Source organism: Loxodonta africana, chromosome 4 (assembly GCF_030014295.1).
Source record: "Loxodonta africana isolate mLoxAfr1 chromosome 4, mLoxAfr1.hap2, whole genome shotgun sequence".
In the NCBI taxonomy this organism is placed as follows: domain Eukaryota; kingdom Metazoa; phylum Chordata; class Mammalia; order Proboscidea; family Elephantidae; genus Loxodonta; species Loxodonta africana.
The window spans coordinates 25,652,062-26,183,464 of record NC_087345.1 but is presented as its reverse complement, the minus strand read 5'-3'; the positions used below and the strand labels follow the sequence as shown (position 1 = coordinate 26,183,464).

The 531,403-nt window shown below is 44.2% G+C and overlaps 1 protein-coding gene, 2 long non-coding RNA genes and 1 pseudogene across 9 annotated transcripts; 3 read left to right on the top strand and 1 right to left on the bottom strand.

Moving 5' to 3' along the window:
* The first annotated feature begins 56,879 nt into the window (after positions 1–56,879).
* Positions 56,880–64,354, top strand: LOC135231175 (uncharacterized). Its single transcript, XR_010321715.1, has 2 exons — positions 56,880–63,916; positions 64,090–64,354. It is a non-coding gene; the product is annotated as an uncharacterized LOC135231175 (long non-coding RNA).
* A 12,800-nt stretch (positions 64,355–77,154) lies between these two features.
* LOC135231174 (uncharacterized) lies at positions 77,155–92,121 on the bottom strand. Of its 2 annotated transcripts, none has more exons than XR_010321713.1 (3): positions 85,895–92,121; positions 81,772–82,101; positions 77,155–81,495 (listed from the first exon to the last, which is right to left on the bottom strand). It is a non-coding gene; the product is annotated as an uncharacterized LOC135231174 (long non-coding RNA). The 2 variants fall into 2 exon arrangements; XR_010321714.1 differs by having other exon boundaries at positions 81,772–81,880.
* Positions 92,122–129,311: 37,190 nt separating this feature from the next.
* CHST11 (carbohydrate sulfotransferase 11) lies at positions 129,312–468,309 on the top strand. 6 transcript variants are annotated; one of them, XM_064283675.1, is made up of 4 exons: positions 130,199–130,307; positions 222,881–222,978; positions 297,980–298,065; positions 307,376–343,964. In XM_064283675.1, exon 4 carries the CDS (start codon positions 325,279–325,281, stop codon positions 326,698–326,700), a length of 1,422 nt encoding a protein of 473 aa, XP_064139745.1. In that variant the 5' UTR covers positions 130,199–130,307; positions 222,881–222,978; positions 297,980–298,065; positions 307,376–325,278; the 3' UTR covers positions 326,701–343,964. The 6 variants fall into 6 exon arrangements, with proteins under 6 accessions (XP_003405353.1, XP_010598158.1, XP_064139745.1 ...); XM_003405305.4 differs by lacking the exons at positions 222,881–222,978; positions 307,376–343,964 and adding an exon at positions 464,333–468,309 and having other exon boundaries at positions 129,312–130,322; XM_010599856.3 differs by lacking the exons at positions 222,881–222,978; positions 307,376–343,964 and adding an exon at positions 464,333–468,309 and having other exon boundaries at positions 129,317–130,307.
* Positions 468,310–500,223: 31,914 nt separating this feature from the next.
* LOC135231173 (ras suppressor protein 1-like) lies at positions 500,224–502,470 on the top strand (annotated as a pseudogene).
* Positions 502,471–531,403: the final 28,933 nt, after the last annotated feature.

Genomic DNA, 531,403 nt, shown 5'->3' with positions numbered 1-531,403 from the left:
CGGTGGACTTTCGCTTTCAACTCATTGACCACACCTGGGTCCCATGGCCACCCCTAGCTGCAAGGGAGGCTGGGAAAGAGAGTTTTTAGTTTTTCTAGTCTGTAGCATGAGTTAGCAAACAACAGTGTACACCTTGTAAAACATCCATAGACTACCTTGCTGGTAGAGTGCGGCAGGGGAGAAATTGATCTTTATTTCATGACTGCCACCCTCCTACAGCCTCCATCTCTCCCCACAGCTGTTGTAGGACTAAGAAGATTGCATATGTGAAAGAAATTCCTAATGTGCCACACAATTTATAGCCATCGTTCAGAATATCGGAGCTGCCAAAAGAGAAAGCAAAATGAATTATCCTGAAGCAGCCGGCTTTTTTTTGTTGTTATTTTTTACCTTTCTTATTTGTTAGAAGGTTTGGATTTGGGTTAAATTGTCATTAAGCAATCTAAGCGTTTGCTTTAAAAACCTTGTGATCCCTCTGTTCTGTTTACTCTTTGTTCTCAGTGCAGCGGGGATCAGTCAGTTCTTTCTGCAAATAAAATCAGTGAAAAACCTCTAGGGTACACTTCAGGGGGTACCTAGGCATCACGAAGGCTGACCGGGCTGGGGTGTGTGTTAATGCAACAGCAGCAGGAAAAAAAAAAACAAAACTCTGTCAATATTTGCAAGAAAGAGAAGTCTCCACGAGTAAGGAACGCCAAATTATGGAAATAGAGTATTTTATGCAGAGAGACATTTTAGAATCAGGAAGGGTCAATAAAAAGGCTGAGAAGGATTGAGTACTTGTATATGACAATAAGTTGACCAAGACTTCATTGGCTGAGAAATAAAATGCGACTGCCATAGCCTACCCCTTTCTGCTGCACTGCCCCAATTTTAGGAAATATGGACATTTCCCAGAGTCTCTTCTGTGGAAAATTCTAGAGGGGTTTATGACAAAGGAGCTGAGGGAAAATCCACCACCACCACTACCATAGTGGCCTGATACTCTGAATGGACTGGATTTTTTTGTTCTTCCTCAGCGAAACAGGTATTATAGGAGGGAGATTAAACCAATAGCTTCCAAAGCTAGACTGAGTGGTTCAAATCCTAGCTTAAGTACAGTAGTGGGATGGTATTAATTTCCTAGGACTGTTGTACCAGAGTCCTACAAACTGGCTGGTTTATAAGAACAGAGATTTTTTGTCTCGGTTTTGGAGGCTAGGAGTCCGAATTCAAGGTGTTGATAGAGCCGAAGTCTCTCTGAAGATTCAAGGGAAAGATCTTTTTTTGTCTCTTCCAGCTTCTGGAAGCTCCAGGAGTTACTTGGCCATCTTCATTCTGTCCCTCTGTATCTCTTCTCCTCTTTTGTAAAGACACCACTCAGATTGGTGTTAGGACCCACTGTACTCCAGTATGACCCAATGGATAACATCTTCAAAGACCCTATTCCCAAGCAAGGTGATGTTCACAGTGCCATGGGTTAGGACTTTAACCCATCTTTTGGCAGAACACAATTCTATCTATAACAGTGGCCTTGGACTGGTTCTTTAACCTTTCTGTGCCTCAGTTTCCTCAGCTGTAAAATGAGGTGGTAACATTAGTACCTCTCTGTACGGATGTCATGAGGACTGAGTTAACTTACATAAGATACTGAGAACAGGAGCTGGTACACAGTAAGGGGATGTCAGTGTCAGCGATGATTACATTTGAACCAACAGCTGGTAGCAGTTCTGGCAACTGGAAGATGCTGGGTTTTTCCTGGCCACAACCATGAATGTCTTGTGTGGTCTTTGTCTTTGGTAACCCAAGCACATTCAAAAAGGATGGCACTAGAAACTCAGGATCACCATGTGCTATCTAAGCCAAAAAACCAAAGCCCTGTCGTCCAATTGATTCGGTGCCTTCTAAACAGCATGGCAAATGGCCAAGAACCTGAACTTTGGAATCAGACACATTTGGATTCGAACCCAGTTGCTGCTACTTAGGAGTGTGATCTTGAGGAAGTTATCCACCCTCATTTGTAAAGTAGAGATGGTAAATGCTCCTGGGTCAAGGGCTGTTCAGAGGATTAAAAGGAAAAATGATGGAAGAAGGTTGGCACCATACCTGGCACTTGGTAAGGGCTCGATAAGTTAATTTGGCAACAATAACTCAATAAACAATCAGCATGCGGCAGAGGGAGAAGGGTTTGCCTCCTGACTGTCTCGTAATCCATCACCCTCACTAAATGGCAGACCCTGGCAAAGTGTGAGTGGGAAGCAGATACCTCGGCTTTGTAAGGAATTCTGCCATTTCCTCCATCTCTGGCCGCTTCCAATCAGCTCTCAGCCTGTGGGTGCTGCATAAGCAGTTGATCAAGACTTCAGTGGTCAAGCAGAATGGCTGACAAAGTCCTGGAGCCCCTGAAAGGCCGAGTCATAGCAGCTGGCCTTTGAGAGGAGGCAGGCGTCAGGAGCTGGTGTTGGGGTTGGAAAAGCAACTGCTGTTGATTCTGACTCATGGCAACTCCCTGTGTGTCAGAGTAGAACTGTGCCCCATAGGATTTTCAACGGCTGATCTTTCGGAGGTAGATCTCCAGGCCTGTCTTTTGAGGCACCTCTGGGTAGACTGGAAACTTCTGCCCTTCAGTTAGCTGCCAAGTGTATTAACCTTTTGCACCCCCCAGGGAGCAGAAGCAATTGGACAACCTCCACTGCCTTTGTGGTCCCCATTCCTATGATGACATTCAGAGGGGCCTCTGTCACCCTGGCCTCTGTCAGGAGAGGAGTGAGTGATCTCAGTAGGGGGTCCAGGAGAAAGACCTGAGCACGCCTAGTCCACTTTCCCTTTGGGAGCCGGCCTGACCACAGGAAGCCAACTTTTTCCTTCTCCCTCCACTCCCCAGCGGGGCAGGCTGCCTGTGTGTGCATGTGGCGGGTGGGGGGCGGGGGGAGCACTATGCGCCATCTCTAGTCCTCCAACCTAGCTCTTCTAGAAGTGAGCTACCATTTTCCTGCCATCCCTGTGACTACTACAGGCTCCAGGGGTGGTGTGGGCAAGACAGGGGTGTTGTTTATTAGTCCCCAACTCTGGTACCTTTGTGTGCCATCTGAAGCCAGCAGGCCCAAATCTACAGTTTTTAGTTCAGAGGATGATCCATGCATTTGAGCCCCACCCAGGAGGATCTGAAATTTATTAAATACAGAATGTTTACCCTTTGGGGCAGAGTTTATGTCTATTTTGTTCACTTATCCACAGGACCTAACATAATAATAGGTACTCAATAAACATATGTTGAATGTTGTCGGTACCAAGACGATTTCAATTCATAGCAACGCAATGTTATAGAGTAGAACTGCCCCAGAGGGTTTTCTAGGCTGTTTTTTTAAATCTTTACAGGAGCAGATTGCCAGGTCTTTCTCCCTTGACGCTGCTGGGTGGGTTTGAACCACCAACCTTTCCGTTAGCAGCTGAGCACTTAACTGTTGCGCCACCAGAGCTCCTTATATGTTGAATAAATAACTGAAAACTAAGTTGTAGGTATTTGAAAATACCATATGCACAAAGATGTACATTGCAGCATTATTTATAATAATAAAGAGCTGTTTTTTATAGTCTCGTTAAGAAATCTGTGGTATATCAATACAATGAGCTGGTATCCTATTATTAAAATGAATCTGAGGACTATAAAAACGTGAAAAAGTATTTATGGAACGTTATTAAATGAAAATGGTACAGATGAAATTTACCACTGTGATTAAAACGTGTACATATGTAAATACGTAGACCAAGACTAGAAAACACATTTAGAAATAAGGTTACTGCCGTGCCAAATTAATGGGCTTCTGAGCAATTAAAAAAACTTCTTTGATAAATGTCTTACAGTGGTTTCTGCAATACCTCTGCAGTACTTTCTAAACAGATGAGCCAGTTGTTTGCCATTTTTCAGGGTCTATTTGAGCTGTGAAAGGCCCCATTGGAGAGGGGGCTTCTGAAAATTTCCACTTCCCCACTTCTTGGTGGAAGACAACTCTGGCCTTGGCAAAATTATTCTTGGCAAATGCAGCCTCCTTTCAGAAAGCGTTCTTATTGCAAAGAGCCTCCAGCAACTGAGGCGCTATAATCCCTGCTGGTGAAACTTTGTCAACAGCAGAGAGTCAACAGAGGCCTTTTAGGCTTTCATTTCCCAGTTTGTTCCCTCTCCTCGTTTTTGCATCTTTGGTAAACAAACAACCCAGGGGTGTAGTTTGGCTCCCCCAGGTCTGCGAGGGTGGGACCTGGAGGAGGGAGGTCTTGCGTCGTCCCCCCCACCCACTCTGTCACTGCTGGGCCAGACCTCCATCACCCCAGCCACCCCTGCTGCTCTTACCGCTGTCCTGTCCCCCCAACCCCAGTGCCCACCTGTGGTCTGACAGAGGATACCAGCACTCTACAGAAAGCAAACCTTTGCTCATTCTCACACCTCACACCTTCTGCTGCAGGGAGGAGGTGTCCTTAAGGAGACAATGCGTCTACTTGTGAGACCTGCTGGTGTCCTGCCCAGGTGTTTGGTTGACCTGCTCCTGGACCTGCAGCTTGAACTGTCCGGCCTTCATTTGCAACAACCACATTCTGGGACTCCAAAATAGGTCTCTGTGGAGGACCAGGCACAGCTGGCTGGGGCCTTGCCCCACCCAGCAAAGGGGCCAGGGAGACACAGTGTCCCAGTGCCACCACGGTGGGCAGAGGCACTTGGAGCCACTGAGAGAAATTCACAGTGGTTCCTGTGGGGCCCTTCCTTCCACCCACATCTCTGGACCCTCTGCTTAGGTGAGCTACAGCAAGGATTCTGAGCACCAACTCTGGGGGCTGACAGGCTGGAAGAATCTTAGGGTTCAAATGACCCCTCCTGGCTTTGCAGGAAAAGCAGGGGCTTTGAGTTCCCTGCTTTGCCATTTACTTAAAACCAAACCAAACCCACTGCCGTTGAGTCGATTCCGACTCATAATGACCCTATAGGACAGAGTAGAACTGCCCCCACGGAGTTTCCAAGCGCCCGGTGGGTTTGAACTGCCAATCTTTTGGTTAGCAGCTGTAGTTCTTAATCGGTATACCACCAGGGCTTCCACCATTTACTTGGGCAAGTTTAATAACATAAAAACCAGCTGCCATCAAGTGGACACTGCCTCAAGGTGACCCCATGTGTGCCAGTGGAAAACTGTGCCCCATAGGGTTTTCAGGGGCTGATGTTTCAGAGGCAAATTGCCAGGCCTTTCTTCTGAGGCACCTCTGAGTGGACTTGAACCTCCATCCCTTCTGTCAGCAGCTGAGTCCATTAACCATTTGCACCACCCACAGATTTCTTCATAATAATAACTGTCATGGATTGAATCATGTCTCTCCAAAATTTGTGTATCAATTTGGCTAGGCCATGGTTCCCAGGATTGTCTGATTATCTACCATTTTGTCATCTGATGTGATTTTCCTATGTGTTGTAAATCCTACCTCTATGTTGTTAATGAGGTGGAATAGGTGGCAGTTATGTTAATGGGGCAGGGCTCAATGTACAAAATTGGATTGTGTCTTGAGCCGATCTCTTTTGAGATATAAAAGAGAGAAGCAAGCAGAGAGACCGGGGGACCTCATACCACCAAGAAAGCAGCGCCAGGAGCAGGGCGCGTCCTTTGGATCTGGGGTTCCTGCTCAGAAAAGCTCCTAGTCTAGGGGAAGACTGATGAGAAGGACCTTCCTCCAGAGCTGACAGAAAGAGAAAGCTTTCCCCTGGGGATGACACCATGAATTTAGACTTGTAGCCTACTAGACTGTGAGAAAATACATTTCTCTTTGTTAAAGCCATCCGCTTGTGGTATTTCTGTTATAGCAGCACTAGATAACAAAGATAATAACCAAAACAAACAAACAAAAAAAACTTATTGCCACCAAGTCGATTCCAGCTCATGGCAATCCCATGTGTTACAGAGTAGACTGCTCCCTAGGGTTTCTTGGCTATAGACCAAAAGGTTGGCAGTTGGAACCAACTTGTTGCTCCTTGGGGGAAAAGACCTGGTGATCTGCTCCCATAAAGATTGTTGTTAGGTGCCTCCCAGTCGGTTTCAACTCATAGTAACCCTACATACAACAGAGTGAAACACAACCCAATCCTGTGCCATCCTCACAATCATTGCTATGTTTGAGCCCATTGTTGTAGCCACTGTGTCAACCCATCTTGTTGAGGGCCTTCCTCTTTTTCACTGACCCTCTACTTTACCAAGCATGATGCCCTTCTCCAGGGACTGGTCCCTCCTGATAACACGTCCAAAGTACGTGAGACGAAGCCCCGCTTCTAAGGAGAATCCTGGCTGTATTTCTTCTAAGACAGACTTGTTCGTTCTTTTGCAGTCCATGGTATATTCAGTATTCTTTGCCAACAACATAAATCAAAGGCATCAATCCTTCCATCTTCCTTATTCATTGTCCAACTTTCGCATGCATATGAGGCGATATGAGGTACACATTAGTCCTCGAAGTGACATCTTTGCTTTTTAACACTTTAAAGAAGTCTTTTGTAGCAGACGTACCCAATGCAATATGTTGTTTGATTTTCTGACTGCTGCTTCCGTGGATGTGTTAGCCATTTCACCACCTAGGGACTCCAGCACTTCTCTAAAAACAACAACAACAACAACAACAACAAAAAACAAACAAAAAAAACCCCATTGCTATCGAGTCGATTCTGACTCATGGTGACCCTGTAGGACAGAGTAGAACTGCCCCATAGGGCTTCCAAGGAGTGACTGTTGAATTCAAACTGCTGACGTTTTGGTCAGCAGCTGAGCTTTTAGCCACTGTACTGCTGGGGCTCTAGTACTTCTCTAGAACCCAGGAAATTCTGACTTCTTAAACACCTCTGTCCTTAAGGGTTTTGGGTAAGGGCTGTGGACCTGTCTAAAATTGCCAACCCATACTCCTAAGGAGTTAGCTTTAAGGGTAGTCATCATAGGAAAACCTGGAAAAAAACATAAGCATCCCAAACCAGGGAACTAGTTAAATAAACTCATTAAATAAAGGCTGATACAGTAATACAGTGGAACACTATGCAACCGCACCATCTGCATAAAGATGCTCATTATAGCATAAACCAGTGCTTGACTTATAAATTTGGTAATATGGAAAAATATTCATTATATGGTATTAAGTGGGGGGAAAAAAAAACCCAAGTTACAAAAGAATGAGTCCCTAGGAAGTACAAACAGTTAAATTTCTTGGCTGCTAACTACAAGGTTGGAGGTTCAAGTCCACCTAGAGGTCCCTCGGAAGAAAGGCCTGGCAATCTACTTCTGAAAAATCGGCCACTGAAAACCCTCTGGAACACGGTTCCACTCTGACTCACATTGGGTTACCATGAGTCAGAGTCGATCTCACGGCAACTGGTTGGTACCCTATGATCCCATTCTTATTAAGAGGAGAAAATAAAACAACAAAGAACACTTGCTGAGACATTTCCACTCCTGGAAAAACATTTCTCTGTTTTTGCAACTCTTCCTTATGCAAAGGACAGCATAGGGCTGTCAGGATGGACAGCGAGCTTGCTGACTGGCTACTGATGTGCACCACAAAGGACACCTTCTGTCCTTGTGGCGCTCAGAGGCTGTCCTGTCCTCATCACTGCCCCTCCCTGGGTGCTGGGGGCCAGGATTGACCACCACAGTGCTGAGACAGATTTTAGTGGTGGCACTTTCTGCAGCTTTATTTGGGGCTATTTCAGGATTTTCATCCATTCCTTCAGCAAACATGCCTTTTATTTGCCAGGCACTGTGCTAAATGCCAAGGATACGGAAATGAGCAAGACATGGGCTCCTAAATTGTAAACTCCTCGACGGCTTTGACTATGTCTTATTCATCTTTGTCTTCCCAGTGTGTAGAATCATAGTACCTGGTACCTCGTGAGTTGTTGTTAGTTGCCGTTGCGTTGGCTCTGACTCACGGTGACCCCATGTGCAGCAGAACCAAGTGTTCCTGGCCCTGCAACATCTTCACGATCATTGGTCCATTGTTGTGACCACTGTGTATTTTGAGTGCCTTCCAACCTAGAGGGCTCATCTTCCAGCACTATATTGGACAGTGTTCTGTTGTGATCCATAGGGTTCTTACCAGCCAGTTTTTGGAATTAGATCACCAAGCCTTTCTTCCTAGACCGTCATAGCTTAAAAACTCCACTGAAACCTTTCCATGGTGGGTGACCCTGCAGGGATCTGAAATACCAGTGGCATAGCTTCCAGCGTCACAGCAACACAAACAGTCAGTACAACAAACTGATGGATGGGTGGTGGGTAGGGGCTCAATAAACAAATGTGAACAAACAGGGCCCCTTCCCTTTAAAAGTTCACAGTCTTGAAAGGGGAAACAGATCAACAAATAAGCTTGATAAAGCATTGTTGGTGGCATACACACAGGAGGGATGACTGATTCTGGGAGGCAGAGTGAAAGTGAAGACAGGTGCTAATTCAGCCTTGACTGGTTTCCCAAGCACTCTATTCTGGGTGGATGCCTCCATCACCCTTAACTCCATGCAAAGACAACAAAGCTTATTTAGCGCTTCAGAGCAGAGAGAACGTGTTAATGCTAATGAAAAGCCAGGACGAAGGTGCTCTTGTATGACGCTGGTAATGAAAGATGGTGATTTAAAAAGAGACAATTTAGGCTCCTGCCTATTTAATCCAGCACGTTCTCTTTTTCTTTGCTATCTCCCAAGTCAACTGGAGCAGGTGAGAGGAGGAGCCCTGGAGGGTTCACAGGTGGAGCCATTTTGTTTATGACCATTCTGCTTCCTGGTTCATGACCCAACAGGAAGGACTTAGCTGGGAGCCTCTTTGTCAAGGGCAGGACCAGAGCTGAGGTGGGTCTGGGCACTGATAGACAATTGGGATTAAAAAAATATTTGCACTCATTAAAACCAGTCGTTCAACAAATAGTTACAGAGTGCTTCCTCTGTGCTAGACAACAGGTCCTGGGGATTCAGCCTACTCAACGGTAACTAACATCTATTGTCTGAAAGGCTGTATGTAGATAAGGCTATAATACAAGACATGCAAGGTCCTGCCCTTATGGATTAGAGCCTAATGGGGAAAGCAGTAATTAGACGGATCTTGTGTGTAGGATGTCCACCTTGTCTTATGTAGGTTGACAACCTCGTCCCAGTTTGCCTCGGACTTTCCCTGCTTTAGCACAGAAAGTCCTATGTCTCGAGAAAGCCTCAGTTCTAGGTAAACTAGCGTGGTTGGTTGGCTACCCTAGTCTTGTGAAAAGGGAAGTATGAAGTATTACCTTTTATTTGATTTCCTTTTAAATTTGCTCATTTGACAGCTGTAAAATGGGTTTTCACTCTTGTCTTTTTTTTGATCACCTTGAAGTTTGAACAACGTTCTTGATGCTTTTTAACCACACGTATTTCCTTGTGGGTGAGTCTGCCTGCCGCTGGCGTGTAATGACAGAGTTCCCTCCTGAAGCAGAGGTTCTCAAACTCGAGCTGGCATCAGAATCACACAGAGGGCTTGTTAAAACGCAGATTTCTGGGTCCCAACCCGAGAGCTTCTGACTCAGCAGGTCTGGGGAGGGGCTGGAGAATGTGCATTTCTAACAAGCTCCCAGGTGATGCTGATGCCACTGGTGCTGCTGGCCCGGCCAGGGACCACACTTGGAGAAGCGCCCTTCTGAGGCATTTTGTGGGGGCTCTTCATTTTTTTTTTTTTTTTCTTCATTTAGCATGGTGTTTCACAACTCAGCTGTACATTAGAATCACCTGGGGAGCTTTAGGGTCCCCTAGGTGGTGCAGATGGTTAAGTGCTTGACTACCAAGTGAAAGGTTGGTGGTTCACACCCACCTAGAAGTGCCTTAGAAAAAAGGCCTGGCAATCTACTTCAAAAGGTCAGTCTTGAAAACCCTATGGAGCACAGTTCTACTCTGACACACATGGGGTTGACATGAGTTGAAATCAACTCAGTGGCAACTGGTTTGGTTTTGGTTTGGAAAGCTTTACAAAATACAAATGCTGGGCTCCACCCTGGACTATGAGAATAGAATCTCTGGGGGTGGAGTCTGGGCTTTGATAGTTTTAAAAAATTTCCCAAGTGATTCCATTCTCTCTGTAGGAACGGGCAGCTTTAAATTAAATTGAACTTTTTATCTTGAGATAATTGGAGATTCACATGCAACTGTAGGAAATAATAGAGAGAGAACCCATGTACTCTTTACTCAGTTTCCCCCAAAGGAAACCTCTTTTAAGAACTATCTATATGGATCAAATTGATAACAGCAACTTGGAAGATTAGATAGGAACCTTAGGGGGCAGTGAGTTTATGTTAATGACAGAGGGACAACTTAGAAGTTGACATTTGATGTGGTTAAGATACAGAACATTTTGACACCAAACACATAAAAAGATGCTCAGTGTCATTAGCCATCAGAGAGATGCAAATCAAAACCACAGTGAAATACCATTTCACTCTCACTAGGATGGCTAAGATAAAAACAAACAACCCCCCCCCCAAAACAGAATATGACAAATGTTGACAAGAATGTGGGGAAATTGGAACCCTTATCCTTTGCATGTAGGAATGCAAAATGGTGCAACCATTGTGGAAAACAGCATGGCAGTTCCTCAAAAAACTAAAAGTAGAACTACCATGTGACCCAGCAATTCCACTCTTAGTATCTACCCCAAAGACTTGAAAGCAGAGACTCAAACAGAGACGTGCACCAATGTTTACTGCAACACTATTCATAATAGCCAAGAGATGGAAACAACCTAAATGTCCATCAACAGATGAACAGATAAACAAAATGTGACCCCTACATACAATGGAATACTACTCAGCCAGTAGGAGAAGTGAAGTCTTAATACATGCTACAGTATGGATGGAGCTTGAAGACATTGTGCTGAGTGAAATAAGCCAATCATGAAAGGATAAATATTGTATGACCTCACTTATATAAAAGATAAGAAAAGGCAAATGTACAGAGACCAAAGTTTATTGGTGGTTACCAGGGGTAGGAGGTAGGAGGAAAAGGGGGTTAATCATGATGAAAAGATAGCATTAATAGAGGGTAAATTTGTACAGATTATGGTAACTGCTGTCAATAAATTGTACACCTGTAAAAAGTTGAACAGACAAAAGTTATATGGTAGATATATTTACAACAATGACAAAAAAACAAAACAAACAACAACAAAAAAGAGTAGCTACTGAGTCTGCTTATGTACAACCAAATACCTCATAGGATTTGGATTCTTGGTTTGAAGGTCTAGGGTCATGGTTTCATTGTGTTTAGTGGTTCTGTTCTACCTCCCATTTCACCGTGTAGTGCCTGGGGTCCTAGAAGCTTGCAAGCAACCATTCAAGGCACAACAATTGGTCTCTTTTCAGGGAAAAATGCAGAACAGAATTCCAAATTCTTATGGACTCCAGACTTCCTAGAGCCATGGAGGGTGGATGAACCCCTGAAAGTATTGCCCTGAGATAATTTTTAAACCTTAAACAAAATATCCCCTGAAATCTTCTTAAAGCCAAATAATAGTTTAGCTTAACTAGTAGAAAAAAGGATCTGCCTTGAGCATTATGCTCTTTTAAGAACTATCTACATGGGATCAAATTGACAACAGCAACTCGAAGATTAGATAGGAATCTTAGTGGGCATTGAGTTTATGTTAATGCGGGAGGAACAACTCAGAAAAGGAGGGTGAGAATGGTTGTACAACTCAGAGAATGTAATCAGTGTCACTAAATTTTAGATGTAGAAACTGTTGAATTGGTATATGTTTTCTTGTGTATATTCTCACCAACAACAAAAAGATAAACATTTCCATCAAGACAACGATCCTTCATGTTGCCCTTTTATAGCCATATCTACTTTCTTCCCTGCTTACCCCTGACAATCACAATCTGTTCTCCATCTCTCTAATTTTGTCATTTCAAGAATGTTATATAAATGGAACCATAGAGTATGTAACTTTTGGGATTTTTTTTTCCACTCAGCATAATTTTCTGGAGACTCAATATTGCGCAGTAGTATTTCATATGGATTACTAGTTTGTTTACCATTTACCTGTTGAGGGATACCTATATTGTGTTTCCAGTTTTTCGCTATTACAAATAAAGCTGATATGAACATTTATGTACAGGGTTTCGTGTGAACATAAATTTTAATTTCTCTAAAATGAATGCCCAGGAGTGCAACTGCTGGGTCATATGGTAGGTCTACATTTAGTTTTAAAGAAATTGCCAAACTGTTTCCCAGAGTAGATGTACCATTCTACATTCCCACCAACAAGGCATGGGTGATACAGATTCTCCGCATCCTTGCCAGCATTTGGTGTTGTCACTATTTTTTATTTTAGCCATCTGATGCGTGTGTAACGATATCTTCGTGTGGTTATAATTTGCACTTCCCTAATGTCTTATTTTTTTTTAATGTCTACTGATGTTAAACAACTTTTCATGTGTTATTTGCCATCTGTGTATCCTGTTTGATGAGATGTCTGTTTAGGTCTTTTGCCCATTTTTAAATTGGATAGCTTTTTTTAAAAAAAGTGTAGTAAATATATATGTACCAAAACACTTGCCATTTCAACATTCTTCACATGTGGAATTCAGTGACATTAATTGTATTTCTCATGTGTGTAACCATTGCCATTATCCGTTTCTAAATTTTTCCATCGCCCTTAACGGGAGCTCAGGAATTGCTTGTATTTTTTGCTGATGAGTCCTGAGAGTTCTTTATATATTCTAGATACCAGTGTTTTGTTGGGTATGCGATTTGCAAATATTTTTCTCCCACTCTGTAGCTTCTGTTTTCATTCTCTAACAGGGTCTTTTGCAGAGCAAGAAGTTTTTAATCTCAATTAAGTCCAATTTATAATTTTTTTTTTTAATGAATTCTACTTTTGGTGTCAAAGAACTCTTTGCCTAGCTCTAGATTCTGAAGATTTTGCCTCTGTTTTTTTTTTTTTCTTCTTAAAATTTTATAGTTTTATTATTTTTTAATTGTAATTCAGGTGAAAGTTTACAGCTCTAGTTAATTTCTCACTAAAAAATTTATACATATATTTTTTGTAACATTGTTTGCAGTCCCCACAATGTGACAGCACACTTCCCCTTTCCACCCCGGGTTCCCTGTGTCCATTCATCTAGTCTCTGTCCCTTCCTGCCCTCTTGCTTTTGGACAGGAACTGCCCATTTGGTCTCATATATTTGATTGAACTAAGAAGCACGTTCCTCATGTGTGTTATTGTTTGTTTTATAGGCCTGTCTAATCTTTGTCTGGAAAGTGGACTTCAGGAATGGTTTCAGTTCGGGGTTAGCAGAGTGTCTGGGGGCCATAGTTTCAGGAGTTCCTCCAGTTTCTATCAGACCAGTAAGTTGGGTCTTTTATTGTGAATTTGAATTCTGTTTTACACTTTTCTCCTGCTCTGTCCAGGACTCTATTGTGATCCCTCTCAGAGCGGTCATTGGTGGTAGCTGGGCACGATCTAGTTCTCTAGTCTTACACTGGTGGAGTCTCTGGTTCATGTGGTCCTTTAGTCCTTTGGGCTAGTATTTTCCTTGTGTCTTTGGTTTTCTTCATTCTCCTTTGCCCTGGGTGAGATGGGACCAATAGATGTATCTTAGATGGCTGCTCACATATAGTTTTACATTTTGGTTTAAGTTCATGATTCATTTTGAGTTAATTTTTGTATAAAGTGTAAGGTTTAGTTTATTTTTTTTACATGTGGATGTCCAATTGCTTCAGCACCATTTATTGAAAAGACTATCTTTCCTCCATTGAATTATTTCTGCACCAGTGTAAAAAATCAATTGGGTGTATTTGTGAAGATCTGTTTCTGAATTCTCTATTCTGTTCTAGTAATCTGAATCTCTATTCCTCCACCATACCACCCAGTCTTGATTGCTGTAGCTTTATAAGTCTTGAAATTGGGTAGATTGATTCTTCCCACTTTATTCTTCATTTAAAAAACTGTTTTAACTATTCTAGTTCCTTTGTCTTTCCATGTAAAATTTAGTATCATCTTGTTTACACCTATAAAAATTTTTGCTGGCCTTTTGATAGGAATTACATTAAATCTGTACATCAATTTGGGAAGAACTGACATCTTCACTATGTTGAGTATTCCAATCCATAAACATGATATGTCTCTCCATTTGTTTAGTTCTTCTTTGATTTCTTTTATCAGTGTATTGTAGTTTTCAGCATACAAGTATTATACACGTTTTGCTAGATTTACACCTAAGTATTTCATCTTTTTCTGGTTTAAATGGTATTGTATTTTTAATTTGGGTATCCACATCTTCACTGTTAGTATATAGAAATATAACTGATTTTTTTGTACGTGTACTTCATATCCTGCATCCTTCCTAAACCCATTTATTATTTCTAGGATATTTTTCTGTAGATTCCCTGAGATCTTCTACATAGGCAATGTAGAAATTATATCGTCTGTAATTATATCATCTTTCTTTCCAATCTGTATGCCTTTTATTTCCTTTTCTTGCCTTATTGCACTGGCTAGAACTTCCTGCACTATGTTGAATAAGAGTGGTGACAGTGCCTGTAAAAAGTTGAACTGGCAAAAGTTCTGTGATAGATATATTTACAACAATGACAAAAAAAAAAAAAAAAAAGAGTAGCTGCCGAGTCTGCTTATGTACAACCAAACATCCAATGGGATTTGGTTCCTTGATTTGAAGGTTTAGAGTAATGCTTTCAGGGGACATCCCAGTTAATTGGCCTGACAATATGTTTTGTGCTTCTGTTCTACCTCTGAATTCATTACGTAATGCGTGGGGTCTTAAAAGCTGATAAGTAGCCATCCAAGGCACGATTGGTCTCTACTCACCTGGAGCAACAGAGGAAGGAGAGTCAGGAATAGGAGGAACATATGGAATGTGTGGCTAATTGCCTCCATGAACAACTGCCTCCCTTGCCATGAGACCAGAAGAACTAGATGGTGCTTGGCTACCATTACTGAACATTTTGATCAAAAATTCCATAGATGAATCCTGATCAAAAGGAGAAAAATGAAGAACGGAATGTTCAGATTCTTATGGACTCCAGAGTTCCTGGAGCCATGGAGGGTGGATGAACCCCTGAAACTATTGCCCTGAGATAATTTTTAAACCTTAAACCAAAAATATCCCTGAAATCATCTTAAAACCAAATATTATTTTAGCTTACTAGTAAAAAATGCCTGTCTTGAGCATTATGCTCTTTTAAGAACTATCTATATGGGATCAAATTGACAAGAGCAGCTTGAAAGATTAGACAGGAATCTTAGAGGGCAGTGAGTTTATGTTAATGTGGGAGGAACAACTCAGAAAAGGAGAGTGAGAATGGTTGTGCAACTCAAAGAATATAATCAGTGTCACTAAACTGTACATGTAGAAACTGTAGAATTCGTGTATGTTTTGCTGTGTATATTCTCAATAACAGCAACAACAAAGAGTGGTGAGAGAGGATATCCTTGACTTGTTCCCAATATTACGGAAAAAGCATTCAGTTTTTCACCATTAAGTATAATGTTAACTGCAGGATTTTTTTTTTTTCTTGACATTAACTTTACATTTATTTTCTGTTTTGTCCAAAAATGGAATTCAGGCAAAACAAAAACAAAAACAGAAATCTTCCTTATATAGAATGTCCATCCCCATAACAGAATGACAAAGTGAAAATTAAGATTTAATAATTTCATGCATTTGACTAGCAACTTTTTATTTTCAAAGTGTCCTGCATCTATCATCTTATCTCATTTTTACAACGACGGTGCATAGTAGCTGTTTTCTTTCTTTGCTTTTATATAATTTTTTTTATTATTGTACTTTAGGTGAAAGTTTATTAGAACAAACTAGCTTCTCATTAAGCAGTTAGTACACATATTGTTTTATGACATTGGTTAACAACCCCACCACATGTCAACACTCACCCCTCTCAAACCTGGGTTCCCTATTACCAGCTTTCCTGTCCCCTCCTGCCTTCTAGTCCTTACTCCTGGGCTGGTGTGCCCCTTTAGTCTTGTTTTGTTTTATGGGCCTGCCTAATCTTTGGATGAAGGGTGAACCTCAGGAGTGACTTCATTACTGAGCTAAAAAGGTGTCTGGGGGCCGTATTCTTGGGGCTCCTCCAGTCTCTGTCAGGCCAGTAAGTCTGGTCTTTTTTCATGAGTTAGAAATTTGTTCTATATTTTTCTCCAGCTCTGCCTGGAACCCTCTATTGCGATGCCTGTCAGAGCAGTCAGTGGTGGTAGCCAAGCACCATCTAGTTGTACTGGGCTCAGTCTGGTGAAGGTTGTGGCTATTGTGGTCCATTAGTCCTTTGGACCAATCTTTTCCTTGCATCTTTAGTTTTCTTCATTCTCCCTTGCTCCCAAAGGGGTGAGGCCAGTGGGATATCTTAGATGGCTGCTCACAGGCTTTTAAGACCCCAAATGCTACTCACCGAAGAAGAATGTAGAACATTTTCTTTATAAACTATGTTATGCCAATTGAGCTAGATGTTTCCCGAGACCATGGTCTCCACAGGCCCCAGCCCAATAATTCGGTCCCTCAGGGAGTTTGGATGTGTCTGCGGAGCTTCCATGATCACTGCAGGTGTTTTGTAGACGCTCTTTATTAAGTTAAGAAAATGCTTCTCTATTCCTGGTTTTCTGAGAGTTTTTCTCCTAAGTGCGTGTTGAATTTTGTCAATGCTTTTTCTACATCAATTGATATGAACATGTGATTTTTCTTCTTTTGCTTGTTAATATTGTGGATTACACTGATTGATTTTCAATTATTAAACCAGCCTTGCATTCCTAGAATAAACCTCACTTTTTCATGGTATGTAATTTTTTTTATCTATTGCTGAATTCTATTTGCTAATATTTTGTGAAGAATTTTTGTGTTCATATTCGTTCTGTAGATTTCTCTTTTTGTACTGTCTTTGATTTTGTTATTGGAGTAATATTAGTTTCATAAAATGAATTGGGAAGTCTTCCATTCTCTTCTATTTCCTGGAAGAAATCGAAGAGAATTGGTGTTAATTCTCCTTTAAACATTTGTTAAAATTCTCTAGTTAAGTCACCTGGATCTGGATTGTTTTTTCTGGGGGGGGAGGTGGTATTTTTAAATTACTAATTTAATTTCCTTAATAGTTTATAAGGCTATTCAGATTGTCTGTTCCACATTGGGTGAGTTGTGGTAGTTTGTGTTTTTCAAGGAAGCAGTCCCTTTCATCTAATGTCAAATGTATGTGTGTTCTCAATAGTTTTTTTTTTTAACTCACTATTTTTTAAAAAACAATTTTTATTGTGCTTTAAGTGAAAGTTTACAAATCAAGTCAGTCTGTCACATACAAGCTTATATACACCTTACTGCATACTCCCATTTACTCTCCCCCTAATGAGTCAGCCCACTCCCTCCTTCCAGTCTCTCCTTTCGTGACAGTTTTGCCAGTTTCTAACCCTCTCTACCTTCCCATCTCCCCTCCAGACAGGAGATGCCAATACAGTCTCAAGTGTCCACCTGATACAAGTAGCTCACTCTTCATCAGCATCTCTCTCCAACCCATTGTCCAGTCCCTTCCATGTCTGATGAGTTGTCTTCAGGAATAGTTCCTGTCCTGGGTCAACAGAAGGTTTGGGGACATGACCGCCGGGATTCTTCTAGTCTCAGTCAGACCATTAAGTCTGGTCTTTTTATGAGAATTTGGGGTCTGCATCCCACTGTTCTCCTGCTCCCTCAGGGGTTCTCTGTTGTGCTCCCTGTCAGGGCAGTCATTGGTTGTGGCTGGGCACCATCTAGTTCTTCTGGTCTCAGGATGATGTAAGTCTCTAGTTCATGTGGCCCTTTCTGTCTCAGGCTCATAGTTATCGTGTGACCTTGGTGTTCTTCATTTTCCTTTGATCCAGGTGGGTTGAGATCAATTGATGCATCTTAGATGGCCGCTTGTTAGCATTTAAGACCCAAATGCCACACTTCAAAGTGGGGTGCAGATCAACTCACTTTTTAAAATTCACTTTCTTCTATTAGATCTTCTCACATTTAAATGGGATGCTGATTCTTCCACAGGCCTTTCCTGCTCTCACATAGCTGATAAATGACAAAAAGCATTATTCTATACCTCAGCCCGGAGCCCTCGTGGCGCAGTGGTTAAGGGCTTGGCTTGTAACCAAAAGGTCAGCAGTTGGAATCCACCTGGCGCTCCTAGAAAATCCTCTGAAGCAGTTCTACTCTGTCCGATAGGGTTTCTATGAGTCAAAGTTGACTTGATGGCAATAGGTTTGGTGTACCTCAGTCCAGAACCAGCCTCTTGAACCCTTAGGTGGAGCCTGGGATGGCTCAGTCCCAATTGAAGCCCACAGAGTTTTGGGGAATCAACTGTCCTTGGGCCTCTCTGGAGCACCCTGGAGCTAGAAAAGGCTGGGGGGCTTTCTAGCTCCACCTAACTCAGTTCTGCCTGGAGAGACCTCAGAGGAAGGGACTTAGGAACCAATCCCTTCCTCCAGGTCAGATTTAAGAAGTCAAACGCCAGGGCTCTGGGCACCACTAGGTGGTGCTCAGAACGTACAGTTGCTTACAGCTGCCAACAGAGGGGTTTGCAGCTCCAAGCAGCTCAGCTCAGCTCAGCTAGACAGTTCTGTGGGGCGTTTTGTTCTTTCAGTGAGAGATACTTCAGAGCCTAGAGCCTGCAAGGACCCCATGAGCTGTGGGCTGGCCGGTTTAGCAACTCTTTCTCAGATTTCCCTGCAAACAAAAGTGTTAAAGGCTTGAGAGGGGCCCACTGCCTGGAGGGTCCAGCAGGATGTTAGAAGCATGAAAGAGCAACTGCTGAGACAAGAATACCTACACTGAGTCCCTGTTCAGGTAGAAAGCAGCAACTCCCAGACAGGCCTGGCAGAGCCCTAAAGAACCTAACCTGGGCTACAGTCCCCTTCCAGCCCTGGCTTCTCAACACCCCCCTCCCTCAGATCCAGCACCCTATAGCCAGAGGCCTGGGGAGGGGGGCAAGGAGTGTGCCAGAAACCAAGGGGACAACTTTAGAGCGCAAGAGTCTAAGCTGCTCTTATGTACTTGCTTACTGGTACTGGGCTGTCTGTCTTGTTTAATAACCCATTTGTTCATTCAACCAATATTTATTGAGACCCTATTATGGGCCAGACACTGTTCTGGGTAGCTCTGGGATTGCTCTTAGGAGATGCGCTCACCCCCTTCCTGTGATTGGTTCCAGAACAGACATGTGACCCAATTCTGGCAATGAGGTTGAGAAGCAGTTGGCTGGAGGCTCCTGGGAAAGTTCTGTCTTCCTCAGGATGAAAACTAGTTTATGCAGTAATAAAAAAGACACCCAAACCCAGTGCCATCGAGTCAATTCCGACCCATAGTGACCCTATAGGACAGAGTAGAACTGCCTCGTAGAGTTTCCAAGGAGCACCTGGCGGATTCGAACTGCTGACCCTTTGGTTAGCAGCAGTAGAACTTAACCACTACGGCATCAGGGTTTCCAGTTTATGCAGTAGGTATGTAAAAATGCCATATGCAAAAGTTTCATCATGGTAAGAACTGCTTTAGGTGAAGGGAAGGACAACACTCAATACATGGAAGGTCAGCTCAATTGGACTGGACCAAAAGCAAAGAAGTTTCCGGGATAAAATGAATGCTTCAAAGGTCAGCGGAGCAAGGGCGGGGGTTTGGGGACCATGGTTTAAGGGGACTTCTAAGTCAATTGGCAAAATAATTCTATTATGAAAACATTCTGCATCCCACTTTGAAATGTGGCATCTGGGGTCTTAAATGCTAACAAGCGGCCATCTAAGATGCATCAATTGGTCTCAACCCACCTGGAGCAATGGAAAATGAAGAACACCAAGGTCACATGACAGCTAAGAGCCCAAGAGACAGAAAGGGCCACATGAACCAGAGACCTACATCATCCTGAGACCAGAAGAACTAGTTGGTGCCCGGCCACAGTCGATGACTGCCCTGACGGAGCACAACAGAGAACCCCTGAGGGAGCAGGAGAACAGTGGGATGCAGACCCCAAATTCTCATAAAAAGACCAGACTTAATGGTCTGACTGAGACTAGAGGAATCCCGGCGGTCATGGTCCCCAAACCTCCCGTTGGCCCAGGGCAGGAACCATCCCCAAAGACAACTCATCAGACATGAAAGGGACTGGACAGTGGGTAGGAGAGAGATGCTGATGAAGAGTGAGCTAATTATATCAGGTGGACACTTGAGACTGTGTTGGCGTCTCCTGTCTGGAGGGGGGATGGGAGGATAGAGAGAGCTGGAAGCTGGCAAAATTGTCACGAAAGGAGAGACTGGAAGGGCTGACTCATTAGGGGGAGAGCAAGTGGGAGTACGGAGTAAGATGTATATAAACTTATATGTGACAGACTGACTTAATTTGTAAACGTTCACTTGAAGCTGAATAAAAGTTAATAATAATAAAAAAAAAAAGAATAGACAAATGGAAGCCAAAAAAAAAAAGTTTCATCATGGCATTGCCTAGAACAGTGAATAACTGGAAGAAATCTTGTAGTTTAGTGTTATGGACTGAATTGTGTTCACCAAAAATATGTGTTGTGAATCAGGGCCTCCATCCGGTTTGTTCTGGTTTGAACCCCTGCTGAGAATTTGCATTTCGAACAAGTTCTCAGGGGATAATAATACTGCTGGGGTAAGAATCGCCTGGGGATCTTGTTAAAATGTAGATTCCGATTCAGTATATCTGGGGTAGAAATGCAAGAAGCCCTGTTGTAAATCCTAACTATGAGTTGGAATGGACTCAAAGGCAACTTTTTTTTTTTTTTTTGGATGCCTGTGGTTATAATCCCATTTCAGAATGGGTTGTCTTCGTTTTGTTAATGAGGCAGGATTAGTGTATGGTGTGTCTTGAGTCAGTCTCTTACAAAATTTAAAAACAGAGTAAGCAAGCAGAGATGAGAAACAATAGATGCCAAGCCACGTGAAAATCACCAGGAGCAGAAGCTCAAAAGAGACAAGGACCTTGTCCCAGAGCTGACAGAGAGAGAAAGCCTGTTCTCTAGAGCCGGCGCCCTGCGTTTGGACTTCTAGCCTTCTAAACCGTGAGAAAATAGATTTCTGTTTGTTAAAGCCACGCACTTGTGGTGTTTCTGTTAGAGCAGCACTAGATAACTCAGACAGGTTAGTTAAGTAAACTGTACTGTATTAATACGAAGCACTGCCATGCTGTTATTTAAAATTAAAAGTGACTGTAAAATATGAGAGAAAAAGGCACATGCAAAATTATACATATATACATATGTATATGTGTGCGCATATATATATAAACAAAAAAACCAAACCCGTTGCGGTCAAGTCAATTCTAACTCACAGCAATCCTATAGGACAGAGTAGGACTGCCCCACAGGGCTTCCAAGGAGCGACTGGTGGCTTGAACCGCCTACCTTTTGGTTAGCAGGCATAGCTCTTAACCAGTACGCCACCAGGGCTCCAATATACATAGATAGATAAATTATAACTGTGTAAACATGTGAGTTTATATGACTTAAAACTGGAAGTGCATTATTAATAAATGAAAATAATTACTGTGTAAGAATGCTAGAATTATGAACAATTAAAAGTATACTTAAAGCACTTTATAGTGGACTCTATAGCATATTTTCTGTCTTTTAAAGAATGCCCTACAGCAATTTCTGAGCAAGTGAACCAGTTAGTTGCCATTTTCCAGGGTCTGCTTGGGAGCATAGTACCCTGATTTCACTGGCAGTAACCCTCCAACCATGAGGGTCCAGTGTTTGGATGGAGCTGCCGCTGTGTATGGCAGAGTGGAGGGACAGAGAGGGACAATGTCCACCATGATCTTAGTGAACTGCCGGCCTCCTTGTGGGTAAGCCTGTGTAGTATTTCCTAATTGTTCCATCTGGCTGGGATTGGGCTCTTGACTGAGGCAGGAAGCATCATACCCCAAAACCTTGCCCCGGTTTCTTCCACACCCTTTCATCACATTTTAACATTATAAAGTAAACATATTACCTTTAAAAAGTATTGAAAAGGCACCACTTTTTGAGGATGTGTTCCTTATGTCCCTCTCTCCTCCATATCCCTCCTCCTGTCTTAAAATTTTTTTTTTTATTTTTATGGTGGTAAATACATATATAATAAAACATTTGCCATTTCAACCATCTTCATATGTATAGTTCAGTGACAATAATTACTTTCACCATGTTATTCCACTATCACCGCTATGTGTCCCCAAAGTTCCCATCACCTTTAACAGAAGCACAGGGCCCCCTAAGCATTGTGACTTCTTTTCCCTCCTACCTTTTTCATACCATTTTTTTCCCCAGAGCTGTGATTCTCCAACTTGGCGTAAATCAAAATCACAGAGAGAAGGATAGCTCTTTAGAATGCCGATTCCCAGGTCTTCCTTTCAGGGAGTTCGGTTTAGTCCTCTTCGGGAGTGGGTATTTGCATCTGAACTCTTAACCAAGCTCACCAGGTGACTGTGCTGCCACCCAAATTTGAGCACCATTGTTTTAGTGTGACTACAGCAGTAGCTCCCCCTTATGCGTGTTTTCAATTTCCAAGGTTAAATGAGTCTGTAACATGATGAAACCTCACACTGCCCTGCTCCGTCATTCACATAACTTTTATTACAGTAAAAGGTTGGCAGTTCAAACCCACCAGGTGCTCCTTGGAAACTCTGTGGGGGCAGTTCCACACTGTCTTACAGGGTTGCTATGAGTCAGAATTGACTCGACGGCAATGGGTTTTGTTCTGTTTTGGGTATTGTTATAATTGTTCTATTTTATTATTAGTTACTGTTGTAAATCTCATACTGTGCCTAATTTATAAATTAAACTTTATTATGTTGTTGTTGTTGTTTGGTGCCGTCAAGTCGGTTCCGACTCATATCGACCCTATGTACAACAGAACGAAACACTGCCCAGTCCTGAGCCATCCTTACAATCGTTGTTATGCTTGAGCTCATTGTTGCAGCCACTGTGTCAATCCACCTCGTTGAGGAATCTTTCTCTTTTCCGCTGACCCTGTACTCTGCCAAGCATGATATCCTTCTCCAGGGACTGATCCCTCCTGACAACATGTCCAAAGTATGTAAGACGCGGTGTCACCATCCTTGCTTCTAAGGAGCATTCTGATTGTACTTCCTCCAAGACAGATTTATTTGTTCTTTTGGCAGTCCGTGGTATATTCAAATTCTTCTCCAACACCACAATTCAAAGGCGTCAATTCTTCTTCAGGCTTTCTTATTCATTGTCCAGCTTTCACATGCATATGATGTGATTGAAAATACCATGGCCTGGGTCAAGCGAACCTTAGTCTTCAAGGTGACATCTTTGCTCTCAACACCTTAAAGAGGTCCTTTGCAGCAGATTTACCCAATGCAAGGCATCTTTTCATTTCTTGACTGCTGCTTCCATGGCTGTTGATTGTGGATCCAAGTAAAGTGAAATCCCTGACAACTTCAATCTTTTCACCGTTTATCATGATGTTGCTCATTGGTCCAGTTGTGTGGATTTTTGTTTTCTTTATGTTGAGGTGCAATCCATACTGAAGGCTGTGGTCTTTGATCTTCATTAGTAAGTGCTTCAAGTCCTTTTCACTTTCAGCAAGCAAGGTTGTGTCATCTGCATAACGCAGGTTGTTAATGAGTCTTCCACCAATCCTGATGCCCCGTTCTTCTTCGTATAGTCCAGCTTCTCGGATTATTTGCTCAGCATACAGATTAAATAGGTATGGTGAAAGAATACAACCCTGACGCACACTTTTCCTGACTTCAAACCAATCAGTATCCCCTTGTTCCATCTGAACAACTGCCTCTTGATCTATGTAAAGGTTCTTCATGAGCACAATTAAGTGTTCTGGAATTCCCACTCTTCACAATGTTATCCATAATTTGTTATGATCCACATAACATAAGTCGAATGCCTTTGCATAGTCAATAAAACACAGGTAAACATCCTTCTGGTATTCTTTGCTTTCAGCCAGGATCCATCTGACATCAGCAATGATTTCTCTGGTTTCACGTCCTCTTCTGAATCTGGCCTGAATTTCTGGTAGTTCCCTGTAAATATACTGCTGCAGCCGTTTTTGAATGATCTTCAGCAAAATTTTGCTTGCATGTGATATTATGTATAGGACAAATCATAGTGTATATAGGGTTTGATACTCCCCACAGTTTCAGGCATCCATGGGAGGTCTTGGAACGTATCTCCCGTGAGTCAGGGGGCTACTTACTGCATATTTAAGCCTGTGCCTCTGGAATAATGGGCAAGGACAGCCCAGAGTAGGTAAAGAGAAAAGACCAACTGAACGGAATCAACATGGTGCTTGCTTCTTTCTCCTTCAAATGTATGATCAAGCACACGGTGAAAAATGACTTGAAGTTTCCTTTCAGAGCTGCTTGGACAGTGACCATACATTTCAGGAGAAACTTCCGGGAAGTTTTGCAGGAACGTAATTTGGGTCAAAATTAAACAGCCAAGCAGAAAACTGTGCCCTCACTGAATACAATGTAATATATTCAAAAGATGTATTTGAATAACTGGTTGAGATCCTGACCAAGGTTAATAGTTCTTAACCCTACAATTACATGAAGGCATGGGCATTGATGATTCAACCATTTCATAGGTTTTGTTTGCTCTGTCTAGAATGAGAATATAATAATATTAACATATTTCATTGATTCTAAAGATACAATTCCACAAGCACGCCCACAGTTGTTAGCAGCTGTATAATTGTGTCTTAAGATCCATGTTGTTTTAGGCGCTGGTGGGTAGATTCCAACTCATAGTGATCCCATGTGTTACAAAGTAGAACTGCCCCATAGGGTTTTCTCAGCTGTAATCTTTACAGGGAAACCCTGGTGGTGTAGTGGTTAAGTGCTACAGCTGTGAACCAAAGGGTTGGCAGTTCAAATCTGCCAGGCGCTCCTTGGAAACTCTATGGGGCAGTTCTAAGCTGTCCTTTAGGGTCGCTATGAGTCGCAATCGACTCAACGGCACTGGGTTTGGTTTTGGTTTAATCTTTACAGAAGCAGATCGCCAGGGCTTTCTCCTGTAGAGCTGCTGGGTGGGTTTGAACAACCAACCTATTGATTAGTAGCCAAGTGCTTAACCCTTCCACCACCAAGCCTTAATGGCATCTTATAATCACTGTCAACACAAGCTGAGATCCAGAAAATCTCAGCAACACAATTTGCAGGATGGGTGTCGGCAACTCGGAAGAAACCCCGTTCTTCCCACCAAAGAGACCTGAGTGTCATACCCTTGTAAGAACTTCCTCGTGAATGCATTTGATGGCCCAGCAGGTGACTTTGTGTTGAAAAATGTGAACATGGACAATATTTAGATGAAAAGTCACTAAGAAGAGTTAAACTCTGTGAAAAAATGTTGGGAATACCTTAACCAATTAATTTTACTCACATTTTCCTTTGTAGGTGTGCCTAAGGGTGACGTGCAATAATGATCTATGTCTAAAATAGTATAAAAGAGTACTTTCAATAGCCTAAAATAAAATTTTCAGAGCTAAGAAAGCATTGCATCATAGTTTGGTTGGCAGTGTTTTCTTTTTTAGCCAAAAACTAAACCTGTTGCCATCGAGTCAATTCCTACTCATAGCAACCCTACAGGACAGAGTAGAACTGCCCCATAGAGTTTCCAAGGAGCAGCTGGTGGATTTGAACTGCCAACCTTTTGGTTGGCAGCCATAGCTCGTCGCAGCTCTTAACTACTGCTCCACCAGGACTCTTTTTCTTTTTTAGTGGTACGTAAAATAATGGTACACCTTACAAATGAAATACAGCAACAGTTCGGACATACGTAGCACTTACTAAGTACCAGGCATCAGCATTTGGTACACATTAGCTCTGTCAGGCCATCAGTATTGTTAGCCCCATTTTGCAGAGAAGGAAAACGGAGGCATTTAGAAGATTATGGTCATACGCCAGAGACTGGTAGAGCTGGGTGGGATTCCAACCCAGCAGCCAGCTCCAGGATCCAAGTTCAGAATCTCTGTACTAAAAGATCTCATATGGGGACATGCTACTCTGCAGTGTGATATAGCTGATGAAGATTTTCAACCAGATTTGTATTTTAGCAAGGATAGTATCAAGTAGGAAAAGATCTGCAAACAAGTTTCAAAGACAAGGCCAAGTCTGTGACATGAAGCCACAATGAAAGGCAGCAGAAGTAGCCTAAAAACCAGTTGCCATTGAGTGGATTCTGACTCATAGCGACCCCATGTGTGTCATAGTAGAACTGTGCTCCATATGGTTTTCAATAGCTGGTTTTTCAGAAATAGATGGCCAAACCTTTCTTCTGAGGTGCCTCTGGGTGGACTTGATCATCCAACCTTTTGGTTAGCATGTTAACCGTTTGCACCACCTAGGGATTTCAGAAGTAGCCTGCATGGGGGTTATTTCTCACCCCAAATGTCACAGCAGGCTCTGCCTCAGTGACCAGGAACACGATACATAGAAACTGCTGAGTGGTTTCTCATCAACAGAGTGTTGGAAAGACCGGAAACAAAAGCAGATTGAGTACTCATCTTTTCCCGTCACTTTAGAATGAAATGGGGAGTGGTGTTGAATGATAACTTCTACACAGGTGCTTGCTACCTCTGCACGGGAAGGGGCAGTCTCGGTTTTCAGGGATTGAATTCCAGGGGGAGTTTTTATGCTTCGTGAAGTAATGAGTAGGCAGAAGGACAAAGGCTAAAAAGGTGGCTTCAGTATTAGGCTTAATGGTAAAGCCTAGCTCCCAAGGTGACTTAAAAAAAAAAAAAAAAAAAACCAATGCCGTCGAGTCGATTCCGACTCATAGCAACCCTATAGGACAGAGTAGAACTCCCCCAACTTAGCAGACTTCAAAAAAAAGACTGAATGAGTGTGAATTTTATTGTATTTTATGGCTTTTACCACATGTGCCAAGATCAGTTCGATGAGAATGAAATTTGAGATATGAGTGACTAGACTGGATTACGGAGACTTAATCTTTGAAAGTTTTGTTCATTGACAGGTGTCACGGATTGAATTATGCCCCCCCTAAAATGTGTGTATGAACTTCCTTAGGCCATGCTTCCCAGTATTGAGTGGCTGTCCTCCATTTTGTGATTGTAATTTTATGTTAAAAGGATTAGGGTAGGATTATAACACCACCCTCACTCAGGTCACCTCCCTGATTCAAGGTAAGGGGAGTTTTTCTGGGGTGTGGCCTGCACCACCTTTTATCTCTCAAAAGATAAAAGGAAAGGGAAGCAAGCAGAGAGTTGGGGATCCCACCACCAAGAAGGCAGCACCAGGAGCAGAACGTGTTGTCCTTTGGACCTGGGGTCCCTGAGCTTGAGAAGCTCCTCGACCAGGGGAATATTGAGGACAAAGACCTTCTTCCAGAGCCAACGGAGAAAGAAAGCCTTCTCTTGGAGCTGACACCCTGAATTTGGACTTTGTGCCTACTTACTGCAGGGAAATAAATTTTTCTTTGTTCAAGCCATCCACTTGTGGTATTTCTTTTATAGCAGTACTAGATGACTAAGACAACAGGTGGCAAAAGTTACAGCTTTGGTGATAAAATAGGACAAAGGAATTAGTCATCTGTGTTGATGGAAACATAATCCTCTGAAAACTATTTTCCTAAAGTGAAAAAAAAAAAAAAAAACTGGAATCAAAGACCCTTAAAAAAAAAAAAAAAGACCACCATATGGCCCAAGCTTCTTGCCCTTTTCAGCAAGAAGTTACTTATAGAACTTGTACCAACAGGAGCCAGAGAGGTGCGTGGTGTTTCCTCCTTAGAGGCACCATGTGACTTCCTACCATGCATTCTGCACCCACATATTTATATGCATTTTTTATAGGGTCGCTATGAGTCAGAATCGACTTAACAGCAGTGGGTTTTAGTGGTTTAGATTGTCGAAATATTGTAACAGGAAATTGTTCAGGTCCTGAATCTGCTGTGCAGCCTGCACTCTTCAATTCAGCCCCAATTTTCTGAAATGTGTGGCCTTAGTACGATATAGCATGGCATTCATTGACTGAAAAAACAAGGTAGAAAATTTTAGAAAACTTTTATAAGTAATTGAAAGCCTTATTTTTCTGTTAAACCAGCTGCAGCTCTATTACTAAGGGAAATGTGAAATCTAGGTGAATTTTAAAGCAAAAATTAGAAATGCCAGGTAGATTGCTGACTTTCTGGTCGCCAGCCCCCCAGACTCCAGGGTTAAGCGTTAGTTTTTTGACAATTCTGGAGGATAGTTGGTTAAGAGCTATGGCTGCTAACCAAAAAGTCAGCAGTTGGAATCCACCAGCGGCTCCTTAGAAACTGTATTAGAGAAGTTCTACTCTGTCCTATAGGGTCGCTATGAGTCAGAATCAACTCCACGGCAATGGGTTTGTTTGTTTGTTTTTGGAGGGACACTTAAATGGAAAAGTTTGAGAAGCTCTGCTTTACAAAGAGTCCCTTGAACCTTTTGACCATTGGTCACTAGGCAGAAATATGCACCTGGCTCCTGTCCTGGGCTGCCGTCCACTGCTGTCCACCTATGAGTATGGTCTGCCCATTTGGCAGGGCAGTGTCTTCAGAGTTGAGGATTCTCTTGGCAGGACTCTCCCTGTCGTTTTAGTGCAGGAAACTTATGTACTGTGATTTTCAAGGCTAAATCAGAGACCACCCTAGAATTTTGAGGTTGAAACGGAGACTTTTCCTTTGCTCAGTCCCGTCTGGTTTTGGTGTGGTGGGTGGTGGGTGGTGACAGCTGTGATGGGCTCAATTTGGAATCCCAGTAAAAAGACAAGAACACTTTGAAAAAAACAACGGCATTTATATCTATGTGTGTATGGATGATGGAATCTTTGGAGATCTTTGAATAAGCTTTTCCCTGTTGTATTGGGCTTTTAAAAGAAGAGAACACATTTTCATGCATATTATTTTATTTTTTAATTTTTATTGTGCTTTAAGTGAAAGTTTACAAATAAGTCAGTCTCTCACAAAAACCCGTATACACCTTGCTACATACTCCCAATTGCTCTCCCCCTAATGAGACAGCCTGCTCCCTCCCTCCACTCTCTCTTTTCGTGTCTCTTTCGCCAGCTTCTAACCCCCTCTATCCTCTCATCTCTCCTCCAGGCAGGAGATGCCAACGTAGTCTCAAGTGTCCACTTGATCCAAGAAGCTCACGCCTCACCAGCATCCCTCTCCAACCCATTGTCAAGTCCAATCCCTGTCTGAAGAGTTGGCTTTGGGAATGGTTCCTGTCCTGGGGCAACAGAAGGTCGGGGGCCATAACCACTGGGGTCCTTCTGGTCTCAGTCAGACCATTAAGTCTGCTCTTATTATGAGAATTTGATGTCTGCATTCCTCAGGGGTTCTCTGTTGTGTTCCCTGTCAGGGCAGTCATTGATTATAGCCAGGCACCATCTAGTTCTTCTGGTCTCAGGATGATGTAGTCTCTGGTTTATGTGGCCCTTTCTGTCTCTTGGGCTTGTAATTACCTTGTGTCCTTGGTGTTCTTCATTCTCCTTTGATCCAGGTGGGTTGAGACCAATTGATGCATCTTAGATGGCTGCTTGCTAGTGTTTAAGACCCCAGACGCCACTCTTCAAAGTGGGATGCAGAATGTTTTCTTAATAGGTTTTATTATGCCAATTGACTTAGATGTCCCCTGAAGCCATGGTCTCCAAGCCCCCATCCCTGCTACGCTGGCTTTTGAAGCATTCAGTTTACCCAGGAAACTTCTTTGCTTTTGGTTTAGTCCAGTTCTGCTGACCTCTCCTGTGTTGTGTGTTGTCTTTCCCTTCACCTAAAGTAGTTCTTATCTACTATCTAATTAGTGAATACACCTCTCCCACCCTCCCTCCCTCCCCCCCTCATAACCATCAAAGAATATTTTCTTCTCTGTTTAAACTATTTCTCGAGTTCTTATAATAGTGGTCTTACACAATATTTGTCCTTTTGCAACTGACTAATTTCACTCAGCATAATACCTTCCAGATTCCTCCATGTTATGAAATGTTTCACAGATTCCTCACTGTTCTTTATCGATGCGTAGTATTCCATTGTGTGAATATACCATAATTTATTTATCCATTCATCCGTTGATGGGCACCTTGGTTGCTTCCATCTTTTTGCTATTGTTAACAGTGCTGCAGTGAACATGGGTGTGCATATATCTGTTTGTGTACTTCTCTAGGATATATTCCAAGGGGTGGGATTGCTGGATTGTATGGTAGGTCTATTTCTAGCTTTTTAAGGAAGTGCCAAATCAATTTTCAAGGTGATTGTACCATTTTACATTCCCACCACCAGTGTATAAGTGTTCCAATCTCTCCACAGCCTGTCCAACATTTATTGTTTTGTGTTTTTTTGATTAATGCCAGCCTTGATGGAGTGAGATGAAATGTCATTGTAGTTTTAATTTGCATTTCTCTAATGGCTAATGATCGTGAGCATTTCCTCACGTATCTGTTAGCTACCTAAATGCCTTGTTTAGTGAAGTGTCTGTTCATATCATTTGCCCATTTTTTAATTGAGTAATTTGTCTTTTCGTAGTTGAGTTTTTGCAGTATCATGCAGATTTTAGAGATCAGGTGCTGGTCAGAAATGTCATAGCTAAAAACATTTTCCCAGTCTGTAGGTAGTCTTTTTACTCTTTTTGTGAAGTCTTTGGCTGAGCATAGGTGTTTGATTTTTAGGAGCGCCCAGTTATCTACTTTTTCTTGTGCATCGTTAGTAGTGTTTTGTATACTCTTTATGCCATGTATTAGGGCTCCGAACATTGTCCCTATTTTTTCTTCCATGATCTTTATCATTTTAGATTTTATATTTAGGTCTTTGATCCATTTTGAGCTCGTTTTTGTGCGTGGAGTGAGGTATGGGTCTTGCTTCATTTTTTTGTAGATGGATAACCACTTATGCCAGCACCATTTGTTAAAAAGACTGTCTTTTCCTCTTTTAACTGTTTTGGGGCCTTTGTCAAATATCAACAGCTCATCTGTGGATGGATTTATGTCTGGATCCTCAATTCTGTTCCACTGGTCTATGTATCTGTTGTTGTACCAGTACCAGGCTGTTTTGACTGCTGTGGTGGTATAATAGGTTCTAAAATCAGGTGGAGTAGAGCCTCCCACTTTGTTCTTCTTTTTCAGTATTGCTTTACTTATCTGGGACCATCTGCCCTTCCATATGAAGTTGGTGATTTATTTCTCCATCTCATTAAAGAATGTCATTGGAATTTGGATTGGAATTGCATTAAATCTATAGATGGCTTTTGGTAGAATAGACATTTTTGTAATGTTAAGTCTTCCTATCCATGAGCAATGTATGTTTTTCCACTTATGTAGGTCTTTTTGGGTTTCTTGCAGAAGCGTACTGTAGTTTTCTTTGTATAAGTCTTTTACATCTCTGATAAGATTTATTCCTAAGTATTTTATCTTTTGGGGGGCTACTGTAAATGGTATTGATTTGGTGATTTCCTCTTTGATGTTCTTTTTGTTGGTATAGAGGAATCCAACTGATTTTTGTATGTTTATCTTGTATCCCGATACTCTGCTGAACTCTTCTATTAGTTTCAGTAGTTTTCTTGAGGATTCCTTAGGGTTTTCTGTGTATAAGATCATGTCATCTGCAAAGAGAGTTACTTTTACTTCTTCCTTGCCAATCTGGATGCCCTTTATTTCTTTATCTAGCCTAATTGCTCTGGCTAGGACCTCCAGCACAACGTTGAATAAGAGCGGTGATAAAGGGCATCCTTCCCAATGTCAAGTGGAACGCTTTCAGGCTCTCTCCATTTAGGATGATGTTGGCTGTTGGCTTTGTATAAATGCCCTTTATTATGTTGAGGAATTTTCCTTCTATTCCTATTTTGCTGAGAGTTTTTATCATGAATGAGTGTTGAACTTTGTCAAATGCCTTTTCTGCATCAATTGATAAAATCATATGATTCTTGTCTTTTATTTTATTTATATGATGGGTTGCATTAATTGTTTTTCTAATGTTGAAGCATCCCTGCATACCTGCCATGAATCCCACTTGGTCGTGGTGAATTTTTTTTTTTTTTTGATATGTTGTTGAATTCTATTGGCTAGAATTTCTTTGAGGATTTTTGCATCTAAGTTCATGAGGGATATAGGTCTATAATTTTCTTTTTTTTGTGGTGTCTTCACCTGGTTTTGGTATCAGGGATATGGTGGCTTCATAGAATGAGTTTGGTAGTATTCCGTCCTTTTCCATGCTCTGAAATCCCTTTAGTAGTACTGGTGTTAACTCTTCTCTGAAAGTTTGGTAGAACTCTGCAGTGAAGCCATCCCAGCCAGGGCTTTTTTTGGTTGGGAGTTTTTCGATTACTTTTCAATCTCTTCTTTTGTTATGGGTCTATTTAGTTGTTCTACCTCTGTTTGTGTTAATTTAGGTAGGCAGTGTCTTTCTAGGAATTCATTCATTTCTTCTAGGTTTTCAAATTTTTTAGAGTACAATTTTTTGCAGTAATCTGATATGATTCTTTTAATTTCAGTTGGGTCTGTTGTAATATCATCCATTTCATTTCTTATTGAGGTTATTTATTCCTCACCTGTTTTTCTTTTCTCAGTTTGGCCAATGGTTTATCAATTTTGTTAATTTTTTCAAAGAACCAGCTTTTGGTCTTGTTAATTCTTTCAATTGTTTTTCTGTTTTCTATTTCATTTAGTTCAGCTCTAATTTTTATTATTTGTTTTCTTCTGGTGCCTGTGGGTTTCTTTTGTTGCTCTCTTTGTATTTGTTCAAGCCGTAGGGATAATTCTTTGATTTTGGCCCTCTCTTCTTTTTGTATGTGTGCATTTATTGATATAAATTGACCTGTGAGCGCTGCTTTCGCTGTGTCCCAAAGGTTCTGATAGGAAGTGTTTTCATTCTCATTGGATTCTATGAATTTCTTTATTCCATTCTTAATGTCTTCTATAACCCAGCCTTTTTTGAGCAGGGTATTGTTTAGTTTCCAAGTGTTTAATTTCTTTTCCCTGCTTTTCCTGTTATTGATTTCCACTTTTATGGCCTTATGATCAAAGAAGATGCTTTGTAATATTTCAGTGTTTTGGATTCTGCTAAGGTAGACCTAATATTGGTCTATTCTAGAGAATATTGGTCTATTCTAGAGTATGTTCCATGTGCAGTAAAAAAGAAAGTATAGTTGGTTGCTGTTGGGTGGAGTGTTCTGTATATGTCTATGAGGTCAAGTTGGTTGATTGTGGCATTTAGATCTTCCGTGTCTTTATTGAGCTTCTTTCTGGATGTCCTGTCCTTCACCAAAAGTGGTGTGTTGATGTCTCCTACCATTATTGTGGAGCTGTCTATCTCACTTTTCAATACTGATAGAGTTTAGAGTTTGTTTTATGTATGTTGCAGCCCTGTCATTGGGTGCATAAATATTTAGTATGGTTATATCTTCTTGGTGTATTGTCCCTTTAATCATTATATAATGTCCTTCCTTATCCTTTCTGATGGATTTAACTTTAAAGTCTATTTTGTCAGAAATTAATATTGCCACTCCTGCTCTTTTTTAATTGTTGTTTGCTTGATGTGTTTTTTTCTATCCTTTGAGTTTTACTTTCTTTGTGTCGCTAAGTCTAAGGTATATCTCTTGTAGGCAGCATATAGTTGGATCTTGTTTTTTAATCCATTCTGCCACTCTCTGTCTCTTTATTGGTGCATTTAGACCATTTACATTCAGTGTAATTATGGATAGGTATGAATTTAGTGCTATCACTTTGGTGTCTTTTTTTGTGTATTGTTGGCAGTTTCTTTTTCCCATTTAATTTTATGTGCTGAGTAGATTATATACTGTCCTTTCCTCATGTTTGTTGTTATTGATTTTGCTTCTGCTGGGTCTTTATTTTTTTCTTGTATTTTATTTTGATGAGTAGGATAGTTTGTCTCCTTTGTGGTTACCTTATTATTTGCCCCTACTTTTCTAAATTTAAACCTAAATTTTATTTCTTTGTATTGCCTTATCTTCCTCTCCACATGGAAGATCTATGACTACATTTCTTAGTCCCTCTTTATTGTTTAATGTTGTCTTCTTTTATGTAATAACATTGCTGTTACTCTGTTTCGAGTGTTTTTTTATCTTGATTTATTTTTTTGATTTCCCTGTCTGGGTTGACTTCTGATTGCTCTGCCCAGTGTTCTAGTCTTGGGTTGATACCTGATATTATTGATTTTCTAACCAAAGAACTCCCTTTAGTATTTCTTGTAGTTTCAGTTTGGTTTTAATTCCCTAAACTTCTGTTTATCTGGAAATGTCCTAATTTCACCTTCATATTTGAGAGACAGTTTTGCTGGATATATAATTCTTGGCTGGCAGTTTTTTTCCTTCAGTTTTTTATATATGTCATCCCATTGCCTTCTTGTCTGCATGGTTTCTGCCAAGTAGTCTGAATTTATTCTTATTGGCTCTCCTTTGTAGGTGACTTTTCATTTATCCCTAGCTGCTCTTAAAATTCTCTCTTTATCTTTGGTTTTGGCAAGTTTGATTATAATATGTCTTGGTGACTTTCTTTTAACATCTACTTTATGTGGAGTTCGATCAGCATCTTGGATAGATATCTTCTCATCTTTCAAGATACTAGGGAAGTTTTCTGCCAACAAATCTTCAACAATTCTCTGTGGCTTTTCTGTTATCCCTGCCTGTTCTGATATTCCAGTCACTCATAGGTTATTTCTCTTGATAGAGTCGCACATCACCCTTAAGGTTTCTTTGTTTTTTTAAATTCTTTTTTCTGATTTTTCTTCAAATATATTAGTGCCAAGTGATTTATCTTCAAGTTCAGAAATTCTGGCTTCCATTTGCTCAAATTTGCTTCTCTGACTTTCTATTGAGTTTTTTACTTTTGTAATTTTATTGTTAATCTTCTGAATTTCTGATTGCTGTCTCTCTATGGATTTTTCGGCTTATTAAATTTTTCATTATGTTCCTGAATAATCACTTTAATTTTTTAAATTGCTTTATCTGTGTGTTCCTTGGCTTGTTCTGCATATTGCCTCATTTCCTTTCTGATGTCTTGAAGGGTTCTGTGTATTAATCTTTTGTATTCTGCCTCTGGTAATTCCAGGAATGCACTTTCATCTAGAAGATCCCTTGAGTCTTTGTTTTGAGAGCTTGTTGAGGCGATCATGGACTGTTTATGTGACTTGATATTGACTCTTGTCTCTGAGCCATCTATAAGTTACTGTGTTAGTTTATTTTATGTTTGCTTACTGTGTTGTAGCTTCTTGCTTTGTTTTGTTTTGATGTGCCCAAATGGGTTGCTTGAGTGAGCTAGCTGGATTATTTTTTCCTTTGGAGCTCTAACATCCTGTCCACAGATGGCTAGAGCTTTTATCAGGTATATCAGTCTAGGCGTCCATTCAGTTTTCCTGTATGAATTCAGCTCAGATGTCCAGGTAGCTGATCATCAAGTATGTGGTACAGGCTCTGTCCTATAGTCTTAGAGGGGCAGGGGTGATTGGTGTAGGTACCGGTATCTGGTTGCAGCAGGGGGTCACACTCTGAACAAGGCAGGGGGCTGAGAATCATCCTGCAACTGTCTCTGAGGAAAGCATGTCCCTGTTCCCTAGAGTGTACAGGTAGTTGGGTTCTGCAAACAAACCATGGGCACCCAATATTTTTGGTTGTAAGTACTGGGAGGTACCAGTTATCCTTGGACCCCTGTCGCAGGTGGCTGGGTGACCTGAGCGGAGCTACCAGTCCTTAGGGCCCTGATGTGAGTAGGTAAGGACCCTGTTTAATAAGCAAAGCAATGTCAAACATCAAACACCCACCTCTCCACTGCACAGCTGAAATGGTTGGAGTCTGCCAACTAGGGCCTATTCTCCTGAAATAGGCCCACACAGGTCCATGCAGTGGGGAAAGGTACTCAAAGTCCATGGACGTTTATGCCTGGACAGGAGCCGCTTCTGTCCTGAGCTCCCCCGGTTAGTGGAGCTGGCAAAATTATCTTTTCCCCCAATTGAAAATGTATTCCTTCTCCAAGGCTTGGAGGATGGCTTTAGGCACTCAACAGGGCCTATTTCAGGCCTAGGGAATTCAGCCGTTGAAGCCCGGCTTGGGGGTGGGGGGGCATGGTAAAATACACTCAAGTACTTAGCCTTTGCCAAGAGCGCTCTTCTTCTCTGGTTCTGGAGGTGTGAGTAGGCTGAGGAACTGCTGCCAAACGCTAGTACCGGCCTGCTGCCACCACTTCAGGAATGGAGCCTGAGGGCTCCCTGCGATTCAGGCCCAGTAACTCCTCTCTGCTTCTGAACCGTCTCTTCCTCCCCTTGCCCCTCGGTTCATTTTCTAAGCTTGCCTTTGATGTTCAGGGCTCCTAGCTTGTCATAAATATACTCGTTGCACTTGTTTTTTTAGATCTTTGTTGTAAAGAAGGCTCACTGGAAACATCTGTCTATTCTGCCATCTTGGCTCCGCCTCTCTTTCATGTATTTTAATATTCATTCTTTCAAAAATAATTTTGAGTTGGAGACCTGGCAGTGTAGTGGTTAAGAGTTCAGCTGCTAACCAAAAGGTCAGCAGTTCAGATATGCTAGCCGTTCCTTGGAAACCCTGTGGGGCAGTTCTGCTCTGTCCTACAGGGTCTCTGTGAGTCGGAATTGGCTCAATGGCAACCAGTTTGGGGTTGGTTTTTTTTTTTTTTTTTGCATGGGGAATGCAGCTGCAAACAAGATAGGTAAAAATCCTTGCCCTTTTGGAGCTTACATTTTTAAGGTGGAGAGACACAATATTTTTTTGATGATGAAAATATTTAGAGTATCTGATGGTGATCAGTGCTATAATGAAAAGAAAAAGAAGAGGCATGAAAGTATGTGTGTGTTAATGGGTGAGTGGGGGCATTGGTTGTTCAATGGTAGCATTCTCACCTTCCATGAGGGAGGCCTGAGTTGAATTCCCAGCCAATGCACCTCATGCTCAGCTACCGCCTGTCCATCAGTGGAGGCTTCAATGATGCTATGATGCTGAACAGGTTTCAGCAGAGCTTCCAGTCTAAGACAGACTAGGAAGAAAAGCCTGGTGATCTACTTCCAAAAAACAGCCAGTGAAAACTCAATGGATCACAATGGTCCAATCCCCTTTGTATATGGGGTCATCATGAGTTAGGGACCAACTCGATGCCAGCTAACAGCAACAACAAAAAGGGGTGAGTTGTGGTTTTAAGTTTTTTGTTGTTTTTAGGTGCAGTTGAGTTGACTCTCACTCATAGTGACCCTATGCACAACAGAACAAAACGCTACTTAGCCCTGCGCCATCCTCAAAATCCTTGCTATGCTTGTGCCCGTTGTTGCAGCCACTGTGTCAGTTCATCTCGTTGAGGGTCTTCCTCTTTTTCACTGACCATCTACTCTACCAAGCATGATGTCCTTCTCCAGGGACTAGTCCCTTCTGATAACTTGTCCAAAGTATGTGAGATGAAGTCTCACCATCCTGGCTTCTAATGAGCATTCTGGCTGTACTTCTTCCAAGACAGATTTGTTCGTTCTTCTAGCAGTCCATGGTATATTTAATATTCTTGGCCAACACCATAATCCAAAGGCATCAATTCTTCTTTGGTCTTCTTTATTCATAGTCCAGCTTTCACATGCATATGAGGCAATTGAAAACACCATGGCTTGAGTAGGCACACGTTAGTCCTTAAAGTGACATCTTTGCTTTTTAACCTTAAAGAGATATTTTGCAGGAGATTTGCCCAGTGCAACGCATTGATTTCTCGACCACTGCTTCCATGGACATTGATTGTGGATCCAAGTAAAATGAAATACTTGACAACTTCAATCTTTTCTCCATTTATCATGATACTGTTCATTGGTCCAGTCGTGAGGATTTTTGTTTTCTTTATGATGTGATATAAACCATGCTGAAGATTGTATGTAGTCTTTGATCTTCATCAGTAAGTGCTTCAAGTCCTCTTCACTTTCAGCAAACAAGATTGTTTAAGTAGGATGGTCCAATGTCATTGAACAGGTAATATTTGAGCAAACCACTGAAGGATTTTGGATCTGTTGTTTTGAAGGTTTAGCCTGTTGGATTGCCTAATGGTTTGGTTGCAGAGCATGAGAGAAGAGAAACTGAAGATTATCCCAACGTGTAGTAGGCAGCCTCTGACATGACCCCTAATGATTCCTACTTCCTCGTGTTCACAGCCTTGTGTAATATCTTCTCCCTGAGTCTGGACTGAATCAGTGACTTGTTTCTAATGATTAGAACATAGCAAAGTTGATACGATGTCACTTCTGTGGTTAGGTTTTAAAAATACTGTGACTCACATCTTGTTGGCGGATTCTCTTTATTGCCCTCTCAGCTTGCATGCTTCGGTGAAGCAAACAGCCACGTGGAGAAGCCCATGTGGCATGGAACTGAGGGAACACCCTACTCAACAGCCAGTTAGGAACTGAGGGCTTCAGTCCAGCTACTGCAAAGAACAGAATCTTGCCAACAACCACACAAGCTTGGAATCGAGTCCTTCACCAGTTGAGCCTTGAGATGAGATTGCAGCCTGTGAGAGACCCCAAAGCAGAGGACCTAGTCAAGCCATTCCAGATTCCCAATCCACAGAAACTTTGAGATAACGCATGTGTGTTAGGTTGTTATATTTTGAGATAATTTGTTGTGAAGCAATACATAATTAATATACTAGGTTTATGGCCTGACAACTGGAAGAATGAAATTACCATGTATCATATTATAACATGAGCATGGGTAGGCTGGGTTTTTGGGGGGGGAATATTGCAAGTTTGGCTTTAGACATGTTCAATGTAAACATATTTCTGCTTTTGTAGTAATGCATCTCATAAATTTTTCAAAGGGTAGTTAGCTACCAATATATATGATATGAATGCTCTTCCATGAACCACTTTAAAAAAGAAAGGCAGTTTAATGCATCTTCAAGACTCAGGTTCCATAGTAATTTGAGTCTCAATTGTTTCTAGAAACTGAGTTCATCAAACACAATACCAACCCATTAATTCTGACATTTCACTTTTAGAATTTATTTTTTTGTAATTTGCACTGAAACTGGAATAAAATTTATCTTTGCATTTCTACCTATAAGGAAGAGATTTGCTGGCGCGAATTGACAGTACAAACCATTTAAGAAAAAAAATGTTAGCATTTGAGAAGGACCTATTTACATGTCAGCAAAGTCATTTCACTGTTAGTAGAAGTTTGCTCAATCTTAGACTGAGGTTTTGAATTGTGATGGCCTAGATGAGGACTAATAATAAGGGATAGATCCAAGAGAAATGAAAGATTATGATGACTGGTTAGAAGTGAGGATAAGAAAGAGGAACATGTATTGCCCATCTTTCCCTCATTTTTCTTGCCAAAAGAGCGCCATTTTGGATCAGGTATCAGGTGGCCAGTATGACAAGAGAAGCTGGGTCTCCACACAACCACAGACAATGAATCATAATTAATCTCAGTTATTCTAATAATTCCATTCCCCTTGCCCGAGACTGGTTTGAGAATGGGCATGTGACACAACCCAGACCAGTGTCAAAGAAAGATCTCTGATGGTTTTTTTTTTTTTTTGCTTTGTAACAAGGCTGTTGAAGGGGAACATTCCTTTTCTGCCTGTGGACATTGCTGTCTCTCTGCGTTATCTGGAGCCAGGGTAGCCTTTTTGGGACCATGAGGGAAGGTAGGCTGAGACATCAAGCCAGCAGGCTGAGGGTGGCTACATGGAGAGACAAAGGGACGTAGGTCCTTAATGCTCTAGTTGAACTACCATGTGAACCAACTCTAGAACCACTGCATTTGAGTAGTTGTTGTATGAAATGGGGCATTTCCAAATGATTTAAGCCATTTTGGGTTGGGTTTTCTGGTATTTGCAGCTAAAAAGATTCCAACTCAGACAGGAAAATTCTAGTATAAGATCTAGTTTTCTGGCTTGATTTGTGGACTCATTTACTAAAATAGGAAATTCCAAGCAAAATGGTGACTGGGAAGGGTGTGTGGGGAGAGATGACAATTAAGACATGTTTAGATAGAAGTGCCTGTGGGACGCCAGGTGAGGCCATCTATTGAAGGCCTGATATGTAGATCTGGAGCTCAGAAATGAGTTCTGAGAGGAGGCAGAGCTGTGGGGGTTCTCATGTAGCACAGAGGTGGTGGCTGCAACACAGGCTTTGAAGTCAGACTTTACTGCTTGTACTGGGTTGAATAGTGCCTCCCCAAAATTCATGTCCACCAGAACCCCAGAATAGGATTTTATTTGGAAATAGGATCTTTATACATGTAATTAGTCAAGATGAGGTCACACTGGATTAGGGCAGGTCCTAAATCCAATACAACTGTTGGCCTTATTGGAAGAGACACAGAGACACCCACACAGGGAGAGCACCATGTGGAAAATGGACTGATGCATCTACAAGCCAAGGGATATCAAGGAATGACAGCAACAACCAGAAGCTAGGAGAAGGGCATGGAACAGGTTCTCCTCCACAGCATCTAGAAAGAACCAAACCTGATGACACCTTGGTTTTGGACTTCTAGCCTCCAGAACTGTGGGAAAATACATTTCTGCTGTTTTAAACCACCCAAGTTTATGATGATTTGTTACAGCAGCCCTCAGGAACTAATACACCTCATATTTCCCAATGTCTGTTAGACAAGATGGTTTAAGTGGTATCCAAACATTTAAATTTATTGTTTTATAGGCATTAGGCAAAAAATATATATATATAAAACTAGTACATCAATCTTATGATTTCAGAGATATTATTACTTAGGACCAGGGTTGGTTTAATCACATGAATTGCTTTAAAGAAAAATATCAAGTAAATACCAGAAGAGGCGTTGGGTAGAAATAGCAAATATTTTAATGGTGGCATACACACTGGCTTACTTTTTGAGGTTGTGGTGAGGCTTGAATGAGATAATTTATGTAAAGTGCCTCTCCGAGTGCCTGGCACACAGTAAATGTGTGATAAATGGTAACTCTTAACCTTGTAGTGTGCTACCCTCCATCCCAGGATTTATCGCACTATGTCATAATGATTGGTGTGCTTGCTGATAACTCCCACTAACTCTGAGCTCTTTAAGGATGGTGTCCATCTTATTCCTCTCTCGATCTCTAGTAGTAGCTCAGTGCCTGGAATCTATGGCGGTCTGACAAATAGAGGTCGACTGTTGATTATCTGGGGTGGGGGAGGTGCATATATCCTTTCTAGGATTTCAGGTTTGAATACACTGGACTTTGAGCTCCACTCAAGCAGGAATTTTGTCTGTGATTTGGTGCTGTGTCCCAGGACCCAATGCAGTCCTTGGCTTAAGAAATTTTTGTTATGAAGCAACATATTTATTTTAATCACTCTCAGAGGCTCCTAGACTGTGCGAACTGGCTTAAGCCTAGAGAGCAATACTTCCCATGCTAAACCAGCTGCCGTTGAATTGATTATTTTTTTCATGGCGACTCCACGTGTATCAGAGTAGAACTGCACTCCACACGGTTTGCAATGACTGACTTTTTGAAAGTAGAGCACCAGGCCTTTCTTCTGAGGTGCCTCTGAGTGGATTTAAACCTCCGACCTTTCAGTTAGCAGCTGAGCATTTGACCATTTGCACCATCCAGGAGTTTCTCTTCTCATGCTAAGAGGAGGAAAGTAGAGTTAGGAGAAGCAAAGTAATTTAAAAGATCATGTAGGTATATGAATGTGCAGTGGGGCCTCTGAAATGTGGAACAATTTTTCATTGTACAGGGCTGTCCCAAAAATTGCAAGACATCCAGTGTCTCTGCCAATGCCACCGAAGACCACCGATGTCCCCAACCACTGTGGTGATCAAATATGCTCTCACAGGTCTCCATAACACCCCATAGGGAGCAGTACCTGTACTGGGAACTACTGGCCAACCTCCTTTCCCCCAAATGGATGCAGAAACCAATCTCAAGGAGGAAGAGAGACTTGCCCAGATGACTGAGCCAGGGTTTGGGCACATATTTCTGCTATGGTATCAATAAACTTTCTCCAGTCATTAGTAGGATGACTTGTCCAGATAAAAAGTGAGCCCCTGGCTAGGGACCATGGCCTCAGGGAATATCTAGCTCAATTGGCACAGCATAGTTTATAAAGAAAAATTCTACATCCTACTTTGGCGAGTAGCGTCTGGGGTCTTAAAAACTTGTGAGTGGCCATCTAAGATACTCCACTGGTCCCACCCCATCTGAAGCAAGAGAGAATGAAGAAAGCCGAAGCCATAGGGAAAGATTAGTCTGAAGGACTAATGGACCATAAATACTATAGCCTCCACCAGACTGAGTCCAGCAGAACTAGATGGTGCCCAGCTTCCACCACTGACTGCTCTGACATGGATCACAATAGAGGATCCTGAACAGAGCTGGAGAAAAATATAGAACAAAATTTTAAATCACAAAAAAAGATCAGACTTACTGGTCTGACAGATTGGAGAAACCCCAAGAGTATGGCCCTGCACACCATTTTAACTGAGTACTGAAGTCACTCCTGAGGTTCACCCTTCAGCCAAAGATTAGACAGGCCTATAAAACAAAATGAGACTAAATGGGCATGCCAGCCCAGAGGCAAGGACAAGAAGGCAAGAGGGGACAGGAAAGCTGGTAATAGGAAACTCAAGGTTGAGAAGGGAGAGTGTTGACATGTTGTGGGGTTAGCAACCAGTGTCACCAGTGTCACAAACCAATATGTGTGTTAATTGTTTAATGAGAAACTAATGTGCTCTATAAAACTTCATCTAAAGTACAATATAAAAAATTTAAAAAGTGAGCCCCTGGAGGAAACTCTATGGGGCAGTTCTACTCTGTCCTATAGGGTGGCTATGAGTCAGAATCAACGCGACGGCACTGGGTTTGGTTTGTTTTTTTTAGGAGACAGGGATTTAGGGTTGGTCATCTCTGAAACTCTTAAGGGCTAAGTAGCTAAAGTGAAGAGAAGAAATAATGAAGTAAAAGAGCTGAACAGAAGATTTCAAAGGGTGGCTCAAGAAGACAAGGTAAAGTATAATGCAATGTGTGAAAACCTGGAGTTAGAAAACCAAAAGAAAATAATGAACTCAACATTTTTCAAGCTTAAAAAACTGAAGAGAAAATTCAAGCCTTGAGCTGCAATGCTGAGGGGTTCTGTGGGCAAAAAATTGAGTAACTTACTTTGGACAAGTCAGAAGGGACAAATCACTGGAGAAGGACATCGTGTTTGGTAAAGCAGAAGGTCAGCGAAAAAGAGGGAGACCCTCACTGAGATGGATTAATACAGTGGCTGCAACAATAGGCTGAAGTATGGCAATGATTGTGAGGATGGTGCAGGACCAGGCAACATTTCGTTTTGTTATACATTAAGGTCGCTATGAATCAGAGGTGATGCTCAAAAGCAAATAATAATAACAACATTTCTGAGACTAGAACCCCAAGGTGGTGCTAAGGTGGCTCCCCTTCTGCTCTCCCCTCTCCCCACCCCTCAGCTCAGCCCTGCAAGGGGGAGGAAAGCAGCTGGAGGAGCCAGGGAGAGTGTGGGCAAAGATAAATCTCACTCCAAGGCAAAAGCTGGCTCTGACTCCTAATAGAACTGAGATGAGTGTGTATATTTTAAAACAAATAAATGTTTCAGAACCTGAGAAGGGAGACGTTAATGGCTCCATTCAAATTCAGCAGAATTTATTTTCCATTAGGGCCGAGGTTTCTGAGAAACGTGGTTCAATCAAGGTTAGACGTGAAAGAAGCACTGTGGGCGAGTGGAGGCAGAGCCCACCCTCCACACGTCCACCAGCCTCACATTTCTTAATTAGATCTCTGACCTACAGCGCTCTTGGCTGATAGACACACATGGAGACACACTGGCTTTTTCTGGTTCTTTTTGACTTTTTCTATGTTGGAAAAGATACTCCTTTCAAACTTGTTTTCATGATCAGCCTGGAGGTATAAGCTTGGCCCACGTGTTTGCAGCATCTCTATCTGAGGCGGCGCCCTAATGAGAAATTTGGCTTGCCCTTTCAGAATGATTATTTTAAACAATGAATGGTATTTGCATGAGTGAGACTGGGTATAGAGATTCGTAATGAATAACTCCAACAATAATTACTATCGAAAATGGCTGCATACAGTATTGCTGTTTTCTCTGAAGAGAAAAATACGGTAATTATCACAGTTATTTATCAGCTTTCCTGTTTTGATGATTACCAATTGTCATTTTTTTAATTACTAGCCTCCCCCTCCCCAAAAAATGTCATCCCTTGGAAATAAGGATTGGCAAGACTTTGTCTCACGTACTTTGGCCATGTTATCTGGAAGGACCAGTCTCTGGAGAAGGATATTGTCTTGGTCATCCAGTGCGGCTATAACAGAAATACCACAAGTGGATGGCTTTAACAAAGAGAATTTGATTTCCTCACAGTAAAGTAGGCTAAAAATCCAAATTCAGGGCGTCAGGTTTCTCTCTCTGTCGGCCTTCTCATCAATGTTTCCCAGGGCTAGGAGCTTCTCCGTGCAAGGACCACGGGTCCAAAGGACACGCTCTGCTCCTAGCACTGCTTTCTTGGTGGTATGAGGTTCCCACTTTCTGCTTGCTTCCCTTTCCTTCTATCTCCTGTAAGATAAAAGGTGGTGCAGGCTACACCCCAGGGAAACTCCCTTTATATTAGATCAGGGATGTGACCTTTTTTAAAAGGGTGTTACAATCCCACCCTAATCTTCTTTAACATAAAATTACAATCACAAAATGGAGGACAACCACTCAGTACTGGGAATCATGGCCCAGCCAAATTGATACACACATTTTTAGAGGAATATAATTCAAACTATAACATTGACATCATGCTTGGTAGAGGGTCAGAGAAAAAGAGGAAGACCTTCAATGGGATGGATTGACACAGTGGCTACAACAATGGGCTCAAGCATAGCAACGACTGTGAGGATGGCACAGGTCTGGGCAGTGTTTTCTTCTGTTGTACACAGGATTGCTAAGAGTTGGAACCGACTCAACGGCACCTAACAATGACAACAACTTAGATAAGATGGTTTTAATGTCATTAAGAACGTATTTACACGTTAATATCAGTAACTTAGTGTGCAGAGAATAAATATAAGGCGTTTGGGCTTCACATCATAAACTCATCTGTTAGGCCTAAGACAGAAGAGCAACTTGGGGCTGGAACAATTTGCCTCTGGGTTTCTCAGTGTGTTCATTCCCCTCAAAGTCGTATAGGAGTCACCTCTCTTAACAAGGGAGACACATTCCAATAGTGTGTATTCTTTTATTGGAGTACGTCTACCTTGTTCAGTGATGGGCTGGTAAATGTCTAACAACTGGCTTTTTAGAGGGAAAGAAAAGCCCTGATGCATAGCATTGGCCAGTTTCTGTGGTGTAAATATTCCTATTATGGCCTGCTTTAGGCTAACAAGTAAGCAGTTGCCATTAAGTCAATTCTAACTCATGGTATCCTCATGCGTGTCAAAGTAGAACTGTGCTCCATAGGGTTTTCAGTGGCTGTAACCTTTCAGAAGTAGATTGCCAGGCCTTTCTTCCAAGGTGCCTCTAAATGAACTTGAATCTGCAGCCAAGTTCGTTAACCATTTGCATCATCCAGAGACTGGCTGCCATGATATCATAGAATGTGCATTTGGGACAAGGCACATCCAATTGGCTCTTATAAGCCGCTATGAGCCCGCTTCAACATATCACTGGCTATAAATTATATCATTAACACATTTATTGGGGACTGTATATTATAGACACTGTCCTAGCTGCTGAATGTATAATAGTGGACCAAACACACAAACAAAAACCCATTGCTGTTGAGTCGATTCCAACTCTTGGCAACTCTATAGGATAGAGTAGAACTGACCCGTAGGGTTTCCAGGGAATGGCTGGTGGATTTGAACTACCAACCTTTTGGTTAACAGCTGAACTCCTAACCACTACGCCACCAGGGCCCCATTAAACACACAAAGCCCCGGCCCAATAGAGTTGAGATTCGAGTAGTGTTGACAGACAAGAGACAAGCTGTTGCTATTACTGTGTGCCATCAAGTTGATTCCGACTCATAGCAACCCTGTAGGACAGAGTAGAACTGCCCCATTGGGTTTCCTAGGCTGTAATCTTTATGGAAGAAAATTACCAGGTCTTTTCTCCTGAGGAGCAGCTGGATGGGTTCGAACCTTCACTCTTTGGGTTAGCAACTGAGTGCTTAACAATTGCCCCACCAGGCCTCCTACAAATGAGCTAACTAGTAAATATGTAACATAAAGTCAAGGGGTGATAAGGGAAAAATGAAGCCAAGGAAGAGGGTGGATGGGACAGGGTGGGGGCAGGAGATCTTGCATACAGTGGTCAGGGAGAGCCTCTCTGAAGGATGTTGGGAGCTCAGGTTTGAATGAAGTGAAGGAGTGAGTCTATGCCATAGTCTGGGGAAAGAGCATTTTAGGGAGAGGGAAAAGCCAATACAAATGTGGGGTGTGGGAGGATGTCTGGGGGTTGCTCTTGGACTTTTTTTTTTTTTTTAACTGTGATAAATATAAATGTAACAAAAGATTTGCCATTCCAACATACTGCACGTGTACAATTCATATTGTGCAACTATCATTGTTATCCAGTCCCAAAGTTTCCCATCACCCATAATAGAAGCTCAGTGTCTCCAAAGCAATGACTTCCCCCTCCCCCCTCCCTCCCTCCTGCCTACCTGGCCTGGTAGCCACTAGTGAATTTAGTTCTTTTTATACTTGCCTATTCTAGATCTTTTATATAAGTGGGATCATACAGTAGTTGTCCTCTTCTGACTGACTTATTTCACTCAGCATAATGTTTTCCAGGTTCATCCATGTTGTAGCATGTATCAGGACTTCGTTTCTCTTTATGGCTGAGTTATATTCCACTACTGAGCCCAATCTCATTACTGAGACGCAGGCCATGGTATTTTCAGTCACCTCTCATGCAAGCAAAAGCTGGACAATGAAAAAGGAAGACTGAAGAAGAATTGATGCATCTGAATTGCAGTGTTGGTGAATAATTTTTAATGTACCATGGACTGCCAGAAGAAGGAAAAAATCAGTCTTGGAGAAAGTACCCAGACTGCTCTTTTGAAGTGAGAATGGCCAGACTTAGTCTCACATACTTTGGAGGTGTCATCAGGAGGTACCAGTCCCTAGAGAAGAACACCATGCTTGGTAAAGTAGAGGGTCAGTGAAAAAGAGGGAGGTTCTCAATGAGAAGAATTGACACAGTGGGTCAAACACTCCAGTGATTGTGAGGATGGTGTAGGACCGGCCAACATTTTGTTCTGTTACACATAAGGTTGCCATGAGTCAGAGCCCACTCCAGGGCACCTTATAATGACAACATTCCGTGTATATATTTACCACATTTTGTTTATCCATTCATCTACTGATGGACTTTTAGGCTGTTTCCATCTTTTGGCCATTATGATTCTGTTTCTGAAGGTCCCAAGATCTGGGAAGCCTTGGGCTGTCTTCTAGGGCATAGACTTATTCTTGACCACGCTCCCAATGAAGCATTCTCACCCTAAATTTAGCTAAGGTTGAGATCTAGGAGTGACCCATGAATCCCTTCTCTCATTCCTTCCTGTCTAAGCACACAGGCTGTCTTGCTGGGTGTGATATCCCAGCTTTTATTCTCATGTCTACACCTACCTCTAGCTTGTTCATTTTTCTCATCTAGATTGGCTCTGATCTCTTTATTCCTCTTATATTCAAATTTACACTCCTGCCTGCAATGACAACTCAATACAGGAAGGATTTTTTCCCTTCCGATTTCCCATCTCCTAGACCTGGCCCCATTCAACACTCAGTAAATATTTATTGATTTAATTAGCACAAGAAGATGCAAGCATCTGATTATTCCATTAGGACTTCCAGTGGGGTCTTGCCTGAGCTACTACCCACGTCCTGAACATTCTATATCCCTTTTCCTGCCTGTGTTGTTCACTGCTCAGCACCTAAAGTGTTGCCTGGCACTGCAGAGAAGCACTTGCATAATAAATATTTGTTGAATGATAGAAAGCACGAATGTTATTTTAGTCTCAATTGTTGTTGTTGGTTTTGACTCATAGAGATCCCTGTGACAGAGTAGAACTCCCCCACAGGGTTTTCTAGGCTGTTATTTTCACAGAAGCAGATCACCAGGTCTTTCTCCAGTGGAGCCAATAGGTGGGTTTGAACTGACAACCTTTTGGTTTAAGCCAAGTACTTAGCCTTTGTGCCACCAGGGCTTCTTTTAGTCTAAATTATTTTTATTTTATTTCTCCATATTATAGGTAGGAAATTCTGCTGGATTTTAAAAAAACTTATATGTACAGGGAGGTCAAATTTTCTGAGTTTCATTTCAGCACAATAAGGATGCATTCAAATCTTTTGTTCTATAAAGGAGCCGCTAGGTTTGAAAGATGTGAGAACTACTGAGCTAGATAGAAGGATTCTCAGTTTCCTTTGAGTTCTACAGGCCCTTGGGGTTACTTCGAGCAGCTCTGAAGGAGCAGGAGAACTTGGACAGCCCTAAGGAATGCTGGGAAGCTCCAGGGAACTGCGGGTACTGTGGGCATCTTCAGTGAGACACAAATCTGTTACAAAGGCAGAGCTTTCTTTCTCGACATTTTCAATAAGCACCAGTACTAATCAGGAGAGAGTTGTTTCATCTCCTGTGCTTTTAGAACCTGTTTGACGATCCAGAGAATGGGGTTTTGAAGTGAGTTTCTCAGTTCACACCATATTTGATGTTCGATGTACAAAGGAAGTACAAAGCCAGAAAGGTGACTTGAGAATCGAGATCCTTTCCTTGTGGGTGCCAAGTGTTGTTGGATTTAAGCATGGATCAGTCTGCTCTATGTTAATAATGAGATTGGGCAATATATTGACATTTCAGATGCTTCAAGTTTGAAGATAAAACAGATTTTTTTTAAATCTATTCATCAGCAACTAGAAAAATCTCCCAGCTGTAGAGATTTTGTTGTTTTATTTTTTCACTCTGACTTCTAATGTAAAGAAATTCATGGCAGCATCTAATCTTCAGAAATAGGTAACTGGCAACTCAGTGTTGTGAAGATTATATTAAGGTCTATATTAAGGACTTCCCGGCTCTCAAAGCACTGTCATGAAATCAATATCATTGGCTCTGCCCCACCCAGGACAAAAGTGAGTGAGGCCAGAATGGTCATCCCTATGTTAGAGATGAGAAAACCAGGTTCAGGGAGGGGAATGGATTTGCCTGAAGTCAATCTTCCAGTAAGAGGTGGCCCAGGGCTCAAACACACTCCTTCTAGCTCCAAGACCACTGTTATCTTTGAGGGGGGAGTTAGCAGAAGGCAGGAACCCTAGCTTAATTTTTATTCCAAAGCGTCTCCCATATCTGAGTCTGGTTCTGATGCTCACATTGTCTCCTCAGACTATTTTTTTTTTTTTTTTGCCTTTTAGCATGCCTTCTAATTTTTTGTAAAAGCTAGTGTTTTAGTCGTCTAGTGCTGCTATAACAGAAATACCACAAGTGGATGGCTTTAACAAAGAGAAGTTTATTCTCTTATAGTCCAGTAGGCTACAAGTCCAAATTCAGGCGTCAGCACCAGGGGAAGGCTTTCTCTCTCTATTGGCTCTGGAGGAATGTCCTTGTGATACATCAGTTTTCCCTTGGTCTGGGAGCATCTCAGAGCATGGACCTCAGGTCCAGACGACTCGTTCTGTTCCCGACACTGCTTTCTTCGTGGTATGAGGTCCCCAACTCTCTGCTTGCTTCCCCTTCCTTTTATCTCCTGTAAAGTAAAAGGTGGTTCAGGCCACACCCCAGGGAAACTCCCTTTACATTGGATCAGGGATGTGGCCTGAGCAAGCGTGGGTTACATCCCACCCTAATCTTCTTTAAGCACAGGCAGAGATTATAATTTATAAAACAAAGTAAAATCACAAAATGGAGGACAACCACGCATGGCCTAACCAAGTTGACACATATTTTAGGGGACACAATTCAATCCATTACAGGTGGACATGATGTATTCGGTTAAAGGAACTGAGGTGAATAGTCCTTTATTGTAACGGTTTATGTTTATCTGGCTCGGAGATTGGCTGTGCTTACTGTTTGCTATAACTGTAGGTTTCAGAAGTTAAAATTTCCTCCAGTGGCCCTTTTTTTTGTCTCCCCTCTTGTCTGTGGGTCTCCTTAGAGACTCCTTTTTAAATAGGTTCTAAGCCTTGCAGTTTTTTTCAGTTGTAATCCCTGTTACTATACAGAACCCCTTTTGATACAGTGGGGCAATGGGAGTTCAGTGGTAGAAGTCTCGCCTTCCATGCGGGAGATTTGGTTTGATTCCTAGCTGATACACCTCCTGTCTGTCAGTGGACACTTGTGAGTTGCTATGATGCTGAACAGGTTTCAGGGGAGCTTTCAGATTAAGACAGACTAGAAGGAAAGGCCTGGTGAACTACTTTAGAAAATTAGCCAATGAAAACCCTATGGATCACAACAGTCTAATCCACAACACAACACAGGAATGATGCAGGACCGGGCAGGGTTTTGTTCCATTGTGCATGAGTTCGCCAGGAGTCAGGGGCTGACTTGATGGCAGTTAGCAACACTGATGTACTGGAAGGTGTGGGGAGAGGAAAAGCATTTTGTAATCCTATGATTAGGTCTCAGTCTTTTAGGGAGCTGGTGCCCCTGAGCTATCACCCTCACAAATGCCTCTCTGCTTTTTTTTTCCCTCCCCCTTAAGTGAGGGAGAAAGGCTAGAGGGGGCTGAAGTTCGGTATTTCCCTTCCCCTAGGCTCTGGCACAACAGTTTCTTTTGAAGGCAGATTTAGTTTCCTAGGGCTACCATGGAAACACTGGTGGCGTAGTGGTTAAGTGCTATGGCTGCTAACCAAAAGGTCAGCAGTTCAAATGCGCCAGGTGCTCCTTGGAAACTCCAGGGGCTCTTCTACTCTGTCCTATAGGGTCACTATGAGTCGGAATCGACTCGACAGCACTGGGTTTTTGGTTTAGGGCTACCATACAAATTACAGAAACTGGGTGGCTTCTAAGAACAGAAATTTAATTCCTCATAATTCTGGAGGCTAGAAGTCTGAATTCAGTGTGTCAGCCATATTCTCTTCCAAGGGGAAGATCCTGTCTTGTCTCCCCCGGCTTCTGGTAGCCCCAGGCATTCCTTGGCTTACAGCTACCGCTTAACTCCAGGGTTGTTATGTGGCCATCTTCTCCCTACATGTCGTGGTGTCTGGGGTGGGGCCCAAGATTCTGCATTTCTGACAACTTGCCAGGTGAGATGGGCACCGTTGGTCCCTAGGCATGTTTGAGTAATGAGGGTCTAGCCCTTTCCCACTCCTCAGCCTCATTTCACACCACACTCCTGCCTGACCCCTCTGCTCAGTCTCAAGGACTCCTTTTGGTCCTCAGAGCACACCCAGCGCTGGCCGGCCTCAAGGCCTTTGCACCTGCTGGTCCCTCTGCCTGGCTTGCTCCGGCCTCATGGGCTTCTTCCCTCAGATTTCGACTCCAATGTCAGCACCTCAGGCCATCAGTGGGCCCCTATTTCACATGGAATTCCCCCAGCACTCATTATTTCCAAGCCCTTTTCATATCATTGCAGGGGCAGAAAATGATACCAGTTGTATGACTCATGGGATGAGCAAGCTGCAGATGGGAGGAGAAAAGCTGAGGGGTCCTTATCCCCACACATCTGTAATCCATGGCTGGCACATGGCCAGTGAACTGAGCCGAACTGCATCCACCTGTTTTACCTCTTTCCTAGCAATGCGCAGAATCTGTAACTATCATGGTGCTGTATGTGTTCAGCATCTGCCTTCTTGAGGAGCAAGTAAAGCTCTGTGTTGGCAGAACCCCATCCATCTTATTCATCGCTCTCTCCTCAGCAGTATCTGGCACATGATAGGTAGTCAGCAAACATCCCTCCAAGGAATCGAATGAGTGCTGTCTGCATGGATGGGAGATGGGGTAGGACAGAGCAGGGAGCACATTTCTGGCAAAGGGAAGGTCGTGAGCAAACGTGAGGGGGGTAGTGAGTCACCAGTTTAGCCAGGACCTGAGTAAGTTATGTGTAGGGGTGATGGATGGTAAGGCTGGTGAGGCCATTCTGTGGAGTTCTCCTGATAAGGAGATGGTACTAACCCAGTAGGTGAAGGGGAGCTGTGAGCAGATATAGTCACAGCTCATCTTAAAGAGTACCCTTCTGGCTTGGGAGAGAGAGAAGATGGGTTGGAAATAGGAAACCAGAGCCACCAGAGGCTCTTGAGGCAATTTTGGTGAGCGGGCAGGACAGTGGAAAGGGAGGCAGGAGATAGATATGAAGGTAGGAGAGGGTTGGGGTGTGGGGAGGATGATGGCATATGCACAATTTGGTGACTGAGTGGGTGTGGGGCTACAGGAATTGACCCACAGAGGGCAGTGCTCCAATCAGAAAGGAGGTTAGCAGGAGGAGCAGGTTCTGAGGAGGAAACAGGTGTGAAAATATAGGAATTCCTGGCCCACTGATTTCTAATTTGGAGAACTGAGAGAGTTTATATAACCTGAAGTCTCAGGCTGAACAAAAGTGTCAGTCTGCAGTACTGACAGTGACAATTAGGGTGGGAGATGGGGAAGAGGTAGGCTGAGGAGACCGCAGATGTCAGCTCCACCCCAGCCAAGCCCTCCTAGCTTCGCTATACTGGAAGTGTCACGTACCTGCTCCAAACTTCAGTTTCCCAGATATCAAATGAGGGTGGTACGTGTACCTTATAGAACTGCTGTGAGGTTAGAGAGAATGTATGTAGGTTGGCGAAACATGGTGGGATGCAGTGTAGTGTAGGTGTAATGGACACCATGCCCCCAAGTCCCCCTTCAGGACCAAAGCATTGATTCTCCCAGATGTTGAGCTGAGTCCTTGAAGAGCTCTGCCTCACCTAAGGGCATACCTCCTTCCCTGGGGTCAGCCACCTCCAGTGACAGGTAGATGTGAAGTATAAAAGCCCAGTCCCCCAACTGGGGACAACTCTGCAGGGCCAACCCAGCTCTAGAGCTCTCCATGGCTGGCTACGGCCTTTGTTGTGATTGCATCGCAGCCCAACTTCTGCCTAATCCTGCTTCTTCATTCCCCCAACAGATTTTGTTCCTAAATGTACTCCCCAATAAACTTCCTGCCTGCAAATCTCTGACTCAGAGTCTGCTTCCTGGGAAACCCAACCTGCCATAGATAGTATAATCTTGGCAGGAATGATTTCAAACCAGTAGTTTATCAGATGTTGCTTGCTGGCCAGAATCTTAGACACTGTACTACAAGTTTTCAATCCAGAAGTTGAGAAAGAAAGCAATGTTCTGGAGGTCTGGGTTGTAGGTCAAGAGGCTTCTCAGATATGTCTGAAATCCTTTTTTTTTTTAATTAACTTTTATTGAGCTTCAAGTGAACGTTTACAAATCAAGTCAAACTGTCACATATAAGTTTATATATACCTTACTCTGTACTCCCACTTGCTCTCCCCCTAATGAGTCAGCCCTTCCAGTCTCTCGTGACAATTTTGCCAGCTTCCAACTCTCTCTATCCTCCCATCCCCCCTCCAGACAGGAGATGCCATGAAATCCTTTTTTGTGCTATGGACCCCTTCTCAGATTAATGTTTATAAATGATATAAAATAAAATAGCAAAGGAAACTGATTTTATTGAAACATCCAAACCCATTGCCATCAACTCGATTCCAACTCATAGCGGCCCTATAGGACAGAGTAGAGCTGCCGCATAGGGTTTCCAAGGAGTAGCTGGTGGATTTGAACTGCTGACCTTTTAGTTTGCAGCTCTGGCTCTTAACCCCTGAGCCACCAGGGCTCCAATATAAAAATGGTTATGATAGAGTAATATAATAGATTAGCTGTTGGATATAGTGTATAAATATAATAGAGTAATAAAAGATTTATCAGTGAGTCTAACACTCAAGAAGAAGCAATCAGCGTTAATGATATTTCAGGATATGTTGTTGTTAGCTACCATCAAGTCAGCTCCAACTCATGGAGACCCCCTATGCACAACGAATGAAACACTGTCTGGTCTATGATCCATAGGATTTTCTTTGGCCGATTTTCAGAAGTAGATCACCAGGCTTTTCCTCCTAGTCCATTTTAGTCTGCAAGCTCCAGTGAAACCTGTTTAGCATCATAGCAACACACAAGCCTCCAATGACACTGCACATAAGTGCCTTGGCTGGGAATTGAACCCAGTTCTCCTGCATGGAAGGCAAGAATTCTACCCACTGAACCACCACAGCAGTTATAATGTATTATGAAAGTATCTGACTTCTGTTGATGACAAAGTCACAGGCTTTACAAATACTGATGCAAATGAAAATGAAGATGTAATCTTTTACCTCATCTAAAATCATGGACCCCTGAGTTCTACCCACGGATCCCTTGGCCGGGAGTGGGAGTATAATGTCTGTAATCTACTTCAAAATACTTAATCCTGGATGGTGTGATATAATGTGTGTGTTAGTTTAAGCTACCCTCCAGTTTAAGCCAGTCAGGAGTTCACACTCCAGGGTGATTAGCTAACATTAGATTAGGGGGGAGGGGTTGTAACTCAAGACCTCACTGCAAGTTCTGTTATCCATATCTCTGATCAACGCCAGATGTCTTGCTAATTAGCACAGAGAATAGCAGAAGTGGGTTTTTATTGGTGAAATTTTGTGGCTTGTTAACCAAATGTTAGAAATGAGTTATTGTTAGTAACATTAGTGGTATTCAGAGTTAAGGGATTGGCTGAATATTTTTGAGATGCTCCTACAACGGTTTCATGTGCAGGACCGGGCAGTATTTCATTCCGTTGTGCAAGGGGTTGCCATGAGTCAGGGACCGACTTGATGGAGCTAACAACAACAACAACTCCACACTTGGATGAATGGAGTACAAGGATAAAGCTTGTCTTGCACCTTAGGGATGACAGCAAGGCTTTTTTCTCATCTGTCCTGTGGCCAGCTCCGGGATGGGAGGATTTCTGGTTGCCTGATATCAATTTTATGGATAGCAGGATCTTGCCTCTGGAATTTTGTTGTCTAATTCTCCAGAAAATGATTTCTTAAATGTGTGAGCAGATCACCTAAAAAATCAGAGAACTGAAACTTCATCAATTATACCTTGCATGTATATGATATGAACAGTTCACTAAATACATGCTCGTTCGTAAATAAAAGTTTATGAGGTATGGTAGAATTGGTCTGAGGCTCACTTTCTTCTTTTAAAATTTTATTTTGTTGTTGTTGAGAATATACATAGCAAAACATACACCAATTCAACAGGGCTGCTATCACAGAAATACCACAAGTGGATGGCTTTAACGAAGAGAAATTTATTCTCTCACAGTCTAGTAGGTTAGAAGTCCAAATTCAGGATGTCACCTCTAGGGAAAGGCTTACTCTCTCTGTTGGCTCTGGTAGAAGGTCCTTGTCATCAGTCTTCCCTGGTTAAGGAGTTTCTCAGTGCTGGGACCCCAGGTCCAAAGACCATGCTATTCCTCCGGCTCTTGTTTCTTGGTGGTATAAGGTCCCCATCCCAAGTTTCATGATCCCATTTCTTCTCAAACAAGCCCTCACTCTAACTTCAGACAACTCTTGAGGTTGGTAGTTGAGTTGACATAATTCAGCCACTCTTACAATAAGACTCTGGGTTTGGTTTATCGGCAATATCAGCTCTGTTACTACAAGAAATAGGCTCTCTTTCAAGGCACAAGTGGAAACTTTGAGGTCGTTTATGCATCACTTGAGCTTTGATTCTGAAGCCCTGAGCTCATCTCTTTCTTTCACCTGTTTGTCTAGCAAAAGTAGGACCAACCAACCAGGTTCCTTATACTTCTCATTATGACAAAATTGTAGAAAGGTATCACACATGCAACCACCCAGAGCCTCATCTTTCACCAATACCTGATCCATTGGTGGTAATATTCTGCATATTTGTATTGCTACCTCATGCCATGGATTAGCGTTGCCCTCTTTACTACTGGAAGCAGAGTCATCAGCATCTTTAAGACTAACTAGATTTGAGAACAATTTAGAAAACTAATCCTTACAATTTTGTTTCTCTAGAACCACTCCCAGTACCAAATGTCTTAGGCTGGGTTCTCTAGAGAAGCAAAAACTAGTAAAGTGTATAAATACATAGAGAGATTTATATCAAGGAAATGGCTCATGAGGTTGTAGAGGCTGGAACATACCAAATCCATAACTCAGGCCAGAGGCTTCTTCTGGAGGCTTTTGCTGCCTCTGGATCCTGCAGCTGGCTTTTGTTCATCTGAACTCTGGTTCTTGGGACTTGAGCTAGCAGCTTACCTGTGGTCTTGTCTACCAGTCTTGGGATTTGTTGGTCTTAACAGCCTGTGAGCAAGAGCCCTGCTGTCTGACCTGCCAATTTTTGGTTCACTAGCCTCTGTAGCTACAGGAATCAGGAGATGCCTCCAGCCTGGCCCATGGACTTGGGATGTTCTAGCCTCCACAACCATGTGAGCCATTTCCTTGATATAAATCTCCTTATATAGATATTTATACACCTTACTGGCTTTGCTTCTCTAAAGAACCCAGACTAAGACATACATGTACAATTCAGCGACACAGAGTACGTTCTTCAAGTTGTGCAACCATTCTCACCTTCTTTTTATGAGTTGTTTCTCCTCCATTAACATAAACTCACTGTCCTATAAGGTTCCTATCTAATCTTTCTAGTTGCTATTGTCATTTTGATCCCATATAAATAGTTCTTGAAAGAGCATAATGCTCAAGGCAGACATTTTTTAATAGTTAAGCTAAAATTGTTTGGTTTTAAGAAGACTTCAGGGTATATTCTGAGGCTTACTTTCAATATAACCTGGTAGTGAGGTTGCTAAGAAGTAACTAACCCTTGCCCATCTCAAACATTCTGGAAAATACCTTATCTAGCAAAAAAAAAAAAAAAAACCCAGGAGTTGTGCATGACAAAATTGGTTTACGTCACTTTGCAACAGTGACAGTTAAATTAAAAAAAAAAAGTTCTGTTGAGCTAAAATCGTTTATGCCAATACTTTTAAAACAACAGGTTCATCGGCCAGGAAGAGGAGGACATCCTGTTAAAAGTCTCAGAGAAAGATGGGTGTGAGCTTTACCTAGCTAATTAGCTAATAAATGTTCTAGATAATTAGCCTGGAGAGTCTGAGAGGGGGTCAGAGGTTTACCCAAATGGCCCCAGGGATACAGCCTACTTGACTTAGCTGCTCCCTACCCAGTTAAGTGGACAATTCTTGTTCTGTTGGGATGACTCCAGACCTGACAGACAGCCAGCAGGTCTCTCCTAAACAGTTCTCCAGAGAGAAATGAATCTGAGAAGGAAGAGGGGCAGGGGAAGGCAGAGTGTGAGGAGCACTGCGTTCCTCTCTCTGTGCAGTATTGGGTTTTATTGAAGATGAAGAAACTTCTCTTTGAGTCTCTTACTTGGAAAAAATGCAGGGTGTTATCAGGAATAAATCAAACTAATCCTTCCTTTTTACCAGGAATCTCTTTGTAGAAAATCAGGTAGCTCTCACAAGACCGGGATGAAAGAAAATAAAACAGTGATGCCTCCATTAAGTTACAGGAAAGAAGAGGAGGGGAAGAATGGACAGAGACCTAGTCCACATTGCCTTCATCAACAGGCACACGGCCCCCACACACTTTATGCATCCAAAGGCATACATTGAAGACCAGCTGGTCATCCACTGATTTAAAATTTCAGAACATGATTTGTGACCACATACTGTGTGCAGGGCTGTGTTAGATGTTAGGGACACAGTAAGGAACAGAAGGGCCTTATACTGGAGGGAGAGACAGACATCAAACATATAATTACACAAATTGCTATATAATTCTAACTGTAATGAGCATTAAGGAGGAAAATAGGGGATAACATGAGAATGTAAAATGTGGGTGACAAAGGCAGTGTCTAGCCTGAGAGATCAGGGAAGGCATCCCTAAAGAGGCAGCATTTAAGCTGAGACCTGAAGAATAAATCAAAAATAGGGATGGTACATAACAGGTGAAGTGTGTATGTGGAGGGGGGTGGATATCCTGTGTAAAGGTATTTATTGTTGTTTGCTGCTGTTGAGTTGGCCCTCGACTCATGAACAGTGAGATTGGACCATTGTGATCCATAGAGTTTTCATTGTCTGATTTTTGGAAGTAGATCACCAGGCCTTTCTTCCTCATCTGTCTTAGTCTGGAAGTTCCACTGAAACCTATTCCACTGCTGTTGAGTTGATTCAGACTCATAACAACTCTACAGGACAGAGGAGAACTGCCCCATAGGGTTTCTAGGCTATAAATCTTTATGGGAACAGATTGCCATATCTTTCTCCTGCTGAAACCTATTAGCTCCCTCAAAAGTCTTAAGTTGGGAAAGGGCCTGGACAAGTTCAAGAAGCAGAGAGAAGGCAGTGTGATTGGGGTAGAGGATAAAGGCAGAGTGGTAAGAGAAGAGGCAGGGATGGTGCTGGAAATACGAATAGGATTTAGACAACTACTGCCCTTGGGGAACACCATCAAGTGAAAGAGATCACTGTGTGACGGGCTGTGAGACTTCTGAGAACCGAGCGGCGAATGCTGCCTAGACGAGTTAAGGAAGGAGGTGATATTTGATCAGGGTCTCAAAGGTTGCACAGAAGTTTGTCAAGTCAAAAGAAAGGCAGAGGAAAAGGCACCTGAAAAGGCCAGATGAAGAGTCAGAGTAACCAGAGCATAGAGTATGCTACAGGAAATATCATGAAATGAGGAAAGGAGTAGATTATAGCATTGTATTGTTTAATTTATTCATTCATTTAGTCAACAAGTAAAATAAGTTCTATAAAGATAAGGAAATGGGCTGAAGAGTGTAGCTATGCAAAGAGAGGTTTGCAATTTGATATCCGAGTAGCCGGGGAAGACCCACTGAGAAGTGGACATTTGAGCAGAGACCTGAAGGGGGTAAGGGAAAGAGCTATGCAGATATCTGAGGAAAGGCCATTGTAGCAGAGGAAACAGCAAGTGCAAAGGCTCTGAGGTGGAAACATGTCTAGAGTGTTCAACACAGCAAAATGGCCAGTGTGTTTGGAACAGGATAAACGCAGTAGGAAATAAGGTCAGAGAGGTGAAGGGCCTGATTGTGTAGACCTTGTAAGCTAGTGTCAAGACTTTGGATTTTACTCTGAATGAGTTGGGAAGCTGTAGAAGTTTTGATGCAGAGGAGTGATATGATCTGACTTACGTTTTAAAAGGACCATTTTGGCTACTGTGATGGTTAAGATTCTGTGTCAACTTGGCTAGGCCATGATTCTCAGGGTTTATATGTGATCACTCCAATGATGGGCTCTGCTGCGAGTAGCCAATCAGTTGAAAGGGAGTTTCCTTGAGGGTGTGGGTTGCATCCGAATATAAGCAGACTTTCTGCTCACTCTGGATCCTGTGGCTGCCTCCTGTTCATCTGACCTCCGGTTCTTGAGACTTGAGCTATCAGCTTATCTGCCTAACTAGGAATTCGTCAATCTTCACAGCCTGTGAGCGGAGCCCTGGTCTCCGACCTACCAATCTTGGGTTCTCCAGCCCCTACAGCTACATGAATTGAGAGAAGCCTCTATCCTAATCTACAGACTTGGGACGATCCAGCCTCTACAATTGTGTGAGCTGTTTCTTTGATATAAATCTTTATATATATATATACACTTTACTGCTTTTTCTTCTCTAGAGAACCCAGCCTAAGACATTTGGTACCAAGAGTGATTCTAGTGAAACAAAGCTGTAAGGATGAGTTTTCTAAACTGGTTCTCAAGTCTGGCTAATCTTAAAGATGTTGATGACTCTACTTCCAGCAATAAAGAGGGCACTCTGCTAATCCATGGTGTGAGATGGCAATACAAATATGAAAAATATCACCACCAATAGATCAGGTATTGGTGAAAGGTGAGGCTGTGGGTCAATACATGCGTGATATCTTTCTACAGTTTTGTCAAGATAAGAAGTATAAAGAAGCTGATTGGTTGGTCCTACTTTCGCTAGACAAACTGGTAAAAGAAAGAAACGTGCTCAGAGCTTCACAGACAAAGCTCAAGTCCTGCATAAATGACCTCAAAGTTTCCACCTGTGCTTTGAAAGATAGCCTTATTTCTTGTAGTAACAGAGCTGATATTGCTGAAAACCGAACCCAGAATCTTATTGTAAGAGTGGCTGAATTGCAACTCAATTGCCAACATGAAGAAGTGTCTGAAGTTAAAGTAAGGGCATTGGTTGGGAAGAAATGGGATCCTGAAACTTGGGATGGGGACACATGGGCAGATAATCAGGAAGCTGTAGACACTGAGCTCCTAAATTCCATTGAATCACTCCTGCCATCAGAACCACTCCCATCTGATGAGATTGCTTCATGTTTGTCTGCTAAACCCCATTCCCAGAAAAACCATTAGCCCCTCTATTCCCATCTAATGAGATTAACCCTAGCCCAACTGCCTCTAAAGAGCCCTTGCCTGAGTCATTGCCTGGGACATTGCTTGAGGCAGATGCTTTACAAAACAATGCTGAATGTTCTCAAAACAATTCCACGCTACCCATTCTGGCTTCTAGACCTATAACTAGACTTAAGTCCCAGCAATCCCCAAAAGGTAAAGTACAAAGTGTGACCCAGGAGGAGGCACACTACACTCCAGAAGAACCGCTTGATTTTTCTAACTTATACAAACAGAAACCTGGGGAATATGTGTGGGAGTGCCTATTAAGGGTGTGGGGTTAATGGTGCAAGGAACATAAAGATGGATCAGCCTGAGTTTATTGATATGGGTCCACTAAGCACAAATTGTTCATTAGTGTTTCAGCTCAGGAAGTTAGGAAAGGAGCTAATAGTTTATTTGGTTGGGTTGCTGAAGCATGGATTACGAGGTGGCCTACACCAGATCAAGCTGAAGTACCAGACCTACCATGGTATACTGTAGAAGAAGCTATCCAAAGGTTTAGGGAAATTGGATGCTAGAGTGGATTTATCAGGTTAGACCCACAGATCTACACATGGAGGGCCCAGAGGACACACCTTTTACCACAACAGTGAGGAACAAATTTGTGAAGGGAGCTCCAGCATCCTTGAAGACTGCTGTGATTGCTATTTTGTATAAATCAGATTTGACAGTGGGAACTGCCCTAATTGAATTAAGACACGTAACTAAGATGGGGCTGATTGGAGTCCATGGTAATAGGGGCCAAGCGGGAGCACTCAATAGACAAAGACAAGGTGGGTGTTGTTAGAGTAATGGGCAGTGAAGTCAAAGCAGTAATCAGAATATTCTGACTCATATGGACTTAGGGCATTGGCTACTTAGTCATGGTGTCTCTAGGAGTGAAATAGATAGGAAATCTACTATATATTTACTTGATCTGTTCAAATGGATGAATTCTAGGTGATGTGAACAGCAGTCTAACTCAAATCGCCAGAATAGAGAGTCACTCTCCCTCAATTAATTCCCAGATTTGAACAAGTTTAAAGACCTACAGCCCCTTGAGTAAACGGGAAGTTGGGTCCCCTTGAGGAAGGACTCCAACACACTGCCAATTTTTTTTACTGTTAATCTCTCTCCCAGCCTTCCCCAAAGTGACCTATGGCCTTTTACAAGAGTGACTTCACTGGGGAAAAGGAAATAATCAGATTTTCAAGGTTTACTGGACACTGGCTCTAATTCCAGGAGACCCAAAACATCACTGTGGCCCACCAGTCAGAGTGGGGACATACGGAGGTCAGATTATTAATGGAGACTTGGCTCATGTCCGTCTCACAATAGGTCCAGTGAGTCCCCGAACCCATCCTGTAGTGACTTCCGCAGTTGTAGAATGCGTAACTGGAATAGATATACTCAGCAACTGGAAGAACCCCCACATTGGATCCCTGACAAATGGAGTAAGGGCTATTATGGTAGGAGAAGCCAAGTAGAGGCCATTAGGACTGCCCCTACCTAGGAAAATAGTAAACCAAAAGCAACACTGCATTCCTGGAGGGATTGCACAGATTACTGCCACCATCAAGGACTTGAAGGATGCAGGGGTGATGATTCCCACCACATCCCCATTCAACTCACTTATTTGGCCTGTGCAAAAAACAGATGGACCTTGGAGAGTGATAGTAGATTACTGAAAATTTAACCAGGTGGTGACTCCAATTGCAGCTGCTGTTCCAGATATAGTTTTATTGCTTGAGCAAGTTAATACATCTGGTACCTGGAAGGCAGCTATTGATCTGGCTAATGCCCTTTTCTCCATATCTGTTTCGAAGGACCATCAGAAGCAGTTTGTCTTCAGCTGGCAAGGCCAGCAATACACCTTCACTTGCCTACCTCAGAGCTACATCAACTCTCCAGCCCTATGTAGTAATTTAATCCCCAGGAAACTTGATCCCCTTTCTCTTCCACATGACATCACGCTGGTCCACTACATTGATGACATTATGCTGATTGGACCTAGTAAGGAAGAAGTGTCAATGACTCTGGACTTATTGGTATTTGCATGCTAGAGGTGGGAAATTAATCCCACAAAAATTCAGGCATCTTCCACCTCAGTGAAATTTCTAGGGGTCCAGTGGTGTGGGGCACATTGAGATATTCTTTCTAAAGTGAAGGATAAGTTATTACATCTGGCTGCTCCCACAAATAAAAAGGAGGTGCAATGCCTAGTGGGCCTCTTTGAATTTTGGAGGCAGCATATTTCTCATTTGGGTATGCTACTCCAGCCTATTTATGAAGTGACTCGAAAAGCTGCTAGTATTAAGTGGGACCTAGAAAAAGAAAATGCTCTGCAACAGGTTCAGACTGCTATGCAAGCTGCTCTGCCACTTGGGCCATATGATCCAGCTGATCCAGTGGTGCTTGAAATGTCAGTGGCAGACAGAGATGCTGTTTGGAGTCTTTGGCAGGCCTCTATTGATGAATCGCAGCACAGACTCAGGATTTTGGAGCAAAGCCCTGCCATCCTCTGCAGATAACAATTCTCCTTTTGAGAAACAGCTTTTGGCTTGTTACTGGGCCTTAGTAGAGACTGAATGCTTAACCATGGGACACCAAGTCACCATGCCGCCTGAGCTGCCCATCATGAAACGAGTGTTGTCTGACCCACAGAGTCATAAAGTTCAGCATGCACAACAGCACTCCATCATTAAACGGAAGTGGTATATATGAGATCGGGCCTGAGCAGGACCTGAAGGCACAAGTAAGTTGTATGAGAAAGTGGCCCAAATGCCCCGTGGCCTCATCTCCTGTTACATTACCTTCCATCTCCCAGTCTGCACCTATGACCTCATGGGGAGTTCCTTATGATCAGTTGACTGAAGAGGAGAAAACTTGTGCCTGGTTTACAGGTGGTTCTGTGCAATATGCAGGCACCACTCGAAAGTGGATAGCGGCAGCACTACAGCCCCTTTCTGGGACTTTCCTGAAGGACAGGGGTGGAGGGAAATCCTCTCAGTGGGCAGAATTTTGAGCAGTGGACCTGGTTGTTCACTTTACTTGCAAGGAGAAGTGGCCAGATGTATGATTATATACTGATTCATGGGCTGTGGCCAATGATTTGGCTGGATGGTCAGGGACTTGGAAGGAACATGATTGGATAATTGGAGATAAGGATTTATGGGGAAGAGGTAGGTGGATAGACCTCTCTGAATGAGCCAAAGAAGTCAAGATATTTGTCTCTCATGTGAATGTGCACCAAAGGGTGACCTCAGCATAGGATGATTTTAGCAATCATGTGGATAGGATGATGCATTCTGTGAAAACCAGTCACCCTCTTTCCCCAGATACTCCCGTCATTGCTCAATGGGCTCATGAACAAAGTGGCCATGGTGGCAGGGATAGAGGTTATGCAACATGGACTTCCACTCACCAAAGCTGACTTGGCTACTGTCCCTGCTGATTGCCCAATCTGCCAGCAGCAGAGACTAACACTGAGTCCCCGATATGGCATCATCCCTTAAGGTGATCAGCCAGCCACCTGGTGGTAAGTTGATTGTATTGGACCACTTCCATCATGGAAAGGGAACCATTTTGTCCTTACTGGAATAGAAAATTACTCTGAATATGGATTTGTCTTCCCTGCACACAATGCTTCTGCCAAAATACCATGCGCAGACTTACAGAATGCCTTATCCACTGTCATGGTATCCCACACAGCATTCCCTCAGATCAAGGAACTCACTTCACAGCAAATGAAGTGTAGCAGTGGGCCCATGCTCATGGAAGTCACTCATCTCACCATGTTACCCATCATCCTGAAGCAGGTGGCTTGATAGAACGATAGATTGGCCTTCTAAAGAAACAATTATGGTGCCAGGTAGGTGGCAATACCTTGCAGGGTTGGGGCAATGTTCTCCAGGAGTCTGTATATGTTCTAAACCAGCATCCAATATATGGTGCTATTTCTCCCATAGCCAGGATTCATGGGTCCAGGAATCAGGGGGTGGAAATGGGAGTGGCACTACTCACCATTACCCCTAGTGACCCACTTGCAAGATTTTTGCTTCCTGTCCCTGTGACCTTATGCTCTGTGGGTCTAGAAGTCTTAGTTCCTAAGGAGGGAATGCTCCCACCTGGAGACACATTACTGATTCCATTGAACTGGAAGCTAGGAATGCCACAAGGCCAATTTGGGCTCCTCATACCTCTGGATCAACAGGCAAAGAAGGGAGTTAACCATACTGGCTGGTGTGATTGATCCTTATTACCAAGAGAAATCTGACTGATATTTCATAAGGGCGGTAAAGAAGAGTATATCTGAAATGCAGGAGATCCCTTAGGCTGTCTCTTATTACTACCCTGCCCTGTGATTAAACTCAATGGAAATCTACAACAACCCAATTCTGACATGACTACTAATGACCCAGATCCTTCAGAAATGAAGGTTTTGGTCACCCCAGCAGGCAAACAACCACACCACCAGCTGAGGTGCCTACTGAAGGCAAAGGGAATATGGAGTAGGTGGTAGAAGAAGGTAGTTCTAAATACCAGTTACGGCCCTGTGACCAGTTGCAGAAATGAGGACTGTAATTGTTATGAGTATTTCTGCTTTGTATGTGTGCATCAAATATTTTTGTTTTCTTCACTTGTAAAATATAAGATGTAAACGGGGCTAGTGCATTTTTGGTTGTACGCATGTTAGTTTTATCATGTTGTTAGGTGAAAATATGACTTCATAATTATCTTTATTCAGAGATTATGTATGGTTTAAGGAGATGTGTACATGTGCTAAGTCGACAAGCAGTGCACTGTGATGGTTAAGATTGTGTGTCAACTTAGCTGGGCTATGATTCTCAGGGTTTATATGTGATCACTCACATGATGGAATCTGCTGTGAGTAGCCAATCAGTTGAAAGAGCGTTTCCTTCGGAGTGTGGCCTGTATCTGAATATAAGCAGACATTCCGGCTTTTTGATCACTCTGGATCCCGTGGCTACCTCCTGTTCATCTGACCTCCGGTCCTTGGGACTTCACCTATCAGCTTATCTGCTCATCTTGGGATTTGTCAATCTTCACAGCCTGTGAGCAAGAGCCCTGCTTTCTGGCCTGCTGATCTTGGGTTTGCCAGCCCCTGCAGCTATGTGAATCAGGAGAAGCATCTATCCTAATCCACAGACTTGGGACATTCCAGCCTCTACAATCGCGTGAGCCATTTCTTTGATATAAATCTCTTTCTCTCTCTACATATATATTTATATGCTTTACTGGTTTTGCTTCTCTAGAGAACACAGCCTAAGACAGCTACTATGTTGAGAATAGACTAGAGAGACAAGGCAGTAGCAAGAGGCCAACAGGAAGTCTTTTGCAATAATCCAGGGGAAAGAGGATAGTTGGTTGGATCAGTAGTATTCTTGGTGAGAAGTGGTCGAATATACTTTATACTTTAAAGATAAAACCAAAAAAACCAAACACAGTGCTGTTGAGTTGATTCCAACTCATAGCGACCCTATAGGACAGAGTAGAACTTCCCCATAGAGTTTCCAAGGAGCGCCTGGCAGATTTGGACTGCCAACCCTTTGTTTAGCAGCCATAGCACTTAACCACTACGCCACCAGGGTTTCCACTTTAAAGATAGACCCACAGAATTTGCTAATGAATTAGTTATTGGCTGTGATGCTTCTGGGTGAGTGAAAGAGAAGACTCAAAAATGATATCAAGAATAATGGAATTACCATTAACTAATGGAAAAGATGTTGACAGGAGCAGTTGGGTGGGGTGGCCATTAGGAGCTTAGTTTTGGAATTTTAAGATGTCAAATGAAGATGTAGAGTAGGCAGTTGTGTATACAGATGAAGCATCCATATATGGTAAGCAATGTGCTAGGAACCACCAGTACAAAGGTAAATTAGAAAGTTACTTGACTTATGAAGCTGGTAGTCTAAAGACATTTATAGGAATTCTTCATGTGTCATATATACATAGAGAGAGAGAGCCCTGGTGGCACATTGGTTAAGAGCTATGGCTGCTAAACAAACGGTCGGCAGTTCGAATCCACCAGCCACTCCTTGGAACTATGGGCAGTTATACTGTGTCCTGTAGGATCACTATAAGTCAGAATTGACTCTATGTCAATGTTTTTGGTATATATATATATAATTGTCAAATATATATAACATAAAATTTACCTTTTTAACCATTTTTTGAGTGTACAATTCAGTGGCTTTAGTACATTCACAATGCTGTGTAACCATCACTATTATCCAATTCCAGATCATTCCAAACATAAAATCTATACCCATTGTCTTAGTCATCTAGTGCTGCTGTAGCAGAAATACCACAAGTGGATGGGTTTAACAAAGAGAAATTTATTTTCTCACAGTCTAGTTGGTTAGTCCAAATACAGGCTGTCAGCTCCAGGGGAAGGCTCTCTCTCTCTGTCGCCTGTGGAGGAAGGTCTTTGTCATCAATCTTCCCTTGGTTAAGGAGCTTCTCTGGCTCAGGGACCTGAGGTCCAAAGGACACACTCTGATCCTGGTGCTGCTTTCTTGGTGGTATGAGATCCCCGTGTCTCCCTGCTGGCTTCTCTCTTTTATAGCTCAAAAGAGATTGGCTTAAGACACTATCTAATCTTGTAGATCTCATCAATATAACTGCCACTAATCCATCTCATTACACCGTAGTGATAGGATTTACAACACATAGGGAAATCACATCAGATGACAAAATGGTAAACAATCACACAATACTGGGAATCATGACCTAGCCAAGTTGACAGATATTTTTGGAGGGCACAATTCAATCCATGACATGCATTAAACAATAATTCCCCATTACTCCCAGCCCCCGCTGCTGGTAACCTCTGTTCTACTCTCTGTCTCTATGCAGTTGCCTATTCTAGATATTTTACATAGGTGGAGTCACACAATATTTGTCCTTTTGTGTCTGCCTTATTTCACTTAGCATAGGGTCTTCAAGATTCACCCATGTGGTAGATCCATGTTCATCCATACCAGAACTTCATTTCTTTTTATGGGTGAGTAATATCATATTGTATGTATCTGTTAATGAATATTTAGGTTGTTTTCATCTTTTGGCTATTGTAACACTTTGTTTCTGAAGGTCTGAAGATCTGGGAAGATGTCTAGGTTATTTCTACTTTTTGACTATTTTGAATAATGCTGCACCAAACATTGGTGTACAGGTATCTATTTGCACCTTGCTTTTCTGTGTTCTTCATACTAGTATTTGTCAGATATAAAACCCATTGCTGTCGAGTCAATTCCAACCCGTAGTGACCCTACAGAACAGAGTAGAACTCCCCCATATGACTTCCAAGGAGCAGCTGGTAGATTGAAACTGTCAACATTTTGGTTAGCAGCCGAGCTCTTAACCAGTGTGCCATCAGGGGTCCTTGCAGATATGCATGTTGCAAATTTCTTCTCCTTGTTTGTGTGTGGGTTATATTTTCACTTCTTTTAAGGCATCCTTTAATGAACCAAACCCCAAAACCAAACCCATTGCCAAGTCAATTCCTGCTCATAGTGACCTTATGGGACAGAGTAGAACTGCTCCATAAGGTTTCCAAGGGTGTAATCTTTACAGGAGCATACTGCCACATCTTTCTCCTAAGGAGTGGCTGGTGGACTCAAACCACTGACCTTTCGGATAGCAGCTGAGTGCTTTAACCACTGTGCCATTGGGGCTCATCTTTAATGAACAGAAGCTCTTAATTTTAATTTAATCAGAATGATCAATCTTTCCTTTTATGGTTGATGCCGTTTTTGTCGTGTTTAAGAAAAACCTTTCCCCACCCTGAAATTAGAAAAACATTAACTTCCGTTTTCTTCTAAAACTGTTAGAGTTTTGCTTTTTACATTTAAGTTCTTAATACTAAAATAAATAAATTAAATAAAAGAAGGTGTTGCATGACTCAATGATGAGAGTGTGTCATGAACCAAGGACTATGCATGTGGTTAAGAAAAAAAAGAAAAAGGTAATTGGACTGTTTATTCTTTTCTTGATGAAAGAGTCCTGCCTCTTCAACTAGTCTATCTGAAATGGTATCTTGCTTGCCTTTCTATCCCCACAGCCAGATGTTGTCCCGGGCCCTTAAACCAAAAACCAAACCAAACCCTTTGCCGTTGAGTAGATTCCGACTCATAGTGATCCTAAATTGTGGAGTAGATCTGCTCCATAGGGTTTCCAAGGAGCTTCTGGTGGATTTGAACTGCTGACTTTTATTGGTTAGCAGTGGTAGCTCTTAACCACTACACTACCAGGGTTTCCATCCCTGGCCCTAAGCAGCTCAATAAATATTTTTTGACTGATGTTTATAGGTGTCGGGACTCAGGGGAGAGAAATTATCAATTGGAGATAACCCTTTCTAGGGATCCTGGATTTGGTTCTCCTTAAACTCTCCAAGAACACTGTCTGACTCACTTGCTTTGGACACGTCCTAAGAAGAATCGATTGCTGGAGGACGTCATGTTTGTGAAGTAGAGGGCCAGTGAGTGCAGGGACACGCTTGGTGAGATGCAATGGCACAACAGCCACAACAATGAACTTGAACATGTTGGTGATTGTCAGGATTCTGCAGGACTGGGCAACATTTCATTCTGTTGCACATAAGGGCGCCATGAGTCAGATCAACTTGATGGCAACTAACCACAGCAACAACAAATTCTTGGAGGTAGTAATTATTAAAGTGTAGCCTGCATTAAATTATCAAAGTGTAGCCTGCATTAGAATTATCAAATAGTTACCTGCATTAGAATCACATATGGTGTTTTATTAAAAATCAAGTTTCCTAGGCCCCATTCCAGGTGCACTGAATCAGAACCCCATGTGTTTGTCAGTTTGTCGTACTGTGGTGGCTTGTGTGTTCCTGTGATGCTGAAAACAATGCCACAGGTATTTGAAATACCAGCAGGGTCACCCATGATGGACAGGTTTCAGCGGAACTGCCAGACTAAGGCAGACTGGAAAGAAGAGCCTGGCAGTCTGCATCTGAAAAAATTGGCCAGTGAAACCTTATGAATAGCAGCAGAACATTGCCTGGTATAGTGCTGGAAGATGAGCCCCTCAAGTTGGAAGGCATTCAAAATACTACTGGAAGAGCTGCTTCCTCAAAGTAGACTCAACCTTAACGACATGGATGGAGCGAAGCTTTCGGGACCTTCATTTCTGAGATAGCATGACTCAAAAGGAGAGAAACAGCAGCAAACATCCATTAGTAATTGGAACATGGAATGTAAAAAGTATGAATCTAGGAAAATCGGAAGTTGTCTAAAACAGACTGCAGAAAGATGAATAGCGTAGACATTAGTGAGCTGAAATGGAATGGTATTGTCCACTTTGAATCAGACTATAACATGGTCTACTGTGCCAGGAATGACAAATTAAAGAGGAATGGCATCACATTCTTTGTCAAAAAGAGCATTTTAAGATCTATCCTGAAGTACAATGCTGTCAGTGATAGGATAATATCCATTCGCCTACAAGGAAGACCAGCTAATATTACTATTATTCAAATTTACTGAAGAACCACTAAGGCCAAAGATAAGGAAATTGAAGATTTTTACCAACTTCTGCAGTCTGACATTGATGAAAAATGCAATCGAGATACGTTGATAATTACTGATAATTGATATATGAAAGTTGGAAACAAAGAAGAATTGGTAGTTGGAAAATATGACCTTGATGATAGAAAAAATGCTGGAGATCACATGATAGACTTTTGCAAGACCAACAACTTCTTCATTGAAAATACCTTTTTCAACAACATAAACGGTAACCATACACGTGGACTTCGCCAGACAGAATACATGGGAATCAAATCCACTACATCTGTGCAAAGAGACAATGGAGAAACCCAATATCATCAGTCATAACAAGGCCAAGGGCCAACTATGGAACAGACCATCAATTGCTCAAAAGCAAGTTGTTGAACAAATCCAGGAGAGCCAAAGTAGTACCTTGAGTATATCTCACCTGAATTTAGAGATCATCTCAAAAATACACTTGACACATTGAACACTAATGACTGAAGACCAAGTGACTTGTGAAATGACATCAAGGATATTGTGCATGGAGAAAGCAAAAAGGTCATTAAAAAGACAAGAAAGAAAGAAAAAAAAAAGACCAAAATGGATGTCAGAAGATGCTCTGAAACTTCCCCTTGAATATAGAACAGCTAAAGCAAATGGAAGAAATGATGAAATAAAAGAGCTGAACAGAAGATTTGAAAAGGTGGCTCAAGTAGACAAAGTAAAGTATTACAATGACATGGGCAAAGACCTGGAGAAAACCAAAAGGGAAGAACATACTTGGCATTTCTCAAGATGAAAGAACTGAAGAGAAAATTCAAGCCTCAAGTTGCAATATTGAAGGATTCTACAAGAAAAATATTGAATGACTGAGAAGCATCAAAAGAAGTTGGAAGGAATACACAAAGTCATTTTACCAAAAAGAATTGGTCAATGTTCATCCATTTCAGGAGGTAGCACATGAACAAGAACCAATGGTAGTAAAGGAAGAAGTCCAAGCTGCACTGAAAACAGTGGCATAAAACAAGGCTCCAGGAATTGATGGAATACCGATTGAGATGTTTGAACCAACTGATGTAATGCTGGAGGTGCTCACTCATCTATGTCAGCAAATTTGGAAGAGAGCTTCCTGGCCAACTGACTGGAAGAGATCCATATCTGTGCCCATTCCGAAGAAAGGTGATCCAACCAAATGTGGAAATTATTGAACAATATCATTAACATCACACACAAGTAAAATTTTGCTGAAGACGATTCAAAAACTATTGCAGCAGTACATGACAGGGACTGCCAGAAATTCAAGCTGGATTCAGAAGAGGTTGTGGAACGAGGGATACCACTGCTGATGTCGGATGGATCTTGGCTGAAAGAAGAGAATATCAGAAAGATGTTTATCTGTGTTTTATTGACTATGCAAAGGCATTTGACTGTGTGGATCATAATAAATATGGTTGATATTGCAAAGAATGGGAATTCCAGAGTACTTAATTGTGCTCATGAGGAACCTGTACTTAGACCAAGAGGCAGCCATTCGAACAGAATGAGGGGATATTGCTTGGTTTAAAGTCAGGAAAGTTGTGCGTCAGGGTTGTATCCCATCACCATACTTATTCAATCTGTATGCTGAGCAAGTAATCTGAGAAGCTGACTATAGGAAGAAGAGCGTGGCATCAGGATTGGAGGAAGACTCATTAACAACATGGGTGGGCTATGTAGATGACACAACCTTGCTTCCTGAAAGTGAAGAGGACTTGAAGCACTTACTGATGGAGATCAAAGACTATAGCCTTTAGTATGCATTACATCTCAACATAAAGAAGACAAAAATCACAACTGGACCAATAAACAGCATCATGATAAATGAAGAAAAGGTGGAAGTTGTCAAGGATTTCGTTTTACTTGGATCCACAATCAGCACCTATGGAAGCAGCAGTCAAAAAATCAAATTATGTATTACACTGGGCAAATCTGCTGCAAAAAAATTTAAAAAACTCACTGCCGTCGAGTTGATTTCGACTTATAGCGATCCTATAGGACAGAGTAGAACTGCCCCATAGAGTTGCCAAGGAGCGACTGACCTTTTGATTAGCAGCCATAGCACTTAACCACTACACCACCAGGGTCTCTAAACACCTCTTTCAAAGTGTTAAAAAAGAAAGGTGTCACTTTGAGGACTAAGGTGTGCTTGATCCAAACCATGGTGTTTTCAATCCCTCCATATGCAAGCAAAACTGGACAATGAATAAGGAGGACTGAAGACGACCCGATGCCTTTGAATTATGGTGTTGGTGAAGAATGCTGAATTTACCATGGACTGCCAAAAGAAAGAACAAATCAATCTTGGAAGAAGTACACACAGAATGCTCCTTAGAAGTGAGGATGGGGAGACTTCATCTCATGTACTTGGGACATGTTATCAGGAGGGACCAGCTCCTGGAGGAGGACATCATACTTATTAAAGTATAGGGTCATCAAAAAAAGAGGAAGACCCTCAAAGAGATGGATTGACACAGTGGCTGCAACAATGGGCTCAAAGATAGCAAGGACTGTGAGGATGGTGCAGGACCAAGCAGTGTTTTATTCTGTTGTTCATAGGATCAGTATGAGTCGGAACTGACTCAGTGGCACCTAACAACATCAACAACATAGAAAATGCACTTTTGTATCTGGCGTTTTATGCATGGCATAGTGCTTGTGAAATTCATCAATGTTTTTGTATATGCTAGTGGTTTGTCCATTTTTATTGTTGATGGCATGCCATCCATTCATCTGTTGATGGACATTTGGGTTGTTTCCGGTTTATGGCTATTAAAAATAAAGCTGCTACAAATATTAACGTCAAGTCTTGTGAGGACAAACGTTTTCCAGAAATCTGAGTTTTCTCAAGGCCTCTAGACGATTCTTAGGCGTGCTGGAGTTTGAGAACCACTGCTCTAAGGGATCAGCAAGTTCATGGTTAGAGTGTTCAATATTGGTCCAGGAGCTTTTGGAAAAATGACATCAACCAGATTCTTTGCCCAAGAAGGCAAAAGCCAAATAACTGAGTACTTGGCTGCTGGCTTCTGTCCTTTTGGGTCACTGATCCTTTTACTCTTGAGAAGTAGCTCTGCTACTTAAAAAACCATCATTGTCACCATTATCCCAAATTCCTAAGAGGTACCCAAGGTTTGGGGGTATTGAAAATTCTAAGCTAGTCCCCTCATCATTTATATATGCTTTTTCTCTCCTCGCCCTCAGATTCAAGATGGAGGGGGAAAGGCAAGCAAAGAAACAGGAATCTGCCCCAATAGTGCAGGAAAAATTGGCCAGGCTGGGCTTTTGGAGGATAGCTTGACTGTGTAGACAGTACGTAATGGCATTTAAAAGGAAATTTCATGGGTAATTTGGATGCCACACACCCTTCCACTCGGATATTAGAGCCAAATTCCCTTTTAAGATGCACTTTCAGGGTCTGTCAATGGTTTCACCTGCGTTTATTAACTCTCCTCAATGACATTGCAAACTATGTTGACTGAGGACGAGTCGGTTACCCCATGATGATACTCCTGTATGTCTTTCCACACACTAGAAGGCACAGTAGACTGATTTTGCTGAGATGCCAATGAGGGCTGTCTTCTTTGAAGCACCACATGTAAACTATTAAATTCTGCCAGAATTAGCATAGTGTCAGGCTAGAACTTTCATGGTGCATGATACCAGCTGGTATCCCTGGTATCCCACCTGAAGGGTCAGCGCACACACTTTGGAAATTCCCATAAGGCCAGCAGAGGGAACTATTGATGATAGAGCAGTGACGTTGTTAAGACCTCACTGAACTAAAAGCTTTGTACCATGGCCAGGTGGGGAATTTATTGCAAATTTGGGTCAGAGAGGGAAAATCCATAGACCTGTCACCTGAGCTGAGTGCAAAGATATTTATTATTTCTTTTAAATGTAAATTTCCTCTGCATAACATACACTCAACTCCAGTTTTCTAATTTTAAGCACTGTAAACATATTTCCACCATCTTTGTCTTCCGGGTTAAAAAGTAGATTAAATTCTTGTGTTTGAGTTGGTGGAATCTTTTCATTGACCCAAAAGTGAAAGCATCTAAGAATATCTTTAAAATAGTTATATTCTTGCAAATATATTCTATGTTACACAACCGTCAAGTCTCTGATATTTACATAACTCAGATATCTGAGCTAGGGGCCGTGACACTGATTAAACTTTGAGGAATTTACATTTTTCCATTTGGAGACTTGACGAAGCTTAGAGACGATTCTGGTTTATTCTTTAACTCCTCTGGTTATGCACAAACTCTGCATTGCCTGACTCTGGCTGGGTGCTTATTATTTCTGGAATACTCACTAGTCCCACTCATTTTTCAATCCATCAACAACATTCCTGGCCTATCAGTTCTCATCAATAGAGTCATATAATTGCTTTGGTTAAATATTAATTATAATGATTATTAGCTATGCAGTGGTAAAACCAAACCAAACCCAGTGCTGTCGAGTCGATTCTGACTCATAGTGACCCTACAGAACAGAGTAGAACTGCCCCATAGAGTTTCCACGGAGCACCTGGTGGATTCAAACTGCAGACCCTTTGGCTAGCAGCCATAGCACTTAACCACTACGCCACCAGGGTTTCCTATGCAGTGGTGTGCTGGTTAAAGGGTAGAACAGCCCTGATTTGCAGCATTTGCCAATTACTGTGGTGTTAATTTTCCCACTATACTTGTTTTCAAGCTACCAATAGTTTAACAACAGGCTCACCAAGCTCCTGAAAATTTAACAATTGGTGCTTGAGTTGGCTCCAGCACCTCAAGGTAGCTGTGTGAACTTCTGTCAATTTACTTACTGTCTTCAGGCTTGTTTCCTCATCTGCTAAATGGGGATAGTAATAGTCCCCATTTCCTAGGGTAGGTGTGAATATTAAATAAGTTGATGCATTAAAAGCACTAACAGGACAGCCTCTGCATGGCATATAGTATGCATTCAGTAATTATTGTTGCAATTATTGTTATAGTCATTGGCTACTGTTAAGTCGGCCCCTGACTTGTGGGGAACCCATGCACAACAGGATTGGACCGTTGTGATCCACAGGGTTTTCACTGGCTGATTTTTGGGAGTAGATCTCCAGGCCTTTCTCCCTAGTCCATCTTAGTCTGGAAGCTCCACTGAACCTGTTCAGCATCATAGCAACACACAAGCCTCTAATGACAGACAGGTGGTGGCTACGCTTGAGGTGCATTTGCCGGGAATCAAATCTCTGTCTTAGGCTAGGTTCTCCAGAGAAACAAAACCAGTAAATTGTGTAAATACATGTATTGATATCAAGGAAATGGCTCACACAGTTGTAGAGGCTGGAATGTCCCAAGTCCATGATCAGGATAGAGGCTTCTCCTGATTCACATAGCCACAGGGGCTGGTGAACCCAAGATCAGCAGGTCAGAGAGCAGGGCTCTTGCTCACAGGCTTCGAAGATCGATGAATTCCAAGATCTGCAGGCAAGATGGCCGGTAAGCTGCTAGTTCAAGTCCCAAGAATCGGAGGTCAGATGAACAGGAGCCAGCTGCAGGATGCAGAGTGAGCAAAAGCCCACGAGTCTTGCCAGAAAGTCCACATATATTCAGGCCACATGCCCAAAGAAACTCCCTTTCAACTGATTGGCTACTCACAGCAGATCCCATCATGGAGATGATCGCATTATATCAAATCTCACCGTGGAAGCGATCACATCATCATACGACTGCCAAACTACATAATAACTGCCAAACCACTGAGAATCAGGCCCAGCCAAGTTGACACATAACCTTAATGATCACGATCCCCCACATGGAAAGCAAGAACTCTACCACTGAACCACCACTGCCCCCAGTTTATAAACATTGGGCTATTATTTAATGAATTCAGCTCAAAACGAACAAAATACCCCCTATATCAGTTTCCTAAGGAGTCCTGGTGGCACAATAGTTAAGTGCTTGGCTGCTAACCAAAAGGTTGGTGCTTTGAAGCCACCCAGCAGCTCAGTGGGAGAAAGGACCTGGTGATCTTTCATAACCTGCTGCTGTCGATCTTTCATAAAGGGCTGCTATAACAAATTACCACAGATTTATTGTCTCACAGTTCTGGAGGCTACCAAACCCAAACCAAACCCACTGCTGTTGGGTCGATTTTGACTCAGAGCAACCCTATAGGACAGAGTAGCACGGCCTCATAGGGTTTCCAAGGCTGTAATCTTTATGGAAGCAGACTGCCACATCTTTCTCCCCCCAGCCTTTGAGTTGGCAGCCGAGTGTTTAACCGCTGTGCCATCAGGGATCCTTGTTCTGGAGGCTAGTAGTCTGAAATTAAGATGTTGGCAGGTCATGTTCCCTCCAAAAACCCTTGGAAAGAACCCTTTCTTGCTTCTTCTAGCCACTGGTGGTTGCTGGCAATTCTTAGTGCTCCTCGGCTTATGGCAGTATAACTCCAGTCTCTGCCTCTGTCTTCACATGGTCAACTTCTCTCTCTGTGTCTGTGTCCAAACTTTCCAGTCATTGGATTAGGGCCCCCCATAATCCAGTATGACCTCATCTCAACTGGATTACACTTGCAAAGACCCTATTTCCAAATAAGGTCAGCTTCACAGGAATTGGGACTTAGGACTTTGACGTATCTTTTGTTGTCGTTAGGTGCCATTGAGCCGGTGCTGACTCTTAGCGACCCTAGGTACAACAGAACGAAACATTCCCCAGTCCTTGCCATCCTCATAATTGTAGATATGTTTGAGCCCATTCTTATAACCGTGTGTCAATCCATCTTATTGAGGGTCTTCCTCTTTTTCACTGACCCTCTACTTTAGCAAGTATGATGTCCTTCTCCAGGGACTGGTCCCTCCTGATAACATGTCCAAAGTATATAAGATGTAGTCTCACCATCTTTGCTTCTAAGGAGCATTCTGGTTGTACTCCTTCCAAGACATATTTGTTCTTCCAAGACAATATCTTTTGCGGGGACACAATCAACTCACAATACCCCCTAAAGTGCGTAAGTTTTTTTTACATACATATTATCGGATAGATGGGTCATGTATAATCATTTTTGAATAGGTAGAACTTTATTCATTTCAATTCAGCAAAAGACAATTGTACAATTGCTTCAAGAATGTCCTGCTAGTATATTGCTGGGCCTTCATGACTTGGTCATCTTGAATAAAAAAAAAAACTTTGCTTTCCATGATTCAAAAAAAAAAAAAAAAACCCTGCAGAAAGCTTGAAAAAAAAATCCCTTAGGATTTTCTCTTTAATACCCAGAAAGAACTGAATTATACTTTCCTTCGTGTATTTCAGAGGCAACAGAAATTAACTTGCCTATGTTATGTAGCTAATAACATAGTATACTATGCTGTCAAAACAGCTTTGTAGATTAGCAATACCACCTGTGGGTGCCCTGCCTGCCTCCGGAAGTTATATTAATGGGCAACTGCTGAAATTCTGGCAGAGGGAGCATCTGAGATAATGGTTTTCGTGAGGGCTTCTAGAAAGTCTCTTGTGATCCTTAAAGAAAAACAGACTAAGGGTGTAATAATCTTTCACTTTTATAACAAAGCATCAGGATGTGTCTGGCTGCAAGTTGCAGGATACCTAACAATGGCTCTAGCAACGAATTATTATCTCTTGTACAATTATCTCTTGTAACAAGATGTCTGATGGTAGGCAGTTCCAGGCCGGTACAGTAGTTTAGTGATGATTTGCCATTTCTCCCCATCATCCTAAGCATGTGGCTTTTTGTCTTAGATTTGTTGCTTCATGGTTGCAAGATGGCTGCTGGAGCTCTAAGCGTCTTGTCATCATGCAACCATGTTCAAGGCAAGAAAGAATGGTGACAGGGAACATTCATTTCATGACATTTTGTCAGAAACAAAAATTTTCCCAGAAGCCCATGAGCAGACTTCTTTTATCTCATTGGCCAGAACTTGGTCACATGGCTACCTCTAACAGCAAAGAAAGATGGGAAAGATAGTATCTGGTGAAGAGCAGTGGGAATACCATGATTGTGAGGGCTTAGACTGATAGTGATGTATCCCTGGGCTCTGCACCTTCTACCCAAGCAAAATTCAGGTGCCACACATAATGAGCAAGTGTTACATGTATGACCCTCATATGTTAAATTCGGCCCTCAAATGGCAGGTCAGGTGATGACACCTGTTTCTACCTGCCTGGCAGTCATTCCACACTTTCTTCTGACAATTGCACCTTCATTTTCCTTTGGAGAATCATCTGTCCCCCACTCCTGGAACACATGGATTAGATTGAGATTCCAAGGGTTGAACCTTGCCAATCAGCTCTTCAGTTATGGGCACTTGGCCCAATTTGGTCGGATGAGCCCTTATCTTGGGTCTTTTTTGGTAGCAGTTAGAAAAGCTTTGGGTTCTTATGAGGATGCTGGTAGGATGCAGGCCTTTGCCATCTCAAGGGGAGTGTTTACCTGCCTGAGAGCAAAACCGGTCAAGAAATGAAGAAAGTTCTTGACAACATTTTTCGAACACCTGACTCCAACTGTGTCTCATCTCCTAGACTTTACACACACTTGAGCGTTCTTTTACTTTTACTGGTTTGAGGAGGTTAGGTCCATTGTCACGGAAAGAGTCCTGCCTTACCTTCTATGTGAAGCTTCCCCAACCTCCTGATGGAGTGTAGTTCATTCTTTTATTTCTGCCCCCGCTAACCTTAGGCCCTGACATGGCACCCTCTCACTGCCTTGTGTTTCTGTTGTTGTTTGTTTTGTTTTAATGTATATACCTGTCTCTCCCACTAGATTATGAAGTTCAGGGACTATAGTAGCTTAGAGCATGGGTGCTGGAATCAGACAGACAGAGGTATTAATCCTGGCTCTGTCATTTCCTAGTGTGACTCTGGGCAAGTTGTTTAACCTCTCTACGCCTTGGCTTCCTTATCTGTAAAAAGAGGATAATGATGGTACCCACATGTGTTAGTTGCCTATTGCTACTGTAACAAGTTGCCATGAATTTAGTGGCTTAAAACAACACTTTTTTTTTTTTAATCTTACAGTTCTGCAGGTTAGAAGTCTGACAAAGGTCTCATTGGGCAGAATCAAGATGTGGGTAGGATTGCATTTCTTCTGGAGCCTCTAGGGGAGAATCAGTTCCCTTGCCTCACCCAGCTTCTGTATTCCTGCCCATATTCCTTGATTCATGGCCCCTTTTTCTATCTCCAAAGCCAGAAGTGGCAAACCAAGTCCTTCTCACATCACATCGCTCTGACCTTCCTTCTGCTGTCACATCTCCTCTGATTCTAACTCTTCTGCCCCCTCTTCCACTTTTCAGGACCCTGTGGTTATATTGGGCCTATCTAGATAATCCAGGATAATCTTCCTATTTTAAGGTCAGCTAATTAGAAAATTTAATTCCATCTGCAACCTTAATTCCCCATGTAACATACCATATTCACAGGTTCTGGGGATTACAATGTGGGCATCTTTTGCGGGGGGACATTATTCTACACAATGTCATAAATTTTGTTTTTGTTTTTAAGTTTAAATGAGACAGTACGGATGAAGAGTGAGCTACTTGTATCAGGTGGACACTTGAGACTATGTTGGCATCTCCTGTCTGGAGGGGAGACACGAGGGAAGAGAGGGTTAGAAACTGGCAAAATTGTCACGAGAGGAGAGACTGGAAGGGCTGACTCCTTAGGGGGAGAGTAAGTGGGAATACGGAGTAAGGTGTATATAAGCTTATATGTGACAGACTGACTTGATTTGTAAACGTTCACTTAAAGCTCAATAAAAATTATTTAAAAAAAAAGAGCACTGTCATGCTCAAATAAAGGCATAAAAAAATGAGATAGTACCTGTATGCTAGCATGTAGCAAGTCCTTAATAAATGTTGGCTATTGGTTCTGTTTTCCCAGTGCCTATCACATGGTAGGTACTTACAGTTACTCCTCCTGTTGAGAGATGGGATCTATGTCCCCTTCTTCAATCTTGGCTCTGTGATTGCTTGACCAATAGAATATGGTAAAAGTGAAGCTCTGCCAGTCTTTGGGCCTAGGTCATAAGAAAGTTGCAGATTCCACTTCTATCTCTTAGGATATTTGCTCTTGAAACCCAGCCACCATGCTATGAGGAAGCCCAGGCTGCACTGTGGAGATGTTCACATGGAGGAACTGACAGCCGGTACCAACCTGACAGCTGTATGAGTGCACCATCTTAGAAGTGGGTCCTCCCATTCCAGTTGAGCTGCCCAGCTGACCCCCAGAGGAGCAGTGACCAGCTGCCCAGCTGAGCCCTGCTCAAACAGCAGATTTGTAGCCTGCCTTAGTTTCCTCTACGGTTGCTAACCAAAAGGTTGATGGTTCAAATCCACCAGGCACTCCTTGGAAACTCTATAGGGCAGTTCTACTCTGTCTTATAGGGTCACTATGAGTTGGAATCGACTCATTGGCAACGGTTCGGGTTTTAGTGCTGCTGTAACACAAGTTCCATACAAGTGGATGGCTTTAAAGAAGGGAAATTTATTTTCTCACAGTTAGGAGGCTGGAAGTTTAAATTCAGGGCACCAGCTCTAAGAAAGTTTTTCTCTCTGTTGGCTCTGAGGGAAGGCCCTTGTCTCTTCAGCTTCTTTCTGTTCCTTGGTTCCTCGGCAATCTTCATGTGGTGTGTATCTTCCCCCATTTCTGCTTGTTTCTGTGTCTAATCTGCTCTTTTTATAACTCAAAGCGAGTAGGTTTATGACATACCCTACACTGATATGGCTCTATTAACAGAACAAAGAAAACCCTATTCCCAAATGGGATTACGTTCACAGGTGTAGGAGTTAGGATTCCAGCATGTATTTTGGGGGGACACGATTCAAACCATAGCATGAACTAATTTAAGCCACTAAGTTTGGGGTGATTGGTTATGCAGCCATAGGTAACCAAAACAAGACTTATGGAATAGCTGGGTCAATAAATAAGCCACCAGGATTTAAAGGGAGGAAACAATTTCCTATTTAAGGGATTCATGAACCTTTCGCCCGTAGATCACTTCAAAGCTTATGAAGCACCTTGGAAGGCCTAGGGTGTGTTTGCATGATGTTATCATAACAACCAATTGAAAAGTAAAAAAAATCCAAGAATGACCACTTCAGTGAGGATGGCTGCGCTGGCCGTAGGTATTGACACAGCCTTTGTGAGCTGAAGCTACCTGGAAAGGAAGATTCCAGAGATCACTCTGCTATAAGCTATCTGGAAAGATTCCAGAGATCACTCTGCTGCAGAATCAATGTCCCACCCCTTCTCTGTCTAAATCCTGGTCAGGGAGTGGGAGTCAGGTTTCCAGGGTAGGGGGATTATTTCCCACTGAGTTCTGAAATCCCACAGGGTGACATTCTCATTCAGGTGCAACCCAAGCTTCAATTACATCCCTAACAAGTCTGCCGAGAGGAAAGCACAGAAACCCTTTCAGAGGAAAAAGGCATTAAGAATGCAACCTCAAGATCTTGATTATAACGTTCACATTTACCTGTCAGTCTCCTTGGATACGCCTCTCCATTGCAGGGTAGGGATTTCAGTTAGGAATTCTACTCACACGCTGGGGTTGATAGCTGCATAATAGAACAGAAAAGAGTCACCCGAGGAAGCTGGAGAATGTGGATGGCTGGGGAGGAACCCAGAGGACCTCAGGGCCTCAAAAGGGCCTCAGAGTAAACTCCTGCTCTTCACTTCACTTCCCACCAGAGCATAAGGTGTTTTACTGGCTGCGGAAGGCAGGAGTTAGTCAGAATTCCCCTCTGACCTGTATTAATGATACAGTGATGTTGGAGACCAAATGGCTTCCTAATCCATACCTGCCCACCTCCCTCTGTGTTAGGCCGACTCACCTGCCCAGGCCTGGGCGAGTGTAGGGCTAGACCTCAAAGGCCAGTGATGCTCCAGGCAGGCGTCTTCATCTCCAAGGGCTGCTGTCACATTGTACCATGAACTGGATGGCTTAAAACAACAGGGATGTATTGTCTCTTAGTTGTGGAGGCTAGAAGTCCACAACTAAGGTGTCAGCAGGGCCATGCTCCCTCTGAAGGCTCCAGGGGAAGATCCTTCCTAGCTTCTGGTGTTGCCAACAATGTAGACGTTCCTTGGCTTGTAGAAGCATCACTTCAATTTCTGCCTCTGTCTTCACATAGTAGTCGTTTTTCCTCTGTGTCTCTTCCCCTCTTTTATAAGGATACAAGTCATATTGGATTAGGGCCCACCCTACTTCAGTACGACCTCATGTCAACTTAACTAAGGACATCTTCAAAGACCCTATTTCCAAACAAAGTTACATTCCCAGGTACTGGGGGTTAAGACTCAACATAACTTTCTGGGGGACACAGTTCAACCCAGAGCAGCAGGCTGGAGGATGAAAGAAGAAGGGGGCGGGGGCAGGAATGCCCAGGCCCTCTTCCAACTCACCAATGAGATAAGTCACTCCAGTAGAGAGGAGTGAGGGGCCCTGGTGGTTCAGCAGTTAAGAGCCCAGCTGCTAACCAAAAGGTCAGCAGTTCGAATCCATCAGGCGTTCCTTGGAAACCCTACGGGGCAGTTCTACGCTGTCCTATAGGGTTGCTAAGAGTTAGAATCGACTCAATGGCAACAGGTTTTTAGAGAGACATGAGGAAGAGGCCTGAAGGGGGCCAGGAGTGCGACCTTGCTGGAGCTCCCTCACCTGGAGAGGCAATTCTCCCCAACACCACTACTGATTAAAAACAAAAAACCAGTGGAGCCAAGCCTTAATTAAAGCTTTCGTTCCGACTAAGCTAGAATCCTTACGGAATGAACTTTCGTCTTTCCTCTCTCCCTACTTTTCAGAAAAGTAGGTAAACAAGCTTATCTCAAGCACTGAATCAAAAGATAACCACGTTCACAGATGATCTGCTGGTTTGCGTTTATACTGTTCTTGAGAGCAGTGATGAGCTTTTCACAGATGACGTGTCAGAGACCCTAGTGAACCACATTCAAATGGGTTCATGGGCCTGAAAGTACTAAGGCAGGAAAGGCCACTAAAAATGCCATATTTTCAACTACAAGCCTGGGGTTGCCTAGTAAAGGTGAACTTTCAATCGAGTGGAATACATACTTGGTCTTGAAATTTGTAATTAATCAAGTTTCTTTTCTATCCAAGCCAACCTGAGGGTAGAGCAAATGTCAGAGTATACAGAGCAGAGGGAGGGAGCCTGCTGACATTGCCTGAGGCCTGGATGGAGCTACGCTTGAAGCCAGATCTGTCTATCACCTTTTTTAAAAAAGTGGACATTGGTGGAGAAGGCTGAGTTAAACACAGTCCTTACATCATGGGACTTTAGGCAAAATCTCCTATCTATTTCCACTGACTCCTGTAGCTTACTCCCTTCCCGACCTCTTCCCACAATCATTCTAATGTGTTTACTATGTATTGCGAGTTGAGTTGTGTCTCCAAAAAGATATGTTGAAGTCCTAATCCCAGTACCTGTGAATGTGATCTTATTTGGAAAAAGGGTCTTTGTAGATACAGATTAGGGTGGACCCTAAATCCAGTGACTGCTGCCTTTTTAAGGAGACAGATTTGGAAACAGACACAGATGCAGAGAAGAAGCCTGGGTGAAGACGGAGGGAAAGCTTGGAGCTATGCTACCACAAGCCAAAGACCACCAAGGACTGCTGGTAAGCACCAGAAGCTAGGAAGAGGCGAAGAAGGATTCTTCCCTAGGGAGCACGGCCCTGCTGGTACCTTGATTTCAGACTTCTAGCCTCCAGAACTGTGAAAGAATAAATTTCTGTTATTTTAAGTTGTTTTAATTTTGATGTAATAGTGGCACGCAGAATTCTAAAGATGTTCCCCCAAGAGTCTCACCCTCTGGTACTCAGTCAAGCACTATTCTAGGTACTGCAGTGAGGGGTTTTGTAGATGGTATTGTGGATTGTTGTTACTAGCTGCCATCAAGTCGACTCTGACCTATGGTGACCTTATACACGACAGAACGAAACAATGCCCCATCCTGCATCATCCTCACAGTCGCCAGCATGTTTGAGTTCATTGCTGGGGCTGACATGCCAATCTATCTCACCGAGCCCTTCTACTTCAGCAAACATGATGTCCTTCTCTAGTGACTGATACCTCCTGATGACACGTCCAAAGCAAAGGAGCCTGACAATGTTTTCTTGTGATCCATGAAGTTTTTTTTTCATAGGCTAATTTTTGGAAGTAGATCTCCAGGCCTTTCCTCCTAGTCTGCCTTAGTCTGGAAGCTTCGCTGAAACCTGTCCACCATGGGTGACCCTGCTGGTATTTGAAATACTGGTGGCAAAGCTTCCAGCATCACAGCAACACACAAGATACCACACTACAACAAACTGACGGACAGGTGGTGGAATTATGGATACAAAAAAAAAAAAAAAAAAAACAAGCCCAGTGCCGTCGAGTCGATTCCGACTCATAGCAACCCTATAGGACGGAGTAGAGCTGCCCCACAGAGTTTCCAAGGAGGGCCTGGTGGATTCGAACTGCCGGCTCTTTGGTTAGCAGCCGTAGCACTTAACCACTACGCCGCCAGGGTTTCCAGAATTATGGATACAGCCCTTAAATTAGGGACATTATCTTAGATTACCCAGGTGGGTGGAATCTAATCACTTGCATCCTTAACAACACAGAAATTTCTCTGGCTGGAGTCAGACAGAAGCAACAGGAAAAATGAAGGAGAAGAGGTGATCGAGAGACTGGAAAGGTGAGAAGGACTGACCTGCCCCTGCTGTTGCTGGTTTGGAAGATAGAGGAAGGAAGCCTGGAACCAAGGAGTGGACGTGGCCTTACAAAGCTAAGAAGGAGCCCCAGCTGAGAGCCAGCAAGAAACAGAGACCTCAGCTCTGCAGCTGCATGGAACTGAATTCTGCTGACAACCTACGTGAGCCTGGAAGCAGATTCTCCCCCAGAGCCTGCAGCCAAGAGCCCAGGCCCGCTGACACCTTGATTTTAGTCCTGTGAGAATGGAAACCCAGCTGAGCCCGCTGGACGTCTGACCTACAGAACTGAGAGTAACAAACGGGTGGTGTTTTAAGTCCCTAAGCTTGTGGGTGTTATGGCAGCAATACAAAATGAATACGATAAATCAAATTTCTCAGTCTTGCCTATGGTTTATGCTTTTGAACTTCTTCTTTTTTTTTTTTTAAAGCTCCTTGTAATCCCTCTGCGTGCATTCTCAGGGGGGCAGTACCACCCTCAAGGAGGTAAAAAATTGGTTCTTAGTGGGTGCCTTAGTTATCTAGTGCTGCTATAACAAATACCACGAGAGGATGGCTTTAACAAAGAGAAGTTTATGGTCTGACAGCCTAGTAGGCTGCAAGTCCAAATTCTGGACCCCAGCACTAGGGGAAGGCTTTCTCTGTCGGCTCTGGAGGAAGGTTCTTGTCATCAATCTTTCCCTGGACTAGGAGCTTCTCTGCACAGGAATCTCGGGTCCAAAGGACATGTTCTACTCCTGGTGCTGCTCGCTTGGTGGTATGAGGTCCCCCGTCTCTCTGCTCGCTTCTCTCCTTTATATCCCAAAAGAGACTGGCTCAAGACACAATCCAATCTTGTAGACTGAGTCCTGCCTCACAAACATAACTGCCGCCTTTCCCACTGCACTAACATCATAGAGACAGGACCCTCAACACACAGGAAAACCACACCAGATTAAAAAATTGTGGACAATCACACAACACTGGGAATCATGGCCCAGCCAAATTGATACACAGATTCTTAGGGGACACAATTCAACCCATGACAGAAGGTATTTAAAAAACACAGATATGTACACATATATAAATATAGTGTGTGCATATGTGTGTGTGTGTGTGTGTGACATTGTTTTGTGCTGTTGAGTCAATTTCGACTCATAGCAACCCTATATGACAAAGTAGAACTGCCCTATAGGGTTTCCTAGCTGTAATCTTTATGGGAGCCTCTGATGGGTTCTCCCGTGGAGCCTCTGGTGGGTTCAAACCACTTACCTTTTGGTTAGCAGCCGAGCACTTAACCATTGTGCCAGCAGTTCTTCCTGTTGTTTGGTGTCACTGAATTGATTCTGACTCACAGCGACCCCAAGTGATGGAGTAGAACTGCACACAGGGTTTCCTAGGCTGTGGTCTTTACAGAAGCAGACTGCCAGGTCTTCTGTGGAGCCACAGGGCAGGTTCAAACCGCCAGCCTTTTGGTTAGCAGTCGAGAACTTAACTGTTTGCACAACCAGAGCTCCCTACACACACACAAGCACACATACACACAGAGTACAAAAACAGCTATGCGGTATATCTGTGGTATTAAAATTTCACGAGGGCATAATTAGGGAAAGAATATCTGAAAAAACAAACAAAAAAAGCCCTTAGTGATACTAATAACAACATCAAAAAAAAAAAGGTTGAGAAACACTGCCTCATGTCACAATAATATTCTCCTATATTTCCTCTTATTAACTGTATAGTTTTATGTCTCATATTATGGTCTTTGATGCATGTAGAATGCAACTTTGTGTTCAGCGTTAGGTAGGGATTCAGTGTTGTTTTTCTCCATATTATGAGCCAGGTTTCCCAACACCATCTAACTATCCGTTCTTCTCTCATTGATTTGCCGAGTCTTTTTTTTTTTTTATCATATATTGAGTTCTAACACACATGGAATTGTTTTGAAGTGCTCTGTTCTGTTCCATGAGCCTTTTGTCTGTTCTCGCACTAATACCAAATTGTTTTTATCATTGTGATTTTATAGTATGACCAAATATTTATTAGGGCAAGTCCTTTTTCTTTCTTTTTAAAGGCCATGTTAACTATTGCTGTTGCTGCTAAGTGCCATCAAGTCGGTTCTGACTCCAGCAACCCTATGTACAACAGAATGAAACACTTGCCCGGTCCTGTACCATCCTTACAATCATTGTTATGCTTTAGCCCATTGTTGCAGCCACTGTGTCAATCCAGAAACCCTGGTGGCATGGTAGTTAAGAGCTACACCTGCTATCCAAAAGATCGGCAGTTTGAATCCACCAGGCGCTCCTTAGAAACCATATGGGACAGTTCTACTCTGTCCTATAGGGTCGCTATGAGTCGGAATCGACTTGACAGCAATAGATTTTTTTGTGTGTGTGTCAATCCATCTCATTGGAGGTCTTCCTCTTTTTTGCTGACCCTCTACTTTACCAAGCCTGATGTCCTTCTCCAGGGACTGGTCACTCCTGATAACATGTCCAAAGTATGTGAGATACAGTCTCGCCATCCTTGCTTCTAAGGAACATTCTGGTTGTATTTCATTCAAGACAGATTTGTTCATTCTTTTGGAAGTCCATGGTATATTCAGTATTCTTTGCCTTTGCCATAATTTAAAGGCATGAGTTTTTCTTCAGTCTTCCTTATTCATTGCCCAGTTTTCACATGAATATTAAAAAAAAAAAAAAAAAACCTGTTGCCATCGACTCAATTCCGACTCATACCTAAACCTATTGCCATCCAGTCGATTCCGACTCATAGCGACCCTATAGGACAGAATAGAACTACCCCCACAGAGTTTTCAAGGAGTGCCTGGTAGATTTGAACTGTTGGCCTTATGGTTAGCAGCCGTAACACTTAACCATTATGCCTCCAGGGTTTCCATTCTGACTCACAGAGACCCTATGAGACAGATTAGAACTTTCCCATAGAGTTTCCAAGGAGCACGTGGTGGATTCGAACTGCCAAACTTTTGGTTTGCAGCCATAGGTCTTCACCACTACGTCACCAGGGTTTCCTTCACATGCATGTGAGGTGATTGAAAACACCATGGGTTGTGTTAGGTACACCTTAGTCTTCAAGGTGACATCTTTGCTTTTTAACACTTTGAAGAGGTCTTTTGTGAGCAGCTATCTAAGACACTTCACTGATCTCACCCCTTTGGGAGCAAGGGAGAATGAAGAAACCTAAAGATGCAAGGGAAAGATTAGTCTAAAGGACTAATGGACCACAACTACCATGGCCTCCACCACGCTGAGTCCACTATAACTAGAGGGAACCTGGCTACTACCACAGACTGCTCTGACAGGGATCACAATAGAAGGTCCAGGACAGAGCTGGGGAAAAATGTAGAACAAAATCCTAACTCACAAAAAAAGCCTAGACTTACTGGCCTGACAGAGACTGGAGAAACTCTGAGAGTATGCCCCCCCAGACACCCTTTTAGCTCAGTAATGAAGTCACCCCTGAGGTTCACCCTTCATCCAAAGATTAGACAGGCCCATAAAACAAAATGAGACTAAAGGGGTACAACAACCCAGGGTCAAAGACTAGAAGGCAGGACGGAACAGGGAAGCTGGTAATAGGAAACCCAAGGTCAAGAAGGAAGTGTGTTGACATGTCGTAGTGTTGTTAACCAACGTCATAAAGCAATATGTGTACTAACTTTTTAATAAGAAGCTAGTTTATTCTGTAAACCTTCATCTAAAGTACAATTAAAAAAAAAAAGAGGTATTTTGCAGCAGATTTCCCCAGTGCAACGCGTCTTTTGATTTCTTGACTGCTGCTTCCATGGGTGTTTTAACTACTAAAAAATACTAGCATAGCTTTATTCCTCCCTTTTCCCTTTAATTTTTAGAGTGAGTTTACTGAGTTGCACTAAAAATATCCAAATGGGGTTTTGATTAGAATTGCGCTGAATTTATAGATTTAATTGAGGAGAACTGACAACTTTATAATATTAAATCATCCCATTAGGGACATAAAAAATCACTCCACTTATTAAATCATCTTTGATATCCATTATTAGAGTTTTAAAGTTTTCTGTATAAAGGCCTTGTGTATTCTCTGTTAAATTATTTCCTAGAGATTTTAAAGTATTCAAGAAATGTGTTTTATTTTTGATTCTGTATTTAATTCAAATCTAAGATGCCATCAATTCGATGATGTACATCAATTTCAGAAACATTAAAATGTGAAAAAAAGTGTGCCTTGAAGTTGATGAAATGCTGTATTTTTCTCTAATGGTTTATTGCTAGCACAGCTAATCTTGTATCTGGCAATGTTGCTTATAAGCCCTAACAGTTTGTTTATTCTGTTGGTTTTTCTAAGTAAATGATGACAGTTTAATTTCGTCCCTTTTCCTTTCTCTTTTTTTTCTTCTTCTGTAGCATTGGCTATGACTTCTAGGATGATGTAACTGCCAACAGTGACAGATGCCTGGGAACTATGAGTTTATGGGCCAATAATTTTTTTTCTTAAGCCAGTGTGGTTGGGTTTTCTGAAATTTACAACCCAATAATTCTAACTGATACAGATGATGTAAAGCAGTAACTTCTTTAGGAATACTGAGTGCAGAACTATAGCTAGTTCTAGAAGGAACCCAGAATTTGCACTCATCTTTTTTATCTTTTCTATACCACTTGGTGCAAATGTAGTGGCTTAACTCTTGGTTTGTGGATGAAGGCAAATTCTTTTAGGGGTGTTGGTAGGAGGAGAATAATTGGTGGATTTAGTACAGTAATTAGATAATTACAACGATAATGATGATCTATCTTTATGACTTTACGTTTTCAAAGTAATCCTTTACCTTGTTAGATTCTCATGACGGTCCTATGAAGTTGGGTAGGAAAAGTATCATCCGTATTTTCCACATGAGGAAATATTTACTTTCTACTTGGGCCCATGGAGAGCTTCCTGGCAATTGACTTACAAGGGTAGGGGGAGCAGGGCAATGGGGTAGGAGGGCCCCTGGACCAAGTAGAACTTGGGGGGTTGCTTATTCAAGACAGTCTACAAAGCACCACTCAGGTAAGGAACTGAAGATAAGAGGATGAGTGATATCAGCAAGAGTATTGGATCCGATTGCAGAGGGAGATCCAAGTGAGTGGTTCAGAACTAAGCCTTTAAACAGAGTTTCTATGCCAGGGTTCTACAGATTGTGATTGGAGAAAAAAAAAATTTTTTTTTTAATTCCATGTTCTGCACTGTGCTAGCATTTGCCGTGAAGGACACTGACAGAAAGCCCTGTTCACAATCTTATTAAGGGTCCTTCAGCCCCTGTATCAGTCAGGGTTCTACCAAAGAGAACAAGTAGGGTATATATATTAAGAGATTAATGGCAGGGAATTGGCTTATGCAATTGTGGGGCTGCCTAGGCAAGTCTGAGATCTGCAGGGCAGGCTGCAACTCTCAGCCGAAACTGCAAGTACAGTCTATACTTCCAATTTCTTCTTCCTTAGGATAGCTTCAGTTCTGCTCTGAAGGCTTTTCAACAGATTCAATCCGGCCCACCCAGAGTATCTAGGATAATCTCCAGTTAAAATAAACTGATTATAGACTTTAGTGACATCTGTAAAATACCTTCACAACAGCACCTAGATCAATGTTTGAATGAATGACTGGGGACTATAGCCTAGCCAGTAGGAATCAACTCAGTGACAAGGGGGTTGGTTAAAGCTGCTGACCGGAAGGTTGCAGATAGGAATCCACACAGAGGCACCTTGGAAGAAAGGGCTGGCAATCTATTTCCAAAAAATCAGCCACTGAAAACCCTATGGGGCACAGCGCTATTCTAACACACGTGGGATCACCATGAGTCGGGGTCAACTTGCCAGCAACTGGAGTCAAGCAAGGGAAACAAGAGAAGCTGTTCTTTACAACAAAATCCCTCCTCAATGGGTGTTACATGCGCTGGTGACCCATGCAGCAAACAACTCGCAAGTGCAGCAATGGCCCTAGGCCGCCGAAAAGACATTCAACTACAGACCACAGCCATTTGCCAAGGGAAGGGCTGATTATATTAAATGGCTATTGAAATCTCAAACAAACAGCATAAAGCTTTTGCTAAAAAGTCACATTCAGGCTTAGGAAGCAAGTTATGTCATTGCAAAACTTATTGCCCAGAAAGGAAAGGTCATGCAGTTGGTGAGAACCTGATCGTCCCAGGGAAGTTCCAGTGTGTCAAATGCTAGGACAAGATGCAGTATGAGGAACTGAAAAGGTTCCCCTCCTAAAGAGTACAGTAGTTCAGGGTGTGGATAACATCTCACATGATGCTGAAATGGATGTGTGAACAGACTTCACCAGTATGTGTCAGGGTGTAGCATTTATAAGATTTGCAAATGATGATAAAATTCAAGGAAACTTTTTCTGCTGCAAAGAGCTTCCCAAAACAAATAAAGATATATGTCTTTCCTAGTATTCCTATATCAGAAATACCACAAGTGGGCAACTTTAGAGAACAGAAATTTATGATGTCACAGTTCAGGAGGCTAAAAGTCCACATTCAGAGTGTGGCTCTAGGGGAATGTCCTTGGTCTATTTCAGCTTCCAGTAGTCAGTTATCCTTGGAGTTCCTGGGCTTGAAGATTCATCTGCCTCCTCATCATCGGATAATATCTGTAGTCTCCCTTGTCTGTTTCTGTGTCTCATCTGCTCTTTTGATGACTCAGAAGTGATTAGGTTTAGGACCCACCCTTCACTGGCATGGCCTAATTAACATAGTAAAGAAAACCCTATTCTCAAATGGGATTACATCCCCAGGTATAACCTGGAGTCAATTCTGACTCCTTGTGACCCTATAGGGTAGAGTAGAACTGCCCCATAGCGTTTCCAAGGCTGTAATCTTTATGGGAGCAGACTGCCACATCTTTCTCCTGGGGAGTGGCTGGTGGGTTTGAACCACGTACTTTTCAGTTAGCAGCTGAGCACTTAACCACTGCACCACCAGGGCTCCTACATCCAGAGGTATAAGGGTTAGGATTCTGTCATGGATTGAATTCTGTCTCCCCCAAAATATGTGTATTATCTTAGGCCATGATTCTCAGTATTCTGTGGTTGTCCTCCATTGTGTGATTGTAATTTTACATTAAAGAGGATTAGGGTGGGATAGTAACACCTTTATCAGGTCACATCCCTGATCCAATGTAAAGGAAATTTCCCTGGGGTGTGGTCTGCACCACATTTTATCTCTTAAGAGATAAAGGGAAAGGGAAGTAAGCAGAGTGTTGGGGACCTCCTGCCAGAACAAAGCAGCACCAGGAGCAGAGCGCATCCTTTGGACCTGAGGTTCCTGCGCTGAGATGTTCCCAGGCCAAGGAAAGACTGATGACAAGGACCTTCTTCCACAGTCAGGAGAGAGAAAAAGTCTTCCCCTGGAGCTGATGCCCTGAATTTGGACTTCTAGCCTACCGGGCTATGAGAAAATAAACTTCTCTTTGTTAAAGCCATCCATTTGTGGTTTTTCTGCTATAGCAACACTAGATGACTAAGATTCCAACACATAATTTGAGGGGCACAATTCTATCCATTTTATATATATATATATATACACACACACACACATACATACATATATATATGGAATATATATATGTATGTATTGTATATACGTGTGTATACACATTTCAAGAGGTGGCATACGATCAGGAACCGATGGTACTGAAGGAAGAAGTCCAAGCTTCTCTGAAGGCATTGGCGAAAAACAAGGCTCCAGGAACTGATGGAATATCAATTGAGATTTTTCAATAAATGGGTGCAGCACTGGAGGTGCTCACTCATCTATGCCAAGAAATATGGAAGACAGCTTCCTGGCCAACTGACTGGAAGAGATCCATATTTATGCCTATTCCCAAGAAAGGTGATCCAACTGAGTATGGAAATTACGGAACAATATCATTAATATTACACGCAAGCAAAATTTTGCTGAAGATCATTCAAAAACAGCTGCAGCAGTATATTGAGAGGGAACTGCCAGAAATTCAGGCCGTTTTCAGAAGAGGACGTGGAACCAGGGATATCATTGCTGATGTCAGATGGATCCTGGCTGAAAGCAGAGACTACCAGAAGGATGTTTACCTGTGTTTTATTGACCATGCAAAGGCATTTGACTGTGTGGATCATAACAAACTATGGATAACATTGCGGAGAATGGAATTCCAGAACACTTAATTGTGCTCGTGAGGAACCTTTACATAGATCAAGAGGCAGTTGTTCGGACAGAACAAGGGGATACTGATTGGTTTAAAGTCAGGAAAGGCGTGCATCAGGGTTGTATTCTTTCACCATACCTATTCAATCTGTATGCTGAGCAAATAATCCGAGAAGCTGGACTATATGAAGAAGAACGGGGCATCAGGATTGGAGGAAGATTCATTAGCGCCTGCGTTATGCAGATGACAGAACCTTGCTTGCTGAAAGTGAAGAGGATTTGAAGCACTTACTAATGAAGATCAAAGACCACAATCTTCAGTATGGATTGCACCTCAAAATAAAGAAAACAAAAATCCTCAGAAGTGGGCCAATGAGCAACATCATGATAAACTGAGAAAAGATTGAAGTTGTGGAGGATTTTATTTTACTAGGATCTACAATCAACAGCCATGGAAGCAGCAGTCAAGAAATGAAAAGACGCATTGCATTCGGGCAAATCTGCTGCAAAGGACCTCTTCAAAGTGTTGAAGAGCAAAGATGTCACCTTGAAGACTAAGGTGCGCCTGACCCAAGCCATGGTATTTTCAATTGCATCATATGCATGTGAAAGCTGGACAATGAATAAAGAAGACCAAAGAAGAATTGATGCCTTTGAATTGTGCTGTTGGCGAAGAATATTGAATATATAGTGAACTGCCAAAAGAACAAACATGTCTGTCTTAGAAGAAGTACAACCAGAATGCTCCTTAGAAGCAAGGATGGCGAGGCTTCGTCTTACATACTCTGGACATGTTGTTAGGAGGGATGAGTCCCTGGAGAAGGGCATCATGCTTGGCAGAGTAGAGGGTCAGCAGAAAAGAAGAAGACCCTCAACGAGTTGGATTGACACAGTAGCTGCAGCAATGAGATCAAGCATGATTGTAAGGATGGCTCAGGACCGGGCAATGTTTCGTTCTGTTGTGCATGGGGTTGCTATAAGTCAGAACCAACACGATGGCACCTAACAACAACAACAACATATATATACATACTGTGGTTGCATAGTGGTTAAGAGCCACAGCTGCTAACCAAAATGTAGGCAGTTCAAATCCACCAGGCGCTACTTAGAAACCCTATGGGGCAGTTCTACTCTGTCCTGTAGGGCTGCTATGAGTCAGAATCAACTCAACAGCAATGGGTTGTTTATATCTATACATATATCTATGTATATGCTTTATTGTTCTTTGTATTATTTTATTTTTTATTACGGTTTTATTGAGGTATAATTGATGTTCAATAATTAAATGCACAGTTTAATGAGTTTTTGCATATGTGAACACCTATGAAACTATCACCACAATCAAGGTAATGAACACATCCCTCACTTCCAAAAGTTTCCTCAGGCCCATGTGTCATACTTTCCTTCCTCCTTCGCACCTCCATGCCCAGGCAATCATTGATCTGCTTTCTGTTACTATAGATTAGTTTGCATTTTCTAGAATTTAACATAAATGTAAACATACAGTATGTATTATTTGTGCCTGGCTTCTTGCACTTGCCATAATTATTTTGAGACTCATCCTGTTGGTGTACATCTTTAAGTTGTTCCTTTTTATTGCTAAGTAGTATTTCATTGTATAGCTATACCATAGTCTGTTTATCCATTTCACTGTTGATAGACATTTGGATTGTTTCCAGTTTGCAACTATGACAAAATAAAGCTGTTATGAATATTTGTACACAAGTCTTTGTGTTCACATATGCCTTCGTTTCTCTTGGGTAAATATCTAGAAGTGGAATGGCTGGGTCATATGGCAAGTATATATTTAAGTCTCTAAGAAACTGCCAAATTGTTTTTCAAAGTGGTTGTACCATGTTACATTACCACTTGCAGCGTATGAGAGTTCCGGTTGCTCCATATCCTCACCAATACTTGATATGAGCAGTCTTTTTAATTTTAGCCATTCTAGTGGTATGTAATGGTATCTCATTGTGCTTTTAATTTATACTTCCTTAATGACTAATGATGTTGAGCGTTTTTTCACGTGTGTATTTGCATCTGTATCGCTTCTTTGATGAATCATCTATCTAAATTTTTTGCTATTTTTTATTAGGTTGTTGGTCTCTGTATTATTGAGTGTAAGAACTCTTTATATGCTCTAGATAGAAGCCTTTGTCAGCCATGTTCTCTGTGAATATTTTCTCTCTGGCTGAGCTTGTGTTTAATTTTCATAACTTTTTAAAATTTATTTTATTTTTTGTTATTGTTCAGGATATATACAGCATGCACCAATCTGACAATTTGTACATGTACAATTCAGTGACACTGATTACATTCTTCGAATTGTGCAAGCATTCTCAGCCTCCTTTTCCAAATTATTCCTCCCCTGTTGACATAAGGTCACTGCCCTCAACATTTCCCATCTAATATTTCGAGTTGCTGTTGTCAATTTGATCCCATATAGATAGTTCTTAATTGAGCACAATGCTTAAGAAAGTTTTAAATTTTTATTAAGTCCAACTTACTGATTGTTTTTCTTTTAATTATTTGTGTGTGTGCATGTGTGTGTAGGAGAGAGTGTTATTTAAGAAATCTTTACCAAACCAAAGCCACTAAGATTTTTTCTAATATTTTCTTTTACACATTTCATATATTCAATGTTTTGTTTTCATGTCTGAAAACAAATGGCCTGTCACAGACTCGGTACTGGTGGTGGCCCATCAAAGGTTGAATCCATGAGAGTTTTGTCTGTCTTTTAAAAGGAGCAAAACTGGATGCTGTTACAACATACCGCTTTCTTCCCTGGGAGCTGATAGTGTCAAAAACTCTTGGTGATTGTCTTAGTCATCTATCGCTGCTATAACCGAAATACCACTAGTGGGTGGGTTTAACAAAGAGAAATTTATTTTCTCACAGTGGTAGGTTACAAGTCCAAATTCAGGGCATCGGCTCCAGGGGAAGGCTTTCTCTTTCTGTCAGCTCTGGAGGAAGGTCCTTGTCCTCAATCTTCCTCTGGTTGAGGAGCTTCTCAGGTGCAGGGACCCCAGGTCCAAAGGACACACTCTGCTTCTGGTGCTGCTTTCTTGGTGGTAGGAGGTCCCCAACTCTCTGCTTGCTTCTCTTTCCTTTTATCTCTTAAGAGATAAAAGGTGGTGCAGGCCATACCCCAGGGAAATTCCCTTTACCTTGGATCAGGGAGATGACCTGAGTAAGGGTGGTATTACAATCCCACCCTAATCCTCTTTAGCATAAAATGACAATCACAAAACAGAGGACAATCATATGATACTGGGAATCATGGCCTCACCAAGTTGATATATATTTTTGGGCAGACACAATTCAGTCCATGACAGTGATGAACTGAACAAGTTCTAGATGACGCTACAAAAATAGTTAATGATATTAAACAAAGTCCGGTTCACCCAAGAGTGTTTAAGACTGTGAACACCTGGACAAAGAGCACGTAAATCTTTTGCTGCATACAGAAATCTGGCAGCTCAACAGAGAAGAGCTCACGACGATAGACGAACTGCAGGGGTGCTTTCAAGAGGACAACCAATCAGATTTGTTGAGCGTTTTGAAGATAAAGAATGGCTGCAGACACTGATCTGCCTACCAGAAATTTTTCATCACATGGACCAGGTGAACAAGCTTTTCTAGGAGGACGTGTTTCAACTTCAAGTGATGAGATTTTTTGGATTTCAAAGGAATCTGAATCTTTGGAAAAATCAAGCTGCAAAAAGAAATCTTGACATAGTTCCATTGCTGCTTGGGCTTGAAAGTGAAGAAGGAGATTAGCCAGTCTCAAATCTTATTAAAAACCAACCAGAAGAAGCGTAGGTCAGACACGAACAGTATTTTCCTTCCTTTCAACACATTTGTATGACAGAGTGAAGGGCTCTTTCTCTGAATCTTCCGCTCAGCCTGAAAATTTGACTTTGAGAGAAGAGGAAGAACTCTGAGTTGCAGTCAGCTCATACACTCAAGCTGAGGTTACTGATCTACCCCAGATGAGTTGTGAGTTTCTGTGAAGATGAGTTTCCGTTTTGCTATAGTTTACAACATCCTACGTGTATGACCAAGCTTTTCCTTGTTTAACGAGCATCAAGAGGAAGGACAGAAATCGTTTCACTTCAACTGAAAATAAAATCCATTTGTGCTCATCTCAAGATTAAACCAGTATTGAATATTCATTCAGCAAAAAGCAAACACGGATTTTCCATTAAAGAGATAAGAGATAAAGAAATCACCACATGTATAATGATCTTGTAACATACGGGGTCTCGGTGATGCAAACGGTTAATGTGCTCAGCTGCCGACTGAAAAGATGGAGGTTTGCATCCACCCAGAGGTGCCTTGGAAGAAAATCCTGGTGATCTACCTCCAAAAATATCAGAGCCATTGAAAACCCTATGGAGCACAGTTCTACTTTGACACACGTGGGGTTGCCGCGAGTCAGAGTTGAGACAGCAACGAATTTGGGGTTTTTCTGTTTGTTTGTTTTTAGACTATGTCACTCAGCAAGAATATGTTTTCCCAGAGTCTTGAATAAAGTTATGTCTTACTCTGGCTAAATAGTCGTTTTGCACAGTGCTTAGTGTATAGACATGGGGGAGGCATGGTGTTGAAAGTAGCCATGAGTAGGTGAGGTGAGGGAGAGGGACTTCTCTCTTGGAATGCTCACTCTTGGGATCCAGCCTTCATTTAAAGAAGCCCAAGCTAGCTATGGGGAAAGACAGAGGCCCAACCTTCGAGCCGTCTCTGCTGCGGTACCAGATATTTGAGCGGAGCCATTTTGGATGCTTCAGCCCTAGCCACAATCTTACTGAAGTCACAGAGAAAGGCTTCAAGTGAGACCAGCAGAAATGAGCCAGCTGATCAACCTACAGAATTGTGAGGTAATAAAATGATTGTTGTTTTAGCCATTACATTTGGGGATAGATTTTTTTACCCAGCCATAGATAACCTCAGAAGCTTCCAGGGTTATGAAGATAACCTTGTTGGAGAGTGTGACATCTGTTCTCTTCTAGTCTTTGGTAATCTTGCCCTCGCTACTGAAGAAGACGAGGGAAAACTCAGCCTCTTCTCCTCTCTACTCCCACAGCCCGTTGCCAACCTTCCCCAAGCTCAGCCACACACACCTCCCTTCTCCTAAAGCAGGGGCCTGTGGGTCGGAGGTGAAGATTCACATTTTTCTCTGCACCTTTGCCTCGGGAACGCTTTCACTTGTACCGCACTGCCCTCTCTGCCTTTTCTCTAGAAACATCACCGGTTCTCAGGTTTGTTGCCAGTAAAAACTACCTGTGACGTCTCACAATGCAGATTCCTGGGCCACACGGTCACGGATATAGTTGGCCTGGGTTGATGGAGGAGGGGATGTATTTTCACATAGTAGATGATCACTGTGTATGATGCAGGTGGGGTGCAGGGGGTGCTATGTCTGGAGAAACTCTGCCCTGGGTTCGCAAAGCTCATCGGACAAGGGATATTTCTGGTGGAGAATGGAGATTTCTTGTCATGAAAAAAAAAAGTCATTTTTTTTTTTTTAATTGTGCTTTAGGTGAAAATTTACAGCTCAAGTTAATTTCTCATACAAAAATTTATACACATGTTGTTATGTGACATTAGTTGCAATCCCGACAATCCCCCTTTCCACGCCAGGTTTCTTGTGCCCATTCATCCGGGCAGGAGCCACCCATTTGATCTCATGTATCTGCTTGAACTAAGAAGCACACTCCTCAGGGGTATTTTTTTATGTTTTATAGTCCAGTCTAATTTTTGTCTGAAGCGTGGGCTTCGGATATGGTTTTGGTTCTGGGCTAACAGAGCATCCGGGGGGCCATAGTTTCAGGGGTTCCTCCAGTCTCTGTCAGACCACTAACATGAGTCATTCTTGATGCGTCAGAGTGCGAAAATGAATGTGTGAGGGTGTGAGCCTACGTGCGAACGTGTGTGTGCATGAGAATGTGGTTGCGTGTGTGTGTAAGCATGTGGTGGGTGTATGTGTGTCAGTGGGCATGTGTATGTGACCGTCAGTGCGTGAGTGCATGTGCAAGTGTGTAAGTGTGTGAACATGCGTGTGAACATATGACTCAAAGCATGCATGCATGGGGTGTGTGTGTGGTTGTAGTGTGTTCTGAACCAGGGGTAGGACACAGTGTTGAGTAGCATTGGGAGGAAGGCCAGGCTGAGGAAGGGTGTAGGTGCCCGCTAGCAAGAGAAGGGCTGGGAGTGTCAAGCCAAATAACAAGAGCTTTGGTGTGGGAGGCAGTGAGCCTTCTGGCTGTGCCTCCCTGGCACTTGCAGCCTGCAGCTCTCAGCAGCTGGTCTGCCTTCCCTTCAAACACATGCAGCCGGGCTCCATCTGAGTCCAGAAGCCTCATGTTATAAAAGGTGGCCTGTGTGGGTAATGGAAAAATGGCAAAGACAAGCCACATGAGCCTCGGAAGGGATCTGGGCAGCACTGGAGCTTGGCAGGCAGCTTGGCCGTCCCAGGCCCCCACCGCCAGGCTGCCAGCCCTCCCATGGCACACGGCCACGCTGGTAACTGGCCTTGGAGCTGGACGGGCTTGGCAGTGGGGGATTTACCTTATTTCTTACCCCTCCTCCTCCTTAACGTGAATCCTGGCATTCAAGCCGGATCTTAGTCATGTTGTGCTTTTTAAAAATGTTCCACTGCCATTTGGAAAGTCAAGGATGTAATAATAGTAATAATAATGGCAATAAAGAGCATTTATTGAGAATGGTCCTCGTTCCAGGCACCCCGCTAAGTGCTTTTTGGGCACTGCAAACTAAAAAACCAAACCCGTTGCCATCGAGTCGATTCCAACTCATAGCGACCCCATGTGTTACAGAGTAGAACTGAGCCCCGCAGGGTTTTCCTGGTTGTAGTCTTTACAGAAGCAGACAGCTATTTAATTTCAACTTGGATCATCAGACATCTTCTGGAACGTTGATCCTGAAACTTGTTTTCAAAACAAAGTGCTGTGGAGTTGGTTTTCATAGTTAGTATGTTATAGTTAGTATGATTATCACCTGCTAAAAAGGAAAACTTTAAAATGAAAATATAACATATAGGAAAATGCACAAACCATAAATGTACGCTTCAGCCTGGCACACCTCTGTAACCAGCGCCCAGGTAAAGAAAAAGAACTTTGTCAGCTCTTCAGAAGCTCCCCACTGTCCCCACGATCCTGCCTAAGCACCCCCTTCCTCCTCCCCAGAGGTTATTGCTATCCTAACCTCTCATACTGTGGATTAGCTTTGCCTACTTATAAATGTTAGCTGGACAACGAATGAGGAAGATCGAAAAAGAACTGACGTCTTTGAATTATGGTGTTGGCAAAGAATATTGAGGATACCATGGACAGCTGGAAGAACCAACAAATCTGTCTTGGGAGAAGTACATCCAGAATACTCCTTAAAGGCAAGGGTGATGTACTTTGGCCGTGTTATCAGGAGGGACCAGTGGCTATAGAAGGACATCATGCTTGGTAAAGTAGAGGATCAGTGAAAAAGAGGAAGGCCCTCAATGAGATGGAGTGACACAGTGGCTGCAATGATGGGCTTAAGCATAACAAGGATTATGAGGATGGCGCAGGACTGGGCAGTGTTTTATTCTGTTGTAAACAGGGTCGCTATGAGTTGGAACTACTCAAAGGTACCTAACAACAACACCTAACAACTTATAAATGTTATATTAATGTAATTTTTTCTGACTGGCTTCATTCCCTCAACATTTTCTTTGCTGTCTAGTATTCTGTTGTATGACTATGCCATTGACAGATACCACATTTTATTTATCCATTCTGCTGTTGACAGAAATTTTTATTTCAGGTTTAGACTATTATGAATAATGCTTGGGTAGCCCCACTTTTGTTGTTTGGCTCAATGAAATATTACTATGTGTCCGTATTGAACTCATAGTCAAATGTGTTATGTTCAGGTCCTGGATACACTACTTATCAGCTCTGTGTCCTTGGGAAAATTATTCAACCTCTCCTAACTCTCATTTTTCTTGGGAGGTTATAATGTGTAACTCACTTAGCTTCCTCATCTTCAAAGTGGGAATAAATAAGACCTACTCCTAGAAACCCTGGTGGGGTAGTGGTTAAGTGCTACAGCTGCTAACCAAAACGTTGGCAGTTCGAATCCACCAGATGCTCCTTGGAAATTCTATGGGGCAGTTCTACTCTGCCTTATAGGGTTGCTATGAGTCTGAATTGACTCAAAGGTAATTGGGGTAATTGGTTTACTCCTAGAACTGCAATGAAGGGTCAGATAAGGTTCCTCCTGGGGCTATTATGGGGCTAGATGAGGTAATTCCTCTAGGTGACCAGCAGAGCCCTTGGCTATGGAAGTGTTCAACACACTCTAGTTCCTGAGAACTGAAACCAACACATTTCCCTGTCCTTGTGTTAAAAAATACTGTCGACAAAATTCTCACCCATTGCTGGTGGAAATGTAAAATGGTACAGCCACAGTGGAAAACAGTTTGGTAGGTCCTCAAAAAGTTGAACATGGAACTACCATTTAACACAGCAAGCCCAATCCTAGGTATATCTCCAAGAAGAAGTGAAGCAGGAATGCAAACGGAAACAGAAAGCTGTATACCAGTGTTCACTGCAGCACTTTTCACAATGGCCAAAAGGTGGAAACGACAGAAATGTCCATCAACAGTTGAATGGATAAACAAAATGGGGTATATACATACAGTGGAATATTACTCAGCCATGAAGAGAAGTGAAGTCCTGGTGCATGCCACAACATGGATGAACCTTGAAAACATTATGCTGAGGGAAATAAGTCAGTTACAAAAGGATAGATACGGTAGGATCTCACTTATATGAAATAAGCAAATATATAGAAACCAAAGATTGAGTGGTTACCAGGAATGGGAAGGAGGGGAAGAGGGGGAGCTTTTGCTTATGGAGCATAAGTTTCCATTAATGGTGATGGAATAATCTGGAAAATGAGAGCGGTGATAGTTACACAACATGATGAGCAGAACCAATGTCACTGAATTATACAGGAAGAAACTATTCAGCCAGCAAATGTTCGGTTGTGTATATTTCTACCACAATAAAAACACTACAAAAAAAAAAAAACTGACAAAAAGACAATAAATAAATACTTATTCCTGGAATATAAGACTGTGAACACAACCAAAACAGTTTACTTCTCAGGACTAACAGTTTGATTGTCAAGACTCTCACCTTACCAACCCCACCAAGCCAAAGCTACTATATCTGCCTAATTCCAAGCAGTTTTCTGCTTTGCAAGACCCACTTTCAAACCACCCATCTCCAATAGCGTGGTCGTTGTTAGGTGCCGTTGAGTCGGTTCCGATTCATAGCGACCGATTGTACAACAGATTGAAACATGGCCCAGTCCTGCGCCATCCTCACAATTGTCGTTATCCTTGAGCCCATTGCTGCAGCCACTGTGTCAATCCATCTCATTGAGGATCTTCCTCTTTTTCGCTGACCCTCTACTCTCCAACTCTAAACCCTATAACTATTGTCCCCAGAGTCCCCTTTCTGAACACTACTCAGATTCGGTCACGCTGGTGTTCTCCCTTGCTGCAGTAAGTCCAATAAACTTTGTTTTGCTTGATCTATGGATTTTCCTAGTAGTCTTTTGTGGGGATCGATAGTCAACATTCTTACCCTCCCTCCTTCCTTCCTCCATATGTGTTATCTCACTTGATGTTCCCATCGGCCCCAGAAAGTGGGTATTATTTGTCCCTGTTTTATAGACAAAGAATCTGAGGCTCAAAGAGAAGGTGAGTAACTTGCTCAAGGCTGCACCATTGGTTAAGTACAGGGTTTTGAGTTCAGGCCCCGCTGATTCTACAGCTCTTTGTGCTAAGTGCTAAGCAAATGGGAGGAGGCATTACTCATACTGTTAGTGCCTACAGTCAAGCTGAACTATAAGGAGCATAGCGTTGGCTCTGGTCAAGCCTTTTGGGGGGTGTGGAGACCAGGGTGAAGAGGCCAAAGAGTCCTGGGATCTTCCTCTCCAGGCCTTTGCCTCTGACCACGACCTCCTGCTTGGGATCAACTCAGTTTACTCTCAGTCTCTTTTCTAGTTAACACTATTCAACCAACAAGTATTTGTTGAAAACCTACCATGTTCTAGATCTAGGAGATCCCAGCACAAAGATCCCAGCCCCACAGAGTTTATACTCTAGGAAGATCAATGGCTTTTTGTTCCACTCACACTGTTTCACATATGGGTATCTTTGCCCCTTCAGTTCCCGTTCCAGGCAAAGCTCTCTCTTCCTGAATTCACCCTTTTTCTTCCCCACCCCAAGCCCACGTTTTTGCCTATATGGTTGCCTCCTCACCCTTCTAGACTCAAGTCTAATGTCCTTTCCTTTGGGAACCTTTCCATGGCACCTGGCAGAGTACTGCCCACTGTTTTCTGAAATGCTGGGGAGCACACTGTCTCCCCCCATCACCTGTGGGCTTCCTGAGGGCAAGGACTGGATTTCCTGCTTCTTTGTATTCTTGGTGCTTATCACAGTGCTAGGCTTGTGGTAATCTGCCCCAGATTCCAGAACCTATGCTTGGTAGTTTGCAAGGGGCTCAGCCACATTATGGGGGTGGCGAGGGTAAAGAACACTGGTGCTGTGTGGGCCAAGAAACTTGACTTCTCCAAGCCTCTGTTTTCTCATCTGTTAAATGGGAAGAACAATAGTTGCCTTTACAGGGTTGTTTGGGAGCCTTAAAGAAAACACATGTGAAGTGCCTGGCATCTAATAATTGCTAATGTGTACTGAATGCTTACTGTATGTCTAGCTTAAAAAGCACTTTCCATATTTTAACTCATTTTGTCCTCATAACAATCATGTAGGAAAAAGACTATCATTACCATCAATTTACAGATGGGGAAACTGAGGCACAGAGAGTTTAAAAGACTTGACTAAGGCTACACAGACACAAGCAGTAAGTGGCAGAAGCAGGAAGGAGACTGTGATCTTGACACCACAGGCCACACTGCCTGGGAGCTGTTGCTGTCACCCTGGACACTAAGTCCAGAAACTTCCATAGAGCATGTTAGCACAGGCTATAGACACCTGGTTGATCTTTCTTTTACTCATTCATTTAGAGCCAGTTCCTGTCAGAGCCAAACACAGCTTCCTTTGAAGTCCAAACTCTATTCTCCTGTCTATCCTGGTGGAGCCTGAGGGAAAATGAATCCCTGTCTCAGCAAGCAAAGAACTAAACTGCCCAAGGATGGCAGCTGCTTGATTGTGTGGGAAACTCAGGGACTATGAGCTGATAAACCATGCATTCATTTATCTAACAAATATTTGCTGAGCACCTACACCATGTCAGGAGCCCTGGTGGTACAGTGGTTAAAAGCTTGACTGCTAACTAAAAGGTCCGCAGTTTGACTCCACCAGCCACTCCTTGGAAACCCCATGGGGGCAGTACTACTCTGTTCTTAGAGGGTTGCTATGAGTTGGAATCGACTTGACAGCAATGAGTTTTATTCTGTGCCAATGTGGAGAATTAACTGAAAACAAGACAGATGAGGCCTCCCCCACTGGAGGAGTTTTGAACTGGGAGACCCCGAATACAAGTGGAATGTATTTTCAGAGAGTGAACAATGTGTTGAAGAAGATAAAGTAGGGTCACATGATTGAGGCTGGCTGGTGGGGGGATGCTACTTTAGAAAGGGTGATCAGGGGAGGCCCCAGTGCAGAACTGGCATTTGAGCTGAGACTGTAGTGACGAGAAGTCAGCCCTGTGCAGACATGGGGATCGGTATTCCAGGGAGAGGGAGCAGCAAGAGCGAGGGCTCTAAGGCAGGAACGTGCTTAGCAGATTCCAAAGACTTTAGAAAAGGCCACTGTAGCTGATGGTGTTGAGCAAGGTCAAGGAGATCGTCAGGTCAAGTAGCAGGCAGGGGCTGCCACAAAGGGCATCACAAGCCTATATGACAGGAACTTCTGCCCCAATATCTAGTCTATCCTTCCTCCTTTTTAATAAAAAATCACTAACCAGTGGCCATTGAGTTGATCTTTTTTTTCATGATGATCCCATGTGTGTCAGAGTAGAACGGTGCTCCATTGAGTTTTTATCTTTTTTTTGTGTGTGTGCTTTAGGTGAAAGTTTACTACAGCTCAAGTTAATTTCTCACACAAACATTTATACGTATATTGCTTTGTAACATTAGTTGCAATCCCCACGATGTGATAGCACACTCCCCCTTTCCACCCTGGGTTCCCTATGTTCATTCGACCTAGTTCCTGTCCCTTCTTGCCTTTTCATTTTGCTTTTGGACAGGAGCTGCCCATTTGGTCTCATATGTCTGATTGAACTAAGAAGCATATTCCTCACGTGTATTATTTTTTGTTTTATAGTCCTGTGTACTTTTTGTCTGAAGAGTGGGCTTCAGGAATGGTTCCATTGAGGTTTCAATGGCTGATTTTACAAAAGTAGATGCCCAGACTTTCTTCAGAGGTACTGTGGGTGGACTAGAACCTCCAACCTTTCGGTTACCAGCCAAACACATTTACCTTTGCGCCACCTAGAAACTCCATAGTAATAAAAATCCGGTTACCGTTGAGTCAATTCCAACTCATGGCGACCCTATATATGTAGAGTACAGCTGTGCTCCATACGGTTTTCATGGCTGTGAACTTTCAAAAGCAGATCTCTCAGCCTTTTTTCTGAGACATCACTAGGGGGGTTCGAATCGCCAACCTGCGAAGGTCATACTTAAAAAAGATGTCCACTTGAGTCCCTAATGTTGATGGCATTGGTCTGTCACATCTACACAAACCAAGCTCAGCTGGTGATTCTAGAATCACCCCAGAGTGGCAGACCTGGAAGGAATCCTAAAAGGGCTCCTAAGAGGTCACTTAGTCCAATCCTTGCATTTTCCAAGTAGAAAAGTGAGACTTGGAAAGTGAAGTATGTATCAGTCAGAATTCTTTGTTAAAGGCAACTATGCTGCTAACTTAAGAAGAAAAGAACATTTTAAAGGACTTTACGTAGCTCACAAGAGGGCAATGGTGGTTGAGTGGTAGAATTCTTGCCTCCCATGTGGGAGACCCAGGCTCAATTCTCAACCAATATGCTTCAAGCACAGCTACCACCCACTTGTCAGCAGAGGCTTATGTGTTGCTATGATGCTGAACAGGCTTCAGTAGAGCTTCCAGATTAAGTCAGACTAAGAAGAAAGGCCTAGCGATGTACTTCCAAAAACCAGCCAACGAAAACCCTATGGGTCATAATGGTCAGATCTGCAACTGATCGTGGAGATGGCACAGGACGGGACAGTGTTTTGTTTCTTGTGCGTGGGGTTGCCATGAGTTGGGGGCTGACTTGACAACAGCTAACAAGAAGAAGCAGCTCACAGAAATTCCAAGAGAGCCAGAGAAGCAGGTAGGTCCTTACTCAACTGGAAACAAAGTCCTCAGGGGTTGCTCCAATAAAGACGTGGCTATTACTGCCACTTGAGACAGACTCTGGGGTTCAGACAGATGAATCGGGGATTTCGCACAACTGCTCCAACAAGCCAGACTCCTCCGCTGCCATCTTTGCCACATAGTATGTGCATCTGATTAGCACATGGTCACGTGCTGGATTCTAGCTGCAAGGGACGCTGAGAGAGCAAGTTCTGGCTCCTGCCTGAGAGGCAGGGACTTGTAATATGGGATGGCTAAAAGATGCTGGGTGGCCCCAAACATGACAAGCGTCCACTACAAAGTGATTTACCAAGGTCACATAGCTAGTTAGGGGCATGCTGAGCTCAAGCACAGGTCCCCTGGCTCCTATTCACCTTTTAGCTTGACTCCCATCAGATTTGGGCATGTTGGGTCATGATGTGCCTAGGAAAACAAAGCTATTTAGATAATGGAATGACACTCTACCTTGACTGGCCCTTAGCATTCCTCTCTTAGCTTACTGCCTGGTAGGGGAAAAAAAAAAATTTTTTTTTTTTTTAAAAAGGGGGCACAAAATTTCCTGGTAGGAAATTGGCCAAATCCCCTTAGATATCTTCAATATCCCCTTAGGACCCAGCTATGGGTTCTGCTTCTCCACGCATGCCTTGTAATGTGTACATTCAGGGCTCTTAGCTGCAAGCAAGAGAAACTGACTATGATTTAGGCAGGAAAGGAATTTTTTGAAAGGATAACAGGTAACTTAGAGAAATGGTAGGAGTGCTGAGAACTAGCTCCAAAAATCAGCAGAAATAAGGGAGGCCAGCTATAGCCAAAATCATAGCATACGATCAGTCCAGCAAGACCACCACTTTCGCGGCCACTGCACGGGGGCACCTCTGTGGGCATAGCCCCCACCAACAACCAGCACCAGACACTGCCTCTGTGGCCCTGGAGTCTGCTGCTGCCTCCGCTTAAATGGATTCTCTGCTGTTCCTGCTTCTTTTTATCACCAGCTCCTAATTCAACATCCACAATGGGTGCCTTTGACTGGTCAGATGTAGGGTTGTTTAACCTACATGACAATCCTAAAAAATGTATTATTATTCCCATTTTACAGAAAATTGAGTCTTAAAAACATTCTATGACTCACCAAAGTTCTGCTTGGCTCCAAAGCCCATTCTCCCACTAACCACACTGCGGTGCCTCAGCCCCATTGCTGGGTTAAAGGACATGTATGCTTCCAAAATTTCCAAGGAAGGTCCCTAGGTGGTGCAAACAGTTTGCACTCAAGTACTAACCTGAAGATTGGTGGTTCAAACCCACCCAACAGCATCTCAAAAGAAACCCTGGCCATCTGTTTCCGTAAAGATTACAGCCAAAGAAAACTCTGTGGAGCAATTCTATTCTGTAACACATGGGGTCATCATGAGTTGGAATTGACTTGATGGCAACAGGTTTGTGTTTTTGAAGGAGGTTGTTGCACTTGACCCTGCTTCTACCATCGACAAACGGGTGCCCCCTTCTCACTCCATCCTTCCCTGCGTAGAGGGAGATGTACCATTTAACAAAAATCTTTGCTATTTTGATAGAATAAAAAATGATGCTTACTATTTTGGTTTGTTGTTGTTGTTGTTAAGTGTGGTCGAGTCAGTGCTGACTCATAGCAACCCTATGTACAACAGGACAAAACACCTCCCAGCCTCGCGCCATCCTCACAATTGTTGCTATGTTTGAGCCCATTGTTGCAGTCACTGTGTCAATCTATCTTGTTGAGGGTCTTCCTCTTTTTCACTTTACCAAGCATGATGTCCTTCTCCAGGCACTGGTCCTTCCTGATAACATGTCCGAAGCACATGAGACAAAGTCTTGCCATCTTCCCTCCTAAGGAGCATTCTGGCTGTACTTCTGCCAAGACGGATCTTTTTGTTCTTTAACTCTTGAAGTGGAAAGTTTTCCCGTATTTTATTATCCAATTATATTTCCTTTTATATTTCCATGTTTTTTTTGTTCATGTGTCTGCTGACCTCTTGGTAGGATTATTTTAGTTTTTTATATGAGCTCTTCATATAGTAAGGAAGTTTAACCCTTTATCTGTCTTTTTTATCTTGTGAATAGTTTCACCCCATTTCTATTAGCTGTTTAACTTTGCTTCTTTTCCTTTGAAATGCAGGAGTTTTACATTTTGGGAATGAGTATTTCTTGGGGTGCCCACATAACACAAAGGATTGTTTTGGCAAGAAAATCTCTGACACTGAATATTTAGATAATTCCTCCTTTCATCTCCCTGCCGCCTCACAATACTTTTGGGTCAGCTAGTTTATAGAGAGCCCTTTCATCTCTAGAGAGTCATAAACAGCTCTGAGAGCTTGGCTTTTCACTACACCCTAAGGCAAAAAAGACAGAGCTGAAAATATTTTGTCCTATCATTTACCCAGGCTCATCTTATCCTCTCATTTAAACTACCACTTGTAGGTAAGGATGCGAAGAGGGCAGAGAGAACACTAAAGCTCTGACTTTCAAAGTCATCTGAGATGTAACCTGTGTGAAGGAAAGGTTCTGAAAGCAAGCATGTTTGTGAGTGCAAAGGAGAGCTCCCAGATGACTGGGTGGGGGCATCCCCTTTAACTCTTTATTGCTCCCACACACATAAACCCTTCTGTGGTATCTGCCCCTAAGCAACTTTAAGGGTTGATTTTGATAAGGTGTGACCTTGAAAAAATGTCTGGAGAAGGTGCTCAATAGATGTCTGTACCCAAAAACAACAAAAACCCAAACCCGTTGCAGTAGACTCAATTCCGACTCATGGCAACTCCATGTGTTACAGAGCAGAACTGTTCCGTAGGATTTTTTTGGTGGTTGGGTTCCAATTACCAAACTTTGGGTTAGTTGTTATCGTTAGGTGCCTTCATAGCAACCCTATCTACAACAGAACAAAACACTGCCTGGTCCTGCACCATCTTCACAATCATTGCTATGTTTGGGTGCATTGTTGTAGCTACTATGTCAATCCATCTCATTGAGGAGCTTCCTCTTTTTCACTGACTTTATGAGTCAGAATCAACTCAACAGCAATCGGTTTGGTTTTTGGTCTACTTTGCCAAGCATGATGTCCTTCTCCAGGGACTGGTCCATCCTGATAACATGTCAAAGTACATGAGACGAAGTCTCGCCATCCTCATTTCCTAGGAGCATTCTGGCTGTGTATCTTCCAGGATAAATTTGTTCATTCTTCTGGTGGTCCATGGTATATTCGATATTCTTCTCCAACACCATAATTCAAAGGCATCAATTCTTCTTCATGCTTCTTTATTCATTGTCCAGCTTTTGAATGCATATGAGGTAATTGAAAATACCATGGCTTGGGTCAGGCACACCTTAGTCCTCAGAGTGACATCTTTGGTTTTAAACACTTTCAAGAAGTCTTTCGATGGTGCTGGCATAAGTGAATATCCATCTGCAAAAAAATGAAATAAGACCCATACCTCACACCATGCACAAAAACTAACTCAAAACGGATCAAAGACCTAAATATAAAATCTAAAATGATAAAGATCATGAAAGAAAAAATAAGAACAATGCTAGGAACCCTAATACATGGCATAAACAGTATACAAAGCATTATAAAGAATGTAGAAGAAAAACTAGATAACTGGGAGCTCCTAAAAATCAAACACCTATGCTCATCCAAAGACTTCATCAAAAGAGTAAAAAGACTACCTACAGACTGGGAAAATGTTTTTAGCTATAATATTTCCGAACAGCGCCTGATCTCTAAAATCTACATAATACTTCAAAAACTCAACTGCAAAAAGACAAATAACCCAATTAAAAAATGGGCAAAAGATATGAACAGGCACTCACTAAAGAAGACATTCAGACAGCTAACAGATACATGAGGAAATGCTCACGATCATTAGCCATTCCAATGCAAATCAAAACTACCATGAGATTCCATCTCACACCAACAAGGCTGGCATTAATCCAAAAAACACAAAATAATAAATGTTGGAGAGGTTGTGGAGAGACTGGAACACTTACACACTGCTGGTGGGAATGTAAAATGGTACAATCACTTTGGAAATCGATTTGGCACTTCCTTAAAAAGCTAGAAATAGAACTACCATACGATCCAGCAATCCTACTCCTTGGAATATATCCTAGAGAAATAAGAGCCTTTGCATGAACAGATATATGCACACCCCTGTTCACTGCAGCACTGTTTACAATAGCAAAAAGATGGAAGCAACCAAGGTGCCCATCAATGGATGAATGGATAAATAAATTATGGTATATTCACACAATGGAATATTATGCTTTGATAAAGAGCAATGATGAATCCGTGAAACATTTCATAACGTGGAGGAATATGGAAGACGTTATGCTGAGTGAAATTAGTTGCAAAAGGACAGACATTGTATAAGACCACTATTATAAGAACTCGAGAAATAGTTTAAACACAGAAGAAAATATTCTTTGATGGTTATGAGATGGGGGAGGGAGGGAGAGGGGTTTTCACTAATTAGATAATAGGTAAGAACTATTTTAGGTGAAGGGAAAGACAACACACAATACAGGCGAGGTCAACACAACTGGACTAAACCAAAAGCAGTTTCCGGAATAAACTGAACGCTTTGAAGGCCAGGGTAGCAGGGGCGAGGGTTTGGGGACCATGGTTTCAGTGGACATCTAAGTCAATTGGCATAATAAAATCTATTATGAAAACATTCTGTATCCCACTTTGGAGAGTGGCATCTGGGGTCTTAAACACTAGCAAGCAGCCATCTAAGATGCATCAATTGGTCTCAACCCACCAGGAGCTAGGAAGAATGAAGAACACTAAAGATACAACGTAATTATGAGCCCAAGAGACAGAAAGGACCACACAAAGCAGAGGCTACATCAGCCTGAGACCAGAAGAACTAGATGGTGCCCGGCTAGAACCCATGACTGCCCTGACAGGGAAGACAACAGAGAACCCCTGAGGGAGCAGGAGATCAGTGGGATGCAGACCCCAAATTCTCATAAAAAGACCAGACTTAATGGTCAGACTGAGACTAGAAGGGCCCTGGAGGTCATGGTCCCCAGACCTTCTGTTAGCCCAAGACAGGAACCATCCCCAAAGCAAACTCTTCAGGCAGGGTTTGGACTGGACTATGGGATGGAAGATGATACTGGTGAAGAACGAGCTTCTTGGGTCAAGTAGACACGTGAGGCTATGTTGGCATCTCCTGTCTGGAGGGGAGATGAGAGGGCAGAGGGGGCCAGAAGCTGGCCGAATGGACACGAGGAGAGAGAGTGGAGGGAAGGAGTGTGCTGTCTCATTAAAGGGAGAACAATTGGGAGTATGTAGCAATGTGTATATAAGTTTTTATGTGAGAGACTGACTTATTTGTAAACTTTCACTTAAAGCACAATAAAAAATAATAAATAAATAAAAGAAGTCTTTTGGAGCAGATTTGCCCAATGCAATACGTCATTTCACTTCTTGACTGGGGCTTCCATGGGCGTTGATTGTGGATCCAAGTAAAATGAAATGCTTGACAACTTCCACCTTTACTTCATTTATCATGAAGTTGCTTATTGGTCCAGTTGTGATGATTTTTGTTTTCTTTATGTTGAGGTGTAATCCATACTGAAGGCTGTGGTCTTTGATTTTCATCAGTAAGTACTTCAAGTTCTCTAGGCTTTCAGCAAGTAAGGCTGTGTCGCCTGCATATCCCAGGTTGTTAATGAGTCTTCCTCCAATCCTGGTGCTGCATTCTTCTTTATATAGCTCAGCTTTTCAGATTATTTGCTCAGCATACTGATTGAATAAGTATGGCGAAAGGATACAACCCTGATGGATGCCTTTCTTGACTTTAAACCGTGCAGTATGCCCTTACTCTGTTCGAATGACTGCTTCTTGGCCTACGCACAGGCTCTGCATGAGCACACATAAGCGCTCTGGAATTCTCCTTCTTCACAATGTTACCCATAATTTGTCATGATTCACACAGTCGAATGCCTTTGCATAGTCAATAAAACACAGATAAACATCTTTCTAGTATTCTCTGCTTTCAGTCAAGATCCACCCGACATCAGCAATGATATCCCTCATTCCAAGTCCTCTTCTGAATTCGGCTGGAATTTTTGGGAGCTCCTTGTCGATTTACTGCTGCAACTGTTTTAGAAGGATCTTCAGCAAAGTTTTACTTGCGTGTGAAGTTAATGATATTTTCCTATAATTTCTGCATTCTGCTGGATCATCTTTCTTTGAAACAGGCACAAATGCAGATCTCTTCCAGTAGGTTTTCCAGGTGGTAGCCTTCCAAATTTCTCAGCGCTTCCAGCATTGTGTTCATTTGTTGAAACATCTCAGTTGGTATTCCTTTAATTCCTGGAGCCTTTTTTTTCACCAGTGCCTTCAGTGCAGCTTGGATATTTTTCTTCAGTACCATTGGTTCTTGATCATATGATACCTCCTAAAATGGTTGAACATCACCCAATTCTTCTTGTACAGTGACTCTGTATTCCTTCCATCTTCTTTTGATCCTTCCTGGGTCATTCAATATTTTGAAAGTCCTCTTCTGACTTGGAAAAACCTGTTGTGGAGTTGATTCCAACTCATAGTGACCATCCAGGACAGAGTAGATCTGCCCCGTACAGTTTCCAAGGAGCAGCTGATGGATTCGAACTGCTGATCTTTTGTTTAGCTGCCAAGCTCTTAACCACTGCACCACCAGGGCTCCATTTTGCCCATAGAGTCCTTCAGTGTTGCAATTAGAGGCTTGAATTTTTTTTCTTCAGTTCTTTCAGCTTGAGAAATGCCAAACGTGTTCTTCTCTTTTGCTTTCTAACTCCAGGTTTTTGCACATTTCATTATAATATTTTACTTTTTCTTCTACAGCTGTGCTTTGAAATCTTCCGTTCATCATTTCTTCCTTTTGCTTTAGCTACCCGACTTGCAAGAGCAAGTTTCAGAGTCTCTTCGGACATCATTCTGGTCTTTTTGCTTTCCTGTCCTTTTAATGACCTTCTGCTTTCTTCATGTATGATGTCCTTGATGTCATCCCACAACTCGTCTGGTCTTCAGTCATTAGGTTAGTAGTCAAACACAGATCATTTTCACCACCCAGAGACCTTTAGATGTCTGTAGAACATATCGATATGACTGATAACACTCTGAAGTGTGGACCTTCATGCTATATAACCTTGGTTCGAATTCCAACTCCAGCACTTACCAGCTGTGTAAATTTGGCCAAGCCCCTTAATCTTTCTGAGGCTAAGTTTTCTCATCTGTGTAAGGGGACAATTATGCTATCTTTGCATGATTGATATGAGGATTAGTGATAGTATGTGTAAAGTGCCAGAGTTCCTGGGCGATGCAAATGGTTAACGTGCCCAGCTGCTAAGTGAAAGGTTGGAGGTTTGAGTTTACCCAGAGATGCCTCAGAAGAAAGGCCTGGCAATGTACTTACAAAAAATCAACCCTGTGGAGCACAGTTCTACTCTAACACACATGGGGTTGCCATAAGTCAGAATTGACTTGATGACAGCTGGTTATATGACATGCCTAGCAGAGTCTGGTACTCAATAAGCAATAAGAAGCTATTCCAAGGTATCAGAAAATCAATCGGCAAGTACTTGTGGGTCATCTGCTGTGTGCCCAGCATTGTGCTGGTGAAATAGGATGGCATCTGAAGTCTTCTAAATTCACAAGGGGGGCATAATCAAGATCAGGACAAAGCTGATTCGTATAAAGTGGAAGTCAAACATACCTCCTCTCTCCAACCTATTTACGAATTCTGACACCAGCCATCCCTCCCATGGCAGTCTCTACTTCTTTGCTGGGCTCTCTAGTTTTTTTCTAGTTTGTTGCAAAGGCCACACAGAACTCACAGACCATACTTAAAATTATCGTGTTTATTGGGGAAGTAACAGGTTACAATTTAGGATCAGGATCAATTTGGAAGTAAAAGGAAAAACTCAGGGAACAGGACCCTGTTCATCAGTCAAGACAGCTCCAACCAAGACAGCTCTCAACTCCTCTTCGGCTGTGCCTGCAGGCAGGCTATGCTCAGGCCTCTGCTGCTGGGCCCTACTCTGGGAAGTATTACAGCTCTTTTGGCTCTGCCTTCAAGTGCCCAGAGGCACCACACTCTGCCAGCAAGTCTCTTGTCCAAAGACACTCAGCTGTCTTACTCCATGGGTCAGCAAGCTAACTTCAGCCGCCTTGCTCTGTGGGCCGGGAAGCCACAACAGCTGTCTCGTGCCAGGCCAGTCTCCTGAATCTCACCACTTGTGTCGTCTTATGCCGTGTCATACTCTCTCCAGTGTTACAACTCCATCTATCTCCTGGGTCTAGGAGGCTCTCAGCACTAGGACCTCTGATCCAAAGGACGCACTCCACTCCTGGCTCTTCTTCTTGATGGTAGTGAGGTCCCACTCAGCCTTTGTGGGATTGGCTCTTTCAAGCCTAGCAGGATGGCAAAACTGATCAATCCCCTAGGTAGGCCATAGTCACCTAGTTTTTATAGCTATTAACAAATCCTCGCAAGAGTTTCACGTACCTTATTTGCATAATAAACTGTGCAATCCCTTTGCAAGATTGTGGCAGAATTACAAACCCAGGGCCAAAAAGGCCATATATAAAGAGAAAACCATTGCAGCCAGGTTCTATGGCAGCAGATCAACTGCCAATCTTCAGGAGCTTATGCAGTGTGGCCAAGGAGGTAGGGCATAAGCCCATAAAACGACTCTGCAACTGTCTCAGTGTCGAGGTACTGAATTAAGGGGCAGCGGTTTAGTTCTTATAAACAGGAAGACATTTCTGTAGGCTGAAGTGAAAGCTTCAGTGGAGGATGTAGGCACTTGAAGTGCCTTTTCATGATTTAAGAAAAATATTCTCCTTTTATTAGAATTTTTTTCCTCCAAATATAAAAATAGCTTTATATATATTTTTCTGTTTAAAAATAATATATTCTCTTAAAAATACTTGGACAATACAGTAGATCAATTTTAAAAATCCCATGATCATTAATACTTTGTTGTGTAAAATTTATATATATTTGCATATAAATGTAATTACATTTGCTTATTTATAAAAAAGGTGCATATATATGTATATGTTGTACAGGATATTGTAATATCTTCCCAGGTAATCAATTTAGATAGTCATTATTCTTTTTACTGGCTGTAGAGTATTCCATTGTATAGAAGTTTTATAATTTGTTTAGCTAAATCTTAATGATCAAGGATATCATTTTACTTGGATCCATAATCAACATCCTTGGAAACAGCAGTCAAGAAATCAAATGGTGCATTGCATTGGGCAAATTTGCTGCAAAGACCTTTTTAAAGTGTTAAAAAGCAAAGATGTCACCTTGAAGGCTAAGGTGCCCCTGACCCAAACCGTGGTGTTTTCAATCTCCTCATATGTATGTACATGAAAGCTGGATGATTAATAAGGAAGCCCAAAGAAGAACTGATGCCTTTGAATTGTGGTGTTGGTGAAGAATATTGAATATACCTTGGAATGCAAAAAGAATGAACAAATCTGTTTTTGAAAGAACAGCCAGAATGCTCCTTAGAAGTGAGGGTGGTAGAACTACATCTCAAGTACTTTGCACACGTTTTAGGAAGGATCAGTCCTTGGAGAGGGGCATCATGCTTGGTAGAGGGTCAGTGAAAAAGAGGAAGACTCTCGAGATGGATTGACACAGTGGCTGGCGACAATGGACTCCAGGATAACAATGATTATGAGGATGGCACCAGACTGGGCAGTGTTTAGTTCTGTTGTACGTACGGTCGCTATGAGTCGGAACTGACTAGGAGGCACCTAACAACAACAACAATGGTTGGACACTTAAATTATTTTAGCACAGATATGGATATGAATGCTCCAGCTCTATCAATCAATAACTTAGTGATTTCAATCAAGTTATTGCTGGATCACCTTCCAGAAAAATTATAAATGTTGTATCAAATTATATTTACTCCCACCATCAGTGTATAAGGGTTCCCACACCCTTGGCTGCTAACTGAAATGTTGGAGGTTTGAGTCCACCCAGAGTTGCCTCAGAAGAAAGGCCTGGAGATCTACTTTTAAAAATCAGCCATTAAAAACCCTGTGGAATACAGCTCCACTCTGATATATTGGGTTGCCATGAGTTAGAATACACTTGGCAACAAGTGGTTTTTAGAGTCCCTGGTGGTGTGAACAGTTAATGTGCTCAGCTGCTAATTGACAGATTGTAGATTTGTGTCCACTCAGAGGTGCCTTGGAAAAAGACCTGGTGTACTACTTTGAAAAATCAGCTATTGAAAATCCCGTGGAGCACAATTTTACTCTGACACACATCGGGTAGCCATGAGTTGGAATCAACTTTAGGACAACTTTTTTTTTATTCCCTCTACACTCTTCCTAGCACTGGGTATTGTCAAGACTTTATAACCTTTGCCAGGCTGGTAGGTAAAAATTATATCATTCGTTTAAACCCACTGCCATCAAGTCTGTTCCGACTCATAGTGACAAAGTAGAACTACCCCATAGGGTTTCCAAGGTTTTCGTCTTTGCGGAAGCAGGCTGTCACATCTTTCTCCCCAGAAGCCTCTGGTGGGTTTGAACCATTGACTTTTTGGCCAACAGACGGGTGCTTAACCGTTTAGCAGGTATTTATTGACCACCCAACCCTCCCCTTGAAGAGCTCAGAGACCACGGGGGTTATCGTTGTTGTTAAGTGCCACCAAGTCAGTTCCAACTCACAGCGACCTTGTGCACAACAGAATCACTGCCCGGTCCTGCACCATCCTCACAATCGTTGTTATGCTTGCTCCCATTGTTGCAGCCACTGGGTCAGTCCATCTCCTTGATGGTCTTCCTCTCTTTCATTGACCCTTTACTTTACTAAGCATGATGTCCTTCTCCAGGGACTGGTCCATCCTGATAACATGTCCATAGTATGTGAGACAAAGTCTCACTCTCCTCAATTCTAAGGAGCATTCTGGTTGTACTTCTTCCAAGACAGGTTTGTTCATTCTTCTGGCAGTCCATGGTATATTCAATATTCTTTGCCAACACCATAATTCAAAGGAATCAATTCTTCCTTATTCATTGTCCAGCTTTCATATGTATATGAGGCAGGGGAGGGGGGATTTGCATTTCCTGCCTGGTCCTTAATAAATAAAGTAAACCAGGCCCACTGCGGTTTTGTGGTGATGTGACCTTGTGCTGATCAGCAGACCAAGGAGGTGGGTGCTATTTTTTGCCCCTTGTTAATTCTTGTACTAACACAGATGGAAGGTGAAAAATACAGAATGTCCCAAGGGACTTTCTAGGGTAAAAAGATGAACTCTATTATGACTTTTTCTGGCCTTGTTTCTACAGCATCTTGGAAAATGTCCTTTATTAATGCCTCCAGGACCACATCTTGCCTTTGGGGATTATATGCTGATGTGGCAGGAACATCTTTAACGGCACAGCATGGGAAATGATGATGATGATGATAGTAATAATAAATGGTGCTGGAACAACTGGATATCTGGGTGGAAAAAAAAGAACCTCCACCCTTGCCTCACACCATACACCAAAATTCACTCAAAATGGATCAAAGGCTTCAGTATAAGTGCTGAAACTATGACATTTCATATAAAACACAGGAGAAATCTTAGTGGCACCAGAAAAAAAAGGGTAGGCCACAATTTCTTTAACAGAAAACAAAAAGCATGAACCATCAAAGAAACAATTAATGAAATGAACTTTATCAGTATTAAAAACTTTTACTCTTCAAAAGAGACAGTTAAGAAAAAAAAGGCAAGAAAATATTTGCAATGCATGTGTTATGGATTGAATTGGGTCCTCCCAAAATATGTGTTGTGAATCTTAACCCTTATACCTGTGGCTACAATCCCATTTGGGGATGGGTTTTCTTTGGCATGTTAATTAGGCAGTAGTAGGGTTCTGTGTGTCTTTAAAAAAAAAAAGAAATTGCTCTTTTGAGATATAAAAGAGCAGATTAAGCAAGAAAAGCAAGCAAGCGCAAATAGAAGAGTAGGTACACACCACATGATTGCCAAGGAACCTAGAAACAAAACTGAAAAGAAACAAGGACCTTCAGTGAGAGCCAACAGAGAGCCTTCCCTAGTGCCGGCACCCTGAATTTGGACTTCTAGCCTCCTAAACTGTCCGAAAATAAATTTCTGTTTGTTAAGGCCTCCCTCTTGTGGTATTTCTGTTATAGCAGCACTAGATAACTAAGACAACATGTATCTGAAAATGACCTGTATCCAGAATATATAAAAAGCTTAATACATTACAACTAATAATAAGAAAAGAAAGGACTCAATTAAGAAATGAGCAAACGATTTGAACAGACACTTCAAAAAGGGCAGTTTATGAATGTTCAAGAAGTACAAGAAAAGGTACTCAACATCGCTAGTCTACAAGAGATACGACTACACCCCAGTGGAATGGCTAAAATAAAAGACTGATCACACCAAGTGTTGACGAGGATGTGGAATTCTCCTACATTGCCAGCAAAGAATGCAAAATGGTACAGCCACTTTGAGAAAGGCTTTGACAATGTCTTATAAAGTGTTCTCAGTATTTACCCAATATAAATCAAAACACTCGTCCACACAAAGACTTCTCTGAACATGTATAGTGGCATTTTTTCCATAATAGCTAAAATCTGGAAACAGTACAAATGTACCTCATCTGATGGATAGAAAAGCAAATTATGGTAAGTCCATACTATGGAATACTGCTCAACAATAATGAAATGATAACACATGCCAGAAAATAATTTTGCTAAGTCAAAAAAAGCCAGACATGGCAGGCTACATACGGTATGATTTCATTTGTATGAAATTCTAGAAAAGGCAAAACTGCAGCGTCTGGAGCCAGGGTCTGGGCAGAGGGTTAACTACAAAGGGGCAAAAGGGAACTTTCTGGTTAATGGAAATGTTCTCTATCTTGATTGTAGTAATGCAGGTCCCACAACTGTATACAACTGCCAAAATTCAACCAAGTACACTTTGAACGAGTGTATGTTATTCGTGTATGTCAAGCCTACATAAAGCATGGGAAAAACATCAGGAAGAAAAAAATCTCAACTTTGTAGGCTCTTCTAGTACTTACTTTCTGCGTTAGTATTATTTCTATTTTGAATTCCATAGGGGAGTGGTAGCCAAAAACCAAACCCATTGCTGTCAAGTTGATTCAGACTCCTAGCAACCCTATAGGACAGGGTAGAACTGCCCCACAGGGTTTCCATGGCTGTAAATCTTTATATATATATATATATATATATAATTTTTATTGTGCTTTAAGTGAAAGTTTACAAATCAAGTCAGTCTCTCACACAAAAACCCATATACACCTTGCTACACACTCCCAATTACTCTCCCCCTAATAAGACGGCCCGCTCTCTCTCTCCACTCTCTCTTTTTGTGTCCATTTCGCCAGCTTCTAACCCCCTCCACCCTCTCATCTCCCCTCCAGGCAGGAGATGCCAACATAGTCTCAAGTGTCCACTTCATCCAAGAAGCTCACCCCTCATTAGCATCCCTCTCCATCCCGTTGTCCAGTCCAATCCCTGTCTGAAGAGTTGGCTTCGGGAATGGTTCCTGTCCTGGGCCAATAGAAGGTCTGGGGGCCGTGACCACCGGGGTCCTTCTAATCTCAGTCAGACCATTAAGTCTGGTCTTATGAGAATTTGGGGTCCGCATCCCACTGCTCTCCTGCTCCCTCAGGGGTTCTCTGTTGTGTTCCCTGTCAGGGCAGTCATCGGTTATAGCCGGGCACCACCCAGTTCTTCTGGTCTCAGGCTGATGTAGTCGCTGGTTCATGTGGCTTTTTCTGTCTTTTGGGCTCATAATCACCTTGTGTCCTTGGTATTCTTCATTCTCTTTTGATCCAGGTGGGTTGAGCATCTTAGATGGCTGCTTGCTAGTGTTTAAGACCCCAGACGCCACTCTTCAAAGTGGGATGCAGAATGTTTTCTTAACAGATTTTATTATGCCAATTGACTTAGATATCCCCTGAAACCATGGTCCCCAGACCCCTGCCCCTGCTACACTGGCCTTCAAAGCATTCAGTTTATTCAGGAAACTTCTTTGCTTTTGGCTTAGTCCAATTGTGCTGACCTCCCCTGTATTGTGTGCTGTCTTTCCCTTCACCTAAAGTAGTTCTTATCTACTATCTAATTAGTGAATGCCCCTGTCCCACTCTCCCTCCCTCCCCCAACCCCGTAACCACAAAAGAATGTTTTCTTCTCAGTTTAAACTATTTTTCAAGTTCTTACAATAGTGGCCTTATACAATATTTGTCCTTTTGCAACTGACTAATTTCACTCAGCATAATGCCTTCCAGGTTCCTCCATGTTATGAAATGTTTCACAGATTCCTCACTGTTCTTTATCGATGCGTAGTATTCCATTGTGTGAATATACCATAATTTATTTATCCATTCATCCGTTGATGGGCACCTTGGTTGCTTCTGTCTTTTTGCTATTGTAAACGGTGCTGCAATGAACATGGGTGTGCATATGTCTGTTCATGTAAAGGCTCTTATTTCTCTAGGATATATTCCAAGGAGTGGGATTGCTGGATTGTATGGTAGTTCTATTTCTAGCTTTTTAAGGAAGTGCCAAATCGATTTCCAAAGTGGTTGTACCATTTTACATTCCCACCAGCAGTGTATAAGTGTTCCAATCTCTCCATAACCTCTCCAACATTTATTATTTTGTGTTTTTTGGATTAATGCCAGCCTTGTTGGAGTGAGATGAAATCTCATTGTAGTTTTGATCTGCATTTCTCTGATGGCTAATGATTGTGGACATTTCCTCATGTATCTGTTAGCTGCCTGAATGTCTTCTTTAGTGAAGTGTCTATTCATATCTTTTGCCCATTTTTTAATTGGGTTATTTGTCTTTTTGCACTTGAGTTTTTGCAGTGTCATGTAGATTTTAGAGATCAGATGCTGATCAGAAATGTCGTAGCTACAAACTTTTTCCCAGTCTGTAGGTAGTCTTATTACTCTTTTGGTGAAGTCTTTGGATGAGCATAGGTGTTTGATTTTTAGGAGCTCCCAGTTATCTAGTTCTTCTACATTCTTTATAATGTTTTGTGTACTGTTTATGCCATGTATTAGGGCTCCTAACTTTGTCCCTATTCTTTCTTCCGTGATCTTTATCATTTTAGATTTTATATTTAGGTCTTTGATCCATTTTGAGTTAGTTTTTGTGCATGGAGTGAGGTGTGGGTCTTGTTTCATTTGTTTGCAGATGGATATCCAGTTATGCAAGCACCATTTGTTAAAAAGACTGTCTTCTCCCCATTTAACTGTTTTGGGGCCTTTGTCAAATATCAACTACTCATCTGTGGATGGATTTACGTCTGGATTTTCAATTCTGTTCCATTGGTCCATGTGTCTGTTGTTGTACCAGTACCAGGCTGTTTTGACTACTGTGGCAGTATAATAGGTTCTAAAATCAGGTAAAGTAAGGCCTCCCACTTTGTTCTTCTTTTTCAGTAATCCAAGGCTGTAAATCTTTATAGAAGCAAACTGCCACATCTTTCTGTGGAGAAGCGGCTGGTGGATTTGAACTGCTGACCTTTCGATTAGCAGCCAAGTGCTTGATTGCTGTGCCACCAGGGCTCCTAGGGGAATGGTACATCCTAATATATTCTGTACTTGGAGGTTCTCTGTGTCTGGCACCAAAGTATCAGAGGCCATTTTGATCGTGCACTGTCATCTTCAGGGCATCTGTCTTAGTCATCTAGTGCTGCCATAACAGAAATACCACAAGTGGATGGCTTTAAGAAAGAGAAATTTATTTCCTCACAGTAAAGTAGGCTAAAAGTTCAAATTCAAGACGTCAGCTCCAGGGGAAGGCTTTCTCTCTCTGTTGGCTCTGGAGGAAGGTCCTTGTCCTCAATCTTCCCCTGGTCAAGGAGCTTGGTAGGCACAGGGACCCCGTGTCCAAAAGACGCACTCTGTTCCTGGTGCTGCTTTCTTGGTGGTATGAGGTCCCCAACTCTCTGCTTGCTTCCCTTTCCTTTTCTCTCTTGAGATAGAAAAGGTGGTGCAGGCCACATCCCAGGGAAACTCCCTTTACCTTGGATCTGGGAAGTGACCAGAGTACATGCGGTATTACAATTCCACCCTAATCCTCTCAACATGAAATTACAATCAGAAAGTGGAGGACAACCACACATGGCCTAACCATGTTGATACAGACATATTTGGGGGGACATAATTCAATCCATGACAGCATCCACTGGCCCTGTCCTCAAAGGTGCCCCAGGTTAGCAGCTCTGAGGCTTTTGTGCCATGGTTGGGCCCTGTGCCTCTCCTGGTAACCATGAGGCTTTGCCCTGCCCCCCATCCCTGCGCCCCGGGTAGGGAGGGCGCTCACACCTTCCTGTAGAAACCTCCCCCAGGGATCCTCCCTTCTCTCTCTCTGGTATTATCTCTTCAACAGTTGTAAATTTTTTCCAGGAAAATCTTTATCAAATCCCTCAGGCAAGGTAGCACACACACACACAAAAAAAGCACAAAGCCTGCTTGAAATGAGGGGGAGTGGAGAAGTGAAAAATACAAAGAGAACAAACACAAATGAATATTTCAATAAATTATCCTGCCCTGAATGTGTAAGTGTGCTTAAGAAATGCTGATGTCGTAACTAAGGAGAGCCAGGAGCCCCAGAGAGATGGATCTGCCAGATGGGTCCCAGGGTTCATGAGGAGGGGCTGGCAGGGGCAAAAAGAAGAAGAACAACAAAAAACTCACAAAGGAAAACAGTGAAAGCACCCAAAATTCGCTGAATCCCAGCCTCGAATGTGTGTATCTTTCACTTTCATTGTTACACAGCATTCTCTCTGGCGCTCAGCTCCTGAGGCAGCTCTGGGTGCCTTTGTTTTATGGGTTGAAAGAGTGGGGCTCAGAGAAGTGAAGTAACCTGCCTCAAGTCACATAGCCTGCGTGGTCTGTCTGAGCCCAAAGCCTGAGGACAGGCAGTCTAAGAGGAGGCAAAGAACAAGGACAATCTCTGGGGTCACTGACACTGCCTGACCTCTGGCTTCAGGGCCTTGGATGTGCCAACATCAGGAGGGTGATCTGGGTAAGTCACTTCGTCTTTCTCTGTCTCACTTTCTTCCTCTGTAGAATGAAGATAATAAGGGCCCCCATCTAGAGGGTTAAGGTGAGGGGAACTGCTTAGAACAGGGCCTGGCCCAGAGAGAGCCATTAGGTGGTTTGCAGCATGACCATCCTGGGCAGGGAGTGGGGGCCCTGGGGAGGGAGGGCAGGGGCAGCGAGGACACCTGATTGGAGCTGGAGAGATTTGGGATCATCCAGATGGGAGTTTAGGAGTTGATCAGGGGCCAGAAATAAAAACAAAGACTAAACCCTCTGCTGTTCAGCTGTACTCCATACAGGTTTTCAAGGTTGTGACGTTATGGAAGTAGATCTCCAGGCCTTTCTTCTGAGGCACCCCATGTGGGTGTGACTGCCAAGCTTTCAGTTAGTAGTCAAGTGCATAACTGTTCGCACCACCCGGGGGCTCTGATCAGAGGCCATCAGTTAAATCATACTTGGATCCTGGGCAGAACAGGAGAAAAGCGTAGAACAAAATTCAAATTCATAAAAAAAAAAAAAAAAAAAAAAAACCCTAAAAACCTGACTTATTGGCATGACAGAGACTAGAGGAATCCCCGGAACTATGACCCCCTGACACCCTGTTAACTCAGAACTGCAGCCACTCCCAAAGTACACTTTTCAAACAAAGATTAGACAGGCCTATAAAAAAAAAAACAAAACAGAGCTCTGGTGGCTCTGTGGTTAAGAGCTAACTGCTAACCAAAAGGTCGGCAGTTCAAATCCACCAGCTGCTCCTTTGAAATCCTATGGGGCAGTTCTACTCTGTCCTATAGGGTTGCTATAAGTCTGAATCAACTCGATGGCAAGGGATTTTATTTTTATTTATTTTTTAATAAAACAAACAGGAGCCCTGGGGGTGCAGTGGTTAAGAGCTGGCTGATAATCAAAAGGCCGACAGTTTGAATTCACCCGCCATTCCTTGGATACCCCATGGGGCAGCTCTACACTGTCCCATGGGGTCGCTAAGAGTGGGAATCGACTCGAAGGCAACAGTGAGGAACATGTTTCTTAGTTCAACCAAATATACAAGAGCGAAGGGTCAACTCCTGTTCAAAAGCAAGATGAGAAGGCAGGAGGGGACGGGAAAACTGGAAGAATGGACCCAGGGAACCCATGGTGGAAAGGGGGAGAGCGCTGTCACATTGTGGGGATTGCAACTGACATCACAAAACAATATGTGTATTAATTTTTGATTGAGAAATGAACTTGAGCTGTAAACTGTCACCTAAAGCACAAGAAAACCAAAAAAAAAAAAAATACTTGGGAGGAATGAGCAGCTCAGGGAGCTGATTTCCGGGCTGTGTGTGGAAAGAGGGAGGGTTGTCTGGGTATCCGAAGCCACCCAGAGGCCAGTTGGGGTGGGCTTGGGGAAGGACTGACGGTCAAATGACCTTATTCCTCAGTAAGGGAAGAAGACAAGTCTCTTGATTCTAAACTGGGCCAAGGGGCAAAGCTGGCATCAAAAAAACAAAACGAAAAAAAAAAAACCAAACTATAGTTGATTCCAACTTATGGTAACCCCATGTGAAAGTGAGAGAGAATAATGGCGGGTATTTTTCTTCCCTCCTCACCTGCCTCCCTCATGGCCTTTCCTTCCTTCATCCTTCCCCTTTCGTACCCCTCTCCTTCCTTCCTCATCTCCTCTGTCTTTCTTCCTTTCTCCCTCTCTCTTTTCTCCCACCCTCTCTTTATCTCTCCCTTCTTCCTTTCTCTCTTTTCTTTGCCACTGTCTTAGTTATCTAGTGCTGCTATAACAGAAATACCACAAGTGGGTGGCTTTACCAAACAGAAATTTATTTTCTCACAGTTTAGGAGGCTCGAAGTCCAAATTCAGGGTGCTGGTTCTAGGGGAATGCTTTCTCTCTGTTGGCTCTAGGGAAAGGTTCTTGTCTCTTCTGAGCTTCTGCTCCTGGGCAGTCTTCATGTGGCTTGACATTTCTCTTCCCCCATCTCTGCATCTTCTGATTGCTTCTTTGATCTCTTTATATCTCTAAAGACACTCAAGATACACCCTACACTAATCCTGTCTCATTAACATCACAAAGACAACCCATCTCCAAATGGGATTATAACCACGGGCATAGAAGTTTGGATTTACAACACATATTTTGGGGGAACACAATTCAACCCATAATACCTACCTTATTCTAAAAAGCCTGTAAAGAAGAGCCTGCTCAGAGAGTCATGTCATGAGTAACCCATTTGTGTACCTGTGGTTTACCTACCTGTAGAAAATTTGTACCCTAAGATCTTCACATGCTGTGGCCAAATGGGTTTTAATCCAAGTCCACAAATATTTACTGTGCTCTGGCTAACTGAGCGTACTGTGTGCTGAGGTGCCAGAGAGATGCAAAGGGGCAAGGGCTGTTCTCCCAAGAGCCAGTTTGGGGCCCCTGGCCTCCTGCCCCCCACTCCTCCCCACCAAGGGTGCTAAAGACTTCTCTGTCTACCAGTGCCCTGAGCTTACTTCTCTCTCCAACAAAGTGCAAAAAGAGGCATCGTGCCAGTTTTGTGGGATCTCAACAAGACAGCACACTGTAGGCACAGGCTACGTGAACGAGGTAGAACTCAGCTTGCACATATTGGCTGTTGCTGTTAGCTGCATCGAGTAGACCCTCTACTCATGGAGAGGGTAGGAAATGCTGCCTGGTCTTATGCCATCCCCATGATCGATTTCAGATGGAACTGTTGTGATCCATAGGGTTTTCATTGGTTGTTTTTTTTTGGCAGGCCTTTCCTCCTAGTCTGTCTTAGTCTGGAAGCTCCACTGAAACATGTTAGCATCATAGCAACACTCAAACCTCCACTGACAAACAGATGGTGGCTGCGTGTGAAGTACACTGGCCAGGAATCGAACTCCGGTTTTCCCCATGGAAGGCAAGAATTCTGCCGCTAAACCACCAATGCCTCTGCATATTGGAGGGTCTTGATAAATATCTGTTGTTTTACTGGTGATGGCTTCTCCACTAGAATTCTGGTTTCACATCTATTTTCTTACTCTCCTATAAACTTTATAAGATCATCAACGTAAATAGAACTTTTTCCTCCACGTGTTTTTCAGGCGCTGCAACCATGTTTTAAAATGGACAGACTCAAGTTTCATTCTGTGCTGTTTGATTTGTAGAATAAAGCTCATGCCTAGTGATCAGCCAAGATTTACCCAGGCCCCACAATGGACAGTGGTGCCGATTTGCAAAAGCTCTCATGGCAAAAAGAAATTAAGAAAAAAGAGGGAAAATAAGATGGATTGACACAGTGGTCGGGGACTCGGTGGTGCAGTGGTTAAGAGATACGGCTCCTAATCAAAAGTCAGCCAACTGAATCTACCACCTGCTCCTCGGAAACCCTATGGGGCAATTCTACTTTGTCCTATAGGGTCTCCGTCAGTCGAAACTGATGGCAAAGAGTTGACACGATAGCCACAACAGACTCGAGCCTACCAATGATCAGGAGGATGGCACAGGGCCAGGCAATGAGACCAGCCGACTCGACAGCAACTAACAACAACAAACTTAACTTCCAAACCCAAGACGGCATCATTTCTCCATCACTCACGTATCTGTGCCTATCATGTGCCAGTCAGTATGCTGGGCTCTAGAGAGGGAAAGGGATGAATAAAGCTTGGCCCTCCAGGAAGGAGCTTGGCCTAGTCGGTAAAGTAACCCAAGAGGAGTTCAGACCTATTGCTCAGAGCACAGAGGAAGAAAGAGGCAGCTGAGTAATCCGGGAAGGCTTCCAGGAAGAGGTGATGTTTTACCAGTCAGGGCCTTGCCCCCTCACTATGTTTGGGCTGATTCCTGGTTGAGGGAATGCAAAAATGGATGTAGGCCATGCTCACCATCTTCCTCCCACCATACGGAGCCAACTCAACCCTCCACGACTGTCTTAGTTTCTTAGTGCTGCTGTAACAAAAATACCACAAGTGGGTGGTTTTAAAGAACAGAAATGTATTTTCTCACAGTTCAGGAGTCTACAAGTCTGAATTCAGGGTGCTGGCTCTAGCGAAAGGCTTTTCCTCTGTCTGCTCTTGGGAAAAATCCTTGTCTCAGCTTCTGTTCCTTGGTTCCTGTGTGATTTTCATGTGGCATCTATCTTTCCATTAGTCCTGGCTATTTTTCACCCAGAAGGGATTAGGACTTACCCTACACTGATAGGACGTCATTAACATAACAAAGAGCCCTATTTTCAAGTGGGATTGCATCCCCAGGTATAGCGGTTAGGATTTCACACATGTTTTGGGGAGACACAATTCAATCCCTAACAATGAATAAGAATTAGACCTCTGACCTCTCCCTTGGCCCTGTAATCTCCCAAACTGCCTTTTGCATGTTCAGCTCTTTGCACAGGCAGCAGGGTGGTTAGTGCCCTGAAAAGCAAGAGGCCAGCTGTGTGAACTGGGGGCACATCCCTTTCCCTCCTCGCTGTGTAAAACCAGGAGTTAAATGAAGGCCTGACATTCTAGACAAAGGATTCCTGCAAGTGCTCATCCAGCCTTTCTCCCTGCAAGGAATCCTCTGCCTTGAGGGTGCTGGGGGGTGCCGCTCCCATCCCCTATCTCTTATGGGGGGAAATCACTGGAGAATGATTCAACTTGGAGCTGGTTCAACTTGGCTGTCTGTAGCAAGCAGCTCATTCACAAGTGAGTACGAATTAATACCGTATAAACCGGCTATATAAATACTATGCTGTAATTGAGCGTCTTCTGTAATCAAAGGCAAGGCTGCTGACTTCGATACTTTCCCTACATGCCACTGCTGTAGGAAAACTTTCCCGGAAGGGAACTAAGGTTGTGGAGGTGGCTTTTGTTGCATGCATCTGACTGTCGGTTGGGTTTCTGCCCCACAGAGGGGAGGACGAGGCCCAGTACATTCAGATTCAATAAGTATTTATCAAATGCTTCTTTCGTGAGAGGCACTGAAAGACACGTTATTTCATTATTAATTGAGTTAAATAAAACCAAACCAAACCCACTGTCCTGAATTGAATTAATTGTAGCCATAATTTGATGTTGTTGTTAGGAGCCATCAAGTCCATTCAAACTCAGAGCCACCCCGTGTGACAGAGTTGAACTGCCCCATAAGGTTTCCTAGGCTGTAATCTTTATGGGAGCAAATCATGGGGTCTTTTCTTCCGAGTAGCTGCTGGGTGGGTTCAAATCACCAACCTTTCTGTTAGCAGCCGAGAGCTTTACTGTTTGCGTCATCAGGCCTCCTTGATAATTTGATAATAAGGTACAAAAGTTACATTGTCTTTATAATAACTTTTTTTTCCTGATAGAAAAGAAATACACATTTATTGTTGGAACTAAAACACCCCCTTAACTTTTAAAAAACACTACGTGTAATCTTATAAGTAAAATAGATGGCTATAACAGCACCTATCTGCATTACAGACACCACAAACCACAGGAGAACAAGATGTTACGTTCCAGATAGTAGATAAATGGACTATGTTAACCTAGTTTCTCCAATTAGTTCTGGGCAGACAGTGAGCTCCACGCTGTTTGCCTGCATCCACTTTATTAATCGCTAAACCTAAATGCATAGAATTGGAAATCGTAAAGCACTTTACGCAGTACAGGGAAGCAACGCCATCTTTCCATTTACCTGGCACTGGGTTTTTCTGGGCCAATGCTAAGGTCAGCTTGGTTTTCCAGCAGTTGTTTGGATTTGGATGATGGTAACTTCGTGGGGGGAATCCTCTCATATTCACCCTGCTAAGACTCGTGTGCACTTTGGAGAGTCTGGAGGAAGCTCTACTCTTCGGGGAGCTAAGAGTTTAAAAAAATTCCACAACCCCCTTTTCCTTGTTGAAGGGGGTGGAGGGTGCCAGAGACATTGTCTGCACAAGTCCCCGGGAAAGCTCAGCCGTCGCCTGACCCCTGCGGGCCGTGCAGTTTCCCTAATCTTGACTTTTAAGTCAGCCCTCTTCAACCTCTTTGCAAAACGGCGCTCAAGCTGGGCTGTCGTTTGAAAGAAAACGAAACTGCCCTTTTTGGAGAGTCGGGAAAAGGGCACCTCGCTCCCAGGGGGCTTGGGGCAACTTCCCCCTCCCTCGCCCAGGGATTTTAAATAAACCCGTGCCACCCGAGCCGTTCGGCCCCCGAAATGCCCAATCTGCTGCCCGCCACTTCCCCCTCCAGACGCTGGCAGGAGTGGGTGGCAGCACGGAGGCGATTTTATTCGTATTTTTTTCCTCCGGGTTTTGTCATGGAAACGCTGACACAACCTCCAGACGGCGGCCGAACCTGGCCGGGGACTGAGGGCTTTTGGGACCCTGCGGGAGCGCGCCGCGCACTCCGCACTCCGCGGGAAACAGCTGGACGCGACCATATCCCGGGTAGGGGCGGGGGGAGCGCGACGCTCCGCCCCGGCGCGCGGGTCCCTCCCTCCTCCCGGCTCTCCGCAGGCGCCCTCCCCTCGCCGGGGGCTGCGAGTTGCATTTGGTAAAACCCAGCCCCGGAATATATAGATCATTGGAGCGCAATGAAGTAGCCTTTGGAGAGGAGAGAGGGGGCCTGTCCGACAGCCACAGCAGCCAGCGCAGCGGCAGCGGCGGCAGCACCATCACCGCTCGCACCCCAGCCTCCCCGATCGCGAGGAGGTAGCGGCGGCTGCCGGCGGGAGCGAAGGAGGCGGCGGAGGAGGAGCAGGAGCGCGCAGCCGGCGGGTCCACGCATCTCTGCACTTCCAGAGCAACTCCGGCGTCTTACACACCCCCGCCCGGGGCTGGGGGCTCCGTGAGCGGCAGCAAAGCCGGCCAACCCTACCCCGGAGCCTTGCTCAGTACTACCGTGCGCCTCCCGGGCTCGGGTCCGCGCGGCTGGGTCACCGCTGCTGCGCGCCGGGAGCGCTTCCCGGACACCCCGGCCCCGGCAGCCAGGACAAAGCCATGAAGCCGGCGCTACTGGAAGTGATGAGGATGAACAGAATCTGCCGGATGGTGCTGGCCACTTGCTTGGGATCCTTTATCTTGGTCATCTTCTATTTCCAAAGTATGTTGCACCCAGGTAGGGGGCGCGTTAGCGTGGTTTTGTTGGATGTTTTCTTCTCTGTCTCTCTCGCTTCGCCGGGTTTCTGCCTTTTCCAACCTTACCTTTCCCCCTCGGCCACCTCGGGGCTCCCTGCTCCCCGAGTCTGCCCAGGTCACCGCGTCGGCATGGGGAGGAGGAGGGAAGATGTGCTCCCTCTTCCTTTTCCTCCCAGCTCGGGGCTGGAGGATGGGACCAGGAGGGGCGGTAGTTTTTTTTTTTTTTTTTCTTTGTGTCTCCTTGTCTGTCTGTCTGTGAGGTAGTAGGGAAAGGTAGAGATTGTAGGAAGCTGCCGGGGTTGGGTGGTTGGTTTGAAGAAACTGAAACTCCCTCCCCGCTGTTGCCGCGGTCTGAAGATGAAAGAGGCGCCCGGAGCCGGCTGCTCTGCGCCCGGGCACGCTGTCTCTTCCTGGTTGGGGCTGGGGACGAATGGTGCACGCCCCGGCGAGGTTTCGAGTCCCTGCAGCGGGCAGGGGACCCTAGAGGTCGGCTTCCACGTGTCCGAGGCTCGGCGCAGCGCTGAGCAGGTGTGGGGAGAGGTTGGGTGCCCGGCTCTGCTCCTCCGCCAGGGTGGGGAAGGGGCCAGCCTCCGGTTGTTTGTCTCCAGGGGTCTAGCCCCGTTAGTGATCTTGGGGCTGGTGCCATCGGGGCCTGCTCCACCACACCCACACCTCCCCGGGGATCTTGCGCTGGGGGACTTGGGGCTCCCGGGTCACAACTTGGCCACCGCAGTTTTGGAGGAAACTTTGGCCATGTCCTTGCCTGACCGTCAGGTTGCATCCCCCCAACTCCTGGGTTTCCGGGCAGCCGATGTTCCGCTCCCCACCCCCCCGCCAATGAGCCCTCTCGCTTGGTCCCTCCGTAGCGTAGGCAAGTTCCAAATCTGAAATGTGAATTGGGGGAGGGACGAGGCTCGTCTGTTCCGAGGGGCGCGAAGTTAAGTTTGGGACCTGGGACGGGAGGGGAAACCGCGCACAGCGCCGGGGGGTTCGCAGCCAGGCTTAGAATCCCAACAGGTAGAACCTTCGGAGGAGGCTTTTGGGGTAAAGCGGGTCTCCCCGCCAAGCCTCTGTCCCCCTCCCCGCTTCCCGCAGCAACCCCCCCCCCCCGCCACGGGGCCACGTTGGCCCCGAAATCCCATTTTTACGCCTCCGAGTTGCCTTTCTCAGTGTAGTCACAGCAATAATTTGCTTTCCTAATTGCAAGGGGGAGGGAGCTAGAAACACATTTCCTTCCAAGGAAACGGGGCTTGTGTTTTTCTTTTTTCCTCTCGCCTTCTCCTTTCAGTGTGTATCTAACACTTTCAGCAGACGCAGCTCCGAATTCATCAAGCCTGCGTTTGGGTCGATGGCAGAGGAATAAAGCTGGTCTTTCCATCAAACATGCAGGGCTGCGAGATTCCTTGACAGCGTGGGGACAGGAATGGCCCCTCTGGCCCTCACGGTCTGGAGCGGTTGTTAAGGAGGCCACTCTGCCAGGGGTCTTGGTCTGCCACTACCACCAAAAGCCTCAGGACACCCGAGCCAGCCCTGTAAAAGATGGCTTTTGTTTGCGGCTGGGTATTTTTAGTTTAATGTCAGCAAACTGCAGGGGTGTTTGTCTCCTCACCCAAACTGGTGGTTGTGGAACTTCCGAGGGAATTTAAAAATGGACCTCGCTTGCATTCAGGCAGCCGGGCGGTGGTTGCAGCGGGCAGGACCAGACAGTCAGGGCCATCTAAGGGTGCCAAGCTCCTGGGGCCACTGGAGAACAGGCCAGACGCCACCTGGGAGGCTGGGGGGTGTGCAGATATATTGGGGCTCAAACAGCTTAAATAGAGGGTTGTGTTTAGGCCTCAAAGTTTTGCTGGGACTGCCCTGCAGGGTAATTCTTGGCAGAATCGCCTGAAACAAGGACCAGCCTCCAACAGTACTGCACTTCAGCTTATCTGTATCTGTTAGTTGCGCAGAGAGATAAGGCTTTCTTGGAGCCTGTGCTTGTTAGGAGCCCTGGTGGCACAGTGGTTAAGAGCTCAGCTGTTAACCAAAAGATCAGCAGTTGGAACCCACCAGCTGCTTAGGGGTGGTGGTACTCTGTCCTGTAGGGTCACTAGGAGTTGGAATCGACTCGATGGCAACAGGTTTGGCTTGGTTTTGGTTTGTGCTTGTTATCCTGTGAGAGAATTAGGAAATAGCTTTCTAGCCAAAGATACTAGGGAGAAACTTCCAACTTGTAATTGGCACTTGGGTAAAATTTCCTGCTCTAGTTAGGATATTATGCAGACTTGAAATAGCACTTGCTCATTTCAGTCTAGCCTTTTGGAACCAGGAATGGAGCGGAAAAGCATTTTCTAAGGTCGACTGATAAGACTTCTCTGTCTTGACCCGCCCTGAGCCCTTTGCTTGCCTGTCTGATCCTCCGCATTTTGAAAGCCCGCCTTCCTCCCAAGAAATGGCGTTTGTTTATTATCTGCATCGCTGAGTGTGCTCCTCTGATATTTTTTTCCAGTCTATAGCAAGTGTTCCTTTCAGTACTTTCTATTGAAAATGTAACTGCAGATCGTTCCGTTGAACCAATCCACTGCCGTGGAGTCCATTCATAGGACAGAGTAGAACTGCCCCATAGGGCTTCCAAGGCTGCAATCTTTACGGAAGCAGACTGCCACACCTTTCTTCTGTGGAGCGGCTGGTGGGTTCAAACCCCGAACCTTTGGGTTAGCAGCCGAACGCTTAACCACTGTACCACTGGGGCTCCTTGGTTCCATTGAAAAGTCTTCCTTCTATTGCATTACATATTGTTCCATGACAACTCCATGTCAGCAGTCTATACTTACATGGGACATAAAATTATGCTTTGAAGTCCATATTAAACATTTTTTTTACTTCATTAAAGTACACCGCTGATAAAGGCCAATACTAAATCCTTTTCATCCACCTTGAATTTCTTTAGAAGTCCCACGATCCTTGCTTCTCTTATAGGAGCTGATCCTTTAACCTGGCTCTGTAGTTTCAGTTGTTCTTTATCATCCCGGGAGAAGCAGAAGGGACCACAGCCTGGCACAGATTATGTTGCTAAAAGTTTGGAGCCCTCGGGCAGGAATTCCAGTTATCTATATCTGAAATAGAAAAATAGTTCTGCAAAAGCAATGGATTCCTCCTCCCAGTGGTGCAGAGGGATTACCTGGATGGTGTGAGGAGACAGAGAAAGAATAAAAGGGAACGACTAGCAGGGGCCTGGCTGCTTCTCCCTTTGAATCTAATCTGGGATCCATTGTTTTTTGGACTTTTCTAATTCATAAGCTTGAGTAATTAATTGATCATCAGTGACTAGGAGGGTTTAGCGGAAGTGAGCCTTGTCAGTGAGTATGCCTTTGACACTCTGAGTTAATACTCTTTGTTAAAATTTTTTTTTTTTTTTGTAGGGTAGGGACCAGATTTTAGATCCCATTCTAACCTCGATGCCTCACACCAAGATCGAAATCAAACCAGTTGCCATGGAGGCCATTCCAACTCATGGCGACTCCGTGTGTGTCAGAGTAGAACTGTGCTCCATTGGGTTTTCACTGGGTGATCTTTTGAAAGTAGGCCCTCAGGCTTTTCTTCAGAGGTGCCTCTGGGCGAGTTCGAACTGTCAGCCTTTTGGTTAGTAGCTGAGTGCTTAATCATTTATGCCACCCAGGGTGGGAAAAAAAAAAGTTCTCAGTCACATATTTGCTGGATAATGCATAAAGTGGTTAAACTCTAGAAGACCAGCTTTTCTGGTTTTCAGGAAGGCTGCTTCACGCCTTGCCAAGAGTGCCTGGTCAATGACGGTGGCTCTGTTTGTTAGGGACATTTCCCTGCCTGCCTGAACTCAGATCCCTTGAGACATGGACCCAGTTGAAGCTTATCCTGCACCAGACAGGAGCAGTTACCATGGCCTGGATTTGTTGCCCCTGGGGTGTCAAGCAGCTGACTCGGTGCTCAGGGTACTGGGTAAGGTTGTACTTCTGAACCGTGTGTCTGGTTTCTGCACACGTTTGAGTCTGTCAGTGTGTTGCTGTTGTTAGGTGCCGTCGAGTTGGTTCCAACTCATAGCGACCCTATGTACAACAGAATGAATCACTGCCCAGCCCTGTGTTATCCTCACGATCTTTGCTATGCTTGAGCCCATTGTTACAGCCACTGTGTCAGTCCATCTCGCTGAGGGTCGTCTTCTTTTTTGCTGACCCTCTACTTTACCAAGCATGCTGTCCTTCTTCAGGGACTGATCCCTCCTGATAACATGCCCAAAGTATGGGAGACAAATCTTGCCAGCCTTGCTCCTAAGGAGCATCAGTGAGTATATTCTGTGAAAGTTCGTCCTACCTTATAATGGCTTACATACCTGTCCTAGACGGCTGGTCTTTGATGGTACTGAGAGGCCCCCAGGCTATGTTTTGTGCCCAGTGTGTGAAGAGGGCGCCTCTGAACCCTACTTTTATGTTACTTTCTAGGATTTTGGTTTTTGTATGAAAGCTACTGTTCACAGAAGAGAAGCCTGCAGAGGAGAAAGCCCCCCCCCCTTTTTTTCTCTCATTCTTTTTTCCTTTTGCATGTTTACTTTCCCTGTCACCTGAGATTTCTTTGCCTTGATTGAATATATTGAAAGATTATACCCTTTATTTAAAGACCTCTTGGGTTACTGCTTTGTAGTTTTATTTGATTAGGTTGAATATACAATGAGTTTTATACTGTAATTTTTTCCTCTAAATTTTATGTATTTTGTTGTTGTTGAGAATATACACAGCAGAACATACACCAGTTCAAAAGTTTCCCCATGTACAATTTAGTGACACTGATTACATTCATCAAATTCCGCAGCCATTCTCACCCCCCTTTTCTGAGTTGTTCCTCCCCGATTAACATAATCTCACTGCTCCCTAAGTTTTCTATCTAATCTTTTGAGTTGCTGTTGTCAGTTTGATCCTGTATAGATAGTTCTCAAAAGAGCATATACTCAAGGCAGCTGTTTTTTAAAAATTGTACTTTAAGTGGAAGTTTAAAAGTCAAGTCAGTCTCTCATACAAAAACTTACGCACACCAGGCTATGTAACCAAAGCTGCCCTGCCCCTACTGTGACAACACACTCCTCCTCTCCATTCCCCGGGTCTGTTCAACCAGCTCCTGTCCCCATGCCTTCTCATCTCCTCTCCAGACAGGAGCTGCCCACATAGTCTCATTTGTGTACTTGAACCAAGAAGCTCACTCTTCATCAGTATCATTTTCTGTCTTATAGTCCAGTCCAATCCTTGTTTGAAGAGTTGGCCTCAGGAATGGTTCCAGTCTTGGGCTAACAGAGGGTCCAGGGGCCATGACCTCTGGGGTCCCTCCAGTCTCAGTTGGACCATTAAGTCAGGTATTTTTATGGGAATTTGAGGTCTGCATCCGACTGTTCTCCCACACCATCAGGGATTCTCTGTTGTGTTCCCTGTCAGGGCAGTCATCGGTGGTAGCTGGGCACCATCTAGTTCTTCCTGCCTCAGGCCGAGGTAGTCTCTAGGTTATGTGGCCCGTTCTGTCTCTTGGGCTCATATTTACCTGTGTCTTTGGTGGTCTTCATTCTCCTTTGCTCCAGGTGGGTTGAGACCAGTTGATGCATCTTAAATGGCCCGCTTGCTAGCATTTAAGACCTCAGAAATCAAGGCAGGCCTTTTTTGCTAAAAAAATATTATTTGGTTTTAGATGACTTCAGGGGATAGTTTTGGTTTAAGGTTTAAAGATTACCCCAGGGTGATAGTTCTAGGGGTTATTCCAGCTTCTATAGCTCTAGAAAGTCTGAGGTCCATGAGAATTTGAAATTCTAAACCCTGGTGGTATAGTGGTTAAATGCTATGGCTGCTGACCAGGAGGTGAGCAGTTCGAATCTGCCAGGCGCTCCTTGGAAACTCTATGGGGCAGTTCTACTCTGTTCTATAGGGTCGCTATGAGGCAGAATTGACTTGACGGCTGTGAGTTTATTTCTGGATTTATCCCTTTTGATAGGTATTCTTCTATGAAATCTTAGGTCAGAATGTTCAGTAATTGTAGCCGGCCACCATCCAGTTCTTCTGGTCTCATGGCAAAGAAGAAGGTTGTTCATGGAAGCAATTAGCTGCCCATTCCATTCCTCCTTCTATTCCTGACTCTCCTTCTTCCTCTGTTGCTCCAGGTGAGTAGAAGTCAATTGTTGTGCCTTGGGTGGCCACTTGCAAGCTTTTAAGACCCTAGGCACTACTCAGTGAGCCAAAAGGTAAAACAGAAGTACTAAACACATCATTAGGCCAATTAACTGGAATGTCCCGTGAAACCAGGACCCTAAGCCTGTAAACCAGGGAACCAAATCTTGTGAGGTTTTTGGTCGTACTTAAGCAGCCTCAGTAGCTACTCTTGTTGTTGTTGTTATAAATATATCACACAACTTTTGCCAATTCAACTTTTTACAGGTGTACATCTTATTGGTAGCAATTACAATAATTGGCTGTGCAACCCAACCCTTACTGCAATTTTTCCATCGCTATTAACCCCCCTCTTCCCGTTCCCTCCTGCCCCTGGTAACCATGAATAAACTTTGGTCTCTATACATTTGCCTTTTCTTGTCTTTTTGTATAAGTGAAAGTCATACAATGTTTGTCCTTTTGTGATTGGCTTCTTTTCTCTCAGCATAATGTTTTCACGCTCCATCTAATACCGTAAGGAAACCCTGGTGGCGTAGTGGTTAAGTGCTACGGCTGCTAACCAAAGGGTCGGCAGTTCAAATCCGCCAGGTGCTCCTTGGAAACTCTATGGGGCAGTTCTACTCTGTCCTGTAGGGTCGCTGTGAGTCGGAATCGACTCGACGGCACTGGGTTTGGTTTTTTCTTTTTGGTTTATCTAATACCGTAAGTAGCATGTATCAAGACTCCATTTCTCCTACTGGCTGAGTAGTATTCCATTGTATGCATGTACCACATTTTGTTTATCCGTTTGTCTGCTGATGGGTGCTTAGGTTGTTTCCACCTTTTGGCTACTGTGAATAGTGCTGCAGTGAACATTGGTGTCTAAGTCTCTTTTTGAGTTTCTGCTTTCAAGTCTTTTAGGTATATATCTAGAAGTAGAATTTCTGGGTCGTGTGGGAGTTCTATTTTTTAGTTTTTGAGGAACCACCACACTGTTTTCCACAATAGCTGTACCATTTTGCATTCCCACCAGCAATGGGTTAAAAAAAGCCTGTTGCCATTCAGTCCGCTCCGACTCATAGCGACCCTGTAGGACAGAGTAGAACTGCCCCATAGGGTTTCCAAGGAGCAGTTGGTGGATTTGAACTGCCATCCTTTTGGTTAGCAGCCTGAGCTGCTAACCAGTGCACAGTGGATAAAGGCTCCAGGTTCCCCACATCTTCACCAACATTTATTACTTTTTTTTTTTATCTTAGCCATCTTAATGGGAGTGAAATGGTTCCTCATTGTGGTTTCAGTTTGCATCTCTCTGAAGACTAATGATGCCGACCATCTTTTCATGTATTTTTATTGGCCATTTGAATGTCCTCTTTGCTGAAATGTCTATTAAAGTCCTTTGCCCATTTTATGATTGGGTTGTCTTTTTGTCTCATTGTGGTTTTGATTTGCATATTTCTGATGGCTAGATGCTGAGCATCTTTCTATGTGTTTGATGGCCATTCGAATGCCTTCTTTGGTGAAGTGTTTATTCATTTGCCCATTTTATGATTGGGTTATTTGTGCCTTTGTTGTTAAGTTGTCGTTGTTTTATACATATTTTAGTTATTAGATTCTTATTGGATATATGGTTTTCAAAGAAATTCTCCCAGTCTGTAGCTTGTGTTTTCTTTTTTTTTGATAAAGTCTTTTGATGAACAAAAGATTTTAATTTTATGAGGTCCTATTTTTGTCTTTCGGTCTTTGTGCTTTTGTTATTATATTAGATAATCCATTGTTGAAAGCTAGGCTCACAGCATTGCCCCTGCTAGTTCTTCTAAGAATTTTATAGTTTTAGTTTGTGCATTTAGGTCCTTAACCCATTTTGAATTTGTTTTTGTATATAATGTGAGGCATGGATCCTGTTTCATTTTTCTGCATGTGGAAATCCAATTTTCCCAGCCCCATTTATTGAAGAGACTCTTCTTTCCCCATTGAATGGACTTAGCACCCTTGTCAAAAATCATTTGACCGTAGATGTGTGGGTTTATTTCTGGACTCTCAATTCTATTCCAGTGGTCTACGTGTCTATTGTTATACCAGTACCAGGCTGTTTTGATTACTATAGCTGTATAGTATGTTTTAAAATCAGGAAGTGTGAGTCCTCCTACTTTGTTCTTCTCTTACAACATTTTTTTAGCTATTCGGGGCCTCTTGCCATTCCATATAAAATTGAGGATTGATTTTTCTATTTTTGTAAAGAAGGCTGTTGGAGTTTTGATTGAGACTGCGCTGAATCTATAGATCGCTTTGGGTAGTATTGACATCTTAACAATATTAAGTCTTCCAATCCATGGACATGAACCATCTTTCCATTTATTTGCATCTTCTTTAATCTCTTTCAGCGCTTTTTATAGTTTCCATTATATAAGTCCTTTCCATCCCTGGTTAGATTTATTCATAAGTATTTTATTCTCTTAGATGCTGTTGTAAGTGGAATTGTTTCCCTAATTTCCCTTTCAGATTTTTCATTGCTGGTGTATAGAAACCTAACTGAATTTTGTTTGTTGATCTTGTATGCTTCAGCTTTGCTAAATTCCTCTATTAGCTTTAGAAGTTTTCTTGTGGACTCTTCGGGATTTTCTATATATAGGATCATATCATCATTGAATAGAGATAATTTTACTTCTTCTTTTCCAATCTGAAAAAGATTTTTTTATTATAATTTTAATGCAGCTTTAAACATAATATGTGCTCATTGTTGAAAATTTAGGAGGTGAAGTGCAGAAGAAAAACAACCATCCATTATTCCACCATCCAGAGGCAATTGGCTATTTTTTTCTATAAGTTATAAACCAGTAAAAAAAAAAACAAAACCCAGTTGCTGTCAAATCTATTTTGACTCACGGCAACCCCATATGTGTCCGAGTAGAGCTGTGCCCCCTACGTTTTCAATGGCTGATTTTTCAAAAGGAGATCACCATGCCTTTCTTCCGCAGTGCTCTGGATGGACTCGAACTTCCCGTCATTTGGGTAGCAGTTGAGCATCTTAACTGTTTGTACCACCCAGGGACTCCCTATATGTTATAGATTATATCTATGTTAAAACCCACTGCCGTCCAGTCGATTCCGACTCATAGTGACCCTATAGGACAGAGTAGAACTGCCCCATGGAGTTTCCAAGGAGTGCCTGGCGGATTCAAACTGCCGACCACTTGGTTAGCAGCCGTAGCACTTAACCACTACGCCACCAGGGTTTTTTTTTTTTTTTTTTTTTTTTTATAGGGTCACTGTAAGTCAGAATTGGCTCCATGGCACTGGGTTTGATTTTTTTTTTTTGGTTTTATCTCTGTTAGAAATTAAGTAGTTGAGATCACATCCTGCATTTTATACTATGCTTGATAATATGCATTTTAAAGAAATACATCATGATGATGACTACTGGCACTAGTTATGAAAGTTTAAGGATGGAAAATTTTAACCATGACCTTTTAAATTTACTTTGTTGCTATGTGCTGTCAAGTTGACTCAGACTCATACTGACCCTATGGAACAGAGTAGAACTGCCCCAAAGGGTTTTCTAGGCTGTAATCTCTATGGGAGCAGATTGCCCTTTTGCACAATCAGGGCTCCTTTTTAAGTTTGTAGACTTGCATACATATGTCTGTGCTCTACCCCTTTTAGGATGTCTGTCCAGTTTTTGCTGCATGAAACATTTAAAATGAAAGAATCTTTTTGCTTGTATATGAAATAAGTTTGGAGTCGCCCCCAGTTCCTAGGGGCCGTTCTCATGTTATCTATCCAAAACTGTCTTTGGGAAGGTATTGGGAGGGTCTCAAATATGAGACTGTTAGAAACTCTGAAAATAGCACAAGGCATTGAATAACAAAGTGGAGACATTTTTAGTTTGGTATCTACCTCGTGGTTTAAATATTTGAGCGTTAATGGAGTTATCTTCGTAGTGGCATTAAGATGAAACAGACACACGCTTGAGCAATTTCCTTTTCCAGTCATAGTCACTATTCGGGAGCTCTCATTTGATTGCCGTCTGACATAAAGGAAGTGATCTCTCCCCCACGAAAGTGGTTAGGGGTTTCTGTAGGGTGAGGGGCAGGGGGCGAAGGAATCCATTCTCCAGTAGAGGCGACTGCTGTTGGCATTTATCTGGTTGAAAAATCATTTTGTTTATGACTAACTTTATCAGCAGCGCCATTTAAAAATAGGAAATAAAAGGCTGCCAAGTGCAGGCACCACCCCTTTTCTTTTTAAATTTACTGAAGGGACAAACCTCTTCTTCATCTAGAGGTTCAGTGGAAAAGGCTCTTGTGAAAGTTGTTGCCAGCAGGCTTCGTTGGACATTCAGAGGCTGAGAAAATCCAGAAGTCGTTTTGCTTATTCATTTCTCTCTTTAGTTTTTCATCTCTTGGATTTTTTGGGACTCCATCTTTATAACAAATGAAGGAGGAGGCAGTTCTTCCTTTGAGATCATTGAACAATCTGACCTGCGAATTAAAGATTTCTAGAATTTGTAATTTGATGTATCTTAGATCAAAGGTGATTGATCGGACAGCGCTGCCCTGCCTTCCTTTCCTTTCTTCCTCCCTCCCTACCTACAAATATTTATCAGCTATTTATTTGGGCTGGATATTGTTTTAGGCACTGGGGATACAACACAAACATTTCTGTCCTCATGGAGCTTACATTCTAGTGAGGTGGACAGGCTTTAAGAAAATGCAGAGGTAAATTATACACTACGTCTGCTGGTGTTAAGAGAAAAACAAAGTAGGGAAGATGGATGAGGGAGGCTAGTGGCAGGGGTTGTAATTAGGGAAGGCCTCACAGACAGATGACATTGGACAGCAGAGACCTGAAGGAGGTGAAGGAGCCAGCTGAAGGAGAATGTTCCAGGCAGAGAAAAGCACAGGTCACATCCCTGAGGTGGGAACACAGTGGCACGTTCAAGGAACAGCAGCAAAGAGGTCAGAGTGTCTAAACAGATGGAGGGAGGTAGCCAATGAAGGAGGTGAGGTAGGGAGAGGTTGGGGCGGGCATGGGAGCAAGGGTGGAAGTGATGAAGCATGGCTGAAAAAGAATGGGCAGTCATTAGTGCCCTTTGGTAAGTGGTTGCCGTGTAAACCCCATTTCCCTTCCATCCCTGGTAGTGCAATGGTTAAAGCACTTGGCTGCTAACTGAAAGGTTTGTGGTTCGAACCCACCTAGTGGCTCTGCGGGATGAAGACATGGCAGGCTCGCTCTCGTAAAGTCAAAATTGACTCAACGGCACCCAACAACAACCCCCAAACTAAAACAGTGATGTACAACCAGAAAAAGAAGTTAGAGAAAAATTTTAACCGAGATTGTTTTGGGAAACTCTTAACCAAAATGTTCAGGGTGCAATCTGTGGCATTTATGAATAAAAACAATCATAAACATCACCTGGTTTATAGTTGTTGTTAGGTGCCATTGAGCCAGCGCCTTGTCATGGTGATCTTTGTGTAACAGAATGGAAGGTTACTTGGCCCTGTGCCATCTTCATGATCATTAGTAGGCATATAGCAGGCACTTGGTAAAAATATATAGATTAAATGGATTGATGATTTGGGAGAGAGAGATCTGTGTTATAGTGTGAGATCCCCTACTTCCTAACTCCATGAATTGCTATTATTTTATCAATAGTAAGACACTTTTTCACATTTTAATATGTATGAAATTTGACTGTCTTGTAGTTGATGGCATCTTAGCCCCGTGCTGTTGTGTCATTGGCACCCTTTTTCCTCCTTAACGGAACATCAAGTAGCAGTGTTCCTTACCATCGATACTATCTGAGGCCATCTCTGAAAATTGTAAAAGTCCTTTTTGGTAAACTATGGCACATTCCAGAACCTCATTAAAGCCATGAGTAAAAGGCACTCCTGCAAGACTCAGGCTCCATCTATGGGCTGGAAGAACCCAACTGGCCCCGGTTACCTGCTTCATAAAGACTTCCCCGGCATGCAGGCTGGTAAGGGCTTCTCATCTTTGCCTGTGAAATTTGCGCCTATTTTCAGAGCTTTAGGAATTGCAGGAAGGTGCCCTGGCGGCACAATGGTTAATCACTTGGCTACGAACCCAGAAGTTGGTGGTTCAAACCCACTAGCAGCTCTTTGGGAGAAAAGACTTGGCAGTCTGCTTCTGTAAAGATTTCAGCCTAGGAAACCCTATGGGGCAGTTCTGCCGTGTTCCATGGGGTTGCTGAGTTGGAATCGACTTGACGGCACCTAATAACGACTGGACTTGTGGTTGGCATCTCTCTTTCTGATTAAGAGTGCGATGCGTAAGAGTCAGAATGAGAAAGTTGGAGAAATAAGTTACTTAGGGCTTGAACTTGGACGTTGAAGTAAAAATAGAAATAGAACTTCCTTGGGGAAAGTATTACCAGTGTAGACTTGAGTTTCTTTCAAGGCCACTGAGCTCTCAGAAGAGGTTGTTCCTCTTCTCGAGCCCTTTATGAAATGTAGTTGTTTGTTTACTTGTGCTTCTTCCCCTTTTAATTCAGCAAGGCATGGATTTGGTCAGGTTCATCTTTCTAGCCTTTGAGCCTGGCCCAGAGGTGCTGTGTTGTTGTTGTTCGCTGTGGTCATGTCATCTCCTGACTGATAGCAACCCCATGGTTGGACAGTTGTGATCCATAGGGTTTACATGGGCTGATTTTTTGGAAGTAGATCACCAGGCCCTTCTTCCTAGTCCATTGTAGTCTGGAAGCTCTGCTGAAACCTGTTCAGCATCACAGCAACACACAAGCCTCCAGTGACACACGGGTAGTGGCTGAACATGAGTTGCATTGAGTGGGCATTGAACCCAGGTCTCCTGCATGGAAGGCAAGAATCCTACCTCTGAGCCACCGCTGCTTCCTTGGAGGTGCTCATGAAACATTTAAAGAGTGAATGAGCAATTCTTAAAGATACCACTTTTACCACTGTCTCCAATTCACCAATACACACAGAGCCCAGAGGGCAGTGCCAGGTTGGATGGCTGCATCCGAACAGCTTCTAGTGTGGTCTGTTTCAGTTGTCTTCCAATCCTCTGTGATCCTCTTCTGCTATGATTCAGTCAGGGTTCAGGGCAGGAAATAGAAAGCTGTCCAGGTATTTTAAGCAGAAATGTATGTAATACAGGGAATTTACAAAACAACAATAACAAAAAAACCCATTGCTGTCAAGTTGATTCTGACTCATAGCAGCCCTATAGGACAGAGCAGAGCTGCCCCATAGTGTTTCCAAGGAGCAGCTGCTGGATTTGAACTGCTGACCTTTTGGTTAGCAGCCACGCTCTTAACCACTTTGCCACCAGGGCTCCACAGGGAATTTGGTGCTTATAAAATCGTTGGGAGGGCTGGAGTGTGCTGCTCTGGTCCGGACCTCCAGAAATGACTCCCAGCTTAAAAAAAAAAAAAAATGGTGATAGGATAGGTAATTTATTAACAAACATACGTTGATGTGGCTGCTTAAAGAAACTGACCCACTGGGTGGTGCTACCTCTGGGACTTTCCCTAGAACTCTCGAGTTTAAGAACGAACTGCTAAAGCTGAGAACCACAGCTCAGAAATCGTGATATCAGAACTGGCATGCTTCCCCACTGCTGAGGCCACTGCACACCGAGAAAGCCCCAGAGTGTACTCTGTAATGCTGTCATGTGTCCTCATCACCACGTTTGCCAGCCACACATCTAAATCTGGAGTGAGCGTGTCTGTTTGGGGGAGCCACATTCACATCTAGAACTCTAGCTTTAAGGAAGCCCAGGAAGTAGCTTTTAAGTTACCAGGTTCTACAGTATAGAAAGGCATTCTAGAAGGGGGTGGAATGAATGTTGAGCAGACCATCCACCAACCAAAACCAAATCCGTTGCCATCGAGTCAATTCTGACTCATACCGCCCTGACTCATAGTACCCATCATACCCCACTGGTAAAACATACTTGTGCAGCCATCCCCAATATATTACATTTATAAATAATGTTATATGTATTACTACCATGATTTAAATATCTAGCGTAAGGATCCTAATAATAAAAAACCAAATCCAAACCCACTGCCACTGAGTTGATTCTGACTCACAGTGATCCTATAGGATAGAGTAGAACTGCCCCACAGGGTTTCCAAGGCTGTTATCTTTGTGGATGGAGACTGCCACATCTTTCTCCTGTGGAGTGGCTGGTGGGCTCGAACCACCGTCCTTTAGGTTGGCCTCTGAGCACTTAACCATTGTGCCACCAGGGCTTCTTATCCTGCTTCCTATCCTAATAATAGCCACTGTAAATCTCCATGTTCATTGTCTTTGGCTGACTCCTTGTCAGCTCTAATTCTATCATGTTTTTTACCTTGTAATGTGGCGTGGAGTCCATGAATGGTGCAGACAGTTAATGCACTCAGCTGCTAACTGACAAGTTGGTGGTTCGAGTCCACCTGGAGATGCTTCTGTGAAAAAAGGCCTGGCAACCTACTTGTGAAAAATCAGCCATTGGAAACCCTACAGACCACAGTTCTACTCTGAGGCAGATGGGATCGTCATGAGTTGATACTGACTTGATGGCAGCCGGTTTGATATGGTTTTAATGTGGCTTATGAAGACCTGATGAAGAGCTAGTATTAGAGAGAGAAAAATGCTGTTTTTGTGAGTGTGTTATCTCCAATCCGTAGATTTCTTGGCTAGGATCCCTTTAAGCCTCTTTTCCATTTTGTGAGGATTAGTTTAGTTGAAAGCAGATAATACAATCTGTAAATCTACTTATGATTCAGTTGTAAATGGGGACTCATTGAAATATGCTGCGAGCAGTGAAATTAATGAGGTGACCACTATAGTTCTTTCACTTTGTGGGTCGCCCTCTCTCCCATTAGACACCAGGCTTTCATCAGTGTCCTGTAAGTTGATATGGTGGATTAGATGAAAGTGTTCGTGTCAGTTCATACTTGTATTAGTTTCCTAGGGTTGCCGTGACAAATCACCACCAAATTGGTGGCTTGAAACAGAAGTTTATTCCCTCAGCTCTGGAGACCAGTAGGGCCGAGCTCCATCTGAAGACCCTAGGGAAGGCCCTTCTTTGCCTCTTCCAGCTGCTGGTGGCTCCAGGCGTCCCTTGGCTTGGGGTGTCCTAACTCCAGTCTCTGCCTCATTCTTCACATGGCCTTCTTCTCCTTCTACCTGTGTGCTTCTTACGAGGATACTTGTCATTGGATTTAGGGCCCACCCAGATAATCCATGATCATTTCATCTCTGGATATTTAATTTAATTATATCGGCAAAGACCGTAAGGTCACATTCACAGGTTCTGGGGACCAGGACATGGACATATCTTTTTGGAGTCCACCATTCAATCTACTACAGTATTATTAGCATTATTATTCTTTTCTGTGGTGAAATATCTTTTTTTTTTTTTTTAATTGTACTTTAGATGAAGGTTTACAGAACAGACTAACTTCTCATTAAACAGTTAGTACACATACTGTTTTATGACTTTGGTTAACAGCCAAACCTACAGTATTTCTAGTAGTTAAATTTCTTTTTTCAGTTTAACTAAAAATGCGAGGTCTCCTGTCTTCTTCCCACATCCTGTGTGGTGCAATGTCCACTACACTTTGAAACCGTAGGTCCAGACTTGTCTTGAATGTGAGGGGTAGTTGTCGGACCTGCCACAGTCAACACTGATTTTGTGTAAAAGTGGGGTATTAACCCAGTGCTCGTCCTAATGGTGAGGCACCTGGGTGGTGCAAATGGTTGAGGTTTGAGTCCACCCAGAGGTGTTGCAGAAGAAAGGCCTGGCTATCTAATTAAAAAAAAAAATCAGCCATTGAAAACCCTTGTGGAGCATAGTTCTACTCAGACACACATGGGATCGCCATGAATCGGAATCAACTCGATGGCAAATGGTGGTAATTCTGGTGGCGGTGGGGAGAGCAGAGTTTGGCTTTAGATAAATAGTATGGGTAGGGCTGTTGTCTCCAATATCACTCTCCAGTACAGCTCTCAGTCAGATATGGATAGAGATAAAGAAACCAGGTAATACAAGTGTTTAGGTCCCTATCAATCTGTAGCTTGACTGGTTATCTTAAAAGCCTTGGGAAAAAACCCCACAAAGGCAACTCAAGTGAAGTAGGCTGGTGGCTGGGCCTGTTAGAAGCTGTTAACTTCAGAGAATCACAGAAGAGGGAAACCTCAAAGGGCCCTCAAAGGGAGTGTTGTAATGTAACACTTTACATTTCTTAGCGGTTGATGCATTTTACCTTTAATATCATTGTATGTGGTCACTCGCTGCAGCGAAAAGAGCTAAGGATTTGGAGTGCAGAAGCCAGCTTTTAGGCCACGGCTGTCTACTACGCCCTTCAGCATTGTTCCAGATGTTTCTGTGGAATGCTTGTGTGAATTAGGCTCTGTTCAAGTTGCGGGAGGTAAAGCAATGAACATAGCAGGCAAAAACCTGCGGACTTGTGGACTTTATGCCCTGGTTAGGGAGACACAGTAGACAAATGTTGTTGTTAGGTGCTGTGGAGTTGATTCCAACTCATAGCAACCCCAGGTGACAGAGTAGAACTGCCCCATAGGGGTTCTTTGGCTGTAATCTTTACGGAAGTGGATCACGAGGTCTTTCTCCCGTGGAGCCGCTGGTGGGTTTGAACCGCTGACCTTTTGGTTAGCTGAGCACTTAACCATTTGCACCACTAGGGCTCCTTCAATAAACAAATACATGTTTAAAATATATAGTATGTTTGGTGGTGGCAAATGCTACAGAGAAAAATAAGGCAAGGAAGGGGAATGTGAAATGCCATACCCATTGCTGTCGAGTTGATTCCGACTCATAGTGACCCTTAAGGACAGAGTAGAACTGGCCCATAGGGTTTCCAAGGGGCACCTGGTGGATTCGAACTGCTGACCTTTGGAATAGATAGAGAGGAATTGATAGAAGTAGAACTAAACCAGGGCTGTTTGACTTTGGATCTGTTGCTCTGAACCTCTAGTAGGGATTCTCAGTTGGAGGGTACGTGTCTGTGAGTTCTCTTGATTGTCCCAAGGATTGATGAGATCTTTTGGAATTTAGTGGGGAGTCTCAATTGGAGGCTATGTGTGTGTGTGTGATGGGGGGTTCCTTGATTGCTCCAAGGGTTGATGAGACCTATTGGAATTTAGTGGGCAAGGCCAAGGATGCTAGACATCCTATAAAGGGTGGAACACCTCTGTCCATCAAAGAATCGTCCCACTCAAATGCCAATAAATCCTTCCTTGAGAAACACGAAAGGCTCTCTACGTAAACACCAGAAAACCAAGTTGCCCTCGAGTTGACTCTGACTCATAGCAACCTTCTGTGTATTTGTGTGTGTGTGTGCGTGGCAGTAAAACTGTGTCCCAGAGGGTTTCCATGGTAGATTTTTCACAAGTTCAGTGGTAGATTTTTCAGAAGCAGATCTCCAGGCCTTTCTTCCGAGGTGCCGCTGGGGTAGACTGTAATCTCCAACTTTTCCTTTAGCAGCTGAGCACATTAACCGCTTCCACCACCCAGGGACCTCATGCACAAACAGCACCTAGAATAGTACATGACCCGCACCAGGGGCTCGATATCCCTTAGTCTCTTTCTCCTGCCGCAGGATTTGGACAAGTGCCCAGCACTCAGGAATTGATTGAATGAGTGACAGTGAAGGTCACGAGCTCAGAGATTCGTCACCTCATTTGCCAAGTGAAGGTGGAAATATTGCCTCTCTCCGGGGTGGTGGTGAGGATTAAATGAGAGACTAGCTGTGGAAGCTCATTGACAATGGTTGTAAAAACATTATGCAAGTACTGTTGTCATGATAGATGCGCGGTGGTTCTTTATTCTGAGGTTTTAACATTCAAGTTTACGATGCTCTGGTATTTCGTTCTGTTTGAAACCTGAGCAAATTTTTATTGTTTCACGTGTGTGCCCTGCACTGGAACGTGCCCTAGAGGACCCAGCTTCTAGACCCCTGTGGATATCTTCTTTTCTTTGCACACACTGCTGGCATAGTCGCCTGCCATGGCCCAAACTCAGCTCTGCCTCAAGGTAGCGTTTTGTGAAAGCAGAGCTTTGTATTTGGTGAAGTATCAGCTTTGTGGTTTCACGCCGAATGCAAAGGCCATAGCTCTCCCGACCCGCCCAGTTATGCACCTAATTACCTCTTAGGTTCCCATTAGCTTTAAAAAGTGACACTTGAAAAATAAAACAACGTAGGGCACCTGTCAATGCCATGTTTGAAGCTAAAGCTGGAGGAGGATGAAAAGCAGCCATTTTGGAAAAATAAAGGTTGTGTAACTGCACCCCTTAAATAAGCAATTGTTGGGAGGATTAAAGTGGCTCTTTGCACAGGACAGCATTGGCTGGCCTTTGTCTCTGCATTGGGGTCTGCTGTGGGCTGAGGAAGGAGTCCTTGGGTGGTGCAGACGGGTAAGTGCTTGGCTACTAACTGAAAGTTTGGCAGTTTGAATCCACCCAGAGGCACCTCAGAAGAAAAACCCGGTGACCTACTTCTGAAAGGTCACAGCCACTGAAAACCCTGTGGGGCAGAGTTCTACTCTGCAAACATGTGTCACCATGAGTTGGAATTGATCGACTGCAGCTGGTTTGGTTTTTTGGTGTGTGTATGTGCTATTGTTGTGTGCCGTCGAGTCAATTTCAACTCATAACGACCCCATGTGACAGAGTAGAACTGCCCCATAGGGTTTTCTAGGGTGTAACCTTTCCAGGAGCAGATTGCCAGGTCTTTCTCCTGCAGAGCCACTGGATGGGTTTGAACTGCCAACCTTTGAGGAAGACTTATGGATTCTTCCTCCAGTGTTTTCTCAGGAGCCAGTCGCTCCCACTCCTTCACTGCAAGTATGGACAGCATGCTGTGGTGGCCGCATTCACAGCAGGGCCAGAGGCCCTCTTTCTCTAACCCTCACCAGGCCAGGCACTGAAGCTCAGTGAAAAGACTCTAATCCTGTTTTAGGCTAGGCCCAGCATCCTTGTCCTGAAGGAAAGGCCCTGCCCCATTCCTCCAGGCAGTCCTGGCTGGACTTGATACTTAATGAGGGTAAACAAACAAACAAAAAAATCCAAACCCAAGCCTTTGAGTTGATTCCAATTCAGGGCAGCCCTATAGGACAAAGTCGGACTGCCCCATAGGGTTTCCAAGGCTGTAATCTTTACGGGAGCAGACTACCACATCTTTCTCCTGAGGCCCGCGGGCTTGAACTGCTGACTTTTTGGTTAGCAGCCAAGCACTTAACCACTGTGCCACCAGGGCTCCTTTTAATGAGGGTGGGGGAGTTTATTTGTCATCCCTGAAGTTTCTTTAAGAGTTGAAAAATTCTCTATCTTTCGAGGTGCGGTACCCCTCAGGTGAACTTTCTCCAACACCTAAATCATTCCCCATGTGTTACAGAGTGGAACTGCTCCGTAGGGTTTTCTTGTTGGCATCACAGTTAAGTGCTTGGCTGCCTTTCGAACCTGCCTGGCGAGATTACAGCCTAGAAAATCCTATGGGGCAGTTTTTTTTCTGTCACATGGAGTCACTGTGAGTTGAAGTTGACTTGATGGCACCTAACAGCAACAACAACAATCTTTGTGGAAGCAGATTGCCAAGCCTTCCTTCTGTGGAGCCACTGGATGGCTTTGAACCAGAAACCTTTAGGTCAGTAGCTGAGTGCAAACCACTTGTGCCACCTGCACTCCTTAATCATTGGGTTAGAACAGTCATTCTCAGCTGGGGTAATTTTGCCCCTCAGAGAATATTTGGCAACATCTGTAGACATTTTTGGTTGTCACAACTCAGCATGTGGTGGGTCGAGGCTAGGGATGCTGCCAAACATCCTACAATACACAGGACAGCCTCCAGAACAAAGAATTATCCAGCCCCAAATGTCAAAAACTCCGAGGTTGGGATACCCTGATGTAGACTCGCTATGTTTCTGATGTTTTACTAAAAATAGGGATACTAACAGCAGTGATTACTTACTGAATACTTTCTGTGTATCAGACACTATGCCAGCTGCTCTACTTGGATTATCACATACCAATCCCATTATACAGATGAGGAAATTGAGGCTTAGCGAGATTAAGGAGCTTGCCTGAGTTCACAGAACTGGAAAATTGGAACAGGATCCCACCCAGGTCTGACTTTTAGCAGAGTCTGTACGTCACCTCACCTCACCAGTATAGCCATCTACATGTCCTTGGTTTCAGCTAATTAGGTCAAGAAGTAATTATCCTATAAGGGCCTTCAGCTCTGCTGTCAATTAAGTGGGACGTTCACTGATAGCCTCTTCTCTTCTTACCCTGCATGCACTCTCACCAGGTGAGCTCATCCCCGCTGGGTGCTATCATCTGTGTTCAGGTGACCCTCACCACTCTCTCTTTTTAGCTCTGATGGCCTTGAGGTCAAAGTCCAGTTAACACATGACTTCCAGTGTGAAACTCATCCATTCCCCTCTTAGCCAGAATAAGGGGATGGCTGGGGTCCTCTGGTCCCGATGGTACTCTATATGTACACACTTCTATGATCATATACTCTGGTATGTTTGCTCCTAAAGGGCAGGGGCAATGTCTTGGTCATCAGAGTATCCCAACTTACATAGTAGGCACTCAGTAAATATTTGGTGAATGAATGAATGTTGTTACTGTTGTTGTTAGGTTCTGTTGATTTTGACTCATAGTGACACCATGTGTCCCTATGACCGTATAGTGACTCCATGAGTAGAACTGCCCCACAAGGTTTTCTAGTCTGTAATCTTTATGGGAGCAGATCACCAGGCCTTCTCTCCTGAGGGGCTTCTGGGTGGGTTTGAACTGCCAACCTTTTGATGAGCAGCTGAGTTCTTAACTGCTTTGCACCAGGGCTACCCTGAATGATGGGTGGTAATTGGTGGCCAAGAAGAAAATCTCCTATGGTAGAATGGCAGTTATGGAGTTTTCAACTATTTCCATTGCCAATTTGATTTTCTGTTTGATTCTATAGTAAGCTGCCATTTAAGAAAGCCAAGAACAACCGATTTAACCTCATGGGTGGGTATAGACACAGCCAAAAAGAGGACAGCTGTCAAAGCTGTGGTCATCGTAGCTTTGTAACCATAAGAGTAACCAGTGTGTCTGGGGAAGGATTCAGCTCGCAGTAGGAGGGTCTGAAAGAAGACACATGGCTGCCTTCTAGAGCCACACAGTCCAATAGAAATACAGTGCAAGCTGCATGTGTAACCGTAAATTTTCTAGTTGTTATTTGCTCCGAATCGTGGAGACTTTTGTTGGCTGTGACTCATAGAGACCTTTGTTGCCTGGTCCTGTGCCATCTTAATAATTGTAAATTTTCTGGTAATCATATGGAAAAATGTAAGAAGAAATGGGTAAAATTCATTATCTAAAATATTATCATTTCAACAAAATTGTTAATGAGCTTTTTTACTTAAAAAATTTGTTTTTGTACTAAGTTTTCAGAAATCCAAAGTGCATTTTACACTTATAGCAAACTAACTGTATTTCAAGTGCTCTATAGCTGCATGTGGCTAGCGCCTACCGTATTGGGTAGTGCAGCTCTGAAGTATTGGAGAGCTTTTTATGGATTGAACTAGAGTTTTTACAGCAGAATCTACACAGCAGAACATATCCCAGTTCAACCATTTCCACATGTGCAATTCAGTGATATCGATTACATTCTTCCAGTTGTACAACCATTTTCACCCTCCTTTTCTGAGTTGTTACTCTGCCGTTAACATAAACTCACTGTCCGCCAAGTTTCCTGTCTAATTTTTCGAGTTGCCATTGTATCTTTGACCCCATATAAAACCAAACCTACTGCTGTCGAATTGATTCCGACCAATAGCAGCCCTATAAGGCAGAGTAGACCTGCTTGGTAGGGTTTCCGAGGCCATAAATCTTGAACGAAGCAGACTGCCACATCTTTCTCCTACGGAATGGCTGGTGAGCTTGAACGGCCCGCCTTTTGGCTAGCAGCTGAGTGATTTAACCACTATGCCACCAGGGCGCCCCTTGATCACATATAGATAGTTCTTAAAAGAGCCTAATGCTCAAGGCAGGCATTTTTTACTAGTTAAGCTAAACTAGTGTTTGGTTTTAAGAAGACATCAGGGAGTTTTTTGGTTTAAGTTTTAAAGATTGTTTCCGGGCAGTAGTTTCAGGGGTTCATCCAGCACCCTTAGCTCCAGAAAGTCTGGATTCTATGATGATTTGAAATTCTCTTCTGCATTTTCCCCCTTTTGATCAGGATTCTTCTACACAATCTTTGATCGAAGTGTTCAATAATGGTAGCTGGAGACCACCCAGTTCTTGGTCTGGTGGCAGAGGAGGCAGTTGTTCGTGGAGGCAATTAGCCATACATTCCATGTCCTCCTTCCTGACTCTCCTTCTTCCTCTTTTACTCCAGGCAAATAGAGACCAATTGTTTGTGTCTTGGATGGCCTTCTTGCAAGATTTTAAGTCCCCGGGCACTAGACAACCAACTAGGAGGCAGAACAGAAGCGCTAAACATGTAAATTAACTGGGACCCCAAATCTCCAAACCAAGAAACCAAATTCCATGAGGTGTTTGGTTGTACATAAGCAGCCTCAACAGCTACGCTTTTTTTGTGTGTGCGTGTTTTTGTCGTAAATATATCTATCACACCACTTTTGCCAGTTCAACTTTTTACAGGTGTACAAGTTATTGACAGCAATTATAATAATCAGCTGTGCAACCCTACTCTTGAGCAATGCGATTTTCCTATCGCTGCTAATCCCCTTTCCCCCTCCTTCTCACCCCTTGTAACCACTAATAAACTTTGGTCTTTACACATTTGCCTTTTCTTGTCTTTTTATACAAGCAAAGTCTTACAGTATTTGTCCTTTTGTGATTGACTTATTTCACTCAGCGTAATGTCTTCAAGCTCCATCCATATTGTAGTATGGATTTCTTCTACTGGCTGAGTAGTAGTCCATTGTATGTATGTACCATATTTTGTTTATCCATTCACATGTTCATGGGCATTTAGGCTGTTTCCACCTTTCGGTTATTGTGATAGTTCTGCAAGTGAACACTGCTGTACAAGTATCTGAGTCTCTGCTTTCAAGTCTTTTGGGTATATACCTGGGAGTGGAATTGTTGGGTCATATTTTTTTTTTATGGTAGCTCTCTTTTTAGTTTTTTGAAGAACCACCACACTGTTTTCCACAATGGCTGTATCATTTTCCATTTCCACCAGCAATAGATAAGGGTTCTGATTTCCCCACATCCTCACTAACATTTTTTATGTTCTGGCTTTTTTTCCCCAATCTTAGCCATCTTCCAGAAAAAATCCAAACCTGTTGCTGCCGGGTTGATTCTGACTCATTGTGACCCATTGGACAGGGTGGAATGCCCCATAAGATTTCCAGGGAGCAGCTGGTAAATTTGAACTGTCGGCCTTTTGGTTAGCAGCTGAGCTCTTAACCACTGCGCCACCAGGGCTTGTAGCCATCCTAGTGGGAGTGAAATGGTATCTCATTGTAGTTTTGATTTATATCTCTCTGGCTAATGGCGTTGAGCATCTTTTCATGTGTTTGGATTTTAGGGGATGTTTGCTTTCCTAGGTTTAAGCTGAGAATATTGATTCTCTTGGGGCTCTAGGAAGGAGCCCTGGTGGCACAATGGTTAAGTGCTTGCCTGCTAACCAAAAGGTTGGCAGTTCAAACTCACCAGCAGCTCCGTGGAAGAAAAGACGTGAGGATCTGCTCCTGTAAAGATTACAGCCTAGAAGACCCTGTGGGGCAGTTCTGTCTGTCACATAGGGTCACTGTGAGTCAAATTGACTCAATGGCACACAACAACAATAAAAGGACTGTAGGAAATTTCCACTTCTGCTCAATGTGTTGAATAAGAGGTACTGGTTCTGGAGTCGTGTGTGTGTGTGTGTGTGTGTGTGTATCTGAAGTGATTACAAAGAAGTCCTGGCGGCACAGTTGTTAAGTGCTAACCTATTAACTGAAAGGCCAGCAGCTCAAACTCAGCAGTTCAAACTTACCAGCCCATCTTCAGGAGAAAGATGTAACAGTCTGTTTCCATCAAGATTACAGCCTTGGAAGCCCTACGGGGCAGCTTAACACTGTCCTTTAGGGTCTTTATGAATCAGAACTGACTCAATGGCAATGGGTTTTTTCGGGTTAAAGTGATTTCAGACCTCTAAGATATCTTCAAAGTCTTGTAGTTAATCATTTGCCATCTGAAGCTTGCCCGTCTTATTGAGATCCTAACAAACACTTCGATGTAGACAGAGAAACTGTCATCAACTCCATTCTACAGATGAGGCTGTGGGGACTCAGAGGGGTTCAGAGAGTTGCTTCAGTTTGGTTTAAAATGGTTCTAACACAAACATTCGCGTGCAAGGACTGGCTGGAGTAACATTGATTCTCTTCAAGTGGACAGAAACACTCATGACTGACTGTCTCCTGGGGCAGAATGTGACTGGCGTTATAAAGAGAGGCCACCTGCTAAGGAAGGAGATTGACGGGTGACTGGTTAGCCTGGAGAGGTTAAGGAGGATTTCCAGGGACAGGTGTTGTTTGCACTGGGCCTTGAAGGATGAGTAGAAATTTGCTAGGGGAGTATGGGAAAAAGGGAGGAAGACATTCCAGGCAAGGCCACCTGCCAGAGCAGGGGAGTCAGGAGGGAAGGAGTGTGATGACTGGGAACAGGAAGCATGAGGGAGTGGAGGTGAGCATGAGGGAGTGGAGGTGGGATGGGAGCTGACCTGGAGGAGCAAATACTCCGCATTTGCATCTTATTCTTGTGACCAGGCAACCACAGAAGGTTTAAACCAAACCTGTTGCCACTGAGTCTATTCCAACTCATGGCAGTCTCATGTGTTGCAGAGTAGAACTGAGCTCCGTAAGGTTTACTCTGCTGTGATCTTTATGGAAGCAGATTGCCAGGCCTTTCTTCCAAGGCACTCCTGAGTGGGTTTGAACCGCCAACCTTTAGATTAGTAGTTGAGCACAAGCCATTTGCTTCACCCAGGGACTTTATAGAAGGTTTAGGGTCTTGTTTTTCAGATGGTGAAATTTCAGCCCAATTAAACTCTCTTGTTACGTTACAAGGACAGACGTTTTAAACTCACTTTCTCAAAATGAAGCCGGAGCCGTTTTGAAATAGTTTCTCTTACCAGCAATTTAATGGCAGGTAAGATTATTCATGAATGTCTAAAGTGCAAAGTAAGAAATAGCTTAAAAGCACTCAGTGGCAGGATTTCAAACTCCACTGTTGGTGTTGCTGGTGCCAAAATTATAGGCCATGGAGGTTAAGTTTCAGTCTATCAGTTCCTTAATGGTGCCCGAGGTTCACCCTCAAAGGCCTCTGGAAGAAGTGGCAGGAGAAAGAGCAAGTATGTAAATAGTCCCGGAGAGGAGAATTTCTCGCTTTCATGCGAACTCATTGGTATTGTGGGGCTCAGGTTGCAGCTCTGGGCTGCTGGGGAGAGCTGTGGAGGATAGAGAACAAAGTCAGCTACTTCCTCCTGGGAACCAGGACCTGAGGGTCAGGCTTTGGGCTGCTTGTGGGGTCTGAGTGCATTGTCCTCCTGAACGCAGCTGCCCTCTGTAATCTTCATATCAAAAGCCTGCCTCTCTTCACCTCCCGCTTCCTGGGCTGTGGGAGAGAGGGTGGGTTAATTGCAGAGCCCACACACCCCATGAAAGCCCCTCTTTGGCTTTCAGAGTCACTTCTGGGGGACATTACGCTGGGTACAAAGCTGGGGACCCCCTTCATTTCTCTGCCAGACTATAGCATTTGACACCCCTTGATAGATATCCTGGAGCTGGTCTCCTGATGGGGCGTCTCACTTCCTTTTATCCTCTCTTCTTCCCATTAAAAAAAGAAGATATGAACTAGGTAAATATATAGAAGCTGAACTTTGAGTGGTTAAGAGGGGCAGGAGAGAGGGGGAAAGGGAAGTTTTCTTTAGAGGGCATCGAGTTGATGTTAACGGTGGTGGAATAATTCAGAGAAGGACAGCGTTAATGTTGCACAACTCGAAGACTGTAATCAGTGTTACTGAATTATACATGTCAAAATTGTTGAATTGGCAAACGTTTCCTTATGTATATTTGTACCACAATAAAAAACAAAATGACCCCCCAAAACAAAACAAACAAGAAAACCACATACACTCCCCCTCCAACTCTCTCAAAGGCTTAATTAAAAAACAAAACAACAAAAACAACACAGTAATGTCTTTCATAGCTGTGCAGGATCTTTTTAGGGAGGCATGTGGGAAGACAAACCAAAGGGGTTCCTGGATCTACATTTGCAGTCTTTTTTAAGGATTTAGGGATTAGGCATAACCAAAAAAACCCCAAAAAACCCAAACCCATTGCCACGGAGTAGATTCCGACTAGTAGCGACCCTATAGGACAGAGTAGAACTGCCTCACAGGGTTTCCTAGGAATGGCTGGTGAACTGCCAACCTTTTGTTTAGCAGCTGAGGTCTTAACCACTGCGCCACCAGGACTCCGGATTAGGCATAGAAACCAAACCAAACCCATTGCTCTCAAGTCAATTTCGACTCTTAGTGACCCTACAGGACAGAGTAGAACTGCTCCATAGAGTTTCCGAGGAGTGCCTGGTGGATTCGAACTGCCAGTCTTTTGGGTTGGCAGCTGTAGCACTTAACTACTACGCCACCAGGGTTTCCAGGATTAGGCATAGTAAGGCCTAATTGAGACTGTAGTTATTAGTGGAAGCCTATGCAAAAGTATTGGAACGGGGATTATTTTGAAACTGGAAGAATTAGATAGTAGACATCCTTTAAGAGCCAAGGTTTTATTGTAGGTAGTGCTCTCTGTGTAATTTTGCTGTTCAAAAATGGAAGCCTGCGTTTGAAATCAGAAATGGAACAGGCAATCTTTTAGTCACTTGTAATGAAACAGCTTTTGTTGAAAGAGTGTGAGCCTTCCTCTGAAGGACAATTATGCGTTTAAAAAATACTGCTGTGGAACCGTGAGTGGCCTTGCTTGTTTTAGGGTAATCCACTGAACTCCAGAGGGAGTGGCTCAGGGCGCTCTTTTACAGGACTCAGGCTGGATTCTCTGGAAGCTTATGCTGACTTTGTTTCCTGTGCATGTCAAAGCAAATGGGGATTTAAAAAGTAAGCACAGGTCTGATAGTGAGTGCCTTCCGGCACATGAGTTCTGAGCCACGTGAAGGATGTTGTCATTGGAAAGTCACAGTGACATTCCTCCTTTATGTTCATTGGAAAGAAACAAGGGGTGGTTTAAGAGCCCAGAGTCCTCAGCACCTAAGCCTTTGCTGTGATCACTGAGTGTTTGATCTGTTAGAAAACATGGGCGACCCTGACAGGGAGAGGAGGTAGCAGTTAAGTAGAAAGGCATTGGGCGGGCGTGGGATCAGGAAACTTGGGTTCTAGACCTGGTTCTGCTACCACCTTCTGGGGTAACCTTGCATGTGTGACTGACAAATGTAAGTGTTGGCAGTTTTCAAATGGATTCTCTAAGCCCAAGGGGCAGCCGGAATGCTCCTTAGAAGGGAGGAGAATGGCAAGGACTTTGAAAATTGCTTACTTTGGGTAGGTCTTCAGGAAGGACCAATTGCTAGAAAAGGACATCATGGTTAGTAAAGTAGAGGGTCAGCACAAATAAGGGAAAAGCTCCGTGAGATGGATTGACAGGGTAGCTGCAACAGTGGACTCAAAACATACATATGATTGTGAGGACGGGACAGGCCCAGGCACCATTTTATTATACATAGGGTCGCCATGAGTCAGAGCCCACTGGATGGCAACTAACAACAACAAGCCCAAGAAGACCGGAGCAGATAACTTAACCCTTTTGTGCTGGCGGTACATACAGCAACTGTGGACTTTTTCAGCCTCTGGGGTTTATTGGAAAGCTGTGTACCACTGACAGTGCGTGTTACTGAAAGGCAGAGGTCTTTATGACTGTTTGAAACCAAAGAAATGGGCTTGTGCTGCAAATTACTGATTTTACAGGGTATTATATGAGAAATCTGAATTTTTGGTTGGAAAAATAGAAATTTTGAAAATTTTTGTTTGTTACACATATGTACCAGTAGACCCCGGTGGGTGCTCTGTGGTATGATTAGTGGTACTTCATATGTACCACTAAACCCTTATGGTAGGAGGAAGGAAAAAAAAAAAAAAACTCCATACTGCCTACCAAAAAATCAGATATTCCCTTAATAAAAACACATGGTATCAACAAAAAATTCAAAGCAGAAAATAATTGGGTCACCAAAGGGTTAAGTTTAGGGCAGGAAGCCCTTGAAGGGAGGGGTGTGATTCCAATAATCCCCCTTCTCCCATCAGAGTGGCTCCTGGCTTATCCGTTTTATGTTTGGGAACTCAGAGTAAAATTTTGTTAGAAGAGTTTCAAGGCTGAAAACAGCTTCGCAGTATACTGCTTAGACTACTTCTAAAATCTCTTTCCAACTAAGATCGTATTCTATTAGTAGTTCTCAAAATGGATACAGGTTTACATTAGAATTAAAGCAGAATTAAAATGATTACTGTTAATACAGTAGGAACAGACCGACATCTGTCCACCCGTCTAGCCATCATGCAAACATTTATTGACCAAAAGTTTATCTGACTAAAGAGACAAATAGGAATAAGACTGGGTCCCCGGCCCAAGTCACGTGCAATTTTGCAAGTGATGACACTCATAAGTGGTATCTGTGTTAAGTGCCACTGAGTTGATTTCGCCTTATAGAGACCCCATGTGACAGAGTAGAAGTGCCCCATAGGGTTTTCTGAGCTGCTGAAGCAGATCCTCAGGTTTTGTTTCCTGTGGAACCGCTGGGTGGGTTTGAACCAGCAACGTTTTGCTTAGCAGTGGAGCACTTAACTCTTGCACCACCAGGGCTCCTTAGTGGTAGCTATAGTGTTTTGTAATAATGGCTATGGTGTCTAGAAAAAAAGGAGTAATTAAGTTTAGTGGAGGTTAGGGAACTTCACAGAGAAGGGGACATCTGAGCTGGACTCTGGTCATTAATTTGGTTGTTCAACAAGGATTTACTGAATGCCCACCTTGTATGCGGGGCCGTGTAAGGGTTAGGGGGCCCTTGCAAGGTCTAGGAGACCCTTCTAAGGGCTGGGGACCCTTGTAAGGGCTAGGGGAACAGCAAGAAACAAAACCGACAACAATCCCTGTCTTGATGGAACATACATTCTTGGTATACACTTTATCAAGTGGCAAGGTTGGTGACAACTCTGGCTTCTTCTCCGTAGCCCTCCCCCTTCCCCTGCATCCTGAAATGCCCCAGGGTAAAGCAATGTTTCATTTGCTTGCATGTTTATTTATTCTTTGCTTCTGATTATGAAATTAATTCAGGCCCATTATAGAGAATTTTTTGGGGGAAAAAAAGGCACCTCCTACTTCCAGAAAGTTGCTCCTGATCCTACCACCCCTTGAGGGACTCTGTCAATTTTTTGATGTATTGCCTTCTAGTCAGTTTCTCTATGCATATGTACACTTGGAAGGATGAAGTCATCTTTCGTACAGTGAAACACGTGAGAGCCGGAATTTGACAGGGCTGCCTCGTTTTTCTTGGTTTCAAAAGTTTTCTGCCTTTGACAGGGTTTTGCGTGTTCCGTTGATCTCTGTTAGTGGAAAATATCTGAGTTTTTCTTCTTTGACAGGTTTCTGTCTTACACCGGTTCTGGCTTTTGCAGGTTACACCCACAATGCCAAGAATGTAACCAATGTTGAAAATGTTGAATGGGTGTATGCTTTGTTATATTTTCACCAAAAATAAAAACAAAAAGCCACGCTAAAACATTTTGTACATAAACCTTTGTCCTAGTTTCATAATATTTCTTCGAAATAGGTTTTCCGAAAGGAAATTCACAGGTTATAAATTTTGAAGGCTCTTGATAGGTGTGGCCAGATTGTTTTCTAGAAGGTTGTGTCAGTTTATGCTCCAGCCAGCAGTGTATGACAATGTCACTCATACTGTGTCCCGGCCAATTTAATTTAGCCTTCAGTCCTCCTAATAGAGCCCACCTGTATCCCAGCACTGATGCTCTTGTTTACTATTTCGTTCACATCGGATGGCATGCTTCCGGGAGGGCTCAAATTGTATGCTTAGTACCTGACGTATCACAGGGTTGCAATGAAATCAATGTTTGTTGAATACATGCCTGCATGTCTGAATAAATGAGCCAGGAAAGTTTTACACCACAATTGGGAAGGGAATAGAAATTTCCTCATTGTCACTCTATTGGGTTGGATCGTGTCCTCTCCCAAAAATCATGTCCATCCTGAACCTCAAAATGTGACCTTATTTGGAAAGAGAGTCTTTGCAGTTGTAGTTAGTTAAATTAAGATCTGGTGATACTGGGTTTGGGTGGGCCCTTAGAAGAAGAGGGGGACACACAGAGACACGCAGAAAAGAAGGCCATGTGGAGATGGAGGCAGACGTTGGCGTTATGCTGCCACAAGCCAAGGAATGCCAGGAGCCACCAGAAATGGATGGAAAATGGATGATCACACTGTAATTAGTAAGACACAGTAATAGCTCTAGGAGACATTGTGCACGCCATGGTCCTCAGCTGACAGCGAGGGAGGAATTGCAGCACAGGTGGAGAGATTCCTTGAGTGAGGTCCTGCCCAGTGCCATGGAGCCATCAAGGTGCTGGAGAAACTTCTCTTTACCCATCTTGTACCACTCAGAAGGCTGATGATGGCTCACAGTACCCTGAAAACAAAGCTTCTTCAGGAAGTTGCATCTTGCTGATGTTCTCAGGTTTGTGGGAATAGGCCGTCATAAACAGGAAGGGGTGGGGCGAAGGAAAACAGTAACTAAACCACACTCCTAACTTAAACTCATAACTCAAACTGTATCTTTCCTTCTGCAAAAGTGAAAGCCGTCACGGATGGTTACACGCAGCCGATCACAGCTTCCCCTATACTATCTGTTGTGTCCCTCCAGAGGGAAGGTTTGGGTGCATTTTAAGTTAATTGTTCTCTTTTTTCAAACATCAACAAATTTTTCCTTTTTTTTAAAAGAAATAACGTGGTAAACATTTTTTTTTTTGTATGTAAATCTTTTTGTTTCTTATTATTTCTTTCAGATACTGATGGAAAATCACTTCTTGATGTTAGAGTGAGGCTGGATGTAAATGTTTCTAATGGCAGTACCAAGGGGTGGCTCGAGAGAAGATTTAGGCCCCCCAAATTTCCACCAGCCCACATCAGATCACCCCAAAATACATGCTAAATAAAAATACGTTGCTTGCTATGCAAATACAGTTCCTAGCACCGTCCTTCCAACCCTATAGACTCCCCTGAACCTTTTTATACCAGAATTATATAGTGGCCCCATTTCCCCTACCTCCATATTTTCTTTCGTTTATGAACTCCCAGACTTCCTATCAATTTAGCACTGTGGTAGAAGATGATGAAGGGAAGTGAGAATGGGTTTAAAATAGCTGGCTATTAGGTTTCCTGTTAAAATAGGATGTGGTCAATTAACTTCAGTTATCTGTGTGTATGGTTCAGGCCGCGCTGGCTAACAGTAAGTATGCAGAGTGTCCCGGAGCATGGTGGGACCTGCCTGGGAGTGAATGCAGCGATCAGAATCATTGGGATCCAGTAACCACCTTTAAGTTAATGGTGTTGGTGAAGAATACTGAATATACCATGGGCTGCCAAAAGAAGGAACAAATCTGTCTTAGAAGAAGTACAGCCAGAATGCTCCTTAGAAGGGAGGATGGTGAGACTTTGTCTCACATACTTTGGACATGTTATCAGAAGGAACCAGTCCCTGGAGAAGGCCATCATACTCAATAAACTAAAGGGTCAGCAAAAAAGAGGAAGACCCTCAACGAGATAGATTGACACAGTGGCTGCAACAGTGGGCTCCAGCGTAACAACGATTGTGAGGATGTCACAGGACCGGACAGTGTTTGTTTCTGTTGTACCTAAGGTAGCCATGATTTGGAACCAACTCGATGGTATCACAACACCACCACCACCTTGAGAAAGCCAGTGTGACTTAGCCCTTTGGGAAATAAAGGTGATGGTACCCGGAGCTGGCAGTTATAGAGGGCAATTTCAAGAGCTATAGGAGGTAGCTAGAACTATCTAGCCTCTGGCCATTTTGGGGCTGTTGACGTGGTCTAAGTCTTAATGCATAGTGAGAGAGACAGTGAACCAGTTCATCCATTCTTGAAGTTATTGGGAGTGAGGTTTTTTAAAACTGGAAATGACAACATGGAAGGGTCCTTTAAAACAGTGCCTGGGGCTGAGGAGCCTTCAAGGATTGGCCATTTTCTGAAAAGTTACCTGTCTTTATTCAACATTTCCAAACTTGCATTCATACCTTTCTGAAGTAGTCTTTTTTTTTTTTTTAAATTGTTGTTGAAAGTATACACAACAAAACATACACCAGCAATTTCTACATGTACAATTCAGTGACATTGATTACATTTTTCAAGTTGTGTAACCATTCTCCTCCTCCTTTTCTGAATGGTTCTTCCCTCATTATCATGAACTCACTGTTCACTAGTCTTCTGAAGTAGCCTTAAGGCTTCTCTCTTGGTATGTGGTGTATTGATCAGGAGTCTTTTAGATTCAACTCTTTTCCTCCCCTCAGTCCAGAACATTTGTTTTTTGGCCCAGAGAACTGAAAAGTTCAGTGTGACAGGGCCCAGGGGCTCTAGTATCTGTTTTCTCATGCTGCGTCTCTCCCCTCGTGGTGACGAGATGGCTGCTAATAGTTCCAGCGGCTTCTCTCTCCCAGGAGTTTTCACACAAGTCTTGGATTGTAAACTCCACCAGGGCAGGGATTTTGATCTTTTGTTAACAGTCATAGCACCAGCACCTAGAACAGCACCTAGCTAATAGTAGATATTCAGTAAATAGGTACTAAATGAATGAATCTCATTGGCAGCTCACAGGTAGGGCTGAGAGTGGAGGTGGGTGGTTCCCAAAGAAAACTGGGGGTGCTGTTACTCAAGATGGGAGATTGGAGGCACATAGCATTTGAATTGTTGATATCAGTTGAGTACCAGTGATATCAGACCCATGTAGAAGAGCCACCTAGCAAAACCAAAATGGTGACCAGTGTCAGCCATGTATCTAGACCAGCAGGAATCCTAAGTCAGTCTGTGGACTCCTGTAAGTTCACAATGCTTCGATTGAAGGGCTCACATAAGAGCTTCCAAGATTAATCTTGTGACCAAAATAAGAGGTTTAGAACTGGCGGTTATAGCCTTTTTGGAAAATAAAACAACATCTAGCATGTTCACCCTGATGCATGACGATCCATGTGGTAGTAGAGATTTGAATTCCATGTGTCACTGTAGTACTGTTTGTCACAAGGTCACCAGGGCTGTGGAAGGGACAATGAGTAGAATAATATATAATTGGGTTAAGAAGACAGAACTCACTCCTATAGTAGGTAGTATTTGGAACTGTTTTGCTATTTGGAAAATTTACTTGGACTGAAAGTGGCAACATGAACTTTTTGTCTGTTAACCTCCTGTTATTGGAGGACAAACATAATACTGTGGCCTAAAAAAGCTGCAGTATCTTTTTTTCTCAAGTCAGCAGTTCAGGGCCAATGCAGTGATTTCATGGTGTTGGCGACCCACACACTTTCTATCTTGTTGTTCCACTCTACCTGTGTTGTGGTCTTCATCCACACAGTTGAAGATGGGTCAGCATCTTCATTCCTGTGAGTGGGAAGGGGAAAAGAGATATAGTGGAAGGCATATCTTTGCATTCATTACTTTTGCATATATCTCATTTAGTCACAGCCATTTCTAGCTGCAAGGGAGGCAGGGAAAGGTAGTCTTTGTGTGGTCCTGTGCTTAGCTAAAATTTTGACCATTTAGCTCTAAAGGAAGAAGGAGAGAATGGATTTTTGGGGGTCAACCAGTAGTTCTGCTACAATAAAGTTCTACACTTGGATGTGAAGTACTCCGAGCCCTTGTTGAACACACAGTTAATTTTGCAAATCTCTGCTTGGTCAGGAAGAACACATTTCTAGCCTTGACCCATGGAAATTGTTACCAACTGGAACCAGCGTGTCTGGCTTCTGAGCTTTCCCCGTGTCTATGTGTGTCTTGCAGAGGTCGCTTAACCTCTCTGTGCCCTAGTTTCCTGCTATAAAATGAGAAATAGGTTGGCCTCCCTTATGCTGCTTGGTGACATTGTGAAGGTAAAGTTATCAATTCATACTATAATAGCACATAGTTTTCCTATTTTCATAATCTTCTGTAATACTTTAAAATCTTTTAGAGCTTGGCCCAGGTTTTTGTTTTGTTACTTTTTGAAACTACTGTTTGCCTTTTTCTTTTGTTTATGATAAAATAATTTTTTGGAAGATAACATTGAATAAGGCAAATGTCTTAGTTATCTAGTGCTGCTATAACAGAAATACCACAAGTGGATGGTTTTAACAAAGAAGTTTATTCTGTCACAGCCTAGTAGTCTACAAGTCCAAATTCAGGGTGCCCAGCTCTAGGGGAAGGCTTTCTGTCTCTGTCACCTCTGGAGGAAGGTCCTTGTCATCAGTCTTCCCCTGGTGAAGGAGCTTCTCAGCGCAGGAACCTTGGGTCCAAAGGACATGCTCTGCTCACTGCGTTGCTTGCTTGGTGGTATGAGGTCCCCATGTCTCTCTGCTGGCTTCTCTCTTTTATATCCCAAAAGAGATTGGTTGAAGACATGACCTAATCTTGTAGTTTGAGTCTTGCCACATTAACATAACTGCTGCTAATCTCACCTCATTAACATCATAGAGGTAGAATTTATAATACATAGGAAAATCACATCAGAAGACAAAATGGTAGATAATCACACAATACTGAGAATTGGCCTAGCCAAGTTGACACACATTTTGGGGGATACAGTTCATCCTCATTAGCAAATTTGATTATATTTTCAATTTAAGATATTGTAATTGTTTTAGTTACCTAGTGCTGCTGTTACAACAAATGCCATAAGTGGGTGGTTTTAAAGAACAGGAATTTATTATCTCACAACTCTAGAGGCTGGAAGTCCAAATCAGGGTCTTGGCTGTGTCACTTCCTTCTGTGGGCCTCTCTCCTAGTTTATGGCAGCTGCGGGCAATCCTGGACGTTGCTTTACTGCTTCTTGATGCATCTGTGTCATCCTTGTGTGTTCTTCTCTTTTTATAAGACACCACTCAGAAGGGATTAGGTTTATGACCCATTCTATTTCCAAACAGGGTCATATTTACAGGTACAGGGGTTACTACTTCACCATAACTTTTGGGGAGACACAGTTCAATCCATACGAAATACTTAGCCACATTTTAGACTCTGTCTGGAATAAACTCTGGTAACAGTGGATAAGAAACAAAAAAGACTTCTGGTAGTAATTTGGACAGTGATTTCATGTATAACTTTGGGTGGATTTGCATGAATTTTAGTTCTGTCATCTATAAAATGAGAAGGTTGACCTCAAAGAGAATTCTTCAGTTCCAAGTCCGCAGATGCACTCTTGAACTAAGCAAAAGGAAGAATGAATAAATTATTTAATGAACAAATGAATGAATGAATGAGCACATAAATGGATAGAAACTATACATGAAGACTATTTTCCCTGTATTTGTCAGGAGACCTATGCCAGAAGGATTTTGACCAGACTTAAGGTTATCAGCTGGTTGTACTCCCATGACTTTTAAAAAAAAAAAAAAACTTTATTGTGGTAAATATGTGTAACATAACATTTGCTATTTTAAGTGTACAATTCAGTGAGGTTAAGTATATTCAGTGTTGTGCAACCATCACCATTATTTCCAAAAGTTTTCCAATATCTCAAACAGATACTCTGTAGACATTGAACAATAGCTGTCCATTTCCCCCCTCCCTTTAGCCCCTGGTAACTGTCTCTGTGCATTTGCCTGTTCTATTATTAATTTAATTAAAAAAATTTTTTTTTTATTATTAATTTAATTGTACTTTTGCTGGAGGTTTACAGAACAAACTAGTTTCTCATTAAACAGTTAGTACACACATTGTTTTATAACATTGGTTAACAGCCCCACAACATGTCAACACTCTCCCTTCTCGACCTTGGGTTCCCTATTGCCAGCTTTCCTATTCCCTCCTGCCTTTTACTCTTTGTCCCTGCACTGGTGTGCCCCTTTAGTCTCGTTTTGTTTTATGGGCCTGTCCAATCTTTGGCTGAAGGGTGAACCTCAGGAGTGACTTCATTATTGAGCTGAAAGGGTGTTGGGGGGCCATACTCTCAGGGTTTCTCCAGTCTCTGTCAGGCCAGCAAGTCTGGTCTTTCTTTTTGAGTTAGAATTTTGTTCTACATGTTTCTCCAGCTCTGTCTGGAACCCTCTGTTGTGATCCTTGTCAGAGCAGTCAGCAGTGGTAGCTGGGCACTGTCTAGTTGTACTGGACTACATTTGCCTATTCTAGAGCTCATATAAGTGGAATCAAACAATATTTGTCTTTTTATGTCCGACTTAATTTCACCTAGCATAATGTTTTCATGTTGTACCGTGTATTAAAACTTCATCCATTTTTATGGCTGAATAATATTCTATTGTACAGATATACTACGTTTTATTCATTCATTAGTCTATTGATGGGCACTTGGGTTATTTCCACCTTTTGGCATTGTGAATAATGCTGCAGTGAACGTTGGTGTGCAAGTATCTGTTTGAATCCCAGTTTTTGCTTCTTTTGGGTATATACCTAGGAGTGGAATTGCTGAGTCATATGATAATTCTGCGTTTAACTTTTTGAGGAACTGCCAAACTGTTTCCAGTAGTGGCTGCACCATTTTACACATCCCCCCCACCGCCCCGCAATGAATTTCTCTACATCCTTGCCAGCACTTATTATTTTCTGTTTTTGTTTTGTTTTGCTTTGTTTTTGGTAACAGCCATCCTGGTGGGTGTGAAGTGGTTTCTCATTGTGGTTTCGACTTGCATTTCCCTAATGACTAATGAGGGTAAGCATCTCTTCGTGGTCATCTGTGTTACCTTCTTTGGAAAAATGTCTGTTCAGGTCCTTTCCCCATGTTTTATTTGGGTTGGACCAGGTTTTCTGAGACATCGAAAGAAATGGTTTAAAAAACCAAACCTAGCTGCACGTAACCCTAGCCTGCTGCTCAAACTCTGCTTCTTTCTCTAGGGAGCGGTCATGGGTTCTCTCACATGTTTCATATGTGTCACATGTGTCTCAGGAGACACAGACGGCAGACTGGCAAAGAAAGAGGAAGCATTTTTGAAAAGAGCTTTGGGGTTTCTGCTATTTAAATGTCTCACCCGAGGCTGAACAGAGTGTTCACTTCTCTATGGTTTGAAAAAAATAATCCGTGGTTTTTTGTCTCATGTTCTTCTCTATCCTCCCTCCTCCTCCCACCCCCCTTGCTGAAACGTGTCATCCTTGGTGGCTCTAGGTGTTTATGACCGTGAGGAGGAGTGCACTGCTGCCTGGATCGGGCTGGGCAGCGGCTTCCCGACGCAATGACATGTGGAAACGGCCCAGAGCCACATCAAATAGGGAGCCCAAGGAAATTAAAGGAGCCTGAGTTAAATGGGTAGAATTTACTTCTTTTAAGTTCGGGTGTGTCCTTTAGGTTCACGTGTTTTTGGCTTAGGCAAATGGACTTCCTACTTTACTAGACCAAATGGCCACCACCCCCTTCCCTGCCCCAGTCTCTCCTGGGCCAAATTCTCCATCTAATTCTGGCCTTTACCACAAAGGAAAGGCTCACCGAACTCCATGGGGTTGTTCTGTGTCTAGATTTTAGTCTTGTGAGTGAGGCAGGGGTTGCTGTAATAAAAGCCAATAATTATTGAGGACCTAGTGTGTGCCAAAGGAGCCCTGGTGGCGCAGTGGTTAAGCTCTTGGCTGTTAAACGAAAGGTCTGTGGTTCGAACCCACCGGCCTTTCCTTGGGAGAAAGATGTGGCAGTCTGCCTCCGTAAAGATTACAGCCTTGAGAACCCTATGGGCAGTTCTACTCTGTCCTATAGGGTCTCTAGGAGTTGGAATCGACTCAACAGCAATTTTTTTTTTTTTTTTTTTTTATTGTGTGCCAGGTACTTCAGTTGCCTCAAATTCTCACACCTTCATCAGGTACATGTTATCTTCGAATTATGGACAAGACACGAGACTCAGAGAAATTACTTGACCCCAGGTCACCTGTTCATATGAGTTTGAGTGGAGATTTGAACTCAGGCCCGGCTTATTGCAAAGTCTGTGCATTCCTCCCAAACCCCAGTGTCTCAGAAGCGTCCTCACTTTTACCGTTTCTTGACTGGCATCTCATCTGAAATCTCTGGGTGTTTTTTGGAACAGAAGGGAAGTTTTGATGGGCTTGGCATAGGATCAGAATTGGAGAGATCACCCAGCCCTAAAGAAGGGCTGATTGGAATCACTACGGACTTATAGTTTCTGACCTCATCTAACCAAAAGGTTGGCGATTTGAGCCCATCCAGCAGCTGCACGGGAGAAAGACCTGGTGATCTGCTCCTGTAAAGACTAAACAGCCTAGAAATCCTATGGGGGCAGCTCTACTCTGTCACATGGGGTTGCCGTGAGCTGGAATCGACTTGGTGGTACCCAACAACAAATAACCTCACCTAAACTGTAGAACAGCTTAGCCAGCCTTTTGTTTATGTCACTGATGCCTTCTGATTTTCCCACATCACCTCCTGGTGAAGGACCTCCAAAGAGCTCATGTATTTATCCACATTCCATCTCTGCTGCCACTAAACCGGTCCCAGCCACCGTCATCTCTCCTTTGGGTTTTCATAAAGCTGGTTTCTTACCTCCACACTTGCCTACCCTCCACATCCCATCTATGATTTCCCATTGTACCTACGATAGGAACCCTTGAGAATTTTTTAGAATTGCTATCCTAGGGCCCCAAAACTCACAGGTTCTAAGATTCCAACTCCTAGTGACCCTATAGGACAGAGTAGAGCTGTCCCATAGGGTGTCCAAGGCTGTAATCTTTACGGAGGCGGACTGTCACATCTTTCTCCCGAGGAGCAGCTGGTGGGTTTGCAGCTGAGTGCCTGACCACTGCATCGCTAGGGCTCATTCTAGGGTACTGGGTCTCAAAAGCTCATGTACATGTGACTCACCAGTGAGCTTTCTCAAAATGTACATTTTGGGGCCTTACAGCCAACAGTCGGATTCGGTAGGTTTGAGGTGGGGCCTAAGGATCTATTGAATAATCCCTCTCTCTCCCCGCCAAGTGACTTTGATACAGGGGTTCTCAGACCTCACTTTGAGAAAACACTTCTCTGGAAGGCCGGATGGCTCTGAAAATCTGAAATTTGTCTCCACAGCAGCAAATTAATCCTCTGAAGAATAAAGTCATGGTTGTAGTTAGTTGCAGTCGAGCCGATTCCAACTCATGGCGGCCCCATGTGTGCAGAGTAGAGCTGCTCCATAGACTGTGACCTTTCTGAAGCAGATTGCCAGGCCTGTCTTCTGAGGCGCCTCTGGCTGGGCTCAAATCACCAACCTTTCTGCTAGTAGTTGAGGGCTTAGCTGTTTGCGTCACCCAGGGACTCCTTTCAAGGAGTAAACCCGTTGTTGTCAAGTCGATCCCGATTCATAATAACCCTATAGAACAGAGTAGAACTGCCCCATAGGGTTTCCAAGGCTGTAAATCTTTTTTTTTTTATTGTATTTTAGATGAAGGTTTATAGAACAAACTAGTTTCTCAACAAACAATTCATATACACATTGTTCTATGACACTGGTTAGCAACCCCACAACATGTCAACACTCTCCCTTCTCAACCCTGGGTTCCCTATTACCAGCTTTCCTGTTCCCTCCTGCCTTCCAGTCCCTGCGCCAGGGCTGGTGCACCCTTTTAAACTTGTTTCGTTCCGTGGGCCTGTTCAATATTTGGCTGAAAGTTGAACCTCAGGAGTGACCTCATTACTAAGCTGAAAAGGTGTCTGGGGGCCATCCTGTCAGGGTTTCTCCAGTCTGTCAGACCAGCAAGTCTGGTCTTTCTTTTTGAGTTAGAATTTTATTCTACATTTTTCTCCAGCTCTCTCTGGGACCCTCTACTGTTATCCCTGTGAAAGCAGTCCGTGGTGGTAGCCGGGCGCCATCTAGTTTTACTGGACTCAGTCTGGTGGAGGCCGTGGTAGATGTGGTCCATTAGTCCTTTGGACTAATCTTTCCCTTGTGGCTTTAGTTTTCTTCATCCTTTCTTGCTCCTGAAGGAATGAGACCAGTGGCAAGGCTGTAAATCTTCACTGAAGCAGACTGCTACATCTTTCTCCCTTGGAGCAGCAGGTGGACTTGAACCGCCAAACCTCTTGGTTAGCAGCTGAGCACTTTGACCACTGTACCACCAGGGCTTCTTCAAGGAATAAAAGCGGTACCTAAAGGAACTTTTATATTTCATTTTAGAAAGTTGTGTCCAGGGTTGGCAGGAAGGATGGCGTCGGGGTGGGAGGGCTGAAGCTGTAGCAAGGGGAGGTGCGGGAGGGGCTGCAGGTCCCAAAAGGGTCTGTGGACCCAGTGAGCTATGCTGCCCCCGGCCTTCTGCTTACCTGGGAGGTGAATGCTGCGCCTCTGACACGCAGCACTGACTCCAGGGCTGTCCAGTTTCTTTGCAGTGGTGACAACAGAAAACGCTTCAGTTCAGCCCTTCCCATACATCGCCAGACTTGGGAGTTGGGTCGTGGGAAGCCTGGAATTTGGATCTGCTGTATCTCTGATATTTGGTACCCACGCTGCTTTGTGACCAATGGGGCTTATCGTGAGCACTTTAGCTGGAAATGGGAAGAGTGGAAAAATGAAAAGGGTTCTGCCTGCAGACTTCCTACTGGCACACCTTCCTCCCCCAATTACCGACACGTATTATAGGGTTGCTATGAGTCGACTTCTTCATTGCAAATACCTTCTTTCACCAACATAAACGGCGACTATACACATGGGCCTCGCCAGATGGAACACACAGAAATCAAATTGACTACATCTGTGGAAAGAGATGATGGAAAAGCTCAATATCATCTGTCAGAACAAGGCCAGGGGCCAGCTGTGGAACAGACCATCAATTGCTCATATGCAAGTTCAAGCTGAAACTGAAGAAAATCAGAGCAAGTCCACGAGAGCCAAAATACAACCTTGAGTATATACCACCTGAATTTAGAGACCATCTGAAGAACAGATTTGACGCATTGAACACTGGTGACCGAAGACCAGACGAGTTGTGGAATGACATCAAGGACATCATCCATGAAGAAAATAAGAGGTCACTGAAAAGACAGGAAAGAAAGAAAAGACCAAGATGGATGTCAGAGGAGACTCTGAAACTTGCTCTTGAGCGTCCAGCAGCTAAAGCAAAAGGAAGAATTGATGAAGTAAAAGAACTGAACAGAAGGTTTTAAAGGGCAGCTCGAGAAGACAAAGTAAAGTATTATAATGACATGTGCTGGAAATGGAGAACCAAAAGGGAAGAACACGCTGGTGTTTCTCAAGCTGAAAGAACTGAAGAAAAAACTCAAGCCTCGAGTTGCAACAGTGAAGGATTCTATGGGGAAAATATTAAATGATGCAGAAAGAAGCATCAAAAGAAGATGGAAGGAATACACAGAGTCATTATACCAAAAAGAATTAGTCAATGTTCAACCATTTCAAGAGGTAGCATATGATCAGGAACCGATGGTGCTGAAGGAAGAAGTCCAAGCTGCTCTGACGGCACTGGCAAAAAACAAGGCTCCAGGAATTAATGGAATATCAACTGAGATGTTTCAACAAACGAATGCAGCACTGGAGGTGCTCACTTGTCTATGCCAAGAAATATGGAGGACAGCTTCCTGGCCAACTGGCTGGAAGAGATCCATATTTATGCCTATTCCCAAGAAAGGTGATCCAACCGAATGTGGAAATTAGAGAACAATATCATTAATATCACACGCAAGCAAAATTTTGCTGAAGAGCATTCAAAAATGGCTGCAGCAGTGTATCGACAGGGAACTGCCAGAAATTCAGGCCGGTTTCAGAAGAGGACGTGGAACCAGGGATATCATTGCTGATGTCAGATGGACCCTGGCTGAAAGCAGAGACTACCAGAAGGATGTTTACCTGCGTTTTATTGACTGTGCAAAGGCATTTGACTGTGTGGATCATAACAAATTATGTATAACATTGCAAAGAATGGGAATTCCAGAACACTTAATTGTGCTCATGAGGAACCTTTAATAGATCAAGAGGCAGTTGTTCGGACAGGACGATGGGATACTGATTGGTTTGAAGTCAGGAAAGGTGTGCATCAGGGTTGTATTCTTTCACCATACCTATTCAATCTGTATGCTGAGTAAATAATCTGAGAAGCTGGATTATATGAAGAAGAACGGGGCATCAGGATTGGAGGAAGACTCATTAACAACCTGCATTATGCAGATGACACAACCTTGCTTGCTGAAAGTGAAGAGGGCTTGAAGCACTTACTAATGAAGATCAAAGACCACAGCCTTCAATATGGATTGCACCTCAACATAAAGAAAACAAAAATCCTCACAACTGGGCCAGTGAGCAACATCATGATAAACGGAGAAAAGATTGGCGTTATCAAGGATTTCATTTTACTTGGATCAACAAATAACAGCCATGGGAGCAGCAGTCAGGAAATCAAAAGACACATTGCCTTGGGTAAATCTGCTGCAAAGGGCCTCTTTAAAGTGAAGAGCAAAGATGTCGTTTTGAAGACTAAGGTGCGCCTGACCGAAGCCACGGTACTTTCAATCGCATCATATGCATGTGAAAGCTGGACAATGAATAAGAAGACCGAAGAAGAATTGATGCCTTTGAATTGTGGTGTTGGCGAGGAATATTGAATATACAATGGACTACCAGAAGAACGAATAAATCTGTCTTGGAAGAAGTACAACCAGAATGCTCCTTAGGGGCAAGGATGGCGAGAGTGCGTCTTACATACTTTGGACATGTTGTCAGGAGGGATCAGTCTCTAGAGGACATCATGCTTGGCAAAGTACAGGGTCAGTGGAAAAGAGGAAGACCCTCAACGAGGTGGATTGACACAGTGGCTGCACCTAGCTCAAGCATAACAATGATTGTAAGGATGGCACGGGACCGGGGAGTGTTTCGTTTTGTTGTGCATGGGGTCACTATGAGTCGGAACTGACTCGACGGCACCTAACAACAACAACAACATGAGTCAAAATCGACTCACCGGCAATGGGTTTGTTTTTTTTCGTTTTGTTCTTAGGCAGCAAGGCAATCTAAGGGAAATTGGGTCTTTGCGCAGCCTGTCTTGGTTTGAAGCTGGAGCGTAAATCATCTCGTGTGTGTGTGTGTGTGTGTGTGTGTGTGTGTGTCCTCTCCTCCCTGCAGCCTTCTGCCTGGGCTTCAGCGCTTCCTGCGCTGGGAATTTCACTTTGCTGGGTTCCTTGCCAGCACATGAAGGAGCTAGTCATTCTTGCTTGACCTTTAGATTTTTCTCTTTAGGGAAAATGTGATGGTTATTCTGTGTTCTCGAGCAGATGTATATGAATAGCAGGCAGCCTTCCTGCCTCACTTCGCATCCATCGGGGAAAAGTGTTTTAAAGTGTGTGTGTCTGTGTGTTTTGTAATGATATAGAAATGAATTTTAGGGAGAGGCCCAGTCTGTTGCTGCTACTGGCTATTTGGATGGGAAGCTGGGAACAGACCATGGAACTGCCAGCTTCCTGAAGAGTGCCTTCAGCTATTTTTAGGTTTGGCTTTTTGCCTGGGTAGCTGGACTATGGGGTTAATTGTTGTTGTGTGCCGTTGAGTCAATTTTCGATTCATAGCGACCCTAGGTGACAGTAGAGCTGATGGACACTGTAATGCTTACAGGAGGAGATCGCCAAGTCTTTCTCCTGTGGAGCCACTGCGAAGGTTCAGACTACTGCATTGAGCCACCAGGGCTCCTTATGGGGTTAATTTAATTAGCCAGTGCTTCATCCTGTGCTTATGGGAGCAAAGGAGAGCTTGACAGACCGGGTGGAGTTCATGGGCTACGTTTTCTGGTTTGTCTGGACAGTGAGATTGTCTGGAGGGTGTGTTACTGGAAATTTCCAGTCCGCCTTCACCATGGTGAGTGTTTAACGACCACACATGAAAGACCTTATTGCCAGGGCCTCTCACTAGAACTAATGGAATCATGGAATTTCCAAGCTGAGAAGAGCCCCTGAACTAGGGGAAGAGAACGTCCTTAGGTGTAGGAAGACCTGCATTCAGACCCTCTGCCCACTTGCATTGCAGGCGAAAGTGATTTCTGATAGAAGAGAGGTTTTAAGTGAACAGGGGTGCTTGCTAGCTTTCTACTTTTGTTATACAAATAGTTAATAGTCCATTGGAGCAATCTGATAAAGCTAGGCTTTTGTAAAGAGGCATACCCAAATAGAACTAAGAATAAACAAAAAACAAACCAGGTTCCTGGTGTGAGATATTTGAGAGTCTAGCCTTGGCTTATGGTGAGTCCTTGAGTGGATGCTGTAGTCTCTGTATAAATGTAGAACACACACAGCCTTGGGCGATTTTAGCTTCTGTCTGCCTAAAAATTGTCCTCCCCCCAGCCCATGACTCTGTTAAAAATTCTTTCTTGTAGTGACCCCTTTGTTATTAACAGTGGACGTATAATACTGGCCGCCTCTTCTTGAGTACCTGCTACATGACATGCTAAGAACTTTAGAAACAGTTTTCTTGTTCAGTAGGAGCCCTGGTGGCTTACTGACGAAGTAAGCACTCAACTGCTAAGTGAAAGGTGGGCAGTTCGAACCCACCAGTTGCTCCATAGGAGAAAGACCTGGCAATCTGCTCCCGTAAAGATTGTTGTTGTTAGGTGCGGTCGAGTTGGTTCCAACTCATAGTGACCCTGTGTACAACAGAATGAAACACTGCCCAGTCCTGTGCCATCCTCACAACTGTTGCTATGTTTGAGCCCATTGTTGCAGTCACTGTCTCAGTCCATCTCATTGAGGATCTTCATCTTTTTTGCTGACCCTCCACTTTACCAAGCACAATGTTCTTCTCCAGGGACTGGTCCTTCCTGATAACATGTCTGAAGTAAGTGAGATGAAGTCTCTCCATCCTCACTTCTAAGGAGCATTCTGGCTGTATTTCTTCTAAGACAGATTTGTTCATTCTTTTGACAGTTCATGGAATATTCAATATTCTTCACCAACACCGTAATTCAATGGCATCAATTCTTCTTTGGTCTTCCTTATTCACTGTCCAGCTTTCGCATGCATATGAGGCAATTGAAAATACCATGGCTTGGGTCAGCTGCACCTTAGTCCTCAAAGTGATATCTTTGCTTTTTAATACTTTGAAGAGGTCTTTTGCAGCAATTTGCCCAGTGCAGTGGGTTGTTTCATTTCTTGACTGCTGCTTCCATGGGCATTGATTATGGATCCAAGTAAAATGAAATCCTTGACAACTTCAAGGATTGTCATACTGTAGTGGCTTGCTTGTTGCTGTGATGCTGGAAGCTTTGCTACAGGTATTTCAAATAACAGCGGGGTCACCCATGGTGGACAGGTTTCAGCGGAGCTTCCAGACTAAGGCTGGGAAGAAGGACCTAGCGATCTGTTTCTGAAAACAAAAAACAAAAAACAAAAAAAAACAACAAAAAACTGGCCAGTGAAAACCTTATGGATAGCAATGGGACATAAAGATTATAGCCTAGGAAGCCCCATGGGGGCAGTTCTGCTCGGTCACGTAGGGTTGCTATGAGTTGGAATTGATTTGATGGCACCCAACAACAGCAATGTCTTGTTTAATACAGCAACCTTAGGTGAGGAAGCTGGGGTTGGAGAGGTAGAGAAATTCCCCCAAGGTTACCTTAGGACACGTGGGTACTGCATTTGAGGAAGGAGGGGAAAGAAGCTTGCTGCCCAAGGAGGCAGCTCCAGCTCTGTGGGGGTGCACTCCACCACCCAAGGCAGCGTGTGTGCCTGAGAGTGAGGAGGGGTATGTGTTTGTATGTGTATGTGTATGTGTGAGTGTGAGTGTGTGTACATGTGAATGTTTGTGTGTGTGTGTGAATGTGTGTGAGTGTATGAGTGTGTACGTGTGTAGGTGTGAATGTGTGTGTACATGTGAATGTGTGCATATGTGTGCGAGACTGTCAGTATGCATGTGTGAGTGTGTTTGTGTGTATATGTGAGAGTGTGTGTTGAGTATAGGTGTGATAGCGTGTATGTTTGAGAGTAAGTGTGAATGTGTATGTGTGAGTGTGTATGAGTATGCGTGTGTGTTCGTGTGTGTATGTGTGAATGTGAGTCTGTGTGTATATGTGTGAGAGTGTGTGTGTGCTTGTGCACTGCACACCTAAGCCTGCTTGGTTGTTTACCATTTCTGGGTGATTTCGGCAGAGACCTGTGGCTTCTAGTTTTTCGAGGGAGCCAAGGGCCATTGGTCTTCTCAGTATAACCTCGCTCTCACGGGGGTGTTAGAGTGAAAGCTAAAAGCAAGTCTTACGCCAAATGCTGCTTCATGTACGTTTTTAGGAAGCAGCCACAAAAACCTTCATACGCCTTGTACTTGAGCTTGGTGCAGCCCAGTTGTCTGCCCTCTGAGGCACTCTGGCAGCACTTTGTGTGGAGGATTCCCTCACAGCATATGAGAACGTGTCCTGGCGCAGGGTTCAGCTGACCTTCTAGTAAGATCAAGTATCAGAATCCTCTGAGAAAGCTGCTCACAGGACAGCTGGTGCCAGGGGCCAGCGTGCACTCTGAACACTGTGGGCCTGGCTTACAGTTTGTTGAGGAAAAATGAAACAAGTCTAGGCTAGCCACACATCTTGGACAAGCTTCACTTCACAGATGTAAAATTATTTCTTATTCATTACCCTGACTTTCCTACCTCCTGGTGCTTGTGAGGGGCCCCCGGGTGGTGTAAAACTGAAAGGTTGGAGGTTTGAGTCCACCCAGATATGCCTTGGAAGAAAGGCCTGGCTACTTTAAAAAAATGTCAGCCATTGAAACTCTGAGGAACACTTTGACACACATGGGGTCACTGTGAGTAGGAGTCAACTCAGTGGCTTATGGGAGATAAAGATGGTTGAAGTGCTGTTAGGCTTGTGAGTGGGCATCTTATTATCATCTTTCTAATACTAACCCAAAACGTGTGTGTTTCCTATTTAGGAACCTCAGATATTGCCTGACTGCAACTAGCTTAAAATGGACACTCCGTATATCACTCAGTTGTTGCCGAAGTGTCTTTTAAGGTGAATTGCAGACAATATCAGAGTTTGTCAGAAAATGTCCCCCCAGTAGTGTTTTTGCCTTGAGCCTGGACTATGCCCAGATCAAATCATCAGCAGAGTGATTTCCTCCCTTGAGAAACTGCAAAATCAAGACAGCTACTGGGTTTAATGCTGCATTTTTATTGTATGTTAGTCTTGAACCTGTTTTTGCTGAACATTGGGCGGGGGAGTTTGAGAAGTGGAAACTGGGCTCCTCTCACCCTTTAAAAAGAGAGGATGGATTCCTCAGAAGAACTGATGTTTAAAAAAAAAACAAAGTCAGCTTGGCATGTTGTAGGGCATGTGATGGAACTAAATAGACAACGATTCAGATCTCAGAAGTGCATATTCTTAAACTGTCTCTAAAACTCTAGAAAAAAGCTTAAGAAATAATAAAATATTGACCATTCTTCAAAGAGGAAAATACAGGGCGATCTTTGGCAAGCCTGTCATTTTGCTGACTGTGCACCATCACTGTGCTGGGTGCTGGGAGGCCTCTGGCTGCTTTTGATATGGTCTTAGCATTTGGCAGAGTGGAGACAGTGTATTTCACCATTTACTCATTTATTCAACAAATGTTTTTGACAGTCTCCTGTGTTCAGGCCCAATTCTAAGCTCTCTACAAGTACTCTCTCATTGGGTGTATGATACATGAATGTCTTGTTAGATTTCCTTCAGACATCTCTCTTCTCAGCCCACCAGAGAGATGGGTCTACTACCTATTTAATGTGATTTAGACTTTCCTTGTTAGAAACCTTGGTGGCATAGTGGTTAAGTGCGATGGCTGCTAACCGAAATGTTGGCAGTTCGAATCCACCAGGTGCTCCTTGGAAACTCTATGGGGCAGTTCTACTCTGTCCTATAGGATTTCCGTGAGTCGGAATCAACTCGACAGCAGTGGGTTTGGTTTTGGTTTTTAGTCTTTTCTGAGAGTGACCTAGGGCAGGATGCACAGGGAAATTTCTCAAGACATGTAAGTAAAATCCACATAATAAAGTGTTGCCCTGCTCTCACGATCTATTACTTACACAGCAGCCTAGGTGAGCTTTTTAAAAACAATAACCGGTTTACCTCGGCCCCATGGTTAAAACCCTCCAGTGCTTCCTATTGCACGTAGGGTAAAATCCACACCACTTTCTAGGGTCTATGAGGCTCTTTAGGAAGCCTGGTGGTGCAATGGTTAAGCACTTGGCTGCTAAACGGAAGGTTGGTGGTTCGAGCCCACCAGCTGCCCCATGGGAGGAAAGCTCTGGCAATCTGCTCCAGTAAAGATTATAGCCTAAGAAACCCTATGGGGCAGCTCTTTTCTGTTATATAGGTTTGCTATGTGTTGGAATTGACTCCACGGCGTACAACAACGAGGTTCTTTAAGAACCAGTCCTGGTCACCTTTCCTACCTGTCGCCCCACCCGCAACCTCACTTGCTGCTCTCCAGCCTCAGAAATCTTTCTGTCTCTAGGACTCTTTCCTGCCTCAGGCCTTTGTACTTGCTGTTCCCTCTACCTGGAATACGACTCTTCCCAAAGGCTGCCTGATTTTCATCAGTCTCAGCTCATGTTAAAACCTCAAGTGATACCTTCCCTGACCATCTAGCCTAAAGAATCCCCCCTTAAGTATAACACCGTGTTTTATTTTCTTCAAAATATCTCTGAAAGTGGCTTTCTTCATGTTTTTCTTTGTTATTACCTGTCTCCTTGCATCCAGGATAGAAGCTGCGTGAGGGCTGAGTCTTCGTGCATTCCTTCCCTGTTGATCTCCGACACATACACCAGTATCTGCCCCAGAGAAAGAACTCGATATATATTACTGTTGACTGACGGAATACATAAGTCCCTTATAACGTCTGTCTTAGTCATCTAGTGCTGCTGTAACAGAAATACTACAAGCGGATGTCTTTAACAAAGAGAAATTTATTTCTTCACAGTAAAGTAGGCTAAAAGTCCAAATTCAGGGAGTCAGCCCCAGTGGAAAGCTTTCTCTCCCTCTCAGCTCTGGAGGAAGGACCTTGTCATCAGTCCTCCCATGGTCTGGGAATATCTCACCACAGGAACCTCAGGTCCCAAGGATGCTCTCTCTCCTGGCACTGCTTTCTTGGTAGTATGAGGTCCCCATGTCTCTCTGCTTGCTTCTCTCTTTTATATCTCAGAAGAGATTGATTTAAGATACCATCTAATCTTGTAGACCTCATCAGTACAACTGCCATTAATCCCTCGTCTTACACCATAGTGATAGAGTTTACAACACATAGGGAAGTCACATCAGAAGATGAAATGGTAGACAATCATATAATCAGACAAGGGAATCATGACCTTGCCGAGTTTACCGATATTTTGGGGGGGACACAATTCAATCCATGACAATGCCCTTTGGGAATTGTGAGTAAAAAATGGAATTCCTTTTTAAAATTACATTTCTGGCTGTTGTACTCCACTTCTGGTAACAAGACCAGCGTGGCGATACCACCACGAGACATGGAATTGGTTGAGCCATTTAAGGTTTTATTAACAAGAGTCCGGGATGGAAAGAGGAAAATTTGGGGTTGAAACTGCATGTACACTTACCCATAAGTATCTGTGAAGCCATCAGCCAAGTTGAGTTTCCTTTTTTTTTTTTAAATAATTTATTATTATTTTTCATTGTTGAGAATATACACACAGAGAATACACCAGTTCAACAATTTCTGCACATACAATTCAGTGACATTGATTACATTCTTTGAGTCGTACAACCGTTCTCACCTTCCTTTTCTGAGTTGTTCCTCCCCAATTAACATAAACTCACTGCCCCCTAAGGTTGCTGTGTAATCAAATTGCTGTTGTCAGTTTGTTCTTATATAGCTAGATCTTAAAAGAGCACAGTGCTCAAGGCAGCAAGTCAGGTTTTCTTGACAAAAAAAAAAAAAAAAAGATCAAGAAATAAAATGACTGTAATGGAAATGGTGTGTTGTGGCTCAGCAGTTTGCTGGCAACATGAATAGCCTCAGCTGTTCACACTCATGTGGGGCTCTCTGAGCGGACGGTTCCTTTGAGGCAGTATCTAGCAAAGTGACAGGGTCTTTATTTTTTCCCATCAGATGATGGATGTGGAAGAGAATGCCTTTGTTGGGCACCAGGTAGGCCTTAGGCTATTTAATTGACTCTTTAATAGACGTGTGTGTTCTTTGAGTCCATCAATCATTCCCTGAACAGACACTTGTTAGTTAGTTGCTGTCCAGTGGGCTCTGACTCATGGTGACCCCATGCTGGGGCAGATTAACCGGTAAGCAAGGTATGTATTTTCAGTCACATCATATGCATGTGAAAGCTGGACAATGAATAAGGAAGACCGAAGAAGAGTTGACGCCTTTGAATTGTGGTGTTGGCGAAGAATATTGAATATATCGTGGACTGCCAAAAGAACTAACGAATCCGTCTTGGAGGAAGTGGGGCCAGAATGCTCCTTAGAGGCAAGGATGGTGGGACTGCGTCTTACATACTTTGGGCATGTTGTCAGGAGGGATGAGTCCCTGGAGAAGGACATCATGCTTGGCAGAGTAGAGGGTCAGCAGAAAAGAGGAAGATCCTCAGTGAGGTGGAGTGACACAGTGGCTGCAACAATGAGCTCAAACATAACAATGATTGTAAGGATGTCTCAGGACGGGGCAGTGTTTTGTTCTGTTGTGCATAGGGTCGCTATGAGTCGGAACCAACTCAATGGCACCTAACAACAACAACAAGGTACGTACAGGCTTACATTAAGCATGGTATGCATGGGCTTACTTGTGTTTAGTTATTAATCTGTAGTGCACAATTTCACATGGGTTTCACCACAAAAAAACAGGTGAAATTGTGCACTACAGATTAGTAAGTAATGACAAGTGAGGCCATGTGTTCCTTGCTTATTGGGTAATCCATCCCTAACCCCAGGTACAACAGAACAAAAAGTTGCCTGGTCCTCACTATCTTCACGATTGTTGGTATGCTAGAGCCCATCGTTGAGCCCACTGTATACTTTGAGTGCCTTCCAACTCAGGGAGCTCATCTTCTAGCACTATATTGGATAATATTCTGTTGTGATCCATAAGGTTTTCATTGGCTAATTTTCAGAACTAGATCACCAGGCCTTTCTTCCTAGTCTGTCGTAGTCTGGAAACTGTGCTGAAACCTGTCCACAATGGGTGACCCTTCTGGTATTTGAAATATTGGTGGCATAGCTTCTAGCGTATTAGCAACATACGAGCCACCACAGCACAACAAACTAACAAATAGGTGGTGGCAACACATATTTCTTGTTAGGTGCTGTGAAGTCAGTTCTGACTCAATGACCCTATGTACAACAGAAAATGAAACACCGCCCAGTCCTGTACCATCCTCACAATCATTGCTATGCTTGAGCCCATTGTTGGAGCCACCAGGTCAGTCCATCTTGAGGGTCTTCCTCTTTTTTGCTGACCTTCTACTTTACCAACCATGATGTCCTTCTCCAGGGACTAGTCCCTCCTGATAACATGTTCAAAGTATGTGAGATGAAGTCTTGCCATCCTTGCTTCTAAGGAGCATTCTGGCCATACTTCTTCTAAGACAGATTTGTTCATTTTTTGGCAGTCCATGGCATATTCAGTATTCTTCACCAACGCGATAATTCAGGGGCATCAGTTCTTCTTCAGTCTTCCTTTTTCATTTTCCAGCTTTTGCATGCAAACACATACTTACTGAGCATCTATTAGGTGCAGTGTGCTGGGGATATATTTGTGAATAAGACAGACATGCTGGTTTATAAATATAGCAGCTTCGAACAAGTCTTGTGTGAGAGGCAGAAATAATATATGCAAGTATGTGTGAAATGCTTCATAAATAGTAGGAAAACAAGAACAAATAAAAAACTGTTGCCATTGAGTCAATTCCGACCCATAGGGATCCTATAGGACAGAGTAGAACTGCCCCATAGGGTTTCCGAGGAGTGGCTGGGGATTCGAACTGCCAGCTTTTTGGTTAGCAGCCATAGCACTTAACCACTGTGCCACCAGGGCTCGGTACTTAATTAGATGAGAGATGTGCTAGGAAGGCAGGCCTCAGGTTGGCAATGGAGGTGGGATTTGAGGGCCCGAAACAGGTGGAATCAGAGAAGCTTCTCTCCATTTGCCTCTTTCCCTTCCCTCGTCTGTGGCCAGTCTCAAGCTCAAAGAGCACGTGCTGGTAGGAATGAAAGATCAAGAGACCTGCATGTAGAAAGACACATTTGAGGTCTGTGCAGGCAGTCCCTTCTGAAGCATTGAATCAGTTGTCATGATTCCAGCGTTTTTTTGAGAACTCGCGTCGTTGATCATCCACGGACACAAGGGCTTCCGACTACAGACTGGGTGACAGAAGTGAGCTGATTGCCCAAAATAAAGTCTCCAGCGGGGTCCTCCTCAAAAGGGATGCTGTGGGAAGGACCACAAACCAAAGGCCTGCAGGTTGCTGGCTGACATCTGGGACCTTGGCCTCATTAGTATCTCCAAAGCATCACTTGCCTGCCCTCATGTTAATTTTCCTCATCACTGCTCTTTTGGAATGGCTCAGTGACAACATCTCAAGGATGAAATAGGGTCCCCGTTCTTGAGGATATGAGTTGGAGGCAGTTTCCCAGGGGAAGGATTTTGTCTCAAAGTATTAAAATAGAACCTGTTCTAAGGCAGAAGACTCCTTTTAAAGTTCACGTCGCTAGCAACAGCCTCCCAATGAGCATTCTCAAAGCAATCTTGTAGACCTATTAGTTCTGTTCGTCACCACGGATTCAGAATAATAACTGTGGGGGTGGTGGTGGGGGTGGGTGGGGAGCTGACTGACTGAGAGGTGTCTGGAGTGCAATTTTAAAACATTTAAATAATGCAATTTACCCTATGTATAACAGAACGAAACATTGCCTGGTCCTGTGCCGTCTCCATGATTGTTGGTATGTTTGAGTCCATTGTTGTGGCATAAGTACATACATTTGTTGTTGTTGTTAGGTGCTGTTGAGTCGATTTTCGACTCATAGCAATCCGATGTGACAGCATAGAATTGCTCCATAGGCTTTTCTAGGTTGTAATCTTTATAACACCTATTGCACTGGGCAAATCTGCTGCAAAAGACCTCTTTAAAGTGTTAGCAAAGGCGTCACTTTGAGGTCTAAGGTGTGCCTTACCCAACCCATGGTATTTACAGTTGCCTCATATGCATGTGAAAGCTGGAAAATGAAGAAGGAAGAATGAACATCATGCTTGGTAAGGTAGAGGGTCATTGAAAAAGAGGGAGACCCTCAATGAGTGGCTGCAACAGCGGGCTCAAAAATAGCAAGGATTGCGAGGATGGCACAGAACTGGGCAGCGTTTTGTTCTGTTGTACATAGCGTTGCTATGAGTGGGAACCAGCTCCACCACATCTAACAACAACAGCCTTTACAAGAGCAGATCACCAGGTCTTTCTCTCTTGAGGGGCCGCTGGGTGGGTTCGAACTCCAACCTTTCATTTAGCAGCTGAGTGCTTAACTGTTGCACTACCAAACAAACAAAAACCTGTTGCCATCGAGTTGATTCCAACTCATAGTGACCCTATAGGACAGAGTAGAACTGCCCCATAGGGTTTCCAAGGAGTGGTTGGTGAATTCCAACTGTCGATCTTTTGGTTAACAGCCAAGTTTGTAACTACTTCGCCACCAGGGCTTCTAAATTAGTATTACTGTTAATTGTGTGCTTACTGTGTGTTCTAAATGTTGTAAGCACTTTGCATGTCTAATTCTCATTACAACTCTGTGAGGAAGTTTCCATTTTTACCTCGTTTTACAGATAAGGAAATTGAGGCTCGTAGAATTTAACTAACTTATCTAAGGTCACAGTTAGAAAAAGCCTGTGCCTGGATTTGAACCACACTGTCTGGCTCCAGGGAATTCTCTGCTTCCACTTTTCTAGCCAAATGTGCTACTTAAAATCCACATGATGAACTTACCCATATCGCTAAAGGTGTAGTAGGTAACTGGATCCTTCCTAGAGAGCAGGGTTCCTCGGTAGACTCAGGAGTTGAAGACACGGGGGTAAGGCCCATGCCTGTCTCATCACTGAAGCCTCATGTACCCAGCCCAAAGCAGGGGCTCTACAAATAGAGGCCGAGTCACTGAAGCCCTTGGCTTGTGAAGGACTCTGCGATTTTTTGGCTTGAATTTACCTCTTTCTTGGGTAGATAATAGAATAGAATATAGTTTTGAAAATTCTTTTCTTGACACAATTTATTTATTCAGCTTCTGAATTCTGTCTATATTCTGACTGAGGGACTGGGAGCATGTTGAATTAATAAGTTATTATTGCATTAGAAGGAACCCTGGTGGTACAGTGGTTAAGCACACGGCTGCTAACCACTAGCGGTTCTAGCCTACCAGCCACTCCTCGGAAGAAAGATGTGGCAGTCTTCTTCCTCAAAGTTTACAGCCTTGGAAACCCTATGGGGCAGCTCTACTCTGTCCTATAGGGTCACTATGAGTTAGAATTGATTCGATGGCAACGGGTTTTTTATTGCATTACAGCGTTTGTTTTTAGAACTTGTAAATTTGCTGGAAAACCCTGGAAGTGCTGGAATGCCTATAAAGTTAAGTAAACGTGAAATATCTGGCTTAATTTTTGTTAATCCTTATTGAGTTTAATTTTGTTTTTTATTGATTAGCGGAACAGTAGCCCGGTATCTTTTAGGCACTATCGAAGCGAGTGCCAGCTACAATTCCCTGTATAGATTCTATTGTTTGTGTTGGATTATTGTAGTAACAAATACTTCAAATTACGTTCGGAAAAATATGTTAGGTGGAGAGCTGCTTATTTCAAATTGGGTGACCAATTGTATGCTCTCGTCTGGTAATCCTATCAGTAAATAAGACATAGGCAGTTCTAACAGGGCAAATTAAATCCACAGGGCTGCTCTTTGATAAGTTTTGTTGACATTTTTCTTATTTTGGCATTATAACATGAAGTCTTCATACAGAACTCAGCTTACAGACTAATCCCCCCAATTTATTATTAAAAAAAAAACATGACAAAGAAAGCATGGCATGTCTCTTCCTGTCACAAAATCCTGGGCAGAGTTTGAAGGATGAGTTTTGTGGTGTGTTCTCAGGACCATTGGACTGTTGATCCTGCAAGAATCTATGACCCAGAAGAAGCCTTTGTATTGGAGGTGGGGAAGAAAGGCCAGTTGGGCTCCCTCCTGGGCTCAGACCTACCTCTGTGGGTATAACCACCACTGGTGGAGAGTAGAACTGTGCTCAGTAGGGTTTTTGGGAAAAAAAAAAAAAAAATCCCATTGCCATAGAAAAAAAAATTCCAATTCATAGCAACCCTATAGGACGGATTTTACAACTGCCCCATAGGGTGTCCAAGGAGCGTCTGGTGAATTTGAACTGCTCACCTTTTGGTTAGCTTCAGAAGTAGATTGACAGGCCTTTCGAGGCCCTCTGGGTACTTGGTTAGCAGCCGAGAGCTTGACCATTTGTTTCATGCAGGGACTCCTTCTTTGGTTATGTTGTTGTTGTTATGAGCGTCAAGTCATTTTCAGCTCTTAGCGATCCCATGTGACAGAGCGGAACTGCCTCAGAGAGTTTTCTCGGCTGTAATCTTTACCAAAGCAGATCACCAGGCCTTTCTCTCACAGAACCACTGAGTGGGTTCAAACTGGCAACCTTTCATGTAGTAGCCCAGCACTTAACCACTTGTGCTGCTCAGGGACTCCTCTACGGTTATAGCTCTGGATAATTTAGCACCTGTGAACCCCTAGTATGACCCTTGGGTCCCATATCTATGACTGGTGAATGAGAATACCTGCCTCATGGGACTGCTGATATCTACCAGGCACCTGGTATAATACATTTGACACTTAAAAGGTGGTGTACCTTAAAGGACAGATACTGTCACTGTCATTTAAATCCTTTGATGCTTTCACAGCTTCTTGAGTAACTTGTGTGTTGAAAAGAATGTTTGCATCCTATTTCTTCTTCAAATAGAGGTTTCTTCTTGTTTTCTGTATTTTTCTGTGATGGGCTATGGTCTCATGACCTCATTATCTTTCCTACTCCATGTTTTGGAGTGCCTGGGTGGTACAAAGAGTTAGTGAGTTTGGTTGCTAGCCAAAAGGTTGAAGGCTTGATTCCACCCATACCTGGCCATCTACCTCTGAAAAATCAGCCATTGAAAACCATATGGAGCATAGTTCTACTCTGACACATATGGGTTTTGCATGAGTTGGAGTTGACTCGATGGCAACTGGTTTACCCTATATTTATTTCTGTCTCCTTTCTCCACCCTTTCTGAGGGCCTGGATGGTGATGGTGGGTAAATGGAATGAAGAAGAGACGAGGAGGATCTTAGGATAGCAAGGATGATGAAGCCAGCTGTTCTTTCACATGCTGTTGACGTGCAGACAAATTCACATGAGACAATTTGCCCAGTGTCCCACTCTGCCCTGCATGTGCCTCTGTTGAGCATCTTCAGGTCCATCTCCCTGTTTCCTACCTCGTTTTATCCTGAGGTTCTAGGGATGTGGCCCTCACGTTTCTTCTTTTTTTACTTTATTTTGTTGTTGAGAATATACACAACAGAACACACACAAATTCAACAATTTCTACATGTAGAATATTGTGACATTGATTACATTCTTTGAGCTGTGCAACCATTCTTACCCTCCTTTTCTGAATTGTTGCTCCCCTATTGACATAAAGTCACTGCCCTCTAAGCTTTCTATCTAAACTTTCCAGTTGCCATTATCAGTTTGATCCCATATAGACAATTCTTAAAAGAGCTCAATGCTCAAGGCAGACACTCTTTACTAATTAAGTTAAACGATAGTTTTAAGAAGACTTCAGAGGATATTTTTGGTTTAAAGTGTAGAGATTATCTAAGGGCAGTAGTTTTGGGGGTTCATCCAGCCTCCATGGCTGCAGAAAGTCTGGGTTCCACGATAATTTGCAATCTTGCTCTGCATTTTCACCCTTTTGATCAGGATTCTGCTATAGAATCTAACATCAAAACATTCAGTAATGGTAGCTGGGCACCATCCAGTTCTTCTGGTCTCATGGCAAAGGAGACAGTTTTGTTCATGGAGGCAATTAGCCACACATTCCATTTCCTCCTCCCATTCCTGACTCTTTTTTTCCTGTTTTGCTCCAGGCACATAGACCAATTTTACCTTGGATGGTTGCTTACAAGCTTTTAAGACCTCAATACCCCTAACAAACTAGTAGGTAGAACAGAAGCACTAAAGATGACATTAGGCCTATTAACTGGGTTGTCCCATGAAACCATGACCCTAAACCTCTAAACCAAGAACCCAAATCCTGTGAGGTGTTTGGCTGTAAATAAGCAGCCTCACTACCTTTCTTCTCAATAACAGTTGCCATCTTTGGCTCTCCTGTCCTTCTTCATCTCTGTGTGGGTCTCATGTAAGCTTCTCTACTTCCCAAGCATAAGGGTCCATTTTATTTTAAAGGCTTTACTACAAACCATTACTGGAAAATAGGCAGATAGGATAAGAAGTGACCCAATTTTAGGGGAATCCTAAATGGCCAAGGTGGGCTTACCTTAAAACCAGTAAAAAGCCAGAAAAACAAAAGGATGTAAACATGAAGGGCGGATAGAGTGTTGACGCCTCATGACGGGAATAATTTGTGGTGGGGTTCACAGGAGGGCCAAGCCTTCAAAGGTGCTTTTATTGGAGACACTTGTTTAGAAGGCCCTTTTCATTGAAGATTTCAGCAGATTTCACATCTGGGTTATCTGGTTTGTCGGCAATGGGCCTTGGTTATTTGTGTAACTCTGAATGATTTCTGAGAGAGCCCACTCAAGTGGATGTGGGCAGAATTCAGTTCAAAGAGCTGGGATACTTGAGTTAGCCGTTGATTTTATTAGTCTTTTGCAGCTGATAACATTGTTAACAGTTTCTTTTAGGAATTTTTAAATATATATTATTTTTAGGTGGTTGGGAGGGGAGGAGTTATCCTTGTTTTTATAGTTTTTCCCACTAGTAAGAACAGAAGGAACACTGGTATTGCAGTGGTTAAAATGCTCAGCTGCTAACCAAAAGGTCAGCGTTTGAACCTGCCAACCACTCCATGGGAGAAAGATATGGCAGTCTGCTTCCATAACGATTTACAGCCTTGGAAACCTTATGGGGTTGCTGTGAGTTGGAATTGACTCAATGGCAGTGGGTTTGGATTTTTTTTTTTTTTTGGTTAGTGAGAAGAGAGAGAGGGGACTCAACGTTGAGTTTCCTTCCATCTTTTCTTGATCCCTTTGACTCCCTTTCAACTTGGCCATCTCTCTCCTGCTCCACAACCTTCCATGGCTTACTACTGCTAGTCAGTTCCTCTCTTTTTCCCAGGGCTGCCATGGTGGTGCAGTGAGTAAGAGCCACAAGCTGTAGTTGCTAACCAAAAGGTTGGCAGTTTGAATCCACCAGCTGCTTCTTGAAAACCCTACGAGGCAGTTCTGCTCTGTCCTATAGGGTCGCTATGAGTCAGAATTGACTCGAGGGCAACGAGTTGTTGTTTTGATTCTATCTGAAGTTTAAGGAGCTCTGGTGGTGTAGTGGTTAGATGCTTGGCTGCTAACCTAAAGGTCAGCAGTTCGAACCTGCCAGCCACTCTGTGGGAAAAAGATGTGGCAGTCTGCTTCTGTGAAGATTACAGCCTTGAAAACCCTATAGGACAGTTCTGTTCTATAGTGTCACCATGAGTTAGAATCGACTCGACAGCAGTGGGTTTTGATCTGAAATTTAATTTCTTTATGGGTAGTTACCATGGTTCTTATTTTTTAACCCATATAGATCCCAAGGAACAGAGTAGGCACTCAGCCAGCACTTATTGGTCAATCTTTTCTTGGGGAAAGGAGGGAGTGTTAGGTTTTCCCATTCTTTTCTTACAGGCTGTTAATGAAGAAGGCAGGTAGTTTTGATTTACTCCTCTATACCTGATGGGGTGAGAATTTTTTTTTAGTACCTTATGCAGTTCTGGGGTCAGACTGTGCATTCTTTCACTGTCACTTCAGCAAGAAATTATCAAGATGGAGACCTGGAGAAAATGTACATGGATACATAGATTCACATCCATCATGGCGGGTCGTGAGAGTTTTATGAGTATAAAGAAGTCATTATGTCCAACAGTCACTCTCCTAGGTATTTACCCAAATGAATTGAAAGCTTTTGTTTGCACACAAACCTGCACAAAAATGTCTACAGCAGCTTTATTTATAATTGCCAAAAATTGGCATCAATCAAGACGTCCTTCAATAGGTAACCGGAAGGTGGTGGTGTTGTTAGGTGCCGTTGAGTCGGTTCTGAATCATATCAGTCCTGTGTACAATGGAACGAAACAGTGCCTGGTCCTGTGCCATCCTCACAATCGTTTGTGTGTTTGAGCCCCTAGTTGCAGCCAGTGTCAATCCATCTTATTGAGGATCTTCCTCTTTTTTGCTGACCCTCTGCTTCACCAAGCATGATGTTCTTCTCCAGGGACTGGTCCCTCCTGATAACAGGTCCAGAGTATGTGAGACGAAGTCTTGCCATCTTTGCTTCTAAGGAACATTCTGGCTGTACTCCTTCCAAAACAGACCTGTTCGTTCTTCTGGCAGTCCGTGATATATTCAATACTCTTTGCCAACACCATAATTCAAAGGCATCAATTCTTCAGTCTTCCTTATTCATTGTCCAGCATTTGCATGCATATGAGGTGATTGAAAATACCATGGCTTGGGTCAGGTACACCTTAGTCCTCAAAGTGACATCTTTGCCTTTTAACACTTTAAAAAGGTCTTTTGCAGCAGATTTGCCCAATGCACTACGTCTGGATGATACAAAGAATGTTATTCAGAGAGAAAAAGAGGTGAGCTATCAAGCCAGAAAAGACATGGATGAATTTTAATTGTATAATGCTGTAGAGTCGCTATGAGTCGGAATCCACTCAACGGCAATGGGTTTGGTTTTGGTTTTTTTAAGTGAAAGAAGCCAGTCTGAAGAAGTCATTATTATGTAAATCAAACAGAGACTTAAGTCTGGACAGCTGGTAGCTTCAGGCTGGAACGTTAAGAGTTCAGACCAAATAAATAAAGACAACGAAAGGAATCCTCAGCAAAAGTAGGGGCGGGTTCTCCAGACCTGGGACTGAGCCATCTGCCTAGGTCCTCACCGCCTCCTCTTCTCTCTCCGTCCCCCTTGCTCTCTTGCTGTCTTCCTTCAGCTCCCTGTGGCCACGGGCTGCCACCTGCAGTGTTCTCTCAGCCCCCTACACTTGGTGCAGGCAGCCAGGGACCCAGAAGGAAAGTGCTCCATAAATATTTTATGATGGCGCTAAATAGGATTCATACAGCTTTGCAGTATTTGATTGTGGACTTTTAATCTAGCACCCCAGGTGATCCTTAATCTCTTTCTGTTTTGCTCTTTAGCTGTCTTCTGAGATACATTTGCTGGGCCTTGTTAATGGTTTGTTTTTTCCCCCTTTGATTTATTGGATGAGAAGCCTAGTTCTTGGCCTTCCCTCTCCTTGGAAGAAGTTCTTGCTTCGTCTCCAGAAAACGTTGCTGTTGGACCTTGTCCTGTTTTAGTACTTTGCGTTAATATCTGGCAGCTTATATCTGAGCTCTCGTTTTATTTCCTTAACGTACAGTTTTGCCTCCCTTTTGGAGGGCTTGGTGCTTGCTAAGAATTTGCTGGCCTCTCATTATTTATGTTGGGCGGTAAGAGTTTGGGATTATTAGGTTCAGTTTAGTGAGGAGAGGCACAGAGAATCTTAAATGGTTTGTTTTAAGCCACGTGGCTGATCAGGGGGTAAAATGAACCAAGGATACTAGAAGGACCAAGGAAGAAGGAAAGCAAACGACCTGCTGATTTCGTCTGCCATTTGATGTTTTACCAACACAAGACTGATGCTTCTTTAGCTTGATGTTTCCCTGTGGCTAAGAAAGAAGTGTTCAGCTGGAAATGGATATATGGACAAAGTGCTGTGGTGATTATTGTTATGGATTGAATTGTGTCCCTCAAAAATATGTGTCCTAAATCCTAACCTCTATGCTTGTGGTAAAAGCTCTTGGCTGCTAACCGAAAGGTCGGCAGGTCGAACCCACCAGCTGCTCCATGGAGGGAAGATGTGGCATTCAGCTTCCCTAAAGATTATAGCCTTGGAAACCCTATGGGGCAGATCTACTCTGTCCTCCAGGGTTGCCATGGGTCAGAATCACTCGGTAGCACCGCTTTGGTTTGGTTTGGTTTATGCCTGTGGTTATAATCCCATTTGGGAATGGGTTGTCTTTGTTATGTTAATGAGACAGGATTAGTGTAGGGTGTGTCTTAAATTAATGCCTTCTGAGATGTAAAAGAGATTAAATAAGCAAGCAAATGAAGCAGAGATGGGGGAAGACAGATGCCAAGCCACGTGAACATGGCCCAGGAGCCAAGAAGAAACAAGGACCTTCCTCTAAAGCCGGCAGAGAAAGGCCTTCCCCTAGAGCTGGGGCTCTGAATCTGGATTTCTCACCTCCTAAACTGTGAGAAAATAAATTTCTGTTAAAGCTACCACGTGTGGTATTTCTGTTATAGCAGCCCTAGATAACTAAGACAATATGATGCCGGTTCTAAGGAAATTGCAGATACTCTGTTTCTTCTCCCAAAGCCTACTTTACTAGAGGGATTGCAAATCTCGTGCAGTGGAGGTTCCAGTGGGATGACAGAGCTGCCTGTTTTTGCCCTGGGTTGGTGTGGGGCTTGTCCACAGGGTTGTAGCTTTCAGTGCATCTGATTCTTTGCAAGAAGGAGAGGTAGAATTGCAGTATTGCTGCAGACTGGCAGATCGAGTCTGGTGCCTTTGGGGAATAAACCTGGTGGGAAGGTAGGTTTGATGTCTGACTTTGTTGTGAGGTTGAAAAAGCCCTCGGATTCCATTTCTAGTTCAAGCCTGGCATTTGATGCAAACAGAACTTTTTCTTAAGGACACTTATTACATGTTCAGAGTCCTTGAGGATCAGAATCGCTGAGTTTTTCAGGTTTTTATTTGTTGTATTGTCCTTAGCTGCTGTCGAGTCGCCCCCTAACTCACAGTGACCCCATGCACTACGGAACAAAATACTGCCCAGTGCTGCGCCATCCCCATAATCAGTTGCAGTTCAGACTGTTGTGATCCATAAGGTTTCCATTGGCTGCTATTCGGAGGCAGTCACCAGGCCTTTCTTCCTAGTCTTAGTCTGGAAGCTCCACTGGAACAGACGGGTGGGAATTGAACCCTGGCCTCTCACATAGAAGGAGAGAATCTTGCCACTGAACCACCAGTGCCCCCTCAGGTTTATATAGATAGGCATAAAAATGGAGAAGCTTTTCAGACCACTCTGGAAGAAGAGATAAGATGAGGGTTTGGGGATGGAGGAGAAAGATACTGAAGATGTAACTTCCCCCGTCTTGAGCTTGAGTGAAATTGCAGCGAGGCCAAGGCCCTGAACTCAGTTTTGCAGGTTTTGGCGCCCCTGGCTACAAAGCCTTGCTGCCCAGGACTTACCTGGGAGGAACAGGTTTTAGAGTGTGTCTTGGAAGTGCAGACCTGGGCGGAGGCACAGTGGGGTCCCGAGACCCAGGAAGTAGCAAACATCCTAGTTTCTTTAGCCCTGTGGAGACACCAAGCAGATGCTGGACCTGAAGTACTTTTCTCTTCCAGGGATTACTGTCTACTGTTCTGGTGTTCAGACAAATCCTGTGTTCAAATCCTGGCCTGACCACTTAGTAGATTTTAGATTTTTAAAAAACTGAGGTGAAATTCACATAATATAAAAATAACTGTTTTTTAAAATGTACAAGTCAGTGGCATTTAGTGCTTTCACAATGTTATACAACTAGTTCCAAAACATTTTCATCAGCCCTGAAGGAGGCCCTGTGCTCATTAAGCGGTCACGCCCCATCCCCCTCTCCTCCCAGCCTGACAACTACCGATCTGCTTTCTGTCTGTATGGGCTTACCTATTCCGGACATTTCACATAAATGAACTAGTATGATATGTGGCTTTTGGTGTTTGGTATCTTTCACTTAGGATAATGTTTTCGAGGTTCAGTCATGTTGTAGCATGTATCAGGACTTCATTCCTCTTTATGGCTGAATAACATTCCGTCGTGATAGACCACGTTCAGTTTATCCGTTTATCCACGAATGGATATTAGGGTTATTTTCATTTCTGGCTCTTGTGAATAGGGCACTTAATAGATTTTTTCTTTTCATAACTTATTTATTGTTGTTGGGAAAATATACAGAACATATACCAATTCAACAGTTTCTACATGTACAATTCAGAGACATTGATTACATTCTTTAAGTTGTGCCGCCATTCTCACCCTCTTTTTCCAAATTGTTCCTCTCCCATTACCATAAACTCATTGCCCCCTAAGTTTCCCATATAATCTCTCAGCTTGCTCTTGTCAATTTGATCCCATATAGATAGTTCTTAATTGAGCACAATGCTCAAGGCAGACATTCTTTACTAGTTAAGCTAAACTGTTGTTTGGCTTTAAGAAGACTTCAGGGGATATTTTTGCTTTAAGGTTTAAAGGTTATCTCAGGGCAATAGGTTCAGGGGTTCATCCAGCCTCCATGGCTCCAGAAATTCTGGATTCCATGATAAATTTGAAATTCTGTTCTGCATTTTCACTCTTTTGATCATGATTCTTCTACAGAACCTTTGATCAAAATGTTCAGTAATGGTAGCCAGGCACCATCCAGTTCTTCTGGTCTCATGGCAAAGGAGGTAGTTACTCATGGAGGCAATTAGCCACACATTCCATTTCCTCCTCCTATTCCTGACTCACCTTCTTACTCTGTAGCCCCAGATGAGTAAAGACTAATTGTTGCACCTTGTATGGCTGCTTTAAAGCTTTTAAGACCCCAGGCACTACACAGTGAATTAGGAGGTAGAACAGAAGCACTAAACATGGGATTAGGCCAATTAACTAGAATGTTCTATGAAACCATGACCCTAAGCTTCTAAACCAAAGACCAACAAATCTCATAAAGTGTTTGGGTATACATAAGAAGGCACTTAATACATTTTTGACCTTGGGCAGCTCACTTAAGCATGTAGATACTCAGCTAACCTCCAAAATGGGATGATGTTAACATCTGCTTTGTAGGCATTTGTCAGGATTCAATCAGATAATGGTAGTAAAGTGCTCAGCACTGGGCTCGGCCCCAGAAAGTCAGCCCAGGAAATGGGATTTGGGTGTTGTCTTCTGCACACATGAGCTCCTTCAGGTGGCACCCACAGATGCTGGGCGAAGGGACAATCCTCCCTCTGAGATCACAGCAGTGCCTAGAGCCTTTGCAGACGCAGTTGGAGAATCTTAAGAATCCTCCAACGAGCCCTGGTATCAGTCACTGTGGAAAAATTTGTTAATCAGACACATGGTCCCTGCTGATTTCACAGTAAGGAACAGCTGTGAGCCAACACCTTCCCTTTCCTTCTCTTCCCCTGACAGCCTGTGCGCTGGAAGACCTCCCCAGGTGTCTACTTCACCACGACCAAGACTCCATGATCTCGGCTGCTCTGCCTTAATTCCTTCTAGATGCTTGGTTTTCAGGACAGTCTGGGAGATAACGCTTCGCTGAATTATTCTCTTAATGAAGATGTACACTTGTTGGAGGAACTCTGATGGTGCAGTGGTCAAGTGCTCAGCTGCAAACCAAAAGGTCTACGAACCCACCAGAGGCTCCATGGGAGAAAAGACCTGGTGATCTGCTCCCGTAAAGATTTACAGCCTAGGTAACCCTATGGGACTCTGTCCTGTTACAGGGTTGCTAAGAGTCGGAATCAACGAGATGGCACACAGCAACCAGTACACTTGTCGAAGTACCTGTTGGTTGCTACAGGGCACACACAAAAAAACAAAAACAAAAACAAACACCCTAAGGTCTTCTTCCCAGATGGCTAGCAATCTCATTAGGTGAAGGTGATTTGATTTGTGAGTGATAATTTATCTCCACCCCCTCTGCAATTAGTCCTTTTACTTTTTAGCTGTATCCCCTGCACGCGTGAAACTATTCATATATTGAGAACGCCATGAGACAGCACCAGGTGCTAAACTGGGTAGCTGATTTAGCTAAGAAGTTGTTCAGTTGTGCAATTCAGATTGTCAAGTGCAAAGTGAGTTAGAGAGAAAGGAGAGACTGATGGTGGGAGTCATCAGGAAAGAGCTAGTGAAATTAAGACAGCAATGGAAATGAACCAGTTTTTTTGTTAGAATCCAAAAACTCCTGTGGCCCAAAACCTAGGAGAGGAGAATTGAAAAGCAGATCCTTCTACTTAACTGAGTCACCAAGAAAAGCATCTTGGCGATTCTCCAATTTTTTACCTTCATATGAATCACCTGCCTTCTGGCTAAAATGCAGATTCTGAATCAGAAATTTGGGGATGGGTTCTTGGAATGTCTTTCTAATAAGGCTCCAGGTGATGCTGATGCCGCTGGTGCCAGGACCATGTTTTGTGCAGCGAGGGCTCAGGTAATATTTACGGCGTTAGTTACACAGCAGAAGGAATTGTTGGCAAATGGGACAAATATGCCCTTCCAAACATTCTCAGGGTGGTGAGTGGCATCACATAGCCTCAAACATTCTCAGGGTGGTGAGTGGCATCACATAGCCTGTGTTCAAACCTACCTCTTCCACTTCCTAATGGCCTTGGACAGGTCACTAACCATTTCAGAACCTCATTGCCCACCTGCAAATTAGGGATAGTGATTGGCACCGCCTTGAAAGGTGTGTGTGTATGTATTTAGGAATAAAAGAGCTTGTTGTTAGTTGACGTGCAGTCTGCTCTGACTCAAGGTGACCCCATATATAACAGAATGAAAGGTTGCCCAGGCCTGTGCCATTTTCGTTATCGTTGGTATGTTTGAGTCCATTGTTTCGACTGTCGTGTCAGTCCATGTTTTTGAGCTCAGAAAGCCCCTCACTCGTTTTGAAGTGGAGCAAAGTCTTGATTATAGTAACTTTGTGTTTAACTCTTGTTGTTAGGTGCCTTCGAGTTGGTTCTGACTCATAGCAATCCTGTGTACCACAGAATGAAACACTGCCCAGTCCTGTGCCATGCTCTCAGTCATTGTTATGCTTGAGCCCATTATTGCAGGTGCTGTGTCAGTCCATCTCGTTGAGAGCCTACCTTTTTATCGCTGGTCCTGTACTTTACCAAGCATGATGTCATTCTCTAGGGACTGATCCCTCCTGATAACGTCCAGGGTACGTAAGACATAGCCTCCTCACCATCCTTGTTTCTAAGGAGCATTCTGGTTGTACTTCTTCCAAGACAGATTTGTTCGTCCTTTTGGCTGTCAATGGTCTAGTCAATATTCTTCCCCAACACCACAATTCAAAGGTGTCTATTCTTCTTCAGTCTTCCTTATTCATTGTCCAGCTTTCCCATGCATATGAGAGTGTTTAACTCTGGGGATTGCATGTTTGTTCCTGGGGTCAGGTGTGGTGGCCAGTAAGGGGTTCTGCTCACACCCTTGAGGTTGTTGACTGCATTTTAGAGCTGGTTCCTGAAAGTCCCCTTCAGATACAGGAAACAAAGAAGCAATAAGATGGGGCTTCTGGGTATCTTAAAAGTGAGCCCAGTCGTCATCCTCACCATGAACGCGAGTGTCCTGGGACAAATTACTTTTGGGCTCTGAGCCTGTTTCCTCGTCTGCGAAACAGAGGCAGCCATGCCTCCTTTGCACCCTTGCTGTGTAGGTGAAATGAGAGGATATGTATGAAATACTCTGAGTGCCAGACACCATCCTTAGATGTTAGCTTTTCTTTCTGGCTGTGCAGAAAAACTCAGCGGAGTCGGCACCAATCAGGAGAATGGTTCCGGCTCTCTGGCTGTCTTACCTGGGGTATTCCCTGCCCCCCAGGGCGGCATCTGTGTAATGAGTGTCTCTCTCCGGGGAGAGTTGGTGGCTGTAAAAGAACTGTTCCTTAAGCAGCTCCGCCTCACCTGAGGCCACCAAGCTGTGTTAATGTAATTAGTACACTTGCTCCTCACCAAGCTGATTCAGGCAGGAATGGCACGTGTGCTTAAGAAAACCAGATGCCACAGCTCTGCCGTATGCACTGCTGAGTCCTGTCCCTGCTGATGCTACCTCGGTTTGCCCTGAGGCACCTGAGGGGTGTGGGTGTTCAGGTTCATGCTGGGTTGGATTGCAGCCTGTCGTTTCTTCTTCGTCAGTTGTCTGGGTGGGGAAGCAGCTTGAGGTGAAGGTAGTCACCTAAAAAAGAGGGCAAAAATCCTAGAATTTAGGGCCCCTTGGAATGTTCTTGGAATCCCTTCTGGCATAGCGGTTAAATGCTATGGCTGCTAACCAAAAGCTGGGCAGTTCGAATCCACCAGGCACTCCTTGGAAACCCTGTGGTGCAGTTCCACTCTGTCCTATAGGGTTGCTGTGAGTCAGAATCGACTCGACAGCAGTGGGTTTGGAATGTTTTTGGAAAGGTCCTTGTGTGGCACAAACAGTTTGCGTGCAGCTGCTAACCTAAAGGTTGGTGGTTTGAATCCACCCATCAGCACTGTGGAAGAAAGGCCTGGTGATCTACTTCTGTAAAGATCACAGCCAAGAAAACTGTATGGAGCAGTTCTACTTTGTCACACATGGGGTTGCCATGAGTTGGAATTGACCTCATAGCAACAGGTTTGGTTTTTGGCTTTTTAGAATGTCCTAGAATTTAAGGCCCCTTGGAATGTTCAGGAGTCCCTGGGTGGTACAGTTAATGTGCTTGGCTGCTAACTGAAAGGTTGGAGTTTTGAGTCTACCCAGGGGCACCTTGGAAGAAAGGCCTGGTATTCTGTTCCCAAAAATCAGCCATTGGAAACTATATGGAGCACAGCTACGCTCTGACACATACGTGGGGTTGCCGTGAGTTGGAGCTTGACTCAATGCTCTACATATGTGTGGAATGTTCTGGTATGGTGGTTCCTAAAAGTCAGTTCATGAATGAGGTACATTAGGATCTCCTGAGGAGCTTGTTAAGAATGCAGATTCCAGGGCCCCATTTGGAGGTTCGTGTTTAGTAGATCTGGGGGCTTAGGGTATGGGACAACTTCATGTGTATTTTTAAAACCACTCCCAGGGATTGTCATATGCAGTAAGGTTTGGGAAGCACCGCTCTAGCCCAGCCTTTTCGTTATGGGACTCAGAGGCCTGAATCTGTGATTCGCCCCACTCTTCACAGGGTACATCGATGACAGACCTAGAACCAAAACCCAGTCCTTGGAACTCAGTGGTTCTTTTTCTTGTTTGGATTATGGCCCTCTAGGAGACAGGCTTCTGTGATTTTGCATACCAGGTAGAGTTCTGAGCCAGAAATCCAGCCCAGCAGAAGAGTGCTCTAGTGTAGACCAGCGGTTCTCCACTGGGCGCAGCTTTGGCTCCCTCTTCTACCCTGCCTCAGGGCACATTTGACAATGCTGGAGACATTTTTGCTTGTCATGACTTGGGGTGGTTGATTGCTTTTGGCCTTTAGAGGGTAGAGAGGCTAGGGATGCTGTTAAACATCCTACAATGCATAGGTTCCAAGGACCCCTGGTGGCACAATAGTTAAGTGCTTTACTGTTAACCGAAAGGTCAGTGGTTTGAACCTACCAGCCACTCCATGGGAGAAAGTTGTGGTTGTCTGCTCCAGTAAAGATTTACAACCTTGGAAACCTGTGGGGCAATTCTACTCTGTCCTGTAGGGTTGCAATGATTTGGAATGGACTTGACGGCAACGGGTTTTTACAGGTCTTAGTTTCCTATATCTGCCATAACAAAATACCACAAGGTGGGTGACTTTAAAGACCAGATATTTATTGTCTTGGAGTTCTAGAGGCTGGAGGTCCCAGTCAGAGCATCAGCTGTGTTGATTCCTTCTGCAGGTTCTTAGAGAGGACTATTCCACACCTCTCTCCTGACTTCTGGTTTCTGCTGGCAGTTCTTGGCGTTCCTTTACTGCTTGTAGACATATCTTCCCGTAGTGTCTTCTCCCAGCTTGATGTCTGTTCTCCTCTTTTATAAAACACCACTCAGAAGGGATTCGGATTAAGATCACCCTGCTCCTGTACGACTTCACTGATAATATCTTCACAGAATGGCCCTTTATCCCCAAACACAGTCACATTCACAGGAATGGGGGTTAGGACGGCAACGTAATGCAATCCATAAACCCACTGCTGCTGAGTCGATTCCGTTTCATAGCGAACCTGTACGACAAAGTAGTATAGCATTTCCAAGGCTGTTTTTTAATCTTTACGGAAGCAGACCGCCACAGCTTCCACAGAGTGGCTACTGGGTTTGAACCTCTGGTCTTTTGGTTAGCAGCTGAGTGCTTTAACCACTGTGACACCAGGGCTCCTCATTCAATCCATAATAGGCCTTAAATGTCAATAGTGTTGAGGTTGAGAAACCCTGGAATGTTTGGTCTGTCCAGTGCTTCTCAAACTCAACTGTATTTGGTCTTGATTCAGCAGGTCTGGGGTGGGGCCTGAGATTCCACATGTCTGATAAGTTCCTGGGTGATGTTATGCCTCCCATCTGGGGACCAAACTTTGTATAGAAAATGTTTCTAGAGCAATCAGTTTTAGTGTGATGAAGGCATGGATTGGAATGACTCTACTCCTTAACTGAGGGCATGGATGGATTGGAATCATGGCTCTACTACTTAACTAGCTGTGTGACCTTGGGCAAGTCACTTAACCTCTGTAACTGTAAGTTTCTTCATCTCTAAAATAGGGATAATATTGCTTAGGGTCAAATGAGATCATTATCTGTAAAGAGTCTAGCATGGTTCCTGGCCTATGGCGAGCACTCAGTAAATGCGCTCAGTAAACGTGGCTGCTATTTTCATTACCATTATTATTATTTGCTTAGTAATTCAGCTCTGCTTGTCCAATGTTTCATTATTTACCTACTTTGTGTCTAACACTTGGCTAAACTAGGATTAAGTGGAGGAGTTATAAAGGATTATCTCTGTTATGGTGAATTATAAAGATAACTAGTGTCATTTTTACTTATAAGTCACCTCACCCTCTAGTGCCAGATGAGAAAAAGAGGCTGGAGTAAAACCAAAAACCAAACCTGTTACCGTTCCAACTCATAGTGACTCTGTAGGACAGAGCAGAACTGCCCCATAGGGCTTCCAAGCCCGTAATCTTCACGGAAGCTGACTGCCACATCTTTCTCCTATGGAGCGGCTGGTGGGTTCAAACCGCCAACCTTTGGGTTAGCAGCTGAGCGCTTAACCACTGCACCACCAGGGCACCTTAAGGCTGGAATAGGACATGTAAAATCAATTACTCGGGTTCCCTGGGAATAAGGGAGACATTGTGAGAATTGGGAGCATCTCCCATGCTCTTCAAATCCCTGAAATATAGCAGTTATACTACATGCTACATCAATAAGCAACATCATGATAAGCGGAGAAAATATCGAAGTTGTTAAGGATTACATTTTACTTGGATCGACAATCAGTGCACATGGAAGCAGCAGGCAAGAAATCAAATGACTTATTACATTGGGAAAATCTGCTGCAAAAGCAAAGATGTCACTTTATGACTAAGGTGCGCCTGACCTAAGCCATGGTATTTTCAATCACCTCATATGTATGTGGGAGGTGGACAATGAAAAAGGAAGACTGAAGAAGAATTGATGCCTTTGAATTGTGGTCTTGGCTAAGAATATTGAATATACCATTGACTGCCAGAAGAATGAACAAATCTGTCTTGGAGGAAGTACAGCCAAAATGTTCCTTAGAAGCGAGGATGGCGAGACTTCATCCTACATACTTTGGACATGTTATCAGGAGGGACCAGTCCCTGGAGAAAGACATCATGCTTGATAAAGTAGAGCATCAGCGAAAAAGAGGAAGACCCTAAAGAGATGGACTGACACAGTGGCTGCAACAATGGGCTCAAGCATAGCAATGATTATGAGGATGGTGCAGGACCGGGCAGTGTTTCTTTCTGTTGAAGTCGCTGTGAGTCAGGGCCCACTCAATGGCGCCTAATGCAACATGCTGCAGGCACTCACCTAAAGTGAGTTCCCAGGGTAAGGTGTCTGTTTTCTGAGTTTTCATTCTAATAACGGTTTTAAAATATCTCATAAGAGAGAAGCTTAAAAACCAAGCAAGCATATCCAGTTTCGTCAGCATTCTGAAATATTTAAGCCATTTAAAAAAAAAAAAAAAAAGGCATTTAGCACCGGAATGTTTCACCTTGGGTTTGGAGCAGGAGCTTGACCTCTGTTCAGAGCCCCAAATTGCCAGGTATTAACTGTGTGACCTGGGGGTTATTTAACTTCAATTATCTTATCTCTAAAATGGGAGGAAATTAGTACCTAATTCTCTAGTTGAAATGAGGCTGAAGTGAGAGGCTGCTTTAAATTACTTGATGACTGTTGGCCAGTACCATTCTGGTCACAGCTAGGAAGGCTGTTTTCAAATGTCAGTGCATTGGAATCGAATGGGAAACGTATTACAAATACAGCTTCTAAGGCCTCCCTCCCTCAGATAGTCTCTCATTCAACAGGGCCAGGGTGAAGCCTGGGAACGTGCATTTCAAACACGCACCCCAGGGGATTCTCATGAGGGTGTGCCGCTTTGGGAAACTCAATCCTGGGGCTACATATAGAGCGGTAACTTTTCTTTTTAAATTTGTAAATATTTTTATTGCTGTTTATAGTCTTCATACTAAGCGAGCCTGTTGTTTGTTGCCCTTGAGTCGATTCTGACTCATGGCGACCCCACGTGTGCAGAGTAGAACTGCTCCATAGGGTTTTCAAGGCTGTAATCTGTCGGAAGCAGATAGTCAGGTCTGTTTTCCTAGGGGCCTTTGGGTGGGTTTGAATTGCCAATGTTTTGGTTAGTAGTTGAGCACTTAACTGTTTGTGCCAGCCAGGAACACGTGAGGCTGAGTGAGTCCCAATTCCTGCTTTTGTTAACAAAACTATTGGCAGTTAAATGGATGCTTTAGTGTTTACTGTGTGTTAATTTTCCTCTCCTCTCCTCCTCCAGGCTCCAAGACGAGGAAAACAAAATTCCCTGTAGTCTGTAATTTATAGTCTATAGAGGAAAACAAGACATAAAGAAATAAAAATTTATTAGATTGCGCCTCTAATACACGTATCTACGGGATATTCCCAGAGTAGACAACAGTCCCTAAAATTTCACTTTGCTCTTTCTACCTAGAGTGGTACCTTGTGGTACTATGGTGTTCGCAAAAGATGGTGAACGTGCGGGAAGACGGTCCCCAGGTGAGGGATAAGAGAGTTGTCCTGTCAGGCCTATTTTGGCAGAGGTTTATGCTTTCTTTGCCAACCCATGCTGCCTGGAGGGGTGTTGGGGAGAGAAAGGGGGCATATACAGCTGCCTGTCAGAATAGTTGACCTCGAAACCAGAACACCTGAAAGCCAGGCTTAAGGAATCAGGAAGCAAGAAGTGGAGGTGATGGGGTGAGAGTAGAGGCAGGTGCTAGAGACATTTCTGCAGATTTCCTGGTAAATGTTCAAAGAAGGAGCTGCCACGCTAGAAAGTCTGGATTGGGGTGAGTGTGGGGAAGAGAGTAGGTGGGAGGAAGTCCCTGCTGGCTGCAGGTGCTGGCTGTGAGGAGGCCTCTGGAGGAGAAGGGTGTGAGCTGCGGCAGAGCAATGTGGGGCCAGGCAGGGAGAGCTCAGGTGTGGAAGTCCCCCCGCCCCCCGCCTATTTTTGAGCTCCAAGGGAGAGCAAAGAAGCAGAGTGCGAGCAGATGGCCTCCGTCACTGCCAAGCTAAATCAATGACTGGAGGAGGGTGGATGCCACCAATTAGCAGGATACCCAGAATCCCTCCTTCCAGCCTTGGGGGCCCCGCCTGGGAGCCAGCAGAGTGCTTTGCCTCGTGCAGATGCGAGTCTACTCTTGCTGCGAGAAGTTAAGACAAATGAAATGGATAAAGACTGTGAGCTGCTACTTGCTTTCAAATCCCAGCTTTGTCATGCATTGCTGTGTAACCTTGATCAAGTTACTCCATCTGTACCTCGGTTTCTCCATATGTAGAATGGGAACGATGACAGTGGTACTGTGTCAGTTAGTGCCACAGTAATGCTGCATAGAAACAACCACTAAACCTCAGTGGTAGACAATAATAAGTGCTTATTGTAAGTCTGTGGATGGCACAAATGGTTCAGTGCTCAGCTACTAACTGGAGGTTCGAATCCACCAGGGGTGCCTGGGAAGAAAGGCCTGGAGATCTACTTCTGAAAAATCAACCATTGAAAACCCTATGGAGTACAGTTCTGCTCTGACACACATGACGTTGCCATGAGTTGGAATGGACTTGACTCGATGACAGCTGGTTTGGTTTTTTTTGTTTATTGTTTACATATCTGGGGTGGTCAGAAAGCTCTGTTGATTTTGGCTGGCCTTACTCCTGGGTGTGAGAGTCACTTATCGAGGAGAGCCTTGGCTGGGATGACTGAGGTGATTCATCTCTACGTGTGTCTCTCTTTCTCTAGCATGGTAGCCCAGGCAGGTTCTCACGGATGTGGCAAAGGCGCAAGAGCCAACAAGCCTTTGTCATATTTGCTAACATCTCATTGGCCACAGTAAGACCATGGCTGATCACAGGGCAGAATGCCCTGCCCAGGATGGCACTGCAGAGTTCTGGCCAAGGGCGTCGGTCAGGAAGGGGTGAAGAATTGGGGTCATTTTTGCTGCTAACCTCATAATTTTTTTGTGTGAGTAAAGCTTCATCCAGTTCTCATTCTCAGTGATGGTGTTAGCTGTTCAGCCCCCGACTTTTGGCGACCCCATGCACAATGGAATGAATGCTGCCCCGTCCTGTGCCATCCCTATGATCAGCTGTGGATCAGATTATTGTGAACCATGGAGTTTTTACTGGTGAATTTTCAGAACTAGGTTGCCAGGCCTTTATTCCAAGTTCCTCTTAGTCTGAAAGCTCCGCTGAAACCTGTCCAGCATCATAGCAACATGCAGGTCTCTGCTAACAGTGAGTGGTGGCTGCACATGAGGTACATTGGCCGGGAATCGAACTTGGGTCTCCTGCATGGAAGGCAAGAATTCTCCCACTGAACCACCAACGCCTATTATCATTTTAGGACATATGATTCTTAAGTACTCACTGCTTTCTAACCAGTGGAGGACGTAGGATTCTTATTATGCGGAGCCACTGCCTGCTGCTACTGTGCTGCTACGACCACCACCTCTAAGGACAGGTCTCCTAGTCCTTGAACTATGCCCAGATTAAGAACTCTTTGACTTCTTGTAGTTTCCTCAATACCGGCCGATTTCACTGGCCTTTGCACTGCTGTGCCATCCACCTGGAACACTGTCTTAGTTATCTAGTGCTGCTGTAACAGAAGTACCACGAGTAGGTGACTTCAACAAACAGATGGATTTTCTCACAGTTTAGGAGGCTAGAAGTCCGAATTCAGGGCGCCGGTTCTAGGGGAAGGCTTCTCTCTCTGTTGGCTCTGGAGGAAGGTCCTTGTCTCTTCTTCAGCTTGTTACCTGGTTTCTTGGAGATCTCCATGTGGCCTGGCATCTGCCTCACCCTCTCTGAGCTTGCTTCATTGGCTTCTTTTATATTTTGTAAGAGATTGACTCAAAACACAGTACAGTAATGCTGCCTCATTATCGTAACAAAGACAACTCATTCCCAAATGGGATTATAGCCACAGGCATAGAAGTTAGGATTTACAACACATTTTGAGGGGATAGAATTCAATCCAAGACAAATGCCTTTCCCCTTGTTTTGCCAGTCTGGCAAACTCAGCTCTGGCGTCAGACTGAGTTTGAAGCTGGTTCTACCATTTACTTAAAGCTTTGTGACCCTGACAGGTTTCTTACCCTCTCTGGGCCTCAGCTGCTTCATCTATAAAATGAGTAATCATGACCCACCCACCCCCTAGGATTGTTGTGTGGATTACATCCGACAGGAGATAAAGTGTATTATCAGTGTCTGCCAAAAAGTGTAAATGAGGGTTTGCTTTATTGAAGCAGAACTGCAGCTTTGCCCTACAGCCAAAGTTGCGGGAGAGCAAGTGTGTGCATTACAACCCACAACTGGGAAAGCAAATAGCAAAACCCAACAAGCCTTTCCCCCCCTGCGATGTGCCAGGAAGTCAGGGTCACCCTGTCTCATTCTGGTCCTAAGTCAATGAATGTGATCATTTTCCATAAGCCTGGATTATCTCACAGCTTTATCCCTAATTTTTGCAACGATAGGATTATTTATTTTTTTTTAGTATTTTTTTATTGTGCTTCAGGTGAAAGTTTACAGAATAAAATAGTTTCTCATTAAACAATTAATACACACATTGTTTTGTGGCATTGGATGCCAACCCCGCGACATGTCAACACTCTCCCCATTTCTGTTCGTCTAGCTTTCCTGTCCCCTCCTGCCTTCTTGTCCTCGCCCCTTCCTTCCACACGTTGCTGCTACTGTTACTCGTGGTGGCAGTAGTAGGTCTGTCGTCACCACTATTACCACCGCCACCACCATCACTGCTGTCACGAATGTTACCACCACCACCATCACTACTGTCACTGATGTTACCATCACCGTCGCCACCACCTCCGCCACTAGCACTACCACCACCACCTCCATCTCTACTACCAGCACTAGTAACGCTAGTACCATCACCACCACTACTACCAGATTACCAGGACTACCACCACTGGTACTACTGCAGACACTACTGCTGCCACTCCCGCCCCACCTCCAATACCAGTACTATGACCAGCACTACCTTCAACCAGGATAACTGCTATCATCCTTCAAACCCATGCCAGGTCATCTTCTGTATGATGACTCTCCTAACCAGCTTCCCCTAAACAAGTAATTTGTTGTTGTTGATAGTTGCCATCTAGTTAGCTCTGACTCTTGGCAACCTGTGAATAACAGAATGAAATGTTGCCTGGTTCTGTGCCATCTTCCTGATCGTTGACACGCTTGAGTTCATTGTTGTGGCCACTGTGTATTTTGAGGGACTTCCAACCTGTAGGGCCAGTCTCCCATCTCTATATTGGGCAATATTCTGTTTTAATCGATAGGGTTTTCATTGGCTAATTTTCAGAAATAGATCGCTAGGCCTTTCTCCTAGTCTGTCTTAGTCTGGAAGTACCACTAAAACCTGTCCACTGTGGGCGATTCTGCTAGTATATGAATTATTGGTAGCATAGCTTCCAGCATCATAACAACATTCAAGCCACCACAGTAGTATGACAAACTGACAGATGGGTGGTGGAAACAAGTAGTAGTGCTTTACTCTTTTATACCTTGTATATGCTTCTGTTATATCACACCGTGTTCGAAGTATACTGGTTGTTTATAGGTCTCCTGTTTGCCCCTCTAAGGAGGCAAAATGCTCCTTAGAAGTGAGGATGACGGACTTTGTCCTGCTTACTTTGGACATGTTTCCAGGAAGGACCAGTCCCCAGAGAAGGACATCATGCTTGGTAGGGCAGAAGGTCAGTGAAAAAGAGGAAGACCCTCAACCAGATGGATTGACACAGTGGCTGCAACAATGGGCACAAACACAGCAATGATTGTGAGGATGGCTCAGGACAGGGCAGTGTTTTGTTCTGTCATATGTACATAGGGCCGCTGGGAGTTGGAATGGACTCAAGAGCACCTAACAACAAGGAAGCAGAAAACATGTCTTTTGCATCTGGCATGCAATAGGCACTCAGTGAGTACCTTTGGGTACAATTGACAGAGGTGTTTCACCTCGCTCTTCTGATATCCTTGTTCTAAGACCAAAGACTAGGGAGAAGCCCTCCAAACTGCTGCGGTTTCAGAGGCACGTAATCGAGTAGGATCTGCAGGTGACATGGGACACTGGATTCCATGGGTGGCCATACACAGGCAAGCCCCAGAGCCAGAGGGGCTCTAACTTAGATACTTACAGATGGATTCGTCATTACTACCTGCATTATTTAACGTAACACTAGCTTTGGTAACATAAATCCCAAAATCTCAGAAAAGTTCACTTTGCACTTATGTAACAGTTCAGAGTAGGAGTTCCTGTTTGGAAAGCTCTCCTCCATTTGGTGTTTCAGGGGCCCAGGCTCCTTCCATCTTGTGGATCTGCTGTCTTCAGCACAAGGCACTCAAGGTTAACCCTGAAGGTTGTCTCCTTCCTAGGCAGCCAGCCAGAAGGGGTAAGGACATGGAGCTCACTGAGAGGCCCTGAGTGACTTCTGTGACCCAGACCTGGACAAACCCCTGTCCCTTCCACTCACATTACACAGGCAGAATGTGGGCTCGTGGCCACACTCAGTTGAGAAATGCGGTCAGCTGTGTATTCATTTTCTGTTTGTCTTAGTTTGCTAGTGCTGCTGTAACAGAAATACCACAAGTGAGTGGCTTTAAAGAACAAAAATTTATTTTCTCACAGGTTAGGAGGCTAGAAGTTCGAATTCAGGGCACCGGCTGTATGGGACGGCTCTCTCTGTCGGCTCTGCGGGATAATCCTCGTCTCAGCTTTTGTAACCCCAGCATTCTTTGGTTCCTTGGCGATCTCCGCGTGGCACCTATCTTTCCCCCATTTGTGTTTGCTTCTTTCTGTGTCTAATCTGCTCTTTTTTTTTTTTTATCTCAAAAGTCGTTAGGTTTAAGGACACCCTACACTGATACAACCTTATCAACATAACAAAGAAAACCCTATTCCCAAATGGGATTATATCAGTAGGTATAGGGATTAGGAGTCCAACACATATTTTTTTGGGGACACAGTTCAGTCCGTAACACAAATTCACACAATAGTGTTTGTGCAAGAAATATGCAACAATTTTTTTTGAACACCTCTCTCTGGTTTTCCACCATTCAGGCCGATCTGAACCAAGTCCTACTTCCACTTAATGCAACATTGGGTTCTACCTAGTCTGCGGCCATGTGACTAAGTGGGGGTCTTTGAACCAGGAAGGGGGGAAAGTTGAGAATGTGAGTTGAGCTTCTGTTTTCAATTTGTGCTTCTGCTCTTCAGATAAATAGCAGATTGTTATTCTATGCTGGTTTAAAAAAAAAAAAAACCTGAGCCAAACAGTTTGCCGTCAAGTCGATTCCAACTCATAGCGACCCTATAGGAGAGTAGAACTGCCCCATATGGTTTCCAAGGCTGTAATCTTTACGGAAGTGGACTGCCATATCTTTCTCCCATGGAGCGGCTGGTGGGTTCGAACCGCCAACCTTTTGGTTAGAAACTGAGCCTCCAACCACTGTACCACCAGAGTTCCTTTCATGTTGGTCTTAGAGCCAGTTAATGTTTTGACTAAATTTTTATATGGTTTTGTTGGCTGGCAGCTGCAGGGAACACAGTACCATCTTGCTTGGTTATAATGCCTCTGAGATCAACGATGGCCGAATGTGCTTTTGGGAGCAGAATTCAATCTTCAGGGAGTTAGTGACTATTGAATTCAGCAACTGCAGCAAAACTTTGCTCCTCTCCCCGTACTGTGGAAACACTGTTTGTGCAGCATGTCTTCCATAATCAATATGAGGGTGACATTAATGAGGAGAAGCTCTTGTTTGGCTGACAAAGCCTTCCCTTTTGCTAGGGGTGAGCTGCTCAGTTAATTTCCTGGAGTGTATTTATGAAAAGTTGGTTCACGATTCTTGTAGGTGTATGTGAGTTTCTTCATTTTTTTTTTTTTTTTTGCAAAGGAGTCAACAAATCTTTTTATTATTGTAAGGCATTTTGGTAGCTTGTACTGTGAGGAATGTACCCACAAAAGTCCCTGGTTTTATAGATTTGGGAAATTTGTACATAATTCGAAATGGGCGGGATGGAGGGAAAACTTTAAACAGGTACACCACCATGTTTTGTGTTAGAAGAAAATACCCATACATCAAAGCATGATAAAACCCCTTGCCATCGAGTTGGTTCCGACTCATAGCAGCCTATAGGACAGGGTAGAATTGCCCCATAGAGTTTCCAGGGAGCACCTGGTGGATTCAAACTGCCCACCTTTTAGTTAGCAGCCATAGCATTTAACCACTACACCACCAGGGTTTCCTAAAGCGTGATAAGAGATGCATTGTCTAGAATCTTTGTATGGAGTTTCACCGAGAAAAAGAAGTTGGACAAAATGGCGGAGAAGTTTGATGCAACTTTTGGCATTTTATACTGTGAAGACTGTTGCATGGATTTAATGAGTATGTCAAGGGGTGTATGTAGCACTTACTAAGCTATCAATTGATATTGACATCATCAATATCAATAATATCAGTGTTATTATCTTTCCCCATTAGGTGCCTTGCCCAGAATCACACAAGAAGTTAGTGGCAAAGGCCAGAACTCATTGTCTCCTAATTTTCTTAAGCAGTATCTGTAATCTTTATTATTTTATCCCAGTCACCAAAGTTCATTCGTTTATAAAATATACCAGGCTACAGTGATGGTTCAGCAGTAGAATTCTCACCTTCCATGCAGGAGATCTGGGTTCAATTCCTGGCCAATGCACCTCAAGTGAAGCCATGACTTCTGTCATTGGAGACTTGCGTGTTGCCATGATGCCGAACGGGTTTCAGCAGAGCTTCCAGACTAAGACAGACTAGGAGGAGAGACCTGGTGATGTACATCCAAAAATCAGTCAGTGAAAACCCTATGGATCACAACAGTCTGATTCTGTTTTGCATGGGTTGTTATGAGTCAGGGAGCAACTGGGCAGCAGCTGACAACAACAACAGGTAATGTGAACTGCAGGCTGCAGTAGGTTCACTCCAAGAGAGTGTGGTTCTGCATTTAATTTATTTGTGGATCTGTGACTTGTAGCCTCTACATGAAGAGATCACAAGGAGTAAATGTAATGATGAATGAATTCCCTTCTGCTGGGGGAAAGAGAGAGGGAGATAGAAAGAGAGAGATAGGGAGAGGGAGAAAGAGAGAGAGAATATGAACAAATACGCACTGTAGAAAACTTGAGGTATTTCGTACAGTCTGAAGGCACATTCTTGACTTGAAGAGCATCTCTACAGAGTCTGTGTGAGCCAGGCGGTGCTCCGAATTTCTACTCCCAGGATGACTCGCTCCCAGAGCTCTCTCACCTTAGTTGGATGAGAGGGGTGAGCTAGGCAATCCTTTTATTACTCACCAAGTGTTTTGTGAGGGTCTATAATACACCAGATGTGCTATGTGCTGGGGGCGCAGTGACAGAGGAGACTGTTAAGGATTGAATTGTGTCCCCCCAAAATATGTATTATGAATCCTAACTGCTATGCTTGTGATTATAATCCCACTTGGGAGTGGGTTGACTCTGTTGTGTTAAGGAGACAGGATTAGTTTAGGGCGTGTCTTAAGTCATCTCCTTTGAGATATAAAAGGGATTAAACAGGGAAGTGAAAGAAGCAGAGATGGGGAAAGATAGGTGCCAAGCCACATGAAGATCGCCCAGGAGCAGAAGCTCTGAAGAGGCAAGGACCTTCTTCCAGAGCCAACAGAGAGAGAAAGCCTTCCCCTAGAGCCAGCGCTCTGAATTCAGACTTCTAGCCTCCTAAACTGTGAGAAAATAAGTTTCTGTTTGTTAAAGCCACCCGTTTGTGGTATTTCTGTTATAGCAGCACTAGATAACTAAGACAGAGACAGACAGCCCCTATTCATATGGAATTGACAGTCTAAATTTCCTTTCTTCTTCAGAAGCAATTTCCATCTGTCTTGTTTAGCAGTATCATCTCTTTCCCTCCACTCCAAGTTCGTTTTCCTCTCTTCACGGGTTCACTTCCTTCCATCTCTCAGAAAATTCTCTGCTTATGGGTCCCACTTGTGGGGCTGGCCACCAAAACTTGGTTACCAAGATGCCAATTTCTGCTTTCCCCCCGAAAAGAGATGGGCTGTATGCTATAATCGCGACTTGCTGGCCTTCTTCTTGGTCTTCTCTCTTTCATTTAGTTTGAATTCACAGAATATTATAGTAAGTACAATTGGCAGTGCTGTAGTGTGACCAAGCATGGCCGATTTCATGGCTTTGTATAGTTTGCGGAATGTTATGCTCTTTGCAAAATAACGTTTTACAAATGAAATGTTCTGGTTGGGGGATTTTCTCGTCCATGGAAGGGACTGACCTTGGACAGAGTCTGTGACCTTGAATGAATTTTTTATTATCTTTGAGCCTCAGGTTCCTTACTCACAATGCTTTCCTTATTAGGGCTGTTGGGAGATTGTATTTAAGGTTCCTTGACGACACTCAACATACACAGGCACTCAGGAAATGGTAGCAATTATTAGTTATTATTATATACAGAATCACCAACTTTCAGTGTGAAAGGTTAAGACAGGGTACTCTTCCTCCAGCACCTTATAGCTGGGGTGACCGTATGCCCTGGTTTGCCCAGACAGTCCTGGTTAACCCATGTTGTCTTGGTGTAGCTATTAATAGCCCCCCTAAGCAAAATCAATCTAATTCCTCTCTGATAGCAACTGCAACTGCAGACTTCTTCCACCAGAGCTAGGACAGACCTCACAAGTTAACGGGCACAGTCATTTAGACTGCCAAGTCTGCCCAAGACTTCTGATGCCAGCTGCAAGCTTGGGAGCCCCCATAATACCCTCACTTTTGACCTGCTGACTGCAAATTTGAGGGTTCCCTTTACTCCCCCAGAATGTCAGCTGTAAGCTTGGAGGTCCCCAGGACCCTCTCACTTTTGATCTCCTGACTATAAATTTTGGGGTTCGCTGTACCCTCTCAGGATGTCAGCTGTAAGCCCCGGGATCCCCAGGGACCCTTCACTATTGACTACAGTGACCTACTGACTACAAATTTGGGGGTTCCTTCTACCCTCTCAGAATGCCAGCCATAAGCTTGGGAGTCCCAAGGGGCTTCTCACTTTTGACCTGCTGGTTCCCAGTACTCCCTTGAGTTCGATAATTTGCTAGAATAGAACTCAGGAAAGCACTGTTTTTACAATTACAGTTTTCTTAATAGCAAAAAGGATACAAATGAAGAGATGATTAGGGTGAGGCCTGAGAGGGTCCTCAATGTAGAGCTTCCATGTCCCCAGAAAGGGGACATGTCATCCTCCCAAGCACTAATGTCTTTCATCAACCAGAAAGCTCATGGAGATTCAGTGTCCAGAATTTTTATTGGAGTCTCACTACATAGGCGTGAATCATTGCCCACATGGTTGAACTCAACCACCAGACTCCATCCCTGACGGCCCCCACCCAAGAATCTCTTCATTAACATAAACTCCCAATTGTGGTCTGGAGCCCTTATGGGTAATAAAGACTCCAACCACTGAGGGAAATGCCAAGGTTTTAGAGGTTATCTCTTAGGAACCATGGACAAAGACCAAATTGTTTGGGTAAAGTTAATTGTAAACCCCACAACCCCCTTTCACTTTCAAGTATCTTGGTTTAAAAAATAAATGGTATCATCACCAATGTAGACTATTATTGAGACAGAGAACGACTGACTTAGGACAGCTCCTACTTGCTCTTTAATGTTATGTAAATTAGATCTCACTTTGAAACTATTGAACCAACCCCTACTCGCACCAAATCCTTCATCACAATCACCTTCACTTGCTGCCTGTTGCACCTTTTAAAGCTTCGAGCCTTTTCTTGCACTAATCAAAAAAATGAAATAAAACTAAACCTACTGCCATCAAGCCGATTCCGCTTATAGCAACCCTATAGGACAGAGTGGAGCTGCCCCATAGAGTTTCCTAGGCTGTAATTTTTTTTACGGCAGTAGACGGCCACATTTTTCTCTCGAGGAGCAGCTGGTGGGTTCAAACTGCCGACCTTTTGGTTAGCAGTCATGTACTTACCCACTGCACCACCAAGGGTCCTTTCTTGCACTAACCCAAACCAAAAACCAAACCCGTTGCTGTCGAGTTGATTCCAACTCATAGCGACCCTATAGGACAGAGTAGAACTGCCCCATAGGATTTCCAAGTTGCTGCTGGTGGATTCGAACTGCCAACTTTTTAGTTAGCAGCTGTAGTTCTTAACCAGTGCGACACCATATGCACCTGTTCTGACTTACCTACAAATTTGACTTAAAGGCACAGAAACGATTGTAATCTGGAGACTGCCTGTATTGAAGTTCTCTGAACTGGAAGGAAGATGATGAAAGCCGTTCTTGAGGGAATTGAATCCTGGCTGAATGGTTGGCAGTAGGACCAGAGAGGAGGGGGCAGAGGAGAAGATATTTTGGAGATAGAATAAGGTGTCCATAAGCCAAACACCAAATCACTTTGGTAGATGTGATTGACAGAAACCCAACTGGAGGCGCCATCTTGAATTGCAGAGGGTGAAGAACCAACCTTAGCGTCCCAGGCATTTTTGTTTACGTATCGCCAGTCAGCAGATCCCACACATATTTCACGAGGCCCTGACTCTAAAGCTTTATCCTTTGCCTTGAAAATTCCCTAGCCTCAGGATTTGGGGTGTAGGGAGGGAGGGAGGGGTCTACTGCTTGTATTTCAGATGCTGAGCTAGACCACTGTCCTGGTTTTTATGTCCATTTCTTTTCTGATTCTAGGTATACAGACCTTGAGGAGCAAAGTTTAGGGGGTACTTTTGTATTTCTGCCAGTGCCTCAAAATGACCTGATTGGGGCGGTAACAGTGTTATTAGCCCTTCCCTGACATATTACTTGAAATTGGAGGTCTTTGTTCGCTTTTCTCTGCCACATCTCTTACCTGCTGAGAGAACACTGATTGCAGTAGCTTTGGGGAGTTATAAGGTGACGTGTATCTATATCCAGAGGTGGTTTCTAAGTCAGTAATTGTGAGGAATGCAGTTCAGACTTCTTGGAGTTTGGATGTGAATTTTTTCCCACATTAGTTCGAGTGTCTTAATCACAGTTCTGAGAATGTGTGTGAATTTAAGGTAAAAAAAAAAGACCAGGCTTAGGTATTAAAATATAACCCCTGTGTGCAATAGGGGGCTGTGTTTATCATGCAGCTTTACCTTCAGGATTCCTATTTGCATTCCTGGGTGGCGCCACCAATTTTCTGTGCTGTTAACTTTTTCCTGTGCCATCAGAAGGCCTGAGAGTGCTGGTGTCCACATTTTCTTTCTCCAAGGCTAGTTGAACGACCGTCTGTGTGGTAAGATGGATGAGGCCTGGTTGCCTTCTTGTTGATTTGGTGTTTGTCTTTTAATACCAGAATCTTGGCCAATGTTCACGCTCGCTTTGCTGGAATGCTTCCTGCTAATTCTCTGTGCAATCAATAATGGATTAATTGAGGTCTTTGCATCCATTATTGACAAGGTCTTGTGACTGAGTTAGAAGGCCAAGAGGTGTGACCCCGCCTTTGTGACCTCGAATAAATTGCCTTGGGCCTCAGTTTCCTCAGGGGTACACTGAGATAAAGAAGTACACAAAGAACCAACCTCCCAGAATTGTTATGGTGATGAACGAGATGGTGTTTGTGAAAGGCCTCTCGTCATCCTAATGTGGTGTAATGTTATTCCTGAGTAAATCACCCACGTTCACGAAGGTCTAGAACAGTGCAGGCAAACTATGGCCCATGGTTTTGTACGGCCCATGAGCTAAGGGGAAACCCTGGTGGCATAGTGGTTAAGTGTTATGGCTACTAACCAAAAGGTCAGCAGTTCAAATCCACCAGGTGCTCCTTGGAAACTCTATGGGGCAGTTCTACTCTGTCTTATAGGGTCACTATGAGTTGGAATCTACTTGACAGCAACAGGTATGAGCTAAGAATCATTTTTACATTTCGTGGTGGTTGGGGAAAAAAAAAAGATGAATAATATCTCCCAACACATGAAAATTCTATAAGGTTAAAATTTCAGTGTCCTTAAATAAAGTTTTATTGGAACAAAGCTAGACTCATTCATTTACATATCATCTAGGGCTATTTTTGCGGTACACAGCGGAGTTGAGTAGTTGTGCCAGGGACTGAATGTCCTGCAAAGCCAAAAATACTTGTCTGGTCCTTCACAGGAAAAAGTGTGCTGACCCCTGACCTAGAACAATGGCTATTATAGCAAGATGAAGCAGGTTCTACGGAGATATTTTTTCCTGATGATGCAAAAAACTTGGGAAAGCTAAAGCTTGCAAATTCCTTAGGAAGGAACTTAAGCTAGCTTCTTCGTTCATTCATTCGTTCATTGTTTCACTAAATATTTATTGAGATCCTACTATGTGCCAGACACTATTTTGGGTGGCGAGGAAAAAGCAGTAAGTGACCCAGGGAAAAAAACCCTGCCCTCATGGAGTTTATAATCTAGTGGGAGGAATTAGATAGTGAGCCGATAAGAAAAATACATGACGTGCCAGAGGGTGAGGCGTGCTATGGAGGGGGGTGGGGGAGGTGCTGGGAGGGTGGGGATGGTCAGAAAAGGCCTTACTAAGAAGGTGATAGTTGATCGGAAGGAGGTGAGGGATGAGCCAAGAACACACATGGTGGGAAGCGGAGGAGTGACCCAGGCAGAGGGAAAAGCAAGGGCAAAAGCCTTGGGGAGCCCTGGTGGCACTGTGGTTAAGAATTTGGCTGCTAACCAAAAGGTTTATGGTTCAGATCCACCAGCCACTCCTTGGAAACTCCATGGGGGCAGTTCTTCTCTTTCCTGTAGGGTTGATATGAGTCAGAATCAAAAGCCTTGGGGTGGAAGCACCTGAGAAAGTCAATGTTATGGATTGAATTGTGTCCCCCCCCATAAGATATGTTCAAGTCCTAACCCCCGTGCCTGTGAACATGATTTTGTTCAGAAATAGGACCTTTGAAGATGTTGTCAATTCAGTTAATAGGAGGTCACACTGGAGTAGGGTGAGTCTTACACAGGCACACAGAGGCAAGATGGGCATGGGAAGACCCAGGCAGAGAGTGGAGGGATGCGTCTATAAGCCAAGGAATGCCAAGGAGTGTCAGGAGCCACCAGAAGCTGAAAGAAGCAAGGAAAGGTCTTCTAGAGCCTTCAGAGAGAGCATGGCCCTGCTGACACTTTGATTTTGGACTTGGCTCAGTGGTTAAGAGCTCGGCTGCTAATCAAAAAGTCCGCAGTTCAAATCCATCAGCTGCTCCTTGGAAACCCCATGGGGCAGTTCTGTTCTGTCCTATGGGGTCGCTATGAGTCGGAATCGACTCAGTGGCAATGAGTTTGTTTTTTGGCCAGTCTCCAGAACTGTGAGAGAATAAGTTCCTGTTGTTTTAAGCCACCTAGTTCATGGTACGTTGTTACAGCAGCCCTAAGCAACTAACACAGTCAAAGAAAGCATGGTGGTATAGCATTTCCTCTGCGGCATTGGCTACAGAGCTGTGGGAACCTGATTTATGGTCATGTTAAAAAAATGCTAATTGTCTTCCTCAGGCACATTAGAAATGAGGAAGGGAGACGCTATAGTGCAATGGATGAAAGTACAAGCTCTAGGGCAGGCGTTCTCAACCTTGGCATATTGACATCTTGGGCCAAATCATTTTTTGCTGTGCAGGGCTGTCCTGTACATTGTAGGATGTTTAGCAGCATCCCTGCCTTTACCCACTAGATGCCAGTAGTATGCCCCTAGTCGTGACAATAAAAATGTCTTCAAGTAACGCCAAATGTCCCCTAGAAGGGGGCAAGATCACCCTTATTTATTAAGAACCGCTTCTCTGAGATTCTGTTGCTTACTAGCTCTGTGACTTTGGGCAAGTGAATTAACCTCTCTGGGCCTCACTTTTATCATCTGTTAAGCGAAGGTAATATAACCACCTGCAATCCTGGGACGATTGAGAGGATTAAAGGGGATGTAACCAGCATGCAATATGGTGCATGAGAGAGCCCAAGCTCTGGACAGATATTGGCAGGCAGGGCAGAGACGCTGGCTCTGTTTTTTGTGTCATTAACCCCGTGCTTTGGCAAAGAGTCCAGTGTCTGTTCATGACTCGGTGAGAAGATTTATATAGATTTACATCGTTGACGCAGATCTTTTTGTTAAAATACAAACTACCAAAATGGTCATCTTTGCATTTATTTATTTTTTTCATAGTAATCATCATTCTCAAATTGATCTGTGAAGTAAAGAGATGGACATCATTTCCTCCACTTTTAGGGAGGGCTGGAAATGGAGGGCTGAGAGCTAAAGAGATGTGCCCCAGGCCGTCGAGTCTATGACCTTCAGCTCATCCAGGAGGTGGGAGGCTCACAACCAGCAGCCCAGCTAAGATGACATTAAAAAAAAAAAATCATTAGAGAGGTGAATTTGCAGGTGAAATGGGAGCGGCACTTTTATACACTACCCATTAAGACGGCTTCGTTGGCAGGGGAACCCTCAGGGTGCAGCAGCCACTTACTGCCACTACTGGCCTTGCTGGACGAAAGAGACACCTTGCTGTAAAGAGGAACAAGACCAGAAGGAAGTTGCAGACACTAAACAACCTGGAGTTTTACCTTCTAGTCCAAGAAGGGACATATTGGGAGAGCCTAAAACAAATGCATTTGTGAATTTGTGCCCCATGTGGAGTCGTTTTGACTTATTTCTTATCTTCCAGCCCTTACCCTAAAGTTCCTGAGTGGCACAACTGGTTTGTGTGTGTGACTACTAACCAAAAGGTTGGCGGTTCGAACTCACCCAGCGGCACCATGGAAGGAAGGCCTAGCGATCTGCTTTTGTAAAGTTTATGGTTAAGAAAACCCTATGAAACTCAGTTGTACGTTGTAATACGTCAACTTGATGACGTATTGATGACAACAGGATTTTTTTTTTTTTAAGTGAAATTCCAGACAGGACCTGAGCATCCTCCCTCTGTCTGGGAAATGCTACTTGACTGGAGCTTATACAATTGAGGTGTCTGCTCCCACTCACATTTCTTTCCCAGTTGCATTAATCAATAGTATTCTCTACCCTAGGTGGTGCAAATGTTAAGCACTCAGCTACTAACAGAAAGGTTGTCCGTTCGAACCCACCCAGAGGCACCTCTGAAGAAAATTCTGGCAGGTCTGCTTCTGAGAGGTCACAGCCATTGAAAACCCTATGGAGCGCAGTTCTACTCTGACACGCATGGGGTGGCCATGAGTCTGAATTGACTCGATGGTGATGGACTTGGTTTTTGGTTTTACCCCCTACCCTGTGCCTAAGCTGGTTGTGGGACAAAACTTTCCTGTTCGTTCTTCCTTTTAGTGTTAAGGATGGTAAAGTAGCAATAACTAATGTTTTTTTATTGAGTACTTTTTCTGTGTTGTAAACACTCTATGGGGATTATCTTGTTTCTCTCTCTTAATCCTCTCAGGCACTGCTATTATCCCCACTTAAAGACGAGGAAAGACAGACTTTCCCAGACTGAACAATTACATAATTTCAGGGACCAAGGATTTGAGCCCTACAACCATGATTTTTCTTAAACAAAATCTTGGATGCAGCATAAGAGGAGGCAGTAGAATCTCCAGTGAAATGAAAGCTGCACCCCAAAAGCTCAGAGCCTGACTGAATTCCTGCAGCTCCACCTTTAGAGCCTTTCACAGCTTCTGCTTGTCTGTGTGAACGTGAATGAGTCATTGGAAGCCAGTTTAATCCCTGTCTTTCTAAACTGTGGAGGAACAATGGATTGACATTCTTCTTGGAAGTTATTTTTGATAGTCTTAGAGCCATCAGTGTCTTTTTCTTTCTGAAGCTTGTTGGTTTTAAAGCTTGTAGAGCCAGGGTGGGGCCCTGGTGGTGCAGTGATTAAGAGCTAGGCTGCTAACCAAAAGGTCAGCAGTTCGAATCCACCAGTGGCTCCTTGCAAACCCTATGGGGCAGGTTTTCTGTGTCCTCTAGGGTCGCTATGAGTTGGAATTGACTCCATGGTAGCTGGTTTGGTTTTTGGCTTAGAGCCAGGGTGTGGTGGAAGGAGCCTTCCAGAGCCTCCCTCCAATCCATTTTACACAGTGGAGCTTCTCACATTTGGATATGCTTACAGTCCCCTGGGGATCTGGTTCAACTGCAGGTTGTGATTTGGCAGCCTTGGCATGGGGCCTCAGCCTGCATTTCTAACAAGCTCCAAGGTGATGTTGAAGCTGCTATCCACCGTCCTCACTGGGTTCTAGACGTTGTCTCTCTCACCTCACCTCACCTCAGAGGCTGAACCGAATCCTTGGAAGAGGAATCAAGGAAGATTTCTGCTTTTTTTGGGAAGCATTGAGTTACTATGATGGAAAGTGGCAAGGATACAGGTAGTCCCGACTTAGGGCGTATTTGAGTTACCACAAACTGCATGTACGACTGTCTGTTTTTTATTTTTGTACATCTTACCGTTAGTAATATGTACTGCATACAGTGTTGCAGCGTGTAATTTGCTGATGCTATCATTCGCAGGTGTTCACCTGCAGATGTCTAAAGATTGGATTTATAAAGACACTGATAATAAATGATAATAGTAATGAAAATGGAAAAAAAAAAGGTATTCAACTTATGTTAGAACCAACTTATGATGGATTCGTCGGGATGGAACCCTGGTTGTAAATCTACTTCTGTGGTGGTACTTACGTTGACTGCTGAGGAGCTTGACAAAATTAAACCAAATGTTTGTAATTCGTCCACTTTCTGTCTAGTCCCTAGGTGGTACAAACAGTTAACACGGTCAGCTGCTAACTGAGAGGTTGGAGGTTTGAGTCTATGCAGAGGTGCCTTGGAAGAAAGGCCTGGCCATCTACTGCTGAGGGGTGGGGAACAGCCATTGAAAACCCTATGAATCGCATTTTTACTCTGACACACATGAGGTCACCATGAGCTGGAGTCAACTCAACTGCAACTATTTTTTCTCTGTGGAATGGCTAATATGTATCGAATACCTACTATGTGCCGGTCCATTTTTCCACTGAGCAGCATGCTGCCATCTCACTTTGGACCTGAGGTCACTTTGGCCATGTGAGTACACTCACGTGAGTGGAGAACCTCCTTTGGTCAGCAAGCCTGTGGTTCACCTGCATGCTGGCAGGTAGGAGGAAGATTCTGAATGTGCGTGCGTATTCACGCTGCATTTCCTTCTTTCATTATATGGGTTCTGGGAGAGTCGGGTTCTTGGAGGCCCAGGAAGGGAGATTCAGGAAGTTTGTCAGTTGCTTCTCTGCCAGACTCTTCTTAACTCTCATAAAGCCCCTGGAAAGAGCCCTGGTGGCGTAGTGGTTAGGTGCTTGGCTGCTAACTGAAAGGTTGGTGTCTCGAACCCAGCAGTCGCTCCTTGGGAGAAAGATGTGACAGTCTGCTTCTGTAAAGATTACAGCCTGAGAAACCCTGTGGGGCAGTTCTCCTCTGTCCTATAGGGTCACTATGAGCCAGAATCAACTCGACAGCAACAGGTTTGGTTTTTTGGCTTAAAGCCCCTGGAAAGGAATCCAGTCTCTGACTCCAGGGCATTCTACCGCCTGCGCGTTGTGCTCCGGGAAGCACTTAGCAGGCCCTGGGCAGATCTGCTGTCGCAGTTAGTACCCGCTGGGCTTTTTCCTCGCTCTGTGTATGGGGGCTTAGGTGGGAAAAATGGAGCCCAGAAAATCAGTTGTGTGTCACTTTGCAGGGAAAACACTTCAGGTAATGAGACAGGATTTGAAGATGAGTAGGAAAGTGATTATAACCAACCTTTTCATTCCTTTTCTACAAGGTAGTCAGCATGCTCTCTCCCCAGCTGCATAGTGAAAGCAGCATTCATCAGCTTGGGTTGTTGAGAGGGTTTATTATTTTTTTAATCTGTGATCCGATACTAATTTGCCTTAAACAAAAGAAGCAATTTACTGTGTAATTCTGAGGTTTATGGTGTTTCTACTAAAGTTTTCATCTTTCGAAAAATAATTGTCATGCGTTTTAATAGAAACGGTTGTTTTCTTAAAATACTTATTTTTTTAAACTGTTTCTTCTCTCTTCAGTTGAATTATAGGGTTGGAGCTGATATCCTATAAGGGCTCTGAGGCCCAGTGCTGCAAATCCTGAGCTCTTTCTCTGTTCCTTCTTTCTTAATAACAATCTAGTCGTTAGTTGCCATGGAGTTGATTCTGACTCGTGGCGACCCCACGTGTGCAAAGTAGATCTGTGCTCTACAGGGTTTTTGGAAGCAGATTGCCAGGCCAGTCTTCTGAGGTGCACCTGGGTGGATTCGGACGACCTTTCGGCTTGTAGTTGAGCACTTAACTGTTGGCACCACCCAGGGAATCCTTTAGTAACAGTACTAGCCTTAAATACAAGTGTGGCACAATACTTTTTTTGAACAAAAGTGCTTTTTCTCTACCTGCAAAACTTGTATGTGATTCGGGCCTCTGGTGTGCATGTGACGTCTAGCCACTCTATCAATTATCGACTTCCTTTAAGGAATTTCCGGGAAACCCACTTACCATGAGGGTACGAATTAATGCTTTGCATGTTTAATTACAGCAGTTTGGAAAGGAAGCACCTTTCAGGCCATTGTCTAAAGCTGACTTCCTTTAAAGTTAGAGGAGGGTGGCGCAGTAGATGGAAATCTGCCCAGCTGGGCTAAGACTCATCGGAGCCTCGACGCGGTCATGTGGTGGTTTGTCCCCCGCGGAGAGGTTTGGTTTTTCTGGGGGTGGGGAAGGGCAGGGTATCTGCAGACAGGCGAGTGGAATGCCTTTTACATAAGGCTGTCATCATACTTGTCCAATTCCAGGCTCCCACTTTAGTAACCGCCTCCCTGCCTCCCAGTGCAGTGACCCCAAGGAGACTGTTATTACGGCCCTGGCTTGATGCATAATTGCTGGTTGCGCGGTTTGATTTGACACCAGCCCTTTTGCGTGATAGCCTGCAGGATTAGCTTGGCTCGAATTGATATTTTCATTCATCTAAGGCTGCAGTGTGAAAACATGGTTGCAAGGGGGTTTGCTAAGATGGGAAGATGTCCTCTGCCTTGGCCGGTCCAAAACAGCAGTTCTGAGAGCTGTTTCTGCAAAGCCTTTGCTGTTGGTTGATGGTTCTACTGCAGGTGCCGGGCTTGGTTCCTACAGAAGGATAGTTTGGTTTTCCTTGGAAAGTGCTTGTAAGAGATAGTGGTATGTGGGCGTGTTGCGTGTTTAATTTAGCAGAGCCAGCTGTAGAGGGAACGATGTAGGACACCATGGGCAGGGGGGCACTACGCTCGCTGTGCTGTAGCTATCACTTCTAGCTGATGGCATGAAACGGACCAAGGGCGCAGGGCTGTCGGAGTCGGTTGTGGTGTGGGCAGTGAGGATAAGGTGGCAAAAAAGTCTGGCTGCTTATCAGCTGTAAACCCTTAGGGAAATCTCTGAACTGAGCAGCAGTTTCTTTATCTGTCAAATGGGTCTAATGAAATTTGCTCTGCTTATCTCACAGGATCCCACACTTCAACGAAGATCATAGAGGAGTAAATGCTTTATAAACCGTAAGGAACTAGATGTAGGTGCATTGGAAAGAGGCAGTATCACCTCAAGGTGAGTGATGAGTTGGCAGACTAGGAGTAGTATTTGTTAGCAGTAAGACATGCTAGCTAGTACATGGGTAATAGTTAAACCGTCGCCGTCGAGTTGATTCTGACACATGGGGCCTATAGGACAGGGTAGAACTGCCCTCATAGGGTTTCCAAGGAGCGGCTGGTGGATCTGAACGGGCAACCTTTTGGTTAGCAGGCACTGTGCCACCAGGGCTCCTAGGTAATAGGAGAAGTAAACAGTGCCACCACTGCTACTGTGTAGCTGGATGAGTGTTGGGGTTGTTAGGTGCTGTCAAGTCGGTTCGGACTCATAGCGATCCTGTGCACAACAGAACGAAACACTGCCTGACCCTGCGCCGTCCTCACAATTGTTGTTACGCTTAAGCCCATTGTTGCAGCCACTGTGTCAATACATCTCATTGAGGGCCTTGCTCTTTTTTGCTGACCCTCTACTTTACTGACCATGTTATCCTTCTCCAGGGACTGATCCCTCCTGATAACATCCAAAGTATATCCTGATAAAATCCCAAGTATGTGAGATTTAGTCTCGCCATCCTTGCTTCTAAGGAGCATTCTGGTTGTACTTCTTCCAAGACAGATTTGTTCATTCTTTTGGCAGTCCATGGTATATTCAATGTTCTTCGACAACACCACAATTCAAAGGCGTCACTTCTTCTTCAGTCTTCTTTATTCATCATCCAGCTTTCACATACATAGGGGGTGATTGAAAACACCATGGCTTGGGTCAGGTGCACCTTAGTCTACAAGGTGACATCTTTGCTTTTCAACACTTCCCAAAGAGGTCTTTTGCAGCTGATCTGCCCAATGCAGTGAGTCATTTGATTTCTTGACTGCTGCTTCCATAGGTGTTGATTGAGGAGCCAAGTAAAATGAAATCCTTGACAACTTCGATCTTTTTCCCATTTATCATGATGTTGCTTATTGGTCCAATTGTGAGGATTTTTGTTTTCTTTATGCTGAGGTGCAGTCCATACTGAAGGCTGTAGTCTTTGACCTTCATCAGTAAGTGCTTCAAGTCCTCTTCACTTTCAGCAAGCAAGGTTGTTTCATCTGCATAACGCAGGTTGTTAATGGATCTTCCTCTAATCCTGATGCCGTGTTCTTCTTCATATAGTCCAGCTCCTCACATTATTTGCTCAGCATACAGTTTGAATAAATATGGTGAAAGATACAACCCTGACACACACCTTTCCTGACTTTAAACCACGTATTGTCCCGTTGTTCTGTTTGAATGACTGCCTCTTGATTTATGTACAAGTTCCTCACAAGCACAATTAAGTGTTCTGGAATTTCTGTTCTTTGCAGTGTTATCCATAATTTGTTGTGATCCACACAGTCGAATGCCTTTGCATAGTCAATAAAACACAGGTAAACATCCTTCTGGTATTCTCTGCTTTCAGCCAGGATCCATCTGACATCAGCAATGATATCCCTGGTTCCACGTCCTCTTCTGAAACTGGCCTGAATTTCTGGCAGTTCCCTGTCGATATACTGCTGCAGCCGCTTTTGAATAATCTTCAGCAAAATTTACTTGCGTTTGATATTAATGATATTGTTCAATAATTTCTGCATTCGTGATCCCACTAGATGAGTAGCCATTCTTTTTACTCTTGAGATTTCCATAGGGTGGGTGGTTCTGTTGTCAGAAATTCCAAAGCTCTTTCTGAGGGGGGCGGGGGCTTGTTAGGATGTACTGATTTTGTTTAGCAGTGGGATCTTTTTCCTGGGGCATGACCCTGGCAGTGCATGGGATAAGCTCTGTACACTGAGCCAGTGCAGTGGAGTGCTCCGTGGGTGGAGCTAAATCTGTCCTGTGCTCTGAGCTTTGGATGCCGGTAGAGGAGCAGGAAGAGCCCTTGGCCTTTGCTTGAATCTGCTCAGGAAGGCAGATAATCAAGACTGGTGGCAGATATATCTGCCTCTTCTGTATTCTGGCTATGGAAGCTTGTGCGCCTTTGGTTTTAATGTCAAGTGTCAGAAAGTGGGGCTGCCTTCCAGAAAAGTAATTTGCAGTCAGCATGTGTTTGTTAAATGGGTAGTCGCTGACTGTGCACTTACTGTTTTTTCTGTCTGACCTTGTGTTAGCCTTAGGGAGGGTGGTAGTCCAGTAGTGGTCCACCATTTGGCCCCGTCATCACGGGACTGGTAGACTTTGCAGATCAGCGCCTAGATCATTCATTCATTCATCTGAATCCACGGTGGACTGTTTAAAAATCTGTGTAGTTGTTGTGTGCTGTCTAATCGATTCCGACTCATAGTGACCCTGTAGGACATAGTAGAACTGCCCCATAGTGTTTCCTAGGCTGCAGTCTTTACAGGAATAGATTGCCAGGTCTTTTTTCCCTTGGAGTGGCTGGTGGGTTTGAACTGCTGACTTTTCAGTTAGCAGCTGAGCACTTAACCATTGTGCCACTAGGGCTCCTTTTAAAAATATGTGTCCCTCTAGAAAAGAAACATAGGACCGTATAGAGAATGAGTTCCTTACAGTTGATTCGTTTTAACCATTGGTAAAACCATCCCTTGATTTATCCATCTCTCTACCCACCCATCTACTTACCATCGTTCATCCACCCACCCATCCAACTGCCATTTTAGCAAATGACTATTAAGCACCTATCACGTGCCAAGGAGCTCTGGTGTCACAGTGGCTAAGCACTTGGCTGCTAACAAAAGGTTGGCAGTTCAAACCCACTATTCTCTGCTCAGGAGAAAGATGGCGCAGTCTGCTTCCTTAGATTTCAGCCTTGGAAACCCCGTGGGGCAGTTCTCCTCTGTCCTCTAGGGTTGCTTTTAGTTGGAATTGACTTGATGGCAATGGGTTTGGTTTGGTTTAACTATGAGCCAGTTCTGTACTAGGCTCTAGGGATAAAAAGTCAAATAAGACAGGGTCCCCGTCCTCAAGGAACCTACAGCCTAGAGTTCAGGGTGTTTTCTTACATTCTAAGTCAAGTTCTTGCTTGACACATACCTATTTTTATTGTGTTTTGCTTCTTGTCTCTTTTGAACAAAGCAAGGCATGTAACCATTGTGACGTTTTTCACTTGTTTTTATAAACCCAAGTTCTAGAGTTGGATTTCACGTTTTGCATAACCCTAAGCACACAAATTTTTTTTTTTTTTTTTAAGCACAGGGCAAGTGCTTGTATTATTAAACAGGAAAAAGGGAAGAAATTGTAATCCAGAAAAAGATCAAATCTTATGGCTGTAACAGCGTTTAAAGGTAGCCATTGGAATTCTTAAAAGACTGTTTTCAGGCTTCAAAGTATGTAACGTTCAAAATTGTTTTTTGAGCCCTGGGTGAAATTCAAGTACAAAATGTCTCCTAAATATATTATGCTGGAAGGCCAAGTGGGAAGCAGAGATTTTGTCATTCAAATGCAGGGGCAAGTCCATAAAAATTAATGTTTAAGAGCATGAGTTTGGGGTCCAGCAAACCTGGGCTTGAGTCTCTATTCTGCCACTCTCTACCTGTGTGACCTTGTATAAATTACTTAACCTCTCTGAACCTCAGGTTAGCACTTGGTAAAATGGAAAGAGCAACAGTATTTACTGGAGAGAATCTTCGTGAGGATGGAGAGTAAATAAATGCAAAGTAGCTTTACATGTTAATTTTTATTAAAGATGCTGTTGCGTCTATTATGATCGTTATTGCTTATTAAAAACAAGAAAAGCAGTTGCCGTTGACTTGATTCTGACTCATTGTGACCGCATGCGTTTCACATTAGAACTGTGCTTCGTAGGGTTTTCAATGACTGTAGTCTTTCAGCAGTAGATTGCCAGGCCTTTCTTTTGAGGTACCTCTGGGTGGATTCACTTAATCACTTGTACCACCCAGGAACCTTTATTCACATTCATTTTTCAGTTGAGCCATAGTTATCATCAGTGGGCTTTTTGTAAGTAGACATTTGACACTTGAATATATTTAATACAATATTTACTAATTATGTTTGTTTCTATTCATGAGTAGCAATTAAGCAGGAAAAATTAAATTGATCTAAAGATTATCCTTAAGAAATGTATTGCTCTAGTATTCGGGGAGTGGTAAGTTATGTACATAAAGACTTGGTTAAAAAAAAGTTACACGATGTCCTTAGCACAGGCCTGGTGTGTCGCAGGTAACATCTAGCTGTTTTGATTATTAGGGCAAAGAGATTGGATGGCCGAAAAAGAAAAATAGTGGCAACTTGATTGTTTTCATTGAAATAATAAGTGTGATACTTTTCAGAATTATCCAACTAATAATATCCTCCAAGTATCAATGCTTCTCATATAGTCCTTGTTTGCACCTTTGCCATGAGGCTGATGAATGGTGTTGCGGTTAAAGGGTAGGCGGGAGTGATTGTGTATTTGTGTGGGGCGGGTCACAGGCACTGGGACGTGGAGGGGAGAAAGTTTTAAGCCTATAAAGCGGTGTTCTAGATTTTCAGCTAACAAACCTAAACGTTATCATGTTTTTCAGTCAGGTCACCCGCTTAGAAGAAAATCCAATTTTAAAATTAATTTCAACAAATCGAAAAGGCAGTTGGTAATTGTAGCTGACATTATGTTTTCTAAAGGGCCGGCCAGCAAGTTGCATTTTATATAACACTTGAGGCAAAGGGTTCAATGTAGTGGAATTTATTTTCACAAATGGATCTTAAAAAAAAAAAAAAAAGGAGAAGAAGAGAGAGTTTTCTCCTGGTATTTTTTTTTTTTTTCTGTGGAAGGCAGTTGTATATACTGTTTATAGAGGCCTTGATCCTTTTTAAACTTAAGGAGCCCCGTCTGCCTCCATGGTAATAAATCGAGAGCCATATAGGGGCTGAGGGACATTTAATTTATGGGCTCAACTTTTTTTCCCCCAATTCAGCTGGCTACTTCCTGGGATGTTTGCTTGATTGATGGCTATCTGGCGTTTTGTGCGGTGGAGATGTCTTTTGAAGTTTCTCCTCTGAGGTCTGGGGTCTGCTCCTGTGAGGTGTTAATGGGCTCCCTGCTGGGGCTTTATTTGTGAGAGGTGCTTGTTAGAGGGGGCTTGATGGGCCTGCGGGGGCACCAGAGCTCTTGTTCATTGACTCCTCAGACTTGACGCTCAAGCCTTTGGGTCCCTGGCCCCCGACTGGTGTTTGGAATCCACTGTTGCATTGTTTTCACTCCTGCTCCTTGGGCCAGTGCTGTTTAGCTTCTGGGGGTTCCCAGAACTCTGGCTGGTGTTGGGAGGTTATCAGGCCCCGCCAGACAATATGCTGGAAGGGTAGGTCCAGGGATCCACACAGACAAGTAGATTCCTCCTCACAGGGGATAGTAGGGATTTGCACTGGGTTCTATTCTGTCCTATAGGGTCTCTGTGAGTTGGAATAGACTCGACGGCACTGGGTTTGGTTTTTGCTGGTTTAACAGGAGATTGGAAGCATTGGGGCTTCAGTGGTAGAATTCTTGCCTTCCACGCAGGATACCCGGGTTTGATTGCCAGTCAGTGCACCTCATGTGTAGCCACGACCCATCTATCAGTGGAGGCTTGCGAATTGCTATGATGCTGAACAAGTTTCAGCGGAGCTTTCAGACTAAGATGGACTAGAAAGAAAGGCCTGGTGATCTACTTATGAATATCAGCCAGTGAAAACCCTATGGATCACAACAATCCAATCCACAACCTATCATGGGGATGATGCAGGACTGGGCAATGCTTCATTCCGCTGTGCATGGGATCACCATGAGTCAGGGCCGACTCGATGGCAGCTAACAATAACAACGAGAACTAGAGTCTTGAGCAAAACCGTCCAGCTCCAGCTAAACACGTCCTGCTCTGTCCTCTCCCAAGGCTGGTGAGGCCTTCGCTTCTCTCCCCTGAGTTATTGCACTGTCTCCTCACTGGCCTTTTGCCTCTCATCCTCCTCTGACAAGTTCCATCCTCCTCACCACCACCAGAGTGCCCTTTCCTAAATGAAAACCTGTTCATGTCACTCTCCTACTCTCAGTCCTTCTATGTGGCCCTTGACTGATGAGATAACCTTCCAAACCCACTGGAGGTCCTTTGTGTTCTGCCTCCCAGGTCTGATGAAGTACAAATGCTTCAAGACTATGTTCATGCACCACCTCCTCTGTGAGGCCCTCCTAGACCAGCCCTCTCTGCTCTCCTCTCTCCCCACCTCACAGAATTGCATCTTCTTTTGGATTCTCTTGGAGCACGTGAGCTTACCTTGGTCACAGCTTTATGAATCACTCTATGCCTGTTTATTCTTTTGTCTCTTTCCTCTATTAGACCCTGAGAGCCCTGAGGAGACAGGGATTTTGTTTATCTTTATTCCCCAGCACCTAGCTCTGAGCCTGTAGTTAATCAGTATTTATTGAATCAGTTAAGACTTAACTCTTTGTGTTCTGTTTCCCTAGGAAAACCCAGAGCTTTGTGTTCTATTGGGAAAAAAAAAAAAAAAAAAAACAAAGAACAAAAACCAGTTGCCCTCGAGTTGATTCTGACTCACGGCCACCCCACATGTGTCAGAGCAGAGCTGTGCTCAGTAGAGTTTTCAGTGGCTTATTTTTTCGGAAGTATATTGCCAGAACTTTCTTCCAAAAAAAAAAAGGTGCCTCTATATGGACTTGACTTGAACCCCCGCCTTATAGTTAGCAGTGAGCACATTAACTGTGTACTACCCAGGGACCCCAAGAGATGATAAACTCCGATTCTCTACAGAGTAATATTAGATCTACACTAGGTGTATCTCGGATGACAGCGGTTATGACGGTGATAACACCAATACTTTTAGCTAATATTTATTGAGCACTTCCCGTATGCCAGGTGAGCACATACCTCATCTAATCATCGCAGTGCCCTTTTAGGTAAGTGTATCTTCGAATAAACTTGAACTGACCTTTCCTGGGTGATGGGGTAGCCCTAGCTGCAGCAAGAAGATCAGAACATTAAAGCCTTCTTAAACAAGATCCTTTCTGGCAGGCCTTGACACTCCCAAGCAGAGTTTTCTTAAAATTCTGTCTTAGTCATCCAGTGCTGCTGTAACAGGAATACCTCAGGTGGATGGCTTTGTCAAACAGGAATTTATTCTCTCTCAGTCTGGGAGGCTGGAAGTCCTAGAAGGCTTTCTCTCTCTTGTTGGCTCTGGGAGACGGTCCTTGTCATCAATCTTCCCTTGGTTTTGGAGCTTCTCAGCTCAGGGACCCCAGGTCCAAAGGATGTGCTCCACTCCTGTCTCTTCTTGCTTGGTGGTAATGAGGTCCCTATCCTTTCTGCTTGATTCTCTCCTTTATATTTCAAAAGAGATTGACTCAAGATAAAACCAAATCCTGTAGTATGTCCTGCCTTATTAACATCATAGAGGTTAGGATTTATAAAACACAGGATAATCACATCAGATCACAAAATGGAGGATAACCACACAATACTGTGTACCGTGGCCTAGCCAAGTTGACACACATTTTTGGGGGACACAATTCAATCCATGATAGATACTCAGTGGCACAGTAAAATTTCAGTGACACTGGTGAGAAAAATGAAACCTCCTTTAAGTCACTCTTCATCTGAAAATGTATGAAGAAATGGCTTTTAGCAGAAAAAAAAAATTCTGTTCACTGGAACCATCACTACTTTGCAGGGACACCCTGCAGTGTGGGGGCAGAGTAGCCAGTGGCTGTTCTTTTCCTGCCACTCTTTGGATATGGAAACTGAGGCCTGGAAAAGTTTCTGGAAACTTTGACAGGCCAAAAGAAAAGTTAGTGAGTGATCCAGACTCTGTGCTGCTTTTCCTTTAGTGCCCAAATAGAATTTTAAATACACCTCTTACTCTAGATACTGTTGGGGCTTTTTAGTTATTCTTGGCTTTGAAAACCTGTGAAAGATGAGTGTGATGACTGGGCCGTTTTCAGTTTGACTTACTTGACAGTATTTCCTTGAGCTGCTGTGTCCCCGGGCCTGGCTTTGCAGTTCTTTCTGAATTGTGCCAGTACTACAGAATCCACTGAGGGGAACTGTACCTTTTGGAAGGGAAGCGAGAAGATTAAAGAAATATAGGAATGGAGTAAACACATCATCGGGCTTGTAGGACCTCAGTCTAGTGTAGACGGACCTGCTGATGTCAAGAAATGTCAACAGTATTTCAGTTTTACTGTGGTGCTCAGGCATACTCTGGGGAGGAAATGGCTTTTAAAGGGAGAGGTGGAAAAGTCTCTACCTGATCTTCCCTGAATCTGGGGAAGGAGATGAGGAATGAACTGAGTACTTGGCGACTAGAACAGCAAAGAACAGCTAAAGAATTGTGCCTCCTTACACTTGGCCAAAGAGGTTGTTAAGCCTGGCCTAAATTTTTGGGAGTTGGTTAGATTCCTTCCTTGGTTTGGGCCAACTGGCTGCATGCAGATAGACATCAGATCCTCACATCATATCCTGGAGTCTGGCTGCCTGGTTCAGATCCAGGTCCTGCCACTTACTTCATTGTGAGTGCTTAGACAAGGGGCTTGCCTCTCTGGCTCCAGCTTCCTCCATGGCAAAATGAAGGTAACAGTTGTTGGGTGCCGTTGAGATGATTCTCAACTCATAGAGACCCCACGTGACAGAGTAGAAGTGCCCCATAGGGTTTTCTAGGCTGTAATCTTTATGAGAGAAGATTGCCACGTCTTTCTTCCGAGGAGCTGCTGTTTAGGTTCAAACTACCAACCATTTGGTTGGCAGCCAAGGGCTTAACTGTCACACCACCGAGGCTCCTTGAAGATAGCAGTAGTACCTACTTTTTAGATTTAAAAAGTGAATTAAATGAGATAATGCATGTAAAACATGTGACAGTATCTGGCACAGGGTTTTTTTCAGTTCAGTTGCTTTCACACAGAGGCCCCAAGTAACAGTGGGCTAAACAAGATGAAAGTTTGTAAAAAATAAGGTGTAAGGCCAGAGTTGGCAGCCTATGACTACTTATAGAGGCTCTGCAATTATCAGTGACCCAGCCTCCTCTACTTTGTTTTTTTGCTGCCCTCAATTTGTGCTTTTCATCTCATGGGCCAGGATGGCTGCCTCAGTTCCTGCCATCATTTCTACATTCTGGCTAGTAAGGGGAAAGAAGAAAGGGAGGGGATACTTTTTCCCTTTAACACATGACCTGAAAGTTACCCATATCACTGTGTCTCATCCCATTGGCCAGAGCTTATCATGTGACCACATTATTCACAAAGGAGGCTGGGAAATTTTAGGGCTTAGATGGACGGCCATGTGCCCAACTAAAAATTCTGTTATGATTTAAGGAGAGATCACTTATTAGGGGACAACTGGCAGTGGCTGTCCAAGAGTTAAGTGTTCAATAAATGCTAGTTGTCAGCACCACCACCATCACTATCATCATGATTAATATCATCATCATTTCTGATCTCAGCTTATCTTCCATGCCTTCACGTTCCTCCTTAATTTACGTTTTATCCCAATGCCTGTGCTTTACTCCACTGTACAATTTGCTCACTGTACAATTTGCTCACTGTCCATGTACTTCTGGTACCTTTTTATATTTAGAGATTGGCAATGTAACCACAGCCCAACAATATCCTGGTGACTCAAATCGTTATTAAAGATGCTGAGGACATTGACAATTTAGGAATGGGGATTCTAGAGTATAAAGTCTTGATAATTCATTAGGCAGCTTAATTAAAATACTGCTGGAAAAGCTGATGAAAGGAAGAAAAAAGTCTAGCTACCTTTCAATGTAGGTTATGAATTTATTTTGTCTTGTTTTACTCACTCACATATTTGTGGGGCTCACCCTGCAGATGCCTCGAATCTCCACGTAATTTTTCTCAAAGCTTTAGTCTGGATATCCAGCCTCCTGGTTCACCTTTCGGGTTTCCAAAATACGATAGGTTCAAAATCCTTGGCACTGGACTAGGTGGAAGATGAATTTCTTCTGCTTCCGAAGCACTTTGAATAAATGAAGGGACTAGTTCTGTAGACCTTGCTTCCTGATTTAAGCGCTCTGCAGGAGTCGTTCATGGTGGAGATGATTCATTGAGAATTCATGTGGACTTATCAAAGCATTGAGGAAGACAATACCTCTCTCCTGGTATCAGTCCCAGCGAGGCTAACTTAATGGCATGGCAGCTGGCCTTTATGTTTTTCATCAGCTGCATTTTACCTTCATCATTTGTCTCCGCCCTTCTCTCTTTTTAAATACAGTGTTGGAAAGTGACAGTTTTTCCTAGGAAGAACTGCTTCAAGATTATGGCCTTGCTTTGTTCTACCGAGGCACTTGTTTTTAGATTAGAGACCACGTAAACAGGGGACCCAGTAAGAAACATTGAAGTCATCTTCAAATCTTTTTTCTCTCTTATCCTTTCCTTCTCCCAGACCCTGTTGATTCTACGTGGGAAATCACTTGGAATTCCTCTTTTTCATGTCATTTCTTCTGTTATTGTTTAGGTTTAGGTCCCCAGCATCCCTTGCTAGGACTGGTGCAGTAGCCCCTGGTTTCCCTGCCTTCTGCCCCTCCCCCGTTCCGTGGACATTCTCCCAGCACAGATCTGGCCTGGTCACTCTCAGTTACAGAAAGCCAGTTCTTCCCATGACAATACATGGCAGGAGGTCAACCTTCCTGGGTACAGGGTCTAAGATCAGCCCATTACTATGGTGGTCTGCTAACGCATTAGTACGTCAGAATATCTGGTATTGCAGTAGGTATTGTTATAACCTTCTTTTATAGCTGAGAAAACGGAGGCTAAGGCGCCCAGTGGCACCTGCTACAAAGTAGTGAAACCACAATTGGACCCCAGAACTGGCTCTCTCAAACACTGTATCATGTTTTGTCTGATCTCTGTACATCTTCTTCTCAGGCCACTTCCTTCCCTCACACCTTGCTTCAAGCCCCACTCATCACCTTTTACTTCGCTGTCTTGTTGCCTTACGCTACGTGACTGTCAGGTTGCCCACACCACTACGTCTGTGCCCTTCTCTTTGCAGTCCCTCTAGGGAGTGCCTTCCTCTCCTCTTTTTAAGACTAGTACTACAAGTATTAAGGAACGCTGGTGACGCAGTGGTTAAGCACTCGACTACTAACTGAAAGGTTGGCACTCTGTGAGAAAGAAAACCTGGCGATCTGCTCCCATAAAGATTACAGCCTAGGAAGCGCGATGGGGCAGTTCCACTGTGTCCTATAGGGTCGCTATGAGTCAGAATAGACTTGATCGCACGCCACAACAACATTACAATTTTTTATTATCCTTACTATTATAGTTTGCATTCCTTCAATGAAATTTAAAAAAGCTTAAAAATTTTTTTTGGTTGCAATATACACAACCAAACATCCATTCATGCGTAATTTCTACACTGAGAATTCGGTCACGTTGCTTACATACTTCACATTGTGTTCCCATGCTCTCTCTCCCCATATTATTTTATCATCATTAATTTAGGCTGCCTGCCCCTTAAAGTTCTCATCTGTGCTTTAGATGAATTGTTGTTGGTTAATATCATATAGGTAATTTTTTATAAGACCGGAATACTCAGCTTCCCCCTCCGTTTGAGTGGCAAAATTTTACTTCAATTTCTAGTTCACAGCCTTCTTTATGAGGACCTTCCTCCTCACCTCTCCCCTCAGCGGATTTAATCCCTCTCTTTTGTGAGTGCGTGTTGTATTTGAACTTGCCTCCATTACTGCACTTATCACATTATGCTGACGTTAGCTGTGGCCTTGACTGTTCCCCAGGGATTAAAGACCAAGAACAGAGGAGGCCAAGGATCCTTACATTCAGAATAATGAAAAGAAGTTGCATTAACCCATAAACATCATCAGCTTTTCCTAGCAGTATAGATTCACTGGCCGTTTTGGGTGGCATCACACTTCCTTTTGGTTATTTTGGCTTCAAGTATATAAAAGTGTGGGAAGTTTTGACACATTTGTGGAAAGACTCCTAAGCTTAATTTTCTCTGATTATGAAAAAAAAAATGATCATTGGAAATTTCTGAGGTAGGAAAGATTACTAAAATTTAGAGCTCTGTCCATTAAGTCTTATTTTGATGGTTGTGTGTTTCCCATCACCCCCTTAACCTGGACTTGCCAACTAAAAAATGAATGAGCGAATGAATGAATGAATAAGGAGGATGGTTATTGGCTTTCTAAAAGGATTCGTCTCAACACATTTCCTTCCAAACAGCCTTCCCCTAAGACCCTTAAGTGATGGTTTGTGGATCGTTACCACTTGGGGAGAATGGAAATACAGGAGTCACTAGCAAGTAATGATCCATTAGCAATGAGGAGAAAGCACTCTGAAATGGTTTTTGAATCAATGGCTGTTCAGAGGGTCACATGCTGCTTTTCCGGAATAAGTCTTTCTGGGTGTAGCTCACATCCTGTTGACACAAGTCTCGGCTGGATTGGGTTAAGGCTGGCCATATGAAGGCATTCTCGTAGAATGAAGCTAAAATTTAACCCCCCTTAAAAAAAACAAAAACCTTCTAGATGGAATTAAAGTTACCCTGTAATGAAAGAAAGGTCTTGAGTTAGTAGAGATGCACCTTTTTTTTAGGGAAAAAGTGAAAACTAGGATGTGGTTTTTGGGGGCATTTGGCAAGATTCATTTTGAACTAGCTGAATTCTTTTCTTGCTTCAAAATTATTAATGTAGTGGTGACATCGGGTTTTATGGATCAATGAATTTATTTTGCAAAGCAACACATTAACTATTTTTTGTGATAAACTCAGCTTCTTAGTTGAGGATACTACTTTTATTAAGAAAGAAGAACAGAGGCAAAATGAATATTGAGGACTCACCCTCTCATTGCAGTTTTCTTTGATGGCACCTTGATGTACCACCTTTGACGTTTCCCCTGAAACAGTCTGTGGTTTCCTCAGCAATTCTCATGACTGAGCTTCTTAATTCTTCTTCTCTCAGAGCCAGGGAAATAGCAAAAGCAATTTCCAACAATATTTTTCCAACTTGCTGTTCATTTGCTGCGCACACTTCCTATTTAGCCATTTCCATTTCACTGAACTTTTTTGCTCAGCGTTGAATGACTTTTAAATTCCCTTTTTTATCACATTAGAAACATATCCGAAGGTTGCTGGGTGGATGGATTGCAGCTTTTCGCATTGAGAGGGTGGGAGAAGCCTCTATCGCCTTAATGTTTCTTCCCAGGGAGGATGCTGTGTGTAAATCCTGCCCCAGCTCCGCGTAGCCTTAGGTGCTGAACGATGCGCAACCTCAAAGCTCCGCTAATCTTCAACCTGCCAGACTGAAGACAGGCATGGATGTGTAGGTTGATTTCTTGGGAGCTTTCGTTTTGATTGTTTTGCCTTTGCATACTGATGTATTAAGCAGCAGAACTGAGAATTTAAATTAAAAAGAAGTTACATCAAGGAGCTGGAGATTATTCTTGGTTCACAGAAGCCAAGTTTCTGATTAGCTGTAGCACCTCACCTTCATTAGGCCATTTAAGATGTGAATTATACGTTTTTTAAAAAGTTGCTGGTTATGGTAAAACATGACACATTTGAATTTCTGCAAAACTGCTGTGGTAAATATTCTGGCTAGAAGACGATATTGTAGTGGGTTGTAAAATATTGTAAAACAACTTCCGGTAGAAGCTATTTCTTAGTGTTGTAAGAAAACTCATAAATGTGAAAAGATTGTACATTATGCCTTTTGATCCTCTTTTCACAGACCTCACCTGGTTGTAGGCTTAGTGATAGTTTAGAGGCTCTGTCCTTGGCATGGAGCTCTGTGGCACAGTGCTTGGTTAGAACTTGGCTGCTAACCAAAAGATCGGTGGTTTGAATCCACCAGCCCCTCTTTGGAAACGCTATGGGACAGTTCTACTCTGCCCTATAGGGTTGAGATGAGTTGGAATTGACTCAGTGGCAACTAAATGGGTTTTGTTTTGCTTTTTTTGGATTTTGACATCATCTGTAGAGACTCCTGTGTCCTTCTGGCCATCAGGGTGTCGTGGAGGTGGAATGTCAGAGGACTCTGATAACATCGGAGCCTGACACTGTCTTCTATTCCTAGTGGCAAGTTGTCTTTGGGCTCTCCAGCAGAGTGCCTGTCCTTGGTGCCCCATGGATCACCATGCACTCGGTCTTAGCTGGAGACTGCCTTAGAGTGTTGTTGTTAGCCACTGTTGAGTTTGCCCCCAACCCATGGTGACCCCACCACAATGGAATGAAACACTGCTTGGTCCTGCACCATCCTCATAATCAGTTGTGGATCAGACCGTTGTGATACATATGGTTTTTATTGGCTGTTTTTTGGAAGTAGATGGCCAACCCTTTCTTCCTAGTCTTAGTCTGGAAGCTCTGCTGAAACCTGGTCAGCATCAGCACAACACACAAACCTCCACTGATAGTTGGGTGGCGGCTTGCATGAAGTGCATTGACCAAGAATCGAACCTGGGTCTCCTGTGTGGAAGGTGAGAGTTCTAGCACTGAACCGCTACTGCCCCCCACCTTAGAATAATGGAGTCTAAGTGTCTGGGTGTCCTATTCTGTGCATCCCGATGAGGCCTACATGTCCTTCACCTTAATCCTCGGTCTCAAACTAACTCTTTGACGGGGCTGCATTCCAGAAGCAGGGTGGAATGTTGCTTACCTCAAGGAACATAAACCTTACATTGTGGAACGGAGGCATTTGCAAACATCTTCTCCTCTCCTGTTGCCAAGGTGGTTCAGTGTCTACTAAAATTAAATCCATATGTGTACACCGAGCAGATGGGGAGGGCGGGAGAGGTCGGAAAGCACAGTACTTTATGTGTCTGTGATGATATTCATCTAACTGGAGGAAACCTCAGAGTTATAAACCAGGGCATTATTTCCTAAACAGTATCATGTATTCATTTACGGCACTTTAGAAAATTTAACTTATACATGTATTTATACATACACATATAAAGGAAATCACAGCTCAGGATTCCATGTTAATAATAAGCAGATTCATTCTGGAGTCCTGTCTCCAGTTACATTGTGAAGACAGTCCTTTATATTATATCATATTAACTTTATGACGTCCATTAGTGCAGATATTTTCATTGGTGGGTTAGCAACATACAGAGGGGATGTAGATCAGAATTGGGAGAGAGTCTATAATTTGATAAAACATATCAATTCATATCGTATTGGTTCAATGGTTTTTTTCTGTATAAAATGCAGAGAGTAGAGCTGGACAAGTCTTCTTGCCTAGCAGGGACGTTCAGAAGATGGACTGAGAAAACATCTTAGCAGAGGTGGGTTCAGAAGGGCTGAGAAAAGATACCTTGGAGCTCATGAAAAATGATGATAATGAGTAGCTCCTCACACCCTTTTGGGGCCCAGTACTGGTTGCCTTGGAGTTGATTCAAATCATTGCCCCCCATGTGTGTCAGTAGAACTGAGCTCCATAAGGTTTTCAGTCCCTGATTTTTTGGAAGTAGATTGCCAGGCCTTTCTTCTGAGGTGCCTCTGAGTGGACTCTCACCTCCAGACTTTGGGTTAGTAGCTGAGCACATTAACTATTTGTGCCGCCCAGGAACTCCCTGGGATAGATCACTGACCACTAAATTTACATTTTTAAGTGTGGTGTTTATATCCACAAACCCAGGATCTAAGTCTAATAATGTCAGCCCCTCATTCCTAATAGACCAATTGATGAATTTATCTCCTCCCTGGTTCCATAGCCTGGTGGTTCAGTGGTTAGAGGTCAGCAGTTTGAATCCACCAGCTACTCATTGGAACCCCTATGGGGCAGCTCTGCTCTGTCCTGTAAGGTAGCTATGAGTCAGAATCGACTTGATGGCAACAAATTTGTTCCACGAAGGCTAGCTTTCCTACTCAAAGTATGGTCCGTGAACCAGCAGCACTGGCATCTTATCAGACATGCAGAATCTCAGGCCTCACTTGCCCGTGTAATATACTTGTATAAACTCTCCACATTTTTGCCCCACTGTTCTGGATGGTGCAGATAAGTGAGTAGCTACTAACTCAAAGATTGGCAGTTCTAACCTACCCAGAGGCACTGTGAAAGAAAGGCCAGAAGATCACAGCCATGAAAACCCTATGGAGCACAGCTCTACTCTGCACACATGGGGTCTCCATGAGTTGGAGCTGACTCAGCGTCAAGTGGTTTACCTGGTGGTCCTTCCTGGTTACCCACAGTATCTGATGCCACCAGGTATCACTGTGTTCCTTTGTTAGCTGTCATCTTGGCACTGTTATTTAAAAGGCTCTGCCTTTCTTTCCTCATCTGTAAAATGGAGCTAACCACAACAACCTCTTAGGGCATTTTCAAGCATTAAGGAAAAGAATATTTGTAAAACACTTGTTACAGAGCCAGGCATATAGTATATAGTAAGTGGTACTTGTAATCGTGATGATGCTGATGTTCATGTCATATCTTCCCTGCTAATTGTATGTTCTTTTGAAAGCGGCTTCCTGTCTGGTTCACCTTTGTGTTCCTCTACACCCCTTTCTCTGTGCCTAGAACATGTTCGACGAGTGGTGTGATAGTTGTGTAGCTTAAAATCATTGATCTTTGGGAAATTCAATTTGAGCCAGAGGCAGCAGTCCTAGTAACTTCAGCTCTACGGGCGAGCATTCTAGAAGCCTATTAAGAGGCAAATCCTTCACTGTCAGGTTTGGGCATGCCCGTGACAGCTGTTGGTTACATACCACACTGCACACAGGTGTGTGGAACGAAAAGGAATAGTTGCTGAGAAGATACCAGCTCATGGTTTCCACTGTCATGCCACTTTGGAATGAGATGGAAAATGAAGAGCCCAAATAATAGGATTAAATTGTCCATCAACTTGGACACAATGAAGACGCCATCTTGGATGGTGGTGTGGCTGTGAGACATGGAAGATGAGAAACAGCAAATCGTAGGGCGGGGGGCTGGGGCTGTCCAAGGAACAGTACACTAGGTGGGATTTTTAATTATAGGCCTGAAAGTCATAGGTGAAATTAATCAACAAAGCCTGCCATAAATTGTGTTTTAAAAATTTATTGTAAGGTGAGGTCCATAGAAAGTAATCTCTGTAGTTGCACAACACATTTGTTGTACTTTGTTTCATTGAATTGTGCAGATGAAAAGTGTTGAATTGACATTGAGTCACCTGTATTTTTACAACAATTAAAAAAAACTTAAAAAAATGAAAGTCATCTTTTTAAGCTAAGAACCATCACTTCCTAGCATTCGTTCTTTTATTTTTGCTTCTATTGATAGCTCTGGCGGGCAGCTTTTTTGGAGAGAGCCCTATTTTTTGCAAAGAAAGAACGGAAGAGAGGGTATATGACAGAAGCCATCAACTACCTGGCCTCAGGGACAGATCACTGGTGACCTGAAGCCTCTCTTCTGCCCTTCTTTACCCCTCATCTGGAGGCTCCTGATTGAGATTTGTGCCTCAGCAAAATCAGAAAGGATTGAGTATTTGTCAAGGGCCTTTGGGGAAACTTGTAAATGGGCAAAACCACTGTCTTTGGTCGGGGAATGCCAAAGCCCAGTCCTCTCTGATTACAAAGCTAATGAGAACTGGAGACAAGGGCTCCAGATGGCCCGTGGTGAGCCAGGAAGAATGCTGATGCCTGAAAATGGCACATGGTCTCCTTCTGGAAATGTGGTTCTGCATGATTGTGTAACCGTGCCCACGCGCACGCTTGCGACATTTGTGTGTTGAAGTGAACATACCACGGGGCGGAGTGGAAATTGAGCCTTTCTTCTAAGATTTTGCTTCCTGAATTACGGTTGAATTAGGTCAGAAAAATGCTCTTTGCAGCTACAACGTTTTGATAGCAAAAACTAAGAGTCAGTGGCCGAGCTTTTGAATGGCTTTTAGAAGACCCAGTGTGTCCCTGAGAACATCCAAGACATCAGCTTGTAAGAACAAGGACTGAAACATGACACATTTTTATTCCACAGGATGGTTTCAAAGTCAGAAAGGTCTCTAGGATTATATCCAACCGCCTCTTTTTTTTTTTTTTTGAAAGAAAGAAACGCATACCATACACACACACACACGCGCGTGCACACATTTTGTGAAGCGTTCACCTGTCCCAGTCACTCACACACACACACCCCATATACACACGCACATACACACCACACACGCACATACACACCACACAGACAGACAGACAGACAGACAGACAGACACATTTTGTAAAGCAGTCACCCGTCCTGGCCATGCCCTCCTCCTGTAGCGATTAATTGGCAGCCTTTGGCTTTGCTCCAGAGATGCTTAAATGCTTGAGTGGGACCTACATGCAGGGCGTCAAACCAGTTTGTTCCTGTTCGAACCCCTGGCTGAGAATTTGCATTTCTAACAAGTTCCCACCAAACCCCCGATTCCAGCCCATAGTGACCCTATAAGACAGAGTAGAACTGCCCCATAGAATTTTCAAGGAGCAGCTGGTGGATTCCAACTGCTGACCTTTTGGTTAGCAGCCAGGCTCTTCACCACCGCACCATCAGGGCTCTGACAAGTTCCCAGGCAAAGCTAATGCTGCTGTTGAGGGGCCAATTCTGATAACCACTAGTAGAACAGTGGTTCTCAAAATTTATTGTACATAAGAGTCACCTGGGGATCTTGTTAAACTGTAGATTCTGATTCAGTGTATCTGGGGTGGAAAGGTAAATTCTCAGCAGGGGTTTGAACCAAAAGGAACCGGTTCAAAGCCCTCCCTGCGTGGAGTGAGATCGCCCTACAGAGTGATTCATCACATCTGTGAAGTTCACATCTTAAATTACAGTCTGGCTCCGCATTTTTTGGGGGGTTTCTTCTCAGGGCCAGCAAGCCCCTTTTCATTAAAAATGGTCTTCATTCGGCTTGCTGTAATCTCTGCAGTTCTTTCTTTTCATTATAACAAAAATAATGACCGTGTTCTCTTTTTAATTTCTTTAGCCTTCTTCTCTGACGTTTATGAAGTGGTTCCTTTAACGTTTTAAAACTTCTTGGTAGCCTAGTGTAGGTTCTGAAATATAATTTTCGCTATCTCCTCTTCCTTTCAATCTTCCCTGTTGAGAGTGGGATATTTACTCAGAATGTATTTGTCTGGTATTCTAGAGATACTTTTGTTTTTTACACCATTTCATGGGGGAACTGAGAAACCCTCTGAGGGAAGTGATAGGAGGTTTATTTCAGGATAGCTAAGCTGGTAGGGAAAGAAATATTTTAGAAGTGAAGACTGTCAGACAACCTGTTGGTATACCATAAATAAATGGTATACCCCTGCATTTGACTTCCTGGCAACTTCCATGTACATGATTTCATTGAAACATCTTGAATGTGTAGGACCGAGTGGAGAATGAATAATTTATTTTTCCGTAACTGAAAAAAGTGAGGAAAGCTTTAACGTGGTAGTGCAGAATATGCTAACGTGTGTTTTAAAAATAATCCACACAATGTTTGCTGGTTCCTCAGAAAGCTAAACATGTAATTACCATGTGATCCAGCAATTTTACTGTGAGGTATATACCCCAAAGAACTGAAAGCAGGGACACAAACAGATACTTGTACACCGAGGTTCATAGCAGCATTGTTCACAGTAGCCAAAAGGTGGAAACAACCCAAGAGTTCATCAACAGATGAATGGATAGACAAAATAGTGGGATATTATTTAACTATAAAAAGCTATGAAGCTCTGATACAGGCTACAACGTGGATGAATCTTGGAAACATTGTGCTGACTGCAGTAAGCCAGGCACCAAAGGACAGATATTGTGTGATCCCACTTATATAAAGCGGAAACCCTGGTGGCATAGTGGTTAAGAGCTATGTCTGCTAACCGAAAGGTCGACAGTTCGAATCTACCAGGTGCTCCTTGGCAAGTTCATACAGATGAAGTAGTTTAGAGGTTGCCAGGGCCTGGGGGGAGCGAGGAAAGGGGAGTTGTTTCTTAATGGGTACGGTTTCTGTTCAGAATGTTGAAAACATTTTGGAAAGAGACAGTGGTCAAGGTTGCCCAACATTATGCACATAATCAATGCCACTGAGTTGTACCCCGAAAAATGGTTACAGTGGCAAATTTTATGTTATATATATTTTTTAACCACGGTGAAATAAAAAGTCATCCCTATAATTGAATAGCTAGTTAATGTTGAAACTTTCCCAGTTTTCTCAAGTTTGTTTCTTGTTTTCACTTACCATGAGTCCAAATCTTAATAAAATCCATACTTTACAACAATGAAGAAAGAAGACAAAGTAAATAAAAACCCACACATCCCAGCACATGCACTCACACGCCTGTATTAGCACAGACCGTTTCTGGAAGGATACAAGAAACTGGTCTCAGTGATTCCCTGTGGCAATTCAGGCCTAGAACCAGACCCAGCCCACAGTGTTTGTTCTGGAAAGACTTGTGAGTAGACAGTGGTTGCCAGGGATGGGTTGGGGGATAAAAGTGAAGACTTATTTTCCATGTTTATATCCTTTTCGTGCCTTTTGGTTTTTGAATTCATCATCTATTGAAAAAAAAAGTGAAACTCTTTAAATTCAGTGGCAGCGAAGGTGGTAATGGAAGACATATAAGTTCTCTTGAGAACATTTTAGGCCCACAGAAGGGTGGCTACCCTGCAGAATCCTTCATAATGGCATGCAGCCTGTGAGTGGTCCACAGGTGAAGGCCATAGGGGGCAGGTGGTTCTCTAGACAGAGTATCTTTCCAGTCATACTTTTTACATGCGCAGGACAGGTATTTTTGGCAACATATCATATTTTGTGTGTTTCCCATTTGTTCCTATCTGGGAGGAGGTGACTGGCGATAATTTCTAACCTTTTATGATTTTTAAATTTTTCTGCTGAGGAATGTGGTATTCACCCCACCCCCTAGCCTCCTCCCTGCCCAGGAATTGGCTCAGAGTCTTAAAGGTGCAGGGAAATATAAGTTGAAGGAAGTGAACACATCTGGTTGGGTCCTGCCCCATGTACTTTGTATATCAGTGACTTCACAAAGCACACTGCCCAACACAAAGTCATTTCCATGTAGATGGCCCAAGTTCGATTCCCGGCCAGTGCATCTCATATGCAGCCACCACCTGTCTATCAGTGGGGGGTTGCATGTTGTTAGGATGCTGAACAGGTTTCAGCAGAGCTTCCAGACTGAGATGGACTAGGAAGAAAGGCCTGGTAATCTACTTCTGAAAACCAGCCAATGAAAACCCTTTAGACCACAGCGGTCTGATCTGCAACCAATCATGGGGATGGTACAGGATCAGGCAGTGTTTTGTTTCATTGTGCATGGGGTCGCTACGAGTTGGGGACCAACTTGGTGCAAACTATTAAACACTTGGCTACTTGACAAAAGGTTGGCAGTTTGAACCCATCCAGAGGTGCTTGGAAGATAGGGCTGGCGATCTGCTTCCAAAAGGTCACAGCCTTGAAAACCTTGTGGAGCAATTCTCCTCTGTAACACATGGGCTCACCATGAGTTGGAATTGACTCAACGGCAACTAACGGTAAGAACGAGGTTACTTTATAGGTTTTCTCCACCCCCTCCTGGCTCTCCCTCCATCTCCCTCTTCCAACAGATTCCATTCGAGGGGCTGATTATGGATTATGGGTATTCTTCCCTTAGCTTCCTTTGGGCGTCAGTTGAGAAGTATCTGAAGTGCACTGACTAATGGCCCAGAGGGAGGATTTCTAAAGAGAACTTTTCTGGCTCTGAAGAAGGTGTTGGCCAATAGCCTTTCTGGTCTACTTGAGAAAAGTATAAGCGGTAGGGATGGTGCCTCATCTCAGAAGAGAAAACTGAGTGAATTGGTGGGAAGAGAGGAGGGCACAGGTGGAAATTTGTTTGGCTGTTGTAGCAATCAGAAGTTCGAGCTGTAAATGGATGAGCTGTGGTGGTCAAAATCCCCCTGAAGATGATGAATTAGATACTTTCTTCTTGGTTTCTCAAAATATGAATAATGTCATTTTCATTCCCATCTGAATTTGTGTAGTAAATTTATACTGGGTGGGTGTTGGCTTTTCCACAGCAACGGCGTGGTTATAAAAAAAGAAAAAAAAGGCTGCCGTAATTTTGCCATGTGGCTGACAAATCGGAAGGTAGAGATTTATTAGATCCCACGGTGCAGCGTCTTTGTCCTGAGAAGGGGGAGGTGCCCAGGAGTCATAAACATTCCTTTTTGTTTGGGTTGTCTCTGTGGAAAACAAGAATCCCGCAGAGCCGGGAGGGTCCCCAGGACGAATCTCAGCCACCTGTCCCTGCTGTTGTTACTCTGCAGAATGGCAGAGTGAAAGGAGAACAGGACCCAAGATAAGTTCTGTCACAAACTGAGAAACAGGAAAATCAATTCATTGCCTCCTTAAATTCTCTGTCTTGTTGCCCAGAGGGAAAGCCGGGTGGTGTAGTGGTTAAGAGCTACGGCTGCTAACCAAAAGGTTGGCAGTTCAAATCCACCAGGTGCTCCTTGGAAACTCTATGCGGCAGTTCTACTCAGTCCTGTAGGGTCGCTATGAGTCGGAATCGACTCGACGGCAGCAGGTTTGGGTTTTGGTTGTCCAGAGAGATGACAGCTTTGGGACGTGGTGTGAGAATTAGGGACCATCAGTGAATGACCCCTGGAGGGTGGGGCGGCCTCCTTTCTCAGCTCCTGGCAGGCCCATCACTGAGCTTCGGGGGCTTGTCTACAGGCTGGGTTGGTGAACTCCGGTGTTTGATCCTTGGAAGTAATTGCTCATTTGAGCTTTGCTCTGTGGAACCTGTTCAGGTTTCCTTGGGGAAGGAATACGGTCAGTGTTTGGATGGAGGAAAAAACTGCTGTGGGTCAGGTTTGGGAAAATAACAGTCCTTGTATCTCAGCTGGGCCATTTTTTGTTGGTTGATTGAATATCTAGAAGCCTAGGTTTAGATGGAAACTAGTATTCATTGAATGGAAATCCTATGTTCTAAATATATAATTTTGCATAATCATCTTAAGATTCGGTGAGACAGATAACAACAATAATAAGTAACTAAAATATAAACAAATTTTATATCATGCTCTCGTATAAGTATTTTGCGTGTGTGAATGCCTTTATTCTTCACAACAGTCCTCTCAGACACAACAAGAAGCAAGAGCTCAGGACACTGGGGCACGGAAAGGTTAAATCACTGGACCAAGATTACAGTTAGTAAGTGACAGAGTCAGGATTTGAACCCAGTTGTTCTGGCTCCGAGGGAGCCCTGGTGGTGCAGTGATTAAGTGCTCAGCTGCAAACCAAAAGGTCGGTGGTTCGAACCCACCTGTTGCTCCGCAGGAGAAAGAGGTGGCAGTCTGCTTCGATAAAGATTTACAGCCTTGGAAACCCTATGGGGCAGTTCTACCCTGTGCTGTAGGGTTGCTATGACTTGAAATTGACTCGAGGGCATTGGGTTTATTCTGGCTCCAGAGCACAAGCCTTTACTTACCCACTACACTGTTGTTGTTGCTGAGTGCTGTTGAGTCAATTTCAGCTCATAACAACTCCATGGGACAGAGTAGAACTGCCCCTTAGGGTTTTTTTTTTGGCTGTAATCTTTACAGGAGTAGATTGCCAGGCCTTTCTCCCATGGAGCAGCTAGGTGAGTTCAAACCACCAGCCTTTTGGTTAGCAGCCAAGTGCTTAACCATTGTGGCACCAGCGGTCTTTCACCCACTATACTAGGTTCCATGTTATAGATGAGGAGTCATGATGTTAAGTGACTTGCCTAGGGTCGTTGAGCTTACTTCCCAAGTTCTTAGCGAACATCATAAGGATATTCTGAGCCACCTGGAGTGCCCACTTAGAAAGTTCTGGGTTTCACTTCAACACATATTGAGCAAGGAATTGAAAAAAGAAGCAGAAAAAGAATGCAGCCCATTAAGTGGGGGCAGGAAGGGTACAGCACCTGGTAATCTTTTTTTCCATGGTAGGTGTCACGGGTTGAATTATGTCCCCCCAAAAATGTGTGTATCAGTTTGGCTGGGCCGTGATTCCCAGTATTGTGTGGTGGTCTTCCATTTTGTAATTATAATTTTATGTTAATAGGATTAGGGTGGGATTGTAACGCCCTTACCAGATTACATCCCTGATCCAGTGTAAACAGAGTTTCCCTGGGATGAAGCCTATACCACCTTTATCTCTCAAGAGATAAAAGGAAAGGGAAGCAAGCAAAGAGTTTGAGACCTCATACCACCAAGAAAGCAGTGCCAGGAGCGGAGCACGTCCTTTGGACCAAAGGGCCCTGCAGAGAAACTAGTCTGGGGGCAAGATTGACCAGAAAGCCAACAGAAAGAGAAAACCTTCCTCTGGAGCTGACACCCTGATTTTGGACTTTTAGCGTACATTACTGTGAAGAAATAAATTTCTCTTTGTTAAAGCCATGCACTTGTGCTATTTCTGTTATAGCAGCACTAGATGACTAAGACAGTGGGGAAACGTCCCATCATGTCAGGCTTCTGGTGGGTTCCTGTAGCTACTTCTGTCCAATCACCTGTTTTCTCACCTGACTAAAACCAACATAAAGCAAAACAAAAAGCCCCAAAGCAAAAGTCAAGAGAGAAGTGGTGGTAGGACCTGCCCTTCTCTTGGGTAGTTGGTGTGTGCTGGGGGAGTGAGCCCAAACTTGCCATCACAAATACAGCCTTGGGCCGTGACTTTTGGAACAGCTGGCTCCAATGTCATAGTTAAGTGGTACCTAGATTTCCAGATGACTTTCTTTGCAGAGCAGGATTTCCCAGTGTGGCATATGTCATAGAGACACCAGAGAAACCAAGGAGAGAACTCGCTGCTTCTATTAAAAAAAATTATTTACAATAAAGTACCCAAATCTTTTGGCCTCTCTAGAAAGTGCTCTTGTTTTTATCTAGCTGGGTCTAGGGAGAAATACCAGCTTGTATTGGGGTGCCAGTTGGGATTGCAATTTTCCGTTATGGGGGAGGAATTGGAACGGGTGGATATCATAAAATCTTCCCAAGCAGCGGATACAGTAAAAAGGAATTCAGCTCCAGAAAGCACGGTGTGCAGTTACAGGCAGATGGACCAAGGAGATGGTCTGATCGCCAAGTGGATTGGAGCCCAAGCCTTCAGGTTTTCAAGTGAGTAATTATAACAGGAAGGAGCCAAATGCAAGCCTGCTGGCGCCAGGAGCAGCAAGATTTTCCGTTCAAGTTGGATAGTCTTAGAGCTGAGATGGGCGCATGGGGGTAGTTCCCCTGTCACTTAACAAATACAAGCACCTGATGTTATGCCCGTGATTGTGTGTGTGTAGAGGTGTGTGGGGGGGGGGTGGTATGGGAGAATAAGCAAACAGAATTTCCATTCCTGAGCAACAAAAAATCTTGGAAAGATTCATGATGCAACAATGAGAGAACAGTGCAAGACAGTATCATTAAGCAGTAGATTGCATGGTTTTGCTTCCAAGCACTACTGTCTCTAAAAAAAAAAAAAAAGAATGCTTGGGTTTATATCCTGGCTACTCTGTTACTAGCTATGTGGCCTTGAACAAATTATTTAATCTTCGTAAGCTTCAATTTCCATATCTATAAAATGAGAATAGTTATAATAGCTACCTCATGAATTTGTTTTGAGAATTAAATGATTTTCTTCCTGGATAAAAAGAAAAAGAGACCTCTTGCTCATGCTTCTTGCTTTTGAATATTACAATTTCGATACTTAGAACTGCAGGTCCTCTCTTGCAAACATAAGTCAGTGAGCACAAGAGGGGAACATCAATATGCAAAAAATAGCAGATGATAGAGGTAGAACTGTCAGGATCCTTGATGACACTGTTGGGCTAACAAACCAATGCCCACCTCTAGACTTTCTTCTTAAGTGAACCACTACTGATTGCATTTTCTGTTACTTGCGGCCCAAAGCATCTTAACTGATATAAATCTGTTGCTAGACTGTAAACTCATTAAAGGTCAGGCCATGTCTTACCTTTGGGCTCTCAAGGAGAACGCAACATCATGCCCTCTGCACAGTAGGTACTCAAAGGTTTATGATAGGAAAAGGGATGGATGGATGGAAAGAAAGGAAGGAGGAAAGGAAGCAGGCAGGCAGTGGTGTGCTGGTATATGTCTAACAACTTGCTCCCTGGGGAAATAAGTCCTGATTGGTAACATTTGCCCATTTCCATAGTGTAAATAGTCCCATCGTGGCTGATTTCAGGAGGGGAATGTGATGTCATAGAACTCAGAGTTGGGAAGAGATACACACAATCAGCATTTGGGAACTGGTATAAGCCAGCTCCAGCTCAGCACTGGAATAGAGAGGGGAATGGAAAAGAAAGATTTTATAAAGTTAATAGAGTGAAAACCATGAGAGCTGGAACACTACAGGGCTGCCTTATTTTCCCAGGTCTTACAAGTTTTCCATCTTTGACAGGGTGCTTACCACTTTCTATCACTCTCTATTAAGAATCCTACCTCATAAATACCTAGTGAGTTTTTCTTCTCTGCCAAGGTTCTACCTTACACAGGTTCCAGCTTTCTCAGGTTTTATTGTACTTGTAATAATAATAACAACAACATTAATACTTACACATTACTGAGGGCTTACTCTGTGCCAGGTTCTGTTCCAAGTCCCTGCCAGTGGTCTTCTGCTTATAGCTCATTGACCAGAACTGGGCCACATGGCCTTTTCCTAGCTGCAGGAGAGGCAGGGAAAGTTTGGCAAAGGGGAGTGAAAATGCTGTGATTGGCTAGACAATTCACATGTCATTCCTTAGAGCTGGGCCCCTTGCCTCCCTGAACACAGGCAGGCATCTGTCAGCAGAGGAGGACCATTGGATGGACAATCAAGAGTGTCTAAAAATGCAAGACCTTTCAAGTAGAATGGATAATGTTTCAAATTCCAAAGCAGCCTTTTCAGCACAGTTAACTAGTCCTATCATTATCAAAATTATGAAATGCCTCCCTGCCTCCTCCCTCTCTGCTGAATACCACTCTAGTCATGATAGACTGACTGGTCCTTCACGGTAGAATGGTTGGTTTTCCAAACCAAACGGTTACCAATCACAGTGATAAATGAGGTAAGAAGAAAGGAAATACCACAATCTTGAAAGCACAATTGCAATAAAGCATCTTGAAGACAGAACCAGAGCCCCTTGTGTATAGATTGGCCCCTGTGTGGTGTAAATGGTTTGTGCTCGGCTGCTGACAAAAAGATTGGTGGTTCAAACCCACCCATAGGCACCATGGAAGAAAGGCCTGGCGATCTGCTTTCATAAAGAGCACAGCCAACACATGAACCGGAGACTTACATCATCCTGAGACCAGAAGAACTAGTTGGTGCCCGGCCACAACCGATGACTGCCCTGACAGGGAGCACAACAGAGAACCCCTGAGGGAGCAGGAGATCAGTGGGATGCAGACCCCAAATTCTCATAAAAAGACCATACTTAATGGTCTGACTGAGACTAGAGGAATCCCGGCGGTCATGGTCCCCAGACCTTCTGTTGGCCCAGGACAGGAACCATTCCCGAAGACAACTCATCAGACATGGAAGGGACTGGACAATGGGCTGGAGAGAGATGCTGATGAAGAGTGAGCTACCTGTATCAGGTAGACACTTGAGACTGTGTTGGCATCTCCTGTCTGGAGGGGAGATGGGAGGTAGAGAGGGTTAGAAACTGGCAAAATTGTCACGAAAGGAGAGACTGGAGGGGCTGACTCATTAGGGGGAGATTAAGTGGGAGTATGGAGTAAGCTGTATATAAGCTTATATGTGACAGACTGACTTGATTTGTAAATGTTCACTTAAAGCTCAATAAAAATTATTAAAAAAAAAAAAAGTGTACAGCCAAGAAAGCCCTCTGGAGCTCAGTTTACTCTGTAACATGTGGGCTCGCCATGGGTTGGAATTGACTCAACGGCAACCAGTTTTTTGGTTTTGTGTGTAGATTTACTGGTGTGTACATTTGGTTTGAGTTGGGCTGTGAAGTTCTGCATGGTTTCAAGGTGGGAACTGGCTGTGGTAGAAACGAAGTGGAGAGAATGGGGGATCGGGGATGTGTACGGCAAAATTCCTTCCTTCTGAGATCAGCTTATTCTTTTATATATTCAGCTCAGCAAACAGCTCATATCAGAAAGTCCAGAGTTATCACAGTTCTCTGGCAGGTAGAAAATACCCAATAAAGGGAAAATCTCTAAATTGGGGCCATTGCTAGGGAGAAAAGGCAAGAACTACTATACAGATTATTTCTGTAGTCTTAGGGGCATCCTGAGAACTTTCGCAGATTTTACATCTGGGTGTCAGTTCCTGAAAAAAAGAAGAAGAAGAAACGTGTTTGCAAATTATTTATTGGTTCCACCTCATCAGCGGCCCAGCGAGGAAAAACAAAGGCAGGAATGGCATGAATGTGAGGAGATTAATGAATCTGTTGGAGGACTCCACATGACAGACAAGCTGAAGCTCTGTTTCCTTTCCAGCTGAAGGTAAGGATGATGAAACACTGAAGACATGGACCATGTTTTGAAATGGGAACTCACTTCAGTTTGAAGAAAGATCTAGAAGACCTCAGGTTAAAAGAGGCCATTATTTCTCAGCAGGCTGAGAATTGTACTTTGGAAGTCAGAGCTGATCCATACCTGACACCTTTTTGCTGTTTGCAAAACCAAGTTATAGTCACCTGTCCTGCCATTCTGAGATGACACCCAGGGGAACCTGGGTTGGAGGTAACAGTTCCTTTGGGTTTTCCAGGATAGAGCCACACCCACCCGTGTGGGAGTAGTTGCCATACTTTGTTATTTATAGTGTTTTTCTTTGGTCACCTGGCATTTTCCTACATTGTCTGTCTGTCTGTGTTATAAAGACAGAAATACTTTAAGTTAGAGACAGGATCTTGATGGAAAAGCTCATTATCATTGGTCAGAACAAGGCCGGGGGCCAACTGTGGAACAGACCATCAGTTGCTCATATGCAAGTTCAAGTTGAAGCTGAAGTAAACTAGAACACATCCATTAGAGCCAAAGTATGACCTTGAGTATTTTCCACCTGAATTTAGAGACCATCTCAAGAATAGATTTGATGCCTTGAACACTAATGACCAAAGACCAGATAAGTTATGGAATGACATCAAGGACATCATACGCGAAGAAAGCAAGAGGTCATTAAAAAGACTGGAAAGAAAGATAAGATCAAAATGGTTGTCAGAAGAGACTCTGAAACTTGCTCCTGAGTGTAGGGTAGCTAAAGTGAAAGGAAAAAATGATTGACGTAAAAGAGCTGAACAGTAAATTTCAAAGGGTAGCTCAAGAAGACAAAGTAAAGTGTTATAATGACATGTGGAAAGAGCTGGAGATAGAAAACCAAAAAGGAAGAACACGCTTGGTGTTTCTCAAGCTGAAAGAACTGAAGAAAAAATTCAAGCATCAAGTTGCGATATTGAAGGATTCTATGGGGAAAATGTTAAATGACGCAGAAAGCATCAAAAGAAGGTGGAAGGAATACACAGAGTCATTATACCAAAAAGAATTAGTCGACATTCAACCATTTCAAGAGGTAGCATATGATCAGGAACTGACGGTACTGAAGGAAGAGGTCCAAGTTGCACTGAAGGCGTTGGAGAAGAACGAGGCTCCAGGAATTGACGGAATACCAATTGACATGTTTCAACAAACGAATGCAGCGCTGGAAGCAATCACTCGGCTATGCCAAGAAATTTGGAAGACAGCTACCTGGCCAACTGACTGGAAAATATCCATATTTGTACCCATTCCAAAGAAAGGAGATTCAACAGATTGCAGAAATTATCAAACAGTATCATTAATATCACACACAAGTAAAACTTTGCTGAAAACTATTCAAAAGCGGTTACAGCAGTACATTGACAGGGACCTGCCAGAAATTCAGGCTGGATTCAGAAGAGGACATGGAACAAGGGATATCATTGCTGATGTCAGATGGATCCTGGCTGAAAGCAGAGAATACCAGAAGGATATTTACCTGTGTTTTATTAACTATGCAAAGACATTTGACTGTGTGGATCATAACAAACTATGGATAACATTGTGAAGAATGGGAATTCCAGAACACTTAATTGTGCTCATGAGGAATCACTTACACCAAGAGGTAGTCATTCAAACAGAACAAGGGGATACTGCGTGGTTTAAAGTTAGGAAAGCTGTGCATCAGGGTTGTGTCCTTTTCAACATACTTATTCAATCTGTATGCTGAGCAAGTAATCTGAGAAGCTGGACTGTATGAAGAAGAACAGGGCATCAGGATTGGAGGAAGACTCATTAACAGCCTGTGATATATGGATGACACAGCCTTGCTTGCTGAAAGTGAAGAGGACTTGAAACAATTATTGATGAAGATCAAAGACCACAGTCTTCAGTATGGATTACACCTCAACATAAAAAAAACAAAATCTGTCACAACTGGACTAATGAGCAACATCATGATAAATGGAGAAAATACTGAAGTTGTCAAGGACTTCATTTTACTTGCCTCCACAGTCAATGCCCATGGAAACAGCAATCAAGAAATCAAATGATGCATTGCATTGGGAAAATCTGTGCAAAGGATCTCTTTCAAGTGTTAAAAAGCAAAGATGTCACTTTAAGGACTAAGGTGCGCCTGACCTAAGCCGTGGTGTTTTCAATTGCCTCACAAGTATATGAAAGCTAGACAATGAATAAGTTAGACCGAAGAATTGATGCCTTTGAAACATGGTGTTGGTGAAGAATATGGACTATACTACATGGATTGTCAGAAAAAACAGCAAATCTGTCTTGGAAGAAGTGCAGCCAGAAAGTTCATTAGGAACAAGAATGGTGAGACTTCATCTCATGTATTTTGGACATATTATCGGGGGGACCAGTCCTGGAGAAGGACATCATGCTTGGTAAAGTAGAGGGTCAGCGAGAAAGAGGAAGACCCTTAATGAGATGGATTGACACAGTAGCTGCAGCCATGGGCCCAAACATAGCAACTGTTATGAGGACGGCTCAGGACCAGCCAGTGTTTTGTTTTGTTGTACATAGGGTCGCTATGAGTTGGAATCAACTCTACTGCACCTAACAACAACAACGACAACAGAGACAGGATCTGGGTATAATATATCACCAGCCAAATATTCTGATCTTTCTTTTCTTTTTTTTTTAATTTTTTTTAATTAATTTTTATTAAGCTTCAAGTGAACATTTACCATTCCAATCAGTCTGTCACATTAAGTTTACATACATCTTACTCCCTTCTCCCACTTGCTCTCCCCCTATTGAGTCAGCCCTTTCAGTCTCGTTTCGTGCCAATTTTGCCGTCTTCCCTCTCTCTCTATCTTCCCATCCCCCCTCCAGTCAAGAGTTGCCAACACACTCTCCAGTGTCCACCTGATTTAATTAGCTCACTCTTCATCAGCATCTCTCTCCCCACCGCTGACCAGTCCTTTTCATGCCTGATGATTTGTCTTCGGGGATGGTTCCTGTCCTGTGCCATCAGAGGGTATGGGGAGCATTGCCTCTGGGTTTCCTCTGGTCGCAGTCATACCATTAAGTATGGTCTTTTTATGAGAATTTGGGGTCTGTATCCCATTGATCTCCTGCTCCCTCAGGAGTTGTCTGTTGTGCTCCCTGACAGGGCAGACATCGATTGTGGCCGGGCACCAACTAGTTCTTCTGGTCCTGATCTTTCTTTAAGCGGAGTGGAAAATGCCTTGTACTTTTGCTCTGATTTAAGCATTGCCTTGTTTTCTCAGGCAATGGTAGTTCAGTGGTAGAATTCTTGCCTTCTGTGCAGGAGACCAGGGTTCAATTCTTGGCCAAAGCAGCGAGGCATTTAACTGCACTCTCTGTCAGTGGACGCTGTGGGATGCTATGAGACTGAAGAGGTTTCAGCAGAGCTTCCGGACTAAGGCAAACTAGGAAGAAAGGCCTGGTAATCTACTTCTGAAAATCAGCCAGAGAAAACCCCGTGGATCACGACAGCCTGATTCCATTGTGCGTGGGGTTTTCGTGAGTCAGGAGCCCACCCAACGGCAGATAACAACAGTAATCATTTTAGGTTTTTTGGGCTGCACAGTCTCTGTTGCAACTTCTCAACTCTGCCACTGTAGTGAGAAAGCAGCTATAAACAATATAGAAATGAATAGGAATAGCTGTGTTCCAACGAAACTATTTACTCAAGCAGGTACTGGGAAGGATTTGTCCTGTTGGCCATTGTTGGCTGACCCCTATTCTAAGAGGTCTTAGAAGGAATGGGAATGGAAACCCACCTATAGAGGCTTCAACAAATAAAGGAGTTTTCTCACTTAATAAGTCCAGGGCTGATACAGCTGATGTCATCAAGGATCCACACTCTTTATCTGCTCTGTCATTTCAACTTCTTGCCTTCTAGTCACAAGATGTCTACTGCACCTCCAGATATCTTGCCCGCTTGCCAGGCAGGAAGAAGGGGGAAGGGCAAAAAGTCAGTTAATTCTGTCCTTTTTTTAATCCAGGAATCCAAAGCTTTCCAAGAACTTGTAGCTTTTCCCTAGGGATTGGCCATAACTGGATCATATGGACGACACTCCTCGCTGCAAGCGATGCTGGGTAATTGAAGAATTCGTTTTCTTACTTCAGTAAGAGAGGAAAACAGAGAAAGAGGAGATTGGGAGAGTGAGTCAATGGTCCCTGTGTTTGCCATGGATGGACATAGAAGATATTGTAGAGAAGAACTGTCATTGAGTATGACTTGAGAATATGAGATCTTGGTAGCCAGCTTCCAAGATAGCACTCAGTGATCCTATTCTGGTATTCACACCCTTGTGTAGTCTCCTCTCACACTGAATAAGACTGACCTGTGTAACTGTTAGGATATTATGAAAATGATGGAGAGTGACATTCAAGAGTAGGTCATAAAAGACATGGATTTCTCCTTGTTTTTTCTTGGATTACTCATTCTGGGCTAAACCAGCTGCCATGTTGTGAGGCCACACAAACAGCCTTATGGAGAGGCCTACATGGCAAGGAACTGAGGCCTCTTGCTGAAAAACCAAAAACAAACAAACAAAAAAACCCAAACTCATTGCTGTCAAGTTGATTCCGACTCATAGCAACTGTACAGGACAGAGTAGAACTGCCCCCATGGGGTTTCCAAGGAGTGCCTGGTAGATTTGAACTGCCAGCCTTTTGGTTAGCAGTCGTAGCCCTTAACCACTACGCCAGCAACGCTAATTTGCCACCCATGTGAGGGAGCCATCTTGGAAGTGGACCCTCCTGCCCCAGTCAGTCCTTCAGGTGACTAGAACCCCAGCCAACATCTTGATAGCAGCCTCGTGGGCAACCCTGAGTTAGAACGAGCCAGCTAAGCCGCTCCCAAATTCCCGACTCACAGAAATTCTGAGAATATAAGTGTTTATTGTTGCTTAAACTACTAAATTTGGGTATAATTTGTTATGCAATCACAGATAAGTAATGCAGGAATTGAGAAATAGCATTCTGAGGTTCAAGAGCTAAATGTTTGCCTAAGCCCTTCCCATCTTCCTCATCAGCTTTATCTCCAACTCACCAACCGTTTTCCCACCCAGTGTGACTCAGGAAGCCAAACCTTTTGGCTCATTATTCTGATGTGATCTTTTCTCCCTGCTTGGAATTTGACCTGATGGTCCTGACTTTTCTCCAAAGTCACGTTCAAGTTACTGTTAAGTCTTCCTGCCATGATCCCTCCCTGCTCTCAAACCTGCAGCATTTGTTCTTGCTCTGCTTGTTTTGCATTTAACATATGCTCATTTATCTCATGTTTTAATGTCTCCCTCTCTCCTTCCCACCAGGTTGTCAATCCTCCTAGGTCATGGTCTGTAACTCATAACTCTTTGATGCCTGGCACGGGGTCTTATACTCACTGATACAGTTCATTCATTTTTTCAAATATTTATCAAGTCCCTACTATGTGCCAATCAAGGAGCCCTGATGGTGCAATGGTTTAGTGCTCCGCCGAAAGGTTGGTGGTTCGAACCCACCAGCAGCTCCTCAGGAGGAAGATGTGGCAATCTGCTTCTGTAAAGATTACAGCTTTGGAAACTCTGTCCTGTAAGGTCGCTGTGAGTCTGAATCAATTTTATGGCAATGGGTGTGTTCCAAGCACTGTTTTGAGCTGGGGATAAAAAGTTGAAAATTCCTAAAAAAACACCCTTAAGGAGGCCACAAATTAGTAGGGGAAGATTGACATATAAGCAAAGAAATGCAATAAAATGTTAGATTCTACAGTGGAGGAAGTATAAGTCATGGTAGAGGGTCTTAAGTAGACCTCTTGAAGGCGTGGGAGAGAAAAGGGCTGGAAATGCTATGTGGACAAGCTGATGTTGACCAAGCCCGAATAATAACAGCTAAAACAGATCTAGCCCCTGTTCTAAGGCCTCTCTCTGTAGTCATTCATTTAGTCTTTACCACAATTCTACAGGTTCGTGTACTATTATTTTCCCCATTTTGTAGATGGAGGAATTAATGCATAACCCTCCAAGGCCCTACAGATAAGTGGTAGAGCCAAGATTCAAACCCTGGAAGTCTGGCTCCAGAAGGTGTGTTCTTAACCACTACCCCATGCTGAGTCATAAAAGACAAGTCAGTATTTGACAGATGGCTTTGGTAGGAAAGGGCCCAGGGAGCAATGTGAGTCATGGCCATGAGTGTATATAGGAGGTACTTAGTAAAGGTTTATTGATGGTTTGGCAGCATTGGACCGGCTCTCCAAAGAGCCTGTGGTGTTCAATATCCACCTAGGTGGATATTTCAAAACCTCATGACTGCTCAGAGAGGTATTGATCCCTTGTTGTCTGACCCACATCTGGCCTTGGCTCATGGTCAGGGCTCAGCTCACTCTGAAGGGATACCAGAAGTCCACTTTTGATGTGCTCTCTCTCCTTTCTTCCTTTTTTTCCTTTGTCCTTCCCTCCTGCTCTCTATTCCTGCTTTATTTTGCAGCCATTCTCTCAAGCTATGCATGCAAGTCCCGTTCGTCCTGTATCTTCATATTCTTCTGAGTGGAACACACTAGTAATCAAGATTCTTGGGATTTAGGAAACAGACATGGGCAGTGGCTAACTTCAGTAAAAAAATGATATGGTGTATTAACGGTATGTGGTGCTCCCAGAATTGGTGGGAGGCTGGAGAGCTAGGTATGATAATGGTTGGGAGCCAAAGGGTCTCTGGAGGGTGATGAAGCAGAAACTGCTGGAACAAATGGTCATGGCCAGGTGCTAGGAAGAGTGGATGCCAACGTCTCTTTCCTTCCTTGTGCCATTTGTTCAGGTGAATTGAGAGAGAACATTCCCTCTGTTGAGCTTTAGATCACATGGTTGCCTGTCCATTGTAAGATGAGGCTCCAACAGAAGATGCCTTTAGCAGGGTCCCCTCAGACTTCCACTGTGTGTGTGTGTGGAGGGCCCAGTCACCCTGGATTTATCACCCCACCAAAATCAAACACATCAAGGAGAAGGAACCCCCTCTAATTCTACCAATGAAATCGAGTGCAGCTGGGAGGGGGACCTGGATGCTGCTGGGCCCCAAAACATCAAATGTTCTCAACGTGCACATCTGAGCTAGGTGAACCTTTCTCTTGACAATATGGATCATAGTTCACTGCAAAAATCATTGTTATAATGCTAACAGACCCTTTCCTACCTGAAATCAGAGTGGAGGGGGAGCAAAAAGGGGATAAAGAGGACAGTTAACCCTCTCCTCTCCTGCTGGTGGTGATGGAGTTGGTCAAGGCGTGAAGGGGGCAGAGACCATCTTCAGGCCACCTTGGTTTATGTCATTGCCCTTGGCCTGTTGGTGCAGCCCTTGGGACTTCTGATGTGGTGGAGTCACCATGTTTTGTGTTAACTGCTTGGCCACAGTTCAACTTCCCATTCCACGACTTTGCTGAGGCCTTACTTCTCTTATTCCCTTCATTTTTCTAAGTCTGGACAAAGAGAAAAACAGGTGAGCAGTGATGATCCTCATTTGAGACATATCTCGGTTTATTTCTTAGACATTTTCAGTCTTTGGCCTTAGTTCAAAAATGACCTCCCCTTTGATTAAAGATTCTATAGCAGAATCCTGATCAAAAGGGGGAAAATGTGGAACAGAATTTCAAATACACATGGGATCCAGACTTTCTGGAGGCACTGAGGCTGGATGAACCCCCAACTCTTACCTCAAGATAACCTTTAAACCTTAAACTAAAAATATCCCCTGAAGTCTTTGTTACAGCAAACAATAGTTTAGCTTGGTTGTAAGGAATGTCTGCCTTGAGCATTGTGCTCTTTTAAAGAACTGTCTATATGGGATCAAACTGACCACAGCAACTCGAAAGGTTATGTAGGAAACTTAGGGGGCAGTGAGTTTATGTTAATGGAGGAGGAACACTTCAGAAAAGAAGAGTGAGAATTGTACATGTTGAATTGGTATATGTTCTGCTGTGTATACTTTTCAACATCAACAAAATAAAATACATTATTTTTTTTAAAATGACTTCCTCTACCATCCTGAAGTGTGCTGGGATTTGCTGGCACTGCCTCTCAAACTGGGGATGGCTCCATTAAGAAAGGAAAGCTGTCTCCCATTTTACCAGTGTTGTGCTTTCCCTGGCAGATGTTGGACAGGAAAAATTAGCACACAACTGTATGTTGCAGAAATCTGTTTTCCCATTAAGACCTTAGTTCAAAAATGACCTCCCATTTGATTAAAGATTCTATAGAAGAATCCTGATTAAAAGGGGGAAAATGTGGAACATTAAGAGGTGTCAGCCAGGTTTAGGCTGACACCTCTTAGACCTCCACGCTGGTGTTAAGCATCCCCAAAAGCTGAGAGCAAGATTCCACAGGGTGCAGTGCACAGAAGTTGACTTTCGTCACGTATATCCTGGGTCTACTTATTTCAGAAGCGTGTATTGGTTATAGATCATTAGGAGTAGCTTCAAGCAGAAGCTCTGCTCGTGTTGCTGGAACCACCAACTTCAATCCTTGTTAGGTCGCCCAAGAAGAAACGGTTTGCTCAGTGCCAGGGTAATTTAGGCAGGCATCCTCTCTATGAAAAGGCTGGATTTACATATTTTATTTACAGCTGTCAGATTCTTCGAAGTGAGTTAATGGTGTGGAGGCCTAACAAGTGTGAGGAGTATTTTTAACCAGGGTGTGTGGGTTTGATAGCCATTTGGGGTCTAGTAACGGAATCTAAAGCTTCTTGTGAGGCTGGGGGGAGGCAGTAGGAGGTGGGGGGAGACCGAGGTGGGGAGACACGGGTGTGGGCAGCTGTTGGGGGATTTGATCCTGAAGTGGCCTGGTGGTCTCCCCCCATGTCCTGCTGACAGCTGTCAATCAGCCTACTTTATGGGGTGTGAAGTTGACGCCTTCCCTGCTGTCTGGGTGGGGACAGTTGGAAACGTGATCTTCCGAGCATTCATTCATTCATTCATTCAGCATTTCTTGAGTGTCTTAGAGCTTCTCAAACTTTAATGTGTGTACAAATCATCAGGTGTTCTTGTGAAAATGCAGGTTGGAATGCAGTCGGTGTGGGGTTGGGCTGAGAGTCTGCACTTTTCAAAAATCAATATTCAATTTATTAGAGTTACAAATTATAAATTCAGAATCCTAGTTCTTCCATAAGCTTTTAAGTTCAGTTTGCAAATCTTACTAATCTGTTTACAAGTCTAGCAGATTTTATAATCATCTGTGAGGGCGAGAATCTGCATTTCTAACAGGCTGTGAGGTGGGGCTGATGCTATCGGTCCCGGGGCCACACCCTGAGTAGCAAAGCCTAAGATGATGTACATGTATGTCGTTTTCATGTTACAAGATGAAAAACTTGAACTTGTTTCCTGCTCCAGGGCCTTATTTTCTAGTCTACCCACTTGCTCTTTCCCTGGATTGCTTGGCTCGAGTTATGAGCAAAAACCTTAGACCTTGAGCCAATGAATTCCACTGGTATTGTTTTCTTGTCCAGAATTAGGAGAAAGGAGAATTTCTAACTTCCCTCCTGGCACCCGAGGCCACATTGTGGTATGTGGGGAGGGGAATTGCCAAGTAATGAGAAAACCAAGTTTCTAAGCTTATGATCAAGCTCCCGTGATGCAATGGTTAAGGACGCAGCTGCTAACCCAGTGGCTACGCGGGAGAAAAACCTGGAGATCTGCTTCAGTAATGCTTACAGCGTAGGAAGCCCTATAGGGCAGTTCTACTCTGAAGCACATGGAATTGCCATAAATCGAAATCTACTTGATGGCCCCAAATAACAACAATAGCAAAGCTTGTGATCAGAAGAACTGTGTATTTAATTCATTCAGCCACTCACTCAGTCATTCATTTGTCTGTTTGTTCATTCAACTCTGTATTAGGCAATGGTGTTTAGTGTTGTCCTGTTCTCAGGTTCAGCTCCACAAATGATTCTTTAATGCTAAGGACATGGGATAGAAACTCAGACCTCAGGCACGTTAGGGAGGCAGATGATAACTGAGATGCGTGCACAATGACTGGCTCTCTGTCTGGAGGAGGGCAAGGGACCCTGTCCCTTCAATGTCAACAAGTCAGTGTCATTGTCTCTCTCCTTTGGTGGCTCCATGGAAAGGAGTACCTGTGGGAAGAGCGGGGGACAATGAGGATGAAGAGTAGTCATGTAAGGAGGAGCTGACCCATGTTAGCAACTGTTGAGTTGGTTCCGACTCACAGGGACCGTGTAGGTACAACAGAATGAAACACTGCCCGATTTTGCACCATCCTCACAGCCTTTGTTATGCTGTAGCCCGTTGTTGCAGCTACTGTGTCAATTCATCTTGTTGAGGATCTTTTTCTCGACCCATAAAAAAAAACCCAAACCCAGTGCCGTCGGGTCAATTCCAACTCATAGTGACCCTATAGGACAGAGTAGAACTGCCCCATAGAGTTTCCAAGGAGCACCTGGCAGATTTGAACTGCCAACCTCTTGGTTAGCAGCCGTAGCACTTAACCGCTACGCCACCAGGGTTTCCTCTTGACCCATAGGAGAGGAAAATACAGTTTTGTAACAGGGTTTTCACTTTTTAAGCTTGTAGTTTGAATTCCACTGTCTGGAGTGACCAGGAAGGAATCTTTTGCTCATATTCTAGATAAGAGGCATAATGTTGTTGTTAGCTGCCATTGAGTTGACTTTGACCCACGGTGACCTTTTGTTCAAGTCCATAGTTGCAGCTATTGTTCCAGTCCATCTCATTGAGGGCCTCCTTCACCTTCGCTGGCCCTTTACTTCACCAAACATGATGCCTTACTCTAGCAATTGACCCCTCCTGATGATGTGTCCAACGCAAGTGAGTCAGACAATGCTCTGTTGTGATCCATAAGATTTTCATTGGCTAACTTTTGGAATTATATCGCCAGGCCTCTCTTCCTAGTCTGTCTTAGCCTGGAAGCTCTGCTGAAACCTGTCCACCATGGATGACCCTGCTGGTATTTGAAATACCAGTGGCATAGCTTCCAGAATCATAGCGACGTGCAAGTTACCACAGTGCGACACACTAACAGGAGGCATATACTTCTCCCTTTTCCTCTTTCCCCTCACTTCTTGTCTTCCTCTCTTGCATATTTTTAACATATATAAATGACGCTGTTCTTTATAGGGGAAACCCTGGTGGCGTAGTGGTTTAAGTGCTACGGCTGCTAACCAAATGGTCGGCAGTTTGAATCCGCCAGGCGCTCCTTGGAAACTCTATGGGGCAGTTCTACTCTGTCCTATAGGGTTGCTATGAATCCGAATCGGCTCGACAGCACTGGGTTTGGTTTTTGGTTTGGTTCTTTATGGAACTCTTAAAGCCACAGCTAGTTCTAGTCTTGGAACTAACTTCTGCTAACCAGAAATGGGACCTTGGACAAGGCACGCAGCTCCTATCCCGAGCTCAGGTGTCAGAGCGGAGGGTGGGGCTGCATGGTTTCTAAGCCCCTGTTGGCACGATTGCCTGGGCAGCTGGGTTCTGTCTGACTGCTGTGTCCGGAAGCATTAAAATTCATCGTCTTCCCCAGAGCCAACTCACTCGCTCCATTAAACAGCTTGTCCCTGAGGCAGATGGAGCTGGCAAGGGGCCTGTCCTTAAAAGCAACAGGTTGGGTGTTGGCAGGCTAACGTCTCCAGGGAGGTCCAGCCTCCCTGCTGCTCCCTGGACAGAGGGCCAGGGCCCCGGCACAGCCTGTTGGGTGGGGAAGGAAGACGCTCGGAGATGTAAGCGCAGAAGTGGTTGCTAAGCTGGGGGGCAGGGTGGAAAGAAAGGGAAGTTTCCCCAAAGTCTGAACCTGGAGCACATGACAGAGATGGCCCCACCCATTGGGCTCTCAGGGGGCAGTGTGTGGAGGATGTTCCAGGATGAGCTCTGGAAAGGCAAAAAGGCCTCTGAGAAAGAAAAGTCATAATAGTAGCAGCTGGCGCTCAGTATATTTTATTATATGCAAGCTAGTTGCATGCTCTGTATACCTCTTAAAAAACTCAGTAGCTGTCAAATCGATTCTGACTCAAGGTGACCTCATGTGTGTCGGTGTAGAACTGTACTCCGTAGGGTTTTCAATACCTGATTTTTTTGAAGTTGATTGCCAGGCCTTTCTTCTGAGGTACCTCTGGATGGACTTGAACCTCTGGCCTTTGGGTTAGTAGCCAAGAGCATTAACCATTGGCTTCACTTGGGGACCCCTGTATATCTCTAGCTGTCTCTAGTACCCAAGATAATGTGGTGCCCCATTTTACAGAGGAGAAACTAAGGCTCAGAGACCTCAAGGGACTTGTTTCAGGTGACCCAGCTGGGAGGTGATGGAGCTAAGATACAAGCCAGGTTTGGCTCCAAAGCCTCCACTTTTCCCATTGCACCCAGTTAAGAGATTATAAATGGGTAGCGGAAGGGGCTCTGCCTGTTCCTGGAGGTGGTGGGGATGGCTGTATAGTGGGACTGGGCAGATGGAGGGTGGGGCAGAAGGGAAGTGGATTCACTCATGCCTCATGCCTGTAGCTCTTCCTCTGGTTCCTTGGGCTATGAGGAGCACTGAGGAACATGGTTCCTTCACCACTATCAACAGCTGGAGCCACTGAGGCTGGAGAGGCGGGTCACGGAGAGCCTTGCAAAGGACTTCGAACTCAGTCCTAGACTGGGAGGCAGGGAACCATTGAAGGAGCTGTAGCAGGGTGCAGCATGGTGTAGGTGCATGGTGAGAGCTGGGGGAGATGCATAGCACAGGGACAGAACAGGTATCTGGGGGCCAGTCGCCAGTCTTACGTAACAGCCCAGTGCAGAGAAGAGCAGGATCTGAAGGAAGCCGCTGATGGAGGGGCTGAGAGGAATTCAAGTGGTTAAGAGGGCAGGGCTTGGTGCTGGAAGTGAGAAGGTAGGAGAGGAGGGACTATTTGTTGACTGAACTGGAGGAGCCAGAAGAGGAGGAGGGTGGACTATCCTTAGAAGGTGCAGAGAGCATGCTGGGAGGAAGACCGTGCATCTTAGTTTCCTAGGGTCGCTATAACAAAATACACAAGCAGGTGTCTTTAAAGAATGCATTTATTATCTCACAGTTTTGGAGACTAGGAGTCCAAATCCGAGTCTCGGCCATATTGGTTTCTTCTGAGGGCTCTGAGAGAAACTGTTCCAGGCCTCTCTCCTAGCTTCTTGTGACTTCCAGCAGTCCTTGGTGTTCTTGACCTGTAGCTGTTCCTCCTTCCATCGCCACATGGCTGTTCCTTCTCTGTCTGCTTCTTCATGTTGGTTCTTCTCTTTTATAAGGACAGGAGTCATATAGGATTAGGACCCACCTTACTGCAGTATGACCTCGTGTTAACCTTCAAAAACTATTTCTAAACAGGGTCACATTCACAGGTACAGGAGCTAGAACTAAACCATATGTTTTTGGGGACACGATTCAATCCATAACACCATGCAAGAGAGGCATGGGAACCAGAGACTGTAGGAATTGAACCCGCTCGTCTCAAAGCTCGCTTCTGCCTCTAACATTCCTATGATTCTAAATCATTTCAGGCTGCTGCAATCAGAGGAGGCATCCTGGGGGAGGCAGGCTTTGATTTGGGGAAAAGATATAGAGAGGCAAGAAATTAGGGAGGGCATTTTGGCAATGGGACAACCTGTACGGAGGCCCAGAACTGATGTTTAGTGTCATCTGGTCCCGTGAAAGGACCAACTCTGATGTGCTGAGGGGACGGACCTTCACCGCGGCAGCGATGGCAGCTCCTGTCCTCCTGTCATGGAGATGTACAATTACTGTCCCTCATCAATATTTCAGTCTCAGCTTTCACAAAACATCTCCCTCTGCCTTTTCGCCTTCCTCAGCAGCCTCGGTAAATAAAGGAAAGAACTGACAAGGTCCCAGCTGGTAGGCATGCCAGAGAGGGGCCGCCCAGGGCTCCAGAAGCCTTTGCATCTGTTTGGGCTGCTTCAGATGAACAAGAGAACGGAGGCTTCTCAACCCAGCCGCCAGCCCCCCACCACCCTGCTTCCTAAGCACTCTCAGACCCTCCCCCATGTCTTTCTTTAGGATTTGTTTTAAGGGAAAGATGGGGTTGAGGGCTTCTAATTCTTTGAATTAAGCTGGTCTGAGTTGTCCCAACTCCTGCGACATTGGGAACTCTCGTCTCTGTTATCTCTCTCCCCCTTCTCAACCTTCCAAGTGTGTAAAATTAGTTCTCTTGTGTTCTTACCATTCTCTCCCTGTAGATACCAGTTGCCATCACACTGATTCAGACTCTCAGAGACCCCATGTGTGACAGAGTAGAACTGTGTTCCATAGGGTTTTCAATGGCTGATTTTTTGGAAGTAGATCGCCAGGCCTTTCTTCCGAGGTGCCTCTGTGTGAACTCAAACCTCCAACATTTTAGTTAGCAGTTGAGCATGTTAACGTTTTGTACCAGGGATCCCTCCCTTTAGATGGGACTCTTATGTTCAAGTCTTCAGGCACCAAGAGGATTTCAAGTAGAGCCTCTTCTAAATGGCTTCAAGCATCCACATGGGTGACTCCCTAAGTAGGTTGGTCACAAAACCCATCATAAGAAGATGGTGTGGTTCTATTCTCCAGCAGTGGTTGGTGTGCACCCTTTGCCTTCCATGGGTAGAAGTTATGCCTCTTGTACCCCCAAAAATCAAACTCACTGCAATGGAGTCAATCCTGACTCATAGTGACCCTACAGGACAGAGTAGAACTGCCTCACAGGGTTCCAAGGCTGTAATCTTTACGGAAGCAGACTGTCACACCTTTCTCCTGCTGCTGCTTATTTCAAACTGCTGACCTTTTGGTTAGCAACCGAAAAGTTTAACCATGGTGCCACCAAGGCTCCTCACCTATTGTAAGGCCCCCAAAACGATGGATTTGATAAGAGGCCATCTTCCCAGGCACCTGAGTTACACTGACAGGTAACAGTGCAGGGGCCTGAGGTAGGGGCCAGCGCCTTCACTTGGCCTGCTAAGATCTGCCATGTGGGGCCCTCTCCTGCCCAGAGCAAACCCCTGAAGTCTCACCCAGATGAATAACTGCGCTTTCCCATTACTTTGCAGATTGGTCAGGTTTAGTGTGTTCCTGACTAAATTCAGTTACATTCTCATATTTCTTAGTGGTATAAAATCCAATGAAAGGTTATTATGTCTGCTTTTTTTTTTTTTAGTTGCAGGACTTTGGAGCTCAAGGGGGCTTTGGGCATTGTTTACTCCAATCCTTACCTCACAGAGGAAGATGCTGAAGGCCAGAGAGGTTACTTGGCTTGACCAAAGTCACACAGCTAAGTTGTGTCGGGCTATGTCTTCGAACACCCCACTCGAGCATGAGAAGGGCCATTGTTTTGTGAATTCTTACACCTCAAATAGGCAACAGCTCATGGAGAATAAATATCTGTTTGCCTCTTGTACTTTCTAGAAGGACAGAATGGGCTAGAGAGGCATTTTTGGCTCTCTGCTATGTATTTGCTTGCCATTTTTGGTGTCTCAGTTTTCCCATCTGTAAAATGGGAATGATAGTACTAGAACCCACCGCAGGGTTGTGGTGACGTTTATATGAGTTGATGGCATATAACGTGCTTAGGCCATATCCAGCATGACCAAAACACTCCAAGCTCTAGTTATTATCTCTTCCGTTACATCCTTTCCACATGCCCTCATGGGATTGCTTGCTCCTCACAAAGACCAGGGATCTTTGTCTTATTCATTCATCCATGTATTTCCGTGGCTTGCAAATTTTTTTTCTGTTTCCCTCGACAGTCTCCGTTGCTTTGTGCGTGGATTCGTTGATAATCATAAGAGCCTTTACCTCCACAAGTTTAATTTTAGCTACAGAACTTGCCTTTGCCCATGATCAATTGGCAATAAATGAACCCATCTGCCTTAGGCACGGTCTGGCCTGGTGAAAATGGTGCCGATTTAGGCTGATTTGGTTCTGGATTTGGTGAAAGTAGATGTGGATGTTTGCTCTTGGTAGTTTTCAGGAATATTGAAGGGGCTTCCATGGTGGTTGTGTTTGGGCTGTGGTTGTGTTTGGGGCTGTGGTTGTGTTTGAGGTTGTGGGCTGGGAGGGGCAGAGCATAGGCTCTGCCTGGCTTTGGAATGTGTTGGGCCAGGTGAACATTTTTTGTAGGCTGGCCAGTTCTTATTTGACAACCTCCTCCTGGTCAGCCCCATCTTAGCTTCCTAGAGCTAACAAATTACCACAGACTGGGTGCCTTAAGACAACAGAAACTTACTGTCTCACAGTTCTGGAGGCTAGAAGTCTGAAATGAAGATGTTGGTAGGGCCACGTTCTCTCCAAAGTCTCTAGGTCTTTCCTGGCCTCTTCCATCCAGCTTCTGGTGGCTCCAGGCATTCCTTGGTTTGTGGCAATGTAATGCCAATCTCTGCTTCTGTCTTCACACCGTCATCTTCTCTGTGTGTCTTATGTCCTCTTATTATAAGGCCCACCCTCATCCAGTATGATCTCACCTTAATTACATGTGCAAAGACTATTTGTAAATAAGGTCCCATTTTGAGGTTCTGGGTGGACATGAATCTGGGAGGGTACTGTTCAACCCACTGCACCCCTGTGTGGCTGACTCGGGGGCCTGGCACTAAGGTGTGGATATAATATGTTCTCAATACATTTATTTGAGATCTTACTACAGGGAGGCACTGAGGAGGCAGCAAGGATACAGTAGACTCAGTCTCTGCCTTCCAGGAGCTCTAACGGGACCCAGTCTCCCTCCAGCCTCCCCTCTGGTCTGTGGATTCCAGGACTGGCACACCATCAGTGGGTCTCTGGTGTGCCTCCTCCATCTGCCTTCATGGTTCAGCAGTCACTTATTGTTTCTTCCCTTTTGGGGACCGGCCCATCTGGGGCATTAAGAAGGTCAATAGACTCGAGAGTCTGAGTGCTTGGGTTTGAATTTCAGCTCTGCCAACTGTATGACTCCAGATTGGATACCGTGCCAAACCCACATGTGAAATAAATATATGGTGAATGAATGAGTGAATGAATGAATGAATAAGTGGCGTGTTAACTTGGGCAAGTAACTTAATCTCTCAGTGCCTCACTTTCTTACCTGTAAAGTAGGGATGATAGTACTTACCTCATGGCGTGTTGAGAGGACGATTAAAGGAGGTAGTGTTTCTGGAACTCAAATCATAGTGCTCAGAGTATAGAAAGTGTGCAAAAAATTTAACTGCTGTTGTTATTATATTATTCCTGTCACCCCTGACGGCTCCAGGCTTTTGGAGCCTAGCTCCCTCCCCACTTAAATTCCCATCAAACCCTACCTGTGTTCAATGGACCACATCTACCACAGCCTCCACCAGACTGAGTCCAGTACAACTAGATGGTGCCCAGCTACCACCACTGGCTGCTTTGAGAAGGATCACAATAGAGGGTCCCAGGCAAAGCCGGAGAAAAATGTAGAACAAAATTCTAACTCAAAAAGAAAGACCAGACTTGCTGGCCTGATAGAGACTGGAGAAACCCTGAGAGTATGGCCCCTGGACACCCTTTCAGCTCAGTAATGAAGTCACTCCTGAGGTTCACCCTTCAGCCAAAGATTAGACAGGCCCATGGAACAAAACGAGACTAAAGGAGCACACCCAGCCCAGGAGCAAGGACAAGAAGGCAGGAGGGGACAGGAAAGCTGGTAATAGTGAACCGAGGTTGAGAAAGGAGAGTGTTGACATGTGGTGGGGTTGTTAACCAATGTAATAGAAGAATGTGTGTATTCCCTGTTAGATGAGAAACTAGTTTGTTCTGTAAACTTTCTTCTAAGGTACAATTAAAAAAAACAGAAAAAAAAAAAAACCCTTACCTGTTCTCTCCCCAAGTCTGACTGGAGATGGGATTGTTCAAGATAAGGATCAACAAGTTTTTTCCAACAAGTTATTTGCCTTTCACCCCAAGGGTGACACCGATGGTGGGGACTTGAGGCTCCTGGGCTGCAAATGGTGATAAGAGTCAGAACCACCTGTAGATGTCTCTGAACTCCCACCTGGGAAGGGACCCTAGAGACTATCTCACACAGCCCCACCTTTTCTAGGACTTTGGTGAATTGTCTGCTTCTGTATTATCCTGGGCTGAGAATGCCCCCGTAGCAAGCCGCCCTGCCACCGGCATTTGAGGAGTCTGTGGGCACCTTAGGCACGGGGTGGGGAGAGAATGAACGTGTGGGAATGAAGATCCCAGGTGAATGGCATGGTGCTGGCGTCACCCAAGCAGCAGTAGGAATCCATGGCTAGTTAGGGGACTCTGCAGTTGGTACTTTGTTGTTCTTCTCAGTAGTCCCTCGAGATTGGACAAGTTCCTGAATCATCTCTTAGAGAGAGAGGAACATAGCATACCATCCTTTTCTCCAGCAGTAGAAGCATATCCCTTGATGGTACAAGCTGGAGGAAAATGGAAATCGTTGCCAAGAACTTGGGACAGAAATGCCCAGACCCATATTTACCAAGTTTTTTGAAGAGTGGGAATGGGCCGTGAGGAAACCACATTCTTGTACCTTTGAACATTATTTTTTGACTCTACTTCCTAGGGTCTCTCAACTTTCTAGACATTTTGGTTTTGTTCCCTGCTCCCTCCACCACCTACCCACACGCCCACTGGATTAAACCTTTGCTGTCCAGTTGAGTCTGACTCATGCGACTCCATGTGTTAGAGTAGAGCCGAGCTCCATAGAGGTTTTTTGGCTGTAGTCTTTATGAAAGCACATCTCCAGGCCTTTAGCCACTGGGTGGGTTTGAACCACCAACCTTTTGGTTAGCACCCGAGCTAACCACCCAGGAGCCACCCCCACTTGTGTACAGTCAGCCTTATTGCAGAGTGGACAGAACAAGGACCTGGAAGTGATTCCCTGGCTGGGTGACCTTTACACAGAGTTAATTTCATGACTCTGGGCCTCAATGTCTTCACCTCTGTACTGGAAATCTGGAATCTTCCTCATAGAGAGGTTATGAGGCTTCCCGGCCTCCATAAATTACTTCTGTTCCCTCCCCTAACCCCTGTCCCAAACTCCACAATTCATTATTGTCATTCACGTGAAAGTCTCCTTTCACTTGGCCTTTTTTTTTAGTTGCACTGAGGAGGTCTGTCTATAAAATGAAGGCGGCTCATCACAGAAATAATTTTAGAGTCTCATAGAAGTTGTTATTGTGACTCAACAGCTGTGCAGAAATACTTTGTTTCTCAGGCTGGGTATGCATTCCTTCATCCCAGCAGGCACTGGTGGGGGAGAAACTTTGTGACTACCACCTTATGGGCCTGAGGCGCAGGCTCACAGGGAGCTGGGGGAGTGGGTTCGGGAGAGGTTGTTTTACCACAAACAGCATTTTTTTTTTCCTTTATTTGCGGCAAAGGGAGCCCTTTGAACCCCTGAATGTGGCCTTCATAACTCCATGCTCGGAACCATTTAAAACCCAAAAAAACCCAGTTGCCATCGAGTTGATTCCTACTCATAGGGACCCTATAGGACAGAGTAGAACTGCCCCATAGGGTTTCCAAGAAGTGGCTGGTGGATTCGAACTGTTGACCTTTTGCTTAGCAGCTGAACGCTTAATCACTGAGTCACCAGGGCTCCCGGAACCATTTAAAACCAACCATTTAGAGATTCTAAAATCCCTTGATTGGGATTCAAATGATTATTCAGGGGATTAGAACTATCAGGAATGTCCTTTGAGCTGATCATTTCTCGTCTCTCTTTAGCGTGAACACAGCAGACATCGCTGGTGGATCCCAGTGCCTTTCTCCATGTTGAGCCAGAATAAAGCCTTAAGATACTTTCACCATGCCCTGAGCCTGAGAAACCCTGTGTCTTTGCAGTTAGAGAAGTCGAGACCTAGAGCCTTAAGTGTCTAGCTCAAGGCAGGTCTTCTTCCTGTTAGATGGTCAAAACTTATATATAGAAATATACACATACCATGAGGACCAATTTACTGGAGACAAAGAACCAAGTGTGCCATCACACCAATAAGTATCATGGCCATTCAAGCTGGCCAAGTTAAAACTGCCAGAATCTTTGGGACACTGAGCCCCAGGGGTCAGGTGGGCCAGGTCACCTGGAACAGGTAAAATGTGTCTGAGATGGAGGATGACTGACAGGTTGGAACATTTGTAGCTAGGTGAGGAAGTACAATTTTTACAAAGTTACAAAGTACCTTAGAGATTCAATCTGATCTAGTAGAAAATCCAGTCCTTTCTTAGAAGGCAGAGAAGGATTTTTTAAATTGAGCTGAATCTGCCATCATGTAAAATTAAACATTTAAAAGCGAGCAATTCAGTGGCATTTAGTTCATTTACAATGTTGTGCAGTGTTCTGTCTAGCTCTAAAACATTTTCATCACACCAAAGAATTTTTTTTTTTTTTTTTTTTGATGATTAGTTTCATGTTCCCTGGGTGTATGTTTGTCTGGCTTTTGACATTGCCACTCTTCTCCTGCCACCTTCTCCAATTCCTTTGTCCTTTAAGATGCCTGCCTTCAGGGAGCTTTTTCACCACCGACTATCCTCAGCACTCTTGTTTTCTGCCCATGGACACGCACCATCTTATATTGTGTTGTTTTGTGTCCTCAATGGAGCTACTGGGTGTTGCTAATGGTTAAAATGATTGGCTGCTAACCAAAAGTTTGGAGGTTTGAGTTCCACCCACAGGTACCTCGGAAGAAAGGCCTGGAGATCTACTTCTGAAAAAAATCAGCCATTGAAAACCCTATGGAGCACAGTTCTACTCTGACACACATGGGGTCGCCATGAGTCAAAGTCGACATGACAGGAACTGGTTTGGCTTGTGTGTGAGTGGGACCCTAGTTGGACACCCCTCAGCTCCACTTGGGCAGAAACTCTCTGCAAATCCTTCGCCTCATGCCCTGGCAGTATTGAATAGGGTTCAGGCCCACAGAAAGGCCTCTTGAGTTGTGCGGAAGGCTTAGACGCTGAGTTTACCCATGTATTTGTGGCTTCCCAGGGTGAGTGGCCACGGGGAAGGACTAATGTCTGTTGCCTATCACTTTTTCCACATGAGGAGTCAGAGGGTTGGCCTGGGCCCCTTACCTGGCTGCTGCCTAGGGCCAGGGTCTCTGTGCCTCCAGGTCTGGTAAATAACTCCATGCTCTGACAAGCCAGCTCCCCACCCAGGCCTTGGCTTGTCCCTGCTGCCCGACTCTCCGGCAGCTCCTGTTGCCATGGAACAGACAAGGGTACCATGCCACTGGGCCTCCCTCCTGCTGTTCTTGCAATGGCTTCTGTGTCCACCCCCAGCTATGCCATGGGATGGGGACAGAGGGGACTGGAGCAAAGACCCAGCCCAATTCTAATTGAATTCTTCTAACTATATGTTCACAGATGAGTTGTAAGCCAGGCTCCTTCCAACAGAACTGAGATGGGGGGAGAACAGCTCATGCCTGGCTACATGCTTGCGACCCAGGACTTTGAATGTCATCTTGACATTCTATGAATAAATGTGACCGTGAGCATTGCTGATGGTACCTCGCCTAGAAATACAATGATAGCAGCAAACCCTTACATAGTTCTTTTTTTTTTTTTTTTATCTTGCTTTAGGTGAAAGTTTACAGAGCAAATTAGTTTCCATTTGATAGTTTGTACATAAAGTGCTCCATGACATTGGTTGCATTCCTTACAATGTGTCAGCACTCTCCCCATGTCCGCCCTGGGTTCCCCGCTTCTTTTCGTCAGTATTTTCTACCCTTTCCTGCCATCTCATCTTTGCTTTGGGCAAGTGTTATCTTTTTGATCTTGTATAATTGGTTGTTCTACGGAGCAAGTTCCTTTTGGGTGTTAAACTGCTTATATAACGGGCCTGTCTACTGTTTGGCTGCAAGGTCGTCTCAGAGAATGGCTTCAGTTGCAGACCGGAAGGGTGTGTTAGGACCAAAGTCTCAAGGGTTCCTTCAGTCTCTGTCAGATACCAGTTAAGTCCGGTCTTTTTTGTGAATTTGGTTTTTTTATTCTACATTTTCTCCTGCTCTGTCTGTGACCTTATATAGCTCTTATTTTGCGGTTTGCATATAGTAAGTCACTTAAGCCTCGGAACGACCCACTGTCTCCATTTTACAGATAAGGAAACTAAAGAGCAGAGAAGTTAAGTAACTTGCCTGAAGTCACACAGCGAGTAAGTGGCAGAGCTGGAATTCAATCCCAGGCAATGTGACTGTATAGTCCTTGCTCTTAACCACTGTTCTATCCTAACTTTCTACTTCTAAAATGAAAGTTTTGAAACTTATCCTTGGAGAAATTTAAAATACACATGGGTCATTAGCTCCTAAGGCAGAGAGACACACATTCATTGTTCGAATCCCCCCGTGCAGGGTACTGGGCTGTCTTATGTATGTAGCTACATTTATAAAGGACTGCCTATGTGTGCCAGGCACTCTGCTAGGTGTCCTCCATGTATTAGCTCATTGAGCCTCACAACAGCCCTCAGAAGTATTATTATTATCCCCATTTCACAGATGAGAAAACTGAGGCATGGAGAAGTTCAGTAACTAATCCAAGGTCATAGAGCCAGAACGGGGCAGAGCCAGGATTGGAACCCAGTAGTCTGGCTCCAGAGTCACACATTCAACTACCAGCTTATAAAACAAAACAAAACCCAGGTATCCTGATGGAAGGAATTCTAGGGATAGAGACCCCTCCTATAGTTAGTTACCTTATCATTATAAGCATTCAACTGATGAGACCCTTTAATTATTCAGAGCATTTTATATTCTGAATAAAAAAGTCAAACGACAGATGCAACCTGCTGAATTTTTTTGAAGTAACAATCACTGGGATTTGTGGCCAGTTTGCTAACAGACCAGGCTCCCTTACTTTCTGAGCCTTCCTTCCTGAGCAGTTATTTTCAAATATTGGAGAAAGAGCTCAGAGGACATCTGATTCTATTTTGTAGTTTTCGTTAACTCAGAGTCTGTGGCTGAGCACCTCACAGGCACTTAGTTCACAGTAGACATACTGGTTGGATGGAAAATTGAGTTGTTACGCCTGTGATAAGAACAAAATGAAGTGTGGAGATATCAGGCTAGGGATCTGGGGGTCCAAATTCTTTGGGATGCCTCCAAGGTCACCAGGCTGCACCTTATCCATCTATAGGGCCTTTGAGGGATAAGTCATGGCATTGAAGGTGATGGTGGTACAGATGGTTTGGGGGTAATAGCGTTGACCACAGTGTGCGGAAGCCCCCAATGCTTGGCTTTCCCTTGTAAAGTTCAGAACTCAGGGAAGCCCTCTGGATTCTGCTTCATAGTCTGGTTTTACAGTTGGAGCAAGAGGACAAGGTTGCGGAAGGAACTCCCTTTGTGTGCAGTCACAGCGTTTGGCCCTCTGGACGGCCCCACTCTACCTCCTTCCAAGTTGCTAGACTCTGATAAAAAAAAAAAAGCAATAGTTAATGTCTATTGATATATCTAACAACCTAAAAAGCCGAGAAGCCCTGTGTTTTGAGCTCCTCAGTGGTTTCAGAGGAATATAAAAATGAGCATCTGTGGAGTGAGGCTGTGATCCAGCCCACTGGGGAGGATCTAAATTAAATCAGTGGCTGCCCTCCCCAGGATGGCTTTCCTGCCTTCCCTCCTTCCTACTCCTAAAGAGTTGAGTTTTACGTGCCCAGCTACGAGTGCTGCTTCTCTCAGCCACCCACACCCTGTTTATTCCTCTCATCACCGCCTTCCTTGTTGTTCTTGTCGTCTAAGAGAAAGTTGACTCATTTTTAACATTTAACAAGTCTCACCCTCCCACTAGTAGATGTGTGAGCAGCTGGGGGTTTTACCATCTGTAAACCTTCCATACTCCCAGCAGGTTTGCTCCCTACCTTAGCTGGTGCTGTGCAACAGGCCCAAGACACGCACCTTCTCTGTGCCCCATCTGTGCTCTCTTTCAAATCAGGAATCGAGCTTGATGGTGATGAGAATGGGATGACCTCAGAAAGGAACCTACTCGTTTCCTATCCTTCAAGAAAAAATGTGCCAGGCATTTAGGGTTGAGGATACAGAAATTAATATTCCTGCTTTCAAGGAGCTAATCCATGTAGGAAGAATGCTCACAAAATGGATATTGGTGATTACTACTATTTATTGAGTGCTTAGAATGTACAGGAGCTGCTGGGTGGTACGAACAGTTAACGCTAAGCTCAACTGCTAACTGAACGGATGGTACCGTGGAGGAAAGACCTGGTGATTTAATTCCACAAAATCAGCCACTGAAAACCCTAGGGAACACAGCTCTACTCGGACACACATGAGGTTGCCATGAGTTGGAATCAACTTAGCAGCAGCCAGTTTTTTAGAATGTGCAAGATACTGTGTGCTTTACCTAAACACTCTCATCTAAACCTCACAACAACCTGATGAGTTTAGGAATTCTTCTTCTCATTCTAGAGATGAGAAAATGGCAGAGAGGGTAGAACTTGGTTGAGGTTACATAGTAGGTGGTAGACTGGGTCGTTTGTCCTCAGAGGACATAAAATGTTATTATTATTATTAAATGCCTACTATGTGCCATGTACCAGGTGCTTGCGAACGCACTTTCAGTTTTCATGAAATGCCTTGATGACAGTTTTATCGGAGAGGTTAATGACTTGCTGAGGGTTGTACAGTAGGAAGCCACAGCATGGGACTGACAAGACGGTTCGTCTGATTCTAGAGCTTTTGGGCTTCTGACTCCTGGACTGTATCATCTCTCATCAAAACAGTGCACTATTTATCATCCAAACCCAGCCACTCTTAGAGTGAATGGAGAAGCTATTAATTACTCCAGGATAGCAGGCCTAAGCTTGGACAGTCCCAGCGTGACTGAGTTATATGTTCACTCTAAAGTGATGTATGATTCAGTTAACAAGTATTTTCTGAGCACTTGCTACGTGCCAGGCACTGTTCTAGCAGTGAACAGGACAGAAGAGTGCCCTAGAGTTTGCCGTCCTTGAGGGGGGCAATGAATGAGGTAACTCCACGTAGGGGTAAGTCCTCTGAGGAGAACACACTGTGTGATGGGGGCGGTGCAATGGATCCCTTCTGTGTGGTCTTTCTAGCCATGGTCTTTTAACTCCCACCCAAGTGACAGGGTGGGATTGTGCAAATAGGGTAATCGTAGCCCAGTTTTGCCTTGAAAGTGAGTCAATTTCAGAACAGGAAGAAGATCCCACCACCACCAAGGAAGAACAGCCAGGAGCGGAGAGCGTGTCCTTTGGACCCAGGATCCCTGCACTGAGAAGCTCCTGGACCCAGGAGACAGAGCTGTAACCCTGAAGATGGCAAGAAGCGGTGACAGAAGAGACCGGCAGCACACTGTGCAGTAGGCTTCCTGGCCCATGGAGCAAGAAAGCTGAGTGCCTGGGGTGCTTCTGGGGACTTATTGGCAGGAGCTAAAAGAGCTTTGTAACACTTGCCTGAGCAGGGCAGAGGCCGAGGACCAGAGAGATGTGTGTCTATGAGCACAGATGGGGAGAGCCTGTCCTGATGGAAGAACTGTAACCTGAATATTCTTGAGCCTGAATCGTAACCTGTTACTTCCCTAGTAAACCCCATAATCTTGAGTATTGTCTGTGAGTTCTGTGTGGCCATTGGAATGAGTTACCGAACCCAGTAGAGAAGTAGAGCGTGCTGTGGGAGGGATGGTTGGTGTTAGAATTGGTAAAAATGGCAGAGAAAGGAGGCATGTCTGACCTCCGCCTCATAGGAATCAGCCTCGGGCTGTAGATCTTTGTTTTCTTTCCTTCTTCTGAAGTGAGACGAGTTCAGACTCCACCCCCACGCTGTTTTACAATGGGATAAAACGGGGTGTCCAGGAACACCTTCCTGAAGAGGGAGACCCTTGAGCTGCAGCCCATTGGTAGTCTGTGTGGAGACGGTCCTGCCTGAGGCAACTCTGAAGGCAGAGAAAGGCTTGGAGGCAGGACCAGCTTGGCCACTTGAAGGAACAGAAATTCCTGGCTGTGTTCTGGGAACTGCAGGAGGTTTTCTGTGACTGGAACATGACACTGGGTGAGCTGAACTGCAGTCAGTAGTAGCCCGCCATGCCTGAGCTTGCTGACTGAAGGAGGGACACAAGCCAGCACAATGCTCCCTTCCGAGGGAAATGAAAGACACAGTAATAGAAACTACTTAACTGAATCAAAAGAGAGGACAAAAAGACAGAAAAAAGATGAACAGACCCTCAGTGGCATGTGGCTTTCGACGTTGTAAGACAATATAAGGGGGTCTAGCATGTGTATAATTGGAGTCAGCAGGGTTGGGGCAGGTCCTTTATCAGAGTAGCCTGCCCTGCCCTCCTGTAGCAGGTGCTCAATAGTTATTTATTGCATTGTCCCTTGACCTCTTGCCTGGGGAGTGGAGAAACTCATTTTTGAAATAAGAGGATTGGTTTCTTTAAAACTCATTGTTTTTGCCGCTAAGCCAAAGGACTGTGATTTATAACCACAGGGTGGATGAGATGCATACACAGGTTTTGGTCTTTTTTTTATAATCAAAGTGTGAAAGCTGTGGTCTCTTAAATTTGTTCCCTCCTAAGCACATCCACATGCAAATTAGCAGCTGGGTGCTTAACCACTGCGCCACCAGGGCTGCTAACATATTAATAGGTATTTTAATAAAAACTAAATAACCAAACCTGTTGCTGTCAAGTCAATTCCGACTCATAGTGACCCTGTATGACAGAGTAGAAATGCCCCATAGGGTTTCCAAGGAGCAGCTGGTGGATTTGAACTGCCAACCTTTTGGTTAGCAGCCAAACATTTAAACACTGTGCCACCAGGGATAGTTAACATTTATTAAGTGCTCACTGTGCACTTCCTATTGAGTTGAGTGCTTTTCTTGCGTTAGCCCATTTAATCCTTAGAAGAACTCTGTGAGCTAAGTACTGTTATTATTCCCACTTTAAAGATGTGCAAGCTGAGGTCCTTAGAGGTGAAACATAAGGAACCCAAGGTTACACAGTTGAGAGAACAAGGCTGGAATCCCTGACACGACAACCCCAGGAGGTAGTGAGGGGAGGTTTCATCAGGCCCATTTTACAGGTGGGGAAGGACTGAAGTGCCATGATGCAAAGTCTGTGGAAGAGAATTGGGCCTGCAATCTAGATGTTCTTATTCTGGTTGATGGTCCGCTAGCCATGGGCATGGTTGGCACAATTGCATACTATGTGCCTTGCCTTTACCAGTTCTAGTTGCCAGCGAGTCAATTCTGACTCAGGACGGCCCCATATGTTGCAGAGTAGAACTGCACTCCATAGGGTTTTCAATGGTTGTGACCTTTTAGACACGGCTTACCAGGCCTTTCTTCTGAGGCCCTTCTGGGAGGGTTTGGTTAGTAGTCGCATGCTTAACTGTTGGTGCCACTCGTTTGCACCGTTAGGTAGCTAACTTGATGCCTACTTAATATCTGTTTAAGGAATCTACATCAAGGGCCTCGTTGAATTCGGAAAAGAGCAATGGGCAGCCTGCACCAGAAAGGAGGAGCTGGGGAGGGGCCCCTGTGGCCACGCCCCCCCCGGACATTTCTAAAGCCCCATTGCCAGGGCTACGTCTGCTGCATCCAACCCCACTCCTCAGGCTGCTGTTCTTGGGCCCTCCGGTAAATCCTGGGCCCGCAAAATTCCCTGGGACACCTTTACAAGGCAAGATTCCTGGGCCTTGAGGTAGACCTGTTGAATCAGAGTATTGATCGATGGGCCTAGGAATCTGCATTAACACCATCTCTGTTGAATTGGAGGAACCTTCAGGCTTGAGAACCACTGGTCTAGGCTTCAGTACTCAGGCCCTTGGAGCAGGGAACTGGCCAAGGACTCGCTTTAAGTCCTGGGGCGGGATGCTCAAACCAAGGACCTTGGTTACTTTGGGCTAGAGGAAAGGTCGTTTTCATCAGCCCCAGACATTTTTGGGATATGCTGAAAATACTTCACTGGCTAGATGTTTCTGTTTTGTATCAGTGTGATTAGGTGTGTCTGGGGCAGCAGCCTAGTCTTTTTGTTTGTTTTATTTAATTTTATTTTAAATATGTGTGGTAAAATATATATAACATAAAATCTGCCATTGTAACCATTTTTAAGTGTGCAATTCAGTGGCGTTAATTACATTCATAATGTCGTGTAACCATCACCTCTCTTTCCAAAAGTTTTACATCACCCAAACAGAAACTTTACCCCTTAAGCAGTAACTCCCCATTCTTCCCTCCCCTGGGCCCCTACTGTGGTTGTTAGGTGCTGTCGAGCTAATTCCAACTCATAGCTACCCCACATGATACAGAATAGAACTGCCCCATAGGGTTTTCTCAGCTGTAATATTTATGGGAGTAGATAGCCAAGTCTTTTCTCCCACGGAGCCACTGGGGCTTCATACTGCCAGCCTTTTGGTTAGCAGTCAAGCGCTTAACTGTTGCACCACCAGGGCTCCTTCCTCAGCCCTTGGTAACCACTAATAAGCTCTTACCTCTATGTATTGGCGTACTCTAGATATTTTATATAAACGGGATCATATGGTATCTGTCCTTTTGTGTCTGACTTATTTCATTTAGCATACTGTTCCCAGGTTTATCCTTGTCATAACATACACCACAACTTTGTTTCTATTTTTATTGTGTCTATATACCACATTTTGTTTATCCATTTGTCTGTTGATGGACACTTGGGTTGTTTCCACTTTTGCAGCCCAATATTGAGGGCTCTTTTTGGAGCACCCTACAAAGAAAGAGCTGTGTGTACACATTAGGTGCTTAATTACTGCTTTCAGATGATAGTGGATGGGTGCAGATTATTGGGGCGATAGGGTAAATTATTATGCACCAAGTAAGCATCCCACTCCTGACTTTCTTATGAGCAACTTAACCTCAGTCTAAGACGCCCGGTCCAGGAGACACTGGTGAGCTGTGTTTAACACTCAGTTCTATTTCCGGGTGAGGCAGGAAGATGAGTTCATTGTCTGGTCAATGGCAAGGGCAACTTCCCGTTTCCCCTGGCTCCCTCGGCAGAATAGGGGATATCTCTGTGAAAAACCCTCCTTTTGGGCAACAGCCAGCCCACAGTTATGACTGGGGCCGGAGTTTCACATGTTGCCAGCTCAAGGCCGATTTGGTTGAGAACCAAACAAATGGACCATTTTATGTTTGAGTAGAGTTTTTTTTACCGTGTGTCAACAAAAGATTTGTAGACAATCTTGTTATACATTTCACACTGCTGACTTCATGAGTGCAGTGGCACTCATGATCAGTTTACATTTTTTGGTGCATTTGGGTTTATTTCTGTGGTTAGCACGCTCGAGGAAAGCCTACAAAAGCTGGCCTGTTCAGTGGTGGAGAAGGTTGCCAATGTAATTTTGGTGAGCTTCCTAGCAGTGGGGAGGCGAGCATTAGATCAGTGGGCTGAGAGTCACAGAAGTATTGAATTCTGCAGCTGGAAGGGATCTTATATAGACTAACCCCTCTTATTTTAAAATGAGGATACTGAGACCTAGAGAGGGGAATGGAAATATACCCAAGGTCACAGTGCTAGTTAGGAAGTCAGCCTAGCGCTGACTACCAGAGTTTTTAGTGCCTCAGACCTTCCTCGTCCTTGAATTCTGGGTACTGTTGACTGGGTGGCTTGTAATAAAATAAACCTAAGGATGAATTGTCTTGAATTGAAAGTGTTTTCCAAATTCGTTTATATATTTTGTGACTTCTCTGTTTTTCTTTGCCTGCATTTGAGTAGAATCAATCTTCGCCTCTGAGCTGAGCTTTTCTATTTGAGTTTCTTTTCAAAGATCCTTATCTTTTTGATTACATTTTTGGAACCCCTTGCCTCCATTCTGATGAGAGCTCTGGGTAAATCGGCTTTCTCTTCAGGATGGCAGCCCAACCAGTGGAAAATCGGAAAATTGAGTCACCAACTTTCTGGCGTGGTTTGTCCTTTCCCAGAATTCTAAGGGCCTATCTGATATTCTGTCGTCACTATCCTTTCAGTCTGGGAAGTGAGTTGGATACAAGCTACAGGAAGAGCTCAGCAGAGCTTTCTGTGATATGACTTCTTGAGGAGTCAATGGAAAGTGGGCTATATTGCTTAGAGATAGACCACCATGTGAGAGCCAAGCCCCTCACATTCCTGAGTGAAAACCAGGAGTGTTCTGGGCAATTGTGATGTGAGGTCATCTCAGTTGCAAAGCTGGATTAATTAATTAATTATTAAATATTTATTAAGGACCTATTTTATGCCAAGTCTTACGCAAGGTGTTGGAGATACAGAAGGGAATTTGATGCAGTCTCTGACATAAGGCAGAGGCGATGAATACGTGCCCAGGCACCTACTAAAGGGCTTAATTATATACCCTGGTTTCTTTGTTACCTTTAAAGAATAAGAAGGAGATGCTAAAAAAAAAAAAAGAAGAACGAAGGCACTTTTTACCCTGGCGCTGTGCCACTCCGTCTCTGCACAGTGTGGCTACATAATATTTTTTTTCAATGCATACGCCCTCTTTTTTTTCTTTTTTAAATGTTCATATGGGAGGCCACTGCCGAGCAGAGGGAGTAAGAGTAAACTTGGGTCTGAGGTACCTGGGTTTGAGTCTCTGTTCTGCCACTTAGCTCAGTGACCCTGAGTAAGACCTGTTATAACAAAGTACCTCGAAGTGGTGGCTTTAAACAAGAGAGATGTGTTGTTTCAAAGTTTCAGAGGCTAGTAGTCAAAATCAGGTGTTTTCAGGGCCCTGTTCTCTTTGAAGTTTCTCAGGGAAGTTCCTTGCTTGTGCCTCTCAGCTTCTGGTAGCCTCAGGCGTTCCCTGGCTTATAGATACTTCTTCACAGATGTCTTTCTGTGTCTCTTCTCTTTTATTAGGACACCACTCAGATTGGATTGGGACCCGTTCTACTTCAGTATGACCTCTTATTAATTGAACTCATAACATCTTCAAAGACCCTATTTGCAAACCAGGTCACATTCACAGGTCCCAGGGGTCAAGACTTCAACATTAATTTTTGGGGGGACACAATGCAGTTTATAACAATGACTTAATGTTGCCAAGCCTCCATTTTCTCATCTCTCTAATAGAGATGGCAGGGGTTTATCCTGTGACCTCGAGCACATTACGTAACCTCTCTGATCTTGGATTTCTCCATGAGAGGCAGTGAGGATGAAGGGAAACGTGCCGTGTTGAAGACACACTGGAGCAAGCAGACAGCTAAACAGGATTCATTAATATCATTCCTGTGTCAGAGATGGGCTGCTTTTACTTTTTGTCTCCAATGATGTTTCGAGAGAATGAATAGGTTGTAACGTGGGTCCTGATTGCTGGTGTGTGGATGGTGGATGTGCCCCCCAGGCTGCATCCCAGGCTCCCAAGCTGCATTCTGCTGCCTGTCCGTACCACCCCCCGCCCCCGCCAGCCCACGCTCACAAGTTGCAAGTTAGTTTGAACAACCCTTTAGGCCAAACATAATTGGAGAGATAAAGGCTAAATGTATAAGAATTCTGCTTCGCAGCACCAGGCCGCCCAGAGTGATTCTTTGGGTCACTGCTGCTATTGAAGCATGTGGGTCACCACACTGTCCACTAGCGTTGATAATTGGGGGTACACAGAACCATTAGTTGTCACTGAAGGCCATGGACACTGATCACATAAGATCAGCCCTAAGCATCTGATCTCTTTCGTTTGGATAGACATTTGAAGGAGAGAAAGGCCTGCACTTTAAATAAAATCGCTTTTTACTTTCAATGCCTGTCAATTATTTCCTTAGGAGACTGAAGCCAGATATCATTTGTGACTTTTCCCCCCCACCTTATAGGTTTGGGGGATAAAATATCTTTTGTGGTTTCTGTTAACAAGAAGAAAAGTTCTAGGCTTCAGCCAGAATATAAAAGAAAGTGGAAACTAAAGACTGGTTTCTGGTTACTTTTCGGGCACAGTAAAGCCAAAAGCTTTGACTGTATATACTGTGACCGTATGTACCTAGATATGCTGCTGCTGTTGTTGGGTGTTGTCGAGTCTATTCCGACTCCTAGGGACCCTGTGTGACAGCAGAACTGCCCCATTAGGGTTTTCTTGGGAACAGATTGCCAGGTCTTTATCCTGCAGAGCCGCTGGGTGGGTTTAAACTGCCAACCTTCCAGTTAGCAGCCGAGTGTTTAACCGTTTGCGCTGCCAGGGCTCCTTGCGCCTAGGTAGAGATATATCAATATCAGTATATAGGTATTATAGATACAGATAGTGTAATAAACAGTATAATGAAGTTTGGGAGGTTGATTAGATCAATTAGGTTAGACATTTGGCTCCCTGTTTCCAAATACCATAAGAATGAATTTTCTACCTTCCACTTGGTGTTTTAAACCCTCATGCATCACAGACTTAAAGATATGTGGGCAGGTTAAGGGAAGGATGAATAAATACTCAGTACATCGGATATAATCAGAGCACGGTTGAAAACCATGTAACTGAGCCTTCAAGCTCTACGCCAGGGCTAGAGTCGTGCCCCATCAAAATTTCCTGGAAGTTAAAGGAACCAAATTCGTGTTTTCCTGTACTTGTTTATATTTTGCTTCTGGGATGCAGCCAAACTGGGAGGAATTTTGTCAAGACATGGGTCTTCAGACTTCTGAAGTTCCCCTCCTACTTGAGTTGGGAGGAAGTGGGATTTTGATATTTCCTACAGTAGTCTGCTTTTGAGTTGCTTGAGTAAACATTAGCAACTTAGAACTTTCAGTTCCAGCACTCTCATTGAGAAACGTAAGCTAAGCTTTGAATGTTGACGTTTATAGAGATAAGCAAGTGAAAGGCAAAAATGTGGTGTCTTTCCTTCAGTCTCTGGTGTTTTTATGGTCCTCCCTGTTCTGTACAGATTGCCTCCTCACATCAACCTCTTCTGTGTAGACCCTTTTATAAACTGATGCTTCCTGCACCCTCACCCTTAGGAACTTTTGGTCCCGTTCTCAGGGCTTTTGACTTCCTTTAGTTTGTGTTGGAGGAATAACCTCAAACCTGGTCAGATGCAGATCACCTGTAAGTCATAGTCGTATTTTTTGATATGTTGTTATTAGTTGCCATCAAGTCACCTCCAACTCATGGTGACCCCATGTGTAACAGCATGAAATGTTGCTCAGTCTTGCGCCATCTTCATGATCGTTGGTTGGTATGCTTGAGTCCTTTGTTGCAGCCCCTGTGTATTTTGAGTGCTTTCCAACCTAGTGGGCTCATCCTTCCAGAACTATTGGACAGTAATCTGTTGTGGTCCATAGGGTTTTCAATGACTAATTTTTAGAAGTAGATCACCAGGCCTTTCTTCCTAGTCTGTCTTAGTCTGGAAGCTCCACTGAAATCTGTCCACCACGGGTGACCCTGCTGGTATGTGAAATCCTGGTGCATAGCTTCCAGCATCATAGCAACACGCAAGCCACCACAGTAAGACAAACTGAAAACAGATAGTGTATATATTAGTACTGTCTATCTCCTGGTCCCTCCTGATAACATGTTTATCTCCTGGTCCCTCCTGATAACATGTTCAAAGTAGGTGAGGCGAAGTCTCGCCATCCTCCCTTCTAAGGAGCATTCTGGCTGTACTTCTTCCAAGACAGATTTGTTCATTCTCCTGGCAGTCCATGGTATATTCACTGTTCTTTCACCAACACCGTAATTCAAACACATCAATTCTCCTTTGGTCCCTGGAGAAGTAGAGGGTCAGCAAAAAAGAGGAGGACCTTAATGAGATGGATTGACACAGCAGTGGCAACAAGGGCTCAAACACAGCAGTGATTGTGAGGATGGCTCAGTGTTTGTTCTGTTGTACCTGGGTAGCTATGAGTCATAACCAACAACAACATTTATCACTTATCTCCATCTGTTTCTACCAATGTACGGTTCAAGCATAACTATGTCAACGGTTTAAGAAGTATAGCAGAAAGGCTTGATAACTGAGAAATAGCTACCCCAAACTGTTTTTGTCATGCACGTTTTAAGAAAGCTTATCGCTATTTGATAAAATGGCAAAATGTTAGAGAATTACTTGAAATTATTAATTTAAAGGAACACCGTCTGAGATTTCTACCTCAGCAAGGACTGGAGCAGTTATATGGAGGAAGGTCTTATTGCTGGGTGGTACCAACAGTTAATGCACTGAGCTGCTAACTGAAAGTTTGGAGGTTCAAGTCCACCCAGAGGTGCCTAGGAAGAAAAGTCTGGTGGTCTACTTGTGAAAAATCGGAGGGCGCACTTCCTTGGAGCTGCCTGTCTTTGGGTTCACCCTCAGAGGATACAGGGCATTTTGATGCTGTGATACTTTGCCTTTGGACTTATGGATATTTAACTTGGCTTGGAAAACAAAGCATTAAACTTGCAGCAGAGAAGCAGGGGTTTGGAAGAGAACATGCTTCAACGAGGGGTTTGGGCTTTATGTGGGCTTTAAGGTGAGGTTCGGGGATCTGTGAAGAGAATGTCAGGAATGTACATCACCTTCATCATCATCATCTTCCTATTTTATCAAATCTAAGAAGCCTACTTTTGTAAAATGTGTTCTGCTTTCAGAAAAGTTAAAACATGAAAACATGTGCACCTTAGAATTGTGGGGTATGGTATTCCATGCTTTTGTCTCATTTATTCCCCTTAATAACCTTATAAGGTAAATTCTCTCATGACTTCCTTCTTATAGGAGAGAGAAAACTGGGACACAGAGGGGTTCAGAAATTTGTAGATCACACAGCTGGCTAGTGGAAGAGACAGGATTGAAGCAAGAATGCTAACACCCTTGGGCCTATCCTTAGCCGCCTTGCTTCGCTCCCTGGTAGTCAAATCAGTGTTGCCATTGTCGCATGTGTGTGCTTAGACACTTGGATGTCAGCATTTTGACCCAGCTGTGCCGCAACAGCTATGTGGACTCTGCCCCATTACTCTTACTAAGGGATATTTTTGTTTTTAGGTGCCGTTGAGTTGGTTCCGACTCATAGCGACCCTAAGGGATGGACTGTGTGTTTTGTGTATTGAGTCCTCTCTGTTCCTGACATTAGGTAGATCTCGAATGGTAATAAAACCACCAGTGGCCGACGAGTCGATTCTGACTCATGGAGACCCCATGTGTGTCAGAGTAGAACTGTGCTCCATTGGGTTTTCTTTCTTTTTTATTTTATTGTGCTTTAGGTGAAAGTTTACAGCACAAATTAGTTTCTCATTCAAAAATGTATACACAGATTGTTTTGTGACATTGGTTGCAATCCCAACAGCTCCATAGGGTTTTCAAACGCTGACATTCTGGAAGTAGATTGCCAGACTCTTTTTTCGAGATGGCTCTGAGTGGACTTGAACCTTCAAACTTTTGGTTAACAGCCAAGTGTGTTAACTGTTCGCACTACCCGGGAACTCGCCTATTGGAAATACTCAGGGATAATAAGTGTTTACCTGTGATACCCATCTAGAGAATCTGTCTTTTACAAGCTGTGGCTTTTAAAAGTTACCTAGCCCCTCTGAACTTGCTCCCTCTGTAAAATGGGAATGATGACACATCTCAGGATGGTAGTGAGGAAAGGAAGGTTCAGAAATGTTTCCTAAGGTGCCTACCATTCAGCATAACGTACAGTAAAAACTCAAGATACGTTCTGCCATTCCTGCCCCCCCCCGCCCCCGCCCCCAGCCCTGGGTCACCCAATTAGTAGATTCGCAGCAGGCCCCAAACCAGAACTCTTTCTAACATGTCTGGCCACTTCTCATAGATCCAGACAAATGGCTGGCTCTCGCATTCTCTTGTAGCTGTAACCATATGCAAACACCTTCTCACTGTTTTACAGCTTTTTAATTTGGCTGCACGAATAGACTCTGCTTGGCCAACTCTGAAGGAATTTTAATATCCAAACATAGCCTGTACGTGCGCTCAGCATGCCGGAAGGGCGTGCCTGCCTGCTTATCATGGCACCAGGAGATTTATGCATGATTTTCCTTACTTTCTGAAGAACGGATTTGGTCGCCATTTTTTCACGAAGATACTTTAGAAAAAAAAAAAAACAAGTTTCAAAATGCCAGCGTGTCTCTGGGGACCATCACTACAGTAGCTTTGGCCTTCCTTGGGTTCTTTGAAATCCCACGGCGTGTCTTTAGAGGGACTGTGGTGGAGTGAGGTTCAGGGTTGCATCTTGAATTCAAGAGAAAGGAAGGCGGAAGGGAGGGAGATGGGAGAGTGGGCATGTTTAATAGGGTGCAGCTGCAATGGCCTTTCCCTCCGACCACATTTCAAGAAGAATAACATTGGGAGTGCATCACTGCTTCCCCCACAGCATGCGTGTGCCTGCTCTGCCCCCAGCCCAGGGCTCCCCCACCCATTCTTGGATCTTCTCCGGCAATGCCTTTTATCTCCCTCCCGCCTGCAACACTGAAGGCTGGGCAGCAACACTTAAAACAGGGGCAACAACTTAAAACGGGGGCAACAACTTAAAACGGGGCAGTGTATAGCCTGAGACACGCAAAAATTAAACACACTCATCGTGTTCTCATTTGTCAAAGACCTACTGCGGAGGGAAGTCCACATCAGTGGCTGCCGATAATTTTTTTGTGTTTTCTTTGGGAACATTCCAAGTCTTTCTTTAGAACTTCCCTGGCTTTCAGTAGCATCTTTAACACTTAGAGTTGACATGGATCTAACATATTGAAGTCATCATCTTTAAGTGGAAAAAATAATATAGGACATGAAAGAAAGCATAAAAGCCATGCTAACAATTGTTTTTCTTTTTATATGCTGTCTTTTATATGTGTAGATATCTTTACATGGTGTCCTTGGGTGGTGCAAATGGTTAACATGCTCTGCTGTTAACCAAAAGGTTGGCAGTTTGGGTCTACCCACAGGTGCCTCCGAAGAAAGGCCTGGCAATCTGCTTCTGGAAAATCAGCCATTGAAAACCCTGTACAACTCATGGGGTTGCCATGAGTTGGAACTGACTCAGTGGCAACTGGTGGGATATCTTTATAGAGCAGAGATCCTAATCCTCACAGTATTTTGAATTCTGCTGCTTTCACTTAAGCCCCATTTCCGTGTTTTCAAAGTTATTTTAATAACAATCATTTTTCGACTGGTTAATATACTGTGATTTATTAATGGTGTACCTAAATTAGCTATGATTTATGAAATTATTCCTCTAATCTTGGGAATATAGAGTATTTCCAGTTTGGAGCCATTAGAGGGGAAATGTTACGTAGTAAACATCTTTGTGCATAAATGTCTTGGCTTTTGTTGAATTATTCCCGTGGTGTAATTTCCCAAGAGAGGAACTGGTAGATCCGAGGGGTGTAAACATTCTTCATGGCTCCAGTGACGTAGTGCAAATGAGGATATTTTTAAAATCAGTGTTTTCCCTGTTAGCATCTCGTGCCAGAAAAAATGTCAGGAGAAAAAAATACAAATGAACAATTAAAATGATTTTCAGCTTTAACTCATCTAGCCATACAGAACTGAAAATATGGGTTTTGGTAGATGAGTGGCTGCCTAGGAAGGCTGAAACACTTTATTACTCTGAGCACGTCTTTCTGCATTGTTGGGTGTTGTCAAGTAATTCCGACTCATAGTGGCCTCACGTGACAATAGAACTGCCCCGTATTGTTTTCTAGGCTGTAATCTTTACGGGAGCAGATCGCCAGGTCTTTCTCCCGTGGAGCCGCGTGGGGTGGGTTCGAACTGCCAGTTTTTCTGTTAGCTACCCAGAGTGTAACTGTTGTGCTACCAGGACTCCTTATGTCCTTCTTTGTGGGAAATCATCTCTTTTCTGTCTCTTGCTTCTGGAGGAAAGCTGCACGCACTGTCTGTTCAACAGCCCCATCTCAGCATCCCGCAGTTGCCTCATGCTTGCCTTGAGCAAAGCCAAAGTGCATCACCATTGTAAATCACCAACTCCTTCTTTCCATTAACGGTGTTACAGATTGAATAAAACCAAAAACCCATTGCTCTTGAGTCAATTTCGACTCATAGTGACCCTATAGGACAGAGTAGAGCTGCCACACAGGGTTCCCGAGGAGCTGCTGGTGAATTCGAACTGCTGACCTTTTGGTTAGCAGCTTGAGCTCTTAACCACTTCACCACCAGGACCCAAAAAGATATGTTGAAGTCCTAACTAACCCCCAGTAGCTGTGAACATGACGTGTTTGGAAATAGGGTCTTTGAAGATGTTATCAGCTAACATGAGGTTATACGGGTGTAGAGTGGGTCCTAATCCCATCTGAGGGATGCCGTTATAAAAGAGGAGGAAGGACACAGAGAGACACACGGGGTGGGGGGAGATGGCCCTGTGAAGGTGCCTCTTCAAACCAAGGAACAAGAAATGCCTGGGGCTACCAGAAGCTGGAAGAGACAATGAAGGATCTTCCCCTGGAGGGAGTAGAGAGAGCACGGCCCTGCCTGTGCCCTGAACTTGGACTCCTGGGCTCCGGAACTGTGAGATAAGAAATGTTCATTCTTATAAGCCACCCAGTTTGTGGTATTTTGTTACAGCAGTTCTGGGAAGCCAGTACAAATGGTGTAATAGTTTCTCTCTGATTCATGAAATATTTTTGTGTCCAGAGATTAATGTGTATGTATCATTTCCATAACAGTGAAATTTTTGGTTGGACTATAAGGGGGTTTTGAGGCACTCTTTTGGGGGAGAATTAGGGAAAAAAAGGTACTGGACATGAGGAGGAGCCTTGGTGGCACAGTGGTTAAAGCACTCAGCTGCCAATCAAAAGGGTCAGCAATTCCAACCCACCAGCTGCTCCTCAGGAGAAAGATTGGACAATCTGCTTCCGTAAAGATCACAGCCTTGGAAACCCTACAGAGCAGTTCTGTTCTGTCCCATAGGGTTGCTATGAGTCGGAAATCGACAGCATTGGGTTTTGGACACGAGGAATGGTAGCTAAATATAGCTTATTGAGCTCTTGCCTGAGACAGAGCCCTGCTCCACACACTTGACATGGATTGACTCATTTAGCCCTCACAACAACCGTAGCAGGTAGGCAGTATTGTTATTCCCATTTTACAGGTGAGGTAACTGAGGCCAAGAGATTGATTATCTTGTCAAGGTCACATGGGATGTGAACCAGTGTGTATTAGTTTCGTAGGGCTGCTGTAACAAATTGCCACACACTGGGTGGCTTAAAACAACAGAGATTTATTCTTTCACAGCTCTGGAGGCCAGATATTCCAAATCAAGGCATGCTTGCCCTGAAGGTTCTAGGGAAGGTCCTTCCTCGCCTCTTCGTAGCTTCTGGTGGCTCCCGGCAATCCTTGGTGTTCTTAGCTTGCAGCTGCAGCACCCTGATCTCTGCCTTAATCTTCACATGGCCGTCTTCCCTGTGTGTATCTCTCTGTGTCTCCTCCTCTTTAAGGGCACCAGTCATTGGATTTAAAAATAAACAAACCCGTAGCCGTTGAGTTGATTCCGACTAAAAGCGACCCTATAGGACAGAGTAGAACTGCCCCATAGGGTTTCCAAGGGGCAGCTGATGGATTTGAACCGTTGACCTTTTGGTTAGCAACCATAGCTCTTAATCACTGTGCCACCAGGGCTCACATTGGATTTGGGCCCACCCTAACCCAGTAAGGCCCCTGAGTGGTGGGAACGGTTTGCACTCGACTACTAAAGGTTGGCAGTTTGAACCTACCCAGTGGTGCCAAGGAAGAAAGGCCTGGAGATCTGCTTCTGAAAGGTCACAGCCTTGAAAACTCTATGGAGCAGTTCTACTCAGTAACACACGGGGTTGCCATGAGTTGAGGGCTGACTCCTGGACAGCCAACAACAACAACAACAACAGCGACTAACCTGTATGACCTCATTTTAACCAGTTACATCTGCAAAGACCCTGAGGTTCCAAGTGGACCGGAATTTTGCGAAGACATCATTCAAACCATGACGCCATGGTCTTAGCCACTACCCCTTAAAATCTTCTAGGACAAGGGTGGAGAAAAGCCTGGGCAGGCTGAAGTTTTGCCCAGGTGGCCTCGAGAGAGACCGAAGGCAGGCGACAGTTCCCTTGGACCTTCAAAGAGGCTGTGTGGCTCTGAGCGAGAAGCCAGCTTCAAGGAGATTGGGTTGCCATGTTGCCCTGCACAGTCCAACCTTATTAGCATGAAGTTACCCTGTGCAGAGTGGAGCTGACTTCTCTACTTGAAGGGAGGGGGCAGGTGAAGAAACTCCCCCGCCGTGCTTGAAAAGCTTGAATGTAGGATACCTGGAAGGCGTCTCTTCCCAAGCACGGCCTCGGCCTCGTTCTGTGTCTCCGAAGCCAAGGGGGAACCCCAGAGGCAGACATCAATGTCTCCAAGTCATAAAACCAGACTTGGAGCAGCAGGCACAGGGAAAGAAGAATTTTGGCAAATTTTCTGCATCACTGCAAAATAAATTTATAAGTGTTCCAGGGAAACTGCAGGGGGCAGTGTAAAATTTCTCTCGCAGGCGAGGGAGGGTAACTGAAAATTAACTGTAGAACGCCCACAGTGACTCATTTAAGGTGTGTAAAGTGTCATTAATATGATGGGTATTGCCAGTGGTGTGGCCCTTGTTTTGTATTTTAGTGAATATAAAACGTCATTTATGAGGGCTTTTCCAGATTAACTGCCAATTTCAATTCCTCAAACTGTGTTTTTCCGCAGGGTCTTAAGTTTCTCAACAATGAGATTCTTCCATCGTTGTAGAGGGTTTTTGGGAACAGAATTTATGCTGCTGGGAGGTGAGGGTGGGAGGTGGGATAGGCAGGTTCCCCTTCACCCAGACACCCAGGCTCCCCACCCTTAACAGTCACGTTTAGGGTGGCCTTTGATTAATATTTGGTCCTTTAACTTAGCCTTCTTTTAACGTCTTAAATTGCATGTAACATTTAATTTCTTTTTTGAGTGCTTCGGTTGCCTGATTAGCAAAGAACTTCCCTAAGTATTTAAGTAATCCCTATAAATCTAGTACCTCAAACTTAGAAATCGAGTGAATTTTAAATTACTTGAAGATTCCAATATTAGGTATAAACTTGCATTTCAATTTGAAGTTGTAAGTCAAATAGTTTGTTCAGTTAAATCTTTCATATTGGAATGGCAAGGTAGATCTTCTCCAATAGGTCAAAATCTTGATAATATTAACATTGTGGGTTTTATTTTTAAACATTTCTGTACTTTTATGAAACAGCTTTATTGAGATATAATTTGCATAGCATAAAATTCTCCTGTGAATTTGCCCTAGTGACAGTTGTACAACCACTGCCACGATCTAATTTTAGAACATTTCCATCACCCTAGAAAGAAACCTTGTGTCCATTAACCGTCACTCCCCATTTCCACCCCCAGCCTTTGTCGTTTCAACTCAGGGCAACCCTGTGTGGTAGAACTCCCGCATAAGGTTTTCTAGGCTGTAATCTTTTCTTCTCCTGAGGAGCCACAGGTGGGTTCAAACCGCCAACCTTTTGGTTCGCTGCTGAGCGCTTAACCATTGCGCCACCAGGGCTCCTTTCCTCAGCTTTAGGTGACCACTTACCTACTTTCTGTTTCTATATCTTTGCCCCCTGGAAACCTTGGTGGCGTAGTGGTTAAGAGCTGCAGCTGCTAACTAGAACGTTGGCCTGTTGTGGAATTTTCCGAACTTAGTTTTAAATCATTTGGGGTTTTAAGGAAACAGTTTTGTCAGCTCGAAGGATTTTGGGGTTACCTTCCCAAGGAATTTTTTGGGTTGAGCCTCTGTGGTCTAAGTTTCTTCACTAGCAGACCCCTACGACGGAGCTGAGCTCTGCCCATGACCCAGACTCAGGTCACTTACTTTTTAATTCAAATGTACTTCCACAGAAGACCAAACCCTACCAGGGATTTCATTTCATTCCAGATTCTTTTCCTCTCTGTTGGGCTCACAACTCTAAGGCACAGTTAAGTGATTGCTTGACTGAGTCTCTCATGGCAGTATCTGGTGCCGAAGCCACAGTTCTGAGGCGCTGCTCCTGACAGGACGCACTCCTTTGACTACCTACCGTCGGATTCCCCCTTTCCAGTGGCAGCAAGATGGTTTAAAAAGCAGAAGTCCAGCTGTATTATTCCCTGCCTTGAAATTTTATTTAAGGACTCCATTTTGACTGTAGAATCAAATAAAATGTTTTCCCAGTCTTGCCTCAAATTCTTTTTGGAATGAGATGAGGTCTAAATAAAGAAACACCACCTGTGTATTGTACTCTGGTGGCTTGTGTGTTGCTATGATGCTGGAAGCTCTGTCACTGATATTTCAAATACCAGTAGGGTCACCCATAGTGGACAGGTTTTAGCAGAGCTTCCAGACTAAGACACTAGGAAAAAAGGCCTGATGATCTACTTTCAAAAATAAGCCAATGAAAACCCTATGGATCACAACCTGTAAAATGGGGATGGTCCCTAGGCTAGTTAGTGGTGAAGCCAGGGTTTGAATCCAGCTCTAGTGGACTTCAACTCCTGTACTTTCCCATGTTTCAAAAGGCACTTCTGGGTGACGACAACTTGTCCCAGTTTGCCAGGGACTTTCCTGGTTTTAGCACTGAAAGAAAAAAAGCTCCATAGTCACCATAATTTCAGCACAGTGACCTTCAGGCCAGGAGGTGGGTGGTGGTGGGGACTCTGTCTTCACGTCCTTCAGGGCAGGCTGTGAGTCACATGGCTGCAAAGCAGAACGGCCAGGCATTGTAGGAATGGCTCCCTCTGAGGGAGCTGGGTGTACCCCTTGCTCTTCCTCTAACTCCGTGAGGTTGGATCAGACACTGTCCCATCCCAGCATCTCCTTGACAGATGGGCTGGTCCGCACTGCACTGGGGCACCAGCACAGATGTGTGCGTTTGCAAAAACATCTCTGTAATTGCCTTGCTGCTCTACACTTTCCAAACCTGGGAGCGATGATGGATCATGCCCAGCCCAGGCTGTTAGCAAATCAGGAGATTTGGGAAGTGTCCGAAGTCAGCTGGGTTTCGGAGTGTGGCAGTTGTTTTGCCAGCGGGAGGAGAGAGACCCATTTAGATTTGGGTGATTTGGTCCAGAAGTGCTTTTGCTCTGAGTGGGGAGAGAGTTGAGAGCCCTGGTTTTTGTGCTGAGAGCTATCAATGATAAAAGTATTATCGGAAGCATCTTTTGCTGCCTTTAGAAATAGCATGGTGACGTGGTCAGGAGCACCAGTTCTGGAAACGGACGGACCTGGGATTGAATGTCCTATTTGTCCTGCCGTTTGGTGGCTGTGCGATCTTAGGCAAGTTCCTTAACTTCTCTGGGCTTCAGTTTCTTCACATGTAAAATGGGAACAAATGATGTGGTTATTATCATTATGATTATATCTAACTTACAGAGTTTTTATGAGGATTAAATGAAGCAAGAAAAGGGCTCAGCATCATGCCGGGCACATGATAAATTCCCAATAAACGGTCGTTCTCATGGTTTTTATTATTAACAATTACTGAGTTCTGCTGCCCTGCCTTTGTTGATACTGCATCGGGGACCCTGGGCAAGTGCTTAAGCTCCCTGAGTGTCTTCTGTAAATTGAGGGGGTGGGCTCTCAGAATTGTCTATGCCTTTGGTTTGATGAAATGTATCAAAGGCAAGTTGCCGCCCAGGGCCCCACAGCATTTTTGTTTTATGTCTTCAGGCCTGAACTAACGATCCGGCAGCTGCTTTCTGCCCCAGCAGCACTGACAGGATCACAGGGCAGCCCGCAGAGACTGCGAGGGGACGATCCCTTTGTCGGGAGCTGACTTTCTTCCGCCTGCCCCGGGTTTGCTGACTTCCTGGAGGCTGTGTTTGCAAGGAGGGGAGCAGGGTGTCCACTTCAAAAAGGTGTTTAAACACGAGTGGCATAATTGTACTTTTAGCTTCATTTATATATCTTGGAATATCAGAACTGTTCCCAGGTCCATGAAATCATACTGTAAATCGACCCAATTAGGTTCTTGAAAAGCTGTCCTTAATTTCATTGATTTGAGTTTAGAAAGGAAGATGTACATGTAGCTAAATAAAACTCATGGTGGTGGGTGGACAGCAGTGTCCTACAGGATTCCATTCTCAGGCCTTTTGATCACCAGACCTTTCATTTTCAAAGGAAGAAAATAACAGCAGCCAATGCCATGGCTGTTTCCTCTGAGAATATCTGATGCCACTGAGTTGATGCCGACTCATAGTGACCCTGTAGGACAGAGTAGATCTGCCCCGAGAGGGTTCCAAAGCTGTGAATCTTTACAGGAGAAGATTGCTACATATTTCTCCTGCAGAGCCCCTGGTGGGTTTGAACCACTGACCTTTTGGTTAGCAGCCGGGCATCTAACAACTGCACCACCAGGGCTCCTTCCTCTAAATATAACCCATTGCCGTCGAGTCGATTCCGACTCATAGCGACCCTGAAGGGCAGAGTAGAACTGCCCCATACGGTTTCCAAGGAGCACCTGGTGGATTCGAACTGTCGACCTTTTGGTTAGCAGCAGTAGCTCTTAACCACTATGCTACCGGGGTTTCCTCCTCTAAATATAGGAGGAAATAAATTGTCTGATGCGCTTAGAGGAAATGTAAAGTCCTGGCTTATGCAGAAAACTTTTTTGAGAACCTGCTGTGTAACAGGAGTCCGTGGGTGGTGCAAACAGCTAACATACTCGGCACCTCAAAAGAAAGGCCTGGCAATCTATTTTTGAAAAAATCGGCCATTGAAAACCCTATGGAGCACAGTTCTACTCTGACACACGTGGGGTTGCCATGAGACAGAATCAACTTAAGGGCAAGTGGTTTAGTTTTTTTGAGTCTGGGCCCCTTCTGGCCATGTGGGTGTAGGAGGAGAAATGCTGACCTGGGCTTCCAAGCCTGGTGGGCAGCGGTGGCCAATGCCTTAGCAGTCACCTTCCTCTTGACGGGCCAGGCTGAGCAGGGGTGGGGTGGGGAGGTGGCACACTGCTTACCAGTGAGGCAAAACCTGCCAGTTTGAGTCTCTGCTTGGCTACTGTCCACCCACATGACCTTGACCTTGGTCAAGTTCCTGAAGTTAGCAGAGACTCCAGAGTGGTTATCTATAAGCTTCATGGTGGGTGAGGATTACACTTAACCTAGGGCCTGGCACACAATGAGCATTCCACAGATGTTGAGGTTGTTATCATTCCCATAAAAAGCACACAAGGCCCTTTTGGCTTTTGTGGCCTGGGGTGCCAAAGCTGGTTCACAGGGCTCCCTGTGAAGTCACAGGCAGGGCTGGAGGGTGCAAGGCAAAGGGCCCAAGTTGCAGGCCGCACACGGTCAAAGCCTTTTAAAGGCCTTGTATTAGAAAAATAAACCAATTAAATAATATTGTCCCCCATAAAAGTGGATTTTAATGGGTTCCACGGTAGAGTTTTCACCGAGGCAGCCCCACACCCACAGGCCCCGGGAGCCTGTCTGCCGCCATGGGGGGAATTTAATCTTGTATGGCGTGAGCATAATTTTACAAGTGTTACGGTTGTTTTTTCTCCACCGAAGTGTTGCTATGCCATTGTGCACCGAGAGCAACTTGCATGCATTTAACAGTTTACCTCGTTTTTGGTGGAAATGAAAAATGAAGTAATAAATTAAAGAAAAACACAACAGGGATTTTTTTCCCCTTTTCTTGGGGCAACGTGGAGGAACAAAGAGCCAGTGTTTCTCATGCGGCCTAATCAAATTCTAATGGCTTTTCTGGACTGACATTTGTGTATAGACCACCCCCCCCTCCGCCCTGCTCCCCTGGTAGGGCCACAGGGCACTGAGGGTGTGTAAGGAGCTTATACACTGGCCTCTCGAATATCTGGGACTGTCCCCTAGAGCTTTGTAGTTGTTAGGCGCCGTAGAGTCAATTTACTAATAGTGACCCCATGTGACAGAGCAGAACAGCCTCATAGGGTTTTCTTGGCTTTAATCTTTCTGACAGCAGATCACCAGGTCTTTCTCCTAAGGAGCCTCTGGGTGGGTTCGAACCGACAACCTTGTGGTCAGGAGTCCACAAACTAGTGGCCCGTGGGCCATATCCAGCCCACCACTTGTTTTTGTACAGCCCAAGAACTAAGAATGGATTTACCTTTTTAAACAGTTGAAAAACAAATCAAAAAAAGAATATTTCCTGACGTGAAAATTATGTGAAATCCAAATTTCCGTGTCCATAAAAACCAGTTGCTGTTGACTCATGACGACCCGTGTGTGTCAGAGTAGAACTGTGCTTCTTAGGCTTTTCAGGGACTGGTTTTTCAGAAGTAGATTGCCGGCAGTCTGCTTCCGTAAAGATTGCAGCCTTGGAAACCCTATGGGGCAGTTCTACTCTGTCTTATAGAGGGGTAACTGTGAGTTGGAATCGATTCTACGGCAGTGGGTTTTTGTTTTTGTTTTTCAGGGGAGGGGATGTGGAGAAGGAGTCCCTAGGTAGTGCAACCAGTTAAGTGCTTGGCTGCTAACCAAAAGGTTGGTGCTTCCAATCCACCAAGATATGCCACCGAGATATGCCTCGAAAGAAAGGCCTGGAGATCTACTTCCGAAAGATCACAGCCATTGAAAACCCGATGGAGCACAGTTCTATTCTGAAACGTGGGGTTGCCATGAGTTGGAATTGACACCATGGCACCTTTTTTTTTCTTAAGGGGGGCAGACGTGGAGACGCGTGAGTGTTGGAGAAGACAGTGGTGGAGATGCAAGCATTGGATATGGGAGCAACAGTGCAAATCTTTCTTTTTACAAGCTGGTTATCTGTCTTCCTTCCCTCTTATTTCTTCTTCCCTCCTCTGTGCCTTTGTCTTTGTCAGACAACAGGCCTTTGTTGCTCACTTCTGATGAGACTTCACTTTCTTTCCTCAGTCATGCGGAGGAATCCCTTTGGTGTGGACATCTGCTGCAGGAAGGGGTCCCGAAGCCCTCTTCAGGAGCTCTACAACCCCACCCAGGTAAGCCTTGGGAAATTGCCTGCTTTCGTGGCTCTGTCACCCTGCGTCATTTTGTTTTTGATTGTTTTGGCTGAAAATTTCCAGTAGCACATTCCTTGGGGATTTGAAACATCCTTTCACTGCCTGGCATTTTATCTTCAATGGTGGCTTTCTTAGTTACCTTTTCTCCATCTAATGTCTCTGCAATCCCAGGGAGAGGTATTTAGAATTGGGGAAGTGCCTCAGTTTGGTTCTAAGCTTTCAGACCTGCCTAGGTTTTGGACCCATGAGATCCACACCATAGCAGGTCCAGTCCCAGCAGAGAGGCCCCGACACTGAAGAGCTGGCTGGCCTGTGCTGTCTTTCATGAGGCTCCACCGAAGAAGGATTGCACATGGACAAACTCATTGCCTGCTCTCACATCCCATTGTTCAAGCCCAACAATGCCTCACGAGCCCTACTTCAACCTTGCCAGCTTGGCAAGACTCCCTTGTGTGCAGGGACTTTTTGCTAAGTGACTGTTACAGTAAATGTGACTCATTAATTTAACCAGGTGGCACACGTAGCCTCTGCGCTGTTGATTATTAAAGGAACTACTCTTCGCGCAAAATAAGCTCCAACAAAGGAAAAGTATCCTCCTTGGAAAGCTAGGAGCAAAGTTAGGAGGGCTGGTTGCCATGGCAACGGCTTCTGTGGGGTGTGTGGGTCTTGATGTGGACACTCCAGGGCTGGGCCTTCTGCAGGAACATTAATTAGCACTTGACACTGGGAGCTGGTGCGTGAACAACTACCAACAACTGCTGACTTTCCACAGCTGTTAAAAGAGGGGAAAAAAAGTGTTCTGATTTGGCTATAGTCTCTAGGCTTTATTTTGTAATCACATTCTTACTTTAGTGTTCTGTGGATGAGGGTGCTGACTGGAAGAAGACAATGCTTGGGCATCAAAGGTGCTGAATTTCCAGAAGTTTAGCAAAAGGGATGAACTTGAGAATGTTCTGATCCCACAGTTTTTTTCCAATCTCTAGCACCCACTTCTGGAAAATGAACTCCTGAGTGTGCCTTGTGGGTGGTCTAACCAGGTTAATTCATCCCACTTTAACCCTCACCACCTTGAGCTCTAGGTGTGACTAGGCCAGATTAGCTAGGTAATTGCAAACCCACTGCAGGTAGTCCCTGATTTACGATGTATTTGAGTTAATGACGAACCACCCTTAATGTCGGTTCTTTCTTGTTTTGTACATCTGATCATTTAGTAATACGTTGCTGTGTGCAATTTGCTGATGTCATACTCAGGTGTCATTTGCAGATGTTCAGTTTTATGATTTACTGTTCAAAACGGTAAAGATACTGATAATAAAAGGCAATAATGAAAACTAAAAAAATTAAAAAAAAAAAAGGTATTTGACTTATGTCGGAACCCACTTACAATGAATTCGTTGGAATGGAACCCCGTCGTAAGTCAGGGACTACCTGTATTACCTGAAGCTTCCTTTACTAGGTTCCATGGTGACTCAGCAGAGAATTTGATATTTGGGTTTCATTTGGTGCTGAACTATTTCATTATTGTGGGCAAGTCTCCCAGCCTGTTTATAAACCCCGTCCTCAGGAGCAGACAGAATTGGGCTTTGACGAAGGATAGGGTTTCTGGTAAGCCGTGTTGAAAACAACACATGCTGTTCAGATGCAAACCATTTCCATCTTTTTGTTGACATCCTCTATTCTCAGTTCATTTTCTCCCTTCAAAACAAAACTGCTGAAGCGCTACTGCTTTCCCAAAGAAATTTTATGGGCAACATATGGTGTCATGGAAAGAGCCAATTTGAAGTAGACGCCTCTCTGGATGGGAAGTCCATGGGCCGTGCCTGTCGTGTTCACCAGTGCATCCTCTGCACCTAACACAGGGCCTGGCCTATGGCAGATGCCCCCAAATATCTGTGGTTGAAAGAATGAAGGCCCGGGTTCAAATTCCGACTTTACTTCTAGCTAGTTGTACAACCTTAAATACATGATAAGTTTTTGTTAGGGCTCAGTTTTTTCAACTGAAAAATCTCTCTGGAATGTCGGGAGCATGAATCAATTCTCAAGTGTCAGGGCACTAGAACTGTGATTGGTTGGTATGATGGCCATGAGTGTAGCTTCAATAGCTGAAGCCTTGACTTCAGAGCCAGACTGAGTTCAAAGCCCGCTTTATCATTTACTAGCTATGTGGCTGTGGGTAAGTTGTTTAACCTCTCTGTGACTACTTTCCCTCCTTCATAACACGGTATTCACAATACCTAGCCTCAGGGTCCTTAGAAGTGAGGATGGTGAGACTTCAGCTTGCTTACTTTGGATGTATCATCAGGAAAACTAATTGCCAGAAAAGGATGTTGTAGTTGGTAAAGTAGAGGGCCAGCAAAACAAGGGAAACCCTCAATGAGATGGATTGACACAACAGCCAAAACAACGGGCTCAAACATACCAGTAATCATGAAGATGGCCCAGGAGCGGACATTTCATTCTGTTATACATAAGGTCGTCGTGAGTTGGAGCCAGCTCGATGGTAGCTAACAACAGCAACCCTGCAGGGTTGAATGAGATGATATGCCTTTGCCTGGTGCCTCCATGGAGTTATGTCATTCGTGGATTCATTCATTCACTCATTCATTTATTCATCTGCCATTACTGAGTGTCTCCATGTGCAGCGCAGTGCTAGGCAGCAGGCACATGGGGTGAACAGGACACATGAGCTTAACCCTACATGTCTGGTTACTCTGGTTATCCAGGGTTTACATGAATGGGTTGCCTGGCAAGGTAGCCTCTGCCTGGTTCTTTTGTGAAGCAATCAAAGAATGGATGAGCCTTCTAGGTAGGGAACAATTTTCCTTCTGGTAGCGTTGGGTGTTGTCTGAGTGAGATTCTTATTTAGCAGTAGGTTAGGGCTGAGGGAAATCTCTGGGTGGTGGAAATGGTTAACATGCTCAGCTGCTAACTGAAAGGTTGGAGGTTTGAGTTCACCCAGAGGCACCTTAGAAGAAAGTCTTGGTGATCTTTTTCGAAAACATCAGCCATTGAAGACCCTGTGGAGCACAATTCTACTTGGACACACATGGGGTCACCATGAGTTGGCGTCGCCTCATCGGCAAGTGGTGGGGCTTGGGAGGGAGGTGGGGCTGGAGAAGCATCTCTGGGCATCATCTGTGAGAGCAGAAAAGAGTGACTCATGGTCCTCTATCAGTAATGTCTTGGACAAGCTGTCTGGCCCCTTCAGCCGGCAACCAGGGAAATGTCCCTGCAGGAAAATCACCCTGTTTCCTCTGGATGTTGTCTCGGGATGTTTTTTCTTAGGCTGGTTTCCTTTACAAGCTGCAATTATGTTCTATTCCCACGCAAGTTCAGTGGCACTGTCTTGGTGATAATTTGAGCTGCCCCAGGCTGGAATGTTAAGAGGAGAGGAGGAAGCAAGGGCTTCTGTTGAGCTGAGTTCGGTTTTGAGACATTTACAGACTTTGTCCCTGATGGGGCTTGGTTGCTGTTTCTCGTCTTGCCCAACCAGCCAGGCAGTTGAAGTTGCCAAGCCTGGAATGATGATATCACAGAGGCAGATGACAAACCCTCTAATCAGTAGAAGGCAAACTGCTGTGGATATGCAGCTTCCCCTTTTCATGCTGACTGGGTATTTGGGTTTGATATATCATAGCGAAAACAGGAACCGTTTGTTTTAGATGATAAGAAACCAACCTTACGTCCAGAAGGCACTGCCTTCCTTACTGTGTGCTGGAATTATATGCCAGACACTATGTAGTTGCTTAAAAGCTTCTCATCTAATCTTACAGTATTCCTGGAGATACCCAAAAACCCACTGCCATCGAGTGGATGACTCCAACTCATAATGACCCTATAGGACAGAGTAGAACTGCCCCATACAGTTTCCAAGGAGCGCCTGGTGGATTTGAACTGCCAACCTTTTGGTTAGCAGCCATAACTCTTAACCACTAAGCCACCAGGGTTTCCACGCCTGGAGATAGGTGTTTGCATTAGTTCCCTAGAGCTGCAGTTACCACAAACTGGGTGGCTTATCAGAACAGAAATGTATTATTGTCTCACAGTTCAGGAGGCTGGGAGTCCGAATTCAAGATGTTAGCCGGCCTCCTCTCCTTTCTTGTTTCTCTCAGCTTCCGGTAGCCCCAGGCGTTCCTTGGCTCAGAGCTACAAGATAACTCCCTGGTTGTCACATGGCCATCTTCCTTTTGTGTCCCTGTGACTCTTCTCTTTTATAGGACACCACTGTAATGGGATTAGAACCCACCTTACTTCCTGTTAATTTAACCGTAACATCTTCAGAGACCCTATTTCCAAACAAGGTGACATTTACAGGATTAGGACTTCAGTATATCTTTTGGGGGAACACAGTTCAATCCATAACAGTATTACACCCCCATTTCATGTGTGTGGGATCTGAGGCCAAGAAGGTCATGGAGATTGCCCAAGGCCGCACAGCTATTTGGAAGTAGAGGGAAGATTCAAGCCCAAAACAAACTACAAACCCAGGCTTTTTTGTTTTTGTTTTTTACCTCTATGCTGTACCCTCTGTTACTAGCAAAATTCTCTTCTCTTGGCAGGCGCTATCCCATCCATCCCCCCTCCAAAACAACAACAACAAAAGTCAACCTTGGATTTTCATTGGACAAAGGCTTAAACGCCCCTTCGGGAAAGTTGGCCATAATCTGATTTCAGCGTCCAAGGTTTTCTTATTTTAGTGCCCTGCAAAGCTCCAGCCATTAAAAAAAAAACAATTGTTTAAAAAAAGTTTGTAGCTGATATTCTTAGAAAAACTGCACTCTGATGTCTTATAATTTTCCTGGTTCTCTGCTGTCTCCCTGGCCCCAAAATAAAACGTAATTGCCGATCAGATCAGCTGTCGCCCAGTCACAGAGACTTCCGAAGTTGCCAACTGCATATTTGTGGGCCCAGCACATCTGTGGGCCGGCCTGGCTCGGCTTTGGCTCCCAGGGCAGCGCCGCATTGTCAGCCATTAATAGGGCATAATTGCCCCAAATGCCAGCGAGGGCGAGACAGCTTGTCCTTCTGCCTCACCCACCTGCGGGGTCCTCTGGCGGGTTCCCTGAAATCTTCACAGCATCACGCATGTGGTTTAGACCTGCCCTGCCTGGTTCTTTCTTTAGCCTTTACGCTTGCTCTGTGATTACCACGTTCCGGGAAGAAAGATGCACAGCCCAGAGGCTGACCGTCAGTTTCTAAGATCTGAGTCCCTGGGCGGAGCAAACAGCTAAGTACTCAATTACTAACCAAAAGACTGACGGTTTGAACCTACGCAGAGGCACCCCGGAAGAAAGTCCGGGCAATCTGCTTCTGAAAGGTCACAGCCTTGAAAACCCTATGGAGTGCAGGTCTACTCTGCAATGCATGGGGTCACCATGAGTTGGAATCGACTTGATGGCATCTGGTTTTTGAGTCTAGGAGGCTTGTGTAGGGTTCGCCGGATCAGGTTGTCTGCAGGCTTTCCTGGGCGTTTTGGGGAGCCAGTTCATGATCAAGGGATCCAGTGGTATTCTGAATGAACTGTTTGAGAAAAAAATAACAAAATCAATAAGGAGGTAGGGAAAAGACTTCAAGGATACTGAGAATGGCATGATTTCTGTGGCTGTGTTTATAGCAGCTTTATTCATTACTGCCAGAAATTGGAAGCAGCTAAGATGTCCTTCAAAAGGAGCCCTGGTGGCGCAGTGGTGAAGCATTGGCTGCTAACCAGAAGATTGGCGGTTCAAACCCACCAGCTGCTCCACAGGAGAAAGATGTGGGCAGTCTTCAATGGGCAAGGCTCTACAGGAAGGTTGGCTAGGAGGGAGAGAGGGAGAGAAGAAAGGTCGAAAGGAAGGGGAGAGAGAGGGGAAGGAAGAAAAGATACTTTTTATGGAGCGTATAATATGTGTCAGTGACTATTCTCAGCATTTTCACACATATCTCATTTAATCTTCACAACAACCCTAATAGGAAGGTGTTATGGATTAAATTGTGTACCCTACCCCCCCGCCAAGTATGTGTTGGAGTCCTAAGCTCTGTACCTGTAGATGTAATCCTGTTTGGAAAGAGGGTTTTCTTTGTTACGTTAATCAGATCATACCCAAGCAGGGTGGGTTCTAAATCTCATCATTTCTGAGTTACTAAGAGACACAGAGACACACATGCATGGGGGAAGACAGGTACCATATGAGGGTCATCTGTAAGCCACGGAACAAAGAGACTACCTACAAGGAAGGAACTGACATAGTCCAGACCCTGACTTGGACTTCCAACCTCCAGAACTGTGCGACAATCAATTTCTGTTATTTAAAGCCACCCAGTTGTGATATTTCTATTATGACAACACTAGCAAACTAAGACAGAAGGTATTCCATAGCCCCATTTTTCAGATAAATGAACTGAAGCTCAGAAGACTTGAACAATTTTTCAATGTCACACAGCTCCTCAGTGGGAGAGCTGGGCCTATATGACTGAGCTAGATTGTAGGTGGACCTGATCTTACTGCTTTATCTTTCCCAGGTGGAAAAATGCTTCCTTGAGCTTCTCTTTCCCAGTGACATCAGGCCAAGGCCTGGGATGTGCTCAAGAGCAGTTGTAAAATTCCCAGAGTCAGAGGCTGAGGCTTACGGAATTGTGTGGAATGCACAGTAAAAACCATTACCCTTGAGTTGATTCTGATTCATAGTGACTCTATAGGACAGAGTAGAACTGCCCCATAGGGTTTCCAAGGATGTAATCTTTACCAAAGCAGACTGGCACATCTATCTGCATCGGAGCTGCTGGGGCGTTCGAACTGCTGACCTTTTGATAAGCAGCCAAGTGCTTAACCACGGCACCACCAGGGCTACAGAAGGGACAGTAGTTGTCCAATAAACAATTGCAGATTTGCCTTTTGCTTATAGAACCTGGTATTTGCCCTAGTCAAGGAGAGGCCTTTGCCACCTCAGGAAAGGTAGGCTGGTAGCAGGTGGATAAGGTCTTTTCTGCTGTTCCAGAGAGTTTGTCCTTTATCCTGCCAGCAGGGTTGGTGGTCCCGAGGGGAGAGGAGATGCTGTAGGTGGTGGCTTAGGAACCAACCTGCCACAGTGGGTGTCTGGCTTCTGCTTTGGACTCTGCGACTTGGTAACTGTGGGGCTTCAATAAGGCAAATGATGTCCTTTCCTTGGCCTCATTTATAGAATAAAGGCGGTGAACTAGATCAATGGTTCTCCACCCTGGCTGGAAATCACTCATACCCAGCACTAAAGAAGCTTTTAGAAACAACCAGTGCCCAGGCCTTACCCCTAGTGATGTGGGATAAAGCAAGGGATTTGGTACATTTCAAAATTCCCTTAAAAAGAAAAGAAAAAATCAGTTGCCACTGAGTGGACTTTGACTCGTGGCAACCCCATGTATGTCAGAGTAGAACTGTGCTTCATAGGGTTTTCAGTGGCCGATTTTTCAAAAATACATTGCCAGGCCTTTCTTCTGAGGTACCTCTGGGTGGACTTGAACCTTCAACCTTTCAGTTAGCAACAGAGCACCACTCAGAGACTCCCAAAGTTCCCTGGGTGAGTTTAATGGGCAGCCAGAGCACTGGAGTGGAGGGTCTTTAAGGCCCCTCCCCAGTTCTAAAAATCTCTGGTTCTTTGATTCTCACATAACCCATGACGTAAAAAGCAACTCAGAGCATGTCCAATGCGGTCGTTTACCCTTATTTGTACTGTCTTTATATATGAACACCCCAATGTTAGTTTTTTGCACTTAGCCTCATCTTCTAGAACAGGGAGATGACTTTCTTTCATCTCTGCCAAGATCATAGGTCCGATGTCCTGTGTGTTGGAAAGTCAGCCAGCATTACATGGAAAGTTCAAGAAGCCAAGCTCCAGTATACACTGACTCCAGGCAAAGTATAAGGAGGTGCCCCTTGAAGGGGACACTTGAACCACTCTCCTCTTGATGCTGTAAGGAGAACCCAGACTTATTCCATGCCAGGCATCAGATGGGTACTTCTGAAGGATCAGCCACAGTCGTACAAATAAGCATGAAGGGGAAAAAGGGCTCTGCCTTTCAAATTGCTGTTCGGGAAGAATGATGCCGAGTGGTCTTATAAGCTGGGGAAGGCCAGAAAGAGCAGACATTGTACAGTCCCCAACTCTGGTCAATTAATCCCTTCATTACCAACCACCTGGTAAACGACGAGTCCATCTAATTATCTTGCTTTGACCTAACAGCTGTCTACCAGCCAAAGAGGGATTAATTGATTTATATGTAGACGGACTCCTTATGCAAAGATATTACTCACTGTCAGCCTAGCAGAACGGCAGCTGGCTGGCAAAGATGAAATATTACGTTAACCTGATCTTAAACGCCACACTTGGGAGAATGCTTCATTATTAATTGCAAATTACAATAGAAGAGCAAAGCCTACTGCAGAAACTAGGATGGTGGGCCGCCTCTTTCACTGTGGATAGTGGCTCCATTTTTCTTGAACCAGGGAAGCTGCCTTGGTCAGATTTCCAATCAAGCCAGGACAGATGGGGACTCTGGAGTCAGGCACAATTTAGGTCAGAGGAAAGAATTTGATACTTGAAGGACCTGGGGAATCCCAGTCCAGCTGTATGACTTTAGGGCAGTGACTGAACCTCCCCAAGCCTCAGTTTCCTCATCTGTAAAATAAGAGCAAGGTACAAGTCTAAAAGGTTTGTGAGGATTCAAAAGCATGTGTAAAAAGCACCCAGGACAATGAATGCTGAGGTCATTGTTGGTGTTAATCGGTAGGCATCCATGATGTGGATGAGTGAGTTTAGTAACCTGGGACTTTTCTTAGGGGGCCTAGGCCCTTGCTGTGCCCCTGGACTGCAGGCTCAGACATTTGCAGATGCGCGTTTGGAATTTTGTTGAATAATAATAAGATAGATGATTTCCTCCTGCCTGGAAGCCACTAGCTCTTCATGGTGAGCATTTCCTAACAATTTTGATTTATGGTATGTGTCTGGCAGGCTCTGTGTTGATTAGTAAGCTGGATGCACTCATTTATAAGGCCATGAGTGCATGTGTGTGCGTGAGTATACGTGTGTGCCGGTGTGTGTGCATGTGTGTACACAAAACCTATATCCTAGAAAATGAGCGGATACAACTTTTAAGGTTTAAAAGTCTCCTCGTGGTCATGTTTATCATACCCCTAGCACCTAGCCGAGTGCCTCAGTAACAGTTGTTATATAAGACCCCGTGTCTGGGTAGCGTTAATGTCACGCCTTTGATTTTGCCATTTGATCCACATGTAAATCAGGCTTGCGTTACAGGCAGTTGTTTTGTTCTGTTTCAGGAGCATAATTGGACCCGATATATTCAAATCTGGATAGTAAGCCCCGTGCCCTAATGGGGTTTCTCTGTGTCGGCCTGTGTGAATATAATCTGGCATATTTCAACTGGAGAAAGGCATTCGAGTGACAAAACGACCTCGGCAATTTCCACATGGTGACACAGCTGTACAATCTGCCATTTTCGGCAAGCTATTTCCTGATTACCCTCAATTATAAGAGGCCTCGAACTAATTTGATTTTTCTGTAAATTACGCAACTCAAGCCGCTTCTCAGCCAATTGAAATTTAACCTCGTCGAGACGGACAGAGCTGAAACAAAGCCCTGGCCTATTCTCATGCTTTCTGTGGGAGAGATGTGGTGGTGGCGGGCGGGGGAATGGGAGGAGCACCTGCTTTCCCTTCCCGGCATCTGCCTGTAGGTCTGGTGGGGTGCGGGGTTTCCACCCTGTCTCTGCTACCAATTACTGTGAGATGCGGGGCAGATTGCCGGACTTCTTCAAGCACCGGAGATCTGGTATGACGAAACAGGAATAAAATACCAAAAACTCCGTTATTTAGGATTCAGTCAGAAAACATGTAGAAAGTTCCCAGCACGTGGCAAGCTGCTCAGTCAAAGCTGTTTTTTATAAGCTCAGATGAAACCTCCTCCAGGAAGCTTTCCTTGATTCCCCCTCCCCAAGCCTGGGTTAAATGTCTTTCTAGAATAGTGCTGCTCACTAAAAATATAATGTGAACCATATATGTAATTTAAAATTTTCTAGGAGCCACAATTTAAAAACAAGAGCAAATGAAATTAATTTTAGTAATGTGTTTATTTAACCCAAACCAAACCTGTTGTTGTCGAGTTGATTCTGACTCATAGTGACCTTACAGGACAGAGTAGAACTGCTCCATAGGGTTTTCTTGGCTGTAATCTTTACAGAAGCAGATGGCCAGGCCTTTCTTCTGCAGCACTGCTGGGTAGGTTTGAACCACCAACCTTTAGGTGAGTAGTTGAATGCAAACCATTTGTGCCTCTCAAGGACCTTTTATTTCACACTTATATAGCACATCTCAGTTTGGACTGGCCACATTTCAAGTGCTCAGTAGCCATGTTGGGCAGTCACGGTCTATAAAATGCATCTCATTCCCTTCCCCCATGCCCACATTTCTCTTGCCCATGACACGTACTCGGCTTTGAGCCCATTGAGACCCAGGGCTGTGTCTTATTCTTCTTGGTTTGGCCAGCGGCTCCTTCAGTCCAGCCATAGAAAATGTGGTCAGTAGATGTTTGTCTTGAAAGAATTTATGACCAGAATGCCCCTTAGAAGGAGGATGGTGAGGCTCAGTCTCGCTTACTTTGGACATGTTATCAGGAGGGCCCAATCGCTGGAGAAGGACATCAGACTTGCTAAAGTAGAGGATCAGCAAAAAGAGGAAGACCCTCGATGAGATGATTGACATAGTGGCTGCAGCAGTGGGCTCAAACATAACTACTATTTTGAGTCTGGCACAGGAACCAGCGAGTTTTGTTCTGTTATACATGGGGTCGCTATGAATCGGAGCCGACTCGACAGCGCCTAACAACAATGTTTGTGCAATGAGCTAAGCCACCTTTTTCTATGTCTTGACTGCCCGAGGTGTCCAGCGTTTGTATGTTCGTGCTGTGGGGTAACCAGGGCGTCCCTCTTCCCCAGAGGTACAGAGGCAGGCAGCTGCCAAGTGGGGTACTTTCCCAGGACCCCATGAGCTTCCTTTGTTCCAAGAGTACACCTCCACTGTAGTCCGATGCCTGATATTTCCCCTCAAAACATCCTTTCTGAAGTTGAAGTGCAAATTCTGTGGAAGGGCTGACACTTTGAAATGTATCAGTCATTTGCATCTGAACTTTGATTCATAAGATTCTTTCCTGAGACTAGAGTGTGGCAGGTGTGTGGAGGCTGGCAAGAATAAGAGGAGAGAATTGGATGCTTGCATGAACTGGGGAAAACGGGTCACCCATGGTCCCACCCATCTGAAATATCTAGAATAGGCAAATGCATAGAGATAAAACGTAGATTCTGGGCTGGAGGAAGAGCAAAGAGGATATTGTTTAATACATACAGGCTTCCTGTTTGGGGTGATGAAAACATTTGGGAAGTAAATAGTGGTGATGGCTTGCACAACATTGTGAATATAATTAATGCTACTCAATTGTATGCTTTAAAAAGGTTAAAATGGCAAATTTTGTGTTATAGGTATTTTATCACCAACACAAAAAATCTCAATGCCAAAGCCACACCCCAGACCTACTAAATCAGAGTTTCTGTGTCATCAGTATTTTTAAAAGCCCCTGGGTGATTCTACTGTGCAGTCTGGTCTGGGAACCAGTGCTCTACACCTTTACTGCTCAAAGACTGGTCCACAGACCAGCAGCGTCACCATCACCTGGAAGCTTGTTAGAAATACAGAAGCCTGGGTCCCACCCCAGACCTACTGACTCACATGCTACATCTAACGCTTACCCCAGGTGATATATGGGGCCCTGGTAGCGAAGTGGTTAAGTGGTTAACTGCTAACCCAAAGGCTGGTGGTTTGAACCCCCCAGCCACTCCACAGGAGAAAGGTGTAGCAGTCTACTTCTGTAAAGATTACAGCCTCGGAAACCCTATGGGGCAGTTCTCTGTCCTGTAGAGTTGCTGTGAGTCAGAATTGACTTGACACCAGTGGGTTTGGTTTTTGCTTTTTCCAGGTGATAGGCATGTGTATTAATTGGGGAAGGCTCCTTTGAGAACTGCCCAAACGCTGGAGCTCCTAGAAGCAGCAGCCGTCCAGTGTATTAGACAATATAGGACAAGCAGTACCTCCGTGAATCTGCATGAATGCTGAGATGGGCAAAAGTTCTTACGTCTTTCAGCACGCGGTGGGCATATTTCTGTTCCCCGAAGCTTTGGGAAATGAAAGCTGTGTTTATGCAGCCGGGGAGTGCTGGAAGCAGGAAGCTGGAGTCCCATCAAACTAGATGGACAGGCAGCCTCTGGGCCTCTCGGTTCCTCTGGGCACGTTGTTGTCATTAGCTGCTGACCATCCGGCCCCCGACACATGGCAACCCCACGTACAGTGTAACAAAACACTACCCAGTCCACATCCCTATGATTGGTTGGAGATAGGACCATTGTGATTTGTAGGGTTTTCACTGGCTAATTTTCAAAAGTAGATTGCCAGGCCTTTCTTCCTAGGCCATCTTAGTCTGGAAGCATGACTGAAACTTGATTAGCTTCATAGCAACATGCAGGCCTTCACTGACAGTAGGGTGTTGGTTACACAGGTGGACTCAGGGCTGGATTACCTAATCAGGCTTGCTTGTGCATACTTACTAATTTGTAGTGAACTATTTCACCTGTTTTTCACTACATCAAAAATGTGGTGAAACCCATGTGAAATTATTCCCTACAGATTTGTAAGTAAACTCAAGTAAGCCCGTGCGTACGTTGCTTACTGGTTAATCTGCCGCTGTGATTACGTACATGGGCCGGGAATCGAACTTGGTTCTTCCACGTGGAAAGCGAGAATTCTGCCACTGAACCACCATTCATAACTGGCTCAACTCGGGAGGAAAGAAATGTGGCATTGAACGGGCACCCGGGAAGCAAAGATCACTGCAGTGCCTCTAAGGACAGCCCTGTGCTTTCCTGGGGTCTGTGTCCTTGCAGTGAAGGGCGTTTGCAGGGTTCAGAGCTGAGCTGGACTCCCTGGGGCGGCCACACCCTTCATGGATCAGGCTGCTCCCAATCTCACTTGTCAACAAATAGGAAACAGGAGCCCGAGGTGGAATAATTTATTTTAATTGCGCTAAAGAAGTACATAATGTGGCAGGTAAAAGTGAGGCTTTTGGAGTCAGTTTGCCTGGGTTCTAATCCACTCTTACTGGCAGAACAACCTTGAATCAGTTTCCTAATCTCTCTGTGCCTCAGTTTCTTTATCTGTAAAATGGGGATAATCACAGTAGCTACCCTTTGGAAGGAGCCCTGGTGGCACAGTGGCTAAGTGCCCAGCTGCTAACTGAAAGGTCATGGATTCGAACCCAGCAGCCGCTCCATGGGAGAAAGATATAGCAGTTTGCTTCCATAAAGATTCCAACCTAGGAAACCGCATGGGACAGTTCTACTCTGTTCTATATGGTTGCTGTGAGTTGAGTCAGGAACCTTTCTGGATTGCTATGGAAATTCAATGACTTAATTTGTGTAAAGTGCCTACAACAGTAGCTGAGAGTAAACAGTCAAATATGTCAGCGATTTTATGTGTATTTTTTTTTTTACCTCTCTGCATTCCCCTTTAAAACTTCCCACTGTTCTCCCTTCCAAAAAAAAAAAAAAATCAGATCACACAATAACTGCCTCTTGAGAGAAGCTTCTCTATCTTTCTCTATTAGAATATTTTATTGTGTTATAGGTGAAAGTTTACACAGCAAATTAGGTTCCCCTTTAACAATTTTCATACGAATTGTTCTATGCCATTCTGCCATTCGTTACAGTTTTTACAATGTGTCAACATTCTTATCATTTCCATTCTGTTTGTTCTGTTTCCATTGATCTAGCGGGCCTTCCCCTCCTTGCCTTCTCATCTTTGCTTTTGGGTAAATGTTGACTGTTTGGTTTCATATAGTTAATTGTTTAAGGGAACACATTACTCATGGGTGATATTGTTTGTTTTATAGGCCAATCTTTTTATCTGGCTGAAAGGTACCTGCAGAAATGGCTTCAATTCTAAGTTCAAAAGGTATCTTAGGATGATACCCTCGGGGGTTCCTCTAGTCTCTATTGGTCCAGTAGGTCTGGCGTTTTTTTAGGAACTTAAGTTTTGTTCTACATTTTCCTCCATTCTATCTGGGACCTTCTATTGTGTCCGTGGTCAGAATGGTGGGTAGTGGTAGCCGGGCACTATCTAGTTCTTCTGTCTCAGGTGAGAAGAGGCTATGGTTCTTGTAGGCTCTTAGTTATGTGGACTAGTTTCTTCACTGAACCTTTGATTTCCTTCATTCTCTTTTGGTCCATGCAAGTAGAGATCAATAGTTGTACCTTAGATGGCTGCTTGAAAGCTTTTAAGACCCCAGACTCTACTCACCAAAGTAGGATGTAGAACGTTATCTTTGTGAACTGTGTTATGCCGATTGACTAAGTTGTCCACTGAGACCATGGTCCCAAGGCTTTTAACCAGTAAACCAATCCTGTGAGTTGTTTGAGCATGTCTAGGGAGCCTCTGTAACTGTGCCCCCATGTGGCTTGTCATATATGTGATATATACGCAGCAGTCCCAAACGTGTATGTACATAGGCCTACAGACACACCTGTACATGCATACGGATTTACTTACATGTCTTCCTATACATGTATATGCATTCGTATCTACCTGTGTAACCACACACATGTTTTTGGGTTGTTTTTACTGTTGTCCCCAAATTGTGTATGTTAAAGCATTTACTGAAATATTCCCTTTTTCTTGTGTTCTTCTTAGTGTCTTTATTTACCTTGGTCAAGTTGTGCTGATTCCACCCATGTTTGGAATTGCCTTTCCCATCACCAATGGAACCCTGGTAGTGCAGTTAAGAGCTACGACTGCTAACTAAAAGGTCAGCAGTTCGAATCCACCAGCTGCTCCTTGGAAACTCTGTGGGCCAGTTCTACTCTGTTCTGTAAGGTCACAGTGAGTTGGAATCAACTCAACGGCAATGAATTTTTTCAGTTTCCCTATCACCAAAAGTAACAAGCTGCTACTGTCTAGAAAGTGATTCCTCCTCCCTCACCCTCCCATCCGTGTTAACTGATCAAAGATCTTTGCTTTCTGTGTGTATATCTATTCTTGACTTTTTACAATAGTGGGACCATGCAATAGTTGTCTTTTTGTGATTGACTTTTTCACTCAGCATAATGTCCTCCAGATTTATCCAAGTTATATTTTGCAGACTTCTCATTATTCTGTATAGTTGTGTAGTATTCCATTGTGTGTATTACCACATTTTGTTTATCCCATTCGTCCTTTGATGGGCGCTTAGGTTGTTTCCATCTTTTTGCTATTGCGAAAAATACTACAGTAAACACAGGTGTGCATGTGTCTATTCCTGTCACTGCTCTGAAATCTCTAGGATATATACCTAGGAGTGGGATTGCTAGATCATAAGGTATTTCTATTTCTAGCTTTTTGAGGAAGTAACATACTGTTTTCTATAGTGATTGTGCCATTTTATAATCCCACCAGCAGTGCAAAAGAGTTCCAATCCCCCCACATCCTCGCCAGCATTCGTTGGTTTCTGTTTTTTTGATCATTGCCATTTTTGCAGGGGCGAGAGAAACTTCTCTTGCACAGTGACTTTTAAGCCCTTCACATTCAAACAACCCATTACTTTTTTTCCCAAGCAATTCTGAATGCATCGTTCTCCATTTTACAGATGGTGAAACTGAGGCACACAGAGTTTTATTTATTTATTTATTTATTTTAAAGTAACAAGTGCAAGGTCATCCAATCAGGTGGGGAGTTGCAGAGCCAGGATTCACTCCAGCGCTGGAGTCCATTGCTCTTGGGACCATGCCACCTGCTTCAGCTCAGTTGGATGAATGGAGCTCCTTTGTTCAGAGCGCCTTTAATCTTAAATTCAGTGGTCTTTAAATAGAGATGAAACTCCCTCCCTTTCCAGTGGTTTCTGGGAGGAGTATATGAGTGCCTGTAAATGGACCTGGCTCCATGCCTGCCCTTCTTGGTAGGTGGTCAGTGGAATTAAATGTGGGGTGAAGACCTCCACCTTCATGCTCCAGGAACATCTGGGTGGAACGATGTGTGGCTTTTTCCTGGAGGCCACTCCTGTCCAGGGAGGAGAACTACGGTACAGGGCTAGCAAGGCACCTGTGCCTGGAACTTCTCTCTGATTCCTGGTTTCCCACTTTCTCCCTGAAACTCACTCAGACCCCTCTGGAGTCAGACAGAGCATCCTTGGACCAGGACCAGGTTGGTTACGGCCAGAGACCGTGCCTGAAATAGGGGAGTACTTCGTGGCACAGTGGTTAAGAGCTCACCTGCTAATCAAAAGGTCTGCAGTTCAGGTCCACCAGCTGCTCCTCGGAAACCCTGTGGGGCAGTTCTGCTCTGTCCCATAGGGTCTCTGATTCGACGGCAACGGTTTTTTTGGTTCGTGGTTTGGAACCTTCTTTTATTTCCACCAAAAAAAGAGCTGGGAGGCTGCTTTTAGATGTTCTTTTTTTGAGCTCTTCCCTGCCTAGGCACAGTGACCATCTGTAATTTCCCTCCACATTCATTCTCCTTGTTGGGAGGGCCAGTTTTCAGTGTGTCCTGAACTCATTGTGTACACTGTTTGGTGGCCATCTTTCATTCATTTCCAACCAAAAATCAGTGTTCAGACAGGAATCAGGATGATTCTCTTTCCTAATTAACAGAGTCCTTGGTGATCAAATAGGTAAAACACTTGTGGTTACTGACCAAAAGTTTGGTGGTTCTAGTCCACCCAGAGGTGCCTTGGAAGAAAGGCCTGGCGATTTACTTCCAAAAGCCCAGCCACTGAAAACCCTATGGAGTGGTTCTACTCTGACACACATGGGGTCGCCATGAGTCAGAATCAGCTCGATGGCAACTGGTTACTGGCTCCTGATTTACAGGAAGTGCAAAGCCAGTTAGAGGAAGCCCCAAACAGGTAGCTGGGAAATGCCAGCCTTAGGTGCTGTCCATTTTGGGAAGGGCTGGCTACACTGATCAGTAGACCCACTGGGTTTCTGATTCCCTAGGCTCTCACAGACCACCAGGAGTAACTGGTGGAGGGAGTTAAAAGAAAGTTAACTCATCCCCCAAGCTTATTCGTCACTCAGGGTTAATAAGGAATTAAGTAACCTCACACTGAGCCCTTGGTTTTTGCAGATGGAACATTCTGGTTTCTACTTTTCAACAGGAACCTAAAAGTCCATTAACAAGGAACAACTTGTAATCTTTGCAGAGGGACAAATTTGAATTGGAGAAAGCCTTCCCTTTAGCTAATAAGTGAGCCCAGCCAACTACCTAGTGTGGCAGCTTTGTATTCTGTAATTGTCATTCCAGAAGACCCTTCATTGAAGGTCTGCTGGGGCCACTTGAAATTTCCATCACATTTTGTAGGGGAAATAGCATGCTATAGTGACATTTGAAAATTAGGATGCTTGAAGGCTGTCTTGGGATAAGCCCCTCAAAGGTATTTTATCACCACGTAGATTGACTCGCATTTGGGTCTCTCCCTCATAGGATGGTTAATCTCAGTTCAGAATTCCATCTTGTGCTCTCGGTAGGCTTTCCTTCATTTTACAGGATAAATGAGCTGGTGCCTGAAAAAAAAAAGTGACTTCTTTAAGGAACTGGCAGATACTAGGGGAGCTCAGAAGCAGCTGACATCCAATTATTCACAGTCATGGGGGAAAGGAATTGAATGAGAAATAGAAACCCACAGATAATCTCCAAACCTCATGTTAATCAATAGCCTTCTCTTCCAACATGCCTTTATCCAGTGCCAAGAAATAGGCTGACTTATCGCAAGCTTCAAAACGGAGATCCTGAGAGATCAGTGCAGTGGATCTCTTTGCCAGCTTCTTTCTTAATGAGAAGCATCTAGAAGAGCTGAAATTCTTTATTATTAATTATCATTCACCCAGAATAAAGTGCCATTTTTCTTGAGGAAGTGGCAAAATCGGTGAGTAAGTGGCTTAGTTGGTTGGTTGGTTTAGTCATTGTCTTATCAGAAAACCTCATATAACATTGTTACTTTCTTTTTGCTAAGAAAATAATAATAATAAATTGAGATTCAGGCTGAAATAGTCCTAAAAACCAGGAGCAAGGAGACTAATCTGAGAGTCCGTTGCAATTGGTAATTGAGTCTCCTTCCCCAGGATATTATAGTGTAACTAAATCAGAGGAGAAAAAGGGATAAGCATCTTGTTAAGATAAAGCCTTGCCAAAAACAGCCCCTGGCAAATTGCTGCCATTTGTTACCGGATTAGTAGGCAGGGTACAATCTTTCTTCAGCCTAAGAAACCTAGCATGTCTTTATCAGTTCGTTTGTGCAAATTTAACTTGCTAAATAGCAATATCCAAATCAAGTGCAAACCTTGGAAGGCAGTGGTAGTTGTGATTTCGAGCTTATACTGTGGGATCCTGGGAGCGTGGGGTATCTCAGTCAAGGCCTAGGCACAGGACCTGGCTGTTAAACTCAGGTAAGCGAATGTGTTACAGACATCCATTCTTCCTCTCTGGTGTTGACTTTGGCTCTGCCCTTGATGTTCACCTCCTCGTCCCTGTAAGCTGTGAATATGACCTTATGTGGTAAAAAGGACCCTGAAGCTGTGAGTAGGTTAAGGATTTTAAAATGGGAAGATTATCTGGATTATCCAGGTGGGCCCAAGTTCATCACAAGGTCCTTATGAGAGGGAGGCAGGAGGGTCAGAGTCATAGAAGGAGATGTGATGATGGAAGCAGAAGTGGGAGTGATGTGAGAAAGGGGCCAGGAGCCAAGGAATGCGGGCAGCCTCTACAAGCTGGACAAGGATTTTCCCTAGGGCCTCCAGAAGGAGGGCAGCCCTGCCAACATCTTGATTTCAGGACTTCTGGTCTCCAAAGCTGTAAGGGAATACATTTGCTTTGCTTTAAGGGACTAAGTTTGTGACAATTTGTTACAGCAGCAGTAGGACGCTAATACACAAGGGCATATTTTTAGTTGGAGCTAGGCTTTCCTCCCCTGTGCCCAGGGTCTGAGGGAGGCCTGGGAGATGCTGGGTCTGTGACCTCGGGAAAGCAGTGTCAAGCAGCAGCATGGTGAGTCCAAGAAATGGGAATATTGATAATGATGATGATTGATGATGAGGATGAAATGAGGCACCATAAAAATACCTAGCAAATCTAAGCAATACACAAGCAACCCTGGGGACAGAACCCCTGGCTCACACCTCCAAGGAGACATGTCAGCCAAATCCTCCTATTTGTAAGAGCCTCTTTGACAGCCGTGTTGTCTTAGTTATCTGGTGCTGCTATAAAAGAAATACCACAAATGGATGTCCTCAACAAATAGAAGTTTATTCTGTCACAGTCTAGTAGGCTAGATTCAGGGCACCAGTTCCAAGGGAAGGATTTCTCTGTCGGTTTTAGTGGATGGTCCTCGTCATCAGTCTTCTCCTGGTCTAGGAGCTTCTCAGAGAACATGCTCTGCTCCTGGTGTTGCTTTCTTGGTGGCGTGAAGTCCCTGTCTCTCTGTTCTCTTCTCTCCTTTATATCTCAAAAGAGAGTGACTCAAGATACAACCTAATCTTGTATATTGAGTCCTGCCTCATTAAAATAGCTGCTGCCAATCCCACCTCATCAACATAATAAAGGTAGGATTTACAACACACAGGAAAATCACAAGGGATGACAAAATGGTGGACAATCACATAATACTGGGACTCATGGCCTAGCCAAGTTGACACACGATTTAGGGGAGACACAATTCAATCCATGACACGTGTACCACCTGAATTTTACATCAGATCATGGTTTTGGTAATGGATCTCTGTAGGCGGGAGGTATTACCACTGTGTTTAGTCATTGCATTAAAAAAAAAAAAAAGAACTGACTGCATATTTGACATTCTGGTGTTATATTTGTCAAGATTTTCCTTACTGATTGTAAAACGCTTACGGTGTACGCAGTACCTTCACGTAGGCCAGCTTTATTGAGACTCACAATTCTATGGGGTTAGCAGGGCAGGTGTCTTCTTCCCATTTTATAAATTTAAAGAGAAGGAAGTTCAAAGATATAAAAATAATGCTCCAAAGGCAAGCTATTAATAAATGTCCAAGGTGAGGTGAAACCTAAAAGTCTAGTCTAGAGACAGAAGTAGAGCGTGGTAGAACATGGATTCTAGAGCAGATAGTCCTGCCAGTTATTAGCTGGTAACTTGGGCAAGTTATTTAACCTCTCTGTGCCTCACTTTCTTTATCTGTCAATGTAGAGATAATAGTAGTACCCACCTTATAGGTTTGCTGTGAGGATTAAATGAATATAAAGCAAGGAAATGCTTAGAACAGTGCCAGGCACATAGTAAAAGTATACAATTGTGTATCAGCAGCAGCCACAACTACAACCAAGGTCAGTTGACTCCTGGTTTAGTGCTCGGTCCGTAGTTGCCCACATACCAAGGGCCAAAGCACCCCCAAAGCCATCTCATTATTCTGGAGCATTCTAAGGGACTATCCTAAGTTGGTGCATGTAACTTTAGACTAACCAAAAAAAACAACACATTTTTTCTAGACTTTGTGGGCCATAGGGTCTCTGTTTCAAATGCCAGCTCTGCCATTATTGTGTGAAAGCAGCTGTCTTAGATTCCCAGTGCTACTGTGACACGAATACCGTAAGTTGTTGTTAGGTGCTGTCGAGTTGGTTCCGACTCATAGTGACTCTTTGCACAACAGAATGAAACACTGCCTGGTCCTGCACCATCCTTACAATCGTTGTTATGCTTGAGCCCATTGTTGGAGCAACTGTGTTAGTCCCCCTCTTTGAAGGTCTTCCTCTCTTTCGCTGACCCTCCACTTTACCAAGCGTGATATCCTTCTCCAGGGACTGGTCCCTCCTGATAACATGTCCAAAGTATGTGAGACGAAGTCTCAACATCCTTGCTTTTAAGGAGCACTCTGGCTATACTTCTTCCAAGACAGATTTGTTCATTCTTTTGGCAGTCCTTAAGTGGGTGGCTTTAAAGAACAGAAGTTTATTTTCTCACAGGTCTGGCGTTGTAAGAGTTTGAATCAGGGGTTCTGCCGTGTTGACCCCTTACTTGTCAGTAGCCCCTGGTGTTCCTTGCTTAGTGACCCTCACATGGCATCTGTCTTGCCCAGTGTGTGTGCTCCCTTATCTGTGTTTAATCTGCTCTTTTTGTAACTCAGAATGAGTAGGTTTAGGATCATACTCTACATTGGTATGCTGTCATTAACATAACAAAGAAAACCCTGTTTCCAAACAAGATCATGTCCATAAACCAAAACCCAAACCCTTGCCTTTGAGTGAGTTGATTCCGACTCATAGTGACCCTATAGGACAGAGTAGAACTGCCCCCATAGAGTTTCCAAGGAGTGCCTGGTAGACTCGAACTGCTGACCTTTTGGTTTGCAACTGTAGCACTTAACCACTACACCGCCAGGGTTTCCGATCACATCCATAGGTATATGGAAAAAAAAAAAAAAAAGGCCAAACCCACTGCCATCAAGTCAGTTCCAACTCATAGCGACCCTATAGGACAGAGTAGAACTGCCCCCTAGGGTTTCCAAGGAGCGGCTGGTGGATTCGAAGCGCCAACCTTTTGATTAGCAGCTTAAGGCTTAACCACTGCACCACTTATGCTCCTATAGGTATAAAACCCAGTGCCGTTGAGTCAATTCCGACTCATAGCGAGCATTCCAACACGTATTTTGGAGCGACACAATTCAATCCATAGAAGGAGCTATAGATAATACATAAGCGAAGGGGCTTGGCTGGATTTGGTCCGCAGGCGGCCCCTGCTTCAGGCGATATGAGAGCCAGGAGTCCTGGGTTTGAATCCTAAGCTGATCACACCACAAGGGTGTTCTTGAGTAAGTCACAAAGACTTCCAGGACTCAGTTGCCTCATCTCTAAAAACAAGGGTAAAAGAACCCTTCCCATAGGAGATGGTGAGAGTTGGTGTAAACTATAGAGTACTTCACACAATTTGGCCACTTGGATTTGGTTGTTTCAAAGGGTCACTATGAGTTGGAATCGACTACTCAGCAGTGGGCTTGGTTTTTCGTTTGGGTGTTTTGTTGCTGACGTACAGCCGTGGTCCAGGCCACCCTGGAAGGTCCAGGCCACCTGTGGAAGGTCCAGACCACCCGTGGAAGATAAAGCATGAAATGAGTGTGTACTTGATGTAAAATGTTGAGCTCAGGCTGACCCGCTCCACTGTCCCCAGCTACATTATGAAATCAGGAAAGAGTTATTTAATTTCAGTTACTTTCATCTTATTTTGGGATATGAGAAACATACCAGCCTCTCAGAGCTTCTCTTCATTTCCGTGAGATGGTTCTCGAGTAACAATGCCTTTGGATTATGCTGCGTTGATCTCCATTTGGAAAATTGCAAATGAGCAAAATGACTTTGATGAATAAGGGCGCCGAGAAACACAAAGCTCGCTCTCAGTGTCTCAGGCTGGAGAAGTGAAATCTGGATCCTTTATTGAGGGAAGATGGGCAGAAAATGAATTGCCGGGCTGAATCACAGAATGGCTGGTGAATAAACTCATGGCGCCGAGCAATTATGCATCTCATTACGATGCACGTGGTTTCGGCCTCCGACGCTACAGGAATTGTCAGAAGAAATATGTGCCCACCTCAATTTTGTGGTTTGAAAAGGGGTATAATTGGCGGGGGAAGAAAAAGAAGGGAGTTGGTTTGAAACAATAGGTATTAAATGATGTTGCAGCGAGGAAGACTGGGATATATAAAGAGGCAGGCACCCTGGGTTACTTGAGAGGAAGTGTGTGTGGTCTTAGAATCATATATGGGCCACATGGACAATGCCTTTGGTACCCTTAATAGACCTTCTTGGAATCAAAGTGGTCTTGCCTGTAGAACGTGGGAAATGTGGTGCTTGGGACATATTTGTCCAATGAATGAATGGCGCTTGCCTCGTGTTTTTCAAATGAATGAAAATGAATAAATAATAAAACAGTAATTTATATAAAATGGAAGTAATAATAGTACTACCTCGGATGGCTGGTGTGAAATTAAATAGGATAGTAGAGCAAAAAGCCTTAGCACAATGCCTGATATTAGCAGGCACTCGATGTGAACTAGTATTATTGTGATGTATATCCTGGTGTATTAGCTTCCTACAGCTGCTGTAACAAAGTACCACTAACTGGGTGGCTTGCTTATAAGAGCAAACACTTATTGTTTCACAGTTCTGGAGGCTAGGAATTCAAATTCAGGTATTGGCAGGGCTATGTTCTCTCCAGGGAAAGATCCTTTTTATCTCTCCCAGCTTCTGGTAACCCCAGGCATTCCTTGGGTTGCAGCTACAGTGTAACCCCCTTGTCACAGGACCCTCTTCCCTCTATCTCTCTGTGTCTCTTCTCTTTTGATACAACTCAGATTAGATTAGGACCCACCCTACTGCAGTATGATCTCATGTTAACTAAACTGATAATATCTTCAAAGACCCTATTTCCAGACAGGTCCCATTCATAGGTACCAGGGTTTAGGACTTCAGCATATCTTTTGAGGGGGCACCATCCCATCCATGTTATTATCTTGTTAGGCACCATCAAGTCCATTTTCGACTCATAGTGACCCCATGTGACAGAGTAGAATTGCCCCAATAGGATTTTCTAGGCTGTAACTTTCATGGGAGCAGATCACCATGTCCTTCTCCTGTGGAGCTGCTGGGTGGGTTCGAAGCACCAACCTTTTGGTTAGCAGCTGAGCACTTAACCATTGTGCCACCAGGGCTCCTTTAATCCATAACACCAGGTAAAGAATCAAACGTTGCTTTGTAGTTATTAGGGCTGATCTTTTTGCAGCTACACAAAACTCTTTGAAACTGCTGGAATAACCTTTTCCTGGGATGAGAAATTGGAGGCGCCCCAATGTTCTGGAAAATTGGATGAACTTTCAACAATGTGTACCCTTCCACCTTGGAGTGCCTGACCCCGTGCTCTTTAGAGGCCCCAGCGGTCACCCTCTTCCTCTCCTGTTACCTGTTGCCATGAAGTTGATTCCGACTCATAGTGATCCTGCAGGACAGAGAAGAACTGCCCCACAGAGTTTGCAAGGCTTTACAGGAGCAGGCTGCCACATCTATCTTCCACAGAGCGGCTAGTGGGCTCAAACCGCCGACCTTTCAATTAGCGGCCGAACGCTTTAAACTCTGCACCACCAGGGCTTCTTTTTTCCTCTCCAGTGTTAGACAAATAGAAGGTCCCTGGGTGGGACAAGCAGTTTGCAATCAGCTGCTAACCTAAAGGTTGGCAATTCACACCCACCTAGTCGCTGCAAGGCCTGGTGAACTGCTTCTGTAAAGATTACAGCCAAGAAAACTGTATGGAGCAGTTCTGCTCTTTAACATGTGGGATCGCCATGACTCACATTTGACTCAATGACAATGGGTACGGGTTAGACAAATAGGCAGCTCACCAGGTATTTTTTCAAAATTACCTGTCTTCCTCGTGACTCCATAACACAGCTGCCCTGGGAGCTGAAGTCAACCACGTGGGCGAGATTCTGTGTCAGTGAGCCCCTCTAAATCTCACTGCTTTCTCTCCTTTTACATCTCCAAATCTGCCTGGAAGACAGTAAAAGCTCATTAATTTGAACCCTGCTAATTTAGAATATGTAACATTTCCTCAAAGTTCGCCATGAAAAAGGCATTTGTGAAGCAAATTAATGGTGTGAACATAATTAGAGGAGACGAGACTTGTAGAGCTGGAACGAACCTGGAGACGCTCAATCTTTTCCCTTCGTGGTCTGTTTTCTTTTCAGTGGAAGGAATTGAGGCCCATGAAGTGTACAGAGCTCCTCCATGCTTCCATGGTGGGACTGTTTAAGCTTCTTCAGGACACCAGCCTGATACACGGTGTCCTGTTTGCCTGTGAAGGACACAGGCTCTTTATTAGCTGGGTTCTCTTCGCTGTGTGTCCTTCAAGTCTGAAAAGTGTATTTCTTTAAAAATATTCTGCATTTCAGGTTTTCCGCTAATTATGACTGGCCTTCTCCCAAGTTAGCCTGTGCTATTTTTGTGAGGTTTTAGAGTTATTTAATAAGAAAAGCTTTTTTTAAAAAACCTCATAAAACTTACTGAACGATTCATTCTCACCAACATGCCTTCTTACAATTATGTCACTCACAGCTTCTTTTTAAAAGACCAGAACTTTGTCCATTCATGTTTACCTTAAAAGCTGCGTTCACCGAACTCCTGGAAAACAAGGAGAAGTGTAATACTTTACAAGAGAGGGCAGAGCAAATGAAATAATGTGTGTGAAAGAGTTCTGTACATTTGGGAGGCTATACAAATGCTTTATGCTTTTCCTAATTGCTGTTTCAGCGTGGGCAGCCCCAGCCTGTGCTCAAAATATACTTGTAGATACAAATATAGCACTTCTGGGGAGGTTCTCCAGGAAATGGGCTGGTCTTCCATGGAACTAAAAAAAAAAAGATATGTGTTATGGATTTGAATTCTGTCCCCCCCAAAATATGTTTTGAAGTCCTGGCCCCCGTACCTTTGGATGTGAATGTGATCCTGTTTGGAGTTTTTCTTTTGTTCTTTTAGAGGGCAGACTAGAGCAGGATGGGTCCTAAACCTAATCACTTCTGTGTTATATTCTCGGAATAACACAGAGACACACACAGGGGGAAGACATTCACTAAGGAACTCCAAGGAATGCCAAGGAACTCCCAGGACTACTGATGAGGAAGGGCCCTGCCCGAGAGCTGATGCCCTGATTTGGACTTCTTGCCTCCAAAACCATGAGGCAATAAATTCCTGTTCTTTAAAGTGACACTGGTGGTATTTTTCAGGGCAGCACTAGGTAACTAAGACAATATGTCTTTTTTTTTTTTTTTTTTAACTTTGGAATTATTATTTTAATCATGCATGAGGTGAAAGTTTACACAGCACATTTGTTTCTCATTCCACCATTTATACACAAATTGTTTTGTGACCTTGGTTGCCAGCCCCACGATGTGTCAACACTCTCCTCTTCTCCATCTCAAGTATTCTGTTTCCATTTGTCTATTTTTCCTGGCCCTTCCTACCTTCTTGTCTTTGCTTTTGGACAGGCGTTACCCATTTGGACTTGTATACCCTATTGAACTAAGAAGCTCATTCCTCACGTGTTATTGTTTGTTTTATAGGCCTGTCTAATCATTGGGTGAAGGGTGAACTTAGGGAGTGATATTAGTTCTGAGTTCAGAGGGTGTCCGAGGGCCACAGTCTCAAGGGTTCCTCCAGTTTCTGTCAGACCAATATGTCTGGTCTTTGTGTGTGTGTGTGAATTTGAATTTTGTTCTACATTTTTCTCCAGGTCTGTTCAGGACCCTCTATTGTGATTCCTGTTAGAGTGGTTGGTGGTGGTAGCCGGGCACCATCTAGGCTGGTGGAGACTGTGGTATTGTGGTCCATTAGTCCTTTGGACTAATATTTCCCTTGTGTCTTTAGTTTTCTTCATTCTCCTTTGCTCCAGATGGGATGGGACCAGTAGATGTATCTTAGATGGCCGCTTGCAAGCTTTTAAGAGCCCAGATGCTACTCACCAAAGTTGGATGTAGAACATTTTCTTTATGAGCTATGTTATGCCAGTTGACCTGCATGTCCCCCAAGACCATGTTCCCCAGCTCTCAGCTCAGTAATTAGGTCCCTCAGGGTGTATTTATTAATTTAAATCAAACTGTAACTGCCACATGGACTAGAATGTTCTTGTTAGCAGATCAGCACATCCTTTCCCAGAATCAGGCCTTGTAGGGGCACCACACTGTAGTCAGAAAATTGTGTAGTGAGAGCAGGTTCAGAGTACCGGTGTGACAGTGCGCCTTCGCCTTGGGACATGGGGAATTCTCCTTCTCCACAGGAATGGCCGGGAAGAATGGAACTCTTAAGTGTTTGGGAGGGTGTCTTATTCTCTCCTTCCTGGGTATTTAATGCGTGTTTAACTCCATTCAGAATTGTGGAAGATGAGAGCTTATTCCCAGCGTGTCTTTGAAACATAAAGTTAATTGTTCTCTAGGTAGCTTGATGATGATGATGGTGAAGGTGATGATGATGATGACGACAGAAGACGCAGTGGTGGTGGTGGCAGGTAGCAGTAGAAGTGGTAGTAGTGGTGATGATGGTGGTAGTAGTGGTGGTGGTGGTGGCAGGTAGCAGTAGAAGTGGTAGTAGTGGTGATGATGGTGGTAGTAGTAGTGGTGGTGGTGGTAGTGATAGTAGTGGTGGTGGTAGCAATAGCAGTGATGCTGGTGGTGGTGGTAGTAGTAGTAGTGGCAGTAGTGGTGGTGGTGGTGGTGGCAGTAATGGTGGTAGTGGTGGTGGTGGTAGTAGTAGTAGTGGTGGTGCTGGTGGTGGTAGTAGTGGTGATGGTGGCAGTAGTAGGGATAGTGGTGGTGGTGGTAGTAGTAGTGGTGGTGGTGGTGGCAGTAGTGGTGATGGTGGCAGTAGTAGGGATAGTGGTGGTGGTGGTAGTAGTAGTGGTGGTGGTGGTGGTAGTGGTGATGGTGGTAGTGGTGATGGTGGCAGTAGTAGGGACAGTGGTGGTAGTAGTAGTGGTGGTGGTGGTGGTAGTGGTGATGGAGGTAGTAGTAATGCTGGTGGTGGTAGTAGTAGTGGTGCTGGTGGTAGTAGTAGGGATAGTGGTGGTAGTAGTAGTGGTGGTGGTGGTGGTAGTGGTGATGGTGGTGGTAGTGGTGATGGTGGTAGTAGTAATGCTGGTGGTGGTAGTAGTAGTGGTGCTGGTGGCAGTAGTAAGGATAGTGGTGGTAGTAGTGGTCGTGGTAGTAGTGATGGTGGTAGTAGTGGTGGTAGTAGTAGTGGTAGTGATAGTAGTGGTGGTGGTAGTAGTGGTGATGGTGGCAGTAGTAGGGACAGTGGTGGTAGTAGTAGTGGTAGTGGTGGTGGTAGTGGTGATGGTGATAGTGGTGATGGTGGTAGTGGTGATGGTGGTAGTAGTAATGCTGGTGGTGGTAGTAGTAGTGGTGCTGGTGGTAGTAGTAGGGATAGTGGTGGTAGTAGTAGTGGTGGTGGTGGCAGCAGTGGTGGTGGTGGTGGTAGTGGTGATGGTGGTAGTAGTAATGCTGGTGGTGGTAGTAGTAGTGGTGCTGGTGGTAGTAGTAGGGATAGTGGTGGTAGTAGTAGTGGTGGTGGTGGCAGCAGTGGTGGTGGTGGTGGTAGTGGTGATGGTGGTAGTAGTAATGCTGGTGGTGGTAGTAGTGGTGGTGATGGTGGCAGTAGTAGGGATAGTGGTGGTAGTAGTAGTGGTGGTAGTAGTGATGGTGGTAGTAGTGATGGTAGTAGTAGTGGTGCTGGTGGTAGTAGTAGTGGCAGCTGGTAGTAGCGGTGATGGTGGTAGTAGTAGTGGTGATGGTGGCAGTAGTAGGGATAGCGGTGGTAGTAGTGGTGATGGTGGCAGTAGTGATGGTGGTAGTAGTAGGGATAGCGGTGGTAGTAGCGGTGATGGTGGTAGTAGTAGTGGTGATGGTGGCAGTAGTAGGGATAGCGGTGGTAGTAGTGGTGATGGTGGTAGTAGTGGTGATGGTGGTAGTAGTGATGGTAGTAGTAGTGGTGCTGGTGGTAGTAGTAGTGGCAGCTGGTAGTAGTGGTGATAGTGGTGGTAGTAGAAGCAGCACCAGCAGCACCAGCAGCAGCAGGAATAGCTGTTGTTAACTCTTCCTGAGCACTCACTCTGTGCCGGGCACTCTTCTGGTGCTTTGCCACATTATTTTATTTAACCATCACAACTGTTTGAGTTAGAAACTCTATTTGACAAGGATGATGCCAGGCTCAGAGAGGTTAATAATTTGTGTTATGTCACACAGCTGGTTAAGTGACAGCAGTGGGAGTAACGCTGGCCGTCTGATGCCCTTACCCTCTTCACTGCTGCCTGGCTCAACATTCCAAGCCTACATCTGCTGAGGCTCTACGAGTCATGGGACACATGCTGTTCTCCTTCTAGTGACTCCAAGGGCTCGGAGCCATGTGTCTCACGGCCCCAACATTTGCCATTAAATCTGAGGTCAGTAGACAGGAGACAGCAGTTCTCCTGCTTAATCCCCACAGTCCTGTTCTGCTATGTTTCCTTCAGGATTTATCTACAGCTTGACAAGTGCTCCAATGTTGACAGGTGGCCCTCACCCCATAGAGCCCACTAATCACACACACTTAGAAGATCTCTTTAGGGATTAGGTTTTTACTTTCAGGAAAAGAGAAAGCCCAAGAGATTTCTATTTTCAGCAGCCAGGGTCACAACATGAACCTGCTGAGGCTTGTTGGGTTTGGAAGCTGTTCTGGTTTCCTTCTCAGAAAGCAGGAATTCTGACTTTGGGCAATTGATGCTCAGAGAAATGTGTTTCTGTTGTCTAGGGCAATGAGGTGTTGAATTCCTCTGATGGAAGAAGGTCAGGATCAGCTACAGTGAGCACGCATCATTTCAGCTGATCCAGCTTTTTCCTCTTCATCTCACTGTTCCCTTCCAGCTATGAAGGACTTGGTTTGGTTCCTCTGCTGTACTTGCCGTTTCTTGCCACTGGCCCTTTGCACATTCTGTTTTCTTGGCCTGGAAAGCTCTCCCTTGACCTCTCCTCTACTTGGCTAACCCCTCTCTACTCACCCAGAGGTCAGGGGTTCCCTAGGGCCTGTTGTACGTTCCCATAGTAGCCTTACTTCTCCCATGCAGCTCTTTGCCTATCATCATCATTTAATGAATTTTTGGCTGTTTGTTTAGTGCTACCTTCTCCATTAGATCCTAAGATTATATTGGCAGCCCCTGTGACTGCTTTGTTCCCAACATAGTGCCTGCAGCATGGAAGGTGCTGGACCGGTGGACAACCTGACAGCCTCAGGGTGAGGATAAGGCTGAATCTTCTGACCAGTCTACTCAGTTGTTGTTGTTTGGTGCCATGGAGTTGATTCTGACTCAAAATGACCCTGTGTACCACAGAATGAAACACTGCCCAGTCTGTCGCCATCGTCACAATCGTTACGCTTGAGCCCATTGTTGCAGCCACTGTGTCAATCTATCTCATTGACAGCCTTCCTCTTTTCCGCCGACCCTCTCTACTTTACCAAGTATGATGTCCTTCTCCAGGGACTGATCCCTTGTGATAACACACATCCAGAATATGTGAGATGAAGTCTCGCCATCCTTGCTTCCAAGGAACATTCTGGGTTGAACTTCTTCCAAGACAGATTTGTTCAGTCTCCTGGCAATCTGTGGTGTATTTAATATTCTTTGCCAACACCATAACTCAAAGGCGTCAGTCCTTCTTCAGTCTTCCTTATTCATTGTTCAGCTTTCGCATGCATACGAGGTAATTGAAAAGACCATGGCTTGGGTCAGGTGCACCTTAGTTTTCAAGGTGACATCTTTGCTTTTTTAACACTTTAAAGAGGCCTTTTGCAGCAGATTTGCCCAGTGCAGTGCATCATTTGATTTCTTGACTCCTGCTTCCATGTCTACTCAGTAGTTCATTTTTTTTTTTTACTATCCGTCCCAGATTTTGAGCAGAGTGGCAAAATAGCAGAGGTTAAGAGTAGAACTCTAGAGCCGGGCTGACTGGGTTTATGCCCAGTCCTGCCACTTACTAGCTGCATAACAAATGACCATAAACTTGGTGGTTTACAATAACATATATTGATTATCCCACAGTTTCCATGGGTCAGGAGTCTAGGCGTGGCTTAGCTGGGTCTTCTGCTCAAGGTCTCAAGAGGCTGCAATCAAGGTATTTCCAGGGCTGGAGCCTCATGCAAGGGTTAGGGTCCTCTTCCAGGCTCACAGGGTTATTATTGGCAGAATTCATTTTCTTCTAGCTATAGAACTCACGGAAGCTTGCTTCTTCAAGTCCAACAGGAGAGTCTCCCTGAGCTCAGAGAAGGCCTAAAAGCTCTGTAAAGCACTCAACTGGTTAGTTCAGGCCCATCCAGGATAAGCTCTTGTTATTAATTCAGAGTCAACTGGTTAGGGACCTTAATTAAGCCTGAAGAATCCCTTCACCTTTGCCACGTAATGGAACATAATCACAGGTGGGCTATCCCATCAGATTCACAGGTTCTGTCCACATTCAAGGAGTCCTGGTGGCACGGCGGTTAAGCACTTAGCTGCTAACCAAAAGATTGGTGGTTGAAATCCACCAGCCACTCCTTAGGAAAAGGATGTGGCAATTTGCCTCTTTAAAGATTACAGCCTTGGGAACCCTATGGGGCAGTGGTACCCTGTCCTGCAGCGTTGCTATCAGTTAGAGTCGACTTGATGGCATTAGATTTCGGACCCACACTCAAGGGGGGAGGATTAGACAGGGCAGAGGGCAGGAGTCACAGGAGCTATCTTAGACTTCTGCCTACTGCACTGCTATGTGGCCTCAGGTAAGTTGCTTAACCTTTCTGTGCTCCCTCTGCCCCTTACCTCATCTATGAAGTCAAAATAATAGCAGCACACACCTCATAGTGTTTGTTGATTACATAAGAGTAAATGAGATAATTTATGTAAAGTGCTTAGAACAATTCTTGGCAGGTGGTGAGCACTCAATAAATGTTAGCTGTTACAACCATAAAGACGATGATAATCCCCAACTGAGCCAGTGGGATCCAAGCTTAGAAATATAGTCCACCAACTGGCTGGGGAACGAAACCAGAGAAGCCAGGCTGAAGGGGAAAGAAGAGACAGGAGAATATCAGCGAGCTTGGTAAATAGGCCAGTCCAAAAGGGAACCTGACAGCTTCCACTCTGCCCATTGAGAACCGTGGAAGCCGATGGGAAACTCTTGAGTTATTAAAGCAAACTGGATGTAAGTGGGTACACATACTCTGGTTTTAGTTTTTTTTTTTTTCATTAAAACATCTCAAGGCAAAGAGTAATGTTCTCATCTCCCCAGAAAGGTGAGAAATCCCGTACATCAGAAATTTTAATCAAAATTGACATCTCAAATATGAAGAAATGACATTGGTGCATAACTGGATATTTGGGCAACTTTTGTAAGCAACTGCACCCCAAAATTTAGGTGTAACCTAAAGAAGGACTTTCTCCTGAATAAGGATCCCAGTTGGCTCAATTTAAAAACAAGGGGCCTCTTATTACTGATCTGGAGTCCCTAGGTGGTGCACACAGTTAACGAGCCTGCTGAAAGGTTGTACGTTCAACCCCACCCAGAGGAGCTTCGGAAGAAAGGCCTGGTGATCTACTTAAAAAAAACCAGCCATTGGAAACCTATGGCTCATAGTTCTGTCCCGACACACATGGGGTCGACTAAACGGCAACTCATAACCGGTACCGGTACATTCCTGGTGCATCCAATGAGTAATGTGAACGAGTATTTGTGCAGTGTGGATGGAAGGAGGACCGCTTGGGAATCTGCTGCAGAATGCATGCATTTTACTGGAGAGTTAAGAATCGATTTGTTGCTCCGTCTGGGATGCCGTTAACTAAATGTAGGAAGACGCAGCGAGGTGAGTCAGTGAAGCAAGTTCACTGTTGCATGTTTATGAATACGAGCTGGGAGGGAGAGGGAAATGACACGGCTCCTTCCTTTGAAAGGGAGTTGCTTTGCTGAAATCCTTATTCAGTAGGTTATCTGGGGCAAGTCATTCACTCGTCTTTAGATCTCATATTTTGCATCTGATAATTCAACCCAAGTAATTTTACTGACGGCAGTAGCGGACACTGTTGGCGCTTTGCCCAGACCCTCTCGGATTCCTTTTGTGGTTTCTGGGCACCCATCCCCCAGCTTCTGCATGCCTTGCTTCTAATGGCTGCACCTGCGGCTTGGTTCCAAGGCTGCTTTTGGGCTACCAGAGCTGCTTCCCCCGTGTACAGAGAAAGGGAGGAGCCTGGGAATTTGTCTCTGCCTGGGCAGCCCTTGGGAGGGCAGTGGTGGTTCAGTGGTAGAGTTCTCACCTTCCGTGCAGGAGACCCAGGTTCAGTTCCTGGCCAATCACGAACAGCCATCACCTGTCTGTCATTGGAGGCTTGCCTGTTGCAATGATGCTGAACAGGTTTCAGTAGAGCTTCCAGACTAAGACGGGTTCAGAAGAAAGGCCTGGCAACCTACTTCCAAAAATTAGCCAATGAAAACCCTACGGATCGTAAAGGAGCATCTGCAGCTCATCATGGGGATGGCACAGCTAATCATGGGGGGAGTCGCCATGAGTTGGGGGCAGACTCCACGGCAATTACAGCAACAAACAAGGGGCCACCCTTAGACCAGCTCCCTCGCCCCTAGTCAGGGCGAACTCTGAGGGGTTATGCTGGGAGCTTCCCATGGGAGCAGATCTAAGCCTGAAATTCCATCCTTGCTGGGCGTTTTCCCCTCACTGTCCTGCTTGCTGGACCATCTATATGATTTGCAGGGCCCGGTATTAAATGAAAACGCAAGCCCCTTGTTCAAAAACTACTATGAATTATTAACAATTTCAAGACAGTGACAGGAGAGCATTAAACCAAGTGCGGGACCCTTCTAATTGTGGAGTCCTGTGTGACGGCGCAAACCCTGGTGGCATAGTGGTTAAGAGCTACAGCTGCTAACCAAAAGGTTGGCAGCTCGAATCCACCAGGTGCTCCTTGGAAACTCTGTGGGGCAGTTCTACTGTGTCATGTAGGGTCGCTATGAGTCGGAATCGACTCGACGGCAGCCTCGTTTGGTTTTTGGTTGGTGTGACTGCACAGGTCAGAGGCCCGTGATACCAGCCCTGCCTGCTCCCCCACTTTCCTGAAGCACATCTTATTAAATCCATTGCATGAGAATTCTTGTCCTGCACGATGCTCTGATGAGCTTGGCCTAATGCAGCTGCTGAAGCGTAGCGTTGAGGGTATGGATTCCAAGATGGACACGGTACCAACCCTTCCCTCCTTCTTAGCAGGGAAGACAGATGAGGGCACAGGTAATTACATCACACACCAGCTAGTGAAACAAAGCGCAGTCCTGGAGACACCCACGGTGGGAAGCGTGGGAAGGTTAATGCTCCCGGGTTCTTTCTTTTGCACTGGGAATTTGGTATGTATCCCAAAGGATTCATGAATAGAATTGGGGTTGATTGTGTGGGAGAGAGGGTGGGAGATCACTGCAGAAACAGAAAGGTATAAGGATGGGGCTTATTCTAACTCATAGCGACCATATAGCACAGAGTAGAACTGCCCCATAGGGTTTCCAAGGCTGTAATCTTTACAGAAGCAGGCTACCACATCTTTCTCCCTCAAAGTGGCTGGTGGGTTCGGACTGCCAACCTTTCGGTTAGCAGCTGAGTGCTTAACCAGTGCACCACCAGGGCCCCTGCCTGTTTATTAGCAAGTGCCAACTGTGCGCCCAGTGCAGGAGATACTTAAACCAGCTCAGCAAAATTCGTGCTAAGGAAGTGCTGAACTGAAGGGGTTAAAAGGAAGTATGAGACATAACAGAGAGAGCCTGTTCTTCAAAGACTAATAGGTGCTAGGGGTCCTAGAGCTTTACAACAGAGAAAAGATTCTCTGATTGTGGAATTTCAGAAATTAGCAGGCTGTTGGGGTGGATTTTTTTTTTTTTTGGGAGGGGGACCTCCTGAAATAAACCCATGTAATTGGTGTCCTCCACTTGCCATGGAGTCGATTCTGACTCCTGGCGACCCTATGTGTGTCAGAGTAGAACTGTGCTCCCTAGGGTTTTCAGTGGTTGATTTTTCACAAGTAGATCACCTGGCCTTTCTTCTGAGGCACCTCTGGGTGGATTCGAACCTTCGACCTACCAGCCCAGTGCTATAACTGTGTGCACCACCCGGGGACTCCAGTTGGCCTTCGTCTGTTAGCTTGCTCAGATGGAACTGTTAAATCGTCTTCCGAGTTTTCCAAGTCTTCGCTGAAACGTCCCTGGGTCCCTCAGTCACCCTGCAGCTGGAACTGTGTCCCGGCCGGTGCCGGGGACAGACCCTGCTGACCACTCACTCTTTCTTGCTTCTCTCCGGGGAGCCCTTGATCACCCCACCGGCTTTCTAGAACTCTGAAGAGATCACTGACATTAGGAGGTTCCGTGGACGCTGGGAAGTGTAGACACTGGCCGGGGTCCTCTCCGTGAGATGGAAGGGAAAGCGGTGTTGAAAATGCTGTGGTTCTGAGGGGCCCCGGGACACTCTTCATCATTGCCTTTGTCAGGCTGAGGCAGCCATCCTCGTTTTTCAAAGCACGCTCATGGGCAGGATGGGTGATAGTTCTTCCATCAGGAATAAGTGCGTAAATGTAATAAAATGCAATAAAAGCCGCAGCTCTTGCCGGGAAGCAGGATGAGGGGCCTTCCCTGGTTTTATGTTATGCTGTCCTTCGAATGCTGGAGATACCCCGCTGTCCCTGAGTTCACTGTGAACACCAACTGAGGGTGGCTCAGAATTCTACCTTGATGAATAGCCCATTGGGGGCAATCGTTCATGGTCTCTTCATAGCTTTCTATGAAGCAATTTAAAGGAGGCACATGTTTTTCCATGAATACACATAATCAAATGATTTGTAATTGTTTAGTGGTATTGGAAGGGGGATATGAACAGTGAGGAGAAGAGAATCACATCTTCCTGTCTCCCTACTGTGTTGTTTTGTTCTTTTGTTTTTGAGACATACGTATTTTTTTGAATTGTGGTAAATACATATGTAACAAAACATTTGACATTTCACTGGTCTTCACGTGTATAGCTCAGTGACATTAATTATGTTCATCTTCTTGTTTAACTGTCGCCCTCATCTGTTCCCAAATTATACTAGTATCCTTTTCCCTCTACTGTTTTAATGTGGAATATTTTGGGGGTCAGGCTTTAAAAGCATCCCTGAACACGGCTCTGCTCGATCTGGCCCCTGCCGGCCTCTCTGGCCACATCATCTCAGAGGCCTCTCTCCTGTGGAGACGTCATGAGTCCCTTCGACAGTCCCAGGCGGTCCACCGTGTGGTTCCCTCTGCGCAGACCAGGCTCCCTATATACACATCTCCGCCAGGCAGCTCCTCTGCGTCCTCAGGTCTACTTTATTGTCACTTCCTTGAGGAAGCATCCCTGGTGCCCCCAACTAAGTGAGGTCCCCTCTTCCTATGCTCTTATCATGCCCTCTGCTGTTCTTCTATAGCACTTCATTCATTCAACAAATATTTATTTATTTCATTTTTATTGTGGTTTTACTTAAGTTTACAAATCAGGTCAGTCTATCATACAAAAATTTACTGCAGCAGCCCTGGTCCTGGTGGGAGGGAGGAAAAGAGAGAAGGAAGGAAGGGAGATTATGTGGGTGGGTGTGACTGACTGACTGAGTAAAAGCATAAAGGCTTTTCTCTAAGCTGAAACACAAATAGGAATGAAGACTCATCTTACCTCTATAGCCAACTCCATTCCCCCTTTTGAAAAGTAAATTTCTTTTGTCACAAAAGCATTTTATTAGGTGTGAGGCCAGTGGTCTCAACACAGCCTTTTACCATCCCCCCATGCCTGTGTTTTGTATGCTGCAAAAGATAATATGTGCTTGTGGGTGGGTGTAATCAATACATTTTCATAAATAAAAAAGTACGTTTGTACACTTACAATGATTATTTAAAGGCCCATTCCATCGCAAACGCTACTTAATCGTCTGATGGCACGTTTCCAGGACTTCTAATCTTTTAATATATGCCCAGACTCCTAAAGAATCATAATTGCCAGTTGTCTTACAAGCAATCATCTCATCACAAAGGGGGCCCGGGAAGAGAGTTCAGGAGGCAAACAACAGAAAAAACACCTGGCAAATCCAATTCAGCTGGATAATGTCTTTGACTAAGACTAAAAATGATTGTATTGAAGGTTCTGTGGTTTCCTGACATTTGGCGGATAGATGTAGCTGTAGGACATGTCTGAGGCCACATCTGTTGTCGCCCATCTCAGTTGAGTTTTATTAATCCCTGTCTTTCTCACTTTTAATGGAGGAGGAGTTCATCAGTGCTGGTTTCATCTAAAGGAGTGAATTAGGGGCCCGTTGGTCACGAATGTAGGGGTGTAGCTTCGTATTCACTCAGTGAAGAAGCAGCTGCCGAAGATCAAGTCAACTTTGTGTTCAACAGCTCCCAGACCAGCTCGTGACACCACTGTAATCAACATTATTCCAGTTCTAGTCCTCGTTTTTCATTCCAGGCAGGATGGACTGCTGGATCAACTATAATTTAATAATGTAGCTAACACGTTGTTGTTGTTGTTAGGTTGCTTCGAGTTGGTTCTGACTCATTGACCCTGTATACAACAGAAACACTGCCTAGTCCTGCGCCATCCTACCAATAGTAGTTATCCTTTAAGCCCATTCTTGTAGACATTTTGTCAGTCCATCTTGTTGAGGGTCTTCCTCATCTTCGCTGATCCTCTACTTTTCCAAGCATGATGTCCTTCTCCAGAAACTGATCCCTCCTGATAACATGTTCAAAGTATGTGAGACATAGTCTAGCCATCCTTGCATCTAAGGAGCATTCTGGTTTTACTTCTTCCAAGACAGATTTGTTCATTCTTTTGGCAGTCCATGGTATATTCAGTATTCTTTGCCAACACCACAATTCAAAGGCATCAGTTCTTTGGTAGATTGGAGCTTACCAGAGGCTGGGATGAGAGGGGAATAGGGAGTTATTTTTTAAAGGATACAGTTTCTGTTTGGGGTGATGAAAAATTTCGGACAATAGCGGTGATGGTTGTACATTTGAATGTAATTAATGCCACTGAACTGTACACTTAAAAATGGTTAAAGTAGCAAATTTTATGTTATGCATAATTTACCACAATAAAATAACAAAACCAAACAGTAGGCTGCCCCTCCTCACATTTATACTGGCAAAAATGGAAAGGAGGGTGTGTGCTGTCTTAGCTCCATGGTGCTGCCGTAACAGAAGTACCACCCATGGCTGGCTTTAAAGGACAGAAATTTATTTTCTCACAGTTCAGGAGGCTAGAAGTCTGAATTCAGGGCACTGGCTGTTGGGAGAGGTCCTTGTTGAGTTCATTTTCTAGTAGCTGTTGATCCTTGGAGTTCCTGGGTTTACAGACTCGTCTGTGTCCACCATCATCATCGTCGTCAGAGCCTCTGCCTTCCTCTGGTTGCGATTGCTTGTATCTGTGTCTAATCTGCTGTTTGCGTAACTCAGAAGTGATCAAATTTAAAACCAATAGAAAAGCCAAACCCATTGGTGTTGAGCCGATTCCAGCTTCTAGTGACCCTACAGGACAGAGTAGAGCTACTCCATAGGGTTTCCAGGGAGTGGCTGGGGAATTTCAAATTACCGACCTTTAGGCTAGCAGCCGAATGCTTAACCACTGTGCTACCAGGGCTCCGATCAGGTTTAAGACACACCCTATACCGATATATCCTCGTTAGCATAACACAGAAAACCCTTTCCCCAGAAGATATTACATCCACAGGTATAGAGGTTAGGATTCCAACACGCATTTTGGGGGAACCCAATTCAGTCCTTAACCCCCAGGGCTGCCTACAGTGGAGGTGGGCATGGCAGCTGGGTCAACCTTCTTGAGGGCAGTTTAGCAACGGCTGATGAAATGAAAAGTACGTCCACTCTTTGACCTGGCTGTTTCACTGCGAGGAGTTTTCCCTAAAGCAGCAGTTCTCAGCCAGAGGCGATTTTGCCTCTCCAACGGGGGCGCGGGCGGTGGTGGCATTTGGCCATGTTTGTCACAACTGTGGAGGTGCTAGTGGCATCTAGTGGGTAGAAGCCGGAGATGCTGCTTAACACCCACAGTGCACAGGACAGCTCCCTCAAGGGAATTATCTGGTCCTGGTTTTTTAAATGTCATTTGTGTCAAGGTCGATAACCCCAATTGTGAAACTGTTCAGAGTAGTGAAAAATTAGAAATAACCGTGGTATTGTTCAGCGGAGATTAAAGAAAGCATGGTACACCCATACAGTGGGATCTTGTGCGGCTTTGAAATGACAGTGGAGAGCCATGATTTTTCATAAAAAGAAGTTCTTGAGACACTGAAGAGAAAAAAGATGACAGAGCAACATGAAGGCAAGGAGCCTGACTGTGCATTTCTTAGACTCTGGGAAGTTACATAACGAAATATCAAGCCTGTGTCTGGGTGGTTGGAGTATAGATCATTTTTACCTTTTAAAAATTATTTTGGGGATTTAGAATTTTTTACAATGAGCATTTGTTACATTTATAACAAAAATAAAATTTTTTTGAAATTAGAAAAAATATGTAACTGCAAATATAGTCAAGTCAAGGTTGTTTAAGTTTTAAGGTTTTTTTCAACTACTGGGGAAACCCTGATGGTGTAGTAGTTAAGAACTATGTCTGGTAACCAAAAAGTCGGTAGTTCAAATCCACCAGGTGCTCCTTGGAAACTATGGAGTAGTTCTACTCTGTCCTGCAGGGTCACTATGAGTCGGAATCGACTCAATGGCAATGGGTTTGGTTTTTTGACTATTAATTACATTTCATTTCAAAGTATTTTAAGGAATAAACCACCATACCGACTAAGTGCCTACTACGTGACAGATTTTGATACATGTCATTTATTTCTTGAAAAGTCCTGTTTGAGTTGTTGCTTTCACACCTCCCTCCCCCGCCCCCCTTTTTTATAGATGAGGCTACAGAAGCTTAGAGGGTTTATGTGAGTCAGCGGTGGTGATTAGGACCAGATTAAGGCATGTGAGGACCCTAAGCACTGATAATCTGTGGTGCACCCTCCCCGGCTTACTCATGCATTCTAATGGGATATGTGAGTTATACATATGCATGTGTATATATGTGTGTGTGTCTTAGCGATCCATGATGTAACTTCTCTGTAAATGCAACTGTAACATTAGTGATTGAACGCATAAGTGGCATATGCCATTTTTAGCCGAATGAGATGAACTGGACTATAAAATTTTTAGTGGATACAGGGCACTAAGATTTTTACTTAGGACATAACTATACCTAAATGCTATACAGTTATAAGTTATCAGTCCCTGTAGAAGGACATCATGCTTGGCAGAGTACAGGGTCAGCAGAAAAGAGGAAGACCCTCAACTAGGTAGGTTGACACAGTGGCTGAAACAATGAGCTCAAGCATAACAACAATTGTAAGGTGGCTTAGGACCGGGCAGTGTTTCGTTCTGTTGTGCATAGGGTCACTATGAGTCTCAATCGACTGGACGGCACCTAACAACAACAACAACACAGTTATAAAGTAACTTGACTGAATTCATTGCAATGGTCAACTTATTCAAGTTCCCTCGCTTTTGTGCATCACCTGGGACTGGAGTTCCCATTGGCTGCTTACTAGGATGTGCTCAAGCGCATACCCTTGTGTTTGTATCATGGCAAAGAGCATTGCTGGCCCTCTTGGCTGGAGTTGCTGGATCAGCAGACGTGGGTGTACCAGACAGTTCTCTTAAAATGGATCAGAGACCTGTTATCTATTAATATAGTCCATCCTTGCCGAGTAACCCCTCATGTTGGATCCAGTTGCATGTTGGGTGAATGTAGAAAGAGTTAGACTCAGCAGCCCACCTGTACCTCTTGTGTATTAGAAAAAAATGGTATATTCCAAAGAGACCCACCGAGATAAGGAGTTTCAATTACACAGAAGGGGACCACAGGAGACAGATGTCAACAAAGGTGTTGAAGTGGTAGGAACCTCATAGCTTAAGCAACCTTGCACATGGGTGTCCTCGTGACCCTTTGTGAACTTTATTTCCAGCCTGCTCAGTCTCTTGCACTGGAGCCGGTATCAATTGTGTTTAGTGCCCTGCCGGTTCCCTTCCACTGTGGCACTGGCTTTTCCATGTGTCCTGTCTGCTTGGCATCTGTGGGTCTTTGCTTTGGACAACTGGTACCCCTGTTTTGATGATGCCCGAAGCACGTGCTTACTTTGCACATTGGTTGAGTCACCCCTGGTGGTGATGGAGTGAGAACCCGTCCTCATACCTTTCTGTAGCACAGTAGGGCCTACATGCCACAGTGCACAGCCACGTGCTGATGTAGGGTTACTAGTAACAAGTTAGATTTTCTTTAATATGCTTTTGTAAAGAGTTTGGACACATTTAGAGAGTTTCCATATTGAGAACTTGGAGATGGTTCAGAGAATTTCTATTTACAAATAATTTTTTTTTTTTATTACTATTGTTTTTGTTAATGTCACTTGGAGAAAAGTTCTTTATCTGGAAAAATTGTTTTTTCTGGAACACTTCATTCTAGATCAGTGATGTGCGTGTCATCTATGCCCATAAGTCTCATTTGGTCTCTTGAACATGTTTACTGGACTCCCGTAAGGCAAAGTCTTCTCTGTTCCAACCCAGGGCAGAAGGGAGAACGTTAGAACATTTCCCAGCTGTCACCTCATGAACAGACAGCCATCCTTTATTCTCTGGTACCTAGAGGAAGCAAGCTGAGATTTCTAATTTCCCTTGGAGTTTGTGGGTGCAGTTAGCAAGGGAAGGCTGATGTTCTGGGAGGGTTTCTGTAAGGGAGCTGCCTGATGTGATCTGGAATGACTCATGGAATGGAGAACCACTTCCTCTTGAGAGAGAAGTTTCCTTTGACTAATCATGGTCTTTACTGCTGCTTAGAGGCTGGTGGGAAATGTGTCCTACAGCCTCCACCCAACACCTGCCATGATACATACTCGTGAGTATCTGTCCAGGAAGGCTTCCAGACACCCCCAGGAATGGTTCCCTCACCACCTTTCATGCATCTGGGTGTGTCGTGTCTTCCTGCTGCATTTCATCTAAGATAACCTGTTGACTTAACTAACCAAACCAGTTGCTGTCCAGTTGATTCTGACTCATGGCAACCCCACGTGTTACAGAGTAGAACTGTGCCCCTAGGGTTTTCATGGCTGTGACCTTTCAAAAGTAGATTGCCAGACCTTTCTTATGAGGTGCCTCTGGGTGAGTTCTAACCATCAACCTCTCTATTAACCATTTGTGCCACCCAGAGACTTAAAATTACATGCGGTGGCCTCCCTGGATAGTGTCCTCCCACAGTGTCTTTCCTTAGGCATCTTTTAAGTAGCTTCTTCCCAGTTCCATTCTTCATCAAGGCCAGGTTCTATTTCCTGCCTCCAGTATCCAAGTGTGGCCAATTCTCTCCCTTCAGAGAGGAGTGGCTTCGTGCACATCTGCCAAAAAGACACACCTGCCTGGGTGACCTATCAAGCCAGTTTGCCCTCCTTCCTGAGATTTCCAGCTTCATGTTTTAAAGGCCTCCTTGCCGGCTTGGGGAGGAGAATAAAGGGCTCTGGGTTCAGAGTCTAGGTGTGAGTCCTGGGCCTGCCACTTCCTGTGAGCAGTGTGGGCTTGGCATGCAAACTCAGTTGCACCTGCCTTACAGGGTGGTTCTGTCTCAGGTGTGGTGGCAGGACTGAGCAGAGTAGGGCAGGGGAGTACATCTGGATCCCCAACATAACTCTGGATGCGTGGAGTCCAGGAGGCAGATACTTGTCCTGGCTGCTAGAATAGGTCTGGACATATTTGCATCAATGAAGGTAGTGGTAGTCCAGCGGTAGAATTCTTGCCTTCCATGCAGGAGACCCCGATTCGATTCCCATGAGGGGCAGCCACCACCAACAGTCAGTGGAGGCTTGCGTGTTGCTATGATGCTGAACAGGTTTCAGTGGAGGAGGAAGAAAGGCCTGTTGAACTACTTCTGAAAATCAGCCACTGAAAACCCTATGGATCACAATGGTCCACTCCCCATCCAATCATGGGGATGGCTCAGGACCAGGCAGGGATTCTTCCTGTTGTACATGGGGTCATCATAAGTTGGGGGCCAACTTGATGGCAGGTGACAACAACATATTTGCATCAATACCTGAGGACAGCTTCACTGAAGCAAAGCTTACCATACTGTTAAATTAGTAATAATAGTTACTGTTGTTTGAGTGGAGCCCTGGTGGTGCAGCGGTTAAGAGCTCAGCTGTTAACCAGAAAGGTTGGCAGTGTGAATCCACCAGCCGCTCCTTGGAAACCCTATGGAGTAGTTCTACTCTGTCCTACAGGGTTGCTATGAGCCAGAATGGATTCGATGGCAACAGGTTTGGTTTGGTACTTTGAGTACTCTCATTCTATACGTGTGCTTAAAATAATTCTACAAGGCAGGTACTCTGCTTATTATCTCCATTATTGTTGTTGGGTACCACAGAGTTGATTCCAACTCATAGTGACCCCATGTGACAGAGTAAAAATGCCCCATAGAGTTTTCTGGGCTGTCATCTTTATGGAAGCAGACTGGCAGGCCTTTCTTCCGTGGAGATACTTGGTGGGTTTGACCTGCCAACCATTTGGCTAATAGCTGAGTGCTTAACTGTTTGCACCACCAGGGCTCCTTATCCGCACTATACAGGTGAGGAAGCTCAAACTCAGAGAAGCTAACAAATTATCTAACACGGAGCCAGGGGCCTGGGCCAGGACTGGCACTCAGGCCTCCCTCCTTCTATTTTGGAAGAGGTATTTGTGTTGGCAGCATGGCCTGAGCTGGGGGGGAGGAGTGGCCACAGGTGGGGTGAGCACCGCAGATGCCTTTATTTTGGCCCCACCTGAGTTTGCTGTCTGTCTTCCTGAGCTCTGGAGACCTTCCCCAGCTCCCTCCCAGGCCTGACCGCCAATGGGCCCAAGCCTTCCCCTCCACCTTCCTCCTGGCTTAGCTGTGGACTAATCCCATTTCCCATTAGGTGAGCCAAGACAAGATTAGACCTTTATTAAAAGGAAATTAAACTAGGAAATGAAAGGATAAACAAATCCCAAATGAGAAAAAAACAACAGCACCGAAGCAGATGAGTACACAGAGCACAGATTCTGTATCCTAAAGGGGCAACCGTCTACCTGTGAACTGGCACGGCTTTCTGTAGGCAGCCACGCGCCTCCTCTCCTTTTCCACCCTTGCTGGCTCTGTGTGGCCAAGCTGGTTGTCGTGGTAGCTTCAGTGGGCATGGTTCTCTAGGAGCCTTGATGGTGGCACCACAGCGTTTAGCGCCTTGCTCATATCAGGCCTTCCTTTGGCCCTATTCTGGGTCTCCAATATGAGGGATGCTGCCAGCCAGGATGGATGACCCAATAAACAAGATACACGCAGGCATATTTGTCCTTCCTTACTAATTTGTAGTGCACAATTTTCGCCGATTCTTATTGCGTCTGTTCCTCCTTCTCTCCTCTTCTACCTCACCGTGTGAAACCCATGTGCAGTTGTGCACTACAGATTAGTAAGGAAGCACAAGTAAGCCTGTGTGTACCTTACTGGTTAATCAGCTCCTGGCTGCCAGCGTGGCCAGCTTCTCCTTGGGGAATGAATGGACCAGGTAGTGGCTCCCATGCCTCCTACGCCCTCAGGAAAGAAACTACAATCCAGACTCCTCTGTATTACCCTTTCTAAGGCTCCAGGTGGTCCACTTCGCCCACCTCTTTAGCGTCACCTCCCTTTCCTGCCTCTTTCTGTTCCTCTGTTTCTCCATGGCACCAAGCTCCTCATGGCCTTTGCCCATGCTCTTCTCTACCCGCAGTGCTCTTGTCCCACACCCTCTCTTTACTTGGCCAACTCCTACTTATTCTTCAGATCTTGGCTTACATGTTGGTTTCTCAGGGACACTTTCCCCGGTTCCACTAAGCTAGGTTTCTCATGGTATTTTGCTGTTTTCCTTCATTGCGCTGTTCCCTTTAAGCATTTGTATCTGAGGGCATAGCCATAATGACTTGAGGGTTAGCAAGGCGTGGCAGGGAACAGTTTTACTCTGAAAATGGACCACGAGAGACATGAGCAGGGACTAAACCCATTGCCGTTGAGTCTATTCCAACTCATAGCAACCCTATAGGACAGAGTAGAATTGCCCATAGGGTTTCCAAGGCTATAATCTTTACAGAAGCAGACTTGCCATATCTTTCTCCTGTGGAGCTACCGGAGGGTTCGAGCCATGGACCTTTGGGTTAGCAGCTGAGCGCTTCTCCTTTGTATCACGGGAGCTCTTTGAGCAGGGTCTAGAAAGCCAATAAGAGATGTTGAAGCACCTGGAGACTGGCAATAGTGGTAACCAGTTACTACCCCGGGGCCTGAAGGAATGGACTTCAATGTTACCAGACCCAACGAGAACCAGAGAATTTGAGGGACCCGTGCTCTGCCCAGAACCGAAGTGGGTGCAGGGAAGATGTACTCCAATCAGTCGGTTGCTATCGATATCGCTGTGTCCATCTCCCTTACTCTTACTCTCCCACCTTCTTATCTGCCCACTGTCTCTTACTGTCTCCTTTCCTCCCTCTCCTCTCTTTTCCCTCACCTTCTGTCCCCTATTTTCTACTAGTTTCTATTGTTGGCCAAACAGAAACAGAAGTAGCCAGCAATGGGGTCACCTTCCCGGGGAACAGAGAATGGATGAGAGTGGGGGTAGGAAGAAGAATTGGGGACAGAGGATAGTCAACATATTCCATCAGTCAGTCATTTTGGAACATCAGTAGGGCACAGAACAAGATATTAGAAAGAGGTAACTAACCCCTGCCATGTTGTAGATGGAGGATCATCGTTAGTAGTGACGGTAACAGCAGTGTTAGCTATCATGTGTTATATTTTCCATGCACAGGGCAATGTGTTAAGCGTCTTACATATACTCATTCTAATCTTTATAGCCAATCTGTTCGGTACAAGCTATTATGAATCTCTTCCAGGCAAGGTAAAGTGGCTTTGGAAAGGCTCACTATGCTGCCTGAGGTCACAAAGATCATAAGTGGCCAGACTAGGACTGGACTCAGCAGATCTCTTTTATTCTAAACTCCAAGTGCTTTCCTCTAAAAGCAACCTAGACCAATGTAAGGGGGTGAACCGATGTGTTTTTCTACAAGAAACCCCCAATGACTTCTATAATGCAGCAAGAATTAAAAAAAAAAAAAAGAATATTTTTAACACACCAACTTGTCTGGACAATTGCCCAGAAGTTAGAAATATCATGTGTTTGACAAATTATGAGTTTTGTGCCAGTGCATACAAAGTAGGCAAGAAGACAAAAAAAAAGATCATTCTTGAAATAATGGCATGAGGAAAGCAGCACTCAGCATGGTGAGCTGACATGATGGAGGTCACCTTCGAGATCTTATTAAACTACTGTGTGGATGCTGCTGCTGCTGATGGAGGAGGAGGAAGAGGCAGGCTGGCATCCCTCAAGGCACCGCCAGGAACCAAACCTGTTGCTGTTGAGTCGATTCCAACTCATAGTGACCCTATAGGATAGCCTAGAGCTGCCCCACAGGTTTTAATGTTTACAGCCTGGACGTGATCACTCATCTATGCCAAGAAATTTGGAAGACAGTTATCTGGCCTACCAACTGGAAGAGATCCATATTTATGCCTATTCCCAGGAAAGGTGATCTACCCGAATGGGGAAATTAATATCACATGCAAGCACAATTTTGCTGAAGATCATTCAAAAGCAGCTGCCGCAGTATATTGACAGGGACCTGCCAGAAATTCAAGCCAGATGCAGAAGAGGTTGTGGAACCAGCAACATCATTGCTGAAGTCAGATGGATCCTGGCTGAAAGCAAAGAATACCAGAAAGATGTTTACCTCTGTTTTACTGATATGCTAAGGCATTTGACTGTGTGGATCATAACAAATTATGGAAAATATTGCAGAGAATGAGAATTCTGGAACCCCTAATTGTGCTCGTGAGGAATCTGTACATGGATCAAAAGGCAGTCATTCAAACAGAACAAGGGGATACTGAATGGTTTAATGTCAGGAAAGGTGTGCATCAGGGTTGTATCCTTTCACCGTACCTATTCAATCTGTGGAAACCTTGGTGATGTAGTGGCTAAGAGCTACAAGCACTAACCAAAATGTCGGCAGTTCGAATCCACCAGGTGCACCTTGGAAATCCTATGGGGCAGTCCTACTCTGTCCTATAGGGTTGCTGTGAGTTGGAATCAACTTGACAGTAATGGGCTTGTTTTTTTTTTTTGGTATTCGATCTGTATGCTGAGCAAATAATCCAAGAAGCTGGACTATATAAAGAAGAATGGAGCATCAGGATTGGAGAAAGGCTCATTAACAACCTGCATTATGCAGATGACGCAACCTTGCTTTCTGAAAGTGAAGAGGACTTGAAGCACTTACTGATGAAGATCAAAGACCACACCCATCAGGATGGATTATACCTCAACATAAAGAAAACAAAAATCCTCACAACTGGATCAATAAGCAACATCATGATAAATGGAGAAAAGATTGAAGTTGTCAAGAATTTCATTTTACTTGGATCCACAATCAACAGCCATGGAAGCAGCAGTCAAGAAATCAAAAGACTCATTGCATTGGGCAAATCAGCTGCAAAAGACCTCTTTAAAGTATAGAAAAGCAAAGATGTCACCTTGAGGACTAAGGTGCACTTGACCCAAGCTGTGGTGTTTTCAATCACCTCATATACATGTGAAAGCTGGACAATGAATAAAGAAGACTGAAGAAGAATTGATGCTTTTGAATTGTGGTGTTGGCAAAGAATATTGAATATACCATGGACTGCCAAAAGAAGCAACAAGTCTGTCTTGAAAGATGGACAACCAGAATGCTCCTTAGACACAAGGATGGTGAGACTACTTCTCACATACTTTGAATATGTTATCAGACAGGATCAGCCCCTGGAGGAGGACATCATGCTTGGTAAAGTAGAGGGTCATCGAAAAAGGGGACGACCCTCAATGAGATGAATTTACGCGATTTACTAATGATTGTGAGGATGGCACAGGACCTGGCAGCGTTTCCTGTTGTGCATAGCGTCCCTATGAGTTGGAACTGATGACGTCACCTAACAACAATCTTTACAGAAGCAGACTGCCACGTCTTTCTCCTGAGGAGCTGCTGGTGGGTTTGAACTGCCTACCTTTTGGTTAGCAGCCAAGCACTTAAGCAATGTGCCACCAGGGCTCCTTTCAAGGTACCTGGTGCCTCTAAAAACAGGTCCTGACACCCCTTGGCACCCAGGAGACACTCTGCCAATTACATGGTTCTAGAAGAAAATTTCCCCTATACTTCAGATGAATGTGAGGAGGAGGATTGAGCCGAACAAGAGAGGAGCGAGAAAGAGAGAGGCTTGTAATGTAATGATATCACTTTGCACTCAGCTTTTTGCTATAATGATAATAATATGGAGAGAAAATGACCCACTGTGTCTTCAGTTTTGGATATGTGGTAAAATTTTTAGGAACTTCTGTGGTTTTCACCCACATTCTTAGGATTCTTCCCTCGGGAGAGGCGTGGCCTTGATGACATTGTGATACTGAGGTCACTTAAGTTGAGGAGGGGCTGGGACGGCCAATGTCCAGGTGTCAGGGGAGCTTGGCCCGACTCTGGTCAGGCTCTCCTCAAGCTGCGTCCAGAAACTGGTGGGTTTGGGAAATTTGTTTTGTTGTTTCTCTTCTGTGTAGAGAATGTTCTATGTGCACTTCAGCAGGCTAAGTGCCATGATTGAAATACCTTATCGACCCCTGATCCTCAGTCACTTGCCAAGCCAATCTTACCGATTGGAACCCTTCCCTATAAGAGAGGTCTCTGGGAGGTCCACCGGGAGTAACACTTTGCTTATTTGATTTGGAGACGCAAACACGATGAGGGGAGATGAGTGCAGGAGGAGATAGATGGTGGTGGGGGAGAGAAGCCCTTATGTTCACAAAACCTCCAGGGCAGAAAGAGGGGACCAGGTTCCCGTCTAAGCCATTGCCAGCCAAAGGGATAATTCCACATGGAATAGAATTGGAAGTCCTGTTGAACTGAGCTTAAGACGTGGGAGGAGGATAACAAAGTGTACTAAGAAAACGTTCTGCATCCCACTTTGGTGAGTGGCGTCTGGGGTCTTAAAAGCTAGCAAGTGGCCATCTAAGATGCATCAATTGATCTCAACCCACCTGGAGCAAAGGAGCATGAAGAACACCAAAGACACAAGGAAAATATGAGCCCAAGAGAAAGAAAGGGCCACATAAACCAAAGACTCCATCAGCCTGAGACCAGAAGAAATAGATGGTGCCCAGCTACCACCAATGAGTGTCCTGACAGGGAACACAACAGAGAATCCCTGATGGAGCAGAAGAAAAGTGGGATGCAGACCTCAAATTTTAGTAAAAAATGGTCTGACTGAGATTGGAGGGACCCCAGAGGTCATGGCCCCCAGACTCTCTGTTAGCCCAAAACTAAAAGCATTCTCGAAGGAACTCTTCACACAAAGATTGGACTGGATTATAAGCCATAACATGATACTGGTGAGAAGGCAGAGGGGGGCAGGAGCTGGTTGAACGGACACGGGAAATACATGATGGAGGAAACAAGTGTGCTGGCACGTTGTAGGGAGAGAGACTAGAGTCACATAACAATGTATGTATACGTTTTTGTACGAGAAACGGACTTGAATTATGAACTTTCACTTAAAGCACAATAAAATAAATAAATGTGGGAGGTGTAGCAGTACTTCTGAACTTTGACCCAAGGTCCTGCACATAGTAGGTGCCTCCTTAAATCTGCATTGCTGAGAGCCTTGCGAGGGTGGGGTGGTTAAGAACTGGGCTGGGGAGCCAGATGGCCTGAGTTCGCATTCTGTGCTCCTCGAACAGGTCATAATAATGGCCCTACCTCATGGGCTTATTGTTGTTAGATGTCCTGGAGTTGGCTCCAGCTCATAGCAATCCTATGCATAAGGAAATGAAACATTGCCCAGGCCTGCGTTACCCTCACAATCGTTGCTATGCTTGAGCCCACTGTTGCAGCCACTGTGTCAGTCCATCTCATTGAGGGTCTTTCTCTGTTTTGCTGACACGGTACCAAGCATGATGTCCTTCTCTGGGAATTGGTTCCTCCTGATAACGTGTCCAAAGTAAGCAAGATGAAGTTATTATAAGAGTTAAATGATCTAGTATTTGTAAAGAGCTTAGCACATAGTTCTTATTAGTCATTGTTATTATTCCTAAGTCCCTGGGTGTCGCAAATGGTTTTCACAGACTTACTAACCAAAAGGTTGGCAGTTTTAACCCACCCAGCTGGCCAAAGCTGGCGATCTGCTTCTATAAAGATTATAGCCACCAAACCCTATGGAGCTCAGCTCTACTCTGTAACACATGGGGTTGCCATGACTTAGAATTGATCTGATAGCAATGTTTTTTTTTTTTTAATTCTGAATTTTTAGCCTCATTTCTAAATAACTAAGTTGGCCTTTCATACCTGGATTTTTTTTCAGGAGCTGCTGGCTGGTGGCCCAGCCTCCAATTCACCTCCCTGCTTGAAGCCATCCAGCATACCACCATCAAATTCATTTCTAAATTAATTTAAAGCTTTGTTCTCATTGAATAAATGCTTATCTTGCATTAAAAAAAATTAATACCAGATGTGAGAGACCTGATTTGTGATTTGGCATTGGCTCACCTGAAAATGATCTGATTTAAACGGCAGAAGTTCCACGTGAGCCAAGAATGTGACACCTTGGTAGTTTATTTTGGACATGGAGGAGGTTCGGATGCATACACCATAATTAACATTTATTGTACACCTACTGTGTTCAAGAACCATGCTGTTCATCTTTTCACAGTCAGAACGGTGCTTTCCCCCCCGTGTTTGAGAAGACACTTTAAACAAAATATTAACTTGGAACATGATTCATGTAATTGATGCCACTAAATTGTTGATGTTAAATTGGTATATATTTTCAACAATTAAAAAAAAAGAACAGTTCTAGTTTGGGGCCAGGGGTGGGGGCGAAAGGGCCACAGAGCCGCTCTGCTCACTTCTCCCTTTGTCTGACCTGATGGCCAGCCCAGAGGAATTCTCTGGAACTCAAGAGCTTTGGGGAACGCACTTTGAAATCTTGCCCTATAAGATCTAACCCTTTCTGCAAAGGGCTTACAGATCAGGAGTCAGCTCGAATCCTCTGCTCCCCTCCAGCTGCTACCAGTCCTGTGTTTACAGCTCTGCATGGGCCCATGACGAAGACCCAAACACAGGGCCTGGAGAGCAGTGGAAGGCAGCCTCCTGCTGACAGTTCCCTATCCTGCACCCTTCCCAAACACAAGGGGGAATGTTGTTCCTCTTTTAAAAAAACAACAGCAACAATTTTTATTACATAAGTTTCTAATGTATACCAAAAAAATCCAAACCTGTTGCCATCAAGTCGATTCTGACATATAGTGATCCTATAGGACAGGGTAAAAAGGCCCCATAGGGTTTCCAAGGAACGGCTGATGGATTTGAACTGCCGACCTTTAGGTTAGCTGCTGAACTCTTAACCACTGTGCCACCAGGGCTCCTTCTAACATACTCTGAAGTTTAAATAGAAGTCTAATGAACACCCATATAGCCACCTCCTATGCCCCAAAAATATGGTTTGCCATATTTGCTTTTCCTTTTCTTTTTTCCTGCACCTGGGCAGCTTTTAATTAATGTTAATTTTATTTCTCTTTATAAAAGTAATGTAGACCCACTGAAGAAAATTTAGAAAATACAGGAAAGTATAAAGAAGCAGAAAAGTTAGCCACAGTCTTACTGTTCAAAGGCAGCTACAAATTATATTTTGGTGCCTTCATTTATATAAATATATATAAGTCATAGTTAAGATTATATAGTCTATATGGCTTATGTTCTTTTTTATTTTATTGTGGTACAATGTGTGTCACATAAAATTTACCATTTTAACCATTTTAAGTGTATAATTCAGTGGCATTAATTACATTTGCAGTATTGTACAGCCTTCAATACTGTATCCCAAATTTATTTGTCATCCCAAAAAGAAACTCCTCATGTCCCCCCTCCTCTCAGCCCCTGTAACCACTAATCTACGTGCTATCTTTTATGTATTTGCCTCTTCCAGGTGTCTTATGTAGGTGGAATTATGCAATATTGATCCTTTTTTGTCTGGTTTATTTCACTTAGCATAATGTTTTCAAGGTTCGTCCATGTCATAGCATGTATCAGCATTTCATTTCTCTTAGGACTGAGTAATATTCCACTGTATGGATGTACTACGTTTTGTCTATCCATTCATCTGCTGATGGACCGTAGTTCTTGTGCTTAAGTCAAAAATACACCAGGTCCCAGGAGAGTGTTAGAAGCCTGGTGTCACATTTTGAGGCACTGTTAACAAATTTAAGGAAATTATCTTGGTGACAGGCCTTGTCATACACAGAGCAATTGAAAAAAAAGTGGATGTTCACCCGGAAGGACCAAAGACCGACAGTTGACTCCACCAATTTGAAGGACTGCTTTGTCAAGTGATTTTCTAGAAGACAGAACTAGTAAGTAGAGGGTTAGAACCCACAGGAAGGTTAATGGCCCAACTGAGGAAACAAATCGCTAATAGAGCTGACCAACAAGGTGAGGTAGGGGGAGCCCCCTCTCATCAGAGGTATCCACAGATCCATTCATCATTCCACGAACATCTGTGGACTGCCTGCCAGAGATGTTGGGCATTGTGCCAGGTTCTCAAGATACACCATAGGCACCATCCTCATCCTCAAGTAGCTTATAGTACAGAAGAAAGGAAATCACCGCACAGAGGAAGGAGAGCTTCCCCAGGGGAAGAACAGGGTGCTAAGAGGGCACACAGCAGAGCTCTGTGGCATTCAGGGCGGAACCATCAGCTGGGACAGGATGAATGAGCTCAAGAGTCAGGGGAATAGAAGGAGTGCTTGTTCCCACAGAAGGAAAACTGTTGCCATCAAGTCGGTTCCAACTCATAGTGACCCTATAGGACAGAGCAGAACTGCTCCATAGAGTTTCCAAGAAGCGGCTGGTAGATTTTAACTGCGACAATTTGGTTAACAGCTGTAGCTCTTAACCACTCTGCCACCAGGGCCCTTTTACATAGTGTTCACCTAATACAGAGTTAACATTTCATCCACACGTTCTCTCTCTCTCAGTCTGCGTGTCTGATCACTAAATCCCAGATTTACTAGTTATGTGACGTTAGACGAGGAAGGTAACTCTTCTGAGCCTCAGTTTCTTTATCTGTAGAGTGGGGTAGCAAGGAGCAAAGGAGGGAGCACGTGGGACTATGCTTGCCACAGTCCCTATAGTGACTGGAAGGTGACCCCCAAAAGATACGTTCACATCCTGGAACCTGTGAATGTGGCCTGTTTGGAAAAAAATAAAAGGTCTTTATAAGCATAATTTAGTTAAGGATCTCTAGATGGAATCATCCTGGATTATCCATTTGGTTATCGTTTGATGCCGTCGAGTCCATTCTGACTCATAGTGACCCCACATGTGCAGAGTAGAACTGTTGCATAGGGTTTTCCAGGCTGTGACCTTTCAGAAGCAGATCGCCAGGCCTGTCTTCCGAGGCACCTCTGGGTGGGTTGGATCTGCCAGCCTTTTGGCTATAGCTGAGCGCTTAACCGTTTGCACCATCCGGGCTGCTATCCAAGTGGGCTCTGAATCCAGTGACAAGTGTCCTCATAAGGGACACACAGAGGAGAGACAGAGAGGAGGAGAAGGCCATGTGAAGACTGATGCAGGGATTAGAATTTTGCTGCTACAACCCACCGGATCCCTGGAGCCAGCAGAACCTGGAAGAGGCAAAGAAAGATTCTCTCCTCAGTGCTCAGAGGGCACACAGCCTGACACCTGGATTTCAGACGTCTGACTTCCAGAGCTGGGACAGAACATGTTTCTGCTGTTTTAAGCCACCAAGTTCGGGGTAATTTGTTACGGCAGCCATGGGGAATTTGTACAGTCCCCAGTCCATAGGAACCTTCCAAAGGAAGGTTCTGTCCTTCCCACTTTCAGAGATTCAGGAAAATTGTAAAAATGTTTTAGTGTTGTTTTTTTTAAACAATCGTTTACATTTTCAGTGCAATCAGACTTGTGGCTTGATTCAGATGAGAAGAAGAACCCCCAAATAAGCTCAAAGCGGCACTGGGCAATGATGGTAATTATCGGCAGCGGGATAATTGACCTAATTACACAAAGAGAAGCAGCTCGCAGGCGGTAGCCGAGGTGGCGTCCCAAGTCCTGAGTGGCCACTGGAAGACTGGAAGTTTTCCTGGTGGAGTGGAGGGATGAGCTGAGGCCAGGGGACAGCGAGGGAAACAGCAGGTCTTCAGTGGGAAATATTTTCAGATTGTCAGCGAATGATCACTGGTGTGTATCTTGCTGGGTTCCTCTAGAGCAGAAAGCGCACATTCGGGATAAATTATAACATGTTTTACCACTGCGGTATTTACTGTTAAGTCACCCAACCACAGCTGAGGAAACTGTTACATTCCTAAGACCCAAGACAGGGGACAAACCCAGCCAGCAAGGCCACTCGCTCCATCTTGAAGGAAGAACTGAAGCCCCAACATCTCTCTGGGCTGGAAACGAGGCTGCTGACTTAGGAGTCTTGTAGGTTTTGGTTATGAGCTGTGCTCCGCCCAGGAGGAAGGCTGGGAGGGCCAGCGGCTTTGCTCAGGGCAGCCTTGACCTAGCCGGTGAGGAGGGGCTGCTGCCCTGCTCGGCCTCTGTTCCCTGCCCATGCCATGCGGAAATGACTCTTGTTTTGCCCTCGGCCTAGTGACAGCCCATTCCATCTAGGTAGACCGTTTACCCTCTTTTAACCAACCAGTTGCTGTTGAATTGATTCCAGTGCCTGGCAATGCCATGTGTGCCAGAGTAGAACTGTACTTTATAGGGTTTTCAATGGCTGATTTTTTAGAAGTAGATTATCAGGTCTTTCTTCTGGTGCACCCCTGGTGGAATTGGACTTCCAACCTTTCAGTTAGCAGCCAAGACCATTAACCGCTTGCACTGCCCAGGGACTCCTTTTGACAAGTATCTACTAAGCACCTGCTATTTGGCAGTAGGTACAGCCGCTGTCCCCAGCCCCCAGTTCTCCAAGTGCCAAAACGTGTACAAGTGGGCGGGATGGCAGTGTGTGAGCCTGAGTACCTAAAAGGGATAAAAAACAGCATCTCCCACTGAGTGAGAAAGCTGAACTCTGTACCAGGAGCTTCCCATCACCACCCATTCTAAAACCCATTGCTGCAGAGTCGATTCTGACTCATAGCGGCTCTATACGACGGAGTAGAACAGCCCCATGGCGTTTCCAAGGCTGTAATCTTTACAGAAGCTGACTGCCACATCTCTCCCGTGGAGCAGTTGGTCGGTTCGAACTGCCAACCTTAGGGTTACCAGCCAAGCACTTAACCACTGTGCCACCAGCGTTCCTTGATACAAGTAATGGAGACCTCCAATCTAATGACTTACATAAATTCAGAGCTTTACTTCTCCCTGGTCATGAGAAGTGCAGAGTTAGAGTTGATCCCATTGGGTCAGCCGCTCAAAGATGGCAGGGCTGAAGTCTCTATGATTTCCTCAGTTTTTCCCTTGTGGTGGCAAGATAGCTGTTGCAGCTCTAGTCATCATGTCTGTATTCCAGGCAACAGAAAGGAGGAAGAGAGGTGAGATGGAAGGGGCAGTGCCTAGAGGTGGAAAACGAGACTTTCTGAACAATCTATAGAAGATTTCTGGTTCTAACTCATTGGGCAAAACTGCATCTGTTGGCCAACCTTAGGGAGGCTAGGAAATTTTGTATCTTTTTTTTTTTCCAATAAAATCAGGTTCTCTTTAGTAAGAATTAAAGGGGGAAACTAGATATTGGGTAGATAATACTAGGTGCTGAGGCTCCAAAGGTGACCCAGCCCAGGGCTCTGCCTGGAGTTCACATTTGGGTCATTTTGAGTTTTCTGCTATATGGGGCTCTTCACAAAAGGACAACATGCTGGGAAGGACCTTTAGACATTGCCTAATCAAACTTCTCCTTTAATTATTGATGAAGAAAAGTGTGGTTCGTGGAAATGAAATGAGTTGGTTAAAGGCCACAAAGCTAGTAACTGGTGGAGCTGGTCTCAGCTCCGGGTCCCAGGGCTGTCAGCACAGGCCTGTGCTAGCACGCCAATTTGTTTTTCCAGCTACATAACCATTAGACATAGAACCCTGGTGGCGCTGTGGTTAAAGAGCTTGGTTGCTAACCAAAAGGTCAGCAGTTTGAATCCACCAGTCACTCCTTGGAAACCCTATGGGGCAGTTCTACTCTGTCCTATAGGTTCGCTATGAGTTGGGAACCAACTCCATGGCAGTGGGTTTGGTGGGTCTTTTTTGGTGGTGGTGTTTTGTTAACCATCTAACATGGACATTATTCCCTGGTCTAAGAAGCATATTTAATTCACTCTTAGCAGTTCTTTCTCTTTACAGGGAAGTAAAAAGAATAAACTTTGAATGTTTTACGTCCTTCACCCTCAATGACCATTTGCCCACCTTTTAAGTTACGGTGAGCGATCTACGTTTTACAATATAAGGCTTGACTACGTTTAGCTACTGTCCTATAGGGTCGCTATGAGTCGGAATCGACTCGACAGCACTGGGTTTGGGTTTTTTATGTTTAGCTAATTCTCCTGGGTGAGTGGCATGATTGATTAGAACATGAAACAGCCGCTAATGGCGTAGAGCCTGAGGTCTATCAGGAACGCCTCGCGCACAGCAGTTTTCAGGGATGGAGAACTGATCTGGGAGTCAGGTCCCTCCTTTCTTTCCGGGCGGATGAGAAAAACCCTTCTGAATCATTTACAGGCCGGGCCCCGTCCCGTGTTTTGTGAGCAGCCTGTGAGAAATAAAGCACGTTGCATTGCAGTCCACAGCTTGGAAAATTAGCCATAATTGTCTCAGATTGCTGGGATTTTGGAAGGAAAAGAAAATATAAAATTCCGAGAGCTTCTGCCACCTTTACCCTTCAGTCCCTGCTCAGGATTCCAGTGGACATACCTGCATTTGTGAGGGTCCGAGGGCTCCAGTGTAGCGTGTCGGAAACATGCAGAGAGCCTTGCTCAATAAGCAACTGTGTCTGGCTTGGCTCAAGCAGGGCTATGGTGTCCAGGGGAGCCTGGGCCCGAATAAAGACAGGCTTTCTTTGCCTTTCAGTTGACAGAGGGGGATTTGAAGGTAGCCAGGCAAACAGAGTGAGCAGTGTTCAGGAACGCAGACTACCTTCCTGGTAGTTTTCCACTGTGATAGACCTGCAAACTGGCCAAGGAGACCTGATTTTTACAAGCACGTAATGTAGACCAGGTCAGGGCACTGGCTTAGAGGCCCTTTTGCAGGCCCCTATCTGCGATTTTTCCTTGGTCAAGAGGATGAGGAGGGCGAGTGGCTGCGGAGAGATGTGGAAGCAGCCCTGAGGTTCGTAACTCTGGTGCTCCCTAGTGGATTGATTCTTAGTCCCACTGCTGACCTAAAAGGAGCCCTGGTGGCGCAGTGGTTAAGTGCTTGGCTGCTAACTGAAAGGTGTGTGGTTCGAGCCCACCCAGCAGCTCCACCAGAGAAAAGACCTGGCAATACGCCCCTGTAAAGATTACAGCCTACTTGGAATCTATTTGACAGATGGAACACCAACAGCTAACCTGAAGATTTGCAATTCGAACCTACCCAGCAGTGCCACAGAAAAAGGCCTGGTGATCTGTTGTTGTTGATTCTCACTTATAGTGACTCTATATGACAGAGTAGAACTGCCCAGAGGGTTTCCTAGGCTGTAATCTTTACCAGAGCAGATCGCTAGGTCTTTTCTGCCATGGAGCCACTGGTGGGTTTGAACTGCTGACCTTTCAGTTAGCAGCCAAGAACTTAACCATTGTGCCACCAAGGCTCCGTCCATAAAGACTACAGCCAAGAAAACTGTATGGAGCAGTTCTACTCTGTAACACGTGGGGTCGCCATGAGTCAGAATCAAATCGACAACATTTTTTTTCTTCTGCCTTCCTCCGTCCTTCTTCCAGACAGACTTCTAAGACTCCACAGCCCCTGCACCCTGTTTTATAGTCTAATACTTACAGCTGCTCCCTATTGAGTGCTCTCTGATACTAAGCAAGGCTTTACACACTTGAGTTGTATTAGCTTATGTAATCCTTCCAATAACCCTAGAGGTTGGCTCTATTATTATTCCCATTGTATAGACAAGGGAGCTGAGGCACAGGGAGGTTAAGTAACTTGCCTAAGGTCACACAGTAATGAATAGTGGAGCAGGATTTGAGCCTCAGGGCACCTGGTTTCAGAGGGCACATTATAAACCACTTTCATTTCACTTAATTGATTTACTGTTACTCAATAAGGAACCCTTCACAGCTTACCAGGGGCTCCAGATATGTCCTCTTGCTTGATCTCCAACACACGAACAACACTGGGTGCTGAGGCAGGGTGGGTTCTAACTCAGGGTCTGTCTGGCATCATTCCAGAGAACTAGGGTGTTCAACAGGTGAGAGCACACGCTCTGGGTTCCACATCTATGCGCCATCATTTGCCAGCTGTGTGGCTTTGGGCAAGTGATATAATCTCTCTGTGCCTCACTTTTGTCATCTGTGAAGTGGGAATGACAGTCTCTTAACTGCCTCATAAACATTATTGTTAGTGGTAACATTATTTTACTGTTTCCCTCAAAGAGCCATCATCCAACAGTGTTTCCCCATTCTCATCTTCGTCCTCCATCTTCAAGGTCTTCTAGACCTGTGACGCCCAGTATGGTAGCCCAGAGCCTCACGTGGCTACTGAGCACTTGAAATATGGCTAGTTTGAATTGATATGTGTTGTCAATGGATTTGGAAGGCTTAATACAAAAAAAGAATGTAAATTATCTCATGAATAATTTTTATATTGATCATATGTTGAAATGAGAATATTTTGGACATATTGTGCTAAGTAAAACATACTATCAAAATGAGGTCCCTGGGTCACGCAAGCAGGTTGGAGGTTTGAATCCACCTAGCGGCACCATGGAAGAAAGGCCTGGCAATCAGCTTCTGTAAAGATTACAGCCAGAAAAACCTCTACAGAGCAGTTCTACTGTGTAACACGTGGGTTGCCATGAATCGGAATTGAGCAGTTTGGGTTTTGGTTTATTAAAATGAACTTCATTTGTTTCTTTTTACTTTTTTTAAAGTGGCCGCCAAAAGATTTAAAATTGCACCTGTGGCTTCCATTATATTTCTATTGGACGGTGCTGGTCTAAACTATGGAAACCCTGGTGGTGTAGTGGTTAAGAGCTATGGCTGCTAACCAAAAGGTTGGCAGTTCGAATCCACCAGGCGCTCCTTGGAAACTCCATGGGGCAGTTCTGCTCTGTCCTATAGGGTCACTATGAGTCGGAATCAACGCAACAGCAACGGTTTTCAGGTCTAAACTGTAGTCTGTAAGCTCCATATCAGTAGGGACAACTTCTGTTTTGTTCACCGTTATATCTCAGCACCTAGCTCAGATGCTGGGTAGATGGTCAAAAAAGAATTGTTCCCTGAAACTATTGCCCTGGGATAATCTTCAAACCAAAAATATCCCCTGAAGTCTTCTTAAAACCAAACAATAGTTAAAAAAAAAAACTCTTACCATTGAGTAGATTCCAACTTACAGCAACGCTAGAGGACAGAGTAGAACTGCTCCGTAGGGTTTCCAAGGAGTGGCTGGTAGCTTTGAACTGCCAACCTTCTGGTTAGCAGACGAGCTCTTAACTACTACGCCACCAGGGTTTACTAGCCTAGCTTAACTAGTAAAAAATGTCTGCCTTGAGCATTGTGCTCTTTTAAGAACTACCTATATGGGATCAAAGTGACAACAGCAACTTGAAGATTAGATAGGAACCTTAGGGGACAATGACTTTATGTTAATGGCAGAGGAACAACTTAGAAAAGGTGGGCAAGAATGGTTGCACAACTTGAAGAATGTAATCAATGTCATTGAATTGTACTTGCAGAAATGGTTGTATTGCTGTATGTTTTGCTGTGTATATTCTCTCAACAACAACAACAAAAGTTGTTGATACAGTTTTGATTATACAAATGCTCTGTTCTCCTCAGCCTTGGAAAGGTCTGCTGGGTACCAGGCCAGGAGTAGGAGTTCCCCAAGCCCAAGGAAAGCCCAGCAGACTGGACGTGTTAGCTCACTAGGTCTCTGCGGCATTGGCATTGCCCGTGGGCTTGGCACAGATGAGCGTCCCATTGAACAGCTGGGCCACCGCCTCTTTTCAGCCCATGGGCAACACAGCTGTGGAAGTTTCTTCTATTTTTGGTGTGTCAGAGAAGCCAGCTTTGCACAGAGGACATGAAAACTCATTTCTGAGACCAGAGGAGACTAGTGAAAGATCACCCTGCAGGATGAGTGGTTGAGAAAGGATCGATGGAAATTTCCACCAAGTTTGAGATCCTCTTCTGGATGTGGCTTCTCAAATTGAGCCTTAGATAGAAAACCCTGTCCTTCTACACCTGTCCCTCCTCCACATCTTCTTTCCAGAGGAGGACTCCAAACCCAGCTCTGGCAGAACCCAACCAAACCTCCTGCCATCGAGTCAATTCCAACTCATAGCAGCCCTACAGGACAGAGTACAACTGCCCCATAGGGTTTCCAAGGCTGTAAATTTTTGTGGAAGCAGACTGTCACATCTTTCTCCTACAAAGGAGCTGGTGGGTTTGAACCACCCACCTTTTGGTCAGCAGCCAAACGCTGTAACCACTGCACCACCAGGGCCCTAGCTCTTGTACCCCATTGCCATCAAGTAGATTCCAACTCATAGCGACCCTATAGGACAGAGGGGAACTGCCCCCATAGAGTTTCCAAGGAGCGACTGGTGGAGCACTTAACCGCTCTGCCACCAGGCCTCCACTTTTGTAAGAGGGTATGTATTTGACATTCCTCTTTGGCCTCAGGTCTTGTGGAAACTGAGACCAGCTCCACCCATAATCCTGACATCCCGAGACTGGCATCAGTGGGTGGCACATCCCAGGGGAGGCATTATAGCCAATGAATGCTGGAACTGGGAGGGTTCTTAGAGAGGCCTCTAGTCCTGCCCCTTGTATTTTGGGTTTCTGCACTTCTTGTCCTTCCTGTGACTTCTCTGCTAGCGAGAGGTCAGCATCCAACAGAAATGAACCTAGCTGACCTGGTCTACATCCTAACACCACCACCTGTCTGCCACTTTGTCATACTGAGGTGGCTTGCATGTTGCTATTATGCTGGAACCTATGCCACCGGTATTTCACATACCAGTAGGGTCACCCAGGGTGGACAGGTTTCAGTGGAGCTTCCAGACTAAGACACACTAGGAAGAAAGGCCTGACAGTCTATTTCTGAAAATCAGCCAATGAAAACCCTATGGATCGCACCAGAGTATTATCTGATACGGGTCTGGATGATGAGCCTGCTGGATTGGAAGGCACTCAAAATACACAGTGGCTGCAGCGATGGACTCAAGCATACCAGTGATCATGAAGATGTTGCAGGACCAGGCAGTGTTTCATTCAGCTGTACATGAAGTCGCCATGAGTCAGAAACGACACAGCTGCAACCAAAACAGCTTAACCAGCCCCGCGTTCGCCTCATGTCCACTTTCAGGTTGCCACCGACCCGGGCTTGCCCGTCTGATCTTCTGAAGCGCAGTGTAAAGTAGCTACATTTATATGAACTTTAATTCAAATACACCGGTGCCCAAATCCTGACTTAGCTTTGCTTGAACTGTGTGTCTTTGAGTGAGTGACTTCTCTGAACTTAGTTTCCTCATCTATAAAAATGAAAGCAGTAGCACCCGAGTAACTCATTGTTGGGGTTAAATGAGATAATATGTACAAAGCACCAGACAGTGCCTGGAATAACATAGACCTTTAAGGAGTGCAGATCTGCCTTCTCTATTGGCTCCTGAGGGTTTGTCATGGATTGAATTGTTTCCTCCAAAAATATGTGTCAACTTGGTTAGGCCACGATTCCCAGTATTGTGTGGTTGTCCTCCATTTTGTGATTGTCATTTTATGTTGAAGAGGATTAGGGTGGGATCGTAACACCCTTACTGAGGTCACATCCCTGATCCAAGGTAATGGGAGTTTCCCTGGGGTGTGGCCTCCACCACCTTTTATCTTACAAGAGATAAAAGGAAAAGGAATCAAGCAGAGAGAGGGGTCCTCATGCCACCAAGAAAGCAGCCCTGGGAGCAGAGCGTGTCCATTGGGCCCGGAGTTCCTGTGTGGAAAAGCTCCTAGTTCGGGGGAAGTTTGATGACAAGGACCTTCCTCCAGAGCCAATAGAGAAAGCCTTCCCATGGAGCTGACGCCCTGAATTTGGACTTCTAGGCTACTGGACTGTGAGAAAATAGATTTCTCTTTGTTGAAGCTATCCACTTGTGGTATTTCTGTTATAGTAGCACTAGATGACTAAGACAGGGTTTGCTTTTCCATCTCGCCCTGCTCTGATGTTCGTTCTGCAGCAGTGGGAGTTCCAGTGCTTTCTTCCCCTGCAAGAGCAGGAAGGCCTGGGGTCTGTGGCAGGTTTCTAGCACTCGCGTGATTCTCGGCCCTATTTAACGGTGCCCAGTGAGAAGTTCTCTTTCGTGGCAAAAACGAAATTTGGATAACGTATCCTGGAAGCTGGAGATTACGCCTTGCTTTTCAGAAACCACCTGTTCTTTGTATCTGTGCCGGGATTTGAACATGAAATCTCAGTGAAAAGCAGAGGTTACTTTTAATTAAACATCCTGAGCCTCCTTTTCTACTTCGGCATGACTCAGTGAGCTCCACGTGGGCGGCGGTAGAGAAGAGCAGGAAGTCATTTTTAATAGAAGCATAAACTCAGATGGTCACAGGGATTAACTAAAGTTAAGGGTCCTCTTGCTCACCTGGTGTCTGGCATGTAGTAGGGTCTGATTGCTTGCTGGTTCCCTTGTCCTTGGTGTAGAGCTTGAAGCAGGTCATAAAGGAAAAAGAAATGAACTTGGAGTCCAAGATCTGGATTCTCGTAAGCTCTCTGCCCTTGAAAAAGTCACTTAAGCTCTTTGAGCCCCAAGTTTCTCATCTTAAAAGCTGAGAATAATCACAGCTCTGACTACTTTACTGGTGGTGCAGTGGTTCAGAGCTCGGCTGCTAACCATAAGGTCGGCAGTTCGAATCCACCAGCTGCTCCTTGGAAACCCTGTGGAGTAGTTTTACTCTGTCCTATAGGGTAACTGAGTCTGAATCAACTTGACAGCAATGGTTTTTTCTTTTCTTTTCTTTTAAACTACTTCACGGGATGGTTGTAAAGATTGAATAAAATAAACCAATTGCTGCGAATGGATTCTGACTCATGGCGACCAGATGTCTGTCAGAGTGGAACTGTGCTCCAAAGGGTTTTCAATGGCTGGTTTGTTGGAAGTAGATCACCAGCTTGTTCTTCTGAGGTACTTCTGGGTGGACTCAACCAACCTTTCAGTCAACAGCCAAGCACATTAACTACTTGCACCACCAGGGACTCCAAATAAAATGAAAGTGCTTTCTAAATGGCAAAACACTGTAGAATATTGGTTTCCCATCTTTGTAGTTGTTGTTAACGGTAATTATGCATTGTTTTTGTTTGATGTAACTTTTAGTACATTCTTCGTCACGATTCAAACTAGACCTTTTCTACTTGTGCAACCAAATATTGATCATTTTTGCTTTCTGGGGGCAGAAGCTTAGGTTTCTTCCATCCCTTATTTCTTTTTGCCTGATCTGTAAATGCTCCCCAGCTCACCAGGGTACCAGATGGGGGATCAGGGGCTCTTTTGAGAAGAAAGAAAAGGCTCTTTGGAAAAACTGCTGATATGGAATGTTTATGTAATTTCAGAGGAGGAGGTTCTGTTTTTGTTTTTCAGGTGTAATGCAAGTAGACTTTATTGCTACTGGAGCTTTTAATTGGTTTACTAATATTTTTTATAGCTTCTTATTTTAATGTTTACTGGTCCCCAGATGCCGAAGTTTACTGACATCCGTGAATGGATTGATAAATGATTTCGTTGAAATCACAAAACTGGAGGCATTGTATGAATTAGAAATTGTGCTACGGAGCCCCACTCAGGAGCCACTAATTTATTTAATGTGATTTGGGTTGTACAGCTGCTCCTCACCACAGCCAGCGAAAGAACAAATGTCAACTGTTCCCCAGCAGGGCAGGACGTGCCCAGGGGGTTGGGGAAGGACTCTAAAGAGCTGGCCTGGGTTGGGTCAACATGGCAGGGCTTCCTTCTAGAGCCTCATCCTCGTTGCCCTCACCCGTCAGTGGAAATCATTGTGGTTTACCTGCGTAAATGGAGGGGACCAGACAAATACATTATCCTCACATCATTTCAAAGTGGTTTTGGGACCTTTGGGCATCCCTGGGCGGTTCAAATGGTTAACATGCTCAGCTGCTGACTGCAAGGTTGGAAGTTTGGGTCCACCCAAAGATACCTCGGTAGAAAGGCCTGGCGATCTACTTCCAAAGAAATCAGTCATTGGAAACCGTTGGAGCACAGTTCTCCTCTGAAACACGTGGAGTCACCATGAGTTGGAATCACCTCCAAGGCCATCCGGTGGTTATGGAACCTTTACAGATTTACTGTCCTCCGTCAGCTGGGGTGAAGACCCACTAACATTTCTTCTGACCTTGTGATTCTCTATTCAATCTATGATTTTGCCAAGGGTGAGTTCCATGGGTTTGTTTTACTATTTTTATTCCCTGGTAATATCTGATTAGATGTTTTTTTGGTCATTTTTTTAAATCTTTTTTTTTTTTTTCCTGATATGAAAGAGATACTCGTTTATTACAGAAAATTTAGAGATGCATATAACTCAAATGAATGAACAAAATAATCAGCAGATCCACCTCTCAGACATAAATCGTTAACAATTTTGGTAAGTATCCTTCCAGACTTTTTCTCTGATATGCATTTTTGTATTTTTTTTTTTAAATGGACACACATAGCTCGTATTATCTGGTAACCTGTTTTATTCATATGTCATTTTTGAGCATTATTTCTCCACAATATTCAACTACCTTGCTTGGACTGGTGTTTGAAGGGGCTTGTGCAGACTGGCCTCGTTGGGGTTGGTTTGCCCAAGTGCGTCGTGTCCTTGCAGGGAGGCGAGATTAGCTGTAGTTGCGCATTTGAGTCGGAATCGACTGGACGGCACTGGGTTTGGGTTTGGGGTTTGTGCATTTCTGTTTGGGCTGCTTCAAGAATCACCCCTGGTGACTCCCAGTGTCATTTCAAGGGCACTGACATAATGTAGATGCCCCCCTTTCTTTAGCTCATTTAGGGCACTGTTCTTTACAAGTTTCTGAAGATGGCTTTGCCATTCTTGTTCTCTTCTTTTCTTCCTTCTATCCTTCTACCATCCATCCTACTGTTTGCCCATCTGTCCTTCCTTCCATTTATTCTTTCATCCATCCTGTCAACCTGTTTTTCCTTCTATCCACTCATCCCCCGCATCCATCCATCCCCCACCTATCCCCCCACCCACCCACCCACCTGTCTGTCCATCCGTCTGTCTGTCCAGCATATGTGTTGAGCAACTAGACTCTGCCAGGCATTGTGCTTGGTGGTAAAAATGCAGAGATAAATGATGTAGACCCCTGCTCACTAGGAGCTACCAGTCTCCACCCAGAACTTCCATCTTCTCTGGAAATAAGAAGGTAGTTAAAAAGCAAACACACCTGTTGCCCTTGAGTCAATTCCAACTCATAGCAACCCTATGGGACAGAATAGAACTGCCCCATAGGGTTTCCAAGGAGTGGCTGGTGGATTCAAACTGCGGACCTTTTGGTTAGCAACTGAGCTCTTAGCCTTCATCATATTTCTCCACCATGAAACGGGTCAATTCCAGCCAGCTACCTGGCAGATCACTGGGAGTATGGCAGAAAACTCCTTTACAATGGAAGCATCTCAAGGGCAGGAACTCTGTATCACCTCTGCTCTATAAATCCTAAACGTGGGCTGCCCAATACTCAGTGACCCCACAAGATGGGCTGGCTGCGTGTGTATCAGAGCCAAGGGTGAAGTGGCAGCAACATTATAAACGTACCTGTTTCTCCACACAACTATTATGTACTGCATATATCAAAGGAGAATGATTTTGATTATTTCAGGGTTTATTTTTTTTGAAATTTCATCTTCTTAGGTCTTGGAGAGACAGCAAGTCTGTGTCATTTAGGTTTTAGTACCGTTTTTGCTCCCTGGAGGTTTGTTCTAGAGAAGCGTGGCTTCCTGTGAAAAGGTCGGATTTATTTTTTTGCTGGTAAAATGTAACACAGAGCACAGCCCAGCAGCAACGTGCAGCAGGAGGAAGTACCTCGCTGGATGCCAGCAGCAGTTCCTGTAAAATGTTACAAGTGCAAACAGCCCCCGCTCCATCCTCAGACAGAGCATTGCTGCGTTATTTCCAGGGAAGTGGGGCTGTTTCTTTTTATGGTGCCTTTTCAGCTTCCTAAGGCTGCCACACATTTATAAGGAAATAGTTCCCCTAGTGGGTCTTAGTGACATCCTAAAGTTTAATGTGTGCCATTTATGAAATTGCTAGAGCCCTTCCATGAAAACATTTCTATGTCACCAACTTAGGCCCACTTATTACATTTATGAAACGACACCGTATGTGTTTTTTTTTTTTTTAAGATACCAAAATATTTTTAGTAACTCCAACCCTGCAGAAAGCTTCAGAGATTAATTATAGTCATGAATGTGGCCAAAGCCCATGCTATTCAGAAAGAAGCAGACAGTGACTCCTTCCTCTGAGTGGCCCAGACACACCTTCTGCTTAGTATGTAGCTGCTACCCGAGGTGCCACCTCCATGTGCCTTCTCATCCTCACCTTCTCCTTCCTGCCATCACCTTGCTAGGTAGTCTGGCCACTCTTGGGTCAATAGCAAAGGTATGGGAGCAACCTTGAGATTTGGGGTCAAAAGATTGGAATCTGAGGTCTGCTTTTACCTTATTTATCATTAGCCGAGTGGCCTTGAGCAAGTTACTACCCTGTTCTAGACCTGATTCTATGTCTTTAAAAGGCAAAAATCATAATAATAACACCCATCTCAGAATTTTGGGCAAAAGAGAGCTTTGACTGAGGTGAGAAAGGGGTAGCATAGGAAGAAAAGAAAGTGATAATACCACTTTGTTGTGGTCGTTGTTAGTTACCCCTTTAACAACACTTAAAAATTTACCGTAGTCTGGAAATTTTCGCTTCAAACCTTGCCATCTTTGTAGAAGTAGTTGAGTGTAGAAGTCACAAGTGCAGTTTCTGGAGTGACATTGCCTGGGTGTGAGCCGCACAGCTCTTTCCCTGGGTGACTTCAGGCATTTTACATAACCTCTCTGCACCTTGGAAACCCTGGTGGTGTAGTGGTTAAGAGCTACGGCTGCTAACCACTGCCAACCAGAAGGTCAGCACTTCGAATCCACCAGATGTTCCTTGGAAGCTCTATGGGGCAGCTCTGCTCTGTCCTATAGGGTCACTGTGAGTCAGAATCAACTTGATGGCAGTGGCTTTTTTTGGTTTTCTCTGTACCTTAGTTTCCTCATTTTACCTTCCTTATCGTAATCTTGGGATAATAATATACCTGTACTCGTAGTGTTGGTATGAGAATTAACTTAATAAATCTAAAGTGCTTTACACGGTGTGTGGAACATATATTCAATCCATAAGTATTCCTGATTTTTTATATTTTTCGGCCTACTGAAAACTCTGCGTGTAAAATTGAAACAATAAGAGTTGGAATTTTCTCTGGATACAGAGCAAATGACTTAGGTTTTTTTTTTTTTTTTAATTTTTAGACCAGCTTGCATAGGATTGGCACTGGAGTGCTTTACTTAAATTGCAGGTTCCATTTGGGTTGTTATTGTTGGGTACCTGCAAATTGATTCCAACTCATAGCAACCCCATGTGACAGAGTAGAACTGTCCCATTGGGTTTGCTTGGCTGTAGTCTTTGTGGAAGCTGAGCACCAAGTCGTTCTCCTGCTGAGCCGCTGGGTAGGTTCGAACCACCAGCCTTTTGGTTAGCAGCCAAGCACTTAACCTTTGCACCACCAGGGCTCCTTTCTGTTTGGATAGGGGTTCAACATATGTTTAATATTTTGAAATTGTGGCAATGTCTCCCTCCCTGAAAAACACCTGAACTGCTGTCTTCCAACTTTCCAAAACAATTTCACTTTGGATGGAGGACAAGAGAACAGATATTTAATAAAGGAAGTTCCCCCCGCCCCCCAAAAAATGCAATACAGGAGAGCAGGTGCTATGGTCAAACACCAACAGACTTTTGCAGCTCCCTCTGCCTTACCAAAGCAAGATTTTATTAAGATAAGACTATCCAACTTCCTTCTGTTGTTCTCGGGGCACCGCTTTTTTTGTAACTCATTTGCATATGTCTGATGTTGAATTCTAGAGGGTGCGATTATGGAAAAATAAAATGGGGTGGAATACTATGGGCTTCCTGCTGCATTGGTATTCAGACTCAGTATTCAAGGCTCAACATGCCTGAAATACAGATTTCGCTCTGGAATATAATGGATGGCCAACAAATGTTGGGAAAGAGAAGAGGCAAGGGAGAGGATGGAGGGAGGTGGAGATAGGGAGTCTGGTCTGTAAAAGTAGAATGGGGTCAGGAACCTTCTTCACAGTAGGTGGGGAGAAGTCTGATAAACCCAGGTGTCCTCGGTTTTGTATGTGATGAGGTCTGGAAAGGGCAAGAACAGTTCCTTTTTTTGCCCCATTCTGTTCTCCAAAACTGTGCCAAGTAGAGCTGGTACGGCCTCTGTCTTGTTCATATTCATTTTGCCAGCATCTGGCATAGGGCCTGGCAAATGATAGGTCCCTAAAAATGCTTGTTGAATGGAACATTTTGGTTGACCTGATAGTTCTTAATGAGCATAGCTGCTTTCATTTACAGAACTCAATGTTCAGTGATGTGAATACATTTTGAGGGGTGAGTGGCCCGACCCTGTCTACCAGAATCATTCAGTTCAGTGAATTTGGCCCAGCAGAGTCTCTGGTTCCTCACAGTCATTTGGCCTGAACTATTGACTGCAAGGAGTCCCTGGGTAGTACAAACAGTTGTGTGCCCAGCTGCTAACCAAAAATGTTGGAGACTGAAGTCCACCCAGAAGTACCTCAGAAGAAAGACCTGGCAATCTGCTTCTTAAAAACCAGCCATTGAAAACCCTATGGAGCACAGTTCTACTCTGACACACATGGCATGTCAGTGTTGCTAGAATACTGGTCTGGCTCTAGGAGTTTCAGACCAGCTCTCAACCTGCATGTCAGTCACAGGCAGAATCTTGCCCTTTGTTGGGAGGACACCCAGTGGAGACAGAGGGCAGCATTGGACAAGTGGCCCTGACCTCTTCATCCACATATTCATCCAGGGCAGGGGGTTGAAGCTAGAACGACTTCAACATTCGCCCAGGCTCTGCTTCCTGCTCATTTGGGCAAACCATTAACTGCTCTGGTTCTCAGTTTCCTCATCTGTAAAACAGGGATAGTACTGATCCTACCTCAGAGGAGTGTGAGGATTGAATGGGATGTGTGTGCCAGTTTCTTAGCCCATGCTGAGGGCTCACTTGATGTTGGTCATTGTGGTTGCACATCCAACTCACCTGGGCAAGGGGCTTCAAACACCTGAGATGCCCAGAACCATTGAATAGAACCCCTAGAGGTAGAGGCCTAAGAGCGTTTTTTTGAAAGCCGCAGAGATGGTTTCCATGTGCAGCCAGGGTTGAAACTACTGATTCTAAAGGAACTGGGGCTTCTCTTCAGGTGGCAGTGTGGCCAGTACAGCCAATCCATAGAAGCTGGACTCAGAATACTTGGCTTCCAATCCCAGCAACCCCCAGCCCCACACAACTACCATTTACCACTGAGTGTGTGACTTTGAGCAAATCACTTAAATTCCCTGGAAGCCCATTTATGCAGCAAGAAAATGATGACAGTATTAGCACCCCTCATATGGCTATATAGGGATTAAATGGGATAATACGTGTCAAGTCCCGGCAGAGAGAATAAGTCCCCAATAAATAGTAGGTGGAGTCCCTGGTGGGGCAAACAGTTAACACACTCAGCAGCAGACCAAAAGGTTGGTGGTTTGAGTCCATTCAGAGGTACCCCAAATGAAAGACCTGGTGATCTGCTTCCGAAAAATCATCTATTGAAAACTCTGTGGAGCGAAGTTCTATTCTGACACATACGGGGTCATCATGACTTGGCAACCACTCTCCTAGGAATTACTGTAGAGGGTCCCAGACATAACAGGAGAAAAATGTAGAACAAAATTGAAATTCACAGAAAAGGACCATACTTACTGGTCTAACAGAGACTGGAGGAACCCTCAAGGCTGCGGCCCCCAGACACCCTGCTAACTCAGAAACTGAACCCACTCTCAAGTCCATCTTTCAGCCAAAGATTAGATAGGCCTCTAAAATAAATAATAACACTCGTGAGGAACATGCTTGTTAGTTCAATCAAGCCTATGAGGCCAAGTGGGCAACACCTGCCCAAAAGCAAAGAGAGTAAGGCAGGAAGGGACAGGAAAACTGGATGAATGGACATGGGGAACCCAGGGTGGAAAGGGAGAGTGCTGACACATTGTGGGGATTGCAACCAATGTCACAAAACAATTTGTATGTCAATTTTTGAATAAGGAACTAATTTGTGCTGTAAACTTTCACCTAAAGCACAATAAAATTAGAAAAAAAAATTGACTGGATAGCAACTGATAAATAATAAGCACTTTCTACAAAGGACCTCATTTAATCCTCACAACCACCCTCCAAAAACCAAAACCAAACCCAGTGCCGTTGAGTCGATTCTGACTCATAGGATCGCTATAACCACCCTAGATAATAGATACTGTCGTTATCCACATTTTACACATATGGAGACAGAGCACTGTGTAACTTCCCTAAGGTCACGGGTGTTTGAGCCTCTCTTGGAGCCACCGTGCCCCGAACCAGGACTCAGCCTGTATTGAGTTGTCAGTAGTTGAGAAGGCGGACTCTGCCCAGCTGAAGGACCCGTGATGGCCTGGCCCGTCCCCTGCAGCTGACCACACAGCAGAGATGTGAATGCGTTCTCCGCGAATGATGTTTATCTTACCCGGGGCGGGAGATCAGCTGTGTTGTGGGGAAGGGAAGAGGCCTTCCGGCAGCCGGGTCCTTCCAGGTGTCTTGCCTGTGAGCATTTATTAGACACGTCGAGGGTTTGCCTTTCTGGTTTGCCCACCAGAGATGTTGTTCCTGTTGGGTGCTGTAGAGTTGTTCCGACTCAGAGTCCCAATGCGACAGAGTAGAACCGCCCCATAGAGTTTTCTAGGCTGTAATCTTTATGGAAGCAGATTGCCAGGTCTTTCTCCTGCAGAGTTGCAGGTGGGCTCAAACCACTAACCATTTGTTGGCAGCCTAAGCTTAAGTGTTATGCCACCATGGACAGCACTAATTCAGACCAGGGTATGGCAGCAGCCTCTAGGGGTGTGAGGGGCAGGGAGGAAGAGGGAGAAACGCAGCCCAAGCCCCTTATTTTCAGAGGGAGTTGGATTCTGGGAATCCCCAGCCCTCAGTGAACTCTTTTTCTCCTTGGAATGGGTACGGTCCTTTGTCTCTATGAACGGAGACAATCCCTGAGCAATGCTGAGTTCCAGAAATGACGGCATCCTCAGGCAGCCATTTCAGCCCTGGCATTTCTCTTTCTCCCTTTCTCTGGGCCAGAACAGCCCTCAGGAACTCAGCAGTCCCAGCTCCAGTGTGCCTTAGACAGACACACAATAGCCAGCTCTGTCTCCTGCCAGCCAGCTGGGCTCTGCTCCTGGGCAGCCTGAGCCTTCTTCCTCCCTCCTTGCCCTCCCTCCCCTTGTCCTGCACCACACCCTCCTGAATGTTCCTTTCTAAACAGCCACAATTAGGAGCCTGTTTCTGCACAGGGAAAAGAAGCAGCAATAAGGCTTATAAACTTGCTGGGTAATTTAAGGTATTTATCATTATTTGGAGAGCTCTGCTTATTTTGAATCCATTCCCCCTCCAGCTTTCAGAATTAGTGCAAGTGACTACTTTTTCTCTGAAAATGATGCTTCTAGGTCCTTCCGCTGTCCCCGAGGCTGGATTCAGAATGCAGCCTCCAGCCTAGGTACGTTAGCGGAGGTTTTGTCCATTCTTCATTCATGCTGTCCATAAACATTAATTGGGCCCCTCCCTGGCCCAGGCCCTGCTCCTGTTTGCAGACTGCTCCCCCTTCATACGCCCCCGTCTCTAGTCCACGGAGGGGATTTGGGAGTGTTCCCAGCCAGAGGAGCAGCATACTGGTAATCAGAGAGCATGGCCTGTGAATCCCGGCCAACTCTAGGCCAAGCCACTGCTCTCCTAGCTGTGTGACCCTGGGCATAGCAGTTAGCTTCTCTGGAACTTTGCTTTTCATCCGTACAATGGCTGCCATAACAGCTTCTACCTCACCTGCTCCAGAGATCAGACTCAACCCTTTGTCAATGAGTCGATACCAACTCCCAGTGACCCTATAGGACAGAGTAGAATTGCCACATAGGGTTTCCAAGGAGTGACTGGTGGGTGGCTTCGAACTGCCAACCTTTTGGTTAGCGGACATAATTCTTAACCGCTGCTCCACCAGGCCATTCAGGACTTCCTGGGTTCAAATCCCAGCTCTGCCACTTCCTTGTTTTATGCTCTTAGGCTTTCTCTCCTTCCTCAGTTTCCTTATCTTTAAGATGGAAAGAATAGCAGTGACTCTCTCAAAAGGTGGTGAGAGGACTGAGTGAATGCATGTAAGTGCTAGTGCCTGACACTTGAGAGAGAGAATGTGTGTGTGAATATATACATGTACGTATATGTGTATATGCATAAGGAAACCCTGGTGGCATAGTGGTTAAGTGCTATGGCTGCTAACGAAAGGGTTGGCAGTTCAAATCTGCCAGAAGCTCCTTGGAAACTGTATGGGGCAGTTCTACTCTGTCCTATAGGGTCGCTATGAGTTCGAATCGACTCGACGGCACTGGGTTTGGTTTTTTTTTTGTTTTTTGTTTTATATGCATAAAGCCAATTACTGTCAAGTCAGCAGCAAGTCATGGCAACCCATGTGTGTCAGAGTAGGACTGTGCCCCATGGGGTTTTCTTTCCTTTTTTTTTCCTTTAAATGTTATTTTGTTGTTGTTGGGAATATACACAGCAACACATACACCAATTCAACAGTTTCTACGTGTACAATTCAGTGACATTTATTAGATTCTTCAAATTGTGCAACGGTTCTCACCCACCTTTTCTGAGCTGTTAACATTAACATAAACTCACTACCCATTAACATAAACTCACTACCCTCTAAGGTACCTTGCTCATCATTCCAGTTCCTGTTTTCAGTTTGATCCCATATAGATAGTTCTTAAAAGAACATAATGCTCAAGGCAGGCTTTTTTTTTTTTTTACTAGTTAAGCTAAACTATTGTTGGTTTTAAGATGACTTCAGGGGATATTTTTGGGCTTGTGTGTGTGTGCACGAGGGGGCTTGCCTTAGGTGAAAGTTTACAAAGCATATTAGTTTCTCATTAAACAATTAATGCACATACTGTTTTGTGAGATTGGTTGCCAACCCCACAATGTATCTATCAGCGCTCTCCCTTTCTTGACGTCGGGCTCCCCATTTCCATTTCTCCAGCTTCCCTGCCCCTTTCTGCCTTCTCTTCTTTGCTTTCGGGCTGTTGTTCCCATTTAGTTTCTTAGGTGTACGTGTTGAACTACGTATGTTATTGTTTGTTTTATAGGCCTGTCTAATCTTTGGCTGAAGGGTAAACTTCAGGAGTGACTTCAGTACTGATTTAAAAGGGTACCTGGGGGCCATACTCTTGGGTTTCTCCAGTCTTTGTGAGACCAGTAAGTCTGGTCTTTCTTTGTGAGTTAGAATTTTGTTCTACATTTCTCTCCTGCTCTGTCTGGGACCCTCTGTTGTGATCCCTGTCACAGCAGTTTGTGGTGGTAGCTGGGTACCATCTAGTTGTGCTGAACCCAGTCTGCTGGAGGTTGTGGTATCGGGGAATATTTTTGGCTTAAGATTTAAAGATTATCTCAGAGCAATAGTTTCAGGGATTCGTCTGCCGTCCATGACTCCAGAAAATCTAGAGTCCATGAGAATTTGATATTCTGTTCTGCATTAACCCCTTTTTGATCAAGATTCTTCTACTCCATAGGGTTTTCAATGGGTGATTTTTCTTTTTTTCTCCAGAAATAGATCACCAGGCGTTTCTTCCAAGGTGCCACTTGGAAGACTCAGACCTCAAATCTTTCAGTTACCAAATGAGCATGTTAGCTTCTGGCACTACTCAGGGATTCTGTGTGTGTGTGTGTGTGTGTACATACACACTGGTCTGTCTGTCTGTTGTACTGTGGTGGCTTGTGTGTTGCTGTGATGCTAGAAGCTATGCCACCACTATATCAAATACCACAGGGTCACCCATAGTGAATAGGTGGTTTCAGTGGAGCTTCCAGACTAAGACAGTCTGGGAAGAGGGACCTGGCTATCTACTGCTCAAAATATTGGCCAGTGAAAGCCTTATGGATAGCAACGGAACATTGTTCAGTATAGTGCCAGAAGATGAGCCCCTCAGGTTGGAAGGCAACAAATTATTTCTGGAGAAAAGCTGCCTCCTCAAAGTAGAGTCAACCGTAATGACGTGGATGGAGTAAAGCTTTTGCGACAATCATTTGCTCACGTGGCATGACTCAAAATGAGAAGAAACAGCTACAAACATCCATTAATAATCAGAATGTGGAATGTGCGAAGTATGAATCTAGGAAAATTGGGAGTTGTCAAAAATGAAACGGAATTCTTGAAGATCAATATCCTAGGCTTTAGTGAGCCGAAATACACTGGTATTGGCCATTTTGAATCAGACGATCATATGGTCTGCTATGCCCGGAATGACAAATTGAAGAGGATCAGTGTCACATTCATCATCAAAAAGAACATTTTGAGATCTATCCTGAAGTACGATGCTGTCAGTGATAGGATTATATCCATTCACCTAGAAGGAAGACCAGTTAATACAACTATTATTCAAATTTATACACCAACCATTAATGCCAAAGATGAAGGAACTGAAAATTTTTGTCAACTTCCGCAATGTGAATTTGATCAAACATGCAATTAAAATGAATTGATAATTACCGGTGATTGGAATGTGAAAGTTGGAAACAAGGAAGGATCAGTAGTTGGAAAATGCGGCCTTGTTAATAGAAACTATGCCAGAGATCACAGGATAGAATTTTGCAAGACCAATGACCTGTCCATTGGAAAAAACTTTTTTAACAACATAAACAGCAACTATACATGTGGACCTCGCCAGGTAAAATACACAGGAATCAAATCAACTGTATCTGTGGAAAGAAATGACGAAGAAGCTCAATATCATCAGACAGAACAAAGCCAGGGGAAACTGTGGAATAAACCATCAATTGCTCATATGCAAGTTCAAGCTGAAAGTGAAGAAACTTAAAACAAGACTATGAGAGCCTAAGTACCACCTTGAGTATTTTCCACCTGAATTTAGAGACTATCTCAAAAAAGATTTGACACATTGAACACTAATGACCGAATGATGCCAAGGACATCATACATGAAGAAAGCAAGAGGTCATTAAAAAGACAGGAAAGAAAAAAAAAAGACCAGAATGGATGTCAGAAGAGACTCTGAAACTTGCCTTTGAATGTAGAATAGCTAAATTGAGGGGAAGAAATGATGAAGTAAAAGAGCTGGACAGAAAATTTCAAAAGGTGGCTGGAGAAGACAAAGTAAAGTATTATATGACATGTGCAAAGACCTCGAGATAGAAAACCAGGAGGGAAGAACACGCTCAGCATTTCTCAAGCTGAAAGGACTGAATAAAAATTCAAGCCTCGAGCTACAATATTGAAGGAGTTCTATAGGCAAAAAATTGAATGACACAGGAAGTAGCAAAAAGAAGATGAAAGCAATACACAGAGTCACTGTACCAAAAAGAATTTGTCGATGTTCAACCATTTCAAGAGGTAGCATATGATCAAGAACCCATGGTACTAAAGGAAGAAGTCCAAGCTGCACTGAAGGCATCGGCAAAAAAACAAGCCTCCAGGAGTTGACAGAATACCAGTTGAGATGTTTAAGCAAACAGATGCAGCACTTGAGGTGCTCACTCATCTATGCCAAAAAATTCGGAAGACAGTTACCTGGCTAACCGACTGGAAGAAATTCATATTTGTATCCATTCCAAAGAAAGGTGATCCAACCGAATGCCCGAATTTTCGAACAGTATCATTAATATCACACACAAGTAAAATTTTGCTGAAGATCAAACACGATTGCAGCAGTACATTGACAGGGAACTGCCAGAAATTCAAACCTGATTCAGAACCTGGCATATCGTTGCTGATGTCAAATGCATCCTGGCTGAAAGCAGAGAATACCGGAAAGATGTTTACCTGTGTTTTATTGACAATTCAAAGGCATTCAACTGTGTGGATCATAACAAATACGGATAACATTGCGAAGAATGGGGAATGCCAGATCACTTAGTTGTGCTCATAAGGAACCTGTCATAGACCAAGAGGCAGTCGTTCAAATAGAACAAGGGGATACTGCGTGGTTTAAAGTCAGGAAAGGTGTGTGTCGGGGTCGTATCCCATCACCCTATTTATTCAGTCTATGTGCTGAGCAAATAACCAGAGAAGCTGGACTGTAACAAGAAGAATGCAGCAGTTCCTAAAAGGCACAGAGTTTATAAATGTTTTATGGAATGAGTTGAATGTTAAATGACTTTTCCTTTTAACGGAGGAACTTCAGTCATCCTTTGCTACTGAATTAGAACATTTGTCCCTTGACTTGAGAATAAATTTTTCTTTCATCAGTTTTCCCATGTAGGAGATAGGCCCTGGTTTCATACCTGCACGTGATATGAAAAGGATGGTCTTTCAAACTCAAATGCTGCCACCTATTAGCTGTGTGACCTGGGCAAGCCGTGTAATCTCTCTGAGCCTTAGTTTTCTGGGGTTGGTAACAATCAACACATTAAATGTGCTAATATATATAGCAGCACCAGGCATAGTAGCTTGTCTCAGTACATGGTCACTTGAAAGGTAAAACATGGAAATACTTTGCCTTTTTCTGAAGAAAGGTGCTGCATAACAGTTAAGATACATTTTTTCCTACTTCTTGCTTGCTCAGATAAATCTAGTAAGTTGTTGTTAGGCCGTGGAGTCTATTTTGACTCATAGCGACCCCATGTGACAGAGTAGAACTGCTCCATGGGGTGCTCCAGGCTGTAATCTTTACGGGAGCAAATCATCAGGTCTTTCTCCCGAGAAGCCGCTGGGTGGGTGTGAGCCACCAACCTTTTGGTTGGCAGCTGAGCGCTAATCCACCGTGCAGGGCTCCTTCAATCTAGTTTAGATATCTGTATCATAATAACACGTGTTTTGGTGGAGATCACGCTAATCAGTAATTTACATTGGAGACATCTTTCTAAATGATGAGTTTATAAAAAAATACAATTAAAATGGAACCAGAAATGAATGAGGATAATTATCATTATTTATGAAACAGAATAATCTATTGTTGAAACGGATCTAATTAAGAAACTACAATAGACATAAATTACTTCAGCTTCTCTTGGGCTCCCTTCCAAGCTGGAGCGGTGAATACTCAGGTACCTTCTCTACACCAATGAAGAATGGTATGGAAACCCCTCATAGTCTAGAGTCCTGACTTTCCAACCTTTGTTTTGCTTCTCTGTTTTTCTCTTAGCTACGTGAATGTGAGTAGGATGCATTACTGTCGTCAGTCCACAAGATCCAAGAAGTTAACTGGGACCAACAATTAATAATAACAATTGCTATTATGAGTTGCACGCTTACTCAGTGCCAGATGGTATGTTAGGGTTTTATTCACTGTTGTGAAGAAGCAAGGATGGCGAGACTTTGTCTTGCTTATTTTGGACACATCGCCAGGAAAGATCAATTGTTAGAAAAGGACATTATGTTTGGCAAAGTAAAGGGTCAGTGAAAACAAGGGAAACCCTCAGTGAGATGGATTGATACAATAGCTGCCCCGATGGGTACAACCATACCACCAATCATAAAGTTGGCTCAGGACCAGGGAGCATTTCCTCCTGTTATACATAAGATCATCATGAGTCGGAAATGACTCAACAGCAACTAACAGCAACAACCGTGTTGAAGAAACACCAGCACTGGGGTCAGACTCCTTGTCCTAAGTCAAGTGTTTGAGCAACTTGCTTCTCTGTGCATCAGTTTTCTCTCTTGTAGAGTAAGATTAATAACGTTACCCTTCTTATAGGGTTATTTTGACCTTTATATGATATAAAAAAAAACCCCATGAAAACTACATAGCATGCTATCTGGCATGCTAACAGTCATGTTAACTACTGTTAATTCCTTCAGGAACTCTGATGAAGAAAGACTCTGGCTCACTCAAAGTCACACGGTGAGTTAGTTGAGAGGCATGGACTGGAACCCAGGTCTGACTCTAGAGACAGTGCTCACACCCTGTACCCTTCCACATGCCAGTCAGTCATCCCTGAGTACTTGTTGAGCCCACCCTCTGCATAGGAAGGAAACTTCTCAGTGATACCTTTTTAATACTATTTTGATTTTTGAGCCGTGATCTTGTTTGGGCAAGAGGCTTGCCTTCAGTTTATGGATGGTTTATTAGTTTCCTATCGGGTGGCATAGTGGTTAAGTGCTACGGCTGCTAACCAAGAGGTTGCCAGTTCGAATCTGCCAGGCGCTCCTTGGAAACTGTGTTGGGCAGTTCTACTCTGTCCTATAGGGTTGCTATGAGTTGGAATTGACTCGACGGCAGTGGGTTTTTTGGGGGGATTGCTGCTGTAACAATCACACATACTTGGTGGCTCCAAACAACACAAATGTAGTATCTTACTGTTCTGGAGGTCAGAAACCCAAAATGGATCTCAGTGAGCTAAAATCAAGGCGTCATCAGAGCTGTGTTCCTTCTGGAGGCTCTAGTGGAGACTTAGCCCCTTGCTTTTCCCAGCTTCTTAGAACCTTGGTGGCACAGTGGTTAAGAGCTTGGCTGCTAACCTAAAGGTCAGCAGTTCAAATCCACCAGCAGCTCCTTGGAAACTCCATGGGGCAGTTCTCCTCTGTCCTGTAGGTTCTCTATGAGTCAGAATCAACTCGACGGAAACAGGTTTTAGAGGCTGCCTGCATTCCTTGGCTCGTGGCTGCATCACTCCAACCTCTGCTTCCACCATCACATCTCCTTCTCTGACTCTGGCCCTCCTGCCTCCCTCTTATAAGGGCCCTTGTGATTACGGTGGGCCCACCCAGATAAACCAGGATAATCTTCCCATCTTGAAATCCTTAACTTAATGGCACGTGCAAAGGCCCTCTGGGCATGTGAGGTCACACATGTACAGGTGCTGGACACCAGAATGTGGCCTTCTTTGGGGGTGCCATCATTCTGCCTAGCACAGATGGTCATTCTCATCTTGCCTTGATGCTGACCACACTCACCTTTGGAGAGGTGCTGTGTGATGATAGGCTTCAGAGCGGGACAGATTTTGTCTGCATCCCAGCCCCTCCCCTTACTAGCCTGCGATCTAGGCATTTCGTTTCTTTGCACCTCTTCTTCCTTATCTGAAAATGAGAGGCTTGAATACCAGTTTTGAAGGACTGTTAGAGCACAAAGTGAAATCATGTGTGTAATATAAAGACATTATTCTCACGAGGATTACTTTTAAATTATTTTTAATGCCCCTGTAACAACACAGACCGATGTCTTGGCTTCGTGAAAATGAACAAAAGGCTTAGCCTGCAGGCTGAGGAGCCCCTAATAATGACCTACAAAAAAAGCAGAAAAAACAAAACCTGGTTCCAGCTGGCCAGAACTGGACTCTGTTGGAAACAAAAGGGTTATTCAGCTGACCAGATGATAGGTGTGAACTGGAAGGGGAAGGTGAGCAGAGATTAACTTGTCACACAGTATTTTATTGTGAATGCTGCAGATCAAGGCAGGCCTCTGTAAAGGTGTTTATATTCAGAGGCACACAAGGTATTTTATGGCCTCTATCGAGGCCCCGAGCCTAAATAGCAACACTGTTTGATCAGCCTTTCATGGGTTATGTGATGTTTCCAGAAGGACTTAAGTTTAAATCTTTCAAGCTATCTGTTTGAGAGTGGCAGAGACGGCTGGGAATTTGAAGGGAGAGAAAGCAGAGAAATTCAAGCCGGATTCAGAAGAGGATGTGGAACGAGGGATATTATTGCTGATGTCAAATGAATCTTGGCTGAAAGCAGAGAATACCAGAAGGATGTTTACCTGTGTTTTATTAACTATGCAAAGGCATTCAACTGTGTGGATCATAACAAATTATGGATAACATTGTGAAGAATGAAAATTCCAGAACACTTAATTGTGCTCATGAGGAACCTGTACATAGATCAAGAGGCAATCGTTCTAACAGAACAAGGGGATATTGCGTGGTTTAAAGTCAGGAAAGGTGTGCATCAGAGTTGTATCCTTTTACCATACCTATTCAATCTGTATGCTGAGCAAATAATCTGAGAAGCTAGACTGTATGAAGAAGAATGGGGCATCAGGATTGGAGGAAGACTCAGTAACAACCTGCAATATACAGATGACTCAACCTTACTTGCTGGAAGTGAAGAGGACTGGAAGCCCTTACTGATAAAGATCAAAGATCACACCCTTCAGTATGGAGCACACCTCAACATAAAGAAAACAAAAATCCTCACAACTGGACCAATAAGCAGCATCAGGATAAATGGAGAAAATAGTGAAGTTGTCAAGGATTTCGTTTTACTTGGACCCACAATCAATGCCCATGGAAGTAGCAGTCAAGAAATCAAATGACATATTGCATTGGGCAAATCTGCTGCAAAAGACCTCTTTAAAGTGTTCAGAAGCAAAGATACCACTTTAAGGACTAAGGGTCACCTGATCCAAGCCATGGTGTTCTCAATTGCCTCATATGCCTGTGAAAGCTGGACAATGAATAAAGAAAACCTGATGAACTGAGAAGAATTGATGTCTCTGAATTATGGTATTGGCAAAGAATGTTGAACGTACCATGGACTGCCAGAAGAATGAACAAATCTGTCTTGGAAGAGGTTCAACTAGAATGATCCTTGGAAGCAAGAATAGCGAGACTTTGTCTCACATACTTCAGACAGGTTTCTGGAGGACATCATGCTTGGTGGAGGGTCAGTGAAAAAGAGCAAAATGCGATGAATTGACACAGTGGCTACAACACTGGGCTCAAACATAGCAACAATTGTGAGGATGGCACAGGACCGAGCAGTGTTTTGTTCTGTTGTACGTAGGGTCGCTATGAGTTGGAATTGACTTGATGGTGCCTAACAACAACAAAGTAGAGAGAATAGGAAGAAAGACCTGGCATTCTACTTCTGAAAATTGTTGTCATTGTTAGGTGGAGTCCAGTAGGTTTTTGACTCATAGTGACCCCATGTGACAGAGTAGAACTGCCCCTTAGGGTTTCCAAGGCTGTAATCTTTAAAGGAGCAGATCAGCAGGTCTCTCTTCTGCAGAGCCTCCGGGTGGGTTCAAACAGCCAACCTGATTATCAGTGAGTGCTTAACCACTGCACCAGCAGGCTTCTTCTGAAAATTAGCTAATTTTTTAAAACATTATGGATATGACAGAACATTATCTGATTCACTTGCTTATCATCAGAAGGGATCAGTCTTTGATGGAGGGGGACATTATCTTTGGTGAAGCAGAGGGCCAGTGAGGGCAAGGGAGACCCTCGGTGAGATAGCTTGGTAGAGTAGCCTCAACGAGACTTGAACATGCTGACGATCATGAGGCTGATGCAGGACCTGGTAACGTTTCGTTCTGTTGTGCATAAGGTCACCATGAGGTGGAGTCTCCATGACAGTAGCTAACAACAACAAAGCAGAGGAAGAGGGGGGTGTTAGGGAAATGAGTCCCTTTGAGCATTCACAAAACTTCAAATGTGGTCCATAGCCACGAGTGGGTTCCCCTTCTACCAGGTTGCCAAGATGGGCAGTTGGAGATTCGGTGGCAAAGAGAAAAGACGGTTCTTTGTTTTCGAAGAAGCACTGCTTTCCCTTCCAGCCTCATCTCATATCGCCCTGCCACTCAGTCCCCGTTCCAGCCCCACTGGCCACGTTCCCACCGTAAGGACTTTGGAGTTTATCATTCATGCTCTTGGAACAGACTTCCCCATAGATCTTTATGTGGTTGGCTCCTTCATGCCAGGTCTCAGATGAGATACCACCTCCTCCAAGAGGCCTTCCCTGGCCTCCCAGTCACTTCCTATCTTAACATCTTGTGTTATTCAGGTTAGTAGTCGAGTGTAAACCATTTGCCCACCTAGAGACCCTATCTTCATCTTTCTACATGAGGAAATTGAGATTTAGAGACATTCATTCCAAGGCCACCCAGCTAGTAAATGAGACAGTCAAGATTCCAACCCAGATAATTCCAGCTCCTCAAGCCACTGCCATCTACGTGAGATGGAATCAGCAGTGAGGACTTGGGAATCCAAAATTATCTTCTCCACAAATTAGATACCCCACCAGGAAAGAGGCAAGGGAAGAATGATGGTATATGTGTTGTTGTTTAACCCCACTCAGAGTCGACTCAGGCCCTGGAGAAACCACATCACTCACCGTTCCTCGCTGGGCTCAAGTCTCCTTTGAGTGGAGCTCCTGGAGTTTGACCTCTACCCTGTGCTTGGTTGGTGGGCGGGGGGGTTTGGGAATGGAGTTGTTGTTAGCTGCCAACGGCCCCCGACTCATGGTAACCCCAGGTGTAATGGAAGGAAACTCTGCCAGGTCCTGAACCATCCCCATGATCAGTTGCGGATCAGACCTTTGAGATCTAAAGGGTTTTCATTGGCTGATTTTTGGAAGTAGATTGCCAGACCTTTCTTCCTAGCCCATCTAAGTGTGGAGGCGCCGCTGAAACCTGTTCAGCATCACAGCAACATGCAAGCCTCCACTGACGGATGAGTGGTGGCTGCGCATGAGGTGCATTGGCCAGGAATTGAACCCAGGTCTCTCTCCTGGAAGGTGAGAATTCTACCACTGAGCCACCAGTGTGCCCTCTCAAAACAAAGCCATTTGCCAGTGGGCCCTCAGTGGATGGCGGGTGAGGCCAGGCCTTCGTAGACAGAGTGGGATTCATGGCTTGACCATGGTGTGGCAACAGATCCCGGGCCTTGAGAACAACCAGCACTGACCCCTGCCAGAAGGACAGCAGAACCTTTCTTTTTTGAAAGCCACACATATGTAATTCACAATGGAGCACAGAAAAAATGAAACGGAGCCCCTCCCTGCAGAAAATCTTAATTAGTGTCTAGAAATGCTGCCAGAATCATCACCAGCTCATCACACCGATTTCTGGCTCCTGCCCAGAGGCAGCTGTGACTGTGCAGGGGAGGAGGCCTCCCGGTAACCCTTTGGTTTACATTCATTCACTCACCAGGCATTTATTGGATTTCTACCATTGAGAGCTCGGCTGCTAACCAAGAGGTAGCCAGTTCGAATGTACCAGCTGCTCTATCCTATAGGTTGCTATGAGTCGGAATCGACTCGACAGCAGCTGGTTTGGGTTTGATTTTGGACTATGTGCCAGGTTTTGTGCAAGGAACTGAGAATATAGCAGTGAACTAGGCCAACTGGACCTTGTTCCCAAGGGAGGTATCATTCTAGTTGGGGGGAGACAGGAGATACCAAACAGATAAGAGAACATTAGGTAGTAATAGAATGCAATAAAGAAAATAAAATGTGAGGCATTCGGGACATGTGACATGGACTGATTTTTCTTAGGAAATTATAGTCAGATATTACGAGATTTCCCATGCCAACTACCCCAGACCTTAATAACACTGATGGAGTCTGTTCTTCACTTGTCAAGGCCAGACTAGACCGTCAGCTCCAAGGGGAAATTTTTTAAATCATTATTTGAACATTTGTACTTGACATTTGAGTCTTTTTCACATTGTGTCCCTTGGGTACATTGCTGGGCAGTTAATAAATGTAAATAGCTGTTTGTTGAATAAATGAAGGAATAAATGAGTGAATGAATGAATGTGAGAGTGAGTGCATACATTCACATCTTTGGAATATAGATTACTATTGAATATTCATTACTATTGGATATTCAGTTCCAGCAGCCTTTTACCGTACTAACATTTGTTAACTAAGTAACCCAAGCTGGAGAGGCTTGGAGTCCTACCAGTCAAGCGGATTAGCAGAAGGGCAGAGAGATGAAAAAATGTTCCCACAGTGGCTAGCACTTGACTCTAAGTGCACACTGCTGGGAGAAGAATAGTCAGCAGTAGAAATGAAGAAGGAGGGAGGAGACGCTGCAGAAGCAGGAGGAGGGCAGGGCTCCAAATCCCCAAACTGGTGGCATTACTGGCAAGGAAGGACATTTCCTGCAAGACTGTACCCAGATACATGAGCATGGCTCATCCCAAAGGGATTGACCTTTCCTTCCTTTCTTGAAGGATTGCCAGATTAAATGGAATTTAGTAGAAAATGTGGATGGATGGATGGATGGATGGATGGATGGATGGATGGATGGATGGATGGATGGATGGATGGATGGATGGATGGATGGGTGGATGGGTGGATGGGTGGGTGGGTGGGTGGGTGGGTGGGTGGGTGGATGGATGGAGGATAGGTGAATGGGTAGTGGATGACATCTAGATAGATAGATGGATAGGTTGGTGAGTGGGTGGGTCAGTGGATGGAGGGATATGTGGGTAGGTGGATGGATGGATGGGTAAATGGGTAGTGGATGACATCTAGATAGATGGATAGGTTGATCAGTGAATGGGTGGATATGTGGGTAGGTGAGTAGGTGGATGAATCAATGGGTGAATGGGTAGTGAATGACATATGGATAGATGGATAGGTGGGTGGATGGATGGATAGACGGATGGATAGATGGGTGAATGGGTAGTGGATGACATACAGATGGACAAATACGTCAATACGGGGTAGTGAAAAGAGCACTGGTCTTGAATGACAGAGCTACTCAGGCTGCTACCTCTCTGAGGCCAGTTTACATCTGTAAAAAGAAAATGCTAAGCCTACCTCTCCCTCGCTCCAAAGGCAATGAGAAAGCTCCAGATAAAAGCCAGACACTTTTGTTAAGTCAAGGGGCTCCGCAGCTGTAAAGAATTATCTGCGTAATCTCTTCTGTCTGGAAACCCTGGTGGCGTAGTGGTTAAGTGCTGCGGCTGCTAACCAAAGGGCTGGCAGTTCAGATCTGCCAGGCGCTCCTCGGAAACTCTATGGGGCAGTTCTACTCTGTCCTATAGGGTCGCTATGAGTCGGAATCGACTCGACGGGGTTTGGTTTGGGGATTTTGGTAACCTCTTCTCTCCAAAGACTGCCTGAAATCCCCTATGCTGCACATATGTGATGATTAAAGTGCAAGAGTAAGTCAAAATCTTAGTAAACTCTGATCACTTTGGAATTCCTCCAACAAACTCAGCATGGATTCCCCCCATCCCCACCCCACCCAGCTCCCAAGCAATCTTTCTTATGTGGAGGTTGCCAAGATTTTATGGCTATTTGGTTATCTTATCCATCCAGATGGTTAGCATTAATTTATGCCGAAATAAATCTGCAAAACCCCATCTGTCTTATTGGTCTAGGAGCATTAGGTGTTGGACCCAATCTTAATATATAGCCTCCCAAGAGGGCTGAGGTCCGATGTTGCCGCACTCTTTTTATTCAACTGGGCTCAGAATTCTGCTTGTCTATCCCTTAATATTTATATAAGCAGATTAGGTGGGTTGGTATGAGAAACCCAAACTTATTTTATGAGTTTTAATACATACGCTCATCTCAAGTTACTTAGAAATTGCTTTTTATTGAAACAAATTAAGCTGTGATTTATTACCGGGTGATAAATTTTGAACACCTTTTTCCATTTTTAAATGTTAATCATTAAGGCATAATGTATGAGTTGGGGAGTAGGGATTCAAGTACTTAATAGCTGTGTGACCTCAAGCAAGTCTCTTGGTCTGGCTGAGCTCCGTCTCTATCACTTAGATGAATTCCTTTGAGAACTTTTGTTCAGCTTTTTTATTTCATCATTGCTTCCATTTGATTTTTAGCTACTCTATTTCAAGAACAAGTTTGAGAGTCTCCTCTGACATTCGTTCTGGTCTTTTCGTTCTTTCCTGTCTTTTTAATGACCTTTTGGTTTCTTTGTGTATGATGTCCTTGATGTCATCCCACAGCTTGTTTGGTCTTTGGTCATTAATGTTCAATGTGTCAAATCTATTCTTGAGATGGTCACCAAATTCAGGATTGGAGGAAAGCTCGTTAACAACCTGTGATATGCAGATGACACAACCTTGCTTGCTGAAAGTGAAGAGGACTTGAAGCACTTACTAATGAAGATCAAAGATTACAGCCTTCAGTATGGATTACACCCCAGTATAAAGAGTACAAAAATCCTCACAACTGGACCAATAAGCAGCATCAGGATAAATGGAGAAAATAGTGAAGTTGTCAAGGATTTCGTTTTACTTAGATGCACAATCAATGCCCATGGAAGCAGCAGTCAAGAAATCAAATGACATATTTCACTGGGCAAATCTGCTGCAATAAACCTCTTTGAAGTATTGAGAAGCAAAGGTAATGCTTTGAGGACTAACATGCTCCTGACCCAAGCCATGGTGTTTTCAATTGTCTCATATGCATGCAAAAGCTGGACAACGAATAAGAAAGACTGAAGAAAAACTGATGCATTTGAATTATGGTGTTGGTGAAGAATATTGAAAACACCGTGGACTTCCAGAAGATCAAACAAGTCTGTCTTAGAAGAAGTACAGCCAGAGTAATCCTTGGAAGCAAGGATGGCTTCGTCTCACATACTTTGGACATGTTATCAGGGGGGACCAGTCCCTGGAGAAGGACATCATGCTTGGTAAGGTAGAGGATCAGTGAAAAAGAGGAAGACCCTTGATGAAATGGATTGACACAATGACTGCAACAGTGGGCTTAAACATAGCAATGGTTGTGATGATGGTGCAGGATCAGGCAGTGTTTTGTTCTTTTGTACATTGGGTCTCTATGATCGGAACCAACTTGATGGCACCCAACGACAACAGTTGGATACCTGCTTCTAAGACTTCTCTGAGGATTAAATGCGATAGTCTGTGTGAAGTGCCTGGCATATGATAAAAAAAAAAAAAAAAAAACCTGTTACTGTCGAGTCGATTCCGACTCGTAACAACTCTATAGGACAGAGTAGAACTGCCCCATAGAGTTTGCAAGGAGCACCTGGTGGATTTGAACTGCCAATCTTCTGGTTAGCAGCCGTGGCACTTAACCACTATGCCACCAGGGCTTCCTGGCATACGATAGCACTTAACAAATGCTGTTAGGCATCACTGTTGTTATGGTTGAGCCAATTAGAGATTTCATTTGAGAGATTGTGCCTGGACTTCCATTTGGAGCAAGTTAGGTCAGAATAATAGCCCCTGGCAGTACTGGAGCTGAACTACTTCTCTCTGCTTATATACTCCCTAAGTCATGAATTGTTTTATGCCATTGAAAGATCCTAACTCATAACAACCCTGCGTGACTAAGTAGAACTTCCCCGTAGGGTTTTCTTGGCTTGGCTTAAATCGACAAGCTTCCTGTTAGCAGCTGAGCTCTTTACTCTTGTTCTATTTGGGGATGTCTCAGGCAGATACTGTTTTCTGATGGTCCCAGAAATTCGTTCCAAACCTTTCTACGTAAAGATTCAACAAATTGATCCAACTTTTTCTAAAAGTCAAATGGGTAGCTGCTGAACCTCTTCCCACGGTCCAGGGCTTGGCTCACTGTCCCCAGATGCCAGACTACAGGACAGCCATGCTCTAAGAGACAGCCCTCTGCATTTCACTGCTTGTCCACGTAAGACCTGGTAGTTGGTTGGTGATTGCTGTAGCAAAGAACGGGAAACCTGATTCTGATACTAGACCCGCACCAGTTCAGTTCCTGTATGTCTCTTTCTATGGGTTCCTTCCCTAGGACTTTAGGACCTGTGGACCAGGATTACAGAGATGGATACTAAGCTGCTTGGTGGAGCTTTTTGGGTTTTTGTTGTTTTCAAGATTTATATTCTGAATTGGTTTTCCTTGTGTTTGTCTGTAGGGATTGGTTTGAGAATTGTGTAGCTCTCAGCTTCCAAGGTACGTGGTCCTTCTCTTGTTAAGGCAGCAACCTTTCTGGATGTTACAAGGTACTAAAAATGCTGGAGACAGAGCCTAGGGCTCAGGAGTTGTGTTGGGAAGTCAGCAAGGTCCACGTGAGTGACCAGCACTTCTGGGCCATCATTTTAGCATTCAAATGTTTTATACTTTGCCATCTTCTCATTTGGGGCATCAAACCAGTGGCTATTGACTGAATTCTCACCCTGCACATCCAAGGCCATAAGTAAATGTGTATAAATCCTAGATAGCACAGCAGTAATGATGATTAATAATAATGGCTCACATTTATTGAGTGCTTACTGTGAACCACTCACTGTGCTAAATACTTGAGTTATCTCATTTTGCCCTCCAATCATCCCATTAAGTAGATGCAATTTTTTGAGTATGGCCATCCCAGGAGTCCTTGGGTGGTGCAAACCGTTAAGTACTCAACTACTTGCCAGAAAGTGGGTGGCTCGTTGAAACCCACCCAGAGGTGGGTGGCAATCTGGCCTGGCAATCTGCTTCCAAAAGGTCACAGCCTTGAAAACCGTATGGAAACAGTGACACAAACAGACACATGTGCACCCATGTTCATTGCAACACTATTCACAATAGCCAAAAGGTGTAAATAGCCTAAATACCCATCAGTGGATGAATGGGTTAATAAAATGTGGTACTTACCTATGATGGAATACTACTGTGCCAGAAAGAGAAATGAAGCCCTGATACATGCTACAATATGGATGGAGCTTGAAGACTTGCTGAGTGAAATAAGTCAATTACAGAAGGACAAATATTGTATAACCTCACTTATATAAAAAGACAAGAACAGGCAAATACATAGAGTTTTTCAGTGGTTACCAGGGGCAGAAGGGAGGAGGAAAGAGGGAGTTATTGCCAGTGGTGCAGTGAGTTTTTGTTTACGGTGATGGAAAAGTTGCAGTGGTTAAGGGTAATAATTGCATAGCCGACTGGTATAATTGATGATGCTCAGTTGTACACCTGAAAAGTTGTATTGGAAAATGTTGTGGGATATATATTTTTACAACGACAACAGAGAAGAGTAGCTGCTGAGGCTACTTAATGTACAACCAGACACTTCATGGGATATGGTTGCTTGGTTTGGAGGTTCAGGGTTGTGGTTTTATGGGACATCTCAGTTAATTGTCCTGTTTTTAGTGCTCTGTTCTACCTCCTAGTTCATTGCGTAGTGCCTGGGGTATTAAAAGCTTGCAAGCGCCCATCCATCCTACGACAGTTGGTCTCTACCTGGGGCAAAAGAGGAAGAAGGGGAGTCAGGAGTAGGATGAGGAAATGGAACAGGTGGCTAACTGCATCCAGGAGCAACCACCTCCTCTGCCTTGATATCAGAAGACCTGGATGGTGCCCGGCTACCATTACTGAACATTTCGATCAAAGATTCTATAGCAGAATCCTGATCAAAAGGGGATAGAATGCAGAGCAGAGTTGTAAATTTGCATGGAATCCAGACTTCCTGGAGCCATTGAGGCTGGGTGAACCCCAAAACTATTGCCCTGAGACAATCTTTAAACCTTAAACTTTAGACCAAAAAGCCCCCCTTAAACCTTCTTTAAACCGAACAGTTGCTTAGCTGAATTGGTAAAGAAATAGTCTAGTGCAATCTTCTGGTATATGAACATCTTTTTTCATACCATAACCAAATTTCATACTGATAAATGCCATTGGGGTAAGTGGGACTGTCATTTTGTATTTCCTGCCCTCAGCCAGTGTGACTGTGTGTTGGGGCGGGGAGGGAGAACACACTTGAATTTGGCAACAGTGTGGTCATGTTTCTGTGTGTTACTTCTATGTGGTGTCAGATGGGCCTTATAATTCTCAGAAAACACAAGGGCGTGGTTATTAGTTGGGCTCCCCACACATGCTTTTAGAAGCCCAGGCTCTTAGAGACTCGCTGGTCCCATCCTTCCATTTTCAAGTGAGATGCAAGCATTTAGGTGATTATCGTTCTGCTGAGTTTTAACTGTGGATGAATAGTTTGTTGCTAGCAAAGTATTTTCAGACAAATTCCTGGAGCTCTGGTTCTGGTCCTTGATCACAGGATTAACAAATTCTTTTAATGAGTATTAACTGGTTTAATCCTCAGCAACACTATGAGGTGGGAACTACTATTGTCTCCATTGTATAGATGGGCAAACTGAGGCAAAAAGAAGCAACTCACCACTTATCCCTGAGCCAGTAAGCAGTGAAGTGTGGATCCCGAGCTCAAGAGCTGCAGAGCCTATGTTCTGAGCTACAGTGCTATAGAAATAGGAACGTTGGTTGCCGTTGAGTTGCTTTTGACTTATGGCGACCCCATGTGTGCGGCGTGGAGCTGTTCTGTAAGTTTGTGACCTTTCAGAAGCAGATGGCCAGGCCTGTCTTCTGAGGCGCCTCTGGGTGGGTCAGAACCACCAACTTTCTGGCTAGTAGTCGAGCACTTAACTATTTGCGCTACCCAAGGACTCTGCCAGAAATAGGAATAACAACATATTGGAAAGCCTCTCAAATGAATTTTCCTCTCACTTGCGTTTTCTTCTCACTTATTTTGCCACGAACATAAATCAATGTCAAAACCAAGACATGTATTTAAAAAAAAAAAAAAAACTTTAAAAAATATTCCCAAGGTAGTCATCAGAAATAGGTGCAAAACTAAGATATTGAGGATTTTTGAGGATGTTCAGTCAAGTATTATTTACAATAACAAAAAACTGAAATGAGACAAACTACCAAAGATATAGAGGCTTGGTTAAGTATATTTTTGTCACATCCATATAATGAAAACTTCCAAAACCCTTAAGCTAATATCGTAGAATAGAATTTATAGACATGAGAAAATATTCATAAGCTAACGCTAGATAAAAATAGCACAGTTTTAATATAGGCATCGTATGATACAATTCTTGGAATATACATATATGCGTAGAAGAACATACTGGAAAAACACATCAAAATGTTAACAGTATTACCTGTGGGCAATCAGATTTAGTGTGATCTGAGCTTCATTCCTTTGTAATTTTCTCCATTCCCCCCCGCCCAAGTTATCTGCATCGAGCATATGTTGCTTCTGTAATTAGGGAGGGAAAAATTGAATATCAATAGGAATGTTGGCCCTGGCCAAAATCCCTTCCTACCAAACCTGAAATCTCAGAGCCACAAATCACCTGCCACCTCTACAGTGAACGTGCGTCCTTCTCATAGACCCATGGTGAAAGCTTTTTCCATTGCCAAGGGTGGGATCGCATGACTGTCCTGTTCTGTGTCAAGCTGACACACAAGATCACCAGAACCTGGTTTTGTATGTAGTGCTCTGGTTAAGACTGGGGCAGGACTAACCTACCAGTATCTTTGAAGCTGAAGAAGGGTGGGCATGGTCCCATTAGGGCTCTCTCTTGTGTATTCATTCAACAGACCTTTACTGAGCACCCACTATAATTATGTAATAAATGATAGATAGCTGCCATTGAGTCAACTGTGACTCATGCTGACCTTATGTGCAACAGAATAAAATGGCACTCGGTCATCATCATCCTCACTATCACCTGCATGTTTGAGTCTATTGTTGCAGCTACTATGCCAGTCTATCTCACTGAGGTTCACCCTTGCCTTTACTGGCCCTCTACTTCACCAATATGAAGTCTTCCTCTAGCAATTGATCACTCCTGGTGATGTGGCCAAAGCAAGTGAAAAGTTGGACATGTTCTATTGTGATCCATAAGGTTTTCATTGGCTAATTTTTGGAAGTAGATTCCCAGGCTTTTCTTGCTGGTCTGTCTTAGTCTAGAAGCTCCACTGAAACCTGTCCACCATGAGTGACCCTGCTGGTATTTGAAATACTGGTGGCATAGCTTCCAGCATCACAGCAACATGCAGGCCACCACAGTATGACAAACTGACAGATGGGAGATAATACTAATTACATTTATTTGATGTTTTCTCTGTGTCGGGCACTGTGTTAGGTGCTGTGCTACAATGGTGCCCATGATAGACAGGGTGCCTGCTCAAGGTTCAAGACAGGGTGGGGAAGACAAGACCATGAACCCTGACTTTAACCCAGAGCTCACAGGGAGAGGCAAAGCCCACCAAGACACATCATCAGGAAAGAGAGGACTCCAGGTGCCATCTGATGAAATTCAGTTCTCTCTCCCCACAGAATGCTGGTGTATATTTTTTATTCAAAGTGCTTTTCAAAAATTGTAATTTGGGTCAAAACTGGGTCAATTAAACTTGGGGAGCTGGATGAGTCTGCATGGAGCTCTTGAGAGTATTTTTATTCTGCCTATTAGTAACTATTGTCTCCCCATTCGGGTGAGCTAAAAAGCTGTGTGACTAAGGTGAAGATTTAAATATAAATTGTTCCTATGTAACCACGGGAAATCAATGAGGCTGAGAAAGGATTGAGGAGAAAGAGCAAGCAAGGTTTCGTTTTCATTACAATAACACGGTACCTATAAATAAGGTGAGAATCTAGTTAATAGCTTTCTGATAAAGTGGAATTGACGGGAAGAATTGCATTCAAGAGACTTTGCACGCAGCGTCCTTGAGGCTTTAGACATGCTATTCCTGTCATGACGCCCTTGTATGCATTCTGAGAGTGAATCACTTCATTTGTGTTTTCTCTTTGCAATTGGAAAAACTGTTCTTTTTTTTAAAGTTTCCTTCATTTATTGTTTCCCGCATGGGTAGAAATAAAGTTGATTTCTGACCCTAGCTCATGTGAAAATGGATGTGTTAGAACAATCCAAGGCCAGTCCTAGGGAAAACAATGAGAAACGGGCTGTATTAAAGGGGATGAGCAAGAAAATAAAAACAGGGTGATCAGAGAAACTAAGACCAAACCAGTATTTTTAGAAGCACAGTCTTATCTTACTGCAGTTACTGCATGTTAGCATAGTCTTTGGCCAACATCAGAGAGGGGTCTTTTCCTGTCTGGGGGTAGAAGACATTACTGGCTATAGGAAAAGCTTTTGTTGTTAGGTGCCGGGCACCGTGTTAGTGCTGTGCTACAGTGGTGCCCACCACGGCCAGCGTATCTGCTCAAGGTTAAAGACTGGGTGGGGGAATAAAACGTTGCCTGGTCGTGCGCTCTCTTCCTGATCATTGGTGTCTTTGAGTCCATTGTCGTAGCTGTTGGGTCAATCCATCTCACTGAGGGTTTCCCTCATTTTCGTTGGCCCTTTAACTTTACCCATCATGATGTCCTTTTTTAGTGATTGGTCTTTCCTGATGACATGTCCAAAGTAAACAAGCTACAGTCTCTCCATCCTTGCTTCTAAGGAACATTCTGGTTGTTTGTCTTCTAAAACTGAGATTTGTTCATTCTTTTGGCAGTCCATGGTATAGTCAGTATTCTTGCCATAACCATAATTCAAACGTGTCAGTTCTTCTGCCATTTTCTTTTTTTCATTGTCCAGTTTTCACATGCATATGAGGCAATCGAAAAGACTGTGGCTTGAGTCAGATGCGCCTTAGTCATCAAAGTGACATCTTTGCTTTTTTTTTTTTTTTTAAGTGAAAAGCTTAGGAAATGTATAAATTGCTACCATCTTTCTTCCCCACTCTTGCTCCAGTGGACTGTTCGCTTTTGCAAGGTGTGGAGTCAGAAGCTATAGGCTCTAGCTCCAGTTCCGCCGCCAAGGAAGCGGGTGGTCTTGGATCAATCTCTGTGCCCGCAGTATTGAAGTATTGACCAGCTCGTCTGAGCTTTCTTGCAGCTCAGGATGTGCCATGCAATGCAGTGTTCTGAGTCTTATCATCTTTCACCAGGGCAGGGTTCCTAGAGAGGGCATTAGGTAGGTTATAAAATGAGAGTTTGACTCTCACCTCAACCACTATTAGATGAGTCCAAGCTTGTGTTCTCCAAAGTGTAGTACACAGATCAACAATTGTTATCTTAAAGTCATTGTTGTTGTTAGTTGCCATTGAATGGGCTCAGACTCATGACGACTTCATGTAGAACAAAACACTGCCTGGTCCTGTGCCATCTTCATGATCATTGATATGTTTAAGTCCATTGTTGGGGCCATTGTGGCAATCCATCACATTGAGGGTTTCCTTTGCCTTTGCTGGCCCTTTGCTTTTCCAAACATGATGCCCTTCTCCAGTGATCGGTCCCTCCTGAAGATGCGTTCAAAGTAAGTGAGTTGAAGTCTCAGGCGATATTCCATGCTCCATAGGGTTTCATTGGCTAATTTTCAGAAGTAGATCACCAGGCCTTTTTTTCTAGTCTGTCTTTATCTGAAAGCTGCACTGAAACCTGTCCACGATGGGCGAACCTGCTGGTCCTTGAAAAACCGGTGCATAGCTTTCAGCCTCATAGCAACATGCAAGCCACCACAGTATGATAAACTGACAGACAGGTGGTGATCTTATCTTAATAGTTACATGGTAATTTGTAAAAGGGTATTAGGAAAAACAAAATAACAGGTGCATGAGATCCATGATTTCATAGGTACTGTCACCTACAGGTACGCAAACAGTTAAACACTTGACTACTAACCGAAAGGTTGGCGATTCTAACCCACCCAGGATGCCTTGGAAGAAAGACCTGGTGATCTGCTTCGAAAATGTCACAGCCTTGAAAACCCTATGGAGCACTTCTGCTTTGTAACGCATGGTGTCACTGTGAGTCAGGATCAACTTATGGCAACTGGTAGCGGAGATGGTCACCTAGAGGCAGGATAAGGGATGTCATTCTTATGCAGATGGATGGATTTGGGTGCAGGGCTAGGCTAGTACGGAGCCATGGTAGATGTCGTGAATGACTGCCGTTGGGGAGTCACTGTCTCAGCAAACTAGTTCCTCTTAGCTGCAGATCCTCTACCTCTGAACAGCAGCAGCGCCCTGCAACTAGGCCATAGCTCATGCATGCCTCTTTGTTGTTCTGATTTTATTATAGTTTTAAAATACACATACTTATTTGGATGTTTGGAGCACGGTGGTGAAATAGTGCAAGGGAGGTTCATTTCCTCCCGGATGCAGCACGCAGTCCCTGGTGTACAGCCACTTCCCCAGAAGCGACTCATGCTCACAGTCTCCGCAGTCAATGCCCAGGGACCAAGCTGTAGCCCACAGAGGCCAAGCCCGCGAGCTAAGCTGCTCCAACTGAATGCTCCCTGAGCAGCTCTGACAAGCCGGGCTTTGAGGGCTGAAAGCAGGCATTGTTTAGCCAGCCAGTGTGGGTATCTTAGTGTCCTAGAGCTGCTGTACCAACACACCACAGAGAGATTTATTGTCTCATAGTCCTGGAGGCTAAAAATCCAAATTAGGCTATCAGCCATGTTGATTCCTCCTGTGAGCTCTGACGCTGTTAGAAGCCTCTTTCCTGGAGTCCCGTGGCTCCTAGCAATCCTTGGTATTCCTTGGCTTGCATCTGCCACCATTGTCACATGGCCAGTTTTCCTCTAACTCTCCATGTCTGTTCTCTTTTATGACACTATTCCCATATGGCCTCATGTTGACTGATAACATCTTCAAAGTCCCTATTTCCAAACAAGGTCATGTTCACACGTCCCAGGAGTTAGGATTTCAGCATATCTTTTGAGGGGACACAGTTCAATCCATAAGAGTGTATGACTGTCTACCATGTTCAAGAAGTTGCATTAAGCTCCAGGAACTCAGTGTCACTAACAAAGATACCTAACCTTACATACAGCGTGTGCTGTTTTCCAGGTACTATTTTACATGTATGAACTCATTGAATCCTTATAACAGACCTATGAGGTAAACACTATTATTATCTTTCATTTTACAGAGGAGGAAATTGAGGAACAAAGAAGTTAAAATGTCTGTCCCAGTGTCGCGCCACTAGAAAATGGAAAAACTGAGATTTGAACCCAGAGTCTTTGCTCTCAAGCCATTACTCAACACACAGGATGACAATATAATTTATCCTACCAACTGGAACACCTTTGAGAGTGAAAGGGAGCACCATTAATATTTATGCTGGATCAACAGGCATAAGCTGGGCTGTCTCAGACAAACAGGATGTGTGGCCCCCTAGGTTATACTATTTCTTGACCCTGGTGCGATAGTGCCTGCCCTTGTGGAGTCTACAGTCCATGGGGTGGGAGACATGAAAGTGGAATATACCAAATACCATGACATGAGGGCTACAGGGACTGTGAGATTATGGGGTCGCAGAAAAGGGGCCACCCCCGATTTGGTCTCTGGGGATCAGGGAGGACTTCCTGAAGGAAGGGAGAATTAAGCTAAGACTGATGGGTATGTAGGAGTTAGCCAAACAAAGCAGGGTGTGTAGCAGTGAGCTGAGGCTGAAGGGATACTGTCTTGGTCATCTAGTGCTGCTATAACAGAAATACCACAAGTGGATGGCTTTAACACAGTCCAGTAGGTTAGAAGTCCAAAATCAGGGCACCAGCTCCAGGGGAAGGCGCTCTCTCTCTATCGGCTCTGGAGGAAAGTCCTTGTCCTCAGTCTTCCCTTGGTCTGGGAGCATCTCAGCACAGGAACCTCAGGTCCAAAGGACACACCCTGCTCCCAGCACTGCTTTCTTGGTGATATGAGGTCCACATGTCTCTCTGCTCGCTTCTGTCTTTTATATGTCAAAAGAGATTGGCTTAAGACACTATCTAATCTTGTAGATCTCATCAATATAACTGCCACTAATCCATCTCATTACATCATAGTGATAGGATTTATAGAACACAGGGAAATCACATCAGATGACAAAATGGTAGACAATTCCTACAATACTAGGAATCATGACCTAGCCAAGCTGACAGATATTTTGGGGGGACACAGTTCAATCCATGACAGATACCAAGGCCCAAGCCTAGTCAGGTATATAGTTTATTTCAGGGGTCTGCAACCTTTTTCGTAAAGAGCTGGATAATGAATAATTTAGGCTTTGTGGGCCAAGAGGCAAAATCAAGGAAATTATGGATAAATGGCTAACATGCTTGGCTGCCAACGGAAAGGTTGGAGGTTGAAGTCCACCCAAAGGCACCTCAGACGAAAGGCCTAGCAATCTACTTCTGAAAAATCAGCCATTGAAAACCCTATGGACAGTTCTACTCTGACATACATGGGGTCACCGTGACTCAGAGTTGACTCCGTGGTAACAGGTTTTTTATTTTTATGTAACCATTTGAAAATATAAAAGCCATGTTTACCTCTAGGACCATAAAAAACAGGCTACTGACTGGATTTGTTCTACAGACCATAGTTTTGCCAACAGTGGCTTATAGCAAAGGTTACCATATTGCCCACTTTGTTAACGGGCTTATCGGTTCCTTAGAAAGCTTTGCCCACGTATTACCTAGGCAGTGGGTGCCAGGGGCCAGCATGGTGCCATGGATAGTGCCTAGGTCAAAACCCCAAATACCCAGCAGACCTGTGTTAAAGCCCCACCTCTCCCACCCACTAGCAGTGGGACCCTGGACAAGCCATTAACCACCCTAAATCTCAGTTTTCTCACCCTGTAAAATGTGGATAATACTACCTACTTCCCAGGCAGCAGTGACGACCCAGTGAGAACACATTTCTTAGCTGCCCTGCCATTCCTCTCATTCAGCGCTCTTCAAACACTGTGCCAGGCACTGAACCAGGCTCTGGGAGTTCAAGGTTATACATGGTAGCCAAGACACCATTCACAGATAGTTTTCAAATGGCATTTCTGTGGTCATTTCCTTGAAATATTCTCAGCCATTATAGTCAGGGACACAATGCCCCTGGTCAGGGACACAACAGCCTGTTTTGGAACTACCTTTGTGGAGGGAATGAGGTAAAAGTAGAGTGCCCTCCCTGAAGGTCACCTGCCCAGGGGCTCTACCTGTGATCACTTTTACTTCGGTAAAGTGAAGCATGAATGTGGCACAAGGGGCGAGCTTTTGTGAGAATGTGTGATTGAGGTTTGTTGACCTCTTAGGATTTTTTTAGGATAAAGGGGCCAGACTGACAACTGACACTGGAGCCGTTCATCTCTCTGCACCAGTCCTGGGGTGAGAGGAGAGTGATTAAAGCCCGTGGGAGTTTCCACTGCCTTTTTGAATTAGAACTTTCCACCTTCTCTGAGTGCTTAGCCAGAGTGCCTGTGAGTCCTTGGCTTTGATGTGGGCGTTAGAGTTCTCTGGGCCTGAGTCAGATTCGGGGCCCCACCCTGCAGGCGAGGCGGTAGCTTCCAGTTGGCTGAGAGGTTTCCCATCAGACCCTTTGCTGGATGGAAAATAAAGCAGCCGGACTAGAGGCTGGAAGTCAGTAGTTGAGTCAGCTGTTGGGCAATTGCAGCAGAAAGGGGCCTCGGGAAGCTCTTTTGGAGCTAGGTGAGCTGCCTTCCAATCCTGGTGTTGTCATTTTTACCAGGGCCATGTATGACCTGGAACAACTAACAGGACTTCTTGGAACTTCAGCTGTAAAATGGAAATGGCATTGCCTGTCCACTTGACTTGCTATGAGACTATTGGTGTTGTTAGGTACCGTCGAGTCGATTATGACTCATAGCGACCGTACGTACAACAGAACAAAACACTGCCCGGTCCTGCGCCATCCTCACAATTATTGCTATGTTTGAGCCCATTGTTGCGGCCACTGTGTCAATTCATCTCATCTAGGGTCTTCCTCTTTTTCAGGCACGATGTCCTTCTCCTGGGTTTGGTCCCTCCTGATAACGTGTTCAAAGTACATGAGACAAAGTCTTGCCATCCTCACTTCCAAGGAGCATTATGGCTGTATTTCCTCCAAGACAGATTTGTTTGCTCTTCTGGCAGTCCATGGTATATTCAGTATTCTTCTCTAACACCATAATTCAAAGGCATTAATTCTTGAGTCTTCTCTATTCATTGTCCAGCTTTCGCATGCATGAGACAATTAGAAATACATATACTGGCTTGGGTCAGGTGCACGTTACTCCTATGTGCCAGCTATTGTGGTAAGGGCCTTACAAGGTGAAGGCATTAAAGCAAAGAGAGGTTCAGTGTCCCTTCTAAAAATTTAGGCACATTGACTCCAAAAATCTGCATTCCTAACCACTAGGTAACACTGCCTCATTAAGAGAGAAAAAGGAAACATTGTATTAGTCACGGTTCTCAAGAGAAAAAGAACCAATAGGGTGGATATATATACAGTCATGCACTGCATAACGTCCATTTGGGTAACGTCCAACCATATATGCATCCTTGGTCCCAGAAGGGTTTTTTTTTTTTTTTTTTAAAGGGAAAGCAGCTCTCCTTTTGTTTCATTATTTACCCCTAATGGTTTAAGGACCCCAGACCCCCAGAGTGAACAAGCAGCAGGGCTCCAGGACGCATCCCAATCCCTGCAGTGCCACCTCCTCCTCACCTTCCTCCTGGCTTCCTTCACCAGCCCAGCAGCTGTGCAGCCTTTCACTGCAGTCCTGCCAAAGGTGCTGGCGGGGACACTGGCCTGGCCTGGAGCTCTTGAGGGCTTCTGGCTTGGTGGCAGTGGCGGCGGCAGCACACATGATGAGGAAGTGGCCACACCAGTAGGACATTGGCAGCCAGGGCCACCACCCTGGCTCCCTACTGTCACCTGTCCATGCGGTCCCCACCCTACCCCTCCACCTGGCCCAGACACACACCCAGCAAGGGCAAGGCCAGCCTCCTGTATCCAGTGGATACAGCTCTTGGACTTTGTCCAGTGGGCTCCCGTAAGGTATTAATGTAATAGGCTTTACAGGGATTTAACTGAAATTGTATGGGGACTGCCTGTATGTAATATGGTGTTCGCACAGCGTCCAAGTAGCATACCATCCTATTTCACAGAACATATCCTGGACATTAAGCAATGCATACCTGTGTATACCAAGAGAGAGAGATTGATTGATTGATATTAAGGAATCGGCTCACACAGTTGTGAGGGCTGGCAAGTCCAAAATCTGTAGGGCAGGCTGGAAACTGTAGTAGAATTTTTAGGTTGCAATCTTGAAGCAGAATTCCTTTAGTTTTCACTCGATTTTTTCCAGTTTGGGGCCTTTGATTGGATAAACTCCACCCACATTACATAGGGTAATCTCTTTTACTTAAGGTCAATTAATTGTAAATCTTAGTCATGTGAACAAAATATCTTCACAGCAACAGCCAAGTTGACCCACAGAATTAACCATTACACTCATGAAAATGTACTTCTCAAATATGCGCTTGCGTGTGCGTGCGTGTGTGTGTGTGTGTATGGGGAGTCATGTTTCCACTTACTGAACGAGCATATCCTGAGCACCTACTCTGTGCAGAGCCCTGGAGACATAAGAATGACAAAGTCACAAATGCCGGCTATAAGGAGGGATCTCCCAGACAGACATTTTTATCTTATTTCAGAGGCAGTGGTAAGAATAGGTTTTCCATCATCAGTGTGTTTTAATTTCTTATTAAATAGTTCTTTTATTCTGTGGCCACAGAGCTCCTTGCCAGGATGGGGGAAGAAATCCATTCTATACAAACAGCCCATCACAATCTCCCTTTCTTGTGCATATTTGGGGTTGCCACAGACAGAGGTGACTTGGATATGATGCTTCACAGTGAAGTCATGGTCCCAGTCTGCCGGAAACAGTGGGACGGCCCTGGAGGAGCCAGCCAGATGAATAGAGTTATTGGAAACACACATATAAAGAGGACCTTGTGTAAATAGATGATGGGCCGCCCCGCCCCCATTTGGGCAGGGGTGCAGGGCTGAGAAAGGGAGGCACAGGAAATGTGTTCATTTTGCCTTTGCCTGAGCAGTTATTCTGAGTGTAGACAATGCAACACTAGATCCCTGTTGGACCCTCCTGTTGTTGTTGTGTGCCACTGAGTCACTTCTGACTCATAACCACCCTACAGGATAGAGTAGAAGTGCCCCATAGGGCTTTCAAGGCTGTAATCTTTACAGGGGAGCCCTGGTGGCACAGTGATTAAGAGCTCATCTCCTAACCAAAAGAGGGACAGTTTGAATCCACCACCCACTCCTTGTGAACCCTATGGGGCAGTTCTGCTCTGTCCTATAGGGTTGCTACGAATTGGAATTGACTTGATGGCAATGGGTTTTTTCATCTTTCCAGGAGCAGATCACTAGTTCTTTTCTCCTGCAGAGCCGCTGGGTGGGTTCAACCACAGACCTTTGAGTAGCAGCTGAGCACTTAACCAGTGCACCACCAGGGCTCTTCCACACAGGACTGTACCGCATTTTATTTATCCATCTCCCTGTAGATAGACGCATAGGTTGTTTCAATTTTTTGTCCTTACAAACAACATTGATTTGAACATCCTGGTGCACAGCCATCTCCAGATACGCAAGTGCAAGAGTTTCCCTAGGGTACGCCTGCCACGTGCACAAAGACATGTGTGTACACACACCTGCTCACACTCAAGACACCCACCAGCCTGCGTGAGCTCCTATTTCCCTGTCTCCTCCCCATCACTTGATGTTGGCAGATTTTTTGCATTTTTTACCAGTTAACAGGCCAGTTCATGTAAAAAATAACAAAATGAGGGGTTTGCACAGAAATGTCACGTGTCTGACCATGAAAAGGAACGCTTTGCAAATCCCAGGGTTCAGCATCTTCCTTCCTGGGGGCTCTTTGCAGATTCGCACCTCATGGGTTTCCCCTCTTCCTTTCCTCTGACTTTTCAGCCTTTAGCACAGCGACATAACTCGTTTAGCCCTAGCCAAGTCAAGGATAACTCCCTACGGCCAATTCACCAAGTCTTGGCTTTTTTTCTCTGGGGTTATCGTGGATTGAATTGTGTTCCCCCCAAAATATGTGTCAACTTGGCCAGGCCACGATTGCCAGTATCGTGTGGTTGTCCTCCCTTTTGTGGTCTGATGTAATTATCCTCCATTTTGTGATGTGTTGTAAATCCTAATCTCCGCCAGTGGTTGTAATCCCATTTGTGAAGGGGTTATATTTGTTATATTAATGAGGCAGCATTAGGTTATGTTAATGAGGGTTAGCTTAGGTTTATTATGTTAATGAGGCAGGATTAGTGTGTATTCTGATTGATCTCATTGGAGATATAAAGAGGTTAAACAAGCAAGCAGAAGTAGAGATAGGGGAAGAGAGATGCAAAGCCACAGAAGATTGCCCAGGAGCAGAAGCTCAAAGAGACAAGGTCCTTACTTCAGAGCTGACTGAGAGAGAAAACCTTCCCCTAGAGCCAACACCCAGAATTTGGATTTCTAGACTCTAAACTGTGAGAAAATCAATTTCTGTTTGTCAAAGCCACCCACTTGTGGTATTTCAGTTATAGCAGCACTAGATGATTACGACAGGGGTCATTTAATAAAACAAAAACAGAAAAACCTATGCCTCATTTCCCTTCCCCATCAGCACTTGGTCTAAGTCACCATTACCCACCTCTTGCCCAGACAGCTGCCCCTGCATCCTCACTGTCCTCTTGGCTGCAATTTTTAATTTATCTGTTCATTTCATACAACTAGTCCATTATTTTATCCAGGATTTATTGAAAGCTTATTATATTCATCCCTGAAACTATAGCTAAGGCCCCTCAATACCTGCTGGACCAAATCCAACTGCCTTTGCCTGCCCTTCATGGCTTTTCATCATTCCGACTCCGGCCCATTTCTCCAGCATCATCTCCTTCATCTCCCCCTGGGCATCCAGTCGCCTTGCCCATGGTTGTCCAAGCACTTGGTGACAACGTTCTTGCTCCCTCTGCCAGTGTTCCCCACCTCTGTTGTTAAGTACTTGCTTGTCACTCGAGGCTCAGCTCACTTCTTGTCTGAGGAGCCTTCCCCGCCCTCCAAGGCAGAACACTCTTTTCCTTTCTATGCTCCCGTAGAATTTTGTACATCATTCTCTTGTCTCACAAGCTATAGTGCAAACTCTCCCAGAGCAAGAACCATACCTCATTTATCTTTGTAGTCTCAGGGCTGAGCACCGTGTCTGGCATACCAGTTATCCAGTTGCTATCAAGTTGATGCCAACTCATGTTGACCCCAAGTGTATCAGGGTAGAACTGCAATCCATAGGGTTGTTAGTGGCTGATTGTTTGAAAGTAGATCTCCAGGCCTTTCTTCTGAGGCACCACATCTGGGTGAACTTGAACCACCAACCTTTTGGTTAGCAGCCAAGTGTGTTAGCCATTTGCAGGGACATCTGGCATACAGAAGGTGCTTAATAAAGTTTACTGATGAATATCTCCTAACTCCTTCATTCCTGCATTTACCAGTTCAGCATAGACAGCTGCTACCCCATTGTCCATTATCTGTCAAGAAAGCTTTCCTGTTGAGCAGATTAATACTTGAGACATGATTGAGGGTTTGCTTCAACCTTAAGAAAATAAATTGGTCTTTCAAAAGCTTAACCTAGTGTGTACAAATGAATATTCTGTATTAATCAGGAAGTCTTATCTATTCATTAAAGCAAGCACCCTCTACTTGAAAACTCTTTTGAATTGACTCTTTATACTTAAAGTAATTCACCTAAATGTGATCGAATGTAGTCTTTAATTCAGGCTTTGCTAATTAAGATCAAGCTTTTCCTAATCAATGTGGATTAGGGAAGAGTCCTCGCCAGCTAACTGGCCGAACTCCAGTGGGCACACTAAATGATCACATTGCATTTTCTCAGAAATGACTAGCTGCACTGGAATCCCCTAGAACACTGGGTGGAATGCAGATTCCCAGGCCTCGCCCTGAATCTCATGAATAAATCAAATCTCTGCGTGGGGCCTAGAAATCTGAATTTTTAACAAGTTCTCCATGTGATTCTAAAACATGGTGAGATTGAGAACCACAGATCTGCATCCGTGCTGTCCACTAGTGTAGGCACTAGCCAGATGTGGCTACGTTTTACAGTTTCCTCATCTGTGAAATGGGGATAATGCTAATAATGAACTCGTGTGTAAAATGGGGAGGATTACATGAGAGTAATATGTGTAAAGCTCTTAGCACAGTACGTGGCACCTGATAACACATCAGTATTGTTATTGGTTATGTTATTGATTGCAGTTCTAGTGCACTTGAGTGACTAGTCCAAATTGGAATATGCTGGAAGTGTAAGATATCCACAAGATTTCAAAAACTTGGTGCAAATAAACTATCTCCCTAGTAATTTTAAAATATTGATCACATATTGAAATGATAAGATTTTGGGTACACGGAGTTTAAATAAAACATCACAATGAATTTTAACTGTTTGCTTTTACTTTTCTTTTTTAACATGGCTGATAGAAAATTCTGACTTACAGAAGTGGTTTGCATTCTGTCTCTATGGGACTGCGCTGGTCTACATTGTTGAGTCATTGGGAACATGGTGTCTGTCCCCCGGCGAATTTCAGATAGTTAATGTTCATTAAGTGTCTGATGAATGAATGAATGAGGTCAATCAGTAGTTCATGACTTCTGCTTCCCTATTATGGGACCTTAGACAAGCTGCTTCCCTTCCCTGGGCCTCAGTTTCCTCATCTGCAAAATGAGCAGAGTAAATGGAGCCCTTTTGTTTGCTTGCAGTTGGAACTCTTCAGTGATTCAGGGACAAGATGTTAGCCATCCCCCTGCAGCGACTATACCCCTCACCCAGCAGGGGCAGGAAATGATGCTCTGTCTCCAGCCTGCTGAGTGGGGAGGTCAGAGGCCTTACAGAGAATGCTTTGTAATTTCATCTTCTTGTGCAATCCTCCCCTAAATCTCCTTTTGGTTTCACTCAGAACCAGGAATGGGCCCGCTCACTGTTGTAAGCTGTGGTGCCTGTCTTTCTTAGAGCTTTTCCCACATAACTGCAGTAATTATTCATTTATATCCCATTCCCCACAGTTCATGACTCAACTCTAGAAGTACCAAATTGAACATTTGTTTTGTTTTCCCTCCTACGTTTGCTCTGAAGATTACATACTTATGAGACAGTATAGTGGTTCAAAGGGCAATTCCTAACGTCAAGATCATCTGGGTTCAAATCCTGTCCCCACCTCTTCCTACTTATGTGGCTTTGGGAAAATTAACCTCTCAGTCCTTCAGTATCCTCATCTGTAAGACGGAAATAATACAAATAATTAACTGATAATGTGTAAAATTGGAGAGATTACATGGGGATAGTGTATATAAAGCAGTTAACACGACCTACTAATACATTCGTATTATTATTGATTAGGGTTTTAACTGCAGCTTTTTATTCTGCACCTACTCTGTGCTAGGCATTATTTGGATATCACCACAGGAAAAGGAAAGTAAATTCCTTTCCGCAAACAGGGTGGCTTAAAACAACAGAAATTTATTCTCTCGTGGTTCTGGAGGCTAGAGGTCCAGAATCAAGGTGTCGACAAGGCCATGCTCCCTCCAAAACCCCTGGGGAAAGGTCTTTCCTTGCCTTTTCCAGGCGTTCCTCGGTTTGTGGCAACACCACTCCAATCTCTGCCTCCATCTCCACATGGCTGTCTTTCCTCGTGTCTGTGTCCCTGTGTCTCTTCTCTTCTTATAAGGAACCAACCAGTCATATTGGATTTAGGGCCCACCCTGCTCCAGGATGATCTCATGTTAACTTAAATAATTAGATCTGCAAAGACCCTATTTCCAAATAAGCTCATGTTCTGAGGTTCCAGGAAAGATAAGAATTTTGGGGGACGCTGTTAAAGATAGAGTCCCTGGGTGCCACAAACGGTTAAGTGCTCGACAACCAGCCAAAAGATTGGTGGTTCAAACCTACCCAGAGGCACCTCGGAAGACAGGCCTGGTGATCTGCTTCCAAAAGGTCGCAGCCTTGAAAACCCTGTGGAATATAGTTCTACTCTGTGTACATGGGGTCATCATGAGTCGGAATTGATGCAACAGCAACTCTCAACAACAACAACTGCTACTGAAGATGACATAGTGAAAAGATTAAGGATGCAAGCAGCTGTAAGATTCAGAAAGGAAGTCATTGAAACTGGACAGCAAACTATAACAATAATAATAATGAGAAATCCCTGCCACAGTCCAGCACACAGCCTGGTAGTGTGGGGGCTCTCCTCATGGTATGAGGGAGACTTGTTAGTGATTAAAACTGAGACGGTGGGGTGGTCAGCCTGGGAGTAGTGAGCTCCCTGTTACCAAAGGAATTCAAGCAGAGGCTAAAGGGATGTTTCACACTGAACAGACCAGCACTGTCCTTCCGGGTTAGACCACAGGATATGGGAAGTAGGGGATGGAGTCAGGGAATTAGATAGGAGGCTGGGACCTGGGTCACCCCAAAGCCAGTTGGTTTGTTAAACTCTGGTGGACAAGGGAGATGGAACCTGATGCTCCCTTGGGTGCTAGGGTGTGGTGGGGACACAGTGACCCTAGTCATAGACTGTCCTATTTCCGCTATCCCCATGGGCTCCCAGTATTTCTCTGAGCCAAATTCATCTTGGTAGAGCGTCAGGTGGAACTCAGCAGACACTCACCCCTGGCAGCCAGGCTGGGCCGTGGCGAGCAGAACTTACAGGTCCATATGTTTGCTCCCAGTGTGTACCAAGATCACCTTGGCTTCTGATATCTTTTTGCATTTGACAAGCAGGCTGAGAAACTCCACTCTATTCCCTTTTGAAAGATCCTTAGAGAGAGCTTCCCTACCTTGAGTAACTCATGATAGCGCTTAATTCACCTTGCCATCTTACCAAGTTGTCCTTTTCAAAGGAACCCCTGTTGTTGTCGTTATAGTCCAGTTGGCTCTAGCTCATGGCGACCTTATGTATAACAGAATGAAATGCCTGGTCCTACGTCATCTTCATGATCCTGTGTCATCTACACGATCCCTTGTATGTTTGAGTCCATTGTTGTGGCCACTGTGTATTTTGAATGCCTTCCGACCTAAGAAACTCATCTTCCAGCACTATTTAGGACAACATTCTGTTACAGTCCATTGGGTTTTCATTGGCCAGTCTGCCTTAGTCTGGAACCTCTGCTGAAATCTGTCCACCATAGGTGACCCTGCTGATACCTGAAATACCAGTGACATAGCTTCCAGCATCACAGCAACATGCAGGCCACCACAGTGCAACAAACTGATAGATGGGTGGTATAAAGAAATCCCTAATGCCAGCGTATTCTAAGTGCTTAGCAAATAATAATAATGACTGACAATTATCAAGTGTTTATCCTCTGCCAGACACTTTGGGAAGTCATGCTCTGTACTGGTTTATTTAGTTCTCACAATTCTGTGAGATTTCACACTAGGCCCAATTTATAGATACAGAAACTGAGGCATGGAGAGGTTAAGTCATTTGCTCAGGGTCGCACAGTTATTGATGGTGGGAACCCGGGCAGCCCCAAGACCATGCTCCAAACCTCTACACTAAGAAATAGATCTATGGGACGCTGGAGAACTGGGCACAGGTGGCTTCTCAGGGTCCCTTAGTAAGCTTCAGGAAGGAAACAGCCTTTTTCCCAGGTGGTTTAAGGACTCTCTATCTAGCCCACTGGGGCAGGTTACTCTCCCTCCTCCATTTCCTCCAGCTTCTTCCCAGATTCCACCCTGCCCCCAGTGGTACCTTAAAAAAAACACCAACTCATCCCAGTTCTATCCCTCTTAGCTGGTGCTGGCTTCATCAGTAGAGTTTAGATGTCTCTCCAAGGGCGGACAGCAGGTCAGTGAAAATCGATAATGAATTCCAGGCAGATTGGATGTCATTCAGACCTAATGTGAGCCTGGCGTCCATAAACTTAGAGGCCAGGTCTCCTCGTGTATTAACAGCTGCTGGACGCTGCCTCCTGGGAGGACCGGGGTGCCGAGGCTGCCTGAGGGGTTAGTAGGCAGGTGGTCACCACTGACCTCCTGTCCTCTCAGCACCACACCTGAAACAGCATCTCTCACTCGGCCCACGCCACACCCCTTTGGGGCTAATAACACCAAACATTGGCCCTTCAGCCTCTCCCAGCATCTTTCCTTATCATTGGGCCTTCACCATTCTTGCTGATTCCGGTAAACTCAAGAGGGTGGGCACTTGGCCTCTTCTGTTCTATGCTGTATCCCCAGCACCTAGAACAGCGCCTGGCCCGTAGTAACCCTAGTAGGTACACAATAGAATATTTGTTGAACGAATGATTTCATAGTTTTTGCTAACAGTTTTATTTAGCTAACACATGGAGAGACACACCAGTCTCTCCATCTGTTCGCTGGACGTCTTCATTTGGCGTTGCAAACATCACAGATCTAAAACTAGGTAAAGCTGCTCATCTCCCAGCTTCTCTCCCCTCCTCAATAAATGGCAGTCCTGTCTTTCTGGCTGCGTAGAGCACAAACCCCAGAGTCCTTTTGACACCCTCTTTTCCCATGCTCCACGTTCAGCCCATGTGCAAACCTCTGAGCTCTACCTTCAAAGTGGATCAAGAATTCAACAGTTCTCCCCAACCCCACTGCTGTCTCCCTTGTCCAACCTCGCCTGGATTATTGCCAGAGCAATAATATTATTATTATGATATAATATCATAATAATATTATTATTCCATCCCCTCGTACCAGAGAACATCCTCAGTGCTACGGCCAGCGCTGTTGTAGAACAGAAGTCAGACAGTGGTTCCACCTCAGAGTAGAGGCCTGGGAGGCCATCTGCGATCTGGTGCTCATCACCCGCCCACTGCTCCTCACCACCCATTCCAGGCTCCCTGCCGGGTTCTTCACACACACCACGTACACACCCTTGCTGTTCCCTGTTTCTGGAACACTCATCCCCCAGATGGAGTCTCTGGATGGTGCAAATGGTAAAAACCCTCGTTCAGCTGCTACCCAAAAGGTTGGAGGTTCAAGTCCACCCAGAGATGCCTCGGAAGAAAGGCCTGGTGATCTGTTTCCAAATAACCAGCCACCGAAAACCCAATAGCACACAGTTCTACTCTGACACACATGGGGTCGCCATGAGTCAGAGTGGGCTTGATGGCAACTGGTTTGGTTTTTTTGGTCTCTCCCAGATATACTGATGACTAGCTCCTTCACTTCCTTTAGGCCTCTCAAAAGTCACCTTACCCTCAAGGCCTTGTTTGCAGGATGAGTGAGCTGACATGTGTAACGCATTTAGAGCAGCGCCTAGCTCCATAGCTGTTAGTTATTGCTGTGTTGTTATAATGTATCCTCAGGGGCTAATTCATAGCAGATACTCAGTCTGTTGAATAGGATACATATCCAGGGCCTGGCCCAATGCCTGGCACTGAGTAGGAACTCAAGTGTTTGTTGAACTAAAGGTGTAGAGATGAACCATGTAAGGCAATGCATCCCCTGCTTGGTACAAGCAATAAACCAAAAAACCCACTGCTGTCAAGTCCATTCTGACTCATAGTGACCCCGTAGGACAGAGTAGAACTGCCCCACAGGGTTTCCAAGGAGTGGCGGGTAGATCTGAACTGCCAACCTATGGTTGGCAGCCACGCTGCTAACCACTGCACCACTAGGGCTCCTTAGGCAATAAGTACTTCACCACTTGAGAGAAAGATGAGAGCCCATTGCTTCTGTGTACTCCAGGGGCAACACTTCCTGTCTCCCCCACCCTCCCTAGCTTGGGAAACTACCCCTGCCCACGTCACTTCCTGGCTTAGTTATCTAGTGCTGCTGTAACAGAAATACCACACGTGGGTGGCTTTAACAAATAGAAATTAATTTTCTCACAGTTAGGAGGCTGGAAGTCCGAATTCAGGGCACCAGCTCTAGTGGAAGGCTTTCTCGATCTGTCGGCTCTGGAGGAAAGTCCCTTGTCTCTTCAGTTTCTATTCTTTGGCTCCTTGGGAATCTTCATGTGACATGGCGTCTATCTTCCCCCATCTCTGCTTGCTCTTCTGGCCTAATCTGTGCTTTTATACCTCAAGGGTGATTGGTTTAAAACCTACCCTACACTGATACGGCTTCTTAACATAATAAAGAAAACCCATTCCCAAATGGGATTGTAAGCATAGGTATAAAAAATACCCCCCCAAAAAAGCAAAAACAAGCCCATTGCTGTCGAGTTAATTTTGATTCATAGTAACCCTATAGGACAGAATAGAGGGTTTCCAAGGCTGTAAATCTTTACAGAAGCAGACTGCCACATTTTTCCTGCCACGGAGCTGCTGGTGGATTCCAGTCGCTTACCTTTCTCTTAGTGGCTGAGTGCTCGCTTAACCGCCACGCCACCAGGATTAGAGGTTAGAATTTACAACATATGTTTTGGGGGACACCATTCAATCCATAACATTTTCTGAAGTCTGAAGCCTTGCTTCCTGGCTCCAAGCTCACCAAGACCCAGGAAAGCCAGAGAGAGCTTTCGCCCAGGCTTATGGGACAGCTGGAAATGTGGGGGAGTCCCTGGGTGGTGCAGGCAGTTTACACACTCGACTGCTAACAGAAAGGTTTGAGGTTTGGGTCCACCCAGAGGTGCCTTGGAAGAAAGGCTTGTTGACCTACTTCTGGAAAAAATACTTAGCTGTTGAAAACCCTGTGGAGCACAGTTCCACTCTGGGTCCCCTTGAGCTGGTGTCTGGTTTGGTTTTGGTTCGGTTGGGGTTGGGAACAGCTCCCTGCAGTGGTGAAGTCTCTGCGTTGGGCTCTACCTCCCTCACTCTTGGAGCTTGGGTTCTGACCAGGCATCTGGGAATTGTGCTGGCCAGGGGTGGGGGCTGGAACTCAGCCCTCACTGCTCTGGCCTGCCCTTGCTCTGCTTCTCAGCTGGAGGCCTTAGCCCAGAAGAGCCTGAGATGAAGGCTGTGGCCCGAGATGCTTGGTCTCTTTCTAGGGCAGAAAAACATTGTTAATCCGTTCTCCATTGAGAGGTGGTCATAATTTGAAGCAGCAGCTGTCCCCAAGCAAAACTATGGTGTCGGTGTCCCAGAGCCCAGAAGTAGAAGGGTGTTGTGTCCTGCGCCATTGGGCCGTCTTGGCCCTATCTCCTCCTCCAGTCACACTCGAGGTACACATCTCTAGCTTCAGCCTCAGGGGATTGATGGCAGGTACTTAGTGGCATAAATTTCTGCCTTGAGCCTCAGAGGGTTGAAAAACAAGAAGCATGGAAACGTCTTATAAATAACACAACAACATGAAACTTGCCTTCCACTCACAGAGGCTTGTCTTGGCTGTTTGGCCAAGAAGCATATCTTTGTTGATTAACAACACATTCTTTGCCCTTCTTGAAACAAAATAAAAGGAGCCCTGGTGTCGCAGTGGTTAAGCTCTTGACTGCTAACCAAAAGGTTGGTAGTGGTTCGAACCCACCCAGTGGTTCCTCAGGAGAAAGATTTGGAGATCTGCTCCCATAAAGATTACAGCCTAGAAAATCCCATGGGGCAGTTCTACTCTGTCCCATGGGGTCACCATGAGTTGAAAATCGACTCCACTGCACCTAACAACAGCAACAACAGGCAAAACAAAGAGGAGTGCCCTGGGCCTACAGAGCTGGTGTTTGGAAGAATAGTGGTATGGGTCATCTGGTTAATCAGTGTTATTATTTTGTGCATGGAAGCCTTATGCCTTGTTGAGTTCGAAGTAGGCATACCCATGTTTCGACTTCAAGTTAGTCACTTACTCCGGGGCCTCTGGGCCTCGGTTTTGTCATCTATAAAATGGGGATGACAATAGCTACCGTACAGGGTTTCTGGGAAGGCTATCGATCATGTATGTAAAGGGCCCAGGACGTAGTAGGTGCTCAGTCAATGGGAGCTGTTATTCATTTACTCATTTAACAGCTATTTATTGAGTGCCAGGTATACTAGGTGAGGAATGAAACAGAAAAAAATCCCAGCCCTTCTGACTAAGGGAATGTCTTAGTCACATAGCACTGCTGTAACAGAAATACCACAAGTGAGTGGTTTTAAAGAACAGAAACTTGTTTTCTCACAGTTCTGGAGGCTAAAAGCCCAAATCAGGGCCTCGGCTCCTACTCATGGCAACCCCATGTGTCTGCCAGCTGTCCTTGGCTTTCTTTGGCAGCTGTCATTCCCCTCTGTGTGTATCTCTGTGCCAATTCTGTCTTTTTATAATTCAGAAGTGATTAGGTTTTGGACCCACCCTACTCAGGTTATTATTGTTGCTGTTAGGTGCTGTCAGGTCAGCTCTGACTCATGCTGACCCCATATATAAGAGAATGAAATGTTGCCAGATCCTGCACCATCCTCACAATTTTTGCAGCCACCGTGTCAATCCATCTCGTTGAGGGTCTTCCTGTTTTTCACTGACCCTCTACTTTACCAAGCGTGATATCCTTCTCTAGGGACTGGTCCCTCCTGATAACACCTCCAAAGTAATTGAGACAAATTCTCGCCATCCTTACTTCTAAGGAGCATTCTGGCTGTACTTCTTCCAAGACAGATTTGTTCATTCTTCTGGCAGTCCATGCTATATTCAATATTCTTTGCCAGTGCTATAATTCAAAGGCATCATGTTTCTACCACCACAGTACAACAAACTAACAGACAGGCCCCTACTCAGTTATGACCTCATTAATATAACAAAAGAGAATCCTATTTCCAAACGGGGTCATATTTACAGGTACAGGGGTTAGAATTTCAACACATACTTGGGGGGACACAATGCAACCCATAACAGGGAGCCAGACACTAAGCACGTGAACAAGTATCCAGCAAGTCAGGTGGTAACAAATGCCAGGGAGAAAAATAAGCAGAAAAAGGAATTGGGGGCTTGGGAAGGGGAGGGGCTGTGGCAGGGACAGATTACCCAATAAGCAAGGCACTCACGGGCTTGCTTGAGTTTATTTACTAATCTGTGCATACGGTTGATCCAGCCTTTGGCTGCAGTTTAAACCGAGTGGTCAGGGAAGTCTCATGAGTAGGGGACATTTGAGCAAGGGTCCGAGGGAGGTGAGGGAGCTGGCCTCGTGGTACCGGGAGGAGCATGCCTTGGCTCTCTTTTTAAACAGTGCCCAGCCATGGAAAGGCCAGCAGGGAGAGGCTTGCTCACCAGATTTGCATCTCCTGACATGAGCTCTCCCACATGTGGCTCTGTGAGCCCCGTCGCCTGGCCTCTGCCCCCTCATTTCTGAGCCTTACTGACCAGCTGAATCACCCTTCACAACACTGGCTGTGTCTTTAGGGAGTTTCTTAAAAACAGAATTAATCAGACCAAATGTTATTTTTAAATGTTCCAGGGAAAAAATGAATGTGTGCCACAATGAGGCTGCCAGATCTTAATGTGGAGAGCTTGGGGCAAAAGCTCACAATTTTTGCAGCCACCGTGTCAATCCATCTCATTGAGGGTCTGAAAAGAGCTGAAAGAGGAGAGACATGGAGGGCTGGGGGAGGGAGGGGCAGATTCTGTGCGAACGAGAGCGCTGCCAGTGTCTGATAAAGACAGGAAACAAAATATAGGAGAGTCTTTCTCCCCCCACCTCTTCCTCTGGCTAGCTCCTTCTCATCATTCTGGTCTTAGTGCAGATGACACCTCCTCAGAGAAACCCTCCCTGACTACCACACTGAATTACCTTCTGTTTTAGTTATCTAGTACTGTTATAATAGAAATACTACCAGTGAATGACTTTAACAAACAGAAGTTTATTCTCTCACACTCTAGTAGGCTAGAAGTCCAAATTCAGGGTGCCAGCTCCAGGGGAAGGCTTTCTCTCTCTGCCAGCTCCGGAGGAAGGTCCTTGTAATCAATCTTCCCCTGGTCTAGGAGCTTCTCAGTGCAGGGACTCTGGGTCCAAAGGACACATGCTTCTGACTTTTCTTGCTTGGTGGTAATGAGGTCCCCGTATCTCTCTGCTCTGTTCTCTCACTTCTGTGGCAGTAGAGATTGACTCAAGATACAACCTAATCTTGTAGACTGAGTCCTGACTCATTAACATAACTGCATCTAATCCTGCCTCATTAACATCATAGAGGCAGAATTTACAACACAGAAAAATCACCTCGGATGACAAAATGGTGGACAATCACACAATACTGGGAATCATGGCCTAGCCAAATTGATACAGGTTTTGGGGGGATACAGTTTAACCCATAACATCTTCACAGACCTTGTCACTACCTGAAATTATCATATTTAAGTATTTATGGTTCATTTTCTCCTCCAGAATGAAAGGAGAGTTGTTTTCCCAAGAAGCTGGGAAGTAGGGAAGTAGTTGGCACACAGTAACTGCTCAATGTTTATTTGTTAGATGAAGGAATGAACGCCCTTCGTACAGAGGGCTGGGGGAAGGATCACTCCAGAGCAGTGTTTTCCAAACTGCAGGTTATGTCCCATTAGTGGATTGTGACTCCAGTTTAAAGGTTCAGAGCTAGCATTTAAAAAATAAAATAGAAAATAAAAAAATCAGCACACATTCCACATGGTAAAAGTAAGTATTGTTTCAAGAAATGTTATACATATTATATATATAAATATTTCATATGTAATAAACATTTCATACATACATATATAAACGTATCATGTATGTGGAATGATAGACTATTTCTCAGAAAGTAAAGAGTGGTCAAAAAAGTTTGAAAGTCCATGGTAAACTCTGAGTTTTCTTCCAAAGGAACATTCTTCCCTTGGAGACTGTAAGCCTAGTCACATAAAGTTTACATTCTGGGGCCCCAAAACAACTTTAAGAAAAGATTCCTTCGTCTTCTATTAACTGAAAAAATGAATCACTTTCCACCGTAGAGGGACTCAGCCTCCCAAGTCTCCAGTGACAGGCATGGGGTCGTTAAACACTCACAGAGACACACACATGCCAGCTCCTACACCCACAAACACACAAGCACATATAGACGTACTCACACAACACACGTACACGGTCACATCCACACACACACCTACATATAGTTGGGACCCACACATGCCCCCCACATACCCACACACAAACATACACATGAATGCACACAGATGTAAACACCCCCATGTATAGTGATACCCTCACAAATGTGCACATATATATATACACAAACACACATACACATATGCATACATAGACCCAACACGAACACTCACAGACACAGATGCAGACACAGTTATAGACACACATGTGCTTGCACATGCAAACACACGTGTCCACACAAGATCATCCTTATTTCCTCCATTTCATGCACAGATGTCCCTCCCCCCGACTGCCATGGAGTCTTCTGGGTCACACTGGCAGGGGAGGAGGCATCAGAGGCCCCCCACTGTACTAACCAGAGCCAGCTGGGTGATTAGGGGTGGCTCAGTCCACAGTCTTTGCAGTTTGATAGACTTGGGTTGGAATTTTGGCTCTGTCACTGACCGGCTGTGTGACCTTGGGCAGGTTACTCCATTTCTCTGAACATGAGTCCTCACCTGGGAAATGCCATGCTGAAAGCCACACCTGCCTCCTGGAGGTGGGGGCGCTGTGAGGGTGAGCTGAGAGCGTGGACATCGTGCATGGTAACTGGTCCCACGCGTGCCCCCCACTAGCTGTGTGACGTTGGAAAAGTTCCCTGACTCCAGAGACTTCTTTTGTAAAATGAGGATATCCTATTTCCGGAAGGATTCTTTTGAGGAAGAACTGAGCTTATGGGTGAGGAGAGTCTGGCCCAGGGCCCACCGAAGTTTGGGAGGGGCTCCATGGTGTCCCTGCTCCATCCTTCAAGGCTGCTCCATCCTCCGAGGCTACATCTTCCCCCCGGCGGCCCCTCACCAGCCCACCACTCTCTCATGCTTCCATTACTATCTCTGGGGCCACATGTAAGTCAGGCTGGGCTCTCCTCCAACGAGGACTCCCTGGAGGGCCACTGTCTTGGTCTTCTGGAGATGTCCCTTTGAAATGGCATCTGTAATTTCCTGAATGTGCCTACCCAGCCCTTGCTTTATAAGGACCAGCTTTCCCGTCCCCAGAAGACTCTAATGTTCCCGTGTTATCTGTGTTGGGGTAAGAGGCCCCTTGGGGTCTCCCTGGGGTACACCCTGGGCACTAGTTGAAAAGCTGATGCCATATCCACCTTAACGCGTTCATGGTGTCTGGCCTCAAGGGGAGATGACACAGACGTGAATGTAGGAACAAGGAAGGGCGCCGGAGCAGGGAGTGGGGTCAGTCGTCTTGGATGCAAGGGCAAGGCTTGTCCCTCTTTGTCACCTGGGATAGGGAGAAACAAAGCATCCAAGACACATTTTCAGCTTTACCGTTTGCCTCCAGCACAACACAGAGCTGCAGATGTCAGTGACAAATAAACTGCAAAACAGAGAAACACATGAAATTTAACCAGAAAGCAACTGAGTTTGTATGCCATCTGGTGCTGCCTCCTGGCCTTCCAAACACCATCCACATGTGGGAGCCGCATGAGCCCAAGCTGCCCACAGGCTCACCCACACACCCACAGAGTTCGCCTTTGCCTGTTGTTAGCCAGCAAATACCATTGAGGCTCGCCTATGTGCCGGGCACGTGCCAGGCAGCTTTCAGTGTAGGCAAGTGAAGCAGCAGACTTGCAGAGGTTTTCAAGTAATGGAGGGACAGACATTTTACACAGAATTGTACCCACCATAGAGTCCTGGGGTAGTGCAAACAGTTAACATGATGTGCTGCTAACTGAAAGGTTGCAGGTTCAAGTCCACCCAGAGGTGCTTTGGAAGAAAGGCCTGGCAATCAACTTCCAAAAAACCATCTTTGAAACCCCTATTAGCACAGTTCTACTGTAACACACATGGGGTCTCCATGAATAAGAGTCCACTCTACGGCTACAGGATTGGTTACACCTGCCATGACAAGGCAGTTCTACTCTGTGCTGTAGGGTCTCTATGAGTCAGAATTAACTCGATGGCAAGGGGTTTGGTTTGTTTAACCCTTTTGTGCTTGATGTGGTCAGGTTAAGAGTGGAATTGTGGGTAAGGGTTAAGAGTGGGGTAACCTAGTCCTTAGCACGTCCTTTGTGATGTCTGCATGTGGTCTAGTATTTGCTTTTTGGATGGTGGCATCTAATGTAGCTTGGTGCTTCAGCAAAAACTTGCGTGTTAACCTCTGTCACAGTTATAAAATATTTGGGGAGAGAGAGGGAAGCGGTGTCATGTTCAATAAAACCGTAGTGATGCCAAGATGGGCTTGTCTACTGAACGCATTTGCCGAAATGTCCCATGAGTATTTTTTAAGGAAGCCTGAGTTAGTTTCCCAGATGGATTTGATCTTGCCATTAGTTTATAGATAGGCTTCCTTTTGTAGGCGGTCCCAGCATTTTCTTGCCCCACCAAGATATCATATGAATAGATTATATAATCTAATAAATACCAAAAGCTTTAAAAAGAAAACAAGTTGACATTGCAGAGTTGCTCTGGAGTTTTGGTCTGTTCTCTGGCATGTTTATCCTGAAGCTCTGGTGCGGGTGCCCCAAGGAGACGGTAGAAAATAGCATTGGAAATCACCACCCCCCTTTTCCTTCTGCTGTGAATAAACAGCCAGGCTCATTTTTTTAAATGCCCTTAATGTTGATTTCTTAGCTAATCTTGGGAAGGACTCAAGGACAATGTCAGCCAATTTATAATTGAATTCAAATTGGGGGCGTGGAGAGAGTGGAAAGTGAGAGGATTAGTCTCATCTTAAAAAAAAAAAAAAAATTTTTTTTTTTTTTTATATGCTGCGTCATCCTGTAAGCAGTGCCTGCAAGGGTGAGTTGAAGACAACCTCAGAGGATCAGGGAGTCCCTGGGTGGTACGAATGTGTTTAACTGCTAACTGAAAGGCTGGAGGTATGAGTCCACCCAGAGGTACCTTGAAGAAAGTCCTGGCTATCTGTGTCCAAAAAAAAAAAGAAAAGAAAATCTGCCATTGAAAGCGCTACAGACCACAGTTCTACTCTGACACACATAGGGTCTCCATGAGTCAAAGTCAACTTGATGTCAACTGGTCTTCTTTTTTTTTTTTTTTCAAAAGGCCAAGTGGAGTTGGCAGCCAGACTCTTTGAGAATGAGGGATGCCAAAAAAAAAAAAAAACTTTTAAAGGAAATAACCAAAACACAGAAGCTTGATGACCTTGCCTCACTTGATTCTGAGTACCCCTTAGACTCAAGGCTTTTACAAGTTTGTGCTGCCTCGCTCCAACAAGGAAGAATGGGGCCACCATATGACAGAAAAAATTTCCTCAGCGCTTCAGCGTGGGCCACCTGGTGCTTTCTCTGACCACAAAGAATTAGCTTTGGTGGCAGGTTGAGGAATGGTGAGCACTGGGCACAGGTAGGAAGGGATAATCTCAGGGAAGGCTGATTATCGTTGGGAATATATTGATTGGACAAGAACAAATTATGACTGGGCTGGGTGGGGTCAAGGAGTGAGTTGTCAGAATGGCAGCGTCACATTGAGAGGTAACATTGCTCAGGCTGAGAGTGTGTGAGGCACTGTGCTGAGCACGTTACACGAATTGCATATTTTGGTTTTTGTGAGGTGGATACTATTATCATTACTCCCATTTTACACCTGGGCAAACTGAGGCACAGAGAAATGCAACACCTCTCCCAAGGGCCACAAGAGGTAAACCAGGATTTGGAGCTGGGAGTCTGCCTTCAGAACCAGAGCGTTAAACCACAAGCGTAAATTGTATGCGAGCGTAGTCAGAACCTCTTATTCCCATCTTCTGCGGTGAGGTGAGAGACAAAAGGAGCAGATAGTTCATTTCGATTGTCTTTACCGTGTGCCTGATACAACACTCCTCAAGCACCTTCGCCTCTTAGCCCCCCGCCCCGCCTTTACAGATGAGGAAATAAGGACCTGGGGAGGTTACATAACATATCCCAAGTTACACAGCTGGAAGGCAGTGGAGCCAAGGTCAAAATCCAGGTCCGTCTAGCTCCATATCTCAAGTAGCCACCTTCTCCCCACCACTGAACTCCGGAGTCCTGTGGAAAAGTGTTTGGAGTAACAACAAGCTGGGGAAGTTACACTAATCAGCTGTTCAACACTCAGAACTCCTGGCCAAGAAAAATCCTGGTTTAACCAGAGCCCAGCTGCCCCCACCAGTTGCCATCGAGTTGACTCATGGCGATCCCACGTGTCCGTGGGTGGTGTAAACGGTTAACACACTCAGCTGCTAACTGAAAGGCTGGAGGTGCCTTGGAAGAAAGACCTGGTGATCTACTTCTGAAAAATCAGCCACTGAAAACCCTATTGGAGCACAGGATTTCTTTGCTGACACACATGGGGTCGCCATGAGTTAGAGTCAACTCGACAGCAACTGCTGGCTGCCCCCAAAGTCCCTCTGCCACTGAATGTAAATTCTCAGGCCGACGTCATCGTTCCTCAAACCTCCCCTCTCACCGGCACAAACGCCCCTTTCTCCTGGGCTGAATGAATGGGGGCCATTTCTCCCAATTTATGGAGTGAGGCCAAAACTCTGGAACAGAGCAGCATGGCCGGGTGGTTCTGGTCAGGTCCTGAACCTGTGGCAACTTAAAGACTTCCTTTATTCAGCTGGGGGCAGGGAGGTTGTTATTTTAGGGGACAGTCTTCTATTCTGTGCAAGCAAGCCCCTACCCCTTGCCTCTCCCTCAGGATAGCCAAAATAAATAAGAAAAAGCGCTCATTAAAGGCCTGCAGCCCCCAATTCCTGCGGCCAGGCTGGGAGGACTCGGGAGAGTGCGCGGCACAGTGTAGCCTTCTTGAGGGTTTCCTGGTAGCCACAGAGGACAAATAATGCCTTGTAAGACAACGTGGCCACACTCTTCTCGGCCTTGTCAAACAGAGGCGAGGTTGTGGTCAGTTCCAGCCGAGGCCCACTGCAGAGTTCCAGCAGATACTTGCTGCGTTGCATTCATCCTGCTTGGGAATTTGACACAGCGTGCCTTTCTAACCCTCTTTAGCCAAGACGAAATAGTGGGTGCGTGCGTATTTGTGAGATGGAGCCCTCCCATACTGAAACCAGCCTAGTGAAGACAGAATCCTGAGAGCAGGGCTGTTTTCCTGGCTTTGCCCTCTCTGGGCGCTACCTAGAAAACCCAGGGTGGTGGTGTTTGCTGCCTTCAGGTCAACCCCCGACTCGTGGTGACCCCAGGCACAGCAGAAGTAAACACTGCCTGATCCTGTGCCATCCCCATGATCCATGGCAGACTGGACTTTGTGATCCATAAGGTTCTTATTGGGTGATTTTCAGAAGTTGATTGCCAGGCTTTTCTTCCTATTCTCTTAGTCTGGAAGCTCCAATGAAACCTATTCAGCATCATAGCAGCACGTACACCCCCACTATCAGAAGGGCGATGGCAAACAGAAAAGTGGGTCAGGATAGTGTCCTTCACCTGCGCGGGGCTCCTTGGAGGGGAGATTCCGGAGCCAGCTATCAGCACCTGTTGCATACCTTTACTGCCGTTAGAAACCTTTGAAGAGTAAGCTGTACAGAGTGTGAGTTCACATCTTTTATCCTCCCGCAGAGCTGAGATGAAGAGTTCTTTTATGCATGGCTATGTGTATCTGAAGTAGGGAGGCAGTGATGGTTTGGTGGTAGAATTCTCGCTTCCATGCAGGAGACCTGGGCTCAATTCCCAGCCGATGCACCTCAAACGCAGTCACCACCCATTTGTCAGTGGAGGCTTTTGTGTTGTTATGATGCTGAGCAGATTTCAGGGACTTTCCAGACTAAGGCAGACTAGGAGGAAAGGCCCAGCAACCTTCTTCCAAAAATCAGCTAATGAAAACCCTGTGGGTCACAATGGTTCAGTCTTATTGTGCATGGGGTTGCCATGAGTTGGATGCCCATTAGACAGCAGGTAACGACAGTATATTTTAGACACAGCATAGTATAGTGATTAAAAGACTGCCTGGGCTCCAAATATGGGCCCGTTACTAATCAGCTCCGTTACCTTAGGCACATCTCTCAAACTCTCAGTAGCTCTGTTTCCCCATTTGTAAAATGGGTCTGATGGCACTAGCTCCCTCATAGAGTGCTTGGTTTCAAGATCTAATGTTCAGAACTAGACCTGGTGTGACATAGAGTTGTGAGAAGAGCCCAGTCTCGGGATCTGGGTGCGAATCCTGCTCGGGCCCTTGACTTGCTAGGAGTCCATGAGCAAGTTATGACACCTCTGGGAACCTTAGCTCCTTCAGCTTTAAATGAAGACAATAGTGGTCACTGCTTCACAAAGCCATTGTGAGGGGTCAAATAAGACACCGTGTGGCATAATCATAGCCAGCGTTGAGTCTGTGGTTATTTGGTGCCAGCCATCTTGGGAAACCCTTTATATTGTCTTACGTAACCCTCCCAACAACCCTGTCAGCTAGGTGCTATTAATAAACCAGTTTCTGTTGAGTCCGATCCAACTCATGGCAACCTCTTGTGTGTCAGAGTAGAACTGTGCTCCATAGGTTTCCAGTGGCTGGTTTTTTTCAGAAGAAGTAGGTTGCCAGGCCTTTCTTCTGAGGTGCCTCTGGGTGGACTCTAACCTCCAACCTTTCAGTTAACTACTGAGCATGTTAACCGTCTGCACCACCCAGGGACTCCAGTACTATTATTAGCCTCTATTTTATAGGCGTGGAAACGCAGGCACTGAGAGGGTAAGGAACGTGTTGAAAGTCACCCAGCTAGGGAAGCAGAGATCCCAGGAATGAATCCAGGCTTGAGTTCGCCTGTCAGCTGAAAGGTGCTGCTGCCTGAGGGGCTCAGTACACACCAGCCCCCTCCTTCCCTTTGAACTCCTGTGGCTCTCCACCCCCTAGCCCCTCAGCATACCTTGTCCCTCCCCACAGGGATGCGGCCCCAGAATGAACGGATCGTGGAATCGCAGGTCTTGGCTGGAATGAATGAGCTCACATGTGTCAGGCCATCTCAACTTCCGTGAGCATCATACCCTATGAATTCTGGATGAGTTTATCTAACTTATAGCAATATTGGAGGAGCACTTAAATGGACAGCCTGGGGCTCAGCTCAGGGTCTGGGCTGAGCCTGGAGAAAGATAGAGCCTCAGCCCCAGGCTTGGAGGGGCGGGGCGCCAAGGACTCTGTTACCATATCAGCATTTAGTTTTGTACACACCCTCCCTGGAGCCAGCGTAAGAGCCACCTCCTTTAAATGGGGGCTTGCCATTTTCTGGAGTCTCTGGGTGGCGCAAATGGTTAAGCACTCAGCTACTAACCACAGGCTGGCAGTTCGAGTCCACCTAGATGCACCTCCGAAGAAAGGCCTGGCCATCTCTTCCAAAAGATCACAGCCATTGAAAACCCTGTGAAGCACGTTCTACTCTGACACACGTGGGGTCTCTGAGAGTTGGAATTGACTCAGCAGCAATTGTCCCCCCCCACCCCCCACCCCGCCCTGGATTTCCCATCTCCTAGGCCAGAGGGAACCTTCAGGCCACAGTCAGACCTTACATCTTTTCTGGGACTATCTTCATTTCTTGCCATTTTAGACACAGCATTGTATAGTGATTAGAAGACTGACTGGGCTCCAAACCTGGGTCTGCCACTGCCCAGCTCTTTGACCTTGGACATGTCACTCAAACTCTCTGTGCCTCAGTTTCCTCATCTGTAAAATGCAGATGATAATAGTATGGTATGCTTGTGAGGATTAAATGGTTCAACTTATGCAAGGCACTGACACAGTGCCAGGCACATAGTAAGCACTATAAAAGTGTTTACTATTATTATCCTCTGTAAATATCTATTGAAGACTTGTGTCCACTGTTAGTGCTGAGCTCCTGTTCACTGCTGCGTCCCCAGTACCTAGTACTGGGTCTGACATACAGAAAGTTCTCAGAAGGTCTTCGCTGAATATAGGAAGGTGTGAGTGAGTAAGTGCATACATCGCTGCTCCCAACATAAGGTGGGTATGGGGTCTCTAGATGCCACTGAGTCCTTTAGGGTTCACAGGCCCAGAAGTTACCTTAGAAGGTGAAGGAAATAACTGGAACTGTATGAGTTCCCTATTGCTACAGTAACAAATTACCACAAATTTAGTGGTTTAAAACAATACATTTATTCTGTTCCAGTTCTATCAGTCAGAAATCTGAAATCAGTCTCACTGAGTTAAAATCAAGGTGTTGGCAGAACCATGTTCCTTCTGGAGGTTGTAGGGGAGAATCCATTTACTTGCCTTTTCCAGCCCCTAGAGGCCACTGCGTTCCTTGGCTTATGGCCCCGTTCAATCTTCAACACCAGCAATGGCCATTCAAGACTCTCACATCACATCACTCTGATTCTAACTCACCTGCCTCCCCCTTCCCCATTTAAAGGACCTTTACAATTCCCTCCATATTTCAGATGCTAGCGGGGTTACCTGTGGTAGACAGGTTTCAGTGGAGTGTTCAGACTAAGACAGACCAGGAAGCAAGGCCTTGTGATCTACTTCCAAAAATTTGCTGGTGAAAACCTTATGGATCATGACAGTACCTTATCCTACTGGCTTGCTTTGGACAAGTCATCGGGGGGATCAATCACTAGTGGAGGACATCCTGTTTGGTGACGTAGAGGGCCAGCTAGGCCAAGGGAGACCCTTGGTGAGATGGATTGGCACGATAGTCACAACAATGAACTCTTACATGCTGGTGATTGTGAGGATGACACAACACCAGCCAGTGTTTTGTTCTGTTGTACATAAAGTTGCCATGAATCTGAGGCAACTCCATGGCAGCTAATGACAAACAATGACGATGACATTGGGCTCACCTGGATAACCCAGGCTAATCCCCCTATTTTATGGTCAGCTGATGAGCAGCCTTCATTCAACTGTAGCCTTAAGCCCTTCTTTGTCATGCAATGTAACATATTCACAGGTTCCAGTTCCAGGGACTAGGACATGGAATTTGGTGGGGGGGGGGGGGGCATTATTACTTGGGAAACCCTGGCGGCATAGTGGTTAAGTGCTAAGGCTGCTAACCAAAGGGTCGGCAGTTCAAATCCGCCAGGCACTCCTTGGAAACTCTATGGGGCAGTTCTACTCCGTCCTGTGGGGTCGCTATGAGTTGGAATCTTCTTGACGGCACTGGGTTTGGGTTTTATTATTAGTTGGGATAAGTCCCAGGGACTTATCAGTCAGGGAGGTGGAAAATAGGAGCTCTCTAGTTAACCCCAAGCCATTCTGAGAGGTGAAGGACTGAGAACCAGTGACCCCTTCAGTAGGCTTTCATGGTATCTCTTTCTAAAACGCACAGCCACAGGCGTCTGTGCCTCATGGTGGGTTTTCCACCATTCCCTGGGGCCAGTCATAGGTGCCACAGTAGCCCAAATCCAAAACCCACTGCCGTCAAATCGGTTTTGACTCATATTGAACAGAGTACAACTGTCCCGTAGGGTTTCCAAGGCTGTAAATCTTTACAGAAGCAGACTGCCACATCTTTCTCCCCCAGAGCGCCTGGGGCGGGGGGTGGGGGGGGTTCCAACCACTGCTCTTTCAGTTATCAGTCGAGCGCTTTAACCACTTTGCCATCAGGGCTCCTTGCCAGAGTAACAACTGGCCTTGATACAGTTCCATGGCCCAGATTCAGGCTCAGGAGACAGTAATTGAGCCCCTCCCATGTGCCAAAGTGGGTTGCATTCAGCAGCATTCCTACGACTCAGAACCAGCATTTACTGAGCACTTAGGATTCCTGGGTGGTGCGAACAGGTTAAAGTGCTCAGCTGCCAACTGGAAAGTTGGAGGTTCAAGCCCACCCAAAAGCACCTCAGAAGAAAGGCCTAGTATATCCACTTCCAAAAAATCAGCCACTGAAATCCCTATGAAGCACAGCTCAACTCTGATAGACACGCGGTCACCATGAGCCGGGGTCGACGCGGCAACAACTGATTCTACTATGTAAAGGGCACGTGATGCCTATTCCCATAGTGAATCCTCACAGCAGCCCCATGAGGTAGGTTCATTTGTCAGCCCCATTTGTCTCTCTCTCTCTCTCTCTCTCTCTCTCTCACACACACACACACACACACACACACACACACGGCTTTGGCTGCAATCCGACAGGCATATAGGCTTCCAGCCATTAATCGGCCGCCCTGATTGCAGACACAGCATAAGGTCTACCCATAGCTCTTCTTCAGTTCTCAGAAATGCTGCTCTATCTAATACCTACTTCAGGACAAATAACTGGCTGGCAGCACTTTTGTGTCCTAAAACCCCTTTGTGCTGGGACATCTAGCTTATTGTAAGTAGTCTTCAGAATGAAGATTCAACAAGTGGCGAGCAGGCCTGGGGATTTGGCACAGGCAGGGGAAGAGCTGGTGGGTGAGTGGCTGGCGCCTCGGGGTGTTCCCAGAGATCTGCACTGTTCCCAGAACAGGGTGCCTGCCGCCCTACCCCAGTGCCCGGCTGTGATTGACAGGCCTCTCTTCTCCAGCGTCCCTGGGTGGTGCAAACAGTTAAGGCACTTTGTTGCTGACTAAAACATTGGAAGTTTGAGTCCACCCAGAGGCACGTTGGAAGAAAGGCCTGGCAATCTACTTCCAAAAACCAACCATTGAAAACCCTACAGAGTACAGTTCTACTCTGACACACACGGGTCACCATGAGTCATAGTTGACTCCATGGCCACTGGTGGCTTCTCTGGAAGCCCCTCAAATCATCCAGCCCAAGCCACTTCCAACAAGGCAGCCTAGGCCCCCGCTTTCCTTTGCACCCATTTCCTGGAGGAAAAGTGGAACTGGATCAGGACTTGGTCCCTCCTCCAGCCTCTGAAAATAAATCTCTCTCTCCGCACCTTTGCTGCCTTTTGGAACCTCTTCCATGTAGTCTTGTAAACATGTTGCTTCTTGTAAACTAAGTGGACTTTTCTGGTTTTGTAAGTATTGTGGGGGGCATCCAGAAGCCCAGAAAACATGCTTCCTGAAGCATGTTCACAGAGCAGGCTGAACAATGCCCAGAATATTGTATTAGCTATCATCTCTTGAGGACCTACTGTGCACCAAGCATTTTACCCACAAGATCTGATTTCGTCCTCCCAACAGTCTTAGGTGGTGGGCATCAGGATTTTTTTTACAGATGAGGAAATGAAATAAGGGAGGTTAAGTAACCTGTTCAAGTCTTTAGAATAGTGAGGGGCAGAGGCAGGGCGTGTGACCTCAAGGCTGGGATAACACTTGACCCTGGCCTTGGGAACTTGGACAATCGTTGCTGCCCTATTTCTGGAAACAATGTTTGGTTTTGGTTTTGTGTCCCCTGAGGGCTGTAACACAGCTACCCCTTCCAGACTCTTGTTCTGCAGGTCACTCACTTGGCAGCCAAAGAGGACACAGGGGCCAAGGCTGGGGTGCAACCACACTCACCCCATTAGCAGGATGGGTCTCCTCCGAGCCTCCCAAAGACTATGGCTGTCTAAATCCCATTTCCACTGAAGATGAATTGTCGTAGCTACTAATTTCAAATGGTATCAGATGCATGGTCGGCAGCCAAGATTTAACAAAGTCAACAGACACAGGGCCTTTGAGGGAGAAGAACACTGTGAGCTTTCCTTTTGACTTGCTATTCAGTTTAAAAAGGAAAAAAAAAAAATTGGAGAGGCTCAGCGAGTAGAAATTTAGTTTGAGAAAAGCAAAACAAGTTAACAAAAACAGGCAATGTGGATTGTTGGTAAGTCTGAGCTGCTTTGGGACCACGTGTGTGTCTCCTGTCACCTCTCTTAATGAGCTTGGGTTCTTAGGCTGAGAATTCTGGGGGCCAGAGGCACAGGGATGAGTGGCTATAGATAAGGAAAAGGGAGAAGAGACCCTCTTGTGTAACCCTCGCTGTTTGCCTAGGGGGTCCTCAGCTTCCCTTGATTCCTTGGTTTTACCATTTGTCTATTCATGTCTTCACTGACGAATGTTTGCTTGCAAAGGCTAGCGTCTTGGTTATCTAGTGCTGCTATAACAGAAATGCCACAAGTGAATGACTTTAATGAAGAGAAGTTTATTCTCTCACAGTCTAATAGGCTATAAGTCCAAATTCAGGGCATCATCTCCAGGAGAAGGCTGTCTCTATCCCTGTTGGCACTGAAGGGAGCTCCTTGTCATCAGTCTTCCCCTGGACTAGGAGCTTCTCAGCACAGGAACCCCGGGCCCAAAGGACACACTGTGCTTCCAACACCGCTTTCTTGGTGGTATGATGTCCCCATGTCTCTCTGGTCACTTCTCTCTTTTATATCTCAGAAGAGATTGGCATAAGACACTGCCTAATCTTATAAACTCTCATCAATATAACTGCCACTAATCATCTCATTAACTTCATAGTGATAGGATTTATACACACAGAGAAATCACATCAGGTGACAAAATGGTAGACAGTCATACAATACTGGGGATCATGACCTAGCTGAGTTAATACATGTGTTTTCGGAGGACCCAGTTCAATCCATGACAGGCAGAAACTCACCCTGAACTGCTAATTCGTTGGAAGGGCAGGAAGGGCAGTTGGGCTTGGGCCCAGCCCTTATCCTCACACCAGTAGGCATCGGGAATCAAGGATTAGCGTGGTGACTCTCCAGCTCTCTCTCTCTCTCTCCCTGAGCCCTAGAGTCTGCCTCTGCTTATTTCTGTGTCCATATTTCTCTCTCTGACACGTACACATAAACATACACACATAGTTCACATAAACCTGTTGCTGTCGAGTCGATTCCGACTCATAGTGACCCTGTATGACAGAGTAGAGCTGCCCCGTAGCGTTTCCAGGGTGTGGCTGGTGGATTCGAACTGCCCACCTTTTGGTTAGCAGCCACGCTCTTAACCACTGTGCCACCCCAAAATGGCACCTTCAGCCTAGAACATTCGTTTCCATATGGGTTTGGTGTCTACTGCTGGGTGGCCCTGTCCTTCCAATATTCAGTGTCACATTAGTGAGAAAAGAGAATCTGATTAGTCCCTTCCTCTCTGTGCCCAGTGGTGCAGTGATTAAATGGTCACCTGCTAACCAAAAAGGTCAGTGGTTCAAACCCACCAGCGGCTCTGCAGGAGAAAGGTGTGGCAGTTTGCTCCCATAAAGGTTACAGCCTTGGAGAACCTATGGGGCAGCTCTACTGTGTCCAAAGGGTTGCTATGAGTTGGAATCAACTCGATGGCAGTGGGCTTGGTTTTTGGTTTTCTCTGTGCCTCAGTATTCCCGTCTGTAAAATAGGGATAATAATAGTTGCATCTTAAAATCTTATTGTTGTTAGTTACGGTTGAGTCAGCTCTGACTCATGACGAAACGTTGCCCAGTCCTTCACCACCTTCATGACACTGGGTATGTTTGAGTCCATCATTGTGCCTTTTGTGTCAACCCATCTCACGGATGGTTTCCCTCGTTTTTGTTGGCCCCCTAGTTTACCAAATATGATGTCCTTTTCTAACCATTGGTCTTTCCTGATGACGTGTGAAATGAGTTGGACAGTGTTGCAAAACTCATTTAAACAACCGTAAGCCTATGCCTGGTGCATGAGTGCTCAAAAAAGTGATTACTCCTGTCCGTTCTTTTGTTCAATGGCCCTTGTATAAGGAGTCATGTGATAAAATTTTTTCAGAACTACCTCAAAGGGAAAACAACTAGCACATTTAAGGAAAAATAAGAAAGTCTTGTTTATCCTGAAGAACTAGTGTAAATACTCCGTAATAAGTAAGATTCCTGTTGCACTTTATAATTTTCAAGCACAGCCACGTACATATCTTATTTGACTCCTCCGATATCCTGAGGTGATTATTAAGACTGTTTAATAAATTTTCTAATAAATGAGGAAACTAAGCATTGACAGGTTAAGGCGTTGCCTCAGGTCTGCAAACGACATTATCCCCTCTAAATCCTGGGTGTTTTTGATGTCATTAGATGTGGTAGGTTTCGTGTTTCCCTTTATACTTTGGCTGCTGGGAAGCTCAAGCTAGTTGTGACGTCCTAAGTCAGCGTCCTCCTAACCGTGGGTTTAGTATGTTCCTTCTGCTCCCTTGTGTGGATGGTAGCCCTCTTACGTTGTCAATCAGCTGCAGTACTTAGATGAGGTAGATTGGCTTTATAAAACCAGGTGTGTCAGACTAGAGCTGTGTTCCATGGGGTTTTCAATGGCTGATTTTTCAGGAATAGATTGCAAGGAGTTTCTTCCAAGGCACCTCTGGGTGGTCTTGAACCTTTAACCTTTTGGTTAGCAGCTGAGCACATTCATGTTTGTACCACCTAGGGCTTTCAAAACACAGCCTAAGTGCATCTATTTCAAATGAGTAATGCGTGCCTTCCCGGTGCATTAAAAAATGATGCAGATGCATTTCACTTCAAAAACATCATCGTTTCTGTGGCGGCGGGGAAAGGACAGGCTCTAGGGGATGCACCCTGTTACCTCTGCCTTCCTGGAATCCGGGTCCCTTTTCCAGCCTTGCTCTCAGCTCTCTCTCTGTGTTCGTTCACACCCTCTTCAGTGTGTTCCCTGTCCCGCACAATCCTCCAACAGGAGTCTTTGGTGATCTCTGTCCAAAGACAAGAGGGCTCCTCCCACCTCCACAGGCCATCCCCTTGCTTCCCTCTGATGTCTGGGTGGGGGGTCAGGGACTTTTCAAAGGCCCTGGCAGTGAAATATCATCAGAAGTTAGCTGAGAACTTGTTGAGCATCTTTCCAGAACTCTCATCAGTGTCAGCACCCTGTGGATTTTAAACCTGCCACAGACAAACCAAAGCATATCACAGGAGGGGTTGCTGTGTGTCTGGGGGGAAGACTAAGGACTTTGTCAGCCTTTGTTCCTCAGCTCTCAGGGCCAAGTGACTGAGACAGACTAGGAAGAAAGGCCTGGTGACCTACTGCTGAAAATCAGTCAATGGAAACCCTATGCCTTAGGGCTTGACCGGATCCCTAACCAATCCAGGACCAGGTAGGGCTTCGTTCTGTTGTGCATGAGCGAACAATAAGCTCAGACCATGGCATACGGTGGGTACTCAAGCAGCGTTTGTTCTCTTTCCTTCCACAGGGACAGTGAGGCAGGGTAGACATACTCCTCTGCCTCAGGGGGGTGACACCAGGGCACAGACACTGCCACTACACAGTTGTAATTGCCTCCAGAGTTCCAGCTGCCCCAGCAGGAGCAGACATGCCCGGTGTGGGTCCTGGCTCTGGCCCTGTGCTACTCCCTGAGCCTCAGCTTCTCTGTCTGTAAGGTGAGGGTAGCATCACCTCCTGCGTGGGGCTGTGGTGACAGCAGAAGTATTAACAGGTGTTAATGAGGGCAGCAGACGCATTGAGGACTTTACATGTGATGGGATCTTAAAAGCCAGCACGTAATGAGTGTTTACAATGTCCCAAATACTGTGGTAAGCCCTTTGTGTGTTAACTCGTTAATTTCTCACAATAGCCAATAAGGAAACAGAGAGGGGTTAACAACTTGCCCGTGGTCACATTGCAAACATGCAGCAGAGCCAGGGCACAGAGATGAATGGAAGGTACTAATTCAGACCATTGGGGACAGCGTTGGTTCAGTGGTAGAATCCTTGCCTCCCTTGCGGGAGACCCAGGTTGGATTCCCCACTAGTGCTCGTGTTGCCGTGATGCTGAACAGGTTTCAGTGAAACTTCCAGACGAAGAAAGACTAGGAAGAAAAGGCTGGTGATCTACTTCTGAAAATCAGCCAGTGAAAACCCTACGGCTCACAGCAGTCCAATCCCTAACCAATCATAGGGATGGCGCAGGATCAGGTAGGGTTTCGTTCTGTTGTGCATGAGCTAACGACAAGCTCAGACCATGGCGTACAGTGGTGCTCAAGCAGTGTTCATTCTCTTTCCTTCCACAGGGACAGAGAGGCAGGGTAGACATCTCTTTCACTGACCCGCTTCTACCCTCTGCTCTTTATCTTTTTGTCCTGTAAAAACCAAGATTTAGCACATCACAGCCTGTGTGAGGGACCCATTGAAGCCAGAGGGCTTTTCTTTCCAAGGGAGCCAGTTGATCGTTGTATTAAACACATGCACTCTGTTAAAAAAAAAAAAAAATCATTTGTAAATGAAGTGCTTGTCTCCAGCTGAACACTGACATGGGATTCAGACTCCTTGAATGTGGCAGCTCAGGAGCAGGGTGGATTCCTCCCTGAGAACCAAACACCTCAAGGCACCTACCTACATGCTCCCAGGACTCCTGGTGCCCCATCTTGGGGGAGAGCACCCCACTGGCTCAGAGAGTGACCTGTGGGCATCTTACTAGAGAAAACAACGTTAATTTTTAAGTTTTTGTGAAGTCAATCATCTTTTTAAACTAAATAAACTGTGGGGCCGGATCTCATGAACTCTGGCACTATCCCCCAAATCCCACTAACAAATATCCTGGCACCCCCATCTTCCAGAAAAACAGCTGCCTCTCATGAGCACGTGCTGTATGCAGGGGATTGAGCTACACATCTGACAGCATCCTCACCCCACCCTGTGGGTACCATTAGCCCCAGATTACCGACGTTGCAACCAGGGCACTGAGAGGGTGAACCCTGTGCCCATGGTCTTGTGGCCTGGCGCTGGCACAGTGGGCATTTGCGGAGCCCAGCAGCCTGCCTCTAGGCCTCTACCTGCCTGCCTGCCACTGACAGCAAAGGCTTGTTCAGTCTGTGGTGTGCTGCAAGGTCGGAGTTTACTCGTCTCCCTCCCCTGACGCTCACTCACCATAAATTACTCCCTGCTTTAGTTTATTGTTAGAGCAAAAATAAAGCCTCCTTGGAGTAGCCCATATATCTGCCTCTGGCTTATTTATTGGGTCTCTGGCATGCAGAGAAGAGCCCCATGGCGGTGGTGACAGTCTGATAAGCTCTTGAGGGTATCTAAATTAGACTCTGGGGTGAGGGGCTGCCTCCATCATTCAGCCCCCTAATGCCCTGACACTGCGACCTTGGGCAGCCCCTCCTGAATGAGCTCTGTCCTTTCCCACTCAAGGGTGAATGTATTGGGACTTTTCCTGCACCGCTTCCTAGAGAAGGAAGGTTATATAAAACAAGGTCTTGGGTGGTTTTCTGCCAGTGTCGCTGCTCTACGGAGCTCATACCAAAAACCAAACCCGTTGCCATTGAGTCAATTCCAACTCATAGGAACCCTATAGGACAGAGTAAGAACTACCCCATAGGGCTTCCGAGGAGTGGCTAGTAGGCTCAAACTGACAACTTTTTGGTTAACAACCAGATGCTTAACCACTGTGTCACTGGGGTGGAGGCATTTGTCCCTGCAGGCTAAGGGAACAGCATTTTAGGAGGGTCTTGTCCTCGGATCTCCCCCTTTGCACCTTCCTGGCCTCAGGGTAGACTTTTCAAACTGGTCTTCATTCAGAGCACTCTCTGGAGAACCTGCCCCATCCTGCCCTCCTCTGGTGGAGTTGAGTGACCAAGACTTTGAGCTCAGCTGTGGACAGTCCCATAATTTTACAGGACAGAAATGGAGACCCAGAGAGGCAACGCAACTTGCCTGAAGTAACACCGCACATGAGAGAGAATACGGGGTGCCAGGTTGACAGATAAAATATAGGGTGTCTAGTTAAACTTGAATTTCAGATAAGCAATGAATACTTTTTTGATATAACTATATTCTGTGCAATATTTGGATACACTTAGACTAAAATTATCTGAAAGACTAATTTAATAAGCATTCTGTATTTGATTTGCTAAATCTGACAAGCCTGTGTTAGAAGCAGCCCTGGAATCTAACCTTCCCTAGTATCTTAGTGCTTTAGGGGAAGAGGATGTTAGTTGCACAGGCCTGGCGTCAGACTCATCTGAGCCAGAGTCCTGATTCCCCCACTTTGTAGCTGTGTGACATTGTGCAAGTTACTCCCCTCTCTGAGCCTTGATTCCCTTATACTAAGATGTGGATAATAATAGTACCTACCTCATGGAATTGTAAAAGGTTGAATGATAGTACTTATGATACCATTAGCATGGTAAGGGTTCAACTGGTGTTAGCTCTTCACGTCGTTCTTGGTATTTTACTTCTTTTTTGAATTAAAAGGTAACCATTTACTTGATTGAGCTCTGGTGGCACAGTAGTTGAGCGCTCGGCTGCTAACCGAAAGGTCAGCCATTGGAATTCACCAGCTGCTCCTTGGAAGACCTGTGGGGCAGTTCTGCTCTGTCCTGTGGGGTTGCTATGAGTTGGAATCAACTCAAAGGCAACAGGTTTCAGGTTTTTTATTTATTTGATGGATGTTGGGTTATGATGCTGAAACAAACAGCAAAAACACCCTAAAGAGGCCTGGCTCCTGATCCTAGCCTTGCTGTAATACACTTTGTGAATGTGGGCAAATCAGTTCACCTTTCTGGCTCTCAGTTTTCCCAACTCTAAAACAAGGTGGTTGGATTATATATTTCCAAGGTTCCTTTCAAATTCAGAACCATAAATTATGCCCCACTAAAGCTGTTGACAGTGATTTAAAAATCAGGACTGTGTGTCTCCAGGATGGCACTAGGCACTCGTTTTATCACCTAATGCTCGTAACAACTGCCAAAAGTAAGGGTTATCTTCTCCCACTTGACTAATGCGGAACCCGAGACCCAGAAAGGGGAAGTAACTTGCTCAGGGTCCCACAGCTATTATGTAGCAGAGCCTGGCGTCCAGCCCTGGTCCTCTCATAGTTGTATTATCATCCTCTATAGACCGGGGATTGATTTCTCAGAAAGTGGTCGAAGGGTGGGGAGGGTGGGGTATGGATTTCACAGCTATAACCCCAAATCAAGCCTCACTAGACAGATTGTCCATGGGCAGGTTTACCACTCACTCAAGCAAGACTAAGGTGGAATACCTCTCTCCCAAAGGCCAGGGGAAATTGTGTGTGTCCTACGGCTTCACTGCCGCCATGTTGAATAATAAAGATGCAACTGGACAACGGAGGAGATCTCTTCAGACTTTGCACCATCAATCTCTTTTTGTACATCCCTTAAGCCAGTGTGGAAGGGTTGGCGGAACAATGCCAGTGGTAAAGGCATTCTTAGCCAGGTCTCTTTCAACCAGAGGACAGGGCAGAAAAGAAATGTGCCCCCGCGACCAGCACTGCAGAGAACAATTGTGTTCCATCAGGGGTTCTAAGTGCCTCGTCTAGAATCCTTAGCAAAATATGTAAATCAGAGATGGTTTAATCCTTTGCTTTAGGTCCAGCTTCAGAGTTCAAAGGTACTTTTCATTCTCTGATACACCATTTGGAAGTTGGGTTTGGGGTGGACTCTGTTGAGCAGTGAAGACCACATTGTACATCCTGCAGGTCCAGAGTCCCAGCTTGAGGCAGATGCTGGATCTGCCCCTTAGCATGTCCTAAGAGCAAACCAAGGCAGCTAGATTCAAATGGAAACCTAAGGAGCCTGTAATTAAAGGGCTCTGGTATAAATCAGAGGCCTAGGATTGGTACCCTGTACTACAAACTAAAAATGGACCCCTTCTACAAAGCAAAGAAGGAGAGTCTCATCGATGGTAGGCCACTGCTCCAGATGGAGTTTTCTGAAAAGGGTCAGCATGATACATTATGTAGTGGGCTGGGATGGGGTGTGCTAGGATTTGAGGGGCATCAAACACCCATAAACCTATCGTAGGGCTGAGACACTGGAGTCCCTCAGTGGCGCAAATGGTTAAGCGCCTGACTACTGGCCAAAAGGCTGATGGTTCAAACTTACCCTAAGGCACTTTGGAAGATAGGCCTAGCAATCTGCTTCCAAAAGGTCACAGCCTTGAAAATTCTCTGGAGTGGTTCTATTCTGCACACATGGTGTCACCATGAGTCAGAACTGACTTGACAGGATCTGACAGCAACAAGGGCTGAGACATTAGAGTGTAATTCCTCAAGAATCTTCTAGACACATGCATTTTACCTGAGTTTTGATGGGGTGGCTTATGTGATTAGGATACACTGACTAATGAACCGATTAGCAAGGGTTAATACATTTAAATGATCTCATCTGTCTAGCCAAACTCGGGGCCCTGTAGAAGTAGGCTGTGGGGCAGATAAATGTCAGGGTTAAGTCAAGGGCATGTTATTACAATTAGGAAGGAAGATTTTGCCCACTTGGCAGTTTTGTCTGGTCCACCAAGGTGCCTTAGGTCCCCAGTGTAATTGTGAACAGCGGGATCTCTAGGGATCTAGCAGGAAAGACAGGCAATTATTTGGCCATACCCCCTTCTAGAAAAACGATGGCATAGTCACGGCAACCACAAATTACATCAATAGAGCCCTTCAGAAGGAGTAGTACCTACGCCCTGCTGATCCTTGGGACTTCCTAAGGCTTTCATTGGTCAGATTTTCTGTTGTCCCCCCAGAGTTCTACATTCTCGACCCTTTAAGGTCAAACCTTGCTCCTAGTTCATCCTATTCAAGCCCTTGAAGAGCAATAGATATGTTAGCCTAGACAAGGGTAGACAGAAAGGCTGAGGAAGTGCCACCTGCCCAGGTGACTGAGGCAATTTCGGTCCAAACAAAGTTCACTCTTGTAAGCCTGAGGTAGCAGGGCTAAGGTCCAATAAGAGAGCCAGCAGGAGAGCGTGGGCCCCGGGTGAGCAGGGCTCTGGGGAAGCAGGTTCACCAGACCCAGAATTGGTGTCTTGGATGATAGTGGAGTGGGGGTGATGAGATTGGACCAACCAGCCCACCACCCAACACATTGTGGTGGTATTACTGTGTGCCGTCGAGTCAATTCCAACTTATAGCAACCCCACATGACAGAGTAGCACGTCCCATAGAGTTTCCTAGGCTGTTATTTTTACGGAAGCAGATCGCAGGGTCTTTCTCCCATAGAGCTGCTGAGTAGGTTTGAACCACCAACGTTTCATTTAGCAACTGAGTGCTTAAGCATTGCAACACTAAATGTAGATGTTCCTAAATGTTTGTTGAATGGATAAATGAATCAACCAGTCAGTAAATCTGCCAGCCAAGTGCTTTGATAATCAGGTTTAGGCAGGAATCTACACTCAGAATCCAAGGGAGAAATCCCTCTCATCCAGTCAATTCAGCAGGTATTTGTTAAGCATCCACTACGTGCCAGGCAGGGTTGGAGGTGCTGGGGACAAAGCAGTGACCACAGCTGACAAGCCCCTTGATCGCATGGAGCTTATGGACTGGTGGGAGGACAATCAAGTGATCATGGAAGTGTTTATTTCTAATCACACAAAGTGCTGGAGGGAGGAGTACCAGAGCTCTGATAGAGGTAACAGGACCTAACCTGGTTGGTGCAAACGGTTAGTATGATCGGCTGCCAACTGAAGGGTTGGAGGTTCAAGTCCACCCAGAGGCACCTCAGAAGAAAGGCCTGGCAAAAAAACAGCCATTGAAAACCCTATGGAGCACAGTTCCACTTTGACACACATGGGGGCGCCATGAGTCAGAGTTGACCTGACAGGAACTGGTTAACCTGGTCAGAGAAGTCCAAACAAAAAGTGACATTTTAGCCGAGGTCTGACAGGTGGGTAGGAATCAGGCATAAAGGAGGGAGAAGGGGATCCAGGCAAACAACTGTGCCGTCTGGGCATGTTGGGGTAAAATCCAGTATTTAAAGAGTCGATGGCCTCTAGGCATAGCCACTGCCGAGGGCCAAAAAGAAGCCACTGTCGTTGAGTCGATTCCGACTCATAGCGACCCTATAGGACGGAGCAAAACCACCCCATAGAGTTTCCAAGGAGCGCCTGGCGGATTTGAACTGTCAACCTCCTGGTTAGCAGCTGTAGCACTTAACACTACGCCACCAGGGTTTCCATAGCATGATTTTAAAAAATAATCGTCATAATAATAGCTGCGATTTCTGTCTACCAGAGGAATCATCACTTCCCTTTCATGGGCTTCGGCTCTAATTGGGTAAGTGGTTGCTTCAGAAATAATTAGAGATTGTAATCAGTAGTATTCAGAGATCTTTGGCAGGAACTGATTTGCAAGTCTCTTCAGGCTTGGCCTCCAAACTTCCTCAAAGCTATAGCTATGTGTACTGCAAAGCTCTGAGGGGCCACAATGATCTTCAGACTCAAAGAAAAGAGGAAGTCAGCCATCCGCCCTCAGCAGCACACACGGTTTCTTGTTCTCTACTCAGAAGCGCCTTGAATAATCAGACTCTCTTCAAGTCCCAACTCCCCTTTTTGAAAAAATGAGCACTGAGGTTGGTATGTAGCCCCTGTGACTTACGTGCTCTTTAAGAAGCAGGGCGTCTGCTCAGACAGCATATCCGTCTGTCAGAGGCTAGGATGGATTTTAGAGTCCCCACACGAAGAAAAAAAAAAAACCAGTGCCCTCGAGTTGATTCCGACTCATAGCAACCCTATAGGACAGAGTAGAACTGCAAACAAACAAACCTGCTGGCGTTGAGTCTATTCTGACTCACGGCCACCCCATGTGTTACAGAGTAGAACTGCTCTGTAGGGTTTTCTTGGCTGTAATCTTTATGCAAGCAGATCTCCAGACCTTTCTCCTGCAGTGCCACTGAGTGGGTTTGAACCACCAACCTTTCCGTTAATAGTCAAGCCCAAACTGTTTGTGCCACACAGGCTTTAGGCTCCCCAGGCCTGCTTTAAAACAAATTCCTCATTGTTCTGCACTTTGTAGTGTCCCTGTGGAAGGTGCAGACTCCTGGTCTCCTGAGACTATTGGCTACAGTATGCTGTTGTCTTTCTGGTTCAACATAAGAGACAGTGGGGATGTCTGACATCGTGTCCCCAGTGAACATCCAAGGCCCTGTCCCTGGCCAGAAAGGCTTGGTCCCCACCCTGTCCTCCAGGGTCCCACCAGCTCTTCTAACTGCTAGAGCGGATGAAGAGGAATGAAAAAGCCGCCGAGGACGGCGCTGGGACATTCCAAGGGTGAAAGCCAGTGTCGTTCTGCCAGCCCCAAGGGTCAGTTCAAGCCATGCAGTCCTTCTTCCTGATTGTTGAATGGAAAAATGTGCGTTACAAAACAGTATAATACCAGTTTAAACATTAGAAGACTAGGGAAAAAAAACCTCAACAAAACATTAATAATAATTATCTCTGGAAGTTCAGGGGGTTTTTATTTCCCTCTTTTTGTTTGCCTCTAATTATCACTTCTAGCTTCTGGAATTGTTCTTTAAGAATTACAGAAAGAGAGACAGAGAGGCCGAGATAACTGACAGACAGATGCACGCTGGAGCCACCGGCAGATCAGGGAGTCTCACTCGCTTCCTCTCTGACTCACTCTGCCTCCTTGAGCAAACCTGTCTTTGAACTGCAGCTTCCCCATCTGTGGAACTACGCTTATGCCTCCCATTCTGCCCAGCTTAGGAGTTTGGTATGATGCCCGAATGAGAGCACATAGTGGGGAGCTGGCAAATTGTGAGAGACAGTATATGTGTAGTACATTAAATCACCAGGCCTTTCTTGTGAGGCGCCTCTCGGTGGACACAAACTGCCAACCTTTGAGTTAGGAGCCAAGCGTGTTAACCGTTGCACCAACCAGGGACTCCAGTAATTTAAAAAAAAAGAAAACCTGTTGCTGTCGAGTCAATTTGACTCATAGCGACACTGTAGGACATAGGGTTTCAAAGAAGCGGCTGGTAGATTTGAACTGCTGACCTTTTGGTTAGCAGCTGAGCTCTTAACCACTGCACCACCAGGACTCCAGTAATTAGACAGTGAGGATTCAACCAGTGTTTCTCTGCAAGATATTCACCTGAACGATTTGTTAAGAGTTTGAATTCCCAGGCCTGAGCAGACTAGGATCTCTGAGAGTAGGGCCTAGGAACCTGCATTTTAACAAGCATAGATGTGTGTGTGTGTGTGAGAGAGAGAGAGACAGAGATCCAGAGATGTAAAGCAAACAGCATCATGACAGGAACATGGAAGGATTTTTGTGAGTGAACCAAAAGCAGCATATGGTCTATGTATTGTCTTCTTACAGCTGAAGAAATGAGAAAATGGACATGCAGAATCATACAGAGCGCAAATGGTTAAACATTCAAATAGTGTATGTGGTTTGGAGCCCAGAAGTGGGCTTGATGAGGTATCATGGGGCTGGGGGAGGGGGGTCCATGAAGGGTCACTTGGGTTTAGAAAGACCAAGAGGGAAGGAGAGTCCCTGGGTGGTGCAAATGATTCAGGCACTTTGGTTGCTAACCAAAAGGTTGGAGGTTCGAGTCCACCCAGTGGTGCCTTTGAAGAAAGGCCTGGCGACCTACTTCCCCCAAAATCAGCCACTGAAAACCCTATGGAGCACAGTTCTACTCTGACACATTTGGGGTGCCTTGAGTGGGAAACGACTTGATGGCAACTAGATTTTTAAGAGAGGAAGGCGCAGAGCATCTGGAATGGCGGCGCCTGGTGAGCAGGAGCGGAGGTGTAGGGAGAGTCCCCCGTCTCCCAGGCCTGCTCTCTGGCTGTGTGGTAGGCTGCTGGGTTGGTGGTTGGGGTGGGTCTGCATTCCGTTCCCTGATCTCCATTGGCACTATGACTGAGGTCCCAGACTGAGTAGTACTAGACTTTCTGTGCAAGTTGGCCCCCTGGCCCCCTAACCTGCTGAGCTGGCTGGTGTCAGATGACAGTAGAGTCACTGAAAACTAAGGCAGCCCCTGGATCTGCCTCTTGGGCCTGTACTCACTGGTTTGCTTCATACAGACTGAAAGCTCCCCTCTTGCTTTCCCTGCCAGCGTGGCACAACAACCAGGGCCACCCACCCAGGAGCCATACTGCCTGGGTTGGAATTCCTTCTCTGCCTCATGCTCGCTGTGTGACCTGAGACCATTTACTTAACTTCTCTGTTCTCATGGCCTCTTGTGTCCACACGGTGAGAGGGGGGATCATTCCTACTACAGAGGGTTGTTATAAGGATTTTCACTGAGATAATCCACATAAGACCCTTGTTGCCGGCTCTGGCACATAGCAAGAGCAAAGTAAATGTTAGCTGCGAGTACAATTGTCCACTCAACAACGACTTATTGAACACCTACTGTGCACCAAGCACTGTGTCCAGGGAAGGAAGAAGAGGATGAAGGGCCCATGGTCTGGGGTCCAAACAGGTATGAAACAGCCTCTTGTGACCCTGTGATAATGGCAGTGTGCCCAGGACACAGGTGGCCCAGAGGACAAGATATCTGAGTTGAATCTCGAAAGAAGAGAAAACAGTTGCCATCAAGTCAGTTCCAACTCATGGTGACCCCATGTGTGTCATGTGTGTCAGAGCAGAGGTGTGCTCCATAGGGTTTTCAGTGGCTGATTTTTTGGAAGTCATCTCCAGGCCTATGTTCTGAGGCACCTCTGGATAGACTCGAACCTCTGATGTTTTGGTTAGCCACTGAGTGTGTTAACTGTGTGCACCACCCAGGGACACCTGAGAGAAGAAGGGGCACTCATTTCATCCTCTGTTTTGGAAGGGAATGGGGAGAGGATGGCTCTTTATCCCTCACCCTCTTCCTCTCCATGGGTTGCCACCAGTTGACTCTGAGGCCAATTTGGAGCAGAAGGATGGTGCAGCAATTCCTCAGAAGTGCTCTCCTGGCTCCTGGATGGTGATGCAGCTGCTGGTGTGGAGGAGCCAAGCCCAGCAGGCGCCCCAGGCCCGGCTGTGGGGTTATTAACCTTCTCGGAAGCACCTCTTTTGCACTGTCTGTGCCAGCACCAGGATCCGTGTCGGTCTACACTGAAGGGCCCCACCTGTTCTGCACCCTTCTGAACGCGGTGTCTGCTCTACTCTCGTGAGCTACCTTTCTGAGGCCAAGTCTTTGCTGCCTTCCCCCGTTCATGCTGTTTATATGTGTGCCTTTACACTGGCTGTCTCCTTTGGCATTCCAAGCCAAGGAGCACAGACCACGTGGAACCTTCACTAGAGAGATGAGTCACTGCTTGTACAGAGTTTAGGGGTGTGGAGGGTGGACATATCTATTACCCAGACACGGCGGACCCCCACACTAGAAAACAAGTGCAACCAGTTACTCTTTCTCCAGCAAACAAAACAGGAAGTCAATCTATAAGTCCACCAAAGCCTAGATGAGTGCCCCAAGGGATTTCCTGATCCTTGAGTGTGTGCCAGGAGGTTCTCTCTACCACTTTGGGATCTCAGAGAATAACCTGCTTGGATTGGAATCATAAGGTAAATGGACCAAAAAAGCTTTTTCGGTTTTATTTTGGGGGATGGGGAAGGAGGAGGGAAATCCAGTACTCTGTGTCATGTAACTGGGCTCTCGAGCTGTGGCTCTGAGGCCACGTTTTGTAGTAGAAGAAAAAGCAAACTTGGGTGTAAAGCCCTGCCCGCTCTTCACGAGCCCTGAGAATCTGGACAGTGGGCTTGACCTTCCTGGGTCTCAGTGTTCTCTTCTGTAAAACGGAGAGGAGCTCATCCACCTCTCCTGGTTGAGAGAGATTTATGAAATAACACGTCAGGCTTCTGGTACCAAGTTTAAAAAAAAAAATTACTGTTTGCTGTCAAGTCAATCCCACGTATGTCAGAGTAGAACCAGACTCCACAGGGCTTTCGGTGACTGAGTTTTCGGAAGTAGACTAGCAGGCCTTTCTTCTGAGGCATCTCTGGGTGGACTCAAACCTCCACATTTTCAGTTAGCAGCTGAGCGCCTTACCTGTTTGTAGCACGCAGGGACTCCAGTATGATGTAAAGTTTTCCTAAACTTTAGCGCCCTTCCTTTCCCTCCCCTCCTCTTGCTTTCCCTCTCCTCTCCTCCCTTTCCCTTCCCTTCTCAGGGGTGGGAGAGACTCCAGGACTGGGTGACAGGTAGGAGGATCTGTCACATTGTTGTTTTTAGGTGCCACTGAGTCAATTTTGACCCATTTTGACTCCCTGTGACAGAGCAGAACTGCCTCATAGGGTTTTCTAGGCTGTAACCTTTACAGGAGAAGGATCCCAGGTGGTACAACTGTTTCAACAAACGGATGCAGCGCTGGAAGTGCTCACTCATCTGTGCCAAGAAATTTGGAAGACAGCTACCTGGCCAACCGACTGGAAGAGATCCATATTTATGCCTATTCTCAAGAAAGGTGATCCTACCAAATGCGGAAATTATCGAACAATATCACTGAATCACAGGCAAGTAAAATTTTGCTGAAGATCATTCAAAAGTGGCTGCAGCAGTATATCGACAGGGAACTGCCAGAAGTTCAGGCTGGTTTTAGAAGAGGACGTGGAAGCAGATATCATTGCTGATGTCAGATGGATCCTGGCTGAAAGCAGAGAATACCAGAAGGATGTTTACTTGTGTTTTATTGGCTATGCAAAGGCATTCGACTGTGTGGATCATAACAAATTATGGATAACACTGCGAAGAATGGGAATTCCAGAACACTTAAGTGTGCTCATGAGGAACCTTCACATAGATCAAGCGGCAGTCGTTCGGAGAGAACAAAGGGATATCACATGGTTGAAAGTCAGGAGAGGTGTGCAGCAGGGTTATATCCTTTCACCATACCTGCGAAGACTACAGCCTAGAAAACCCTGTGAGGCAGTTCTGTTCTATCATAGATGGTTGCTGTGAGTCACAGTCGACTCGATGGCACACCACAGCAACAATCTTTGTGGGAGCAGATCTCCGGGTCTTTTTCCCACAGAGCCACTGGGTGGGTTCAAACAGCCAACCTTTTGGTTAGCAACTTACTGCTTAACTGTTGTGCCACCAGGGCTCCTTGTCACATACATTACTAGGTAATAAAAGTACCTTTTGGTGTTTAGCCAAAAGGTTGAAAGTGCCAAATTAAAGCGTTTCCCATGTCACAGTGTCTGCATCAAAACTTGAGCTCAATCAGATTTGTATCAGTGTCACTGGGCCATTTGCTGAATCCAGGCAGTTGGTATCATCAGTTGATGCCCTCGGGCTTCATGGTCTTTTGGACATCCTCCTTCTCTCCCTTTTCCAGCCTTCTAATCAGTTATTGGAAACCCTGGTGGCGTAATGGTTAAGTGCTACAGCTACTAACCAAAAGATTGGCAGTTTGAATCCACCAGGGGCTCCATGGAAACTCTATGAGGCAGTTCTACTCTGTCCTGTAGGGTCGCCATGAGTCAGAATTAACTCAACGGCAACAGGTTTTTTTTTTTAATCACTTATTAGACCAGATGGCAAAACAAATGGTGATTTATTTTGCAGCGACAAATGGAATTGGGATCTTTCTTCCTTCCCTCCGTCCCTCTGTCCCTCCGTCCCTCCGTCCGTCCCTCCCTCCCTCCCTTCCTCCCTTCCTTCCTTCTTTCCTTCCTCCCTTCCCTCCTTCCTTCCCTCCACCTTTCCCTCTCTCCCTCTCTCTCTCCCGCCCTTCCTCCTCTCTGTCTGCCTGGCTTTCAGGAATTACGTATTTTTTAAGCACTCCTAATACATGGGGTCCCTGGGTGGTGCAAACAGTTAAGGAAGTCAGCTACTAACTGGAAGATTGGAAGTTTGAGCCCACCCAGAGGCACCTTGGAAGAAAGGTCTGGTGATCTACTTTCAAAAAAAAAATCAGCCATTAAAAACCCTATGGAGTACAGTTTTGCTCTGACACACGTGGGGTCGCCATGAGTCAGAGTCAACTCAGTAGCTACTGGTGTTGGTACTTCCTGATATACTCCACAAAGAGGGCATCGGCCCTGTGCCAGGAACTTGACATGTATTATATCATTTAATCCTCACTGCGCACTCCTGTGTGGTAGCTATTTCTAGTCCCATTAGAGATGGGGAAACTGAGGCCCATACCATTGACATGACTTGTCCAAGGTCGCACAGCCGGGATCCCCAGGCCTGCTGGTCTGTCTCTAGAGTGTGTGCTTTTCCACAGTGCTGTGTTGCGTGGGGCTTTTTGACTCCAGGCTGATGTAGGTGGGATCATGGGGTCACCTAAGTAGGTAAGAAATATCTCACATGTGGGTATAGAAGGCATGGGACCAGGCTTTATTTTCACTTGTTGCAAGATCCAGGGTCCTGCCTGTCCAAATCCCACAGGGAAAAGATTTCAGATAGACACAAGATGCCCTAGTGGTTAGAAGGAAGAGGGAAAGGGAAGTTTATAAGGCCTTTGTGGGAGGAGGTGACACTGGGAGCATGCATGTCAAGAAAGGGCCTTGGCCAATTCTGGGGGCACCTTCCAACATGGCACGTTCCTCTGTGTCCAACCCTGAGCCTCTGAGCCTGCCCACCAAGCAGGACTGAGCCCAGCTGGGGTGATGTGAGCTTCCTGAGGGATGCCTTGCAGCTGCCTTGGTCCCATAGCCCACCCTTGAGTGAGCATCTACAGGGACGGTCTAGGAATGTCCCCCGGTCTGTTGCCACCAGCTTCCTGTGCAGCAGCCCTGAAGGGTGGGAAGGCTCTGCCAGCAGAGCTCTTTGCCCAGAGGCACCTGGTGAGCGCTGTGGTCGGAGGAGCACAGGGGAACATTGTTCAGGCCACAGGACTTCATGCTTCTCTGTAGAAATGGACTTTCTGTTTATTTGTATTATTTTAAAAAATGATTTCAGTGTAGTTGGAGATTAATAATAGAGTTCATTGAGGAAAATCCAGCCCCAAAATTCATGAGGGAGAGGATGGTTCTGCTCCGACCTGGAGCAAGGTCCCTGCTGAAGGGTCAGCAACCCTAGACTCTGTGTAGGCACAACATGGATGGCATTCATTTAAATCTCTGCTCGGGCCCATTTTACAGATGCAGAAACTGGGGCTTGAGAGGCTGACTTGTCCAAGGTCATACAACAAACAAGGAGCTGGGTTTGGACCCCAGCACCTGCCAGCTCCACCCTACCCTGGGACTGAGATGAACCCAGGGGGAAAAGGGAGGGGCTGCAATCTCCCACACTGTGTTTTTGACTCCCCCGCCCCGGGGGCAGGTATGAGGGCCTTGGGATACCAACCTTGGTTCATTTGGTTCTGTGTGGCGAGAACATTCTGTCAGTCACCCACAGCCTCCCCTGGCAGGCACTCGGCCGCGTGCTGGCTTGAGAAGGACACGCTGCCTCCTGGGAGCTTTATGGCAGAGTAAAAGGGACAGAAGTCAGATAATCCAAGGCACAAGGAGGAGGAGGAGGTGCACCCAGAGGAAGCTCAGACAAGGGCAAGCCATGTGTTTGCCTAACAAAAGGGTTCACACTGTTTCTGTATCATAATTGCCCACAGGGGCTTGGTACTCAGTGGACTAATCAGGGCAAACTGCAAATTCGCCAGGTTTACTCTCACTCAGCAAATATTTGTTGAGCCTCACTCTGGGGCAGGTCTGGTGCTCAGCAGGGGACACTGGAAGAAGCAGAGGACAGTCCCAGCCCTCAGGGAGCTCTCAGTCTGGTGAGGAGAGGACAGACGGATAAGCGGAGGATTATGGTATGTTGTGAAAAGAGAGCTGGCTCCAGAGTTCAACTGTCTGGGTCCGAATCCTGGCTCTACCACTTATTAGTTTTGTGACTTCGTGCAAATGACTGAATCTCTGGGCCTCAGTTCTCTCATCTATAAAATGGGAGTAATAATGGTCTCTACCTTATAGGGCTGACGGGAGGGTTCAAAATAATCCTTGGTCAACTCATGGTGACCCCATGCATGCAGAGTAGAACTGCTCCATAGGGTTTTCAAAGCTGTGAACTTTTGGAAGCAGATTGCCAGGCCTTTCTTCCAAGGTACCTCTGGGTGGGTTCAAACTGCCAATCTCTGGGTGAGTAGTTGAGTACTTGACCATCTGGGCCACCCAGGAACGCCATTCAAGAAACGTTAGCTCTTCTGATGATGCTAGTGGTTGTGCTGTTAATAGTAATAATAATAAGAGTATGTACTGTAAGAGGGATAAGCCCAGGTCACAGGAGAGCACCAGTCAGTAGTTCCAGCCCAGCAGTGGCTCATCTGGAGAAAAGACCTGGTAATCTGCTTCCATAAAGATTAAAAATCAAAAAACCAAACCCGCTGCCACCAAGTCAATTCTGACTCATAATGACTATATACGACAGAGTGGAACTGCCACATAGGGTTTCCAAGACTGTAACCTTCACGGAAGCAGACTGCCATATCTTTCTCCCTCACAGCATCCGGTAGGTTGGAACTGCTGACCTTTTGTTTAGCAGCTGAGCTCTTTAATCACTGTGCCACTAGGGCTCTTTCCATAAAATTATAGTTTAGGAAACCCTACTGGGCAGTTCTACTCTGTCCTCCTATAGGTTCGCTATGAATGGGAATCGACTCAAAGGCACCCAACAACTGATCTGAGCCTGGGATGGGGGATGGTCGTCAGTCATCACTTTTAGAAGAAGTAAAGTACAGGGGTTTTGTTCCAACTGTGCCTTTTTTTAAAGCTTTCATTATTATTGCCTTTTATTATCAGTATCTTTATAAATCCTATCTGTGTTTGTCTTTGGGAGCTGGAAACATTACATATAAACTTATAGCTTCAACATCGGCGTTTTCCGCTTCTTCAGTTGTAGACGTTATGTAAAAAAAAAATGTCGGTTGTAAGTGCAGTTCATGGTAACTAGAAAACAGTATATGTCGAGGACTACCTGTATAAGGTGAGGTTTGAAAGCCCCGAGAGGTTAGTAGGTGGAGAGGAGCAGCAACTCAAGGGTGATGCGAGGAGGAAGACTTTGGGGCAGAAGACGCAGGTGCGTGCAGGTCCTGTGAATGGTCCGCACTGCCCACTACGAAGCCCTTCATGGGACTGAGCTGCTGCAAGGTGAGGTCTGAGATGCAGGCAGGGCCGTGCATGTGGGTCCCGGTGTGCCAGGCCCAGGAGGGTGGCCTTCCCGTGGATGAGGTGAGGTCTGAGGTGCAGGCAGGGCCATGCACGAAGGTCCTGTGTGCCAGGCCCAGGAGGGTGGCCTTCCCATGAATGAGGTGAGGTCTGAGATACAGGCAGGACCACACACGTGGGTCCTGGTGTTCCAGGCCCAGGAGGGTGGCCTTTCTGTGGAGGGCAGTAAGGACTTGTTGAGGGTCAAAGCAGAGAACGATGGAGTCAAAGCCAGAGAGACTGCTCTGGTCTGGAGGGGACCCGGACTTGGAACATGGAAATGAGGGAACTGTTGTCAGGCTGGAGGTGATGTGGTTTGTACCAGGGTTGCAAGGATAGGGAGAAGCAGCCAGGCTGTGGGGTGTGGACGCCCAGGTGTCTGGCAGAGCAGCCAGGTAGAGACAGCAGTGCCATTGCCTGAGACCGGGGACACCGAAAGGGGAGGTGACAAGCTCACTTTCAGACATTTTGTTTGAGGTGCCTGTGGGACATTCCAGTAATGACCAACAGGAAGGTGAGACTATGCTTCCCACCTTCCCCATGAAACTTGCCTTCCACCAAGTCCTCCCTATCAAAGGGCCATCCGTGTGCCCGTGAAAGGTTTGAGGAAAGAGCATAACAACACAAGTTCAAATGCCCTGAGAAAGAAACGAGCAGGAAACAGCATTAAGTGAAAGAGGGAGATAGAAAGGGGAAAAAATGAGAGAGGGGAGGGAGGGAGGGAGGAAGAAGAAGATATGGAGAGGGAAGGAGGAAGAGGGGAAGAGGAAAAGGAAGGAAGGGAGAGGGAGGGAGGGAGAGATGGAGGGAGGGCAGGCTGGGAGAGAGAAAGGAAAAAAAGGAGAGGAGAAAAGAGAGAAGGAAGGGAGTGAGAGAGGAAGGAAGAAAGAAGGAAGGGCAGAAGGAAGGGACGAAAAGGAGGAGAAGGTGAAAGAGGGAGAAGGGGAGGAGGAGAGAGAAAGAAGGGAGGGAGGGAGGGCCATTTTAAAGAGGAGCACGCTGAGAGAGAAGCCAGTGACTCACAAGCTCATACAGCCAGTGCCTGGCCCAGCTGAGCGTCACCCTGAGGCATCCAGCTCTTAGTGTCATGAATTTCCACATTTCTGGTTAGAAGGTCCTATAAAATTCAGATATCAGGCCCTATAAAATTCAGATATCAGGTCCTATAAAATCAGGTCCTATAAAATTCAGATATCTCCCCTTCCTCCACCTAACCTAGTGAATTTGTGTGGTACAGGGATAGAAAACCATGGAATTTCCTGTTGTCTGGCCTCCTTGTGGTTTTAGACTTGTAGAATGACTGGCTGATCAAGATCCTTCTAGATCATTCTGTTTCACTCCAGAGCTCTCAAGAACCCTTTTGCCCAGCAGTAGACACAGAGCAGAGGTGGTCCTGCCTCCTCAAAAGTGACTGTAGTTTTTATGTCTTCAAAAGAAAACAAAAATAGAGAAAGGGGGATCCCCCACAGGGGGACTATCAGCTGGGCAGAGGGAAGTGAAAGATGAGCCGTGGGGGAGGGAATGCCAAGGCTGTCTCCCCTGGGAGGGCTGTGGTGGCCTGTCCCCGGTTGTCACCAGGTGTCTTTGTTACCTGGAGCAGAGAAGCCTCCTCTGGTGGCTTCAGTTACCACAGAAAGTAGATTCACTAATGAAATCAGCTTGTCCCCTGAAGATCTGCCCCTAGGCCCTGACCTCCCACTTGTTTTTCTGAACCTTTCTGTTTACTGCTCTGGCTCAGAGAACGCTGTTTAGTGTGTGAAAAGGTTCCCAGTGCCCCTCCTGGCGCAACCAGTGTCATTATGTCTGCAAGCCTTCCTTTCTGGAAGGCTGGGGGGTTGGGGAGGGTGCTGCCACCTCCCCTGAACCCCATAGGTTCATCCAGCTTCAGCAGTTCAACCTGTCCCAATCACTTTGGGCACACAGTTTGTGGACAGCCATCGAGAGGCCGCCTTGTAGGGTCTCCAAGGTGCCCTGCTCCCCTCGCCTCTGAGTCTTTACACTTCCTGTCCCCCACCCACCTCCTGCTTCAGTGGCCTTCTCTTCTTTGCCCAGCTTACTACTTCTTATCGCTCAGGCTTCACATGGACGCCCCTTTTCTTGGGGAAATACTCCCTACCTTCCTGAGTGTGGACTAGCTCCTGGTCCATGCCTCCACAGCAAGAACCCCTATTGCCATCTAGCTGATTCTGACCCACAGTGACCCCATGCATGACACAGTAGGCCTGCTCCATGGGGTTTTCTAGGCTGTAATCTTTATGGAAGCAGATTGCCAGGCCTTTCTTCCATGGTGCTGCTGGGCGGGTTAGAACTGCCAACCCTTAGGTTAGAAGCCTAGAACAAACCATTTGTACCACCCAGGGACCTGCTTCCACGGCACCTGTACTTAATAAGAGAGAAAAGGTGTTGCCCAAGCTGGCTTATTTAGTCCTTACACCAACTCTATGAGATAATGAGCCAGGGACACCACATAACCCATCTCATCTATGCTTTATAAACCACCTTTGAGGCAGGGCCTGTTGGTGTACCCATTTCACAGATGAAGAAATGGAGGCTTGAGGAGGTTAAGAAACCCTAGGCCACTCAGCTGGTAGGTGCTAGATCTGGGGGTCTGACCCCGGAGTTCTCTCCCTGAGCTATTAGCTACACTCCTAATCCCTCTTAGCTTCCTAGTGCTAGACTTGGTGGCGCAATGCAAAAGCAATTCCTTGTCTCACGGTTTTGGAGACTAGAAGTCTGAAATCAAGGTGTCAGCAGAGCCAGGCCCCTCTGAAGGTTCTAGGGGAGGATCCTTCCTTGCCTCCAGCTTTTGGTGATACTGACAATCTTTGGTGTTCCCTGGCTTGTGGATACGTCATGCCAGTCTCTGCTTCCGTCATCACATAGCATTCTCCCTGTGTGTCTGTGTCAGATTTTCCTCTCATAAGAATACCAGCCATTGGCTTTAGGACCCACCCTACTCCAGTACGACCTCATCATGAGTTCATTACATCTGCAAAGACCCTCCTTCCAAATATGGTCCTGTCCACAGGTACTGGGTATTAGGACTTGAACATATCTTTTAGGGGAACACAATTTAACCACAATAGCCCGGGTTAACACTCATCACCTGTCACATTGAATTGTAATTTTTTTCCTTTCCTCATCCGTGAGCTCAGCTGCTAACCAATAACTTGGCAGTTTGAGTCCATCAGCTGCTCCTCGGAAACCCTATGGGGCAGTTCTGCTCTGTCCCAAAGGGTTGCTATGAGTCAGAATAGATTCGATGGCAACAGGTTTGGTTTATTGGTTCATCTGTGTCCCCATTAGTAGGTGAGCCTTTTTCCCTGAGGACAGAAACCTTACCTTGCTTTACGCTGGGCTTCCCCCCTTCTCCCGCACCTTAGCCCAGGGCCTGGTTGCTTAACCAGTTGCCAGCTGACTAACTGAAGCAAACTGTGAGCCAGCTGCCAGGTTGCAGTTTTTCCCCTGGGAGTTGCAGAGGGCCAGGAGGTCAGTGAACTGCTGGGCAGTGGGAGGGCGGTAAGCTCGGCAATCCAAAGCCCACCAAGAGGCAAAGCAGGACCTGTCGTTGCAGGCTAGGTCAGCAGGAGGCTGGGGAACCATGTGTCCACCCACCTACTTGCCTCCCTGGGGTCAGGGGACAAAAGCCCTTTCCACACCACTCTGGAGCCTGGGCTGGTGGGTGTGGGCGCATCCAAACTTGAACTTTCTTTCCCTTCCGGCCCTAACTCACCCCTCTTTGACTTCCACTCAAAGGAGGCAGGGGAAGTGAAAAGTCAAGTGATATCAGTCACTGTCCCTCCTTGTCAGCACCCTAAGGCAAAGGTCTAGTTGGGGGGGATGAATTTGGGGGAATTTCCTCAGTTTTTTATTATTACATTGGCCTGAATAGGAATAAAGTAACTTCTCTGTGATAAGGGCTAATCACCTTTGCACTAAGCGTGCAGTAAGCTACTCTCGCCATCACCTGTAACTTTAGGAGGTCAGCCTGGCTATAATCCCCGTTATACAGAAGAGGATACTGAGGCCCACATTGTTAGGTAATTTACCCAAGGTCCACAGTCATATGTGGTGGAGCCAGATTTTAAACCCAGGCTAGGAGTTGTGCAAACAGTTAACACGCTTGGCCGCTAACCAAAACGTTGGCAGTTCAAGTCCCTCCAGAGGCACCGTGGAAGAAAGGCCTGGCAGTCTCCTTCCAAGAAATCAGCCATTGAAAACCCCCCGGAGCACAGTTCTACCTTGACATACATGGAGTCGCCGCTAGTCAGAGTCAACTCTACAGCAAGACCAAAAACTCAAACCCGTTACCGTCAAGTTAGGTAAAACCAACTGCTCCATAGGATTTTCTTGGCTGTAATCTTTTTTTTTTTTCTTTTTTAATAACAGCCTTATTGAGATAACAATTCACATACCACATAATCCACCCATGTGAAGTGTTACAATTCAATGGTTTTTAGTTTAGTCAAAGACTTGTGTACTCATCACCACAATCAATTTTAGAGTATTTTCATCATCTCAGAAAGAAAACCTGTACCCTTAGCAGTCACTCCTTATATTTATTTCCTCCCTCCAAGCCCGATGCAGGCATTCATGTACTTTCTGTCTCCATAGATTTGCTCATTCGGGACATTTATAAAAATGAAATTATACAATATGTATTCTTTATTGAGAAGCTTCTGTCACTTAGCGTAATTTTTTTCCAGGTTTATCCATGGTAGCACGCATCAGTACTTTGTTTCTTTGTTATTACTGAATAATATTCCATTGCGTGGCTGTATCACATCAACTCATCAGTTAATGGACATTTTTTGGTCTGGTTTGAATAATGCTCCTGTGAACATTTTTGTACAATTTCTGTGTGGGTGCATTTTTTTTTTCTGTTGGTTGTATACCTAGGAGTTGAACTGTTGGGCCATATGGTAACGCCTCTCTGTTTAACTTTTTGAGTAGCTGCCAAACTGCTTTCCAAGGGGGTTGCACCATTTTTTACATCATCCCCTGCAACGAATGAGGGTTCCAATTTCTCCACATCTTCACTCACACTTGTTATTTTCCTTTTTTTTTTTTTTTTTGGTTTATAGCCATCTACTTGGGTGTGAAGTGGTACCTTATTGTGTTTCAGATGTGTGTTTCCATGATGACTCCAAATAATGACTGAGTATCATTTTATGTATTTACTGGCCACTTGTATATTTTCTTTGGAGAAATTTTTATTCAAATCCTTTGTCCATTTTTCAGTTGGGTTCTTTGTCTTTTTGTGGCTGCAATGTAAGTGTTCTTTGTATATTGTGGATACTAGACTCTTCTCAGATTCATGATTTGCAAATATTATTTTCCCGTTCTGTGGGTTGTCTTTTCACTTTATTGGCCGTCAACACAGTTTTGTAGTTACTGCATTATGCAGTTGTCTTTTAAATCATATAGGAGAAGAAAATGGTTGCAAGCAAAAATATATTTGTCCTATCTTTTATATTTACCTATGTAGTTACTTTTACTGGTGCTTTTTATTTCTTCCTGTGGATTTGAGTTACTTCCTAGTGCCCCCTTTCATTTCAGCCTGAAGGAAACTCTTTAGCATTTCTGTGGGGCAGGTCTTCTAGTGATAATACTCATCTTTTTTGTTTATCTGGGAATATGTTAATTTGTCTTCTTTTTTCCTAATTTTTTACTTTTGTTGTTGTTGTTGAGAATATACACAGCAAAAGATACACCAATTCAGCAGTTTCTACATGTACAATTTAGTGACATTGATTACATTCTTCAGGTTGTGTAGCCGTTCTCACCCTCCTTTTTTGAGTTGTTCCTTCCTTACTTGCAGAAACGCCATGCCCCCTAATCTTTTGAGTTGCTGTTGTCAGTTTGATCGCATATAGATGATTCTTAAAAGAGCATAATGCGCTCAAGGCAGACATTTTTTTACTAGTTACGCTAAACTATTATTTGGTTTTAAGAAGACTTCAGGGGATATTTTTGGTTTAAGGTCTTGGTTGTAATCTTAACGGAAGTAGATCACTAGGCTTTTTCTTCCATGGTACTGCAGACCAAAACCAAACCAAACCCATTGCTGTCGAGGCAATTCTGATTCATAACGACCCTATAGGACAGAGTAGAACTGCCCCATAGAGTTTCCAAGGAGTGCCTGGTGGATTTGAACTGCCGACCTTTTGGTTAGCAGCCATAGGTGTTCACCACTATGCCACCATGTGGGTTCAAACTGACAACCTTTAGGTTAGCAGGCAAGCACAAACCATTGGCGCCACCTAGGGACCTTCTCGTTAGCCTAAAACCAAAACCAAACCCGTTGCCTTCAAGTCGTTTCCGACTCATATCCACCCTATGGACAGAGTAGAAATGCCCTGTAGGATTTCCAAGGAGCGGCTGGTAGATTGGAATTGCTGACCTTTTGGTTAGCAGCCGAGCTCTTAACCACTGTAGCACCAGGTCTCCATCATAGCGTATCTTATTCATCACTAGGTTCCAGGTCCATGACTTCGAATGTGGCTCTGTTAGGTGTTTCTGTATGTCTTCAGTTGTGGCCTGAGAAGCAGCCCACATTCTTAAGTTTCTCAGTAAACAGCTGATAAATTTAGATTTGCTTGTCCCCATAGCCATGATGGCCTTCATGTTACATCTCCATTATGACTGCAAATGGGCCATCCTTCTGAAAAGAGGGGAAAGGCAGACAAATGACTGAAGCAGACAAAGAATCTTATTACTGGAAAGTTGTTAGCATGCTAGTGGCAAATACTAACCACCCTTCTCTAAATCCTGCAGGTATTGGGCACCAAGTGCCTGGGACATGAGTTGAACTTGCATCAGCCTTGTGATATAACTGTGATCAGGAGGGAGCAGCTTGAGGCAGAGGGGTCTGGGTGAAGGTGGTAGAAATGGTTGGTTCATTTGGGACCCCAGGTTGGTTGGTGATAGTTGCCGGGGCAAGGGGTATCTCCTAGGCAGGAATGGGAAGAGGGCTTTGGGGCTCCATCTACCTGGTTTAGAATGGAGAAATGGAATAGTGTGGAAACATGCTACTCGATTAAGAATTAAATCGACGTTTTTTGGGTGTTTCTCAATCTATAGTTAAATTACTCTGAAATTCCATTCGTGCTGTAGTCTGTTAATACATATTAATAGCTAATCTTCATGTAGCTCAGAAAATTGCTCTCTGGACCTCTGATTTGTTTAACAGCTGCTGTCTTCATCACCTAGTCCTACTATAACGGAAGTACCACAAGTGGATGGCTTTAACAAAGAGAAGTTTATTCTCTCACAGTCCAGTAGGCTAGAAGTCCGAATTCAGGGCACCGGCTGGCTCCAGAGGAAGGTTTTCTCTCTCTATCGGCTCTGGAGGAAGTTCCTTGTGATCAGTCTTCCCTTGGTCTCGGAGCATCTCAGCACAAGAACCTCAGGTCCAAAGGACTTGCTGTGTTACCAGCACTGTTTTCTTGGTGGTATGAGGTCCCCATGTCTCTCTGCTCACCTTTCTTTTATTTCTCAAAAGAGATTGGCTTAAGACACTATCTAATCTTGTCAGTCTCATCAATATAACTGCCACTAATCCATCTCATTACATCACAGTGATAGGATTTACAATGCATTGGGAAATCATATCAGATGACAAAATGGTAGACAGTCATACAATACTGGGAATCATGACCTAGCCAAGTTGACAGATATTTGGGGGAGGAGGGGGACACAATTAAATCCATGACAGCTGCCAGTCCAAGTTGCTTCCAGTTGCCTTTATCGGTTTCCTATGTCAGCAAGATACTGAGTTGCCGTGAGCCAGGCATTTTGTACAGATGACAAACGTGATCGGTGTCAACTGCAGAACCCACTCATGTACTAGCTACGGTCCATCAGCAGTTCTTAAGGTGGGAACCGAGAATTGGCCTGGCAGAATTACCAGGGCACAATGGCCAAGAGCAGGTACCCAGCCCAACCCAGTCTGAAATTTCTCAGAGTGGTATCTGGGAGCCCACATGTCACCAAACACTGCAGTTCTTAAGTTCACTGACTGAGAACTGCTGTTCAGCAGAGGAAGGCAGAGCCTTATGCTCGCTGTACTGCTGGCCATTTTATATAAAGACAAGTCCTGTAACTTTTCTAGTGACTAAAAGAATTAATGTTTACTAAGTGCCTTCTATGTGCCAGGCACCATGCTAAGGCTCATTTCATATTCAAAACAACCCTGTGAGGAAGACACTATTACTGTCTCCATTTTACAGATGGAGAAACTAAGCCCCAAAAGAGTCAAGGGATTTGCCCAAGGTCACTGGGTAAAATCTGAGTAGTAGAACATTCTGGAAGTCTAGGAAGAGAAACAGGTGTTCTTTCAAGGGGACAAAACAGTTGGTCCAAGAAAGCAGAAGCAGGCAGGAGAACCCGGAGAGCTGAATCCCTGCATCCCAAGAGCCTCACCCCCTGGGTGGCCCATCTCAGTGGGGTGGTTGGGAGAGGAGGTACGCGTTGGAGGCTTCAAAGAGGAGCCCCCCCGCCACCGCTTTTGTGACTTCCAAGGGTCCAGAAGCATCAGTCAGCAGGTGCACAGTCTCCTGCTTTTCTGACTTCTTATCTCCCAGGAAATTCATGCCTTCCGAGCAGTGTGGGAGCATGTCTCTTCCCCACCATTGTCCCTGTTCTGGGACCATTCATCGGAAGCCAGTTGGGCTTGGCAGAGGCCCCGTTCAGATTCCTGTGCCCCCCGGACACACACACCCGGAAGCCCAAACAGCTGGCCTAAGACACAAATAAGGCCCTTCCTGCCGCACCTGGCCAGGCAGAAAGGAAACACTGGTGGGCGGGTAGCTGCTCCCAGCTCCTTGCCAAGCCCCGCCCCCACTCCTTCACCCTCCCCCTCAGCCCTTGGTGCCCACCTGTGACCTCGCTCTTGATTCCCCCGCCTCTGTCCCTGGCCTCGCCAGTTCTTGCCCTCATCACAGGCTGTTGCAGCCTCCCAGAGCCATCCCTCCCCAGGCTGACAGCTGCTGGTCTCTTGGCCTCTGGGCTCTGGGATGATGTTGAGCTATTGTGTTGGGGCTGCAAGTTGCGTGCCCAGAAACCCTCAGTAGAAAAATTTGAGGGGAGGGAGGTGGATACCTCAACTAGGGGATGGTTGTGGGTTTAGGCACCAGGAAGCCATGCAGGTGGTCTTTAACATCACTACCATCCCCAAGACATTCGTTTATTCCTTGGACAAATTTCTGAGTGTCTACTTTGTGCCAGGCACTGTTCTAGGCACTGAGGATACTAGTGAACAGAAAAGAGAAAAATACCTGCCCATCAGAGTTTACATCCCAGAGGGAAGAGACACACAAAATAGCTAAGTTGTGGTAAGTGTGTTGGAGGGAGATGATTACTACAAAGAAAAATGAAGCAGGGGAGGGGGCGAGGAGTACTGAGGTTCCAGTGCTTTCTCTTAATAACCCCCCCCAAAAAAATTGCCAACAAGTCACCTCTGACTCATGACCACCCCAGTGTGTGGTGCAAATAGCTAATGTGCGTGGCTGTTAACCAAAAGGTTGGAGGTTCAAATCCATTCACAGATGCGTAGAAGAAAGGCCTGGCTATCTACTTGTGAAAAATCAGCCACTGAAAACCATATGGGGCACAGTTCTACTTGCACACACATGGGGTTGCCATTCTCACAACAACCATCGTAATTGTGAGCTTTCCTAATTGAACTAGGATCCCTGGTGGTACAACAGTTAAGCGCTTCAGCTGCTAACCAAAGGTTGGTGGTTTGAATCTGCTCAGCTGCTCTGTGGGAGAAAGACATGCCAATCTGCTTCCATAAAGATTACAGGATAGAAAATCCTATAGGTCAAAATCAACTCGATGGCACCTAAAAACAAAAACTAATTGAACTCAAGGACAACCACAGCCTGGCGAGTTAGAACTGGTTTTTGCAGTCGTCTCCAGGCCCCGTTAACTGAGCAGGGGCAGCTGGGTTGGAGGCAGCAGGGGCCTCAGAACAACCAGCTCCAAAAGGGTGCCTTGGCTTACTATACTCACACACTGGGGTAATGGTGCCAACTGGTGGCCCAAAGGTCAAGCCCAGCCCAAATAGGTATTGTTGGCCCACGGTGTTAATTTTTTTTTTTTTTTTAATACAGCTAAGAGTGAAGAATAGGGAGATTTCACATAAAATCTGGTTTTCTGGCTTCTCACAAGAAATGGAAAGACTGAGTCCTCGTTCTCACATGACACCAGCAAGATCTCAGTGGCATCTCCGACTCTCTGGTTGAGTTAGAGCCCCATCATGCTCAATAATCACATAAGGGTCATTTTTATTCCCTGCTGGCTCTGGAGGGCATTTGAGTTTGTGACCCCGATCCAGGTCACCGAATTTAAACCCTGAATACAAACCAGTAACCAGTTGTCATTGAGTTGACTCCTACTCATGGCAACCCCATGTGTGTCAGAGGAGAACTGTGCTCCACAAGGTTTGCAGTGGCTGATTTTTTGGACATGGATCGCCAGGTCTTTTTTTCCGAGGCACCCCTGGGTGGACTCAAAGCTCCAACATTTCAGTTAACAGCTGAGTTCCCTAACTGTTTGCACCACCCACCCAGGGATTCTGCTGAATACAAAAGTACCTTAACCATTAACCTGAAACAACCATTCCTTGTTGTTCAGCAAAGCCTGGACTTTCTTTTCGGCCCACGAAGCTCCCAAGGGTAAAAATGCAGCTCAGAGCCTTAGCTCACCTGCAGCCATTGTCAGCTGAACCTGACTGGGGATTGCCTCTATCCAGAGGCCAGCCCAGAGCCCCTCAGTCACCTGGTGCCTCCTGCACCCCCACCTCGTCTTCAAGAACTCAGATGCTTTCCATCCATTGCATCTTTTTCTTCTTGCCTTTGCTAAGGCAAATCCAGAAAGGAAAAGCCCCTGCCAAGATTCAGTCCTTGTAGTCAAACAGGTATTTCCCTAAATACAAGTTGAAATCCTAAGAAACCAATTCCCTGGCAATGTTAACATCAGTTAACACAGAGTCAGGATTTTTCTCAACTCCTTAAATTCTGCCACAGGTTCATACCAAATTGTTTCTTTAAAGGCTCAGTATTTTTCTCCTCTCTTTTCTAAGCAGAATTTTTTAAACACTTTGTGGTTCATGTTGTTATTGTCGTTAGCTGTTGCCAGGTTGGTTCCGACTCACAGCAACCCTATGTACAACAGAACAAAACATTGTCTAGTCTTATGCCGTCTTCGTGATCATTAGTATGCTCAAGTCTGTTGTTGAGGCTACTGCATATTTGAAGAGACTTCTGACCTAGGGGGCTCATCTTCCAACACTGTATCTAACAGTATTCTGTTGTGATTCATAGGATTTTCATTGGCTGTTTTTCAGACATAGATCACCAGGCCTTTCTTCCTAGTCTTTCTTAGTCTGGAAGTTCTGAAACCATGGGTGAGCTACTGGTCTTTGAAATACCAGTGGCATAGCTTCCGGTATCATAGCAACACTTAAGCCACCACAGTGTGACAAACTGACAGACGAAAGGTGGATATGATTTATAGTGGTTCCCTAAGGACACGCCCAAAGATTTCTGAGAAGGGTGGCCATCTAGACCTTTAACCCCGGCCCTACTAAATGAAAAGTCCCTTCTCTTAAACCCAAAGGCCAGGAAGGTGAAATAACTTACCCAAGATTAAATGCAGGTCAGCATCCACGTTCAGATCCGTGCTTTAGTTCACCAGCAGTTGGTGTTGGAGTCTCTAAATCAATGATTTCCACCCAGGGCTGCCTTAAAATCCCCTGGGGAGCTGGCCACACCCGGACCAATTTCATCCGGGTTTTTGGGGTGAGATCCAGGTCTCAGTGATATTCAAAACTTCCCAGTGATCTCAGTAAGCTGCCATGGTTGAGATCCAAAGCTCCAGAGGCTGCACGGTGCAATGTCTCAACGCACAGAGTACTTGGATTCATACCCCAGCCCCAGTTCTAGCTCCATGACCCTGAGCCCCAGTTTCCTCATCTGTAAATTGGGAATACTAATAATACCTATCTCATAGAGTGTGAGAATTAACAATGGCTGGTACATAGTAGGAGCCCTGATGGCACAGTTTTTAAGAGCTCAGCTGCTAACCAAAAGATAGGTAGTTCAAATCCACCAGCCACTCCTTGGAAACCCTGTGGGGCAGTTTACTCTGTCCTATAGGGTTGCTGTGAGTCAGAATCAACTCAATGGCAAATGGGTTTGGTTTTGGGGTTGGTACATAGTAAGTGCTCAATAAATGGTATCAGTTGCAGGCAAGTCAGTCGCAACTCATAGCGACCCCATGTGTGCAGAGTAAAACTGCTCCATAGGGTTTTCAAGGCGATGACCTTTCTGAAGCAGATCATCACGTTTTTCTTCCAAAGCCCCTCTGGGTGGGTTTGAACTGCCAACCTTTGGGTTTGTAGTCAAGCACTTAACCTTTTGTGCCACCCAGGACTCCTTCAATAAATGGTAGTGCATGTAATTGTGTGCCCTCATTTGGTGGTTTCTTCAGTGACTTTTTTTGTGACAAGCACTTTTCGTGAGAGTTTACGAATTTCTGTGTTGTTGTCGTTAGGTGCCGTAGAGTCAGTTCCGACTCATAGCGACCCCAGGTACAACAGAAAGAAACACTGCCCGGTCCTGCGCCATCGTCACAATCCTTGCTATGCTTGAGCCCATTGTTGCAGCCACCGTGTCAGTCCATCTCTTTGAGGGTCTTCCTCTTTTTCGCTGATCCTCTACCAAGCATGATGTCCTTCTTGAGGGACTGATCCCTCCTGATCACATGTCCAAAGTATGTGAGACGAAGTCTCGCCATCCTTGCTTCTAAGGAGCATTCTGCCGGTGCTTCTAAGATAGATTTGTTCATTCTTCTGACAGTCCATGGTATATTCAATATTCTTCGCCAATGCCATAATTTGAAGGCATTGATTCTTCGGTTTTCCTTATTCATCATCCAGCTTTGGCACACATGTAAGGCAATTGAAAACACCAAGGCTTGGATCAGGCACACCTTAGCCTTCAAGGTGATGTCTTTGCTTTTCAAGACTTTAAAGAGGCCCTTTGCAGCAGATTTACCCAGTGCAATGCATCTTTTGATTTCTTGACCACTGCTTCCATGGCTGTTGATTGTGGATCCAAGGAAAATGAAATCCTTGACAACTTCAAGCTTTTCTCCGTTTATCGTGATGTTGCTCATTGGTCCAGTTCTGAGGATTTTTGTTTTCTTTATGCTGAGGTGTAATCCATACTGAAGGCTGTGGTCCTTGATCTTCGTTAGTAAGTGCTTCAAGCCCTCTTCACTTTCAGCGAACAATTTCTGTGTCGAATTTCTAAATCAGAGGGAAATGTAATAGAATCATATCAAATCAGAGCATCGAGTTCTCCACACCCCCCCAATTTTAAATTTGAGAGGATGATAACAGTGCCACTAAGATGCTCAAAGGGGGTTTATATTGGGATTTGCAAGTGGAGAAACTGAGGCTTGAGTCCAAGCTAACACTTGTTAAGGACAGATTTGGAATTAGAACCAGGTCCTGCCACCTCTCGGTCGCTTGATGCTTCCAAATTTATGTTTTTCTCTGGGTTTCCATTTCCCTACATCTCCCCTACCGGGGCCAGCTGCTCCTCGTTCCAGTTGGGTTCTCGTGTGGAAGGAGATTGCAAACATCACAGGAGATGTTTTAATTTAAAGGAAACCAGCTTTTCTTCCTTTTAAGATGAAACCTAGTAAAGTTTTAAAGACTTTTTCAAACAGTCCCTGAATTACTTAAACTAATTATAGTTGCCTTTTTAAATGTCCAAATTAAAAATAGACATCTAAAGGAGAACACAGGACACAGCCCAGAGCCTATAGTCATGTTCACAATTTCCTAGAATCAGCCCTCCTCTGACCTAATTTATGCTTTTGGGAGATCAAAGGCAGATGAAGGGAGTTGGAGGCCGGGGCTGGGGATGTAGCTAGGAGTCTCTTGGCAGCAGATGGTGAACCTGGAGTCTATGTTCTGTAATTAAGAATAGCTGTGAATTGGTGAAAGATGTTAGATTATAGTCATTTCCTTGTAGTATAAGGCCGTGTTTATCAAATTGTGGTCTGTAGACCAGCGGCATCAGCATCACCTGGGAACTTGCTAGAAAAGCAAATTCTCAACCCCCATCCCTGACCTACTGAATCAGAAACTCAGGGAGTACGGCCCAGCAAAGGGTTTTAACACGCCCTCTAGGTGATTTCAGTGCAGGCTAAAGTTTGAGACCTGTTGGCTTAGAATGTTAATAATACCTGGGGTAGGGTTGCCATGAGTCAGGATTGACTTGATGGCAACTAACAACAAGCTGGCCTGGTGTGCTAAATATGAATGTGTGGTTGAAAGTAGGGGCAGGTCTGCTAAGTATAAACTTTGTTTTAGTATGCTCTGGGTCCTTCTGGAAGTCTCTGGAAAAATCCCAATGGGTTCTTTACATGAGATGTTGTGTGTGGAAGTATAAATGCTGAAGTGTACTGTAAACATAACATGGGAGTAGATAGTAACATCAGTATCTAGTCTCTCAACACTCCAAAACTGGTTGGCACGATTGGTTAAATGCTTGGTAACCAAAAGGTTGGTGGTTCGAATCCACCCAGAGGGGCCTCAGAAGAAAGGCCTGATGATCTACTTCTGAGAGATCACAGCCTTTAAAGCTTCATGGAGCACAGTTCTTCTCTGATACACATGGGGTCGCCATGAGTCGGAATCGACTCAACAGCAGCTGCTTAGTTTCTGTTCGTTTAAACACTTGAACAAGAGCAAACTGAATCCAAGAATCTCCCTCCTTGACTGACATTTCTGAGTCTCGTAATATCTTGTAATTTTCTGCCCCCAAGAAATGTGAATGCTTCTCCTTCCGGTAACAAAAACTAGGAGATTGGATAACATTTCCCCTTTTGTTCTTGCTGCTAGAAAGCCAAATAAGATGCTTCATCACAGCCCTCATAGTTAGTATATTTGTTTTTCCCTGTTTCAGTTTTATACTGCACATATGTCCTTTGTGATGGTCTCTTCAAATGCTTTTGAGAAAAAAAAGGAGAGAAAGGCGGTGAAGGAGGAAAGAGATTGGTCTCATAGTTCAGATAATTACCAGATCAACAAATCCATGCTTTGTAAAACTGATAAAACTTGGCTAGAAAAGGCAGATGTTCTCTTCAGCGATAACGGAGCAAGTTGTTCTTCATTAATGACTTCTCTTGATTGCCTCGTCTTTCTGGTGTCCCCATAGCAGTGGGTACTTTGGATAGTTCCCAAAACCGAGGCTCAAGAAACATGTTAGTCATTGAAGAGTTGTGACAGCTACCAAGGCTCATGTGAGCCCTGCTTGTGAAGAATGTCCTTCCTGTATTAGTCAGGAGTGTGGAAGGGTGGCGGTGACATTAGGTTTGCATATTTTTAAGGTTCTAAATTGCTATTTCCCCCACCACGATTTCTAACATGCTGGTGGCCCTATGAACAAATGTGGAGATTTCTCGAACAGCCCAGGCTGCCACCACAGAACTCTCCTGTACAATCTTGGCATGATGGCTAAGGATTCTTCTCCGCCTTCCGACCTGCCCAGGGCGCTCCCTAAGCCAGGTGTCTTAAACCAAGGCCCAAGGAGCCCACAGACATACTTCCAGAGGCCTGCAGTTCTGTGGGAGAATATTAGCTAATTTTGTGTTCGTATTTTAACAATAACCTTCTTGAAAAGTTCATCAGAGGATATTCTTAATTCTCAGGCCCACCCTGATGACCTAGTCCTGCCGTGTGAAGTCAGGGTATATATGTTCATTTGTGGTCTTGGTGGCATCACGTAACTCCCTTTTAATTGTTTTAGGCGAATTAGAAATGAGCAGAGACAAAATATATAAATGATGAGATTGTACAGAGTGAAGGTCAAATGATAGGCACAGGATGCTGGAATTTACCGTAACTAAACCAAAAACCAAACTCTTTGCCATTGAGTTGATTCTGACTCATAGCGACCCTATAGGACAGAGTAGAACTGCCCCATAGAGTTTCCAAGGAGCACCTGGTGGATTTGAACTGCCAACCTTTTGGTTAGCAGCCAGACTTTTAACCACTACACCACTAGGGTTTCCTTACAGTAATTAGAAATGAGAAAAGTGATAGGAAAATTGAGCTTTCATGCAGCACAGTAGAGAAGGAATGCCGTCCGCCAAAGAAGCCACCCCAGAGCAGTCAGTGAGCACCAGACACCTCTCCTGCTTTTGTTCCAGCAAAACACCACCATCCATCATGTCAGTGTCCTTAATTTGAATGTTTACATTTGTTTCGGTCTTGTAGCTATATACCTAGCTTTATGTTTATGCATACTTAAGTAACATTATACATTAAATGAGGAGCTCTGATGGCGCAGTGGTTAAAGTGCTCAGCTGCAAACTGAAAGGTCAGCAGTTGGAAACCACCAACTGCTCCACAGGAGAAAGGGGTGACCATCTGCTCCTGTAATGGTTTACAGCCTTGGAAACCCTATAGGGGAGTTCTACTCTGTCTTAGATGGTCCCTGTGAATTGGAAGGAAACCCTGGTGGTGTAGTGGTTAAGTGCAGTGGCTGCTAACCAAAAGGTCAGCAGTTCGAATCTGCCAGGCGCTCCTTGGAAACTCTATGGGGCAGTCCTACTCTTTCCTATAGGGTTGCTGTGAGTTGAAATCAACTCGACGGCAGTGGGTTTGCTTTGGTTTGGTTTGTGAGTTGGAATGAACTGAATGGCAGTTAAGTTTGTTTTTTGTTTGTTTGTTTATACTTTAAATGATTTAAATTGACCCTAAAATAGACTAGAGGGAAGTCTTCCTGCAGCAGGTACACCAACTGCTTCCTAAACTGCCTTGGAGAAGAAGGAAATGGAAGGGAAAGAAACCTCGAATACCGGGTTTCAAAGCCCCACTGAGTCCTTTTTTGCCTCTGTAATTGGATGTAAAATGACACTATGGTATCGTTTCCATTTTTCCTAGCTTTGTGGGCTTGAGTGTAATATTAGCTGACATGCTGCCTCCCTGGGGATTCTCATAGCCAGAAAATTGTCTGCAGCTAAAAAGGGCTTCAAAAAAATAGGAGACCCCTTGTTCCTGTGCTCATCTTAGTATTTATTGCCTTCAGAATTGTCCTTTGAGACTCAACTGGGCGAAACTGATGGGCCCCTTTTTTCCTTGCTAGCCCTTCCACTTCCTCTAGGACAGCTTTTTTTTTTTTTTTTTTTTTAATGGCATTGTCTAATAGCCCAAGAGGCCTGTACTTGCTCTTCTGAAGGTGATGAATACATCTGCTAAGAAGTCAGGAAATGCAGAGGTCAGAGTTTTCTTATTCAAAATAAATATTAATTGGATTCAGTGACCTAGGGGTGGCCCGAAGCAAAATTATAGAGTGGTGAAATTTGTCTTTGCGGTTCCTGGCCGCCTTTTTCAGATTGCTTGTTCTTTCAGGAAAGAATAAAAAAAATCACCCACTGCATGCCATACTTTGTCCTGTGCTAGGCTTTATCTTATTTACTAAAAATAAATGCTGAACCATACCTTGCTTAATTTTGATCAACAACCCTGTGTAGTAGGTGGTAGTATCCCCATTTTGCAGATAAGGAAACTGAGATTCAGAAGGCTAAAGGTGTTACAAAGATCAAGCACAGGTGTCCTGATTCCAAATCTCACCCTCTTTCTGCTGACCAATTAGATACCCTGTCCCTTTTCTTCTATGTGAAAATATTCTCTTAGGTCATATTATCTTCTCTCAGGCATTTGCTCAAAGTTATTGATTGAAGGCTTGTCCCTTATTAAAGAATTTTCTCGCACCTGTGAACAATTGGGAAGTTTCTTTAGCTACAGAGAGGCCTGCAGTACTCACATGTCAAGTTGCCCTGAGAAATTATTAGCTAATTCATTCATTTGCACAACAAATACTGCGCATCTTCTGTATGGCTAGTGGAGTCCCTGGGTGGCGTGAACAGTTAAGTGCTCGGCTGCTAACCAAAAGGTTGGTGGTTCAAATTCATCCAGAGGCACCTTGGAAGAAAGACCTGGCAATCTACTTCCAACAGATTAGCCATTGAAAACCCTATGGAGTACGGTTCTACTCTGACACATGTGGGGTCACCAGGGGTCAGAATCGACTCAATGGCCACTGGTTTGGCTTTTTTTTTTTTTTTTTTAAGTGGCCAGCACTTTTGCAGGCCTTGGATGTACTGCTGTGGAAAGACAAAGTCCCCGCTTTGTGGTGCTTCCATTCAACAGGGAGCATACTTTAGGCCACTGTAGTATAAAAAGTCTGAGATCTGGAGTCACAGGGTCTACTTTGGGTCCCAGTTCTGCTTCTCCTTGATGGACTTACCTCGGGCAGGTCACTTAGCCTCTTTCAGCCTCAGTTTTCTCGTTGACAGAATGGGGAGACTGAGACCCACACAGCTTTACGAAGTTGCCTCCACAAGATAATGTGTAAGGAAGCACTCTGCAAATGTTCTCAGTGTTATTATTCATGTGGTAGTGTGCCTGACAAATTCTCAGCCATGAAATGGGATTCTAATGATACCTATCCCTTGGGTTATTGAGAGCCTTATGTCAATTAATCAACGTAAAGCAATTAGACCAATATCTGGCACACAAGCAGCACTGGCTCACTCAGTGTTAGATATTGTTACTATTCTGATGCACTTCATGCATGGGGAAAATTTAAGAAATTCTGCAGCTCGCCTTCTGCATTTCTTGACATGTTCATGGTGTCACTTATGTTTGGAGAGCTGAAAAATAGCATCATTAGAGATTTGGATTGATGGAGTGCCTACTGCCATCGGGCATCAAGCCCTGTGGCAAAATCTCAGCAAGACAAAATAATCCATCTGAGGAAGAATGTTCTAGAAGATTTTCTGTGGGACTCAGGATAGACTGTGTGGTCACCAATTGGGCACCTTAAAAGGAATTATCTTTCCTGCTATAACCACCATTGAGGGTGGCTAAAACCCTGGCAATCAGCTAATCTACCTGCCTCTTTCTACATACTAGACAGGTAAGGCCTAGAAAGGGGAAAAGGGACCAGTCGCACAGCTCTGGTCACCTGGGCTGGAGGGTCCAAGATGGCCTGCCTCCCAAGCCTGGCAGTTGGTACTCAGGTCAGCTGGTGTGCTTCCGTAGGTTGTTGTTAGTTGCTGTCAACTCGGCCCTAACTCATGGAGACTCCATATTCAGTGGAATTGGACCATTACAATCCATAGGGTTTTCATTGGCTGATTTTTTGGGAAGTAGATTGCCAGGCCTTTCTTCCTGGTCTTAGTCTAGAAACTCTGCTGAAACCTGTTCAGCATCATTAGCAACACACAAACTTCCACTGACAGACAGGTGGTAGCTGTGCTTGAGGTGCACTGGCCAGGGTCTCCACGGACGGCAAGAACTATATCATTAACCACCATTGCCTCCCTGCTTTTTAATAGATCAGTCAAATGCCAGACCTCATCCTATGTCAGTTGAGAAGATGAGAGTACTAGGCATCAGGGTAGAGTGGAAGATGGACGGCTTTGGTACCAGACAGATACAAGTTTGAGTGCCAGCTTTGCCTCTTTAAACTCACTGTGTGATCTCAAGCTGGTAACCTAACCTCTCTGAGTTTCAGTTCCCTCTGTCTTCCAGCTAGACTGTAAACTCCATAAGAGTTCCCTCATTGTATTTCTTTTTATTACTGTATCCCCAGTGCCTAGCAGCATGTTACCTGGCACAGTAGTAGGTACTCGATATTATTAAATAAACCAGTGGCAGTTCAAGGTTGTTGTAATGAGAAAATAAAATATATATATATGTGTGTGTGTGTGAAGCTTCTAGGAAAATGCCTGGCATGTAGAGAAGTGATTGATAAACTATATCATTGTTCTACAAAGGACATATGGTGGAACAAAGAACAAGAATATTTGAGGCCGCTAATGGAGAATTAAAAGTGGAGACTTAGGCCTCTCGATGGCCTGTGTTTGTAGATACGGCCAAGTGGAAGTGTTTTCCACAAGTACTGAGCTCTTCTTCCTCTTGTGTCCCCTCTGCAGCTGGAGCTCTCCAACACCGCCATTTTGCACCAGATGAGGCGGGACCAGGTCACAGACACATGCCGAGCCAACAGCGCCGTGAGCCGCAAGCGACGGGTCCTGACCCCCAACGACCTGAAGCATTTGGTGGTAGATGAGGACCACGAGCTCATCTACTGCTACGTGCCCAAGGTGGCGTGTACCAACTGGAAGCGGCTCATGATGGTCCTGACGGGGCGGGGGAAGTACAGTGACCCCATGGAGATCCCGGCCAACGAGGCCCACGTCTCCGCCAACCTGAAGACCCTGAACCAGTACAGCATCCCAGAAATCAACCACCGCTTGAAAAGCTACATGAAGTTCCTGTTTGTCCGTGAGCCCTTTGAGAGGCTGGTGTCAGCCTACCGCAACAAGTTCACCCAGAAGTACAACACCTCCTTCCACAAGCGATATGGCACCAAGATCATCAAGCGCCAGCGGAAGAACGCCACCCAGGAGGCCCTGCGCAAAGGGGATGATGTCAAGTTTGAGGAGTTTGTGGCCTATCTCATCGACCCACACACCCAACGGGAGGAGCCGTTCAACGAACACTGGCAAACCGTCTATTCTCTCTGCCATCCGTGCCACATCCATTATGACCTCGTGGGCAAGTATGAGACACTGGAAGAGGATTCTAATTATGTCTTGCAGCTGGCAGGAGTGGGCAGCTACCTGAAGTTCCCCACCTACGCAAAGTCTACGAGAACTACTGATGAAATGACCACAGGATTCTTCCAGAACATAAGCTCAGAGCACCAAACGCAGCTGTACGAAGTCTACAAACTCGATTTTTTAATGTTCAATTACTCAGTGCCAAGTTACCTGAAATTGGAATAAAGGGGATGGGGAGAGGGAGAGAATCATGCTTTTTAATTTAAGATTTTTATTTGTCAAAAAGAAATATATGGATATTGGGTTATTTTGTAAATTAATATTTCTTTGGGGATGATGCTGCGAGCAGCATGGTGAGAATTATTTAAAATCCTTGGTAGGGAAGGACAGCTGTCTTAGCAGGGGAATTGGACGGGTGTCCTTGTTTTTGGAAGTGAATACTGCAACACTGTCTCAGAGGTTTCCTTGTGTTCTGGTGAAGTCCATGAATTGTGCATTCCATAAATTCTAATTAATATTATTTATAGTTATTTAAACGTGGTCTCTGTATAGATTTTTTTTTTCATGGCAGCAAAATCCTAATGTCTTTGCAGAAGAGATCTATGTTTTGTACTTTGCTTGCTACAGCTCGTTATGGGGGCACGAATATTTTTCTTACTAACCTCTTACAGAGTCATTGTGTGATAATGACCATTGTGATGTGTACTGATGCCACCATACTGGAAATTCTGATATAAATAAATAGGTTGCTCGTGCACTTAGAAAGAGGCATCTTTGCAAGGGACTAACTCAAAACCAATTTCAATCGACCTAAAAGTCCCTTGCAGTAAAGAAATGTAATTTTTTTTTTTTTTAAACCCAAAGAGAGAGCTGATTGTAGCATTTCTTCTTTCACCAGAATTAGCAATCTGATAGATTATGCTTTTCCACAGAAATTTTTAACTGGCAGTGCCAGTTGTGATGAAGGTGAAGTGGCCATTGCTTTACATCCAACAAATATTTATTGAACACCTACTATGTGCTAGGCCCAATTCTGGGCACTGGGGATACAGCATTGGACAAAACCCATAGTCTCTGCCCTCAAGAAGCTTTACGTGGACACAGAGCATCTAACTCCACAATTAATAAACCCTTAACATTCATGGATTTAACATGAGGTTTGAATTATTCATGAACAACTGCAGAAGGTCCGGGACCCCAAAAAGTTTGCCTTTTTTGGGGGGCACAAATTTGAAAACCACATGCTTGGAGCCGGCCACTTAACTCGGTGAGTGATCCAAGCTCATTGCCCAAGATAAAAGGCACTTCCAACTTATTGGGAGTGTCTGCCTTTAAAGTCCCAGAAAGGATATGCCAGACACAGGCATGGAAGAGTGCTGGGATTGATTAGCAATGTCTGCCTTGGGAGAGTGAAGGGGAATAGGAATATTTGCAAGTGCTTCCCACTGTCATCTCCAGCCCAGTATCCACATCCCCATGTAGAAGTGTTGGTTTATTCCTTGCCACATAAAAGTGAAATGCAGAGGCGGGACTCGTACATGTGGGGATTTGCAGTGATCTGGCATCTATCCCTCATGAAGGTCAAGGATGGGCTATTTGTCCACACGCACACCCTTCCAAGTTCTCCAAAGGCTGAGAGACCAACCACACCTCCGTGGCTGCTGTGTATGAGCAGCAAGGACAACTCTCCATGCCCCTGATCCTCCTGAAGGCTGGACGCTTTCCACATCCTGTTCCTTGCTAATAAACATCTACAGATGCTTCTCATTTCCAGCCATTTCCCACGACTCTCGGTTGAAGTTTGAGCCACATCCCTCTTACAGCTAGCTAGTGAATGAGTTGGTAGCAGATACTGTAAATAATAACAATAATAATAATGATAATAATAGTTCTAATAATAGTGGGTGGGATGGGATGGGATGTGGGTAAGTTTTGCTTATTGGTTTGTTTTTGATGCAGTATATAGCAAAGGGGCCAGAAGAATATTCTAAACAAACAAAAAATGAATAATTTATTCACAGAAACTATTAAAATTGTATTGTAAAGCTCACAGCCAGCTCAGTGAGCAGCAGCTGCCACATCTCACCGAGGAAATTATTTTATTTAATGTGAGGGAGGTGTGCATCAGAGAGAATGTTGAAGCTATTTATAAAATGTTGCGTACCTTCTTCCAAGCTCTCTCCCCTTGGTGAAGGGCACAGCAGCCATAACCTTGATGGATAGAGATTTATGTAACGTGTTTTCCCAGGTGAAGTGACAGACTGTAGGCTGTCCCTGGAATTGGGAATCTGATCCCTATTTCCAGTCAAGAGATGCTGTCCTCAGATATAGGGCTTCTGTTGACCCCACAAACTGTACAGTATTTCCTAGTGTGTGTTCTATAGAACACAGGTCCTAGGGAACATCAAATTGGTGTGATGCAAAATAAGGATTTTGTGGTCAAATACTCCTGGGAAGCCAAGTTACGTCCGTTTCCTTTCTGCAGGACTTTGGAGCCTTGGGTGTGTGCTGTGCATAGTGAATCCCCAAGACCATCACTGAGTCAGTAGCGTTTCTTGAACTTACGCGGCCAGGCTACTCTATTTTGCAGATCATCTCACAGAGCTAACGTGCCTCAGAATATACTTTGGTTAGGTTGATTTAGCACATCTGAGGTGTTCAAGGATCAAAACTGCCTCCCCATCCCCTTTCCAAAAAATGAAACAAAGCAGCACCAGAGTCTCCATCTGGTTTATAGCAAAAGAGGTACTTTATCAAATGAATTAAACTTAAGTGCAATGGTTCTAATCCTGGATACTCCCGTGGGCCACGATTCCATCCCTCCCAAATGGAGTGGATGAAAGCCTTGGGTGGTGTGGACGGAAGGAGGGAGCTGGAGTGGGGCATAAGGCCACAGAGTGTCGCCCCCCGCCCCACTCCTCAAGCTTTAAAGGATGCTCACCTGGAACAGAGTGGTCTCAATCCTTGACGAATGCCTCTTCAGTTCCACAGTTTGAAAACTGTTCACTGTGTGCTTTTGTGGTTTTTCAATGGACATTCGTGTAGACTTCCTGAGTTTCACGTTTCCACATCAACCTTCGATCAGTTGTGCAAGCTTGCTCACTGTGGTGTGCAGACCGACTTCTTTCATCTGTCTTCTCTCGCTAAGTGAGAAAGATTGTCCTTCAGGGGACCCTCCATCCGTATGTTTTTGAAATGAGAGACTTTCTCCCAGTATTTTTGTTTTGTGTTCACATTTTATTTTCTAATGGCATAGATACTTAAAAAAATTGATACCTAACCGTTTTTCAGAATCTAGAAAGTATTGTGTCCTTGATTTAAAAAAAAAAAAAATCCATTGGTGGAAATGTGCCTGGAAAACAAAAGTTCGTGTTCTTAAGAGAAATGTTTGAAAACGCTTTCTATACCATGCTTAGCTGGAGAAAAGTACAGGCAGGTGTCCTATCTCCGAGCCACTTTTCAAAGGTGCTGCCATGTTTTTAAAAACCAGGTACAGTCAGGGTAGTATTTGCAATGACATTCCTGCTTACCTATCCCTTTGGTTGGAAATTTCTTATTAGTCGCAGAGTTTGAATTGCTGCAGCTTCTCCAGTCACCCCCCTCAGCCCTCCCCAGCTGGTCTGGGAAGAAGGGCAGCCCCAGACCTACGGTCTCTCAGAGGGAACTTCCTTCCTCCCTGCCCACCAGGTAAGCATCCCTATCCTGCCTGCTCAGAATCTGGGTGCCACAGGAAAGCGGAGGCAGTGAAAACGTCAGTCGGACCTGTCCTCCTAGTGGCAAAGATGTGTAATTGCAAGGGTCTCACCGAGGGCAGGAGCACATGCTACTAAAAAGCCCCCAGAACAAAAGCGAGTCCCCAGCACATTTAGCTGGTGGGGACTTGGACTTGTGCTGAGGTAGTGGTTGCAAAAGTCCCTGTTCTAACGTTGAACGAAGCAGAGGGACCCTTTTACTGTCCTTGGTGAGTGAGTGTCCAAGCACATCTCTCAGCCCAGTCCTCTACGCAGGCATGTGCATACACGCGATCTAAGCTGCTCTGTTCTGTGCAATCCAGGTGGCCAGAATCCCTTCTTTGTCCACCTCTCTGTCAGCCGGACTGACCTCATTGCTCCCCCAAGTTCGCACAACCCGCATTTCCTCCAGCCTTTCCCCATCGCAACCAACTGGACCCCATTAACGAGCAACAGAGCCTTCTAGAACCAGCTTGACCCTTGGCAAATTTCAGTCTGCTATTCATTGTCAGGTACAGAAAGGGCTGCCCATATTATTTTCTTAGGCGCATGCTCAGTATGGCATATTGACATTTAATTTAACATCTTTGTGAAGTATGATTTTTTTGTTTTTAACATATTTGTATGCAGTAGAGGGCTTGTTGTAGAAAACTCTCCCTGTATCTTACTGTGCTGTTCAAGAAAGCTGAATTCCACATTGCCAACAAAAGCGTGAAATGTTCATGAACCTTCCTCCAGGAAAAGCCATTCAAGCCTGATTATTTTTCTAAGTAACTTCAATTAAATTGAAGAAAAAAAAACAGCTTCTCTCTGTGTATGGTTTGTTCATAGCTCATTGACAAAAGACTGTAGGGATGGGTGGGCTATGTTCCTTAGCATATGGGGGGCCCTGCTCATGTGTATCAAAGGATGAAGAGGAAAGCTGGAGATGGGGACCCCACTGGCACACTCAGACATGGTTAAGACTTCCACAGATCTGAGCTCTGTTTACTGGATGAATAAAAGCTTTCTTCATTCTATTTGTAGAGTGATGTGACATAAGGCCCAGTGTGATTGTATCATCTCACCACTCATAAGAAAATAAGGAAATGGAGTCTCTGAGGGGTTAAATAGCCTTTGTGGCAGAGCCAATATTCAAACCCAGGTTGCTGTGGCTCTTTGCAATAAATGATGTATGTCTCTGAGTGGCTGCCATGCTACAAATTGCAGACCTACACTTCAAACCCCGATTTTCCAATTCCAAATCCACTCTTTCATGCCACAAATCCATACCCCATATAGCTTCTTTCAACTCCATCAATTGGCATTTTTAGCTTTATTGGTTAAAATGATTATATTTTACCAAAGAAGAAATCATACTCAAAGTTGTTTCTTTTATTATATTTTAATTCTTTGAAGAATGTATTATCTAAATATTTTAACACTAGAGTATTAGATTTGGAAATATATCCCATTTTTCAACTAAGCCGATATGGTTTATCGTATGTCCACTCACCAGATAGCTCTCACCACTGATGGCCTGGCTCCCCCCAGTTCTTGATGTCTGCTCGTCATTGTTCTTGCTCCAGTCCCATGTGGTTGGGAAGAGTCCAGACCATGGAGCTCAGTTTTCTTAAATTAATGAAAAATGCACTTTCTTTTTAATGTGGGGAATGGACATAACTTTGTCATGGCCTATCCCTGTCTCATTCGGGGCATTGTAGCAAGCCTGGACGAGAAATCTCCAGCCTTAGGTTACCCCCCTCAGACTGAGACTGAAATGCCCCATGTCAAGTGGCCAGCTAATTAGTAGGTACTTCTAATGGTGCCACAAGTATCCTCAGTCTGACCACAGAAGCTCAGAAACTAAGGACCCTGTAAGCTAGAACATTACTGGAGCCAGACTGGAGCGAGGTGGTCATTAATCCACCACCAAGTGAACAAAAATGGAACCAGGCAAAGTCATTAGTGTAAGAGGACCAAGTGCCCTTTTTGGGGGGAAGAGCTTTCCTTTCTCAAGTTATGTCTTTCCTACATTTCTTGGATAAGAATAACTTTTATAAAAGATGTTCATTGATATGAGAAGATAAATAAAACGTTAACAACTGTACATCAGCCTCCAAAGGCATTGTAAACATTTTCTCAAGAAGAAGTCATGCTGTACAAATAGACTAAAAACCATTGGCCAACAATGCAATTGAGGCATGATGTGAGGGTGGGGAAACCCAAGAGCTTGGTGAACAGAACTCTGGGGATAGCCCTCCTGAGGCACAATGCTGAGCACTGCACAAGCTGGTACTCACCTTCCTACAGGCAGACACATTGTGACCAGTGGCTGTAGTCCCCTGAGATCCTGGGATGGCTTGCAAGAAGACAAAGACTCATCTGGGGTGATGGACATCTCCACTGCAATACAAAAAAGGAAATTTCTAGCAAGACTAATATGAGAAAACAAACAAACCTCCCATTTAACAATCTCCCAGCACTGGCCTCTTCCCCACATGCTAACAACCCAGAAGCAGAGAAAACCCAGAGGGCATGAGTGGAAGCAGCCTGCTGATTGCAAACACATACATGGCTGTGTACTGTTCACAAACATACTGCCTCAGTCTCTTCCTCTTTAAAAGAGGGAAAACAATAATGCCTGAATTGTGCTAAAGTTGTGATAAATAAGAGCCTTTGAGGTGGCTAGTCCCAGTTCATCTACCAAGGAGCTATTTGTAATGTAGAAGTAGTCACTTCTTTGTCTGGCCTTAGTTTTCTCGTCTGAAGAATAAAGGGACTGAGCTAGAACTGTGGTTTTCAAAGTTTCATTTTTTAAATGGGCTTCTTAAAAATCATTTGTATGCTGAACACTCATATGTAAAACAGACGAAGCAAAGATGCTGTGACTGAATAAAATTTGAGGGCCAACTCAACCTCTTTTCTCCCATAAAGTCCTAAAACCTTCAGCAGTCCCTTAAGGTTCTGAGGAACACAGTTTGAGAACCACTAAATTAGAGGATCTCTATTTTTTATGAGCCTTGCTGGAGCCCTGGTGGCACAATGGTTAAGAGCTCAGCTGCTAACCAAAAGGTCAGTTCAAATCCAGCAGCTGCTCCTTGGGAACCTATGGGGTAGTTCCAAGGAGCAACTGGTGGATTCAAACTGCCAACATTTTGGTTAGCAGCCATGGCACTTACCCACTACACCACCAGGGTTTACTCTGTCCTATTTGGAAACCCTGGTGGTGTAGTGGTTAAGTGCTACAGCTGCTAACCAAAGGGTTGGCAGTTCAGATCCACCAGGTGCTCCTTGAAAACTATGGGGCAGTTCTACTCTGTCCTATAGGGTCGCTGTGAGTCGAAATTGACTTAACAGCAGTGGGTTTGGTTTTTTGGTTTAATGAGCTCTTCTAAACCCTCTTCGGTGGTGCTGCTCCTCCGCTGATTAGCCGATCAGATGGCACCCTGCAGGTAAAAACTGCATCGAGAAGGGAGTATTGGAATGAGATTCAGATGAAAGAAATAAGGAAAATTAAAAATAAAAAGAAGCAGATGCAGGAAAGAAACAGCTCATACCCAGATTTAAGAGGGGAACTGAAGCTTAGACTCTTTCCAAATAATCTATCAAAGAAACACAGGCTCCAAATTCCTACAAAACCTCATTAATTTGAAATGCAAGAGACTGAAATAGAAAACAGTCTCTGTTAATCTGCTTTTTATTTTTCAATGTTTATTATGAAAAGTAATGGGGCATCTCGTTATGGGAGAATAGCAAGGACTTTGCATTTCACATTGCTTAGGACAGACCAGCGGCTTGAAAATGTTTTTGTAGCTGCGTCCATCCTTGGGCCTTCATCTGACAGATCAAGCCAGAAGCAACTTTGCACCTTGAGCCAAACTGGCAACAGAATGAAGGAAAAATGCCTCGAGAAGAGCTGAAGAAAGAAGGGCCTCTGACTACGTAGGAAGGCTACCTTAACCTGAGCTCTTTGCAGATGAGCTCAAACGTTTTGCTCACAAAATGAGCAAAAAGCCACAAATAGGTTACTTGGAAATGTTTCCTCTCCATGTGACCTTTTCCAAAAATATGTAGTTTCATCAAACAAGTTGACCATAAAATAGCAAACTTTTATTAACTATTACATAGTTGATCACGTGCCAGGTAGCATGTTAAGTGCTTTCCATTTAATCCTCAAAACAACCACCCAGGTAGATCCTGAGGCCCTTTGTACAGCTAAGGAAGCAGAAGATTAGCATAATTAAATAACTCACCCCCAAATACTCATCTTATAAGCGGCTGAGCCAGGATTCAAATCTGGGTTTGGCTTATCCCCTAGGAATGGGGCATCACCCATGAGCCAACATATGAGGATGCCAGAAGTCTAAACCTGGGGGACAATGGGTCTAAAAAGGGAGTATGGATAGAGATGAAAACCTTAGCCAAAGTGGCAAAAGCTGATTAAGTACAATTACAAGACCCTAGGACAGGATAGAGGGCATTGGTGGTTCAATGGTAGAATTCTCACATTCCATGACCCGGGTTCGATCCCAGCCAGTGTACCTCGTCTGTAGCCACCCCTTGTCTGTCAGTGGAGGCTTGCATGTTGCCATGATGCTAAGCAGGTTTCGGTGAAGCTTCCAGACTAAGACGGACTAGGAAGAAAGGCCTGGCCATCTACTTTCAAAAATCAGCCAGTGAAAACCCTATAGGTCACAACAGTCCTGTCCACAACCTATCAAGGGGTTAGTGCAGGGCTTGGCAGTAGTTCCTTCTGTTGTACATGGGGTCTCCATGATTCAGGGGTCAACTCGACAGCAGCTAACACCAACAAAGACAGGATAAAACAAAAGAACTGGAAGACTAAAAGGCAAAGCAGGAAGACCTGCTCAAGTAAATTAAGTTTCTGCCTGTGTTGCCTAACAGCTGGACTGATTATCATCAAATTTGGACAAACTATTTAGAAACCCTGGTGGCATAAAGGTTAACTGTTACAGCTGATAACCAAAAAGGCCCACAGTTCAAATCTACCAAGCGCTACTTGGAAACCCTATGCGGCAGTTCTACTCTGTTCTATAGGGTCGTTTTTTTTGTTTGTTTGTTTTCTTTTATTACTTGGAAAGAAAGGTTGGACTTCAAATAAAAGCCAAATGACAAAGTTGACATTCAAATTGAGGGTCTCACAGGAGGCCATGAGGCTGCCGAATGGAAAGGATAAGCCATAACTATTACAGTGCTCTGGACAGAATGAACAACCCTTGGTTCAAATGTAAGCCCCAAACCCACTTTCAAGGGCAGCCACTCCGTTGTACTCAAACAGCTGCCCACACAGCAACCCCATACAATGCTCTCTGGGAAGAGCAGCAGTGGGGATGGGTTCATTTAACTAGGAGAAATGAGCTTCCCAAGTAGGGCAGAAAGGCCAGACAACAATGGGTGAGGAGAGAAAGGCAAAGGGGCAGCTGGGAGTATCTTGGGGCAGAAACAGCTTTGGATGTCTCTCAGGCCTCCTAGCTACAGATCTCCCTAGGTGTGGTCAGGCTCCCCGCAGACATGCTTGGGCATTACTCTAGCCCTAAGTAGGCCTCTTGTGAGCTGAGAGCCCTGAGCTCCCTGGCCCCTTCTAAGAACTTGCAGCTGTCAGGAGGTACATTCGTTCATTCATTCATTCATTCAAATATGCATTAAACAAACAGTTAACGAGCGTGGCTGCTGTCTTAGTTATTGCTGTAACAGAAATACCACAAATGGATGACTTTTACAAATAGAAATTTATTCTCTCAGTTTAGGAGGCTAGAAAGTTCAAATGCAGGGTGCCAGCTCCAGGGGAAGGCTTTCTCTCTGTGTCAGCTCTGGGGGAAGGTCCTTGTCTTCTTTAAATATCTGTGGGCCCAGCATTCCTTGTAGATCTCCACATGTCTTGGCATCAATCTTTCCCTGGTCTAAGAGGTTCTCAGTCCATGGACCCCAGGTCTAAAGGACATGTTCTGCTCCCAGTTCTTCTTTCTTGGTGGTAGTGATGTCCCTCCTCCTGTGCTCACTTCTTTCTCCTTTTATCTCCTGTAAGATAAAAGGTGCAACTCAAGCAAGGATGTGACTTGAGTAAGGGCATGACTAGAGTAAGGCAGTGACTTGAGTAAGGGTGTGGTGCAATTCAAGATACACCCTACCTAATCCCACCTCATAGAGGCTTTTGGATTTACAATTCGTAAAATAGAGCTTGTGATATAATATCACAAAATGGAGGATAATTACATGAGATTATAAAAAGGTTGATAATTACATACTTACTGGGAATCGTGGCCTAGACAAATGACACATATTTGCAGGGAGGAGGGGACACAATTCAATCCATGACAGCTGCTAACCAAAACGTTGGCAGTTTGAGTCCACCCAGAGGTGCCTCAGAAGAAAGGACTGGCAATCTGATCCTGAAAAATCAGCCATTGAAAACCCTGTGGAGCACAGTTCTAAACACACGAGGTTGCCATGAGTTGGGGTTGACTTGAGGGCAACTGGTACTGATATGTCAGACCTGTGCAGGGTGCAAGAGTATGGAAATGGGGAAGATAGACTGTTAACAGATAATTATGGGATAGCTAACATATACCTGAAGACAAAACAGCAGGCTCTCCCTGAGGAAAGAGCGATCCAAGTCAGTAGCTGGAGAGATGGAGAGGAGGCGAGGGATTGGGGCAGTGGTTCTTAACTGGGGTGCTTTTGCCCTGCAGGGGACAGCCCCCACAATAATGAAGTGGCCTGTCCAAAATGTCAGTCGTGCCAAGGTTGAATGGTGGAAGTATTGAGGGGGTAGAATCTGTGGCATTTAGTAATGAAATGGTTGTGTGAGGTGAGGAAGAGGAAAATGAGGAGTCAATGAGGAATGCCACATTCCTGGCTTGGGAAACAGTGGCTGGATGATGGTGCCATTCATGGACACCAGGGAATCTGGGGCGGAAACGGGGCTGTGGGAAGGCTGTGACTTCAGTATGGGAGATGCTGGATTAGGGTTCAGGAGGGACATCTAGAGGAAAATGGGTCTAGAGGGAAGTGATCTAGACCCTCACTCCTCAAAGTGTGGGCCACGGACCAGCAACCCATGTTGCTTGTTAGAAATGCAGACTCTCAGGCCCCACCCCAGCCCTCCTGAACCAGAATCTGCATTTTACGAAGATCTGTACGTGATTTGTATGCACATTCATATTTAAGAAGTGCACGTCTAGAGCACAAGACAGTCTGAGGTGAAGACGTGGCTTTGGAGGTCATCTTACATTATTGCTTATTCTTCCAATATTCCTGAGATGTGGGTATGATTGGGGCCACTGTGTCTGGTTGGGCAGGTTGTACACTGCACAAAAGCACCTGGCAGAGGATGGGACTGACTTTTGACATTTGCCCTGAAAGAAGGGATATCTTTTTCTTACTTGCCATGTCATAAGCGCAGAGTCTGTGACTACTCACAAGGTATGTTCTAATTTGCACAAAAGTCCTGTGGGCTAACGGTGGCCTTGGGTCTAAACAGGTCCACACTCCCTTATCTGCAACTTTGAAATCCATTAAAACCTGAAAGCCAGAAGTTTTTTCATAAGTTTACAGCAAGCTCATTAGGTAGCAAAAGCTGACCTGAACTGACATAAGGCTAGAGATAGTCTTTACTTATTCCACTTGCTGTGAATATTCATGTGTTTTCCTGCAGAAATAGAACTGTGTTTTATTCTGGGGTACAGCCCCACACTTTACTATCTTACTGAATAAGGGAGACTGAAGAATTAACGCATTTGAATTCTGGTGTTGGTGAAGAGTATTGACTATATCATGGACAAACAAACCTGTCTCAGGAGAAGTACAGCCAGAATGCTCCTTAGAAGCGAGGATGGCGAGACTACGTCTCCCTTACATACTTGGGACATGTGTCAGAAGGGACCAGTCCCTGGAGAAGGACATCATGCTTAGTAAAGGGTCATTGAAAAAAATGATGAAGACCCTCAACAAGATGGATTGACACGGTGGCTGCAACAATGGGCCCAAACATAGCAATGATTGTGAGGATGGTGCAGAACCACACAGTGTTTCATTCTGTTGTACACAGGGCTGCTATGAGTCAGAACCGACTTGACAGCACCTAACAACAACACTATGCTATTTGCACAGTATTACTTTTCTAAAATTTGAGAAATTCTGAATTCTAAAACACATATGTCCCAAGGATTTCAGATAAGCATTGTGATCGTGTACTATCCCAAGTTAACAGATGGGGAAACAGACTAAGAGCGGTTAGGTCACCACAAAGCTAGCACATGAGGCACTTCAGGTTCACCCCCGTGATCTTTTCACATCACACTAGTTCCCAAAGGCTTGTTGTTGTTGTGTTGAGTTGATTCTGACGCATAGCAGTAATCTTTACAGGAAGAAATGGCCAGGTCTTTTCTCTCGTGGAATAGCTGGTAGCTTTGAACCATTGACCTTTCGATTAGCAGAAGAGCACTTAAACATTGCACCACCAGGGCTCCTTTCCCAAAGGCTTAGCGACTAAGAAACAATCCAGGCCTTCCCTCACTGCAATGTATGTTTTCAGACAGAACACGGGTAAGGGGCACAGGGAACGTGGAATAAAATAATCCACCTTTTGTGTGGGCCTGGCTACTCCGGGGGCTCACAAAAGAATGCCAGTCCCTGCACTTGAGCTACAGTCCCAAGCGGCATTGGGAATGGTTTTTGGACCACATTTCCAATCAAGCCTCCATGTTTTCTGACAGCACTTAGCCCCAAGCCAGGCACCCCCATGGTGGAAGCATCCATTAACTTCTCCCTCATTGGCAGACACAGAATCCCAGCAGCATTGCAGAAGCATGAAAGCAAGCGAGATCTCCTTGGATTTGTGATTGAGACAATGTGAACGAGAGCAAAACAGCAGGGACGGTCTTCTGTTGTACTATTCTTACCACAGACTGATGTCTCCAGCAGTGGCAGCGGGATCCAAATGCCAGTTCTGTGTTTAAAAGACATTCGGGTGCTTTGAAGAAGGCAGTGCCTGTCATCTTTTCAGAACCAAGAGTTGCTCCCAATTCCTCTGCTCCTTCCAGAAAGAATACGCTTTATTCTCCTTACAGAAATAAACCTGCAGCTATAAATTACCAGCCAGATAAGAGTCCAGATACCAATCTCTTTGAAATCCTGAAAACTCTAAAATTACCTTCACGTGATATTCCCACGTCTGTATTCTTCACCTTGAAGCTTACACACTGAGGTGTTGTCATGAGGTGAATGTTGGAAATTTGGCATACTGTCATCAAAATAACTATCCTAGGTTTACCTAAATAAACTTAGGCTTTCCTAAAATTTTTATGTCAAAGAAAACTTTATTTTAAGAACTTCCATAATGCAAGATGTAATAATAGGAGAGACTGTGTGCAGGCAGGAGAGGGGATATATGAGAACTGCTGCGCTTTGTGCACAATTTTTCTGTGAACCTAAAACTGCTATAAAAAGTAAAAGTACATAATAAAAAGAAATCCCAGTGACTATTGAACTGAAAACCCTTTTCTGATTCTTTCCGTTGTATATACATGAGTTATGCATTTATGTGTGTTTAGCACTTCATATTTTTTATATACGTATTTCCATAACTTCTTTGGGCAAGCATTTGTTCAAATCTTTTGCCCATTTTAAAAATTGGGTTGTTCGTTATATTATTGAACTATAAGAATTCTGCATAAATTTTGGGTAAAAGTTCTTTAACAGAAATGTGTTTTGCAAATATTTTCTCCCAATCTATGGCTTGCCATTTAATTTTCTTAACATTTTTTAAAGAGAAAATGTTTGTAATTTCAACAAAATCCAAAGTATCAGTTTTTATTTTATTGTCAGTTTTTTGGGTCCTATGAAAGAAATCATTGCCCAGCCTAAAGTCTCCAAGTTTTCCTAAAGAAGTGTTGTAGTTTTAGCTCTTACCTTTAAGCCTATACCCAATTAAAGTCATTTTTTGTATATAGCATTGACTGCAGTTACCTAGTGCTGTTCTAGTTACCTACTGCAGAACATTGTCTGATATAGTGCCGGAAGATGAGCGCCTCAGGTCGGAAGACTCAAAATACCACTAGGGAAGAGCTGCCTCCTCAAAGTCAACCTTAACGACGTGGATGGCGTCAGGCTTTCGAGACCTTCGTTTACTGATGTGACACTGCCCAAAATGAGAAGAAACAGCTGCAAACATCCATTAATCAGAACATGGAGTGTACGAAGTATAAATCTAGAAAAATTGGAAGTTGTCAAAGAATAAATAGAATGACAAACTGAAGAGCAATAGCATCGCATCCATCGTCAAAAAAACACTTCAAGATCTATCCAGAAGTACAATGCTGTCAGCAATAGAATAATATCCATATGCCTACAAGGAAGACCAGTTAATATGACTATTACTCAAATTTACCTGCCAACCATTAATGCCAAAGATGAAGAAATTGAAGATTTTTACCAACTTCTGCAGTCTGAAATTGATCAAATATGCAATCAATATGCATTGATAATTACTAGTGATTGGTATGCAAAAGTTGGAAACAAAGAAGGGTTGGTAGTTGGAAAATACATCCTTGGTGATAGAAAAGATACCAGAGATCACATGATAGACTTTTGCAAGACCAACAACTTCTTCATTGCAAATACCTTTTTTCAACAACATAAACGGTGGCCCTATATACACAAGGACCTCATCAGATGGAGTACACAGGAATCAAATCAACTACATCTGTGGAAAGAGATGTCTGAGAAGCTCAATATCATCAGTTAGAAGGAGGCCAGGGGCCAACTGCAAAACTGACCATCAATTGCTCATATGTAATTTCAAGTTGAAGCTGAAGAAAATTAAAACAAGTTCACGAGAGCCAAAGTACGGTTTTAAGTATATCCCACCTGAATTTGGAGACCATCTCAAAAATACATTTGACACATTGAACACTAATGACCTAAGACTAGATGAGTTGTGGAATGACATCAAGGACATCGTACATGAAGAAAGCAAAAGGACATTAAAAAGACTGGAAAAAAAAAAAAAAAGACCAAAATCGATCTCAGAAGAGACTCTGAAACTTGCTCTTGAACATATAATGTAGCAAAAGCAAATGGAACAAACGATGAAGGAAAAGTGCTGAACAGATTTCAAAAGGTGGCTCAAGAAGACAAAGTAAAGTATTATAATGAAATGTGCAAAGACCTGGAGATGAAAACCAAAAGGGTAGAACATGCTTGGCATTTCTCAAGCTGAAAGAAATGAAGAAAAAATTCAAGCCTTAAGTTGAAATGTATCAAACAACGCAGAAGAGCCAAAAGAAGTCGGAAGGAATACACAGAGCCACTGTACCAAAAAGAACTGGTCAATGTTCAACCAATTCTGGAGGTAGCATATGATCAAGAACCAATGGTATTGAAGGACAAGTCTAAGCTGAACTGAAGGTTATCACCAAAAAAAGGCTTCAGGAATTGATGGAATACCAGTTGAGACGTTTCAACAAAAGGATGCAACAACACTGGAAGTACTCGTCTTTGTCAAGAAATTTGGAAGAAATTTGGCCAACTGACTGGAAGAGATCGATATTTGTGCTCATTCCCAAGAAAGGTGATAAAACATAATGTGGAAATTATCAAAAAATATCATTAATATCTGTCATGGTTTGAATTGTGTCCCCCCAAAATACGTGTATCAATTTGGATGGGCCATGATTCCCAGTATTTTGTGATTGTCCACCATTTTGTCATTTGATGTGATTTTCCTTTGTGTTGTAAATTCTGCTTCTATGATGTTAATGAGGGGGGAAGGGGGGCAGTTATGTTAATGAGGCAGGACCCAATCTACAAGATTGGATTGTGTCTTGAGCCAATTTCTTTTGAGGTATAAAAGAGAAAAGCCAGCAGAGAGACAGGGGAACCACACACCACCAAGAAAACAATGCCGGGAGCAGAGCGCTTCCTTTGCACCTGAGTTTCCTGCATGGAGATGGTCCCAGACCAAGGGAAGACTGACGACAAGGACCTTCCTCCAGATCCCACTGAGAGAGAAAGGCTTCTCCTGGAGCTGATTCCCTGAATTTGGACTTTTAGCCTACTTTAATGTGAGGGGATCAATGTCTCTTTTTAAAGCTATCCACTTGTGGTATTTCTGTTACAGCAGCACTAGATAACTAAGACAATAGCCTGTGCAAGTAAAATTTTGCTGAAAGATAACCCAAAAAAGGTTTGCAGCAGTACATCAACAAGGAACTGCCACAAATTCAAGCTGGATTCATAAGAGGACATGGAACCAGGGCTATCGTTGCTGATACCAGGAGGGTCTTGGCTGAAAGCAGAGAATACCAGAAAGATGTTTGTTGTCGTTGTTGTTAGGTGTTGTCAAGTCAGTTCCAATTCATAGTGACCCTATGCACAACAGAACGAAACATTGTCTGGTCCTGAGCCATCCTTACGATCATTGTTGTGATTGACCCCATTGTTGCAGCCACTGTGTCAATCCACCTCGTTGAGGGTCTTCCTCTTTTCCGATGACCCTGTACTCTGCCAAGCATGATGTCCTTCTCCAGGGACTCATCCCTCCTGACAACATGTCCAAAGTATGTAAGGCACAGTCTCGCCATCCTTGCTTCTAAGGAGCATTCTGGTTGTACTTCTTCTAAGACAGATTTGTTCGTTCTTTTGGCAGTCCATGGTATATTCAATATTCTTCGCCAACACCACAATTCAAAGGCGTCAATTCTTCTTCAGTCTTCCTTATTCATTGTCCAGCTTTCACATGCATATGATGCGATTGAAAATACCATGGCTTGGGTCAGGCGCACCTTAGTCTTCAAGGTGACGTCTTTGCTTTTCAATACTTTAAAGGGGTCCTTTGCAGCAGATTTACCCAATGCAATGCGTCTTTTGATTTCTTGACTGCTGCATCCATGGCTGTTGATTGTGGACCCAAGTAAAATGAAATCCTTGACGACTTCAATCTTTTCTCCGTTTATCATGATGTTGCTCATTGGTCCAGTTGTATGGATTTTTGTTATCTTTATGTTAAGGTGCAAGCCATACTGAAGGCTGTGGTCTTTGATCTTCATTAGTAGATACTTCAAGTCCTCTTCACTTTCAGCAAGCAAGGTTGTGTCATCTGCATAATGCAGGTTGTTAAAAAGTCTTCCTCCAATCCTGATGCCCTGTTCTTCTTCATATAGTCCAGCTTCTCTGATTATTTGTTCAGCACACAGATTGAATAAGTATGGTGAAAGAATACCACCCTGACCCACACCTTTCCTGATTTTAAACCAATCAGTATCCCCTTGTTCTGTCTGAACAACTGCCTCTTGATCTGTGTAAAGGTTCCTCATGAGCACAATTAAGTGTTGTGGAATTCCCATTCTTCACAATGTTATCCATAATTTGTTATGATCCGCACAGTCGAATGCCTTTGCATAGTCAATAAAACACAGGTAAACATCCTTCTGGTATTCTCTGCTTTCAGCCAGGATCCATCTGACATCAGCAATGATATCCCTGGTTCCATGTCCTCTTCTGATACCAGCCTGAATTTCTGGCAGTTCCCTGTTGATATGCTGCTGTAGCTGTTTTTGAATGCTCTTCAGCAAAATTTTTCTTGCGTGATATTAATGATATTGTTCTATAATTTCCACATTCGGTTGGATAACCTTTCTTGGGAATAGGCATAAATATGGATCTCTTTCAGTCAGTTGGCCAGGAAGTTGTCTTCCACATTCTTTGGCATAGACTAGTGAGTACCTCCAGCGCTGCATCTGTTTGTTGAAACATCTCAGTTGATATTCCACCAATTCCTGGAGCCTTGTTTTTCGCCAATGCCTTCAGAGCAGCTTGAACTTCTTCCTTCAGTACCATCAGTTCCTGATCATATGCCACCTCTTGAAATGGTTGAACATTGACTAATGCTTTTTGGTATAGTGACCCTGTGTATTCCTTCCATCTTCTTTTGATGCTTCCTGCATCGTTTAATATTTTCCCCCATGGAATCCTTCAGTATTGCAACTCGAGGCTTGAATTTTTTCTTCCATTCTTTCAGCTTCAGAAACGCCGAGCGTGTTCTTCCCTTTTGGTTTTCCATCTCCAGCTCTTTGCACATGTCATTATAATACTTGTCTTCTCGAGACGCCCTTTGAAATCTTCTGTTCCATTCTTTTACTTCATCAAGATGTTTACCTGTGTTTTATCGACTATGCAAAATCATTCAACTGTGTGGATCATAACAAATTATGGATAACATTGCAAAAAATAGGAATTCCAGAACACTTAATTTTGCTCGTGAGGAACCTGTACACAGACCAAGAGGCAGTCATTCAAACAGAACTAGGGGATGTACTGCATGATTTAAAATCAGGAAAGGTGTGCATGAGAGTTGTAAGTTTCACCATACTTATTCTCTCTATATACTGAGCAAATAACCTGAGAAACTGGATTAAATGAAGAAGAACAGGGCTTCAGGATTGGAGGAAGACTCATTAACAACTTTCGACATGCAGATAATACAAACTTGCTTGCTAAAAGTGAAGAGGACTTTAAGCACTTACTGATGAAGATCAGACTACAGCCTTCAGTATGCATTACACATCAGCATAAAGAATGCAAAAATCTTTACAACTGGACCAATAATGATAAACCAATCATGATAAACAGGAAAATATCGAAGTTGTCAAGGATTTCATTTTACTTGGATCCACCATCAATGCCCATGGAAGCAACAGTCAAGAAATCAAATGACACATTGCACTGGGCAAATCTGCTATAAAAAAAAAACCTTTTTAAAGTGTTGAAAAGGAAGGATGTTACTTTGAGGACTAAGGTGGGCCTGATCCAAGCCATGGTATTTTCTAAAGCCTCGTATGCATGTGAAAGCCAGACAATGAATAATGAAGACCAAGGAAGAACTGAAGTCTTTGAATTACGGTGTTGGCAAAGAATACTGAATGTACCATGAGCCACCAGAAGAATGAACAAATCTGTCTTGGAAGAAGTACAGCCAGAATGCTCCTTAGAAGCAAGGATGGGGAGACTTCGTCTCACATACTTTGGGCATGTTATCAGGAGGGACCAATCCCTAAAGAAGGGCATCATGTTTGGTAAAGCAGAGGGTCATCGAAAGAGAGGAAGACTCTCAACGAGATGAATTGGCACAGCAGCTGCAACAATGGGCAAAAGCATAACAATTACGAGGATGGTGCAGGACCAGGCAATGTTTCGTTCTGTTGTACATAGGGTCACTATGAGTTGGACCCAATTCAATGGCATCTAACAGCAACATATGTTTATTGCAGAGGGTATTGGTGGCTCAGTGGTAGAAGTCTAGCCTCCCATGCAAGAGATCTAGTTTCGATCCCCAGCCAATGTACCTCATGCACGGCCACCACCTGTCTGTCAGTGGTAGCTTGTGTGTTGCTATGATGCCAAACAGATTTTAGGGGAGTTTCCAGGCTAAGATAGACTAGGAAGAGAGGCCTGGTGATCTACTTTCAAAAATCAGCCAATGAAAACACTATGGATCACAACAGTCTGGCGATGGTGCAGGACAAAGCAGAGTTGTTTTTCATTCACTTGTGCATGAGGTCAACAGGAGTTGGGGGTCAACTTGACAGCCACTAACAAGAACATATCTTTATTGATTTTTCTACCCATTTGTTATTTGAGAAAAGGATGTTGAAATCTATTATAATTGTGGATTTGTCTATTTCTCCTTTAAGTTCTATCAACTTTTGCATGTATTTTGAAGCTTTTTAAATTAGATGCATACACATTTAGGATTGTTATGTTCTCTTGATTAATTAACCCCTTTATCACTATGAAATTTGCTTATTTGTCCCCAGTAATATTCTTATTCTGAAGTATACTTTGTCTGTTACTTACGTAGTCATTCCAGTTTTTTTGTGTGTGTTACATTGTATATCTTCTGTTGTTTTATTTTTAATCTGTTTTTATCTATAAAGTGATTTTTTTGTTGAAAAGTTTTTTTAAATCTAACTTCATAATCTCTGCCTTTTAATTGGAGTGTTCAGACTATTCACATCTGCATTTAGTGTAATTATTGATATAACCCATTAACTTATTGCCTCCAAGTCAATTGCAACTCCTAGTGACCCTATAGAACAGAGTAGAACTGCCCCATAGGGCTTCCAAAGCTGTAATCTTTACAGAAGCAGACTGCCACATCTCTCTCTAGCAGAGCAACTGGTGGATTTGAACTGCTGACCTTTCAGTTAGCAGCCCAGAGCTTAACCAGTGTGCCACCAAAACCCAAAACCAAACCGGTTGTTGTCGAGTCGATTCTGACTCATAGTGACCTTACAGGACAGAGTAGAACTGCTCTATAGGATTTCCAAGGAGCGCCTGATGAATTCGAACCACCAACCTTTTGGTTAGCAGCCGTAGCTCTTAACCATTGCGCCACCAGGGTTTCCAGGGTGCCACCAAAAAAAGTGCTCCTTAATTATTGATAGAGTTGGGTTTCAATCTACCACTTGCCATTTATTTTCAATTGCCTTATCTTTCTTTCTTCCTTTTTTTCCTCTTTTCCTTCCTTTTCTTGGATTGAATATTTTTATGATTACATTTTTTACTCCACTCTTGGCTTACTAGCTATTCCTTTGTTTTTTTCATGGTTGCTTTAACACAAAAAACCCAGTGCTGTCGAGTCGATTCTGACTCATAGCGACCCTATAGAACAGAGTAGAACTGCCCGATAGAGTTTCCAAGGAGCACCTGCTGGATTCGATCTGCCGACCTCTTGGTTAGCAGCTGCAGCACGTAACCACTACACCACCAGGGTTTCCATGGTTGCTTTAGGATTTACAATATGCATCTTTAAACTTATTTCATTCTATCTCCTAAAAAATCATAATACGTACACATTTAATATAAGAAACCCTACAACAGATTACTTCTATTTCTCCTTTCCTTTTGTTATCGTACATTTTGTTCTATAAGTTATAAACTGTACAATACATTGCTATTATTTTTTGCTTTCACAGTCAATTATCTTTTAAAGAAACAAAAAGTGAAGCAAGATTAACATTTCCCCAGACATTTACCATTTCCAGCACTTACTGTTCCTTTGCATAACTTCAAATATCTGGTCTTATTTTCTTTCTGCCTGAAAAACTCTTGTAAAATTTCTTGTACTGTGGGTCAGCTGGCAATAAATTCTTTCATCTTTTGTTTGTCTAGAAGCTATTCAATCAGTTTGAAAATGTGTGGCCATTACTAGGCCATTATTTCTGGGACGGCACTTGTATGTCAAGCCTCTTGATGTTGTCCCATTTTTCCCTCCTGCTTTGTTGAATTTTTTCAGTCTTTTCTCTGTGTGTTTCATTTTTGACAATTTTTATCCCATTACTATGTCTTCAAGTTCACTCACTCTTAATTCCGCAATATCTTTTCTACTGTTAATCTCATCACAGTGAAAACTTCATTTCAGACATTGTATTTTACATTTCTGAAAGTTCCATTTGGGTGTTTTAAAACCCTCCATTTCTTTCCTGATTATGATCATGTTTTTCTTTTTCTAAATAATATTTTATTGTGTTTTTGGTGAAGGTTTACACAGTAGTTTAAATTTCCATTCAACAATTTCTACACAAATTGTTCGGTGACATTGGCCATTCTTTACAATTAGTGAACTTCATTTTTCCATTCTGGTTGTTCTGGTTCCATTAACCTAGCTTCCCTGCTCCTTACGTTCTCATCTTTGTTTTAAAGTGATTGTTGACCAAGATCATGTTTTAAATTCCTGAGATGTAGCGTATTTATAATAGATACTTTAATGTTCTTGTCTGCTAATCCATCACCTCTGTTGTTTTGGGGTACGTTTCTATTCAATGATTTTCCTCTTGGTTATTGCTCACATTTTCTTGCTTTTTTGTATTACTAACAATTTTTAATTTGAAGCTGGATATTTTAAATTTTACATTGTTGAGTGCTGAATTTTCTTATGTTCCTTTGGGGGTGTTGGGCATTTTGTGACGTTTGTGGGTGGCACAAACAATTAAATGCTGGGCTACTAACCAAAAGGTTTCTGGTTCACACCCACCCAGAGGTGCATCGGAAAAAAGTTCGGGTGATCTGTTTCCGAAAGGTCCTAGCCATAAAAACCCAATGGGGCACAGTCCTACTCTGCAACACATGGACATGAGTCAGAACCGACCCTGTGGCAACTCGTTTGGTTTTGGTTGGGACATTTTATGGCAGCCAGTTATATTACTTGGGGATTAAATTGATTCTTTTGACGTTTATTTTTAAACTCATTTAGAGTGAGTCTGTGTTTGTTCGGTATCATCTAGTGGCCTCCGAGAGTCCTGGTGGCACAGTGGTTAAGCACTTGGCTGCTAACCAAAAGGTTGGTGGTCTGAACTCATCAGTCGCTCTGTGGGAGACTGGCGTGGCAGTCTGCTTCAACAAAGATTCTACCTAGGAAACATTATGGGGCTGTTTTACTCTGTCCTGTAGGGTCACGTGAGTCAGAATCAACTCGATGGCAACAGGTTTGGATTTGGAGTGGGTCCCAACTCATAGTGACCCTGTGTATAACAGAATGAAACGTTGCCCAATGCCGTGCCATCCTCACAACAGTAGGAATGTTTGAGCCCATTGTTGCAGCCACTGTGTCAGTCCATCTTGTTGAGGGTCTTTCTGACCGTCTACTTTATCAAGAATCATGATGTCCCTTTCCAAGGATTGGTCCTTCCTGATAACATGTGCAAAGTGAGACAAAGTCTCCCCATCCTTGCTTTAAAGGAGTATTGTAGCTGTATTCCCTCCGAGACAGAATTGTTTGTTCTTCTGGCAGTTCATGGTGTACTCAGTGTTCTAGTACTAATTTAGCTCCACTTGTAAAGTGAGCTTTTTTTGAGGCTTCTACTTAATACCCTGAATATTCAGTGAGGTCTTTGGCTCTGACTAGAGACAACTCCGATCATTCTGGTGTTGTGTAACCTCTTGGAAATTGTCTTTTCTTTGGAATTGTGAGAATTTACCCTATTGATGCACTCATTGGTGTTCAGTCAAAGACTCGAGGGGACCTCTATCCAAATTTCTGAAGCTCTTCCTCAGTGTAGCTTTCTTCACTTGGTTACCCTGCTCTGCCAATTCTACCCACCCTGGCCTCTCAGAACTTTAGTCTATCACTTCAACTCAGAGAGACCGAAGGACTGAGTATGGAATTTCCCTCTGTGAACTCCAGTCTGGATTTACCTCCAGGAAGGAGGTGGCAATGGTAGGCTTAACCAACTTTGTCTTTTCTCAAGGATCAGAGTCAATTTTTGCCTGTTATCCAGTGTCTGGAAATAGTTGTTTTCTGTGTTTTGTCTATTTTTCTAGTTGTTTATGGTGGGAAGGTAGTTCTGGACTGTCTTATTCCCTCATGGTCAGATGTAAAAAGCCTGCCTGTTGTTTTAATAGTGTTTGTGAACTCAAAATCCCATGGTTTTCTTGGTTCCTTAACATTGAGGATTTGGATTATTTCTCTAATTTTTTTAAAATTATAAATAGTGCCAATATGGGGCTCTGGTGGCACAGTGGTTAAGAGCTCAGCTGGTAACCAAATGATTGGCAGTTCAAATCCACCAGCCGCTCCTTGGAAATCTTATGGGGCAGCTCTGTTCTGTCAGAATCAACTCAACAGCAACAAGTAATATAAGCATTATTGTAAGGTTTCTTTTTCTATAAAGGATGTTTCTTTGAGATTTAGTTGAGTTACCAGAACAATGAATAATTTTATAGTTCTCATTACAATATTTCCTTATTGGGTACAGAAAGATAAAAACCCATTTACAGTGCCACTAGGAATATGAATACATATTCCTCCTGATTGCTTGCTAGCATTGGACTTTATCACTTTCTTTTCATTAGTTGGAACCATGAGTAATGATGCCTAGAAGATGATTCAGTTTATTTCTCTTTCTATATTGCTTGGAAAATTGTGCATTTTCCCATCAGATAATTAAATGACTGAATTTTCATATGTACAAACTATCTGTTCATCTACCTTGACTATGTATCAGTTTGTCATACTGTGGTGGCTTGCAGGCTACTGTGATGCTACAAGCTATGCCACCAGTATTTCAAACACCAGTAGGGTCATCCATGGTGAGCAGGTTTCAGCAGAGCTTCCAGACTAAGACAGACTAGGAAGGAGGACCTGGCGGGTTACTTCTGAAGAAACTGGCCAGTGAAAACCTTATGAATAGCAGCAGAACATTGTCTGATATAGTTTGGGAAGATGAGCCCCTCACGTTGGAAGGCTGTCAAAAGACAACTGGGGAAAAACTGCCTCCTCAAAATAGAGTCAACCTTAATGATGTGGATGGAGTAAAGTTTTCAGGACCTTCATTTGAGGATGTGGAACAACTCAAAATGAGAAGAAACAGCTGCAAACATCCACTAATAATTGGAATATGGAATATAAAAAGTATGAATCTAGGAAAAATGGAAGTTGTCAAAAAATGAAATGGAACACATAGATATCAATATCCTAGGCATTAGTAAGCTGAAATGGACTGGTATTGGTCATTTTGAATCAGACAATCATTTGATCTACTATGCTGGGAATGATGAATTGAAGAGGAATGGCATTGCATTCATCATCATAAAGAACATTTCAAGATCTATCCTGAAGTATAGTGCTGTCAGTGATAGGATAATATCCATACGCCTATAAAGAAGACCAATTAATATGACTATTATTCAAATTTACACACCAATCACTAATACCAAAGATAAAGACATTGAAGATTTTTACCAACCTCTGCAGTCTGAAATTGATCAAACATGCAATCGAATGCATTGATAATTATTGGTGACTGGAATGCCAAAAAAGTGAGAAAGGAAGAGGAAGTGTCAGTAGTTGGAAAATATGTCCTTGGTGATAGAAACAATGCGGAGATCGCATGATAGAAATTTGCAAGACCAACGACTTCTTCATTGCAAATACCTTTTTTTCAACAACGTAAACGGTGACAATACACATGGACCTCGCCAGATGGAATACACAGGAATCAAATTGATTACATCTGTGGAAAGAGACAAGAGAGAAACTCAATATCATCAGTCAGGAAGAGACCAGGGGCCAACTTCAAAACTGACCATCAACTGTTCATATGTAAGTTCAAGTTGAAGCTGAAGAAAATTAAAACAAGCCCATGAGAACCAAAGTACAACCTTGAGTATATCCCACCTGAATTTAGAGGTATCTCAAAAATAGATTTGACGTATTGAACACTAATGACCAAAGACCAGACAAGTTGTGAGATGACATCAAGGACATCATACATGAAGAAAGGAAAAGGTCGTTAAAAAGCCAAGGGGTGGGGTGGGGGGAGACCAAAATGAATGTCAGAAGAGACTCTGAAACCTAGTCTTTAACAGAGAGTAGCTGAAGCGAATGGAAGAAATGATGAAGTAGAAGAGCTGAACAGAAGATTTCAATGGGTGGCTGGAGAAGACAAAGTAAGGTATTATAATGAAATATGCAAAGACCTGGAGTTAGAAAAAACCAAAAGGGAAAAACACACTTGGCATTTCTTCAAGCTGAAAGAACTGAAGAAAAAATTTAAACCTCAAGTTGCAATATTGAAGGATTCTATGGGCAAAATACTGAACGACAAAGGAAGCATCAAAAGAACATAGAAGGAATACGCAGAGCCACTGTACCAAAAAGAAGCGGTCAACGTTCAACCATTTCAGGAGGTAGCGTATGATCAGGAACCGATGGTACTGAAGGAAGAAGTCCAAGCTGCTCTGAAGGCATTGGTGAAAAACAAGGCTCCAGGAATTGACGGAATACCGATTGAGATGTTTCCACAAACGTATGCAGTGCTGGAGGTGCTCACTCATCTATGCCAAGAAATTTGGAAGGCAGCTACCTGGCCAACCAACCGGAAGAGATTGATATTTGTACCCATTCCAAAGAAAGGTGATCTGACAGAATTCAGAAATTACTGAGCAATATCATGAACATCACATGTAAGTAAAAATTTTTTGAAGGGATTTCGAAAACTGTTGCAGCGGTACAGCAACAGGGAACAGCCAGAATTCAAGCCAGATTCAGAAGAGGATGCTGCATGAGGGATATCGTTGCCGATGTCTGATGGATCCTGGCTGAAAGCAGAGAATACCAGAAAGGTGTTTACCTGGTTTTATTGACTATGCAAATGCATTCAACTATGTGGATCATAACAAATTATGGATGACACTGCAAAGAATGGGAATTCTAGAACACTTAGTTGTGCTCATGCAGAACCTGTACACAGACCAAGAGATAGCAGTTCAAACAGAACCAGGGGATTCTGCATGGTTTAAAATCAGAAAAGCTGTGCCTCAGGGCTGTATCCTTTCACCAAATTTATTCAATCTGTATATTGAGCAAATAATCCGAGAAGCCAGACTATATGAAAAAAGGGGCATCAGGATTGGAGGAAGACTCATTAACAACCTGTGATATGCAGATGACACAACTTTGCTTGTTGAAGCACTTACTGATGAAGATCAAAGACCACAGCCTTCAGTATATGGATTATACCTCAACATAAAGAAAACTGAGATCCTCACAACTGGACTAATAAACAGCATCAGGATAAATGGAGAAAATATCAAAGATGTCAAGGGTTTCATTTTACTTGGATCCATAATCAATGCTCATGGAAGCAGCAATCAAGAAATCGAATGACATATTGCATTGGGCAAATCTGATGCAAAATGTCACTTTGATGACTAAGGTGCGCCTGACCCAAGCCATGGTATTTTCAATGGCCTTATATGCATGAGAAAGCTGGACAATGAATAAGAAAGACTGAAAAAGAATTGATGCCTTTGGATTATGGTGTTGGTGTAGAATATTGCATATACCATGGACTGCCAGAAGAACAAACAAATCTGTCTTGGAAGAAGTACAGCCAGAATGCTCCTTAGAAGCAAGGATGGGGAGACTTCATCTCACATACTTTGGACATGTTGTCAGGAGCGACCAGTCCCTGGAGAAGGACATCATGCTTGGTAAAGTAGAGGGTCAGTGAAAAAGAGGAAGGCCCTCAATGAGATGGATTGACACAGTGGCTGCAACAATGGGCTCAAGCATAACAACGATTGTGAGGATGGCACAGAACCGGGCAGTGTTTCGTTCTCTTGTACGTAGGGTCACTATGGGTTGGAACTGACTCAGCAGCACCTAAGAAACAAACAAAAATTGTGAGAAAATAAATGTCTGTTCTTTAAGGCCACCCACCTGTGGTATTTCTTTTAGAGCAGCACTAGGAGACTAGGACAAGGAAGTTTGGCGTCTCCTCACCTTTGTCATCCTCCCTCACTTCAAAGCCCCCAAGAGAACACTGAGAATCCTTGGGTTCCAAATATTTTGCTCCAACTGCTGTCCAAGCTGTCTCCTCACCTCAAGTGTACACTCAGCCACATTTATGAGCTTTAGTTCTGTCTTTCATGCTTGCTCCATTTTCCTTTTTTACAACCACCATTTCTTACTTAAATCTTTTGCATTAGTTCGTAACTTATCCTTTTATGCCTCCTGGAGGATCTTTGGAAATCTGGGCAGATTTCCTTATTCTAGGTGTTTTCTGGAGCCTTATGGGCTGCATTTTATTGCAATGCTTTTTTTAATTTCACCTAATTAGATGTGTTCCAATGGCCATCAAGTCTATCCTGACTCATGGGTGACCCCATGTGTGTCAGGGTAGAACTGTGCTCTATAGGGCTGTCAGTGGCTGATTTTTTAGAAAATAGATTGCCAGACCTTTCTTCTGAGATGCCGCTAAGTGGACTCAAACTGCCGAACTTCCAGTTAGCAACCAAACACATTAACCATTTTCACCAGCCAGGGACTATTTGCTGTATACTTCATTAAAAAAAAATTTTTCCTGATCCCTTGTGGTGATATTCCTTATTTTCTTCTGCTTGAAACAGTCCTGTTTTGGGTGAATTTATTTGGAAATGAATGCTTCTTGCCTTTCTTCCCTCCGAGGTTTTCAAAGAAAAAACTTCAACTCCTCCCTTCTACAATGTTTCTTTTATCAAAAAGCCCCTGGCTTTAGAGACACGTCTTCTTAACACTCAGCCACTTGGTGATCACAGAGTAGTCATTTCGTCTCAGTCTAAGTGCTATCCTGTAAAATCAGGAGGTGAACTGGATCATGAGTTTTTCAATCTCTTTTAGCCTAGATGTATGTGTAGCCACCAACCGTCTGTCAGTGGAGGCTTGTGTGTTGCTATGATGCTGAACAGACTTCAACAGAGCTCTTAGACCAAGATAGACTAGGAAGAAAGGCCTGGCAACTGACATCTGAAAATTAGCCAGTGAAAACCCTATGGATTACAATGGTCCTATCCATAACTGGTAACGGGGATGGCGCAGGACCAGGCAGCATTTTATTCCCTTGTGCTTGGGGTCACCATGAGCCAGGAGCCAAGCTGATGTCACCTAACAACAGCTCTTCTGTTCACACAACAGCCCAATATGTGAGAAAAATCACCGAGATACTGCTCTGGTTGAAAGGGTAGAGGGGAGGGGGCAAAGGAGGGAGGTCTGGAGCCTTCTCATTTGGCCTCTCCTATTTTATATCCCAGCTCAGAAACCCTGGTGGCGTAGTGGTTAAGTGCTACAGCTGCTAACCAAAAAAGGTCGGCAGTTATAATCTGCCAGGCGCTCCTTGGAAACTCTACAGGGCAGTTCTATTCTGTCCTATAGGGTCACTATGAGTCGGAAAAGACTTGACGGCAGTGGATTTGTTGTTGTTGTTTTTTTTTTAATTCCAGCCCGATCCTCCTTGGAGGCCCCTAAAGGACTCTAAGGAGCAGAATTTGAAAAGCACTAGGTTTGATGGCTTTAAAGGCTCCCCCAGGAGTCAGTCCCTAGCTACCCTGATTCTTCTCAAATTTCCTCCTTGCTTTCTTGCTGTCTTGAGATTTCTGAATGTTATTATTAAATCCCTTGGCTCTCTGTTTACAGTTCAGCCGAGAGAGGCACTGATCCAGCTCTTCCCACGAGTTCTAATTCCATGGCCAGCATTTCAAAATGAAACCAGCTTCTCTTTCAGGAGGTTCCCCACAACCACGGCTTCAGGAAGGGAGAGCAAACTGACACTTAGGAAGCTTCCACTGTATGCCAAGACCTTTGCATACATTGCCTCATTTAGGCCTCACAACATCCCTGTGGGTATAGATGGTATCATCTCCACTTTACAGAGGTGGAAATTCTGACCCAGAGGAAAATAGGGCCCAGAGAGATTAAGACCCTTTCCCAAGGTCACACAGCTAGTAAGAGAGGAAGATAAAATCTGAACCCAGTTTGATTCCCAAAGTCATGGTTTTCAATGAATACTTCCTAGTTGTGAATAATAGTAAAAATCATAGCTGGCACCTGATGAACATTTCTGTCCAGGCTCTGTTCAAGGCACTTTACGTATACTAACTCATTTAAAACTCACACAAAAGCTATGGAGTAGGTTATTATCATCTCTCATTTATGGAAGAAGAGGTCGAGCAACTTGACGAGGTGGCCTAACCCACCCACACCTGGCAGAGGTGGGACCCACACCTGGGTTCTCTGGCTCCAGGGGCCATGCTCTTGGTGGTATGCTGGTCTGTCTCTTCCAGGCCCACGCTATGCACACGTCTGGTTCTTTGGGGTAACAAGGAAAGGACTTGCTGTCTTAGTCATCTTGTGCTGCTGTAACAGAAATACCACAAGTAGATGGCTTTAACAAAGAGAAATTTATTTTCTCACAGTCTAGTAGGTTACAAGTCCAAACTCAGGGCATCAGCTCCAGGGGAAGGCTTTCTCTCCCTGTCAGCTCTGGAGGAAGGTCTTTGCCCTCAATCTTCTCCTGGTCAAGGAGCTTCTCAGGCACAGGAACCCCATGTCCAAAGGACACGCTCTGCTCCAGGTGCTGCTTTCTTGGTGGTATGAGGTTGCCAACTCTCTACTGTTTCCCTTTCCTTTTATCTCTTGAGAGATTAAAGGTGGTGCAGGCCACACCCCAGGGAAACTCCCTTTACATTGGATCTGAGTAAGGGTAGTGTTATAATCCCACCCTCATCTTCTCAACATAAAATCACAATAACAAAATGGAGGACAACCACAGAATACTGAGAATTGTGCCTAACCAAGTTGACACATATTTTGGGGGAGACATAATTCAATCCATGACACATGCATTGACTACCTCCAATGAAGGGTTGTATTACATGGCATAGGTTCCTTAGAGAGTCATTTCTTCAGAATCACAGACTCTCTAGGTTCTAGTTCTCTTAAACCCATACATTGCATTTCATAGTGAACTCGAAAACATAGCTGAGCATCACCTGGTTAAAAACCTGAGCACCAGCAACTTCCTTTGCTTGGTTCACCCAGCATTGTTCAGGATAAAAAACAAAAAAAAAAAAAAAAGAAGCTTCTGCAGTCAAGTCAATTCTGACTCCTAGTGACCCAATAGGATAGAGCAGAACTGCCTCATAGGGTTTCCAAGGCCATAATCTTTACAGAAGCAGACTGCCACATCTTTCTCCCATGGAGTCACTAGTGGGTTCTAACTGCCCACTGCAGTTCCCAGCTGAGCTCTTAACCTTTGAGCCACCAGGGCTCCTTTCAGGATAGAATATTACTCCATAAACGGGCAGAATGCAAACCAAGCCACCTCAGGTCTCCTCCGCAAAGTCCCCACATGGCTGCCTCCCATTCCTGCAATGATCCCTGAGCCAATGAGCTATCACTGGGGAAGCAGGCTAGTGTCCCTTCCTAACAAGCAAACTGCCAAAGAGAGACAACCATGGCGAGAGAGGCTGTTCGGACCCGTGGTGGAATATTTGCCAAAAATGCTGTTTTCCTTACTTCCAGTCACAGATTCACCCACTATGACCGTAGGGTGGGCACGTTCCCCTAGGCCAGAATCTCCCGTTCTCTGGGCCGTAGTGCTTGATCCAGAGCTGGACATGTGATTGAATTCAGACCACAAACTTCCCCTAGGATCTTTCCACCTGAAACTCGTGCAGGTCATGCTCTTTTCCCTCTGGTAGCTGAGCTAGAAGAATACAAGCATGGAGGGGCCCACGGCCAAGTGGGAGCTGCAGATCTGTGACATTCAACACAGCTCTGTCCCTTAAGATGGGGCCTCAACCACCCAAACCAGGGGCCTGAGGGCTGGCGGTACCACCCACTTCATCCAGCTGTCCAGGATAGAGGCCTGAGAACCAGTGGCATCCCCCAACCCCTCCAGCTAACGACACTGGACACACAAGGTCTAGCTGCACTAACCCCACACTACGCATCCTACGTGACCGGACAGGGTCACAGCCTCCCTTCAGCACCTGGGGACAGCTGACAGCCCCCTGCCTTGCCCCCCGTATTGTTCCCCCCCCCCACACACACTGCAACCAGAGACCTGTGTCAAGTCTGAACACTTGGAACATCCCCACGCAGCCCTGCCCACCCAGGACTGTAGATAAGAGTATCTGCACCATGCCAGGTAACCAACTTCCCGGGCATCTATGCCCCAACCAACTGGCAAGCGACAGAACACACATACAACACCCAACCCAACAACCAGGGAGAATACCCCCTGCACCCACGACCAGGTGACCAGCAGGGCAGATTCATACCTCACCAAAAACTCTGCCTACATTTCAATATGTGCAGAAACCAGCTGAACTAGGAAGAAATAAGGTCAAAACTCAAAAAGAAGCAGAAATAAGAGACAGAGACATAAAGAGAGACCTGATGGTATTCAAACCCTTGAATCCATTCACCTTAAGGCAAGCTGTCTTTCTGCAGTTTTGTTATATGAACAAATTAATTTCCATTTTCTGTTTTTAAAGCTGGGTTTCCAATGCTTACATCTGATAGTGATTTGACTACTACAGAGTCATTTTCTTCAGAAAAGAGCTGTGTAGTTAGGACTTGTTAAAGCAATGTGTTTGTATGCAAATAAAAAATTAGCATAGCGCTTAGGAAAATAGCTCAAAAGGGGAAGGACATGTTTAGCAAACAAACATAGAAGGTGCATGCTATTTTAGTAGAAATTACGGCATAGATTCTGTCCTCAAGCTTTTCTCCACACACCATCAGCCAGCGTCAGATGCAATAGTGGAGCCCTGGAAGCACCCCTTCAAAATCAGGAATAAGGGAAAGATTCTCACTGCCATCTTTTCAATTGTTTAATGTTGTTCTTGTAATTCTGGACAATGGAATAAAGCAAGGCACAGAAGAAATATAAATGTCAAGGACTATAAGGGGGTTGAGATTTTACCTACTTGCAAGCTAACAGTTTCTTGAATGCAGGCAGAAGACACAATTGTCCAGGGTCAGAGACAAATGACTTAATACTCAGGGCACAGCAAGTAGCATGAGCAGCATATTTGTATTACTTTCCTTTGACCCCAAGTCCCATGATGTGACATGGGTGGGCCAGAAGAATCCCTGCACGCACAGTGGGTTGCACTACAGGAGAGGAACTCTGAGGTTAGGGAACATGAATCTTTTATAACAGTCAGTAAGCAGGCCTACCCTTTGCTCTGGAAGAAGACATTCTCTCTCCCTCCCAAGGCAGTTCTCCATACAAACGTCCTTGAAAAGATAGTCCAGAACAAAGGCGAGGTAGTGCCTCCCTCCTGTGCAAGACATGCATAAACATGAGAGATGCATGAAGAATTGCCTCCCAATAATAAATAATACATTATATCATCATCATCATAGAAGGCAATATTTACATAGCTCTTACAATATGCCAGACTCTTTTCTAAGCGCTTTATATATAGACTCATTTAATCTTCCAAAAACTCTGTGAGCTAGGACAATTATTATTCACACTTTATAGATGACAAAATTAATATCACACTGCTAACAAGTGGTGGAGCCAAGATTTGGACTCAGGCCTTCTGACTCCAGAATCCATGTTCTTAATACAACTTTCTATAAATAGACTACCAGGTGAGACTATGGCTATCTAGCTAGAAAACCTAAGAGGTTCAAATGAAAAGCTGAGAAGCTAGAGAGCTCAGAAATGTGGTTAGATATGAAATGCACATATAAAAATCATCACTGCTTGAATTGGAAAATGTTTTCTTGTGTATATTTTCACCACACACAAAAAAAATCAACACTGTTTCTTAACGCTCAGTTAGAAAATACAATGAAAAATGTTCCATTCACAATAGAAACAAAACAAATATAAATCTCATAGGAATAATCCTATGAAAAAATGTGGTTGAGAGGAGGCAGTTTTTTGGATGGCCCAAATGGTTATAATCACTCACTATTCCTTCCCCACAGCTATCATCTTTGAGCTTCAAAACAAGCCATTGCACCTTCTCCTCTGAGGCCCAGTGGTTTCTCTAAATAAGCAGCAAAGCCAAAGAGATACAATTTTGGGCTGGCAAATGTGAAGAATGGGAATTGCAGAACACTTAATTGTACTCATGAGGAACCTATACTTAGACCAAGAGGCAGTTGTTCAAATAGAACAAGGGGATACTGAGTGTTTAAGGTCAGGAAAAGTGTGCGTTAGGGTTCTATCCTTTCACCACACTTATTCAATCTGTATGCTGAACAAATAATCTGAGAAGCTGGACTATATGAAGAAGAACGGGGCATCAGATTGAAGGAAGACTCATTATCAGCATGAGTTATGCAGATGACATAACCTTGTTTTCTGAAAGTGAAGAGGACTTGAAGCACTGATGAAGATCCAAGACCACAGCCTTCGGTATACGGATCACACCTCAATATAAATAAAACAAAAATCCTTACAACTGGACCAGTAAGCACCATCATGATAAATGGAGAAAAGATTGAAGTTGTCAAGGATTTCATTTTATTTGGATCCACAATCGATACCCACAGAAGCAGCGGTCAAGAAATCAAACGACGCATTGCATTAGGCAAATCTGCTGCAAAAGACCTCTTTAAAGTATTAAAAAGCAGAGATGTCACCCTGAAGACTAAGTGTGCCTGGCTCAAGCCACGGTGTTTTCAGTCGCCTCGTATGTGTGTTAAGAAAGACTGAAGAATTGATGCCTTTCAGTTATGGTGTTGGCAAAGAATACTGAATATACCATGAACTGCCAGGAGAACTAACAAATCTGTCTTGGAAGAAGTACAGCCAGAATGTTCCTTAGAAGCAAGGATGGTGAGACAACGTCTCACATACTTTGGGCATGTTAACAGGAGGAATCAGTCCCTGGAGAAGGACATCATGCTTGGTAAAGTACAGAGTCAGCGGAAAGGAGGAAGATCCTCAATGAGATGGATTGACCCAGTGGCTGCAACAACGGGCTCAAGCATAACGACAATTATGAGGATGGCATAGGACTGGGCAGTGTTTCGTTCTGCTGTGTGTGGGGTCACTATGAGTCAGAACTGACTTGACGCCACTTAACAACAACAACAACAGACAAAGAAAACACATGTAAGCATCTTGTGACCATGATTTAAGTGTCCTGGGAAACTATCCGTAATCACTAACTACACTACTAATAATCAGTAATCTGTCAGAGTGTGGTCATTACAATATTCATTACTTTTCCTGTAACTACCCTCCCAATGTTTTGGTTCCTCTTTTTACCCCATAAGAATATCCGCGTAATGAAACCATCCTGGGCTACCCGGTTCTATTTTCAATGGGCTACCTAGCTCCCCGATTGCAATTGTCCTAAACCCTTGATAAACTTCTCTGTTTTACCTTGAAACAGCATTCAAGTTTTTCTCTACAACACAGCCCTGAATTTTCTAGTCCATTAATTCAATAAACTCCATTTTTTAGTCTGGTATAGTTTTAATTAAGGTTCTTTTCATTTGTAACCAAAATCACACTAATAAGACTTTATTTGGAATTGAAATGCTGTCTTAGTCATCTAGTGCTGCTGTTACAGAAATGCCACAAGGAGATGGCTTTAACAAAGAGAGATTTATTTCCTCACAGTGAGGTAGGCTAGAAGTCCAAATTCAGGGCATCATCTCCAGGGGAAAGCTTTCTCTGTCGGCTCTGGGGGAAGGTCCTTGTCATCAACCCTCCCCTGGACTAGGAGCTTCTCCACGAAGGAACCACAGGTCCAAAGGATGCGCTCTGCTCCCTGCACTGGCTCCTTGGTGGTATGAGGCCGCCCTCCCCCCATATGCTCACTTTCCTTTCCTTTTATCTCCACACTCCAGGAAAACTCCCTTTACATTGGATCAGGGATGTGACCTAAGTAATGGTGTTACATTCCACCCTAATCCTCTTTAACATTATCTAATCTTGTCTCATTAACCACAGACAGAGATTAGGATTTACAATACATAGGAAAATTATATCAATCACAAAATGGAGGACAATCACACAATACTGGGAATCATGGCCTACCCAAGTTGACACATATTTTGGGGGGACACAATTCAATCCATGAAATATTAAAGGAATAATATAAAAATTCTAACACTTTAATGTATATTTTGCCCAAGTCTAGCCATTGTAAATTCCCATTCTGATACAAAGCAAGAAAGTGATTACCTGAAAAGTCAGGAGAGTGGTTACCTATTGGAGTCGGGGGTGGGAAGGGAAGGAGAGGTTCTGAGGTGCTAGCCACATTTTGCTTCTCAAAAAGGGCAGTGGTTATACATCTGTTTATTATTATTTATTATAACAACATTTATGTGTTAAGCTTTTTTTTGGTATGTGGCCCTATTTTATAAATTTTTTAAAAGTTTGAAAAACAAGGAGGAGGAAGAGAAGTAGTAGTTCCCATTTTGATGGCTACAGGAACCGTCATTTTTTTGGACCACCAACATTGGCGATATGTGCACCCATCTCCCAAAAAACACAAAGACTGGCTGCAGCATTTTAAAAATATGTTAAATTCTGGCACATTCATATAATAGTATGTACTGCAGCTATTAAAATATTCAACATAAGTTTTAGAGATGTGGAGAAATGGCCAAAATATAATATGGAGAGTCATTTTTAGCTCCTGAGCCTGTTAGGTGCTGCTAGACACTGTGACCCATGTCCAAGTGTCTGAAAAAGTTGATGGAGTAGAACCAGGGGAAGAACCAGCCAGAAGTGGACATGAGTGACCAGGGCATTGCCAACATGCTGGATGTCAACCGCTTGCTCTTTTTATTCCACACCACTCAACTGGTGCTCAGTCACAACAATGACTGAAGAACTTGGAGTACTTAACTTTTTTAATAACTAGATTAAGGAGGTACCTACATAGGTCAGCAGCTTTCAAAACTCGAACACCTGAACCTTGGGGTGAACAGGCCGAACTACCTTGTGGATTTGGCTCTCTATCTTGTGGCCCTTGGCTTGACTTACAACAACTTGAATGAAAATTCTCTTCCTGGAAACTTCTACCTTTCCACCCTGCTTGAATTCTATCTAAATGAAAACGATTTTGAAATCCTGCCACCAGATACAAAAAAATCTCACAAAGTTACAGATAGTCAGCCTTAGGGATGATGACCTGATCCCTCTGCCTAAAGAAATTAGGGAGTTTACTCAGTTTAATAAATCCCTGGGTGGTACAAATGGTTAACATGCTCAGCTGCTACCAAAAGATTGGAGGTTCGAGTCCACCTAGTGGCACCTTGGAACAACGGCGGTCTACTTCTGAAAAACCAGCCATTGAAAACCCTATGGAGCACTGTTCTACTCTGATACACATGGGGTCACCATGAGAGGGAATCAACTTGACAGCAACTAGTTTACTCATCTTAAGGAACTCCACATTCAGGGAACCACCTAACCATTCTTCCCCAGAACTAGGAAACTTGGATTTAACTGGTCAGAAAGAGGTTCTTCAAAGCAGAGAACAATCCCTGGGTTACCCCAATTGCTGAACAATTCCAGCTTGGTGTGTCCCCTGTTTTTGAATACAGCCATTCTGAGACATACGAGTACCTCTACAAGACATGTATGCAGGCAAACCCAGAACCACTAAGGAAGAACAAAAAAAACAAACCCATTGCAGTCAAGTCGATTTCAACTCACAGCAACCCTATAGGACAGAGTAGAACTGCTCCATAGGGTTTCCAAGGAGCAGCTGGTGGATTTGAACTGCCGAGCTTTATGATTAGCAGCTGTAGCTTGTAACCACTGTGCAACCAGGGCTCCACTAAAGAAGAGTAATGACAAATCAAAAAAGATCAGCTGGAAACCATTGACAGCCAAGAACAAATAAGGGTTTGGCATAAACTGGGTTTTTGGCCTGTTCTCTCACTATTACTCCTGTCCTCTTTGGTGCTATCTTACAGAAAAACACAACATATGTGTGTGATGGTTAAGATTGTCAACTTGGCTGGGCCATGATTCTCAGTGTTTATATGTGATCATCCCCACGACTGAATCTGCTGTGAGTAGCCAATCAGTTTAAAGGGATTTTCGTTGGGCATGTAGCCTGCATCTGAATATAAGTGGATGCTCTGGCTTTTGCCCTCTCTGGGCCTGGATCCTGCAGCTACCTCCTGTTCATCTGACCTCCAGTTCTTGGTACTTGAGCTATCAGCTTACCTGCGGATGTTGGGATTCATCAATCTTCACAGTCTGTGAACAAGAGTCCTGCTCTACGACCTGCCGGTCTTGGGGCACCAGCCCCTACAACTATGTGAATAGAGAAACCTCTATCCTGATTCACAGACTTGGGACGTTCCAGCCTCTACAATTGCATGAGCTGTTTCCTTGATATAAATCTCTCTCTCTCTATATATATATATTTATATGCTTTACTGGTTTTGCTTCTCTAGAGAACCCAGCCTAAGACAATGTGTTTCTGTTTTGTTTTGTTTTTTTCTTCAATTTCTCTTTCTAGTGCTTACCACCTTAGCTTTTAGATTCATTTTTTTGGTAGTAGATTTTCATAAGTTCTTAAAACCGTTTCCATTTTTTCCCTTAAAATTGCCAAGGGCAGGAAACAAAGCTCTAACTCAACTTCAAATTCCATAATAGGCACAGGTTTTAGGTCCTTGAATAGACATTGCAAAGTTGCTTTTTATCAAAAGAATAATTAAAATCATGTAGTCATTTAAATGTCACAGTTAACACTTTTCACTCTTCTGTTCGTTCACATAAGTCACTATTTTTCTTTATTAAAAGTTTTCCTTCACCATTGAGTTACTATGTTAATTTAACTTACAAATGATTTTAGTAAAATCTTGAATTTGTGAAAATATATATACATATATAATATGGAGTTAAAACGAAAATAAGAGATGTAAATGTATGTGTATATCTTCAAATACGATTTTTTTTTAAGTTTGTAATGATGGGAAAAAGAACACAAAATAATACATAAAGTGGGCTAGATTTGGCCCGTGAGCTGTTTGCCAACTCTTGATCTAGAATGATCTTTAGAATTCAGTCTTTGGAAAAGCAAAAAGAAAGATGTAGTGAAGTCTTGGGGCACAGTCATGAAACCTCAGTCTACGAAACTTCCCTTGGTAACTTTGTTATGAACCAGGTGAGGTCCCCAGACTAGCAGGTCAGATACTTAAGCTCATAGGTGTCCCGGAGCTAATGGGATGAATGACACTCGTGATCACTGCCTACAAAGTTCATGAGGCCCTGACGCCCATTTATTCTATGACAATACAAATGAACTGCCAAGTACATTCTCTGTCTCCACTCAAGTTACCGGGAGGCCAAATGATGAGAAGGTTGCATGTTGAGCACAGAGTCCAAACAAGATAAGTTAAACATATGATTCCAGTATTTAATAATGAGAGGCAAACACATCTCTGCAATAACAATGGACCTGCTAGGAATATCAACCGCTCACATGGTGATTCAGCTTAGACATTTATCATTGCCATCCCTAATTCCCCCCTACCCAACACACACACACACACACACACACACACACACACGGCTCAGTCAGGGGTAATTTCCCTCTGTGTGCTCCCACAACATGCCATGCCTCCTCCTCTCAGCACTGGGCATTGGTATTGCCCATTTGCTGCTCTGACTCTCCCACTAGACTGAAAGCCCTTTGTGAGCAGGACTATGTTTACTTCATCATAATATTCTCAGCACTTAGCAGTGATGGTGCTCAATCAACAGTTGATAAAAAAGGAAAATAGGGAGAAAGGGAGATTCTGCCACTATTTCCTTCTGTGAGTTTCCCATTGTCTTTGCTTCCATAGTTCATTATCAAAAGAGTAATTAAAATCATGTAACCATTTAAATGTCACAGTAAACATTTTCACTCTTCTGTTTATTCATGTCATTATTTAAATAAATGGAAGAGTGACATATTCTTTCCTTGCTTCAAATCACTTCCTAAAAAAATAAGTGATGATTCAATGACTACCATTTATTGAGCATTTATGTATGCCAGGCACTGCGGTAAGTCCTTGATAAGCATCCTCTCATTTATTCCTCATCAAACATCTATGAGGTAGGCATTATTATTATCCCATCTCACAGATATGGGACTGAGGCTCTCAAGCATTAAGTCAGTTGCCTGACGTCACACATCTGGTAACTGTCAGACTCAGAGTAGAACTCAGGTCTGTCTTCAAAACCTGAGAACTTGACTCACTTTTGTGGGCCTGAGAACCATGTTGCTTGTTTAAAGCAACTTATATGTTTCACTGCTCTGATCTACTGTCTGCTGGCAGTGTTATTTAACTCTCAGATGGCTTTGGATCCACTTCAGGGACCCTGGCTCAAGAGGCAAGTGCCAGGCTCTAGGCTGACGGTGATACCCCCTGTCTAAGGAGAAGTAGTAATTTGCCAATATTGCAGATACTATTCCATCTTGCAGTATGTCTAAAAATGATTATCATACCAGATATTTATAAAGAGCTCAAATCTCATTTACTAAAGCAGCACTGTGTAGCTGCAAAGCACACAGACATGAGAGTTTATGAGGGGACGTATGATGGAGAAAAAGCCAGAGGGGAAAGAGTGAAAGTGTCAACCAATTGCCTTTAAAATACCTTATTTGTGCAAATATTACAAAAACATACAATTACACAAACACATTGCTAGGGTACTTTCCAGGAAGTAGGGAAAACACTAACTACTAGATAAAATATTTTTAAATTATTTTTTGGGCTTGTAGGAGGTAAGGGAAAAATCTATAGAACTCCTTCCTGTCCCAACTTTCAAAAACTGAGCTGAAACCAGACCCGGTAAGAAATAGGCAAAATGGACAGACAGATTTCCCTGAAAGCAAATTATGATAGCAATGTCACTATGCTCATGAGTTAGCATCAAGGAAGGGAAGCAGAATTTAGTTCCCTTTTTAAGCTGGGGACCCACACAGCAGGACTAAGTGGTTCAGGTCAGTAGGGCCCCCTGGACATAAGTCTTCTCTGGAGGAAAATAGCCCCAATTTAGAATCTCAGGATTCACACAAAGATCAAGGTAAGAATGAGCCCGCACACGGAAATATCACCAAACACACAAGGAAAATAGACACCATGAGGGCAAGTTAGCAAAAACAAACAACAGACTCAAACCCCTAAAGACTTCAGATCTTGGGATTGCTAGATATCAAACATAAAATAGCTTTGAATAAAATGTTAAGATAATAAAAAATGAGATCACAAAGATAAATAAGCAACAAGAGACTATCAAGAATAAGCAGGCTGATAAGAAAAAGAACCAAAAGGAACTGCTAGAAATGAAACATATAATTGTTGAAATTAAAGAACTCAGAGTAGAATTAAAAGTAAATTAAACACAGCTGCAGAGTGAATAAGGCAGCATCTGAAGAAATTACCCATAAACACAGAGAGAGAAGAAAATGGAAGCTATGAATGAGCAGTTAAGGAACATGGAGGATAGAACAAGTTCTATATATGTGTAACCAGAATGTCAGAAGGAAATACACTGTATTTTTACACAAATAATGTGTGCCTTCTATGTTTGTTTTCCATCCGCACCCTCCCCCTCAAGGTATTTTCATAAGTACTGCTCTGCTGATTTTTTTTACATGTAGCTATAAAAGAATTTTATAAAAGAATTAGCATAGGGTGTTTAGGAAAATATCTGGGGGGTAGGGGACAGTAGGCAAGCAAATGTAGAGGCATGCATTATTTGAATAAAAATACAGTACTAGAGTGAAAAAAGAGGCAATATCTGAAGAAATAAGAATTTCCCAGAACTGATGAGAGGCACAAGTCCACAGGTTCAGAAACATGGCCTATCCTCCACACCTTCTCTAAAGAAAATTGTAAAGGATGTACTGCAGAAGAAGGAGAACAATTTCAGGACTGTCTGAGATGCTAGAAGGAATGAAAAGCAAATAAAACGCTAAACATATATGCAAATCTAAATAAATACTGTTTGTATACAATAATAATAACATCTAATTCACTGAGTTAAAAAAAAAGAACAGAACTAAAGTTTTGAGAACAATAAAGAAAGTACAAAGAAAACAAAAATTCTCAAAACTGGACCAATAAGCAACATCATGTTAAGTGGAGAAAATATTGAAATTGTCAAGGATTTCACTTTCATTTTGTTGTACATAGGGCCACTATGAGTCGGAATCCACTCAACAGCACCTAACAACAACAACATGGCATTCAAGTAAGGAGGAGGTGATCAGCATTAAAGTGTTCTAACAGCCATGTATTGTTGGTGAGGGGAGTAAGATATTGTTTAACTTTAGACTTAGCCAAATGTGCATGGTAAAATTTCATAGGTAACTACTAAAAGAATAAACCAGTAGAGGATAAAAACAGATGAAAATGCATGTACATGATAAGAAGAAATTTATACACCACAAAAGGGAAAAATGAACACTCTCGTTTTAGAGAGGGGAAATTGATTCCCTAAGGTCATACAGAAAAGCCAAGACTAGAACTCAGTTCTTCTGATTCTGGAGTTGAGGGCTATTTTGATGGCCTCCTCATTATTTCCAGCCTTCATTTGTTCATTCATGTATTTCACAAATATTTATATGGTGTCTCTACTTTCTCCTGGATTGCAGTGCATATGCTGGATTCCCACAGGCCGCTCCTCTCGGCAGACGCTCCGTGGTCTACTTGTCACCAACTCAATGGCCTATTCTTAGTCTTCCTCCCACCTGGTCTCTCCGAAGTTTTCACCACATTTGGAAATTCTCGCCTCCTCACCACTGGTTCTCCTCCTGTGTCTCTGAGAGTCCACCACAGTCTCTGCTGTGTCAAAAATAAACAACTCGGGACATCATTAACAGATTGTTATGCAGGTTTAATTGACACCCTTAAGGCTGGGCAGCAGGTCATTGCCGAGTAAATCAGTGCTCTGATTAGTTAAGATTGACAGGGTACTTTATATATAATTTCATCAGGAACTTCGAACAAAAATTATTTGATTGGCTGACGATTATGTCAGAATACATGAATCTTACAGGACAGGAGTATGTGTTCAAACATTATAAAGAATAGAAAACAGAAACCTTGTTAAGACAATTACAAGATCAGTGAGCCATGATTACTAGACCTCTGAAGTCTTGGAAAGGAGCCCTGTTGGTGCAGTGGTTAAGTACTCAGCTGTTGACCTTTTAACCAAAAGGTCGGCAGTTCAAGTCCACCAGTCACTCCATGGGAGAAATATGTGGCGGTCTGCTTCTGTAAAGATTACAGCCTTGGAAACCTTATGGGGCAGTTCTACCCTGTCCTACAGGGTGGCTATGAGTAAGAATTGACTCGATGGCAGTCGGTTTGGTTTAGTTTTTGGAGTCTTGGAAACAGGACATGTTCATTAATCTTTGATTGTTTTCTGAAAGAACAAGTTTCCAGTGTTTAAGTGAGCCTGATCACCTAAATACAATTATGTAAAACTAGACAAGCTACCTTTAAAAGTTAGTTACAGTTCAAGGCATAGTTATAAAAAAAAACCCAAAAACCCATTGCTGGCAAGTCAGTTCCGACGCATAGTGACCCGATAGGACAGAGTAGAACAGCCCCATAGGGCTTCCAAGGAGCAGCTGGTGGATTCAAACTGCCGACCACCTAGGGTGTGTTAACGTTTAAGCCTTCAATTCCAGGAAGCAATAATAATAACTATAAGCAAAATCAGGAATCCCTGGGTGGCTCAAATGGTTAAGCGCTGGACTATCGACTGAAAGATTGGTGGTACAAACTCGCTCAGAGGCACCTCGGAGGTAAGGCCTGGTGATCTGCTTCCAAAAGGTCACAACCTAGAAAATTCTATGGAGCAGTTCTAATTTGCAAACATGGGGTGGTCATGAGTTGGAATCTACTCAATGGCAACTAACCACAACCTAAGCACTATAGACATTTACCGAGCACTTACTATTTACCACGAACTACTGTATTTTTGTGCAAATAATGTGCACCTCTACATTTGCCAATGGCACCCTCTCCCTGCGAAGTGTTTTTGTAAGCACCCACTATGCCAGTTTTTTTTTTCACATATTGCTGTAAAAAAAATTAGCATAGCATGCTTAGGAAAATACCTCACAGTGGGAGGGTGCAGTTGGCAAATGTGGAAGATGTACATTATTTGTGTAAAAATATGATATTCTAAGTGCTTCACATATAATCCCCTCAACAACCCTAGTAGGTATATGTAGAAGTAAGTGCTAATATCTAGATTGCTGTTGTTGTTGTTAGGTGTGGTGGAGTTGGTGACCCTATGCATAACAATGAAACACTGCCTGGTCCCCTCACAAATGTTGCTATGCTTGAGCCCATTGTTGCAGCCACTCTGTCAGTCCATCTCATTGCGGGTTTTCCCTCTTTTTTCGCTGACCTTCTACTTTACTAAGGATGATATTCTTCTCCAGGCACTGATCCCTCCTGATAACATGTCCAAAGTACGTGAGAGTAGTCTCGCCATCTTTGCTTCTAAGGAGCATTCTGGCTATACTTCTTCCAAGACAGATTTGTTCCTTCTTTTGGCAGTCCATGGTATAGTCAATATTCTTCACCAACACCATAATTCAAAGGCGTCAATTCTTCTTCAGTCTTTCTTATTTGTTGTTCAGCTTTCGTATGCATATAAGGCAACTGAAAATGCCATGGTTTGGGTCAGACGCACCATAGTCCTCAAAGTGATGTCTTTGTTTTTCAACACTTTAAAGAGGTCTTTTGCAGCTGATTTGCCCAATGCAATGTGTCTTTTGACTTCGCGACTGCTGCTTCCATGGGTGTTGGTTGTGGATCCAAGAAAAATGAAATCCTTGACAACCTCAATCTTTTCTCCATTTTTTGTGCTTATTGGCACAACTCAAAATGAGAAGAAACAGCTGCAAATATCAGTTAATAATTGGAACCTGGAATGTATGAATCTAGAAAAATTGGAAATTGCCAAAAATGAAATGAAATGCATAAAGATTGATATCCTAGGCATTAGTGAGCTGAAATGGACTGGTAGTGGTCATTTTGAATCAGACAATCCTATGGTCTACTATGACGGGAATGACAACTTGAAGAGGAATGGTGTTGCATTCATCATCAAAAAGGACATTTCAAGATCTATCCTGAACTACAATGCTGTCAGCGATAGGATAATACCCATATGTCTACAAGGAAGGCCAGTTAATATGACTATAGTTCAAATTGACATACCAACCACTAAGGTCAAAAAAAAAAGGTCAAAGATGGATAAATTTAAGATTTTTACCAACTTCTGAAGTTTGAAATTGATCAAACATCCAATCAGGATGCACTGATAATTACTGATGACTGGAATGTTAAACTAGGAAACAAGGAAGAATCGGTAGTTGGAAAATACCGCCTTGGTCATAGAAATGAGATCACATGATAGAATTTTGCAAGACCGACGACTTCTTCATTGCGAATACCTTTTTTCACCAGCATAGATGGTGACTATATACATAGAACTTGCCAGATGGAATATACAGGAATCAAGTAGACTACATCTGTGGAAAGAGACGATGGAAAAGCTCAATATCATCAGTCAGAACAAGGCCAGGGGCCGACTGAGGATCAGACCATCAATTACTCATATGCAAGTTCAAGTTGAAACTGAAGAAAATTAAAACAAGTCCATGGGAGCCAAAGATCGACCTTGAGTATATCCTAATAGCTAGATTAGAACCTAGGAATCAGAGTTCCTAAGCTTCTCTCATAACCAACATACTCCACACTATTCCAGCTCAGAATTTACCCCTGAGTCCCAGATCTAAATATTCATTGTGGGACATCCAAGTGGAAGTGTCCAGCAAGTGCTCCAAAAGTCTACATGTCTTAAATGAAACTAATTAACTCTTCCATCTCCCAAAGCCACTTCTGCCCTATGTTCCTAGTCTCATCTAATGGTGTTACTACCTATCCTGTTTCCTGAGCCAAAATTTTGGCTCTATAATGCCTCTCACTAAGCTTCCAGTCAATATGTTACAAATTTTGATCCTACTAATTCTCCTCATCTTTTGGGGAAACTCTTCCTGACTGGTCTTCTATCCCTGATCTCTACCTACCATTAAACTTGTCCGGGATGTCCCCTGTTAGAATGATTCTCTCCCTGCTCTCTTGCTACTGTGGCATTTTATTAATATTGACATCAAAACACTGATTGAAATCTGTCATATTCCAGTTGTGTCTATGCACATTGTCTACCCCTCCTGACTGTAAGCCCCTCAATGGCAAGACACTGTCTATTCCATGTTAACTTCTCCAGAGACAGCTGCCGTACTGTACTCATTCATTTCACAAACATTTATAAAGCTTCAGCTGTATGCTTGGTCAGGTTTGCATTATCTCCTGTGTGGATTTGCCTGGGGTTCCAAAGATGAACAGAAATCTACCCTGATCCTCCAAAGACTTCTAGAGAGCAGATTTAATGGTTGTTAAATAAATAAATAAAGTGAATTTGTGTTTTCCATTTTGGAATAGGCGAAACATCCATTCAGACTTTTATGGAAATTTCCAAGGCAGATTCTAATTCTAGAAGACCCCCATCACCACCACTGCATTCATCAAGCTTTTGTCCTAGCCAAAATGGCACTGGTAGAAGGCTTTTTGTTAATGAACTCAGAAGGCTTCCCAGAGAATGGGAAATCCACCCCTTCACCTGCTTTCGGATTCCAGTTCCAGATAGCTCTGCCCTATTTGGAAATGATCTAGTTAATTTGAGGAAAAAAAGCTATTACACTTAGAGATTATGAAGAAGCCAGGAAGTAACTGTTTTGATTTTGTAAAATGCACATATGGGCTTCTTTTTTATTTATTAACAGCTTTTATACTTTTTCAATATTATTCCTCAAAGCAGCTGTTTCTTTGGGTTCTCTTTCACACCTGCCTGTCACTTTGGATTCCCATTTGTTAATTAAAAAATCTGAATTAGGAGTGATAAAAAGCAAAGCACAAGGTAATTTTACTGATTTTAAATTTTACTTATGTATCTGAAAGCTTAGTGTAAAAAGCAAAGCACGGGGTAATTTTTATCGATTCTAGACTTTACGTATGCATCTGACTTTACGTATGTATGAATTTAGAAGCCCTGTGTATACTCAGCTAGGGTCATAGAAAAGCCACTGGTTTATTCTCTGTTCCCTAAACACTCTTTTTGAGGTGTTAGTACTAATTTAATACTTACCAGATTTATACTAGTTATGTGTGAGATTTTCTTCCACTAGGTCGTAAAATCCTAAAGAGAACTTTTTTTCTTTATCCTTTACTGTACTTAGAATGATGCAAATGAATACTAAGTGCTTTATATGGGAAAGGCATCATCTACTTCAACTTCCAGAAAGTCATAAGGAAGTTGATTAAGAATGTATAATTATCTTCGTGATGGTGGAAATATGGCACAAACTGATTTAAAGAAGGAAAAGAGAGTAGGGACAGAGTTCCTTTTCCTGGATGGAAAAGAACATAATGTTCACCACTGATCTCAAAAAGGCCACATTTTCAGAAAACAAGCAGCTCTTTAGGGTAGTGAAATGGCAAAATGACAGTGCTGACATTTTAATGTGTCCAACGTAAAAGGGAAAAATATCCAAACCAAATATACAAGGGTGGTTTGGGATCACTGTATAGTTGGCTGCCATCATCTTCGTGTTTAGTTTTGGGAAAAAGGATCCAACAAAATAGGTAAGAAGAGCAGCAATACAACACAGCCTCCTGCTGGACCCTGGCATGTGCTCCTGTCTTGGTCGCATTAGGTCTGAGGTGCCTCACCTGGCATGGATCACTCCTGGCCTGGACAAGGACCTCTGATATAGTCAGCAGTTGGTTGGCCAACATTGCTGTACTTTTAAGCAAATCGCAAGCACCCTCTATGTTTGTTTGCCAACTCTGCTCTTAGAGATTGAATTGTGTCCCCCCAAAATGTGTGTCAACTTGGCTAGCCCATGATTCCCAGTATTGTGTGCTTGTCCATCATTTTGTGATCTGATGTGATCATCTATGTGTTGTAAATCCTAACCTCTATGATGTTAATGAGGCAGGATTAGAGGCAGTCATGTAAATAGGGCAGGATTCAATTTACAGGATTAGGTTGTATCTTGAGTGAATCTCTTTTGAGATATACGAGAGGAAATTGAGCAGAGAGGATAGGGACCTCATACCACCAAGAAAGAAGCATCAGGAGCAGGGCGTGTCATTTGGACCTGGGGTCCCTGTACTGAGAAGCTCCTAAACCAGGGGAAGATTGATGACAAGAATCTTCCTCCAGAGCTGACACAAAGAGAAAGCCTTCTTCCCCCAGCAGCTGGTGCCCTGAATTTGTATTTCTAGCCTCCTAGGCTGTAAGGGAATAAATTTCTGTTTGTTAAAGCCATCCACTTGTGGTATTTCTGTTATAGTAGCACTACATGCCTAAGACACATAACACCAAGAACAAAAGCTCTTACAAAAGAAAATAAAGGAGGGTAAATAAATAAAACTACCACAGAGTGGGGAAAGGCATGTAATAAAAATTACAATATAATGGGGTGTCTTAGTTTGACTCAATGCCAGTGGGGTGGTTTGATTGAAGATAACATGCTGAGCACTTGAGTTTATTACATCTTGCTCCTAGAAACTCATTAAAATGATAGCAAAGAAGAATAAAAGAGAAAAAAAGTCCCATAATTGTTGAGAGCAGAAAGGGAGTAGACATTTGCATTCTTAGATTATGAATACCAGAAAGAAAAGTGGATGGAGTAACAAAGAACAGGGAAGGAGCCCCGTCATAAGGCACACAATAGGGAGAGCTTTGCTCCAGATACTTCCAGAGTCAGCAAGTACGAAGGACAAATGTGGGATGAAGATCAGATGTTGATAGAAATTGTAGAAAAATACCAAGTGTCAGGTTCCACTACCTCTACCAAAGATGGTGGCATTCTCCCAGGCTGAAAGCTGAGAAGTATCTTCTAAAAAAAGTTCAACTAGGAGAATCAAGGGCTCCTGAAGGTAGGAGGGGTAAGACCTTAAAGTGGAGAGAACCCTTCCCATTTAAGCATTTAGGGGAGAAACCCAGTCTACCTGTCTGTTGCTAACCTGGACATACATTAGCAAAAGCATTTGTATATAGTGAAACCTATATATCCTCTCTGAAAAAGCTACTTAAGGATTGATTACAGCAAAAGGGAAAGGAAAGCCAAGAAAGATAATGACATGAGCTCAAAGAACAGTAGAACCAACTAAAGAGTATTAACAGAATGTAATTCCAAGAAAATGGTTATGCATATGGGCATAGAAAGAAGTCAGTGTATATCATGTACTCAAAAATGTATTAAACAGCTGGAGATATTAATGATAGAGTAAATATGTTTTTTCCTATACTTTCATAAAGATTATAGTCAAGAAAACCCTATGGATCTCAGTTCTACTCTGTAACACATGGGACTGCTATGAGTCGGAATCTACTCAATTGCAATGAACTGTATGAGAGCATCACTTCCAAAAATGAAGCAACCTAAACATAGTATGATTCATAGTATTCGATACAATTTAGAGAAGAGAATATATTTGACTTGACTGTTGGAATATCCCCTTTGAGTGGCATGAGTTTGAGCAACAGTGCTATAGGATTTGATTTCCTGTTCTGTGGATGCAATCAACTCATCCTCCTTCTTCATTAAATAATGTTTACTTAATATAACCTTCTAAATTGTTTTCTGTTTAGATAAACTGTGACAAAATAACACAGCTAACAGGACTTGTGAAGAGCAGAGAGGGATAAATGAAGGAATATGCAGAGGAGAAAATTTTCTTAGCTGACATATTGGTAAGTAAAGAAACAGTATCTAAAGATTATGGTCAAGAAATAAAAGTTTAAGTATATTATTTAAAGTTATAAAAGTAATAAAAAACAGAGCTAGTCATTAAAAAAGCATGACAAGCAAAACCAAGAGGTTTTCTACCTCATGGGGCAGAATCAGGGGCTGGAAAAGGAAGTAGTGTCAGTGAATCAGATTTCTTATCTTTTGTGTTGGTTATTAATAGATATTGCTTAAAACCAAGAAATCATGAAACAGAGGTGTAAGCATATAGTGTAGAGGGATGGAGGTGACCATGAAAAGACTTAGAGACCAAAATAGTCCAAAGGGGTTACTTATGAGTAGTAGGGCTAAGAATGGAGAGCAAGAATTTATCTCCATACTGTTTGAGCTTTAACCTCCATATGTATTTTGAAATAATCAAAAAAGGGTGATCCTTGCACTCAAAAAACTAGGAAAATGTGAAACCACTGCTCTATAGCATTCATAAGCACCGGTCATCTCACGTCTACTTCAATACTTCTTGGAAGTACTGGATTCCAAGGGGCAGGTTTTCCACTTGGGGTCCATTTACCTTCTTCTTCTTGTACTGAGACAGGTAAGAAGTCTGTTCTTTTGCCAGCCCTGTAGGTTAGGCTTGGACTCGGGCTGCAGGTAGGATGTGATGCCATTTCAGAAAGGATTCAGGCAGACACAGCAGGGAGCACAGGTACTGCTGAGCCACAACCTCCCAGTGCAATGTAGGGTGCTCCATGGCTTCGGCTTAGGAAATGGAGCCTGGCTCTGGCCTCTCAAGGTTCTGCAGCTTTGGGAATCCTGGGACACAGCACCTTTATGGTAGACCCCAGTGCCGTGAGGTAAAGTGCTGGCACTGACAGCAGCAATACCCCACAGTCCCCACCCCAAGTGGTGTCTTGAGCTCTGAAGAGGATTATTGATGAACTCAAGTGAGACACCCCCAGGGACGCCTAGAAATAATTGGGTAAGACTTAAAGAGAGGGAGCCAGAAGTTGTATGACATACAAACAGGGTAAGGAGCAGGAGAAATTACTGTAAACATATTGTAAACCTGAGACCTTATATGTACTCACAGGTTGGTGAGATCTGACAAAACTTGAATTATATTTACCTAGCTATAGAATTATCATCATCATATTCTGCACAAACTTGGTATAATAGCAATTGTCAATTTCTTTTTGGACACAGAAAGTTTTTAGCCTGTGTGTCCTCTTCCAATGTCACCTTGCGTTCCAAAGTGTGGCCCACAAACCAGCAGCATCAGTATCACCTGAGAAATTTCTAACAAAGCTGAACTTCAAGCTTCACTTCTACCACCGCATTGCCACTGAGTAGATGCCGACTCATAGCAGTGCCATGTGTTACAGGGTAGAACTGAGATCCAGAGCGTTTTCTTGGCCATAACCTTTACGAAAGTACATCACCAGGCCTTTCTTCCGTGGCACCCCTGGGTGTGCTTGAACTGCCAGCCTTTTGGTTAGTAGCCGAGAACAAACCTTTTGCAACACCTGGGGCCTGAAGCCTCACTCCAAACCTACTGAATTAGAATCTTCGTTTTAACACAGCCCCCTAATGATTCGTATACATATCGGTTTCAGAAGCACTGCCCTTAAGGGATGGTGCTTAACCTGACTGTACTTTAGAGTCACCTGGAGAGATGTTAAAACATCTGAATGCCTGGGCCTCACGTCGAAGCAGTTCAATCAGAATCTCTGGGTATGGAACCAGCCTGTCGGTATTTTATACACTGTTCCCAGGCGATTCTAGTGGTTGGACAGCGTTGAAAACTGGTGCTCAAAGAGTCAGCCTGATGAGATTTCTGGCTCCTTTTTACTCAATAAGGAGCCTGGGCAAAGCATTGGTTAAAGACCTCGGCTGCTAACCAAAAGGCCAGCAGTTCAAATCCACCAGCCGCTCGTTGGAAACCCTATGGGGCAGTGCTACTCTGTCCTGTAGGGTTGCTATGAGTTGGAATCTACTCGGCGGCAGCAGGTTTTACTCAAGAAATGGTTCTTTGTCCAATGATTGATGGGAGTCAACCACGGGGGACCTAAGACAGAAGGAGAAAATGGGCTCAATTAGTGAAATGGATAATGAGGAGGCCAACCCCAAGCACAGCAAAAACACGTGTCAAAGTGAAATGAGTGGTAGTAGAATTATGGAGGACCTCAGGGCAGAAGAGTGTCCACTTAATGTGGTGGGGGAAAGCGAGCCACTGAAGAGTAGAGAGAGATGAGCAAGAATGATAGGATGAAAGATAAATTTAGCTTAGCAAACTGAATCTATATCTTAAAATACGCATTTACGCATTTAAAACCCAGCGTTTAAATCAGTATCACTTAAGTATTCTTCTCAAAAATTTACCAACCAAGGCGTTTCCCATACAAATCTGTTCTGGAGCTAATGATGAAATCCAATAAAATCTTGCTAATTACATTCTCTAATGAATTGTGAGAATGCTGGATCCACAGCCCAGAGATCTGTATAGTCAATAACTGTGTCAAGCAGCCTCAACTACTTACATATGGTGTCTAATTTCGGTGTTAATTGTATCCATTAATCCACACAGAACAGTTTTAAATTCCTGCAGGGTGGTTAATGTGCTGATTCTTTGGAGGCACATTTTCCTTTGTCCAGGATTCATGGTTGAGGCTTAATAAAACTTCTTACTCTGAGCTTATTCAGCTTCTGGATAAACAGCCAAGAAGTCTACAATTCCTCCTCATGTGAAATGCTTCGTAATATCTTTGAATTCAAACTCAGAATCGATCTAGCGGTACTCCTTCATCAAAAAGTTGACTGAATGATATACCAAAGAAAAGCTTCCAGTCTTCAGATTCCCTCAAAGAAAAAGTTTCTAATTTGAAATAGTTCTTACGGGAGCCAAGTTCTTCCCCAGCTAATCAAGCCATTTTCATCCACCAAACTAAAGGGGCTCAAGGTCCCTACCTCTTGTGGGCACCTATTGTTAGTAGAGTTGAGGGAAGAACCATCTTACTTCCAACAGTGCATTTTAATGGTTGGAGTTGGTTTGCTGGACTCAAAGAAGAGTATACTCCAATAATCTGATCAGGAGTAGGACCTAGCATCGTGATTTGTATTTAACCTATTTTGCTGTATATCAGGTCTGAAGTGCAGGAGATACCATAGTAGGTAATACACAATAGAACAAGTGGTCATTTGGCCCAGTATTTATCTGATAGGGATTTTAGAAGCATGGGAAATGCAACCAAGAACTCGTTTGTTCTGTATGCTCCTGGCCATTTCATACAGAAGGTATCACTTGCTCACCAAGATCACCTTCAGGGATGTAGGAAGCCTAAATCCCTAGGCTGTAATGATGTCAATCAAATCAGCGTTAGCACTAACAATGTTACAGTAATCTGGGTGATGACCTCCCTCATAACCACTGAAGCCAAGTGAATGCTCCAGCAGCAAACTGCATTTGAAACCCCATTTAGACCACATACTTTAGAAGGTCAGGATTGCTTTTCTGGGGACATACAGATTTTTTTTCTATTTAATGCAAAAATAATACACATTCATTGCAGAAAAGTTGAGAAATATACAGAACCATAAAGAGAAAAGAAAATCATCTAAATTCTCACCAAAAGATAACCGATGTTGTTATTTTGATATGTTTCCTTCCCATCTTGTGAAAGTGCATAATTATGTGTAACACGCATATTCCTTTCCTTTCTTTCCTTCCTCCAACCCCCAGCTCAAAGTCAGCGTGAGCCTGTGGCCCTTCTTATTCCTAGTCCCAGAGCATGAGCTATCCTTGCGGGAGGAGAAAGTTGGGAGCCTCCACTGGTCTTTGATGCCCTCTATGTTCAGTGGCCCACAGGGAGGGAACTACCCAGGTTTACCCAAGATGACAGGAGGCCAGCCTCATCACTGATCCTTTCCCTGAAGCATATATACACTGCACCCCAAGGAAGATTGAAAGTCCTTGAATGAATGATTCAGATGGTAGTTACAAAGTCATACTGAATTGGAGGGGCGGGGGCAGGAAGCTGATTAGCTGCATCCCTAACTTAGCACCTCACTCTTTCCTGCTGTTCCAGGGCCCTGAGGTGCCCAAGCACTGCAGCCAATGATTCTGATTCAATTGGTCTAGCGTGGAGCCCAGGTATTAATGTCTCTTTTAGTACTCAGGTGACTTCAGAGTGTGACCAGAAAGAAACACTGACAACTTCTTCAGGACTGTACCATGAGGGCCTCACTTGTACTCCAATTATTCCCAATTCTCCCTTCTCCCCCTCAGTGATCCCAGCCTTCCGTTTTCCCTCGAGCACACTGCCACATATCCCTATAGAAATAACAAGCCCACCAAATCCTGCTTCTGTCTTGCAAATTCACCGTATGGACTGTCAGCTGCCGTTCTCTTCCTTGCAGTTTCTGTTGACTCCACTAGGGGCAGCAGTGAGTATGGGTGTCTGTGACTACTGGCTCTGGCTCCTGGGAGGTATGATGGACACAGGGGTATGGATAAAAGTGAATTCTGATGCTGTTTTCCTAAGGTCTGAAATTATATACCTCTTTGTGAGGATTCCTTTCCTTCCTGAGTTATTTACTCCCCTTCGCCTGGGTGGTTTTATAGTTTCTTTGCATAAAATTGATAAGCTCAAGTGGCTTCTTTGCTTTTCCCTAATCCTTGGGGAGGGGAGCCCTGGTGGTGCAGTGGTTAAGAGCTCAGCTGGTCGGAATCAACTCAATGGCAATGGGTAATCCTTGGGAAAGTGGCCCTGGTGGCCCAATGGTTAAGTGCTCGGCTGCTAAATATCGTCCTATAAAGACTGCAGCCTAGGAAACCCTATGGGGCAGTTCTACTCTATCATACAGGGTCCCTATGAGTCAGACTCAACTCCACAGCAATGGCACACAACAACAGCAATCCATGGGGTAGTGGGTGGAGGGCAATCCACAATAAGATCAAACTGCATTTATCCTACTTTATTTTTAAGTTATAGTGTGAAAATTTTCCCCATGTCATTGAACGTTCTTAGAAAATATGATTGTACATATATTTACATACTTTTCACAAATTGTGTGTCATGATTTTTGAAACGATTCCTCTATTTTTGAACATTTAGTTTGTTTAAAATTTTTACTCTTATCAATAACTGTGATGAATTTTCTCATATGTAAATTTTAGACCCTCTCACATATTATTATTTACTGTTCTTCTTCTTGTTAGCTGATGTTGAGTCAGTTCCTACTCAGCGGCCTTATGCACAACAAAACGAAACACTGCCTGGTCCTGTGCCATCCTCATAATCGTTGTTATGCTTGAGCCCATTGTTGTAGCCACTGTGTCAATCCATCTCCTTGAGGGTCTTCCTCTTTTTCGTTGATCCTCTACTTTACCAAGCATGATGTCCTTCTCCAAGGACTGGCCCCTCCTGATAACATATCCAAAGTATGTGAGATGAAGCCTTGCCATCCTTGCTTCTAAGGAGCATTCTGGCCGTACTTCTTCCAAGACAGATTTGTTCCATCTTCTGGCATTCAATACTCTTCACCGATGCCATAATCCAGAGGCATCAATTCTTCTTCGGTTTTCCTTATTCATTGTCCAGCTTTCACATGCTTATGAGGTGATTGAAAACACCATGGCTTGGGTCAGGGGCACCTTAGTCCTTAAAGTGACAACTTTGTTTTTCTTTTTAAACACTTCAAAGAGGTCTTTTACAGCAGATGTGCTCAATGCAATGTGTCATTTGATTCCTTGATTGCTGCTTCCATGGGTGTTGATTGTGGATCCAAGTAAAATGAAATCTTTGACAACTTCAGTCTTTTCTCTGTTTATCATGATGTTGCTTATTGGTCCAGTTGTGAGGATTTTTGTTTTCTTTATGTACAATCCATACTAAAGTCTGTAGTCTTTGATCTTCATTAGTAAGTGGTTCAAGTCCTTCACTTTCAGCAAGCAAGTTTGTGTCATCTGCATAATGAGGGTTGTTAATGAGTCTTCCTCCAATCATGATGCCCTATTCTTCATATACTCCAGTTTTTCAGAATATTTGCTCAGCATAGAGATTGAGTTAAGTATGGTGAAAGGATACAACCCTGATGCACACCTTTCCTGACTTTAAACCACACAGTATCCCCTTGTTCTGCTTGAACGACTGCCAAATTTCTTGGCATAACGAGTGAGCACTTCCAGCGCTGCATCCATTTGTTGAAACATCTCAGTTGTTATTCTGTCAATTCCTAGAGCCTTGCTTTTTGCCAGTGTCTTCAGTGCAGCTTGGAATTTTTCCTTCAGTACCATCGGGTCTTGATCATATGCTGCCTCCTGAAATGGTGGACTATCGACCAATTCTTTTTAGTACAGTGACTGTGCGTTCCTTCCATCTTCTTTTGATGCTTCTTGCGTCATTCAATATTTACTATGAACACTGAAAGTACCTTATTTTCTGCTTTTGAACTCTCTCAGTGCTAAGAGCAAGAGTGGTTTCGCAGATGGCACTTAGAAAAACTCATTAATTTCACTCATGGTATAGATCAGCTTGCATTGAGGCCCTATAAAACCTGTCTCTTGGATATTAAGCCATATGAAATCCCAAGATTATGCCAAATCCAATTATCATCTATTATGAGCTCTTCACTCTATAAACAGGCATTTCACGTTTTGTTATATTCATCTTCTGAAATGTTATTAGCAGAAACCATTAAGGCACTAGAGAATAAAAACACAATTTTTTTTAAAAACACTTGGCAATGAATCTATCATGCATATTTATTCATACATAGTTACAGCAACAGAGTCCCCTATTTATTCTGCTGCTATAGCCTTCTATCAGAACAAACTCGTTCCTTCCTCGAGGTCTTTGCATTTGCTCCCTTTTGCCTGAAGTCATATGCCTCTGTAGCTTTTCATGGTTGGCTTTTTCTGGAACCATAGCTCAAAGCCCTACACAGAGAGGACTTTTTCCCTGAACATCTCATGTACAGTGCTCTGCTTCCTTCTACTCTAATGAGCCCTGGTGGCACAAAGGTTAAGAGCTTGGCTGCTAACCTAGAAGTCAGCAGTTCAAACCCACCAGCTGCTCCATGGAAGAAAGATGTGGTAGTCTGCTTCTGTAAAGATTACAGCCTAGGAAACTCTGTGGGGCAGTTCTGCTCTGTCCTATAGGGTTGCTATGTGTTGGAATCAACTCAATGGTAATGGACTTGGTTTTATTTCGTTTCCCCCTACTCTATCCATATTGTCATTATCTGATATTATCTTGTTTGTTTATTTTCAATTTCTACATTTAGAATGTAAGCTCCCACAGAGACTTTGTCTGAATTGTTTACCAATTACCTCAGTTCCTAGAACAATGCCTGGCACAACACACACACACACACACACACACACACACAGACCAAACCGGTTGCCAAGGAGTCGATTCTGACTCATAGCAACCCTATAGGACAGAGTAGAACTGCCCCCTGGGGTTTCTGAGGAGCAGCTGGCAGATTTGAACTGCTGACCTTTTGGTTAGCAGCCGAGCTCTTAACCACTGTGCCACCAGGACTCCTGGCCCAACACAGGTGCTCAATAAACATTTGTTGAACTAAATGGCACCAACAGGCTAGGTGGGTTCAAATATGTGTTGAATTAAATTGGATTCAAAGGCTAGGATCAGTAATTTGTCCAGTAGTAAATGGCACAGCCAGTAAATGGCAAAGCCTGAATGTGAGCTGTGCTCTTCCACTCTGTCAGTATATGCAAGAATTCAAGGGAAGAGAAAGTCATAAGAAAGGTTTTGGCACATGTGAGATGGAGTCCAGAAGTCAAAGAAGATGAGGAGAAAGAAGAGGTCATGGGCTGTCCCTAAACACAGAGGGAATGGTGAAGAGGAAGCAGGAGTAGCCTTCTGTTCTAGGAAGCTGGCAAGTAAAGTGGAGACAATTAGACTGGTGTTAGCAAGGCCAAGGACTTCCTGTGTTGTGTAAATGGTTAACTGGATGGCCTGCTCACTGACAGGTTGGAGGTTGGAGTTCACCCAGAGCTGCCTCATAAGAAAGGCCTGCTGATCTACTTTTGAAAAATCAGCAATTCAAAACCCCAAGGATCACAGTTCTACTCTGACACACATGAGGTCACCATGAGTCAGAATTGACTCACAGCAGTGGCTTTTTATACATCCTGGGGATCTCACCACATCAGTTAGTAGAGATATTTTTTATTCCTTTTGTCTGCATAATATTCCATTGTGTGTATGTACTGCAGTTGATTCTACCAGGACACTGAGTTGTTTTCTTCTTTTTGGCTATTATAAACAAAACTATAATAAATAACTTAGAAGTATGTCATTGCATATATGTTCAAGAATATCTGTGGGATAGATTCCCAAAAGTGGGATTCAGTGATAACAGGGAGTGGGCAGGCCCCTGGCAAATAATCTTCAAAGGGCCCCTGTCCATATAAGCAAGTTGATTTTTAAATGTTTTACAAAATTCTTGGACCCATGTGAGGTGTAGTGATTTAGCAACGAAGATTTAGAATAATAGGTAAAAAAGAGATACTTACATATTCGTTTACAGTCCAATCGGTCCACATGACAAATCTTCATAGTACCCAGGCAACATCTTTTAGAATTCTTTATTATCAAATATGCCATTCTTGACTAATTTCTTATCTCCCACTGTGAGAAAAAGGTAGCAATGCTGTTATTACTTGCAATGTCATGGCTCTCTAGAACTTATTTATTGAAACAATATAGATTTTCTTGCCTCTGCAGTTCCCTATTACCATTTGTTTAATGTTGTTTACATCATTCCTTACGTTGCTCCATCATTCATCTTGACCCCGTGAATACTGGCTTCCAATGACTCTCTCAAAGGCTGTTACTGTGCTTCCTTGAGGGTAGATGTAAATGTTATTCTTACCAAAGTATGCAGGAAAATGTGAAAAATAATTTGTTTCCTAATCATGTGAATTTTACTATTTGGGATTTATAGCATAAATGTAGAACAACGAATCCTCTAACCTTGTCTTCTCTTGAACTTGCAAGCAATTACTGTATTTCTAAATTGCAATCTCTTTCAATGTTGATCAAACCCCTGCCTCAAACATATGGCCACCAGGGGTAGGATAGGTAAGGGAGCAATGATCAGAGTGAGAAGAATGGTCCCATTCATCCAAAGAACGTCTGTTCCTTGTCCAGCACAGCTTAAGACCAACCTGGGAGAGCACTTTACCACATCAGTCAGAGACAAGAGGAGATGTCAATCGGAAGGGCCAATTGTGGAGCAATGGTTTTGAAAAGTCTTTGGAGGAGAAAGGGGGACCCTTCCCAGAGGACTGACTGACATGCATAGAGGAAGGGGAGACTTTCCAGAGTGTAAGCAGTGGGAGCTCACAGAGTAAAGGATGCCTGCCACCACCCACCACCATCAGATGCTCTTGACCAGAGGTGACACCGCAGTTAAAATGTTGACAAAAGAGAGCTGAGGCTAAAGCCCAAGGGTTGGCTGTGGACTGTCAGCTGCCCACAGCTTTGAGCTTATCTTGTGTCTGACATGAGAGTCACCCCAAATGTCAGCACCATGCTAATGGATCAATATCATGTTGACCACTGAGAGTGACTGGCTCATCAAATGCGCTTCGGAACCAGGACTGGCCATGGAGTCCCGGGACTACCCTATAGACACGAAGTTCTTGGGGCATCTGGTTGGTGTAGAAGGTGGGGGTGGGGTGAGAGTGAAGTGATTAAAGGATTGGAGAAGGCCTGAGGGGAAGAAACAAGAACCGGGGCCCACATCAGCCCTAGCTGGTCACAGGCATTGGATGGATAATAATCAACATAAATCAAACCCTCATTTTCACTCCTCTGTCCAGTTTGGACCCCAATTCCCATGCAGCATTTTTTCTCTGACCCTAACCACTTGGAGCTAGGCCAGATCTCATAAGTTAAAGGGCACAGTCCTCCAATTCAGACTGCTAAGCAGGCCCAAGATTTCAAGCTTGGGGGTTCCCAGCCCTCATCACTTCTGACCTGCTGGCTCCTACTACTCCCTCAGGTTTGATAATTCACTAGAATGGCTCACAGGCCTTATGATTACAGCTTTATTATAAAGGATACAAAGCAGGAGCAGCACACAGCAGCATAAGGCAAGGTCTGGGAGGGCTCCCAATACAAAGCTTTTGTTGCCCAAAGAGGGCGTGCCACCCTTCCAAGAGCAGATGTTTTCAACAACCAGGAAGTTAATGGAGATTCAGTGTTCAGAGCTTTTACTGGAGGTTTACATTATGTAATGCAAACTCCAGCCCCTCTCGCCTGACATCAGTTGATACCACAAGGTAATCATGAGGTGGGGCTCTCTGGCCTAGCCACTACGGGGTAATCCTCATGAGGTACTTCCGAACTCAGTTGATATCACAAGGTGATCTGGAGGCATCCTGAGGTGGGGCTCGTTGGCCTGACTACCACGAGGTAATCACCACGGGGTAAGTCCCTCTGGCCTGGCCAGCCCCCACCCCAGGGTCTCCTATCTGGTATAACCTGTCAGGTCTGGAGTCCTTATTGAAATTCCAAGGCTCTAGAAATTATTTCGTAGGAACTGAAAATAAAGATCAAAAATGGACCAGTTTCAGGTTGACCCAGGCCAGCACCAGGCACCAGAAGGAGACTTGGAGAAATCTGAGGACATTACACTAAAGCAGGAGTGGGCAACCATGTTTTTGTAAAGGGCCAGATAGTTAATAGTTCAGGCTTTTTGGGCTATAGGGTCTCTTTCATAGCTACTCAGTTGTGTTATTGTAGAGGGAAAGCAGCTATAGACAATGCATGACACAAATGGATGTGGTTATAAGAAAACCTTAATTACAGAAACTGACAGCAGGCTAGATTTGGCCCTTTGGCCATAGTTTGCCAGCTCCTGCTCTAAATTGTGAGGCAGAGGGCACAGGGCAGTAATGGTGGGATTACAGGACCAAATGATTAGTTCATCTGTAATTTTGGTAGATAAGGCCAGATTCCCCTCCACATTCTGTACTACCATCATATGCAGGCGAAAGCTGGACAAGGAATAAGGAAGACTGAAAAAGAATCGACACATTTGAATTATGGTATTAAAAAAATTTTTTGAAGAATATTTAATATACCATGGACTGCCAGAAGAGCAAACAAATCTGTCTTGGAAGAAGTACAGCCAGAATACTCCTTCGAAGCGAGGATGTCGAAACTCTGTTTCACATAATTTGGACATGCTATCAGGAGGGACCAGTCCAAGGAGAAGGACATCATGTTTGGTAGGGTAGAGGATCATAGAAAAACAGGAAGACCTGGAACGAGATGGATTGACACAAGGGTGCAACAAGGAGCTCAAACACAGCAACGATTGTGAGGATGGTGCAGGACCGGGCAGTGTTGCATTCTGTTGTACATAGTAGGGTTGTTATGAGTTGGAACCGACTCCATGGTACCTAACAACAACTACCACCAGCAATTTTGTCTGTTTCTCTACCACCTTGCCAAGAAAAATTTTTTATCCAATTTTAAATTTTTGCCAATCTGGTAGATGAGAAGTAGTATCTCAGTATGATCTTAATTAGCATTTCCCTTAGTTTGAATGATAATTGAGCATTTATCAGCATATTTTCTCAGTTAACCACATGTTCTTTGACTATTTTACTAGTGGGCTGTTAGTCTTTTTTTCCTTGATTTACAGAAGTTCTTTATATATTCAGATTAGCCCTTAATGTGTATTCTGTGGTTTGGGGGTGTAATGATCTATAAATGTCAATTAGGTCAAGACGGTTGACGTTGTTGCTGTTGTTAGGTGCCATCGAGTTCGTTCTGACTCCAGGTCATCCTATGTACATCAGAAGGAAACACTGCCACACCCTGTGCCATCCCCACAATCATTGTTATGTTCGAGCCCATAGTTGCAGTCACTGTGTCAATCCATCTTGTTGAGGGTCTTTGCCTTTTTTCACTGACCCTCTACTTTACCAGGCATGATGTCCTTCTTCAGGGACTGATGCCTCCTGATAACATGTCCAAAATAAGTGAGACAAAGTTTTGCCATCCTTGCTTCTAAGGAGCATTCTGACTGTACTTCTTCCAAAACATTTGTTTGTTGTTTTTGTAGTCTATCGTATATTCAGCATTTTTTGCCAGCACCATAATTCAAAGGCATCATTTCTTCTTAGTTCTTCCTTATTCATTGTTCAGCTTTCACATGCATATGAGGCAATTGAAACTACCAGGGCTTGTGTCAGGTGCACCTTAGTCCTCAAGCTGACGTCTTTGCTTTTTAACATTTTAAAGAGGTCTTTGCAGCAGATTTGCCCAAGACAATGTTTGATTTCTTGACTGCTGCTTCTATGGGCGTTGATTGTGGATCCAAGTAAAATGAAATCTTTGGCAACTTCAATCTTTTCTCTGTTTATCACGATGTTGCTTACTGGCCCAGTTGTGAGGATTTTTGTTTTCTTTTTGTTGAGGTGCAATCCATACTGTAGGCTGCGGTCTTTGATCTTCAGTAAGTGCTTCAAGTCCTCTTCACTTTCAGCAAGAAAGGTTGTGTCATCTGCATATCACAGGTTGTTCACGAGTCTTCCTCCAATCTTGAGGCTGCATTTTTCCTCATGTAGTATCCAGCTTCTTGGATTATTTGCTCAGCATACAGACTGAGTAAGTACGGTGAAAGAATACAGCCCAGATGCACACTTTTCTTGACTTTAAACTGCACGGTATACCCTTGTTCTGTTCGAATAACTGCCTCTTGGTCTAAGTGCAGGTTCCTCATGAGCACAATTAGGTGTTCCGGAATTCCCATTTGTCTTAGTTATCTAGTGCTGCTATAACAGAAATACCACAAGTGGATGGCTTTAACAAAGAGAAATTTATTTTCTCACAGTCTAGTAGGCTAGAAGTTCAAATTCAGGGTGTCAGCTCTAGGGGGAAGCTTTCTCTGTCAGCTCTGGAGGAAAGTCCTTGTCATCAGTCTTCCCCTGGACTAGGAGCTTCTCTTCGCAGGAACCCTGGGTCCAAAGGATGCGCTCTGCTCCCAGCACAGCTTTCTTGGTGGTATGAGGTTCCCAACTCTTTGCTTGTTTCCCTTTCCTTTTATCTCTTGTAAGACAAAAAGTGGTGCAGGCCACACGCCAGGGAAACTCCCTTTACATTGGATCAGGGATGTGACCTGAGCAAGGGTGTTATATCCTACCCTAATCCTCTTTAACCACAGGCAGAGATTATGATTAATAACACATAGAAAAATCACAAAATGGAGGACAACCACACGATGCTGGGAATCATGGCCTATGCAAGTTGGCACATATTTTGGGGGGACACAATTCGATCCATGCCACCATTCTTTGCATGTTATCCATAATTTGTTATGATCCACACAGTTGAACTGTCTTCTCGAGCCACCCTTTGAAATCTTCAGTTCTTTTACTTTATCATTTCTTCCTTTCACTTTAGCTACTTGACATTCAAGAGCAAATTTCAGAGTCTTTTTTGACATCTATTTTGGTTTTTCTTTCTTATCTTTTTAATGACTTCTACTTTCTTCATGTATGATGTCCTTGATGTCATTCCACAACTCATCTGGTCTTCGGTCATTAGTGTTCAATGCATCAAATCTGTTCTTGAAATGGTCTCTAAATCCAGGTGGGCTATACTCAAGGTTGTGCTTTGGCTCTTGTTCTAATTTTCTTCAGCTTCGGCTTGAACTTACATATGAGCAATTGATGGTCTGTTCCTGGCCTGTTCTGACTGATGATATTGAGCTTTTCCATTGCCTCTTTATACAGATGTAGTTGATTTGATTCCTGTGTATTCCATCCAGTGAGGTCCATGTGTATTGTTGCAGTTTATCTAGCTGAAAAAACGTATTTGCAATGAAGAAGTCGTTGGTCTTGCAAAATCCTATCATGCATTCCTATCACCAAGGACATATTTTCCAACTACTGTTCCTTCTTTGGAAACCCTGGTGCATAGTGGTTAAGTGCTACGGCTGCTAAAGCAAGAGGTCAGCAGTTCGAATCTGCCAGGTGCTCCTTAGAAACTCTATCGGGCAGTTCTACTCTGTCCTATAGGGTCACTATGAGTTGGAATCAACTCAGTGGCAGTGGGTTTAGTTTTTTTTTTTTTTTGGTTCTTTCTTCATTTCCAACTTTCGCGTTCTTATGGCCAGCAATTATCAATGCATTTTTATAGCATGTTTGATAAATTTCAGAGTGCAGAAGTTGGTAAAAGCCTTCAATTTCCTCATATTTGACATTAGTGGTTGGTGTGTGAATTTGAATAATAGTCGTATTCACTGATCTTCCTTGTAGATGTATGGCTATTATCCTATTGCTGACAGCATCGTACTTCAGAATAGATCTTGAAATGTTCTTTCTGGTGATGAAGGTGACTTCATTTCTCCTAAAGTTGTCATTCCTGGCATAGTAGACCATATAATTGATTCAAAATGACCACTACCAGTCCATTTCAGCTCATTATTGCCTAGGATATCGATCTTTATGAGTTTGATTTCATTTTTAATGGCTTCCTCTTTTCCTACAATCATACTTGGTGCATTCTACGTTCCAGGTGGTTGACAGTATATTTCAAATATTTGAGATGTTTAGTAGCCATTCAAATGGAGTTGGCCAGCAGGCAGTTGGAAAAACAAATCTGCAGCTTAGGGGTAAGAGTAGGGTTGGAGGAATAAATTCAGACTTATCAGTATAGATGGAATTTAAAACAATGAGATGGGCAGGATCACCTAGGGAGATAGAGAAGGCAGAAAAGGTAATAAAAACTGAGCCCTAGGGCATTTCCACATTTGAGATTCAGAAGAAGAGAAGGAACAACCAGCAAAATAAACTGAGAAGGGGCTTCCAATGAAAGAAAACAAAGGGCAGACATTTCAGAAGCCAAGTGAAGAAAGTATTTCAAAAAGGAAGGAGACTGACAAATGTTTTTAGAGATAGAATAAGATCAGAATTCTCATTGAGAATTGATCACTATGGATTTGGCAACATAGAGACTGTTGGTGATCTTGACAGGTATGCCTGCAGTGGGGTGGTGGGAAGAAAGGCCTGAGCTCCCAGAGAGTTAAGGGATTAGAGAAACATAGTAGGACTGCTGGGCATTTGATGGTTGCTTGATGTCTGAGGTTATAAATTTCAAATCTGTCAAAGCAGTTGTGCGTTCTTCATTAGTCATATTTAGATGCTCAGGTGCAGGCAAAGAACAGGCAAAAATTTGTTATTTAACCAGAATCGGGGTTTCGTCAGGTAAGTATGAAAGAGGCAGCTGAGGAAGTATGGATTGGTGGACCAAGGAACCTAAACTGGATACAGGTATTCCCTGCTTTTTGGAAAGTTTGCTTTACACCACTTTGCTTTCAGGAAAAACCTACGTTAATACTCATTTTTGATAACCAAGAGAAATCCGAAGAGGATTTTTGCTTTTACGAAAAAAGGTGAAAAGTGGAAATAGCATCCAGCATTTGTTTTGTGGCAAGCCTTTACAGAGGCAGCATGCACCCCCAGCAGCAAGAGTGGCGTCACCCCAGCCTGGGCCTCAGGGCCTTCCACGGCTCCCTGAGGGTGGAAAGGGCAGCTCCATGGGTCTCCAACCAGTCCTCCCCACCTGGTGACCACTCCTTTCCTCCAGCACACCTGCTCCCCACAGCACTTTTGTCTGAACCCCTCTCTCCAGGCCCCCTGGCGGCGCATAATCCATAGTCTCCAGGCTCCCAGAGAACCTGGAGAGGCAAGCTGGGGGCTGGTCTCTGCCCCCCATCCCGTAGGAGATGGAGCCGGTGGTAGGGGCACCCCAGAGCTGAGGCCAATTTCTTCCCTCCCCCAGGGTTTGCCATCTGCTATGTCAGCCTTTCTGTGAAGGCCTTGATCCCAGGCCCTGGGGAGGGTGGGGGCAGAAGCTGATAAGGCCCCTCCTTCCTGGCTTCTTCCCAGGTGAGCCTTTAAAAGTCTCTGCCCTTGCCTCACTCCCTCTCTGCCCAGCCCAGGCCATCCCTGGACTTCAGGGGCTGGCCTCCAGTCCCTGGAGGAAGGCCAAAATGCTGGACACTCTCAGATGCCTGAGTTGGGGAGAGCAGTGACCTGGGGGTGGCAGCCCTAACCCAGGAAGGGGTGGCCCTCAGGGCCTGTGTCCCAGTTAGGCGATGTTTCTGTTCTGGCCAAGCTCCTTCCCTGGGAACCACACTCAGAGTCAAGCCGCCCATAGCTTTGAACCATGTCTGTGAACATCTGTGCTTTATCTTGATTTATTTATCATATCATTCCTGCTTTTACTATATGTTAGTGGTTTTTTAGGTTTTGTGTGTTATTTGGTATGATCTGGTAGGTTATTTTTCAGGTTTGGGACCACTCAAAAAATCTCCCCATATAAATGACTGGTAATTGTTTCTTTATGCCATTTCTGCTTAGGAAAGGTTTCACAGGAAGGCTCTTGTCTTAGTCATCTTGTGCTGCTATAACAGAAATACCACAAGTAGTTGGCTTTAACAAAGAGAAATTTATTTCCTCACGGTAAAGCAGGCTAGAAGTCCAAATTCAAGGCATCAGATCCAGGGGAAGGCTTTCTCTCTCTGCTGCCTCTGGAGGAAGGTCCTTGTCCTCAATCTTCCCCAGGTCAAGGAGCTTCTCAGGCACACAGACCCCATGTCCAAAGGATGTGCTCTCCTCCCGGTGCTGGTTTCTTGGTGGTATGAGGTCCCCAACTCCCTGCTTGCTTCCCTTTCCTTTTATCTCTTGAAAGATAAAAGGTGGTGCAGACCACATACCAGGGGAACTCCCTTTACATTGGATCTACGTAAGGATGGTGTTACAATCCCACTCTAATTCTCTCAACATAAAATTACTTTCACAAAATGGAGGACAACCACAGAATACTGGGAATCATGGCCTAACCAAGTTAATACACACATTTTTGGGGGGACATAATTCAATCCACGACAGCCCTACTTTTGGATAGCAGAGGAAATGAGGGGAGTGAGGAAATGAGGAAAGTTTTACTTAACAGGGAAAAAGTACTAAAGTCAATGGATTGGAGGTCTAGGTATAGTCAAAGCCTAATTTATTATACTTCATAAATATAACATATATACATGATCATCCCACAGTCTCTTCTGGATGAGCTCTATATAGCCTCAATGTTTGCCTAGTTCATCAAGGAGTAATCACAATGAAAAAAAAAAAATTTTTTTTTTGTTTTTTTAGAGGGACTGAATTGCTGGGCTGAGGGGACCATGGTCTCAGGGAACATCTAGCTCAATGGCATAACATAGTTTATAAAGAATATGTTCTACACTCTATTTTGATGAGTAGCATATGGAGTCTTGAAAGCCTGTGAGCGGCCATCTTCAGGAGCAAGGAAGAACAAAGAAAACTAAAGATACAGGTGAAAGATTAGTCCAAAGGACTAATGGACCACATCTACCATGGTCTCTACCAGACTAAGCCTACTACTACTAGATGGTGCCTGGCTACCACCACTGACTGCTCTGACAGGGATCACAAGAGAAGGTCCCAGACAGAGCTGGAGAAAAATGTAGAACAAAATTCTAACTCAAAAACAAAGACCAGACTTGCTAGCCTGATAGTCTGGAGAAACCGTGAGAGTACGGC

Coding starts and splice junctions, on each gene's coding strand:
- CHST11 (XM_064283675.1), top strand. CDS start 325,279: ATGATGGTGGTAGTAGTAGTGGTGGTGGTGGTAGTGATAGTAGTGGTG.